This window comes from Odocoileus virginianus, chromosome 10 (assembly GCF_023699985.2).
Source record: "Odocoileus virginianus isolate 20LAN1187 ecotype Illinois chromosome 10, Ovbor_1.2, whole genome shotgun sequence".
Classification (NCBI taxonomy): Eukaryota; Metazoa; Chordata; class Mammalia; order Artiodactyla; family Cervidae; genus Odocoileus; species Odocoileus virginianus.
In genome coordinates this window covers 13,449,883-14,026,598 of record NC_069683.1, presented here as the reverse complement: position 1 = coordinate 14,026,598, position 576,716 = coordinate 13,449,883, and the positions used below count along the sequence as shown (strand labels likewise).

The 576,716-nt window shown below is 46.3% G+C and overlaps 8 protein-coding genes, 5 long non-coding RNA genes and 1 other non-coding gene across 53 annotated transcripts; 7 read left to right on the top strand and 7 right to left on the bottom strand.

Moving 5' to 3' along the window:
- Positions 1-21,750: 21,750 nt before the first annotated feature.
- On the bottom strand, positions 21,751-44,131 carry LOC110122646 (uncharacterized). The gene is made up of 3 exons (XR_002309290.2): positions 43,941-44,131; positions 28,486-28,615; positions 21,751-22,313 (listed from the first exon to the last, which is right to left on the bottom strand). It is a non-coding gene; the product is annotated as an uncharacterized lncRNA (long non-coding RNA).
- Positions 44,132-86,130: 41,999 nt separating this feature from the next.
- On the bottom strand, positions 86,131-104,455 carry CHST1 (carbohydrate sulfotransferase 1). 5 transcript variants are annotated; one of them, XM_070473118.1, is made up of 4 exons: positions 104,366-104,454; positions 90,481-90,609; positions 89,709-89,805; positions 86,131-88,281 (listed from the first exon to the last, which is right to left on the bottom strand). In XM_070473118.1, exon 4 carries the CDS (start codon positions 88,237-88,239, stop codon positions 87,004-87,006), a length of 1,236 nt encoding a protein of 411 aa, XP_070329219.1. In that variant the 5' UTR covers positions 88,240-88,281; positions 89,709-89,805; positions 90,481-90,609; positions 104,366-104,454; the 3' UTR covers positions 86,131-87,003. The 5 variants fall into 5 exon arrangements, with proteins under 5 accessions (XP_070329219.1, XP_070329221.1, XP_070329218.1 ...); XM_070473120.1 differs by having other exon boundaries at positions 90,420-90,603; XM_070473117.1 differs by having other exon boundaries at positions 90,481-90,603.
- A 57,719-nt stretch (positions 104,456-162,174) lies between these two features.
- LOC110122638 (uncharacterized) lies at positions 162,175-164,316 on the top strand. Its single transcript, XR_002309284.2, has 3 exons — positions 162,175-162,341; positions 163,060-163,153; positions 163,956-164,316. It is a non-coding gene; the product is annotated as an uncharacterized lncRNA (long non-coding RNA).
- Positions 164,317-168,496: 4,180 nt separating this feature from the next.
- On the top strand, positions 168,497-176,573 carry LOC139037085 (uncharacterized). The gene is made up of 2 exons (XR_011489882.1): positions 168,497-172,565; positions 175,228-176,573. It is a non-coding gene; the product is annotated as an uncharacterized lncRNA (long non-coding RNA).
- Positions 175,454-177,237, bottom strand: LOC110122639 (uncharacterized). The gene is made up of 3 exons (XR_002309285.2): positions 177,147-177,237; positions 176,802-176,907; positions 175,454-175,643 (listed from the first exon to the last, which is right to left on the bottom strand). It is a non-coding gene; the product is annotated as an uncharacterized lncRNA (long non-coding RNA).
- Positions 177,238-185,549: 8,312 nt separating this feature from the next.
- On the bottom strand, positions 185,550-186,307 carry LOC110122647 (uncharacterized). Its single transcript, XR_002309291.2, has 2 exons — positions 186,065-186,307; positions 185,550-185,915 (listed from the first exon to the last, which is right to left on the bottom strand). It is a non-coding gene; the product is annotated as an uncharacterized lncRNA (long non-coding RNA).
- Positions 186,308-228,172: 41,865 nt separating this feature from the next.
- Positions 228,173-236,183, top strand: SLC35C1 (solute carrier family 35 member C1). Of its 2 annotated transcripts, none has more exons than XM_070473116.1 (3): positions 228,173-228,248; positions 229,868-230,394; positions 234,259-236,183. In XM_070473116.1, the coding sequence occupies exons 1-3, from the start codon at positions 228,217-228,219 to the stop codon at positions 234,816-234,818; spliced, it is 1,119 nt and encodes a 372-aa protein (XP_070329217.1). In that variant the 5' UTR covers positions 228,173-228,216; the 3' UTR covers positions 234,819-236,183. The 2 variants fall into 2 exon arrangements, with proteins under 2 accessions (XP_070329217.1, XP_020725845.2); XM_020870186.2 differs by lacking the exon at positions 228,173-228,248 and adding an exon at positions 228,492-228,527.
- Positions 236,184-262,888: 26,705 nt separating this feature from the next.
- Positions 262,889-295,868, top strand: CRY2 (cryptochrome circadian regulator 2). Its single transcript, XM_020870169.2, has 12 exons — positions 262,889-263,158; positions 273,311-273,419; positions 275,771-275,913; positions 277,437-277,621; positions 278,578-278,666; positions 282,314-282,454; positions 283,681-283,992; positions 284,197-284,348; positions 284,465-284,667; positions 284,975-285,067; positions 286,161-286,302; positions 293,747-295,868. The coding sequence occupies exons 1-11, from the start codon at positions 262,938-262,940 to the stop codon at positions 286,298-286,300; spliced, it is 1,788 nt and encodes a 595-aa protein (XP_020725828.1). The 5' UTR covers positions 262,889-262,937; the 3' UTR covers positions 286,301-286,302; positions 293,747-295,868.
- Positions 295,869-298,130: 2,262 nt separating this feature from the next.
- MAPK8IP1 (mitogen-activated protein kinase 8 interacting protein 1) lies at positions 298,131-317,164 on the top strand. Of its 2 annotated transcripts, none has more exons than XM_020870171.2 (12): positions 298,131-298,461; positions 309,113-309,218; positions 311,128-311,439; positions 312,883-312,964; positions 313,118-313,930; positions 314,058-314,133; positions 314,866-315,038; positions 315,294-315,403; positions 315,503-315,619; positions 315,717-315,787; positions 315,920-316,018; positions 316,356-317,164. In XM_020870171.2, exons 1-12 carry the CDS (start codon positions 298,361-298,363, stop codon positions 316,426-316,428), a joined length of 2,133 nt encoding a protein of 710 aa, XP_020725830.1. In that variant the 5' UTR covers positions 298,131-298,360; the 3' UTR covers positions 316,429-317,164. The 2 variants fall into 2 exon arrangements, with proteins under 2 accessions (XP_020725830.1, XP_020725831.1); XM_020870172.2 differs by lacking the exon at positions 298,131-298,461 and adding an exon at positions 307,492-307,973.
- Positions 317,165-317,239: 75 nt separating this feature from the next.
- On the bottom strand, positions 317,240-318,331 carry FREY1 (Frey regulator of sperm-oocyte fusion 1). The gene is made up of 3 exons (XM_020870173.2): positions 317,807-318,331; positions 317,570-317,643; positions 317,240-317,397 (listed from the first exon to the last, which is right to left on the bottom strand). The coding sequence occupies exons 1-3, from the start codon at positions 317,908-317,910 to the stop codon at positions 317,276-317,278; spliced, it is 300 nt and encodes a 99-aa protein (XP_020725832.1). The 5' UTR covers positions 317,911-318,331; the 3' UTR covers positions 317,240-317,275.
- Positions 318,332-320,393: 2,062 nt separating this feature from the next.
- PEX16 (peroxisomal biogenesis factor 16) lies at positions 320,394-329,868 on the bottom strand. 5 transcript variants are annotated; one of them, XM_020870163.2, is made up of 13 exons: positions 329,786-329,868; positions 327,190-327,261; positions 326,322-326,455; positions 326,072-326,107; positions 325,167-325,243; positions 324,687-324,820; positions 324,448-324,548; positions 323,424-323,504; positions 323,170-323,298; positions 323,008-323,087; positions 322,762-322,881; positions 321,119-321,183; positions 320,394-320,670 (listed from the first exon to the last, which is right to left on the bottom strand). In XM_020870163.2, exons 1-13 carry the CDS (start codon positions 329,794-329,796, stop codon positions 320,409-320,411), a joined length of 1,302 nt encoding a protein of 433 aa, XP_020725822.1. In that variant the 5' UTR covers positions 329,797-329,868; the 3' UTR covers positions 320,394-320,408. The 5 variants fall into 5 exon arrangements, with proteins under 5 accessions (XP_020725822.1, XP_020725825.1, XP_070329216.1 ...); XM_020870167.2 differs by having other exon boundaries at positions 320,511-320,670; positions 323,008-323,080; XM_020870166.2 differs by lacking the exon at positions 329,786-329,868 and having other exon boundaries at positions 327,157-327,425.
- Positions 329,869-330,143: 275 nt separating this feature from the next.
- On the top strand, positions 330,144-336,384 carry LARGE2 (LARGE xylosyl- and glucuronyltransferase 2). 2 transcript variants are annotated; one of them, XM_020870130.2, is made up of 13 exons: positions 330,144-331,263; positions 331,600-331,682; positions 331,863-331,986; positions 332,193-332,364; positions 332,491-332,595; positions 333,079-333,191; positions 333,262-333,387; positions 333,492-333,647; positions 333,788-333,948; positions 334,360-334,638; positions 334,821-334,970; positions 335,073-335,268; positions 335,689-336,384. In XM_020870130.2, exons 1-13 carry the CDS (start codon positions 330,955-330,957, stop codon positions 335,896-335,898), a joined length of 2,184 nt encoding a protein of 727 aa, XP_020725789.1. In that variant the 5' UTR covers positions 330,144-330,954; the 3' UTR covers positions 335,899-336,384. The 2 variants fall into 2 exon arrangements, with proteins under 2 accessions (XP_020725789.1, XP_070329214.1); XM_070473113.1 differs by lacking the exons at positions 330,144-331,263; positions 331,600-331,682; positions 331,863-331,986 and having other exon boundaries at positions 332,156-332,364; positions 333,758-333,948.
- Positions 336,327-526,030, bottom strand: PHF21A (PHD finger protein 21A). 29 transcript variants are annotated; one of them, XM_020870134.2, is made up of 21 exons: positions 525,435-526,030; positions 523,158-523,871; positions 522,368-522,557; positions 497,713-497,753; positions 496,241-496,352; positions 490,693-490,833; positions 486,766-486,798; positions 484,552-484,617; positions 383,168-383,368; positions 376,780-377,031; positions 374,619-374,708; positions 370,389-370,682; positions 358,486-358,584; positions 355,596-355,647; positions 354,764-354,843; positions 354,270-354,330; positions 351,551-351,714; positions 344,567-344,722; positions 343,230-343,305; positions 342,815-342,918; positions 336,327-341,243 (listed from the first exon to the last, which is right to left on the bottom strand). In XM_020870134.2, the coding sequence occupies exons 6-21, from the start codon at positions 490,744-490,746 to the stop codon at positions 340,977-340,979; spliced, it is 2,049 nt and encodes a 682-aa protein (XP_020725793.1). In that variant the 5' UTR covers positions 490,747-490,833; positions 496,241-496,352; positions 497,713-497,753; positions 522,368-522,557; positions 523,158-523,871; positions 525,435-526,030; the 3' UTR covers positions 336,327-340,976. The 29 variants fall into 29 exon arrangements, with proteins under 29 accessions (XP_020725793.1, XP_020725797.1, XP_020725791.1 ...); XM_020870138.2 differs by having other exon boundaries at positions 523,158-523,216; XM_020870132.2 differs by lacking the exon at positions 525,435-526,030 and adding an exon at positions 512,397-512,491 and having other exon boundaries at positions 523,158-524,800.
- On the top strand, positions 374,345-374,417 carry TRNAG-UCC (transfer RNA glycine (anticodon UCC)). Its single transcript has one exon. It is a non-coding gene; the product is annotated as a tRNA-Gly (tRNA).
- Positions 526,031-576,716: the final 50,686 nt, after the last annotated feature.

Here is a 576,716-nt window from a genome sequence, read left to right as displayed (position 1 = left end):
CCTACTACATGCAAGAGTTGTTCCAGGCTGTAGGCCATACAAACAAACCTAATAATCGCTCTTTTAACCAAAAGAATCATTGCTCCCGTCTCTAGAGTGGGCATGTACTACCCCCCTTGCAAAGGGAAGAATTTTCCATGCATTAAGCTCGTTTAACTTACAAACTAAGCTGTGAAGTAAACAACATTATCCCCATTATACAGATGAGAAAACTGAAGCACAGGAAAGTTAAATGACATACTTAAGTTCACACAGCTCAAAGTTACTATCCAGGGACTGAAACCAAGGGCTCTGACTCCAGATTCAGGATCTCTTCCTACCCTCCTTGACCTCAATCACAAAGATCCACAAATCTGGATCTGAGCTGTAGGCTCTGTACCCCCAGCGGTGCTGTTCAATGTGCTGATGGGGCATCAGGAGGTCACTGGGTCCAGGCCCCTGCTTCTGTATGAAATGCTACCACTTAAGGTACTGGGTCAGACCGGGTGGAGTTAGAAACCATTACCTCATGGGAAGTTCTGGTGAGGGGTTGAGGAGAAGCTTGATTTCTGTTTGGGGAGGGGAGGAGGGTCTGCTGAGAGACCCTACTGCATCCCAGCACTGTATATAGTAAGTGCCCTGAGACCTGTGTTCTCATCTCAGATTCGCTGGTGCCTCTTGGTGTAAAAGACTTTCCCTCCTCTTAGCCTCAGCGTCCCCTGTGTAACAGATCTTGGAACTGGCTTGGTCATTCATGGGTAGCCCCTTCACAACTGGAGTCAGCCCTCCATCCTGACCTCAGGGTTCCACCACTCTGGGCTTCTCCAGACCAGAGAGAGAGCCTGGTGCGGTTAATAAAGACAGGAGCAAGGCCCAGGGCTGGCTGAAGCAAGCTCTCTCTTCCAGGGTCATCTCTAAGACTCAATGACATCTCAGACCTCTTCCTACCCTGAGGATGGAGCCCACATCAATAATCCGCACCCTGAATGGATTAGCTAGGTGATGCCTAGTCCTCAGAGGAGCTCCTATTGTCTTCAGGGAGTCTCCCAGTGCCTTGATTCAAGAGGAGTTGAGGTGTCTGCAGGTGTTGTCAGAGGTCCTGCAGACCTTTGGGGTCCAGGTGCATGACCTGCGGAGGTGAGCACCTGTGAGCACCTGTGGGGGTGTCCTATGTACCCTAGGTTGTGTGCATCTGTGCACACCCGGATGCATGTGTCCATGGTCTGCACACTGGCAGAGAAGTGTATGCCACGGATGAGTTTTAAAATAGCACATTCCCTGCTCCTCAGCCTCCACTCAGGTCAGCCTATGTCCCTGGAGTCCTCCGGAGATACGCCTGAGAACCTGCTTCTCCATTTTGATGGTTCTAGGATTTCGTGAACCCATGTGCACACACATACAAACACATCTACCCACACATACACACAGTTTCCTCCACTCCCTGGTACTGTTTGTTTGAATACAGCCTCGCATCCTCCATCTTGAGGACAGAACCTGAGCGACTCCGCCTCCAGAATCCCCATCCCAAGTCCCAGCAGCACTTAGCACGGCGATCTGAACCAGGGCATGCTGTTTTGTCCAGTGCTCTTGGATTTGACAAACGTGTGTGGGAACGTCCGCACACATATGCACCAGGGGCGTGGCTATGCATACGTGAGTCTCCCTGTGCTCTCTGGCCCGTGCCCATGTACTCACGGGTTCAAACACATGTGCACACATGTGTGCTCCTGTCTTTGTGTACCTGTTTGTGTGCTGGTGTCTGTGGCAGGTGTGTGTAGGAGGCTAATGCATGCTTGGGGACAGACATTGGTGCACTCCCACACAGGTGCACATGTGTATATCCACTGGTGTAAATCCATCCACTTGCTCACCCACTTAGTCATCGGCAGGCGGATGTTCAGCTGGCATTCTCTGTGCACCACTCACTGTTGCAGGAATGGGAACACAGCGGTGAGCAAAGCACAGCCCTCGCCTCTCTCCATGTAGAGCGTGGTCTGGTGGTTGCATGTACACATGGGTGCGTGTGCACATGTGTTGTCCTAACACACACGCACAGGGCAGTGTGTGTATACGTCTTACCCAGAGGAGGTGGGCATCCTCCCCTGACCTGGTGAGAAAGAAGGAGAACCTTCTGTCCTAGCCGCACTCCATGCCTGGACCAGCTCACCAGCAGGGAGAGGAGACACCCAGTACCAGCTGACCTCACAGTCCCCCCTCCCAGCCTGGACTTTGTCCCATCTTGGAGCCACCAGCCCAGGTCACCCAAGGTGACTCTTCCCTGCTTCTTGGGCTGAGGGGAAGGCCAAGAGATAAACAGGCCCCACGGTGCCCTCCTGAGCGCTTGAAGAAAATGAGGGCAAGGGCAGAGTCACTGCCCTCTCCTGTGTACTCTGACGTCACCATGGTACCGAGGAGGCATCAGGAGCAGCTGTTGGCAAAAATGCCGTTTCTCCAGCAAGCTTGGTCATGCAGGGGAAGGGAAAAGAAGGCGCCGGGGACTGGCCAGCTGAACCTAGCCTGTCTCCAGACCCGGGCTTAGGACAGACCTAGCTGGCAGCAGAAAGAGAATACAGAATACAAGAAGCCTGGCTTCTAACCTTGGCCATGGCTATGGCCTTGCTTGCTGTGCGCCTCAGTAGGGCCCCGGCCCACCATTAGCTGAGCAAGGCAGGAGGGCTGGGTGACTTGGAAGGCTGACTTTCATGGCGTCCCCCTGGGTGACTCACACTACCCCAGGATTTGGGCCACAAGGGGTGGGGTGAGGCTGAGTCCAGGCCCTGATGGACACAAACACCCGGAAGGAACAAGAAACTAGGTCAGAAGTTTCCGAAATCCGGCATCTGTCCCAGGGCCTGGCCCAAAGACAACGTGTCGCCGAGCCTCCGCTCCTGCCAGGCCCCTGCCTGTGTCCCCTCTCCACCCCCAGCTGCATTTAATAATCAATTAAAAGCATTCACACTTAACAGTGGAGAATGCAGCATAGCAAATCTTTCAATTGGTAAGGTCCTGATTTTGTGTGTCTCCAGCCAGCTCTACCTCTCCCCTCGCAGCACCACACCCATCAAGGCCGTCCCAAGTCAGTTTAGCTGCTCTAAGTGTCAGATCAAAGAGGGCAGGGGCTGGCTTGTTCTCACACACCGTTCCCAGGGCCCTGAACAAGGATCTGGCTGACGGGAGGCTCAACAAACACTGTTGAACAAATAGATGCATTGAACAGCCAAGCCTGGATATTCAGGGTAGGGAAATTTCAGATCGTTTTAATCTACTTCCTTATACTCTTAAGTCATTTTCATGTTTTCCAAAATGGGCAAGCATGGATTTCATAACCAGAAGCTTCCTCCTTCAACCTACCCCCACCCCCAGAAAAGCTCCTAGAAACAGAACAGCACAGAATGTTATCATCTCAAGGGCCTGCTCCCCAGACTCCTCAGTGAGAGGCTGTCCTCCCTTGGGCTTCCTCAGCACCTGGGCAGGTAAGCAGCCCAGGTCACTTGACGAGTTAGGGACCCAGTGCGTGTTCTCCTGACCCCAGCCCAGGAGGCCTTTCACGGCTCCATCATCACATCTGTTCTCAACTGTTTGCATTTTATTTTGCTTTAAATGTTTCAGTCCCCACTCTGCCATTCACTAGATCTGAGCTCTTGGGTGAATAACTCAAAAATCTCAGTGCCTCAGTTTTCTCATCTTTAAAATGGGAATAATCCCAGAAAGTGGATGTGAGAAATAAGCACATAAGACTAGCACTTAGCAAATTGTTTGTTTTAAATTTTTTTATTAAGCGCTTCTCACAAGCCAGGCTAAGCACTCTACATGTAAGCACTTAGTCCTCACAGCAATGTTCTCTGTGCAGACTTAAGATTGTACCCATTTTACAGATGAGGAACTGGAGGCTAAGACAGCCAAGTCACTTTACCCAAAGTCCTATAGCAAGGAAGCCACAGAAGTGAAATTTGACCCTCAGTCTGTCTGGCTCCTGACCTATTGCCCCTGAAGTTTGAAATTCTGATGGACTTTCTAGGAGAAAAGGTTTGAGCATGTTTGGGACAAGATGCTGTGCCCAGGAGGGAACTGGCAAGAGCAAAAGTCAAGCCTGAATTCCTTCCCCATCCACAGATTTGCCAGTAACAGCAGCTGTGGGATTCTCTGGACTTGAGTTCCTCTTTCCCTCATGAAGACCAGAGTTCAGATCCCTGCATGGATCTTTCCATCCGTCTCTCCATGCATCCCTTCATTCACTTTAATCCAACCATTATGTTGAGCAACTACTGTGTGCCTGAAAACATTCCAGGGCCTGGAGATGCAGCAACAAACAGAACAGACAACAAGCCCAGCTCTCCTGGGGTTTGCGTTCCAATCAGGGGACACAGACAATAACCATGTTAATGAGTCACGAGACTGAAGGGCTGGTTTTCCCAGTGTCATGTATGGATGAGAGAGTTGGACAGTGAAGAAAGCCGAGCACCGAAAAATTGATGCTTTTGAACTGTGGTGTTGGAGAAGACTCTTGAGAGTCCCTTGGACTGCAGGGAGATCCAACCAGTCCATCCTAAAGGAGATCAGTCCTGGGTGTTCATTGGAAGGACTGATGCTGAAGCTGAAACTCCAATACTTTGGCCACCTCATGCAAAGAGTTGACTCATTGGAAAAGACCGTGATGCTGGGTGGGATTGGGGGCAGGAGGAGAAGGGGACGACAGAGGATGAGATGGCTGGATGGCATCACCGACTCGATGGGCATGAGTTTGAGTAAACTCCAGGAGCTGGTGATGGACAGGGAGGCCTGGCGTGCTGTGGTTCATGGGGTCGCAAAGAGTTGGACACGACTGAGCGACTGAACTGAACTGAACTGAACTGAGACAGGTCAGATGATGAAGAGAGTGCTTTATTCATGGACTAAGTAAGGGGGACAGGAAGCCCCAGGGTGAGTGTTCTATTTCCTATCAGCGGTCAGGAAAGATCTGCTGGGTAGGCGACTGGGCAGAGATCTGTAGGAAACAGGTAGCGAGTCGTGTGCCTGTCTGGGGAAGAGGGTTCCAGGCCCAGGGGGAAGCCCCCAGTGGCCCCTGTTTGCCCACCCTCCACCCCCTTTCCAGCCTCCCCTTCCCTTGAGAACTCCCCTGAGCCCCAGCTCTGGGAAACATTCAAAACGGGGACCTGAGCTCTGGGGCCAGACAGCCCCCAGCTTCCCCACCTGTTACAGGACCCAGGGCTTAACCCCCTGCAACCACATTCTATAAAACAAAGGAGTTTGGGGTGAAGGAAAGAAAAGATTAGGAACACACAAAAAGGGAGGCAAAGAAGTTTCTGATGTGAGCAGGCACCTCTTAGGTTTTGAGAGCACCTCCAGCCCCAGGTTCCGTGTTCCCACATGGGAGGTATGTGGAGCAGGAATCCTTACCCCTACAAATGGAGAAACTGAGGCTCAGCCCAAGCATACATTGGAGATGTCCTTCTAGAGCAAAAGGAAATATTGCTTCCATGTCACGGGCTGAGATTCTGGCTTTCCCAGGCAAGGGCCAGGAGAGCTCAAGGACCCATCCCAGACTTGGGGTTACAAGGAGAAGAGGTTTGGAGCTTTTCCCGGCCTGGCCCTTGTGGGAAGGTCCATGGTACCCAGAGATGGGCCGGATCACAGTCCTTGGTCCACAGGGCCACAAAGAGCCTTGGATCCTGCCTGCATCCCTCTCCACTCATCACAGCAAGGCCACCACATGAATGGTGTCTCAGCCTGAGTGTCACCTCCGCAGGGAAGCCTCCTGTGATCTTCCTCTCTGCTATGAGTTCCTCTCGCTCACCGTGCAACTTCGTGCACTTTCCACAGTTTGTAATAATATATTTATCTGGATGGCAACTGGGTTAACAACTGGCTTTCCCACTAGACAGCAAATTCCAAGGCCAGACACCGAAGGCTTAATCTACCAGACCTCCAGCACCAGGTATAGAGGTTTGTTGAATGAGTCGTGGATGGATGCATGAACTGATGGCATCACTGGGATCATCGGCAAACACATGCAGGGGGCAGCAAGGAAAGAGAAGCGAGTGGCTGTCTGCTACGACAGAAAGTCACTCTGAAGGGATCCACGCACAAAAGAAGGGACCGGTCAACAGGAGATATTGATAACACTGTGCATTTGAGGAGAGCCTTAACAGCTTACAATGTAAGTTCATTGGCATTGTCTCATTTCCTCCTCAACACAGCCTTATAATGTCAATGTTATTATCGCCAATTTACAGATGAAGACACTAAAAGATGAGAGAGGTAAAGTGACTTGTCTAAGGTCGCACAGCCCATAAATCTTGTAACTTAATTCTAGTTATATCTGGCTTCATTTAATAATAGCTGTTATCTACCCAACATAGACTAGCTGAATATCTACTGCTACCTACATATATTATCTCTAATTCTCGCAACATTCCCTCACTGTAAGAATAATTTCCCTTTCAAACCTGAGAAACAGAGGTTCAGAGAGGCCATGTGGCTTTCCTGAGGCCACCAGGAGATGAGCAGCCCAGCCCCGCACCAGAGCTTCTTGCCTGTTCCACTGCCTCATCGGCCTCTAAGGAAGGCCCCATCCAGACCAGGAGGTCTGTGATCCCGGGGCCTGCACTGCGAGGACAGTTAGAACTCAGAGCCAGTAGGGCAGCTGTTACGAGGGGAGATTCTGGAGTCAGATTGCCTGGATTTACATCCCAGCTCTGCCCAGTTCTAGCTGTGTGGTCCACCTTTCTGTCTCCATCCCCTGCTCTGATAAATGAGGGGGACAATGGCACTAGTGGCTGTAAGAATAGCCCCATGTAAAGATTTTAGGGCAGAGCTGGTAAATGACAGAAGTGTTAGCAGGAGTGAGTTCAGGTTGGGGCCAGCAGAGTGCTGAGATCAGCCGCCCAGGGACTTGGGGGCTGGACAGCGACACGTTTTTCTGCGTCAGCCCAGGACTCTGGCCCACACTGAGCCCTCTGTCTCAGGAGAACTCTGATACTCGCCTGTCCTTGGCTGACCAGAGGGGAGGGGCCTGGCCAGGGAGTTAGGACAGGATTCCTGACGGCTAAAGCCCAGGGTGGGAAGGGGAAGGGCCGCATGGACATTTGTAGCTTTGTAGCTCAGTGTTGTTTAGAGGCCAGGAAAGACTGGGTCCCTCCCAGCTCTGGGCAGTGAATCACAATTGATCTAAGCCCGTCCTGGTAACCCCAGTCAGCCTGCTTTGTGACATGTGGTGCAATTCTAGACAGCAAGACAATTCACCGGGAAGTTCGGGGAAAAGTCTCCTTGCTCTTAAGAAGAAATGAACAACAGGCCTTCTGCCTCTGGCTGCAGCTGTGTGAAGCTGTGATGCGTGGAGCATTCGCAGCTACTGTATGACCATGAGAGATGACCCGCTCTGAGGATGGCAGAACAAGGAAAGCAAAAAAAGAATCGTGCCCACAGGAGGGTGATATTGTTGAGTCACAGAATTAAGCAATCTGCCTCTGGACATGATAGCACATCTTTTATTTGTTTGTGCTTACAGTTGTTGGGCATAGCCTATCTCATGAGATAACACATTTTTTATTTGTTCATACCTGCCGTAGTTGGTCCTTCCACTGCCAACTAAGTAAAGCATCTTAACTGACAGCATCTTGGCCTGACCTCCTCTCCAGCCCAGGTCAGTGTGGGTCAGGAATGGAGCCAGATCAGACCAGTGCCCCACTCCTCCACATCTGAGGGCTTCAGGCAGATGGGAAACCACCCCTCCCTCACTCTCCAAGGTCCTAGACCCAGGAATGAGAGTCGAGGAAAGACGCTCCCATGCTGGAGAGAGACTATAGATGTGTCTTTTGTCCAGTGGCCTAGAAGATTCTGATTCTCACCCTTGACTCTCTGGGGACTTGAGACTCAGAAACCAACCTACTCCAACCTCCCTGGTCAAGCTAGGCTTGAAATGACCGTATCCTGGTGCATGGGGACCAAACAGATGGGAGGGGAGTAGGGGTCCCAGTCGGCTCAGCATCGTCTGCTGTGGAGAAAGACAAAGCAGAGAGTTGGCCTTGGCCTTGGTCAGAGGGGTGGGCCTGAGGGCCTCAGGCTGCTTCTACTATGCTATGAGAGTAGATGGCACACAACGGGGTCCTTTGTAAACTATAAAGCACTCACATGTTAAGTATTCATGGTGACATGACCCTGGTACCTGACATGCAGTGAGCACTTAACAGATGGTTTTTGGTTCGTGAGTGAATGAATGAGTGGATGGATGGATAGATGGATGAATGAGTGAACGAATGGATGGATGGATAGATGGATGGATAAGGACTAAGGTCCTGAATGGATGAATCAATCCACGAGCCCTGCTGTTATTACTGTTATGGGATGTATTAGTAATTCCCCTAAAACTTAGCAGCTTAACCCTCATTAGACAGCTCACAGGTTTTACGGTCCTGGAGCCCAGGCACCGCTTACTTGGGTCTCCAGCTCAGGGCCTCTGTCTCTCGCCAGCTACAACAGAGGCGCGTCCTCTGGGCTGCAGGCTTCTCAAGGGAGACCCTGGCCCTGCCCACTCAGAGGCAGGCCTGGGGTGGACAAAAGGACAGGGTCTCTACAAGGAAGGGTGGGCACAATGAGCTTGTACTCACCCCTGCACCATCACTACCTTCCTCGGCCTTCTCAGCTCTGCACCCCCAAACTACCCACTGTTCCTGCATCCACCAGCCCCACACAGAATCCACCACTGACGGTCTGGCCTCCACGTGAAGCCAGCCCAGACCGCAGGCGTCAAGTGGTGGCAGGGAGCTCCTGCCACTCCTCACCTCTTCTAACTAAAGCCAGCTTCATGTGCAGCTGACCCATGAAATCACCGGGGCCCAGGCTTGGTTTAAGGCTTTGCTGTCACTGTCTTGAAGTTCTTTAATAATTTTTTTTTTGGCCACACCATGCAGCTTGTGGGATCTTAGTTCCCTGACCAGGAATTGAACCCTGGCCCACGGCAATGAGAGCACTGGGTCCTTACCACTGGACCACTGGGGAAGTCCCAGTAATCTCTTACTAAGGGGCTTGCGTTTTCATTTTGCACTGGGTCCTGAAAATTGTATCACCAGTCCCACTTCCAGCCAGCACTCCCGGGGTGCTCATAGCCATTCTTTGAGATCGTAAGAGCAGAGCCTATAAGACCCTTTTGCAAATGAGGAAACTGAGGCCCAAGATTTTATGGCAGAAGAAAACCAGGATCACACCCCAGTCTCCCCTTCGACCCTTGACTATACTGCGGGCCACTACCTCAGACCCCAGCTCTGAGCCATGGAGGTGCTTGTCTTAGGAGTCCCTCCAGAGAGACACCCCTGGGTGTCTTGACCCCCAGAGCTCCCCTCAGGGCTGGCTCTGTCATCTCTTCTGTTCTGAGGCTAACTGGAGACTGATGGGAGGAGACCTCCAATTCTGAGGGCCCCCAGGGCCCTGGGGGATAATGGCTCTCAGAGACTTCCTCCCCTTACCACCCACCATCCCCACTACACACCCTCACCCTGCCCCATTGAGTCTCTGCTCTGATGTCTTTTCCAGCAGAAAAACATCCCAAACTTGCTCCCTTCTAACCTCTGGGTCCAGGGATGGGCTGGAGTCTGGTGGTAACGAGCGGGGGCTGGGAAGAGCCCCTTGGCTGGTGTTGCTGTCTTCCCTGGGACTAGATGTCAGAAAAAAAGTTAGGATCCAAAGTCAGGCAATACTGGATGGGGTTGAATGCTGGCTCTGCCATTAGCCAACTGTGTGACTTTAAGCATGTTTTATAGCCCCTTGGGGCCTCAATTGCCACATCTGTAAAACGGGGACAATAAAAGCCTGTTCTCGGTTCTCAGGGTTGCGATGACAAGAGCAGGGGACACCGGAGAGAAAAGTTCTTTGTAAGCTGCCTTACAAGTTGGAGGAATGATTTAAAACTTCTGCCCACACCAGCTGGGCTGCGCCCTCCTCTCCTCACTGTGCCCAGGTCACCCAGGGCACCCAGGCCACGGCTCTATGCCTGTCCTCAGCAGGTTGGCTGGTTCTGCGTCTGCGTCTCCCATCAGCCTGAGAACACCCGAAGGGCGGGGAGGGTGGCTCCTCCCGCCTGGAGCCCCAGTGCCTGGTCTGAGATTCGGCTCTGGATTGGCAGTGTGGCACAAGGCTAAGAGGCCGCCTTCGAAGCGGATGACCCTAGTGAGCCTCCAACTGGGCTGCTGGTTACCTGCAGGTTGATCTTCATGGGGGGTTAACCTCTCTGAGCATGCTTTCTCTGTGAATCAGGATGCGCCCCCGACTTGCTCCACTGGAGAGTCAAGGAGATGAGATGAGGCGGATGAGGCGTGGAAAGTCCTGAGACGCTTTCAGGCTCCAGCACGCAGTAGGTGCGCATCAAGGTGCCAAATGGGAGCTGGTCAGACAGTTAAGGAACAAGCTTAGGGAAGATGCCTGGTGAAGCACCAGCTGCCAAGTTTACAAAAGCACACGTGCGCGTGCACGGGCATGCACACACACACACATAGACACACACGCGCACACACACATGCGCGCGCACACTGGTCCGTACAAAGAAGCAACCCCTTCTTGGGCCTTCACTCCCCACGTACATTCCCCACTCCCACCCCAGACCAAACCCAACTCTCACCAGCAGCTGCTCCCACACTCCAAGGCCTCTCCTCACCCTCGCGGGAATATGTGAGCTATTCTGCCCATGTGTGCCACCGGTGGAGGCGGGGTTCTGAGCAGCCCCCCACGGATTCCTGGCTGGCAGGGGGGAGAGTGCTCAGAACTCCCTGGCTTCCTCAGAAGTCAGCCTGTGTCAGCTGAAGCCCGCGCTCCCTCACGGACGGTGCTCCAGGGGGCTGCACACTCCCCTCCGTGCTCTGCCTCTCCTCCCCGCTTTGCCCCCCTGTCCACCCTCATTCCCAAGCCCTTACCCTCCTCTCTCATGCCATCTGAGCCCGCAGAATCCACTCAGCCAGCTCTCACTTTGTAGGCAGGGAAACTGAGGCACGGGGGAAGGATTCATCACAGCACCTGCCTCAACAGGTGCATGTGAGGGTCCGTGGGATGATGGACAGAAAGAGCCCGGGTCTGGCACCTGGCCTGGGGCAGCGGGGGCTCAGCTCCTATTCTCCTTCCTGCTATCTCTCCTTCCTTCTTTCCTCCACCATTCCCTTCCCCGGGTCTCTCTGCAGTCTGTCCGCCCCACCCCCCCACCAGCTTCCCCATCTTGCCACCCTGAGGAGCTCCTGGAAGCCTGTTAGGATCCTCACCCCCTTCCTGCCTCACTGTAGCAGAGACCCCCCCCCAGTGCCCACGCAGGGGACCTGACGCTCCCCAGCAGCATGACTCAGGCCCGGCGGTGGGTAAGGATGTCATGGGTGATGGGTGGGAGCGTGGACAGCGAGCAGAGAAGCCACCCCAGGGAGGGGGAACTGGCAGCCAGCCCCTCCCAGCCTCCAACCTCTGCACTCCGGGGCCCAGGACACAGCCACAGCGCCTCCCATGTGAGTAACAGCCCTTTAATTAGGATATTATAGGAAGTGGGGCCCATGGCAGCTTCTGGCTAGAAGTGCCAGCAGCAATTCCGGAGCCGCGTGAAGACGGACAGATCGTGTATTACACCCTGCACTGCTGTCTCCCTGCACGGAGCGCTCCTCCAAATGAGATTTCGTTCTCCCTGAAGAAAATAATTTGATCTCCCTCTCTTTTCTTTTCTGTCTCCTGATTGTCAGGGACTGAAAACACTTAACTGGGGCTGGTTCATTGTTTTCAGATTCAATTGGGCCCAAGGAGAAGCGGGGTGGAGGGGGGCGGGGGGCAGGCCTCTAGCAGCCAGGCTGACCCTTGCTGGCAGGACTCTGCATGCGGATCCGCCTCTATCATGACCGCGGCGTTGACAATAGCCAACATTTCTCAAACACTTATATGTATTCATTCACTTGTTTGATTCTCACACAACTCTGTGAGTAGTTGTATTAATACCCCATTATGACAATTGCTCTTTGGCCGGAAAGCTATGAAAAACTTACACAGTGTGTTAAAAAGCAAAGACATCACTTTGCCAACAAAGGTCCATATAGTCAAGGCTATGGTCTTTCCAGTAGTCATGTACGAATGTGAGAGCTGGACAATAAAGAAGGCAGAGCGCCAAAGAACTGATGCTTTCGAACTGTGGTGTTGGAGAAGACTCTTGGGAGTCCCTTGGAAAGCAAGGAGATCCAACCAGTCAATCTGAAAGGAAATCATTCCTGAATATTCATTGGAAGGACTGATGCTGAAGCTGTAGCTTTAATATTTTGGCCGCCTGGTGGCAACAGTTGACTCATTGGAAAAGACACTGATGCTATAAAAGATTGAAGGCAGAAGAAGAGGGTAACAGAGGATGAGATGGTTGGATGGCATCACCAATTCAATGGACATGAACTTAGGCAAATTCTGGGAGATGGAGAGGGACAGGGAAGCCTGGCGTGCTGCAGTCCAAGGGGCCACAAAAAGTCGGACAGGACTAACAAGGACAGAACAACAACAGCATCATGCAGATAAGGAAACTGAGGCCCAGAAAGGTTGGTAACATGCCATAGGTCACACAGCTGGTGATCGGGAAAGCCAGGATGAAACCCAGGGAGTCTGGGCTTATTCATCTATTACTCAACACTGTTTGGGTTCTCAGAAAATAGTCAGTGCATTCTGAGCAGAGATGAGGCCTGGGACCTCAGTTTCCTCATCTTTAAAAAATGAAAATTATAACATCTGGCTAACACAAGAGTTCCCAGGAGAGAAAGAAGAGGAAAATCATCCCCCAGGGAATGTGAACTGGATGTCAGGAATGTGGTCAGCCACAGAGGAGAGAGAAATACAGCCTGGCAGTAGAAGGGAGAAGCCAGAGGTGACCCCATGTCTCGTGCCCCCCAAACGCTAGGCATATACCTTGTGTGAGCAACATACCCCTTGGGCAAGAGGGGGACGGAGAGCTGGGCAGAGCTGGGGCTGTGGTCCCACCCACCCCACCCTCCAAGCCCACAGGGACTGTTTCCTGCCAGGCGGCAGCAGCTCCTGTCTTCCTCAGCCCCCTCTAACCCACACTGACTGTGCACACCAGGCCCCCGCCCTGCGGTCTCCCTCACCCCCACTTCCTGTGCCCCGCGCTCCACCTGGCCACGTCTCTGCCTGCTCCCGGCCCACACGTGCCCTTCACATCTCTGCTGCTAATTCAAGCTGTCCCTTCGCCTGGTGTTCCCTCCCCACCAGCTTCTTCAAAGGCCCCAGACTCAAGGCCACCTCCTTCCTAACACAAGAGGGAGAGATGATTTGGAGAGAGTTAAGGGGAGGTGGTCCCGACCAGGAGCTGGAAATCCTGGCTTCTCACCGCTGACTTGCCAGGACGCCTGGAGCCAGCACTGCTCCTCTCTGAGCCTCAGTTTCCTCATCTGTATAATGGAGTCTGTGAGGCTTGTGCCATCTAAGCCCCCTCCTGGGATTCGGAGTCTCACTGCAGCCTCTATCCCTGGCCTGGGCTCAGGTCCTGTAAACAGACCCTCTGAGGGCTGGAAATGAAGATCTTGTTGCCCTCTGTGGAGTAAGGTTATTGAGGAAGTAGACAGATCAGTGGTCATGGTGGGAGGAGCCTGGATTCCAGTCTTGGTTCTGCCTTTGACTTGCTGTGTGACCTCAGGCAAATCTCTCACCCTCTCTGGGCCTCAGGGCTCCAGTGGCATCATGAGGCATCTCTATGGTCTTTTCCTGCTCTAGAATTCTAAGATCCTGGACTTTTATCTCTAACCTCTGCCTAGTTAAGAGTGGGGAGCTGGGACTGGGGAGAGATGCAGAAATCTGAGAGGAGGGGGGGGTCTAGAATCCCCTCCCCAAACCCCTCCATAGCCTGACCCATCTAATCCAGAGGGCAGCGTTGGCTAGTCCCAAACCAGGACTGCTAGCTTGGGGGAGCAGCAGCCTCATCACAGACTCAACACAGAGGCTGATCTCTGGGAGCCAAACAGCACCCAGACTCATCGTCCTTGTGTCTATGCGGGCGTGGTGACACGGTCTTTGAAACAGAAAGAAACCCAGTAGAGACGCCCCTCCCCTGCACAAGCCTCACCTTGGCACCAGGATTTATCGCTTTCATTTTAATAGGTTAATTACTTAGGCAGGTGTTTGAGGCTTCCTTCTCAGCACAGAGTGACCACAGGGTGACCAGAATCCCCCAGGCAACCTTCCGGTGAGCACAGGAGGTTTTGGGTTGTGGGGGGCAGGGGTTGATGCAGGGCCAAGCCAGCTTTAATTATATAGCAACGTGTGCACTAATATCCCAGCAATGCTTCTCTCAGAGCAGAGAGCTAAAAACAGATCATCTCTGCAGCCGGGCAGGATTTACAGCGGACAAGCTACACTCACCTCTCCAGCTCCATTTGCATTTTCTGCCTTGTTATTTACCAGTGGGGCTCATCTTCTCCTGGGAGGCAAGGCTGTGCTGATGCCAGAGGCTACTCCCATTCATTCATTCAACCAGTGTTTACTGAGCACCTACTAGATGACAGGCACTGTGCTCAGCACTGAGGTTTGCAGCAACCAAAGCATATCCAAATCGCTGCCCGTGAAGAGCTTCCATTCCCGCAGGGGAGACAGATAATAAAGGAAATATGTAGCTTGTATTAGTTTTCTGCTCCTGTTGCTTAGTCACTTCAGCCATGTCCGACGCTGTGTGACCCACGGACTGTAGCCCGCCAGACTCTTCTGTCCATGGGATTCTCCAGGCAAGCATACCGGAGTGGGTTGCCGTGCCTTCCTCCACGGGACCTACCCAACCCAGGGATCGAACCTGGGTCTCTTGCATTGCAGGCAGATTCTTTACCACTGAGCCACCAGGGAAACCCATATTTGGTTTGGCTACTGATGTGAAACGAATGACCACACACTTGATGGCTTCAAACAGTATGCGTAAATGACCTCACAATGTCCGTGGTCAGGGAGTCCAAGCAGAGAGTCTCATGTGGCGGAAATCAAAACGGTAACCAGGCTGCCTTCTCTGCTAAGAGCTTGGGGTCCTCTTTCAAGTTCATGTTGCTCTTGAAGAAATTGTGCTCCTCGCTGGCAGCTGGTGGGGCTTTTACTCTTAGCTCTTAGAGGTGGCTCTCAGGTTCTAACTATGTGGCCCCTCCATCTGCAAAGCCAGCAATGGAGAGCTTCTCACACGTGTAAAATGCACCCCCTCAAGCTTTGGATCTCTATCGCCAGGGGAACCTGGTCTCTTTGAAGGGTTGACCTAATCAGGTTAGACCCCTGGAGGATAATCTCCCTTTGTTAAAGTCAGCTAATGATTTGAGACCTTAATTCCACCTGCAAAATCCTTTCACAGCATCATCTAGGTCCACGTTTTATTGAATGGGAGAAGGTGTGTGTACACCAGGGGCTAGAGTCTGCGGGCATCTGGAATTCTGCCCACCATAGTGTGTTAGAAGGTGTAAGGTGGTACAAAGAGAAACTGAGCAGGGAAGGGGGGCACAGAGTGATGGGAGTGTAATTCTCAGTAGGTGGTAGAGAAAGTACCCCTGAGAAGTGGCATTGGAGGGAAGGCTGAAAAGGGCAGGAGTTAGCCACGTGGCCCTCTGGGGAGTGGGCACCAGGCTGAGGAACAGTAAGTGCAAAGGCCCTGAGGCAGCTTGCTGGAGTCATGGGAGTCAGGGGGATGGGGTCCGGCAGTGCCCTGGTGAGGACCTAAGCTCTTCACAGAGTGAAATGGAGGGTCATCCCAGGATTTTGAGCAGAGGAATGATGTAATCTGACTTACACATTTTTTAAAAATCTCTTGGGCTATGGAGTTGAGAATAGATTGCAGGCATCAAGGGCAGAGCAAGGAGATCAATTAGGAGGCCTTTGCAATTACCCAAGGGGAGAGCAGCCACAGTGCCTAAGCCCTGGGTCCGTTCTGAAGGTAGAGAAGAGTCACAGTCCCACCCCAAGGCTCCAAGCCCAACATCAGTCCCCAGACACCCTCAAGAGGCTTCTCTGAACAGGGCTATATGAAAAACAATAGGTACCTGCTAAATTGTCTTTTCAAATGAGAAGACGGAAGGCCTCCATGGGAAGGAATTGATCCAACCTTTCAACAATACCCCAGTGTCCTAATTAAATTCTCCCAGTTGCGCGCATCAGAGTCAGTGCCTCACTCACATCCCTGTCAGGGGCAGCCTTAGTGGGGCGGGAGGTCCAGATTTCAGGCTTCTAACCCCTGCTCAGCATCTCCAACCCATTCACACTGCTGCAGGAAGGCCTGTCCCAAAACATAAGTTACAATTTGTCCCTCACTTCTTCAAAAGAGGCTTCTGCAAGTCACAGCCGTGTAGCTTCCAGTCTAAGACATTGTGGATTGTAAGAAGCCCTATTAATAAACCATATTAAATAACCCACTCTCTGGGACATTAAAGAAACCTGAAACCCTGTGTTACATGTACGTGTAAATTGTGAGACAATCCCCTATCTCAGAAATATGGAAGTATTCATCTTTACAACTGTAATTGTTGTGAGAAAAAAAGGATTTTGTCAACACTTTGTTAACTCAACTGCCACTTCAGGACTTGTCAGAGCCTTGAAATGATCACATGTACTGTGCCTCTCCCAGAGGGTCTTAGAGAATCCATCTTTGTCCAAGCTTCTTTAACTGCTGATCTACTTGGTCTTTTCCTTTACAGAGTATCTTGCAGGACTTTGGAAATAACTGGCTCACAGACTGAAGAGCAAACATCTCATGGTCTGGCCCTAGCCCACTTTTCCAGATCTGGCTGCTGCTCTAGACTTATTAACCCTTCCTCCACTACACACGGCCTGCTCAGGTCCTGAACTTCTGCTTCTGGTATAGTTTCAGGCAGAATCACCCAGCCTCAACCCACTCCTCAACCTATTCTTCACTTAATTAGTCAAATACTATTTGTTGAACTTCTAGAATGTACCAGGGACTCTTCTAGGTGTAAGAGATAGCATGATGAGCAAGACAGGTGTGGCTTAGGCTAATGGAGTGTGCATTCACCTACACACACACACACATGCACGCACATGCAGATGCACACACCTAACTGCAAATCGGGTTAGCAATATGAAGAATAAAAGCAAATGCTATGACAAAGTGTAATAGAGACTAATCTCATTTAGAGCAGGCCTCTTTGAGCTGCGAACTGAAAGGTGAGTCGAATCCCATAGTAGAGAGCTGAGACAGGTTTTCAGGCAGAGGTTACAGTGTGTGAAAGGCTCTGAACTGGAAAAAATTAAAAAAAAAAAAAAGAGCTGGCATATTTGAACAACTGAAGACTTTAGCTTGGCTGGATAGTAATGAGTGAGGCTGAGAAACAGTCTGGGCCCAAATCTTTCTGGGCTTCAAGGGCCATGTGAAGGATTTGGGGGTTTTATTCTCAGGGCAATGGACAGTGACTAAAGGGCTTTACAGTCTGCAGCGTGAAAAACATCGGGGAGATGAGAAAGCAGGAGAGAGTGTCGGGAAATTCTGAAATACTACATCATTCTTTTGATTGCACATGTGAGAAAACCCAACCCAAAGTGGCTCATGTGAAAACAGAATTCATTAATAAGTGTAGCTGAAAGTCCAGATATAAGGAAGGGATTCAGGTAAGGCTTGATCAAGGTTGAACAATATTGCCATGACCCAGTTTCTTTCTCTCCAACTCTTGTCTCATCTTCCCCTAGGTGGCTCTATTTCCCCCCAGAACCACGCTGGGTGGGGACAATATGGCTGGCATAGCTTCAGTCCAACATCTCCTCTCATCCAGGCACAGCCAGGAAAGCGTTGAGTCCACTTCACTCATAAGACAATCAAGTTCGGGAGTTGAGTCTCACTGGCTCTCTTGGTGTGACTTCGGTCTTGTGCCCATCCCTGAACCAGTCGCTGGCCAGAGGCATGGAAGGAGCCTCGGCCTGGCCCTGGTCATGTGCTCTAACCTTAGCTTCCTTGAATTACATTCCTAGAAGGTGGAGAGGCACATCTCCCAGATGAAAACCAGGATCTGCTACAGAAAATACAGCGAGAGGAGGCTGGGTGGCCCTACACAGCCGATATCTACTAGAGAAGATACTGCAGTATCCAGGCAAGAGGGCAGTGGCAGTGGAAGTGGAGAGTAGCAGACAGATTTGACATATATTTGGATGCCAGGATCAATAGGACTTGGGGATGTCTCTCAGGTTTCTGGCCTACACACCCCAGGTGGCAGAGTCACTGAGTTAAGATGAGGAAGATGGAAGCTGATGCAGGTTTGCAGCCCCAGGGGGGACATCAGTTAAAGCCTTTTCATGCTTTAAGGCCTTGCTCATACGTCATGTCTTCTGCAGCATCTCCCAGACACTCCCCGGCAGAATCCATTTCTCTTTTGTCTACACCACCAGCACCCCTGTGACTTTCTTTGCCCTCTGCCTTATCCAACATTATCATTCATTGTTCCACAGCTCGCCTCCCCCTCCAGATGGTGGGCCAAGCGGAACAGGGATGGTTTTCCTCTTCATCTCAATGTCTCCTGCAGGCCTGGCACACAGGAAATGTCCCACTGTCCAGCTTAACAGATTTGCATTAGCCAACAGACAACTGCTGAACTTAATCAAAATAGACCCTCCAGAGGAAGGGGACCCTCTCAGACACCCCCTGAGGTCTCAGATCCAGGAGAATTTCTCGGAAAAACCCTCCCAATTACCTGTGTGGTCCAACAGGTTATGCAACCATCTGCTTTCTCCCCCATCAGAAAGGGGAGCGCCTTCCCTGAGAGCCTGTGCCGAGATATAAAGACCTGGCTGGTGCCTCTGCAATTCTGCCTTTACTAGCTTCTCTGCTTTATCAGGCTGTGCAGTTGTTTAAGGGAAGACATCGAGGCCCGCAATAAAATCTATATTGTATTTCCAAACTATAAACAGGGATAGAATTTGTTGAGCCTCCTAATGTCTCCAGCAGTGGAAATCGCTCTCACCTTCCAATAAAACGCCAACACCCTAATTAAACTCTCCGAGGCTGAGGTCTCCCGACCCAGCTTCCCTCCTCAGAGCAGCCTGTTTCCCCAGTAGGGGCTGGGAGAGACGAGGTGCCTCCACCTTAAGTCACGCGCGCTGAGGACCCTGGAGAGGAGACGATTCCGAGAGGACCCGTGCACCCTGGGTCTAGTTTGGTCTCTGTGTGGACCCTGCAGGATAGCCTTCCCACGTCCAGATGCCATTCTTCCAGAGGCGGGGTCCTGCCTAAGCCTAATTCTGGTTTTTCATTTATTTGTTTTTCACAATTGCCGCTGTCCTAGAGTTTATAAAGCAGAGGCTGGTATCGGGGAGAATGGGGAATTTCATAACATATCCAGCCCAGGGTGGGAGGGACTTGGCCCTTCCCCTGCGAAGGATAGCAAACAACAGAATGAGCGTCAAGTGCGAGTTTTCGTAAATGGAAAATGTCAGAGTGAAAATAGCAGCGCTGCCAGTCTCACCTCCTGCCTCTGCTTCATGGTGACTGTGCTCGGGCCCAGACGGATGGCGGTGGTGGGAAGAAGAGGAGGCTGGGCCCTGGAAGCCGTGGGACGCCCTTCAGGGTGGCCCAGTGAGAAAGAAGGCATGGGCGAGAGGGAGAGGGATGCGGTGTTGAGAGCTCCTGGCCGGATGACTGTCAGCTCGACTCCAGAGCGGTCCCAAGCGTTGAACCCCAGGCCTATGCTGCCCATCCTGTCTGGGGTAGCAGATCTGACAACAGCAACAACGGGGTATGATTGAGGGAGGGAGAGCTGGAGTGAGCAAAAATGTGGCTCAGGAATGAGGGACATCCTAGGGTTTTTAATCTACGCTAAGTATGAACAGAGTCAACGGGATTGGGCAGCTACCAAAAGCCCATGTGTCCTCAAGTGGCATCAACAGAAGTATGAGGTTTGAAAGAGGCAAGGGGATTGTCTCCTCCTGTTCCCATCAGAATAAACCTAGCAGAGGGTGTCCAGGTCTGACCCCTGCTGCTTTCCCTATCAGAAAAGGTAGGCCAATCTATCAGTAACCTGTTAACCACAGATACAAGGAGGTGTGCACACACACTGGTGTCGATGCTGATGAAGATGCAAACTGTCTGTTCTCTAACTGAACTCCTGATCACCACCACCCCTTCCCGGCCTCTTCTTGGGGGCTCTCCTATAGTTTGTGAGTTGCTCAACCACATACCAGGGGCAGGAAGATGGGGAATGGAGGAGAAACTCTTAAGTCCTGAGTGACAGCTGGAGAGAAGAAAGGGAGGGGTAGAAGATTTCATCCATGTGGCCTGGCTCCATCAAAAGTCAGGGGAATCTTTCCTGCTGTCATCTTGCTGAAAGAGCATTTCCATCCTTTTCTGCTGTGAGCTCAGTGTTGTTCTAGCTCCAGGATGTGCCAGCCAAGGGAGCAGAAAGAGGTCAGGAGGAAGACTTGATCCAGCCAGGCCTGGAGCTCTTGGTGGGCAAAGGATGCAAACCCTGTTAAGTGGAGACAGCAGGACCTAAGGCTGCTCTGGCTAGAGGCTGACAGAGGACAGGGGAGTGAGGAGTGTGATTACTGTCTGCAGGCAGCTGTCAGTTTATTGGGATAATCTGTATGGACTCGGGAGATGATGCTGACTCCATGGTGGGAGAGACAAAAGGATGATTGTGGGTCAATAGAAGGAAGAGTTTTGTAAAAGGCCAAGCTGTCCCAAAAAGAGGCTACCCAGGAAGTCCTCCTGTTCACGAGAGACATACAAGACACAGAATAGATGACCTTAGAGGGTTCAAAAGTGGGGAGCGAGGGCTAGACTTGACTTTATCTTCTTCCAAACAGAGTCTGGGACCTGTTCATTAAGCCACTAGCTCACGGTGACCTTGGGCAAGTGCCGCACCCATCTAAGCCTGTTTCCCGAGTAGCACAATGGAGCGGTCACTTCCACCTGGAGAGTGTGTGTCATCCTGGCCCCGAGGCTGCCCAGAGGGGCTCTCTGGAGGATTCTGCAGGCATCTGCTCTGCAGGCTCAGCACCGAGCCTGGTGACGGAGCAGGCAGTGTGTGTACTCTGGGATGAGAGTGCAGACACAGGCTGCCTGCGCCTGGCCCAGCTGCATGGCCTGGGGCAGGCCACTTCACCTCTGGGCCTCAGCTCTTACCACCTGCAAAACAGCTACCCAGGACGGTGACCTCAGAGCCTAAATGAGGTGCTGTGGGAAGTCCAAGCACTCAGCACGTGCTCCGTAAGTGTGAGATGTTATGATTACACGAGCATCCAAGCTGCCCCTTCACGGGTAGAACTCTGGATCTGATGCCGCCTGGGGCCCGAGAGAAGCCTGGGAGGTGGGCTGGGGGTCCTACTTCACCAGGAGGAAACTGAGGCTCAGGAAGGTAGAGAGACTCAGCTGCAAGGGGGAACCCTCATATGGTCACCCTGCCACCTCTAGAGTCACAAGCCAGGACAGGGAGGCCCCAGGGACCTGAGAGAGTTAGGTGCCCTCCGTCCTGAGCTGGGCACCGCAGGTGAGTGGGCCACCTCCAGGGAGTCTGCCCAGGTCTGTGGGGTTACTGAGAGGAGGGCGGGGCATGGCCAGGGTTCACTGTAAATCTCTGGGACTTTCACTGCCGACCCACCCAGAGGCGCTGGTGACTTGGCCAAGGCCTTGGGGACCTGCACCTGGGTGCCCACCACCCCTACCTCCAGGTGGCCCACCCACCTGCGAGGCCCAGCTCAGGACGGGGGAACCTAAGTTGCTTCAGGTCCCTGGGGGCACTCTGTGCTGGTTTGCGAATCTAGAGGTGGCAGGGTGACTCTCTGAGGGGACCGCCTTGCAGCCGAGTCCCTCCGTCGTCCCAAGCACGCTCCTTCTGGTCTCCATGAACTGCCCGCTGCCTTTTCTACATGTTCCAGTGTCCTTTCCCAGGACTTCACTGAAACTGTTCCCTCGCTGGAATGACTTCCCAATCCCTGCACTTCCAGATCTTAATACCTCCCGGCTGGCAGGGCCTTACTGAGCCCAGCATCCCCTCTGGGTCTCTAACTCCTCATCTGGGCAAAGGCAGACTTTGACTTGCTGATCTCTATCATCTCTTCTGAGGCCTAATCTCACCCAACGGATGGAGGCAGTCACCCTGTCCTCCGAAACCCCACAGTGCTCCGCGTGAAACTTCTTACAGCCCAGACCCCTGACTCCCGCGACTCAGGGTCACATGGATTGACACCTGTTCTTCCCTCCTAGCTGCCGGGTTTCCTGAGGGCAGGTGGGTTCCTCGACGTATTCATTTCTGTTTCCCTTCAGTGGGTGGTGGACGGACAGGTCGATGGACTGATGGTCAAGTGGAAATCAGCAGCCTCCCAGGAGCATCTGTGTCTTCAAATCGATTCTCGGAGCCCAGAAGACTCACCTGCAAGGAATGGAACACTGATGGTTGGGCGGCAGCATCCTTGGGCTGAGGGTGAGACACCGGAGCAGAGGAGAAAGAGAGGGTCCAAAGTCAAACCACCTGGGTAGGGCCCTCCTCGCCCTGTGTGCATTTCCCAGGGACCTGGGACCCTCCTCCACCAGGCTCTTCCTCCCATGTCCCCCCCACCCCACCCCAGCTCAGCACCTTCTCAGGCCCCACCGCCTCTTCACCTCCCAGCAAGACCCCTCTGCTTTGACCCCACCTACAAGACCCCTGCGGTCACACAGTTTGACACCACTGGTGAGCCCAGCAGACTTGGGCCTGCACATGTTCCTCTCAGCTCTCCCCGCAGCCCATCAGCATCTGTCCGGGTCCTCTGGGCCATCCAGTTTCCTGTATCACCAACAATTTGTTGATTCAGAGGCGAGAATGTCCAGCCAGATGTGGTGAGCTAAACCTTCCCCTCACTCCTGACCTCCACCAAAACCCCGTCCCCCACCCCTCCCCAGAGTCAGCCGGCTCTGAGTTTCGATCAGGAGCCCCTAGGGAGAGATCCGCGGTGACTTGGCCATTTCAATTCTCCTTCCCTGCGCCTGGCCCCCGGCACACCTTTTCCCAAGCAAAGCCACTAAATCACTTTTAAAAGATTTGAGGTTGTTTCTACTCAGCGAGTTTCCTGCCAGTACAGAATGTCTTCCAGGATCTGGGGAAGACAGGTTGGCTTGAATGGCTGTTCATTAGAGGAAGATTAATAGGGCCACTGATCCCATTAATGTGTTATTGACCCTTCCCTTAATATAACTGGCCAAACAGCTCAACCTCCAGCTCAAGGCAGAGTTTACTCGGGACTCGGGTCCCGTTCGTGGGGCAATCCATTGGCTCAGCCCCTCCTGCACTGCTTGGGCGGTACCAGATGAGCCCGTGTCCCATCTGTGAGGGTGTCCCCCTCACCTTTGATCTCATAGGCCAACAACATAACAACGAACAGTGAATGAGTGCTACCTATATGCTAGTTGCTCAATCAAGCACTTTACAGGCATAATTTTGTTTAATCCCATTAGTTCCATTTTACAGACAGGAAAACTAAGGTTTAGAGGGTTAAATAACCTTCACACAATCCTACGGGAATACTCGAACCCAACAACTCATAATGATAGCAGACACGAACCTCATACTTACTAAATGCCTAGCATTCCTCTATGTCAGCACTGGCCAAGAGAAATGTAATGGAAGTCACTGATATAACCTTCAATTTGCTAGTAACCACTTTCACTGTAAAGAAAGTGTAAAGAAGCGGTGCAATTAATTTTAATAATGTTTTATATTACCCAATATATCCAAAATACTATCATTTCAACATGTAATCAATGTAAAAAAATTATTAGAAAGATATTCTACTATTTCTTTGTGCTAAGCTTTCTAAATCTAGTGGTAATTTTCCTTCCCAGCACATCTCAGTTTGGATTAGCCACGTTTCAAGTGCTCAGTATCCACAGGTACCAAGTGGCTGCCCTGTTATTCCAGGTCTAGATACTTTATTCATTCATCTGTGTTCACATCCTATGGGGTGGCTTGAATTATTATCATCATCTCCATTTTAAACATAAATTATCGGAGATCGGAATGGTGAGGTGATATTGACCTAAGGTCACACAGCAGGTCAGTGGCAAGAATGGGATTCAAACCCAGCAGGCTGGCTGCAAAGCCTGCGTTCTTCCCCACTATGGAGTGCTGTCACGGCCCGTCGAGCAGGCAGGGCAGCCCTCCTCACACTGGAACGTGTAAAGTCTCCCTGCTCCAGGGTAGCAGGCCCTGAGGGGCCTTGAAGACCCAGGACTGTGGCTGCAGTCCCAGCAGAGCCGCGAAACAGCCTCCATGAAAGAGCTGTGCCTTCCTCAGCAGAAGGACGCGGACCGCGCCTAACGCTGCTTACAAGGGGCTCACGGTGGCTAGGGCCAGTGCCAGACATTTCACACGGGTTGTTTCGCTGATGCCCTGGGGCAACTCTGTGCAGGTGTGTGTGAGGGGGGTGTTATCCCATTGCACCCCCGAAAGACACTGAGGTTCAGAGAGGTTAGGTAACTTATCAAAGTCACACCGTCGGTGGCAGAGCTGGGAGTGGAACCCATGGCTGAGAAACTCTAAACCCCAGGCTCTGCCCTTTCAGTAGCTAAGGTGAAGGTCAAAGTGTTAGTTGGGCAGTCGTGTTTGACTCTTGCAGACCCCATGGACTGTAGTCTGCCAGGCTCCTCTGTCCATGAAATTCTCCAGGCAAGAATACAGGAGTGGGTAGCTATTCCCTTCTCCAGGGGATCTTCTGGACCCAGAGTGCGAACCCAGGTCTCCTGCATTGCAGGCAGATTCTCTACTGCCAGAGCCACCAAGAAGCAACCCCCAACTTAGCGGAGAGCTCCCAGAACCCAACCCCGCTCTCCAGGGCTTTGATCCCAGTTTCTAGCCTGGGTGGTGGTGCCTGGTGCACCTTCCAGCACCTTCTGCAGAGATCATGTTCATCCCATTATCTACTGTCAGTGTCCTGCCTGCATGGCCGCGCCTCCTCTCCCTCCTCACCCTCTGCTCCCCTATGCCTGAAATTCTTCACTTCATCCATGCCTGAAGTGCCGCTATTAGCCCTTTCTTAAATAAAACAAAACAAACGCCCCCTAAAGAAGCGATCAGTCAAACACTTGATGAGAATTCCACTGTCCAATCTCTGTCCCTCCCAGAGGCCTACTTGCAGGAACGAGAAGTTTAATAGGGAAGGAAATAAAGAATTCTCTTCAGTCAGAGTTAGATGAGCCCGCAGAGATCAGCCCGTCCAGCCCCTTCATTTCCCGCTCGGAGAAATTGAGACCCGGAGCATCCGGCGACCACGATCAGATATGGGTTGGAGGACACGCACTTGGGTCTGTGACTCCGACTGCAGCTGCACTCCCACCCTGCACTTCACTCCCTCTTAGAACAGGGCATGTGGATTACCTGGAAAGAGGGATCCACACTACCCTACACTCAGACCCTCCCTCTCAAGAGGCCCCAGGGCTCAAAGGTCTCAGCAAAGAATGTGCTCCATCAGCTTGGACCCTCCCAAGGGCAAAAGAGATAAACCCAGAAAGGTGCTGACTCTACCCACCTTCCCCCCAGGTCTGAAGGGCTTTCCTAATCAGCCTTATCCCCTCTCCTGAGTTGCGACAGAGGATCTAGGTATGATGCCCAGAAAAGCAGAAGTCTTCACTTCCCAGCAATGCCACGAGGCAGGGGTGATGACCGTCCCCATTTGACAGATGAGGCAACCGAGGCACAGAGAGATAAACAACCAACCACCTGGGCTGTCCCAAAACCTGGACTCCTGCCACTGCCCCAGAAGAAGGACTAAGGATTCCAGCACAGCGCTCCCAGTGCAGGGTTCTGCAAGACTAAGAACCCCACGCAGCTCTGATAAAGCTGACTTCCTACCACCCTGACGCCAGCTGCCACCTCAGCCCCTGCTGAGCCCACTGTGTGTAATTTGGTGCCAATTAGGAATGCGTGGGAACCATTAGTGCATTTAATTCCCAACCTAGAAACAGGTTCTGGGAAGCCAAGCTGCAATTAGCTGAGTTGCCTCCCCCCAGGCTGCCCGAGCCACCCTTTTTCTCACAGCTGAGCCCCCACCTTTGATGGGAACCATCCACCAACCACTTCCAGAGCCCCTCCTAGGGATCCAGGAGACCCGGATGGGAATTTGACTGGGCTCCTGCCCTTGAGCAGCGGCTAGGGAACAGCCTGGAAATGGAGCAGAGAGGCAGCTGCCAAAACCCTTGTTGCCAAAGACTCAGTGTCCCCATCTGTAGCATGGGGATAAAACCACTCAGCACCTCATCAGGTTGTCATGAAGAGTCATTTCTTAATTTATCCCACAAACTCTTTTGATCTCCTACTCAGCACCAGCTGTGGCTCCACCTACAGAGGACACAGGAAAATCAAGCCCTGACCTCATGGAGCCTTCACTCTGATGGGAAAGACAGACAACAGACAGTAAAACCATAATAAAATACATATATACGTGAAAATGAAGCAGTGTAATGAGATATAGAGGGACTGGAAGGGTTGACCAAAAAATGATGATCCCTATTGTTTTCATGACTATTACATTATGTGTTCAGTTGGGTCTTGAAAGCCCAATGGGATAGATCAGTGCAGGGAGAATACCAGTTGGAGGAAAGAGCATGCAAAGGCAGGAAGGGGTTTAATGAGGTCCTGCCACTGGTGGCTCAAGGATCTGAAATGGTCATGTGATCCACAGGGGACCCCAGCAAGACTGGAGAGGTGGGAATTCTGGCCTCAAAGGGCTGTGAATGCAATGCTCAGAAACATAACCTTATCCCGTGGGCAACAGGAGGCCATCAAAAAGACCTCAGAAGAGAGTCGAATGCCAAGACTTATGCTTCCAAAGGCCAGATGCGGCTGCAGCAGCCTGGTTGGAGGGGCGTGGGGAGGGAGGCTGCCCACGGAGGCTGTCAGTACTCAGAGACCATGCACAATCCCAGGGAGAGGCTGGGGCCGGGCCTGAGGGAGGCTGTGGGCAGGGAGAGAGGAGAGGTGTTCGGGAGGCAGATGAGAAAAGGGCTCGCTGACTGATGGGGTGTGGGAGGCGAGCGATGACTTGAGCGCTATGAATAACAGCGTCTTCTCGGGAACCGTGGGGGAGCAGCCCACCACGCCGGCAGCCCCGGCCCCGGATGAAAAGTGGCTGCAAGAGCTGTTGGGCAGACACTGGCTCCTCCGTGGTACACAGCCTGTCCCTGGTGTCCAACGACCCTCGGCTTCTTGGATGCCAGGCCTTCGTGTGCACTCCCTCTGCCTTTGGGACATGTCCGTTTTAGACAGGGCCCCATTCAGTGACGACTCCTTTGGGAAGCCTTCCCTGACTGCCCTGCAGTTAGTCACTCCCCTCTCCGGGTTTCATCAGGGCCCCACTCGCCAAGGTGTTGGCCCTTCCCCAGGGGAGGTCTTTGTCGCTTTCTTGGTTGTCTCCTCAAGTAACCTGCGAACTGCTCCAGGACAGGAGTGTCTGTCCCTTGTTGTAGTCTGGTGCCCAGTATACTAAGAGTGCGCTCTAGACATGTCTGCTGAATGAATGGGTGAAACAGAGTGGGACCACCCACTAAGATGTGGAATCCAGGGGATGGTGGTGAGCCGATCTAGGCTGGGAATGAAGGAGATGTGTCCACATGGATGCATGAGGCAGCTAGATATAAGCATCCAAAGCTCAGGGAGGTGAGCTGCCAGGTCATCTGACCCCCACCCCCAGCCCTGCCAGGCCTCCCCGACTCCCACCCCGAGAGCCACTTCTGCCGCAGTGATCCATGAGCCCCCTGAACAGAGGGACCGGGAGAGTGCGGGAATGTGGCACTGTCCCCCGAGCTCCTCAGGGAGCCTTTAGGGGATTTGGTTTCCATAAATACATGAGGTTTGGGGTTAACTGCACCTCCCTTCGTATATGGAGGGATGTGAAGTGAATCCGCTCTCCCTCCCTGCTCATCCTCACCAGGGAAGTGAGAGCAGACCCAGTACCAGCAGACCCAGGACCACTGCTCTTGGGGGAAGAAGAAATGACATTTTCCCTTTACATTGGAAATACTTAAAAGTCCCGAGAATAGATTTATAGGAATATTTTAACCTTTTCTTTGATCCTTGAAATGTCATTGTTCTGTGGGCTGAATCGCCAAATGTGACCTTTTCCTGTAGCCACAGGGCGGGGGAACCCCACTGGCTCTTTGAAAGGAGCTTCAGATGTTCCCCTGGCAGCTTCCCCAGCAGCCCACCCCGCCCCCCACCCCGAGCTCTGAGCTAGCAGAAGGATGGGTGAGTGGGAGAGGCAAGCAGGGGCCAGCCAGGGAGCGCCAGGCAGCACTCTGCTTGCCTCCTCAAGGGAAGACAAGCTAAGTGTGAGTCCATCGCTAGTTCACTCATTCTGTGGCCTTGGGTTAAGCTTTTTTTTTTTTTTTCCTCTTTCTCTTTAGGCCTCTGTTTCCTATAAAATGGGAAAAATTGTGGTACCTACTTTAAAGAGTTTTTGCAAAGACTAAATAAGACTATTCATGCTATATCAGTTGGTGCAGAACAAAAGCTGAAAATAAACAACCCCCACATTCCGTGGCTGACAACAGCGAACGTTCATTCTTGCACTCACGGGTCTGCAGGGTAACTAAGGCTGGGTGGACTAGGCTGGGTTTGGCTGGGTCAAGTCTTCTCTGTGCGTACTCTGCTCATGCTGGGCCGGATCTTAAGTGGACTGCTCTTCTCCGGGTGGCTCCGCTGCACTGCGAGGGGACCAGTGGAAATACACAATGCCTCTTAAGAATTGACTTGGAACTAGATCACTATCATTTCCACCCATCATCCAACGGCCAAATCAAGTCACATGACCAAACCCTCCATCATGGGATGAGGCAGAGGCACTGCCCCAAGGGAGAGGGGAGTGAATATTTGCCGAGCAATAATCCAATCTATTAAAGACTGTAACACCACTGGCACTGTGGCTGGCAGTGATAGAAACTCAGACTATTAATTCCCTTTCATCCCACATTGCATCATTATTATATTTTACAGCTCAGATTAATTCATTATAATTCACTGTAATAACATGAGTCTTTTTGGCTAAAAGTGCATATTTTATTGTTCAACATAAGTGGGCAGTGAAGTATTACATACATGTGAATTCTCCAAACAACAAAAGCCTACAAGCATCTTGATCTTAATTATTTTGATGGAAATGTTTCTAGAAGACGTTTCAGGCCTTCCCGCCTTCTTAAATGGAGACTCTCAAACACCATTTAATCCATGAGGTTGGTGCATTGAGACCATTGTGATGGGCACCAGCACAGCTCGGTGCTGATCTCCAGGGTCACTGAGACATTTGGTCTCTTTGCCCCACGGGGAGCACTCTTCCCATCCTGCCCCCTTCAGCAGTGGCCCCCAGACATCTGTCCTCCATGGGTCAGCTTCTTATCATCAGAAACGAAGGATCACAGATTCAGGCTAAATCTCCCAAGTGTCCTAAGGCTTTCAGGGCCCCCAATGAAAACTCTGCTACTGGCAGCACCAGGGAAAAACATCATTGTAATAGACTGTTGTGTTAGTTGCTCAGTCATGCCTGACTCTTTGTGGCCCATGGACTATATCCCACCAGGCTCCTCTGTTCATGGAATTCTCCAGGCAAGAACACTGGAGTGAGTTGCCATTTCCTTCTCCAGGGGATCTTCCCAGGGGTTCTAATCAAAGCAGAGTTTCTGAAGCTTTAAGCATAATGAAAAGTTGAAGAACTTTTAAAAGTGGTTATCTACTCATTTCATTTAAGGGGAAATCCTAGCAAGTAGCCCAGGGTCGGTGTGAAAGTCAGGAAACGGCACGGATGAGAAATGTAATGATCCACTAGAACCTATAAAACCTCCCTCCATCCCTTTGTTCCAAACTCTCATCTTACTTTCTTCCTCTCCCTCATCTCTCTCCTTTTCTGTAGATCTTTTATTTCCCCCTTTGATTTTCATCCTGCCTCCTTCCATCTTCCCCTTCTCATTTCCCTACTGGCAATAATGTGGAGGAGAGTGGAGGGTGAATGATTGCTACTCAAGCATAGTCCCAAAAGTCATTCCACCTCTTCAGATGTTACGCTTCTCCTTAACCTTAAAACTTTTCAGTTTCTGAAATCCCAAACAGCCACAAAATTCTGCAAAATCAAGTCATAATGCTCCTGTGAACACTTGGATTCTTTTTTCAGAAAATCAGTGACCCTCCATTTAAAAACCATCACCCATCCCCTGGAGACCAGGCTTCTGGTTATAAAGTTCTAGAGATTCCAAACTCCCCTGGATGAGCAGCTGCCCTCCGTGGAACTGTCCCTAGTGCTGAAATGGTATCCGTTCAGCCTGTCTCTGGTTCCCTGCTCCTTCATTTGAGAGCTCTGCCTTAGTACCACAACATTTTTTGTTTTTTTCCTGCCAGAGTGTTCTGAGCTGTTTCTAAGTGGGATGCATGACTGATGAGCGAGTCCCATGGCTTCCTTGTTATAGCCAATGACAGATGCCTGTCTGCTCAGCTGGCTGGGATTTTTTGGAAAAGGGTTTAGGCCAAGAACATATCATAACAGTTGTCTGTGAAAATAACCTCCAGGCTATGGCAATGAATGTTTTTGTACTGAGTCCCAGATCGGCCACACCAGCAGGCTAATTGTTAGCTGTGAACCCACTCCCTCTAGGACCTGGCTTCAAGTCAATATACCTGGGTTCTAGCCAATGCTCACCACTTGTCAGCTATGGGGAACTGGCAGTTACATCCCTGTTTCTGGGCCTCAGTCTCCCCATCTGTGTAACACAATCCCTAAGTTTCCAACTAACACTGACATTCTGGGACTTGATGATTACGTAGCCCAGAGTTTGTAAAGTGGAATGGAGGAGAAAGAGCTCTCAGCAAGGAGTGAAGAGCCCTTGGTCCCAGCTCTGCCACCATAAGCAGAGGCACCCTAGGCCATACCCTTGACCTCTCTGAGCCTTGGCTATAAAACTAGAACACCACTGTCCATCCATTTCCTGGTATCCTGAGGAGGTTCAGGTGAGGGAAAACCACGTGGTGCTGGGGATAGTTCAATCAAACAGGTACATTCTTTAGAGGGAGCTTGAGTTTCAGCACTCCTGAGGGCAAAGGATGTATGTGCTGTGCTCAGTCATGCCTGACTCTCTGCGATCCCCTGGACTGCATCCCACCAGGCTCCTCAGCCCATGGGGGTTTTCCAGGCAAGAATACTGGAGTGGGTTGCCATTCCCTTCTCCAGGGGATCTTCCCAACCCAGGGATCAAACCCAGGTCTCCTGACTTGCAGGCAGATTCTTTACTGACTGAACCACCAGGGAGGCCCAGGAGGTGAAGGAACCCAGTCTCTTTTGTTTTCCCATCTGGTTTCCCAGCCTGAAAGAGTCGGTAAGCCAGGGAGACATCAGTCTCCACTGTTGACCAAACATTCCAGATGCCAGATATATTCATTCCTTCATTCAGTAGATAATTCCTGAAACCCATCTACCGGCTGAGCAGGGAATCAGAGGTATACATGGTCCTGCCCTCATGGACCGCAGGATATGGTTAGCACGTGAGGCACTTATCCCCATGCTGGGTACCTGGTAATCATTTGTAAATACGGTGTTACAGGTGATGCTGGAGGATGCCCTGGCTACTGAGGGGCTAAACAGGAGGAGGACATGAGCAGCAGAGAGTAATATCAGAGATGGTTAGGAGTGAGCCAGAGGAAGCCTGGAGGAAGAGTGTTCCAGGCAATGAGAGCATCATGAGCCACTGGCCAAGGCAGGTGACAAGGATGACGGAGGACACCTCACCCCATGTAATTCTGCCATCCCAACACCTGCAAACCAGAATCTGGGGCCCAGGCTTCTGTCTCAGCTGGTATCTTAGCTGAGGGGCAGAGGTGGGTCGGATAGATTCCTGATACACTCTCCTGTTGTCCAGAGTTTCTGGGCATCAGGTGGCCAAGGGGAGGCTAAACCACATCTCACAAAAGGAGGGGCTTAACCCCATATTGCTAAAATCTGTCTTTGACTTCACCATCGTCACTAGCACCACGATTATTATTTATTGAACACTTACATAGGGCTTCCCTCATAGCTCAGCTGGTAAAGAATCTGCCTGCAATGCAGGAGACCTGGGTTCAATTCCTGGGTCGGGAAGAGCCCCTGGAGAAGGGAATAGCTACCCACTCTAGTACTCTTACCTGGAGAATTCCATGGACTATATAGTCCACACACAGTTGGACATGACTGAGCAACTTTCACTTTACATAGGCCAGAAGCTTTGTATTCTACCCCTACACTCTTTAAATCTATGAGGTAGGTGTGTTTGGACTCATTTTACAGATGAGTAAACTGAGGCTCAGAGGGCTTAGGTTTGCTGAAGGACACACGGCCTGGGGGAGGCCTAGAGTTAGATTGTTATTATACTGTCATGATAGCTGACCTTCCCTGAGCACCTACCTAGACACCCAGCAAAGCACTTCGGATACATTTGCCCGTTAAATCATCCCCAGCCCTATGAGGTAGGCACTATTATTAACCCCACTTTATGGGTGAAGAAGCTAAGTCCAAAGAAGGCAAGCAACCTGGCTGCGGTCACACAGCTAGGTCATCCCCGTGTCAGGGTTCTCATCCAGGTCTCAACCAGTGCCTCCCCATCCTGGTAACGGTTACACCATCAGCCGCGGTTCCTTTAACAAAACCTAGGAGGTGAAGGTGGGCGCTTCCTCTCCCTGCCTCTCAGGGCTGGCCTCTGCTCGTTCCTGCTCCGCAGTGGCGGGCAGCCCCCGGGCACCAGGATGGCACAGAGGCACGCCCGGGGCAGGGTGAGGAGCCACAGCCAAGATGACCTTGAGATCCCAGTGCTCCACCAGTTGGTAAACATCCCCAAGCTAAGTGTTTAAGCTCTTCCCGGAAAAGCTGCATGGAGGGGCTTCCATGTCTCAGGCTGGAAAGCGCCACTGGGCAGATTTATTCCTCGGGGAGGTCAGACAGCCACTGTATTTCACCATCAGGCCAACAAGGGCCCTCATTCTCTGGAATTATGTTTCTATCAAATATTCATTTGTCTGGTTTATGGGCTGCTAGAGACCTGGGCCCACCCGATCCTGCCAGCCACATGCTTGCCTGGACCGTGCCAATGCCAAACTTCCACTCTCTGCCCACAGCCCACTGTGTGGCTGGATGCCACCCCGATTAAGGGAAAATGCCTTCCTTGGGTCTATTCTTTCACCAGGTCAAACTGACCTCACCAGTTAGACCCTGGGAAGATTCTGCCCCTCCAATCTGCCAGAGGCAGAGAGGTAGACGGCCTCCTGCCTCCCTGCCCATTTTACAGACAGGGAATCAGAGGTGGAGGGACTTGTGCAAGGTCGTGGAGCTAGACTAGGGGAAAGCCAGGAATGAAGTCCAGGTCTGTCTGACTCCAAATCCCAGGTTTTTACCTGGAAGGGGGATCTGAGCATTCTGAAGCTACAGCAGTGGAAGGAAATTGCTGCTATTTCCCCCAAAGCAGAGGGGCTTCCCTGGTAGCTCAGTTGGTAAAGAATCCACCTGCAATGCAAGAGACCCTGGTTCACTTTCATTTTCCCCAAAGCAGTGGATCCGAGGTGTGGGCAGTCACATCTGCACCCTTCACTGAAGGACTGTCCTGGACTCACAGGAGCCGCCTTCTCAGAGATGACTGGGAACTCATGGACCCCCACCCCCAGGGTAGCCCACAGCCAGTGGAGGACTGATGTGGGGGTTATAACAAAGGAGACCTCTTGTCACTGGGTGGGACAAACTCTGAGAAAATTTCTACTCCAGGGCTCAGGGCTCAGGTGGGATCCGGCTAGTTGACGTCTCCTGAAACCAAACCACATCTTTTCTACTTTCTTCTGCCCTATTTTGCTTCTCTCCTTTCCTTACAAGTTTCTCCCAAGAGGCCTCCCTCTATAAAACTGATGCATAAGAATCCCCATTTCAGGTTCTAGTTCTCCAGAACCCATCCAAGACAGGTTCTTAAGCCCAGCAGCTCTTTACATTACCACCTGGAACTAATCTCTTGAAAAGTTTCTTGCTGCAGGAAGAATGGGAGGACTTCACCAGTTAGACCCTGGGAAGACTCTGCCCCTCCAATCTGCCAGTGGCAGAGAGGTAGACAGTCTCCTGCCTCTCTGCCCATTTTGCAGACCAGGAATCAAAGTCGAAGGGACTTGTGCAAGGTTGTAGAGCTAGACTCTGGGAAAGCCAGGAATGAAGTCCAGGTCTGTCTGACTCCAAATCCCAGGTCTTTCCCTGGAACGGGGGCTCTAAGTATTCTGAAGGAATGCCCTGAGCCCATGTTTGCCCATCTCATCTTTCAAGGTGCTATTAAAATGCCTCCTCATCCAAGCAGGCTTCCCTGCTTTCCTGCCAGAATTGACCAGGCTTTCTTCTGGGCATGTCATACGTGCTTTAGTCTAGCCTTTATTTCATTCCATTCTCAGTGAAATTTAGGGGTTTCTCTACTTTCTCCCCAACTAGCATGGGAATCCCTTGAGCCCAAAGCCACAAACATTTTCCTTAATAAAGACAAACCCAGGGCTTCCAAGAAGAGGCTAGAGGAATTTTCCCCTGGGGAGGTGAGCCTGCCTCAGGTTTTTCTCTGCTCATGGTGCACCATGCCTCCGAGGCCTCTGTCAGGCTGCTGTTGCCATTGGCATCCTGACCTCAAGGGACATGCAGGTATCGTAACATTTTGGCCCAGTCATGGCCAAATGCCCCCCTCAATGCCCCTGCCATCTAAGAGCTGGGCGGGACTTTCAGACCTGAGGTCAGGAAGGGTACCTGGGAACTAAACACAAAGAGAACGTTAAGCCAAATCATTTTTCCTGTCTTCCGTCTTTGGGCGCCCCCCACCCTCAGAAGTGTGCTGTGTCTGCACACACCATGTGACAATTTACTTCATATATTTATTTATATTGACTCTCTGTCTTTAATGCTGACCCTAAGAGGAAACTTTTCCCTCTCCTGCATGGGAAAACCAGTATCACTGTCCACCAATGCAACGTAACTGTAAAAATAGATACAGTATCTGTGAGGCAATGGCATGATAACCACTGTTAGTGTTTAGCTGCATGCCGCAACTAAAAATCTCACATGTCACAATGAAGATCCTGAGTGCCACAACTAAGACCCAGTGAGACCAAACAAACAAATTAAGCATTTTTTTAAAATGGGAACAGTGACAAGGGCTAGAGTGGTATTAATGACTCACACGTCCCCATCAGAGACTTTCTCCAGCCAAGATCAGCACTGAAAATGATTGCAAGAGAGTAACCTTCTCACTCACATCTCAGTGAGACTTGATGCCAGGCCTGTGGCTTTCCTGGTGGCTCAACCAGTAAGGAAGGAATCTGCCTGTAATGCGGGAGACCTGGGTTTGATCCCTGGGTAGGGAAGATCCCCTGGAGAAGGGAATGGCAACCCATTCCAGTATTCTGGCCTGGAGAATCCCCATGGACAGAGGAGCCTCGTGGACTATAGTCTATGGGGTCTCAAAGGGTGGGACTCAGCTGAGCAACTAACACCACCATGAGTGCCTGAAATCATCTGGGGAACACACACTTTGAGAAACGTGGCCCCAAGGATCTGGGTTGCAGGATCTGGGTCTTGCTTACTCATCTTCAGCCTACAGTCCACTGAGGAGGTCAACTCTCCCTCCCGGGGGATAGCCATGTGCCTCACTCATCCCTGATCTTGTGCCTGGCATACAGTAGGTGCTCAGGAATGGGTGTATGCAGTAGGTGCTCAGAAACGCTTGTAGTGAGGCTGAGAGGGATGTGGAGGAAGGGAGGGGAGGCAGTTATTGAACAGTCTGGCAACTGACTCAAATCTGTGAATTTCTAGTACGACAAAGACTGATTTTTATTTCTTTCTTTCTTTTACACAGTAAAGTGAGCTTTCTTTGTGTTTGAATAGAAAACACATACGCTCAGCACCCTATTGTGGAAAAAATCAGGCTTTATTGTAAAAACAATTGTGCCAAATTTAAAGTGGGGATTAAAATTGAAGCATGTTAAGTGTGGTCGTTAATACAACAGGCTTTTTCTCCCCATTGGGAAGGATGCTATTCTGGTGTGCCTTCTGCTTGCCTTTCCTGGGCTGACGGAAGCAAAGGGGGAGGGGGAGGGGTGCTCAGCGAGGCAGGAGGGGAGTCTCTGACTCCAGAGCACCTTAGGTAAGACATGAAAAACACGTGAACCCAACTTGCAAACAAAAACAGAAGACATATGAGCTGATGGAGGATCTTTTTTATTCTTATCTGTAAATATGTCTACAGCCAAAGGATCACACATTTATATGTTTTAAATCACTTAGAGTTATGGATTAAACAAACCCCCTCTGCTTAAAATGAACGCATAAAATTGGGGCTTTCTTGGAAACAGGACTGACCAGCATAGATCCCCCTTTTCCTCGACTTTGCCTGGTTTGTCATCTCCAACCAATTATGCAGGCTGCGGTGGTCACAGCTGTATTTTTCAAGCTTCTGTTATCTCTTGTGATCCTTACACTGACCCTCGGAGGTTGAGATCATCATCTGCATTTTACAGGGGTACAGAGAGGGTAGATCAGCCACCAAGGTCACAAAGCGAAGACAAGTGGAGAAAGGATTTGAACGGAGATGTGATCCCAAAGCCCTCGTTCCTAGGGAGACTTGCCCCCTGCCTCCCAAGAAGTTGCTCTAATAGGAGACTAGACCCTCAGCGACCCAGGAATGCAGGAGGGAAGTGGACTGAGGGGAAGAGGGAACCCAGGACATCCTTATTTCTGAGTACAGGCAGACCTCATTCTGTTGTGCTTTGCTTTATTGCACTTCACAGATACCGAGTTTTCTACAAATTAAAGATTTGCACCAACCCTGCATTGAGCAAGTCTATCAGTGCCACTTTTCCGTTAGCACTTTGCTCACTTCATGTCTCTGTGTCACATTTTGGTAATTCACACAATATTTCAAGCTTTTTCATTACTATTATCTTGGTTATCGTGATCTGTGAGCAGTGATCTTTGAGGTTACTATCACTCTTTCGGATGACAGAGTTTTTTAGCAATAAAGTATTTTTTAATTAAATTATGCACATTTTTGGACAAAATACTATTGTGCACTTAGTAAATCACAGTATATTGCAAACATAACTTTTATAAGAACTGGGAAACCAAAAAATCCATGACTCATTTTGCAATATTCTTCGAATTGCAGTGGTCTGGACCTGAACCTATAGTATCTCCAAAGTGTGCCCGTTTGTCTTATGTCCTTGGCCAGAACTAAGTGCTGGCAATTTTAAAGTAAAATGTAATCCTTGTCCACCAGAAACCCTCAGGCTATATTCAGAACGGCTGGGACCGATTTCTAAGACTCTGTGAGGCCACACAGTGTATTCAGAATAGGGGACCCAACCCTCAGAAGGAAAGGAAGAAAACAAAGAGAAAGGAAGGACAGGACATTTCAGAAAGGCATGGGAGTTCGCCTGAAAGAGCTCCCCATGACCCACGCTGGAACAAGTTGAGCAAAAAAGACAAATCACAATAGTACTGAAATCTAACCCAAAGAACAAAATACAAATCCATGAGTCCATACAGATATAAATAACCAGGGATAAAGATACAACTTTTCCTCACAGAAGAATTTCAAGTAATAAATCTAGAAGGAATGCATAAACACCACAGCAATATCAATAATTACCACAGACAAGACCCATCCATAGATGCTAAAATCTGTGGCTGAAAGTTTAAGCAGAAACAGGACATACTGTTTCAAAGTGGTTTAGTCACTAAGTCGTGTCCGACTCTTGAGAGCCTAAGGACTGTAGCCCGCCAGGCTCCTCTGTCCATGGGATTTCCCAGGCAAGAATACTGGAGTGGGTTGCCATTCCCTTCTCTAGGGGATCTTCCTGACCCAGGAATCACACCCAGGTCTCCTGTATTGCAGGCAGATTCTTTACTAACCGAGCCACCAGGGAAGCCCTTGTTTCCAAGTATATCCTCCCAAGAGATAAATAATTACAAAGAGAAAATTATTCATTTATTAGGGGAAAATCCTAGCAGACATCACCTGCACCAGGGCTAAGGTTCACATGGCCAGTTATATGTCCCTAAAACATGTCAACATCACGTGTCCCCATGTGATGCCCTGATGAAGCACCTCCTGCTGTGGAGTCCATCCTGGTAACACATAACCTCAATATAATCACAAGAAAATACCAGACAAACCCCAACTGGAGAACATCCCACATCAAAAAAAAAAAAAAAACCGACCAGCACCCTTCGAAAGTGCCAAGGTCATAAGAGGCCATGGGAGACTGAGGCAATGCCACAGATCGGTCTAGAGTAAGCAGTCATGGAGAAAGGACCGGCAACCCACTCTAGCATTCTTGCCCTGGAGAACTCCATGGATAGAGGAGCCTGGCGGGCTACAGTCCATGGGGTTGCAAAGAGTCGGACACAACTGAGCGACTGACACTGAGGAGTCATAATCGCTAAATGCAATGTGATGTCCTGGGCTGGATCCAACCAAGAAAAAGGACATTAGTGAAAAAACTGTTCAAATCCAAATATGTTCTAAACCTTAGCTGATAATATTGTAACAGGATGAATCTCTTAATTTTGATTGTTTATGATAAGCAATCATAAGGGAGAATCTGGTGAAGATGTGTGGAAACTCTTTACACTAGTTTTACAAGTCTTCCATGAGACTAAAATTATCTCAAAACATTTTTTTTTAATGCTGTGGCAAGCTGAATCATATTTTCCCCAAAGATATCTGTGTCCTGATCCCTAGAACTGGTAAATATTACCTTCAGTTCAGTTCAGTCACTCAGTAGAGCCTGACTCTTTGCAACCCCATGGACTGCAGCACACCATGCCTCTCTGTCCATCATCAACTCCCAGAGCTTGTTCAAATTCATATCCATTGACTTAGTGATGCCATCCAACCATCTCATCCTCTGTCATTCCTTCTTCTCCCACCTTCAATCTTTCCCAGCATCAGGGTCTTTTCCAATGAGTCAGTTCTTCGCATTAGGTGGCCAAAGTATTGGAGTTTCAGCTTCAGCACCAGTCCTTCCAATGAATATTCAGGACTGATTTCCTTTAGGATGGACTGGTTGGATCTCCTTGCAGTCCAAGGGACTCTCAAGAGTCTTCTCCAGAACAACAGTTCAAATATAGTCCAAATGTCACATCCATACATGACTATTGGAAAAACATTAGCTTTACCTTACATGCCGAACAAAAGAGACTTTATAGATAGGATTAATTATCTTGCCCTGGGGACCTTATCCTAGATAATTCCAGGTGAGCCTTCATTGCAATCACAGGTATCTTTACATAAAGTGGAAACAGAGGGAGACTTGACAGAGGCAGGAGAGAAGAAGCCCACGTGGTCAGAGAGATCAGAATTATGCAGCCCGGAGCCAAGGAAAGTGACAGGTCCCAGAAGCCAGAAGAGGCCAGGACCAGACTCCCGCCCTGGGGTCTCCAGAGGATGCACCATACTGATAACACCTTGATTTACACCAACGATACTGCTTGTGGACCTCTGGCCTTCAAAACCTTGAGAAAATAAATCTGTATTGGTATAAAACATCAAGTTTGTAGTACTTTGTTATAGCAGCAATAAAAAAGTAATAAAAATGTTATTGAAATTTTTGATAAGGTTGGCCTGGACAACCCCCAAAGCTCCTGCCAGCTGTGACATTCTTGATGCTTCAGCTCTGCCTGGTAGGACTGCATGACCATTGACCCCTGAGAGAGTCGCTCTGTACGTGCCCCAGAGCCTGCTGGGAGCTGCCAATCTAATGCCCTTCTCTTTCGCAGCTGCCAGGCTCACTAATGTCTCAAAGTCTCCTCCCTAACACCCCTGGGATCTGTCCAGCCTGAGGTCAAGGGGCAGAGCCGACATGTTCCAACTACTCTACCAAAGATGGAACAGCTCAGCTGTCCACCAGCTGAGGAACCCAGGAGGCTAGCCCCAAAATAACAGTAACCGTAATTACAGCTCTTCTTCCTTTATTGAGGGCCTATTATATGGCAGGCACGTTGCTGAGTGTTTTATATGCGCCAGCCCACTTAGTCCCCATAACCACCTCGTGGGCGGCTCAGAGAGGCTACAGGGCTTGCTCACAGTCACACAGCTATCCAGCAGCTGACTCAGGGTTCCAGCCCAGGTGTCTGTGACTCCAAAAGACCATGTCCCCAACGATCAAGCCACACTGCCCGTCCACCATCTGTTAGCCCTGCCTTCTCAGCTGTGTGCTCTCCTCACCACAGTGGGAAATCCAAAGCGACCCTCCTAGGGCCCCTGACTGCAAAGCATCCAGGCTTCAGCTGCCTTCAAGAACCCAGAGAGATGTGCAAGTGAGAAAACTCCTCACCCTTGAAACCAACTGAGGGAGTTGAGAGAACTTTTCACTTCACACAGGTATATTATTAGCCTCATTCGTTATCCCCAGGCATCTGAAGATGGCTCACAACCTCCAGTGTCACTGCTGAAGCCTTGGAGAAGTAGGGGTGGAGGTGAGGGGTGGGGGAGGGCGAGTCCAGGGAAGATGTGGGGCTCTGGAGTGAGCAGAGAATTTGGACTGCAGAGGCTGGCACATGACCTCGACCACCCATCAGCCAGCAATCCCATTTTGTCCAGCCATTTTGCCAAAGTGGGTCTGGGAACTGAGTCATAGCTCCCTTATTTAGGGGTGGGGGGTGGGGGGCAGGGTGAATGAGCAGACACTCCACCACTCTTGGACCAACCCGGGAGCCTTAGACCCTGGGATAAAACAGCTTCCCAGGGTCCAGACCCTCTGGGCAGTTTCTAGAGTGGTTAGAGCAATGGTCCACCTGAGCTTGAATCCCCAGCAAAGAAGTTCATGTCCTACTCGGCTAGGATCACAAACCCTTCAAGGGTTCAAGGGTTCTAGGGTACCTGTGAGGGTTCTAGAGTACCTGCGAGGGTACTAGGGTACTTGCGAGGGTGCTAGGGTAGCTGTGAGGGTACTAGGGTAGCTGTGAGGGTACTAGGGTAGCTGTGAGGGTACTAGGGTACTTGCGAGGGTACTAGGGTACCTGTGAGGGTACTAGGATACCTGCAAGGGTTCTAGGGTACCTGTCAGGGTACTAGGGTACTTGCAAGTATATCAGGCAGGAAACTTAAAAGTGCGACCTAGGCCTGGTGGGGTATGATGAGGAATGATGAAGGCTATGGCAAGAAAAAAAAACAATGCTCCCTTTGAAGCTTCGCATGTATTTTAGTTAAACACCAAGCTAACAAAACCAAGGGCGGGCTGGTTAGTGGCCTCCTGAGGGCAGTCCCCTCCTCCCACTCGCTCATTCTCCAGCCTCTTCCCAGGCCTCCTATGCCCACCATTTAGATCACACTTCCATTTCCGCCTCCACATGCTACCCCTTAGTTCCACCCCCTCCAGGGAGACCTCCCTGATGGCCCCAACCCTCAGGGACCTCCTCTCCCCCCTCGTCTCCGTTGCCTATGGGACGCACACTTGCCCAACATTGCAGGGTGTGTCAGGGTGCATTTGTGGCAGACTTGTCTTCGCAGCTGGACCTGAAGGGCAGGGCCCGGGCCTCAGGTCATGAGATTTCAGACCTAGAAAGACACTCTTCATGTTCTCTACCCTACCTCCAATATTCCACAGATTTTGATCACTTTTTGTCCAGGTCCTGGACTTATCTCATCCACACCATGGTTGCCCGGGTGGCTGATGAGTTTAGGATTGGAATACAGGACCCCTCTCCGAGTGCCCTGACTTTGCAACAAGCAGCCGCAGAGCTGACAAGGACCGGTGTGCTCCCGAACAGCCAGGCACCTTCAGACTCCTGGGCTCATTCTCCCCAACACAGAAACCGAAGTTCATCTGAAGAGAGTTAAAACTCTGAGCAACCCCAAATAAATAATAGGAACAGTTTACCCATTGCTTCGAGTGTGTCCGGCCCTGTTTAACGCTCACATCAACTCTAGAAGGAAGGGATTACCATTACTCCTGGTTTACAGAGGGGCTGCCTCACAGAGAAGTCAAGGGACTGGGCCAAGGTTATGCTGCTAGTAAATGCTGAAAAGTAATTCCTTCAGGTTCAAGGCAGAGCTAGGAACGAACTCCAGCCTCTATGTCTTCCACCCCCATGTTTCCTAGATTCGGCTCACCTGTTCCCGGATATTGTTCAGTGCCCTCTTCCTAGGGGCTTCCTTCTCCTGAACAACTACCACAGGCAATTATCTGGAAACACAGCTCCCCCACCCCAGCCTAGACAGCCTGGCAGGGAGGAAGCAGGTCATGCTCATGTCCACATCCCAGCACCCAGTCCAATGCCAAGCACGTGGGAAGCACTGGGTGATCATTCTGTTGAATAAACAAAACTCCAAGTGGTTGAAAGACAAAACTGACAGTGTGCCCGCTTTGCGGGAGGAGAGGCAGCCAGCCACCCTGGCCTCTCTGCTCTGGCTGCCCCAGCGATTCCATTTTCGCCCATAACAGGAGGCCCGACTCAGCCTGATCTGCTCCCAGCACAAGCTGCTCCTCGGGACTGTCCCTGTAGTAGGGGATTGCAAAGTCATATTGGATTAAGACCTGCTCCGGCTGTCACCCGTGGTGGAAAGCTCACCTATCAGGCAGCCCAGAAGGGCCTCGGTATCTAATGGAGATTTGCTAATAAGATCTGAGTTGGTGAGCTTTGCATCCTATTAACACGGGGGGAGTGCAGGCCTGCCTGTCTCCTGGAAAATTGCAAACACAATAGAAAAGTCGCTTATGAATATTAATGGCACTGGAAACAATGCTGAGAGAAATTGTTGATGTGATTGGGAAGCTGGGAGGGGACTGTGGAGTGAGGTGGGGGGGTTGGGCAACCTCTCTTCTCTCCCACCCATGCCTGTCCCTTCAGAGTTGCCTGGAAGTGACAGGTCTGCCTGGCTGTCACAGCTAGATCGAGAGCAACCAGCCTGATGACCCCAGAAGGGAGCCTTGAGCCTGATTTCAGGGTCCAGACTTCCCTCCCCAGATCCATGCAGGCCAGACCAGAGTCAAGTTTGTGGAGGCTCACGGTGAAGTGTTTGGGAAGGAACTCGGGATCCCCCATTTCTCCTCCCAGATTTTTCAGGTCAGACGAGCATCCCTCTGAAGCTCTTACCTGAAACTAAGACTTGTCCAGAGGAGTTTCCAACACGGAACACCCAGGCAGACCCGTGTGCACGGGTCTTCGCACAGCTGACACCCAGAGAAACTCTTGGCACAGCCCAAAGAATCATCAAGTCCAAAGGATGCTTGGCAAGCTCTCCTACCCACCACCCACAGTTCCAAAACCATGTTCTGAGGAGCCTTGGGGTCAGGAGAGGTGCTTCATTGGAGAGCGGGCAGGCTAAAAAGGTTGGGTTGCAGGTTCAAGCCTGGAATTCAGATCTCCAATCCCCCTTGGTTCCCCTGATTTGAAGCTGAGATAGAACCTGAGGACCCAGGGGTGAGTGAGACATAATCCCTCCCCTGCTAGGAACTCAGAGTCAGACAGGGAAGGCAGATGTCAGTCACACGCTCATCCCATCACAGACCCCCTACTGAGGGCTCTGACCCAGTATTTTGTGTCCTACTCATCACTGAAGAAATAGCACAGACCCCCGTAGGAAATGAATAATGGCCGCGAGCAGACAGTCTACAGGATCAGAGTGAGCACAGAGGGGTGACGCCCAGTGCACACAGGTCCTTCTGTTCAATGCCAAGTACAAAGCAAGGCCTTTTCTCCACCAGCTGGGCAATTTCGCAAAAGCAACAAACTCCCCGGAGCTCCAGCTTCCCCATTTGTAACCTGGCAGTAGAATACACAAGTGTGTGTGCTCATTCAGTCATGTCTGACTCTTTGTGACCCCTTGGACTGTAGCCCACCAGGCTCCTCTGTCCCTGGATTTCTCCAGGCAAGAATACTGGAGTGGGTTGTCATGCCCTCTTCCAGGGGATCTTCCCAGCCCAGGGATAGAACCCAAGTCTCCTGTGTCTCCTGCTTTGCAGGCGGATTCTTTACCCCCCTGAGCCATCTGGGGAGCCCAGAATACATACATGGTAGGCTTAAGATAGTGTAAGTACAGTGGGCAGACCACTCTGGCATACAGGAGGCACTCAATACATCTCCAGTTCCTTCTTTTCTTCTCTCCTTGTGTAGGGTGAAGTCCTTCAAACATCCATCCAATCTTCTTCTCTGAATGGGTCCTCCCCAGTTTTTAGTCCTTCTGATCTCTGCGGGACTGACCCTGCCCTCTAGGGCGGGCCTGTGAGTCAGGCTTGGCCAATCAGAGTGCACTGTTGCCTGTCCATACTGATTGGTTCAGAGATGGGTTTGTTCCCTGACTGGGCCAATCAGAGACAAAGGGGCTCAACTTCAGGACTTTGGCTGGTACTTGCTGGTTCTGCAAAGGCTCCTGAGAGGGACTGGTATATGCCTGTTGCTGCTGGCAGCCATTTTGTGCCCAGGAGGCGGGTGTCATCTGGGAAAGAAATCCTCATCGAGGAAAGCTGAGCTAGGAGATGGGCAAAAATAAGATTCTTGGATATGTTTGTTATACGAGCCAACATATTCTTTTTTCTTTAAGCCAGTTGGGTTTCTGTCCCTTGCTATTTGCTGAATGAGTTTTAACTAGCCCATTCAGCCACATGAGGCTTCTGTTCAACTTGAACTTGAAGCTAGCAGATAGCCCATTCGCTCCTTCCTCACTCATACCTCCTACCCAACTCAAGGATCTAATTACCTTGAAAGACTCAGGATTTGGGAAGCCTTGGTCTCCATTTCTGAGATTATTCATCATCTATCCACTATTCCAACCTGGTGTCAGCTCCTCCATCTGCTTCTCAGTCACAGCTGGAGTGCAGAAGTGTAGACCTTCTCAGGCTCTGGGGAGGGAGGTCCCGGCCCATCCCTCTGTATATACACAGCCTGGGAGAGTGTGGAAAAGTGTGGAACCCACACAGTCCTACCCAGCCAGGCTACCAAAACTTGGCATTGTGGGGGGAGGAGGGTCATGGGAGAGGGGTGACTTCTTGAGTTAGACCAGATTCTCAAACTCGTGGCCCACAGCCAAACTCAACCTGCAGCTATGTTTGTATTTCACAGCTAGTCTGTGTTTCAGTTTTTTTAATTTAAACATTTTTAGGAGAGAAGTGTATCTTCCAGCTTACCAAAGACCCACAGTTCTGTGTTTTCCACACCTGTGAAGCTCCATAGATTTGTATGACATGTCTAGCCTCCAAGGTCACTTGAGGCTACAACCCCTGGTGAGACCTCCAGCTGCCTTTCCTGAGGGTCCACGCAGAGAGACTGGGTGATGTGGTCGGTGTTTCTGGTTTGCAAGGTTACTTGGCACAAGGTGGGGAAAGGCCAGTAATTATCATGAATTATCAGTGAGCCCCCAGGGGGGTATACATGACCTCTCTTGCCTCTTCTTGCTCCAACACACCACAGACCCAAGCTTTAGGCCTGCCCAGACTCTCTGTCGGTCTGCCTGATGCTGGTTTTTGTCTGTCTTCCAGGGCTCCTCCCTGCTTATACTCACCTGTTCACCCACAAGTGCTGGGCCATCCCACCCTGCCCAGGGCCCCAGGAGGAACTGCTCCAGGCAGCAGGAGGGGCCCAGTCTTCCAGTTTACATTGTATTTCTGGGATAATTACTAATGGCACACATCATTTTTATTAGCTGAGCTGTCTGCATTAAAATGATAGATTTTTTTTATTAAAAACCTCCAAGGGAACTGCCATCTCAGTAGAAGGATAATTTTCCATTTAGTTTAAGAGCAGATGGTTACCGAAATGTTCAATGTAAATAAAATGAGACTCAGCCTAAGCATTGGGTAAACATATCGGAAATTTCCCTGTCTGCTTCAAGCCTCCTGCCTTCTCTGGCTCTCCCAGCCCCTCCTCAGGCCTGAACCGAACTCCTCCCCACAGTGAAGGGAATTCTTCCCCCAAACCACTTGGGAAAATCCAGGCCTCCAGGAGTGCTGAAAGTTGGACCATAAAGAAGGCTGAGCACTGAAGAACTGATGCTTTTGAACTGTGGTCCTGGAGAAGACTTGAGAGTCCCTTGGACAGCAAGGAGATCAAACCAGTCAACCCTAAAGGAAATCAACCCTGAATATTCATTAGAAGAATCAATGCTGAAGCTGAAACTCCAATACTTTGGCCACCTGATGCAAAGAACGGACTCATTAGAAAAGACCCTGATGCTGGGCAAGATTAACAGCAAGAGAAGCAGGGGGCAACAGAGGATGAGATGGTTGGAATGGCATCATTGACTCAATGGACATGAGTTTGAGCAAACTCCATGGGATAAGGAAAGACAGGGAAGCCTGGTGTGCTGCGGTTCATGGGGCTGCAGAGGGGAACTCAGCTTAGCAACTGAACAACAGGAGCGGTGAGCCAACCGATGAACAATGATCTACTAGGGGTCCACCCAGCAACTTGGGGTGCTGCTGATGTTGCTATAGAGACTGCAGCTTGAGAAATCAAGAAGCAGGGTGGAGAGAGGCAAGGACTATAACCCCATCACAGAGCAATGGTCTGGGTGGGCATCAACAGACCTGGGTGCCCCGTACTGGGAAAATGCCCTCTGCTCTCAGGACCTTCACCTTCCACTGAACAATGGGGGCCTTGGATCAGCCATAGCTCCCAAAGGAGTTAAGTGGGAGAGAATGTTTCCCTGAAAAAAAGAAAGAAAGATTTAACAACCAAAGTGATTGGGAAACATTGAGTTATGCTGATTTCTTTATTGCAAGAACATCTACTGTGTTAATATGGATTGTATTTCTCTATGTGTGTGTGTGCTAGCTTGCTTCAGTCATGTCTGACACTCTGAAACACTGACACTGGTTTTTATTAAACTGAAAAGGAAATCAAGAGTGTCTTTTCCACCTGTAAACCGGGTCTCTCTCTTAAGCAAATTGAAAGGGGAAGAGGACCAATGACAGGATCAGGGTCCAAACTAAAAGATAGGCTTCACACAAGGAACGCTGCTCAGTACTATGTGGCAGCCTGCATGAGAGGGACTCTGAAGGAGAATGGATACATGTGCATGTGTGGCTGAAGCCCTTTGCTGACCACCTGGAACAGTCATGTTGTTAATCATCTAAGCTGCTGCTGCTGAGATGCTTCAGTCATGTCTGACTTTTTGCAACCCCATGGACTGTAGCCCACCAGGCTCCTCTGTCCCTGGGATTCTCCAGGCAAGAATCTTAGAGTGGGCTGCCACTCCCTCCTCCAGGGGATCTTCCCAACCCAGGGATCAAACCCACGTCTCTTATGTCTCTTGCATAGGCAGGCAGGTTCTTTACCACTAGCACCACCTGGGAAGCCCCATTAATCAACTACACTCCAATATAAAACAAAAAGGTTTTAAAAAATTAAATAATTGATCATATTTTTTAAAAGAAAAAAAAAAGGGAGAGAGAGATGAGCTTGCAGACAGAAACGCTGAGAGCCAGAGAGGAGAGAGAGAAAGGAAGGACTCGCAATGACGTGGCCAACAATGCTGGACTCTGGGATTATCACTGAATTTACTTATTTCTTTGTGATTTTTCTTAGTGTTTTCCAAGTTGTCTTCACTGAGCATGTTTCAGTGTTCTTTCTAAAATATGCACTATTTCAGACAGACCAATCAATGTTTGTTGATTTTTTCTTTTTACTTTTTTTGAAAATAGAGGCCATGTTGCCCTTGGATTCTCAGCTTTGGTGCAGATCCATGGGTTTTGGAGTGTCAGGGGTGGGACAGGTGGGAGGAGCCTGTGAGGTCACCTTTCCCCGGGGCTACTGCGCTTTTTCAGATACAAAACCTTTTCTTCAAACCAAACCTTCTTCCGAGGCCTGGAGAAGGGGAGAGTACATCTGGGTAAAGCCAAGGGTGGGGTAAATAGGGGTTCCCCAGGTCCTGAAACACCACCTTGGAGTCCACAGGCCTCGGTATGAAAGCTATCATCTAACTCCCCGCCCCACCCCATTCCCCAAAGACACACTTTTTTCAAATTGAGCACAAAAAGCTCATATTGAAGATACCACACAGCAAGTTGGTAACCAAACCAGGTCAGACCCAGAACTTGCCCAGGATGGCCTCCTTGGCCCTGACCGATCTGTCTATCACAAACAAGTCGCTGAGGCCATGGGGAGGGGAGACACTGGCAGTCTGAAGCCCGTCCGGACCCACCCTGAAAGCTGGGGCTCAGTGAGATTTCTCAAATCACACGTGTCAGAATATCAGGGTACTGTTGGTTATAAAGGGGGAAGAAGGCAGTGGAAGGAGCAGCAACAGAGCCAGGACAGAAATTTCTTGTTAGTTCTATCAGACCAATGTCGCTGCATCTCCACCGCTGTATCTGTCATACGGAGACGGTGTATTTCTCTTCCTGGAAGCAGACTGCGTCTTGTGGCCTCTCCCACCCTGGGGTCAGCAGGGGGCAGTGGAAAGTCAGGAGACCGAGCTCTGCCACTGACTATCTGTGTGCCTTTAGCAAGTCACTTCGCCTCCCTGGGCTTTAGTTTGCATCATCTGAGGGAGTAAGATTAGATCAGGGATGGCTAAGAGGTTCACTCATGGGTTGTAATTTGTTGTTGTTTAGTCGCTAAGTCATGTCTGACTCTTTTGTGGCCCCATGGACTGTAGCCGCCAGGCTCCTCTGTCCATGAGATTTCCCAGGCAAGAATACTGGGGTAGGTTGTCATCTCCCTCTCCTGGGGATCTCCCAAACCCAGGGACCGAACGCATATCTCCTGCACTGGCAGGCGGATTCTTTACCACTGAGCAACCAGGGAAGCCCACTCATGGGTTAACCCTGGTCAGCCAGTGGAGAGTGCCTGGAGAGATCGCTGAATAGGATACTGAAGCAGCTCCTGAGCTCATGGGAAGGTGATGGGGGTGTGCTCTCCCCACATCAAGGAGTCCAAACTGGTAGCACGTCTCTAGGCAACACTTCCTATACTATAGGAATCAGGAAAGCCTGACCTGGGCATTCTTGTGAACCCTCTGGAATCCTAGGACCTCCCTCTTCCCTAGGCTTTGTCTCCCTACTCTGTCTGACCCAAAACTTAGGGGTCATCCAATCAGAATCTGAAGCTAATGGGCCCTTGAACAGAGGGGCCTCAGATAGTCACCCCTGGACAATCCCCCCAAGCTGCCCAGCACCCTGCACTGAGATCCGGAGAGAATCTGGAAGGGAGGGTGTGACTCACAGGTTGACCTTACTCTGTACAGTAAGTGTGTGTTCCTGAGAAAATTGCACTCAAATTGAATTTTTATAAATGGAATCCTATTTGGGCAATGATTTACAACACAATTTCTGAGATACTTTATCTTCATTTTGAAGTAATGTTCCTAACGTTTTAGTTTTAGAACTCCCCTTCCTTTTTTAAGCACCAAGAATGTTCCAGGCTGATGATGTGACAGAAACCACCAAGTCCTACCCCTTCAGTTTCTAGGAATTTGAAGCCCAGAGATGGAAGAAGATGAGCGTTTGTCAAGCAACTGCAAAGTCTCAAGTACCGTTTTAGCTTTTCATATGCATCATGTTGCTCAATTTTCCAACAATCCCACGAGATGGGATGGGTGTCATCTCCCCTTTATCGATGAATAAAGTGAGGTTCAGGCAGGTTAGTCACTCAGTCACGTCTGACTCTTTGCAACCCCGTGGACTGTAGCCAGCCAGGCCCCTCTGTCCATAGGATTCTCCAGGCAGGAATATTGGAGTGGGTTGCCATTTCCTCTCCAGGGGATCTTCCCAACCCAGGGATCAAACCAGTGTCTCCTCTGCCTCCTGCATTAACTGGCAGATTCTTTTACCACTGAGCCACCTGGAAAGCTCAGATGGTAAAGAATCTGCCTGCAATGCGGGAGACCTGTGTTCAATCCCTGGGTTGGAAAGATCCCCTGGAGGAGGAAATGGCAACTCACTCCAGTAGTGTTGCCTGGAGAATCCCATGGACAGAGGAGCCTGGTGGGCCCCATTCCATAAGGTTGCGAGCATACACACACAGGGCGATTATATAACTGGCACATAGACACCCAGCTCATAAGTGGCTGCTTCAAATCCCTGAGGACGTCCATTGCTCACTCCATTCTGACCTGTGACCTGTGATGGTCTGCATGACCAGGCCCCTCTCTTATGTCCCTCTAACCTCACTGGCCTCCTTTCCAGTCCTCAAACCAGACACCCCAGGGCCTTTGCACTTGTTCCTTCTGCCTGAATGCTCTTCTCACTCACCTTATTTGCCTGGTATTCAGGTATCACACTCATAACTCACATCTCCACGGAGTCTTACCTTCCCAACCTCCCACACACTTTCTATTATACTAACTTACTTTGTTCTCTTCATAACAGTTATCACTATATGAAATTACTTTTTTGTTGTTCGTTTATTTATTTACTGTCACCCTACTAGACTACAAGTTCCATGAAGACAAGGACCTATCTCTCATTTCCCTCTGTATCTCCAATCCCTACAGAACCTGGGATGCTCAGTAAATCTTGCAGGACAAAAGAGTGTAGCAGAACTGGGTTTTAAATCCAGATCTACACAAACTCTGAAGCCCAAAGAGCTTCACATCATACCCCAATGTTCTCATGCTCTAAGAATTATTTTTACAAACTATTCCTCAATGGAAAAGTTCTCTGAACTTGCCTTTGAAATATAACATTTTGGAGTTTGTTACATGGGACTAGCACAGATGAGAATCTCTTGTTCGAATAAAATGAAATAAAAAATCCAGATCCAGAGGTAACCATGGCTCTGGAAGATCAAGAAGACTCCATATCCCTTGGAAGAATCTCAAGGGGAGCAAATGACTTGTCCCCAAAAGTTTTCCTGTGACCAGCTTCTCACTAGACCAGCCCACACTGCCAGGAATTGACTGGATCTTAACTGACAAGCCTGGGTTCCCAACACCTGTGGAAGAGCAACTTTATAGCATCAGTAGTAAAGTCAGCGGCCCCTTCTTTATGTGCCCGGAGGGTAATTGCTGGCATAAATGATCATCAAGCAGAGCAGGGTGAGAGGCCAGGTAAGGAGAGAGGCCCTGTGCCCTGGGAAGAAACGATGCCACATCTGGGGCTCACTTATCACAGTAAGAACCATAGCAACCACATAATTCCAGGTACCATGCTGGGTGCTTTGCACTTGATGTTAAGACCCACTTTACAGAAGAGGAAACTGAGGCTCAGAGAGGTTAAGAGACTGATTCTACATCCTCCAGTAACAGAGTTGAAAATCAAAAGTTTATCATTATAAAAGGCCCTCCTTTTATCCCTCGTAATATTTTTTTTATTCTGACTTTGAACAAATATCTACTTTGTATTAATATAGCCATTGCAACATTATTATAATTAGCATGTGCATAGTGTATATTTTTCCATCCATTTACTTTTAACCTGTGTCTTTATAGTTAAAATGAGGTTTCTGTAGATCATATGTAGTTTGGTCTTGCTTTTTTATGAAGTCTGATAACCTCTACCTTTGAACTGAAATGTTTAGACAATTTATATTTAATTATAATCATCGACATGTTTGGTTTAAATTTATCATCTTGCTATTTGTTTTCCATTTGTCTCATCTGTCCTTTGTTCCTATTTCTTTTTTAACTACCTTCTTTTGGACCAGCTGAGTGTTCGTGTAGTATCCCATTTTATCTCTGTTAGCTAATTAGCTGTACCTCTTTTTTTATTTTTAGCAGTTATTCTAAGGTTTAAAATACACAACTTAATTTGTTTAAGAAATCTTAAAATACTTAACTTCCATTTCTCCCTTCTTTTCTTTATAGGACTGTTGTAAACACTTTACTTCTATTCATATGATAAACATCGTAATACAAATTATCCTTTAAAGAATTTTTTTAAATGGGGAAAAAACCCTTATGTTTTTGCCTCTTCTGACACTCCTTGTTTCCATTTCTTCTTCCTTTATGAAAAACAAACAAGCAAAAACCATCATTTGTGGTGTGTTAACACATGCTAGGCACAGAAACCTCGTTACCACATTTAAGTCTTACAAGAACCCTGACACAAGTTACTAACCACATGTTCTAGATGAGGAAACTCAGGAATGAGAGGGAAACACAGCCCTTGAAAGAAAACGAAAGCCAGGATGGGCCCTTTCGGGACGGGGGCAGGGGCCCCTGGGGAAGACGGAGCGGTTAGTTGGAGCATAGATGGGCCTGGGGAAGGAAGGAGAGAGGCCGGGGAGGATGCGGCCTGCACCGAGAGGAGCCCAGGCCACTGGACACCCCCTCCTCGGGGCCCACCCCAGCTCAGCGGGCCCCAGGCTTGCTGGCATTGCCTTCTCCTAAGGCAGTCCGAGGGGAGAGGCGGAAGAGATGGGAGACCGAGACATTCCCGCTGTCAGGGACTCTCAGGGGTGAAGCCCTTGCCTCTGAGCTGGGAGGCCTTCTCTCCTCTCCCTCTGTGCCCCTCGTGGCAGATCCCCACTTCTGTCAGCCTCTGACCTGGGTGGAACGTTCACTGTCTGTTTCCTCCCCAGGTCTCACTTGCCTGAGCACACACAGTCACATACATGTGACCTAGAGCACCCAGAGCTTTGCATTCTGCTTTTTCACATGTAACACATCACCTCAAAGACTTTGCCATGTGTCTGCACAGTCTTTGCTAAGCTCGTCTGGGTTTCCTTTTTTCTTTTACAAAAGTCCTTTTTATCACTGCATGATTCTTCACAGAGAAGGCAGACCCAATGGCCGACCCAGTTCCCAAAGGCCTGCTGTTTAAAAGGCTTCCAGTTCTTCCCTGAGGCAAGGGACCCAGCTACCTAGGGCTGTGTTTGGGATTTTTCTCTGAAGCTTGGGGCACTACACCTTAGAGCCCGGACCTCCTAGTCTCTCCTCCACCCCCCAAAGGTGCCAGGCTCTGCCACGACACCGCCTCCCCCAGGAGAGCTGGCCCAGGACAGGCAGGCCCTCCTTTATTCATTCACTCATTCATTCCACAACTGTTACCAAGCACCTCCTGTGCACACAGACCCAAACCACTCACTGGGAATGGGGCACCCCGGAGATGAAGGCAGCAAGTGAATGGGCAGTTCTGACCTAGGAGAGTTTGCGCTTGATGAAAGGCTGGTGGTCTGGGAGCAGAAGGGCTGCTAATCCTGCAGAGAGCTTCCCAGGGGACACGCCCTCGAGCCTGAGATGAAGAGAATATGTGGGAGGCAGCCAGGTAAGCAGATGGGGGTGCAGGAAGAAGGGAAAGAGCACCGACTGGCCAAGGCCCAGGGGTGAGAGAGTGCACCCTTCCAGAAGCACTAAAGACTTCCCGTGTGATCACAGCCCAGGGGATGAGGTGGGAAACAGCGAGAAAGGAGACCAGGAGATAGAAGGGAGCAGGTACCAAGAGCCTGTAAGCTGTGATAAAGTGCTGGCCGTTATCCTGAGGGCACTCGGGGGCCATTGAAGGTTTTTAAGTAGAGGAGAGACCCGACAAAAATTGAATTGTAGTAAACTCATCCTGCCTTCTCATGTTCTCTCCCTGGCAGCAGATTGGGCACCAGGGCAGTTCGGAAGAGCCCTGGGTGCATCCTGAGTCAGAGTTGCTACAGGGGACAGAGCGAAATCATTGTGAAGTCTTAGAGGAGAGCAAGGATCGGAGTGGAGGACAGATGACAGCTGGGCTCCTGGTGAGAGGCCCTGAGCAAAAGCCGGGCAGCTGGAAGACCCTGAGCCGGCACATCCCCAGCAGCTGCGAGGGCCGAGGGCCCAGGTTTCGGGAAGGTGGGCTCACCGGAACATCCTGTCCCCCACCCCCACTGGGGATCCTAAATGCCTTGGAAACTCTGGCTTCCCATCCCCACTTCAGGCCCGCCCTGCTCCTCCCAGCCATGGTTGCCATAGTAACCATTAGAGGCACCGAAATCTCGCTGAGGCTGCGGAATGGCATTAAGCCTGGCTGAGCGGAGGGTGGGAGGATGGGAGCATATCCTGGTACTCCCGTGGATGGAGAGTCCCTGGCCTCTCTCACTTTTCAGGTCAGAAGGACAAGAAGCCAGCTTTGTTAGAAGTGTGATGGGTTGTGGAGTTCACAGCCCTGCCTCTTCTCTCTAGGCCACAGGCTGACCCTTAACCATGCCGTTTGCTACGAGGGGCAGGACTTGCTGGCTGTTTTAGTCACGAAGTCATGTCCGACTCTTTGCGACCCCATGGACTGTAGCCCGCCAGGCCCTTCTGTCTATGGGATTTCCCAGGGAAGAATATAGAAATGAGTTGCCATTTATTTCTCCAGGGGATCTTTCCAACTCAGGGATTGAACCCACAGATCCCCTGGAGAATAAAATGGCAACTCACTTCAGTATTCTTCCCTGGGAAATCCCATGGACAGAGGAGCCTGGCAGGCTACAGTCCATGGGGTCACAAAAGAGTCTGACTCAAGTTAGGGCTCACTGGAACCCTTCTCAAATGCCTGAAACACAAGAATCTCAACAGCTCTTCTTCTGTGAATGCTCTTAGAGCAATAATACAAATACTTCACGTGCAGAGTCTTATCGAGGGCCTGCTACAAGACCAGGAAGTACACGCTCCCTTATATTCATTGTACTGAAGTGGAAACAGAGGCTCTGAGAAGGCAGGTCATTGCCCCAGGTCATGCATCCAGCAAATGGAGCACCCAAGGGAGGCCCCAGTCAGTCTGAACATCTTCTGTAAGAGTCACGATGATTATCTAACAGCTGCCTATGAGACACTTCTTCAGACAGGGAACTCGCTCTCCAAGAGAATAACACTTTGCACTGCAGGGAAGTCGAAAGACAGAAGGTCTTTCTTGACTGTGAGTGGAAGCCAACATCCCTGAGCTTGCCTCTCTTGGACCCAGGTGTGCCACCTGGAACTTGCAGAGTCTGGCTGCCGTGCCTGCCAAGCATCAGACACCAAGGCGGTGCCCTGACCCCCCACCATCCTGGAACAGCTCTCAGCAGCTCCAGAAGTTCTTCCGTAGTGAGCTGTCAGATGGTTGATTAATTGATTGATTGGTGTTTGGAGCTCATTCTTCAGCCAGACACAGGCTGTTTGTGATCAGGGTTAAGGCTTAGTCGATGGCAGGGATGAGAGGCTGTGTACCTGGCCAAGGTCAAGTTCACCGTCTGTGCCTGGGTCAGAGAGCTGTGAGCAGACTTTCTGCCTGTGTAGCTCCAAAGCCCTTCCAGGGTCATGCTGCAGCCTTGGCTTCATTAGCACACGATGCTCACCAACCAGCTGGGCCCATCTGGTTTCTTATTAATCCAAAAGTGAGATGGAGGAAGAAGCCTTCTAGGGAACCAGCAGTCTTGGATAAAACAGCCTGCAAGCGTGCCAATACCTCCTTCTCCCTGCAGCCAGGAAAGAATCTTGCCCTCCTCTTGGCTGTGTCCTCCAAATCCTCCCCTCATGGCCAGACTGCAGAGCTTTGGCTGGTGACCAAGCTGTGCCTCCTGCAGGGGACAGAGGAGAGGCAGGTGGGACAAAGAGCTGGGAGCAAAGGAAGGGCTTTGAGGGAAGGGGCATGGCAGGGGGCAGAGGAAGCGGATGTCATGAGGTCATCCAACGTCCAGCTGCATCCAGCTGCCACACCTGCCTCTTCCCTTTGGGTAGCCAATTCTCATTTTGCACCCTACTTTCCTTTGCACAGGATATTCTTTTTTTTTTTTAACTTTTTATTTTGTATTAAGTGAAAGTGAAAGTCGCTCAGCTGTGTCTGACGACTGTATAGTCCATGGAATTCTCTAGGCCAGAATACTGGAGTGGGTAGCCTTTGCCTTCTCCAGGGGATCTTCCCAACCCAGGGATTGAACCCAGGTCTCCTGCATTGCAGGCAGATTCTTTACCAGCTGAGCCACAAGGGAAGACCATTTTGTATTAAGGTATAGCCAATTAACAATGTTATGACAGTTTCAGGTGAACCGCAAAGGGACTCAGTCATTCATATACGTGTATCCATCCTCCCCCAAACTCCCCTTTCATAGGCTCTTCTTATTATGTAAAAAGGCACTTTTGTCCCAAATCCACATAACCTAATTCAGTTTCCCATTCCCCATCCTTCGTGGCCCATCTCAGGTGCTACCTCCCCTAGGAAGTTGGCCCTGACCCCCTCAGTCTGAATAGACCACTCCTCATTCTGACTCCCTTGGTGGAACCATTGGTGGACAGGTCTAATCATTCCTTTGATACTGTGAACTTCTTGAGGGCAAGGCCCATGTTTGATTCATGTACATTCATCCTTGATAATGCCCAACTCTTGTACAGATAGCAAGTTTAAGGTAAGTATGTATTGAATGGAAGGATACATGAATGGAGGGATACATTTTTAATGAAATGATGGGGTCAAAGTCATAGATTAAATTCCCTGGGAAGCAGGGAGGCAGAGTCTGGTGTGCAGGATGTTTATAGAGAGTGTCCTTGGGATCAACACCTGCGGAAGGAAGGGGAAGGAAGCAGAATTGGCAGAGGAGAAGTCAAGCTGCAATGCAGTCTAACAACAGCAGTCTTGGTCAACACTGCATAGAGCTCTGGAGCAAAAACAGACCTTCAAAGCTGTCCTCATAGATTGAAATAGTCAGACCTTTATACATACACATTCATCAATCACTGGATGTGGGTTGCCCTGGGAAGAGGCATGATCTTCAGCAAGGCAGCTTTCTGTAGCTGTGATAAGCCTTGAAGGAACTGATCTCTAAAGGCTCTTTGACACCAGTCCTCCTAGCAGCTGGGACCAGAAATTCTTCATTGCAAGGGGGTCTGGACAGCACATCACAGTATCTAGAAGAGGTGGACATGACAAATAATGGACTAAAACATAGTTGGACAGATGGACAGTTAGGATGAAGGGTGGATTCATAGATGATACGTGAATGGATGATTAGATGAGTTGATATCTGGATAAAGATGGATGGATGGATAAATGGATAGATGTATGAATGGATGGATTTATGGATGGATGGATAGACAAATGGATAAATGGATGGATGAGTGGATGTTTGAGCAAATGAGTATCTGGATGATGGATAGATGAATAAATAAATGTGTGGATGCAGAGATTCATGGATGATGGGTGGATGGATTCATAGATGAATCTGTGGTTGATGAATGGTTGGGAGGATGATTGGCAATAGACGCATGAGCAGATGATGTGTTCTCAACATTTCACGTCATTTAAGTAACCGGACCCTCCCAGTTATTCCCCTGCTTTTTCTTTTTGCCTCAGGCAGATTCAATGAGGGCCTTCAAATAGTAGTTTTAGCAAGTGAAATGATCTAGAGAGTGGAAGGGAACCCTTCGGCATCACCACAGAGCATGTAAGGGCTCTTGAGGACTGCTACTGGGTGTGTGGCCAATACCTACAACTTAATACAGATGTGACCGCTGCCCCACGACAAACACACACGGGGAGCAGTCAGCAGCAACCTAGACACCATGCATGGTGCCGTGGGTGGTGAGAGTCCCTCCCCTGCCAAGAGAAAGGACAAGTCTGACTCAGGGAGGATGGGGGGTGGGAGGTGGTCTCTCTCCTCCCACTAAAGACCAAGCCTAGGTACCCCCTCAGGCCACGTCACTCTTTCGCCTAGAGGGACAAGACTAACTTCTGTCAATGACAGCACAAAGCCCTTCTTTTCATTTAAAAAAAGTCTTATTTTTCTTTTAATTTATGTATTTTAAATTGAAGGATAATTGCTTTACAATACTGTGTCGGTTTCTGCCATGTATCAGTAAGAACCAGCCATAGGTATACACATGTTCCCTCCCTCTTGAACCTCCTAAAGGCCTTCTTTATACTTTGGGTTTTGGCAACTAATCCCCAGCCACTGCCCATTTCTTGATGTCCAACCAGTGGGGGACACTCACAGAGTCGGCTCGGGCCACAGAACAGCCTTTGGAGGCCACAAAGATCAGGGCCATCTATCAGGGGTTGGAGACACTGACCGAGGAAGCTTGCTCCTCCACGTCTGTGGGTGCTGTGGCGGGAGGGCAACTTTCACTCCCAGCAGGACAGAGCCCACAGCATAATTTGGACCAGGGGAGAGGCCCACATCTGGGTGAGGGGATCCCCTAAGATGACTGTCCCTCCCTCTCTCCCTGGGCCATGCTCCTCCTAGCTTGAGATTCTTTTCCCTCCCTGTGAGATACTTTTCCAAAGCTAGAGGTCCTCCCTTGTAAGGCAGTGAAGCTGGGTCTTCTCTGGTCTCCAGAAGAGACTTAAGATGATGGAATATGAGAGCAGGGGGGAAGAATAGTCCTAACCCCCTATTCATTACGTGAACCCACTGCACAACCTCCCAGCCTCAGCTGACACACTCTCCCGGTGACTGTGCACCCATGACTTACCTAGGCAAGCTTCTCCATTCTAGAGCTGCTGTAATTGTTTAACAATTCTTCCTTTTATCCCACCTTCTATCTCCGATCTCTGGGGCTTATGGTTAGAGAAAAACAAGCTGGATCTTTCTTAAACCAGAAGCAGTTCTAGGGCCGACAATCACCTTTTCTCCAAACCATATCCACACCTCATACAAACAACCTCCCTCATTCCTTAAGACAATGTTCCTGGCTACCTGAGGCCTGCTTCTTTGACTATGTTCCGCTTTATCTCTTTTCTGGCACCCAGTGGAGCTCAGTACTGTCGGAATGGCAGACCAGATGGGAGACTAACAGAGCTCTCTCCTTTGTATTAATCCAGGCGCAGAACGTGGCAGCGGTTTTGGCAGCCACATCATTCTACTGGTGCATTACGACCCCGTGACAGCTAAAATCCTGGGTCATTTTTACATTTGCTACTGATAATCTCGGTGCCCTCCTGTTCAGTACTGCTGTAGAGGTTTCTTTGAGGGTGCAGTGGCGGGACCCCTCATTATTCCTGCTACATCTCATCTTAGGTTTAGTCCATCACTCAGTCCCATGAAGATCTTTTTAGATCCTGGCTCTGTCATGAAGGGAATTTACTATCCCTCCCAGCCCTCTGCCTTCTGCCAGTTTGATTGGCCAGATACTTTTAGGGCTCTAGACGGTGGGAGGTATCTCCTCATTGCCCTACTAATCACTTGTTGTAGACAATCTCCAAAATAGCCCCCAATGATACCTGCCTCTTAGTATCCACACCCTTGTATAGTCCCCTCCCACATTGTTCCAGGATTGGTCTGTGTGACCAACAGAATACAGAAGAAGTGACAATATTTCACTTCCCAGATCCATTCAGAGGCGCGCTCTCTCTCTCTCTCTCTCTCACTTCCTCACTTAATCTCACTTTCTCATCACTCTGAGGAAAGAAGTCAAGTCACGAGCAGCTGCCTGGAATGGCCCACATGGCCAGGAACCAAAGCCTTTTGCCACCAGTCAAGTGGGTGAGCATGGAAATGGATTCTCCAACCGGGGTCAAGCCTCTGTTGCCAGCAGCATCAGCTGGCGACTTCACTGTAGCCTGGTGAGATAACCAGAACTAGCCAGCCAAGTCTTTTATAGATTCCTGACCCTCAGAAACCTTGAGAAACTGAATGTTTGTTGTTTTAAGCTGCTAAAATTGATGACTAATACACCCGCTCACTTACATCCAGAGAGGAAGAGTTGATAATTAGGTTGTAGGTCCCAAGACAACAGAGAGCCACAGGTACTGTGGGCAGGGGCAGAGGGCATTTAAAAATGTGATTTACATGGGATTAACTCTTTCCTCTTCCTTTTCAGTTCATATCATCTGATCAGCTAACCAGCTGGAGTCTTCCCTTGCTGCCTGCCCCACCCTAACCCCACCGTGGGAGTAGATCAGACTCTCTAGCCCTGTCTTTGGGGACTCTCCTCTTACTTGTGCTCCAGAAACAAGAAGTTATAACCTTCTCTTGCATGGGAGGGGGCTTGGTCTCTAGAAATGTCTTAGAACCCAAGCACATTTTAACTCTAGCTTCACGCAACTGCCTAGTTTGGGGCTTAGAAGGAGGGAGAGCTCCCTCCCCTTCCCACTTAAGCCTCGAACTTTACTCCATGTGGTTCAGCCCAGGTTACCAGAGAGCTCTTCACTGGGTATTCAGACATCAATACAGCAAATAACAAAGTGGCAATTTGACTGCCCCTTTGCTCTCCTCCCTTGGGACCTTCGTGGGGCAGGCTGGCCATGATGCCAGGCGCAATTCTGGCCATACCCATCTCCTTAGGCCAGAGCATCCAAGCTAGTGAGCTGTGAATAAGTTTTGGATGTGCCCCAGATATTGATCCCCTCGGGCCTTGAGGTATTGATCCCCTCGCAGTCTTTGGAGCAACCAAGTAGAGCCCGAGAGAGCCAGATTCCAGGCCAGTCACCTTCAGCTATGCGCAGACTCAGGATTTTCCCAGTAGACTGGACAAATATTAACCTTTCCATGAAAGTCGTGGTGTAGAAAAGAAAGTCAGCAACACTTTCCTCAATAGATATCTTTATTCTTCATCTCTCCATCTTGTCCGAGTGGATATCAAGACGTATCTTGTCAAATGTTTGCTGATTTTATAATCTCAAATGAATTAATAGATTAAAGTAATCATCATTAATGACTGATAACAATATATAAAAAGATAATCATCCAAAAAAGATAATCATCCAAGCCATTATACTTCCCGATGAACATGTAACACTGCCTGTGCAGAGGGGCACCGGTTTTTCAGCTACTGTCTGTCAGCTCGAAGCCCCTCCCCTTCCTTCTCTGAGATGCTGGGATTGGCTCTCTGAGAAGCACCCTCCTCCTCCGCAGGTTGACGTCAGGTTTAGCTCCGCCCATAAAGACCCTAAGCAGAGACTCAGCTCAGTTCAGTCACTCAATGCAACCCCATGGACTGCAGCACGCCAGGCTTCCTTGCTGCTGCTGCTGCGACCCCATAGACAGCAGCCCACCAGGCTCCTCCGTCCCTGGGATTCTCCAGACAAGAACACTGAAGTGGGTTGCCATTTCCTTCTCCAGCCAGGCTTCCCTGTCCATCATCAATTCCCGGAGCTTGCTCAAACCATGTCCATCGCGTCGGTGATGCCATCCAACCATCTCATCCTCTGTCGTCCCCTTCTCCTCCCGCCTTCAATCTTTCCCAGCATCAGGATTTTTCCCAGTGAGTCTAGGGTAGGAGAAAAGCAAGGACTCACTTCTTCCTGCTGGCTTGCTGGATTCCGATACCATTGCTCCAGGAGGACACCTTTCATCCTGCCCTCTCAGAGCAGCCGGTGACAGCAACTGGGTGTTGGCCACTGAAGTCTGAGCCCCAACTCTGCAAATCTAGATTCCGTTGTCCCAAACTCTTATGTTCCCCTTCCCCAGGAATGGTGACTGCGCCCTGTCGTTACTATAGCCCATCAAACCCGTCTGTTCATGGGATTTCCCAGGCAAGAATACTGAAGTGGGTTGCCATTTTCTTCTCCAGGGGATATTCCCCACCAGGAATCCAACCCACGACTCCTGTGTCTCCTGCATCGCAGGCGGGATTCTTTACCACTGAGCCTCGGGGGAAACTCCATATACTACTACCCCTGCTGAAAGGGCCAGTGTGGTTTTTTGTCTTCCCTACTGGACTCCTCAACAGTACAGGATTTTGCCAAAATTAAAAAAAGAAGAAGAAGAAATCGAACCTGAATCTGATCAAGTCTTTAGATCTAATTATCAATTTAAGTCATTAAGCTTTGTGGTGATTTGTTATGCAGCAACAAACAACTAATACAGGTGAGAGAATGGCATTGAGGTTACGGATTCTGGGACACAGTGAAGTGTTGATGAAGTGTCCAGGATTTCCTTCAGAATGATGGGGGAGGGGGGATAGAGGAGAAGCTGTGGTTCAGAGTGAAACAAAATGGGCCACGAGTCGAAAACTGTTGAAGCTGGGGGATGGATAGCTTGGTTTCACTAAGCTATTCTTTCTGATTTATATGTTTTTTTAAATTAAAGTTAAAAAAAAAAAACTTTGCTCAAACCCCACAGAACAGTCAAAAGCAGAAATTACGTATTTGATAAGATTTGTTCTTCAGTTCAGTTCAGCTCAGTCACTCGGTCATGTCCTACTCTTTGCAACCCCATGGACTGCAGCACACCAGAACTCCCTGTCCATCACCAACTCCCAGAGTTTACTCAAACTCATGTCCATTGAGTCGGTGATGCCATCCAACCATCTCATCCTCTGTCATCCCCTTCTCCTCCCACCTTCAGCCTTTCCCAGCATCAGAGTCTTTTCTTCAAATGAGTCAGTTCTTTACATCAAGTGGCCAAAGTATTAGAGTTTCAGCTTCAGCATCAGTCCTTCCAATGAATATTCAGGACTGATCTCCTTTAGGATGGACTGGTTGGATCTCCTTGCAGTCCAAAAGACTCTCAAGAGTCTTCTCCAACACCACAGTTCAAAAGCATCAATTCTTCAGTGCTCAGTTTTATAGTCCAACATGACTATAACATCCGTACATCCATACATGACTACTGAAAAAACCATAGCTTTGACTAGATGGACCTTTGTTGGCAAAGTAATGTCTCTGCTTTTTAATATGCTGTCTAGGTTGGTCATAACTTTTCTTCCAAGGAGTAAGCGTCTTTTAATTTCATGGCTGCAGTCACATCTGCAGTGCTTTTGGAGCCCCCAAAAATAAAATATTTGTTTTTAGTGAGCCCATATTGGGTCCCGGTGATGCTCACTTCCATAGAAATGACATCAGGAATAATTCATCCTCATGCATTGAGATAAGTATATTGATCTGTAGTTTCAGAATCCACATTCTTCCCCCTTTTGAGAACTGGAAGAGTGTACACCCCTCACCTATCTTCAGTAACACTTCCTATTCTCTGATTTCTTGAGGACAGAGACAGTGGTTCAGCGGTCTCATCCGCAAGTATTCTAGGACCATGAGTTCTCTGTTCAGTCTGAAGCCCGGAACTCATTTAGGGCCGCTGGGTCAGTGCTGGCAATTTTCCATTCATCCCAGCTTCCATTCCATGTTTGTATTGCCAAAGAGAAGGGATAAGAGCAAAATAGGAGATGAAGAATTCTGTCCCATCCATCCCCCCAAAATGCCATCTTCCCCAAGCTCTGTTGGACCTACAGAATAAATATATCAGGAAAATAGGAACTAGAAGAAAGAGAAAGGTGCTATGGAAAACAGTGTAAAATTCAAGGCAAATTGCATTAAATAGGGCAAAGAGAGCCACTTGATACTGATAAAAGTTATGATCAATAATGAAGTCATAGTTTGCTCCATGAACTTTAATGGACCAAAGAACATAGCATTGAAATATATTAAGCATAAACTCTTTGAAATGTGAGTATAAATTGACAGAAACTCAATTATAGTGGAAGATTTTAGCATATTCATCTCAATCCATGTAAGATCAAGAAGCAAACTTAATAAAGCAATAAGAGATCCAAACAGTATCATTAGTAGCTGAATTAATAGATACTGAACTTATATCCTACCAACAGAAACTATATCTTTTTGTCAAGTGTGTGTACAACATTTATAAAATTGATCATATGCCAGGTCACAAATCAAACACCAGTAAATTCCAAGTAGCAGGAAGTATACAAGTTACCTTCTCTGACCAAGTGTTACAAAACTAGAGACAAATAATAAAAATTTTAAAAATAAATTTTAAAAGTCACCATTTAGAAATTTTTTTTAAAAATATCCTTTTAACCCAAGTAGTGGACATTGTGTTCATGATTTTCTTTTTGCTGTAAATTTCACAAAAAGCCCCTTCTGTCATCCTTGATGTGTCAGTAAGACTTAGCTTATTGGCCCTCTGTTTCTTGCAACTGTCTGCTTGCATCTACCAGAGTGGACTTTGACTTTTGGACCACCTAGGATGCATTTTCTCTTCTTCTGGTACTTGATTTCCTTCTGGAAAGCCTCTCTTCCTCATTCCCAGGGAGCTGGTGTTGACTTCACCCTGTCCCCACCCCCACTGACGGGCATATGGTACCAACCTGGTCAATGAAAGCATTGTGTTCCCTGACTACAGTGTTTAGTCCAGAAATAGCCGATGAGACATTTCCTAGGACTGCTGGCTTCCGTCTCCTGCTGCACTTGAACCTGGGAGCATGTAAGTCTGGAATTGCTACTGCCACCTGCTTATCTTAGGAGTTCCTTTGTGAGAAGAGAGCCAGTGCAAACTCCCATGCTGTGTCCCATGACATCATTTGAACCCCTGAATCAAACCACACCTGAAACCCAATCTACTCCTACGCTTTTCAGTAAGTGCCTTTTAGTTTAATCCTTCTTAGAGGGAGTTTTCAGTTACTTGTGTCTTTTCTTCCCACTTTGAAGCTGCCTTTGGATCCAATTCTTTTAATCCTCATTGAATTACTTAGAATTGAATGGTCTAAACTGCATTTTTTTTTTTAGAACTTCCCAAAGCTTTCTGAGCAGTCTTCCCCTCAAGCCATGACTCATTGGTATCAGTCATCAAATTTGTCTACCATTCTCATCTTTTTCAGAACTTTTAAAGTCTTTCAAGTCAGTGCTTTATATCTGTGAATTGACTCTGGTGGACTCTGAGGTCACTCCAAGATCACTCCAAAGGTAGAAGGTCAACAGCAAGTCTGCCTGACTCCAAAGGCTTTTTCTGCTACACCAAACTGCCCTGCTCTGGGCTATTTTTTCCTCAGGAAGGGGACTCTGGGGCATCTCTCCGAGTCAGTTTCTAAGGAGCAGCCCCTGTGGGCAGGCGGGAGCTGGAGGAAAGCCTGGGAGAGACTGACCCAGTTTCCTCAGGGAGAAGCGAGCAGTGGGATCTAGAAGCCCCAGGTTTACGCCTCTGAAAATGCGCCCAAGTTGTCCTGCCCTGACACCGTGGAGTGTTCCAGACAGCTGTCAGCGTCAGACAAGCTCAGAGGGCACCAAGCCTGGAGGCCGGTCCCTTACAGGGCACAGGGGGACCAGAGAGGAGGGGTCGGGTGTGGCTTCTGCTGCCCTAACCCTGCTCCCCGCCTGTCCCCACACCCTGGCCCTGAGCGTGGGGGACGCTGCCCACCCCAGGTGGGTGTCACTCCCTCACGTTCTGTTCCCAGCTGTGAGCCTGAGCCTAACAGGGTCTCCCAGGTGCAAATGGAGCTCACCTTCCAGCTGGTGGCCCAGAATCCAGAGTCCTCCCCTTCACTGTTCTCTGTTTGAATAGGGACGCTGGGGAAAACACTAGGGCACCCCAAGAGTGCAGGAGGTTGTTTTCTTGTTGGGGGGAATAGGATTGTCTTGATATTTTTTATTGAATGACGATCAACACTGAAGCTTGACTAAACCAAGGGTGACTTAACAAAGGTTAACACTTCCCTGAATTCCCAAGGTAGACAGGTCCTGGACTCTCCTGTCTTTCCCAACCTCTCTGCTACCTCTTGAAGGCATTTTGCATGCATGCACACTAAGTCGCTTCAGCCGTGTCCAACTCTTTATGACCCCATGGACTGTAGCCTGCCAGGCTCTTCTGTCCATGGATTTTTCAGGCAAGAATACTGGAGTGGGTTGCCATTTCCTCTACCAGGGGATCTTCCCAACCCAGAGATCAAACCCATGTCTCTTACGTCTCCTGCATTGGCAGGCAGGTTCTTTACCACTAGCACCACCTGGGAAGCTAGGACCCCACAAAAAGAACCCTGTCTCATCCTGTTCACACTAATAAATATAACCTTCTATTGGACATCTATTACATCAGGCAGTTTACATACAGTATCTTTAATGTGAACACTAGTCCTTATATCATAGGTAGGACCATGCCCATTTTGCACACGAAGAAACTGAGGCTCAGAGAAATTAAGAAATCCAAAATCCCAGGTCAGTGGGAGGGACTTGACCTGGGACTTGACCCCAGGTTGGCTGACCATCCCCTTTGCACCATTCAGCACCACCGATGGAAAGAAGGCCACACGTTCACTCTCACACCAGCGAAGGGACCGGAGTCAGGTATAAATGTGCAGCGGATAGGTGGATGGTCTGTCTCCATTTGTCTGCAGTTATTTATGTGGAGGCTTGTCTACCCCGACAGACAATGAGCGCCTCTAGGAGCTGGCTCCAGCCCTGCCCCTTGCTCCCACATTCCTCATGCGCTGCTTTGGGTAGCAGTGTAGGAACAGTTGCCATCGTCCATCCTTTGAAAAGCTTTCTCTTTGGGGGAAATTTCCTGTGAGCTCTGCCTTCCCAAGTATATAATATGCTCCATCACTCAGTCATGTTCTCCAGGCAAGAATACTGGAATGGGTTGCCATTTCCTTCTCAAGGGGATCTTCCCGACCCAGGGATGGAACCCACGTCTCTTGCATCTCCTGCATTGGCAGGCGGGTTCTTTACCACTGGCCCCATTTGGGTTCAAATCTTTGTGACCCCATGGACAGCAGCACACCAGGCTTCCCTGTCCTTCACGCTCCCTCTGAGTTTGCTCAAGCTCGTGTCTATTGAGTCAGTGGTGCCATCCAATCATCTCATCCTCTGTCTCCTCCTTCTCCTCTTGCCCTCAATCTTTCCCAGAATCAGGATCTTTTCCCATGAGTCAACTCTTTGAATGAGGTGGCCAAAGTACTGGAGCTTCGGCTTCAGCATCAGTCCTTCCAATGAATATTCAGGATTGATTTCCTTTAGGAGTGACTGTTTGACCTCCTTGCTATCCAAGGGACTCTCAAAACTCTTCTGCAAAACCACAGTTCAAAAACATCAAATTTAAAAAAAAAAAAAAAAAACATCAAATCTTCAGTGCAGAGCCTTTTTTATGGTCCAACTCTCACATTCATGTATGAAAAACACACCTTTGACTATACAGAACTTTCTCAGCCAAGTGATGTCTCTGCCTTTTAATATGCTGTCTAGGTTTGTCATAGCTTTTCTTCCAAGTAGAAGTGTCTTTTAATTTCATGGCTGCAGTCACCATCCACAATAATTTTGGAGCCCAGGAAAATAAAATCTGTCACTGTTTCCACTTTTTCCCCATCTATTTGCCATGAAGTGATGGGATGAGATGCCATGTTCTTAGTTTTTTGAATGTTGAGTTTTAAGCCAGCTTTTTCACTCTCCTTTTTCACCCTCATCAAAAGGCTCTTTAGTTCTTCCTCACTTTCTGTCATTAGAGTGGTATCATCTGCATATCTGAGGTTGTTGATATTTCTCCTGGAAATCTTGATTCCAGCTTGTAAGTCATACAGCCCGGCATTTCTCATGATGTACTCTGCATAGAAGTAAATAAGCAGGATGACAATATACAGCCTGGCCATACTCCTTTCCCAATTTGGAACCAGTCTGTTGTTCCACGTCCAGTTCTAACTGTTGCTTCTTGTCTGACATACAGATTTCTCAGGAGACAAGTAAGGTGGTCTGGTATTCCCAACTCTTTAAGAATTTTACACAGTTTGTCGTGATCTGCACAGTCAAAGGCTTTAGCGTAGTCAGTGAAGCAGAAGTAGATGTTTTTCTGGAATTCTCTTGATTTTTCAACGATCCAATGGATGTCAGCACATTGACCTTTGGTTTCTCTGCCTTTTCTAAATCCAGCTTGTACATCCGGAAGTTCTTGATTCAAGAACTGCTGAAGCCTAGCTTGAAGGATTTTGAGAATTACCTTGTTGGCATGTGAATGGAGCACAATTGTAGGGGTGTTTGAATATTCTTTGGCATTGCCTTTCTTTGGGATTGGAATGAAAACTGATATTTTCCAGTCCTGTGGCCACCAATGAGTTTTCCAGATTTGTTCACATATGGAGAGCAGCACTTTAACAGCATCATCTTTTAGGATTTGAAAAAGCTCAGCTGGAATTAAGTCACCTCCACCAACTTTGTCCGTAATAATGCTTCCTAAGGCTCACTTGACTTCACATTCCAGGATGTCTGGCTGTAGGTGTGTGATCACACCTTCGTGGTTATCTGGGTCACTAAGATCTTTTTTGTATATTTCTTCTGTGTATTCTTGCCACTTCTTCTTAATAGCTTCTGCTTCTGTTAGGTCCTTGCTGCTTCTGCCCTTTATTGTGCCCATCTTTGCATGAAATTTTCCCTTGGTATCTCCAGTTTTCTTGAAGTGATCTCTAGTCTTTCCCATTCTATTGTTTTCCTCTATTTCTTTTCACTGTTCGCTTACGAAAGCTTTCTTATCTCTCCTTGCTCTTCTCCTCCATTCAGTTGGGTATATCTTTCCCTTCTATCCTTTGCCTTTCACTTCTCTTCTTTTCACAGCTATTTGTAAGGCTGTATGTATCAGAACTCAATTCTCAGACTCCCTCGCAGTGAGGATGGAGGCACGTGACCTGGGCTCTCTCCTAGAAGTCCCTGCTTCAGAACTGAGCCCCAGGCAGAAACGGGCACAGACTTCTGTCTTATGGTCCAGTTATCAGCGTGGCCTCAGTTACAAGGTCCACTTCCTGTGGCAGAAGAGACCACGGCTGCGGTGAAGTCAGTTCCTGGCCTCCGGCTCAGTGGCTGCTGCTGCGGCAGCAATAATTCCACCCATCGGGCCAGCACTGCAGCAGGGTCCTGGGTTCCTCCTGCGAGCTTCACCTGGAGTCTGTTCCTCCTGCCCTCCTGCCGACTGCCTGCATTTGCTCATATTGTTTAAGAAACCCCTGTTCTGCTGAAACTAGCCACAGTGGGTTCTAATATTTGCAACTCCGTAAACATTTGGCAAATAAACATTTTAAAATTTCCTCTCACACTGGAGGCTGGAGAGGAAGCCCCATCACATGGCATGTCTGTGCCCGCTTCCTCTTCGCTCTGCCTCCTCCCGGATGCCGGGTCCCTCAGCAGTCTCCAGCAAGCAGGATGCAGCCCAAGGCACTGCGGTACATGGCACAGTGCCCGGCACACGGTGGGCCCAGGGAAATATTTATTGATTGTTATAATTCTCCTAACTTGCCTGCATCCCAGGATCCCCTGAACCGCTTCTTAAAATTCCCATCCCTTGAATTCTTTTCATGTGTCAGAGCTTTACAGCTATTAACTCATCTAATCCTCGGAGCACCTTGTGAGACAGTAGTCACTGCATCAGCCTCTGGCAGAGCAGGAAACTGAGGCTTGGAGGCATGAAGCAACTTGTCCAAGGTCACAGCCTGGTAGCAGCAGGGTCAGCCTTGTACCCAGGGGTGTTGGACTCCTGAACCCCAAACACCTCAGCCCCTTCTCTCTGCTACACAAAGTGTAGCCTGGGAGGTGGGCGTCTGGCCTTAGGAAGTTCAGATGCCAGCAGGGGATGCGGCCAACTCCTGCGATCTGGGAATTAATGACTAAATGGGCTGGAGCCACAGACGCTCCGACTTAAAGCAAGACTTAAAGCTATTGTACTTTTTCTTTCCTCTTTCAAAAGCAAATGTTAGCATTTCTGAACACCTGTGGCTATTGTCTAAAACCACACAATGTCTGGACATTCCTTACTGCCTAAGGCTTTCTCAAACTCCTGAGAATCGGAGCAACAGCCTTTGTTTTCTCCGGAGGAGCCGGAGCTAGTACCTTGGGTTCCTGTTGCAGACTGAATGTGTCCCCCCAAAAGTACATACATGGAAAACCAACCCACAATGTGATGGTGCTTGGGGGAGGGACTTTGGGGTTAGTGCTTTCATAAGAGGCCAGAGGGCTCCCTCACCCTCTCTTTCCTCCGTGTGAGGACACAACTCAAGTGGACTGTCAGCAGCCCAGGAGAGGGCTCATCCGTGTTGGCATTCTGATCTCGGACTTCCAGCTCCCTGAACTGAGGGGAACAGATGTCTAAGCACCCAGTTTATGACACTTTGTTATAGCAACCCAAGCTAAGAAAGTCCCCTGTCTCCACGCCTTCTCCTACCCCTCCTCAGCTTCTGGGAGCCGGCTGCCAGCAGGAACACCTCCTGCCAGAAAGAACTCATCTCCTGTGACAGGTGATGGTCCTGAAAGACCAGGGTGGAGAGAGAGGTAAGGTCAGTGAGGCTGCTAGAGTTCCTCCTCAGGACACACAGAACTCGCTCCTGACCTGTGTCGGGGGCTCCATCACAGGGTCTACTTGAGGAGGGGCTGAAGCTGCACCCAAGGCTTGTTAGTGTGGACACAGTCCCTGCCCGGAAGAGACACATGGGATGTCAGGAATGCATGACCCCTGCATGCAAAGGTCAAGGGGAAGGCTAGTTCGGGTCTGGGCCTCCAACTTGCAAACTGGAGACCAGTAGGCTGAATCCATTTCCTGTGCTTTATTTGGCTGGCAAAGTGCTTCCATAAAATATTTTTTTAATTACTTTCTAGAATCTTCTATTTGGGGAAGTTCATAGTCTAGTGGGCCCCTGGGCTTGATATGTGCATGGCCCCTTAAGAGTGGAAAGTGAAAGTCTATTTAGTCAAGTTAAGTGCTCACAGACACCTTTCTTAGACAAAGGTGACTGTGGACAGAGGAGCCTGGAGGGCTACGGTCCATGGGGATCACAAAGAGTCAAACACGGCGGAGCGAGCAACACTTTCACTTTCATACACCTTTACCAGAAATGCCCTCCAGGATTGAGATCCAAAAGAAATTGTCCAACATTTCTGGGAGGAGAGGAAAAGGCTCTCCACCGCCAGGTTGTCTGAGGCAGCGAGAAGGGGAGGAGGAAGTTTAGAAGCGAGCTAGGCCTCCATCGCTGAGGGGTGGGTAAAGGTGGTGGATAGAGCAGTTTAGAGGCACAGCCTAGAGGTCCATACAGTAACCTGGATAGGTCTTTAAAAGCAAAATGCTGGGAGAGGAAAATAAAAAAAAAACAGAATTGGGTTTTTAGCACAATACTGTTTGCATAAATTAAATACATGCACATTAAATATTATAGGCTTCATACAATCATAAAAATAAAAGCAAGTATGTCAAGCTCATCAGATACAGAGGAAAGAGCCCAGACATGGGACATGGAATCAATAGAGAAATTCATCCGGATACCCTCACATGGAGCAGTGATGCACGAACTGAGAAGTGGGCTTAGAGAAACTCTGAGTCTCCTGAGCTGAACCTGAAAAGACCTGGAGGTCTGTCCCTTAGGTGTTGGGGACATTTCTTTCTGGGTGGGTACCAGGCAGACTTCCCTGGCCAAGGTTATGGTTGAGGACCTAAATTAGTCCATTCATGCCTTCCTAAGGATAGTCTCCACCTCGCAGCCATCTCATTCATCATCCGTCCCCTCAGAAAGCTCACAGCTGGCTGGGGAGTCAGGAACGTGACCAGACCCCAGAGGTCTGGGTGTGGGGTGTTCAGACAGGAGCATCTCATGCAGCTTGGGGTCAGCAGGGCTTTCTGGGGGAGGCAGCATCCGAGCTGAGACCTGAAAAGGGGGCAGCGGCCAACTGAGCAATTCTGATTACATCTTGCTGGGGGACTTTTGGCAACTCCCTTCCCAATCAGAGCTCCAGTTCGCTTACCAAGGAAAGACCAAAGTTAAGCTCTAATCTGGGGGGGTGCTAAACTATCAGATGCCATATGTGCTTGAGGAACCACTGAAACATCCATAGTGACCAAGCTCCAGGCCCCCAGCTTCAGTTTATCTTTTATGATGAACACAGAGATGAGAAGCCCATATCCCCCTTTAAGGGGGTAGCCCTGTTCCCAGGAGTGCCCCTTCCACATCCACCAGCTGCAAAGAGTCACCATCGGAGCTCATGCCCTTCCCAGAGGTCATGCCCTTCTCATAGTCAGTGAGTGACCGAGGAGGCTGGTCAATGGCCTATCCAGACAAAGGTGAGGGACCCCTCTTGGGGTTGATCTGGACCATCCTCTGGCCTGACTTCTCCACCTGCCAGTCCTGCTTCCTCCCCCTCACTTCCTGGATGCTCATCCCTCTGACCCGTCCCAGTAAACACCATGTGCACTAAACTTGTCTCAGAGCCTCCTTCCAGAGAGAGCCCACCTGAAACACTGCTTGCTACATTAAAACTTGCTTAAAAAGCAGCAAAAACAATAATACCAATGCTATTTGTTATCAGTCAATTATTAATTTTTAGTCTGCTGCAAAAAATGAGAAACTTCAAAGTAGACAGACTAAATTCCCCTCCAGCCTTAACATAAAATGAGAGTGGCCAGAGAACTGGTCATCAAACATCACTGGTCAACGGATCACAGCTTCAAAACTCCAAGGTGAATACAACTTTTGGTCAGAAATTCTGAACATTGATAACAGTTTTACTGTTTTTTTCTATAATAAGTTCTCTTGGGTCCTCCCTAGTGGTTTCATTTATTAATTACCCTCACTTTATGCAGAATTGTTGATTTACATGCACAAAGTTTGGGGCATATTTCTGCCTGGGGAAGCTGTTTTCTTTGAGAGACAGGCTTACACAAACAGCTAAAGAGGTCACAGTCATCTGAACCCCAGGTACCTGGCAGGATTTGTTGGGAATAAAAAAGGAAGAAAACAAAGGAGCAATTCAAGGTGAGAGGAAAGTAATAATAATAATAACATGAATCCTCTTTGATTGAGCACCTACTGCATGCCAGGATCTGGGCTGAGAGCCTGACAAAGTATGAGCTCACATATGGCAACCTTATGAGATGGACCTTTAATAATTCCACCCTATGTATGCACGTGGTTGCTGTTCAGTCACTAAATCATATCTGACTCTGCAACCCCACGGACCTCAGCATGCCAGGCTCTCCTGTCCTTCACTATCTCCTGGAGTTTGCTCAAACTCGTGTCCATTGAGTCAGTGATGCCATCCAACCATCTCATCTTGTGTTGCCCCCTTCTCAAGACTGTGGCTATATGACTTGCCCAAGATCCCAGAGCCAGTAAGCGACTGAGCCAAGACTTGATTCCACATCTTTCTGACTCCAAAGCCCGGTCACATGGTTCACACTACTTGTACCAGTTGAGTCTACCTCAGAGCCCTGGAAGTGAAAGTCAGGTTCAAGCTGGTAGTGTACAGATGAGGCAAAATATACCTCTGGGACCCTAAGAGAAAGGTTGAAACCAACTGTGTTCAGAGTGTGGCATTATAAAGAATTAACCTTTAGAGAGACCCAGAGACCTGTGAAGTGTGGAAGGCAAGTGTCCAGGGGACCCCAGGCAAGGCTGTGTCTCCTGCATCTCTGTCTGAGTGAAGAGGTCCTCTGCCCCCAAGAGTGACCTGATCCCTCCCACTCGCCATCATAATTCAGGGGCAGCTGAGCCATGGAAACCCTTCCGCAAGTCAGGCCAGACCAGCTCCTCCAGCCTGAGGGTTACCATAGCAACGATTTGAGGCTGGGCCTTTTCACTAAAGAAGGGAAAGGAGCAGCTCCAGGGAGCAGGGAGGAGAATTGGGAGGGAGACTTTCGGAGGGTGTGGGGCCTCACTGTGATCTTTCCCTAAGTGTGTGGGGGGCCCCCATCAGTTCAGAAAAGTGGGGGGCACAGAGGGTTACAGCCAGATTTCCCCAGGAACATCACACCTTGGCACACAGATAAAATGATCAAATTTGCACATTGTGTTGGGGGTACACTCAAGGTAACTAGTAACTGGGTGATAGACTGTATTACATTCTGTACATTATATAATTCTGGTAGGAAAAAAATAAGTACAAAGTAATGAAAGTAAAGTGAAAGTCGCTCAGTCGTGTCCAACCCTTTGAGACCCTATGGACTATCGGTCCATGGAATTCTCCAGGCCAGAATACTGGAGTGGGTAGCCTTTCCCTTCTCCAGGGGATCTTCCCAGCCCAGGAATCGAATCCAGGTCCCCCTCATTGCAAGAGGATTCTTTACCAGCTGAGCCACAAGGGAAGCCCAAGAATACTGGAGTGGGTAGCCTATCCCTTCTCCAGTAGATCTTCCTGACTCATAAATTGAACCGGGGTCTCCTGCATTGCAGGTGGGTTCTTTACCAACTGAGCTACCAGGGGAGCCCTACAGAGTAATAGGGAAACTATTAAATATTGACTGTAAAGTTGCTCAGTCATGTCTGACTCTTTGTGACCCTATGGACTGTAGCCCACCAGGCTCCTCCGTCCATGGGATTTTCCAGGCAAGAATACTGGAGTGGGTTGCCATTTCCTTCTCCAGGGTATCTTCCTGACCCAGGAATTGAAGTCAGGTCTCCCATATTGCAGGCAGACGCTTTACTGTCTGAGCCACCAGGGAATCCCCATTGACTATGTTAAAAAAAAAAAAAAACTTCCCAATGAAATCTTTTCAAGCAATTTAATGAGAAACTTGAGATTTCTTCCATGAACATGCTTTTTTTAACATCAGGCTTTACATGTGAAATGGCCATACGCAATTTTTGGTGGGGGCTTTTTAATGAGGAGCTCTTGAAATTTTTGAAAGTCACTGTTGGCAGGAAACTTTTGTTCACTGAGTACATGATAAAAAATGTAAGACCATTTTATATCCATTCAAAAATGTATAACACTTGAAATTATATTAAAAGAACCTAACAGCGCTTTCTCTTCTTTCTTTGACAAATGTAATGTTGAAATTTCTTGTAATAATGTGAATGGATGGTGGATATAATCAAACATTTCATATCAAGGATTTCAAAATAATGATGAAGTTCTAATTTGCGGAGTGTGTGTGTGTATTGTTAGAGCTTCCTCCCTGCAGCTAACGTGGATATCACTAAAAAGACACATCACCTGAAAAGACTAAGGCTTCAGTTTCTACTCGATGTAAAGACAGGGATTTGGAGCCTTCTCCCAGAGCTGATCCACCCTGGATAACACACCCAGCTTCCTTATCACCTTCATGACTTGACCCATGTTGGACTGGGCACCATGCTTCTAGGACACCAAGAATGGGAATTCCTCTTGCAAGTCCAGGGGCCCCTTGTTCGTGTTGGGAGCACAGGACTTGGCAGCTAGTTGCTGACACAGGTGAGAAGTCACCTCCTGGAGGTGGGCGCAGCCCACGTGGTACCAGATGTAGTTCCTCCTCATGAAATCTACTGGAACCACAGGGATGCGTAGGGCCCTGTCAGGTAAGGGGACCAACCATCCCAGTTTGCCTGTGACTAAGAGGTTTCCAGGCTAACCAGGTGGCCCTCGTAGAGAACCCACCTGCCAGTGCAGGTTCAATCCCTGGATCAGGAAGTCCCCCTGGAGGAGGGCATGGCAACCCACTCTAGTATTCTGGCCTAAGAAATCCCATGGACAGAGGAGCCTCGTGGGGTAAAATCCATTGGGTCTTGAAGAGTCAGACACGACTGAAGCAACTTGGCACATATACAAGAGGTTTTCAGGGATGTGATTCTTCCAGTGCTAAAACTGGGAAAGTCCCAGCTGAGCAGAAAGCAGTTAGCTGGTCATCCTACATGGCCACCTGAAGACTGTAAGAATCAGTTCTTCACTGCACCCCTATGATTCATTCACTGCACGTGCGCGCGCGCACACACACACACACACACACACACACACAGGTCCTGGGGACTTCTCTGGATTACAGCAGTGTTTCGCAAACCTTTGTGTGCGTATGAATAGATTGGGGATCTTATTAAAAGTGAAGATTCTGAATCAGTAGTAGAAGGGGAGCAGGGGCAAGATTCTGTATTTCTAACAAGCACCCAGGTGATGGAGGTGCTGCTGGCACATGGACCACCCTGTGAGCTGCATGGGCTTGGACCACAGCACTGAAACCAGACATGAGACTCCAACACTGTGAGATGAGATCTGCAGCCAAATGCCCAGGGGAGCCAGGAGAAGGGCAGAGAAGGGTCACTGGAGTCCATCCCCACCATATGAAAACCAATCGTCCCTGAAGGCCCACAGATTTGGAAAGTTGCTTTCTGCACACGGCAAGCATCTCTATCGAGGACAGATTTCCCATGGCCTTTAGGCCACTCTGAGTCAAAATCAGTTACCATCAGCTGAACCCTAGCATGGATCGCTATAGCCAGTTTAGGGGCAGTGGTGAACTCATCAGATCAGATCCCTGACCTCATAGTGTTTCAAGGTTGACTGACAGTTCACTCAGCCAAACCATGCACATGTCTTTCTTCATCCCCTTTATCATTCATTTATTTGCCAAATACTAGTGTAGAACCTATGAAGTTGTAGACACTGCAGAGAAATACTGCTCTTAACCCTGATAATACAAAATACCAAATACCTGGGATGGCTCTCCTATTGAAAACAACTCAAGTTTAGTCACTCAGTCTTTGGGACCCCATGGACTTTAGCCCACCAGGCTCCTCTGTCCATGGGATTCTCCAGGCAAGAATATTGAAGTGAGTTGCCATGCCCTTCTCCAGGGGATCTTCCCAACCCAGGGATTGAATCTGGGTCTTCTGTATCACTAGTTGATTCTTCATGGCAAGAAATATTCACGAATAAACTATCTGGGAAAAGAAGAAAAAGTCTTCTTAAATGTAAGGTAAACTGTCAAGAAAGTAAATAATGTACAAGGCCAAAAATGCGTGGAATGGAGGCAAGAACCATAAAGGTAAGGAGAGCAGCAGCTATGTTTCCCAGGGGTATTTACTGAACCCTGGGAAACACAGCTCTGGTTTTCCTGGAGTCCTCGGGGTAAGGGAAGAGCTGACAAAGTCCAGAGTGTGCCCACGGTGAGGAATCTGATAGGAGTGACTCCCCGTCAACAGCTGAGAGTTCAAGGGGAAGCAGTCTCCGGTTAAGGACAAAGGAGTAACATCAACAACCCCCTCGGTCACGGGGAGTGCAAGAAAAATGGAATGTCTTAAAACACAGCCCTAAGTGGAAAATGGAAAAAGTAACTACTGAGAATTTGGAGCCATCAGTCATCCCTGACACAAGTTTGTAACCAACCAAGTTGAATTCACACCACCTGGGTGGTCCCCAAACTCCACAAACCAACAACTTAATTACAGCGGTTGCTGCCAAGAAGTGCCCTCCAGGGGCCTGGCAGAGGCCAAAAATAAAAAAAATTTAAAAAAATACTCTTTGGAAGAACCCTCTGCAATCCCAGGCCTCACGAATTTCCATAAATAGAAATTCAAGGAAAATGAGTCAACCACAGTTCACAACTAAACAAATACAACAAGGAAACTCTGCATCATATCTGGGAACCAACAGAAAGCAGGAGACCACTTCTCGCAGACCTTTGCTGACCCATCAGTGCCCTGGCTTATCGGCCACTCGACAGGCAGACCCTTTAGACTCTCCTGATCCACCCCCGCCCCACCCCTGCACTCTCCAGTGGGTTTTTCAGTCACGTGGTGGACTGACATGATGGAATGCTCTAGCCCACACCCTCTGGAACGTGTCTTTTCCTCTGGCAGGCCGTGTTCCTGCAGCAGCAACGTCTTCGAGAGCTGGATCTAGGCAGGAGGTGTGTGGGATGCCTCTTCCAGGTTCTTAATTCCTTCCTGGCTTACTCTCCCTCTGCCCCAGAGGAAGTGGGACTTCCTGCATTTGTTATTCTCATACTCCGTAAGAGTTCTCCTTTACAACCCCTTTAGTAATTAATCATATTTTACTCGCTAATCATTAATTATATCAAATGAAATTATCAATGTCGGTTCTGTCTTGGCCTGGCCCTTGACCGATATGTTCAGCATCCAATTAAAATCATGAGGCGATGCAAAAAAAAGCAGATAAACATGACTCATGACCATGAGGAAAATCAATCAATCAATAAAAACAGGCCCAACAATAATAGAATTAGCCATCAAGAACTCTGAAACCTACTCCAGTATCCTTGCCTGGAGAATCCCAAGGACAGAGGAGCCTGGCAGGCTAGATAGTCTGTAGTGTCACACAAAACTGAAGCGACTTAGCACACACGCATGACTTTGAAACAGAAGTCTTAAAAAATTTTCAGAGATATAAAGGAGAATGTGAATACTCTGAAGGTAAAAATGGAATGTATAAAATAAAAGACACAGGGGCCATATAGAAAGGAAAAATAAAAAATAAAAAACGTGCTGAATTGGATTATAGCAGATTAGACATTGCAAAAGAAACAATTAGACAACTTGAGAACATCGGATTAAGAATTATTCAAACTAGGCACAGAGAGGATAAAAGGCTAGGAAAAAAATAAACAAGCGTCAGTCATCCTTGGGATGATGTCAAGATGCCTTACATACGGGTAGCCAGAATCTCAGGAAAGTTGAGGGGGACAGACAAAAATATTTGAAGGAAAAAAAATGGTTGAAAGTTTTCCAGATCTGATGAAAACTATAGATCCACACATATAAGAAGCATAATGAAACCCAAGCAGAATAATGATAACGAAAAACCTACCAAAGCACATTATAATCAAAGTTGCTGAAAACAATAAAAAGAAAATCTTAAAAGCAGCTAGAGAAAAGAGATATTACACATAAACAAAAAAATTAAGCATTACAGCAAATTCTTCATCAGAAACAATACAAGGCAGAAGACAGGGAATCAAAATCTTTACACTGCTGAAAGATAAACCATCAAATTAGAATTCTAAAGCCAACAAAGGTATCTTTCAAAACGAAGGCAAAAATAGACTTTTAGAGAAAATCTGAAAGAATTCATTGTCCATCGACCTGCACGCCAAAAAATGTTATATTCAATCAAGTTATTCAGGTGGAAGGAAAGGGACTTCAGGCGGGAGACTGTATCCACACAAAGGAATGACGAGCACTCAAAATAAGATGAAATAGACCTCCAACACATTCAACACGAATGAAGATCAGTCGTCAACCCAGTGAAGGAATCCAGACCCAAAAGGCTACATTTGACTTCGACTCCATTTATACAAAATCCTGGAAAAGTTAAGACTATAGTGACAGAAAGCAGCTCAACGGTTGCCAAGTTCTGGGGGTTAGGGACGGAGACTGACAGCAAGAGGCAGGGCACAAGGCAATCTGGGGGTTGAGCTTTCCTATATCTTGATTGTCATGATGCATCGCTATGCACTTGTCAAAACTGATCAAACTGCTTATCGTATAAATGGCACCCTAATAAAGTTGATCATTTAGAAAAAGTCAATGGAAGACCACATACAAGGCTTTAAAAATGCATCACAACAATCACAGAGAACTTTAAAAGAAAGGCACATGGAATTAAAGTGTATTAAGGTATTAAGTGTCTTTTTCAAGAGACAGGTAAAGATATTGACTAATTTTAGACTTGGATAAACTGAAGAAGGAATTTGTCATTTCTAATATTACCAGTAAAGGAATAAAAACGGATAAGTAAATCTCCAATCAGTGGAGGAAAAAAGATGTCATAGACAAAAAAATATCAAAAGTAAGGTTAAAAAGAATGGGTGAGACAAATAGGAAGTACAAAATAAGATGGTAGCTATAAATTCAAATGGGCTTCACAGGTGGTGCTAGTGGTATAAAAACCCACTTGCCAATGTAGGAGATGTGAGAGACTCAGGTTCAACCCCTGGGTCAAATATATCAGGAATTACAAAGCATGGATATGAACTAAAAGATGGAATAATAAATTACACAAATTCTACCCATAGAAGGCTAGTGATGCTATATTGGCATTAGATAAAATGGACGTAAGGCAGAAGCATTACCATGGTAAACAGGAACACTTCACGATGAGAAAAGGTGAAAATCACCAGAAATTATGATAATTTTCTATTTGTATGCACCTAAAAACACAATCTCAAAATCACAATGCAAAAAAAAAAAAAAAAAATGACAGAACTACATGGGGAAATAGAGAAATCAATCTACCCACAATCCCAGTGTGGAAACTTTAACTCACTTTTCTCAGTAATCATCAAAATAAACAGACTTTTTTTTTTAAGTCAGGAGCAGTATTTGGCCAATAAGTTTAACTTGACTAGATGGGCATAGGTGGTCCACTACATCCAGTTGTTGCACAAGACACATTTTTTTCCAATGCAGTCCCCAGGCTACAGCTGAGAGACCGACACTCAGTACAGACTTCTGGCTTGCCCAGCAAAATGCAATGGAACCAGTTCTCAAAGTGAGTCTCCCGTCACCTGAACTGCTAATTTTCTGCTCTTCCTGGATGGTTTTAAATGCCTCCTGTTCCCCTCTGTGCAAAGGTTCTTGTTTCAAAGCCACATCCGGGTTCCCAAAGCCAGCTAAAGGCCAGAGTGACATTGCTAAAGGCTGAGGTGTTACCGAGGAAGGAAGAACGCAGGAAGCAATGCCGGCAAAGGCATTGTTGTTGGAGGCTGTAATGCTGGAATGTGCCAGAGGAGGAAACCGCCCGACAGCTGGGTGTGTTCAGCTGGTTGTTCTCAGATCCACTCCAGGAAGCTCTGAGATTCAGGTCTCAGAAAACTCAACATCCTTCATTGCTGGAGACAGTGGGCTTCCCTGGGGCTTCAGGAGGAAGACTAGGTCTAGGTCCCCATGCGAAAAATGGTCCTTTGTGCATGAAAAAGAGCACACAGGCAGGTGGCTTAAAGGGGGCAGAAAGGCCAAGTCTATCTGACCCAGACGTAGCAGCTGAGCAGCTGACTTGGGCCATCCCAGGAAGCCATTTTCCCAGGAATTTAAATAATTTTGGACATGTGGCCAAAAGACAGCCAGTCATCTCAGCCAACTTCTAGTCCTGAGGGTTACTCCTCTGAGGGTGCAGGACAGCTACAGGTACCATCCTGTGGGTAGGCCAGCTTGTCTTCATGCCTCACAGCCATTCTGTGGGCATTTCTGTCTGTCCCCTACTTGTGTCCCCTAGTTAGCCCTCGGTTCTAGGCCTTAGCTGAATGAGGGGACTACACCTAAATCAAATCCCTTATGACTATACAGTGGAAGTGAGAAATAGATTTAAGGGACTCGATCTGATAGACAGAGTGCCTGATGAACTATGGACGGAGGTTCGTGACATTGTACAGGAGACAGGAATCAAGACCATTCCCAAGAAAAAGAAATGCAAAAAAGCAAAATGGCTGTCTGAGGAGGCCTTACAAATAGCTGTGAAAAGAAGGGAAGCGAAAAGCAAAGGAGAAGAGGAAAGATATACCCATTTGAATGCAGAGTTCCAAAGAATAGCAAGGAGAGATAAGAAAGCCTTCCTCAGTGATCAGTGCAAAGAAATAGAGGAAAACAACAGAATGGGAAAGACTAGAGATCTCTTCAAGAAAATTAGAGATAACAAGGGAACATTTCATGCAAAGATGGGCTCAATAAAGGACAGAAATGGTATGGACCTAACAGAAGCAGAAGATATTAAGAAGAGGTGGCAAGAATACACAGAAGAACTGTATAAAAAAGATCTTCACAACCCAGATAATCATGATGGTGTGATCACTCACCTAGAGCCAGACATCCTGGAATGTGAAGTCAAGTGGCCTTAGGCAGCATCACTACGAACAAAGCTAGTGAAGGTGATGGAATTCCAGTTGAGCTATTTCAAATCCTGAAAGATGATGCTGTGAAAGTGCTGCACTCAATATGCCAGCAAATTTGGAAAACTCGGCAGTGGCCTCAGGACTGGAAAAGGTCAGTGTTCACTCCAATCCCAAAGAAAGGCAATGCCAAAGAATGCTCAAACTACCGCACAATTGCACTCATCTCACACGCTAGTAAACCAATGCTTTAAAATTCTCCAAGCCAGGCTTCAGCAATCCGTGAACCATGAACTTCCAGATGTTCAAGCTGGTTTTAGAAAAGGCAGAGGAACCAGAGATCAAATTGCCAACATCCACTGGATCATTGACAAAGCAAGAGAGTTCCAGAAAAACATCTATTTCTGCTTTATTGACTATGCCAAATCCTTTGACTGTGTGGATCACAATAAACTGTAGAAAATTCTGAAAGAGATGGGCATACCAGACCACCTGACCTGCCTCTTGAGAAACCTGTATGCAGGTCAGGAAGCAACAGTTAGAACTGGACATGGAACAACAGACTGGTTCCAAATAGGAAAAGGAGTACATCGAGGCTGTATATTGTCACCCTGCTTATTTAACTTATATGCAGAGTACATCATGAGAAACACTGGGCCGGAAGAAGCACAGCTGGAATCAAGATTGCAGGGAGAAATATCAATAACCTCAGATATGCAGATGACACCACCCTTATGGCAGAAAGTGAAGAGGAACTAAAGAGCCTCTTAATGAAAGTGAAAGAGGAGAGTGAAAAAATTGGCTTAAAGCTCAACATTCAGAAAACTAAGATCATGGCATCCAGTCCCATCACTTCATGACAAATAGATGAGGAAACAGTGGAAACAGTGGCTAACTTTATTTTTCTGGGCTCCAAAATCACTGCAGATGGTGATTGCAGCCATGAAATTAAAAGACGCTTACTCCTTGGAAGGAAAGTTATGACCAACCTAGATAGCATTTTAAAAAGCAGAGATATTACTTTGCCAACAAAGGTTCATCTAGTCAAGGCTATGGTTTTTCTAGTAGTCATGTATAGATGTGAGAGTTGGACTATAAATAAAGAAAGCTGAGTGCCAAAGAATTGATGCTTTTTAATTGTGGTGTTGGAGAAGACTCTTGAGAGTCCCTTGGACTGCAAGGAGATCCAACCAGTCCATCCTAAAGGAGATCAGTCCTGGGTGTTCATTGGAAGGACTGATGTTGAAGCTGAAACTCCTATACTTTGGCCACCTGATGTGAAGAGCTGACTCATTGGAAAAGACCCTGATGCTGGGAAAGATTGAGGGCAGGAGGAGAAGGGGACAACAGAGGATGAGGTGGTTGGATGGCATCACCGACTCAATGGACAGGGGTTTGGGTGGACTCCAGGAGTTGGTGATGTACAGGGAGGCCTGGCGTGCTGTGGTTCATGGGGTCACAACGAGTCAGACATGACTGAGCAACTGAACTGAAATGAACTGGCTGCTATGCCATTTTGTTCAGGAGTAACTTTGTGCGTTGTTAGCATTCATGTTAGAAGAGCTCACCAAAAAAATGTACTATTCAACGAATATGCATTGAGCATTTTCCAGGTACCCTGCTAATAACCGTGGATAAAATGATATGGTGATGATGATGATAATGGCGAGAATTTAATAGGCATTCCCTATACACCAAGCACAGTGCCCTGCACTTAAATACATTACCTTATGCAATCTTCAGAGTAGCCCTCTGAGGCAGGTATTATAAGCATTACCTTTGTACAGATAAGAACATGGAGGCTCAGATAAATTGTGATGTGCCCTAGGTCACACATCGACTAATGACAAAGATGGAACTGGAACCTAGAATCATGCATTTTACCATAATGGTTCCCAAGATGAATAAGACATTGTAATTATAAGTCATCAGCAGATGACAACTCCCAGAAGCAAAAAGTGCAATTAGACAGAGGCAGGGTAGGGAGATGGGCGGTTTGGGTGAAGCTTTAAGGGCTCTTTGAAGCCTGGGTAATTGTCCCATGTATGCCCTGGGCAGGCAGGCTGCAGGCCCCCAGGCCAGTCAGATCCTCAGTTTGGGGCATTAGTCTCCCAGCTGCACACACACACGCACACACACGCACACACGCGCGCACACACACGCACACACAGAGCCCGCCTACTGACCACTCAGCCCCTGGCTGCAGGCATACCCCCCGGTGCATTCAAACCTTGACTACTTGCCTCTAAGGACTTGATTCCAACCTGTTTTTCAGCACTCAGGAAACAGGAGCCTATGTGTTTTCTCCATGGGTCTGTGAAGGGGCTTCACGTACATCTTTTCCTTCCCAGTGAGGAAAGGCATTCCAGCATGGAGAAATTCTTCCCCCAGGAAGAGGATGAATCGGGAATGACAGGTTCCTTCTGGACAATACCCTGCGGAATGATGGGACGTGGCGCTCAGTGAGCTCCCCAGAGTCCCAGGGAAGTGGGGCTGGGAGGCTGGAGTGTCTGCTGATACAAAGAAACAAGGGCAAGCAGGTGAAAGCCACAAACAGGAAGCCTATGAGGAAAAGAATCGGCAGGACACAGCCCTCAAAGCTGCGGCATGCAAGGGTCCCTTAGTACGGGGACAAGACCTGGAAGTTACTCCTCAGGATCTAAGCCATCAAGGCGCTACACACAGCCGAGGTGGGGCCCGGGTCAGCCCTGCCTACGTGGCGCTCTGACCACCATTTCCTGGCTGGAAAAAGGTGCCTCTGTGTCAGCAGGAAACAGCCGCTGGAGAGGTGCAACTAACAGGAGGGGGAAGGGTGCTTGGTAAACTGCAAAAATTCCCTACATGTGTTTGTTCACTGCTCTTCTCCCTACAAGCTTTAACCTCGGAAATTGTAACAAGTGGCAAAGACAAAAAATTAGGAAGGCCAGTGTCCGTGTGTGGAGTGCAAAAAAAAAAGAATTGTCGACTACAGGGGGTGATGTGGATTCTTAGAACAAAACTCAGCTGAACACCCCCTCCCCCCATCCCCTGTGAGAAACAGGCTGGGAGCGCATCAGCTGCCTGGGTCTCCTTCAGATTCCTAAGACCCCACCCCCTAGTAAAGGAGCAGTACAAGCAAATTCTTTTATCTGGTGGAAAGCACCTGTTTTATCCCTTCTTTTATTCATGCAACCAATGTTTACTGGATACTATCATGTGCCAAGTCCTGTAATAAAAAGTATTACACTTGTGATTAACACTATAAAAGAGATGTACATGATGCCATAAGGGCCTATACTCAGGATATCTAATATCATCACTTACATAGGGGACTATGATTAGGACAACTGAACCAATCTGATAAAACCAGCGAAGTGTTGATAATGACACTGAGATCCGGAGGATAAGCAGATATTAACTAGGTTAAGAGGGCAATAGGAGTAACCCAACCATGAGGAAAGAGCTTAAGCAAATATGCTGCAATGAGCCAGAGTGCCGTATGTATTGGTCAGCTTTGGCTGCATAACAAGTCACTCCAAAACTTAGTGGCTTAAAACAACCACTTTTCCCTATATGCAAAACAGAAAAAGAGACTCAGATGTATAGAACAGACTTGTGGACTCTGGGAGAAGGCGAGGGTGGGATGTTTCAAGAGAACAGCATTGAAACATGTATATTATCTGGGGTGAAACAGATCACCAGCCCAGGTTGGGTGCATGAGACAAGTGCTCGGGCCTGGTGCACTGGCAAGACCCAGAGGGATCGGGTGGAGAGGGAGGTGGGAGGGGGGACCGGGATGGGGAATACATGTAAATCCATGGCTAATTCATTTCAATGTATGACAAAAACCACTACAATATTGTAAAGTAATTAGCCTCCAACTAATAAAAATAAATGGAAAAAAAAAAAAAAAACTTTTTAAACCCAGTTTTGTAGGTCAGAAATTTGCCTGGATTCAGCAAGGCCCTTCCCACAGTCTAGGTCAGACTGCGTCACTGACTTGGGCTGGGGCTCACTCGTGCACCTGTGTCAGCGGCCAAGTCAGTGAGGAACTGGCTGGCCATTGGCTGGGGCTCTTTGGTTCTGCACTTCGTGGTCTGTCATTCTCTAGCAAGCTGCCCTGGGTTTCCTTCACAAGGCAGTTAAAGGTGTCTAAAAGACAGCAAAATGGACAAGTTCCAAAGCTCAGGTACTTCTCATGCCACTGCACCCATTGACAAAGGCAAGGCATGTGGCTAAGCCCAAACGGGGGAAGGGGCACTACCCAAGGGTGTGGTTATAGGGAGAGGTGAACAGATCGGGAGCAGTAACCTCAGTGTGTTCCCGGAATTGAAAGAAAGCCAAAGACCAGAGCGAATGTGAAGGGGAACACAGCCCAGGTGAAGCTAGAGGTGGGCAGGAACCAGGATGTGCAGGGCCTCCAAGAGCACTGTAAGAGTTAGGTCTTTAGACTCTAGAAGCAGGCCAGCACTCTGGTTTCTGATTCTCTGCCATGCAGGCTTGTTTGCCACAAATAAATCCTCTGAAGGCTGTACTGCCCTGGGTGACGGCTCTGCCAAGCTTGAGAAGCCCAGGACCTCTGGGGCTGCCTAATCCCAGGAGTTCTCTCTGTCCCAGGCCGACAAAGCTGTGAACTCCACCCCACAGAGCAGCTGTTTTCTTGGAATAAGAGCTGGGGAAGCCGCTCGGAGAAGATGCTAGATTGCCAAGAATCGGAAGGAAAGCAAACAGGACTGGTACTCCGCCAGTGTGGACAACAGGACAGCCGCACTAGCTGTTAAAATACTGAAACGCACCCAGACCGTGGACAGAGGCCCCTGCCCTGAGTCAACCCACTCGGGAATATCTTTCCCTCCCCGGCTATCCTGGCCCCAGACCCAGCAATAAAGGGAGTAACATCTGGCGCAGAAAGAGTCACCAGGACATCAGCCGCTCCAGACACCAATACAGCAAGCCAAACCACTTGTTAAATATTTTGAACATCACCTCCTGGCTATCAGGTGACTGGTCTCAACTAACCGAAGGGGAATGAAACTGTGAACTCACTGTTGACGGTGTTGAGGGTGATACGAATTCTGAAAACCAGAAACTGGTCATTGAATTCCCTCCTCCATCTCCACGGCTCTCCTCCCCAAAGCCAGAAACACCTGGACCCCAACAAGTTCTGCCTTCCCCCTTTCAGTATGTCCCATAATCACACTCAGACATTATTGCACTCTTTTATTTACAGAAAACACAGATAAAGCATTTCAATGTTCATTTAGCAAACTGAACCACTTTTTTTTTTTCTTTTTGGCACAAAGAAATATCACAGATGGACCCCAAGATCAATCAGAAAACCATAATATTTATCAGCCATCACTAGTCCAGGGGCAGCCACAAGACTCAGACAGACAGACAGACAGCGTTGCCACAGACTGGAAGAAATAAACAAGGTCCACATTCACCTCACAGTAAAAACCTGCTCACCGCCAGGCAAGGGTGGGCAGGAAGGGGCAGTTTTCTCTGCTCCATGTAGTGGGGGGCAGTGGTATTGGGGGGCAGAAGCAGGATGGGGAGGGATGAACACCATTCATAAATTAGAGAGAGGTGGCCTTTTTGTTTTTAACCTCTTACCTTGTTGAAGTAAGACAGTGCAAAAACTACCATACCCTGACCACTCATCCATTCAAAAAACCTCAAAAGTTGTGTGGTTGGGGTGTCTCTCCTCTCAGGCGCCCGTGTGTGTGTGTGTGTGTGTGTGTGTGTGTGTGCACGTGCGTATGTGAATGTGTAAGTGTGGTGCTTGTAAACATTGTCACCATCCACCAGAGACACACACCCGAGTGTCTGAACGGGGTGGGGTGGGGGCTGGACCCCACTTCACCGCCCCCTCTGCCCCAGGGATTCCTGTCCAAGACATAGTGCAAATTTCAGAGACAAAGAGAGGCAGGTGGAAGTTGGGGGGCGGACAGGGGGCAGGTAGGACACAAAAGACGGGGTGGGAGAGGGAAGGGGGAAATAAGGCAACAGTTAAAAACGGTCCATGTTATCAAAACCGACACCGTGTGCCCCCTGCCCCCACCCACGGAGCCCCGGTCATGAGAACGGGCGGAAGTCCCGCTCCTCCACCAGGCTGACGGAGGGGTTCTTGAGCTCCTCCTCCGAGCTGGCCATCTTGTAGCCCAGCTGCGCCAGCACGCGCTGGCAGGCGTTCTGGGCGAAGGCCACGATGTCGTAGGAGAGGCGGAAGCGCCACTTCTCGGCCGTGGCCGCCGAGTTGCGCACCGTGCCGTACTTGTGCCTGCCCAGGGCGGGGTCTCCCCGCGTGTTGTTCTGGATCCAGCGCGCCACGTGGCTGTCCAGGGGGATGCCCAGGAACCCGTAGATCTCCTCGGTCTTCTTCATGGGGTTCCTGGCCAGGTCCTCGTAGCGCACCAGCATGTACTTGCCCTTGAGCCACGGGGGCCGCATGAGGCCGGTGGACACGGAGTTGGAGAAGTCCTCGCACACCGTGGTCAGCTGCGTCACGTCCAGGTTGTAGGGCTTCCGCCCGGTGCCGTACCAGAGCCGCCAGAGGCGGTAAGTGTCGCGGAAGGTCTCGCTGCGGGAGGCCAGGATGCCCCGGGGGTCCCGGACCAGCTGGATGACCTTGAGGTTTAGGCGAGGGTCTTCCACCAGGGCCCGCAGGTCGTTGACCTCGGGCACGCGCACCGTCTTGATGGCCACGTGGCTGCGCTCGCGGCAGGCTTCGGCGGCCACCGTCAGGTTCAACAGGCCGCACCTGCGCACGCAGTCCCCCTCCTCCAGCACCAGGTCCCCCGAGCCCGGGGCGTCGCACACCGGCCGGGAGCACAGCACGCGGCTAGCCCCGCGGCGGAAGATCCTGTCCGTGGTGTGGTTGACGGGCGGCGGCTTGATGTAGTTCTCCAGGAAGTAGAGGTCGCAGTCGTAGAGGCTCCTCAGGAGGTCCCGGCTGGCGCCCAGCATGACCCGCCGGTCGGCGGGGCTCTTGCCCTGCGTGAAGCGGGGGATGAGCGTGTTCTGCACGTGGTAGAGAGGCTCGAACAGGTAGAAGACGTCCAGGTGCTGGTTGAAGAGCTGGCCCACGAAGGAGGAGCCGCTGCGTGTGGTGGCCAGGATAAGGATGTGGGTCTTGCGCGAGAGGTTATAGGCGAACGTGGGGCCCTCCTCGCACAGCCGCTCGGCCAGCCCGGCCTCCGCCAGGCCCGGGCAGGTGTGGAAGGACTTGGCCGTGAAGGTGCGGATGGCCGTGTACTGAATGGCGATGGAGGCCAGGGCAAGGAGGAGGACGGCCTTCCAGGAACATTGCATGGCTGGGCACCTTCATGGGGCTGCTTCTCCAGCATGTGAGGTCTGGGGGCCAAGGCGGGCAGCCGTCAGGGGGCAGCCAGGCTTGGATGCCTCTGACGGCTGCGGTCGGGGGCACCAGCTTGCTCCCTGAGGGGAGCTGGGTCTCCAGCCCTCAGGGGAAGGACCCCAGCTCCCTGGCTCAGTGCTCCCACATACACCTGAGCACTAAAGGGGCTCCTACTCTAGACTTTTACCATTCTCTGGGGACTCCCGGGGGCTATTAGGGACTGAATGAACCGATTCCCATACCCCAGGGTCTAACTTACAGAATACTGTGGGGCGTCCCATCGGGAACTGAGTACCTTAGTGGGGCCTGACTGGGCAAGACGCTAACTCCCTCAACTCCCATACCTGGGGGATGAACAGCTCCCACCTACCTTAAGCCATTCCCCTGTCTCTGCCTATCCACCCCAGCCGGCACCTCCTGGGCCACCTGCATCTTCTTCCACTCCCACGAGCTGGCACCCACTTCCCCATGTGGTCCTCTTTCCTCCATCTTCTGCCCATCCCCAGAGGAAGAAATGTCCATGTCAGATGCCACCCCCTGACCCACGTCCCTGTGCAAAAAGAATCTGCACACACCTTGAGTGAGTGGGCTGCTAGCAACCTCTGGCCACCGGGCTGGGGAAGGTGGACAACGGCATCAAGCCCTGCCTGCGCTCCCCACCCAATTTACGGATGCAGGTGACCAGCTTATTCCAGTGGAGGACTCTTGGGGCTCATGGACTCCCTCAGAGGCAGCTGGCCCAGAGCAGACAGGGTCCAGGGGCTGCTGAGAAACACCCCTTCCGAGGCCCCAGTGGCCTCCAGGATTTTCTCCTGGCCGCTGAGGAAGGGGTGCTCCCCAGGTGGTGCTAGTGGTAAAGAATCCGCCTGCCAATGCAGGAGATGCAAGGTTCAATCCCTGGGTCGAGAAGATCCCCTGGAGAAGGAAATGGCAACCCACTCCAGTATTCTTGCCAAGAGAATCCCATGGACAGAGGAGCCTGGCAGGCTACACAGTCTATGGGGTCACAGAGTCGGACACAACTCAGTATGCACAAGTCTACTGAGGAAGGGGTCCAGGTCATGGGGCACATGAGGGAACTGATTTAGCTGGATCGACTGCTTCCTCCAGCACCCCTCCCCCAGCCAGTCCTCAAGGGCCTCCACCCCTTCAGCCCACAGGGTGAGCTCGGGGACCCCCCTGTGATTCTGCAGTGGCCCCAGAGAACCCAGGCCAGGCAGAGAGAAGAAGGGTGGAAGAGAAGGGGCACCTCAAGGAACAGAGAAAGTGCGGGGAATGGGAGGGCAGGGAAAGTGGGGGTGTGCTGGGGTCCCGGGGGAGAGGCCAACCTGAGCATGTGAAAGTTGCCCCCCACGCCGAGAGAGGCCAGCTCAGCGACCCGCCTTGGGGAAGGCAAAGGCGGGGGGAGGCCCCACCAACTCACCAAAGAGGGGCTGTTCTGCACCGGGCAGTCCGCAGCCGCCGGCTCTCCAGTCCTCGCCAGCGGTCACAGCCTGTGCAACAGTCCCGTGGCCAGCAGACTGCAAGGAGACAGGGAGAGGTGGTACTGAAGCGGGGCTCCCAGGGCCTCCCACCCACCTCTTCGCCCTTGGTCGCCTGCCCCACGGACAGCTCCCCGGGGCTGGGCAGCGCAAGCCCTGTCTGCTCTCCCAGATCTGCCCACTGAGACTCGGGGCTCCAGGTAACCCAGTGCCGTCTCTGAGTCCCTGGGTCCATCCCACCACCTTCACCCGCCTCTCCCACCCGCTACCCATACCCTACGAGAGAGTGATGCTCCAGTGGGCAGGGGGCTGGCAAGCCTGCATGCCCAGCTGAGAGTAAGTGCCCCATTTAGGGAACCACCCGTGAGGCACCCCTCCCAGCTACCACCCGAGACAGGTGCAGAGAAATCCACTGGACACAAACAGCTCCAGGCCGGCCAGCTCAGCTCAGCGCCCAACAACGGTATCATCAGGGTCAAAGTTATCCCAGAAAACAGGGCCGACTGGAGCAGTCTAGCTGGGTTCACTCAGCTCAGTGCCCAACAACGGTACCGTCAGGGTCAAAGTTATCCCAGAAAACAGGGCCGACTGGAGCACAGTCCAGATGGGTTCTGCATTTAAAATCCGCAGCATCCTGACCCTTTGCGATTCACCTTGTTCAGTGATCTTCCCCAGTGGGGGTTAGCGGAAGTCGGGAAGAGCAAGGAGCCTCACCCCAGATCTCCAGGTGGAAGCGGCGGCTCAGTGGAGGCAGCCCACCCGCTGAAGCCCAGGAGGAAGGGACAGAAAGGAAGCGAGGGTCCTCTTCCACCCACACAGAGAGAGGAGAACGGCTACCTGAAACTCAAAGCAAAAGTGGACCAGGGAGCATCCCTGACCCTCACGCTCTTTGCAAACCCTAAGTCAAAGCACCAAGGTCGCAGCGTTGTTTTGGTGAGTATCCAATGAGTATTTCCTAAGCGCTAAGCGGTTCACCTACCTTGGCTCATCAGTGCTCCACAAGAACTTTACGTGGAAGCCAGCATTGGTTCCATTTCACAGGCAAGAAAGCTGAGGCACAGAGAGGTGGAGAAACCTGCCCGACTCACATGCCTGGCTTAACCCTCATCCAGCAGGTTCCCCAGAGCCCACGCTCCTTCCCTCCAAGGAGATCTGACTTACTGTTCCTCCAGGTTACCCATTTATGGCCTTCAGACATGCACGCAATTAACGTCCCCTGCTCATTTGTGAATCAGTGTGTGAGGCACCGGACGTTAGAAGGCGACGTTCAGATGACTTCTGAGATTTAGAGCATGCTTCTTCCCTTTGCTGTCTTTCTGGTCTGGTTGAACTATGGGGCTCGTGGAGGTTGGGTGAAGGCCTGCGCCTTGTGAGTATTCTTCCCACGTTCACTGTTGGGCACAATTCCCCTTGGGGGCGGGACGAGTGGGTCCTCATTTCCCAAATGAATGCTGTTGGGTTCAGCTCACTCACCCAGCTCTCCACACCAGGGAGAGAGTCTGTTTTCCTGAGAGCCCCTGCTGGAAGGTCAGGGTCCTCACTCCCATTGTTCAGATGATGAAACTAAGGCTCAGAGGCTACACCAATGGTCATGGTAAGCAAGTAAGAAGTAGGAGAGACTCGAGGCGCTCTGGGTCAGACTCTTGGGCCAGGGCTGTGGCTCTTTTACCATCAGTTTAGTGGGGAAGAAACAAGCTGAAGCTTAGGGATGGGCACAGAGGCTGGGGTGACGGCAGTGAGCTGGCGGCGGTCCTGGGAGTCCTGTTTCAAGTGTGAAACCCTACTTGGTACTTAGAGGAAGCAGTACTGTGTCACCAGGTGGCAGTAAATAGGGGAAAGGCACAGTCAGAGGTTCTGGGGAACCTCCCGTGTGAGCCGACAAATGCACCCATCCCACAGTGCCTCACTCCATGACAGCAGAAGACGCTTTCTCCATCAGCTGGGTTGCTTGGAGGACCCACAGAGAACAGCTTCTCAGCTTTATATGTGACCCTCCTCCAGCTCATGCAGAGTGCAGGCCTGCCCTGCCCAAGGGCCCCAAGACAAATGTGAACATCTTTAGAAAACAGGTATGGAAAATCACCGATATTCGTGCAGAGTAATATTTTTAAGTTACTCTGGAGTTCATTCTTTAGCGGCAGTGCTGTTTCATTCGGCCATATTTCCTTTGTATTTATTCACAAGCATGTTATTATCTAGCATGAGCCAGGTGCTGTTCTGAGCACTATGGGCGAAATAACAGGAAGGAAAGCAAGTACTTCTGGGCACTCGTGATGTTTCTCCCAGTCATATGCTCCCTTTCCAGGCATCAGCTCATGTAGCACTCACAGTAACCCTGTGGGGTCATAGTCCCATTTTACAGATAAGGAAACTGAGGTTCTGCACGGTTAGATAACTTCTCCAAGCTTAGAGCCAGGATTCCAGCCAGGCGGTATGCTCAGATCCTCCTCCCTGACCTACTCCCTCTTCAACTACATGCAACACCCTTTGGTCCTCACCAAGACAGGAGATGGAAGCTTGAAAGGGAAGCTTTCCCTTAACTCTTAAGATTCCCGCTCCAAAAACAATTCACCCAAGGTTTTCTTTAGAGATGAGCATCTTTCAAGGAGGAAACCATTTTAAGTTTCTTCCCCTCACTTCCCTGAACCACCAGCACCCCCAAAAACTGTAAGGCCAGGATTGGAAGCTGCTGCCTTTGCCAATAAATCAGAAGGAACTGAAGCGTCATTGCGATGCTATAAATCCCTAAAAAGCAGGAATCCGATTTACAAGGTGCAACCTGGACACCCGGGAGGGGAATGTATTGAAGGCAGGCCACTCCCTGTCACCCCCACCCCACCCCCAAAGAGGGCAAAGCCAGGGCATGGGAACGGGAAGATGGAGGAAGTCAGGCCCTCCTAGAAATGCCCCTGCTCTCCTGCCAGCCTGGCAGAACCAGGCCCAGGGCCCGCCAAGCGTCCTTGGTATGCTGGAAGCAACTGCCCTGGAAACCAGAGGCCCTGAGGCCCGGCCCCATTGTTCCCAGGGGAGCTCTGGCCACTGCAAGGGATATCCTCAATACCCTCATCCTCTGAGCCTGACTGTGGGCCCCAGAGCCCCTCGCTGGGGCTTCTTGAAGCCTCTGGCCTGGCCTCCCTCCACCTCTGGTGAGTCAAGATCCAGGCAAGCCTTAGACGTGGGCATCCAGAATCTAACTTCTCTTGGGAGTCACCCACTCTCCAAGGAAAGTTCAGACTTTGGAACCAGCCACCTTCAAATTAGGGTCCAGGATGGGAGGGGGAAACACCTCCCCGTGGGAGAACTAGAATTCAGAGCTAAGAGCTCAAGCCATGAAACCACACCTACCTGGACCTGTCACTCAGCAGATGCACAGGCCTGTGTGACTCACTCGTTGTCTCTGAGCCTCAGTTTCCCCACTGGTAAAGTAAGTATAACGGTAGCGGTGGTCATGTGGACAGGCGTGTAATATGGTACAGACTTACTCTCGGGACGCTGGCTCTGGCACCAGCCCTGTTAATGACCAGATTCCCCCAGTCTCCCCGGACTTCTGGTTTTCTCACCTAAGAAGTGGTGGTAATTTTAACAAGGCTATTTTTTTTAAGACTGATTACTTCCTACAGTGACTAGCGAGGAGGAAGTGCTCAATAAGTGTTGTTACTTTTATCGTCATTAATGTCTCGTGTGCTTTCTGTCTCAAGGAGGTCCGTCAGCACACAGCATTCCAGACTGTGGCGGTGAGGCAGACACGGTCCCTGACCGCTCTGCCCAGACCTCCGCCAGGCCAGCCTCTGCGCCGAGCCCCTGCCCTCCCGCACGCTCCGGGCCGGCGAGCTCTCTCCGGCCGAACCGCCGCAGTGGCTTCCCTGCTGCCCTCTAGTGGCCACATCCTGCAGTGCCGCCCCTTAGCGCTGCGTCTCGGCTGGCTTCAGCATTCCTGGCTGGTTGGCTGCAGTCTAAAGTGAGAACGCAGGCAGGCAGGCAGGCGGCGGCGGCGGCGGCGGGGAGGCGATGTTGCAGGGGCAGCGAGGTGGGGAGATGACACGCCCACCCGGGCTGCGGGCTCGGCTCTGTGCTCCCCTCTTGTCTCACCCAGACACCAAGAGGCAGGCGGCAACCGGCAGCCTCATAGCGCCTGGAGGGCCTCGGCTCCCTGGTCCCCTCCGGCTCCGGCAGGGACAGGGGAAGGGACACCGAACGTCACAGGCTGGAGCAGCCCACAGGCTCTGCATTCCCCTGGCCCTGACCTCTTTGTGCCTCGGTTTTTCTCTAAAGCCAGTCACCCTCAAAGGCTTCCCAGGTCTGGCCATTGGAATTGTCAGATCCCGGGAAGCCCTGTTCTTCATCCTCAGGGTCAGGATCGCCCTCCCTGAAAGATGGGGGAACCTTCCTTCGGAAGTAAGGCTCCAGTCACCTTCCAAGAGGCTACCAGGGCTGGCAGCTCTGCCCCTGTCTCAACCCGATCCATGGCTGCCCCGGTGAGCCCCGGAACCAGGGGACGCTGTCCTCTGACGAGTTAACCTCTGCCTCCTGCTCTGTTTAATCCACGCAACCCAGTGCTGTGGTTCTTTGTCTTTTCTGGGTCACAGACCCCCTTGGAGAGACACAATCCCTCTTCCCAGAAGATCCATTTGTGCCCACAGTTTTATACACACAATTAGAAGGCTCTTAAACCTCCTAACACCCACCCATGAGCATCCCTTCTCTTCCCTAGAGACTTAACCCTTTCATTATTAACATTCTCCCCCACCCTAGTGTTTTCTTTTTAACCAGTTCTATCAGAGAAGGCTCCACAGATGTGTAAGTACCAAGGTGGAACCATCACCCAAGATGCATTTTTAAGTAAAAAAAAAAAATTTTTAATATAGGGCCAGAAAAGACATGGGCAATAGTGTGCCACCATCTCTCAGCTTTTAAAAGGGACTGTATGTGAATATATATATATATACACACACACACATTTATTTGAATCTATGCATAAACAACCACAAGAACTTGCACTGAACCAGTTAACTGTAGCTGCCAGGTGGGAGGAGCTAAGAGAGGGGTGGGAGGAAGGCACAGTTTGTACTGAGTATGTTGATTCAGTTTGAGTTTATTAACTTTGGGAAACGGAGAGCAGCCACCTCATGCAAGAACTGGAGGGACAGCGGATGGCAGGGTGGGGCACTGAAACCCAGCACCGGCATCTCACTGTGCCCCCAGGGCACCGCTGTCCCCCGGGCACTGCTGGCCGGCTCTCTCCACCAGCATTTCCAAGGCATCGGGGCTGCATTCACCATCTTTCAGCCAGAAAAACTGGGCTCAGTCTGCTCAGGCGGGGGACATAAGTCACCTGGGGCTGCTGAGACAAGACAGGAGCTGAAAAAGGGGGAGGCCTCCAAAGGGGGACCTGAGGCTTTGGGAAGAGCAGCTAAGGCCCAGTTGGGGAAATGACTCCCCTCCTGGTTTTTCTCCTTGTTCCCTTTTCCCCTGCTTTTGTGAAGCCTGGGAAGACAGAAGAAGCAGAGGGAAAAAAACCTGATCGTTGTATCAGATGATGCAGCTTACCAGAGTCAGGAGTCAGTATGGAGGAGCCCCAAGGCTCTCTGGGGTCCCAGAAACTGGAGCAAGAAGCAGAGGGAACTGGATGGGGAAAGAGATGGAGCAGGGCACAGTGTTGGCAAACAGGCCTCTGGGATGGAGACTGCAGAAAGGAAATGCTTAATCCCTGTGTCTGCAGTGGCCAGTGATGATCCACCATAGATGTTTGTTTAGTTTAGTCTAGAACACATAAAACAGCAAAGTTTTTTCTTCCTAAGGAAAATAATGTGATGAAAATGAGGCAAGGGGAAAATAGGGGTATGAAAGTCTGAAAGAACGGGGAGCCAGGTCAGTGCACAACAGCCCATGAGGTTACACAGACAGGTCAGAGTTACCTGGCAGCCAAGGAGAAAAGGGAAATACTTCATTTATGTGTTTCATAGGATCCAAGAGGTGAAGATTAAAGCACCTGCTCAAGAGATACCCAACTATTCCTGTTACTGAATCCAACACAAGATTTCTCCAGAAGGCTCTCCTCGAGAGCCCTGAACAGGTATCACTGTCCTTAAGACCTCACATCTAGTAAGTCCAAGGACAAGTTTAGCAGTCCTGTGTCCTGGAACAACCTTCAAAGTGAGCAGGATGCCCATATGTAGTTCAGCCAGTGCAGCCTTGGGGGGAGGTGGTCTGATGGTGTCCAGACTCAGCCTCTGAGGTCTGGGTCAGCCCAGGGGTGACAGGAAGCCCCAGTGCTTCTTTCTTTTTGGGGTCATGCCCCCTCAATCTGAAACCCTGTGAGGTCTATGGTCCTTCTCTCCAGATCCACACCAATCCAAGCATGTGTTTTGCACACAATCTCTTGAGTCCCTGGGCCTCATGGCTTATCCACAGACCCCATGGAACCAGTACACACATCTTTTGGGCACTTCCAATGGGGAGCAAGTTCTCACAATCATGGTTCCAAAGACAAGCATCCAGAGATGACCATGCACCAACTTTTCACCATAAGCAGAGAGGCTTGGCTATCTCTCATGAGCCCTGATGTCTCCAGAGCAGGTCACTCCAATATCCACACGTTTTGACCCTGGGATATGCATGGTGTCCCAAGCCTCGTTGAGAAGTTTACCCATAGGCGTGCGAGGGGGCGGGCTGAACGGAGGTTGGACATCTTGGCTGTGGGACCAGCCGGGGCTGGGCTGACTCCTACTGCTGATGCTTTACCCTGAGCAGAGCACTTAACCTCCAGAGGCCTCAGCTGTCCTTATCTATGAAATGAGAAAGACGATCACAGTCTTTCCAATATTTGGATTCTGAGACAGAAAGCTGATGAAGCTTAGCACAGGGCTGGGCACAGAGCAGGATTCACTAAGAACCCTGGGCATGATTTTGAGGGACTACTCTGCTTTCAAACTGTGGTGTTGCAGAAGACTCTTGAGAGTCCCTTGAACTGCCAGGAGATCCAACCAGTCCATCCTAAAGGAGATCAGTTCTGAATGGTCATTGGAAGCACTGATGCTGAAGCTGACGCTTCTAATACTTTGGCCACCTGCTGCAAAGAGCCAACACATTGGAAAAGACCCAGATGCTGGGAAAGAGTGAAGGCGGGAGGAGAAGGGGATGACAGAGGATGAGATGGTTGGATGGCATCACCGACTCAATGGACATGAGTTTGAGCAAGCTCTGGGAGACAGTGGACAGGGAAGCCTGGCGTGCTGCAGTCTGTGGGGTTGCAGAGAGTCAGACACGACTGAGCGGCTGAATAACAACAACTCAAACCTGCAAACAGGCAATAGTGAAGTCGCTCAGTCGTGTCTGACTCTTTGCGACTCCATGGACTGTAGCCTACCAGGATCCTCAGTCCATGCAATAGTGGCCTGGAAATGTTCAAAGAAATTACAACAGTGCCACAGCCTCCTCCATGAAGCTCTCACCACCTATGTAGGTTGGAGACCCTTGCTGTTCAGACTGCAGAGGCTACCTACAGTCCTGCCGGTCAGCGGGTCCCGCCCGACCTGAGGAAAGTTCTCCCCAGCAGCGGGGAGAGTGATCGACCTCCTGCCTAACGGGCCCATTGTGCCTGACTCCTCGCTGGGGAGGGATGAGTCAGAAGGGCCCAGTTCTCTGTCTCGGGCTGATCCTACCACTGTGGTAGGCGGAACCCCCTGCACCCACACGGGCGGAAAGGCCCCGGTTTCCGGTCGCCCAGCCCCTCCCCAGCAGCCTGAGTCGTCATCTGAATAGTACCCAGGCCCCGCCCCCTGGATACCCCGGGGCTTTGGCCCCTCCTCCCGGGTTCAAGGATGAGAAACAGCCAATGGGAGCTAAAGCGCAGACCGCTGCAGCCGGGGCTGGGGGTGGGGGCGCATCTGTCCCTGGATCCTGGAGTCTCCAGTCTCGGGCCACCTGCGTAAGGCCCAGCTGGCCCCAGGGGATGTGAGAGGGAGGGCTGGGTGCGGGGGACGCTCACCTGAGCTTTGGGGCTGTTACATGGGATGGAGCGGGTACTGAAAGGTTGTTGCTGAGCCGTGAAAGGCACCAGGATTCTTGGCCTCAAGAGGAGAGGAATTCAACCCTGGGCCAGTGGCGAGGCTTGATGGCTCAGAGCTTTTGTGAAATAAAGTTTTATTAAAGTATATTCTGACATAGACATCAGAAGGGGGGCAGAAAGAGTGCCCTCCCCGCCCCCTCCACTAGTCTTTAGCCGGATGTTATATAGCTACTAGCAGGCTGCTAATTAAAGACAGGAAATGTCTCAGAACTCAGAGACTGGCAACAGCCCCTCACCCACGACATGCATTTTGAGATCATGTTGGCACAAGGTGAGTTGTCCCGGGCCATAAAATGATTGACATGAATGTTGAAGAAAGGCAGGTTTCCAAGCAAAGACATAGTCTTATTAACATAGCTTAAGAGAACATTTGCCTGAGTAAAACATACTGGTTTGTCAAGTAAAACATACTGGTTCTGAGTATTAGGCAGAACCAAGTTGAAGACAGAGTCTAGGGTAAATACATAGCTCATTAACATAGCTTAAGAAAAGCATTTCCATAAGAAAAATGCATTGGTTAGCTCAAGGTTTGAGAAAAGTTAAGTTCAGGTGGAACCAGGTGTCGTCATGGCAACACAGAATTTTAAAAGAAACCTCTTTGTAAATTTGTATAGAGAAGGGAAAAAAAAAAGTCTGACACTTGTAGTTTCCTCCTGCCACTCAAGAGCGAGATTTAAAAATGTCTGACACTTGCATCCTATTTCCTCTGTTTGGAGACCCCTGACCTTCCTGCCTGTCACCCTCTCAATACCCAGAGATGATCAGAGGCCTTGCTCCCTTCAAGCGGGGGCTTTCCACAGGTACTGCTGCCATCTTTCACAGACAAGGAGCATGAGGCTCAGACAAGTGAGGGAACTTTTGTCCTTGGTAGGGGTCAAGGTTCAAGCTCAGCTCCGAGGACCCCTATGCCCTGGCCCTGACCACAAAGCTTAAATCCCCAGACCACACCCAAGAGCATGGAATGGCACCGGCAGCTGGGGACTAGAGGGGACAGGCAGGGCCAAGGTGGTCACCAGGATGCCCACACACACCAGTGCCAGCCTTGACCTCAGCGTTCACCCAGACCCAGAAGCGGGTTCACCCAACAGACACCTAGTGACCATCTCCAAGGATCAGAGCCCTGCTGTGTCAGCCGGAGGGACGCGGGCTGCCTGCAGCCCTTCCTGCCTGCTTCCTGGCACATCACAAAGGCGTGGATACCATCTCACCACTTCCCAAGGGGTTCTCCCCTCCTCAGCTGAGTGACAAAGAGAAGCCCGTCGCGTAGATTAGAAAAAAATATCGGTGCGAGCATGCGGAGGGTGCAGGGCGATGTCCCACCAGACAGGCAGTAACCAAAACACACTCTGCCCCCGACTCCGGGGCCCTAGCTCTGGCTAGACAAGTAGAGGTGGGGGAGTGGGTGGTTTCACGGCCAGCAGTGCCAGAAATGCCCAAATGCTATGCAGCCAAGAGGACACCCAAAAATGTCTTGATTACCACCTGGCCTGGAACAGTCTGGAATGGGGCAGAGGGTTTGGGCTCAAGGGCCAGAAGGTCCCCCTGGCCCCTAAGCCCAGAACTTACCACCAGCCCCCAGCTGGCCCCAAGGATGCCAGACAGTTCAGTCTGTCAGTTGTCTGTCTCCTGGATGAGAAGTGTTGGGGAGAGCCGCTCACAGGTACCGTGACAATCAGATGGGCACCTCTGTGTCTGCCCCTACGTCAACAGGGACCTCCCGAAAAAGACGTGACCGCAACAGCTCCGCGGAGGAGCCATCTCACAGGGGAGGGGCCGAGGCTCCCTGAGGTGGAGCGGCGTGCTGAGACGAGGCCGGGGAGGGGCCGGATGCAGGTTACAGGGTCCTGTGTGTGAGGTGCGTACGCAGCCAAGTCCTCACCTGTCTGAGTTTCTCCCTAAAGACGTACCTTCCTTCCCTGACTCCTCCTAAAACCCGTGGTCTGAACCACCCCAGCTATTTTCCTGACCCTGTTAAGGCACGCTTAAGAGGTCAGGAGCAACACGGCAGAGGCTGAGACCCACAGGGCTGAGATCCAGGGCAGGCTTACCCTCACAGGACTTTCCCAGGCACCCAGGGAGAGGAGAGATCACCCACCTCCCTTAAAAAGATCACAAACGAGACACTCTTAATGTTAGGGTAACGCTCTTAGTGCACTGTGCAAGGTACTCACTCCACGGCACCTTTGAAATGTCAGCACCAGACTTGTCTGTCATCTTCATCTGCCTACAGAATCCCCGAGGGAGGGCCCCAGGCCCTCTGCCCACCCACCCATCTTGGGGTGGGGGATGCCCAACTTGGGGCCCTCAGCACCCCGCAAGGACTCAGTGGGTGCTAAACAACTCATTTTCCCCAGCAGAGACCCGGAGAAGGGGAGGACGGTGCTCTGTTCTCTGTCCCAGAGGAAGAGATGAGCGTTTCTGACAATTCCCAGCCCATGGCCTTCCAGCTCTAATCAAGGAGCAAACACAAAGAGAGAATCTCTAAACGTTTAGAAAACGCGGGAACTCTGTGCCCCATGCAGTACCGTGGGGATTTATAAAGAACAAATCATGCCTGACAAACTTGATCGCTTTCTTGATAGAATTACAAGACTGGTAGATGAAGGAAATGCAGGCAGGGTAATATATCTTGATTTTTAGCAAAGCATTTGATACAGCACCTCGAGTAATCTTACAAAATTAATTCAAACAGACTTGGCCCTAAGCACTTGTCATGGGGCTGAAAGCAAGAAGGGGCAGGTCCCAAGGGCCCCAGGTGGAGGAGACAAGCCCAGGGGGAAAGAGCTGAGGGACAGAGTCCGGGAGAGAAAGCAGGGCTGCCGAGACCCAGCTCTGCTGGGTCAGATCTTATCTAACATCTTCATTAACGATCCTGAGAGAGGGAGTAAACAGTCCGTTAATGAAATTTGCAGAGGGTGTTAAATCGGAAGGTGTTGTGAACACCAATGAGGATGGCAAAGCGGTCCAGACAGACCTGGGGGAAGAACCTAGGCAGGAAACTGTCAGCATGGAGGGGGATGGGGGCCAGGGGATTCTGGGGCCACCCGGAGTTGTCAGGGAAGAGGGGAGGACATCCCCAGGGCTGGGGTGGGGGTGGGGGCAGCCAAGGCCAGCTCGAGTGATGGCTTTGACTGGCAAAGCCCAGGGATCTCAGTTTTCCCATCTGTAAAACAGAAGGAAGAGCAAGCAGGTGTGGAGGATGAGCCGTAGCTCCTAGAGCTGGTACTGATGCAGGGACTGCCTTTAGGGAGCTTGGAGCAGACGCCCTCCTTATGGGAGGGAAGGAGAGGGACAGTGACCAGTGACGTGGAGAAGAGGAAGGGTTGTCTGCAGGCCAGGGAGGGGAGGGCAGCAACCGCAAGACGGGCCGGTGAGGGAGACTGGCTGGGCCATCACTGGAGCCCAGAGTGGCCTCGAGCCACTGCCCAGACACTGCCCAGAGGCGCGGGTTGCTGGGGTAAGCAGATGTGGGAAGGTGCCCGTCTCCCAGCCTGCTGGGCTGGAGCCCAGAGCCAATCCAGACTTGTAGGGCACTCTGGGCACACTTCAGCAGCAGAGGTTCTAACCTGCAGGGATGAGGAGGCCAGCATCTGTTATCTTTCTGGAGAGTTCCTGATTCGTCTTCAGTGGATCACCAGGAGATGCTTCTCCAGCCAGGTGAACCCACCTCTCCGGGATCCGGGAAGGTCACCCCGGCTCCAGTCCCCTCTCTCCATCTTCAGAGCTCCAGGGGGCCAAAGCAGGATGCTGCCCGGCCATCTGGACTTGGGAGGATGTGTTCCCACAAGTCTCCCAGGCAGGTGGGGTCTGAACGGGAGCCAGAACTCCCGAACGGTGCTCAGACCCTCAGCCACCTAAACATGTGCTCTGTGGGAGGAAGAAAGGGATGGCTGGTTCCCAGCTGGGGGGTGTACCGGTGGTTGCTGGGGAGGCTCTTATATGAATCAGGAGGCCAGCCCCGCCAGAGGGCGTGGATCCAGGTGAATGCACCTCCGGGGGGCGTGCCCTTCCAACACCCTGAATTAGGCGCTCACTGAACACTCACTATGGCCGTGTTCTCGGTGTGTTCCCCGGGTTAACGCATTTGCCCTTCACCACAGCCCTATGAGGTGGGTGAAGAGCTCTTACCTTCCCATTTCACAGAGGAGGAGACTGAGGCAAACGCTGGTGGCCATGAGCCCTAGCACCTAGTCAGAAAGCCCGTGGCAGTCAGAACCTGCCAAGAGCCACAGAGGAAGCTGATCAGCTCCCGGGGTGAGGGGGTAACCCCAGTGGGTGGGGAGAGGCAGCCCCTCCCACAAGGACCCCAGAGGCTTGCCCGGCCGCTCCCTGCTCCCCATGAAGGGAGTTGGTCCAACTCCTACCACACTTGTGGAGCCTGGATTTTTACTATATGTTTCCCTTCTCCCCCACCACCGCCGCGATACACCGAGTCCTCTGAACAAGTCTGTTTCCATGGAAACCATACCGTGACTCAGGGCTTCGGGACCTTCTCTGAACCAGATTATGAATATCAAATGCTCTCTCCCCGCACCAGTGCAGAGTGAGTTGGAAAAGTAAAGAGAGACCCACAGTGGGCAACGGAGGGAGACAGGGGTGTGGGCAAGGGGAACTGCGGGGGGCCATGGGGGGGGTTGGCGCAAGGAGGTTCAAGCCTCTCCCGGCCCAGTGAGAGCATGGCATCTGGGCCCCCTGCACACTCAGTGGAGCACAGATGCACACCTCCTGCGTGTACATGTGGCCAGTATGCTCACACCCCTGTATCAGCACCCTCAGGACACTCCTCCTAGGGAACTAGGGTCCTAGAAGAACACATCCCTTCTAACTAACGGGGACCTGCCCATGGCAAAGGTGGCCCCGCAGCAGGGAAGCTTGTCAGCAAGAGGAGCTTGACTTCAGATGCTGAAGAGGAACCCTCCAGCCAAAAACATGGCAATACTCAGCAAAGAGGGAAATTTGGAATTTTAAGGGGAAAATGTGCTTCCGCTCTGCGATGAGGTTGGTTGTTAACGGTGTGTGCCAGGAAGGAGGTGGGGCTGGGATTTCAAAGCTTCAGCAGGATTGGGGGCACCATTAGCACAGACAGCCTCTCACTCCCCCACCCCACCCCACCCCCCAGCCCCAGTCCATGGCCCTGGCCTAGCCCCTCACCTGCCAACATCAGGACAGCAGCAGGGAAATGGAAGTTGGCAGTGCCAGGCTCCGGGCCTCTCTCAGGGGGCTGAGGCCCCAGGGCAAACCCACCCCCTCCCGACCCCAGTAGCTCCCAGGAGGTCCAGGAGGGAGGGGAGGAGAAGAGATTGGAAGCTTGATACCACCCTGGTGAATCCAGTGTGTGTCATGACGGGGAAGGAAACAGGGTCACCGTACTGCCTGTAAGTGTCCCCGGCTGCTGTGGACGGGAGCCGGGGGGCTGCCCTTCTGAAGTCAGGTCTCTGCCTGGGGCAGCCAGCCCCACCCCAAGGGGTTGAGGAACCCTTGAAGCAGGTACCTGGTACCTCGGGCCCCCACCTGCTTGCCTCTTACACCTACGGCTCCTCTGGCTGCCCAGAGCAGCACCCCCACCTCCCGCCCCCAACCCCAGGTCCCCTCTGCCTCTAGTCCTTATCTACCCTCTGGACATCCAACTCCCTACCCGCTGCCTTCACCTCTGTCAAAAGTCTAACCTCTTTCTCTGGCGCCTGGACTCCCTAGACGCCTCCAGCTTCGGAGCAGTGTTTAAGACCATCAGGAGAAAAGCCGCACCAGAGGTGAGGAGCGGTAACCCTGGGAGGGGGCGGGCGCAGGATGGAGGTGGGAGGTGGGAGGTGGGAGGTGGGGGGAGGATACCCTGTAGCCTCGCAAATCAAGCCCAGGTGCCACCTGAGGGCTACCATTAGGTCTTACCTTTTAACCCCTAGCTTCCCGGCCAGGGCCACTCTGGGTTCCCAGAGCCTGGGAGGGGCTGCTCTCCAGGAGGGGAAGAGCAGGCGGGTGGTTCTGGCTTCCGTGGGAGGTCTGCACCTTCCAGCAGCCCCTGTTCCCCCCTCCCCCTCCAAGACCAGTTCATCGCAGAGTGGTGGGTGCGTGTGCGGGTGCGCGGCAGAGGCTGGGGGCAGGAAGCAGACGACTGCCCCCGTCCCCGCGTGCAGCGTGGTTTTGGAAAGTTGGTAGACGTGGGGACCCCAGGGTCTCCAGGGGTCTCAGCAGCCCCAAGCCCGGCAGGCTATGGGACGCCGAGCCTCGGGCAGCCCCCGAGTGCGCTCCGCAGCGGAGGGGAGCGGGCGCCTCGGGGCCGCCGAGCGACTCAAGTTTGCTGCCCTCCCCGAATGGGGGCGGGGAGGGCTAGGGCGATCGCGGCGCTCACCCGCCGCCGGCCCTGGAAAGCCCCTTCCTGCGCCCGACAAGCTGCTGTCCTCCCCCCGCCCCGCACCGCCCGTAGCGACTGTCCCCGAGCAGAGGGGCGTCTCCCACCGCGCCCGCGCCCCTCCCGGCTGCTGCGGCGAGTGTCCGCTCCCTCCCGCCCCGGGGCCCGCCGGGCCCGGCCGGTACCTGGTCGGGGGCGCACCGGGAGCCGCTGCAGCGCCCAGCGCCGGCTCCATCCTGGGATCTGGAGTCAGGCTCGCCGGGGGCCGGCGGGCGGCGGCGGTGGTGGCGGCGGCGGCGGCGGCATCCTCCGCCTCCCGCGCCCTCGTCCTCGGCCTCCCTCCTCCCTCCTCTTCCACCGCCTCCGCGCGCCCCTCACGGACCCCTCTCCATGGCCCAGGGGCGCGAGCCCAGGACCTCTCGGACAGCTGAGAACGTTCTCCGGGTCGAGGTACGGGATCGGGGACCGGAGCGCGAGAACCCCGGGGGCGCCGGGCCAGGGGCCGGGAGCCGGGACCGAGAGCGCGGCAACCCGGGGCGCCGGAGCCTCGCCGAGCGCCTGCCCGCCCTGCGTCCCGAGCCCTGGGCAGCAGCTGCGGCGGCAACGGCGCCGAGCTAGCGGCGGGCGCTGCGGTCCGGGCTCCACCCCCCAAAAGCCGCCCGCCCCTCTGCTGCCGCCCGCCCCTTGCTCTTCCCCACCCCGCCGGCGCGCGCCCTCCCGCTCCCCGCGCCGCCCTGCCGGCTCCGGTTCCCCGCGCTGCTCCAGCCACCAGCCCTCGGGACACCCCCGTCCGCAGGCCGGTTCCTGTGCCAACCCATCCAAACCCGGGGGGAGCCACACCCACAACCCGGATTTTGGGAGCCCGGCGAGCCAAGGCGCAGGCTACCCATTGGCCCCACTTTCTGTACTCACCCCCACCCCGACCTCGGTGCGGGGGGCGGGGGGGTGGCGCTCACCGAGGGCCTTCGGCCTGAATGCTCCTCCACCTCCAGAAGTTCGCCTGCAGCCCCCAGCCTGGCCCCGGGACCCCAGAACCCAGAACAGGAACCTTTTTGTATCTTTTGGTACCAACACCCCAGCACACACCCCTAGGTCACGCCCCTCCACCCCCTTTATTTCTCAGATGTGGAAATGAATCGTTTGCCCCTGCTCTGTTGGCTCTTGGGCGGGGTCCACAGGGTGTTTGGGGTGGAGGGCAGGCATTAAAGTGCATTTGCTGGCGGACCCTCTTCCAGGCCAGCCCTCCACCCCGCCCCCGCCCCCGCCCCCACCCTTCCTGCCAGCCAGATGCTGGGGCTCCTAGGTGGAAATCTGGAGCCGCTGCCTGCCTTCTGTAGGGAGACCCGCGGGAAGAGCCCAGAGCCGGCAGGCAGGCTGAGCACCTTGGCCTCTCCTTCTTTGCACAAATATTGACTGAGCATCTCCCGAAGGCCACATCTTCCATGGACACCAGGAACTCGTTAGTGACAAGACAAATGGACCCCTGGCCTCTCAGAGTGAAGTGTAGGAGGAGCAGGGCAAACAGGCAGAGAGTACCTGGGAGCAGTGGCCCCTGGGCTGGAGGGGACAGAGGGAAGCGCAGCTCTGCCACCGTCTCTGACTGTGCAGGGGCTGGCCACCACGGGACCCTGTGTCAATCCTCAGCTTCTGAGGCCAGAGAAGGCAGTCAGCTTCCATCTCCACCCATCTCTGAAACTGATTTCCAGTTATAGCCAGACAGGAGCCAGAGAGTCATGGGTGACTTGAAAACTTCAGGCGACCCAGGGAAGCCTCCTCACCCAACCACAGACAGTATGGTTGAGTGGTTGGCGTGGGAGCCCTTGGGCCACAGTCTGCCGAGTATGTGCATGAAGGATGCAACCTCTTTGCGCCTCAGTTTCCTCCCCCAGAAGTTAGAGATACCAGTCCACACCTCTCGGGGCTGCTGTAGAACACTAGGTGGTAAAATGTGTGCCAAGCACTCAGCCCTTGCCAAGCACTTAATAACTGCACGGTGCTGTTACTGCTACTGGCAGGCTGGGGTTCAGAGTAGCCAGAAATGAACATGAAACTCAGTCACCCAGGGAAGGATGTGGCCTCTACGCTCCTCTAAGGGCCTCAGTATTCGGACCACTGAGACCTTCTCTCCGCCAGAGCCAGATGGTGTGAAAGCCTCTGCCCCCCAGGGGCCCACCGAAACCAAACAGTCATTTATCTCGGTCACAACTGCAAATTCCTAATTAGATAAACTCCCCCACCACCACTGACGGCCAGTCTGACAGTGGATCCCTGTCAAGCCGTCGCGATCCGATGTTATCCACTGTCATCTTCCAGTGGGTTCTTCAGCTGCTGCGGCCTCATTGTGGCCCGCCCTCCTCCCGCCACAGCCAGGATGGTAGCCCCAAGCCTCCCTCTCCACCTCAAGCTGATCAGACCTGTCTCCCCACGTACTCCCCCCCAAGGAGTGGCAGTGCCCTGGGATGCCCAGTGGGAGTGCTGACCTCCCAGGAGCAAGGGCTTCTGTGTTTCAAAACCCCGTTCATCCCTCTAGAAAACCAGTCTCCAAGAGCCCAGAGCTGAGCCATCAGGACCTTCCCTTTCACCCAGAGCTAATCCCTCCCCACCGTCTGCAGCCTGACAGGAGTAGTTGGGGGGGTTAGAGAGCACCTCCTCTATCTCGCCCTCTCAGATCCAGCGCCTCGTTTTTCAAATTCTAGTGTACTTCGAGTGGAGAGGAAGGAAATGTACCTCTGGCCGACATGAAAAGATTGGTGGGGTTGTAATGGAAAGACGGAGTGGAATTCGGATTTTTTTTTTTAAGACTATTTAAACTCTAAAAATAGACAAAAGACCTGGTCCGGGGAACACGGGGATTCTGTTTCATTTCCTGGAATCTCCCAGTTGATAGGCATGAGTGTTTTGTGAGCACCTACTGTGTGCACAGCACTGTGGCAGTCGCTACAGGGGAATAGAGGGGGGAGAAAACAGGCCTTTGCTCAGGGAATTTGGATCCCAAGGGAGGAGTCAAAAGCAGTTGATACAAACGTGACTTGAGTGCAAAACATGTAGCGCTGCAAGTCGGAGGAAGATGGAGCCTCGGATGACCATTCAGGGAGGGCTTCCTGGAGGAAGAGGCCATTGAACTGAGGCTTGAGGGGTGGATAGGGTGTAAAAAAGGCAAAAGAGCAGGAGAGGCTGTAAGGAGCAGCTACGGCTCGCTGGATGGAGCTTCTTTGTGGAATAATATAGGAAGGTTAACTTTAATGACTAACATTCAAGGTCTTACCCTGTGCCGGGCACAGTATTATTTACTTGGTGTGGATTATTCCGTTTCATCCTCAGAACAACGCTGTGAAGGGGGTGTGAGCATTCCCATTTCAGAGATGAGGAAACTGAGAGCCAAACAGGTTAAACGGCTTGCCCAGGCTTGCAGAGCTGGTGGGCAGCAGAGCCAGCGTTTGAGCAAGCAGGGTGGTTGGTTCTACCTGCTAACCATTTAGATGCCCCACCACTGCCAGTCTGACTCTAGGGAGGGCGCCTCCAGGGGGGAGTGGCAGGTCAAATGGGCTGGAAAGGACGGTGGCAGGGGTTGGGGCCTTCAAAAGCCCCCAGCCACAGGGGCTTCCTGAAGCAGAGCCCCCAGACCTTCGTGGGGAGCCCTAAAATGAGTTCTCCCTTCAGTGCACAGGTCCCCGGGGTTTGGGGAAATTGGTTAAGGGATCTGGGGACTCGAGGTTTCAGCTTTTTAATATCCCTCACTGTCCAGGCGGTGGCAGTCTGTGCCGCCCACCCGGTTATTTCAGTCTGTTCTGAGAGATTGATGGCCCAGGTTCTGATTTAAGACCTGCGGCAGGGATCCTCAATTTGCCCTGTCTCACAGGGACGCTGACAAGGCAGCCAGGGCGTGGAAGATGACTCCTGGCTGGCCCCGAACTTCAGGCCCGAGAGCCTGAAGCACCTGTAGAGAAAGTTCCAACCTGAAAAGCCCGGGCAGAGGCGGCAAGGCCCCGTGGACCCGTCCTCTGGAGCCTCAGTTTCCCCACGGATGATGTGAAAGAGAGGCCCACTGGATGATAAGAGTTGGAGGGGGCCTCAGAGGCGAGCTAAACCAACTCCCTCGTTTCATAGATCAGCAAACTGAGGCCCAGAGAGGTTAAGCAACTTAGCCGAGGCCACACAGGAAGTGAGTTGAAGTGAGTGGGTCTCCAACTCTTGGGAGGAAAGGTCTCTTACTTATCTCTTTTTTCCCAGTTCTGTCCTGTCCTAGTTGAAGTCTTATTCTGGATGAATTCTTCTTCTAGATGAATCAAAGGACCTCAACTTCTCTGTGGTTGAAATAAGGCAAATATTTGAGGACCTTACCTGGAACCTCAGCTTCCTTAGGAATACGTGATCCCATTTCTTTCTCATAAGAACCCTGTGGGTCACCAGGCCCACAGGTCACCAGGCCTCATGAGCTCCTAGATTCAGAATGTATCATTTTGGCCAAAACTCCCAAATTCCTGTTCTTTCCAGTTCCTGCCCTGTCAGACGATCCTCAAGCTGAAGCCCCTTGAAAGGTCACCCTACTGTCCCAGCTAAAGGGTCTCTGAACCTCTCAAAGGGAATGTGTGCTGTTCCCAGACCAACTTGACCAGTGCCATCACCACTGACCACCTGTCTTGTCTGCTCCTGCTCTAGAACCTTCCAAAGGCCATGAGGCTACTTGAAGTGCTCCCACCATGTACCGTGTCTCCCTGATTTTGACCTTTGTGGGGAAGCTAATGTCCAGGCCAAGAGGTGACTCCTGATGCCCCCAGAGCCCCAGTCCTTGGGCTGCTAGAGCCAGAAGAGCAGCCTCTTCCCCAGCACAGGGGTCCTAGGTAATAACAATTTGCACTCTAAGTTTCCCAAAACCTCTGTGTGAAGAGCTTGTCCTGCTGCTGTCTGCAACCTCTAAGCCCGAGCCTCAAATGCCAGCCAAGGGACGAGGGAGGAGGCCCTGTTCCCTCCTGACTGCTCCTCTTCTTGAACCTGTTCCCAACAGACAGTCCCTCTCCTCCAGTTACAGAAGTAAATCAGAGGATGCCAACAGATCTTAGCGGATGGCAGGAAACAGGGGGACTAAGCGATTTATTTCTGGGAGGTAGCCAAGCCACAACACACCTGCTACCCGGACCACCCCGGGCACCTCAGGGCTCCAGCCCTCCTGGGCCTGCTGCCTGGAAGGCAGGAGGGGTCTGTCTCCATCCTCCGCTAACTGACTCAGGCCGTATCCCAGCCTGCAGGCTCCATCTTCCTTCCTCTGGCCTCACTCAGTCCAGCCCAGATCTTGCCAAGGCAAGTTCCCCCCAGTTTCTGGGAGGAAGGAGAGGTCACAGAAGGTCAGATGGCCACTTCCTTCTGGAGGAGCCGCCTCTGAGGAAGAGGTCAGCACAGAAGTTGACCTGCCCTGAGCCGCTCTGCCGCCGTGGCCACACGCATCCCGGAGGCCCAGACTGAGGACAGATGGTGTGCTCTCGGGATCCAGTGTCTCCCTAGGTGCTTCCGAGGGCTTCCTTGCTGGGGGGGCGGTGGGGGTGGAGAGGTGGCCCCATCGTGGTCTGGGGTCACCTGGAGAGGACCTCCACCTCCGGCTCCCCATCCAGGGCAGACCCCAGGACCCCCAGTCACACAACCATGGGGGGAGACGGACAGACTGAGCAAAGGCAAACAAGGCCTGAGGTGGGCCGCGTCCCCGGGTCCGATCTGAAAACAGGAGTACAGTGAACAGGCCCGGGGGCGGGGAGGTGATGGGGGCCGGGGGTGGACGGTGCAGGGTGGTGTGCTGCAACGAAATCCTGCATCCTGGGTCATGCCCAGGCCTCCACGTTACGGTGGCCAGGGAGGCTGGCCCAGAGGAGACAGGCCCCTGGCAGGGCTGGCCTCACACCTCTGGTCCTGTCTTCAGAAGCCTCGGCCCCTGGGTGGGGCAGTTCAGACCAGGGTGTAAGGTCCAGCTTGGAGCCAGGCCAGCGACAGGTGGAGAGGCCCCAGCTCTGAGAGGCAGGTGCCCAAGCTGGCAGGATTAGGGAGGGAGGGGCAGTGTCTGGGCCCAGGGGGTAAGTAAGGGCACATCCTGGTACTATGGGAGGCCAGTGGGGCCCTGGCTCCCACTCTGGGGCCACAGGTTACCTCGAACAGCCAGGAAAGGCCAGTCTGATCTCCTGAAGCAGAAAGAAGCCAAGCCCCAAGGAAGCCTGGGATTCCCATCGGGAAGCCCTTGCCCCTACTCCCCAGGCCCCATCCCCTCACCTGCCTCCTGGCCAGCTCCTCCCTCTCCTGCCCCCTGCCTCTCACTCCTCACACGCCCCCACTTCCTCTAGCTCATGGGGACTCACCTCATGTTGGACCCCGTGGCAGTCCCTTCCCCAGCCCTGGCTGGCGCTGAGAAGGTCACATTCTCTGCAGGCAGATGGTGATAAGCAGGGCAAAGGTGGGCCCCACACTGAGTCTCAGAGGTGGGGCGCGGAGGGTGTAGGCAGGTAGATGCCAGGAGATCCATGCTGGGGCTGTCCTGAGGCCTCACCTCCCAGGAATTTTGGAGAAGCTCAGCAGGCGCGCAGATTCACCTTTTGTGCCAGGACGCAGAAGTCTCCGTCTGGGAGGGGCCGACCCTGAGGCAACCATGAGGCCTGCCTCCTGGGCCGGTTCCCGGGTGGGCTGCTGCTTCTAACCGGTTCCCTGTGGGCCGCTTCCTCCAGACTCCCAGGCTGTCCGCATCCATTGACCCCAGGAGGGGAGAAGGGGTCAGAAAGTGTTCAGCATCCACATCCCCTTTCCTTACTGGGTCCCCACTCCTCATCTGCCCCCAACTTGAGATGCCAGCTCAGGAGTCCACCACCTGCAGGCACCCCTGCCCTGGTCTTTCAGGAGCCGGGAGGCTGAGCAGAGACCCAGAGGTGTCCTCGGGGCACCCCCTGCCCAGCCCTCAGGCCAAACTGGGAAAACTGTGGCTCCTTCCCACCTCCCTCTGGGGCGGGAGGGGACGAGGGGTGCCCCGCCGGGTGTGGTCAGCCCTTGGCCAGCGGCCCATGGGCACCTCGCACTGCACAGCCGGCCCTGGTAAGCGCTGCACCGGCTGGCTCTGGGAGCTCAGCCCAGGAACAATGGAGCCATTCAAGCAGCCTGGGCTTTGCAAAACAATGGCCCTCTTGGTCTCTGTCGGTGGCTAGACGGTGTGTGAGTGAGAATGTGGGGAGGGTGGCGGCGGTGGGATCTGGAGGTAACTGGAGAGCCAGGCAGAGGCAGGAGAAGCAGTACTGACCAGGGACTCATTTATAACAATCCTGATGGCCATCCTCTGTTAGACAACTCCTCTGTGCCCAACACTGCCCTAGATACCTGCGTTATCCTCACAACTCACGAGCGAGCCAGCTCCAGCAGGACCCCACTTTTTAAGACAAGGGACTCAAGGTGCAGTTATGTAAGCCAGAATAATGGTAACTCCTTGAGAGGGGTATTAACCAGGAAGGGGCATAAAGGAACTTTCCAGGAAAGTGCAAAACTCTCTGTTCGGGTGGTGGTCACATGGTTGCACACACACACTTCCATTGTGCTGTCCGCTGGAGATATGTCCGTTTTGCTGTAGCTGTATATAGGTCGCTCTATGTAACTTTATATTTTTTAAAAAATGACAGTACCTCCATAGAATGGAATATTACCCATAATTAAAGACGAGGGAAGCTCTTTATAAACCTCTTTATATATTTTACCTTTATATAGCTCTTTATATACAGATCACCATGATACACAGAGTTAAGTGAAAAAGTGAGGCACTGAACATGAGTTCCCAGATAGTACACAAACACATGTTTAAAAATACTGTCTGTACAAATCCGTCTGCATAGATTAGATCATCTCTGGATGGATACACAGTCCCCACGTGCCGGAGCCTGCCGGCAAACGAACTGGTCGAGAACGCAATTACCAGAGTACCTAAGAAAAATAAGACTTAGAAAGACTTAGAAAGATGGGGTTGAGAGGGACGGAGTCAGCTTGCGTCTGACTCCGCCAACTTTATTGAAGAATACCACCCCTATATATATGCTAACAGGAGTTACTAATAGATTAAAGGTTTGCATATGTGCAGAGCTACAGGCACAGATGTTTTAAATTCCTCCACTTAAGATCAGTAAAGTATTACCCTAGCACCCAACATGACTGAGATCAATAGAACATTAACTGGATAGAAAACAGGCTTCAATCATGACGAGTTTATCAGCACCAGGAAAACAGGTGAAAGATCGCTACAGCAATTTCCTTGAGGGAGGTGAGAAAGGCCAACCTATACTTTAATAAATCAGGGGTGGCGGGACAGAGAGGGACCTCTTGATCTCTCTCAGAGCCAAGAAGGAGCCTGAGCAGTCAGGCTGGCTCCCCGCACCCACGGTTAGCTCTGGGAAGAGAAACCCCACTGCTGGACATAGGCTGGAGGAAGACTTTCCCCCGTATACCCTTTTCTTAACCCATAGGAGTGTATCACTTGTTCAAAAACTAGGTGAAATTAAACAATAGAAGAGTGCCCAAGTTGCCAGTTCCCAAGCCACTATGTCCATTGTTTCAGCACACTTAGTTTCAGAGTCAGTCAGTCTCTCTCCACTCTCCCCACTCGCCTCCAGCATGTCGTCCCTCCTTAAACCCAGCCAGACTGCAGCTGGCTGCCCAGCTGGGCAAAGTTCATGGCCGGGCTCTACCATGGACCGTCCAGAGCCCACTGTGGCCTGAGAGTCCAAGGGCTGGAGCTGTGGAGAAGCCACTACTTCACAGAGCCCAGTCCCCCACCCACCCACCTCGTGGGTGCCCCCAGAATGCTGAGCGCCTCACAACAGGCCCCCTCCAGCTGCAGGCATGCCTGCCCAGGTCCCCACCTTGCCCGCTTTTCCCACCCTGCTATTGCTTTCTCGTAGGTTCCTCTCCCTGATCCCTTGAAAGCAAACCAGGGAAGTTCCAGGCCCAGGGAGGCCAACCAGGTGTCAGAATCTGGCGTGAGGTGTGCAGAGCGGAGCAGCCCTCCTCTGGGGGGACCTCGAGGCTTTCGCTCAACTGCTGCTCATCACATCCTGCTCAAAAGGGGCCAGCTTGGGTCCAAGTCCTGGGTCTCAAGATCCCAGTTCGGCCACTTACGGGCCAGAGGACTGCAGGCACGTTAACTTCATCTCTTTGTGCCTCAGTTTCTTCATCTACAAAATGAAAACAAAGACGCATCCCTGCGTGGATTATTGGGACAGGAGAGGAGATGCAGAGGGGTACGGATGCTCCAGCGTAGAACCTGGAGCCAAGCAGGCACGTCTTGGAAGGATCCACTCCTCACTCCCCGGGCAGCAGTGTCTACACAGCATTTTGCAGAGAGAGTGAGGCGAGGAGAAGGCCTGCCCCTGCCAGGGCTCCAGGTCCCTCTGGGTCCCTCCCTGCCCTGGGGTCATCACAACAGTGCATGAGAGCCAGGGAGGCACCCAGGATGTGGGGTGCATGGATACCTGGTTTTCTTTCAGGTCTTAGAGCCCAGAGGCAGGAAGACTCGTGGGGCCCCGGGGCCATTTCCGGGTCTCCAAGAGTTACCACAAAGCAGGGAAATCAAGACAAAGGTGGTGGGCGTTCAAGTGGGACACCTACCTGGCTTTCCTTCTGCTACCAGATGCCCACAGCTTCACACTCCCAGCAGACAGGGTGTGCACACACGCCCCCTTGCCTAGGCAATTAAACCCCTGTGGCTGGGCCTGGAAGCTGATGTGCTTTGGGCAACTCACTGAACCTCTGAGCCCCATTTTTCCTGTCTGCAAGGATCAAATGGATGTCCCCGCCTGGGCTCTTTACAGCCTCTTAACACCCTGATGGTCGGCAGTGCCCTGCTTCCAGGGTCCCTCCAGGATCAAATCCCCCTGGAGGAGGCAGAGTCTGTTGCTTCTGCAGCCTTCACCTGGAGACATGGAGGATGCCCTCCCGTCCAGGCCTTATGCCGGGCATAGGAGAAGTGACAGCAAACATGCAGCTGCCTGAGCCTGAATGAGCCCGTGTTACCTGGGGGAGCGGGGGAGTCCAGAGACAAGCTGGAAAGTAAGCGGCCAGGTCACACAGTGATCATGGTGGATGAGGGGGAATCAAACATCATGGAACAGAGAGGAAGGGGTTCATTTGGCCAGGAAAGCAGCATCCCTACAGACCCCCAAGTTTCCTGGTGCAAGTCTGCTCTGAGCATCACATCCATAACTCATATCACCCTCTAAGCAACTTCAGGTGAGGCAGGAAGGCACCACTTTACTGATGAGTGCCAAGCCTCCACGGGGGGCAGTCAGCACACCACTGGGGTAGGTACCCAGGGCTCCAGCTCCCAGCCTGCGGCTCCCCAGCACTTTCATGACCATTCAGCACATCCCCACCCAGGACTGGCTGCACCTGGCCAGGCCCTGAAGGTAGGAAACTTCCTTGGGCCGTCCAGGGTCATTCCTTGATAGGTGAGAGCTGTAGGCAGTCCTTTCTCTGGAGTGAGAGGGTCTCCCCAGACCCTGAAACAGCCCCACCTCTCCTCAGCCTTTCGCCCTGCTCAAATCCGTACCAGAAATGCTGTCTCAAAACATTCCCTGTAACGGGACTTCCCTGGTGGTCCAGTGGCTAAAACTCCGAGCTCCCAATTCAGGGGGCCCTGGCTTTAGCCCTGGTCAAGAAACTAGACCCCACATGCTGCAGTTAAGAGCCCGTATTCTGCAACAAAGGATCCTGCAAGCTGCAACGATGTCTCACATCAGGCAATGAAGACCTGCGTGCCACAGCTAAGATCCAGTGCAAGCCGTAAACAGAGGTCACCCATAATGATAATCCATGCATCAAGCATCCCTTGACTGTCTAACCTCTGGGAGACGCTTGCTAAGCCTGGACCAGCCCCTCAGGGCCTGGGAGGCAAGTGGCAAAACACCCAGAGTTATGGCAACTGGTCCATCAGGTTTTCCAGGAGTTCTAGAGAAAACCTCCCCTGCAGGTGAGTTATCTCTGCCCCTCTCCAGGGTGGTTCCACCAGAGTTGCTCAACTCTTTTCTAAGCAGCCCCAGAATACAGATTGTCCCAGAAGATTTCTTTACATTAATGATTAGTTCCTCACCCTCTAAAAAGAAAGACATCTTTTTTAAAGGGCAAAATCTTCCAGCCACAGCCTGATGGGCCCTGAGCCAAGCTGTGGAAACAGCAAAGATGCACGTAGCAGAGTGCCGGGGGCCCCATTCTGCCTCTGAGGGTGATACGGAGCGTCACAGGGCAGGGGGCTGCCGGCCGGGATGCGAAGGAGGAGAGAAGGATGTGGAGCCCCACATCCTAGCTGTCCTGTGTCTAGCTTCAGGACAGAGGGTGAATGTTAGGATCTTGGGACCCAAAGGAAGAACATCGAATTAAGACACCTGCTTCAACCTGCTGGAAGGTGGGGACCTGGTAAAGAGAAAATGCTGACCCCACTCCAGCTGACACTCCCTGTAATACAGGGGTGTGCTGGGGGCAAGGAGGGTTCAGCTATAAGAACGACCTTCTGACTACCTTGAACAAGACACCAAGAATCAACTTCCACCCAAGATCCCTCAGCCTGGTCCAGAGCCCTCCTCACCAGATGTGGTTCTCTGAGTCAGTCCTGGCCAGAGGCAGAGGGATGCCCTAGTTGGCCTTTAGAAAGTCGTTCTCCTGGGGAAGAAAGACCTCCCACCAAGGAAGCAGTGAAGTGGCTGGCTTTTCTCACCCTTTCTCTGGAGCCCCATTCTAAATGAGAACCTAATGTGTGCCTACTTCCTTGGGTCGTTGAAAGGAATAAGGGAAATAAGTGTACTAAATAAAGCATTTAAAGCAATAGGCACATAGTAGACACTCAATAAATGTCAGCTATTATTATTATGACTTTAAGACTGCCTGCAAAGGGCACCCTTGTGCCACCGCATCCCTCTTCCCCTCAATTATTCACACAGACATACATACAGACACCAATGACATATCTGCTCAACCCTGCAAAAACAAAACAAAACAAAATCTGGGCTTCTGGAATGGGACTTAGGGCCTTGCTTGGAGATGTGCAAAGCCTTCAAAGCCAGAAGTGGAGAGTGGAGGAAAGGGGCGGGGAGGGGGCCTGGGTCCCCAGGGACAGCTGCAGGCAGCAGATAAGGGCAGAGGCAGTCACGGCTGGAGCTGAGCAGGACACGAGAGCTCAGACAGGTGAACGCACGGGAGGCTGGAAGGAAGTCAGAAGACCAAGCAAAGCGGGCAGGACACACACTCTCTCTCTCTCTCTCTCTTTCTCTAGAATAACTCTTCTTCCATGTGTGGAAGAAGCCCTTGTATCAACTCTGATTTACAGGAAGGAAAAAAGAAAATACGTGACCTTTGCCAAGTGAGGAAAATGCTAAGGCCACACAGAGACCATTGTCAGCACCTTCTGTGTGGGGCCTGAGAACTAGGGAGCCTGGTGGTAGGCCAGGGTCCAACCTGGAAAGACCTTCTGCAGGCCTCTCAGCCCGTGCCAACGCCCCCTCACTTCCTCAGCAGCCTTTTGGCCCCTCCACGCCAGCCCCACTCCTCCTGCAGGAGGCAGGGGTCGGGCCTTCAGGCACACCCCTTAAGGGCAGGGCAGGCTGCCTCCTGTGGCGCTTGCCCCTGTTTCTATGCTCACTCAGGACAGCACGGTGACCTCAGGGAGCCCAGGAGGCCAAATCCAGACCAAGTTCCATTTAACAAGCTAAGCAGCCCAGAGAGCTGAATAAACCTTGGCAAGCCATCTCCCTCCAACTTGCCTTTTTAAAACACTGCCTTGAAGCAATATGGCTCTCAGCAGTGACCTCTGCATGTGTTCTGACCTGGGGCTGATCCTGACGTGGCTCACAGGACTGCCCCTCAGCCCGGCCTAGTCTGTGCCAGCCCCCCGCTCTTCCTCACCACCTCCTGCCCTCCTCCGCCCTGCCCGGGCACCCCTGCCTCATGCCACTCCCAGCACCCCAGTCTGGATGGACCAGATTTCCCCCGACCAGGCCCCACCGCTCCTACGTCCCCCCCCATCTGTCTGGAGAGCAGCTCCTCAGGCCTGATGTCTCACTTTGGTCCTCTCTCCTGCCAAGGCTTTTGCCCCAGCTCCCTCCCATGAAAGTGGGATACATCGTACTTTTCACACCCTCATCCATTATAATTTTGCCGCATTAAACGTCTATGCATGTGCCTTTCCTACTAGACTGGGAACAGCTTGAGGTCAGGGCCGTAGGGCTTGCTGGTCTCTGTAAACCTAGGACCTAGTTCACGACCAGGCTCATAGTAGTAGCCACAAAGTAGCTGCCAAATGGACCCCAGACGTGACCTCAAAATGTGAGGTTCTCATGACCCAGTGAGTTCTTCCGACTGACACCGGAGCAGGGCACTGGTCTGGACCAATAGACCCTCTCATCTGTCCATCCTTGGGTGCTTAGGGAGTCCCAGCCTAAGACTCAGACGGGCAGAGGCTGTCTTGTCCCAGGGACAGCGCCCTGCCCACAGGACTGCCGATGCTGACTTACCAACCAACACGACCCCCTGGTACCTGCCCCCCGCTTCATCTCAAGGATACAGAAAAGACACAGATCCAAGCACCAACATTCGGGTTACTGTCCCCCCAAGGCCCCAACCCAACTCACAATAGTTCAAACGAGAGGCCACGAGGACAATGCCTTGTTTCACTTGTAGAGAACAGAAGGCTTCCGGTCCACCACCAACTCCCAGAGCCTACTCAAACTCATGTCCATCGTGTCGGTGATGTCATCCAACCATCTCATCCTCTGTCGTCCCCTTCTCCTCCCGCCTTCACTCTTTCCCAGCATCAGGGTCTTTTCCAATGAGTCTAATGGCTCCAGAGAGACAGTGGACGCTGGTGGAACATGCTGAGGGGTGGGGCAGTAGCAGGAAGGCCACAGTCAGGCACAAGGGGTGGAGTCATGCATGAGGCCCAGGGCCCTAGACAGACACGCAGGGCCTCCCTCCCTTCACACCCACAGGTTCTACTTCCTCATCCATGCTCCAGACTGGCTGGGCCTCACCTCCACCAGCCTCCCACCCCACGTAGCTTTTCTGGTCCACTTCTCTAGCCGTGCTCCCGAGCTTTTCTGGGCCACTCTGCCCAGCCCCACACCGCGAGCCCTCCCTGCCCCTGTTCCCTCTACTGAAGGAGCCAGAGGAAACAGCTCCAGCCTCTGGTGCCTCGATGAGGACAGGGAAGTCAGGACGCCCAGCAAGCGGAGTAGGGCAGGGGGCCTCACATAAATATGAGAGATGACAAACGCAAATCAACACAGAAGATAAACCACACCAACGTTTCTCATCATGTGTTCCACAAAGCAGGTGCTCCCAGAAATAAAGGATCCTATGGTCAAAGAAGATTTGGGAAGGCAGTCAAGCAGGTATTTTTAGCAGGACTCCCCAGAGTCTTTAATACTCTAGTTCATGGCACATCTCCGAGAGGGATAAAATGCAGCATTTCTCAAACACGTTTTTTTTTTTTTAATCAAGAAACCCTTATTCACAGCAGACTTCTCAAGACCAATGTTCTATGGAACGCTCTGGAAAACACACGACTAGATCTAAGTATTCTCGTTCCCATGTCAAGTCTTTACTCTAACGAGAAATTCAGGGACAGACAGAGGCTTCCCAGAAAAAGGCAGACAGGAGACAGAATGTCTAGCTCTGCCACTCCCTCTCAGGGGCCATTTCACTGTCCACCGTGCCGGCGCCTGAGACTCTTGTGGGGTCAAAGGAAAATACGCAGAGCCCCTTTAGTTTTAACCAATTAATTTTTAAAAATATTTATTTGGCTGCGCCAGGTCTTAGTTGCACGCAGAACCTTTTTTTTCAACTTGTGTCGTAGGGCTCCTTAGGTGTGGTGTGTGGGAGGGGAAAGACCACACTTTACAATATGATTCGATGTGTAAAAACTCTTTGCAGAGTTTAAAAGAACTTATCTTCTATATAAAGCAAGATACGTCTATGAAAGGCAAAGATGAAATGATGGAAGAAAAGCAAAGAAGAGAAAGAGCTGCAGTGTGGGCCGTGGAAGAGGGCCGGGCAGAAGGGTAGAGGGAGGCAGGAGATCTGGGTCTGGATCCCTCTTGCCCCGATCCCCCCATGAGGCCATGGTCAACTTCCGCCTCTTCCTCTGCACACAGGGGGCTGGGGGGAGATGATCTCTGAGGTCCTCCTGACCCTCAAGTCAGAACTGAAGCTCCCGACCCTACTTGATGGGGTCCATCTCCCCAGAGGATCTGTCCAGGTGAGGACATGCAAGGCATCGAGGGGAAGGACAAAACTGTGCCCAAGGAGAAGCCCTCCAGGCTTAGCCAAAGAAGCTAAATCTGCTCCCAGTATGAATCTGGTGGTGAAACTCGAGGGGGAGCCGCACTTTGGGAACCAGGTAAATGCAGAGAAAGACAGAACCATTGCCCTGCGCGTGTCCAAGAGGCCCCGCCCCACCTGTTCAGGCCCCAGCATCTCCTCTGGGGTGGAGAGTTGACCAAAGGGAAATGGGCAGGCCAAGGCCAGGTTTCATTCAGCCTGGTTTGCTGCAGGAGCCTTTGAGGGAAGCAAGGGCTGGGAAGACAGACAGGATGTCACAGCCAGTTCTGAAGGGTGAGAATGGCTCCTGGAGCCCACAGGGTGGAGGGGTGTCATCCGCCCACTCCCACGGCAGGCTCCCCTCCCCACCCCCACTCCCTGGAGGCTCTTCCTCTTCCTCACAAGGAGGTCCATGCCCCACTTCCTGCAGAGTCCACGGTTAGCTGCGCGGGAGAATGAGGGACGGTCGTCCAGAGTGCTCCAGCCTTTCTGCCCAGCAGAGCAGCTGTCTAGTCTGGAGCCCCGTGCCGAGGGATGTGTGCACGTGTTCCTGTGTGTCTGTGCGTGCACGGGCACACTAGTGTTGGGCACAGGGGTGTTCCCCAGCCTGAGGCTCACGCAGGAGGAGGTCAGGAGCCTGCGGCTGTCTGGCACTGGGTGACTGCGTCTGGGGATGCGGGGGTGTGGACACGGTCTGCAGCCCTGTGAGTGCGCAGACTCGGGGACAGCATAGCACCCCACAGGGTCTCCAGGGGTGCGGAGGCGACTCTTGGCGCCCAGAGAGGGGGGCCCAGGACGGGAGGACCCGCCTGTGCTGCGGGGGCCCCTGCCCTTTGTGCAGACCTTTGCCCAATGAGAGGTGTGCAAGAGCCTTCTGCCAATTCATGAGCCCCTGAAAAGAAGGGAAAGGGGAGGCTTGTGTTTGCGCATAAGCACATCCGATAGTGTTGGTGACAATACCCAAGGGTTCTAATCCCAGGCCCACCTCTGTACCAACTCACCCTAGGACTTGGGCTGAATCTGCTTCCCCTCCAATGGGAGGAGCGGACACAATTGGCTGTGTTCTGCAGTCTGACCCCTGAAGTTGGGGCTCATGCAACCCCATCAGGGAGGGGGGCCTTATCCCCCCGTCCTCCCCCAGCAGCCAGAACCTGGAGGGCAGAGCTCTGTGGGATTTCATCAGCTGCTCATGAAATGCTCGGGCACACGCCACCCTGGCCTGCTCAGCCCCCTGAAGGGGAATGATGTGGGGGGTGCCGAAGGGCCAGGGATGGGGAGTTGGAATTTCCGAGCGACAATCCTGGCCGAGGCTGGTATCGGCTTCCCCAGCCCCACAGCCAAATCCTACCAGTGTCCAATGGGCTCCAAGGGCTGGTTTCCCAGCCACAGGGCCTTAACCCACTCCAGCCACGGAAGCCAGTCTGGCTCACCAGGGTCAATATCCTGCACCTCTCCGCAAGCCCAGATTGCCTGCCTCCGGGACCGGGGGAGGCTCCAAACTGTTCAGGGAGGAGAGGCTGAGGTTGAGGTTGAGGTCACCATGAAGGGGCAGTATCCTCCAATGGACCCCTTTCTTCAACCACCTTCCCTTCCTTCGTCTCACTTTTTTTTTTTTTTTTTTGCCAGAAAGAGTTTAATTGAGTCTCCTTAGGGAGACTCAGCCCCATCTAATTCAGCTCTTAATTAACCCAGCACACCCCAAAGAGGCTGCAGAACTACTCGTAAATTAAATATGAAAAGCATTATTTATCCAGGAACAGCCTTCTAACGGCTCTGACTCTGACGTTTATAGTTGCTAATGGAGATGGATTTGGAAGGAGAGAAGTCGGAGAGGAGAGAGTCTATTGCCTGGGAGAGAATGAAGCCCTCAGGCCTCCTGAGGTCTCTTCCAGGGCTCGGAGAAGGTAGTCATTGCATTCAAGGGCCGTGTGCCGCCACCCCCCGACCCAGTCCCTGCTTCTCCAGATCTCAGAAATGAGGTTCAGAGCAGGCTCAGGGGGTTGTCCGGGTTGTTGGACAAGACTCTCTCACAGCAGCCGCCAGACCTCTCTCACCATCCCATTTTTCACTCCCAGCCCTTGTTCTGACTGTCCTTGGCTGTCCTTGACTCACCACTTAACTGCTATGCTCCTTGCTCCACCCTGTCTCCATTCTATCCCTGCAGACAAGACCCCTTGGTGCGCTGGGTGGTTGCTGGTTAAGACCACGCCTCTAATATCTGAGCCCCTCCCCTCCCTCCAAATGGCCACAGGTAGCATCAGGAGACTCTCATCTTGGCTTTCAAGGAGCAAAAGATGCCTCTTTCTCTAGGCACTTGCACAGAACCAAAGAAGAAGCCAAAAGTCATCTGGAGCCTGGAGGGTCTGGAACAGGAAAATGGCTGCGATTTCATTGGTTACCACTCCTCTGCCATCACCCCACCAGACCCCATCAGTCACACGAGGGTGAACCTTGGGAATCATGCCTTACTCATCTTTTATAAGCCAAGTCCAGGGCCCGGCAGATAAGCACCACAAATGTATATAGGATTGTGGAATTTGAAAAAGCAGAAGGGGAAAAGGAGGACGAGGGAGGCAGGCAGGAGCAACTGAAACCAAGATGAACAGGTGGGAAAAAATCATGACTATCCCTGCAGATATAACGGCTTCAGTTCTTCAGGAAAGACAGCTCTGTGAGTGCCCTTCCTTCTCAGGGCCTTCCTTTCCCCATTGAGAGCCCCACCCCCACACAACATCCATAGTGCCAATTCAGCCCAGGAGTAGAAGGTCAATTTCCCTTTCTGCTAGAACAGGAGGAAGGAGAGCTTGAGTTTGGGATTTGCTCTCTGTGCTACTGCCTTCACTGTCTCGCCAGAGGTGTCTTGGCCTTCTTTTCCACCCTTGCTGGCCTCTGGAGAAAGAGGAGGGACTAATTTTATTCTCGGCTCTGTCACAGACCTCTCTTTAAAAGGTTAAGCTTCCTGCAGGCCTTACCCAGATGACCACATAAATGCCACCTGCTGAACCACCCCCTCTGGGCCCGGTGGGGTGCTAGACACAGATATACCACACGGGGGGCTCTGTCCTTCCAAAGCTTCCAGTTAAGACAAGGAAGATATGTGAGAACGAAACGAAGCATCTCATAAAGTCCCACAGTTCTTTGTGATGTGTGTTCACTTTGACTGCCACGAGTCAACAAACCCAACTTTGTTCAACTACAGGTGTGTTGAGAAAAAGGTCTTCACAGACGTGGCGGTTCCAGGAAGATATGACTAAAGCTCTCACTGCCTTGGCCCAGGGCCACGGTCTCCATAATAGGACACACATCTGAGACTCCGGAGCCTCCACCCAGGCGAGGTTCCACTCAAGCAAGCCTCTCTGCGTGCCCTACAAGCCTGGAGGTTCGGCCTTCTGGCACCCTGAAATAGCTAGACGAAAACAGCTTCTGCACCTTGAAAGACCTTATCAAGTACCGTTAACAACCAACACAGCCGTAATACGCCAAGGTGCTCAGCATCAGTTTCAGGATTCCCCCCGAAAAGAGAGACATCCCCAGACTACTGAATGTCCATCCATTCCACTGGAAGACTTCAAACTGAGGGCTCTTATAAAACCTCTAGGAAAAGCTGATTCCAGAAAAGGAGATCTCCTGCCTGAGACCACAGACAAGCTGCTGCCAGCAGAAGTGGATCACTTCCGCCCAAGACCACAAAGCAAGGTCACTTTGGATTCTGCAGTGCCATTTTTCTTTGCCTTCCCCACTAATCTTGTCACTAACTATACTTTGACACTCCCCAATAACCAACTAGGGCTTCCCTAGTAGCTCAGATGGTAAAGCACTCGCCTGCAATGCAGGAGACCTGGGTTCGATCTCTAGGTCAGGAAGATCCCCTGGAGAAGGAAATGGCAACCCACCCCACAGTATCCTTACCTGGAAAATTCCATGGACAGAGGAGCCTGGCAGGCTACAGCCCATGGGGGTCACAAAAAGTTGGACACGACTAAGTGACTGAATTCCCTCTATTAATCAACTAAAAGATTTCTCCACATGACCTCCCCTATCTAAATCCTGCTGCCTTTCACCACCTGCCACCCCCAACCCAGGTCTTCCTCCCCTAAGAAAAAAATAAGACCTTCGAGTTTATTTTTCTCAGCCCATATTTACTGCCCACCATTGATGACAAACATCTAATAACTGTTTCTCTGACTACTTCAGAAGGTAGATTTCCTTCTAAGGTCCTTCTGATACTTGTTTCCCTCAACATAATTAATCTCAAATTTAATTTTTAAAAAACTGAATCTTGACCCCCCATGTCAAAAATATGCTTCTGTTTAGGTCATTATAACCCTATCAAGCAAAACTTAGTCCATCAGAAACAGAAACTAATATTCAGACTGTTGTTGCTACAGTAGTTTAATCTCTGCAGAGACACTTCATCCTGTTTTGCAGAAAACTGTTTAACTCCACTCGGGAAAGCTTCTGACCCTGAAGGCAAAAAAAAAACCCGGCTCACTCCCGCTGCGATAAATGACATCGCCAATATGGTCTGCGCACCACTGCGATTCTGCTTTGTGTGTGGACGTCAGCCTTGTACCACCTGCCACACATTAACTTTTCCTCTCTTTTTCAGGACAGATGTTAGAGACTCTCAGATGTTTAAAATTCCCACCCCTCCAGCGAATCATGTTTCCCGGAACAGAATGTTCAGAAACTTCCAGAAAGAGGCACACACAGACTACCTGAGAGGGCTGCCAGAGGGACAGCAGAGCCACTCATTGGACCTACCAGGCAAGCGGCAATCCTCCCGGTAGGAGCAGTTCAGCTGCCAGAGGTGACCCGAAACTTTCCCCTGATCCTAGTAGATATCGTCACTTACACAGCTTTTGCTCTGGAAACCAAACCAACCATTTTAATGTAAATCTATCAGCCAGAATTGTCGTGCATGATCACATAGCTCTTAATTTCGTCTTGAATAGCATAAGGGAATCAATACCGTAGCAAGTCTTCTCACGGCACCCATAGAAACACTACAGGCTCAGGTAAAACAATTTAGAAGTAGATCAAATGAAACAGTCACCCGGATCTCTAGAAAAGAATTTGGGACACAGTTTCATTGCCTGAACTTGGTCATTCTGGCCCCCGTCTTCAGGATCAATTACAAGGACCAATAACAAGTTTTGTTTCTGATCACTCCCCGCCTGAGTGACAGCTGCCTGGTGTATTCTGCAACCCTTGTCGCATCAGAAAATTAAGAAATTTACCCTGCGCCACAAAGAGGCAGGGAGACGAGCTCTTGTCCAACTACACTCTGTAAACAGCCTCCTAATCAGCAAACTGTGAAGACCTGAAATTCATAGGTGAATGCCTTGCAGTCTTGACTTTGCCCTTGGCCAAAAGGGTGCGCTAGGAAGAGAGAAAAAGCCCCAGACAGTCCTGACTTGGCACTCTTTCATAGCGCTTGTGTGCCCAGGCATTCAGTCGTGTTTTCCGACTCTTTGCACCCCCATAGACTGCAGCCCACCTGGTTCTTATGTCCATGGAATTTTCCATCCCAACCCTGAGAGGGAACCTGCGTTTCTTGCATCTCCAGCATTGGCAGGTAGATTCTTTATCTAAGTAGCCCTTGGTATCGTCTGAGCCACGACAATGATCATACATCCTCCCGTTCTGGCTAATACGAGTGACTGCTGCTTCTTTACCAATCATGGCCTGAATCTCACTTCATTCCTCCTGCCTTCTAGGAAAGACTTAAGATAACAATCAGAGTTAATGCCTCTTCCGGACAGTATCCCATCCAGAGCAAAGCCCAGCTTCCTTGAACCCTCCTCCCCGAATCACTTAAACAAGCCCCAGTCCTATAACAAGTCCTCCCTAACACCCTCTTCCTGAGACCACCCATGTTCCCCGTGAGGTGCGTTTCCCCTTTGTTGCAATGAGCCAATAAACCAAGTTTATTCGACGAGAGATGTGTTTCTGGTGACCTTCGGCTGGAGGTCTCTGATACATGTATAAGCAACTGGCCAGGAGAGAGAAGATGGTACATGCTATGAGACTCAGCTTCAACTCAAGGGGGAGGCTGTATTAGGAATACAGCCTAAGAGGAATCGTTACGTTCTGTGCGTGAAAATGGCGTCTTGTAAGCATTTCTGGGTATGCCGGGGCAGGAGGAGGTTATTTTGTCTCCTGCCCACCCCCCCACCCCAGAAGTAGACTATACTAAACTAAATGAGATCAGTCCAGACAACCAGGAAAATGTGTCTTCATTAGCAAGATAATAGAGCCCCAGCTAGGAGGAAGAGGAAGACATTGTCAGTGCTGACATGCTTCTACTGGCCAAAGAGAAAAAGGGAGCCTAGGATAGTTCCTAGAAGGAGTTTGTGCAGAGAGCAAGGCCTGGGATCTCCTAAAGGAGGGCCTGGGTCATAGAGGAGAAAGACTGTGTTGAGTCTGGGGGCTCCGGGAGCTCCCTAGAAAGCCGGGCTGCCTGACAAGTCTCCTGGTACCTGGCGGCTGGTGCATCTTTGCAAAGGACTTGCACCCTACCCTCCTGCCATCTCAGTTGCTTTTCTGCCTTTGCTGCTGCCAAAGGCAAGGGGGGGCTACCCCTTGCCCTACCCCACCCCCACCCCACCTCCAGCTCATACAGGGAGGATCTGGGAAGGAGGCTGGAGGGCTCCGTGTGTGCAAAGCAGTAACCGTTTTACCACCACAGTCATACAGGGCCAAAGAGAAGAGCACATTTGAAAAGAAAGAAGAAAAAATGCTGAACACATTTTGGGAGGATATGATGCCCTCCAATGTCAAGAGAACAAATCAAAATTCACCAGCCAAAAAGCTCTCCTCTCCACAAAGAGACACATACAACTCACTGAATGCACAAGAACACGTAAGCACTTCACCTAATTAGACTCTTCTGCTGGACTGTCCCACCTAATTTCCCTCCTCTTCACCCAGCCAAACACCAGATACCAACACCAGGCCAAAGGGCTTTTGTATTTCATTATAAAGTGACTCTGGGGCAGAAGGAGCTCTTCTTTTACAAATGAGAGACTTATTTTACAGATGAGAAAACTGAGGCCTCTTGATAGAATGTAGGGAATGACAACTGAGAATCCAATCCAGGACTTAACCCTGGATCCATTGTTTGTTTTTTTGTTTGTTGGTTTTTTCCAACAGCATCAGCTCAACTCCAGTTTCTAAAATCTACGTGGCCTAGACTGGGACAAGCTTCCCTCCTCCTTGGTGTGTTATACCAAAGTTGGGACACCGTGCGTAAAATGCAGGTTAAAGCCTCGGTAAGCAGCCTACAGAGGTCCAAGGCCTTTGCTATTAAGAAACATGTCAGAGGCTGCATGCAGCTGACACAGACCTAGAGTATTATAGCCCAGGACCGGGTTGCCTTTTTCCCTTTCCTATAACATACATTATGGATACATAATTACGGTAATCAAGAAACTAAACCATTGGGTGGGCCAGAGCCCTTCTCCAGGGATTCTGGGAGTTCTGTTCATTCATGCCTTCCAGGCATTTAAAATTCTCATGAGTTCACACTAGACTGTTTTTTTTTTTTTTTTTCCCATGCCACACCACCAGTTCAGGTCCCTTAAGAGCCATTGACCACTTCAGTTTCAGAATTTATTTTTCAAGCTCAGTCTGATTCTGGCAGGATGCTGAGGTATCCCTTGGAATTTTCTAGTTCTTCTAAGTCGTAGATAGCTGGGGAGACATCCGGTTTTAATTCCCAGATTATCTGTTGGGAAATCTCTAACAGAACTCAGTTTGCAATTCTAGACAATAGTTTCAAAAACTCAAACTCATTTTCGTTGCTGTTCTTCATACTAGACTGAGCCAAAGGGCTAGAGGGACTTTCTAGTAAAGCCAGCTTTTAAAATTGAGTTTGAGCCTCTTTCTTTCAGTAGTGGCATCAAGATGGCACCTCTACCACATTTCAAGGTGAGTGGCTTCAGCATTACGAACTCCCACTTCCTTGTGTCCAGGCTGAACTAGGACTCACATCCACCCTCTATCTAGGATGGGGGTGCCTCACTCCTTTTTGGGAACTAGAAAGGAGGTAGCCCTTAGATCCAAAGTCACCTGCATGTAGATTTAACCTTAATTATGGGCCCCTTGTAGTTCTAGCAGCCATTTCTCTTCTTACCCTTGGTCAAGGCAAGTCCTTTGACTTGAGTCTCTGTTTTCCCCATCTGTGTAATGGAAGAGGAGTTGGACCATACAATTTTTAGGTTCTCTTCTGGCTCTATGACCTTCTGACATGGATTAAGAGAGGCAAGATGAGGATCTCAAGAGAGGAAGATTGGCTGGAGATCCTTTCTATCAGAAGGATGTCCGCCATTCAGCTCCATCCAGACCCCCCTTCCTAAAGCTGCAGACAAATCAAACCCCCGTCACATCCCACCTAGACTCTGGCAATGGCCCCTAAGCAGCCCAGACTTTGTGGATCTCTGCCACCCTAAGCATCATCCCACCACCCAGTCAAGAGTATCTTCAGGAGCTCCCACTTTTCTCAGAACCTGTGCTCTCAGGAAGGAAGGCATGCTCTAAGGATAGAGACTCTGCCCAACTCTTTGGAATCACAGATTTCTACGCTCCCTTAAATGCTATGCTGCAGGATTCACTGTTCTCTTCCCTCCTCTTTCTCCCTTCTCTCTCTTCCAGGCCTGTGAATATTCCATTCAAACCGTAAGAACTCCCAAGGCCGGCGGCTCCACCTGATTAACTTCCCTGCGTTCTTCAAGGTGGGCTCCGCTCTCCCCTTCCCTCCCTGTGAAACTTCCCTCAGCACCAGCTCCTCCTACACCTCTCCTACCCCAAGCACCCCTAGCAGAATATTTGGGGCTCAGTCTGCTTTGTAATTCTTGGCCTCTTTGTCCATCATGGTCTCTAGACAAGACATACTCCTTTATCAAGAAGAGGTATTTTTCTCCAAGCACTCTTACTTGGCACTCAATACAGACTCCGTGCATGTTTGTTTAGGCAATGAATAAGAAATGAATCGATAGGTCTCCAACTTAATTGGAAAACCTGAAGAGACAATTAGAGATTCCAGAGTAGAGAGGTGCCAAACCAACGAGATAGACAGTGTTTTAGAAGTTCAGGGTCAAGCATTGTGAACCAAAACAGGTTGTTTTTGCTTTGTCAGGAATTGGAAGTGTTTTGGTTTATGTGGCGAGGGTGTGGGAACTTCATCATAAAAGCAGTGTTTCGAGATTAATCTAGAAGTGGCATCCACCACCAGATTTAAAGAAGAAATCTAGACAGTGGCCGGTCCAATCTATCTCAGGTAAGAAAAAAAATCATTTTCTACACTTACGAGAGAGTCTCAAGCACTCCACTCATCAGCCTCACCCCACCCTGACCTTCCATCGTCCCATCATCTCCTCGGCTTGCCTCCCTGTCAAGGCTCCAAGCAAGAGCCAGTCTGGGAGGGGGAGCCAGTCCTCACTCAAGGTTATCCTGTCAGAAATAAAACCAGCAAGGTGTTTTTCTTTCTTTTTCCTTTTCTTTTTTCTCTGTAGGCCCCTGATTAGGAGATGAGGTTTCTGGAAGAAACTCCATCCCACCTTCCCCTGCTCTACAAGACATTAGCCAAGAGCCCTTCACCACCAAAGCACATCTCCAGGATTGCATGTGGGGTCCATCCTCTTTGGGAAGAATAAAATGAGCCCAAGCTCCCCTTTTGGGACTACATGTTGTTCAAATGTCCTCTCTTGAAGACACTAAGCCCTAGAGAAGTCCAATGACTTGCTTGAGATCATGCTGCTAGTTAACAGCCAAAATCAGATTTCAAAAACCCCCATCTTAAAAAAATTTTTAAAAATTAAAAAAAAAAACCCATCTTCTCTAAGGCCTCTTTCTCAGCACTCAATCCAGGACTGGAGAAGAGCTGATTTGGTGGGCTGCTGCAGGGGGTGCCCCGTGCCCAGGCTCCTACCCACATGGCCACAGTGGTTGCTGCTAAGGTTACTGGTCTCCAAAGATGATAGCAACAGGTGCTTGCTTGCTTTTATCCTTTGCTGTCCGCGTAAGGGGTTTGGGTTTCCCAGGTGGTGCTAATGGTAAAGAACTCTTCTGCCAATGCAGGAGACATAAGAACCACAGGTTTGATCCTGGGTCAGGAAGATCCCTGGAGGAGGGCACGGCAACCCACTCCAGTATTCTTGCCTGGAGAATCCCATGGACAGAGGAGCCTGGAAGGCTACAGTCCAGGGGGTCACAAAGAATCGGACACGACTGAAGCAACTGAGCACGCACGCGTGTCCTCATAAGGTCCCGCCTGACTGAGCGAGGGTAGCCTCAGGTGAGCAAGAGGCTCTGGACAAGGAGGAAAACACCATGGCGCCCTCCCCAGGTGCCCACACAGCTGGCTAGGGCTGGCAAGGGAAGAAGCGATGGCCCCAGGCGGTAGCTCATGGGGCCCCCCTCTCCCGCCCACATGCATATGCCACTCACAGACTTAGACTGCCCCCTGGGGTAAATAGCAAAGCATGAATTTTGTGGAGTTTCTAGTGTGCCCCTGAGGCTAAATTCAGGTGAGGGGCAGAAGGGTGGATGTCCAAGGCAGAGCCGAAAGCTGCTCTCTGCCTCGGACACACAAGCCACCACCTGGGGCCTCAGCTGTCCCAGGATACCTGTTCTCTTCACCAGTAAAGGAGAAGCCAAGATCTCTTTCTACTCAGCAAAGGTCTGGCGACCCTCTCCTGGTACCAGGCGCGGTGGGAGGGTCAAACAAGTCCAGCAGCTCTGGAATCCCCTGTCCTCTGTTCCTATCGCATCCCCTACACACCAGTATATCGGCATTTAAGGGCATTTCTGAAAGTGGGCCTCAGCCGCTCCAGCACAGCCCATCATCCACGATAATAAAACAAATGAACAGAACCTCCTCACACTTGATCCACCTTATGTAGAAGACGAAAGTCCCCATAGCATCATTTCCCTACTGAAATTCCTTGAGTGGTTTCTCTTGAGTGGGTCTGAAGTCTGGTCTTGCTGCTAAACTAGCTGTGTGACCTTGGGCAAGTCGCTTGACCTCTCTGGGCCTTCCTTTGTAGGAAAAAGTCTAAAACCCTCAGCATAGTAGCCCAGGCCTTCCCCAAGCCTGTGCTACCCACCACCATCTGCTCTCCTGCCACTCTACGTCCCTGAGCCTAGAGTTGCTGTCTTATAGGACCTGTCTCATTATGAGACTCTTGAGTTATATGGTACCGGGTCTGTCTACCAGCTTACTGCCAAAGTCCCTTGGGGCAAGAGCATCTCTGTAGCTCCCAGAGGGCCCAACATGGGGTATGAAACACAGTACGTGTCAACAGATGTTAAAGTATCAGTGAGAGGCTGAACAAATACACATCCTTCCTTCCAGGAAGCTGCGTGATGCCCTCCCCCAAAAGGTCTGACTACAGATTCCAGAGTCAGCCTTCTCAAATGTGGTCTGTGGGCCACGGGGCAGCAGAAATACCCAGCAGACTTACTGTTAACTATGCAGATTCCCAGGCTCCACCCCAGGTCTATGGATTCAGAACCTCTGGAGCGTGCTAACCCAGGATGGGGGGAGGAGGGGGCTCCCCTCCACAGACTCTTGGAGCAGGGCCCTTTGGCAAAAAACATATTGCAGGTGCTCCCCCTAAGCAGCCTGGGGTGGAGATGGGGTGAAAGGTGTGGGGACTGTGATTCTGTGCCTGCTAATGATCACCACCAGCTCCCATAACGCATCTTCTTCTTCCACTAACCAAGTCAGGAAGACAAAAGCGCTGCCTTCCCTGCCCCATCCTGCCTCCCCAAGCACCAACCCCCAGCCGCACCCACCCCCCCCACACACACACCACCTGGCATTTCTCCTCTTGCTGCCTCCCTCCCTCCTTCCCATGAGCACAGCAGGGCTGGAGACTGCTCTTGCCCTCAGCCAGCCTCTCCCTTCCTCCCCAAGGCCTCCTATCTCTTCTTCCATTGGATTTAAGTTTCTTCTTCTGTTGGATTTAAATTTCCTCTCCACCTTCCCACCCCCAGACAAAGGAGTAACTCTTGCTCCTCCTTGCCCTGTCCACTAGCATGCTAATGGATTTTATAAAACCAGCGCGAGTAGCATTTCCAGCCACACACTTTGTATCATACCTAATAATTCAACATTTGCTGGTTATCCAAGCAGCCTTCCCCTTCTATTGCAAGGCCTGCAGAGCCTCACAAACACCTCTGATGCCAAGTGTCCATGGTCGTGCAGGCATCCTCACAGAACCGGGAACGCACGGGTCTAGGCTAGTACAAGCACTGGAACTGATGGGTGTTTTGGGGAAGGTAGGTCCCCCATCTCAGTCTCTGAAGAACAAAGAACTGGGGACCACAGTCTGCGGGAACCCTTTGGATTGAAGACTCTAGAATTAGAGAGCTTTAACACTCTAAGAGCTATTAGTTCCTGGGCTGAGGGCTGCAGGGTGAGGGGCAAGTTCCCCAAAGGCCAGAGAAGTCACCATGAAGGGTGGCTATCAGTTCAGCTTCACATTTTATAGCAGTGGCTACCCTGGGGAGAAGCCACAGGGCTAGAATAAGCTGCGAGTATTTGCCACAAGAAGCAAGTACTCAGCCAGAGGGGGGAAATCATAGCAAACACTTACACAGCATTTACTCCCAGGTGGGCAGCGTTCTGAGCACTTTACACACATTGACTCATTTAATCTCCACAACACATCCAATATGTAGGCACTATTATTATCCCCATTTTACAGATGAGGAAACGGGTTCAGGGAGGGGAAATAATCCACACAAGGTCACAGAGCCAGTGGAGGCAGAGCTAGGATCTGAGAGCTAGTGGGCAGAGCCGGTCTGTGAATCCACACTCTCAACCCCAATTGTTCAAACCTATCACCTTCTCATACCCGCAGAGAAGATTCACCCCCGTCCTGTTACCCCATCACAGGGGAGTAAGTGGAGACGTCACCGCCGTGGGAGGCATCATCTCCAGCGTCATATCTTTCATCAGGTCTTCTAGAGCCAGATAACCTTCCTTTGAAGAGACCAAAGTATTTCGTATCCCACAGATGGATACCAGAGCAAAAACCCTTTGGCGTTCTCACCTTTCTTCACTCCCTCTTTCTTCCCAGCCCCTTGTTCTCACCTCCTCACTACCTCTCCCACGCCCAACCCCCCTGCACAGGGGACTTCAGAGGCAAGAGACCTGAGCGTGAGCCACCTTCAGACACCAATGGTGATGTCAGTCCTCCTAGCCTCTAGGGTCAAGAGGCAGTAACAGTTAAATGACTAGCTTGCGGGCTGGAGAAAGCCACCAGGATCACCTGTGGGGCCTGTGTCGTCAAGCCCGGCTTCCACAGGTATGAAGCGGGGCTTTGCTGGGTTGGCAGGAGGCTGAGGCCCGGAACCTAGCTTTGGGATCCGCAAGTGAGTTGAGTGCTGGGCGGTTCATGCGGTGCTCTCACAAGCATAGCCTCACCTCACACCACGGATGAAGCAACTGACTCTCCCCCCTTCCAAGGTGGGACCTGGTACCCAAAGTTAAACAGGGCTCAGCCTGAGAAAGAGCTTTGTGAGCAGGCCACAGGTGGCCAGGGGTTAGCAACCAGTAGCCAGGGATTCCTCACAAAGGTTTGAATTATTCTCCATATTTTTCTGTCACCTTTTTTGCTCCCCTTTTGTGATGCCAGCTCAACAGCACAACCTGTATTACGGAGAAAGTGCCTCCTCCGAGAAGCTGCCCACGACAGCCTGGGACACACTCTCCCCAGAAACCACAGCATCCTCCCCTCCCCCAGCACCCTGCTGGCCCCACCTCCTACCTTTGCCCACACCGCCTGGAATGCCTGTTCTCGTACCTCTTCAACTCAAACCCCTGTTCCTCCTTGGAGGTCCTGTTGGAATCCCGCTGCTGTCTCATGGGAAGAATCAGGCAGGAGAGAACCACCTGCTCTACTCTGGTTTTATCCTAGGAAACTGGGGACCTGCCTGGGACCCATCAGATTTTCTGCTTCCTTAAGAGAAACCATGCCATGTGCTTCCCCTAAACCTGCTCATTACCCAAGCCCAGGACCTGGACACAGAGTAGTCGCTCAGTAGTAGTCACAGCAGTCATCCTTGATGAGTGAACTGGGAGGAGCCAGAGAGCAAAGACACTTCCAGGCTCTGGTCAGACAACACAGAAATAGCAAACGGCAGTGGTTGCCTTCCCTGGGGAACCTGACCTGAGGGTTTCTCTGCACCAAGGACTCCAGGACCCTTTCACAGTCACCGAACAGCACCATACCACCCTGCTCTTTAAATCTGAACCCCAAGCCTCTTGCTGAAAGTGTGGATCTCTCTCCCCAATAGACAGCAGACCCTTCCCTGTTGATTTGTAACTAGAATCTGCTGGAGGCAAGAGTGGGGCTTTATGCATCGGGAGTTTTGGGAAAGAGCCTCTCATCACAGCATGGGATAGGGTGAATGAAGAATGTGCCCTTTGCCTCTCTGTGGTCCACATTTTCAGCCAGAGATGAGAATTTAGTACCTGGCGGGTTCCTGGGGCAGATGGGTGATAGAGCATGTTAATCAATCCACGTTTAACACAATATGGCCAAAAGTAACCAGCTCACCCAAAAGTCAGACAGGTGGCCTCCTCGCTACTGTGGCTTCTGTGTTTGTTGTGTTAGGATTCATTTGGGTTTTTTGGAGGGAAGTAGTTGGTGTCATAAACACTCCCTCTCAAAAGTATCTCCCTGGCTCCTTGCTAAAGGAATGACAATTCGCAGGAAAGCAGTAGATACCTCAGATAAAAGAGGGCAGGTGATGCCTTCTTGTCCTTTGGGCCAGAGTTAGCCTTGCAGGAGGGGCTCTGGATTAATGCCGACCTTCAGTTAGGTAGAAAACACTTTCCAGGCAGAAACACCTGGAGGGAATAATTACACACAAAGGGTTATGCACCCATAGGCTCACATTACAGTGTTACTTACATTGATGAAAAACTATAAAAATGTAATAACTGTCTGATAAAAGTTGAATGGCCAAATAATAGTGGAAACTCCTTAGGACAGATTACTATTGATAATCTATTTGAAGGGTCTTTAATGGCATGGGGAAGTACTGGTACTATAAAGAGAGAAGGCTTGACATACCACTATATACGTACAGAGTATATACAGGTTTAACTGGGTAAAGCACCAGATCAGGAAAAAGAAACCAGACCAAAGTGCTATATCATCTCCATGCAGTGAGGTTCTGATTTTATTCTCTGAGTATTTTCTGTGTGCACTCTCCCAAGTTTCCTGTAATGAGCATACATTCGTTTTGGAAATATGGGAATCATATAAAAAAGAAACCAAAGGAGAGGCTTGGAGAAAAAGAAGAGAATAGGGAGAAAAGAGGGAAGCTGAGCCGAGGAGGAGGAAGTCATGAGGAAGAATGAGGGCATCTTCATGCACCTCCCCCAAGCTGGGGGACTACACGACCACTTCCGGGGCAGAGGACACCGTGGGCAGAAGAGGGCAGCTCAGGACCTAGTCCCAAGTCTAGAGTGGAGGTGAAGGAAGGGGCAACAGCAGGAGATGTGGGCCTGCATGTTGTGGGTCACAGCCTTTGTGCCCCAGCATCTCTTCTTTGTCACTGGTGAGCATGCCATCTGTCTGTCACCAGGAGCCAGTTCCCCACTGAGCAAAGCAGGTCCCTAAGGAGAAGCCCTGATTCTTCACACACACACACACACACACACACACACACACACGCACGCGTGCGCCGCTCCCCATTTCACAGACCTGCATCTCCTCCAACTGCCCCCCTCCCCACAACCAACTTCACCACCCCATCACCCCCCACTCCCATTCCTTGGCCTGCTCAGGCCGGGCAGCTCAGGTCATCATCCCTTGCTGCCTGGAATAACTGGAATATTCCCCCTCCCCCACCCCTGCAGTTTCTTTTCTCTTCCTCCTCCCCTTTTCTCCACGGTCTGGTTTCTTTCTTCTTCTTTTTTTTTCTCCCCAACCTGGGGCCCTGTTCCTCCTGGACAGGCTCCCTGCCGCCCCTCCCTTTCCAACTCCTTCTAGCTCCCAGCAGGCCAGCCTGGGTCTAGTGGATTGGCTATCTCTCAGCACCACCTGCTGCCCACTCTGCCCTCCACCATTGTCCCCTTGCAATTTCTAGAGTCCTCAGGACCTAGCTCCTTATCACACCATATCCATCCAGTGCCTGTCTTTGGAAAGTAGCAACTGAAGAGTCAGAGCGTCCAGGCTTCTTCGCCTTTCTCTCCAGCCTCTTTCTATAAAACCAGGACATGTTAGAGCTGGATGAGACCTCCAGGCAGCCCCATGTGCCTGACTGTGCTGCCCCCCAAGACCCTGGGGCAAAGACAGCAGCCACAGGCCTGTTCCAGCTCCCACAGAATATAAGTCTCCTCTCTGCACAGGATCTGAGGTCCAGGGTGCACAGGGAGGGCAGACAAAAACACCCACTCTGCACAAGTGTCACAAGGTTACGACTCAGGGGCTTAAAGATGCCCAGAGCCCATTCGAGGCTCAGGTTGCCACTTGGGCCCCGCAGACAGTCACCTAGGACTCAATCCCTGAGCTACCAAGGCCAGCCACGTGAGGCTCTTATCCTCTCCCATCACTCCCCTTTGAAGGCCATCACCCCTCCCAAGGGAAGAAGAGAGCTTGATGCAGAGCCGATAACAATACTTGGCAGGCTCTGGAGGATACCTGGGCTACAAATGTTCGAGGGTCCTAGAAAAATCCGCAAACTCAAACAACCGCAAATGGTACAACTGCAGCTACTTTCAGGGCAAAGGGTCTACGGCCTACTCCCGCCATCCTTCTGCTCAGGAGACCGCGTGGAGCCCTAGTCCGGAAGCAGTCCCAAGGTTGAAGAGACATCCTTGAAAGAGATGGGCTCCCTGTCTTCCTCCCACTGCCTCTTCCATTCTTCCACTCCCAAGGACAGCCCTCCTGTGTCCTCGTCCTCGGTTGGCCCCAGGCGAGCAAGGCCACTGATGGCACCGTAGTTCACCTGGAACAATAAACTTATTAGCGAGGCAACACTTTTCTGTTTCTTGCTGTCATCAGACCGCAAGTGGCTGCACTGGCCACTTGACAAGTGCCACTTGACAAGCTAAGACAAGCTGTCGCCACAGTGAAGCCCAGGCCCCGCCATCGCTCCCTGGCAACCCAGGAGTTAAAACTGATGACTGAGAAAGGGCAAGCCCACGGGACTCCAGGAGACTGGCTGGAATTTGCCTATCCCAGAAAAACAGGAGTTTGAAGGCACTGCGAGCATGGGAGACATGGAAAACTAGAGAGAAAGGAGGATAAAGAGAAGGAAGACGAGCAAGATGGGAAACAGGGCCGGGCAGTTTCCCGAGCATCGCCGATCCCAGACGCTTCTTCTGATAGAGTCCATCCTGGGGCTCAGAGGGCCGCCTCCCCTCTGCCCACCCTCAGGGAAGCAGTAGCATGGAAAAATGGAAAGAGCTTTAGAGCCAGACCTTGGCTCCCATACTGACTCCATTGCTTCCTAGCTGTGTGATCTTGAGCAAATTACTTAAATCCTCTGAGCCTCACTCTTGCCATCTGTAAAGGGGAGGTAATGATGCCTCAAAGTGTTTTGTGAGAACAGAATGAGATGAAATGTAATCCAAGATCTTCTCAGGCTGCAGAGCTATTTGTCCACTTGCTTCCCTTTCATTCAAACAGTAGTTTTCTGGGAGGCAAAGAGTTATGAGCACAGTTCATTCATTCACTCATTCATTTGTTTGCTCAAGACGTCTTCATTGAGGGGCCCCATACGTGTCATGCCATGGGACTATAATCATAAACAAAATGAAGGGGCTATGCTCATTCTAACTGCAGAGGAGAGACAATGAACAAGTGAATATACAAAATGCCAAACAGGGACAAGTGCTATTAAAAAAAATGTATAAAGTCTGGTGTGGAAAGAGAAGGGCTGTTTTACATGGGATGGTCAGGGAAGGCATCTCTGCAAAGGTGGACATTTCACAGACATCTGAGAAAGTGACCAGGTCAGTTGTGTGGTTATTTGGTGGTAGGGGAAGTATCCCAGAGAGGGGACAGTGATGCAAAGGCCCTGGGACAGTAGTATGCTCAGGTTTTGTTCATAAGAAGGAGCACCCCTATCCATCGGGGAAAACAATGAAAGGCTCAGAGACCAAGGCATTGAGACTGACCTTCAAGAATGGGTAGTATATTTTTAACTTAATTAAATAATTTATTTATGTGGCTGCACTAGGTCCTCGTTGTGGCACACAGGATCTTTGGTTGCGGCATGTAGGATCTTTAGTTGCAGCATGCAAACTCTTAGCTGCTCCATGCGGATCTAGTTCCCTGGCCAGGGATGGAACTTGGGTTCCCTGCCTTGGGCGATGCCCAGAGTCTTAGTCACCGGGCCACCAGGGAGGTCCTTTAGTAGTATTTAATAGGCACAGCTGGAAAGGAAAAGAACTCCAGACAGAGGCCTTCAGCCTTCATGTTTTGGAATCTAGCTCAATCCCCTACCCTGTGTTAAGAGGGAAAGAAGCCCCAAGAAAGGCTTGCTACAAGTCACACCACCAGTTGGTAGTCAAGTCAGAACAAGACCCTGTCCTCTTGACTCCCAGTCAAAGGCTTTATGTAACCTGGCTTGTCCTTATAATTCAGATACATGCATATCTGCTCCCCAGAGAGGCTGTAAGCTCTCTGCTAGCAGAAGCCCACTTCTCACCAACCATGGTGCTCTCCCGGGGCCTAAAAGGCCAAGGGCTACCCAGAAATTCTGACCTACCCTTGTTCCATCTTCATGGGGGTTTTCTGAGCATACCAGTTGCCATACCGCCAGGCAACATGCTGCAACTCTGCAGAAGTGCCACATGTGGTGATTAATACCCCATATCCTAGCAAGCAATTATAATTAGTGCAGAATAGGAAATCAGGCATTATTAGGAAGAATTAGCTACTTATTTTCACATTACACTATGCTCTCCCCCCATACCTCCTCCCCCATCTCCCACCCTCTCTGGTTTCCCAGTCCCAGGTCAGAGGTGGCGGAGAGGAAGAGTTCAGCCAAAACTTCCTTCCTTCCACCAGTGTGTGGGTAACACCTACGTGCCAGGCGGTAGAAAGACAGGATTGCCACAGTCCCTGTCCTCAGGGAGCTTTTACACGCTCATGGGAAGTGCTCTTCCCAGGCAGTCGCAATGACGGGAGTAAACAGAAGCTACAGAGGCAGCCCGGGAGAGGGGCTGCCTTCCAGAGTCAAGGAAGGCTTCCAGAGGAGGCAGCATTTGAGCTGGACCTGGAAGGATGGGCAAGCACGTTCAAGGTAAGCACGCAGGGAAAAGGTATTCCAGAAGCAGCTCCAAGAGAAATGGCCAAAGAGCAGACAGTGTAAAAGCGGGGAACGAGCTGGGAGAAGGCTGAGCAGACAGTTGGGGTCCAGAGCAGGCAAGGCTGTTGGCTGTGATCCCCCAGGGACCCAAGGGAGCTGAGAAAAAAGGTTAAGTAAGGCCCTGAGATTTCTGGCCAGCCCCAGGAGGTGAGTCCCAGAAGCAAAAGTCTTGGGATCAGGAAAGATGAAGACAAGTCCAAGAGCATTGTCCTGGGGGGAGCCAAGAGAATCAGGTCTGAACTGGCAGCAAGCAGAGCACTGATTTCTTCTCTTACACTCCTGGTTCCTGGAGGCTTGAGGGCACCCACCAGGATTCTGTCCAAGGGACTGATGGTTGGGGATGTTTTGCTTGAAGGCAAGAAGAAAAGTAGAGTCAGAAGTGATGGAGGGTCGTTAATTAGACTGTGAATTCCAGGAGTGCAGGAGCAGCAGATTCAGGATGTCTTGATAAATATTCGATGATCAGGTGGTGACTGCTTGAATAAACAAATTCTGGCAGCCGTGTGGAGAATGGTTTGCAGCAGATGGAAACTAGAGGAAGGAAGACCACCAAGGAAGCTATTGCAATACACCTGGAGGCAGATGAGACAAAAGTGACAAGCCCCAAGGAGAGATGCCTGGCCCCCAGTAAGGGAGGATGTCTGGATCATCCTTGGGGAAGAAAGGATTTGGGAAAGAATCTGAAGAAAGGACCAGCAGAGAAGTCCTGCAAAACGGATCCGCCAGCCCCCAAATCAGCCTCCAGATTCCTCATGCCCTGCTGCTTTGTCTCAGGAAAGTACAAACAGGAGAATTGCTCCCCCAGGGCCTCCACAAATGCCTTCTAGGGGAAAACACAGCCTTGACATTTGTAATCCTAATCACAGGGGATTAAAAATGGTGCATAATACAGCAGACTAGCTTCAGGCAGCCAGACTCAATGAAGAAGCAGCATCCTGAGAACACAGAGGCATGTTGTGAGCAGCCCAGGAGACAGCAGCAGGGCCTGAGGACTCAGGGTTGGTGGGGCAGTTGCCCCACAAGCCTGTCGGCATAACATCTAGATGTAGTAGCTGCTGCAGGAGTTTCTGCTGTCTTGGCAGCCAGAAGAGGTCACACCTGTCCTACCTGACCCACCTCTCTGGATTCAAACAGCTTTCCCAGCTTGGAAGATCATCATATCCCCCAGGGACTTTGCCGATGACACCCCTTCAGATTGGATGCAACTGACTTAAAGGATTCCTGATGCTGAGACCCCATGGAATTCCCATCCCAGGATATCAACACAGGCCTTGAAGTCAGATATGGTCTTCAACAACAAGTTTTCCTCCAGTCTTAACAGCAACTTAGCCCATTTGAGTGCAGCTTGGCTCAGATGTTCATTACTGAGCATCTGAGACCTTGTATCACAGATGTCTAGCTCTAACCCTTCAAGCTAAGTATTATCCCCATTTTTCAAATGAAGATTCAGGTTTAGAAGAATGAAGTGACTCTGTCCAATATCACACGGCGGCACTCAGAGCTCAAACCCAGATCTGATTAACTCCAACATCAGACACCAGGGGCCTCTGTCTGGCCCTGTCTATGTTAGCTGGAACTCGAGGAGCGGTGGTAACACGGACTCTCCTCTGGATGAAAATTATACCATCAGTCTTGAATTAGGCCGCCAGAAAGACAGTTAGCTTTTTTTGAGTAGCTACCACATGCCAGAATGTTCAGGCAGCCATTCACTAGGCTTTGTTTTCATTGTATTTCTTTCACTGTGAATGCCTCTGGTCCAGCAATTGAGTTCAGCCCAATATGGACCCAGGTCCCTCTGTCCCCTTTCTTCTGCTCCAGACTCATGAAAGTCTGTTTTCTCAGATCCCCTCTGTTCCTCCCACCAGACCAGCCTGGAGCTGTCCCCAAGAACCACTTCCCCACCCTGACTTCACCTCCAGCTACAAAGAAAATAGTAAGTCCATTAGCTCCCTCAGCAGCTTCTGCTCCAGGCCCAAGCTGAACTACACAACAAACTCCAGCTGGACACTGATCTCCTCTTACAGTGTTATTCCTGCAAGATATCCTAGGTTGTTCTCCTCTCTGTAATTCTCTCTTACAAATTAACTCACCCTGGTGATGGAGAGAAAGACTATCACCCAATGGCATGAGTCAGACTGAAATCAGAAGTGCACAAACTCAAACAAAAAATACAGATTTACAGAGAAAGTGATCAAAAGAAAGAAGGCAAGAGAGTTAACTGGTCTAGAATTTCCCTCAAATCCCCATCCTCTAGACCCCCATTCCCCAGGACGTGCTGAGCCAACTGACTTCAAAATAACCTTTCCTCAAGAAAGGTGGCTCTCAACTAAAGTCCCCAAACAAGTCAGCTTCCTTGGAGAATGAATGACCTCTCTTGGCAACCAGAAAGAGGCACCACCCCCAAATTGCTGTGTAAATTGGAACAGCCCTTGTAGGTCAAGTGAGCCTTAAATTCCTCATCCATACACTCAAATAAGCTTAGCCTTGCCTACCTTACAGGGTTATTTTGAGGATCCAGTAAGATCTTGGATACAAAAATGCTTTGGGTATTGGGAGAGGAAGATGGGAAGGAGGAAAGCAATAAGATATAGAAATCAATAAGGGATGTTTGAGCTCAAGCAAGGCCATATGGTGCCCCCCCTCTCCAATCTGGCAGGTAGTATTCATTCTGAAAAATTCTAGGGTTCTGGCTGTGCTTTAGGGCAGAAGTGCCAGTGTGGGGAAGTGGAGTCCTAAACTGCATGCTTCAATACTGGTCAGGTTACATGCAAACAAGGCTAACCCACTCCTCAATACCACCAGAAGAAAAAGCAGTAGGACTTGAAGGAGCATGAGCTCTGAAGACAGAAAGACTTAGAGCACAGCTATGTTACCTACTTAGCTTTTTTACTTCTCTGAGCCTTTATTTCCTTGTGTGCACAATGGGGACAGGATACCTAAGTTATAGGATTGTTGCAAATTTGTAAGGATCATGTTAAATAACTTGTATAAAGTGCCTGACATTAATGATAGTTGTTCTTATTATTATTAATAATAATAATCCCCCTTTGCCACGGCCTCATCCCTAAACATGAGGAGGCAGCACTGAAAGGCAAGTGAGAAATCCACAATCTACCTTGCAACCGGCAGTCAGTGGGCCCTCAACAAGCTCACTAAGCATGAAATTGAGCAAGAATATTTTTGTGTCTACTTGAAAGCTAATGAGTAATGAGGCTCTAACTAGGAAAGAATGGGGTTCCCATGTTGGTGATGGGGGTGGGGGTTCGGAAAAGCAAGTGCAGAGATGAAGGACAGCTGGGAGGCAAATGCTCAGATCCCAAAAGCCAAAGACTTTGGCCTGATAGTGTTCAGACAGGCAAGCTCCATGAGCCCACTGAACACTCCTTTCCAGCCCAGGATTAAATGCTTGACAAACTGCAGCTTGGTCATTTCCAAAACTGGAAACTGGAAATCCTGGATTCCCAGGTTTGGCAGGGTGAGAAGAGGTGGCTTCAGGAATCCCAAGAGATGGTCACCACTCTCTCTGGTGGCCACCCCAGTGGGATAAGCTAGGAAACAGCTTCTATAACCACAGTAGATAACTGGCTTTAGAGCTCCCTGGAAGAGGGTCTCAGGACAGAACTCGACTATGAAAGCAAGGGAAAGGAAAGGAAGGGGGAAAAGGCTGGTATGGACTGACTCACAGTTTTAGTGGATAGGAAAGCCTGAAGAAAGAGGGATAGTAAAGGGGGAACTGCAGAAGGGCAGATACGTTCCTAGAGTATTCATGAAGGCAGACAGGAAAGGAAGGGCAGTAACACCTCTTGAGCATCACACCTTTATGATGGGGCACTCTACTAGGATGGTCATAGATATTAGCTCATCTAAGCTTCACACCATCCTTGTCAGGGCAGTAACTTTTATCACCATCTTCCACAGGTAAGAATCCTGAGATTTGAGCCATCACCCTAGTTTACTAACTTTTGGGTTTGATTCTCTAGCTTTTCAGCAAAGCAACAAGTTTTGATATTTAGATATTCTGACATGTGCTAAAGAAAAATTCCACCGCTTTATGAATGGACACCGTAGTTTTCCCCTACTATTCCACCTACTCAATGGTTCGCTTTCCTTCAGCCCTTCTCTTTTACCTATGAATTTCCCACCCCTTATTGGTTAAAAAGACATATATATTCTTATCTAAATGCTTAAATGCAAAAGCAGACATCACAGAACCCGTTTTTCCAAAACTATACCAGCACATGTTTTTAAAGGAAAAACCCCTAGGTTACAAAATTCAGTACCTTTCTTAATTAAGACTTCTAGACCTTTCTTCAGTTCACTCTGAATTTTCATTTGGAGACAACCCAGTGCCTCTGTTTTAACCTTGACCTTCTCAAAGTCACAGGCTCCCTCCTCCAAGCTCATTCCCCCTCAGTAGCAGCTATTCTTTCTCCCTCACCCCCTCTTTCTCTTTGCCACCAACTGTTTAGTTCCCCCTACTGAGGCTGTTCAAGTCAATCAGAGGGAAAGCCTTAATTTGCCTTTCAACCTTCCTAATTTGAAAGTGCTTGCCTTCTTTCCCCTCACACAGAAGACAGCAACAAGGGGATAGAACAGTCCATATAGGACCCTCCAAAACCACAAAAGTTCATCTTCCAAGTTGGCGCTATTTGGCCTTTTAGAGAGACTTCCCTTCCTGACTCACTAAGTGCCTTTGCCATGGAGCTATACCAGGCAGACCTCCCCACTCCAAATTAACCTTCACGAGCTCAAATTTTATCTCAGGAAGATAGAGTGGAATACCTCCTTGTCCAAAACATTTTCCCAGATCTTCCCACTGAGAACCCTCTCTTCCCCTCAATCACCATTCTTTAGCAGAAGCCCTTAGTACTTTTCGCTTGCAATGCAGTCAGCACCTGTCTTTCCTTTTTCTCAGACTATAAGCTCCTTGAGGGCAGGACCCAAATCTATTCCGGAGGAACTTCAGTGGCCCTCCTCTTAATCTAGGTAAGTCTGAAAAGGACCTGACCTGGCAGAGTTGCCTAACCTGCCCGCTTGCATCTCTTACAAGCATTTTATATTAATAAATCTACTTCTTGCCTATCACCTTGCGCCTCCAGCTGAATTCCTTCTGCGCTGAGACACAAAGAACCTGAATCTCAGTAAGTCCGGGCATCAGGTTTCTGATAGCCATTGAGAAGCAAAAGAAGCACATGCTGCAGGATGAAACTGCCGTCCTAAGACTAGAAACAGATCCAGTGAAAAATCAAAACCAGCAAAAGGAAAAGAAACACTGGAAGATATTGAAACTGTAAAAGAAAGTATGATGATCTTCATTTTGGACTGACTCAAGACTGGACTGACCTGGACAGACTCAAGACTGATCTGTGGATGAGAAAACTAGTGATGTGTAAAAGAATTTTAACTTTAAAAAGGTGTCTGCAAGAGTAGGACACAGCACTGCCGTGCTTGAGCTAGTGAAGGAGGCGTTAATGATGTACGCCCTAACGTCTGCATCCACGTCTACCTGAAGAAGGCAGTCTTTTCCCGTCCCCTGTTTTTCATTATAAGTTGTAGCCCGCTCAAACTTCAGGGCAGAGCGGCCTCAACTGCCCACTTGCATCTCTTGCAAGTGTCCTAAATCTACTTCTTGCCTAAAACAAAAACCAAAACAAGCACCTGACTTTACATCTTTTTCAGATTTCCCATATTAAAGGCTGAGCATCCCCCAAGAGGGGCCCTTTCTTAGAAGTGGACCCCATGAGGATAAATACTTTGGGTCTTAATCACAGATGTCCCCAGCAGCTAGAAGAGTGCCTCCTTCAGAGCAGGTTCTCAGGAATGATGTGTTTAACAAGTAACATCTCTAAGGTTGGATTTTCCTAGGATAATTCACTACCCTCAGCTTCCTCTGCATCACCGAGATATCCTGAAGGAGATCTAGGCCCCTTTGACGAGGATCAGATTTCTGATCATAAGGCTTTTTTCACCGACTAGAATACCCAGCTCCTTTCCTTATCTGCTATTCAACTTTTTTATTTAGAACTATTTAGAGGTGATGTTATTTGCATGAAATACCTATCTACTTCTCTGATAGCCTATTACTACCAGCAATGCCATCAGGCATAGGGGATAAAAAGATTTCATAGAAAGATTTTTTTCAAGGTTTCTTATCCCTTATTCAAGATAGCATATGAAAATATTGCATAACACATAGAGGGCGCTCACTAAATGCTTGCTCGCCTTCACCCCGCCTATCAAACATGCAAAATAAAATCTAAACCAAGTTCTCCGTGGAGAGTTAAGTTGCCCCTCTGCGCTCTTTCAGGCGTGCCTGCATGTAGAAGGCAGCCTGCAGAGTGAGGGTACACAGGCGAACACACAGGGTAAAGTGACATGTGTGGGTGAAGTCTGTCACTGAGGTGACCTTATAGATCCTCAAAGAAGTTTGGATCTGAAGTGAGACAGAGAGATTATTCCAGGAGAGATTAATCTTCAGTAGAGGTTATTCCTCTAATGTGTGAAGTCAGGAGCCACCCCGAGAAGCCATGAGTGTAATAAGTTGCACAGTAAACACACGGCACCAGTAACATTTATTTGTGCTACTAAGACATTTGAAGCCTTAAGATCACTACAGCAACACTAATTCTAACTTTTTCCCCTATACTCTTCACCTCCTAATCAAACCAGACCCCAAAACAGACCCTAAAGGATGTTTAATTTCTGACTTTTCTAAATCCTTAGACTGTTACGATATAGTTAACATGAAAATATCATTAAAAGCATCAGAGGAAGAATTTAAGACTCCGAGGGGCTATTAACTTTTCATGTTCAGCAGATGAGTTTGAGTCAATTCTTAGCTATCCTTTTCAGTTAATGAGTGAGAGTTAATGCCACCTGAGAAGTAGCGATGGTAGTCACCTTAAGACTCTGTTACTGAGAAAATAGGGATATTGTGTAACCATGAGTTATGAAGGGAGAGAAAACAGGACCTCTACAAAGGCATTATTTGCATATGCATCACCAATGCAGTCAATGTTCACTCACTCAACACACTCAGATATTCAATACATTCATCCAGCTATTACTGAGCACCTACTATATGCCAGATGCTGGAGATACAATGGGATATAGGGAAGACCATGTTCCTGGCTTTCACAGAGCCTACATATCAACCAGAAAAATGGACAGGGATCAAGAAAATAAATAAGATAATTTCAGATAGTGATGTATGCTATGAAGAGCACATGGCGGGCCATGGTAGAGAGCACTGCAGCAGAAGCAGTCCTGGGTAGAGGACGTGGGGACAGCCTCCCTGAAGAGGCAACACGTGAACTAAAACCTTAATGCTGAGAAAGGGCCAGGCCAAAGATCGGAGGAAAGAATGTTCCAGATGGAAGAAACAACTAGGGAAAGATCCTGAGGGAACAATATGTTTGGAGTATTTGAGGGCTAGAGTTGGATGGACCAGAGCGTGCGGGCAAATGGTAAAAACAAAGAGATGCACTGGAATGGTGAGCACCACGTCTTTCAGGCCATGGCAAGGAGTCTGGATTTTATTCCAAGTGCAAAGGACAGCCAGAGAAAAGTTTTAAGCAAAGCAGAATTGGATTTACATTTTTAAAAGATCACTCAGTTGTTGTGTAAAGAGTAGACCCAGGGAAGTTAAGAGCAAAAGCAGTCAAGAAGCTCTCCTGATCCATGAGTCATGCAGGCACATGGTGATAGTGGCCTTGCCTGACAGTGGTAACCACCAATTAACAAAAAGGTAGATGAGCCAAGAATGTATTTCAGAGATAGCATTAACAGGACTGGATGATGAATTCGATGTGGAGATGTAAAAAAGAGCAGACAAATCAAATGTGAACCCAATTTGGGGGTTCTGAACATATTAGATCCCCACTATTAATACAGGGGGAGACTAGAGTGGGAACAATTTGAGGGTGGAATTGGGAACGTCTAGAGTTCTGTTTTAAAACATGGTGTGTATGTATAAAACACCTGCTAGACACCCACGGAGTTAAAAGTTCATTCTGGGTCTCATGGGAGCATCTGCAGTTGAAGATCTAAGCTGGGGAGTCATTGACATATAATCTTAAATCATAAGTCTGCCTGAGGTTACGGAAGTAAAGATTTTTTAGTACCCAAGACCTAGCTTAGGCTTTTAAGAGATCCCTGAGAAGGGCTCATGAGACCGAAAGAAAATCAGAAGATGGTAGTGTCAACCCAGCCATGGAAGAGGGAGACATTAACCCATGTTTAATGACCATTCAACTCTCGGCACAATCAAAGCTGATCCTGGGCCAGGCACTGGGATCACAGTAGTGAACAAGACACTGCCAGAGCCTCAAGGAACTTACAGTCTAATGGAATTATGAGTGGCACCCAGAGAATAGGGAACTTAAATTTTGTTTCTTGGCAGTATAGCTTCTGATTCAATTACAATAACACTAGAAAAAAGTAGAACATATTCCAACTGAAAAAGAAAGTTAAAGCTACAAGGTAATCATTGTTGGAGTCCTCCCATTTTATGTACAGATCAGTAGATGTTTCAACATTGGCTGTGGCACAACCTACCAGTTATTGAACTTCTGGTCAACTTTTAGATACTTTGAAAGTCTTGCAAGTAAGACTTGCAAGAAGGGGACTATCAGCTGTCCAGTCTGAAAGCTGAGAGGATCGAGAGATGGGGATCCACCGCCCCGAATGCTCTGCTGTTATTCCTCAGTACAAGTGCACAAGGCTAAAATGATGACATGAGCAGCTCCGAAGACAAATGGTAGGCCCCAAGGGACAGCCCATGAAGTTCACCGGGACTGGATCAAGGCAGCCACTATGATTTTCTGGATCATAGTAATGGACTGGGGTGGAATTTACAAAATGGGATTTAGATCTATTTCTGATAGAGTGTAGAGACTGTCACCCTTCAACCATCCCCTTTGTCCTGCTTCTCCCAATTCTCTGCCCCTGGGCTCCTGCAGAAGCAGGATGACACTGGTCATCACAATACAGGAAACCCTAAAGACCTGAGGAAACAACCCAAATTTGCACATCAACACTGCCTCTGGCAAAGCAGCTTACATAAAAAGCCTGTACAATATTACATACACAAGTTACATACACAGAGTATCCTGAGGTTCTCTGAACCTAAAAGTAGCATCTCAACTGAAGGAAAAGACACAACAATAAAAGAACTGGTGAAAATCCCCTCCTTCATAAATGAACTTAAACAAGTCAATGGACAACAAAACTTAAGCATCTCACCATGGTAGAAGTGAGTAATTATTTAACCATCAATAAGCAAGGGAGGTGGAATGCTGATTCATGGCATTTTTCCTATTGTAGCCGTTTTGGATTTGTTAGCCAGAAACACAAAAAGCACTAAATCAAGAACTGGGAGAGTAGACGACCTGAGGAAGTGCACATCAAGAGCAGAGAAGTCAAGAAGGACGACTGTTGGATATGAACAGCTGAGGATAACTATTGCATTATGAACATTCTTGCACCAGAATTTCCTTTAGATATTAATTTTGTTTTGTGGCTTTCTGTATTTCTCCCTCTCCCTCCAATTTCAACCTAGTAACCTTAGTGTTTTAAATTCTCACTTCAGGGATATTGTCATGATGAAAAGCTGAAGCAAAATGAACCAATGGTTGCTGGGGAAAGTAAAAAGCCATCCAGTCACATGCTGGAGGTAGAGGAGGAAGGTGCCTGTGAGAAACAGGGAGGGGAGGGAAAAGGTTTCCCAAGTCTAGGAAGGGGGCAAAGTCCAATGTCCCCTTGAGCAAAAGGGGACCAGACTCTGTTGCCTAGCAAGGTACTAGGAAGGTGGCAAAAAGCCAAGAAAGGAACTAGAGATCTTATTCCCGTTCCTTCCTGAGCATGAAATGGAGGAAAAGCCAGCGGTCCTGATTTGCACAGACGTGTACAGTTGTGACTGATGAGTCACCATGCCGTGGACCGCTGTGACCTTGGAGCCATTCAGTAGCAGGGAACAGCAAGAATGACTATAGTTGAAGTTCAAAAGAAAACTCACAGATGTAACCTATTACCAGCTGACATAAGCAACTAGTTAGAAGCATCATAAATAGAAAACACTCTTACTGGACTTTACAAGCCTGCCATCATCTTAATTAAAAACCTCAGTACTTTCATATACCATCTACTTAGAATCAGCTAATAAATTAACCATGCCAGGATTTGGGGGTGGAGGAGCTTCTCTTTATATCCCTTCCTAAGAGTCTAGGAAAGAAACAGAATGAATAATAAAGCACACCAGTGGACAGCAGACTTCTCTTTTCTCACCCCTCCAGGTAGCTCCTCTTGATCCCTACCATACAACCTACAAGTGATTTCTCTCTCATCTAAATTTTGGTTGGTTGCTTTAGGCTGAACTTCCCTGGGCAGTCACCCTTTGGTGGGATCATTTCATCTCAGGATTTGAAAAATATTGCAAACTTGATTTCATCATCTCCTCAGTCAGGCTCCAATGAACAGATTCACACACACACACACACCAAGTTCCTAAGAAACAGATTTCAAAGCTCAGTTGCTGCTTAATTCCTTTGCAATAAGCAGCGTGCCAGCCCAAGTTCTTCTTGGAAAGGCAGTACAATGAAGAGATCAGAATACAATATTGCTTGGTAAACACAGAATCAGAAAAGAGAAAGTATTGTCTTGCTCAAAGGATATTAGAATCAAATATATATATACAGCTTGGGGTAATCCTCCCTTAGTCTACCATAACTAAACAAGAAAAACAATCCCATCAGAGATTCACTGATAACAAGTCATGCTATATTAACCAAACTTCTGATTTTGGTAGGGGGACGAAGATTAAGAACAGGCAGAAACAACAGCCACATTTTATACTTTGACCAGGAAAGGGTTTGACAAAGTGTCTCATAATATCCACACCAACCAGGCAGAAATATGTGTACAGGATGACAGGACAACCAGGTGAACCCGTCACTGTGTGATTAACCACAGTCATATTCTGCTTGGCTTCATCATGTTCAACACTTTTTTATATTATAGTAACAAAGACAAACATAGCATCCCTCAATATATGCTAATTTCACAAAAAAGAGAGGTAAAGCTGATATAAGCTGACTGAATTAAGACTCAGAACTATCTCAACCGACAGGACATTAATCTAAAATAATGAAATTTACTAAGACTAGTTGGTAAATCCTGCACTTAAATCAACTGCATTGAGTGTAAAATGGAAAACCTAGCTTAACAGGCTTTCAAATTTCCAGAAAAATGGGACAAATAACAGGGATATTTAATGACCTAGACCAAGTCCAGAGAAGGGTAAGCAGAACTGTAAAAGGACTTAAAAATATATTCTGTGAAGAATGGTTGGGATAAAGGAGAAAACGTAATATAAAGAGCCAATAAGGTTTACTATAATTATTGGGGACATTTGTTTTCTTTCTTGGAATACGCAAGTGGATTAGAGACTGGGGGGCTTTTATAGGGTACTGAAGGGTGAACAAGAACCCATGGGTCCCAGAAGGCAGATTTCAGTTCAATAAAAATAGCTTTTAAAAATAATCACAACTATTCTGAAGCAAAATAAACTGCCCTGTGAAACTGGGAACTCTCCATCACAAGACTTTTCAGAACAACTTGAATGGCTATCTGCTACAACCTGCTCCCTACCAGGAAGCACACCAGTTCCCCCCTCTGCAACTCAAGAGACCAAGGGGTCAGCTTTATAACAAAATATTAAGAGCAATCCAAAGAAGTTGGACCAGGTCAAATTGCTGGTGGTCCTGCTCTGACCCAGGAAACTGTTCCTAGCATCTGGGCCTCTAGCACATATAATTATGACAGGTCATTTCCTCAAACACTGGTTTCAGTAGATGAAGCAGTTGTTTTACTACTTGGACCTCAAAAACAAGCTGGTATTTTGCTTTTCATTCTGTCCACTATTTCTTAAACTGGAGTCTTATCTATGAACCCCAGGCTTTATAGGTAGGTCTCCAAAACCACCCCCAAGGAAGCCAGTCAAAACCCCAAAGCATAAAACAGCTGTCAGTCTACATCAACACCTACTGCCCACTGCCAAGAGACCTGATGCCAGCCAGTCATAAGTTTTAGAGTTACAAAACTCTGACAAAGTTTTGCCGACAAATGTCTGTCTAGTCAAAGCTATGATTTTTCCAGTAGTCATGTATGGATGTGAGAGTTGGACTATAAAATAAAGAAAGCTGAGAGCCAAAGAATTAATGCTTTTGAACTGTGGTGTTGGAGAAGACTCCTGAAGAGTTCCTTGGACCACAAGGAGATCAAACCAGTCAATCCTAAAGGAGATTAGTTCAATATTCATTGGAAGGACTGATGCTGAAGCTGAAACTCCAATATTTTGGCCACCTGATGTGAAGAACTGACTCACTGGAAAAGACCCTGATGCTGGGAAGGACTGAAGGTAGGAGGAGAAGGAAATGACAGAGGATGAGATAGTTGGATGGCATCACCGACTCGATGGACATGAGTTTGAGAAAGCTAAAGGAGTTGGTGATAGACAGGGAAGCCTGGAGTGCTGCAGTCCATGGAGTCACAAAGAGTTGGACACGACTGAGTGACTGAACTGAACTGAACAAAGTTCCTGATGAGTTGGACTTGAAGTTCCCTCCTATATATCAGGCACTGAGGATACAAAAATAAACAGTTCTTGTCTCCGCAAACTCCCTATTCTGGTGGGAAAGTCGTCACCTTAGCACACTGTTTATGCCACTAATAGAACATATGAATGAAAAATTAGGACAAAAATTATTCTCTGAAATACAGAGAAGTAAAGAATAGTAGTTCCCCCAACCTTATCCACAGTTTCACTTTCTGAGGTTTCAGTTACTTATGGTCAACCACAGTTCAAAAATATTACATGAAAAATTCCAGAAATAAACAATTCGTAAGTTTTTAATTGCACGTTGTTCTGAGTAGTATGATGAAATCTCACGTTGTCCACTCCCTCCCACCCTGGACGTGAATCATCTCTTTGTTGGAGGCATGCACACTGTATAGTTAGTATGTGGAGAAACACCCAGTATATATATAGGGTTTGGTACTATCCAGTTTCAGGCGTCCACTGAGGGTCTTGGAACACCCTGGAGACAAGGGAGGACTACTGTAGTCAAAACTTCCTGATGTGACAGTGGGAAGGTTCTCAGGAAACGACTTTAGAGGACATGGCACCTGAGCTTGGTTTTGAAGAATGAGTAGGATTTTCCCCCTGGAAAATGTGAAAGAGAGGAAGGCATTGCATTCTCTGCTGATGAAAGAACACAAAAAACAACCCGGAGGCACAAAATTCACCAGTGAACTCAGGAAATCGGACTAGCTGGTCCACTCTGATTAGAGCAACAATCAGCTGCTGCTGGCACCTCTATAGGCTGCCCAGACTCTAGGAGTCTAGTCTGTTTGGTCCCCAGGTGTAAGTCATTCAAGTTATCCCATCCTGCTGTCAAAGCAAAGGCAATGCAACAGAGAAGTAGACTAAATCAAGATTTCTCAATACCAAATGTTGGCCTGTCTGCTGCCCAAAACAAATCATGAAAACAGTGTTTGCTCTGAGATTATATTCTTCCTCTTTTTATGGAGTAAAAGACCCTTTTCTTTTGTAAAATGATGGTGACTGTAGATCAGGTTTAGATTTTTAATATTCTGACCTAAAAAAATGTTAAGTCTTCCAAATTTTAGAGGGGATAGTTTGCTTCTTGTGAATCCATGTCTGGGAACCACCAGGAGAGGAGAGAGGTACCTCCCTATACATACATTTCCAAAACCTGGGAACTTCATTCCAGACTCCTAGCCCCTCCATAGGTCCTCTTCTCCATGGGTCAGATTAGGGTCTGTTGATCAATTCCCCTTTTTCTGCAGTCATGATTATGCTGCCTCCCAGCAACAATGCTGCACTCCCAGATGCCAAATGGCTGTGGAGTTAACACTGAGACTGTTGAGTTTCTGATTAGCTTGAGTGGCCTCTTCATGACATTTACAACATGTAACAGATCAGCTCTGAGCAAAGAGATCAATATGAACAGATTTTACAGATGGCGAATCTCATCTATTGCCTTTAAGTACCAGCTATCTTTCATTGAAGCAGTAATAACTCTCCTCTCTTGCAACTCTGTTTTAGGGTCCACCAATACATTACCCCTGGCTTTAAGAGCTTTGACCCCCCCAAACCTCGTACCACCTGGGAGTCATTCTCTCCCTATACCTCCATAGTATGATTATGCTGTGTTCTCTAGTGAGAGGCCAGGGGTCCTACTTGACAGAACTACAACCGAAAAGTAAGACTCAAGACTTAAGGTCTTGGAGGAAGAAGTATGCACAAAGACGACATAGCCCTTGAGCTAGACTGCCTCCATCTCTGCGCCCTTAGCTTTTCTTCGCTCTTCCAGTTCATTTTACCCTCTCGCTTTCTCATGTCTGTTCTTATCCCCACTCCCACTCGTGATTATCTGGGATATATTCTGCTTCTCTCCTTTGGATTTCCAATTTTAGATCATCTTCCCTCTATCCTCCACTTTTGTGGTCCCTTATTCCACTAGAGCTAATTTTGTGTATTTACCTACATGGAAATTTAACAAACTATTAGTTCAATTCAATAAATACCAATTTACTGAACTCTATGATATGCTAGACATTCAGGATACAGAGATAAAAAGAGCCTCTTCTCTGCCCTCAGGGAGTTCCAGAAAACAAGGGAAGAAGCTGTCTTCTACCTGGCTCTGACTCTAAAATTCTCTCCATTTTCTATCCCTCTTCTCACACACAAACCCAAGTCCCATGGGTAATTAACAAGATGAGTAATGGATTTTCACTTGCCTCTGGCAAGTTTGGAAAGAAGGTTTTTTTAGCAAAAGTGGCTTTAAATAGTTCCAGTTGTTTTTCCCTTTGCACCTTTACAAGGCTCTGAAAACCTGGTAAATATAACTATGAATCATCAGAATCTTTTTGAGGGGTGGACTGCACAGGTGGGGAAACTTGAAGGACTTGACAGGTAGATGTAGTCTTTTCTGGATCACCACATTCCAGGCAATATCTGAGTTTTCTCTTTCTGGGTCTATCTTTCATGTTATATGATACTTTTCCCCTCTCAAGATGGAAACACACTAGGGAAAGCTATGAAAGGGGAGAGAGGGCGCCTGCCACCTCTCAGCCACAAGAGCAGGGTTGAATCAGCAAGAAGAGCCACCCCACCAAGTAATGCTTCATCTGGAAATGCTGCTTCTGAATCTGCATCTTTTAGAAGAGGCTTTCCCCATTCATCAGAAACTCTCCATGTACCTCCTCTGAAGGAATAACCCCAGCCCATTCATGTCACTCAACTTGCCGTAATGTCCTCACCCATGACCTCACTTAACTAACACAAGGGTCAACCATCTCCTAGACGCTCACCTTAGATTCTGGCCTGCCAAAGGAAAGCATTAACCATTCTATCTCCCAATTGCTCTCTGGCATACTTATTATTTTTCACCAATATAGTTATTAGATACAAACTATTGGATTCACAGCCCAAAGTTCTCCTGGACCAAAAAAAGTCCACCCCTGCCTTTTCTACCTTCTTTCTGCATTTGTTTTGCTAAATCCCACAATTCTACCACCACTAAAGAGTGGACTAGAGAAAAAAAACCAGGGCTGGGGTGGCAAAGAGTTTTTAGGAAGGATCAAGGAACTTCCCTGGTAGTCCAGTGACTAAGACTTCACGCCCCCAAGGTAGGGGCCCTACGTTCCATCCCTGGTCCTGGAACTAGATCCCACGCGCTGCAACTAAGAGTTCACATGCCACAACTAAAGATCTGACATGCCACAACTAAGACTCCGTGCTGCCAAATTAATTTTTTTAAGAGATTAGGAAGAATCTAGAAAAGGAGTGATGACTGTGCCTACCTTCTGTCAGAGCTGAGATAAAGGGAGCACACTATACCTGGGCACTGTTCAGAGGCAACCCCCTTGTATTGTAACTAGGTCAACCATTCCCCCAGACAATGCATCCAGACATTTCCCTCAGGATCAAGGCACAATAGAGAAAGCCCACAGGAAGAATGAGTTTCAAATGGAGCTGGGAAACCCTAACTCTCTTCCTCCTCCTCTCGCCTCCCATTCCTTCTCTTCCCCTCTCCAGTCCCAGATTTCTCTGCCTACACTGCTGGAGTTTGTTGAGGGGCTCTCAGAGGGGATCTGACTTCCTTTCTTCATTTGATTCCTAAGCCCAGCACTCCTCACACTCAAGCCCTTTCACAACTCTGTCTTCTGGGCTGCCCACCAAAAGTCTAAAAGTGCAGGCTTTATCTCTGTTATGTTAGACCCCCAAGAAGAGAGACAGAGAAGGCAGCTGGCAGGAGTTAGAGCTCCTTACACTCCATGGCCCCTTCCACATTCCCCGAGCAGACTGAGAATTGGACACAGTGAATCCTGACTAGGTTCAAGCCTACTTCTATAAAAGCAAACACCTTCTCCAAGCAGAGAGGATTGATCTGAAATGCAGAGTGTAAATAAACAGTTCCTCCTGCGGCTTACAACTCTCTAAAAACACAATGCACTCTGCGTATTAGCTGAACTGTTTCTGATGGATCACAAGAACTTGGTCACCACCTTTTCCTAGACTGTCTAATCCACTTTTCCTAGCTTAACTTCTTTCCATGATTCTCTCTCCTCTTGTCTGTTTTCTGCCCCTACCCACCCTCCTCCCATCTGAAGCTTTTCTCCCCCTCAGGAGAGCTGGGAGAGCCCAGGAAGTGAAGCTAGCAGATGATTCAGAAGAATTTTCCCAATCCCTGAACCTCAGAATCTCAGGTGCCCACGCACCACGTGGCCCCACAGGAGGTACAGTGAAGAGATGGTCCCTAGTACTTCCTACCATTGCATGGTTCTACCTAACTGGATGCGTCCCTGCTTACGCACAAGAAGACCAGTCATATCATACAGAGCCCTCATCAGAAGACCATCACTGGTAGGTTCTTCCAGTACTTTCCTAAACAACTCTGGAGGTCAACCAGGTCTGTTACAGCAGCCATATATAGGCACCTTAGACTCCAGCCTGCTGAGGACCACCATGACCCTGCCTTCCCCTTAGCCTTCTCCCCACCACCGCCCCCCATAAAACCAGAAATTTATCAAGTGTTATCTAGTCCATCAGATGTTGCTATGTTATCAGTGTTTCCATTTACAGTTCTGAACTTGAAAATTTTTTCAACTGTCCCTCAGTGAAGTCTTTTTCCTCGCAATCTCTCCCTTCTAGCCACTTAACCTCATCTAACCCAATAATTGGGGAGGAACCAGAGGATGGAAGAAAAAGAGTTGGAACTCTGGAAAACCAGAGAAAATGAGAGGATGAAAAGCAGAAAGTGTCTACTTTCTAGAGCATTCCAAGGGAACAGTCAGAGATGTGAGTCCTCTTGTTTGCTCATCCTCCCTTAAAAGGCAACTTGTATCTAGGAACATGATATAGTTCTTCAACAAATTACCCCAAACCACCATCACAGCTCTCATTCTATCAAGACTCAGTGACTTGATGAGAAACCGTTTTGGCCTAGAAGTTTCTGCCCCACAATTCTGTAATAATGGAACCAAGTGGCCTTCAAGTAGGGCCTAGCATTTCCCTTGGGACTCTGGCCACCAGCCAGGACACACTCAGGCTACTTCAAGATGTATGCCATTTTCCAGCTTTCCTCTCTCCCCACCCAGGAAGCTTCTACTGAAGCACATTTGACCCAACTGAGGTCCAGTCCCCAACCTCTCACTGAAGCCTCCTCTCAGGCTGACTGACGAGCACTCACCAGTCACCTCAGACACACAGTAACTCACGCTACGTTCAGCTGATCAACAGAACTTGCTTGGGCTCTGCTATTGACATCCCTCATCTGTTTCCCAGCCACATACCCACAAGCCTGCCAATGTCCAAGGAGACTCCTGAACAGACCACTAGACTCCAGAGCCTGCCCAAGGCAGCCTCCCCACTTACCCACACCCTTCCCCTTCAGGTCCATCTGCTCACTATTTTAGCAGTAGCACAAATTCACTCTTTTAGATATTGAGTAGGTTCATATTTTCTTTGAGGTTTAGTTTCTATTATTAGGCTCCAAACCTGTCTTCTCTGTGAAGAAATGACACTTCTTTTCTTTTAAGAAAAATTACTTTGAGAGAATTTGTATTTTCAGTATTAATTTTGTAAAAGTATAAAGACTGGATTCCTTAACCATCAGGAGGATGGGCATGTGGGGACAGGAAATGCAGTTCTTAGGAGTTTCCAAAAAGGGAACAAAGAGGAAAATGTGAGTTTGGGGCAGCATGTTCCCTCTCTGGCCAATGACCTAACAACTCTGCTCTGTCTATCACAGTTAGAGCCTGACTCCCTCCCCACTCCACGAAAAACCCTACACAGGTTAGAAGGAGAAAATAACAGGGATTTGCACCCCAACTAGCCAAGGTTCCTCTGTCCATGGGAATTCTCCAGACGAGAATACTGGAGCGGGTTGCCATGCCCTCCTCCAGCGGATCTTTCCAACCCTGAAATTGAACCCAGGTCTCCTGCATGGCAAGCAGATTCTTTACCATCTGAGCCACCAGGGAAGCCCCCAACAAAGAGAAATCTAGGTTAAATCACAGGATTCCAAAAAAACAGAGGGGCTGCCCAGGGTCTGGAGGAGACAGAAACTAAAAACCTATAAAGATGCACTTTATGGGCAGACTAGGATAGGTCCCACCCCACTGGAGAAGGGCAAAGGAGACATTGGAGTGGAGGAGACAAGCCCAGGGTCTAGGAAGAATCCATTTTCCACAAGATCAAACTGAGAACAAGTTCGTAATCCAATCCAAAGAGCTCATAGCAAGTTAAGGATCAGAGCAGGTCCCAAACTAGCCAAAAGATCTCTTGGCCCCCATATTTCACATTTTCTTATTTTTTCTTCTTAAACTTTCAATTTCCCTGTAAAATTCCTTTTGAAAAATTTCAGTCTCGTCATAGGCTGCTATGGTGAAAAGGCTCTGCTTACTTCCATGGCAGTAATAGCGCTCTTGTCTCCTCTGTCCTACGCTTCTCATCAGAGGAGCTTTGAAGCAGGAAGGAGAACTGACCAGAGAAGGACAATAGTAAGAAAATGCCTTCCAAGGATGAGAAACTTTTATTTCCTTTCAATCTTACATTATTATTTCCTTCCATTCTCACATAGAAGAAACAATTCACCCAAAACATTATTCCTGAATCTTGGAAGCATCAAGTTCCAATTATGCCACAGGGAGAAGAAAGAATTGAAGGAGACCCATCTCAATTTCTTGTGACCACAAAGAAGACTTAATGATGCCATAAAATGACTCCTTGAGGAGCAACCCTGGAGTATCTATCACCTTCAACCTCATCTCTTAGTGTTCCCACTGAGGCTCACTACCACTTCTGCCCAGTGCTATGCTCCTCTCTCAACACATCTTCTTTCCAAACCACATTTTTTCAGTAGATTGAGAGGGTAAAAATTCACAACTCCCTCCAGCCTCCTAACTCCACATTGTATCCCCAATTCTATCTTTTCCTGAATTTGCCCGTGTGGAAAGGGAAAGGCGGCCCAGTGTGACTTGTCTCTCAGAAATGCTCTTTCTTCATGGTTTGGCAGCTGGCACAAACCACCATCTCACTTCACTCCCTCACAAGCTGAGGAATCATTCTGGAGCAAATAGAGGCACCCAACTCAAACTGAGCTCAGAAAGTATTGTGGTTGGAGTAGAGGGCTCTAAATTCTGGATTTAAGAGGGAAGATATCCCTTGAGGATGGGCGTAATCGCTAAGTTGAAGAGAAGAAAGAAAACGTAGAGATCTGTTACTGCCTCGGCATACCTGTCTTTCCACCTCTGAGGCGGGTATCATCTAGGCTCAGTCTCTCCACAGCCCTGTCTCTCCTGTTTTTCAATCTCTTCCCTCATCCCTGCTCTTCATTTTACTGTAAGTACATGAGGGCCAACAGGCTGAGGAGGCTAAGAATACTGAGAAGTCAAGTCTCACAGATAAGACAGATGCAGGATATGGCCCAGGACAGCCAGAGGAAAGCCAAGGGATTCATTCATTTGGGTGCCCACTGCCCTCTTCTCATAGACTGTTTCTCCCTTCAGAATAAGTTCTCGCTGCCTACCTGACTTCCCCTCCTGCACTTTTCAGTCTCTTTACTGACCACCAGATCCCATTATAAGAGGGAAGCCCTTGGGCATGGCATGTAAGATCAGGGGATAAGTAGCTCCTGGCTGGTCAACCATCTCCCTTCTTCTTGGACATTTTCCATATCTTGAGCCCCTAAGACAAGGCCACAGCAAAGAAAGGCATTCGTCTTCCTACATAAAAATCCAGTTTCCACTGTACACATACTTCTCACACATTGAGAGGATTTAGCTGAGGGTGAGTAGTGGAAGCCACTTTCTAAATCCCCAGAAAACCCTCAACCCTTTCTAAACATCGTTGGCATTTTATTAGGACAATCTCAGGAGGAAGAACAAAAAGAGACCTCCTTAGATGACCTGAAGAAGAATCAGTTTAATGGGAGCCTCTCCGACTTCTCTAACACACTTGCCTCTTTCACCTCTGTTTATTTCCTCTTCTCTATCACCAACTCAATCGTGATCTTCTCTGGCCTACATGGTTTCTCTCTGCGGAAGGGGCGAGTACCTTCCTCTACTATCAACAGTTGGCTTCAGGACCCTGTTCAGTAGCTGTATCATCCTTGCCCAGGCCCTACTTCCTTCCCAGCCTCTTATCTGAGTCCTGCTCAGTTTCTCAGAAGTATTTCTAGTCACTGTGGGCAAACCATCCAAGATCATCAAAAACTAGCCTTCATTGATAGCCAGTCAGATGCCCACTGCTCCCGCCACCCCCACCCCCACTCCCCCGCCCACCACAGTACTCCATTACATTCTCCATCCCAGGGCCAACAGCTCCTCTTGTGATACTATTATCACTTGCCTTAGTGCCCCAACTGCAAGGCCACTGTCTTGCCACATCCCATGGCTGCTCCAAAGCAGCTCATTTCACTCTCCTATTCAACTGCTTATAATTAAGCCCTTGATTCATGGATGTGAAAAATCAGAGCATCTTCCAGAAGCTGATTGCCTAGATTTATTTCTCCAACTACCCATTGCCTATCTCATTTGTCCCACCCATATCTGAAACCCATGATAAGATCATCAGGAACTGCCTGTGAGCATCAGCAAGATCCTGAAGGGTTTATGTAAAACGGATCTACTTTAGAAAATGTGAGGCTTTCTGGGATCTTGAGATACTGAAAACGCTATAAATTTTCTTTGTAAGTTAATAGAAACTTATTCCGTGGAAACAGAAGTAGAAAAGACTTTGGAGACTTGGCAACTAAGTTATTTAACCAGCTTATTTAAGGGCTAGCTCTTGGCTCTCTCAGTCTGACGTTGGCACCTCATTGTCACTGGCCTCCATCTTGCCTCAGTCCTTCTCATCCTTGTCCTTGTCTTTTTCTCTATCTTCTCTTGTTTCCCTCTGGCCGACCTTATCTCCATCCTACTACCTTTTTTCTCCCAGGCACAATAGGCCAGAGCCCCTTAGCTTGGGGAGGCCAGTCCACACAGCTTTGCACTTCCACAGTGGGCCTATGGGTTCCCCATCCTTCAGTAGAACCATATTAAGGGTAATCTGGGAACTTAGGACTCTCCATTCTTCAACATCACCTTCTCTTAGCTACCTCAGCACTGCCAACTCTGTACCCCCCAGCAAATACCTCCAACTGAACAACTTGATAAAGGGGAACACAGAAACTAGTGAGGATAGGAAAGACCAAGGGAAATGGAGTACAATGTGGGAGTTCTTTTCTCTGTTCAGAACCTTCATGAACCATATTATGTACTCCCCAGAATATTCAGGAGCCTCCAGTGATATACACCCTCCCTGTCAAAGAGAAAATGATTTGTTTCAGGGTCTGTTGGGGCAGTCTTTCTCTCTCAGCCCTTAAAGGCCAGTGGTCCCTGAGAAAGTTCACACTTGTGACAATGACTGATGGGGATTTCCAATGGAGTCTTGAATCTAACCATTCCCTCTTCCCAAGAGAGACAACAAGGTGGGCCCCTCCCGAAGACCCCAACCCAACAACCATGATAACCTAGCCAGTGCTTGCCCACACCAAGTCCCAATCCCCTTCTCACCTGTACCTCCCTCGTTCGCTTCATTTCTAACAGGTACCATTTAAGATACATTTGGGAAGGACCATAAACAATCTCTCTTCATGCCCACTTCCCATCCTTTGGGCTCCCAGCTCTACCACATCCAACACCCTTACTCTTTATAATTCAATCCTCCTGTCTCATCCTCCAAGAGGGGAGGCTCCTGCAATTCCCATAATTACAGTGTGTACAAGAGGGCATGACCTATTTTCCCGGATCTATCTTTTACTTCTCCACTCAGTTCCTATTCCATTTTGACTATTAGACTCTAACAGCTCCTCTCCCATCCCCCAACAGGTGTAATAATAATAGCTAGCACTTACTGAGTGACAACTATGTACCAGGCATGTATCTGCTTAGCTTTTCTGGGACTCCAGCTGTGAGTCCCTACAGTCGTCTCCCTTGTGTCCTACTTTGCATCTCAGTTCTCTATCCCAACTCTCTTCATCTCTGACACCCTCTTCTAAAAAATGTGTATGGTGATCCACTGCCGCTCTTTCAGAGGCCACATCTTCCCTGGCTGTACACTTACAAGATGGATCACTCTATCTCTGGGCTCCAACTATTCCGATATACTCTATAAGAATCTAAGTCCAGGCCTCCCCTTTAGCTATCCATGACAGCGCTTACCTAGAGGCCTTTGCAAAGAGACCGTTTCCACAGGCAAGACCACCACAACCACTGCCCACCTGCCTGCCAGCCTCGTCCCTAGCTCCCGGACATTTAGAGTCCCCAGAAGTGGTCGCATCATTTCACCCAGGTCCCAGAACCTATTCAGGTCCCAGGAAAAGCCTCAGCATTTCATACAAGCTATAAAAGCTTCTGTAAACACCTTAAACTCTGGCCTTCTGAGGACTACCTAAAGGTACACTGGCCAACTTTCCACCCTCCAGCCCACTTGCTTTCCCACCAGCTTCTTAAGAAATCAGGCCCCTGCCCCATTTATAAGTTTGATCCCCCAATGCATGACTCCTTTGAAGGAGGACATTTCCTTTCGCCCTTTACTAGGAAGTCGCGGGATTTCAAGTATGAACAATGGCCGATCCGATACGGCCAAAACCGTTACCCCAGGGCCTCGCGATGAGAGCACTGGCTGTTAACTGCCGCAGCACTTTCAAGATTCATCATTCATTGGGCTGCCGACCTGTCAGTCACTTCTGCTGGGCCAATGAGTAGCATTGCCTCACAAGCAACAGCGGTTGGCGCGGGCAGGCCAGTGGTTGCCTGACTTTCTGACCCCGGAGGGTGGCTCTGCTGTTCTCATCTGCAGCTTGCAACTGTTCATGCCTGTGCATCATAGGCAGGTGGGCATCAGGAAGGAGGATCATTGAGTCAGCCTAGACCCACGCACAGGTTACGGAATTTGGAGGGGGAAGGGACAAAGGGGAAAGGTTTAGCGCCAACTAAACGCTGAGGTTTCTTAATAGTAATAGCGTTGGGAAGGCTGCGTTGGTTCAATTCTGCCCCAACCCTGCTGGTTCCCTTACTATGTGAACCTCTCTTGGTCTCTTCTTTGACCTGGGCCTCAGTTGCTTTTTCATAAGGAGGGGATTGATCCCCCAAGATCTCGCATGCTTCTTATTTTTTGATATTTCAAAAGACAAGGAGGTGAGAACCCAGCTTAACCACTGTCCGGTTAATTGTGAAGGGGAAGCCAGTAGGTCAGAGGTGAAGAAGCACTTCCAGGATCTAGAACCAAGAGGATGTTCAAAAGGAATGAAGAAGTGATGCTCTCTAGCCTGAGGGAGAGTTTGAGGAGGGGGATAGCTTGTCAGAGGATCTCTCTGAGTGTGGATTCAAAAGATAGAAAAAGCATTTTGGCCAGTGTCTATAACAGGGTTGGGGTGGGGAAGGGAGCACACTGGTGGAGCTTAAAGAATCTCCTCTCACCCACTTATGGGTCATTTTTTTGTTTGTTTTTCTGGAGTTTCCTACAAAAAGGTTCTTTTTTGGCAGGTGGGGGGAAGTTATTTTGAAGAGTTTGGCGAAGTTGAGCAAGGATGTGTTCCCACGGTATAATGAACTCCCTTCATTTACTGTCTTCTGTTTTCTCAACCAACACCACCTGCAGAATCTGACAATGACCCTTGGGCTTTGCCAGTGGTTACCACAACACCATTTCCTGCCGCCTGGAGGGAAGACAGAGTAATTGTTGGCAGCAAGAGGTGAGTGTGGGTAAGGAAAAGGGAACTCTTTCCCCTCTTCCCAGCCCTCCTCCTCTCTTTTTCTTTCCCTCATATCCTCCTGCCCAGCCCTTTCCTCCACCCACCTGCTGACTCCAGCCAGGGTCACACCAATTTTCATTTTTCACTGCCTCCCCAGAAATCCAGGGGGCCTTAAGGCGTGCTCAGGGAAGGCTGTTCCCTGGCACAGCCTCTCCATTGTCTGCTCCGCTGAGAAGTAATCAGTTTCCAGAAAGTTTGAGAAATTGATTTCCAGCAAGAGGGCACCAAATCAAAGCCATTTCTCTAGCCCATGGGGTATCTGCATATTTGACATTGGCCTTCCTGACACTGGCCTCCCCCTGGTGGTTCAGATGGTAAAGAATCTGCTGCAATGCAAGAGACCTGGGTTCAATCCCTGGGTCAGGAAGATCCCCTGGAGAAGGGAATGGCTACCCACTCCAGTATTCTTGCCTGGAGAATTCCATAGACAGAGGAGCCTGGCAGGCTGCAGTCCATGGAGTCACAAAGAATTGAACAGGACTGATCGATTAACACCTAACACTACGTGAGTTAGAGGTTGTCAGCCGAGGAAGTATAATAACTTCATCCAAACCCAAATAATGTCTTGCTATTTAGCTTTTTACCAAGATTTCTACATCTCAAACCATCCACCTTCCCCACAACTGGTTTCCCCCCCCTTTATGTCTCATTATTTCTTGCTGTCACTCTGTTCTCCTCACTGTCTTTTCCTGTGTCTTTCCCTCTGGTTTGATTTGTTTTTCCTTTTGTTTTCTGAGGCCAGAGTGGAACCTGGAGATGATGTGGACATGTTGGTGTTCAAAGGAAAAGACCTGAGCCTCTGCCTTAAGAGGCAGACTCACCCTCTCCAGCTTAGCGGGGGTGAATGTTGCCCCCCAGCTCCTCAGACACCCCCTTGGTACTAGGCTTGTTCTCCAGGCTTACTAGAGGAGTACCCCTCACTCTAACCCAACATCCTCAATGATTATCACCCCTGCCTCCTACCTCCCATGTCCACCCCCATGGCAGGGCCCCCACAGAGGCAAAACATAGTCACCTTAGACTCTGGCATACTGAAGCCAGGCCCTGAGCCTGTCAGCCTCACCTTCCTGCCAACTTGTATTTAATAAAAATATTAAGTGGTATTCCTGTGTCTAAAGTACTGTTTGAGTATTTGTCGTTTGAAAATGTAACATTGAATTATATTCTCCTTCTTTTCCCCATTGTATTCTTTCTGGGACCCAAATGTTAAAAACTGAGAATGAGTAAAGGTGGAGAAAGTGTGACAATATACATTTCTCAATAGAGAGCGATCACAAAGCTCGCTACTCACAGGCAAGGTGTTTGAGAACACAAATGGCCCTAACCACTTCAGCCAAGAAAGTGGTTTCCCTGAGTACCAGACACAGCTTTCAGTTGGTTGAGGGGCATTTCCACTACTCTATTAGGACATTATATAACAGCAATGTACAGGTCAGAAAGACCTTCTTGTTGTTTATAATAATAAATGCCCTAAAATAGTGACATTCAGTTTGGTCCTTCTAGTCAACTGTTATGTAGCTGTTAAAAAAATACGTTTTGAAAACTTTTATGACAGACATGAAAAAGCATATTCTAAAACTGTATCTGCAAAATCTTCTAAACACCAAAAATTCCAGAAGAGGTTGGAATTCTGGCTGATTTTTGTTACACATTTTTTTATTTTCTGTTATAAAATGAACATATAAACAGAAAAAAAAAATCCAAATTGTAAAAGTAGTTGGTTCTTCCCTGTTGTAAATGAAGAAGAAACTGGAATGAACTGATTGAGGGAACTCTTTTTAAGGGGTCCCTGACAGGACAACCTGGCAGGTGGAGATGAAAGGTTTAATGGAAGTCAGGATCCCATAGACTTGCAAACTGTCAGGAAGATATAGGCAGATTCAAATCTGGTGGAGGACAGGACAATGTATATTCCACTTCATCTTCACTCACTCTTGCTTTCTTATGCCTTCTTTGTGCTATAATGACAAGCATTCCATACTGAAGGGCAAAAAACCTGAGTTTACATCCTGACCCTGGCCCCTCCTAGGTGGGTATCAAGCATTCAATCCCGCAGAACCTTAACTAGATGATCATGCGATGAACCTTAGCCAGATTATCCAAGGCCCTCACCCCAGGGCCTTTGCACTTGCTTTTCCAAAACTCTTTCTGGAATGCCCAGATCTTCCTGTGGTTTGTTCCCTCCTATATTTAGGTCTTGATGCAAATGGCAACTCCTCAAAGAGTTCCTCACTCCAATAACGTCTGGTAACATTTTTTTCAGTTTTATTTTCTCTGAGCATTGATCTCTAACTAAAATAATCTTCTGCTTTGCTTAATTGCTTATTGTCTTTAGAAATTAAATTCTTGGGGAGCAGGAATCTAGTCTTGAGCTCTGTATCCCCAGTGCCTAAAACACAGCCTGGCCCGCCGCTCATTAAATAAGTCAGGCGCCAGGGTGATACAATTTCACCATGTTTTCTCATTTAATCTTCGTAAGACTAGTGTAGTTTTCCTAAGAGGGAAAGGTTAAGCACAGAGAAGTGAAGTACATTGAGTAAGTGGCAGAGCCAGAATTAGAACTAATTCCAGAATACTTTCCACTTCGCTACCCTTCCCTCCCATGCAGCCGGCGTGGGGCCTGTTTGGGAGAGAGAGGGCTGGGACAGTTCAAGGGCGGCGAACATCAAGAGCCAAGTCTCTGAGCCCAGAAAGTTCAAAATAGTAAAAAGACTGAATTGCATATGGACATGGGAAGCCGTGGGAGTGGAGGACGGAAAGCGCCGGAGGGGCTTGGTTGCAATTGTGGAACTTGAGAGCGTTTTATGAGTATCTGAGCAGCACAGTCCCTTTTATTCACTCCATGAAGAGAAATCGAACACCTCCTGTGGGCTTTAAGCGATTCAGCACGTCGCTGGAATGGGCAGTCCCTGTCTTTGATTGAACACCTACTGTGCGCTCTGCACGGCTCAGGGCCCTTCTAGGCTGGGAGAGTCTTGTCCTTGTCCTCCCGTATCTGGGGTACTGCAACTGGGATGTCTGGGTAGCAGGGGTTACCCGCCCTGAGCAGAGACAGATGGGAGTTTTCAGTCATCATTAAGGTTTATTGACCAGCGCGGCTGGAATTTCCCAGAGAGAGGAATTAATCTCGCTACCGACTGAGAGCAGATACCCTGCTGGGAGTAGTTACATAAATTCTGTTGCTCAAATTAATTAGGATTGTGATTCATTTGTTTAATGAGGAAGAATCTGATGGTGGCAAGAGGCAAGCCGGCGGGCCTTTCAGAACCCAGCCAATTCCAGGTGACGCTCCAGCTGGTGGAAGGGCTGGCATGGTCGGCAGAACCGGGCCCTGACGTTGACGGAAGGACCCGACCAATCAGCAAGAGGAATAAACTGAGGCAGGCGGAGACAGCCAATCAGAATACACTGCTTATTGAGAGGCGGGTGTGAGGCTCACCGGCTCCCAGACCTTCCGCCTGTTAGGCTTGCGAGCGTGGAAGGACATCTCAGCTTCGTCCCCAGTATTCCATCCTCCTCTTTTTTCAAAGCGGTGGAGAAAAATGCCAACAGCTGAAATCGCATCCATTTCCTCGCGTCCCCCAAAAAGCCAAGTTATTCACAGAAGGAAGGATTCTTTCAATAAAGATCTATTGCTTAAAGCATACAGACACACTTGTCTCTTACTCCCACCTCTACTTACAAAGAGAGCCCTCCTCTTTACCCAGAATGTCCCTCTTTACCAAACCCTGTCAGTGTCCTTCACTGCATCTGTGAGTCCCGCCTATAATGGAAACCGACCAGGACGGCGCAACCTAGGTAAACCGGGAGTCCGGCAGCACCAGACTTTTCATGAAGCAGGAACATTGTCAGAAGCATGTGTCTGGCTGCCCCAGGGGCTTCATTCTCTTCCCAAACGAGGCGGAGAAGCTTTGACTGGAGCTTGGTCAGTTACTCTGCACTTAGAGAATCGGCAGCCATGAAGGGGCACCGATCTGGGAACCGGAAGTCCAAAAACAGGTGACCTAGGACAAGTCTTGTCAATCTCTGAGCCTCACTTTCCTTCTCCTTGAAAGGCGGCTGCTTTCTGCTCTGAGGAGAATGGAGCTTTGGCTCCGGCACCCTACAGACTGTCCCCCCTCCAGCAGTTAGAGGTCCTTTTCACATCGAAGTCAGATCTTGGCACTTCTCATGTTTTAAAACCCTCCAAAGGCTTTCCCACACATTGGGAAATTTTTTTAATATGAAAAATGTAAACTGACATTTATTCCACGACTAAGGAGGCCCACAAGATCCAGCCTCTGCCTTCCTCTCTGACCTCAACCTTTGCAGCACCCCCTCCCTCACCACGTCAGCCTTTCTTTTAAAATACAAAAAGCCCACTCTCTCCATCAGGCCTCTGCACTGGCTGAGCCTTTTCCCTGGAAGGTTCTTCCCCAGCTCTGTGTATGGGCAGAAATTTACCATTTCTTTCCCTGCGTGAATGTCACCTTCTTGGAGACACTTTCCCTCAGTATGCAATCTAAGGTAACTCAGGCTCAGGAATTCCCCGGCCGTTCAGTGGTTAGAACTCTGCACTTCCACTGGAGGGGCCATGGATTTGATCCCTGGTCAGGGAACTAAGATCCCGCAAACCAAAAACAAAACAAACAAAAAAAAAAGGTAACTCGGGCTGTGTCCATTACCTTGTCTTATTTTTCATCAGAACACATTTTTTTTATTTTTTTTTTAATTGGAGTGTAATTGCTTTACAATGCTGTGTTAGTTTCTGCCGTACAGCGACGTGAATCAACTTAGGGACACGTATATCCCCTCCCTCTTGAGCTTCCCTCCCACCCCCACATCCTACCCCCTGGAGGTCTTCACAGAGCAGCAGACTGAGCTCCCCTTGCTGTTAGCACCTTCCCGTCAGCCGTCTACTCTACACAAGGCCGCGTTTGCGTCAGTGCCACTCTGAGCTCATCCCACCCTCTCCTTCCATCCCTGTGGCCACAGGTCCCTTCTCTATGTCTGCATCTCTATTCCTGCCCTGCAGATAGGTTCATCAGTACCATTTTTCTCAATGCCATATATATGTGTTAATATACAATATTGTTTTTCTCTTTCTGACTTACTTCATTCTGTATGACAGACTCTAGGTTCAACCACATCACTACAAATGACCCAATTTCATTTTCATTCCTTTTTATGACTGAGTACTATATATATATTATATTATATATTATTTTATTTTATTATTATTATTATATTTATATATATATATATATATATACACACCACATCTTTTTTATCCATTTAAAAATGTTCTTCTTTATCAATGGACATTTAGGTTGCTTCCATGTCCTGGCTATTTTAAATAGTGCTGCAATGAACATTAGGGTATGTGTGTCTTCTTGAATTATTGTTTTCTCAGAGCGTATGCCCAGTAGTGGGATTGCTGGATCATATGGTAGTTTTATTTTTAGCTTTTTAAGGAAACTCCATACTGTCCTCCATAGTGGTTGCATCAGTTTACATTCCCACCGATATTGCAAGAGGGTTCCCTTTTCATCAGCACACTTTTTGCTGCTGGCCTTTTTATGTTTTGCTGTCTATCTTGCTCAAGTCGAATTTAAGGTCCACAGGGCCAGGAACCTTCCCCATTTCATCTGTCAGGGTCAAGCTAAGAAAATAGAAACTGCATTAGATATTTCAACAGTGATAATTTAATAAAAAGGAGTTCTTTTAAAATATATTTAAAAAAAATATTTTAGGAGAGAAAAAATGTTAAGGAAGCCCTAAAAAAAAAAAAAATAGAGGTGGTAACCACAGGAAGCAATGGGGTTGTGACAATCTAGTAACTTGCAGGAGGAGCCCACAGCACTGGGACCCAGCCCTGCCGGAGGTCATCTGTTGCTCACCTCTGAGAAGTCAGGGGAGGTTGTTCTGGGAGTGTCAGAGGAAGCTGGAGTCCAGAACCAGCTGTAGCCAATAGGAAGAAGGCCGTTGATGGGGCAACCCCTACAGGACCCAGCAAACAAAAAGGCAGGGGCAGGTCCTGGCTCCTTCCTTCTGACTTTCAGACTCACTCTAGTGTCTCTGCTGGCAGAAGCAGGAGGTCCCAGAACGAAGAAGAATGGTAGTTTGCAGGGTTCCCATAGGTTATAGAGGCCTTCTCTGATGATTCAGATGGCCCCTGGGTCGGGAAGGTCCCCGGAAGAAGGGCATGGCTCCACTCCCGTGTTCTTGCCCGGAGAATTCCAGGGACAGAGGGGTCCGGCGGGCTACAGTCCGTGTGGGTGCAAGGAGTAGAACACAACTGAGCAAGTAACACTCTCCCTTTCACAGTTTGTGGCGTCCATGCCCTAGTGTCAAGTGAAGTGAAGTCACTCTGTCGTGTCCGACTCTTTGCGACCCCATGGACTGTAGCCTACCAGGCTCCTCTGTCCGTGGGATTTTCCAGGCAAGAATACTGGAGTGGGTTGCCTTCTCCAAGGGATCTTCCTGACCCAGGGATCGAATTCGGGCCTCTTGCTTTGCAGGCAGATGCTTTACCCTACCAGCATCAAGACGCTACCAGTATCAAAAAGCATAGTAATAAAAAGATGGATTTGGAGCTGGGAGACAGCTGGCTTTTCCAGTGGTCATGTATGGATGTGAGAGTTGGACGGTGAAGAAAGCTGAGCACCGAAGAATTGATGCTTTTGAACTGAAGTGTTGGAGAAGGTTCTTGAGAGTCCCTTGGACTGCAAGGAGATCCAACCAGTCCATCCTAAAGGAGATCAGTGCTGGGTGTTCATTAGAAGGACTGATGTTGAAGCTGAAACTCCAATACTTTGGACACCTCATGCAAAGAGTTGACTCATTGGAAAAGACCCTAATGCTGGGAAGGACTGGGGGCAGGAGGAGAACAGGACGACAGAGGATGAGATGGCTGGATGGCATCACCGGCTCGATGGACATGGGTTTGCGTAGACTCTGGGAGTTGGTGATGGACAAGGAGGCCTGGCGTGCTGTGATTCATGGGGTCACAAAGAGTTGGACACGACTGAGTGACTGACGTGACCTGACCTGACAGCAGCTAAATAACCAGCATCCTTGTCTTGTTGTATAGCCCTTAGTCCCCATGTTGGAAGAGAGTGTGGCATACAGTAGGTACTCACTACTTGTTGAATGGATGAATGAATGATGTACCACATAGAGTGTTAGTAGCTAAGGGTGCAGAGATGAGACAGACTCTAACTTCAAACTGCTCACACTCTAACAAGAGAGTCAAATATCATTTATGGTTCAGAAAAAGTGTAGTAACTTCATGGTTCAGAATAAGTGTAAATGCAAAAATAGCCACAACGTGCTGCAGAAGCACATCGGAGGGACTCTGCTCAGTTGGGGCATCATAAGGAAGACCCTCACAGAGGGGATCGTGCTCCAGCTTGATGCTCTGGTGTGTGTGTGCGTGCGCTCAGTCACTCAGTCTTGTCCAACTCTTGGTGACACCACGGACTGTAGCCCACCAGGCTCCTCTGTCCATGGGATTCTCCAGGCAAGAACGCTGGAGTGGCTTCCCATTTCCTACTCCAGGGGATCTTCCCAACCCAAGGATCGAACCCATGTCTCTTGCTTCTCCTGCTTTGGCAGATGGATTCTTTACCACTGAGTCACCGGGAAGCCCTTGATGCTCTAGGATGAAGAGGAGTTTGGAAGGCATGGAGGGATGCTGAGGGTCAGTGACGTGAGGATGCTAGATATTTCAGGTCTGGGAACAGATCGTGCAGAGGCAGAGAGCTTGGAGAGAGTGTGGCTCAAGTTCCTTATGGCTGGAGCATCCAGGGAAGTGGTAGCAGCCTGGAGGATTCAAGTTCAGCTCATGAAAGCCTCCTGTGTCGCTCTAAGGAATTTGGGCTTTGACCTCAAAGCACAGGCATGCCGGTTAAGGTTTTAGAGCAGGAGAATGACATGACCCAATCTGAGGAATGTGAAGTTGCAAGGAATGAGAATGAAGGCTGGAGCCCAACTAGAAAGTTGTTAGATCTGGGCAAAAAGGACAGGCACTTATCTAGTTGTGCTTTTAACGGATACTGTCGGTTGTGCAGAGGTTATACCTCAATACAGTTGCATTAAAAGAAAAAACCACATGGGCTTCCCTGGTGGTCCAGCAGTTAAGAATGCACCTTGCAATGCAGGGGGAACCAGTTCGATCCCTGATCTGGCAAGATCCCACAGGCCTCAGAGCAACTAAGCCTGTTTGTCGCAGCTACTGAAGCCCGCGCACCTAGGGTGTGTGCTTCACGACAAGAGAAGCCACCACGATGAGAAGCCAGCGAAATGCAAGTGGAGGGGAGCCGCTGCTCGCCGCAACTAGAGAAAGCCCTTTCACAGCAGCGAAGACTCAGCACAGCCAAAAAATTAAGTAATCCTTAAAAAAAAAATCAATAAATTAAAAAAAGAAAAAAGAAAAAACACATGCTTGGGATCTGAGCTACAACTGAGGGAGTTGAAGACTAGGGGAAGAGAAGGGGAAGCTGCTAGAAGCTGGGGTCCCTTGGTCTGGACTCTCTCTGTCGTGGGATAATCAGAGCTTCACGAGTCCTGGAAGTCGGCCAGCTCTTTGCATCTTCGCCCTCACAAACCCTTCAAATCACGGAGCTGGAAGGGGCCCTTCAGAGGATGCATCAGCGTCCCAGCAGGAAACAGAACTTCACTCAAATAGTTCAACTGAAGAGATTTGAACAAAGAGGAGAGACTTATTTCCAGAGAGATGGGCAGGATTAGAGAAACTAGAAGGGATGCTGAAAACCCTGAGATTACAAACAGCTGGAGGCCACCCCCCCACCCCGGGGGGCCTCACGGGTCAAGGAAGGGGAGGAGGCAGGAGCACTCCTGGAGCCCAGGGAGCGCTGAGGCAAAGAGGGGAAGAGCTGTTGGCCGAACAGAGAAGCACTTTCACAGCCCCCGCCACCATGAAGAGAGGCCGTGGGCAAGAAATCCTCCACCCTCCAGCTGGCAAAGGCGTCCACTGATTGACTGCACAGAGGGCAGCCTCCCAAGACACAAGTCAGGGCAAAGAAGGGGAGACCTGAGACCCTAAATTGGAATGGACAAGCAGAGAATAACAGCCTAGTGAATCTCAATTCACTTTTTTTTTTTCCCCAGAAGCCTCAGAAAGCCGAGGCGAACTTGCCCAAGGTCAGGCAGCAAGTTAGTACAAGGCCATTGGCCCCTCTCCCTCAGGGTCAAGGTTCGTTAGGTACTGGCCCTGCAGTGAAGCCAGCCAAGTAAAGATGGCCCGTTGTCCCAGAGCTGGAGCTGCAAATCCAAATTAGCCAGAAGAAGACGGCAGAGTGTGGGAGGAGGGGCCCCCAGGGGCCGGCCCTGCGTCCTCTGTGTCTGCACGGTAAGAGGCACCTGCTCCCTTGTCTCTTTGTGACCTGCTGCCTGTCCCCAGCCCCCTGTCTTCCTCTCTCCGGTCCTCTCCAGGCCTGGGTCACAGGAGCTCAGCCCTGGGATTGGCAGGGATGAGGGGAGGAGGCTCCCCTTCCCTGGTAGCCAGCCCTGCTCATCGATTCCCCAGAGCTGCTCACTGATCCAGCACAAGATGGTTTAATTGAAGTCATTACAATAAATGGTGCAGAAAAGCAACACCCTTAGTCTGCCAGGAGCCTCAGAGATGAGAGGAAGGGCCTCTGGGAAACCCAGAGCTCACAGCTGGCTATGATGGCAAGGCCACAGGGCTGAGAAGTCACATCAGCCTGGGTTCAAATCCTGACCCTGTGACTTACAAGCCCTGTGACCTTAATCAAGTCCCTTTATCTTCCTGAGCTCCTGTGTCCTTGTCCAGGAAAATGAGGCTTTTGCTACTTGTTCTCCATGCATGACCACCAGGCCATGCATGACCCCAGGCGCTGCCTGCCTCTCCTGCTCTTCTCCTGTGACCTCCCCTCACCTCCACACTGTAGATGGTTACTGTTCCCTGCCTCACATTCTGCCTGCTTCTGGTTGCTCTTCCTGAAATACCCTCCCCCACTGCTGCCCTGGGTCATTCCCACCCACCTTTCAAGGTCAGCTTCAGCTCCAAGGTCCCCTTCCTCCAGGAAGACTGCCCTCCCCCGTCTCTCCTTCCTTTGAATGCCTCTCCCACTTTCTGTGACCCCCATCTGGCATTCAGCATGCACTGTCATGCACAGCAACCTTTTTCTCTTCTCGTTGCTGGTCTTCTCATCTAGATTAAAAGCAGAAACTCTGTCTTCCCTTTCTCACCCTCACATGCCTAACACATGCTCAACTTCATCATTGTACTGGCGGGGGGTGGGGGGAAGTGGCAGGCTGGAGTGAGGGGCAGAGATTCAGAGCCCAGGGGTGGGCACAGAAAGAAATCAGCAGGCGCTGGTCAATGACAAACTACCCTGAGCTCCCTTCCCAGATAATTAGGATGATACATTCATTCTATGCTTGTGACTCTAGCATGAGACACAGCCACCTGTGTGGCCAGGCTCAGCTGGCTCTCGGCTTGGCTTCATCAACTGGCATCTGATTCATTAGCAGAAAACAGAGGATTCAGGTCAAGAAATCATAAAATTTCAGCATCAAAAGAAACCTAATTATGTAGCAAAAAGTGATGTCTTTGTACCTCTGAGTATAAGTTATAAGAAGCCTTGCAGCTTCCACCTGGGTGCCTTCTTGAGCATTCCCTCCGAGAACCCAGACACCATACCGTGAGAAGCCCAAGCCACGTGGAGAAGCCATGTCCAGGTACTCCTCAGTTTGGCAGTCAGTCCCAAATGAATCTCCAGATGGCAGGCAGCATCAAATAAACGCCAGCCATGAGAGTGGACCATCTCAGACATCAAGTCCTGTTGACCTTCAGATGACTCCAGTCCCAGCCACTCTCTGATGCTGCCACGTGAGAGAACCCAAGAAAGAATCTCCTTGCTGAGCCAAACCAATTCACAAATCGGGGGGGGGAGCAAATCATTGTTTAAAAAATGATAAATCATTGCTTTAAAAAACAATAAATTTATTTTCTTGTAAAGAAATTTTATCAAAATGTCATTTTGCTGGTGAGACGCTGAAGCTCAGAAATGCCACGTGATTCATCCCAGGTCACACCATGCTTTAGAAGTAGAGTCATGTAACTGTTGTCACCCGTTAAAAACAGGTGCATGTAACTTGTCACCCCATTGCCACCGTCAGAAAAGCTAAAGAGGAGTGAGCTATCTGGGGCAGAAAGCTGCTGGATTTTGTAGGAAAGCTCTCAATTCCTCGGGAAGAAACCTCTTCCTTAAATGTATATGAATTTCATGTTTAATTTTCAAAAAGCATCTCATACCTTTCATAACTTCTTAGTTTATTGAGTTAATTGCTCTGTATTTTAGCTGGGTTGGTTTTCTTTTTCCTTCCCCCTTGGGGTAATCAGCCATAAGCTTACCTGAATATGTTTCTCATGTCAAACAATGGCTTCAAAGGAAGGGAAAGGACCCAAAAAACAAGGCCAAGTGACAAAGCAAAACCCCCTAGAGAAATATTCACATTTCCTGAATGATCTGTCATTAAAAATGCACACACACGCAGGAGGGCAAACAACAGAGTCAGAGCAGACATTACCTGGCCAGGCACTGTCCCCGTTGGTGCCTTGAGTTCCTTGATCTGAACCAAACCCACACCCAGGGCAAAAGCAACAGCCCTCCCCCAGTTCACTGCCATCTGTTTGGCTAAACCACGGGCTCAGAGGAAAATCTTGGACTTTGCTTTTCTTCTTCAGCCCCTTCAATTTAAGCAACCATCTTTTTAAGGCCCATCTTGCTCAATACATGACAATGGCAGATTCAAGGAAGCTGCATCTCAGTGTAAGGATAGAATCAGTCCCTTCCGGTCTTCATTATTGTCTTTGAGTTGATGTGATGGGTATCAACCTCACATTGGACAGACCTTGATCTGGGTCCCATAGTTGTTCGTTCTGAAGGTTTGCTGGGAGAAGCCACGATCTTTTGGACATCATCTACAATTTATACTGGGTCCCAAAGGTTTTCTTTCTTTTGCCTTGTGTTTAATCTTTCTAGCCACCCTACGAGGGAAGAATTACTACCTCATCTTAAAGAGAAAGAAATTTAATCTCGAAAAGGAACACACTCCAAACATCACAGCTGGAACTCAAACTGAGGCCTAACCAGTTCCCAAGACCTGCTCTTTTCCCATATACTCACGCTATCAGGTATCTCTTGCCACAACAACGCTGTGAAACAAATAACAAGAAAACCTCAACGGTATTCAGTAATCAGCATTTATTGCTCACGCATCTGGGATAGTTGGCTAGGTGGTTCTGCTGATCCTGGCTGGACTCACTGACATACCTAGAGTTTGGCTGCCATTGAGTGATTTAGGCTGGGCTCCAGGGACCACTGCAGGGACTTGCTCTCCACACGTCTCTCATCCTCCAGTCGGCTAAACCAGGCGCGTTCTCATGGCCACGGCAGAGCTACAAGAGACAAGGCAAGTCCAACTGACTGCCCAGGGGCGTCTCAGGCTTTTGCTTACATCACGTTTGCCATCATCCCTTCAGCCGGAGCAAGTTTCGTTGCTAAGCCCAGAGCCAAAGAAGAAGGACACAGAGGACGCAGATGATGGGAGAAAGGGTATGAATGCAGGAAAGGATGAAGAGCTGGGATCACTTTTGCAACCTACCTCACTGACCTTGGGCAAGTTACCGTTCCCTATTGACGCTTCTGTCCCTGCATTTCTTTTTTTTTTAAAACTGGATTGTATCTATCTTGTAGGGTAGCTGAGAGCATTCAATAACATAAGCTCTGTGAAACACCAGCAAAGTCAAAAGTATTCCTTCTGCTGATGTATTTCAAGTATACAAGCTTGGGGGTTGTGGGGGGCAGGGTGAGAGTACTCATTATTAGAGGTACATGGAAAGTTCCATTCCTATTTCTAGAGTCCAGAAGGTTTACACAAGTCTCAGAGGTGAGAAGGCCAAATCACTGAGACAATAAACAAGAATCGTAAGGAGAAAATAAATCAAGGGAAAAAAGAACAATAAGTAAAATGATGTAATTAAAGTTACTGTTGAAGAAACGATCAAGGAGAGAATGAGTCAGCCACAAGTTTAAGCGATGAATCAGGCCCAATGTCATGTTTCTAGAATTCTTGTCTATTTCAAGAGAGCCTGATGTCCCAGTTAAAAGAGCACCTTGAGCCTGTAGCAACAACATCTGGAAGGAAACACGCCTTTAATTTTAATTCCTCCTCGACACCACTGCTAACCACGGGAGCAGAGGGCTGGGTGCAGAGTAGCCCATCTGAACAATCCCCATGGGGAGGGCCCAATCACTGCAGCATTATTTCACGTGTATTCAAAGGGATTTTAAAATCTTTTAAAATATAAAGCCTGTGCAATATGCCATTTGATTGTCAAAACAAGGCTATGAATATTAATTGCTCTACTCAACAGATGTGGAAACTGAGGCTTAAATGGTCCCCTAGTTAGAGGCAAGTCTAAGAGTGGAAGGCAGGTCCCTGAGTTACTCTCTCCCAGACTGACAGAGAGCCATCTTCCTGCTGTTGGTAACTCATTTGGATTTTTATTTCCAGTCTGTAAGAAATAATATCAAACATTTGCTGAGCCACTCACCTCAGAAGCATGACAGCTCACTGAATCCTCACCGCAGACGGAGGTCAGCACATGGCCGGTTTCTTTCACAGATCAGAAGTGGAGCTCAGAGACTGAAACCACTTGCCTGAAGTCACACAGCCCACAAATAGCGAGCTATTAAACACACTCAGGTCTGCATGGCCCCCTACCCCGGCAACAGCACATTCCACTCTGCCAGCATGTTTTTTTTTTTTCAAATTCCACTATCACCTACATTAAAGCCTGAACAATTAAAAGCAATTGTATGGCGAAATCTGCCCGCCCCCTCCACACGCACACACATATGCTTTTCCCCCAGTTAATTCAAAGAACAAGTTTTCTGACCTGTATTTTCCACTTCGCTTTTTCTACCACGCCACCGCCTCTAACAGACACAGCTCAAAGCAGAGGGACCAGTGATATTGGTTCAGGAAACCTGAGCTGCTGACAGAATGTCTGATATTTATAGCAACTTAGAGTCAAGGACCGAGGAAAGTGTGTTCTGGATTGTTGCAGATGTCCTCAGGGGAAAAGAAAGCATCTCTATGAAAAATTGTGTGGGATGCTTAACTGATGGAACATCAAACATGAAAGGACAATTCAATGGGTTTGCATCCCGGTTTAAAAAAAAGAATAATAAAAGGATGGCCCAGCCAGTCTCTGTGGATAACATTCTTCAAACACTTAGGATATAGCCACAGGAAAGGCCACATTGCTTGTTGAATTAATAAATTGCCCCTTACACTTTAACTATTTCATTTACGTGTTTGCCTGTTGATTTAGATTTGTCCCATTCCACAAAGGAGTTGAGGCTGAGTGTTTAACTGTGAAAACTATGGCCAAAATTGCACAGGACCACTGACGGCTCAGCAGTAAAGAACCCACCTGCCAAGGCAGGAGACTCAGGTTCGATCTCTGGGTGGGGAAGATCCCTTGGAGAAGGAAATGGCAACCCACTCCAACATTCTTGTCTGGGAAGTCTCACGTCCAGAGGAGCCTGGTGGGCTACAGTCCATGGGGTTGCAAAGAGTAGAACACAAGTGGGCGACTAAACAACAAAATGACCAAAACTTCTCATGCCCCCTGTAACCCTGCCCTTGTCCTGCACGCTGACTCTGGGCCTGGCCTCATGACTTGCTTTGGCCAATGGAATGGCAGTAAACTTCATGCAAGCATGACTTGAAAAAGCATGCAGAAGAGTGCCCCAGCCATCCAGTCAAGGCTATTCTAGACCGACCAGCCTCTGTCAATGTGCCAGTGACCACAGAGCCCAGGTGAGAAATAGCCAGTCCTGGCCAGATCAGCAGAATAACACGCAGACCAGTGAGAAAGACACTGTTGTTTAAAGCCACTAGGTTTGGGGATGCTTTGCTCCATGGCACTAATTGATACAGAAATTTTATTCTTGAAAAACATTATTAATTAATCAAAGGTTATGGATTGAGTGCCCGTGATCAATCCTGTGGTAGGTTCTGGAGAATACAGAAAACCATGTTGTGAGACATGATCCTGCTTGGAGTTTCATATTTACTTGTGGCAAGACAAAGGAAAAATACCAGCCAGATCTACTTAAACCATGTGGAAATTGTTTATATCCTACTCTCTCCTCAAGGCCAAGCTCAAATGCTACCTTCCTCTTGTAACATTTCCTTCCTCTAACTCCTTGCCAAATTGAATTGTTAACTTCTACCTCCTCTGGGACACTGCAGACCATTGTTTAAATTCTTTCAGGGTGACTTTCATGTTACATTTAGAGTGATAGTTGGATGAGAATGTGTCCATCCCACCCACTGATTATACTGGGTCTTGCATCTCACTATGTGGAACCCAACATCTGCTTCAGTGGTTGCCTGAACATGAGCCGTGTCAGTGTTTGCTGACTGAATGAAGGTTTTAAGAGTTCAGCGTGAGGGAAAAGTCAGAGAGGAGTTTGTGGTAGTCAAGGAGTGCTCCGTGAGGGAAGCAGGAATTGAGGTTCTCAACTGATCCACAGTAAGAATTCCTAGAATTCATGGACTGAATTCAGGGGGACCTATGAACTTGGATGAGGAAAAATTGCCTCTCTGTGTTCACTAATCTCTAACTGAAACTTAGCATTTCATGCCATTATAAATGTAGGTTACAAACCACAGAAGCAGGTGTAACAGATGTTTTCCTAATCACCATATACTACTGCAGAGAACTCAAAATATCATTAATGTTCATCACTGCTTTGAAATAATAGTGTTTATTTAATATAGTAATAAAGGAGAATAGCATTATTATATCATAATTTGGTGTTCTTTAATATTTTAACAACCACATCACAACCAGTTTCCTTTATAGTACTATGTGTTTTTTTAATGTATCTAAAATAATATTTTTGAGATGAGGTCTGTAGGTTTCATCAGCCTGCCAAACGGGTCTGTGGCAAAGGAACGGTTAAGACTCCTCTCTACCTTGGGGAATATGCAGACTGTAACTCCCCAGATTGGCGAGAAGTAAATATTTTGGATAGATGACCAACATAAACAAAGATCCAAGTGGGACGGGACATGAGTTTCACACAGGATGGAAAGTTCACCCTCTCCCCACCCTTGAGGAGAGAGCCTCCTGGACAAGATGAAGTAAAAAGACAGAATCTGCTAGCATAATAACACATCCAAGAAAGGAGGGAATAACTGATTTCTCTTAGCCTCTAAGAATTTGGAGAATTTAAATGCTTGAGGATCTAACAGTCCCCCTGCAGGGTGGAGCTGGGACTCAGGAGAGAGCTGAGCTCTGAACCTTGCAGAAACCACGTCCCCTGCCACACACAACTCTAGTCAAATGGACGCCAAGAAAAGGCCACGCCCCAGTCCCCCGGGACAGGGCTTCTGCACGGTGATTAGGCCACACGCTGCCTGTGGCTGGGTTTGAGGAGACTGGCAGCTGACTCACTGGGACCAAGGATGCTTTGCACCATTCTTGGACTCAGAATGGATATGCAATTGGCTAACACTGAGACTCTCTTTTAGAAAAACACAGTGATGACAGTTTGTCCTCGCAGAAAGACGTTACAGGCATAACAGAGGAGTGACCACATGGGTTTGGGGACAGCGCAGAGGCCACCCTGATGAGATCAGAAGGCTGGCTCAAGAAGTAAAGCTGAAGGGGGAAGAAGACAGAGAGGAATGAAGGAGAGAGAAGCAAAGACTAACTCTAGGCTTTCAAGAGCCTCTGACTGAGGCAGGGAAGTTAGCCGGGGCTTGGGACAGATGGCAAGGTCTATCTAAGGGATATGAGGGGGAGCCTGGTGGGCTGCCATCTATGGGGTCATACAGAGTCGGACATGACTGAAGCGACTTAGCAGCAGCAGAAGACATCTCAGGGACAAGGTCCCGGAGTCCACCAGAGACTCAAGAATAGAATTCCAGGGGCAGACTGAAACGGAAAGGGGAGATAGTTAAGGGAATCATCCATGTAAAGGGCATTGTTGAAGTCTCCAAGAATAAAGGCAATAAAGTGAAAGAAAAGCAAGGACTGGGCCTAAGGGGATGGTCACAGAATCAAGACAAAGACAAGCTAATAATGATGATAATAATACATGAGTAAGGAGACTCCTGTGTCCAAAGCCAAGGTAAGAGAACATTCTGAGGAAAGGGTTAAACGTAGCCAGAAAAAGAAACTTGTCAAGATCTCAGGCTGTGGCCGGAGGGAGGTGCTTGGTGAGTTCCCACGGAGCCGTCGTGGATGGACAGAGGCCCACCGTGGGGGAGTGGGTGGGTGGAGCCAGTGAAAGGGGAAGAGGGAAGCCAGGACAGAGGGAGGGCCAAGCCTGGAATTAAGTTTCTTTTCTCCAAGAAGATCCAGACTTTCATTAGAGAAAGAAGGAAACTGCAAATCTGGGGTATTTAAAGGTCATGTGAAAATCATGGAAACCTCAAGCTGAAACTGTTCCCACCTAAATAATTTTTGTTTAGAAAGCAGGCAAAGCCGCTGAAACCATCTCAGCACAGCTCCCAAAATGGAATGACTCAGATGTCTCTGAAAATGTGTAGATGCTCTGAACTGCTCTGCTAATACATGGTCTGCCCACACTGAGTCCAGGGTCTGTTCTGGGGATGTCTGACACGGAGGCCAGAGCTCCCCGGAGGAGCTGCAAGAACTGGAATTCAGAAAGTGGGGTCAAGGGAAGAGAACTGCTATCAGTGAACACACCCTGCAGCTTAATAAAACCATCCACCATTTAACCAGCCTCTACTGTTTGCCCAGCACGTCACCGACGTTCTCCTGATCCTTAACCACAGCCCGACAAAGCAGTTTAGCTCCATTATTCTCCCCACTGTCCAGATGAGGAAAACTGAGGCTCGGGGCGGTAAGTAACCTGCCTTGAACTCACAGTATACTGAAAGGCAGAGATAGTGCTGGGACCCAAGCATGTCTACCTTCCAACCTGCTTCTGTCTACCCTGTGACCTCAACCAGCTCCATCCCACCCCCAAAATGGGGCGGGGGGGGGGGGGGGTGTGTGGAGAAATGTGACATTACCACCTGTGATAGCCAATGAAAGACAAATCTCCCGTAATGTTAGTTTGGCTTTCCAAGTTCAACCTCTGCAAAAGTCTTTTTTTTAATTCGTCTGAACTTAACCAGCTTTAAGGAATCCATTCACTTCTTTTCCAAGAGCCCTTCTTGAACTCTTGCTGAGGACAAGCGCTCAACTGGCTCCCAGAGGGAAGGGCTCTCAAGGGATGCCCTGGTGGTCAGGGAAGTCTTCACAGAGGAAGAACATGAACCAAATCAGTTTCTTAATTTTGTTGTTGTTGTTGTTGTTGTTGTTTAAACAAAGTAGGACTTCTAAATCTTTTGAAAAGTCAAATAGTGCTCAAAGGCTTACAATTGAAAAGAGCATTCTCTTCTCCCCAACCCCATCTCCCACGCCTCGTTCTCCTGAAGCTCTTTCCCCTGCTGTTTACCTCCCTCTCCCTAAATAACTCTCTCTAAATTACGCTCTGGGGCACCAGGGGGCTTCCATGGCGATTCAGAGGGTAAACAGCCTGCCTGCGATACAGGAGGCCTGGGTTTGATCCCTGAGTAGGAAAGGTTCCCTGGAGAAGAAAATGGCAACCCACTCCAGTATTCTTGCCTGGAGAATTCCACGGACAGAGTTGCCTGGAGGGCTACAGTCCATGGGTTAGGACTGAGTGGCTAACTTTCACTTTCATGCTAAATAACACTTATTCTTCAATCTGTTGAATCATCATCTTAAACATTGGTTGACATCTTAGTGGACTAGAAGTTTTTCTTCTATTCTCTCTCCTCCTCCCCTATCCTCCTCAACTACTTGCATCTCAATTTTTAAATGTTTATTATTTTATTATTATTATTTTGGCTGCACTGGGCCTTCGTTGCTGCGCATGGGCTTTGTCTATTTGTGGGGAGTGGGAGCTACTCTCTAGCTCTGGTGTGTGGGCTTCCCATTGCATTGGCTTCTCTTATTGCGGAGCACAAGCTCTGGAGTGCAGGTTCAGCAGTTTCGGTGCCTGGGCTTAACTGCTCCACAGCACGTGGGATCTTCTGGAACCAGGGATCAAACCCATGTCCCCTATGTTGGCATGTGGTTTCTTAACCACTGGACCACCCTCATAAGGGATGTTGCTCATAATTGCTTTAAATCCTTAGTCTACGCCTTCACTACTATGTATTCCCAGCCTGAATAGTAGACTATGATTCTACTTCCTTTCTTTTTTGTTTTTCCTATTAATAATTACCTCATTTTTCATCAACTTAGGCTTGTTTTGTAAAAAGCAATTGACTAAACTTTTCCATGCCCTCTATGTAATTTTCCACATGACCAAACCTGTCTGATAATTTGTCAGTCTCATTTATTTTCCTGGGGACAAACTCCCTTACCCCTTAGAACGTTCAGATACCCTGCTGATCAGGTCTAGTTGTTCCCTGGGCCAAGGCACAGCTGGTCTCCTGACATTCTCTTAGCCAGTACCCAAGGAATTCCTTCCCTCATCTCCCCTGGGTTTGGGGTCCCTGTTCCTGGACCCCACATCTTCTTTCTCAGCTCCCTGGTTTTAGCTGAGCACATCCTTCAGTAGTTTCATGAGAAAAGGTACGTGGGTGGACAAGTTATTCTGAGATATCACATGTCTAGAAAAGTCTTCATTTCACCATCACATTCAATTGATAGCCTGGGTTGGTGTGGAAGGAAGATGGTAGTCGCTCAGTTGTGTTTGACTCTTTGTGACCCCGTGGACTGTAGCCCGCCAGGCTCCTCTGTCCATGGGATTCTCCAGGTAAGAATACTGGAGTGGGTTGCCATTCTCTTCTCCAGGGGATCTTCCCAACCCAGGGATCAAACACAGTCCCCTGCATTGCAGGCAGCTTCTTTACCATCTGAGCCAGCAGGAAAGCCCCAGGTTGGGATGCAAGTAAGTCACAACAAGAAAGACAAGGGCTTGCCTGGTGACTCAGTGGTAGAGAGTCCATCTGCCAACGCAGGAGACGCCGGTTCTATCCCTGATCTGGGAAGATCCCACGTGCCGAGGAGCCGCTAACCCTGAGCCCCGCAGCTGAACCTGTGTTCCAGAGCCTTCACCACTACTGAAGCCGGGGCACCCTAGAGCCCATGCTCCGCAGCCAGAGAAGCCACTGCAGCGAGAAGCCTGCGTGCTGAAACTAGAGAGTGGAACCTGCTCACCGCAACTAGAGAAAAGCCGTCACGGCAAGCAAGCCCCGGCACAGCCAAAGTAAGTAAGCAAAATTATTTTTTAAAAAAGAAAGACAATACCACACGCTATCACTCAGATGTGGAATCTAAAAAATACGACACAATCGACACAGCCACAAAACAAAAGCAGACTCACAGACATAGAGGACAGACGTGTGTTTTCCAGGGATGGGGAAGGGGGCAGTGGGTGAAGAAGAGAAGGACTGGGAGTTTGGGATTAGCAGAAGCAAGCTACTATATATACAAGAAGATCCTACCATATAACACAGGGCACTATATTCCATATCCTGTAATAAACCATAATGGAAAAGAATATGAAAAAGAATATATATATAACTGAATCACTTTGATGTACAGCAGAAATTAACACAACTTTGTAAATCAACTCTACTTCAATAAAATCTAAAAACAGGAGGCACCAAAAGATCAGTCAGAGGCTTTGAGTACCTGGGCCTGACTTGTCCATTTGATGAGCTACATTCTAGGACAGTCGTTCCTCCTGACAACTTGTCTGCTACAGACCCCTAGATATATGCATCGATTGGTCATTTCTTTGGAATTATTCAGTTCCTCCAGAGAAACATTCTTCTATGTCCTTGTGGGGTTGAAGCCAGAATACCAATACAGACCTGATTCTGCTGCTCTGGAGCTGGATGAGAGAAAGGTGCTGGAGTTCTCTCAATTTATCTGCAGACTCAATCCCCCTGCTTTTGAGTAGGACTCCTTACCCCTTTCCTAGGTACACCTGGCTTCCCTGAGATCAGCGCCCCCGATCTCTCATGAGAGTAGGAGGGACAGCCACCCGACTGCTGAGGACTTAGAGATGTACCTACTCCTTACCTAGACTGTGAGACTCCCTCCCCATGGTGAGCCCCAACCTCCATCCCACTTCCTGCGGCACTCCATGCCTCCAATCCCTAACCCTCTAAACTGGGTGAGTGTGGGAGAAATCAACTCGCTTCCCAGTACCTTTCCCAGCTGTGAGTATGGAGATGTGGTATTCCTCCTCTCTGCTAGGAGAAGGGAATGGCAACCCACTCGAGTGTTCTTGCCTGGGAAATCGCATGGACAGAGGAGCACAGTGGGCTACTGTCCATGGGGTCACGAAGAGTGACCCCATGGAGCTGAGTGGGTGAGAACACAGGCCTCTCTGCTGAGTCATGGGCTCCTCCTCTAGCAGCTTTACCCGCTGAGATCCAGGAGCACAGACATTTGAGTCCATCAAAGACAAAATCCAGGTTTCTGTTCCAGTTCTCCTGGTGGTTTCTGTACAGTTTTCAGGGAGTGAATAGAGTGGTGACACCTCTCTTCTACCACCTTGGAAAGCCTCGAGCTCAGTCTCAGAGGTGGATAGAAGCTGACCTGGCAGCTGAGGCAGGAAAAGTTATTCTTGGCAGAGGGCACGGTGTGTTCACAGGCAAGAGGAATGAAAGCAAACGGCCTACAGCTTCTGGTGACTGGAAGCAAGCTCAAGGGAGAAGAGGCTGGACGGGGGCCAAGGAAGTGGGTCTTGAAGGGCCGCAAGGGTGCCAAGAAGTTTGTCACTGATCCTGGCGTAAAGGGGAAGCCTGAAGGAGAGTAACCACGTGGCCAGATTGGCCACTTGGGCAGCGATATGGCGGGCGTGCTTGAGGGAGTCGGGGGCACACACGCCTGGGAGGACAGAGACCTGCTGGGGGTTATGGCAGTGGTTTCCCCATGGGAAACAGCAGCAAGAAAGTGAACTAGAGCAGTGGCAGTCAGCGCATGGGGAGAAATAAACATGCAACCCACTCAAACGTAGAATCCACAGGACCCGCGACCAACAGGGGCGGGGCAGGAGGGCAGTGGGAGGAGTCTAGTTTGAATCCCAAGTTTCCGATTTGGCAACAGAACAGGTGGCATGGCAACCCACTCCAGTATTTCTGCCTGGAGAATCTGCATGGACAGCGGTGTCTGGCGGGCTGCAGTCCCTGGGGTCGCCAGGAGTCGGACATGACTGAGCTACTAAGCACAGGTGGCAAGGGTGCCCACAGAGATGGGGAAATGCTGGAGGAGAAGCAGGTATAGGGAAGCTATGTTAACATTTTTATTATGTGCCTCCAAATCCAGGCTCTGGGGAGTCCAAACTGGCATTGTATAGTTGCCATCAATATCCACACAGCTATCTGAGTCTTGCTTTTTTCTCTTAGAAATAATTTCCGAGGGTCAACAGAATCCTCCACTGTCCTTCTTTAATTTGGCCACAGAATATCCCATCACGTTAATGTCCCGTGTCCCACCTCCTCAGGACTCTTTTCCGGGCATTCTACAGAGGACTGTAGGAACTCCACGGTGCTCTTGGCAGGCTCTCTGAGTGGCCTCCTGCTTCCCCCGAGGCTCAGGACCCCTGGAGAGCTGAGTCAGTGGCATCCGCTCCATCCGCTTTGCCACCTGAAATAAGAGTGAGGAGGAAGCATGCTTGGCCACACAGCCTGAAGCTCATCCACGCCCCAAACCACCTCTCAATATGATCCTCTGGTCGCCAAACAACAGGGACCCTACCGGACCTGGAGGGAGCAAGGCCCTGTCCGTCCCCTCACCTGGGCCCTCTCTGCTTCCCAAACAGCCGTGCTGCTTTCTGCTGCCAGCTGTTCTCAGGAGTGGCCCCATTCAGATCTCCTCCCAAGAGGGTGTCAAGGTGCATGGGGTCAAAGTGTCATCAGGGTCATGCCTAAGAATGGTGGGACCCACACAGGGAAGTAGGTGGCCCTATGACAGGGTTAGGGGAAGAGGAGTGGACCAACGGTTGTCATGGCAACCAAGGCTCCCAAGATGGAGGGAAGGGGAAAGGCGGCCCTGCTTAAGAGTTGCCATGGCAACCCAGATCCTTGAGACCAGTTCTGAAGACAAAAACCACACACTCCCCACTTACAAAGAAGTTACCAGGGAGTCCTCAGGATTCTTTGCATTTCAGAGAGCTGAATGGAATGAATCAAGGTCTCCTGGTCCCACAGTTGACTTCAGAGACTTTTTAGAGACAGGAGGGCTTCCACTTTTCTTTGGGAAGACAGCCAGGGCTTGGCAATCCCTCAATTCACTCAAGAAGCATCTATTGAGACTACTGTGTACCAGGGACACTGTGATAAACAAGACTCAGGCCTTGTTCTTAAATGAGGAAACTAGACATTTAAAACATCGGTGTAAGACTGTTGCTGGTGGGCGTAAATGGTTCAGCCTTTTCTGGAGACAGTTTGGCAGTATCCATTAAAATTATAGGGCTTCCCTGGTAGCTCAGATGGGTAAAGAATCTGCCTGCAATCTGCCCAAGTTCAATTCCTGGGTCAGGAAGATACCCTGGAGAAGGGAATGACAACCCACTCCAGTATTCTTGCCTAGAGAATCCCATGGACAGAGGAGCCTGGCGGGCTACAGTCCATGGGGTCTCAAAGAATCAGACAGGACTTAGAGACTGAACAACAACAAAGGATGGTTGGTACTCTAACATTTGTGGAGGTGAAAAATGTGTGTATTGCTGGTTGTGGGACAATGCAAAGAGCCACACTAGGCGGAAAGTTAGAAGAAAAGACAGGTGGGTGGTAAGAGTGAGGTCAAATTTCATCAGAAGGAGAAAGAGGAAGGCATTTTAAAGGGATGGCAAGAGCAAAGACTGGGAAGCCTGGAAGTCCAGGTGTGTCTGAGAACTCCAGGCAGACTCCATGCAGAGGTGGCAGAGATGTGTTGGGGCCACAGACCTCCCCAGGGACAGGGGAGAGCCATTTCAAGTGTGGAAGCCAGAGAGGGACGTGAGAAGAGCAGAACCTAGACAGATAGCCCAGAGGGCTCCTGTGTGGTGGGCGGACAGAAGGGGAGACATCCCTGGGGCAGAAAGACACCTTGAGAGGCTGCTAGAATCCCTCCCATGGGGAGAAATGATGGGGACTCCCCTGAAGGCAGATGGAGGGCAGGGAATTCCTAGAAGCATTTCACAAGTAAGCAGAGCAGGAGTTGATGTGTTTATGAATCCATAGACTGACATTCTATCAGGGCCAGATGAGCCTCCCCCACTTCAGTTCAGTTCAGTCACTCAGTCGTGTCTGACTCTTTGTGACCCCATGGACTGCAGCACACTAGGCTTCCCTGTCCATCACCAACTCCCGGAGTTTACTCAAACTCATGTCCATTGAGTTGGTGATGCCATCCAACCATCTCATCCTCTGTCATCCCCTTTTCCTCCTGCCTTCAGGGTCCCTCCCACCTTCCCAGCATCAGGGTCTTTTCTAATAAGTCAGTTCTTCCCATTAGGTGGCCAAAGTATTGGAGTTTCAGCTTCAGCATCAGTCCTTCCAATGAACACCCAGGACTGATTTCCTTTAGGATGGATTGGTTGGATCCCTTGCAGTCCAAGGGACTCTCAAGAGTCTTCTCCAACCTCACAGTTCAAAAGCATCATTCTTCGGTGCTCAGCTTTCTTCACAGTCCAACTCTCACATCCATACATGACCACTGGAAAAACCAGAGGTTTGACTAGATGAACCTTTGTGGGCAAATAATGTCTCTGCTTTTTAATATGCTATCTAGGTTGGTCATAACTTTTCTTCCAAGTAGTAAGAGTCTTTTAATTTCATGGCTGCAGTCACCATCTGCAGTGACTTTGGAGCCCAAAAAAAATAAAGTCTGACACTGTTTCCATTGTTTCCCCATCTATTTGCCATGAAGTGATGGGACCAGATGCCATGATCTTAGTTTTTCTGAATGTGGGGAAATGGAGGCTCAGAGAGGAGAAATGACGTAGTCCCTGCTTTTATGACTGAGTGTCTTCTGGGCCGCTTGGAGGAGGTGGCTCAGTCCTTTGAGGACCTGGCCCCTTTTAACATCTGATTCAGACAGTCCTCAACTGAGACAGGATGGACCAAGGGAGACCTGCTGCCCAAGCAGCCTCTGTGGGAAGAAGACAGGGAGAAAGACGACGACTTTGATGTCTAGATGGCAAGGGTCCCACTTGAGATCCAGGCCTCCTAGAGGGGAAGTGTTCCCGGCATCAGACGCAGACATGGCTGGCCTGCAGGGAGCCTGGTCGGGGGGTGGGGGGGTGGCTGGGACCCTGCGAAGGGTGGCTGGTCATGAGCACACTGCCCCCAAGAGCTGGCAGGAAATGTCTCTGTCACCTGCCTCTCTGGTGCCCCGCCCCATGCCAGGAGACAGGCACTGTGGTGGCCCAGGCAAAGCATGGGACTCTGGAGTCAACCCCTGACATCTAGCGCCTTCCTGTCTGCCCACTGGGTAAGCTGGCCTTGAACTTGCCATGTAACCATCCCTTGTGGAAAAACTGACAGAGGCCCAAGACTCACTCTGAGAAATGCTGTAGTGAACGCAGCCCTCCTCCTGGACAGAAGGGAAAAGCCCCCAAGGGATCCCTGTTGCCAAGCTGCCAGTGTGGCCCCATTTAGCAGATCAGCTAGAAGGAACAGTGGTGATCATTACCCTCCCTGAACTGTGTGCAAGCACACAGTGGGCGGTGCGCCTCTGCACACAATGTCCTCTCATTTAGAAAAGAACTGAACGCCCAGGGCAGGTGCGGCTATTCCGTTTCACTGACGCAGGAGACGAGTTCTGATTCAGGCTCCCCCAGCCTCACGCCAACCTTTGGACAGCAGTCGCAGCAGCTGCTAGACTAGATTCGGATCTGTTAACTCTGGCCCAAGAAGTTCTCAATGAGGAAAAGTTCTCCCCTTAAACAAGTTTGGGAAATGCTACAAATTCCTGCCTTCTTTAAGAGAATCACAGTGCCTCTTCAGTTATCAAAGGCTCTTAGAGTCCCGTAGAAATGCTGTTTAACATAACATTTCCCTAACATATGGCTTCCCTCATTACTCAGACAGTAAAGAATCTGCCTGCAGTGCAGGTGACCTGGGTTGGATCCCTAGGTCAGGAAGATCCCCTGGAGGAGAAAATGGAAACCCACTCTGGTACTCTTGCCTGGAGAATCCCATGGACAGAGGAGCCTGGTGGGCTACAGTACCTGGGTGACAAAAAGTCAGACATGGAAGAACAATTAACACTTTCACTAACACACTTTCCTGGCCTCTTTTACAGTCTGCAGAATGTGAGCTTCCTGAAACACATTCTGACAAATGTGGATCTGACCAATAGCAGCAGAACTCTAAAGGTGGGATTTCAGACCTTGAAACAAAAGGTAAATCCTTGGGCAGAGTCTTCCCTCAGTTCCTCAAGTCACAGCAGAAGCCTCTGCTTCCTCCCAGGCCTCGGAACAGAGAGAGTGGATGAGGCTGAGGTCTGCGGGTCTCCAACCTGCACCCTCGGCGGGCAAGGGGAGGACCACGACGCTAGCTATGGCAGGACTTGTCTGCGGCGTCCTCGGGTGGGCGGCCCAGGTCAGGCATCTGGAAGAGCCAAGGCACAGATGTTCCAGCCACTCTTGGATTCCAGCCTGGGCTCCTGCCTTCCCTAATTCCAATATTTGGCTGCTGCTCTCACCTAATTCATATTCCAATGTCAACACTGAGTAATCTCCCCCAAACACTGACAGCCTTGGAGCTGGGCAAGGGGAAGGGGCAGCTGACAAGCAGGGACAGAGGGACCAAAGGAGAGGCGAGGAGGAGGTGAGGGGGAGGCAAGAACTCACACAGCGCCCGCCCCCCGCCCCCAGCCGGGCCGGTAGCACCTGCGAGCTTTCCTGGAGAGACGAGACCGTGGCCCTAAAGGCTCCCAGCACTCACCTGTGCTGATCAAGGCCGTGAGGTGTAAGGGCCAAGGTCCTCCCAGGCACAGAGAAGGGAGAACCAGAGCCTACTCAGATGTTGGGCCGGGCTGCCCGGGAGGGTGGGTCTTGTGTGATGGCCAGACAGAGTGTGACCGCAGTCAGGAGGATAGGGTCGAGCTCCAGCTCTGTCTCTTAACTGGCTGTGTGACCTTGGGCAAGCCACTCAACCTCTCTGGGCTTCATTTCACTTCTAGAATGAAGAGGTTGCCTGTCTCTGGGGGAAAGGCAGGAGAGCATCAGGAGAAGCAGCGTGGGCCCGACTGCTGAGCTGGCTCTGTCCTGGCTCTTGCCCTCACTGGCCTCTGGCATCCTCATAGGTAAAATGGGGATAATAATGCTGTATCTGTTCAAGGGCTCCCTGGGATGAAATGAGAGAGGGCATGCAAAGAGCGTGGATCTCTGCACGGACTGCGGGGGCAGAGCGGGGTATGGAGCAGCCCGAACATGGTATGCCTGCAGTCATCTTCTCCCCCACTGCAGGCCCTCACTGAACCGAGCTTCATGTGAGCTCTATGAGGGAGAGACTTTTGCAGAGGCGGAAACCGGGGCCCGTAACTGGCCCACAAATCACACAGCTGGAGGGCACTGGGGTCTGTCTGACACCGAAGCTCCGGGGCCTGTTCTGATGTCCTGCGCTGTCTTTCTAAGCTTGTAGGGGCAGTGAAGGCATGGACCCGGGGCCCTGGAGAAGCGCCATCATCTGGCTGATGAGGAGTGAGGGGTAGGGGCATGGGGGTGCAGGTCTGGGGTGCCGGCGCGGAGCTGCAAAGCGGCCCTGAGCTTGGTCTCCCTCCTGCCCTCGGAGCCCTTCTCCACCCTCACGGACCTCTCGACCCCCAGCCCCACCCTGTTCACCCCAGTCATTGCTGCCCACCTCCCCCGGCCGCCCTCTGCACCCCATTCCCAGGCAAAGGCTTCCCTAGTTCTGACCACAAACTCCCTGGAATTCAGGGACCTCCACCCAGATTTTCCCCCGGGCCGCATTCACTCAGACTTCCTGAGGAGGGCTGCTCATCAGCATGTGTTGGATTTGCATGCAATTTGCATACACGCATAGGGACCTGCAAGGCAGCTTTCCGGTGAAGTATTTTCAAGGCTGCTTTCCCCTCCTTATCTCTGTGTTTCTTCCTGCTGCTTTGAACCCACCCTCGGGCACTGCTCCCCGCTTTCCTACTTCTAGATGAGTAACTAAACAGGAGGAGGAATATTTTTTTAAAAAATAACAATTGCCATTTATTGAGCACCTGCTATGTGACGGGCACTGCCCTTCACAATTACTCCCCAAAGAACTGCTATTTGAGGGGGTCTGAGGGAACCCAGTAAAGAGGAGTCCCCTTTCCAGCCCCTCTTCAGAGCCACGAGAGTGACTCAGGCAGAATTTCGAAGGGCCTCTTCAATGTTGGTAAAGCTAATTCAGGGGGCTTCCCCAGGCGGCTCCGTGGTAAAGAATCTGCCTGCCAGTGCAGGAGATGCAAGAGCCATGGGTTCGGTCCCTGGGTCGGGAAGATCCCATGGCGTAGGAAATGGCAACCCACTCCAGGATCTTTGCCTGGAAATTTCCACAGGGCAGAGGAGCCTGGTGGGCTTCAGTCCATGGGGCCCGCAAAGAGTGGGACATGACTGAGCACAGCGCACGCGCGCGCACACACACACACACACACACACACACAGCTGATTCGGGGCAAACATGCCTCAGGTCTTGTGGTTTCCTAATTCTGAACAGAGCAGCATGGAGGGGATGTATGCTCTCTGCAGGTGGGCAGATCCCCCAAAGAGCAGGGGGGGAAGGACACAGCAGCAGCAAGTGAGCAGTGTTCCCTTTATTTTATAGATGTGGAAACTGGGAAGTAATATAACTTCCCCGAGGTCCGTGAGTAAGCGAACGAGGGGCATGGCTTTGAAGCCCAACATTGCCTAACTCCAAGAGCTTGTGGGCTTTCCAAATGGCCAGAGTCATCTCTGAGCAAAGCGCGCCGACCAGGGAAAGGGAACGCGGAGAAGACAGCAGAAAGCTGGCAGGCGTCCGCATGTGGGTCAGCCCACTGCTGGGGAAGTCAACCCCCTGAGAGCCAGGGCCGGGAGGGCCTCGGGGCCATGGAGTTGGTGGCGGAGGGCACCAACTCTCATCCATGCCCGCAGGGGCAAGGCAACCTACACAGGAGTCGGTGGGCAGGCAGACGATAGGGAGTGGCGGGGACTGCGGCCCGCCCCACTGCGGCAGGCCCGACTCGAGCCCAGCCCACCTCAATTGTGCAGCAAAAAGCCCAGGCCACCAGATCTTCTGACTTTTCAAGAAGCGTTAAAATCGAATTATTACACAAAATCTCCCAATCTGTTTAGGTTGGCTCAGCGTTTAAGAGAATGAACAGATACTGTTGAGGCAAGCAAAACATCACTTCTTCTTGGCTACAGCCCACCCACCCGTCTACAGCGGCAAAAACGTCCTGTCACCTCAGAAGTGTGCTCGGTGAGGCGAGAGTTCTGAGCTCCAGGCCTGGCCGCGTCCCAGGGCCACCTCTCCCAGCCTGCCATCTCCCAGGCCAGAGCAGGAGGCGCTCAGTCAGTCATGGGGAACATCCGTGGAGCCCATCCCAGAGCTAGCAAGCAGAGAGCCGGGCCTCCTGATTCCTAGTTCAGAGCCCCTTCCACAAACTCACAGCTACTCACTGCCGTGTTTTCTCTTTAACTTTTTATTTTGTACCGGAGTATAGTCGATTAACAGCGTTGGTAGTTTCAGGTGAACAGCGAGGGACTCAGCCATACATATACATGTATCCATTCTCCCCGGAACTCCCCTCCATCCAGGCTGCCAGCAATATTGGGCAGAGTTCCCTGGACTATACAGTAGGTCCTTGCTGGTTATCCATTTTAAAGACGCTACCTGCTGTCTTCTGATCCAGGAGATGCGTCTTAAATTACAGTCAGAATCTCTGCGGTTGCAGGTTAGAAATCAGCATCTTTAACAAGCCACCCCAGGGAACTTTGAGCACAGGAAGGTGTGGAAACCATAGCAGGGGCACTGGGTGCAAAGATGGAAATGCACAGGCGTAGATCAGTCCTGTGCGGACCTGCTATGTGACAGGAGGTCACAACTTCTCTAAGCCTCAGTCTCTCATCTTTAAAAGAGACACAATGCTGACCGCTTCACATGGCTGCATTGGGGAGACCACAGTGAGGTGAGGCACACAAAAACGTTTTTGTCAGCACATTAGTAGTGGTTTTCCAACCTGCAGGTCCCCATCAATAAATGGGTCACGGGATCAATTTAATGGGTTTTGGAAGTTCCCTGGTGGTCCAGTGGCTAAGACTCTGCACTCCCAGGGTAGGGGGCCCAGATCTGATCCTTGGTCAGGGAACTAGATCCTGCATGCTGCAATGAAGTTTGAAGATCCTACATGCCACAACTATAGACCCAGCACAACCAAATATTTTTTTAAAAAAATTTTTTTTAGTGGGTCTTGACCCATTCTATTTTTAGTGAAATAGAATAAATAGGAAGACTATTGTCTTATAGAACTTCACGGAACATAAAGACATATATGGGAACATATGCACGTATGGGAATGTTGGGTCGCAACTCATAATGTTTTTGTCCCATGAGTGGTGAAAAAAATTTTTTTATTTAAAAAATACACTGCTCTATGGGAATTCCCCAGTAGTACAATGGTTAAGACTTGGCGACCTCACTGCCAGCGACCTGGGGTTCGATCCCTGGTTGGAGAAGTAGAATCCCACAAGCCACACGATACAGCCACCAAAAAAAAAAACACATACACTGCTCCACGCATAGTTGTAAATCCTCGTGACCTTGTATGAAGCAATGGTTTTTTTGGACATGACAAAAAACACAAGCAACAAAAGAAAAAAATAAACTGGACTTCATCAAACTTAAAACTTTTGTGCTTCAAAGGGCATTATTAAGAAAGTGAAAAGACAACCCTCAGAATGGGTAGAAAATAATTACAAATCACATATCTAACAAAGGCCTGTTGTGCAGAATATATAAAAGAACTTTCAACTCAACAATAAATATGATAATCCAATTTTAAAAAGGGGGGAAATCTCCACAGACATTTTTCCAAAGAAGATATTCAAATAACCAGCAAGTCTGTGAAAAGATATTCACCATCATCAGGCTTCCCAGGTGTCACTAGTGGTAAAGAACCTGCCTACCAGTGGAGGGAGACATAAGAGACGCAGGGTTTGATCCCTGGATTGGGAAGATTCCCCTGGAGGGGGGCGTGACAAGCCCCCCCCCGCCAGTATTCTTGCCTGGGGAGTCCCTGGGACAGAGGAGCCTGGTGGGCTACAGCCCACGGGTCACAAAGAGTCAGACACAACTGAAACAACTTAGCACACACATATACACATTATTAGTCATCAGGGAAAGGCAAATCAAAACCACAGTGAGATACCACTTCACACCCACTAAGATGGCTATCATCAGAGAGAGTGACAAGTGTTGACCAGGACATGGAGAAACTGGAAGCCTCATACATTGCTGGTGGGAATGCAAAATGGTGCAGCCACTTTGGAAAACAGTTGGGCATTTCCTCAAAAAGTTAAATATAAAGTCACCATATGATCCAGAATTTTTACTCTTAGGTATATACTCAAGAGAACAAGGCGTGAAATACTGATTCACACTACAGTATGGATGAACCCTGAAAACATTATGCCAAATGAAAGAACCCATGTATTGCATGATTCCATTTACGTGAAATATCTAGAATGGGCAAAATCACAGAGGCAGAAAACAGATTAATGTTTGCCATGGTCTAGAGACAGGAGGTCACAGGGAGTGAAGGTTAGTGGTGTTGGGGTTTCTTTGTGGGATGCTGAAAATGTTCTAGAACAAAATAAGGGTAATGGTTATACAACCTTATACGAGTGCTAAAAACACACAAAACTGTACACTTTATTTTTTTTCCATTTATTTTTATTAGCTGGAGGCTAATTACTTTACAATATTGTAGTGGTTTTTGTCATACATTGACATGAATCAGCCATGGATTTACATGTATTCCCCATCCCGATCCCCCCTCCCACCTCCCTCTCTACCCAATCCCTTTGGGTCTTCCCAACGCACCAGGCCCGAGCACTTGTCTCATGCATCCAACCTGGGCTGGTGATCTGTTTCACCCTAGATAATATACATGTTTCGATGCTGTTCTCTCGAAACATCCTACCCTCGCCTTCTCCCACAGAGTCCCAAATGTCTGTTCTGTACATCTGTGTTTCTTTTTCTGTTTTGCATATAGGGTTATCGTTACCATCTTTCTAAATTCCATATATATGTGTTAGTACTGTAATGGTCTTTATCTTTCCGGCTTACTTCACTCTGTATAATGGGCTCCAGTTTCATCCATCTCATTAGAACTGATTCAGATGAATTCTTTTTAATGGCTGAGTAATATTCCATGGTGTATATGTACCACAGCTTCCTTATCCATTCGTCTGCTGATGGGCATCTAGGTTGCTTCCATGTCCTGGCTATTGTAAACAGTGCTGCGATGAACATTGGGGTGCACGTGTCTCTTTCAGATCTGGATTCCTCGGTGTGCATGCCCAGAAGTGGATTGCTGGGTCATATGGCAAAAACTGTACACTTTAAAAGAGTGAATTTTATATAAATTAGTTCTCAGAAAAAGCAACACTGTTCTAAAACATTATGGAATTTACTGATGCTAAAGAAGATGAGATGGGAAAGAAAATAAAGAGACCAGGAAGAGAGTGCCAAGATTGTGAAGGCCCTGCAGGGCTGCAGAGGGATGTCATGTCTCCACGCACCCTCTGCTCAGCCTGACCCACGGCAAGCCCCTGGGACGCATGACCTAGTGAATGATGCTCATACACTACGGGCGGTATTGTTACCTGTAACAGTCTCATTGAGAGACAGTTTGGCAATGTCTGTTAAAAACAAAAAATGCTCACACTTCTGACCTCAGACTTTGTATTTTAGGATGATAGCCTTCAAAAACACTCCCAGAAGGGGGTCACCATCAATAGAAGTACATTCTGTGCAGTGTTGTTTGGAATTGAGTATCTTATGTTGAGTACATAATGACTAGCCCTGGAGAGACGATTAAGTAATAATCACGGTATACCACACATGGAATACTGAGCAAAGGTAGATATTTGACAATTATTATTAAGTAGGGGAAGAGGGTATAAAAACAGCAGGGATCAGGGAGAAAGAATCATTTTTTCATAGCAGAATTCCAACTAATAAACGGGGTAGTCTCAAAGTATCTCTCCTACCCCCAAGATATGTACTAATTACAAAGGAAAAGACAGTTTATAGGAAAGAAACCCAGCAGTTGCCACCTATACCAAGCGATCAATGTTAACATCATCTATAACATGACACGTGGATAATGTGTACCCCATGGGAAAAATACATTACTGGGACTTCCCTGGCAGTCCAGTAGCTAAGACTTGGCCTTCCAATGCTGGGGGTTCAGGTTCAATCCTTGGTTGGGGAGCTAAGCTCCCACATGCTGCACGGTCAAAAAACCAAAACAGAAAACAGAAAAACAATATTGTAACAAGTATAATAAAAGAATTTTTTTAAATGGTCTACATCAAAAATCTTTTTTAAAAAAAATTTGGGGTATTCGTGCCTACAATGCCTAAACTCCAGGAGTTGGTGATGGACAGGGAGGCCTGTGTGCTGCAGTCCATGGGGTTACAAAGAGTTGGACACGACTGAGTTACTGAACTGATGCCTACAACGCACAATCTCAATCTAATCATGACCAAAAAACAGCAGACAAAACCAAACAGAGGAATATTCTACTAAATAAGTCACCTGTACTCTTCAAAAGTGTTGAGGGAGACAAAGAAGGACTGAAGCTCCATCCCTGACCAGAGAGAGCTAAGTGGACCTGAGACTTAAATGCAGTGTCGATCGTAAATTGGATCCCAGAACAGAAAAAGGTTGTTCATGGAAAAGCCAGTGAAATCTGACTAAGGAGTGTAAGTTAGTTAACAGTATTGAACCAATGTTCATTTCTTAGTTTTGATAACTGCATTATGGTTATGCAAGATGTTAACATTAGGGAAGTTAAGTAAAGGATATTAAGGGTACTCTGTACTATTTCTGCAACTTTTCTGTAAGTCTAAAATTATTTCAAACTGAAAAAAGTTTCAACAGAAAGGATATTATAGTCCTATTTTTGTATAAAAGAATTATAATCTGCTGAGCATTTGCTGGTTGTCCTCTGTACTGGGTGGAACAGCGTTTCCCCCCAGATTCACAGCCATCTGGAACTTCAGAATGTGACTTTGTTTGGAAATAGGCTATTTGAAGATGTAATTCGTTGACAGGAGGTCACACTGGATTAGGGTGGGTTCTAAATCCAAATAACCAGTGGCGTCTCTATAAGAAGGCCCTGTGAAGACACACACACACGCGGAGGACACAGGGTGAGGACAGAGGAGACAGTGCAGTGATGCAACTACCGCACAAGGAACACCGGTGTTTCTGGCCACCGCCAGAAGTTAGAGAGACGCGTAAAGTAGATTCTCTCTCGGAAGCCCCTAAAGAAACCAACCTTGCCAATACCTTGATTTTAGACGTCCAGGCCCCCAAAACCAAAAAAAAAAAAATTATGTTGTTTTAAGCCCACAAGTTCATGGTAATTTGTTACAGCAGCTCCAGGAAATGAATACATCTTTCTAGGCAGCTTTCCCCACCTCTCACCCTGGTCCCGAAGTCCCTACTGTCTCTTGAGGATCCGTGTGGTTCAATGAAGCCGACTTACTCCCCTCCTAACTGTCTTAGGTTACTCAGCGTATTCCATCTCTCCAGCCTCTAAGATGTGTGACCCCTGAGGCATTGAGACTTGAGGACAATATTTGCTGCCAACTCCTGGGAAAGAAGCGTCTACACCTCCAGAAGAAACTCTCTCTCTTGTTAGACCTGAAAGAGAAAACCATTGTGCTATATAACAACGGGAACCAGTCTCCACATGAAAAGAACAAAACAGGAAGCAGAATGGAGAAACAAAGATTCTGATCCATCAGTAGGCTGCTGGATCAAGCCACACCTGAAACCGAATCTCTCTGGACTTTTAGCTATAGGAGCCACTAATTCCCTCTTGGTTAAAACCAGTGGAGTAAAGAGTCCTGACCAATTCAAGTAAGGCCATGCATGGAAACAAAGCCAGCATCATGCTCAGGATCCTCCTGCTAGATTAGCTCTGTTTCCCTCTCTGCCAGTTTCACTGTTCGATGAGTTCTGCTCTCCTAGTCCAAATTCAGCTCAGCAACCTCTATGGAAAGAAAGCATCTCTATTTTTAATCATCAGGTGTCTGCTGCAATGAAGCTGTGTAACAAGCAACCCACAAAATCTCAGTTGCTTACAGAAACAATCCTTTTTCATACTCATGGCTTCTCTGGGTGGCTCAGATGGTAAAGAATCTGCCTGCAATGCAGGAGACCCAGGTTTGATCCCTGGAGAAGGGAATGGCAACCCTCTCCAGTATTCTTGCTCAGAGAATTCCATGGACAGAGGAGCCTGGCGGGCTTATAGCCTGTGGACTCACAAAGAGTTGGACACGACTAAGCAACTAATGCTTTCACTTTCATGGGATTAGCTAATTTCAGCTGAGTTAGGCCGGACTCAAGTCTTCAGGTTAGTTTTGGTTTGCTCCATATTCTCCACCCTGGACTCCAGATGAGGGCCATGTGGGGAACACCCTTCTCATGGCGGAAGTCAGGAGCTGAAGAGGGGCAAGCAGGAACATAAGACTGCTCTTTTTAGGACAAGCTAGGAACGGGCCCAGTGACCCAGTGACTTCTACCTGCATTTCGTTCAGAACAAGTCAGGTGGTCAAGGCCACCACTCTAGTATCAGGACGAATACTCACCCACAGCAAGCCATGGCAAGGACAGGAACAGAGGAAGATTATCACTAAATAATCTGATCACGCACATCTTTCTCAGTAGTGCTTCAAACAGGTTTGGAGATAACTCACCCACCGGGCTTGGGGTCAACTGTTCTCCCCTGAAGCAACCACCGTGCCTGACAGGGTGAAAGTAGTGGGGGTGGTAAGGGTCCCTCCCAAACTTTACAGGCTGGGGGAATGCAGGGATGGGTTGTTTCCCAATGGAACATCAAAATGCTGTTTCCACAGTAAGGATGAAAACCATCTTGACCAGGGCCCAGTGCCTCAAAGTACAGCATTGCAAGTGAATCACCTGAGTCAGTAGGCACAGGGTGGGACCCGAGAGTCCGCCTCGCTAGAAGGTCCCAGGTGATGCGGGTAAAGATCTGTAGCAATGATCAAGAATGAAATCAGGAGAGGCTGTCAACCTCCCGATGCCACCTTCTCGATTACAAAATGACAATCCCGTCTGCCAGACAGATTTTTTTTTTTTTTTTTTTTGCAAAGAAGATGGCGCCCCCGGGGAGTCAGGGAGTGAAATATTTGTGCTATTTCTCACCCCCTGACTGCCCTTCCACCCCTCGGCCAGTCCCCAGGAAAGGGCTCAAAGTCAGGCCAAATGGGAGAGATGAAGCAAGTATCACAATGCGAGTGCGGCTTTCCATTAACTGCCTGAAACTGCTCCCTGCAATAATGTTGGTGTAATCCATAAGATTCAATTATGGTTATCAGGCAATTAGGCACACTGCAGCGAGGTTCTCGCGTAATTAATGCTCAGCCCCCATCCAGCAGCTTCTGAAAGTGGCACAGGTAACATGACTCACCCACCCTCAGCCCTGGGAGAGAAACAGGGGACCCAGAAATGAAGCCTGCCCTCCTCCTCGGTTTCCAGAACGTTCCTAGGAAATAAGCCCTGGATGTGTCGTGAGGGGACAGGGTGCAGCTCAAAAACTGGGCCAGCAACCACCAGGGAGCCCTCATACCTGCCACGATGCTTGAGCGGTGGAGCCTGAACCCCGGGGCAGAGTTCAGATCCCGCCTCTGCTGTTGATCAGCCATGCAGTATCCCCTCATGTTTTTATAGTCTCGAGTTCCTTGTCTGTTAATGGTGATAGAGACTAACTATCTCTTAGAGGGGTTATGAAAACTGGATCAGAGAGTTTGCATGTTGCTTCAGTAGTTCCTGCAGGACTGTTTTTGAGATTTCCCTGGTCTGGGTCAAGGTCCTCAACTGTAAAACGGGGATAGTAAGTCCCACCTTGCATACGCTTGGGCTTCCCTGGTGGCTCAGATGGTAAAGAATCCTCCTGCAATGTGGGAGGCTTGACTTCAGTCCCTGGATTGAGAAGATCCCCTGCAGGAGGGCATGGCAACCCACTCCGGTATTCCTGCCTGGAGAATCCCCATGGACAGAGGAGCCTGGCAGGCTACAGTCCATGGGGTCGCACAGAGTCAGCCAGGGCTAAGCGACTTTCACTTTCTTTTTCCTATGCTTGAAGGGTCATCATGTAAACCAAGTGAAATGACACATGTGCCGGAGGAACGTGAAGCATTTCCCAGGACCTCCCGTTGTGCCCAAGCTACCACTGCCTGGTTCTGCTCCACCCGCCGGAGCCCGCTGTGTGCGTGTTTTCTGCTCCCTGCTACCCCACAAGAGAGCATGGTGGGTCAGCCGCACCCAAGGGGTGTAAAACTAATGATTAGGGTGGCTAGAGTAAAGGAAGCCACAATTTGTGACATTCAAGTGAGGCTCAAGGGACACAAAAGAGAAAAAAGTAGCCAAAGAAGGTTGTTGAAATAGTGCAGGTGAAAAATGAGGGAGAAGCGTGAGATCCCAGAGTCAGGAAACTTCAGGGAAGTGGGGGGATCAGACAGAACAAGGGGAGAGGAAGTTGGCTGCAAAGAGAGTGATTGGACCTTTGTGAGAAAGACGGGGGCTTCTCTATCGGCCTGTAAGTCCCAGGTGCCAAAACACACACTCACATGAACATGTGCACGCACATACAGACGGACACACGGAAAGGCACGGAGACGCAAGCGCAGACAGACACGGGCACGAGCAGGGGCACCCACAAGCCAGCACACACAGACATGCACACAAACACACACACTCGCGTGTGCACAGGAATGCATGTGTGCACACACGTGCAAATCAAACACACACTCCGTGATACCTTCTCAAGGTGAAGCTAACCATTCTGCCCTGAGCCTTTCCCGCTGAGCATGTAATTCTACAACTGCCCACAAGAGGGTGCTCAGGAACTAGAAATCAGGTGTCCCAGCAGGTTAGCTGAACAAGCTGCTCGGAGGTCAGGACTCACCCTGCGTGTCATACCCGAGAAAGCTGAGCCCAGAGACGGAGGGGACTCGTCTGAGCGCACAGGTAGTGAGCCCTGTCCTCTCTCCCTACAGGAATTACGCTCAGGAATGGGGCTGGGGGGTGTGGGATGGACGGCTTGTCATTGCCACAGTCCAGGATGGAGAGGAAGGTTTGAGGGAGTCAGGGTACTTGAAGGTAAGTTCTCCTGAGGTTTTTGTCAGCCCCGTCCCTAACTTTTCTTATGACCAACCTAGACAGCATATTAAAAAGCAGAGACGTTACTGTGCCAACAAAGGTCCATCTAGTCAAGGCTATGGTTTTTCAGTAGTCATGTATGGATGTGAGAGTTGGACTATAAAGAAAGCTGAGCACCAAAGAATTGATGCTTTTGAACTGTGGTGTTGGAGAAGACTCTTGAGAGTCCCTTGGACTGCAAGGAGATCAAACCAGTCCATCCTAAAGGAAATCAGTCCTGAATATTCATTGGAAGGACTGATGTTGAAGCTGATACTCCAGTACTTTGGCCACCTGATGAGCTGACTCATATGAAAAGACTCTGATGCTGGGAAAGATTGAAGGCGAGAGGAGAAGGGGACGACAGAGGATGGCATCACTGGCTTAAAGGACATGAGTTTGAGTAAACTCCAGGAGTTGGTGATGGACAGGGAGGCCTGACATGCTGCAGTCCATGGGGTCGCAAAGAATCAGACACAACTCAGCGCACATGCACGCACATTGCTGGTTACTGCACTTGAAAGAGCCTTGTTTATGATGCGCTTCCGTTGTTTATCTTGTCTCCTCCAAGAGGATGTAACCCTCATAAAAGCAGGGTCCTGGGGTGTCCCGATCTCCCTCATTGGTATCACTTGCACTCAGAACTGGGCCTGGCCCGCCCCACCCAACCCCCCCCCCCCCCCCCCCCCACCCCCAGGCCTGCAGTGACTGGAGGGAAGCCTCCCCTCCCGGCCAGGCCCTGGCAGAGGCCGCCTCAGCCGTGTGCTGGTGCTGCCCTCTAGTGGTGCCAGGTCCCCATCACACCCGACTTTCTCCCGCCCTTTTCATCACACCTTTTCTTTCTTTTTTTTTTTTTTTTTCATCACACTTTTTCAATCGGCCACCACTTGTCACCACCAGGGCACATCTTGATGGGACAACAGGGGTGGAGACAAAGGGATCTTGTCTCCAGGGATCACCCCACCTGGACGAACCCCACCTGGATAAGTGAGGGATCCTCTACGGCACCTAGTATTTGAAAAGTCAGTCTCACAACGAATCAAGATGGGTTTAGTGCATGCTGTGGACTGTCTCCGAAAAGACGTCTTCGGGGCAGAAAAGGATGGTGCCTATTTCTACAAAGTCTAATAGAGCGAGATAAGCCAGCCTGTCCCATTTTACAAGTGAAGTCACCAAGGCCCAAGCCAAGACAGAAAGAGAAAGTTGCCTCCTCTAAGAAAACCTTAGAATAACTGACCCATTCCCCCACCCAGTGAGAAGCACAGAACAGTCGCATTTTATGCAAAGCGTGTGTTCCTGAAGACCGTGTATGATTCAAAACGTGCATAATTCTAGACTAATTTCGCCATAGAAATGAATGCAAAGTGGATGGGGTGTCCTGCATAAATCTACCCCCATTGTGGCATATTTTTGCTTCAATGCCACTTTTTATTTTCCCGGCATTACCTCCAATATTTCACAGCACGCTCTCAGCTAAATTAACACTGCAGTATTTCCTGCTGGTGGTTTGGTCTTCTTCATAACGTTTTATCACATCTCACTTCCTTTCCAATGTTATTGATTTTCAGGTGCATTTTCCAGCACCACCGTTTAAAGAACCCTTGGATGACGTTGTTACAGGATGCAGATAAAAGATTTAAAGTTATAATCACTGTGAATGTAGAGAAAGCATCACAATCGTCTTTAGAATCCCCAGCAGAAATCAGAAATTCGGATGCATGAAAACAGCAGTGCACGCATATAGAAGGCAGGTATTTCTATTTAACAGCCTGAGCAACAGTACCATGTGGCAGGTTTACAACTCCCAGTTAACGGCCCACTTAACTCCTCCAACTCCAGGAAACAGGGAAACTCTGATGATTTTTATTTTAACTGAGGGGCTTTGTATTGCCAATGTCGTGCATAAACATTTTTACATTACATCTTTCCAAAGCCACGTAGTTGAAGCTCTCATAAACCGTGACCTCATCGCCTTCCCTATGTCCTTAACCCCAGAAGGATGGAAACGAACAGCCACACCCAACCGTAGCAGATACAGACTTCAGAAATTCCAGGCACCCCACTCATACCCATGCCCGGGCCTTTTAGGATGAAGCATCAACAGGGGCGCCCACCCCTCCTCCAAGTGAACTTCTACTGGGCAGAGAAGGAAGTCCCCTGGGAGGAGTCCTCCTGTTCCCTCTTGCCCTGTCTCCCCACCAGCATTTGGTTCAAGTTGTCCATCTTCTTATTCCAGCAACCCCCTGCCCCAAAAGTAGCCCGAAGAGGCTTTAGGTCCATGTTGGGGTGGAGGGGGGAGGATGAAGGAAAACTAGCTCTTCGTTGCAAGTATAAGACCATCAGCCTTTTTTCCCATCACCAAAAAGGATCTTTCAGTCCAACTCCTATGAGTTGTTTCTTTGGCCTTCCTCTGCCTGGAATCGCTTCTAAAAGGCTCCCTCCGCTTGGCCAGAGCCAGGCCCCAGGAGCAGGAAGGGGCCTGACTCTGGGAAGGAGGGGTAGAAGGACAGCCAGGGGAGACTCTGAGCCCGTCTGCTAGGATTTGTGTCCAGAGTCCATCTCCACCTGACCTCGAGCAAGCCGCTGTCCAGGACACTTCCCCTCTCTGGGCCTGTTTCCTCCTCTGGAGAATGGGGACAATAATGCCGCCTACTTCCCAGGACCACCGCGGGAGTAAAATCAATCCCCCAGGTGTCAGCCCCTAGCACAAGAGTAACGGGTGGTTACTGTAACAGGTTACGTACAGAGTAACAGGCAAGCAAACCCTTACTGAGAGTTTGGGATGTCTGAGGGTCAGCACCAGAATCTGGGAAATCCCACCCCTCAGAGGACTTATGGTCCAGGGGTAGCTAATGGCCCAGCCCGGAAGATTCTTGCCGCTAATTCACAGATCCACCAGTGTGGATGTGGAAGGAACTGCTCAGCGGAGAAGGGCAGGGGTTCCCAGTCCTGGCTTTGACTAAGTGTGCGTCAACTCGCCTTCTGCCTCTGGGACTTAGGGGCAGGGACAGGCATCTGGAGCCCTCCAGTGGGTCCATTCCGGTCAGCCCCTTCCCCTGGGCCCACCCTTCCTTGCACTGCCAGTGAATCTGCAGCTTTGCCGGGTGAGTATCTCTTCTGTTACCTCAGTCCTGCGACGCACCAGGTTCCAATCTGTGTGCCTGGGGAGAGAAGGGGGGGGGCGGGGAGGAGAAATTCGTGCTGTCTGGGTAGCAGTTAAGAATCGCCAGGTGTGGCTTCATCTATCACCAGAGAGATCCTGGTGTCAGCCCTGAAATTTCTTCTCCTCCAGGAAGCCCGTGAGAGATGGGAGGGCAAGTCCCATGATACAAGGAAGGGTGTTCGATGTCTCCCAGATCCATCTCTTGTTCCTGCCTCTACGTCTGGCCACCTGGACAGCCCTTTTTCCTCCAGGTGAGTCCCAGGACTCCCCCATCTTGTCCCTGTCACACTTCAATGCCACTGCTTCCTAGGTGAAAGTGACTGCTCCCCTAGTAGGGTCACCCCAGTATTTTCTACCCTGGGCTGCTAAGATCACAGGTGCCAGGAAGAGTTGCTCAGACTGGGGGCCAGGGGCAGGTCCCAGCCTGGCTTTGCCCAAGAGTTTTTCAAGTCGGTTTCAGCCTCTGAACCCCCTCTTTGACCTGAGGGGTGGACGTGAGCTTCGAGGCCGTTTAGGCTCTATGTCCAGCCTGGTGTCGTTTACCCACCAGCCTGTGAGCAAGATCCTTGATCTATATCCTTGGGACACTGAGGAATCCGTCGATTGTTAAGTGGCTAACGGATGGACTCAGAACTTGCAGACATAAGCCATAAAGCTCTCTTAATGTTAAGCCTCTGAGGATCCCCAGTCTTGCAACTACCCTTCCTTTTCCTTACACCAGCCCCTCCACAAAATCATCTTGTAAGCCCCCAGCCAGCGAGCCACACCCTCAGTATGACCCCAGGAAATGTGATCAAAAGGACTGATACCCTGTCCACTCAGTGCTTTTTTCCTCCATAAAGGTAATAATAATAATAACTTTTTTTTTGAAAGTCGCTCAGACATGTCCGACTCTTTGTGACCCCATGGACTATACAGTCCATGGAATTCTCCAGCCAGAATACTGGAGTGGGTAGCCTTTCCCTTCTCCAGGGGATCTGCCCAACCCAGAGATTGAATCCAGGGCTCCCACATTGCAGGCAGATTCTTTGCCAGCTGAGCCACAAGGGAAGTCCAAGAATACTGGAGTGGGCGGCCTATCCCTTCTCCAGCGGATCTTCCTGACTATTTATTAAATGTCTAGTATATGCCTGACACTGGGCTCTATACTTTCCCATGAATTTTCTCATTTAATCTTCCTGATAATACATGAGGTAGGTTCTATTATTAAACCCCACTTTTCAGGCCAGTAAATAAGGCTGGAGGAGGTTAAACTTGCCCAAGGTCAGAGCAAACAAGTGACAGAATTGGGGAACTTTGTAAATAAAACATTTTTATGCATTTGTGTTGCAATACATTTGCATTTTTATAGTTCTCTCTCAGACTTTAGATTTTTGTTTTTTAATTTAATGTCCTGATCTATTTTCAGTCCATTATGACTGCTCTGCTTGTTTGGCAATGTTTCTATGAGCTGTCAATTTTGTCTCCCTCTCTAAGAGAGGAGAAATATTCTGTGAAATTTGTGAAAAACATAGCTAAATAGGTAAGTGGACATGGATGACTGAAAATGAATTTTTAAAATGAAACAACCTAGAAAGCAGACAAAATTGCTTTCAAAATGCATATGAAAATTGCAAAATCACCCCAGGGTCCAATGACCTTATCAAGACATGAACTAATGGCTGTAAACATTCGTTTCCAACTAAATTCCTTTCAGTTGATTCATTTGAAACCTGGGAAAAAACTTGAAAATGTGTTCTAACTTTGTCAGGCAAATGCATAATTGCTGGAAAATTATTTAGAAATTAAAAGCCCAAAATACTAGAGATGGGGATGGAGAGTAAAGAGATAACAATAAAAGCTAAAATATACTTTTTAGCATTTTAAGGGCACCCCATGGTACATAAAAAGTAATAATACTTGAAAAAACAGGGGCCAGAAATACCATTTCAGCAAACTTTTTCATATCAGCACTGCTGTTTTCAGTACCTCTGTTGTGTCCGACTCTTTGTGACCCATGGACTGCGGCACGCCAGGCTTCCCTGTCCATCACCAACTCCCAGAGCTTGCTCAAACTCATGTCCATTGAGTCGGTGATGCCATCCATCCTCTGTCACCCCCTTCTCCTCCTGCCTTCTATCTTTCCCAGCATCAGGGTCTTTGAAGTAAAATTGCATACAGTAAAATGCAGATTTTTACGTGTAGAGTTTAAATTCTGAAAAATATGTATACCCATATAACAACCATACAATCAGGATATAGATTGATATTGACATTGATAAAAGATTGAACATTTCCACCACCCCAGAAAGTTCTTTTGTGCCTCTTTGTAATCAAGCCATCCATCCCCAGTCAATCAATGATCTGCTCTCTATAATTAGTTTATTTGTTCTAGAATTTCATATAAATGGACTTACATATTACATACCATTTTGTGTCTGTCTTCTTGGTAAAATGTTTTTGAGAGTCATCCTTCTTTTTTGGTGTGTTTTTTTTTTTTTGCTGAAACCAAGCAGCTATTTCATTTTTAGTAGTATTCTATTGTATGGAAATACCACACTGTGCTTATCCATTCATCTCTTGCTGAATGTTTGGATTGTCTCCAGTTTTTTGCTATTATAAATAAGGCTTCTATGAAGACTTTTGCATAGGTCTTTGTCTGAATACAATTTTTCATTTCTTTTGGTAAATACCTAACAATGAGATTTCTGGGTCATGTGGGATGCATATATTTCACCATTATAAGAAGCTGCCAAACTACTTTCTCAAGAGACTCTACCATTTTACTTGCCCCCAGCAGGGTGTGAAAATTCCAGTTGCTCCCCATTCTGGCAAGCACTGTGTAGTGTGAGTTTGAATTTTTTGTTTGTTTGTGTGGCCGGTAAGCAGTTATATATCATTGTTCAACCAAATTGCTTTTTATCCAACAGTCTGCTTGCTTCTTGTCTGCTTTCTAGGTTGTTTCAGATATAGATTTGTATATTTATTCAGATGTATACTTGCCTGCATGCTCACACACCTGTGCACGTGGACACACACCACTCCTGCCACCTCCTGTGTGGCAGATGAAGAACGTTCTGGATGAGGAAACAGAGGTGGCGTTTGCACTGGCTGACCCTGGGCAGGTCATTTCAAACCTGTTTTTCCAACAATCAAATGTTGACAGAAACCCCTGCTCACCAAAGCAAAAACACCAAAAGGACAACTGATGAAAGAAAAATTGACAATTTGAACTTCACTGAAATTAAAAACTTCTGTATACTGCAATAGAAGTTAAGAGAATAAAAAGATAGGCCACACACTGGGAAGAAATACTGGCAAAACACATATCCGATAAATGACTTGTATCCAAAATATGCAAAGAACTCTTAAAAGTCAACAAGAAAACAAATAATCCAACTTAAAAATGGGCAAAATATCTGAATAGAAACTCCACCAAGAAAAGATATACAAATGGCAAAAAATCATATGACTCAGCACCACATATCATTGAAAAGAAGTGGAAGTGTGGGTTGCGCAGTCGTGTCTGACTCTTTGTGACCCCACGGACTGTAGCCCACCAGGTTCCTCTGTCCATGGAGTTCTCCAGACCAGAACACTGGAGTGGGTAGTCATTCCCTTCTCCAGGGGATCTTCCCCACCCAGGAATCGAACCCAGATCTTCTGCATTGCAGGCGGACTGTTTACCATCTAAACCACATTTCATTAGGGAATTGCAAATTAAAATAATAGTGAAATATCACAACCACAAGAAGGAGTAACAACAAACTCCAGGGAGAGGGAGAATGTGAGCTCCAGTAATGCCATGTTATACTATGCAAAACGTCCAGTGTTCAAACAAAAATATTATGAGACATGCAAAGAAACCAGAAACTAAGTCTCATTCACTGGAAAATAAGAAATTAATAGAAACTGTTACTAAGAAAATTTAACCATTGGACCTACTAGAAAAAGCCTCTAAATCAATTGTCTTAAACACGCTCAGGCAGATAGAGGTAACCAGAGACAAAGAACAAAAAGAAACCAGAAGGATGTATCACAAAATAGACAATACCAATAAAAAGACCAAAATTACAAGTGAAAGTGAAAGAAAGTGAAAGTGAAGTAGCTCAGTCGTGTCCGACTCTTTGCGACCCTGTGGACTGTAGCCTACCAGGCTCCTCCCTCCATGGGATTTTCCAGGCAAGAATACTGGAATGGGTTGCCATTTCCTTCTCCAGGAAAATTACAAGAAGGAACCAAAAAGAAATTTGGGAGCTGATACATACAATAACTGAAATGAAAAAAAAAACTTGCAAAGAGATTCAACAGTAAAACTAAGAAGGCAGAAGAAGTAACCAATGGGCTACACAGGTAAATATAAAAGCCAGTACTTTCACATATTTCATTTGCAGTCTTTCTTTTCCTATGAGATTCAAAAGTCAAATGTATAAAACAATAAGTATAAATCTAACCAGCACTCAATGTCTAATGACGTAATTAGTGACAATAACAATATAAAGGGAAGAGGTTGGATCTGTAGAAGGGCAGAGTTCCTGTGTATGGTTGAAACTAAACTGGTATTTAGTTTAGGTACTTAGATTTAGTGTAGATTTAATAAGATTTTAACTGTAATCCTCAGGGAAAACACCAAGGAAAAAATGAAAATAGGACTTTTTTTTAAAAAGGAAAGAACCAAAATAAAACAATAGGAAAAAAAATCAACTGATAACAAAAGGCAATTGAGGAAAAATTGAGGAATAAAAAAGATGTATGATGCATAGTAAACAGCAAAAATCTTTTCTGCCAGTTATTACAAGTAAATAGATTCAGGTCTCCAATTATAAAGCAGAGATTGGAAAACATGGATTAAAAGAAAAAGAATTCACACACTGCTGACTACAGAAGACTCACTTTAGATCTAAAGAAACAAGTAGATTGAAAGTAGAAAGATAGAAAAAGATATTCCATACAAATCATAACTAAAATGTAACTGGGGCAGTTCTATTAATCTCATACAAAAGAAACTTTAAGACAAAAAGTTTCAAGAGATAAAAAAAGAATCTATATTGATAAAAGATTCAATCCATTAAGACAGTTATGACAATTACAAACATATATGTGTCTGGTAACAAAACTGCAAAAAAATACATGTGGCAAAACTAATAACTAAAGGAATAAGTAGTTGTATTCATCTGCTCTGGCTGCTATTATAAAATACCCCAGACTGGATGGCTTAAACCACAGAAATTCATTTCTCACAGTTCTGAAAGCTGGAAAGTGCAGTATCAAGGTGCCAACAAAACAGGTTTCATTCCGAGGCCTCTTCTCTTGGCCTTTTGGCAGCTGCTGTCTTGACGTGTGTTCACATCACCTTTTCTTTGTGTTCACAAAAAGAAAAAGAGAGCTCTCCGTTACTTATAAGGACGCTAATCCTATCATATCAGGCTTATTACCTCATTTAACCTTAATTACTTCCTTAGAGGCACTGTTCCCAAATACAGCCACACTGGGGGAGTTAGAGTTTCAAAGTATGAATTTGAGGAGGCGGGTGAGCGCAAACACAAACATCAGTCCGTTACATCAATTCTACAGTAATTGTTGGACTTCTGCATCCCACTGTCAAAAATAAATACAACAATAATGGACAGATGGTTAATAAGGAAATGTAGGACTTAACACTATATACCAACTAGACATAACCAACTTCTATAGAACACTCCACTCATCAAGTGTAGAAATCAAAACATATGTCCACACAGAAATTTGAACCCAAACGTTCATAGCAGCATTATTTAAAATACCCCAAAAGTGGAAATAACACAATGTCCACTCGCTGATGGATGGATAAATAAAACAGGGTATATTCATACTCTGGAATATTATTTAGCCTGTGATGGTTCATTTTATGTCAACCTGACTGGCCATAAGCCACCCACATTAAACACTGTTGTCTGTGAAGGTATTTCCAGATGGGATCATCATTTGAATTGTCAGGCTCCGTAAAGCAGAGTTCACTCCCTGGCGTGAGTGAACTGAGAGCCTGACTGGAACAAGAGGTGAAGAAAGAAGGAATATTCTCCCTCCGTTTTACTTTCCGCCTCACTGCTTGAGCTGAGACATCGCATCTTCTCCTGCCCTCGGACTGGGATTCACACCCTCAGCCCCTCTGATATTCAGGCTTCTAACTGAGACTGAATCACACCACCAGGTTTCCTGGGTCTCCAGCTTGCGGATGTCAAATCATGGGACTTCTCATTCTCCATAATCGCATGAGTTAGTTCCTCATAATGAATCTCCTTTTATAGATATATTTTTTCTTTTCTCCTATGACTAATACACAGCCATAAAAAGGAATCACATACGGATACATGCTGAAATGTGAATGAACTTTGAAAACATTTGAAACATTACATTTAGTAAAAGAAGGCAATCACAAAAGACCACATATTGTAAGAATTTACTTACATGAAATGTCCAGCAGCAACTAGAACAGCGCACAATGTGAGCCTGTGAGTGCAGTTTCATGTGGGACAAAATGAGGACTGTGGCCAGGAAGGCAGCGCCCAGACAGTCCTCAGAAGTCAATATATATGGGGGGAAGTCAATATATATGATTTTGGTGCAGGGGCAGTTCGATGCAATCAAGTACTCATCTTACAAAAGGTTTTCTGCTAGTCACAAGGAGCTGATGTCATCATGAAGGGATTTAGTGCTTTTCTAGATATGAGGAGATGCAAGGACTGGGATCTTGAAATCAGTCCCTGAAAATATCTAACACTCTAAAGACCTGATCCACCCTGGAGCGCAGAGTGCCTCACTCTCCTCTCTGAATTCCCTTCGCGGGGAGTTGAAGGTCAGCAGCTGCCTCAGCACAGGCCTCAGTCTCCACGCAGGCAGGTGGCAAATGCCTTTGGAAAGCGTCCATTCGCAGTTGACACCAGCCTAGGCAAATCCATACCAGAGGCGGAGCGTCGATTACTATTTGCCTAAGACCAAGGGGCTTGGGGAAGATAAGAAGTGACTGTTCAGGGATATGAAGGTTCTTGCTGGTGTGATGAAAATGTTCTAAAATGATGGTGGTGATGGCTGCACAATTCTGTGACTATATTAAAAGCCATTGAATTGTATACATTAAGTGGGTAAATGGTATGATGTGTGATTTATATCTCAATAAAGCTGTTTTTAAAAGCTATTAAAGCTTATAAGTGAATCAAGCAAGGTTGCAGAATACAAGATCAATATACAAAAATCAATTGTATTCTATATACAGAAATAAACAAGTGGAAATTGAGATTTTTTTTTAAAGTGTCATTTATAGTAGCAACAGAAAACATGAAGTAATCAGGAATAAATTTAATGAAAGATGTGTAAGCTTTGTTTGCTACAAACTACAAAACATTGATGAGACAATGACCCAAATAAATACATGTGTGATGTTCCTGAATCAAAACACAAAATTAAAACGTCACTTTTCCCCAAGTTGATCTATATATTGAATACAATCTCAAAAGAGCCAGAGCAGGTTGGTTTTTTTGTTTTGTTTTGTTCTGTAGAAATTGGTAAGCCAGTTCTAAAATGTATATGGAAAAGCAAAGAACCTAGACAGTCAAAGTGCTGTCTATAAAGAAGACAAAGCTGGTGGGCTCACAGTACTTGAGTTCAGAACTTAGTATAAAGCTAAAAAAAAAGCTTATATTACTATTTATCATAATTATTTATATGTATGAAAAAGATGGATATATATATATATAAATGGAATAGAAGACAGTTCCAAAATAAGCTCTTTCATATACATGTACATGTTAAGTCACTTCAGTCATGTCCGATTCTTTGCGACCCTGTGGATTGTAGCCTGTCAGGTTCCTCTGTCCAAGGGATTCTCCAAGGCAAGAATACTGGAGTGGGCTGCCATGCCCTTCTCCAAGAGAGCTTCCCAAACCAGGGATCAAACCCACATCTCTTATATCTCTTGCATTGGTAGGCAGGCTCTTTAACACAGTTGATTTTCAACAAAGGTGCTAAGGTAATTCAAAGCAGAAAGAACTATTTCCAACAAATGATTCTGGCACATTTCAACACACCTGCCAGCACATTTGGAAAACTCAGCAGTGGCCACAGGACTGGAAAAGGTCAGTTTTCATTCCAGTCCCTAAGAAAGGCAATCCCAAAGAATGTTCAAACTATCGCACAATTGCACTCATCTCACACACTAGTAAAGTAATGCTCAAAATTCTCCAAGCCAGACTTCAGCAATATGTGAACCGTGAACTTCCAGATGCTCAAGCTGGTTTTAGAAAAGGCAGAGGAACCAGAGATCAAATTGCCAACATCCGCTGGATCATCAAAAAAGCAAGAGAGTTTCAGAAAAACATCTATTTCTGCTTTATTGACTATGCCAAAGCCTTCAACTGTGTGGATCACAATAAACTGGAAAATTCTGAAAGAGATGGGAATACCAGACCACTTGACCTGCCTCTTGAGAAACCTGTATGCAGGTCAGGAAGCAACAGTTAGAACTGGACATGGAACAACAGACTGGTTCCAAATAGGAAAAGGAGTTGGTCAAGGCTGTATATTGTCACCCTGCTTACTTAACTTATATGCAGAGTACATCATGAGAAACGCTGGGCTAGAGGAAGCACAGGCTGGATTCAAGATTGCTGGGAGAAATATCAATAACCTCAGATATGCAGATGACACCACCCTTATGGCAGAAAGTGAAGAAGAACTGAAAAGCCTCTTGATGAAAGTGAAAGAGGAGAGTGAAAAAGTTGGCTTAAAGCTCAACATTCAGAAAACTAAGTTCATGGCATCTGGTCCTATCACTTCATGGAAAATAGATGGGGAGATAGTGGAAACAGTGTCAGACTTTATTTTGTGGGACTCCAAAATCACTGCAGATGGTGATTGCAGCCATGAAATTAAAAGACGCTTGCTCCTTGGAAGGAAAGTTATGACCAACCTAGATAGCATATTAAAAAGCAGAGACATTACTTTGCCAACAAAGGTCTGTCTGGTCAAGGTTATGGTTTTTCCAGTGGTCATGTATGGATGTGAGAGTTGGACTGTGAGGAAAGCTGAGAGCCGAAAAATTGATGCTTTTGAATTATGGTGTTGGAGAAGACTCTAGAGAGACCCTTGGACTGCAAGGAGATCCAACCAGTCCATCCTAAAGGATATCAGTCCTGGATGTTCATTGGAAGGACTGATGCTGAAGCTGAAACTCCAGTACTTTGGCCACCTCATGCGAAGAGTTGACTCATTGAAAAAGACCCTGATGCTGGGAGGGATTGGGGGCAGGAGGAGAAGGGGACGACAGAGGATGAGATGGTCGGATGGCATCACCAACTCGATGGACATGAGTTTGAGTAAACTCCGGGAGTTGGTGATGGACAGGGAGGCCTGGCATGCTGCGATTCATGAGGTTGCAAAGAGTCGGACACAACTGAGTGACTGAACTGAACTGAACTGATGTTAAAAAAAAAAATCTTGACTCACACCTCTTGCCATATACAAAATTAACTCAAAATGGACCATAGATTTCAATGGAAATCCTTTTTTTTTTAATCCCCAATGGAAATTCTTAAACCATAAAACTCCTAGAAAACATAGGAGAAAATATGTGTGATCTTGAGTTAGACAAAGATTTTTAAAATCATATACAAAAGCACAAATCATAAAAGAAAAAAATTAACAAATTGAACTATCAAATTTTAAAACATCTGCACTTCCATAGATACTGTTAAAAGAATGTAAAGTCAAATCAAAGACTGGGAAAAAATATTTTATGCATATAGATAGAGAATTTTATCTCACAACTCAATAATGAAGAGCAAAGAAACCAATTCAGAAATGGACAAAGCATGAGAACAGATACTTCACTAAAAAAGGAATACGAATAGCACTTAGGTACATAAAAAGAAAACATCATTAGCCAGTAGAGGAAAGAAAAATTAAAACCACAATAAGTGATCACTACACATTTATTAGAAGGGATGAACATTATTTTAAGCTGACAATACCAAGTAATGGCAAGAATGCAAAGCAACTGGAACTCTCCTACATTTCTGATGGGTACAGCCATCCTGGAAAAAAATTGTCAGTCTCTTAAAAAGTCACTATACTTGCCATAATACCTAACTATGTCACTTCTAGGTTATCTTCCCAAGAGAAATGAAGACAGACCTCCAACAAAGACCCGTACAAAAAAAAAATGTTTATAGCAGCTTTATTCATAGTGCCCCCATCCCAAAAATCTTGATTCCAACTTGTGCTGCATCCAGCCCAGCACTTCGCAGGATGTACTCTACATGTAAGTTCAATAAGTTCAACATACAGCCTTGATGGACTTCTTTCCCAATTTGGAACAGTCCATTGTTCCATGTCCAGTTCTAACTGTTGCTTCTTGACCTGTACATAAAGAAGGACCGTAAAGAAGGCTGAGCACTGAAGAATTGACACTTCCGAACTGTGATGCTGGAGAAGACTCTTGAGAGTCCCTTGGACAGCAAGGAGATCAAACCAGTCAGTCCTAAAGGAAACCAACCCTGAATATTCACTGGAAGGACTGGTGCTGAAGCTCCAATACTTTGGCCACCTGATGCAAAAAGACGACTCACTGGAAAAGACCCTGATGTTGGGAAAGATTGAAGGAGGAAGAGAAGGGGGTGACTGAGGATGCCATGGTTGGGTGTCATCATTGACTCAATGGACATGAGTTTAGCAAACTCCGGGAAAGAGTGAAGGACAGGGAGGCCTGGAGTGCTGCAGTCCAAGGGGTCACAAAGAGTCGGACACGACTGAGCGACTGAACAGCCACAATGAACTGGTGATTTTAAGAACAAATTAAGGTGCATGCAACAGGGATGGATTTCAAAAGCGTATGCTAAGGGAAAGATGTCGGACACAAACACTACATACTGTCTGATTCCACTCATAATGACATTCTGGAAAAACCAAAACTATAGGAACAGAAGTCAGTTCACTAACGACCAGAAGGAACTTTCGGGGGTGATAGAACTATTCTCTATCCTGATTATTGTGGTGGATACCCAGGTGTACATATTTATCAAAATTCACAGAACTGTATACCTAAAATAAAAAATTTTTTTAACATAATGTATATATGAATAAACCTAACCAAAAAAAACCCCTAAACATTGTGCAGGAATTCTACTTTCTCTATAATCAGCTCTTCCAATTATATGCTGCATATTTGCCACACTAAGTATCCTCTTATTTTCAAATGAGGCTAGTGGAAGAATAAGATATTTGCATTTATAAAAGTGCAAGATACCTCTTTACTTTTCTCTTTTCCTCCACACTTTTCATATTATTCATCATGTCTGAGTAGAAGTTAATTTATCATGGATTTTGCTGTCCTTATATCAGAATTTTTCTTCCTTATAAAATTTTGAGGTGGCAAAACAGACATTTTGATTTAATTGATCCCACAAGATAAGAATAATTCTCAAATAGACATTTTGTTCAAAGATCAATAGTCTAAATGTATTTAAATAACAACGAATTAAATACAGTTCTTAAAAGTAATTTTGTTTAACGGTAAAAATGCAATTCTGCCAAACAATTCTATAAAGATTGAAATTACAAAAGATAATTGAATCTCTATTATCCTTCTTGGTACTCTTATTTAAATTTGTATAAACATTTATTGCTTCCAAAAGAATAAAATGATCTTCCTAAAGTTATCTAGCTAATTCCCTTTCTCTTAATATTCATATTAACCATCAGTCTATTTTCCTATTTATTTAAATTTTTGAAACTTTTTGTTTCAAACAGTTATTGCAAACAATTATTTTTCACAAAAAAGTAACAGTTTTCAATTATCACTAATTATTGTACCATTTTACCCTGCAAAAATAAATATATGTGTATTCGGCAACTGATTGAAATAATCTCAATATATAAGCACAGAAGAATTTTCATCTTGGACTACTTCTAAAACACTTACTTATGTTTGAAAATGTTCAAATGTTAATAATAATCCAAATTCCTTATGTAGTTACATTGGTTAAATATGATGTCCTTCTCCTGATCACAGGCTCATCGATCTTGTACAATTTCAGGGATGTCAAGAATGACACAAAAATAAACGTTTCACTATTTGACCTTTCAAGGGCTGAAGCCCAGATTAAATAGAGTTTGGCTGAGTTTGGAAGACTGAAACCAAACTTCAGTGCATAATGACTTAACAATGGTTCTCAACTACATGTTCTGTTCAGTTCAGTCGCTCATTCATGTCCGACTCTTTATGAGCCCATGGACTGCAGCACACCAGGCCTCCCTGTCCATCACCAACTCCTGGAGTTTACTCAAACTCATGTTCATCAAGTCAGTGATGCCATCCAACCATCTCATCCTCTGTTGTCCCCTTCTCCTCCTGCCTTCAATCTTTCCCAGCATCAGGGTCTCAACTACATGAGAGTGTCTCTTATAGAAACTCAGCAGGGCAACTGGCTCCAGGCAAGAAATCCTGGAGTGGGTTACATGCCCTTCTCCAGGGGATTTTCCTGACCCAAACATCCTTCTCTTAAGTCTCTTGTATTGGCAGGTGGGTTCTTTACCACTAGCACCACCTGGGAAGCCCAAGGTGTTTCATAAATTATGTGAATTGAACAGTGAACCCAACAGAGGGGAGAGGGCCAGGGGTGGGGGTGTCGAGCAGAAAGATCAATCAGAAGATATTTGTTAAACCAATTTTAAATTCCCAGGTATCCACACCGGCCCACCTCACCATCACTACGTGCCACCAGCCTGTTTTATAGCCCAGAACCAAAGACAGAAGCCAATCTTGACCTTTATCTGCCTACTGGCAGCCATTCTGCAAACAAACCATTATGAACACATCCTGATCTACACTTCCTGCTGCCCTTCCCTTTCCCCTTCTCCCATCCTGTTCTTGGAACCACAGCACTCGGGGGAAGTGAGGCTGTGATAGCTAGATTCAGAGAAGGAATAAATCATCAGTGGGCTCATTGGTATGACCTGGGTCATACTCACCCCTTTTAAAATTCAGCAGGACCCAATGGTCCTTGCCTCACTCCCACCCCCTGTCCTTCGCCTGTCTTTTGTCTGTGGAAAACATTAAAACAAGACCAAATAATAGTAGTTTAATCATTAAGCAGAGTCAAGGACCTTAATTTCTCTCCAAGAGCTATAGACAATGTTTTGAGCCCTGTCCTTTGAGCTGTCTTATAGGGCTTCCCCAGTGGCTCAGCAGTAAAGAAACTGCCTGCAATGCAGGAGACGCAGGTTTGATCCCTGAGTCGGGAAGATCCCCTGGAGGAGGGCATGGCAAGCGACTCAAATATTCTTGCCTGGGAAATCCCACTGACAGAGGAGCATGGCAGCCTGCTATCTGTGGGGTCGCGAAAGAGTCAGATGTGAGTGAAGTGACAGAGCGCTCACAAACAGAGAGAGACTGAGATCCCCACCGAGTGGAGTAAATTAACTGTTAATACATGATGACCTGACTGTAGCCGTGACCTAGGCTGCCACAGTTCCGAGAACCCACCTTAGATTAAAGGGAACAAACTTTATAGATGCTGGAACTATAGACTAACTGTATTTAAAACAATCAAGATGACACTGATCAGACCACTCCATGGCCAATTTCAAGATGACCCTCAGAGCTGACTGTGCTGTTTCTGCATGTAGCCCCCTCTCGCCACCTATAACCCACTGATGGTTAGTAGTAGGCAGTCAGTCTTTGGGGAAGAGTCCGCTCTCCCCTCCAGGTTGCTGGCCTCCGAAATAAAGCAAACTTTTTATTCCACCAACCTTGTCTCTTTATTGGCTTTAGATCGATGAGCAGCCAGACCCCCACTTTCAGTAACGCTTAGGCTGGAAGAAAGCAAGCAGTGGATTGATGGCACCAATGACAGCAAGAGCCAACGAGGGCGCTGTCCCAAAAGGAGATCAAGACTTTCTTGCCCAAAAAAGGAATATTAATAGATGGCTCCTGTGTGTACTTTCTTCATAACTCATTGACAAAGGGAAGCTGCAGGAGTGCACATCGGGGAGATCTTGTCTAATTGGAGGGTTTCCCTAGGGAAGTGATGTCTGCACTGAGTCCCGAGACAAGAATCTAGACAGATTTAGGGGCGAATGTGGGAGAACACTGAACAAGGTGTAACCACAGGAGCAAAGGAAGAGGGACGAGGTCCATGCAACCCTCCAGATACCCTTCCTTCATCCAGTACAGGCCTTCACAGCACACACGGGTAGTTTGCCAGTTCAGCATCACCCCCGTTTCTTCCCCCCTTCTAAATTTTATTTCTGGAGCCAAAGCTTCCCTCCTCTCAGATCATCTGATCTGGGTCCAGTGGTGGAGCTTGCTATGCAGGGCTTAAGCCAGACACTGGATTTATCTACCTGGTCACAATGATTGATCTAGGGTGGTCATGTGACCAGAGCTGGACCAATCAGAGAGAACCTCAAGGCTTTTGAGAACCTGATTTTTTTTTCCCCACCAGACTTAAACTTGAGTGATACTTTTTAGGGCAGAGACATGATTGTATATGATACTATAATGGTAGATATGTCTTTATACATATGCACATATGTCAAAACCCACAGAATATAAAGCAACAAGAATGAACCCTAATGTAAACTGCAGACTCTGAGTGATAATGATGTATCAATGTAGATTCATGGATTCTAACAAAGGTACCACTCTGGTGGGGGGTATTGATAATGGGGAGCTGTACATGTGTAGGGGAGGGAGTTTATGAAAAATCTCTGTACCTTTGCTCAAATTTGGTGGGAACCTAAAACTGCTCTAAAAAATAAAGTCTATTTTTTTAAAATAAACCTGAATGGTGTGAGGTCTGGAATGCTTAAAGCCATTTGCCATCACATGGAGTCTGAGAACAAAGGCAACACTTGGAGAAGAGCCTAGACCAGGATCTGTTTGATGACATTGTTTGGCTGCTGGGGGCTTCCCAGGTGGCACTAGTGGTAAAGAATCCTCCTGCTAATGCAGGAGACACAGGAGATATGGGTTTGATCCCTGGATGGGAAGATCCCCTGGAGAAGGGAATGGCAACTCACTTCAGTATTCTTCCCTGGAGAATCCCATGGACAGAGGAACCCGGTGGGCTACAGTCCATTGGGTCGCAAAGAGTCGTACATGACTGAAGCAACTCAGCACAGCATGCACAAGCTTCTGGGTCAAGCTCACCTAAAGCCAGCCACTCCCCCTAGACTTTTCAGTAACATTAGCCAATATATTCCATTTTGCTTCAACAAGCTCTCCCACATCCCTCCACATACCATCTAGGACAAGGGTCAGAGTTTCTTCTTTTAGAGACCAGCAAGCCTGGCTCCTCTCCATTTTACTGATAGGAAAACAAAGGTCCAGAGAGGTGGAGAGAATTATCCAAAGTCAAAAGATTGTAGATACCAGGCCCCAAACTAGAAGTCTAAGGAGATTTCTACTATGCCTTGAGGTCTGCTGGGGGGTTATGCATTCAATTAGCAGCTGGTACCCTTTCTCCTGTCACCCCCAGCCAAGACTGAGAAAAGACTTGATAGTTGTTGCTATCAAGATATTCATCAGTCAGGCAAGAGTTTTTAATTTTGTTTTTCACAAACCTACTGTATTAATTTCCTCCCCGGTGGTACTCATTATTTGTCTTCTTTTTGATGATAGTCATTTGTGAGGCGACATCTCATGGTTGTTTTGATTTGCATTTCCCTGATAATATCGACAGAAATGGTATGGACCTAACAGAAGCACAAGATATTAAGAAAAGGTGGCAAGAATACACAGAAGAACGATACAAAAAAGATCTTAATGACCCAGATAACCACAGTGGTGAGATCACTCACCTAGAACCAGACATCCTGGAGTCCGAAGTCAAGTGGGCCTTAGAAGGCATCACTACAAACAAAGCTAGTGGAGGTGAAGAAATTCCAGCTGAGCTATTTCAAATCCCAAAAGATGATGCTGTTAAAGTATTGAACTCAACATGCCAGCAAATTTGGAAAACTCAGCAGTGGCCACAGGACTGGAAAATGTCGGTTTTTATTCCAATCCTAAAGAAAGGCAATGCCAAAGAATGTTCAAACTACCACATAATTGCATTCATCTCACATGCTAGCAAAGTAATGCTCAAAATTCTCCAAACTAGGCTTCAGCAGTTTGTGAACTGAGAACTTCCATATGTTCAAACTGATTTAGGAAAGGCAGAGGAATCAGAGATCAAATTGCCAACATTGTTGGATCGTAGAAAGAGCAAGAAAATTCCAGAAAAAAACATCTACCTCTGCTTCATTGACTCTGCCAAAGCCTTTGACTGTGTAGATCACGACAAACTGTGGAATATTCTTAAAGAGATGGGAATACCAGACCACCTTACCTGCCTCCTGAGAAATCTGTATGCAGGTCAAGAAGCAACCATTAGAACTGGACATGGAACAACAGACTGGTTCAAAATTGAGAAAGGAGTATGACAAAACTGTATACTGTCACCTGCTTATTTAACTTCTATGCAGAGCACACCATCCAAAACGCTGGGCTGGAAGAAGCACAAGCTGGAATCAATATCAGTAACCTCAGATACGCAGATGACACCCTTATGGACACAACCCTTATGGAAGAAAGCAAAGAAGAACTAAAGTGTCTCTTAACAAAAGTGAAAGAGGAGAGTCAAAAAGATGGCTTAAAACTCAACATTCAAAAAACAAAGATCATGGCATCCAGTCCCATCACTTCATTGCAAATTGATGGGGAAACAATGGAAATAGTGACAGATTTTTATTTTCTTGGACTCCAAAATCACTGCAGATGGTGATTGAGGCCATGAAATTAAATGACGATTGCTCCTTGGAAGAAAAGCTGTGACCCACCCAGACAGCATAATAAAAAGCAGAGACATTACTTTACTGAGAAAGATCAAGTCAAAGCTATGGCTTTTCCAGTAGTCATGTATGGATGTGAGAGTTGGACCATAAAGAAAGCTGAGCACTGAAGAACCAATGCTTTAGAACTGTGGTGTTGGAGAAGACGCTTGAGGGTCCCTTGGACTGCAAGGAAATCAAAATCAATCAATACTAAAAGAAATCAGTCCTGAATATTCATTGGAAGCACTGATGTTGAAGCTCCAATACTTTGGCCTCCTGATGCAAAGAACTGACTCATTGGAAAAGACCCTGATGCTGGGAAAGATTGAGGGCAGAAGGAGAAGGGGACAACAGAAGATGAGATGGCTGGATGGCGTCACCGACTCGATGGACAAGACTGAGCAAGCTCTGGAAGTTGGTGGTGGAGAGGGAGGCCTGGCATGTTGCAGTCCATGGGGTCTCAAAGTGTCAGACATGACTGAGCGACTGAACTGATAATTATCAATGTTAATCATCTTAGACTCATATTCATTTAACATACACTCCCTGAGCCCCTACTATGTCTGCGTTAGGTGCTGAAGAATTAAAGGTGCCCAATGGCACAGCCCCTGTGCTCACGGAGCTTCAGACCAGCGAAGGAGCTTGGCATCTGCAGGGTTGTCAGCAGCCAGGAGAGTAGTGGCTGTCTCACCTTTTCATAAACTGCCCCTCTCTGGACCCGTTTCCTTCTCTGTAATGTAAGGGGTTTAGAATAGACGATCTCTAACACACTTTGGGGCTCTAATGTTCTAAACACTTTTTTTTTAATGTGTTTGAAAATGCTTTTTAAACCGCAAAGTGCTATACACTCAAAGACAGGCAGTAAAACATTAATAGTTAAGTAAGTCAGTCGGCCTGGATTCAAATCCCAGCTCTGCTGTCTACAAGCTCCTATGACCTTAGGTGATTTACTCTGTCTCCCTGGATCTCGGTTTCCTCTTCCATAAAGTAGGATAATATAGCATCTCAAAAAGTTATGAGGCTAGAGAAATTAGTCCATGCAGTATTGAGGCCAGGGCATGGCCCAGAGCAGGGCCTGAAAATGATATACACCTATTAGCTACATGCTTTCTGCCACTGGGACTTTACAATTCATGTGGGAGATGAAACTAATAGGTGAAAAAGTTAGAGAAAAAGATCAAAAAAAAAAAGATCCAATAATGGATAAAGCAGAGGGCTCTCTAGAGACAGCACGGCACGTTCCCTGAGGGTTGGGGCAGTGAGGCCTGAGGCACACATCTGCCCTTCAACAAACTGTAGGACAGAGGGCAGTAATGCCAGGATCACCCCATAAGTCACCCCATAGGACCAGTGACCCAGGAGACCAACTGCGAGACCAACCAGGAAACCAGGCTTCAGGGGCTGAGCTCATGCAACAGAATAAACTTCAGCTCAGCGATCAGACTAGTCTGGGTTTAAATCCAACTCTTCCCTCTCACTGGGTGGCCTTGGGCGAGTGACACCTCACGTCTGGGGCCTCACTTTCCTCATCTGTGAAACAGAGATTAAAACAAGAGAGCATCCCCAGCAGCCTTGTTGCAAGGACTGCCAGGTTGCACATGGAAAATCCCGGCATGGAGCTGCCTCCAATAAGGGTTAAGTGTTAATAAAACACCCTCCACTGGGCAGGACTGGTTCTGTCACTCACTCCCCACAGGTTCACACCTAACCTGTGGAATCATCCCTCTGGCTTGGAGATTACTCAGGTGCATGTAACAGGAGCTTTGCAAAGTAATGCTCTTGGCTATCCTAGATCTCAAAAAAAACAAAAAGGCCTGCACGATCTCAAGTTAGGTGCTTCCCAGAAGCCAGATCTTAGCATAATCGAGCCGTCTCTAGTAGATGCTATCGTTACAGAGAACCAGCTCTTGCTAATCCTCAACTCTCCTACTCTCGTCTACAGAACGCCCTCTCCCACACTGGAGCTTCCTTGCTAACAGTCCTTCCTCCCCTGGCCATGCATCTCATGCTTTGGGATTTGCCCGGCTCTGCCACTCCTAATCCCTGTCTAGCAAACAAGCCCTGCCTTTCAAATTCTCCAGCCGGCCTCCAACTCTGCAGCTTGTATTCATTCCCTGATAATTGCGTCCCCTCTCTTGCAGCTTCAGACCTAGTACCACCCAACCCCAGGCCTTACTGGAATCTTAGATGTGAGTTCCAGCAATAAAAGAGTTACCTGATATAGCTGGACCTTGCTGTAAGGGAACACTGACAGGGGCTTATTCATCTCTTACAATAAAGAGTAGGCGGTGCAGAGCTGGATGGCGGCTCCTCCAAGCTCTAAGGGACTCAGGCAGGCGCTCTCCACACGTCTGTCTGCCATCCTTTGCTTTCCTCCTATCTCTTGTCTCATGGTTACAAGGTGGCTGCTGCCCCTCCAGACCACATGTCTGCATTATAGACAGAACACGTAAGAAAGAGAAGCAATAAAGACTACCTACATAAGAAAGCAAAGGCTTCTCCAGAAATTCTCAGCTTATAACTCTTTGGTCAAAAGTATGTCACATGGCCACATCCAGCTGCTAGGAGGTCTAGTGAGTGAGTATTTTTAGGTAGACACATTGACATACAAATAAAATATGGGTAATGTTAGTAAGAAAGAAGGTTAAGTTAATAGAGGGTGAACCAGGGGTCAGCAAACTACACCAGTGAGCCAATTCAGTCCATGGCCTATTTTTACATAAAGCTTAATGGAAACATAGCAACACCCGTTTGTTACAACACTACGATAGCAGTGTAGGATAGTTTTGACAAAGACCATACGGCCCACTGAGTCTAAAATATTTATTCTCCGGTCCTTTACAGAAAAAAGTTCCCAACTCCTGGGGTGGGCAATGAGTACCAGCAAAGGAAAGCCTTTTTTTTTTTTTCCTGGAACACTCCAAAAAACATTCCAATCATGAAAAAAATCAGAACTTTTTTCTTCTCTGTTTACATTATTTTACAGTTTAGGACAGATTTTTGTTTTGAATCACACACAGGGTGAATGAGAAGCCTTTTAAGCTTTTCAGGGCATAGAACCATAGATTTTAAATCAGGTATCTCTAGTGGTAGTGTGACTTCCATTCATTCCACAAAGAGGTGCTGAGAAGCTACTGTGGTGGGAATTGTGTCATGTCCTAGACAGGGACAGGATGGATGGATGAATAGATAGATGATCAATGGAGAGAGAGAGAGAAAGCAAAAGAGAGAGGGGTCAGACTCACAGTGTCATGCCTTCTTAATTTTGCCTAAAAAGAAAAGTGAGAGGGTTAGTTTCTCAGTTGTGTTCAACTCTGCAACCCCATGAACTATATAGCCCATTAGGCTCTTCTGTCCACGGGATTCTCCAGGCAAGAATACTGGAGTGGGTAGCCATTCCCTTCTCCGGGGGATCTTCCCAACCCAGGGATCAAACCCAGGTTTCCTGCATTGCAAGCAGATTCTTTACTGTCTGAGCCCCCAGCAAAGCCCCAGTTTTGTCTAGAGAATACACATGTATCTGAGGAGAAAGGCATATAGACTATGGTCTGCTGCTGCGGCTGCTAAGTCGCTTCAGCAATGTCCGACTCTGTGCGACCCCATAGACGGCAGCCCACCAGGCTCCCCCATCCCTGGGATTCCCCAGGCAAGAACACTGGAGTGGGTTGCCATTTCCTTCTCCAATGCATTGAAAGTGAAAAGTGAAAGTGAAGTCGCTCAGTTGTGTCCAACTCTTAGTGACCCCATGGACTGCAGCCTACCAGGCTCCTCCGTCCATGGGATTTTCCAGGCAAGAGTACTGGAGTGGGGTGCCACTGCCTTCTCCAGGCTATGGTCAGTATTGGGTAAAGGCCTAATTGCTGTAACAAAGAGATCCCTTCATAACGACATCAGGGATTTATGGATGTAAGTTGATCCCCCTCTCCTAGAACAGTCTCAAAGCAGTCAGGGCAGGTTGGCAGGTGGCTCCACTCCACACAATCAGAAACCCTGGCTCTTTCCATCATCCTTCGCCAACAGCCTCTAAAAGCATGCATGCCATGGTAACAGCTGGGTGACAGGCACATTTAGGTCTCGGGTTATAGGAAGAGGAGGAGAGAACATGGAGGAGTGCCCACCTAACATTTTAAGGCTTAGACTTGGAACATGCAACACATCACCTCCATTCCCAATCCAGACAGTCACGTGGTGGTTCAACCACCCACAAGGGAGCCTGGGAAATGTGCCCTCTGGCTGGGCAGCCATACAATTATCTTAGACAAATGGGAAATGAATCTTGGTGGAAAATTAGTAATGCCCACCACATACAACAGGCTCAGGAGTCCTTGATGAACTCAGGCTTGAGACAGTCAATACCTGTGTGTTGCCAGGAGCGCTCAGGCCCTCCTGGTACCAACCCACTGGCCCCTCCCCCCTCATACCTGGGAGGTTAGTTCTGTTCACCCTTACTGGTAGGTATTGTCTCCTTCTGACATCATTAGTGGCTCCCAATCAAGGTTAAGAAAATAGGACCAACACACCCATAAATGGTCCCACTGCCACATTAATGACCTTTTGACCTGCCTCATAGCAAGTTCACACCCTGGATAATTATTCTTGACAAAACCTAAAACTTGACCCTTTATAAATGGATTAAACAATGAACATACCTTAAAAACAACTCAAAAGCAGTTTGTGCAAAGTGCACAGCTCCTAAGGCCTTAGATCTCTAAGAAACATCCCCACTGCTCCTTTCCTTATGAAAAGCTAAAAGGATTGGGGTCTGTGAGACTTACGGTACTGGCCTATCACAACCTTAATCAAGGGAGTGCTGATAATGGTGGAATTTCAGATACAGCACATGGGGAGGGATTGGACACAGGGATACACCTTGGTCTCCTGGCCCCTGGAGAGTTTAGACTGTGCCCCAAACATCCAGTGTAGACTGTCCCTGGGTCTCTCTTGGTGAAGTGCATCAGGCCTATAAAGAGCATATACTTTTGCCTTAGGGGATCTAGGTGATGGCACATTCATCAGATAAATTAATTCCTGTTAACCTGCCATGTATGGATGTGAGTTGGACTATACAGAAAGCTGAGCGCCGAAGAATTGATGCTTTTGAACTGTGGTGTTGGAGAAGACTCTTGAGAGTCTGTTGGACTGCAAGGAGATCCAATCAGTCCATCCTAAAGGAAATCAGTCCTGAATATTCATTGGAAGCTGAAGCTGAAACTCCAATACTTTGGCCACCTGATGCGAAGAACTGACTCATTGGGAAAGACCCCGATGCTGGGAAAGATTGAAGGTGGGAGAAGCAGGGGATGACAGAGGTTGAGATGGTTGGATGGCATCACCGACTCAATGGACATGAGTTTGAGTAGGCTCCAGGAGTTGGTGATGGACAGGGAAGCCTGGCATGCTGCAGTCCATGGGGTTGCAAAGAGTCGGACACGACTGAGCAACTGAACTGAACCTGCCAAGCTGAAGGGCCCTTCCAGGAAACCACAACCTCTCAGAAACAAGCTTGCCCTGTTTGTCACTAAAGTATTTGTCACAGTCAAAATATCAGGCCTAAGAGAGAAGAGCAGGTTTAAGGAATGCTTTTCACAAACTAAACCCCACACCCTTTAATGTTAGGCCCTGAAATGAGACTCTCCAAGTCAGAGGACCAGCTCAGTCCCTTTAAGCCTTTCCTTCCCCCAAAGGGTAATTTGATCCCCAAGGTGACAAAGTGATCAAACAGGTATCCTCCACCTAGAGACTGGCCCATAACTAGGAAGCAGGAAGTCCCATTTCAGGAGGAAGAGGACAGGCCAGGGGCAGAGCTCACCCTGGGAGGTCTGCACTGGCTGGGGCTATTGGTCCGTGTTTATTCCATTGCAACCTCTCCAGTTCCCATAGCCCACCACAGGCTGTTTGAAACCCTGGTGAAGGTTTATACAGTGAGCAAGTAAGACTCTAAATGCACTCCATAGGTTTTACCTTTTTATTACGGAAATTTTCAAATGTACATAGAAGTAAGGAGACTCTTGTACCCTCCATAGACCTAAGCCTAACTTCAACAACTGCCTATCTCCTTTTATCTATCAACCTTTGGGGTTTTCTTGCCGGGGAGCTGGATGGTCTTGAGAATACTAAGTATTTTCAAGTAGATCTCAGACTGCTCATTCACAAATCAAAAAGGACTAACCAAATGGTGTTTGAAATACTACAAACAAATAGCAGTCCTTTCTTTCAACCATATCAGCTAGGAGGTTGAGACCCACTGGCAAAGTCCAGCCTCCTGGTTTTAAGGACGGTAACTCTGGAGAAGTGAGCTACCCAACGTTAGTGGCTAGAGCGGGAACCAGAAAAAAGTCCTCCCGGCTTCTGGAACCAGTCCTCCCGGCTGTCTGGTGAGTGATGGCCCACGCTGGCGACCATTTCCCAGGCCCCGTCCCTGGGAGGGGGAGGGGGACCCTCCACTAACCGCCGGACTGCCGGCGGGAAGAATCTCGGCTGTTCCCGCGAACACATTTCTGGAAGCACAGGCCGGGCGCCTGGCAGCGGGTCACGGATGCAGCGGGGTACTGGGACCTGCAAGCCGCGGTAACTGGAGTGGTGGGGGATACCGGGGTCTGGGGTGGCCTTGAAAAGAGAAAGGGGCCTGCTCGCACGACCGGAGGGATAACTCGCAGCCAAGATTAGGCTGCGGCCTGGGTCGCCCTGCGGCCGACCCGGTTCCACGTGGGGAGTTGGCTGGCGAGGCTGGCGCGGCGCCCACACCCGGGGCTGGGAGCAGGAAGTAATCTCCCGCGGGCGAGGCCCTGGGCGCGGCGCGGCAGGTGCAGCGCCAGGCGGCGCGGGCTGGCGGCCAGTGCAGAGGAGGTGAGCGCCGGGGTCGCCTCGCGGCTAGGGACCGCCAGCCCCGGGGCGGGAGTTTGCAGCTGGGCCCGGCCTGGGGTAGGGTGGGGAGGGTAGCTTTCTGGGAGGGGGAGTGGGGCGCTGCCTTGAGGGTCGGATCGGGCCACCCGGGGGGCCTCGAATATGGGGTAGGGGCGTTGCTGGGGAGGGCTAGGTTTCAGGCTCGGGAGAGGGCTGGGGGCTTTGAAAGTAGGGAGAAGGAGGCCACTGCAAGAAGGTTTCGGAAGTGTGAGCGTGGATAGGTGGAGGGATGCGGCGAGGCCACTGTTCTCTGGACCCCGGGGGACTCGGGGTGGTGCCAGGGCTCTGGGGACGCGGTCCTGCCGGGGCATGAGGGGCAAGATGGCCCTGCAGATGAGCGGAGTCGGAGGGAGTTAAGCCTCTCGAGGAGATGGAGCAGGGAAGGAGGGCTTGCTGGAAGGGGGCCGAGGCTCTAGCACCCACAGGACCCTTCCGCGGCTACCGAGATCCAACACCCAGCACCACCAGCTGCGGGCGCCAGGGGCCCGCCGCGAGCCAGACTCGGCAAGCCTCTTCTCTGAGGCTGTGGCTTTATGGGAGATGCCGGGCGCGCGGGCTCTTTAAGGAGGGTGTTGGGGGCGTGTCAGGAAATGAGTCCTGGGCCCGCCTTCCCCGGGGGAGGGGCCTCGGATGTCGGCAGGCTTCGGGGCCGAGTGGAAGGCTGGAGCCTGGGAAGACCGCGCGCCGTGGGCTTGTACCGACCCAATCCACTGCGGGTCCGGAGGACCCAGGCCCTGAGCGCCCCCTACCTCGCCTGCACCCTCTTTCCAAACCCCCCCCTCCCCCGCACACCCTCCTTTCAGCTCCTTGCATGCCCCGCCCTTCTCGCCCTGCAAACCTTTTCTTTCCCATAGCAGCCCGCGCCTGTTTCTCTCTGCACCTCTTCCTCACGCCGTCCCCCGCCCTTTTGAAGCCCCTTCGCCCAGCGTTTCTCCTGCTCCCCCTTCCCCTTCCCTTCCTCCCCTCCCTCACTTCCCGCTGGTTTCCTCCCTACTCGGTTCCAGCCCCTTCTCCCCTAACTTGTCATCTCTGTCCAAACTTAGCCCATCAGGCACCTTTCCCCTGCCTTGTCTCATGAGCCCCCTGAGGGTGGGAGCAGGTGGTGGAGCTCATCCCAAAGCAGAACCTCTCAATCCGAGAGAAAAGTGGGAGGCCTCCAGGCCACCCGCCATGTGACAGTTGAGGGCTTCAGTTTGCAGAAAGCAGATGTGAGCTCTCTGCCTTGTACTCCAGGAAATCAGTCTGGCTGTAAGCTGACCCAACTCCCCTGCTACCATGAACAGGGCCTCTCTGAAGCGGTCAAAAATCCTGCACATGGCACTGATGGGGACTTCCGACCCCACCGGAGAGGCAGAGACCAGCCAGGAGAAGCCCTTTGTGCTGCGGGCACTGCAGATCGCCCTGGTCGTCTCTCTCTACTGGATCACGTCCATCTCCATGGTGTTCCTTAACAAGTACCTGCTGGATAGCCCCTCCCTGCGGCTGGACACCCCCATCTTCGTCACCTTCTACCAGTGCCTGGTGACCGTGCTGCTGTGCAAAGGCCTCAGCGCGCTGGCCACCTGCTGCCCTGGTACCGTGGACTTCCCTGCCCTGCACCTGGACCTCAAGGTGGCCCGCAGCGTCCTGCCCCTGTCGGCGGTCTTCATTGGCATGATCACCTTCAATAACCTTTGCCTCAAGTATGTGGGTGTGGCCTTCTACAACGTGGGTCGTTCACTCACCACCGTCTTCAACGTGCTGCTCTCCTACCTGCTGCTCAAGCAAACCACCTCCTTCTATGCCTTGCTCACCTGCAGCGTCATCATTGGTGAGTGGCCAGCCAGGGACACAGGGAGTGGGCGTGGGGGGTTGAGGGGGGAAGGATTGGGGGAGGATGGGAGCTGAAACCCTAAAGAACAACCCTGTCAAACGTCTTTGGGCTTTATCTGCCCCGGCTCCCTTGTTTTGACAGTCATATGAGGAAGAGTCTGGGGTCCAGAGAGGGCAAGTAACTTTCTGGAGGTCACCCAGCAAGCTAGGGGCCCAATCAGGGCCCTTCAGACAAGATGGGATTATAGTCTATACTTCACACAGAGAAGACCAAGGCACAGAGAGGTTGAGTGATTTGTCAAAGATCACACAGCTAGTAAGTGGTAGAGGTGGGATCTGATCTCAAGCAATCTGGCTCCTGACACTTGACCACTGTACTCTATTGCTTCTCAAGAGTTCCAGTGTCCTGACTTCTCATCCAGTGCTCTTTCTAGAGGACATTGCATCTCTTAATAAATATGTGTATACCATCATCCTCTGACCTTGCAGGCTTACAATAATGCCTGAGACAGTGGCAAGAGAGATGCTTTGAGATAACTTAGCTGTCTTCCCAGACTTGACCCTCAGAAAATAAAAATTACTAGTGGGGACATTGTGTTAATTATTTGCATACAACATCTCCTATGTTCCCCAGAGATTCCCTGAATGGTATTATCATCACCATGACCGACTACATACACACAAGGAAACTGACACCAGAGAGGTTAAGTCACTTACAGGGCCCCACAGCTAAGAAGTATCCAGCCTGGGTTGGACACTCAAACTGGCTGGCCCCCCAGGCCTGTATTTCTAATCACTCCGCTCTGTTCTTGTCCCCTAGAATAGCGGCCCCCCAGCCTTTTCGGCGCCAGGGACCAGTTTCGTAGAAGACAGTTTTTCCACAGACTTGGGGGTGGGGGGATGGTTTCAGGATAATTCATGCCCATTACATTTATTGCACATTTTATTTCTAATCTAATGCTACCGTTGATCTGACAGGACGTACTGGTCCATGGCCTGGAGGCTGGGGACCCTGCCCTAGAGGTTAGAGCAGTGCCATCTAGTTCAGTAGCCACTGACCACATGTGTCTATTTCCATTCAAATTCAATGAAATTTTTAAAATTCAGTTACTCAGTCATGACCTGATTCTGTAGCCACATTTCAAGTGTTCAGTCACCACGTGTGGCCAGTGGCTGTTGTACTGGACAACACAGATGGTAGATCATTTCCATCATCACAGAGTGTTTTATTGCAGCCTGTTAGGTAGGAGCACCCCCAGCTTCCCACCCCCTCACAGTCCTCCTGGGGCTCAGTCTTCCAGGAATGGAATCTTTCTTTCTTTGAACCTCTTCAGGTTCTTCCTGGTTTAGCAGACTTCATCTTAGTTGACCTACATCATCTTGGTTAGTATCTGAGTCCCCGGGCTGAGTTGCAGCAGTTGTGGGGAGGGGCCCATCCCATGCCACCTGTCCTAGAAAATGTTTTCCTCATTGAGCCACTGGGGGACCTAGGCCTGCCCAGTCTAGGTTCAAGGTGGGAGAGAGAAGAAGGGCAGAGGTTGGAGTGAGGGCAGCTGCCCAGACCCCTGGCAGATCCATCTCAGCAGCTCCCATTTCCTCCCCCAGGGAGCTGGTATGGACTCCCAGGCCACACTTAGACAAATGCCCCAGGGATCTCCACTTCAGCCCCACTGACTTTATGGAGTGGGGGTGAGGGGGGAGAGGGAGGGACTTCCTGATTGGCGAATTTGCATGCAGGCTGGTGAGGTCATTAGGGAAACTAGGCCCAAGTCTGAAAAGTAATCAAAGCAGCGGATGGTGAGACAGCTTCTGGGAAAGTGCATTCACTGCTTGGCTGTTGGGACAGGCGCCCAGGAGATAGTGCTGTCTGCTGGCCCAGCGCCTGGGCCTCCTCTCCGCAGTGTTGCCCCATCCCCCCACCCCACCCCTGTTCCTCCTTATGGGGGAAAGTGGATCTCAGGTGACTCTCCAGGCCCCCTCCTCCTCCCTTCCTCAGATAGTATCATTCTGTGCTCCCTCTTGGCTGAGATTCCCTCTGGGGTCTGGAATCTTAAAAGGGGCAGTCTCTCTTCTGGGCTCAAAAGGTAACCAGCAGGAGGGCTGGGGGCCCTCTGGCTGTGCCCCCAGAACCAGGCTGTGGGTACCCATTTGCAAAGGTTCTGCCGAGAACAGAACACTGCCAGCAAGTGCTTACGGCCCAGTCTTGTCTCCTCTGATCCTCACGCCCACCTCCAGAGCAACCTACATGCACTCACTCAGCAGATACTACTCACTGGCCAAGCATGTGCCAAGAGCTCTGGGGATGCAAATTCTGAAAAGGTAGATGCAGCTCCCACACTCCTGGAGGGCATGTGGTTGATGCCTAGCAGTCAGGGAGTTATGCCGTGACTCAAACATAAAAGGTGCTGCGGAAACCCTGGCAGGGGTGGAGAGGGGGAGAGAGAAGAGCTGAGGGAGGGTTTTAAGCTGGCATTCCAGAGGAAGTACTAGATGGATGTAAGGAAGAGGTGAGGAGAGAACGTTCTAGGCAGAAGAAAAAACCCGCATATCTGCGTGGCTGGGCCAGAGCAGGCTGTGCCCGTGAGGCTGCCCAAGTTAAGTGAGCCTAGACTGTCTCCTGAGGGCTGTGGAGATGCCCAGAGAGGCTTTAAGCCAGGACTGGACCCGAGCAGATCTGTCCTGCAGGGAGATCATGCTGGCTGCAGGGTGGAGAGTGGATTGACTGGAGTTGGGGGGTGGGGGTGCGTCAAGAACATGAACCCAGATGTCCACAGCGGAAGGACAGGGGAGCTCAGAGAATTTAAGTAGACTTTCCGTGGGCCACCCAGCCTTTAAATGACAGAGCCCGATCGGAGTCCAGACCTGTCTGACACCAAAACCATGTGGCTGGCTGCTGTGGCGGGAGATACAACACATGTAAGATTTTGGCCCCTGCCTTCTGGGAAAGTGGGGTCTAAGCTAGAGAGACTGTACTGTCCCCCTGGGCAGGTGCCTAGCAGCCCAGGGCAGGCAAGGGTCTTGAAGGAAAGCACAGGCAAGAAGGAGCCAGGAAGAGGTCTGGGTGATGAGGGTACCAGGAGAGACTTCAGCCCTGAAGAGGCTGGCTTTGACCTCGAAGAATGCGTGGAATCTCCCAAGAAGGAAGAGAGTGTTTCTGGATCAGAAGATGATCAAGGGTGCTGAACCCTGGTGTGAGAAGCAGGGAGATGAGAGTGGCGACTCGGGGTGATCGTGGCACAGAGGTGGAGTTCAAGCGTCTGGGGAGCCCAGCATGCCAAGCTGAGGGTGGGCAGTGGGGCACCAAGGAGGCTCCATGGGTAGGAGGTGTCACAAAATGAGTCTCAGAAAGAGTAAGCAGCTCCAAAGACCTCAGGCCGTAAGTGCTTCTCACCACAGTAGACTCCCATGTCACAGACCGGGAGGCTGAGTGAGGCTCCAAGACCTCAAGTCACTCGCCCAGGGTCACCTCCATCACTAAGTGCTGTAGCCACGCTCAACCTTCAGAACCCATTTCACACGTTGCTTTTGAGGAGTCGTCCAGTTACAGGGCTCTCACGTCACCCTGTCCTGTCTTATGGAACTCATTACAATTGTAATTAAAGAAGTAATTGGGAAAGGAATCATTTTAATGGCTCTCTCCTTTGCCGGAACGCAAGCCCCGTGAGGAAGGGTTCCTATCCTGGACTAACTCCCCCATCCCTTGTGCGATGCTCTGCACATAGTGGAGACTTTGCATACCCTTCTTGCAGGAAGGGCCGGGAGGATGGAATGGTGAGATCAGCGTGACACAGTCTGTGAACTTGGGTGGCAAAAATTCTCTGTCCTTCCTCCTCCCCATGCTGTTCCCCTCTGCCCGCTGCAGGTGGCTTCTGGCTCGGAGTGGACCAGGAGGGCGCGGAGGGCACCCTGTCTTGGACGGGGACCCTCTTCGGCGTGCTCGCCAGCCTCTGCGTCTCGCTCAACGCCATCTACACCAAGAAGGTGCTCCCGGCGGTGGACGGCAGCATCTGGCGCTTGACCTTCTACAACAACGTCAACGCCTGTGTCCTCTTCCTGCCCCTGCTCCTGGTGCTGGGGGAGCTCCGGGCCCTCTTCAGTTTCCCCCAGCTGGGCAGCGCCCACTTCTGGGGTATGATGACGCTGGGCGGCCTGTTTGGCTTCGCCATCGGCTATGTGACGGGACTACAGATCAAGTTCACCAGTCCCCTGACCCACAACGTGTCTGGCACAGCCAAAGCTTGTGCCCAGACGGTGCTGGCCGTCCTGTACTATGAGGAGGCCAAGAGCTTTCTTTGGTGGACGAGCAACATGATGGTGCTGGGGGGCTCCTCTGCTTACACCTGGGTCAGGGGCCGGGAGATGAAGAAGATGCAGGAGGAGCCCCACCCCAGGGAGAGCGAGAAGAGCAACATGGAGGTGTGAACTTCTCCAGACCCAGGCACGGCCCAGCCCCTGGGGAGCACGCCCCTGAATGCAGTGACAGTGTCTCTCCGGACCCGGAGACTGTGGCCTTACAGACGTGATGGGAATCTGGTGGTTGACATGGAGCCAGTGTTTCCCAGTGACGTCAGAAACTTGCCAAACCCGTCTCAGCCCCTTTTCCTGGTTCCAGGGTTTTGTCCTCTCATAGGGACAAAAAGGGACGCCCCCGTGAGAAGAGCCAGTTAAGTTCTCTGGAGGAGTACCAGCTTGCAGGGAGTAGGGCAGGGGCATGTGCCAGAGACTGTGCCCCCTTCCAGGGCCTTCTACCTCCACACGACCTTTGAGGTTGGGAACAGGCCACAACCTTGAAGGGACAGCATTGGCAAAGCCAGCCAGTCTTCACTTACACTCAGGGGAGATGGGGCTGTGACCCCACTAGAGGTTTAGGGTTTGAGAAACCTCACCTCTCTGTGTCCCGGGAAAGTAGCATAGCTTTGACCCACCCACCCACCCCAACCCCAGACCAGCCTTCTTTTGGAGGAGAGCATGGGCTGGGCTGTGGGAGGAAATGGACAAACATTCCCTCTTCTCTGTGATGAGACCATCAGGTCCCATGAAAGGGAGTGAAAGGTTGGTGGTACCCAAGTCTGGTCCTGGCACCCGCAAGGGCTGCTGGGAAATGGCCTGGGGATGGGCGGCATCATGGGAGAGCTCCCTGTCCTGTCCCTGCCATCTGCACCCCACATTTCTGCTGTTTGAACGTGATACGTCCTTCACAGGCTCGGCAGGGTCAGTGACCCTCTCCCCCAATCCCCAACACCAACTTTCCCTGCTCACTCCCCTGCCCCTAAGAGGCAGCTGCCACGTGGCACAACTGCCTGGCTCGGGCCTCCCCGAAGTGGAGCCAGCGGGCCACTTTGGCTTCTGCAAGCTGTGCCTCCCCAGGAGGTGCTGAGGGAGCAGGGGTCAGCTCAGAGCCTCTACCTCAGCTGGGCCAGGCCCCCTCAAGATACAGTTCCCGCAGGGCTGGGCTGGTAGCCTGATCTAGATGAAGGCGTTCTGCTAACAGTTGCAGACATCCCTGAGTTTAAGGCTGAAAGAATCTTCCCGTCCGCTCACCCCCACCTTCCAGGTCTCAGGGTGGCTTTCATGACTCCGTCCCTTCTGTCGGGTGTTTCCTTCCACCCAACTTTTGGGGGGTAACTCCTGGTGTTTTCAGTCCCTGGAGCGAAAGGCTGGGGAGAGTGGGCCTTCTCACCGCCCCTCTCTTCCAGCCCCTCCACCCTCCCAGGTGATTTCTAATGAAGTTGGTGGGACTTGATGCCCTGAATTGTGTGCGATTTAATTAAAAATTGGACTAAAACATCTTGTGTGTGTGTGGAGTGAGAAGGGACAGGCAGGGTCTGGATGGGACCTGTGAACAAAGGCTCAAGCCTGCCATCAGCAAGCCAGGGTTCTAGCACAACAGCCCTTCTCAGAACCTGTTCTCCCTCCAGGAAAGGGGTTGATCCAAAGACCAAAGCTGCTTCCAGACGTCAAGTTTCCTGTTGGTAATTGTTGCCACTTTCTGGGTACTTGCCAGAGACAAGACACTGCTGAGTGCTCTGTTCCCTCATTCATTTCCGCACCCCTCTGCAACACGCCTTGAGGTGGGCGCCATCACTCATTCCCCCATTTTACAGATGAGGACACTGAGGCTCGGAAAGCAGCATAGGAAGGAAGAGGCAGCAGTAGGAGTCAGACGGAAGTCTCTGCTTTCAGAACACAGTTACTTCACCACAGTTGTCTTAAGTATCCCCAGCATTTTTTGAGCATCTACTGCTTGCCAGGCACTGGTGGAAGGACGTACCAGTATGAGGACCCAAATCTGCTTCAAGGGACACACATCAAGGCTCCCATAACAGATGCAGTATTGTCCTGAGGTCTCAGAAGATGGAGAGACCACGTCTTCACAAGGGCCAGGGTGTTTGAATATTACTGGGCAAGCAGGGGCTCCAGGAGCAAGGGTACACTGACCCAGGAAGCAAGATTAAACTGAGAAAAGAGTACGCGGGGAGTGATGAGAGGTTTTCTTTGGCGAGGGGGGTAGTGTATAGAAAAGGAGAGTGGACCATGCCGTGAACAGCCTTGAATGCAGTGGTCCATCTGGTCTTGATTCTAATCAATTTTAAAGCCATCGCCAGGTCCCTTAAACAGAGAAGGGACATAATCGTTTCTGCACCCTCTGTATAGTCAGCAGATTGAGACAACATTCTTCATGTTATTAGCACTTTCTTGAACAAGATTCAAGAGAAGTCTAAATAGTTTGAAAAATATTCAGGCAGTCTCAATTCACAGGACAGAACTGAACAGCCTACTGTCCAAGACCTCCACACAGAAGAACACAAAGATGTATGGTGTCTGAGGATGGATTCGCATCCACATGCAGCAGAACACCCAGTTCTGAGGCACATGAAGCCCAGAGAACAACCAGAGCCAGCCTTCCAGCATCCCAGGTTCCCACAGTCAGCACCACCGCCCCCAGCTCATCTCTATGGTGTTTAAAGGAGCCAGGGCTGCCCCCAGGAATGTTTCGCCTGCAAGAAGCAAAGAATTGTGCCTTCCCTGGCAAGTCCACAATTCCCCTTCTCTTTGGTCCCCCGCCCCCTTTTTTTTTTTAACAAAGTGTCTTGGTTTTTTTTTTCCCCAAAGTGTCTTGTTTGTAACATAAAAATAAGATCACTTTTCCCCTTTGATTCCAGTGGTAAGAGGTTGCTAAGGGGAAAATGTACATATCAAGAAGGAGTTTATCTCCAAAATGTCCTCTAAGAAAAGGCCAGGAAGGCTTAAAGAGAACCATATACATGTCATATACACATCTGACATCAACAAAGACACCCTGAAATAGTGGGAATACAACTTGGAAAAAAAAAAAAAACCTCAAAAAATATTTTAATATGCCCCCCAAAAACAAGCATAAAATAGTCTAGTACAAAAAGGCAGAGAAGTGGAAGTCAAGCTGCCCAGAAAAAAAAAAAAGAAAAATTGTGGATGAAATGGAAAATTTAGGAACAGGGAGCTGATTCAACACTGACACACACTTTTCCAGAATGCATCACTCTTTACTTCTGTTTTTGCAGAGCACTTGATCAGAAGTCTGGAGACCTAGGTTCCACTTCTTAGAAGCTAGGGGGCCTCGGACAAGTCTCCTAACCTTTTCCAGGCCTCATTTTTCTTGAGATATGGGGGTAATCCTTGTCCCTCCTGCCACATGAAATGGTTGTGAATTGATGCTCAGCATCATTCTGAAAATACGGTGAATTGTTCTTATCCGGAGAAGGCAATGGCACCCCACTCCAGTACTCATGCCTGGAAAATCCCACGGATGGAGGAGCCTGGTGGGCTGCAGTCCATGGGGTTGCTAGGAGTCGGACACGACTGAGCGACTTCACTTTCACTTTTCACTTTCATGCATTGAGAAGTGTTAGGTAGTTCGAATAGGGAAAAGGAGTCCAGAATGGCGGTGGCTAAAAGATCTGGAAGGGAAAAGCCCTCGAAAATAGAACAAAGGAAGGTCCGGGGACCGGAGTGAGAACCTCAGGTAAAACAAACAACACTCCTGGCTGGCCCAATTTACATAATACAGGCCCAGGGACAGAGAAACACAAAAAAAGAGGAGCCAAATCTCGCTCTCTCTCTCTCTCCCGCTCAGTGGGGCGCTCTTCTCTTCGAGTCTTTGGGTCGACGTGCCTCACGCCTCGAAGATGGATTTTCCTGCTATTATCTAAATAAAATAGAGCTGTAACACTGATTTCTTTAAGAGCTATAATGGTCCATTCAAGACCTGAGAGCTATAACACGCCGAGGGGGCTTTAATGTCCGTCACTCCAAATTTTTGTTGTGACGAGACAAAGAACCGAGGAGCATACACTCTCCTGACAGAAGGAAATGGCAACCCACTCCAGTATTCTTGCCTGGAGAATCCCAGGGATAGCGGAGCCTGGTGGGCTGCCGTCTATGGGGCTGCACAGAGTCGGACACGACTGATGCGACTTAGCAGCAGCAGCAGCATTGTTCTTATCAACATCAACAAACAGCAACCGCTTTGAGTGATGACTATGCACCAGGTGCCAGGGAGACAAATAGTGGACAAAACCCTAGAAACAAAGAAACAATCAAGTAAGGACTTCCTGGTGGTCCAGTGGTTAAGAATCTGCCTTTCAATGCAGGGGATGTAGGTTCGATCCCTGGTCAAGGAACTAAGATTCTCACATGCTGCAGAGCCCAGGTGACATCTAAAGAGTCCGTGCATCACAACCAAAGATCCCTCACGATGCAGCTGAGATCTCGAGTGCTGCAAGTAAGACCCGATGCAGCCAGGTAAATGAGTATTTTTAAAGAAACAGATAAATACAGCATGTTTAGGAAAATGAAGAAAACAAAAAAGCCAAGTGGAGAATATTAGAGGGGAAACTTCTCTAGATAAAAAAGTCAGAGAAGGCCTCTCTCTGATCGCATTTAACCTCACCCAAATGATGGGAAGCAGCAGCTGTAGGGAGAGCTAGAGAAAAAGGTGGACCAGGCAGAGGTCACAGCTCAGGAGAAAGCCCTTTGGAGGGAAGAGCTGAGTGTGGTCCAGAGCCAGAGAGAAGTAAGCTGGGGAGGGGGCAGTGGGGGGCGGGGAGTGAAGGAGCAGAGTTGAAGAACCAGTTATTTCCAGGGAACAAAAATCCGGGGAAACAGGAAAGGCAGAAGAGACAGATTCGGCAACTTTCTGACATTACTAGGGACACTGGCTCCTTTTGGTCCCACTCACCGTGGGGTGGAAAGAGAGGAGGTCAGAGGCCAAGTTCCAGCCAGGGAGCACCTACTGACCACAGCAAGGAGGTCAGATTTGTTCTCAGTTCCCTGGGGAAGCCGCAGGGAGCTCCATGACTGGTTCATGTATTAAGAAGATTCTCCCTAGCTGCTTACATCTTTAAAAGAGCTCCTCTAGTGAGAAGAAAGAATTAGATAAATCACTTACCCTCTCAGATCCTTTTCCCAAATGAAAGAAAAGAAAGTTGTTCTAATGAAGAGATTGGAAAAGACCCTGGTGCTGGGAAAAATTGAAGGCGGGAGGAGAAGGGGATGACAGAGGATGAGATGGTCGGATGGCACCACTGACATGATGAACATGAGTTTGAGCAAGCTCCAGGAGTTGGTGATGGACAGGGAAGCCTGGCGTGCTGCAGTCCATGGGGTTGCAAAGAGTCAGACAGAACTGAGTGACTGAAAGGAGATAACATGACGATTTAAGGAGTTATGAAGTACATGAAAGGAGCTATGACGTACATGAAATCTGGTTACTAGATGAGAAAACCGTGGCCCTATAGGGTCACATGATAAGTCTGAGACACCAAGGACAAACTAGAGTGTGGTACTCCACCCTCCTGTCCCCTCCTCTGATGATCCCATAGCTGCCTCACTGGACACAGGCCCTGCCCACACCGAGAAACTCGGCTCCTGTGAGAGGGCTAAATTTAGGACCTGGAACCGGCTAAAACGGGGACACGGGAGCCTGCTGCACTGAAGCAGCTGGCCCAGGTGTGCCGGGAGCTAAACTGAAGGAAGGCTGGGGGAGGGGAGGGGAGGAGGGGCTAGCGACTAGTGTGAGGGTGACTGCAGGGTATTGCTGAGCCCTGGTGGGGAATGTATAGCCGTAGAGCTGGGAGTGAGTTTGAATCAGCCCCAGATCTCACAGACAAGCCTGAGGCTCAGAATGTGTGACTGACTTGCCCAAAGCTGCAGTGCGATGGGGCAGGACCCAGACCCCTTCCCTCAGACCAGTGCCCTTGCTGCTAAGCATCATCAATCACTATTTTTTAAAAATAATGATAATCACTGTGACTATTATTATCGCTAATATTTGTTAGACGCTCACCACATGCCAGGTGCTATTCTAAGCATATTACCCGTTAACATCTGACACCCGTTGACCCATATTAACATCTGCAATAGGTACTGTTTTGGTTTTCTTTTTTTAAGATGTGGAACTTTTATTTATTTATTTTGATGTGGGCAATTTTTAAAACCTTTATTGAATTTGCTACAATATTGCTTCTGTTTTATGTTTTGTTTTTTTGGTCAGGAGGCATATAGTTTCTTAGCTCCCCAACCAGGGATCAGATCCACACCCTCTGTATTGGAAGGCAAAGTCTTAACCACTGGACACCAGGGAAGCCCTTGTAACAGGTCCTATGAACAGCCCCCGGTCACAGATGAGGGAACCCCAGAGAAGTTAGCATCCTGCCCCAAATCACAGAGCTGGGCTACCTCTCTGTACAGTGAGACGGAAAACAGAAAGGGACATGGGCCGAACCATGTGTGACGATAGAACTCTGACCCGCAGCTTTGGCAGCACTCAGCCCTGGAAGCTAAACCGGTTCCTCCAGTGGCATGAGCCCAGAACACTCAGGATTTGGGTAATGACAGCCTATTTTCCTATTTTTGGTCTCCACTCCCTACTTCCAACTTAGGACCAAGCAATCACACAAGACTCCCTCTCCCTTCTAATGAGCCCACCTCCACCTTTCCGATCAGTTTAATAGCCTCCGGAAGCATTCCCTTTTCTCTAGAAAGCCTTCCCACTCCTCTGCCCACCTTTGAATCTTTACCACACTAGGAGTGATGGTGGCTGACTCCCCCGCTATAGCAAGTTCAGAATAGATAGCCTGCTTGTTCTCTTGTGGGTGGTCTTTGTCTACTTCTGGAACTCCCACTCACCATCAGCTTTCTGTCCAGGTGCAGACTGGCTTGGGAAGGAGGAAATAGTCTCAGAGGAGCCCCAGGCAGGCGGAAGAATTTGGAAGAAGCCTGTGGAGTAGGGTGGGGGCTGGGTAGGGGCAGCTTCATTTCTACCAGGCCTGCTCTGGCTTGCAGTTTGCTCTGTAGCCCCAGAAGGGTTAAATGATTTTCCATCCAGCTAGAGACCCTCTCTCTGCTTCCTCCCCGGGTCACTATGCACAGGGTCCCTGCCTTACCTCACTTTTCATTCCCCTAGTCCTTATTGAGTACACTATATGCAAGGCCTGAACTAGTCTCTTTACATCTTCATTCCAGGTACCCCGTGAGGCAAGATCATCTCTCCACTGCTTTTGAGATACACTGGTCTCTAGTTCTGTGTCCAAAGTCATCTAATTCCCAACCCTCCATAACTTAGTTTCCTTGCCTATAACACAGGGGGAAGGAGGCTAGATTAGATCAGTTCCTCTAGGAATTTGGGGAGCCCCCTTAAAGCAGAAGGGAGAACTGAGTGGACCCCCAGCCTCCACTCCAGGGCAGCCTCAGTTTCACCCATTTACATACCAAGGATGCAATTTAGATTTAGTTATGCTCAAACAGTAAAGAATCTGCCCACAATGTGGGAGACCTGGGTTCGATCCCTGGGTCATGAAGATCCCCTGGAGAAGGGCATGGCAACCCACTCTAATATTTTTGCCTGGAGAATTCCATGGACAGAGGAGCCCGGCAGGCTACAGTCCATGGGGTCGCAGAGTCGGACATGACTGAGTAACTAACACTATGGTCCACCGTGCTAACAAGGGGGTAGGGGGCCTTCCGCATAATACGCTACTAATGGGGCCCCTAAGACTTCAGGAGAGAACATGAGGAAACTGTGTGGTGCATACAGTATTTTTTGGACCCAGTATCAATCCCTGCTTCCTTGCCTTTGCTGCCATTGCCATAATTTTGATCCTTTTTCTTCTGAGACTTGCAGAGGGTAAAGTGAAAGTGAAGTCGCTCAGTCGTGTCTGACTCTTTGCGACCCCGTGGACTGTAGCCTACCAGGCTCCATGAGATTCTCCAGGCAAGAATACTGGAGTGGGTTGCCATTTCCTTCTCCAGGGGATCTTCCCGACCCAGGGATCGAACCCAGGTCTCCCACATTGCAGGCAGACGCTTTAACCTCTGAGCTACCAGAGGGTAAAGAAGGCACTAAATCTTGATGCGTAAAGATGAATCATGGTAATCCCAGTCTCCTTGTCTGTTATTAGTTAAAATGGAATTGACTAAGAAGACATGAAAAGTCTACTAGTGGCCAGTCTACTACTAGGAAACTTTCCTAACTCTTCAAAAGAGACACAAAACAGGAATGTTCCTGCTCTGGCCTCTTGAGGAATCCTCAGCAAGATGGCTGGAGCTCTGGAAGCCATTTGGAATCATGAGAAGGGTCAATTTTAGGAATTCTAGCCTACACACCATCAGAGTGGAACAAGAGAGAGAACCTGGGTCCTTGGTGACATCACTGAGTGTTGGAATTAAGAAACTCAGGCAAAATTTAAGCCTCTTTCAGTAGGCTTTCCCTTTGTAGCCAGAAGCATTTTAGCTGGCTTAGCTCTCCTTTTCTGTATTGTGGTTCACATGGTCCTGTTCTAAGCCTTAAGCACCCATGACTAGAACAATGGAATGATGTAGCCTATCTAGGGCTTGAGTTGAATTTATCATCCAACAGCATCTGTCAGAGCATGCTCCTGGGCACCTGCCTGGTTCCAAACCTCCAAGCAACCTTCCTCTCTTCCTTCCACTCTGCACTGTGATCCCTGGCCTGCTCCTGGCCTCTCCTCTCTCCATGGCTTGGCTCCTTCACCTTGTACCAAATTGGACTCTGCTTTTGAACCTCCACCCTCCCTTGTCTCCTGGACTTTCTGGTTGCTCTGTGTAACCACCAGCCCCATCTAGCCTGATCCCAAACTCTTGCCCTAATACCTGCTCCCTTAGACCCAGGTTGTCCTGCCCCCTCCCCAAGAAAGGAAAATGAGACCCTGAGAACCCTCACCTGAAATAACCTTTAACAAACCCTGATTTAAAGCAGGATCACTTTACATGGAATCTCAAATAGAAAGAAATGACTTAAAATGGTAAAGTCAACTCAACCACCACCCCCAGTGAGCCAGTGGATCCTGGAGCCAGCCCAATCTATCCAACAAAGCTTGAGCTTTGGAATAGCATTGTGGTCATGGAGCTGAACCCGAACTCAAATCGTATCTCCTTAATCTCAGCTCTCAGCTCTCATGAAGCTTGGTGGGATGGGGTCCACAGAGACAAGCACAGACTTCCAGCTCTGTCCTAGAACCAAGAGCTTATATTCACCTGAGTTGGACTCTGTGAGAAAGTGAGGGGACATAAAAGGAACATGAAGGTTGTCAACATGAAGGTTGTTCTCCAGAGGCCAGGCAAGCAACAGGCAATGGGGGAGAAGCCAGCATGTGAGTCAACAGGGATTAGTCAAGCCTACAGCAGACTGGGAGCCAGTGAACCCAGCAAAGGGCCCCAAATTCCTAATTTCCAAAACTAGTTTGCCCCTCTAACCATCAGTTTTCAACTTCTAGGTCATTGGACCTAAGTCGAAATTCCAGCTCTGCCATCTGTGGGCTGGGCATCTTTACACGGGCAGGATAACATCTCTGCAGACTCAGTTTCCTGTCCACTTTCCAGCTGTGTGGCCATAGGCAATATGACTTGATGACCCTGAGCTTCTAATATACAGAATAAGGATGAAAATAATTCCTACTCCAGAGGGCAATGCGGCGACTGGATAGGATAATGCAGGTTGCGTACTTAGCATGTTGTCTGCTACATGAACAGCAGCTGTGATTATTAGGTGGAAGCTCACAGCAGAGAGAATTATAGGACTTTGTCCCTTCTGCCACAAAGGCCTATGGATTCAGCTCTGAGACCTGCCCAGAGCCGCCTGCTGGGTGGGAAAGAGCTGCCCTGGCCGGAGCTGGAGCTGCCAGGAGTCTCCATCCCTACCACCTTCATCTGCTAAGTGGGTCTCCGCTCCTCCCCTCCCACTGCAACCACAGGGAAGGTGAACCCTCATTTATCACAGGAGTAAGCTCCTGATGAAAACAGCACTGTGGCCCACCAGTCGCATAAGGGAGGGAGGCAAGCTGGACAGGAATTGTGGTGGATGGAGGGCTTCCCTGGTGGCATGAGTGGGAAAGAACCTGCCTGCCAATGCAGGAGACCTGAGAGATGTGGGCTTGATCCCTGGGTTGGGAAGATCCCCTGGAGGAGGGCACAGAAACCCAGTCCAGTATTGCCTGGGGAACCCCACGGACAGAGGAACCTGGTGGGCTACAGACCATGGGGTTGCAAAGAGTCGGACAGGACTTAGCATGCATGCACAGACAGTTTCACACAGGGGAGCCATGACAGAGTTCTTTTCCAGAACCCTGGGTCTATATGTTTGCTGTTTGGGAATGTGGGTCTATATTGCTAGAACTTATACTTTGGCAAGAGGAGCTGGAAATCTGAATCTCTACGTGCCACCTCCTGAATTTTTTTTTTTTTTACATTTCATCTCATTTTATTTTTTCTCTAAACACCTCATTATCAGCCAAGAAATGACTAAGGATCAAGGGAAAAATAGGCAGAGGCTTGGATGATTCACTCCTTACGTGAATTTTACAGCACGGGGAAAAAAGAAAATAAAAACCCGTATACATATTCAATCAATAAGTCAAGACAGTCTTTATAAATATGTAAGATTATATATACGATTAAAAATTTGGGGCATTTGAATTTCTTTCATATATATTTTTTAACTTCGCAGAGTCCTCATAACAAGCAATCTTCCATAAGACCCAAGAGGTAACAGCAAACATAAATGCAACAGGTGAAAAAACTGTTAGCATCCTTTTCTCAGAAGAAGGAAAAGTCATATACTCCAGTCAGTAGATGTTCTTACAGGAATGCTGAAAAGCACAGTCATTTGGGAAGAATTCCTAAACAGTATACGTTTCCTTCTATTTGTATACATATTTAAATGACCCTATTAATGTAGGTAGACTCTTAAAAATGTAACAGATCGATCACCTTTTCTCAGATGTAATTAAGAAGGCATTTCACAGGTTCAAGATTCAGCACCAAGATGACACCCTCCTTTCGAAGACAATGGGCTTTTTTTCTGGGTGTCTGATGTTCTCTGCTAGCCATCAGTAGTTGTTTTGTGGAGTTGGCTCAGTGTTCAAATGATCTTTCGATGAATTTAGGGGGAGAAAGTGGTCTCCCGTGCTATTCCCCCTCCGTCTTAGTTCCCTCCCTTCCTGATTTGTTTAAACAGTGACTTGGGTTTAAAAATACTGTGTAGGCTGTGTGGCATGGACACCGACCAGATTCAGCCTCGGGCCACCATTTCATGCCTTCTTTTGTGGAATATAACTTCTTCTTCTTCCTTTTTAAAAAAATATACACTTATTTATTTGGCTTCGCTGGCTCCCAGTCCCAGCATGCAAGACTTTTAGTTGTGACATGGGAACTCTTAGTTTCGGCCTGTGAGACCTTAGTTTCCCCACCAGGGATGGGACCCAGGCCCCCTGCATTGAGAGCATGAAGTCTTACCCACTGGACCACCAGGGACGACCCAGAATCTAACTTCTTTGGTGGCCTTGTCATATCTGTGGGAACTTAAGTAGGACGCAGAATTGAAGGGAAATTCGCTCAGTCATGTCCGACTCTTTGTAACCCCATGGACTATACATTCCATGGAATTCTCCAGGCCAGAGTGGGTAGCCTTTCCCTTCTCCAGGGGATCTTCCCGACCCAAGGATCAAACCCAAGTCTCCTGCTTGGCAGGTAGATTCTTTACCAGCTGAGCCACAAGGAAAGCTGTGGGACACAGAACCAGGGGGCAAAGGTGGCAGGATCTCTATGAACCAGAGCTGATGGGGATTGTCACTCTGGAAGGTGCCAGCTAAAAGCACCCTTCTTTTGCTACCTCCCCAGAAGAGTCTAGCTGTTTCCAGCATTTTCCAGCAGCCATAAGGAGAAACAACACTTACGGTCTTTTAAACATTTTATTGCCTCTCTTCACTCTGTCCTTGAAATGCGCAGGAATGCAGGAGCGGGCCTGTGGGGCTTCTGTGATCACTGTTGCTACTGCAGATAGTAAGAATAGTTCATGGAACAGTAATCATCACAAAGCCGTCTATTTCTGTAAGGAATGTTTGTATATGGTTGCACAGTTTATTTTGAGAGAGTGAATTCTATCCTGTCAACCTCCTCCAGAAATTCCTCAAGGCTTATAATCATGTTAATAGGAGGTGCAAATGGCAGCCGCTGCTGGGTGCTCACCCATAGCCCTCTCTTCTAGACCAAAGAGCCCCCATTTTGTTCAAGTGTCAGGTGGCCTGTTGATTTCCCGAGGCCAGCCCCTTCCACACCCCAGCGGTGAATCGTGATTGATCTAAATTATATCAGATTGGCCAGGGCAAGGCCATGCATCCTGGCCTACAAGACCTGAGGGAGGTCTTCTGGAGGTGCTTCCCTGAAGACTTTCCTCTATCTTACAAAGGAGTGGGAGGAAGCCTTCTGTAGGGTGGGTGGAGACGCTGTAGCTATTTTGCCACTTTGAGGGAATTGGCTAACACCTGAGGACAGGTAAGCAGAAAGATAGAGGGAACCTGGGTCCTTGACCTGGGGCTTCTTTATAGCATCTAATCTTTAATTCTTCAAGTGGTCAATGCTCCCACCCACCTCAGGACCTTTGTATATGCTGTTTCCTCTACCCACAACACTGTTTTTCCCTTCTCCATACATCTCAGATCTCAACGCAAACATTGTCCAATAAAAACAAATCAGGACTTAGCTAGGGAGAGACATTCATTAGAAAGAAAGAGTCTACTAGACACTAGAAAGAACACATCTGTCTCAGAAATCTGTGAGCATCTCAAAATCAAGCCAAGAAAGGTTTTTCTCTTCTAGGATAAAGGAGGAGGCAAGCAGGATCTTTGGAGGGAAGCCAAACAAGCCATGGAAAATGACAAGTGGGATCTGGTAAGAAAATTGTCTGGCTGTGGTCAGCTGATTCCCAGGAGAAGCTGGCAGGGGAGGCACATTCTACTGTTTCGGTGCTTGCTCAGCCGGGCCCTGTGGGGCTCCCGGGCACAAAGCCTCTCTGTGTTCCGCATTTCTCTGATTACAGGAAACACCCTTCTTTCAGTCTCCAAGACCTTCCCTGGGTTCCAGCGGGCAGATTCAGTTAGGGAAGGGAGGGGATGCAAGACCAGGGAGAAACAAACTGTCAAGAGTTTGTCAAACAAACTGGCAAGGTCCTGTTTCCCCAGCAACAGATACACCCAACAAGTACATGTTAGTGGCTCAGTCCTGTCCGACTCTTTGCGACCCCGTGGACTGTAGCCCATCAGGTTCCTCTGTCCGTGGAATTTTCCAAGCAAGAATACTAGAGTGGGTTCCATTTTCTACTCTAGGGGATCTTCCCCAACCCAGGGATCGAACCCAAGTCTCCTGCATGGCAGCCAGATTGTCCACCATCTGACCACCAGAGAAGCCCCCCAACACACAACAGTATCTTTGAACTCTTTTCCCTGAAACTCCCTCTAGGTGGGAGACATTAACGATTAAGACGGTTTGATGCCCACAAGCATGTAGACCCCAGACCGGTTGGACTTGAAGGCAGTACATGATGCTGACTCCTACTTACCTCACCACTGATCCCTCAGAAGAATGTCCACAAGCTGATCATGCCCTCTTTGAACAATTACTATAAAACTTCTCACTATCTTCCCCCTTCTCCTGCCTTCAATCTTTCCCAGCATCAGGGTCTTTTCCACTGAGTCAGCTTTTCGCATCAGGTGGCCAAAGTACTGGAGTTTCAGCTTCAGCATCAGCCCTTCCAATGAATATTCAGGACTGATTTCCTTTAGGATGGACTGGTTGGATCTCCTTGCAGTCTGAGGGACTCTCAAGAGTCTTCTCCAACACCACAGTTTAAAAGCATCAAGAAAAGGGGATGACAGAGGATGAGATGGTTGGATGGCATCACTGACTCAATGGACGTGAGTCTGAGCAAGCTCCGGGAGTTGGTGATGGACAGGGAGGCCTGGCGTGCTGCAGTCCAAGGGGTCACAGAGAATTGAACACGACTGAGCAACTGAACTAAACTATCTTCCCCAAGGGGGAGCACACAGTTTTGAGGGCATTAACCCTCTGTGACCCCCTTTGCCTGGCAAAGCAATAAAGCTATCCTTTTTTACTTGACCCAGAACTCTCTCTGTGAGATTCGATTCGGTACAGTATACAGAGAAGCTGAATTTTCAGTATCAAAAACAGATCGGATGGTAAGAAGCGGGAATCTGGGGACACCTGGTCCACACTGATTCCTCAGAAAAGCCACCCTTTATTCACCCACCATGGACCCTGGAGTCAGACTGCCTGGACTTAAACCCCAGCTCTGCCACCGACTAGCTGTGTAACCTTGCATGGGCCCCTTAACCTTTCAGTGCCTTGGTTTCCTCACCTGCAAAATGGTGATTAAAAAAAAAAAAAGTGATGTCTCTCACCTGTGGTCATGGGGATCAAATGAGTTGAGCAGGTCCCTGGCACAGGTAAGTGCTCAGAATCACTAGCTCTTGGCGATTAAGATCGCACCCCTGGCATTTCTGCCTTAGCGCTCTCTCCCCCACCTGACTGTCAAGTCCTTGACAGCAGGTATGGGGGTCTCCCTTGCTCACAACTGAATCCTCAATACTGGTTAAGAGGCTATTGCAGAGAAGGCTCTTAATACATATTTTTAAAGTGCATTCCAGCATGCATGCGGGAGGCAGGGAAAGAAGGTGAGAGGGCTTTCAACCTGCAGACAGGTGATGACAGGTAGAACCCCTGCCCGGACAGTGCTTTCATTGTTCTTCCACCAGGAAGGCAGCACAGTTTCCGTACGTGCCTCGCCCCTTAGTTTTCAGTACACTGCTCGGGGCTCCAAGAGGCCAGTGTTCAGGTCATTTCTCCTGCTAAGCAGATCGGCCTCCTGCTCCCAGGCAATGAGGATTTTCCCTGCACTGCGTTTCTTTGCTCTTTTTGACCCGGGGTTCTCAGCATCAATTTCTCCTCATTTTGTTTTTTCTTTTTGGGTGCCTTTATCAATTTAGATGCTAGAAAACCCAACTCAAAGAGCCTAAATCCAGAGTTGACAAACTTTTTCTGTAAAAGGCTGGATAGCAACTGTTTGGGGCTTTTCAGGCCATAGTTTCTTTAGCAATTCTGCCTTTGTATCTCAAAGCAGCCATCAACCATATACTTTTTTAAAAAATGAATGGGACTGTGTTCTAATAAAATTTTATTTACAAAAGAGGTAGTGATAGAGGAAGCTCAAAAATATAAAGCTAGATGAAAGAAGCCAGGTATGAGAGACCACATCATGCTGATACCACTGATATGAAATATCCAGAACGGGCACTTCTCTAGAGACAAAAAATAGATTACTGCCTAGGACTGAGGGTGGGAGTGAGAAAATGGAGGGGTAATTGCTAATGAGTATGGGGGGCTGGTCTTCTGGAGTTAGGAAAATGTTCAAAAATTAGACTGTGGTGATAGTTGTACAATTCTGTACGTATGCTTCAGCATAAAACATTGAATTGGACGCTTAAATGGGTACTTTTTTTGGTAGGTAAATTATATCTCAATAAAGCTGCTTAAGAGGAAGAGTACTTTGATGTTCATGGCATCATTATTCACAATATCCAAAAGGTAGAAACACCTCAAGAGTTCACGGACGGATGAATGGATAAACAAAAGTGGAATATACACACAGTGGAACAGTGTGGTTAGATAGCATCACAGACTCGGTGGACAAGAATCTGAGCAAACTCCAGGAGATAGTGGAGGACAGAGGAGCCTGGCATGCTGCAGTCTATGAGGTTACAAAGAATCAGACACGACTTAGCCAGTGAACAACAAGAGAAAGGAATGAGGTACTGATACACGCTACAACATGGATAAACCTTGAAAACATTGTGCAAAGTGAAATTAAACAGACTCAAATATTGTGTGATTCCACATATGTGCTTCTGTTCCTGAACGAGGTTAAGCTTGCTGCCCAATGCGGCGCACCAAGCCAAATGCTGAGACAAGGAGATTTGCAGCAAAGGTTTATTCCCTAGGCAGCCCTGATGGTAGAGAATCTGCCTATAATGCAGGAGACGTGGGTTCGATCCCTGGGTCGGGAAGCTCCCCCCTGGAGAAGGGAATGGCAACCCACTTTAGTATTCTTGCCTGGAGAATTCCCTGGACAAACCATGGGGTCGCAAAGAGTCGGACACGACTGAGCGACTAACACTTTCACTTTCACTTTAGCCAACCAAGGAGACAGGAGGACAAATCTCACACCTGCCTCCCCGAAGGCAAGGGGCTTGGGATAGTCATGGGATTAAGAAGCAGGGTGGCCTTAGTTGTGGAGAAAGGTGATTGAAGGAAGGGAAAAGATGACATAATCCATGCTCTGCTCAGGCATATCTGAGTTACACGTTGCCTCATAGGATTTCGAAAACGGAGGCGCTCAGCGTGATCTGAGGGTGGCATTTTGGGCCCTCCCCAGTGGCAGAGGGTGTTTATCTGACATCTGCAGAGGCCCAGTCTTAGGGTTGCTGGTCCCAAACAGCTGAGCTCAAACAAGACGCAGTTGACTCCAAGTTCCTGGAAAACAGCGTGGGCAAATCTATAATCATTTAGGCTCAGTGAAGCTTGGAGAGTACGTAATTTGCAACAAAATAATTAAGGTGGGCTTGCTCAAAATAATTAAAGCAGGCTACTGGTGGTGGGGGATTTAGTAAGCTGTATGACTAGCTCAAGAATTTCTGTTAGTTACCAGTTTCTGTTAACCCTACAGGGCATAATTTCAACATGGGTTTTTTTTAACCCTATGGGTCATCGTATCTGGGCCCCCATTTGGGCCAGGTTTTTGGATCAACCTTTATGACTGCTCCCTTTGCCCTTCAGGCCTTCACCCTCTGGTTTGGCAGTTCTCCACTAGGGGTGATTTTGCCCCTCCAGGGACATCTGGCAACATCCAACTGTTTCCTGACACTCGTGCGTGGCAGGCTACATTGACCCATCTAGCTATCCCTGGTCTGAGGACCAGCCTTAGGAAATTGTTCATTTCCCTGGGTTAGGTTCAAACCCTGGCTCTGCCACTGGGTGACCTTGGGCAAATAACTTAACCTCCGTGAGCCCCCACCTCCACTTCTGTAGAGAAGAGGTAAAACCAAAATTTTTTTTTTTTAACGAATGTGCATGTGCACATATATATATGTGTATGTGTACATACTATAAAGAAAGCTGAGCACCAAAGAACTGATGTTTTTGAACTGTGGTGTTGGAGAAGACTCTTGAGAGTCCCTTGGACTGCAGGGAGATCCAATCAGTCCATCCTAAAGGAAATCAGTCCTGAATATTCATTGGAAGGACTGATGCTGAAGCTGAAACTCCAATACTTTAGCCACCTGATGCGAAGAACTGACTCACTGGAAAAGACCCTGATGCTGGGAAATATTAAAGGCAGGAAGAGAAGGGATGACAGAGGATGAGATGGTTAGATGGCCTCACTGACTCAATGGACATGAGTTTGAGCAAGCTCCGTGAGCTGGTGATGGACAGGGAAGCCTGGAGCGCTACAATCCACGGGGTCGCAAAGAGCCGGACATGAATGAGTGACTGAACTGAACTGAACTGTAGCTTAGTAGAGAAACTGGCACAGGACAAGCTCAATGCGTTAGAAGAGCTCTAATTAGTGCTCATTTCCCCAACCTATGCCCTAAGCCAGAATGCGAGGCTGCTCAGTGTTGGGTTCCTCTGCCTTCCCCTCCCCCAGCCAGTGTTACCAAGCCCCATGATGCCTTCTCCTGAGCTGGGGTTGTGGTGGGACTGGAAGAGGCGCTGGGAAACGTGATGCTGGCAGGCCTAGCTCGGGCTCCGTGTGATTTGTTTGTTTTTGCCTGGCTTGACAAAGGGACCTCAGACCCTCAGGGACCCAGCATGCCCCAGCCATGGCTTAAAGCAGTGTCTTCCGGTCTGTGGTTCAGGCAGGATCACCAGCATCTTAACTGCCTACGAACCATTCAAAATACAGATTTTGAGACCTCACCCCAGACTCCCCTGAGTCACACTCTGCAGGGAATCTGCGTTTTGAATACCTAGGAACACTCCTTTTTGAGAACCTCCACTAGAGAGACTGGAATCACATCACATTTCTAGCCCCACTGAACTGTTGGCAGGTGTGGGAAGGGTTGTTAATACACTCTCTTTTATAAAAGGAAGCTGGGTGGGGTTGCAGGGCTTCTAAGAGTAACACAGAAGGGAAACAGAAGACGCCTTAGTCCCCAACTCTGGAAGCTAAGTCCATCACCACGTGGTATCAGGATGGGAGTATGTTCCTTTTGAATGAGAACTAAGCAAAGTCATTTTCCTTGTCATTTTTTAAGTTAGTTAACATAGTATCTTTTGAAAAAATTTATTAATTAACTGTAAGTTGAACAATACATATTTTAAAAGTTCAAATGGCACAGAAACATAGAGTCAGTTTTTCCTCCATCCACGCCTTTGCAATCCCAGTAACCCATCCCTGAGAACACAGTTACATCACCTTCCTCAGTATTAACTCCCATTACCTTCTGATGTCTGTTTCTGAATCATTTCTTTATTTTTACAAATTCTCAGACACATGTAAACTTTTTCAAAAAAAAAAAAAACAACAATGAGATGCGGTCATCCTATACCTATTATTTCATAGCTGGCTTTTTAAAAAAACAATTTAAATTTAAAATAATCTTATCCTCTTTATTTTTTTTATGGAGATAAAATTGACATAATATAAGTTGGTATTTTCTAAAAACTTTGTTGATGCAGTGAAAAACTCTTAGGCTTCGAATTCAGATAGACTTGTGTTTAAACCCCTGATTCACAATTCCCACTCAGGTCACTTAACAAGGCACAGAGGTTCTCCATGGGTGCCCCTAAAGGCTCAGCGGGTAAAGAATCCACCTGCAATGCAGGAGACACAGGAGATGAGGGTTTGATCCCGGGATCAGGACGATCCCCTGGAGGAGGAAAACGGCAACCCACTCTAGTATTCTTGCCTGAAGAATCCCATGGACAGAGGAGCCTGGAGGGCCACAGTCCATGGGGTCACAAAGAGTTGGACACAATTGCGCACACACACAAGCCCCCAGTCCACTATTGACTGGACCAATGTCCTAAGCCAATCACCATTCCTAAGCCAGGATTCAAAAGACACTGGTCAAGAGACACTGGTCAGGATTCAAGAGACAGTCTCTTAGACGTAGCCAGAAGTTAGAGCAGGCAGAGAAAACTGGTCTGGAGAGAAAGAAAATGCAGAAAAATCCAAAAAGAGGCACACAGGAGATCACAAGATCTTAGAGTGAGAGGGAAGCAGGGTGAGGATGTCTGTCTTTATATCAGTGGCTTTTAAAAAATAATAATGTTATTTATTTTTAACCATGCTGGGTCTTTGCCAGTGTGTGGGCGTCTCTCTAGTTGCAGTGAGTGAGGGTGGGGGCTCCCCACTAGTTGCAGTGCGCAGGCTTCTCATTGCGGTGCCTTCTCTTGTTGCAGAGCACAGGCTCTAAGACAAGCGGGCTTCAGTCTCTAAAGCATAGACTCAGTAGCTGTGGCTCACGGGTTGGGCTGCTCCTCAGCATGTGGGATCTTCCCAGATGAGGGATCGAACCCGCCTCTCCTGCATTGGCAGGTGAGTTATTTACCACTGAGCCACCAGGGAAGCCCTTCGGTGGCTTTCTGATGCTTGATTTCATTTCTGGTGGGGCAGGATCTGGGTTATACCCATGGGTCCCACAATAGCAGCCAAAAGCCTACTCTTCGTGTGGGGAGCAGTGAAGGGGACTCCACTCTTCCAACAGAGGCTTGTAACTGAGGGCAGCTCAAGGCAAGGGGCCTCAGCAATCCATCTCCTCGAAGTCATCCTCTCTCCCAAGGCCCTGGAGCGGGATTAGCAGAGACAGGCTTATCATGAGGTCCTTTTTCTGGCGGCCCAAAGGACTGTGTTTTGTGGCTACTCTTGCTAGCCGGGTTCCTGCCATGCACAGACCTACAAACACACACCACGCTGCCCTCCTTTGAGCTTAAAGAGCAGTTGCTGTTTTCTTGAGCAAGAACCTATGGAATTTCAGTTTTCATAGAACTAAATTTCAAGAACCTATGAAATTAAACAAGGTTATACCCCTACTCCCAGTTGCAGTCCTTCCCCTGGTTTTGCTTCCTTACGTTTACTCCTTTTGCTCCCTGGCGGCTCAGATGGGAAAGAATCTGCCTGCAAAGCAGACCGGGGTTCAATCCCCGGGTCGGGAATATCCCCTGAAGAAGGCACTGGCAACCTGCTCCAGTAGTTCTGCCTGGAGAATCCCACGGACTGAGGAGCCTGGCGGGCTACAGTCCATAGGGTCACAGAGTTGGACACGACTGAGAGACTAATCCTCGGCTGGGGCCTCCTCACCTCTGAGGGCAGCTTTCCTTTGATAAAAGTGACAGAGGGCTAAGTCCTGGGGGATCTGAGCACAGCCACCAGCCCATCCCCCACCAGCCACTGGGCCCAGAGTCTGATGGCCACACCTCATCTGATCACAGCTCAAACATCCCATTGGTTCCTGGTCATCTATGACAAAGATTAGAAAAGCGCTCACTCATTTCTTTGGCCCTTTGCTCAATGTTATCAAAGTCTCAAGTGGTGAGTCAGCAGGAGGTGAGGCCCAACCCACCCGATGTCGTCTACTCCGAGTTTTACAATTGGTTCAAGCCCCCTAGCGTGCGTGCTGCATGCTTCAGTGTCCAACTCTCTGCAACACCGTGGATTGTAGCCCGCCAGGCTCCTCTGTCCATGGGATTCTCCAGGCAAGAATACTGGAGTGGGTTGCCATTTTCCTCCTCCAGGGGATCTTTCCGACTCAGGAATCAAACCCTTGTCTCCTGAGGCTCCTGCATTGCAGGCAGATTTTGACCGCTGAGTCATCAGGGAAGCCCTCAAGCCCCCATAGGATTTAACAAGAAGGTGATACTGGTTACTTCCTGCCTCAGGTGATACCTCCTGTGTGTCTGTAGGACAGTCTTCCTCAAGATGATCGCCCTCAACTTCTTTGACCAGCAGAACAGTCTAGGAAGGCTCCTAGGGCAATCTTTAGAGAACCACTGTTTTTTTGTTTTGTTTTTTAATAAGTAAAGAATTTTTTTAAAGCCAACTCTCTGTGTATTTTTTGGTTGCACCGCCTAGCAGGCAGGGGCTTTCCTGGTGGCTTAGATGGTAAAGAATCCACCTGCCAACACAGGAGACCCATGTTCGATCCCTGCTTTGCAAAGATCCCCTGGAAGAGGAAATGGCAACCCACTCCAGGTATCTTGTCTGGAAAATCCCATGGACAAAGGAGCCTGGTGGGCCCTGGTCCTCAGGGTTGCAAAGAGTCAAACATGATTGAACAGGTAACATAGATAGCAGGCAGGACCTTAGTTCCCTGACCAGGGATGGAACCTGCACTCCCTACAGTAGAAGCAAGTCTTAACCACTGGACCGCCAGGGAACTCCCAAAACTACCATTCTTTATAGGATCTGGGGGGGCCACCAGCTGTTTCAACTCCACCAAACCCTGGCCATTGCTGGGGACATCCTTAGGAGCAAACACTCTGGGACAAACACAGCCAGAGAGGACAGGGACAAATGTATGGAATTCTGGACTCATCACACCAGACCCAATCAGAGCCAGCATCCTATCTTCCTAAGCTTCTAAAGGCATTTGGTTTTTCAAATTTAGTGTATAACACAGCTTTCTAAAGGAGTTGTATCAGTTTACACTTCCAACAACAGAGGATGCTTGTTTTGATGGCTCACATTTTCCCCAACACACAGTTTTGTCAACTCTTGTAACTTTACCTGTTCTAGTGGGTCTACGGTGGCATCTCACTGTGATTGTTTGTATTTCTCCACTGAACTTAGAAAGGTGAACACCTTTCCCTGTGTTCATTGGCCACCTGTATAACCTTTGTCGGGGAGGAGGTGGAAGGTGCCTGTTCCAACGGCTGGCCGACTTTCACCTTGGGTTGCCTATCTTTTTTCTCCTTTTTATTTGTAAGAATTTGTTAAATATTCTGGATCTGAGCTTTCTAAGAATAAGTATTACAACTATCTTCTCTCATTCTGTAATTTGCCTTTTCACTCTCTAAATAATGCTTTTTTTGATACACAAAACCTAATTTTAATATAGTTCAATTTATCAATCTTTCCTTTATGATTAGCACTTTCCATGATGTATTAAAGAATTCTGTGTTCCCCCAGGGTCATAAGGATATTCTCCTATGTAATCTTCTCAAAGCTTTACTGTTTTACCTTTCACATTAAGCATGTAGTCTACTTGAAACTGATTTGCGCGTAGGCCCTGACATACAGGTCAATTTTCTTTTCTTCTCTTTTTAACACTAGGACACCCAGCTGACCTGGGGCTTCTCTGGCGGCTCAGACAGTAAAGAATCTGCCTGCAATGCAAGAGACACGAATTCAGTCCCTGGGTCTGAAGGATCCCCTGGAGGAGGAAATGGCAACTGACTCCAATATTCTTGCATGCATGCTAAGTCACTTCAGTCATGTCCAACTCTTTGCAACCCCATGGACTGTAGCCTGCTCAGGGTCACAAAGAGTCAGACACAACTGAGCGACTAAAAGTGGTTTTTCCTATAATGGAAATGGGCCAACCAGATGAAAGTGTTAGTCGCTTGGTTGGCCCATTTCCATTGTAGGAAAAACCATTTTTACTTCACTTCTTTACACAGACATCTTTGTCATAAATAAATACCCATATATGTGAGGGTCTTTTCCTGGATTCTCGATTCTGAGATGTTTATCCTTTTTATCTTGTTCCAATTCTATGCTGCACCTGTTTTATTATTTTTATTATTTACCATCATCATCATCATCATCATCATCATTATCCCCATTTTACAAATGAGGAAACTGAGGCCCAGGAGATTAAGTAACTTGCCCAAGTAGTTTATTAATATTAGTTAACCACAGAGTTGGACATGGAACAAGTCGTCTGGCTTTTCAGTCCATCCTCTCAATAAGTTTTACAGCTCCTTAAGCCAAATAGCTCAAATAGCATACATCAAAGTAGGCTTTGAATGAAGTGTTGAAGCTAAGAATGCTGCGTTTAACTTAAAAGAGGAGGGTGGGCCCCTCCGGCTCCCAGCTCGGCCTGAAACTGAGCCGCTGCTTCTTGCTCAGTCTGACCACTAGAGGGCCAGGGTCACTTAAACTCACTCCCTCCCTTCCTCTCTCCTGCTCCTGGTTACCTTTCAACCAATTGTCAAATATTTATCCAAAGTGTAGTTCTTAGGGAATGTAAAAAACTGCCTAATCCAGTCTCCATGCAGGACTACTACAGGAAGAGAAAACAGGACTCTGACCTCTGTTTTCTTAAATATTTTTAGCGAAGAAAGAAACTTCCCAATACTTGGCTAATTTGTCTCATTTCTAAACCACTTAGTATAAAAAGGGAAAGGGAAAGTTGCTCAGTTGTGTCCGACTCTTTGTGAACCCACAGACTATACAGTCCATGAAATTCTCCAGACCAGAATACTGGAGTGGGAAGCCATTCCCTTCTCCAGGGGATCTTCCCAACCCAGGGATCGAAGCCAGGTCTCCCATGTTGCAGGTGAATTCTTTACTGACTGAGTCACCAGGGAAGCCCACTTGGTATGAAGTCCCTCCTTAAATCTCTTACTCTTTCTAACCTAAACTAGATTCTTTCGTTCTGCCCTTAGTGGAAACATGGGCTTCCCTGGTGGCACAGACAATAAAGAATCCGCCTGCAATGTAGGAGACCTGGGTTCCATCCCTGGGTTGGGAAGATCCCCGGGAGAAGGGAATGGCTACCCACTCCAGTATTCTGGCCTGGAGAATTCCATGGACAGAGGAGCCTAGTGGGCTACAGTCCATGAGGTTGCAAAGAATCGGACCCAACTGAGTGACTTTCACTTTCTTTAATGGAAACAAGAAGTAACCGTTTGGCATCCACATGGCAACTAGTAAATAGCAAGGTGTTAATAAATAAAAAAGATGTATAACTCAGTTCTCTTTTATCTCAAAGATGTAATAACTCATAGTACATTTCACCTACTTAGCAATTTACAGATTTCTTTGGTCTCTCTCCAATTCCTTTTTTTTTTTTTTAAGTTAAATAGATATTTTTACTGTTCTCATTGATTCAGTTCAGTTGCTCAGTCGTGTCCAACTCCTTGTGACCCCATGGACTGCAACACTCCAGGCCCCCCTCTCCAATTTCTCTATGTCCCTTTTGAACTGCAAAGTCCACTTTTGGACTTTGCACTCCAGTATTCCATCCAGTGCCAGATTTACGTCCTGATTCTTGGATATTATCCTGTTATTATACCCAAACAATACGCAATCATTCGGTAAGATAATCCATCTTTATCAACTTGAAAATAAAAATAACAAACACAAAGACAATGACACAGCAATATGTTGTTGTTCAGTCGCTAAGTCACGTCTGACTCTTTGCGACCCCATGGACTGCAGATGCCAGGCTTCTCTGTCCTTCACCATCTCCCGGAGTCGGCTCAAACTCATGTTCATTGAGTTGGTGATGCCATCCAGTCATCTCATCCATCTCATCTCATCTGCCACCTCCTTCTCCTTCTGCCCTCAATCTTTCCCAGCATCAGGATCTTTTCCAGTGAGTCGTCTCTTCACATCAGATGGCCAAAGTATTGGAGCTTCAGCTTCAGTCCTGCCAATGAATACTCAGGGTTGATTTCCTTTAGGATTGGCTGGTTTGATCTCTGTGCTGAGAATCTTCTCCAGCACCACAGTTTGAAAACATCAGTTCTTCAGTGCTCAGCCTTATGAAACATGTTTAATATTTTGTTCAAAGATGCATGCAACACTGCACCTCTGCTTTGATTAAAGTTGCAGAACTTAGATGTTTATGGACAAAGTCTGGAAGGCTACATGAAGATAAAAACTAATTGATCTGTTTGGGGATTGATGGTGATGACTTCCCTTTCCATTACTGGTATAATTTTGAGGATTTTAAAAAACTGACTAAAATCTTTTATTTACTCAACAACTTATGGAGCACTCATTATGTGACCTGGGGCATGGGTGTTGCAAGGAAAATAAAAGCAGACAGAGATCCTGCTGGTTAGAATAATAGTAGCTAGCTATTATCAAATACTTACTGTATCCTAATTATTATATAGGTTAAGAAAGTGGGAAACAGAGAGGTCAACTAGTTTACCTAAGATCACACGGAGCAAAAGCAGAATCAGAATTTGAACACAGTCATTCCAAATGTGTAAGACCTTGGGCTTAACCACACTACCTTTCATAATAACCTATAGGATAGAAAGAGCCATGGCATTGGAAAATAGTGCTCAATCTTAAAATCACAAAAGTCGATATCTTATGCCTGCTTCCTGGAGAAAGTTCATTTATAAGCTATCTTTGTCTGAAAAAAAAAAATCCTGAATTCCAAATGACAGGAAGTACAGGATTAGAGAATGGTATGTTAAATGATTCTAAGAGATGCAGTCAATGAGAACAACCCAGAATGTGGACTCTCTGCAGGGAAAATGACCCTATTTCCGCAACAAATAAACTGCCAAAAGGAAAGAGAGAGAGCAAAGAGGAACCTATAGATTAAAATAAACTTGCAAGACATGTCAACCAAAAACGAAAGAAAAAGAAAGAGAGAAATGACGATCACCCAGCCACTCAGCAGACATTTATGAGCACCCACTGCATGTCAGGTACCAAACTAAGTGCTGGGAATACACTGATGAGCAAGATAAATGCAGTCCCTGCCCTCATAGAACTCATGCTCTATAGAGAAAGCATCATGGGAGTTCAGAGGAGAAAAAGCAAATACCCATCTTTGAGGCTGTAGGAAAGAACAATCTCCTTCCACTCTCTGTTCCATTCCTAGTAGAACACTCTCTGTTCCATTCCTTGTGGAGAGAAAAGGGGCTAGAAGAGGGAACCCAAAGTCTCAAAAGAAAAGTAATGCTCAACCATGTCTCAATCTAAATATTATATAAATAAATATTTTTTTAAAAGTAACAAGAGGTGGCATCTCATACATTCAGCAAGACTTTGGAGAGAGGATTAAAAAACAACAAAAGAGTCAGGACTGGGATAGACCATTAATGTTCCTGGCAACCTGAGATTCTAGTCCCTGTCCAACTTTTACTCAAATAATCCTTGAGCATTTAGTGCCAAGCACTGAGCTAGATCTTGGAAATATAGCTGTAAGTGAGCCACAGTCCTTGCCCTCCAGGAGATTATAATCTAATGAGGCAGACAGAAAAGAAATTCCAATACCATGTATAAGGCCAGTGATAAAAAGCACGAAGTAAGACGTGCTGTCTACACTGACAGCAAACGACCTCTACACTGGGCATTGTTGTTTTGTCATTGTTCAGTCACTAAGGTGTGTCTGACTCTGCAACCCCATGACTGTAGCCTGCCAGGCTCCTCTGTCCAGGGATTTCCCCAGAGTACTGGAGTGGGTTGCCATTTCCTCCTCCAGGGGATCTTCCCCGACCAGATACTGAGCCCATGTCTTCTGCATTGCCAAGTGGATTCTTTATCATCAAGTCACCTGGGAAGCCCTAGGGAAGTCACTCTGGGCAGTGACACAGGGCAGACTGCAGTTAGAAACAGGGCGGGGTGTGGTATGTGATCCAGGTTTGAGGGAACAGTTTGTACAAAGCCCTGACAATGACATCGCCTAGGATTGCAACAACACAGTGGTTCACAGAGTTGTTCCAATTCATGCTGCTAAACTGCTGACTATATTGCTAAACTCCTTCATTTCTCATTCCCAAGTTCAGGAAGGGTTCTGAGCACAGGCACAACTAGGGCCAAATTGAGACAGATTCTTCATTTGATAACCCCCAGAAGAGGGCTCCATTTGGCTCTGTTATAGCCATGCTTTCCGGGAAACAAACTCACTCAGGACAATGCAGATAGTGGAGTACAGTTTATTACACCGGCGGGTCCAAGGCAGAGTCTCCTCTTAACCAAGGACCCCGACCAGCATTTGTGAAAATCTTTTATACCCCATGTGTATGTGTCCAAACCCACCATCCCAATTCCCTTGAGACTTACATAAACAATGGTAGGGTAAATACAACTACAATAACCCCATCATTCACGTGTTATGTGTTCAAACAGTCAATAATCAATAAACCCGCAGTTACATTCCAAACAGTTAATAATCAATAAGCTTGTGCTCATGTTCCAACCAGTTAATAATCGGTAAGCCTGTGATTACATCCTGATAGATACGGAAAATGTTTACGACCTGTCCGGAGACAGGGGTGATTATGGTATGTTTCCTCTTAGGCAATGAGTAACCTGGATGTGATCTTCAAGATTCCCCTGTCTGGAGGGGGTCTTATCCTTCCATTGTCGTTCCCACAGGCACTAAGCAGAGAGTTCAGAGTCCACTGGAGAGGCAGCCGAGCATGATCAGCACAGATTGCCCTGAGATGGAGTCCTGGCCCTATGAATTCCTTCTTCAGCTCCCCTGGGGAGGACTGGGGAGTGTCAATCTCACACAGACTTCAGTTCAGTGCTTTGCACACAGAGGTAGCACTGAGTCTGCTAAACACAGAACAACAAGAAAATATTCATCTGATGGCATAATTACTATCTCAAAGCACATCCTCCCCATTTCTAGTCCCGACCCCCAACCCGTCTACTGCCACACAGCAGGGCACCTCTCCACACGTCAGTGTAAGGGTATTATCATGCTGCTTGGCTTAAAAGATGCACCCAATAAATAGTGGCTGTAGTTAAAGGTTGTAATGATGTATAGAGTGAGGTAGGTGACGATGCTATCGATGATGATGATGACGCAGGGCAACCATTTGTTCGTCCTGTTAGTCATTTTTTGGAGTCACAGCAACCCCGCCAGCCTGCACAGCTTCAAGCAACACGTCTGGGACCCACTGTCCCTCCAGACACCGTCCACGCCCAGACCTCCTAGGGAAGCACCACTCTGCGTCACCCTACCCCGCCCTCCGGCTCCTCGCCAGAGCCCACACATGGCGGGAACGTGAGGGGGCGGGGACAGAGCGGGGCGCCTCCGAGCCAATCGCCGGGCGAGAGACGTTCAGCCAATAGCAGAGGCGATCCAGGGTCGTGGGGCGGGGCCCCAGGGAGGAGCCGCGGCGTCATAGGTCACTGGGCGGGCCGGGGGCAAGGCCCGCGGCGGCTCCGGGGGCGGGGCGGCGGCGGCGGCCTCAGCAGTCAGGGGAGTGATGGCGGCGGCGGCGGCGACTACCTCAGCGGCGGCGGCGGCCCAGGCGCCTGCGGCCCGTGGGGACGGCGCCTCCTCAGTGCACTGGTTCCGCAAGGGGCTGCGGCTCCATGACAACCCGGCGCTGCTGGCGGCCGTGCGCGGGGCGCACTGCGTGCGTTGCGTTTACATCCTCGACCCTTGGTTCGCGGCCTCCTCCTCAGTGGGGATCAACCGTTGGAGGTGAGGTGGGCTCCCGGGGCGGGGTTGGGGTTCGTGGGTCCGGGGCACGCAGCCTGGCCTCTGAGGCACCCACCCTCGGAAGCGGAGGCTCTGGCCCCAGTCGCCTCTGCCGAAAGACCCCGACCTTAAGGACGTGCAGCAGGGCGACGGGCCGAGTCCCTGGAGGGGAGAAGCCGGGGCCGGGGAAGCAGTGAGTCCCGGTAGTATCGGCCTGGGGTGGAGGGTTAGCCTCAGAAAGGCTAGCCTCTGACACCGCGGGTCCGCACTGTGTGCCTCCCTCTTTGGTTGGTCCTCACGACGTTCCTGTGGGACAGATCGTGATCCCCGTTGTACGGGTGAGACTCTTGAGTCCTAGAGACACAAAGCTGACCTTGACCTGCCCGAGGCCTTGCAACCAGCGAGTGGCTAAACGGGGGTGAACCTGGGGCCGGGGTGGGGATGGCGGAGGGGACAGGAGCTATTGTGTGAGGGCGGGGACGGGTTCCTGAATTGACAGCACAGCAGATGCCTGCATTCATCCAGTAAAGAGCGCGTTGCCCGGCTCCTGAAGATCATCTTTAGGCTTCTGGGGTTTTCTTAATCCGTTTTTTTTTCATCCATCCTGCCTTCCCTCCACCGAGATCATCCTGTCTCTGGGAGATATCTAGAGACTCTGGCTTAGCATTAGATAAGGCAAAGTGCCAGGCTCCCTTCTATTATAGATGAAGACCTCAAGGGCATGTTCAGTTAGAGACACTTTGTCCTGAGTTTGAGAGCAGAGAACAGTGCTTAACTCACTTTGGAGAATTCCCTCACCAGGTATGGACTTGCCAGGAAAAAAAAAAGGAACTAAAGATGTCCCTTCCTCTTCTTCTCTCGAGATTGGTTTTAAACCACGGTTGAGCGATTGTGGATTAGACTTTTATCAACTGATGTGCTGAGGTTAGGGAGCAGGAAAGCTGTGATATTGAGGGCCCCTCTTTGATGACTCCCAGGAGATGGAATGGACAGGATCATGGGAAAAGATGGACAAATAGGCAGTGGATGTGTTTTCTCTTTAAGCAGTGTTTGAAACCAAGGGGTTCTGAGACACTGTGTTCCCATCTGTCTGCAACACGCCCTGCCATAGTCCTCTGGTTTGTTTGCATTGTTCTGGAGGATATTTGCTAGTGGCCTTGTTGCACAAGAGGCAGAGTTATTCCCAGGATGCTCCAGCTCGCCACCATTCTTTCCTTTCCAAGGTGTGTGCCCTGCTAGGAGAGTAAGTGCCCCCCGCAGTGGATCTATTCAGTGCCCCTCCTGCCCCACTTATATTGAGAGAACCACTAAAGACAGTCCTGTGGAGAGCCTGCCCACACAGTTTTCAGCTGCTCTATTGCTCTGCCTCTGCTCCAGTTTCTATAGATAGGAGGTTGGATTTGACAAACACCCTCAAATGACCTGCCATCCCTAGCATGGACTAAGCCTCAGACTCTGCCCTCTCCCAGTGGCAGCATGCCAGTCAGAGCAGAGTAAATAGAATCCAGACTGCTTGCTGGTTGTATTGTCATGAAGGAGTTTCTTCTTTTATTAGGTTTTGGAGGACATTGCATAGGACTGCCTGCTCTTTTGTGGTAGTGGAGGTCACAGATCAAGTGACAAAAACTCTGTTGCTGGTTAAACGCAGATACGATAGAAACTAGGCATTTAATGGTTTTTTGTGGGTCACCCTTTTGTGATTGTGCTTTTGAGCTTGTGAGAGAGAAAAGGAATGTGGTAGCTCAGATGCCTGGGTCAAATCCTGAAGTCAGAGGCCATGCAAGAATGCAGATGTTAATTGAGCAATTATTTAATGAGTGTCTAATATCTGCCAGGCATGGCTGCTAGGGACATAGCAGTGAACATGCAGATGTGGTATCCAGAGTTCCTGGAGCCTACGTTTTCGTGGCACAAGACAAGTAACCAGCCTTTGTTTAGTAGAATTGATGCCATGAAATAAATAAAACCGGGGGACATACTAGAGTGGTGGTTCTTAACCTTGCGGCACACAGGAATCATTTAAGGATCTTGAAAGATGCCTGGGTCCCCTTCTCTCCCTATTCTATTTCATTGTTCTGGGTTATGGCCTGGGCACTAGGGTCTTTAAAGGTGACATGTGCAGCAAAGACAGAGAAGCACTGGACTCAGCCTGACAACTTGGGATACGTGTTGCAGCTCATTGGCAAGAAGTGCGATTTGTTTTGGCATCAGAGAGGTGAAATCACCCAAAATAGATGGAATATGATCATTGCTCTTGGGTTTGGATGCAGACGCATTCATACCACCCCCACCATAATCTTTGCTCCCAGGTTCAGAATGAAGGCAGAACTGCAGGTGGTTTTGTGCATTTTGTTGGCGGTTGGGGGAGTGATAGAACCAGATGTAACTCTGCATAACTACAATATGTGTAGTCTTCCGGTGGCTGTTTCTGGATCTGGAAGTGACTTGGGAGAACTGTGCCGCAGCAGAACATTCTAGCTCTGCAAATACTTCAGTTGCTGCTTCTGAGAAGCCTTTCTCAAAAGAGTGGGCTCCGGGCCTTCTGCCAGAGGTCAGGGGGACACAATCTGTATCTCTGTTATCCTCCTGCACTTCCTACACTGACTCCTACACTGTGTTCTTCAGCAGATAAATCAGATTAAAATATCCATGAAGGATACTTTCTAAGAGTAAAAATGGACAGAGAAAGGCAGCTGAGAATATGTAGATTTATTAGCATAGGAGAAGGGCTAGTGCATTCCTTGCTTTGGTGGCAGTGGGAAGTTTATGGCTCATTGTAGCATTTGAACCTCAGGACTTTCTTTTTGTTGAGTACTAGTTAGCTAAGCCCTGTTCCACTTTCCCCAGCCCTACCTGCCCCAAATTTACTGCATCCGGAAGGACGTACTTCAGTGAGAATCCACCCCCAAAAAAAGAGGGGGTGTGAGCTGCTTCTAGATTTTAAAATGGGTACTCCAAATAGGCCCCTGCGTTTTTTGCTTTTTTTTAAAATTACCTTTCTGTCCCTACTGCCACCGAGATAGGTGTTGGGCAACAGTTCATTCACCTCACCCTTTATTTCTGTCATTTTCTCCTTGGCTCTGTGCTGCACCTGTCGTCAGGAACTTTGGGGACAGAAGGAGTTGGTAGAAATAAAATATGAACTGAAATTGTTCAATTAATAAATGAAGTGACCCAGGATGCCTGGTAAGAACAAATGTGTCTCTCTTCCCACTGCTGGGAGCTAAACACGCGTGCACTGTCCATGTTGGGTGGCTCTTCCCTGGAGCTTGGTCAGCAAGAAGGAGATTGAGAACTGTGGTCTGCTGGCAGGGAAATTTGAGTTTCTCTGAGCTATTCACACTGGTTACCCAACAGAGCATTTTTATTGTTCTACTGCTGAGAAAATGTTTCCATCTGCCCCAAAGGGGTGAAAACTTTGATCTTCATCTTTCTCTTTGAAGTTAGGAAAGAATAAATATATTATTATCCAAGTGATACATAGAGATCCATCCCTGCTGTGGATTGTGGGTTTGAGTTATCCTTTTCCATTTGACCTAAGCACTCTTAATTTCTTTTTTTTTTTAAATTGGAGTATAATTGCTTTACACTGTTGTGTTAGCTTCTGCTGTACAAACAGCGTGAATCAGCTATATGTATACATATATCCCTTCCCTCTTGAGCTTCTCTCGCACCCCACTCCCATCCCACCCTTCTAGGTCATCACAGAGCACCAGGCTGACCTCCCTGTGTTATGTACAGCAGCTTCTCACTAGCTATTTTACACATGGTAGTGTCTATATGTCAATGCTGCTGTCTCAGTTCATCCCACTCTCCAGGAGAAATTGTGTGTGTGTGTGTGTGTGCACATGCTCACTCAGTCATATCCAACTCTTTGCAGCCCCATGAACTATAAACTGCCAGGCTCCTCTGTCCATGGAATTTTCCAGGCAAGAATACTAGAGTGGGTTGCCATTTCCTAGTCCAGGGGACCTTCCAGACCCAGGGACCAAACCCTTGTCTCTTGCATCTCCTGCATTGGCAGGCGGCTTCTTTACCACTGCATCACCTGGGAAGCCGATAGGAGAAATTAATTTCTATTAATGCCGTATGCAGCCAGTCTGGGCCAGCCAACAATATCATCATTACAGTTCAGTAACCTTGGCTTGAAGCAGAGAAACTTGGTCAAGGGCAATCTAGACCCAAAAAAAGGGTTCACAATCATTTTCCTTCCTCCTATTAATAACAAATAAACAAAAATATTTCTCAACACAGAATCTGCCGTCTCTGGAGAAGTCCTTGCCTAAAGATTTGTCTGTCTTGTTTTAAAAGGCTAGCTCCACGGAGTCTCTGAATTACTGTCCTTTTAGTATTTTTGGAAATCCCAAGTTGGTTTCCTCCACTTCTGCTTCTGACTGCAGAGCGCTTACATAATGCAACTGAGCGGCACATGTCTGATCCAAAGGGGGAACTTGAGCCACTCACACAGGACTGTGCGCTCTGAATTTCGGCCTGTGAGCTCAGCTGGAGCTGCCAAGGGTGAGCTGCTGCCCGAACACTGCCACCTCCAGTGCCCAGGCCAGTTTTCTCTGGAGCCGTCCCTCACTGGAGTAAAGAAAGACTGGCCCCATGGGGCCCATGGGGAGGAGGGCTCTAGGGGAGCACAGAGGCCCAAGGTTCTCTCTGGTGAAAGAACGTGCCCGCTGGCACCGGGACGCTTTGGCCCAGCAGCAGCACTGCTCCACATTCCCTCTTGGCAGGCCTCTCGGGTGGTGCGTAGCAGCGGCTGCAGTTTCTCTGTCTGCTTGGAGGCTGGGGCTCCTGGAGGTCATCGTGAGACCTCCCTTTCTGGAGAAGCCCTGCAGGGCTTGACTGGGGGTTAGGGGAGTTGGAAGTAACAGCATTTCTAGAGGGCCAAAACCAGGATCTCAAAGAGAGGAACTTTAGTGAAAATAAACTAGAAGCCAAGGCAGGCAACTTGTCAAGAGAAGCTAGAAGTCAAGTTCTGTCTTCTGGGACGGTGCTTCTGAAACTTTAACGTGCAAAGGAATCACCAGGGGAGCTTGCTACAAACGCAGATTGTGTTTCTGGAGGTCTGGGAGGGAACCTGAGGTCCTGCATTTTGGCAAGCTTCTGGGTGACTCACAGCTGTTTTGATCCCCCTGGAGGAACCAGGATTTGGTAGCAAAGTGTTGGCCTATGAGTTGAGCTCTGGTGCTCTCTGATGGCTGTGTCCCTGGCAGCACAGCCTCAGTGCTCAGGGGTGAGTCCTGGTTCAGAGTCAGTGGAGCCTGGTGGTTACGAATGCAGACACCAAGCCACACTGTCTGGGCCTGAATTCTGGCTATTCGTCAGGTGAATTATGTTACACACATTGCTTAGTCTCTCTGCGCCTCAGTTTCCCTCAGCTGTAAAATGAGAATTAAATGAGGCGAAGTATGTAAAGCAAGTAGAATAGTACCTGTGCATGCATGCTCAGCCCTGTCTGATTCTTTGCAACCCCAGGGACTGTACCCCACCAGGCTCCTCTGTCCATGGAATTCTCCAGGCAAGAATCCTGGAGTGGTTGCCGTTTCCTCCTCCAGGGAGAAGAGTACCTGGTTCACTGCCACTGTTACTGTCATTTGGTTGCTGAGTTCGGAGTCCTGTCTTCTGCCGCCTGCCTTGGCTGTAGACTTCTCTTGTCAAAAATGAAAAGGGTTCTCATTGGGTCATCTGTACTTCAGAGGTGCTGCAAGGAATCTCTCCTTTTGATCAATGAGATCTGGGGTCCTCCCTCGTGGTTCAGTGGTTAAGAATCCGCTTTGCAGTGCAAGGAACACACTGTGGATCAATCCCTGGTTGGGCAACTAAGATCCCACATGCCATGGAGCAACTAAGTCCGGGGGCTACAACACTGAGCTTGCTCTCTCTAGAGCCCACACACCACAACTAGAGGGTCCATGTGCTGAAACAAAAGACGGTGCAGTGAAGATCGTGCGGCACCTAAGACCCCTTGCAGCCAAATAAATACATGAGGTCTAGAAATAAAGTCTAGAGAAGGCAGCTGGAACCTCGTTTTCATGTGCATGCCAGTCCTGTTTGTAGCTCCAATGTCCTGTGCAGCCTAGTGGATTGTGAAAGATGTGGGCCCCCAGGTGCAAGGCAGGTACATTTCTGGGAGCTGCAGAGGAGGACCCTCTGTCTTGAGGTTGTGGGGGTCTAAGTTGCCAGTTATCCCTAGGCATCCTGCCTGGCAGGGTGCAGGTGGCATGGAAACAATCTCTCATATTTTCCTCCTGAGAGGAGGCCAGCGCAAGTGCGAGTACGTCACTCTGTCTCAGCTTTCCTTTTCTAAGCGTGCCAGTGCTCAAAAATAGAAATTCGCAGAGGCGGAGCTCTGGCTTTGTGGAGACCAGCATTCAGCCTGTCAGTCTCCCATCGCAACCCCTCGGAGAGTCCCTGCCTGCTCATCAGCCAGCACGATGCTTCAGGCTGAGCCCAGGAGTCAGCTCGTGCCGGAATGTGGATCTGTGGTATTATCCACCTGGGAGTGTCATATCATAGACATCAGAGGCGGCAGGGGGGCCTGGTTCTAGTTGGCAGCCTGAGAACAGTCGATGCTTCTGTAAGACTCCCACAGTCAAGGGAACGTGCTTCGGAGGAGCCCTGCGTTTCATTGTGCTCAGAATAAACTCTAGTGACTCCCATTGTTGACAGGCCTGGGTGGGAGACCCATGGTAGAAAGCAGGAGGTGGCTGTGAACCAAGCTCACCTGCCAGGGCCTCTTTCCTGCGGAAGAGCAGGTCAGTGGATCACCTGGAGTCGGGTGTATGTTCATCAAAACACACAGGAGCTTGCAAGAATCTCAGCCCCCGGGGCAGTGTCTGATATGCCGCTAGAAAACTTAAGGAAGAAAACATGGTTTGAGTCTGACCAAGAGTGTGGGTTAGGAACCTGTCTCCAATAATTGTGATCTTCAGCAAATTTATTATCCTCTCTGTACCTCATTTTCCTCATCTATAAAACAAGGGTAGTATTTTCCTTCAAAATGTGTTGAGACAATTCAAAAGAAAACACACTTAAAAAGCATCCCAGGTCTATAATAGCATTGATAACATTAGTTGTCTCTAGGGAGGAGGATGAAATTCCCAGGGGGTTGCAGGAGAAGGAGACCTTTTTACTGTGTACCCTTTTATAACTTGAATTCTGAATCACATGAATAGTTAATCTATTTAAAATGTTAATTTGAAGATAAAATAGATGTCATAAAATGTATTGATGGGGACTTACCTGGTAGCCCAACAGTTAAGACTCCACACTTCCAATGCAGGAGGCACAGGTTCAATCCCTGGTCAGAGAACTAAGATCACATATGCCCTGTGGTGTGCGGCCCTCCCACCCACTGCCACCAAAAAAAAAGTATTGATGAGTTTCTCAGAAAGGTGATCACGCCTAGCTGTTCAGTTCAGTTCAGTCACTCAGTCATGTCCAACTCTTAGCGACCTCATTGACTGCAGCACACCAGGCCTCCCTGTCCATCACCAACTCCCAGAGTTTACTCAAACTCATGTCCCTTGAGTCAGTGATGCCATCCAACAATCTCATCCTCTGTCATCCCCTTCTCCTCCTGCCTTCAGTCTTTCCAGCATCACAGTGTTTTCCAGTGAGTCAGCTCTTCGCATCAAGTGGCCAAACTATTGGAGTTACAGCTTCAACATCAGTCCTTTCAATGAATATTTAGGACTGATTTCCTTTAGGATGGACTGGTTGGATCTCCTTGCAGTTCAAGGGACTCTCAAGAGCCTTCTCCAATACCACATTTCAAAAGCATCAATTCTTCGGCACTCAGCTTTCTTTATAGTCTAACTCTCACATCCATGCATGACCACTAGAAAAACCATAGCCTTGACTAGACAGACCTTTGTGGGCAAAATAATGTCTCTGCTTTTTAACATGCTGTCTAGGTTGGTCATAACTTTTCTTCTGAGGAGTAAGGGTCTTTTAGTTTCGTGGCTGCAGTGATTTTGGAGCCCAAAAAAATAAAATCTGTCACCGTTTCTACTGTTTCCCCCATCTGTTTGCCATGAAGTGATGGGACCAGATACCATGATCTTAGTTTCCTGAATGTTGAGCTTTAAGCCAACTTTTTCACTCTCCTCTTTCACTTTCATCAAGAGGCTGTTTAGTTCTTCTTGACTTTCTGCCATGAATGGTGTTATTTGCATATCTGAGGTTATTGACATTTCTCTTGAATCCAGCTTGTGCTTCATCTAGCCCAGCATTTCTCTTGATGTACTCTGCATATAAGTTAAATAAGCATGGTGACAATGTACAGCCTTGACGTACTCCTTTCCCCATTTGGAACCAGTCTGTTGTTCCATGTCCAGTTCTAACTGTTGCTTCCTAACCTGCATATAGATTTCTCAAGAGGCAGATCAGGTGGTCTGGTATTCCCATCTTTTTCAGAATTTTCCACAGTTTATTGTGATCCACACAGTTGAAGGCTTTGGCATAGTCAATAAAGCAGAAATAGATGTTTTTCTGGAACCCTCTTGCTTTTTTGGTAATCCAACGGATGTTGGCAGTTTGATCCCTGGTTCCTCCGCCTTTTCTAAAACCAGCTTGAACATCTGGAAGTTCATGGTTCACATACTGTTGAAGCCTGGCTTGGAGAATTTTGAGCATTACTTTGCTATCATGTGAGATGAGCACAATTGTTCGGTAGTTTGAGCATTCTTTGGGATTGGAATGAAAATTGACCTTTTCCAGTCCTGTGGCCACTGCTGAGTTTTCCAAATTTGCTGATATATTGAGTGCAATACTTTCATAGCAGCATCTTTTAGGATTTGAAATAGCTCCACTGGAATTCCATCACCTCCACTAGCTTTATTTGTAGTGATGCTTCCCAAGGCCCACTTGACTTCGCATTCCAGGATGTCTGGCTCTAGGTGAGTGATCACACCATCGTGATTATCTGAGTCGTGAAGATCTTTTTTTGTACAGTTCTTCTGTGTATTCTTGCCACCTCTTCTTAATATCTTCTGCTTCTGTTAGGTCCATACCATTTCTGTCCTTTATTGAGCCCATCTTTGCATGAAATGTTCCTGTGGTATCTCTCATTTTCTTGAAGAGATTTCTAGTCTTTCCCATTCTGTTGTTTTCGTCTATCTTTGCACTGATCACTGAGGAAGGCTTTCTTATCTCTGCTTGCTATTCTTTTGAAACTCTGCATTCAGATGAGTGTATCTTTCCTTTTCTCCTTTGCCTAGCTGTACAAGTAATAAATTTTTGCGTAAAGTAAACAGACGCTGGAAGCTCTCAGGCCATGTTCATTTCCTGTCCCTGTCCCACGTTGATCCAGCCCTCAGGCCAGGTGTTTCTGGAGTCCCCCACACCCATGGATGCATGGGAGGGAATCCTACAGACACACACCTCTCCCTCTTGGAACAAGAACTTGATGGCCAGGGCCCTGGAGAGGCCTGGAGAAGGGGCTGCCTGCCAAATGAAATGGTGGTGACTAGCCCAGGCTGTGGGGCCATGGGGCTGTGGCTGGAGACACCCACGCAGACCACAGCGTGAGTGAAGAAAGACAGGGAGTCTGTCAGCCCAGGGTGGGTGACACCATCCGGGGCAACTGCAGTCTTGCTCCTCTGCTGATGCGGCCTCTGGCTGCATGCCACAGGACTGCGCTTGCTTCTCAGATGGCTCCCCCATCTCTTCTTCCTTGTGATTCTCACAGCCTCCTAGTGATGGGTGGACAGTTACACCCAGGGCCTGAGGCCAAGAGGGAGTAAGTGACTTGCCTCTGATCGCCGAGGAACAGCATAAGTAGGAGCAGCTCACACTTACCCCAGGTTTTTTCTGTTCCAGGGCCTGTACTTGGAACTGTCCTCCTGCATTATTTGGCTTTCTTTCCTTAACAATTCTATGAGATAGGTACTAACACCAACTCTGTATCACAGATTAGGGGGGAAGAAGCTAAAGAGATTAAGTAATTACCTAAAGTCATGCAGCTAGTAATGGCAAAAGCAGGATTCAACGGAGGCAGCCCTGACCCCCTACCACATCACGCCTGGACAAGAACCCAGGGGAACCATGCTACTTGTTTGGCATAAACAAGGTTCTCCCCGCTTTGTTAGGAAAGAGTGACTCTTTGTTATGTTACCACCAACAAGGACTCCGTGGCTTCTGCAGGTTCCTCCTTCAGTCGCTGGAAGATTTGGACAGAAGCTTAAGGAAGCTGAACTCCCGCCTCTTTGTGGTCCGAGGACAGCCGGCTGACGTGTTCCCAAGGCTGTTCAAGGTACGTGCGCGGAGTCCAGGACACAGTGGGAGTCTGCTCCTAGGTTTCCCCACAGACTGAATGAGACGATGTTCTGACTGAGGAAATGGAAATAGGGATGGGCTGACCACGCGCTGCTAGGGAAGTTGGGAGCGAATGAAGCTGGTCAGCTGCCCACAGAATGGAAACTGTGTTAAGGGAAAAATCAAGGAATCTGGTGTCTTGTTGGAAAGTTCCCAGCTTAGTTCAGACATGGGATGTGGCAAGTTATTTCACCCCAGATATCCCTGGCTTCCTTAAATATTTTGTTGGTTCAAGCCAGCAAGATTTGTTAGGATTCTTCTTTCTCCAGGAGTTTGAGGGTGAGGCTTCCTGTTTATCTAGGGGCGTTTCCCCTCTTGCTTTGCTCTTCTTATTGGGAAAAAAAAAAATCAGCCTCTTTAAGGGAGTGTCCCTACTTCCTCCATAAATGATTGACAAAATCTTCATTTCAGTACCACATAGGCCTCTGGTTGCTGTATCAGGTAGCCAGCCCAGTTTCCCCCACAAACCCTTTATAATACACATTTTTTAAGACCCAAATGGAGGCGTAAGTGCTCATGAACAGAGGGCTCTAGTGCATCAGCACACAATTGTTTCTGTGCTTATCTGCACCCTATTTCCTTTCCTATTCTTCCTGGGGGGAAAAGACAAGAGGAAAGACTAAATGTCAAGGCAGGCAGCTGAGTAAATACTTCAGCGTTCACTTCACCTCCCCACACTGACACACACGCACAAATCACACAGTGCTGGTAGGAACCAGCCTTCACTGGGGCTGCCTGTGAGTCAAGCCTTGTTCTCGGTACATGCTCTGTGTACGTTAATGCCTGTACTCCTGGCCGCTGTCCTCAGAGGTAGGTGCTGCTGTCCCTGTTCTGCAGATGGGGAAGCAATAGTTCACCCATGCCTGCAAAACTCAGAGCAGCAGTCTGGGAGCTGAGCCCCGGCTCTGAGCCCAGAGCTGTGTTTGTGACCACCATACCATTAAACACACGGGCTTCTCTTCCCCCGCTGCATTGCCCCCACCTCCCAGCACCTCAGAGGCCAGCCCACTAATAGCCCCGAGATACAGACACAGTGTCCAGTCTCTGTATATTATTAAGCTTCTGCTATGCGCGCGGCCCCACACCAGGTCCTAGGGTGATGAGTGAGATGACACTATCTCTGCTCCGAGTACTCACACTAATGGAGGAAGCTGGCACGTAATGGGCAGCTTCACTGCCATATGGTAACTGCTGTGATGGGAAACGGGCAGGTGCAGGAGAAGCTTTCTGAAGAGGGTCAGGGAGGCTTCTTGGAGAAGGTGTCATCTAATAATAACACTTTTATTATTATTCATAGGGTTGTGAGGCTTTAACCTTGTAACCTATTATGAACTGCTAAGCATAGTTCTTGGCTCATAGTAAGTGCCCAGCGAATGTTTAGTGCTAACCTTAGCCTTGGAGGAGAGAGAAGCAGCTCTGCCCGGGACCCACACCCCGCAGGACTGAGTCAAGACCAGACCAGCATGTGTGTAGCCAGGACGTTTGCCCCGAGGGTTCAGAGTTTAAGATACTGTGGCTGAGACTTCGGTTGGAGTGTGGTTTCCTCCTGCTATTTGCCTGCTCTAGGGCTTTCTGTGGGTTCCAAAAAGGGTACAGCCTTTCAGTGGGCCGCTCTCTCCCAGGTCTGCTAGGAAATACAGAAATTTCTCCCAGACATGACTAAAGACTTGGAAAAGAATTCCCTTCTTTTAAAACATGTGGCCCCTCTGCTCTGGTTTCTCTGACCTCTGGGCCAAGGGCTGCTTCTCCTTTCCCAGCTGTCTGAGAGCTGGAGCCTACTAGTTCTGTTTGCTACTGGCCTCAGGAGTGTTGCCGTGGAAACCATGAGGACACTTCACATCACCCAAGTCTGCTGAGAAAACTAGGCCAGAAGTTTGCAGGGCCCCTAGGAGCTCTGGGAAAGGCCTGCTGAGCGGGCGGGAGGTGGCGATCCTGTGCCTCTTTCTGGGACAGGGGGCTCCCTTGGGAGCATGTATTTATAGCCTCCTGCTGCATTCTTCTACCACAGGGATGCCGGCGGCGCCCAGAGCTGCTCACCTCTCTCCTGATCCCACAGGGACCGCTAGCCTCGGGCTCCACTGTTGTAGGCTTTTGGCCTCTCCTCAGGGGCCTGCCCTCCTCAAACCTCATGGCCCTCAGACGGTTGGCTTTCTGGTTCAGGTTGTTTTCCCCAGTTTGTTCTGACAGGTCTCCCGATGTGCTCGGTTTCCTCTCGGCAGGGAGCTGAGTGCCCGCCCAGCTTCCTTCTCCCCAGCAGTGGTGAGCATTACAGATTCTCTCCCCCCACAGGAATGGGGGGTGACCCGCCTGACCTTTGAGTATGACTCTGAACCCTTTGGGAAGGAGCGGGACGCAGCCATCATGAAGATGGCCAAGGAGGCTGGTGTGGAGGTGGTCACCGAGAACTCGCATACTCTCTACGACCTGGACAAGTAAGAGATGGGTCCCAGGGCTCAGCTTGCCTATTTCGGGAGTTGGTGGTTTGGGCCCCTGCTGAGCGGAACTCAGGGAGGTTTGGCAGTAGGGCCCCCTGGCACATGGGGCATGGAGAGCCGGGGGAGAATAGGTCAGAGTGGAGGCCCGTAGAACAGCTCAAAGAGCTTACCCGATTTGGGTGCAGAGAAGCTCATTCGGCCCAAGAGACGCAAGCAGGATCTTCATAGATCTGCTCCTAACACGATCCAGGCCCGCCCACCCACCCCACATACTCCTGCTTCCATCCTGCTGCTCAGAAACCGCCCTCTGACCTCAGTGGGGCCTGTCCGTGGACCCTCCCAGTAGATCTCTGTTCTCACAGGCACAGCCTCTGTTCCCCAGCTGCGTTCCCTGGGCCCCCCTGGCTCTTAGGTTTTTAGGCCTCGAATTTAGGTCTTGCCCCAGAGGCTTGAGAGATCTCTGCGGGGCCCTGTGCTTTCAGAGAGGCCAGGAGGAAACCCCCTCCTCCCCTTCCTTCCCTGCCAGAGCTGTCCCGCTGCTGCCGCCATGGCGGCTCACCGCCCGCCTCCCCTAGACCGGTGGTGGCTGCTGGGAGGCCAGGTCACACAGCTCTGCATGTGAGCTGGGCTCTGCTCACGGGAGGCGCTGGGTGTGGAGCGCCGCCTCCTGCCACGTGCCAGAGGAGGAGGCGGGAGGTACTGCAGGGGCAGCAGCCAACCTTCTGCCTCCGCTCATGGAGAGGAGGAGAGAGGAACTGAGAAATGAACTCACCCGGCAAGTCCCGGCTTTCTGTCAGCTGCTGCTTGGCCAACAGCCCCGGGAGTCTGGCTCCAGCCCATCCCAATTCATCCTTACATAAACAGCCTCAATTCACCTCTAAACTCTCCTGTAGCTTTTCTTCTTACCTGAGTGCAGCTGTGTTTCCTGGGCTCATGAAAAAATACTTTGTGAACTGCAAAAAACTCTTTAAGGTTGAGTTGTGACTGTAAATCCCGAGCCTCTGATTGAGGGAGGGACAGGCTGTTCCCCACTTCTTTGTTCTAGTAACTAGGGCCCAAGGAGTTTCCAACCAAGGAACACATTTGCAGCCCTCATCAAAGGACTTCCTGGAGGCTTACGCTGGGGTAGAGACAGTCCACAGGGCACCCTGTGGCTTGGACAGGCAGGCCAAGCACCGTGAAGGCCAGTGGGGACTTTCCTGTGATAAGAGAGATATGGTCAGTCTCTGTCTTTAGGCGCTCCACACCGGCAGCAGGGAACCTGGAATTGAGCCCCAGCTTTGGCCCTGAGTTGCTCCGTTTCCCGAGGCATCTGCTCCAGCAATCTGGGCTTCATTTCCCTCTCGGTAACATGGAGACGTAGCCTCCCTTGCCCCCTCCTTTCCCCCCAGGGGTGGGACCCAGAGCAGATGAGGAAGGCCACCCTCCAAGCCTGTGCAGCCTGGGCTCTTTTTCTGGGCGGAAAGGGACCTGAGACGAAGGGCCTCATGAGTGACAGCAGGCGTCTTTGGGATTCCCAGGATCATTGAACTGAACGGGCAGAAGCCGCCCCTTACCTACAAGCGCTTTCAGGCCATCATCAGCCGCATGGAGCTGCCCAGGAAGCCCGTGGGCTCCGTGACCAGCCCGCAGATGGAGGGCTGCCGGGCCGAGATCCAGGAGAACCATGACGAAACCTATGGCGTGCCCTCCCTGGAGGAGCTGGGTGCGTACTCCTGCCTGAGACACTTGTACTGTCACCTCCTTTTTCATTTAAAAAAAAAAAGCTTACTATTTTTTTTCTTTTTCATCAAAGTAATGCATGTTATTGTGGACTCTTTAGAAAATACAGAGAGATGAAAATGGAAATAACTGTCACAGTTACCTACCACAGATAATTTTGCAGCAATCCTTCTGGTCTTTTTTCCTGTTCATATTCACATGTTCAGCTTCTGTTTCTAGTTCATGACTATTTTTGTACTTTTACCTCTCAGACGATATAGACATAGCCTGGTGTTGGCATCAGTGGGCTTCTTAATACCAACATAACTGGTATTGCTTCTGATGAAAGGGGCTATGTCAGCCTGTCTCCCTTTCCTCCCCTATCACACAGTTTTTTTTGATGTGAATGAAGTTAGCCTTTCTCACCTGAAAACCACAGCTGTAGCCAGCTGACCTGCCAGGGCCAGCCCTATAGGATTGTTCTCACCTGCCTATAATGAAACGTGGCTGAGATGAGGGAGGCAAGGGAAAGGAGAGAAGATCTCACAGTGGGAAGAAAACCTGCATGACTTAGAAAATGTCACTGAGGAAACAGTAAGGAGTCTCTCAGCAGCTTCCCTGGTGGCTCAGACGGTACAGCGTCTGCCTACAATGCGGGAGACCCAGGTTCGATCCGTGGGTGGGGAAGATCTCCTGGAGAAGGAAATGGCAACCCTCTCCAGTACTCTTGCCTGGAAAATCCCATGGACGGAGGAGCGTGGTAGGCTACAGTCCATGATGTCGCAAAGAGTCGGACACGACTGAGCCACTTCACTTCACTTTGCATTAGTCCTGTTAGCACCAAGAACGCCATAGTTCAGTTCGTACAGAGCTCAGAGGACAGACAGCAGGTGAGGACTTGCTGAGCTGTCAGCAGACTGACCTGACCTCCAGTCCTGTGACCTGCTGCTCCTCGTGTAGGGTTCCCCACTGAAGGACTCGGCCCAGCGGTTTGGCAGGGAGGAGAGACGGAAGCTCTGGCCCGCCTGGATAAGCACCTGGAACGGAAGGTATGGCCCCAGTTCTGAGACACAGGGCTTCAGGTGCTGACACCCCCATGCAGCCAGGGAGATGGAGCCAGGTTCATGTCCCTTTAGTGCCTCTTAACTCAAGCTGGCTGAAGAAGTCTTTAGGTCAATAACAGCAACAAGAGCAGCTACCACTTAGTGAGTGCTCACACCATGGGCTGGTCATGGACTGAGCATTTCTAGGTCTAGCACCTGCTTTGCTATTTCCTTTCATCTTTCCATCTGCCCTGCAAGGTAGGTATTAAGCTCTCCATTTTACCGATGAGGAAATCAAGACTTCCAGTGGTTAAGTAACTTGCCTGAGGTCACACAGTTACTAAGTAGCAGAGTGAGATCTTGTTCTACATGGTTCTAAAACTTGGGCTAGATTGCTTTTTTTCCATCTGTGTGTCCTCTTACTAAGAGGTCAGTGGGTAAGAGGACAGATACTCTCTTACTGAGAGGATATCTGGTAGTGAGCCCACTCCCAGAGTCCGAGGTGGGCTTAGCTCTACTTTACCCACTTGAACTGAGATTGGGGAAGGGTTGGGTCACCACAAGAACATTAAGTGCTGTTATCAGAAAGAGGGGGCCAAACAATATGATCTTTACCAGTGGGTTACCCAGCAGTAGCTGAGGGCAAGCATCTCTCCACAAAAGTGTCCCAGTTATTCAATGAAAAAGGAACAATGGAATCTTGCAGCCCCTAGTGATTCACTAATGACTGCTAACCCCAAGGATAGCGGCCGTCAGGCATGCTCCCCCTGTAGTCTTGGCAAAGACAGGAAACCTGAGTCCAAGCCAGTCTGGTACCAGCCACCAGTCTGCAAGCAGCACATAGGCCAGAGGAATGCGTTGAACTGCACCCGTAAGAACACAGGGAAATCCTGTGTTGTGAGAGTTAGTACAAGTCAAAGGTCTTGAGTTCTTTTACAAGAAATCTAAAAGGAAAAGAAGGAAATGGCAGGAAATGCATAGAATAAAATAAATAACACATCAAACTCTTTTACATGACCAAGACTAAACAAAATGTGCCTAGGCATGTATATTTGGATGAAAAAAAGAATAGAAAACTCTTAAAAATGCAAGGTCTAACTGAAAAGATAAAGCCCTCCCTTCCTAATGTGCTTTGCAAAAACAGAAAAATATAAACATTTTTAAATGCCAGGACCTGATTATTAACAAAGTTGGGCAGGTGGTCACTGATGGAGCAGGGAAGGGACCTGACTGGCCAGGATGTAGGTGGGCTTCTGGGGTGGCCGGCAAGGTACTGATTCTTGAACTTTGGTGGTGGTTGCAGAGGCATTTGCCTTGGAATAATTCATTAAGCCACACATCAGTGTGCTTTTGTATCTATGTTTCACTTAAAAATTTTCAAAGAGTGGTGGGCAAGGATGTGAGCAGGCAAATACACCTTGTGTCAGAGGTGTTTAACCAATACCTGAGGATCACCTGCTGGGAAGGTGGCCTTGAGGCTGAGGCTTGAAGGAAGAGTCAAAATTAACCAAGGAAAGGGAGCTGCGTGTACAAAGGCTAGCAAGAGCATAATGCTTCAAGAAAAGTGGTGAGGGAGGAAGCTAGAAACATGGGCCTCCTGCAGACTGCAGGGTGCTTGTGAGCCTTATTTAGGATTTGGAACTCTAGGCTGAGAACACCAGGAGGCCTGGTGCAGGCGTTGCCCTCAGGGACAGGCATTTTAAAGAACCACTCTGCTCCCAGTGTGGACAGTGGATTAGAGGGGACAAGAACTGATGCAGAGAGGCAGGTGGGAGGCTGTCACAGTTGTCCAGTATAGATAGTCTTAGCCTAAACCAGGTCGATGGCAATAGGGAATGGAAAGAAAAGGACAGAGTGGAGAAATACTTGGACAGTAGGATTGACATGTCCTGGTGAGGGAGGGCAGGTAAAGGTAATGGCCAGGCTTTTGGCTTGGGCAGCGAGGTGGATGACAATGCACTTTCTGAGGCAAGGCATGCCAATGGAAGGGCAGTTTAAAGAAAAGAGCCTGCTACCCTTGAGGCCTGAAAGTCAATCAAGTGGATATCTCTGACAGGGAGTTGGATAGGGTGATTTGGGAGTCTAGGTCGCAGTTGGGGTGCAGGCCAAGAGTCGTGGTGATTGTCTGCAAGGAAACACCTTAGAGGGTCCGCGGGGCAGGGTGAACTCAGCTGGAGCACAGTGCAGTGGAGGCCCTGGGACGGAGCCTGGGCCGCCAACACCGAAGGGGTTGGGAGGCGCGGCGGAGCTGGTGAAGCGTGAATGGCCAAGCCGGTGAGAGGTGGCCGGGGCCACCGGAATGGTGGGTGTGGAGACGGGGGCGCGGGCAGCAGGGTGAGTGGCTGGGAGGTCCAGAAACGAAAGGGCAGAAAATGCCCACAGGATTCAGTGCCGTGGACATCATGGAGGCTCTGGTGGGAGTGGTGGAGGGGGACGTGGAGGTGGGTTCGAGGAAATAGAGTGAGGCTGGCCGTGAAGGGAGGGAAGAGGATGCAGGGGGAGTCTGCAGGGTGACCGGAAGGTATTTGTTTTTGTTTTGTTTGCAAAGAACCGAGACCATTTCCCCAGTGTTCTTAGAGTGGACACGGAAGAGAAGGAGAGGTGGGATGTGTGCAAGAAGGAATGGAGGAGGGCTCCAGAGCCAGGTGGGGGCCTTAGCCTTGGGCAGGGTCGCAGCGGGGGTGGGTGCAGGTGAGTCTGTAGATTTGGTGGCTAAAAGTTGAGGTGTTTCCTACCTGATGGCTTCCATTTCCTTATCATGAGGAAAGAAGGTCATCTGCTGAAGAGGCGTGGGTAAGTATGGAATTGGAGGTCTCAACAGGGTATAAGTTTGTGAAATAGTCCTCACAAAGAACAAGAGGGCATTAGGAAATGAGAAAAAAAATAGTTGTTAGAGGGAGTGTTAAAGACTGGAGTCAGCCCCTCCGCCCTGTCTCTTACCATCTTTGTAACCCCAGCTGTCACGTAACGCTTCTTAGCCTTATTTCCTCATTTTCAAAAGGAGGTGACAAATGCTGCCTCACAGGATTGTTAATAGCAAATGAGAGAACAGGTGTCCCTGAGTTGTGGAGGTTAAGCACCCTGCCAGCAGCTGCTGATGAGAGAAACGAGACAAGTGACCCCCGAAGTTCATGACTGTGGGTCCGCAACAGTGGGTTTCTCAGTGCTGTGAGTGGCGGGCGGAAGGGCCTGGGCGAGTCTGTTCAGCAGCCTCAGGGCGCCTGTGACAGGGGGGCTGAACGAGCGCTTCCTCTTCTGTGATGTGGGAGCCCCATTCCTTCCTTCTGTAGGGTCGTGGCCCATTCCGTGCTTTCAGAAACTTTCAGATCTGTCAGTTTATTTAATCTCCAGCAGGTGGGAAACTTTCTTCTCATGTAATAGAAAAGTCTCTGAGGGACTAAATAACTTACTACAGTCGTAGCACAAATTAAACAGAGTCAGGGTAAGAACTTGGGCCCCTTTGTTTGGTCGGTGGTGGTTCCATCAGAAATTGTGCCAGCCTGAGGGGGTGGGACGTGCACAGGACTCTTGTCCTGGCTCCGTGGCTTTCTGGTCTACGACCTTAAGCAGGTTCCTTAACCACCGGGTGCATCAGGCTTTTTCCTCGGCAGCATCCCAGTCTGTCCTTCCTCCGCCCTCTCTTCCTGCTGCAGGCCTGGGTTGCCAACTACGAGAGGCCCCGAATGAACGCCAACTCCCTGCTGGCCAGCCCCACGGGCCTCAGCCCCTACCTGCGCTTTGGCTGCCTCTCCTGCCGTCTCTTCTACTACCGCCTGTGGGACCTCTACAAGAAGGTGAGTGCCGCCAAGAGGACCGGGGTCTTCTGGGCCTGCAGGGAGGCCTTCCCTCAGGCTGAAGTGTGGGTACTGTCCAGAGACAGTGGGGAGGAGGCCACGTCTGAGAGGTGACAGAGCCAAGCACAGCCCCAGCCTCTTACGGAAACCAAATCCAGCTTCTCAAGGGGAGCCGGACTGGCCGACCTCAGGGTGCGAGCCTGGGGTGGCAGCGCTGCCAGCAGCAGGGGGCTGAGGACTGAGCCTGCAGGGTGGGAGGCAGGGTGGGCAAGGCTGGAGCCAGTCCTGAGGTGAGGAGCACCGTGGCCGGCTACGGGGCGGTGTCCAGACCGTCTCGCGGCGCTTGCCCATCAATGATGAGGAAGTAGCCAGAGGGCCGAATGCAGGGCTGGATGGGGCAACAGGCAGGGCGCCTTGTGTGTTCCCGCCCCCACAAAGAGAGAGGGCCACACCTCCAGCTCTTCAGATTCATCGGATCATCCTTGAATCTGCATTGTTTCATGTGTCTTTACTATTGCCAGTATCCAGATTTTGTGGCTGGGGTAGCCTTGCCAGCTCAGTGGGTAATCTTGTGATTTTAGGAAAATTATCATTCCCTTGGGGCTTCCCAGGTGGCACAGTGGTGAATCTGCCTGCCGATGCAGGAGACACAAGAGATACAGGTTCGATGCCTGGATTGGGAAGATCCCCTTTAGGAGGGCGTGGCCACCCACTCCAGCATTCTTGCCTGGAGAATCCCAGGGACAGAGGAGCCTGGGGCTACAGTCCATAGTGTTGAAAAGAGTTGGATGTGACTAGCATACACGCATCATTCGCTTGGAGGTCTGATGTCTTAGGTCCCTCATGGCCCCAGATCCAGGCCGTTGGGCATCACGTATTTAACCAAAATCTAGACTGAGCGTTTTTGTGTCTGTGCTGTTGAGAAACTCCCTTTGACGCTTTAGAAAGTGGAGCTACACAGGGGCCCCTGAGGACAAGGATCATGACCAGCCTGGGGAGCTCGGTTCCCAGCTCCGGGTTCCGCAGCACTGCCCCTTCCGCTTCCTGCCGACCCTCCGCTGTTGGTGCTCAGAGCAGCAGTGGGCACAGCCAGGGCGCTGGGTTCAGTCTGCGGGCACCCTCTGCTATGTCTCCCAGGGCATGGCCCCTCCAGATTTCTTCGTGGGGAGGCCTGAGTGGTGCTGGGGCAGGGCCCACATTTGTACCTGTGCCATCCCCGCCCCCAGGTGAAGCGGAACAGCACGCCCCCGCTCTCCCTATTCGGGCAACTCCTGTGGCGAGAGTTCTTTTACACAGCAGCCACCAGCAACCCCAGGTTTGACCGCATGGAGGGGAACCCCATCTGCATCCAGATCCCCTGGGATCGCAACCCCGAGGCCCTGGCCAAGTGGGCCGAGGGCAAGACAGGCTTCCCCTGGATTGACGCCATCATGACCCAGCTGAGGCAGGAGGGCTGGATCCATCACCTGGCCCGGCACGCCGTTGCCTGCTTCCTCACGCGTGGAGACCTCTGGGTCAGCTGGGAGAGCGGTGTCCGGGTGAGTGCTCTCTCAGCGGGCAGCCCCCTTGGGGGCTGGGGGGTGGGCTGGGACCCCTGGATCCAGGAAATTCCCTCCGGATCCTTCTTGACTTGCCCTCAGCAGAAGGCTTTGACGCCCTTCTCCAGGGGGCATGTGGTAATGGGGGGAGACCCATGGTCATAGGCCCCCCAGAGGCTCATGGTTTCTCCTGCCTGCATCTAGGTGTTCGATGAGCTGCTCCTGGACGCAGATTTCAGCGTGAATGCTGGCAGCTGGATGTGGCTGTCCTGCAGCGCCTTCTTCCAGCAGTTCTTCCACTGCTACTGCCCGGTGGGCTTTGGCCGCCGCACAGACCCCAGTGGAGACTACATCAGGTGAGGATGCAGACCAGGCTCTCTGACCACTGCAGCCTCCTCCTCGGGTGACAGACACTTGGCCTTTGAAGGAGGCTTCCAGCGCACTGACAGGTCATCTGGTGGGTGCGTTTCAGGCGATACCTGCCCAAACTGAAAGGGTTCCCCTCCCGGTACATCTACGAGCCCTGGAACGCCCCAGAGTCCATTCAGAAGGCAGCCAAGTGTGTCATTGGTGTGGACTACCCCCGGCCCATCGTCAACCACGCCGAGGCCAGCCGGCTCAACATCGAGCGGATGAAGCAGGTTTACCAGCAGCTCTCCCGCTACCGGGGACTCTGTAAGGAGCCACCCCCCAACCATCCCCTCATCCCCGAACAGAGGGGACAGCACCTCCAGGCTCCCGGGGTGGGGATGGGGATGGGGATGGGGATTCCCAGATATTTGCAGAGGGACACTGCCGAGCACTGCCTTTCAGGCTGTTGACTTGACTTCCTGGGCACAGGCCGCTCAGGCTGGCCTGAATTAGTTGCAGCCAGTGGAGAGAGACAGAACCTAGGACCCCCCCTGTCTTGTCCTCACCGGCCCTGGGGCCCTGTGCAGTCCTGTGAGTTTGCATTCCAGTTACTCCCCTACCTCCTTCCCAGGTCTGCTGGCGTCTGTCCCTTCCTGTGTGGAAGATCTCAGCAACCCAGTTGCGGAGCCCAGCTCAAACCAGGCGGGGAGCTCGAGCAGTGCGGGTGAGTACAGCTGGCCTCCGGGGGCCTGTGCCCGTCCCAGGGGCACTGCAGAGCCACCCTCACTTCAGTCACGGGGGGCTGAGGACGGAGACCAGAACACTCATGCCCCGGTGGAGCTTGTATTCCCCCTGGGGACACGGATGGTAAAGGAACCATGCAGGATCATGTCAGATACCAAGTGCTTTGCGGGGAAGTAAAGTCGAATGACCTGATAAAGAGCGCTGGGGAGGGGGGTGACTTTAGGTGGAGGGCCCCATGTGGTAAGCAGAGCCAGCCTTTCGAGAACAGGGGAAGAGCATCCCAGGGAAAGGGAATAGCAAGAAAAGACAGAGACAGAATCGAGCTGCCTGTCCCAGGAATGAGAGGAGGGAGGCCAGTGGGGCCAGCATGTCCTGAGTGATGAGCTGGAGCAAGACGAGGATGGATAGCCAGAGCAGCGCCGTGTAGACTCCACGTCCACGGGGAGGGTTAGCATTCCTTCATGTGCAGGGAGAAGGCGCTGATGGGATCAGCAGGGCAGAGGCGTGACCGCTTTGTGACTTAAAGAGCTCACTCTGCCTGCTCTGTGTGTGTGGAGAGCACAGTGTGGGCAGGAACCCCCGAGGACGGGGAGGCTGGACAGGGGGCGACGAGTCGTCCAGGCAGGAGGTGGCAGGAGAGACGGGTAGGCAGACTTGCCCCCTTCTTAACCTCTGCCTTTCAGCTCTGGGGCGAAGACTGGCAAGTTCAGACTGTAGAGAACTACAGAGCTTTTTTTACTTTGCCCGGCCAGCTGGGCTCTGCAGGGGAGAGTGCGCTCATCCCAGCTTCGGGAGGCCGGTTGCAGAGGGAAGGCCTCAGTCCCCGAGCAAGGATAGCTGCCAGGCCCATCGTCTCTGGCCTGTAGCCCTTGGGACTTGGGGCCCAGAGCTGGCACTGCTGCCTTCAGGCCTGGTCATGCTCTCCTCAGATATTTCCAGGCGGTCACTGCTGAAAGGAGGGGATCGGGTCTGAGGAGCAGTCTCCCTGCCCCCTAAAGAGCAGCCTCTGCACAGTTGAGGGTCATGTTGGCTGAACACATGCGTCCGTGTGACACTGACCTGCTTTCCTCCAGGCCCAAGACCACTGCCCGGGGGCCCAGCGTCTCCCAAGCGCAAACTGGAGGCAGCGGAGGAGCCGCCTGGTGGAGAGCTGAGCAAACGGGCCAGGGTGGCAGAGTCGCTCCCCTCAGAACTGCCGAGCAGGGGCGTCTGAGAGTGAGTGAAGCCGTGGAGTGGAAGGGAGGCGGGAGTGAGGAGGGGGAGAGATGGGGTGAGGCACGTAAAACCCAGCAAACGGGATTAAAGCCTGGGGAGGACTGCATGACTTTTTTAGGATTTCAGCTCAAATTCTACCATTCTGACTTTTACACCTTCTAATACTAAAAAGAGAATTTAAAGATAAAGCCTTGTTCCTTCTTTGCTAGCTATGGGAAAGAAAAATAAAGACTCTTTCTACCTATCAAAGTGAGCCAGATCCAAAACTAAGAAAGCGGAGACCTGGATGTGAAGCTGAGGGGGAAGGGCAGGGCTGGGCGTGCTCCAGGCCCCTCTGCCAGTTGCCCCGACAGGCTGTGCGCTTGAGGCTGGCCAGCAGAGGGCAGCACATAGCTCCAGACTGTAGGCTTGGGGTGCTTGGAGGCTCGCTCTGCCCAGCCCCCCGCCGACGGGAAGACCCAGGCTTGGGTCAGTCCTCTGTGCCTCTTACAGCCACGCCTCCACCCACGCCTGTCTTGTGGCTTCAGCTCTGCATTTCCCTGTCGGCACTCATCTTCCCTGGAAGCCCCCGAGTGTCTTCAGAAACCAAAACCTGGCTCTTCCTTCCCCAGAGCAAGAAGGGCCTTTTATGCCGTTCTGGGGAAGACTTAAATTACCATCCACTTTGGGTCATCATCTTGGGCTGTTCCTTATGTGCTGTGTCTGCGAGATTAGATGGGAATGGAATTTTCTCCATGAAGCCAATTCTTTTTTTCTAAGCTCTTGCACCTCAAGGCCAGGCGGGGCCATCTGTTCTGTTCATCTAGACTCACATGTCAGTGACGTGGCAAATGTTTGATGCCCTTTACCCAACCAGACTCTTGGTCACAGACGTCACAGGTGGACAGAGTTGTGTTATCTCGTCCTCGGAGTACTAGCAACCTTAGACATTACCTCTTAGTTCTCTCTTAATTCTGTGGTACTAAGCAAAGTCCATTCTGTCTTACAAATCTGGAACTTGCCAGGCTGATGCTCTGACTTTCAGGTGAGAGGATCAGAGAACAGAGAGGTTAAACGTCGGGGTCATGGTTGCTCAGGAAGGTACTGGCACCCACTTGCGCCTGAAACTGTTGCCAGCAAACGTGTGAGGAAAGGCCGCTTAGGACATAAACAAGGTACGGTGCCTGTCCGTAAGGGTGTAATAGTCTGCCTAGGAAAGCAAGACTCATGATCTGTAATTCCTGGACAGATGATTCGGGCTCCACCAGCTTAGCCTCAGACAGATGTTGGTGAGCTAGAGCGACCCGGGAGCACAGCACAGAAGCCTCAGCCTCGAGGACCTGGAAGACGAACTAGGCAGCACGGGGGCGTTTCCGACAGGAACGGCAGCTTAATGAGTACATGATCTTGTGCAAATTACTTAACCTCTCTGAGACTTGGTTTCCTCACCAAAAATTAGGTTCTTGTTACAGAGATTGAATGATTAAATATATGAGTTAGTAATGTATGGGGCTGCTAGGATAAAAAACATGACTACTGTGGTGAAAACAAAAGAGGGATTTAGTTTTCTTAAGAAACAAAAGGCTCAGAGCACAGTGTTGCTGGTTTGGGTTTGATGGCTCAACAATGTCAGAGCCAGTTTTTCTGAGATCCTCTTGTTTCTTGGCCTAAGGTGGCTGCCACAGCTGCAGCCATCAATTCCTTGCTCAAAGCAAAAAAGAGAAGGAATCACGGAGATAGCTGCACTCATTCGTTTGATGAACATGTATCAAGTGATCACACTTTGCCAAACACCATTGTAGGCACTGGATATGGTTGTGAACATGACTGACAGAGTCCTGCCCGCCCTTGGATTCACCTTTGTGGGAGGAGACAGACAGTAAACAGATAGATACATCTTGTGTCAAGAAGCCCTAAGTGGTATGAAGGAAAAATAAAGTTGAGGAAAAGACAAAGTGAAGTTTGGGCTTGGGGCACAGTGCAGTGTTTTGCAGTTTTATACTGTGCCAGGTCGTCAGGGGGTGCCTCTCTTCCTTTTCATCAGGAAAATAAAACCTTTACCAGGACACCTCTTCTTCCCCAGCTCTTCACATTGGCATCATGAGCCAGAACTGAGTCATAAAGTCACCCCCAAGCTGGGAAATGGGATCGGGATTGTTCAGACCATTGATCTCCAACCTGAGTGAGCAACAGAAGCCCCTGGAGGATTTGTTAAGCCGCAGATGGCTGGGCCCCACCCCCAACAAGCCTGGGCTGAGGCCTGAGAATTTGCATTTCTAACGCGTTCCCAGCAGTTGATGATGCTGCTGTTCTGGGACTGAACTCTGAGAATCACTGACTTAGACCATTCCTGATCTATTGTCTGAGCCACGTCCACGAGCTGCCAGACAAAATCCAGGTCCTATTAGCTACAGAGTGTGGGTGCTGGTCAGTAACTAACAGTGTCTGTGTAATACACAGAATACTTAGCCTTGCGTGCTAGGTTGCTTCAGTCGTGTCTGACTCTTTGCAACCTTATGGACTGTAGCCCACCAGACTCCTGTGTCCTTGCAATTCTCCAGACAAGAATACTGCAGTGGGTTGCCATTTCCTCCTCCAGGAGATCTTCCCCATTCAGGGATCGAACTTTCGTGTCTTACATCCCCTGCACTGGCAGGCAAGTTCTTTACCATCAGTGCCACCTGGAAAGCCCCACTTAGCCTTAGAAGTTCCTAAATAAAATGATAGCTATTATTATTATGGGTATTGTTATTACTATTTTTTTTTACAATAACATAATGTTACAGTTGGGTCCAGTTATGGAGGGTCTTAAATGTCAGGCAAACAGAGTCCTTGGTGTGTACTATCTGGAAACAGAGGCGCATTTTGAAACAGAGTAAATGATCAAACTGGCATTTTTAGAAGATTAACCAGGCATTGGGCTGAGCTGCGAGAGGAAACAGTGTGGGGAGAGAGCCAGTTGAGAGGCCGTGGCAGTGATCCAAGTGGACACTAAAGGGTGCAGAGGCCAGCACCTCTCCTCGCCTTGTAGTCCAGGAGTTGTCCATCAGCCTGTCGGGGTCAGGAGGCCTGATTCTCAAGGGTCAGCCCTTAATCATGGTCAGTCGACTGGAAGTGGGGCCAAGAGGTCAGAGGACAGGACAGATACTCATGTTCTTTGGAAACCCTGAAGGAAAAGAATTTCTCGATGACGCTTTTGCTTCAGTGAGTGCTGGTGGTCACACCGGGGCCTGAAGATGGCTGGGCGTCATCATCAGTGAGTCAGTGATAACAGCGTCACGTCACCGGCCCAGCCCATCAAGCACGCACACTGGGGAAAGAGGAGAAAGCGTGTGTGAAAAGCCCCTGAGTAAGATGCACCACACAGACGAAATCTCATCGCCACCTCGCATGTGCTTCTCAGGGTGTCTTTGACTCTGTCATTGTTACCTCGGTCAGAGCCGGCACCCTGGGCTGGATGGGCTGCAGAGCAGTGGCCCATCCAGTTGAGTCGATAGTCTCAACTACCTTCTCCCCTCTCTCTGTCAGTTTAGCTGAGTGACTCAAGGCAGGACTCATAACTTTTCCAAGATGCTTTAGCTGTCAGGTGTGAATAAGCACATTTTACCAGCCGGAAGGCTCCATCACCAACCCTTCAGGCCGCGTTTGGCTCCAGCCTCTCTAGTTTGTTATTCTGTTGTTTCTGATGCCTTGGGCCTGGGCCAGACAATGATTTAAACTGATCTTCTGGGAAAACATATCCTGATATCAGTTGCTTCCACACTTACCTCAAACCCACATCAGTATCTGTTCTGCATTTGGTTACTGTACGATGTTCACAAAATTGAAAAATAAGCCAGCCTCAAATAGCTTTCATTTCAGCTGCTTCTCTGTAATCCCCAAAGCTGCTGACCGCTCAGGATTCCATCAGCTTCCAGTTGTGTGCAGGTTTTTTGTGTTGGCCCAATTATTTTAGCGGTGCACATGATCCGTTTGCCCTCTGCTGCTACATACTGATCTGTTGAGAGAAGCCCACTGAACACGGAAGGTTCGTGGCCAAGGACCACCTCTCCCCCTCCTCTGCCTGAAGTTCACACAGGCTCAGTTAGCCGTGGGGCTCCCCTGAGGAGGGCACGGCTCCCCACTCCAGTTTTCCTGCCTGGAGAATCCCCGGAGTAGAGGAGCCTGGCAGGCTACAGTCCACGGGAACAGAGAGTCAGACAGGACAGAGCGACTAACAATTTCGCTTTTACTTTTCAGTGAGGAGAACCTGACTTCTGGGACCTCTTCGATGTCTTTGTGACATTTGTCCCATGTGTTTCCCTCCTTACGTGAAACCATGTGTGAGGGGCACTGGGCAGTCTGTGAAACGCTGCCTGGTGGAAGCGGAGACTGTGTGGTGGTCAGAAAGCCTTCCTGGGAGCCTTCACACAGGTTTTTCTCGCCTCTCTGACTCAGTTCCTGAAACAAGAATTTGTTGGGACTTGACATCCCCTTGTGCTTTCCCTGGCACTTGCTCAGTAGCTGTTGACTGACAGATACCCCTCCCCTCTGCCGTGTGAGTTCTGTGGTGCAGCAGGAAGGGCAGGCGTGTAGCTAAAGTGAAGAATGAGGCTGAGCCAAGAGACCAGAGGCTGAGCTGAGAGACGAGCTGTAAACCTCCTCCAGGCCCAGCCGCACCTCTGCCCTTCCCCGCTTCTGATGTGGGAGCTGGTGGCAGCCTTCTGCCCACCTCAAGCTCTTGGGCACTGCACCTCACCCCATGTGGTGGGGAGGGATGGCCACTGAGGCCTGGGCCAGGCTTCAAGCCATGTTTCTTCCAGACCCTGAGCTGCAGTGGTCTGCTCTGCTGACAAGGCACATGTGCAGTGTCCACACACAGCCCTCCCGGGCTGGGAACCAAGGTGGGGCAGGCTTGCAGGTTAGCGTCCGGCGGGGAGAAGGGGTGTGAGGGCCCAGGGAAACGCGGCCATCCTAACTGACATTGGCACATTGAGGCAAGAGGTCATTACTTAGTCTGTGTTCCAGCCACTTCTGATGGGCTGAGGAGTTGGACAGTTGTGAGATTGGCTTTGTTTTTAGCGCATGTTTTATGAGTTGATTTTTCCCCTGTTGCCTCTCCCCCAGCTGCGCTTCCCTGTCTTCTAGTGATGCTGTCATTTTCCTGTGTGGCCTCATTTGATTTCCCCAAACGCCTTTTTCTGCAGATTTATGCCCTAGCTTGAGAATAAGAGCACAGGGCCACCTCATTATTTGCTGACTGAGCAGCTTGAGTAAGTAGTTTACCAGGCCTTTGACTAGCTTTGTAGACAAGGATAAGCTGGTTCTTCCAAGCCTTGATTTTCTGTGTGGGTTTTTGAAGCCATCACAGAGGGTCGTGGGTCGCTGGGGCTCATCTGAGACCAGGTCATTGCCACCTCTCTTCACGAGTCTGCCCCATGGCTAAACCATGTCCAGGTGAGCGTAGGTCTGAATGAATTTTTAGTGTTATACCTGCCTGCCTGCACCTCATCTCCTTAGCGTCTAAGCTGAGGCATCGGTTCTTAACCACTCTTTGGGTTACCCATGCTTTGAAGAGTCTGATGAAGGATGGAGCCTCTCCCCAGAAAATGACACCTATTCCCACACACAGCAAAATGTGCCCAGAACTTCACGGTCCCTGTGGACTGCCCCAGGGGCCTGTCCTTGGGGCCTTAAGGACCGGGAACCCCAGAGCAAGAGCCCTTGTTCTAAGGAGCCCTCACGCACCCTCGGTCTCCCCTCGTCCCTGATGGCGGAGCGAACACTCGAGATGGAGGTGGTGGGTAAGAGTGCCTGCTTACGCTCCAGTCCTGAAGCTTTCAGTTTCAGAAGAAGAGTCAATTAGCATGTTTCAATAAACATGTACACTTTAGGAACGAATATATTCATTTGTAGTGAAAAAATATGACTAGGTCATTATAGTACAAACTTAAAGAGAAAATTGTTGAAAATATTTTAAAGAGGTACTCAATATTGGCCCATACAGGTATCTGGGTATCCTTGTATGTTTGTTCTCGGTTTTTCCCAACTTTCAGAGAAATGATCATCATCCAGTTAAAATCTTACTCGGATTTAACATTGTCTGGAAAGGGCTGCATGTGTCAGAAGACTGACTCTGAACTCCTGACTCCAATGTCTTTGACTCTCGAGAGCATTTTTTCCTTTTCTGTTAACATCTGAACTTCCCTTGATGTTGTTCGAATATTGGTCTTCATGCCACCATGTTGAATTTCTCATTACATCCTCTGAAAGTCTTAAATGGGAGATAATGTAGCGGTTACTTAGTGCGGTTAATGTAGCGGTTACAATCTATTCCGCAAAAATAGATTGCGGAAGCAGACAGACCTTGATTTCCTGTCTTGGCTCTGTCACTCCTGAATGCTGTCATCCTGGGCAGCTTTCGTATTCTCTCCATCTGTAAAAATGGAGGCTGTATCTTCAGAGTTGATGGGGTCGCAAGCTGCCTTAGTTCGCTTGGATTCACACAAGGTGCCACAGACTGGGTGACTCTAACAGCAGAAATTCATTCTCTCACAGTTCTGGGGGCTGGAAGTCTGAGGTCAAGTTGTCCGCAGGGTTGGTCTCTCCTGAGGCCTCTCCCCTTGGCCTGTAGATCACTGCTGTCTCCCTTGTTTTCACAGGCTCTGACCTCTGTGTGTGTCTGTGCCCTAATCTTTTCATATAAGAACACCACTCATTTGGGATCAGGGCCCACAATAAGCACCTAATTTTAACTTAATCACCTCTATAAAGACCCTCTTTCCAAAAACAGCCCCATTCTGAGGAGCTCAGGGCTTCAGTATATGAATCTGGGGGCACATGAAACAGGCAACCTAGCATTGTGATGGGCTTGCCCTGTCGTGTTATCAGGCACGAGGACTTTTCTTCCCTCTGCCCTACATCCAGGATGTTATAAATCTTTAAATGACTCATCCTTGTGTCTCCTCTCCCCCACCCCCCAGTATTCTAGCACAGGGCCAGCTTTCTTCTATCTCTATGTGGAAGTTCGCTCACCCGCTGATTCCAAACTCAGTCATTGCCTTCATCTTCAAAATTACTGGTCCTGGCTGGCTTCTATTCCAGCCTTTTTTTTTTTTTTTTCTGATTCTCCATCTCTGGCAGCAGCCCTTGTGCCTTGATTCAGAAACTGCCCTTGTCTTATCTGAGTAAGTGTCACCCAAGGCCTCAGGTAGTGACCCCTCCCCTGCCACCCTCAGGCCCGGGGCAGAGGAGGCCCAGAGCCCTCCAGGGAGAGCTGGTCCGTTTCAGCACCTCAGAGGGAGGGGGCCGTGTCCAGGCACCCACTGCCATCTCGGCAACCACCTTGTCCCTAGGTGTCGCGGCCCGTGCGCTTCGCTCTCCGCTCTCCCCTCTCCCCTCTCCCCAGAGAAGCAGCCCAAGGAGCCGCGTCCCGGGCAACGGAGAGTCTCCTGAACGCTTCTTTCCGCTCTTGTCTCTCTTGCAGCTGCAGTGCCGTGGCTCCGTGAGCAAAGCCTGGGTGCCTGAGCCGCCACCGTGGTAGCGGAGTGCAAACTGCAGAGCCACCGATCACCTGCAGAGACGGAGCGAACATGTGTGCGTGTGTGTGCGCGTGCGGAGGAAGGAGGGCCACCTGTTTGCGTGTGCATGTGTCTGTGTACACTCGTGTGTCTCTGAACGCTGTCTGGGCTGGAGGAGGACAGGTAGCACCTTCACCTCAGCCTCCAGACCCCGGACTAGAGGTCACGGTGGTAGCGGAGCCCCCAGACCTGTCCCTGGGGGCCTGCTGCCTCATCTGCCTAGAAGGGTGGTCAGACCTTAGGTGGGATTCTGACACCTGCTCCCCTTCCTCCTCCCCCCCAAGTCAGACTGAGGAGCAGGGGGAAACATCTCTGGCTCTTGTGCAGAGTGTGGGATTCTCGAGGCAGCCAGGGACCTTCTGAGTTCCTGCTTTATGACCCCAGGGGCTGGGCAGGCTGGGGGGGACAGGTGCTGCCCAGACAGTCACCTGGCCTGGCTGCTGCTTTTAAAATTCCCTGCCACTGGATCCCCCAAACTCTTCCTGGGGAGCTGGGGCTGAGCTGTGAGCAGATCTGCAGCCTTTCTGCCTCATAGAGAAGTGCACCAGGGACCTGACCGCGGTGCTGGGTGTGCAGTGTGACGGGTAACAGCAGAGGAGCATCTCACCCTTCGGGGCTGAAAACCTAAGGCTAGGAGTTAATCCCTGCTCTCGCTGCTCCTTCTCCGTCAGAGCAGACTGGAGACCCAGAGCCTCTGGCAGGAGGAGGCCAGGTTCCTGGTGGTGGAGGGCCCCCTGACTCCCCTGGCCACACTCCACGGCACCTCAGTCCTGCCCCCGAGGTCGGCTGACACCAGCCAGGGAAGCCGTTATCTGCACCCTGTCGGCCTCCACAGCCTGCCCGGGGCTGGTCAGCCCGCCCGGTAGCTGGACATCAAGGGCCCAGGCAGGTGCACAGCCAGGGACAGTTGGTAAGGGTCCTAGCCGAGGTCCCGCCTGGCACGCCAACCCTTCTGGAAGCAGCAGGTGGGGTGTTTGACCCAGAGAAGCCAAGGGCTTGCAATCCAGGGGCAGCCGGTGCTCCCGCCTAACCCTCCCACTGGTGGAGGTCTGCTGAGGAGGACCCCACAGAAAGGAGGACTGTGCCGCTGGCTGGAGCACATCTTCCTCCCACCCGTGGCCCGCACTCGAGCCACAGCATGTGCGTGCGCAGGAGTGTGTGCAGGTGTGTGTGGCTGAGAGACCAACCCCTCTTGGGACTTTTGTCCTCACACGTCACATTAAGCTGGCCCTGGGCCTTCTCCTCTCCACCTCCCCCACGACCTTGCCCCAGCCCTGCCCTCCTCTCCTCTGTCCTGGGACCCGAAGGCTGGGTCAGGCCCCTGCCTCCTGCATCTGTCCAGCACCTTGACAGGCTTCCCCCTGAGATGTCCTCAGACTTCCTCAGCCGGAGAGCTGCCTTTAGAGTCCAGCTGTTGCATCTGTGTCACCTCCCAAGAAATGTCCTGTAATTATATGGGGGAAAGAGGGCTTTTCTGCATTGTTGGGCTGGGGGCTTCACTGCTGGCTTAGCCCTGGCCAGGAGGAGAGAGGATTGGGGACTGTCGTCGGAAGGAGGGGAGAGCAAGCCTGGAAAGGCTGACCGGGGAAACGGACGGCCAGAGGGCTCAGGGCCAGAGTGGGTGTTTGTCTGACGGCACCTCGGACGGCAGGATGATTCCCTTTGCCTGCCTTTTTGATGATGGGTCTCTTCCCTAAGGTGCACATTGGCAGGACCACCTCCCCCTACTTACCCACCATGCCTGGCGTGCTGGCCCTTTCCCAGTGGACTGGAAATGAGGAGGTGGGTATCCAGTGGCCTGGAGCTCTGTGATGGCTCCGTGTCTGCCCTCTGCCAGCCCAGGTGTCCCTGGGGGCTCCTGCAGAGCAATACACCAATCCCGATCCGAGGGCCAGCAGGCGGAGGAGACGGTCTCAGGCCAAATGCACTTTGTACAGAGATTGTGTATTGCTGGGAAGGTGTGTTTCTCCCACAGTTTGTGTATGAATATTCATGTGTTTCATAAATGTCTGATCCTGTCTGAGCAAAGTTGTAATGTCAGTTTTGTGGGAGGTCTGGGGACTGGGCGGCAGTAGGATTGGACTGAGTGAACCAGGAGCTTCTCGCCCACCTTGGAGGTGGCAGGGAGAGTGGGCAGGAGATGGAGGACCAGCGAGGTTCCTAGTTGAGCAGCTGGAGCAGTTAGTGGTCTCTACTCCAGAGCTTGGTCAGAGTTGGAGGTCAGCCAGCCAGAATGGTGGCGAGCGTGCCAGGCCTGGGGTGAGGTTCCTGCAGTGACCCAGCCCCTCAGCCCACTTCAACGCCCCGGCCTGGGGATCAGCGGATGGCAGGGCCCTCTGCAGGCTCTCCGTCCGTTCTCACCTTCACTCAGGCATGAGAGCTGCAGCTCCCTGGTGCAGAGGAGAGCCAAGCCCAGAGCCTGGATGCGGACTTCGTCTGGGCCTTTCTCTACTGTGCGAGTGTTTCCAGTTTTGGACCGCTGGACATGAGAGCTTTATTAGCCCACATCCCAAGTTCCTGTGAGAAGGGGTTCAGGCCAGGCCAACAATATCACAAGCTGCCTTGCACAGAGAAAGGGGAAAAAGGAAGAACCTGACCCTGGGACTCGTCTGGTTCTCGGCTCTGCTTTGAAGCTCCTGATGGCTGAGACTAGGGCCTGGCCTTCCCTCTCCTGCCTTCTCCTGCCTTCTCTCTAATATGGCTTTGCTTTGGCCTTGGGAGCTAATATACCTTTGCTCTCGAGCAGAAGATTCTGGAAGGTGGAGTTGTCCTACACGCACACACATTCCTGACCTGAGATGCTCCCTAGTGGAGAAGCACACACACTAAGGAACAATTATTAGCCACTGTGGCAGAACTGCCTTCCTGGGAGGGGAAGTCAGCACCGTAGCAGCAAGGGGTTACCTCTTGAGCCTAGTGGAAGGAGCCTGAGCCAAGACAGGAAAGATGACGTGTCCCCTCTGGGCCCAGGAACAGGGAGGAGAGGCAGCCAAGGCCCCCGGCTCTCGGCATTGAGATATCCTCAGAACTGGAGCTGGGGGTGGTTTACTGCAGGGCAGGTGCCCACTGCCCCTTTCTGGGCACTATGCTGTAGGCACAACCAATGCGCAGTCTAGGATTGCACATAGGGTTCCGCACCTGTGAAACAGTTTGCCTCTTCAGAAGGACAGGACCTCTGTGGTTCTCTCAACTGGCCAGACAGGCCAGTGAGATTTGGCAGAGGCTCTATGACCCACCAGAGCTGGGGACCTAGCTGTGCCCAGCAGCATGAGTGCCCAGAAGTCCATGTGCTGTGAGACAACGCATGGGCTTAATCCTCTTAGGGGAGAGAAGTCCAGGAGGAACCATGACCCAGAGATGCAGAGCAGAGACACTGGAGGGAGCCAAAAGACCATCAAAAGAACCCCAAGAAGTCAACCGTAGGGGCAGGAGGAAAGGCCCCAAGTCTTAGAATGTGAGAAGCTGGCTATGGGGCGTCTGCGTGCAAAAGGGGGTGCTCTGCAGGAAATACATTTGAGGTGCTAAGTGAGGAGAAGATGTTAAAGTCCTGACATGAGGGAGGAGAAGATGAGAGAAGCCAAAAGGAAGGGCTCAATTCACCATTAGAAGTGTTCGGGGCTGGAAGGGGCTTAAATCACTCTTTAGAGAGGAGACCCTCGGGAGAGTCCTTGGGCTGGGGGCGGGGTGTCCCCTCAAGGGGTGAGCCCCGGTTCTCAGCTGGAGTTGGGTGTTCCCAGTCTCCAGTGCCAACATTTGTATTACATTTCATCCTCACGACCGTGAAATGGACCATTATCGTCCCCATTTCACAGATGAAAAAGAAAAAATCAAACCTTAGGACTGTCACTAATGCAAAGTTACACCACCTATTCTCTCGGAGAGGCGGGCTGTGACTTCACACCACCTCGCTCCAAGAATCTGTCAGCCCTAGGAGCCAGCTGCCAACACCCGCCGGTGTTTCTCTGCCTTCCGCCACGGCTCTCCTTTCCTGACTGCCTTCTTTGTCTGCAGCGAGGGGGTCAAGTCGCGTCCTAGGAACCAAGATCCCGCCATTAGTTACCCCATACCCGGGCGCTAGGCCCACCCCAGGAACAGAGCCCGCAGGGGCACGGAGGGCTTTGCGGAAGGGGAAACTTAATACTGCATGGGATTGAGCTCGGGGCGGGGCCAAACTCGGGGACCGCGGGGCTGAGACTTCAGCACCTTGGAAAGCGCCGCGGGGCGGGGCTCCCGGGTAAGGGGCGGGGCGGGGCGGGGCGTACCCGAGCTCGGCCGAGGGCCCGGGAGCGCGCTCGGAGGCGCTCGCGCCAGTCCCCAGAGCGGCGCGCGGTCTGGAGCCGCGCCCTGCCCTGCGCAGGTGCGCCCGCCGCGCAGTTCCCAGCCGATCCCCGCGGCGGCGGCCTCTCGCCGCGCCCGCGCCTCCTTCCCCGCCGCCGCCGCCGCCGCCGCCGCCGCCGCCGCCGCCGCCGCCTCCGCCTCCGCGCCGCGCTCCGCCCGGATGGCCAGGGCTGTGCGGGAGAATGGCGGAGCGAGAGAGCGGCGGCCTGGGCGGGGGGGCCGCGTCCCCGCCTGCCGCCTCCCCGTTCCTGGGGCTGCACATCGCGTCGCCGCCCAATTTCAGGTGAGGCTCTCCGGCCGCCGCGCCCCACCCTTCAGCCTAAATCGATCAGCCCGGGCTCCCCCCGCACCCGCCCCGCAACACACACTCGGGAAACCGCAGAACGAGAGGGCGGCGTGGGGATGGGGTCTCTTCCCGAATCCCCGTCAGCCTCAAGTCTACACTCGTGGCCGATGCATATCCGCGGTGCGGCTCTCTCCGCCATTCCGTGTCCGAGGCGAGGAGATCCTGAGCTGGAACTGGAGGAGGGGGCGCGGAGGCCGCCTTCTCCCCGACTTTGGAGCTGCGGCGGGGCCTGGGGTCCGCGTTGAGATCCCGCAGGAGGCAGGAAGCCTAGGGCTTTGCCTGCGCCCAGTCGGAAGGCTCCTGAATAGAGGATGGCACCAGGTCGGGGTGCCCGCGGGTCCGTTTCTTGGGGCGACCGACAGCCTTGGTGCTGGAGAGAGAGTCGCAGGCCCCTCCCCCAGCCCTGCCTGGCCAAAGGGGCCCAACTCCCAGGCCTGGCGTGGCCAGGACCTTCCGTGGATTGGGACAAACACTGACCTGGTCCGGTGCGTGTAGGTACGGAACATAGGCTCAGCCTCAACCCGCGAGATCGAGGCCTGGCTGTGGGAGAGGGAGTCTGGGTTGGAGCCCTCAGAAGTAGCCGGGGATATTGGTGGGGTGCGTCCTGCCGGGGTGAGCACCCGGTACCCTGATCTAGCTCCTCCTTCAGCTCTCTCCCTGCCCCCAGTCTGGTCTTAGGCAACCGGGAGGTGGATTTCAGAGAGGTGGCAGTGGGTGTTGTGGGGTTTGGGATGGACGTCCCTCCGTCCTCATCCTGGCTGATTGGAGAGGAAGGAGAGGAGGGGTTACGGCTCCAGAGCCCCCAGAAAGAGGCCTCCATTCTCCATTGTTCCTCCTTGTAATGAGCTGGAGCCTGCCCCTCTCCTGGGGCCCCCACCCCGCCGGGCCCCAGCTGGGCTCTGGCGCCAGCCCCTCTTCTTGACCAGGGGCTTGCTGGCTCCCCAGCCCTCAGGTGGGCAGGGACCTCCAGGGATCGCTAATGGCATCATCATCAGGACTAGAAATCTCCCAGAAGGCCCCAAGCTGAGCTGCCAAAGACCAGATGGAGGAGGCCGGGCTCCAGGGCTGGGGGCTTTGTGGTTCGGGCCTCAGAGTGAGGAGGCCGAGGTCAGACTCACTGTACCCGACGTGGACTGCTCTGCCTTCACACCGATGCCTCCCTCCTTCCAGGAGGCCCCTCTGGTGGGAGAGCACAGCCCTCGGACAGACGTGGATGCGAATCCTGGCTCCACTAACTTTCTAGCTGCCTGGCCTGGGCAGCGCTCTGGTCTTTCCTGAGTCTCATCTGTTGATGAGCTAATTCACATTGATTCCTTAATGTGCATCACGTTGGCGCTCAACAAGTGTCATCCTCCACACCGGCGGGCATTGAGATGGCTCATTCCTGCTCCGGGCCTGTTCCCCGGGCTGGCCGAGGTCTCCCTCCCCACCACTCAGGGCGTCAGGATGGACCTGCCCATTTTGTAGATGAGGAGACTGAGGTTCAGGAAGGCGGGTGGCTTCCCCGAGGGCAGTCAGGGCCTGAGCTGCGTGTTCGATCCACTCTACCTTCAGGCCCTGCCTCTGGCCCGGAGGACAGCTTGGCCTCCCCGGGGGAGAGCGCTTTCCATCCCTCCCTGTCCCCGGCGGGCAGGTTATCCTGGACGCCTGAGTGACAGTGACTGGTAAGGAGGGCCCACCAGTGAGTGTGGCCAGCCCTGGGCCCGCTGGGTGAGTGTGGCACCACGCCAAGGCGGAGAGTGGGTTGGCCCTCCAGGACCCCAGGGCCTGGATGTGGAGATGTGAACAGTGAGGCCAGTGTCTCCGGCCCGAGGCCTGCCCTGCCGGCTCCGGCAGCCCCCGCTGCCCTTTCCCCATCCGCCTCTCACAGTTCTTAGCTCAGCTGGTGGAGCCCGGGTGCGGCTGCCCCTGTGGCTCTGGCCTGGCTTTGAATCCTGGCTCCATCCTCTTAGCCGCGTGCTGAGAGTGGGTGCTGAATGCCTTGGGCCAGTCTTTTCTCCACGATGCCTACTTTGGTCCCTGCTCAGGGCGGCCCTAAGACTTGGATAAGACAATACATGTTGAGTGTTTCAAGGGCTGTGAAGAGCTATATTCACGTAGAGCTGTTCTTGTGGGTATTATTTTGCGTGTGTGTGCACACGTGTATGTGCATGCATGCATGTGTGTGCACATATGCATGCGTGTGACCAAGCACCACTGTCTACTTCCAGAAGGCACAAGAAGTCAATACCTAAACTTAGGTTTGCCCGAAGCCCGGCACAGAGTAGGTGTGCAGTAAGGCGTTAGGGGTTTATTATTTAATTGGGGATGCAATTGGAGAGTTCCAAGGAGAAGAACGCTGGAAACCCTGCCACTTGGGAGGCCTTTGCTTTGCCCAGTCACCATTCTAAGCACTTTTTGTGCAGGGGCGCCTAGTCCTGCCCAGAACCACATAAACAGAATCTTGTCATTATCCCCACTTTGCAGATGAAGGAACTGAGATGGGAAGAGGTTAGATAAGTGGCCGAGGTCGCGTTCGGAGCCACCCTGGAAATAGAGGAGAGTTTGTGGAGAGGGACATGCGGTGTGGATCTGAGGAGGGCGAGCATTTGTTTGTTGAGAGTTGGTGTAAATAAACTTTGTTTTTTCTGATTCTAGAAACGCTCCAACCAGTTACTAGTAATTACCTTTGACTCTGGTGTGGGAGAGGGATTTTCATTTATTTCACAAACTTCTGTATTCTTTGAGTTCTTATTTTTACCATAAGCATAAGTTACTTCTGTCACCTAGAAAAGAATAAAAGAAAATTGGACGGTAAAGCGATACATGTTCATTTTAAGGAAATTCTGTGAGAGAATTTAGAAGCTTAGCTGCAGACTCCTTGAGCTCGGTGGTAGGAGGAAGAGAGGGGAGACAGTGGCACAGTCCGCGTGAGAGGCTCGTGGGGAGTCCAGTGAGCGGCCGCCCGGGGTGTGCGGGAGGCGGCGTGGAGGAGGGGACCTTGGAGACCAGCTCGTCCGGCACCCCCCTTCCTTAGGGGGAGACAAGAGAGGCTGAGCGGGTTCTGGAGCACACACAGCAAGCTGCAGTGGAGCTGGGGCGGCACCGGGTCTCAGGACTCCTTGGACACGATGCTCATGTTCTGGCCCCCTGCTGCCTGGGGGGACGGGAGCCCAGGGCCCCAGGGTTCTGTGCACTCAGCGAGAACTTGCGGGAATTCCCAGTGGTTAGGATTCCACACTGGCACCGCCGAGGGCCTGGGTTCGATCCCTGCTCAGGGAACTAAAATCCTGTAAGCTCTGCCGCCCGGCTCTCCACCTCACCCCCAAAAAACCCAAGTGCTTGCACTCAGCCGGGCTCACTGCGACACTCCAGAGGCACAGACGAGGGCCTGGCCTGTCGTGCGGGCGGCGACATGGTCTATGTGGTCGGACAGACAGGCGGAAGGTGAGCTGGTGACTCGGGTCAGGGGCCTGGAGGGGCCCTGGGTCAGGGCCGGGTCAGCTCAGCGCAGGCCTGGGGGGCGAGTGGGGGTCAGCCAGGAGGAGGGGTGAAGAGGGAGGGGGCTGACAGGGCATGTGACTCCCAGGCTGGCCCGAGCGCGGGGACCGGGAGGCCGGGTGGCCGCTGGGAGACCGACCGTCATGCGGGTGTGGACGGGGCTCAGGGGAGGGACATTTGGAGGGTCGATTAGCCCACCTGGGAGGGATCCAGGGGAGGTGGGAGGGGAGAGAGGCGTCTGGGATGAGGCCGGTCCCGAGGAAGGGGGTGCCCCGTGGGAGACGAGAGGCTTGGCGGGAGGGGTGATGACGTCACTTGAGGCTGAGGCTGAGGTTGCTGATCGTGGGGGGACCCAGTTAGAGGGTTCAAGCAGGCAGCTGGTCTGGGGTCTGGAGCTCAAAGGGGAGGATGGGGCTGGGGCCACAGACCCTGGGAGTCTCCGCTCAGAGAGCGGGCGATGGCCTGAAGCCTCAGGAGGAACATCGTACCCGGAGGGGACAGAGTGAAGGGAGAGGCCGGGAACCAGCCACATTTGGGGGGCAGGGAAAAGCTGCTGCTCTTGGGGCCAGCCCAGCCCAGGCCCTGGGCAGCGCCCCGAGACGGCTGCGATGAGCCTCCAGTACAGGAGACGGAACGTGGACTCTCCTCACGCAGACGGCTGTGGCCAAGGCAGGATTTCACCCCCAGTAACTGGATGTCAGAAGTTGAGCCCCTGGCCCCGACCCCCCTCTAGGCGCTCTTGTGTCCAGGGCGCCGTCTCTGCACCTGGCCCTGCTCTTGGATTCAGTCAAGAAATCTCTAGGCGCATCCACCGTGGGCCTTACCCGGCCCCAGGGACACAGGCAGGGCCCAGGGCCTGGGTCCACTAGCGCTGCTTCTAACAAGCATTTATTTAGTACCTGCAGTATACGGGGCCCTGGGCTTCACGTGCGGAGCAGAGCGAAGGTGGGAGTCAGTTACCTCAGAAGCCCGGCTCTATGAGGGGCAGCTGCTGGGGGCTGTGAGCCAGAGTGGACTTGAGAAGACCCCCCAGATCCCACCGCGTCCCACAGCTGTGTCTGTGTCAGGTTCTCTTCTGTGTGTGAGTCATCACGTGGAGCCATAAGGTGACACGTTCTGTCTTCTGCTTATTGTATTAGTTCCCATTTTCAACATTAATGCACAGACTTTATAACGTTCATCCCAAAGAGCGAGCAATGCTCCCTCCTCTGGAGGACCCCGCATGCCAGACTCGGCGGTGGTTTCCATGATGAGGACACACACCCTTGTGTAGAAAGGCTTTTCCAAGGTTGGGATGGTTTCCAAAGGATAGTTTCCCAATAGTTGAGTCACCAGATCCCGGAGTTCTTGCTCTGTATCAGCACCAAAGTATTTGAACAGCTTAGATGCTTGCTAACCCCAAGTAGCGGCTTCCCGGGTGGCGCTAGTGGTGAAGAACCAGCCTGCCAGCGCAACCAGGCTTCCCTGGGGGCTCAGATGGTAAATAATCCGCCTGCAGTGCAGGAGACCTGGGTTCCATCCCTGGGTCGGGAAGATCCCCTGGAGGAGGAAATGGCAACCCACTCCAGTATTCCTGCCTGGAGAATCCCGTAGGCAGAAGAGCCTGGCAGGCTACAGGCCATGGGGCTGCAAAGGGTCAGACATGACTGAGCTCAACCCCAAGGAGGGGCGTCCGTGTGGGGCTTGTTTTCTTGGGTTGGATTCAGTTTTCAGTGAAGATGACCCCAGTGTGGACACGGTTGGGAAAGGAATTCCAGACCAGAGGAGAAAACCCAGCCTGACCCCAGGGTCCACCAGAGCTGGGGGTGGGATGGAGAGGGGACCGTGCGGGTGAGGCTGGGCCTGGTGCCCCCCTCTCTGCCGTCTCAGCCAGCACCATCTTCCCAGAGGCCCCCACATCCTGTCCCAGCCTGGCGCAGGCAGGGTGCGGGGCACCTACAAGTCGGGCTGAAGAGAGAACCGGCTTCGAGCTTTCCGAAGGGGAAGTCTAGAAAGACCTGGGGACAGCAGCGTTTCCCTCATCCAACAGCAGTCACTGAGCACCTGTCATGTCAGGCCCCCGCGCGGTGCCGCCCTCATGGGCCTCTCAGGGGAGCCCGCCTCTGGTCACAGAGCCCACAGGGAAATTCCCAGTGACCCCCCACCCCAGGATGCCTGCGAGGGGGGCCTGGCCCACAGCGGGGCTCTTCGGCCCAATCAGGGAGCCAGTGGGGCAGGTGCCTAAGAGTTGGGAGGGTGGGAGGTGGGGGCAGGATCCACAGGTGAGAATTTGGGCCCCTTCACCTAAGGATGGGGGAAGCTGTTAGGATTCTGAGCTGGGGACGGGTGACAAAACCAGACTTGTATTTCGTGTGTTGGTTTTGGTGGCCCCTCAGAGAATGGCCTGTGGGGAGCCCAAGGGAGGTGGGGAAGCTGCTCGGAGCAGGGCAGCCCCAGGCTCGGGTTCGAGAACCCCTGGGCAGCCATGCTCAGCCCTCAGAGGGCGGCCGGCGGGACCCCTGGAGCGCAGCTGACCCCATCATAGCGGGGTCTCATACATCGTGGCCGGGACCCAAGGTGGGTCAGCTGGCACCCTGACCTCCCTCCCCAGGAGCCAGGAACAGGAAGAGCCTCTGGGCAGCCAGATGCCTGGCTGGGATTTGGCATTGCTCAGCTTGAAGCCTCAGCACTTTACCATTTAACGCTTGCTTGGCAGGCACTGCTAACTCCGCCTCCTCCTGGGTGGAAACAGCAGCTTAGAAAGAGCTGCTGTTGGTGGAATGCAGATGTGACTGACGTTCACGTGGCAAGGGAAAGGCCATGACGTAAACATTGAAACACAGGAGGCTGGTCTGTCTGTTTAGGGGAGCTTGGCTCAGGCAGGGGGAGCCTGAGGGTGGCACGTTCGGAGGACAGTGAGCAGCAGGCAGAGGGGAGGACGGGGGTGCCAGAGTGGGAGGCGATGAGGTTAACTCAGAGGAGGGGCCTGGGTGACAAAGATTGATGCCGAGGTTGGGGGTGGGCTCGAGAGACCAAACACTTGCCGTAGACTCACCAGATGCTAGTGTGGATGAGCCCTCGTGACCCGTCTCACCCGAACGGGCGAGCAGGTCTGAGTGATGACGCAGCTGCCTCCGAAGGGCTGGGGTTCCTAGATCTAGAGGCAAAACCGGGGACCCGACCTGCGGCGGGTCGTGTGGTTCAGCCTGAGCCGTCTTCTGGCGCTCCGGGGCCGGTTTCCATGGGGAAGGTGGGGCAGTGGGCTCAGGAGGGGACCTCCCTCCTTCTTTCCGGCCCCTGCTGCCCCCCTGCCCTCCATCTTTTCCTTCCTCCTGCAGGAGCTGCCCTCCTTGAACTTGGAGGGACCAAGGGTCTGTATGGCTTTCCCTCCACAAAGGGCCTCCTGGGGCTTCAGCTGAGAGACCCAGAACTCCTGGTGCCTGGATAAGCAGGAGGAAAGGGCAGGGAATGGGGCGGTGGAGAGGTGGGCAGAGGTGGACGTTGAGGGGAGTGGGTGTGACTTGCAAAGAAGACTCCAGGGTCAGTCCAGCCCCTGATCGTTAGTCGGGACCTCCTCACATAATTTACACACACTCCATTCGGTTAAGTTTACCAGCACCCAGATGGGGTCCTCATCTTACATATGGGGAAGCTGCAGGCCTATGGCATCTTCTGTCTCAGCCTTAGTGTTCCTCATCTGTAAAATGGGCAGAATAAAACCATCTTCTAAGGCTGGAGTGAGGATGAAGGGGGACGCAGAGCATCAAGAAGGTTGGTGGCCAGGGCATGGCAGCTGCTCCTCATAAGGGAAGGAGTCGAGATTTGATCTCAGGCCTCCTGCGTCTGAGCCTGGTATGGTGGCCATTCCACCATCTTGCCTGGCCTAGGAGTAAAGTGAGATTGAGGAGCTCCGTGAACCCACCCCACCGGAGCCAGGGGTCAAGTACAGGCTGTTGAGGCCCAGCCCAGGGCTCTGTCCACCACTGCCCTCGGTGACCCTCACTGCTCATGTGTAGAGGCTGAAACAGCTGTCCCTGCCTGCCCCCCCAGACCTGCCTCCTGGGAAGCAAGAATATCGGGTGATGCTAAGATTGCGTGTGTAGAAATGATCTGAGAAGCCCCGGCCCGAGGTCCAAGCCAGACCCTGCAGGTCTGCTGCGAACACTCTGGTCTGAGAGGAGCTGTGGAGACTGAGGCTGTCCCGGACAGACATCAGCAGACACAGACTGAGTGCCTATTGTATGCAAGATGACCTCACCAGCTCTGCCCTCCAGACTTTGCTGGGGGCAGGGGGTGGGGGGAACCTTTATTCTTCACCTGCTGGGTGCAGGGCGCGGGTGGGTTGTGAGCTCTGTCTACTTTGGAGCCTCCTGAGAGGACGGGAAGGGTGCTTGACGCAGGTCTCTTTCCCTCCACTCCTTCACACTGCCTTCCCTCCACGCACAGTGAGCACTGCCTGGAGGGCTGTTAGGCGCTGACACCGGGAACCAGGAGGGCTTCCTGGAGGAGGGGGCTTAACCGAACCTTCTCCCAGCAGGCACAGGTTGACAGCCTGCCACATACTTCATCCAAGCACTGGGTTAGACGCTTGGGAGGCAGATGCAAGAGATAGGCCATCACACACAGAGTTGGCAAGAGGAGTCGCGAGCAGAGGGTGGTGTTTCTTCGGACAGCTCTGCCTCGTCATGGTGGGTGTGGGCGGAGTGATGTGCAGGCATGGGGAAACTGAGGCAGACAGGCCAGGGTGGAGGCCTGGGACTGCAGAGGCAGGAGCTAGGCCAGGCTGGGCAGTGAGGACAAGAACATGCAGATGTGTGCAGGGGTCCCAGGCCCCCAAGGGGGCATCCGAAGGCACGTCTGGGTTAGATACCCAGTGGTCCTGCCGCCGCCTGGTGCCAGCTGAGTCCAGGGGTGCCTTCTCCGTGATGGGCCAGGCTGCCAGTGTGTGTTCCCCACCAGATCAGTACCACTGCAAACGGGTTCTCGGCCCAGGATCAGAGATGCCACCCTGCGCCAGACCACGCAGGGCTGCCCTGGCTTCCTCCCCAGCCTGCCCCTACCTCCACGCCCTCCCCCAGCCCGGGGAACCTCAGCCCATCAGAATCCCTCCACACCGCTCCTCCAGGGGTCTTCCAGCTTCTGCTGCTGCCGCCCCGCGGTGCCTGGAGGCTCTTGGGCCCTCCGGCTGCCCTTCCTGCCCTGCCCTTAGCCCCCGCCTTGGCGCCTCTTTTGCCTCCAGGCACTTCCTGGACGGAAGGACAGAGCCCTGGGGAAGGGGGCCGGGTTCTGTCTGCACCCAGGTGGGCAACAGAAGACGCCTAGACCCACCCCAGGCAGCGCTGTCTAGGAAACATGCCTGATGAGCTGCGGGGGCTGAGCATCCCTTTGTGGAGATTGGAATCACAGCCCCCCCCACCCCCACCTCACCACCAGGAGCCCTACTTGTGCTGCTGGCCCTTTAAAAGCAGATCCGGGGCTGGCTTTTGGGGGGAAACAGCCCAGATTTCTGCCATCTGCGTCCAAGCCTGGGCCAGGGAGGGGGGGCCACCCCAGCCCCGGACAGGATCGGGGCATTGGAAGGGCAGGTGGAGCCCGGCATTGATTGCAGTAACCTGATCCCGCGGGGGAGGCGGCCGCGACAGCAGCGGCTGCGAAGGGCCGGGGGAGGAAGCTGCCTGCAGCTGAGGGCTGGCGGGGCAGAGCTGGGGTCGGCAGCCAGCCGCTGCCTCCTCTCCCGGCCCATCTATTTTTAATGAGCTCCCCAGGCTTCTGCAGCGGGCTGGACGCAGAAAGGCAGGCCCAGGCGGCGGAGGCCGGAGGCCCCAGCCCTGCCCCGAGCCCTGGCCCCCGCCCCCACCCTTCTGGGCATGAGAGGACGGCCCTGGGGCCCCTCAGCCCCCCGGCCGGGCAGGGCTCTCCATGCAGCTGGTGCTGAAGATGGATTCGAGCCCAGACAATGACAGCTGGTTGGAGGATCAGTGGGAGCGCTGGTAGGGGTTTGGGGACCGGCATTGGGGAGGGGGAAGCTCTGGGGCGGCTCCATTGGGCTCCGGGTCTCTGATCAGGTGGAGGCCAGAGGCAGGGGATGTGGCCTCCTCGGGCCCCCCGGGGCTGAGCCCACCACCTCTCCTGGATGACCTTGGCCTAGTGGGTCTCCGTTCTCTATGCCTCAGTCTCCTGGTCTTCTTGAGGAAAAGACTCCCAAGAATTCTCCCCAAGAAGAATTCTCCCCAATTTCCTTAACAGAGTTCTCCCACTGTCCCACCCACACCAAACCAGGCAGATACCCAGGACTGGGGCTGAGTAGGGGCTGGCACAGCCCTCCACTCTGGGGTGGGGGGCGCAGGGCCGGCCTGGGGGTGAGAGGGTCCTAGTACAGCCAGTTAGAGTTCCCATGCTTTGGGTGGGGTCTCCTGAGTCCAGCACACCTCCAGCTTAAGCCAGTCCGGCCATGGGCAACCTCCTGTTCAGGGCCCACATGCCAGGCAGGAGGATTTTGCGTTCGAATTGATGAGACCAAGAGCACAGAATAGGGGCGCCGTCGTTCCTAGAACTGGATGGGACAAGATTGACACCGGGTTCCCCTTCACCTGCTCCCAGGGCTTCCGAGGAGCGGGACCTCCTGGGCCGGGGACACGGAGCGCCCCTCCGAGCTGGGGCGGGGCCTCTGCCAGCACCCTGGGTTCTGTCCCCTAGGTGCACAGGGAGCCCCCACTTCTGGCCTCCCTTGGAGTCGCTCCTCGACGCTCTTGCCTCCTCCATGAGTGAACTGGAGTCAAGTCAATGCCTTGACTCTGGGAGCCATTTCTTTGGCAGAGCCCAGGCTCTGACCAGCTGGGCCTTCCAGGCACAGCCTCTGGGTTGACAGCAGGGTGGACAGCTCCCAGCTGGGTAGAGCTAGAGGGACCCAGAGCCCTCCCTTCCGCTGCCACGCTGGAGACCTGCCTTTTGATCTGAGCCTCAAACTTACCCTAACCCTTTGCACTGAAGCAGGCAGACCTCAGGTCCCATCCCCTGGTGACATGTCTTCGAGGGGCCACCCCTCTGAAGAGGTATGGGGGAGGCCTCAGGGTCCTCAGCCCACCGCCAGCAGTCCCGAGTGGTAACTTTGGCTTCTTGTCCCCACCAGGCTCACCCATGACATCAGCCTGGAGGAGTTTGAGGATGAAGACCTCTCCGAGATCACCGATGAATGTGGCATCAGCCTGCAATGCAAAGACACCTTGTCCTTACGGGTAAGGGTGGGGTGGGCAGGATGGGTAGGGTTAGGAGGGAGGGTATCCCTGTATCTAGAGGGGCTCTCGGGGTCCGTGTGGTACTCCTATCTAAGGAAATAACATGCAGGACAATGCTTGGCACATCTTGAGTGCTCAGATTTTTTAATTTATTATGTATTTATTTATTTTGCCAGGGGCAAAGGCAGGAGACAGCTCCTTCAACTGCCCATAAGAAGGGAGAGAGCAGGAAGTCTTGAGGCCTAGGACAGTAGCAATTAGGACCCAGAATAAAGGGAAGGCTCAGGACTACCCTAAATCCTTTCCAAAGCTTCCTTGGCAGAGGGCCTGAGGCAGTGCAGGGTGGAGTCCAGTGGAATCTGCAGTGCTTTGGGGCAGGAGAAGAGAGCCAGGGCACTCCCTCGGCTACCGTTGCACAGAACACACCACACAGCGTCGCCGACCCCCTCTGGCCCACTGTCCTAAAGGTCCCTCTGGAAGGTTAATCCAGCTCTGCTGCTCTGGGCCCCCATGGCTTTGCCATAGGACAAATGGCTCTCTCAGCTGTCAAAGGTCTGAATTCTCCCTGGAGGGAGGTCCCCAGCATCTGGGGAGACCCAGTCAGACAGAGATCCCTCATGTCTCTTCAGAACAGGGAAAAGGGGCCATGGACCAGGAGATGGGAAGCAGGCATGCAGCTAGGTTGCAGAGCCCAGAGTTTCTCTCAGCCCCCAGGAGGGTGGGTGGCCAGAGTAGACATGCTTTGGGAGAATGGTAGCAAAGGAGAGCTGTAGTGTGAGTTGGGGTGGGGTGCCTCTGTGTTGACCTCCTTTTACCCCCAGAGAGTCTGTAAGCCCTTCCAGGCAAGAGGAAACGGGGGGTAGGGGAAACCCTACAGTATGCTGGACCCCAAGCCCCCACCCTCTGGCCAGGCCTAGAGGGGATGGAGGCAGAGGCCACTTATTCTGGACTAACACAGCTTCTTTAAGGTCACTCATCAGCTTGGGACTCCCACACCATCCTCTTGGCTGACTTGTAGGAGCAGAGCCTTGGAGAGGGTGGTCTTTGCAACCAGCGGACCTGAGGCAGTACTAGCTCGAGGTGTACCCTGTGGAGCCTTAGCCAAGCTCCAGGGGGCTATCATGTTTTCTTGCCAGTAAATCCTCGCCTCTCTGGGAAGCTGGGAGGCAGTTAACTGTTGAGGGAATTGGGAGAGTCAGGGGATCTGTCCAAGGTGCCAGGGAATTAATGGCAGGCCTGGAACTAGAACGGAGCTCTGGACTGTCAAAGTTAGGCTGGTCTGAGAGAAGACCTCAGGTTGGAGGGTCCTCAACCTGACGGAGGAGGGTGTGGATGCCACTGCCTCGGGCGGGTGCTCGCCACTTGCTCCTCCCCGCCCGGCATCCGTCTTCCGGACACGCTCGGGTCCTCCTGTCCGCACTGCGGCCCTCCGGGCTGAGACTGTTTCCTGAGTTTTCCTTACTGCCCGCTTCAAAAACTAACCCCGGTCTCCATCCCTTGTGGGGCCCTGAACTCCTCGGCGACCCCTCCGTCCCCATGGCAACAGCGGTGACCTCACTCTGGGCTCGGTTTACTACTCGGGTGAGGTTACCGGCTGTTGCCAAGGGAACGAGGGGGGTTGCAAAGAGTCGGAAAGCGGGGGACCGTGGGGGCGGGGAGCGGTGTGGACTGCCAAAGGTGAGGACTGACATGCGGAGGAGGCGGCGGCCTCGCGCGTCCTCGAGGGGGCAGGAGGGCATGGCTCCCTCTCGCGGGCCTCCTTTGCTCGCTCCCCGTCTCCCCCTCTTTGCGGCCTCGGAATGGGCTCGCCCGCGCCGGGTGTGGGGAGGAGGGAGGTGGGGGGCGGTGCTCGGCCTCCTGGCCCCACCCCCGCCCGGCCCCCTGACGCCCCTCCGTTCGCGCCGCGCAGCCCCCACGAGCCGCGCTGCTCTCCGCGGGCGGCGGCGGCGGTGGGGGGAGCCGGCTGCAGGCCGAGATGCTGCAGATGGACCTGATCGATGCGGCGGGGGACACTCCCGGCGCCGAGGACGACGACGAGGAGGAGGAGCGCGCTGCGCGGCGGCCTGGAGCGGGGCCGCCCGAGGCCGAGCCCCGCCAGGAGACGGCGCCCCGCGGCCAGAGCCAGGGGCAGGGCCAGGGCCAGGGCCCGGGAGGCGGAGACACATACCGGCCCAAGCGACCCACCACGCTGAACCTTTTCCCGCAGGTGCCGCGGTCTCAGGTGAGGCGGGGGCGGGGCCCAGGGGGCGGGGCTGAGGGGCGGGGCTCCGGCAGGTGTCCTCAGGGTCCCGGCGCGGGCCGCGGAGTGGGCAGGGCTTCGAGAGTTGGAGAAGTCTCCAGCCTGGTGATGCTTGGCGTAGCTTTCCGAGGGGAAGGTCCCTAGAGAGGTGATCGCTGAAGGCAAGCAGAATCCACCCTAAGTGAGACGAGCCGAATGGTCTAGCTGGTTTGGATCCTCGTGATGAGACGTGGAAGGAATGTAGGGGCTGAGAGGGGCAGGGGGATGATGCTGCTGGAGAGGCAAGTAGGAGATTAAGAGAACAGGGGTTGCCAGGGTGTCGGGGTTCCTGGTGAACGTGGAGCAAAAGCAGGGCCTGGAGAAAAGGGCACGTGAGGTGGCCGCGTGGGAAAAGTCAGGGGAAGTTGTGAGGAGTTGCGGCCGGGGAGCAGCCGCTGCTTTGAAATTCGGGCAGCTGGGAATTCCCGGGAGGCTGGGAAGAAAATGGGAGGCGGAGCTGCTGGGCTGGGCTGGGGGCCTAGGGCCCCTGGGCTGGGTGGCTGGATGCCAAGGAGGGTTGAATGGGATGGGGGAGAGCCGGCCGTGGACCATTGTCTCCCAGGCCCAGTCTGGGGAGGTTCAGAGGAGCAGCTCGGGGAGCTGGGGCTGTGGGTGGAGGGTGCAGGGGCTGCAGATAGAGGCTCGGTCCCTTTCCCAGGATCCTCTCTGGTGGGTTTTGGCAGCCAAACTCATGAATGTGCAAGCCTGCGAGAGTGTTCTCAGGGGAGGGGACCTAAGGTGTCTGTAGGAAGCCTTGTATATAGGCATTGTGGAGAGGGGTCCCAGGGGCAGGAGATCCAGGAAGGAGGGCCTCTGACAGTTACATCTGTCATTCTTCTGTCATGTGCTCCTGGCGAGGAGAGTGGGGGAACCGAGTCCTGGAGCCATCGTTTGTATGAATCATCCCAGTCCCCCAGGCCAGCTGCCAGGGAGACCCTTCTTCCTGCCCCTTTCAGGCTCTATGAGCACGTCCCTGCCCCTTCCCTAGGCCATGGCTTCCCAGGCTCCAGGGGAGCTGGGCTGGGAGTGAGCCTCTTCCCTGTAAACCCTCCAGGTCTGAGACCTTGGGGTCTGGCTCTGTCCCTGGATGGCTCTGGCTCCCCTCCCCACTCACCACCACTCATGTTGGCCACGGCCACTTTCGTTGAGGCCGTTGAGAGCATCTCCCTGAGGCCCAGCCAGCTTCCCTGGGCCGGGGGGTGGGCTGTGACTTGCCACCCTTCCTGCCTGCGCCAGGGGGCTGAGGCCCTTGGCAAAGTGGTAGGGAGGCAGGGGCAGCAGCAAATGGGCTAGGGCTGGCCCGGGTGGGGGCGGGGCGGGGCCGGGGCCTCCCTGTGCCGGGCACTGGAGCGCCTCTGTCACAAGGGCCTTTTGTTCCCTGCACAGGACACATTGAATAATAACTCTCTGGGCAAGAAGCACAGTTGGCAGGACCGGGTGTCGAGATCATCCTCGCCGCTGAAGACAGGTAAGTGGGGACCCTTACCCTTGCCAGAACCCCAGCCGTGGTCGGCAACGGCGGGGCCCCGCGGGGAGGCCCCCCTTGCCTTGGTGCCTGTGTCCTGGTGGCCCAAGGGCCGGTGAGGGCGCCGCCTTCAGCCCCTCCCCGCCTGCTCTCCAGGGGAGCAGACGCCTCCGCATGAGCACATCTGCTTGAGCGATGAGCTGCCGCCCCCCAGCAGCCCCGCGCCCACCAAGGATCGAGGCACCTCCACGGACAGCCCCTGCCGCCGCAGCGCCGCCACGCAGATGGCGCCTCCCGGTGGGCCCCCTGCTGCCCCCACGGGTGGCCGGAGCCACTCGCACCGAGACCGCATCCACTACCAGGCAGACGTGCGGCTGGAGGCCACCGAGGAGATCTACCTGACGCCGGTGCAGAGGCCCCCGGACCCTGCGGAGCCCGCCTCCGCCTTCCTGCCGCCCGCCGAGAGCCGCATGTCGGTCAGCTCCGACCCCGACCCCGCCGCCTACCCCGCCAGCGCCGGGCGGCCACACCCGTCTATCAGCGAGGAAGACGAGGGCTTCGACTGCTTGTCGTCCCCAGAGCGGGCCGAGCCGCCCGCGGGAGGATGGCGCGGGAGCCTGGGGGAGCCGCCGCCGCCTCCGCGGGCCTCGCTGAGCTCGGACACCAGCGCCCTGTCCTACGACTCGGTCAAGTATACGCTGGTGGTGGACGAGCACGCGCAGCTGGAGCTGGTGAGCCTGCGGCCGTGCTTCGGCGACTACAGCGACGAGAGCGACTCGGCCACCGTCTACGACAACTGCGCCTCTGCCTCCTCCCCCTACGAGTCGGCCATCGGGGAGGAGTACGAGGAGGCCCCCCGGCCGCGGCCCCCCGCCTGCCTCTCGGAGGACTCCACCCCCGACGAACCCGACGTCCACTTCTCCAAGAAGTTCCTGAACGTCTTCATGAGCGGCCGCTCTCGCTCCTCCAGTGAGTGGGCAGCAGGGAGCTGCGGCGGGACCTGGGCGAGGTGTCCCCGGGAGGCGGCCCCAGGTCCGTCTAGTCAAGGCATTCGGGCCCAGACCAGCCTCTCCCAGCTTGTCCCCCTCGCCTACAGGTGCGGAGTCCTTTGGGCTCTTCTCCTGCATCATCAACGGGGAAGAGCAGGAGCAGACCCACCGGGCCATATTCAGGTAAAGAGCTGAGGCTCGGGGTTGGGCAGGCAGGAGCTGGCCACACCCTCCTGGCCTCCACCATCACCACGTGGCCTAAACCAGCCCCTGCACTCAGCCCCAGGAGGCCAGTGTCCACTCTCTAGGAACCTGGAGTTCAGACACAGAGTGAAATGTATTTGCTGCCAGAGCCCAAGAGGGTGCCCAGCAGACACCCCTAACCACACTTTAAAACCCACCAGCCCCTCTCCCTCCCCCATGTGGAAATAGTCGCTACCCATGACCCCTCACTTAGAACTTCACTGTAGCTCAGACAGTAATGAATCTGCCTGCAATGCCAAAGGGTTCGATCCCTGGGTCAGGAAGATCCTCTGCAGAAGGGCATGGCAACCCATTCCAGTATTCTTGCCTAGAGAATCCCATGGACACAGGAGCCTGGCGGGCCACACTCTATGAAGTCGCAAAGATTTAGACACAGCTGAGTGACTCACACTATTACCACCATGACCTCTCACAGTTGACCTGTGGCCTTGCTCCCTTGGCTGTGATTTCCTCGGTGGCAGATGTGTGTCTGATTGATCTCGGTCCTCTCCTCCCGGCTCCAGGAGTCATGGGCACATGGGATGCTGTGCAAAAGTTTATTGAACCAGTGATGTCAATGTAGCTCCCCGACCCCAGAGCAGGGTGGGGTAACAGATGTCTGGTTGAAGGGGCCCAGGTGGTGTATTCCTCACGGGCCCTCGATGGGGACAGGTTTGTGCCTCGACATGAAGACGAACTCGAGCTGGAAGTGGACGACCCTCTGCTGGTGGAGCTGCAGGCCGAGGACTACTGGTACGAGGCCTACAACATGCGCACGGGAGCCAGGGGCATCTTCCCTGCCTACTACGCCATTGAGGTCACCAAGGAGCCTGAACACTTGGCAGGTAGTGTTCCTTCCCTGCCCTGGCGCCCTGGGGCCCCCATGTCAGCCCCGCCCCCATCACTCCTGGGCAGATCGGTGCTCCAGATCTCAGCCTCCCGGGGAGGGGGCCCAGCAGCGGCGGCTTCAGATCCATCTCACAATTGAGAAAAGTGAGCCGCAGCCCAGCAGGGTCAACCCTGGGGGGTGCTGGGGAGCCGGGAGACAGGGGTGACCCTCTGTGGGTCTGCTTGCTACTCATTCCACACTTGCTTTCCAGCCCTGACCAAAAACAGCGACTGGGTGGACCAGTTCCGGGTGAAGTTCCTGGGCTCAGTCCAGGTCCCCTATCACAAGGGCAATGACGTCCTCTGTGCCGCTATGCAAAAGGTAGCCGCTCCGCTGGGGAGGGCGCCCACCCCCGGCCCTGTCTCCCAGCCTCTCCTGGGGAGAGGGGCGCCGGCCTGACGTCCAGTCCTGCACCCACAGATTGCCACCACCCGCCGGCTCACCGTGCACTTTAACCCGCCCTCCAGCTGCGTCCTAGAGATCAGCGTGCGGGGCGTGAAGATCGGCGTCAAGGCTGACGACTCCCAGGAGGCCAAGGTGATAGCCCGGTGCCCCCCTCCCCGCTCTCCTGCCAGACTCCCAACCTGTGTCCTCTCGGGCTGACGACCACCCTCTTCTCTTCTCCCTCCTGTAGGGGAATAAATGTAGCCACTTTTTCCAGTTAAAAAACATCTCTTTCTGCGGATACCATCCAAAGAACAACAAGTAAGATCTGAGGGGAACGGGGCGGAGGCAGGCGTGCTGGCTCAGGGTGCCTGTGGTCCAGCCTGGGGCCTGGCGCGCACCCCAGTGCCCCGAGCCCCCACCCCACCCAGATGGACTGCTGTCCCTCCGCAGGTACTTTGGGTTCATTACCAAGCACCCTGCTGACCACCGGTTTGCCTGCCACGTCTTTGTGTCTGAGGAATCCACCAAAGCGCTGGCAGAATCTGTGGGGTGAGTGTGTGCGTCCTGCTGAGCTCCCAACCCTGGCCTGAGGGCCCCAGCACATTCCTCAGGCTCGGCAACAACCCCCCAGTCCTCCCAGCGCCTCTGCACAGCATCCTTAGCTCACGGAGGGAGGGCTGGGTGGTCCTACGGTCCTGGCTTTCCCTTTCTTCAGTTGCAGTCTTACTCAGGAAGCACCACGTGTCGAGAACAGAGCTGAGCAGCTCTGACCGGGGCGGGGGTGGAAGACAGAGCCCGGAATAGGGACCCCAACGCTCCGGGTGAAAACCGCGGGTGGAGATCCTGCCCCTGCCAGGTGACTCCTGGGTGTCTGCCTGCCTCCTAGGAGAGCGTTCCAGCAGTTCTACAAGCAGTTTGTGGAGTATACCTGCCCCACAGAAGACATCTACCTGGAGTAGGGTGGCATCCCCAGGCCAGGGCCAGGACAGCGGGCTGCTGACAGGACGTGGCACGGCTGGAGGGGGCACCTGCCCCCGCCAGAGGGGGGGGCGGGGGGCTGCTGGCCAGGGTGGGGGAGGGCCGGGGTTACGGGCAGAGGCAAATGCAGTCTATTGTAATATATGGGGTTAGATTCACCTATGGAGGACGGTGTGGGCTGCCCGGGGGTTGGGAGGGCGTGGGGCTGGGGAGAGGATGAAGCCTCTGGCCAGGACAGGGTGCCCGTCCTAGCAGCAGAGGGCTGTCTCATCTTGGGCCTCCCTCACTTCCCCTGCCAGGGCCTCTGGCCATCGGCTCCTGCCTTGACAAAGCCCATGCCACCTGCAAGTGCCCACCCCAGCCCTGCCCCCACCCCCAACCCCCAGCCCCGGGGCCCCGAGCTCAGCCCCTCCCGAGGACTCTGGTCAGGAAACGACCGCAGGTGGGGGCACCGTCCCCGTTCCCAGCTCTGTCACCGGCGTGGCCTCTGGACCGACAGCTCCCACCGCCAACCCCACTGGCGCACTGGCCCCCTGGCAGGCGTGGGGTCCCACAGGGAGGGGAGAGCATGGCAGCGGGGGCCCTGCCTCGGCAGGAAAAGGAGGCTCCGCCGTGGCCCGGGCCACCCAGGGCCTCTGGGCTGCTTCAGCTGTAGCCCCATCCAGGTCCTGTGACCCCGGCCTCAACTATTAAAGTGCCATTTCCTGTCGGGACAGAGCTGAGTGTCATCTACTTGGACCGCCACCCCCCCAACTTCACCCGGCTCGTTCCCACCCCAGGAAAGCCCGAGAATTTTGCTGCACAGAATAGTTTTATGAGGGGTTCCCATCACAGGCGTGAGTCATAGTAGTACTCGGCCATGTCGGGCCCATCTCGCTTGCGCTGCTGGGCCCGGGAGAGCAGGGGTCGGGGCCCCCGAGGCCACGGGTGTTTCGGTTGGACGCCGTAGTCTAGAGAGAGAGAAGAGGGGGTGAGTGGCAGGGAGTGTCTATGTTCCCCCGAAGTCTTCCCCAGACACAGGCTGTATAGGGTGAGAAGGCCCCGAGGCTGGCGGGGTGCCCGCTCCCAGGGCACGGCGCCCCCATCAGGGAGTGGGGTTGGGAGAGGAAGGGGAGAGCCTACCGTCCACCAGGCCGGAAAGCGGCTCCGAGAGTTCCAGGGGGGCCGAAAACTCCTCAGGAACGGATCGCTGAGGCCTGTGGGAGAAGTTGGGGTGTGCTCAGCGCTGGCCAGGGGACAGCCACCACCTCCCAGAACAGGGAGCAACATCTGAGGGTGGGGGACCCCGACACCGCAGAGGGGCTGGCCCGCAGAGCACCCCCACTTCCAGGCCGCTGGCCCCAGGCCCCCAGGAGTTACCTCAGCGGCTGGGGGCGGAGAAGCGCGGCTGCCAGGACGAGGTACAGGACAAAGAGGCTCAGCCCGGCCCTGGGGTGCAGAGCCCCCAGCATGGTGAGAACCATCTTCCGCAGGGTCCCTGATCCCAGCTTCTGCCTGCCCCTCCCCCTGGTATGCAGGACAACGGAACCTGCTGCCCACACCCGGGGCCGCCTCACAAAGGCCTCCCTCTCCACGGCGCCGCGTCAGCAGTGGCTCCGGGGCCCGGCTGGGCAGCTCCGTGCTGAGGCCTGTGGTCTGCTTATACTGAAGCTGTGGGCCGCCAGGTGCCAAGCCCATCTTGTTTTATTAGACGCACCGGTGAGGGCACAGATAGTGCAGGTCCCCACCTCGCCTCTTGCCAGGCAGAAACATCACCTCCCCTCTGCGGGCCTGGGCTTCCTCACCACTGAGGTAAGGTCCCTACACAACCTGCTCAGGGACAGGCACCCAGGAGGCCCTGTGCAAAGGTCACAGCCACAGTCCCGGAGCCCCAGCATTTCCCCTGCTCGCCCAGCCTCCCTCTCCCACCCCGCTTCCTCCCACACTGACTTGCCCCAGGAAGGTCCTGCAGCTGGAGAGCCCTGCTCCACCCAGGCCCCGCTGGACAGAGCCCGTGCTGAGGGCCCCCACAACACTGCCCTCCGCAGCTTAGCACGGCCCCAGGGACTTGGCGGGCCCTGTGTCCACCTCCGAGGCTGACAGGGACTTCAGCTTAGTTGGCAAAGCCTGGGACCTGGGCCTCTTGAGTGTAAGCTTCCCAAGGGAAGGGACTACAGGATATCCAGTATTGGATGCCTGCTGGGTGCTCAGTAAATCCTTGATGAACAAATAAATGGAGCGTGACACTCGGCCAGAGACTGAGTCTTCACAGGCTTGCGGCAAGTCTGTGTGGCCCTCTGCTTCCTGCCTGCCCCATGTTAGCTCAGTGTGGACCCGGCTCCCTCCCTAGACACAACTGGCTCCCAGGAACCCCGCCTTAGCATCCTCTGCCCAACCTTCCCCCCTCCCCCCCTCCCCGCCCTCCACCAGGAACCACAAGTTCAGACGCTCTGGCTCCTCCTGACTCCAAACCCCTCATTTCCTTGCCTCCGAGACGCCACCCTCTTCCTTTGTATCCACAACCAGTCCCCAAGGCCTGGTTGGCTTACCCCCCCCACCCCTCCTGCCACCGCCTTAACTTGGCCCTATCCACGGCCTCCACCCGGCCTCCACCGGCAGCGTCCTGCTGCACCTTCCTCCTCCCCTGCCCACAGGCCCCCTGCCCCGGCACTGAGATGCGGTTTCAAACAGGTCCCTCCCCACCACCTCCGAGACATTCCTTGCCAGACCACCCCTGGTCTTGCCTGGGAGGCGATGGCCTGGTGGCTTCAGCCCTGCCGCCCCCTCGCGCCGACGCCTCTGCTCCAGTGCAGCGGGGGCGTCACACCGCTGCAGCAACTACTTGTGCTGTGTTTTTGCGCACACAGCCTCCACCTCCCGTCTGCCTGCTGAAAACAAATGAAGTCTCAGCAGTTTAGAAGCCGGCTTGAGCGGAGGGCTCCCTGAGCAGGGTGCCCTCCGGCTGGTGCGGACAGGCAGGCAGTCTGACCACAGCCCGCACACACTTCCACCTACCGCAGCGGCCCGGGGCACGGAGGCATCCACACACCTGTCTCCTCCACTGTTGAGAGGGAGGGCGGCGAGCCAGGCCTGACTCACTTCCACGAGCAGCACAGGGCCCAGAGCACCCTCCCTAACAGATGCCCAGCCATGCTGGTTCAGACAACCCAAGGCAGGGGGTCTCAAGTGGTGACCGCTCAGGGCCTCCGCCCCCTGGCCCGGAACCAGGACGGGGCTCCTCAGAGGCACACGGGGAAGGCGGTCGGGGACAGCCGGCCCATCCCAGGGTGTCTGGGAGCAGCAGAGGTGCAGCTGAGAGCTGATGGAGCGCTCTCAGAACCCGAGGGGCCGCCCGACCAGCTAGAAGCTCCAGCCGGAGCATGTGGGCTGCTCATAGCACAGAGGCAGCAGAGACGGAGGGAAGGGGGAGGCCGGGCAGGAAGACTGCAGCCGCCGTGCCCCAATCCCTGCACGGTGCCTCCAGAAAGACCACGGGGGAGACGGCGGCTCGTGCCCCGTGAACCCGCACCCGGCCGCTCCCAGCCCTGCCAACCTTACCACTGCCCAGGATCGGCCGCAGCGCTGGCTGGGGCCCGACGTTCCCACCCCACAGGAGAAAGGCCTTTCTGCCCTCGAGCAGAGGTCAGGGCTTGAGGGGCCCCTCTGCACTGAGGCAGGCCCACCAGCACCAGGCTCCACCACGGAGTGGCTGCCAAGCATCAGGCTCCGGCAGGGCGTGGGCCAGAAGACACAGGGGCAGCTGGCATCTACTGCCTGGGTTCAGCCTTGTTGGTCGTCAACAGGGACCGACGAGAGAGAAGCAGCATTTACTCTCGCAGCTGCTGTGGCAAACAGCTTCCTGGGCTCATGAGGTGGGACTCCAGCTTTCCAGGAAGCCCACGTCCCAGTCCTAGCAGGGGCTTGGGCTTCCCGGCCAGTGACGAGGTGCGGCATGTGCTCAGGATGCAGAGTTGAGAGGGAATTAGGGGAGCTCTAGTGGAGACCAGGGCTGTGTGCGGAGCCCAGCCAGGGTGTGAGAGCCGGATGCGTTCCGGGCGGTGGGCATGGAGCAGTCACAGGCGTAGACGCTGCCAGAGTCAGGTTTATTAGGGCAGAGGGGCCCAGGGGACATGATGGGCTGAGGCACCCCCTGCCCCTCCCCACCCCCCACTTTCGGAATGTCCATCAGCCCCAACTGTAGAAATAAATTTTCTGCCAGTTGGGCAAGTAATCCATGAGCGGCCCTGCAATGACAGAGGGGAGCAAGTTCAGGGCTGAGGGCCAGACTCTAACCTAGCTCTTCCCAGGGCCCTCCTGAGGCTCCCATCCGCCCGGCCGGACCCCGCACTCCCACCTCCCCCACCAGCGTCAGCAGCCATCTTTGGCCGTGTTTACAGACAAAGAGTTTCAAGCTCAGAGATGTCACACAGCTGGCCCGCTTTCCACGCGGACAGCCCCGGCCCAGGGCCTCTCTGCTGAGGGGCCTCTCCAAATGGCCAGCAGGCTTCATTCCCCCATATGGTCCCCACCCAGCAAAGCTGGTGTCGCGTCACTCAAGGAGCTTCACCCACCCAAGCTGACCTCATGGCTCCCTCTCCCAACTGTGCCAAGAGTCAAATTACAAGGGGATACAGGAAGCCTGGCCACACATAAGCTCCCTGACTAATTATCACACCCTCACCCCACACTTACTTGTGACCAGACCAATGCCTGGGACGTGGTCTGCCAGGAGCTGGAGCAGAAAGAGGATCTTGGCCCTGCAACAAAGGAGTAGCCTGAGTAGGGGGTCTGGGTTCCTGCAAATCCAGGAGCAGCAAACCTCTGCTGACCACCTGACTAAAGGCAGTGCATCCCAGAAGCCAGAAAGTCACCACGTGGATCAGAGACATCCTCGAGGACAGAAGGACAAGGGCTCTGGTCCAGCCGTCCCCAACCACACGGCCCGGGAGGGTCACACCTCAGCCCACAATTGGGAGGCAGCCCAGTGCCAGAGACTATATTGTCTAACAATAAAAAGGGGAAAGGAAAATTCTCTCTTCCCAGACTATATTCCAGAGGTCCTCGGCATCCTGCTCCCTGTCCTCTGGGGTTGGGCTCTGGGCCCTCCTCAGTCTGGGCCACTGCTCTAAGGCCACTGCTCAGTCTGGGCTGGTCAGGTCGGCAGGAAAACAAGCCAGACTGGAGGCCTACAGCCTGGGAAGCTGCCTCTGCAATCAGTTAATCCTCAATTCAGAGCAATGCTGGGGCTACAAGTTTTCCTCCGTAGAGTGCAAGCTGTCTGTAGGCAAAGGTCACGATCCACAAAAGTCTCCAGAGCATTCTCTCTGGAGTGTGGAAAAGTATTTGGCTTTAGAACCTTATGAGATTTCAAACTCATCTGAAAATAGAAACTGCCAGGCAGTTACTTTCACTGAGGTGGTTATTAAATCTGACCTAAGCTTACTTTCTACCAACTCAGAAAATTAACAGAAGTTGTGTGTACAGAATGTCAAGTATAATTCCTATGGTCACTCCAGCCTTTAAGCAGTGTACTTGTTGCGACCTGGACAGAGCGGGTCCCGGGAGCCTCCAGCCTGTCTCACAGCCCCAGTCGCAGTATAGGGACCCCTCCTCAAATCTCAACCTGACCTCAGGTGACCTCAGTCACCCCTGACACCCTCAGCAGGCCTCTCTGTGGCTAGGAGCTCTGGACCCTCTCAGGGGATGGATGGAGGGCTGGGCTAGCAGGGACAGGCCAGGAGAGACCATGGATGTGGGAACTGGCTCTGCCACTGGCTGGCTTCATTTCAGCTGCCCAGCCTCTTTGAACTTACGTGTCTCCTGTGAGAAGTGGGAAATATCCCAACTCTTTAGGAAAGTGGGCAAGCAAGCTGAGGACAGAGAAAGTTCACGCCCAGTCCCCAGGGCCCTGCCCTCACCTGCCAACAACAGCTTAAGCAGCACACTGGGTAGACAGCCCCAAGAAATCAGGAGTGACCACACCCAGGGTGAAGTGAAGTCGCTCAGTCGTGTCCGACTCTTTGCGACCCCATGGGCTGCAGCCTGCCAGGCTCCTCTGTCCACGGGATTTTCCAGGCAAGAATACTGGAGTGGGTTGCCATTTCCTTCTCCAGAGGATCTTCCCAACCCGGGGATCGAACCTGGGTCTCCCGCAGTGTAGGCAGATGCTTTGCCATCTGAGCCACCAGGGAAGTCACACCCAGGATAGCACACGGCAAGTGTTCAGTGAACCCAGATCGGGGAGGGAGGGAGTGAACAAGCGTGGGGAGCCGGGCCCGCTTCCCCCACTCTGCCCCGCGGAGGTTGGGCCCTGCCAAGCTGGGGCCAGTCCTTACTCGGAGAAGCGGTCGTAGAAGGGGGAGCGCAGCAGGTAGTAGAGCAGCAGGATGGTCCGGCGCCGCAGCTCCAGCCGCTCCCTCCGGGTCAGGCCCTTCCTGTCGCTCAGGAGGCTCAGGCTGGGGGGAGGGGACAACGTTTGGGCCAGCGACAGGAGCGCAGGGACCCTGCCTGCCCGGGTGAGGTCAGGCCTGTGGCACAAAGCCGGACAGAGGGAATGGGGCCCCCAGGCAGGCCCGGCTCACCTGGTCACATCCACAACACCAGACAGGAGCCAGGGTGTCCACGACCGCTGACCCCAGAGGCCCAGGCTGAGCACTGCCGGCCACGGCGTTAAGGATGTCTCTGGCACACGGCCCGCCCTGCCTGCCCCCATCTATCGCGACCCAGGCCTGGGCTAAGGATACAGTGCAGCAGGGGCCGGGCAATATACAAGGACTCGGCGATGGTCTCCTGCAGCCCCAGCGGGGTGGGGGTGACACCCAGCTCCTCGCGCTGCTGCGGGGCCCCCCAGTGCCTTGAGTGCAGGGACGGAGCTAGAACACAAGCGCGGCAGGTGAGCGGCTGGGCCCAAGGGCCAGGGTAGTGACGGAAGCCAGGCCCTCAGGCCCATGCTGACTTCAGCACTGAGGTGTGTTGTCCAGCTGCCTCCCATACTTACTGTTCTGGAGGGTTCGCACCACCCGGTTTGACCGCTTCCCCACATATGACTGCTCCTGGCTGCCAGTGCTGTTGTCACCATCTGGCAGGAATAGATAGAAGGTCGTATTGTCAGAGGGACACACTTCTACCAGAGCCTACAAGCGAACGCATGTGCAGTGAACGCTCATGGGCCAAGGGGAGGATGGATAAACCGGTACTAAGGCAGCAGCAGAGTCAAGGACACCACTGCAGAGGCTGTGCCTGGGACCTGTCTATAGCGGGGAGCATTCTGCAGCCCTTCCCGACCTGGGGAAAGGCCAGCATCACCTGTGCAGATGTACCAGCTGAGAACTAAGGCCTTCCAGGCACTGGAACAAGAAGGAGGACCTGTGGCCCATGGGGACCACAGCACAGAAGGGGCTGTATCTGGACTTGCCCAGTGGTCCAGTGGTTAAGACTCCATGCTTCCACTGCAGGGGGTGCGGGTCCCACCCCTAGTCAGCAAACTAAGATCCCTTAGGCCATGTGGTGCAGCCAATAAACAAAAATTTTTAAGAAGGAGGGGGATGGCGTATCTCCTGTGTGCTTTGCTTTCAACATGATCATGAAAACAGAAGCAAAGACCTGCCCACAACTCAAAGCCAAGGGGGTAAGACCCAGAGGCCAACAGCTGATGGGCCTGAAGCCCTAAAGCGGTACACCTGCTGGGTACCCTGCCTTATGAGGCTGTGCTCTCGATACAGAGCCAGGCCCAGAGACAAGGCTGGCAAGACCCTGCTACCTCCTGATGCTCTGCCCTTCTTCCTGCAGCCCACAAAAATGACTGAGGACTCTGACGCCAGGAGTCCTGAGTTTAAGCTCTGATCGGCCTCTGACCTCATCATTCTTTCTCTTCTCTAACATGCCAATAAGGGCTGATGAGGACAAAACGTGTTGATGGGGAGAGATGTGCTCCAGGGTGACAATGCCATATTCATGCAGGTCAGCTCTCACCTACCAATCAGCCCATGCCCCGTTCCACTCCAGAGTGGGCAAGCACTTACCCTGGGACTGTGCCTGGGTCTCCCTGTCCAGCGGAACGATGGGGGGTGAGGTCTGGAGGCCAGCCTTGAACCAGATCAGCAGGAACATCCGAAGTACAGCCCTGGGTTGGGGGTACGGCAGGGCTGGGGAAGCGGGAGGTGGCTAGCCGGCAGGGGCCTGGGGTGCTCTGCTGAATACCGCCGGTACAGCTGGTCTCATGACCCCCACCCCAGGCCGGCCCTCCACGGTCCCGACATACTTGGCCAGCTGGATGAGGGCGATGACGAGCCAGCGTCCTACTTCGCCCCACACCTTGGTGGCCCCCATCTCCATGAAGACCTCCACACACTCCAGCACGCTCAGCCATGTCAGCAGCTTCTGGTGGGACAGGGACTGCAAGAACCCCAGGCCAAGAGGTCAGGAGGGCCCCCCTGGTTTCAGCCCCTCCCCCAGAGGACACTTCTGACAGGGGGCTAGATGTTCCTCTTCCCAAGATTAAGTGCGTAAGCCTGAGGTCTCCTGCCGGGACAGGTGACTCTACCCTGTGAAAGCCAGTCTCTTCATCTGTTAAGAGGACATTAACACCTGGACTGTCACCTAACGGCTAGAGGCACAGATGGATGCAGCCATGCCTCGTACTCTACGAGACCGTAACAGGTGCTCCAAACCCGGGTTAGTGGTTGCTGTTTTGTGTCTGAGCCCCCTGCTTCTGGCCCTCAGTTCCTGGCACAATTCTTACCACGGGTAATTTTTTCCGAAGTTCCTTGCGTAAGATTCCGTCATTGAGCAGCACCAGCAGATTAGAGGCAGAGTACACTGAGGGGCAGAGAGTGGCCCTGAGAGGCTGGCCCTGCAGCCTCCACCCCCCCACTTCTCCCCAGAGCAGCAGGGATCACCTATTACCTGCTGCGCTCAGCCACCCACACATACTATGTGGAAACAACAGGTCTCACCACCCACTTCCTTAGAGCTCTCCACCGCCCCCAGCGACCTCTTGTGTGAGCAGCTAGAACAAGAAAGGCTGGTTTGATCTCTGTGACATACCAGCTACTGCCCTGCTGAATAGCACAGGATATCCAGCAGCCCAGAACTGCCCAGCATGCTCCAAAGAGACATGGGAGGTGCAGTCACCTCCTGGCCTTTGCTCTCTCTGCAGCCTGTCCCTGAAATTCTATTCCATCCCTATCTTTTAAAACCCAGCTCATCCTTTCGGGACTGCGCCTCCTGTACTGACTGGGTAAACACCACTGAGGCAGTTAGTCTGGGCATTCTGGACTTTGGGAGACTGGGATTTGAATCCTGGTTGAGGCCTTCGGTGGCTGTTCCTTAACCTCATTTAAACTTCTGTTCCCTCAACTGGACAAGGAGGACAATAACAGTACCTGCTTCACGTGACTGGAGGGAAGACTAATGGAGCAAAGGCAGAAGTGGCGCTTGGCTCAGCCTCCTGACCAGGCAAGGTCCCCAGACATCTCTCTTAACTATGGCGGGGAGGGGGGCATACGCGACGGCCTAGGACCGTGGACGCTGGACCCCTGTCTAATTCAATCACAGAACTGGATGATCTAACGGGAAATCTAGGAAGCCCTCTGGGAAGCCCTCCTCCACCCTCTCGCCCCCAACCCACCCCAGAGCCCAGCTCACCCAGCTCTGACAGCTCGTGCGAATCGGCGAAACGACCTGGGGAGAAGGCACAGGAGGAGGCGCCGGTGAGAGTCTGCCTCTCCCAGCTGCTTCGGGTCCCCGGACGTCCCCTCCCTGTGCCCTAACGGGAACCTGGAAGGAACGCCTCAGGCACAGCGATCGCTACTCAGGCTCCGCAGGGAAGGGGGGGGAGGCAGGTGGGGTCAGAGGTCAGAGACCCGAAGGGATGGGTCAAAGGTCAGGGTGGCACCTGCCAGCAGGTAACTGAGGCCGCGCACTGCCGTCTCCAGCTGGGCCGTGGCGGCCGGGTGACGAGTCACGTACTCCTGGTAGCGGAGGCCCAGGAGCCGCAGCTTCTCCATCCTGCCCTCAGAACCGACAGACCTACGGACCGACAGCGCGACTGGCTACAGGGCCCTGCTTCCTGCGCCCTCCTTCCTGCTTCCGGCGCTGGGCCCGCCTCTGTGCTGCTTAACTTCCGCGGGCCAGAAGGACGGTGACGCGAAGAGCCGTTGAAGCACCCTTCACCCCATTTCTTAAATCATCTCCCACCAGGGTAGCGTTAAATAACTGCGGGCCTAATCCCGCCCTCCCTAACTCCTTCAGGTCATTGGTTCACACGCTCTCCGCCCCCGACGCGGCGGCCCCAACCGGCTCTTCCGCCTTCCGGGTTTGCTGCCTTGCACCTGCGCAGTTACAGCTCCGGGAAAAAGCTCCCGCGGCAGCCTGAGCAGTTAACTCTGGAGTAGGGATCAAGAGCCAGTCCAATAGAACGCCGAGAGACTCCAACGGGAGGACTGGCTTTTAAAGGGCTGGGAGGCAGTGCCCAGAGAGAAGCCTCCTCCATCAGATTGGGGGGGGGGGGAGCGCGGGGACAGCCTAAGGGCAATCGGACTGTGTGCAGGCGCGCGTCTGGCCCGTTGCCTTGTCTCCTGATTTCTCCCAGAGGTAGTGCTGGGGAAACTGAGGCAGCGAGGAGTCCAGCCTCCCACGCAGTCAAGATCCCCCTGGCCAGCATCGTTAGTGCCCCGGCTCCCACACGGAGCATGTCCTCCCTTCCCCTGCCCTCCCGCCAAATCGCGCACCTGAACTCCCATCTTCACGGAGAAAACCCTGACCTGGGCTTCTGCTTTCCGCTCGGGGTGACCTTAATGAGGATTTTCCCTTCTCTGGGCCTCGGGTTTCCCCATCTGTAAAATGGTTAGAGGGCAGACGGGCTCCTTGAACTCGGGGTCAATTTCACAGCGCTTTTTGGCCCTCCGGTGCATCTTCCAGCTCTCAGCTGCTTCCCAAGAAATGAGAGCTTCTCCAGGGAATCTCTTCCCAAACGGGGCAGCCTCCCTGGAAGGAAAGGGCTGTGGGAGAGGAGCGGCCAGAAGTGGAGGGAACGGAAGCGGGGAAGAGGCGGCCGCCGATTGGCTGTGGGCAAATGGGCGGGGCAAGGCTGGGGCCCACGGGGCTGCGTCGTTGGGACCAGAGCTGCAGGTTTATGGTACTCTGAGAATAGTACAGTATTTTACTTAATCCCCTCCACCAGATATTATCTCCACAAGAGGAAAGGATCCGCTTAAGAACGCCCCGTCAAGATTGGAATCCTGGTCTAGTCTGACCACAGAATCCAGGCATTTTAACACACCTCACCAAGAAACCACAACCCATCTCTGAGCTGCCTCCCTAAATCTCCTCCCCAGCTTAGTTTTCTTTTTTTTTTCAGATGGGGGATCTAACTGCCCGCCCTGCCCCTGCCAGGGAATGAAGACGCAGGGAGATGTGTCCAGGGCCTCAAGAGTGGCAAACCTCCTGGGGAACAGAAGAGGTGGCCATGGGCATCATCTACATTTTTTCACCACCTCCTGGGTGCCAGGCTCACTCATGCTTAACTCCTCCTAGCAACTTGGCCAGATTGGTATGAACTCCGTTTCACAGATGGGGAATAAGAGGCCCAAGGAGGGGAAGGGACTTGTCTTAGGTCACACAGCATGGCACTGGCCAAAGAGACCACAGCAAGGGTCTCCTGTGATAGGATCCTCTCTCCTACTGCCCACAGCGAGGGTCTCCTATGGTAGGGTCCTCTCTCCTACTGCCCACAGCGAGGGTCTCCTGTGATAGGGTCCTCTCTCCTACTGCCCACAGCTCAGCCAGAGCAGCGACTGTTGAGGCTGCTTGGTCTATGAATCAAGTAGCAACTGGGATTAAGACCAGGGCTCAGGGCATGTGGTGTGGGGCTCTTCCTCCCTTCCTCCCTACATCCCCACGGTCTTAATGAACTTGTTCACCAAACCTTATCAGCAGCACTCTTGCCCCTGTATCTGAGGCTAGAGACGCAGAGTGAGGAAGGGGAAGTGTGGAAGGCAGAGTGAGAGAGTGAGGAAGGGGACTGTAGCATTCCCAGGGCTAGTGGTTCCTGTGCTTCTGGGGAGGGAGAGGGGCATGGGAGACAGAGGAGCGTGCCCCCCCCCCCCACCCTTACCCTTGGACAGACTATAAGGGACACTGGGGCTGGAGGCTGTTTCTCTCCCCTCCCTCAGGCCAAGGAAGGGATCAGGAGCTCAGCCAGGCCGGCGGCAGCACAGTGGCCTGAATTTCCTCTCCAGATCTCGTGCCTCATTAGGTCCCAGAGACAAAGAGGGCCGTGTGTACGGGAGGCACCCAGGGCAGCCCCGCCCTCCTGGGCCCCTGCCTGAATTTGGTCACCTGGGCTGGACTTTGAAGGGCCTTTGGGCAAGTTGGACCTGATCCTGTCTCCTTCACTCTGGCCCGAACGAAAGGGAAGACAGCTAGACCAGTCCAACAGGTATACCGAAGTGGACACCGAAGCCCAGAGAAGGGGCCTGGGTGGTCTAAGGTCACATAGAAAAGTCCTGGGTAGAGCTGGGTCAAATGAGGTCTCTGGCCTAGAAGACCAGCACTCTTTCCATATGCCCATGCCTATCTCCCTTTCTCCCTCCACACCCCAGAAGAATTTCTTGGAGGCCCAGCAGGGATCTGAGCACCTCAATATCCCCCAAGTGATACTTTGAGTGAGGGGTAGGGCCAGTACCGTGAATGCCTACCATCATTCTGCAGACCCAGCTCCCTGCACAGACTTCCTGATCAGGCCCTCACAGGGTACCCTATCTACTCCCCCGCAGTCTCTGCTGAGGGGCCTGGGGAGGGATTCACTCACACTCATCCCAGCTCCAGGCTAGAAATGAGGCTCGGGGGACTGAAGGTTCGAAGCTCCAGACACATCAGCGGACTCTACCTCCGTTCATCTCTCAATTCCCAGATGTATGAGGAGCCGCATAAGTCTCCATAGTAACCGCTGCCCCTGGCCTCCAAAGGCCCAAAGCCAGCCCTTCCTTGCAGAACCCCCATTTCCCAGAGAAAGGCATCCTGGCCTCACAGAGCAGGGAGACTTGAGGCGAGGCGGGGGGTGTGTGGTCTCAGGCTGGGCTGCTCTGCCACAACTTCTTCCTGGGCGGGGGCCTCTCAGACCCTCACTTGTTACAGCTGGAAGTTGGGCTGAAGGACACTGCCTGGACCCCTTCCTTTCCAGGTCACACGGCGGCCCATCCGTGTTCAGCACATACTCACAGGCCCTGGTTGGATGCTAGAGGCCTAGTCTGATGAGCAGCTACCTTGCAGGGGAGACAAGCTATAAACAAGTCAGTGAGGTCTCCTTGCGAGAATGAGGAAAACAACAAGCCAAGGAATGTGGAAGGAGAGGCCTACCTTGTGAGCATCTGATAGGATCCGGGAGCTGGAACCTCAAGGGCAGGTGCTGGGCCAGGGTTAGGGAGGAGTGGCTCGCTGCCGGGTAGACCCCCGGAGGGTGCTCTAACAGGTCACTTCAGCTCTGCAGGGAGAACCCAGCCCGCGGCACAGGACTGACCGAGGGTTGCCTGCTGCGAGGCTGGGGAACCTCAGCACAGGGCCTAGAGCAGAGGACAGGCACTCCGGCTCCATCAACGGTGATGGGTTGTTGGCGGCCTGGAGTGGACCCCCCCCCCCCCCCGCCCCCATCCCTCCAGGGCGGGAGAAGACAGATCCAGGCTCGGGGCCTGGCACAACCACGACGGTCTAGGCAAGGGCTGGGGATTCCCGGCGCTGCCCAGCAGGCCCCTGGCCAGCTCCTGGGCGGAAGGCGACCTTCACAAGGCGGGTTTTCTGCCGCCAGGCCACCTGCACCGAGTGGGGGGTGGAGCAGACCCGGAGGAAAGCTGGGACTCCAGGTGCTCCGCGGCTCCGGGGCGGGTCTTGGCCGCAAGCCCCGCCTCCGCCCCAGAGCAGGTGTCCCGACCCCACTCCCCAGCCCCCACCCCGCCAGGCCCTTCCTTCCAGCCCAGTCCCCTCTCCCTAATTCTGGCTATTCCTTTGATCCTAGGCCTGGGGACCCTGCCCCTCCCGCAGGGGAAGGTTCGCGGGGCAGGGAAGAGGGGGATGGGCTCAAAGAAGGTAGTTTCGGACAGGTCCTTCACGGGTGGCTGCCTCCGAGCCCTCCGGCCACCCTGAGGGTTCCCGCATTTCTTCCTTCCCCTTGTAGGGGCTCCTGGTAGCGGGGCGGGTCAGCCCTCCCCTCCTCCTGCCCCCAGGGGGGGTCTCCCCGCCCCTTCGGACTCAGCCAAGCGGAGGTGAAACCTGAACCCAGGTTGGGGGCGGGGCTGGCTCCGGCTCGGTCGGGGCTGGCCGGCGCCTCCACCTCCCCTTTCCTGCACCCCAGCCAGCTTCTGAGAGAGTAAGGTTGGGGACCCCACGCCCCTGGAGCAGGTGAGGTGGCGACTCAACGGCGGGAGACAAGACCGGGTGGCCGTCGCCGGGTGGCCGTCGGGCCCCGCCGCCCAGGCCTGATGGAGCCCATAGCCCGGGGTCGCGCCCCGCCGTGAGGACCCCTGCCCGCAGCCATGCTGCTCCGAGGGCGCCCCCGGGCGCTGGGGGCAGCAGCGTTGCTGCTGCTGCTCCTGCTACTGATCGGCTTCTTCCTGTTTGGCGGGGACCCGGACTGTGAGCTAGGCGGCGAGCGGGAGGCGAGGCGGGGGGAGGGTGGCGGGGGTGACCCGGGATCCGTACCCGGCTCGCCAACGCCACGTGTACCTTCAGACGGGCGGCTGCGGCCGCGGGGGGCCGCTGCCTTCGATGGAGTCCCACCGGCAGACCCCGGGGGCCACAACCGCTCGGACTGCATCCCGCCGCCGCCGCTGCCCAAGTGCGAGGTAGGTAGGTGCGCACGGCCCCTGGCGGCGGGAATGCCAGGGTCCCCCCGCGCCCCCAAGCCGAGGGACCTGGACACCTGTGGGAATCCCAACACCTGGTGTGGGCTCTGACACTGACCAGCCAGCCGGGGGCGCCTCGGGTTCACACCTGCCCTTCTCCTGGCCCCGGCCTCCCCATTTGGGAAATGAGGGGGGTGTACCCCAGCTGCGTGGAGCCCCCCCTCCACACTCCGGCCTAGCTCCGATGCCAGGTGGGGCTACACTGCCCTAGGCCGGGTCAACCCAACCCCAGGTCCTTCCCGTCTGGAGTCCACTGACCTGCTGTCCCCTCCCCAGCTCTTGCAGGTGGCCATCGTCTGTGCAGGACATGACTCCAGCAGAGATGTCGTCACCCTGGTGAAGTCCCTGCTGTTCTATAGGTACAGCCAGGAGTGTCCCTTTCCTCCCTGGAAGGAGGCTCTGAGAATACCCTGAACTGGGCAGGGAGAAGCTCGTGATAGCAATTGGTGCTTCCACTTCCGAGCCCCTCAGGGCAGGGCTCGCGTCCCTTGTAGTTCCTTCTGGGGCCCATCAGCTTTCCTCCCTTGTTCTTCCTGAAGGAAAAATCCACTGCACCTTCACCTGGTGACCGATGCTGTGGCCAGGAACATCCTGGAGATGCTCTTTCACACATGGATGGTGCCTGCTGTCCAGATCAGCTTCTACAATGCTGACGAGCTCAAGGCAGGAGCCCCAGCCCTTCTGCCCGCCTCGTTCCTCCCAGGGTTGGGGGGATCAGTGGGAGGGCAGGTTAGAGCTGTCTGGGACCCAGTCCCATCACATCTACTGAAGCACCAATCCTTCACCCTCCTGGGTACGTCACCTCGAGTATGTTCCGACACTGGTAAGCCCTTCTCTTGCGGGCTCACGCCCTGTGCTTCCACCCACAGCCCCAGGTCTCCTGGATCCCCAACAAGCACTACTCTGGCCTCTATGGGCTAATGAAGCTAGTGCTGCCCAGTGCCCTACCCCCCGACCTGGCCCGTGTCATTGTCCTGGACACAGATGTCACCTTTGCCTCCGACATTGCAGAACTCTGGGCACTCTTTGCTCACTTTTCTGGTGAGAGGTCTGGGACCCCAACCCAGTCAGCCCCCTTCCCTGGCCCATCCAGGCCTCCCTGTGGCCTAACCCTGAGCTGAGGTCCAGTGGCAGCCTTAGACAGCTCCCTCGTGCCCTCCCTCCCAGACAAGCAAGCGATTGGTCTCGTGGAGAACCAAAGCGACTGGTACCTCGGCAACCTCTGGAGGAATCACAGGCCCTGGCCTGCCTTGGGCCGGGGATTTAACACAGGTGGGGACAGTGTGGGGGTTGCGGGGAGAGGCAGGAGGGCAGCCACTAATCCTTGGGTCCCTGGGGCTGGTTAGGGCATAGAATGTTTGGGAGGCCCCCAAGAACTGTTCTGTATAAAGAACACTGGGAGAAGAGCCAGAAATTACAGTTCCCACCTGGGCTAATGATGCTAGATGCCTTTGGCCAAGTCACTTGATTCTGCTGAGCCTCAGTTTTCTCATCCTTTAAATGGGGATGATTTCCCCAGCCCTGGGATCACTGAATCTAAGAAGATGGTTGTGGGGGTGCTTTGTAAACTGTGCTTTGCCTCCCCTTCACCCCGAAGAGGGTTAGTTGTGGACACAGCTAGTCCACACTCATGTCTGAGCAGTCAGAAAATATGAACACTGCACAAAAACAAGCATTTGGAAGACCCCTTCAGGAGCCTTGGCCCCAGGAGCTGGTCATCCCAGGTGGGCATGACAGCCTCTCCCCCCTGAGCAGGCGTGATACTCCTACAGCTGGACCGGCTTCGGCAGGCTGGCTGGGAGCAGATGTGGAAGCTGACGGCCACGCGAGAGCTCCTCACCCTGTCTGCCACCTCGCTGGCCGACCAGGTCTGGGGGCACCAGAGGGCGGTGGGGGCGGGCTCTGGGCCGAGGTGTGACAGCGACTGTCCCTGCCCAGGACATCTTCAACGCCGTCATCAAGGCGCACCCGTGGCTGGTGCAGCCCCTGCCCTGCATATGGAACGTGCAGCTGTCAGACCACACGCTGGCTGAGCGCTGCTACTCGGAGGCGTCTGACCTCAAGGTGAGCTGGGTGGGGGTGCTGAGCGGTGGCGGTGGGCTCCCATGCGGATTCCTGCTCCCAGCTCCCGTCCCCCCCATCCCCTCCCATGCCCTCCCTGATCCCAGGTGATCCACTGGAACTCACCAAAGAAGCTTCGCGTGAAGAACAAGCACGTGGAATCCTTCCGCAACCTCTACCTGACTTTCCTGGAGTATGATGGCAACCTGCTGCGGAGAGAGCTCTTTGGGTGCCCCTGCCCGCCCCCTCCTGGGGCTGAGCAGGTGAGAGGGAGTCACCTTCCCTTCCCTTTCCTCAGGGAGGCTCTGCACCCCCTCCCTCCTGCTCCGGTGGAACCTGGCCTTGTCTGGGGCTTGTCCGCTTGCCCACCCAGCCCGTCCTCCTCTCTGCAACGACCCCCCAGCTGCAGCAGGCCCTGGCACAACTGGAGGAGCAGGACACCTGCTTTGAGTTCCAGCAGCAGCGGCTCACCGTGCACCGTGTGCACATCACCTTCCTGCCGCACAAGCCGCCACCCACCCAGCCCCACGACGTCACCCTGGTGGCCCAGCTCTCCATGGAGCGGTGAGGGAGCCAAGGGCAGCCCCAGGGGGCACCGTGCACGGTCTGGGAGTTTCAAGAGGAGGGTTCCACTTGGTGGAAGGGAGAGCTCTTACTGCCTGATGCTTGAGGAGTTCCAGGAGCTGGAGACGCTGGAGAGACGGTAGAAGGAGCTCGGGCTGTGGGGATCACCCACGTGTCGGGAAACTGCCCTCCGTAGCTGTGGAACCGTGGGCAAAGCTTAGTATCTCTGACCCTCAGTTTTCTCATCTGTCAAATGAGAAAGTACCCACCTTGTGGGCTGGCTGTGAAGATGAAATAAGAACAGTTCGCAAAGTGCTTGAAAGGGGCTCAGCAAGCCACTGGAGGGGGGCTGTCCGCACGTGCGGGAGGCAGCTCAGCCCTCCCCTGGACTGACCACCCCCCTCACCCCAGGCTGCAGATGCTGGAAGCCCTGTGCAGGCACTGGCCGGGCCCCATGAGCCTGGCCTTGTACCTGACAGACGCAGAGGCCCAGCAGTTCCTGCGTTTCGTGGAGACCTCGGCGGTGCTCTCTGCCCGGCAGGACGTGGCCTACCACGTGGTGTACCGGGAGGGCTCCCTCTACCCCATCAACCAGCTCCGCAACGTGGCCCTGGCCCAGGCGCTCACGCCCTACGTCTTCCTCAGCGACATCGACTTCCTGCCCGCCCACTCCCTCTATGACTACCTCAGGTGGGCCGGGCGGGTGTGGACGGGGTCGGGGGCACCCGTGGGCCCTGGCGGGGCACCCCCACTCCTTCCTGACCTGCAGCGTCCGCGCCGCAGGGTGTGCTGGCCCCCGAGAACCCCCGGGCCCAGGGCTGGAGGCAGAGCCCCCCCAGTTCTCTGCGGTTCACGGCGTGCTCCCTCCTCAGGGCCTCCATTGAGCAGCTGGAGCTGGGCGGCAGGCGGAAGGCGGCCCTGGTGGTGCCCGCATTCGAGACCCTGCACTACCGCTTCCGCTTCCCCAGTTCCAAAGCCGAACTGCTGACCTTGCTGGACGCCGGGTCTCTCTACACTTTCAGGTGGGAGAGGCCACTGGCCTAGCCCCGCCCAGCGCTGCAGTTCCCCACACCGACCCCCATCAGCCTCAGACTGGTCCCCCGCCCTACCCTGCCCTGGCACAGGTACCATGAGTGGCCCCAGGGCCACGCGCCCACAGACTACGCCCGCTGGCGGGAGGCTCAGGCCCCATACCGAGTGCAGTGGGCAGCTGACTACGAGCCCTACGTGGTGGTGCCACATGACTGTCCCCGCTACGATCCCCGCTTCGTGGGCTTTGGCTGGAACAAGGTGGCCCACATCATAGAGCTGGACGCACAGGTGAGGGCCGCCCTGCTGTCTCCAGCCTTGATCTGAGAATACCTCGAGGGCCAGCGAGGGTTGCCCCGGGTGGCTCAGAGGAAAGAAACCCACCTGCCGGTACAGGAGACACAGGTCCGATCCCCGAGTTGGGAACATTCCCCTGGAGCAGGAAGGGGCAACCCACTCCAGTGTTCTTGCCTGGGAAGTCCCATGGACAGAGGAGCCCGGCGGGCTCCAGTCTGTGGGTTCACAAAAAGAGTCAGACGTGACTTAGCGACTAAACAGCAGGCCCAAGGACCTCACTATCCAGTGGCACACCATACCATGAAGGGCCCTCTGTAGAACTCAGGTCTCTGACTTTGGATGAATCTGCTCCCCATGCCCCAGAGCTGCCACGCTCCCCCAGCCTACACAGTGACTGTCCCCTGCCCTCCCCAGGAATACGAGCTCCTGGTGCTGCCCGAGGCCTTCACCATCCACCTGCCGCACGCCCCAAGCCTTGACATCACTCGCTTCCGCTCCAACCCCACCTATCGTGACTGCCTCCGGGCCCTCAAGGACGAGTTCCACCAGGACTTGTCCCGCCACTACGGGGCTGCTGCCCTCAAATACCTCACTGCCCTGCAGCAGCCCCGAGGCCCCGCCTGACCTCGCGGCTACCCGCCGTCTTCGCCGTGGTTCTCACACACACTCCCTGCCGCCCGCAGGAGCAGCCCTGCCGCCTCCCCGCCCTCCCTGCTTACTTAAGGTCTCCAGGGAGGGGCTGTGGGGGGCACCTGTGTGGTGAGGCCTGGGGCCCCCGTGTGCTGCTGCTGGTCGGGTGGGTCTAGTGTTCCTCAACCCCAGCTGGTTTGGGGCTGGTTCCTACATCCTCTCAACCGTAACATCCCTTTTTCCGTTAAGTTTTAACAGCTCTTTTCCAGGGTCCTCTTGGTTTGGGGCATGAGCCAGTCAGTAAGCCTGGGGAGGTGCTGGATCTGGCAGGAGTCCAGGGACGGGGCCCTCCCCTGGAGGCCGGGACTGGAGTGTGTGCCTCCTGTCCACCCTCCCCTGCCGCAAACCCAACACCATGAGTCTGAGAGGCTTTATTTGGCTTTATTTAGTAAAATGTTAAAATAAATAAATACAAATTGATCAGCTGCTCTGTATCCCCCCCACCCCCTCAAAACAAAACTCAAACAAACAAAAACAAAAACTTTGAAGCACAAAACTCCAAATACAAGTTCTACCCAAGACTGAAATCACAAAGGGCTTGGACAAGAGACAGATTGGGAGCTGGCTGGCACTTTTCTGCTCAGAGCTCACTGACCTCCGGCGGTCCTGCCTGACTGCAGCGTACCCTGGGCTGAGGACCCAGCAACAGCGGAGAGAGGGACAGGGGCCAGAGGCTGCCGTGGGGCTGGTGGAGTCCTCGGAACAAGAGCCTCTGTGGGCGGAGAGTGAAGAGACGTGAGCCCTGCTTTTCCTTGACAAGGGCTATTTTCAGGAGCTCCACCAGGGCTCTCTAAATAGGAAAACCCTCCAGTTCTTCCCCTTTACCCTGGTGGGAGGGTCACCCTTCACCTCCTGGAAAGGAGCTGACACTGAGGACGGCTCTAAGCCCAAGAGAACAGGTCTCCCGTTTCCTGCCAAGGGTGCCCAGCTGAGGGGTGGGGGTGAGGTCCACGGTCTTCTTTTTCACACAGAGCAAGGTCACCTCCATCCAACAAAAGCCACGCAATCTGGAGAACCCAGGGACTGGAAGATGTACCTGGGCCCCCATTCTCCCTCCTACCAAAAAGCCTTCTTCCCCTGGGGTAAAAGTCTCCTAAATTAAGCCCTTTGGATAAATGAGAAAGACTAAACCCTAAAAGGGAATGTAGGGAGGAAACTGCTATGAGTGTGCTGTGTGGGTCGTCGTGGTTCGGGATGAGAGCCCAACAAGGCTCTGCTGGCCCCAGGAGTAGGAGGCAGAGATGGCTGGAGAGGCGACCGCACACAGAGACTGCAGTGAGCTGGAAACACGGTCGCCCTCACGGGAGAGGCGTGGGGCGAGGAAGCGCGCCCCACTCACACGCCCGGTTGAGCCTGAGTCAAGAAGCCACAGGGACACAGCAGGCCAGCAGGGACACTGGGCACTGGGTGCCAGCCGGAGGCCGCCGTGGCCACGGTACAGGCCCCACACAAGTTAAGGCCCGTGAGGGGCTGTCTCGAGCGGGGCCTCCCTGGCCCAGTAAGGAAGGAAGCAAGCAGAACTCTGGATTAGCTCAGTGGAGGTGAGACAAGAGCCGGTGAGACAAGACCCAGCAGGCTCTGCAAGAAAAAGGGAGCTGCAGGCCACACTGGCAAGAACGTGAGCAGGGAAGATGACAGCAACATGACCTCACTGCCTCCAGGGCGCGTCACCGTGGCTGCGGGCCTGACAAGAGGCCTCTTGATCCAGCCCAAGTGGGCAGCTGGATCAGTCCCAGTCCCTGACCAGCCGCTCCCCTGGCCTCTGAAGTGGCCACAAGCCGGCTGCCCTTGGACGTGCCTGTCCGTGGCTACATCCGGACATGGGGAAAAGCAGCGGAGAGGAAGAGCGAGGTGGGGTGGTCATGAAGGTGTGTCTCGGGTGGTCACACGGACCCTCGGGTCTGGAGGGACGGGGAGGCTCTTCTCTTGGCAGGACAGTGGAGGAGGAGGACATGGGTGACTAGGCCTTCCCTCTGCAGTGAGGGGAGTTTGGGGATTTGAATCCAGAATGTGGGTTTGGGGGCAGGGCTGCAGTTTTTCACTCAGTCATCCTAGCTGACTAGCACAACGGCTTCCATCTGAACTTGAGAAGAATCGCACCCCAACCCTAAGCAAGGTCAGAATGCCTGCTCACAGCAGCCTGCAAAACCCTGGTGTCAGTTCCTAGCCCGGCCACCCACCCCTGAGAATCCCCGGGGGCTCCTTCCTGAGCAAAGGCCTCTTCTTTCAAGAAGACAGGTATTAAGCGGCCACCTCCTGTTTCCGGGCCCAGACAAGTCCGATGGGAGGACTCCAAGACAGGGCACACAGCCCGCCTCTGGGCTCTGAAGCCCTGCCAACCATTCCTCCAACGAGTCCAGGCATCTCCCAACGCTCCCTGACTAGACATAGCACCTTGGTTTTTGCATGAGCAGAGGGAGTGCCTTTCTTTCCCCCTTGGGCAACCCTACAGCCACGCCCTGACTCTCAAGAGGCCGGTGCAGCCCCCTCCTCATCCCCTCTTCTAACAAACATCCCAGGAAGAGGAACGAAAATGGTTGGTAGAGAAGAGACACATTTTACGTGCAAAGGACTGCTCTGTGACAGTCGCCTTCAGGGTCCGTCTCTGTCTCTCCGGGCCGCACTAGGTGAGGGAGAGATGACTGGTCCCTTTCTGCCCCCTCCTACACTCTGGCCCTTATTGGACACGGGGCAGACTTGGGGGAGATGCTCTGGGAGTGCCCGGGCACAGAGTCTCTGCCTCTCTCCTGGGGCCAGATGTGTGCCGTGGGCAAAGGTCTCCAGCAGGAGTGCACATGTGACAAAAATTTATTTCCCACAAGGCAAAAATGACAGAAATGGTCTGAGCCTCTCAGAATCCTGGTTTTTCTCAAGAAGGCGACAGGCCAAGCCAAGGCAAGCACAGCGTTCTAGCCAAAGGTCACCCAGGAAGCTTGTGGGTGGGCAAAGTGGGGTAAGACTCCCATCGCCAGTGCCTGGAGCCAGCAGGCAGAGAAAGCAGCTGGAGATGCAGACCTCTCTTCAAAGGCGTGCAGACACAAAGTCCGCCCAGGGACTCCCTCGTCTCAGAGACACCCTGTCCCCTCAAGACATCTCACTCCCTCGTTCTCTCTAAGCACCAAGGGCTGATGCAGCCAGCCTGCTCCCTGCACCCTTCAAAGCTGGGCTGTGTGGGCAACAGTGAGCTTCACTGGCCACTCCCTTCAAAGCTGTCCCCCAGGCACTCGAAATGCTGGTGGCTGAAAGACCAAGAGCAGCACCAAAGGAAGGATCTTATTTAGGCACCAGCCTTTTGCTCCAGCAAAACCCGAGGAGACAAGAAGCAGGGCCCTGACACCATCCGCGCTCCATGTGGGCTCCAGAAACGGGAGCCCAGCTCCTTGCACCAAGCAGGGAGGACAGTCTTTTCCGAGGAAGGGAGGATGGTGGGAGAGCTCTGCCCCTGCCTTTCAGGGCTGCAGCTGTCCGGAGGACAGAAATCACGGGGACTAGCCCACCAGTCTTGAGACACAAACACAGCAAAATGTCATCATGATCAGCAGGTTCTGTGCTAAAAAATTATAACTACACAGCATTTTCTCCAGTTCTGACACCTTTTTAATAGAAATCACTGTTTTTAGGAAACAAATAGCACTTTTGTAATTTTTTTTTACAATGTTTCTTACCTTGATCTTAATTTAAGTAACACTAGGAAGACCTCAATATCTTTTATTTTCCTTTTTAATTAAAAAAAAAAAAAGTTGTTGTTGTTTTGTTTTTTTTTCCCCAGATACAAAGATTTTTGCCCTTGCATAAAAAAACAGTGCCCCGAACGATGACACAAGGACTCACACAGACTCACTGGACCTCACTGACACTATGATTCCTATTCTACCATGCAAGGTCTCGACTACCCTTAATTGGACTGTCAGCCTGAAAAACAGCTTTTCTATTCCTTATTTTAGTTTTTGTTACCAAAAAAGTAAAATAAACAACAAAATAAAACTTTTTTTTAAAAGAAAAAAGAACAAAAACAAAAATTTTAAAAAAAAAAGAGAGAAAAGAAACATCTCCATTCGATTCACACACACCTGGGTCGCGTGCTGCTTCGCTCAGGATCTTCTCTTCTTATAAATATAGAAAAGGGATGGAGCTTGTTTTCAAGTAAAATCACTGGTCCACCGTTTTTCCTTCCTCAACACACACACACACACACACACCCTTCTTCCCTGCCCCGGGCAAGGGCCACCTGAGGCCTGGTTCTGCTTGTTCTTGGAGAGGGAAGGTAACCAGCTCACCCGTGGGGATGGCACCAATTTGCCAAAGCAGGGAAGGAACCTGGGGAGCGTGGGGGCGCCCACAGTTGGGAACGGGGTGCTCCAGAGAAGAACCGGGAGGCTGGTTCTTGGTGTCCATCTTTCCGGGCACGGTGCCCACTATGAAATACTGCTTATTCGGTATGCTTTTCCCACCCCGGCTCCCTCCCATCCCCTCCCCCACCCCTCCTCTGGGCACTGGGGTTGGTGAAATCTCCATTTCCTCTTTTTGGTTTTATAGTAGTGAGAGTTTAGAAACAGGAAAGCCCACACACTCTTTGGACTGTCTTCTCTACCTAAACGAACGGCTCGGCAAATAAGGATCTGAAACCTGCTCTCCTCCCTCCGCCCGGCCCTGCTCCCCACCCGACAAAACAAAAACAAACCCTCGTGGCTGTGGAGGCTGCTGCAGGCACACACTGGTGTATAATAGAGAGAGTAAATATATTATTTCACTTGGCATGGTGCTGGCAAAGAACCTCCAGCTGGCACTATTTCATGTAACATGGTCCAATCTTTGCATGTACACACAGAATAAGAAGGATCAATTGGCAAACTCTGGTGCCACCTGGCACAAGCATCTTCTCTCTCTCTGGAACCAAAGAACCAAAAGAATTCTGTACTTCCCAGAAGAAACCCGGCTTGGCTTTGCTAGAGTCTTCAGGGTTCTGCTCTCCTTGCCGCCGGGATCTCGTGGCTTCTCCTAGCGGGGCTCTGTTATTTAGTCTCTTCCCCCGGGTTACAGTTCGCTGTGCAGCTCTGGGAGGAGGAGGAGGGTGGGGAGGGGGCCGGCGTGGAGGTGCTGGCGTTGGCAGGGGGGGTGCAGTCCGGGCCGTTGGAGAGGGCCCCCACAGTGGCCTCAGAGTCTACAGGTTTGGAGAGGTCGATGCCGTGGATGAGGCGGATCAGCTGTTTTACCTTCTCCAGGGAGCTGTGCATCTCCTTCTGCCGGGCCAGGATGGTGTTCTTCATTTCCATGCATTTCTGCAGCCAATGAGAAGGGCAGTGGCACTGAGCCTCTGGCTGTCCTGACAGGCCCGGCAGCCCTCTCCAGACACAAGAATCCCTGTTGGCTAGGGTGCAGCCCTATACCTTGTTCTGCTCCACCTCGAGCGGGTGCTGCTACCCAAGGGAAGGAGGAGGCCCAAGAGGCGAGAGAGAGGGAGCAAGTGACTGGTTTCAAAGCCCACTTCTTGACACTAGGATTTACAGCCAAACATGAATTACCACTATCATACTGCAAAATAAAAAGCATTTAAAAAAAAAAAGGCTCTCACAGCAGAGCTGAAGCTGGTTTGAGCAGGTCTGGGTATGCTTCTACCTTGCTAATATGCTGATAGGCTCCAGGACTGGGCTGAGTTTTCCAGGATAGACACAAGCCAGTGGTATCTGGATTCAGTTTGAGGGCCTACTGAAGGCCACTGGGACAGTAGGATTTTAGAGGCAGGGCCCTAAGGCGGGATAGTCAGTGATATTTAGGAGACCCAAAGACTGCAGCCAAGAGAAGGCCTTCTACTCTGTCAAGAACAGGTAGCCTTTGGCCATGGTATATGAGGGCAGGAGGAGAAGGGGACGACAGAGGATGAGATGGTTAGATGGCATCACCAACTCAATGGACATGAGTTTGGGTAAACTCCGGGAGTCGGTGATGGACAAGGAGGCCCGGTGTGCTGCAGTTCATGGGGCACAAAGAGTTGGACGCGACTGAGCGACTGAACTGAACTGAACTGATGAGGCCTCCCACACCTGCTGGCTTCTGTTCTATGCAGGGAAAGTGATGTGAAACCTGCCAGCCACAATGGGCAGTAAAATGAGGAAGGACAGCAAGACTGCCACAAAGTCCAGGGTACCACCTGGCGTCCACGAGGGTTAGGGCCACCTCACTGCAACAAGGGGAACTACTCAGTGGAAAAGGGACCTACTCAGTGGGAAAGAAAGCCTGCTCCAGTCAGGAGGAGCCTCTGAATCCCTGCAGCAAACACAGCCCTCCTTCCCACCTGGTCAGCCAGGCTGGGCGGTGTTTAATTCCAGTACTCATCTCCAGAAAGCACTCCTTCTCGAGCTGCGCCGGGGACCCTAGAGAGGCGATCAGCAGGGCGTGGGAGAGGGGACAGGAGGGAAGGCCCTCCCCATGGGCCCACTAGCTAGCTAGAGCGACTGGGTAGAGTCACACATGGGGACCTGGTCTGTTCAGGCGGCTCCACACTCTTCCCAACACGCTCAGGAGCTCACGGGGGTGCTGGCTATGCTCCTGTAGCTGCTACTTGACCTCTTCAAGTAGCAGAGAAAATCTGGAGACTGATAATCTCTCAGATCAAAGCCAAGAGGATGCTCCAGAGCTTGGCTCAGGAATCATGTACCAACTGGCCCCATGTACCAACTGGCCCCCTGTACCTGAGGACCAGACTCTGACTGGAGGCAAACTGCACCCGCCTAAGGCAGCAGTGTCAATACGCTGAAGGAATGCATCAGCCCATGACAGCCACACATCCTCTGATGTACACATGAAGTTCTGCATCTCTGTACCCGATACTGAAGGCATGAGGCTGACTTACACTTATAGAATTGCTGAGCTGTTTCACCTTCTGCTCTAGTTGTTCTCGTTCTTGTTTTAAATCTGAACTCCATTTAAGTAATTTCTGTTTCTCTTCTTCTTTTGCTGGGAAAAAAAAAAAAAAGAACTTAGTCCCATGTGCCATCAGAGCACAGAACCTGCTCACCTGGACTTTCTCTTCTACATGTAAAAGGACACTAAGAAGACTGTCAGTGGCTTGGGCCTGGCATTACATAAACAGATCTCACTTCTCAGTTTTCCTCCCCAACAAAGTACTACAACCAACTTTTTTTATTTCATTCAATAAAAGCTTTTCATGTGTAACTTTAAAGTTCCTTTTGAAAACAAAACAAACACTGTCAGTACTTTTAAACAAAGGCAGGCTCATTCAAAAGGCAGTATGGATAATTCTTTACCTGCTTTGTAGGCAATATAGGAATGAACAATTGCTAAAGTTCCAGGCCATGGAATTGCTTCTTCCTTCTTCAGCATCTGAAAAGATTTTCAGAAGTTTATCCTTGAGAAAGAAGAATAAGCACACCCCACTGTGTAACAAGAAGCAACAGCGTCTGTCGCTATCGGCAGACGAGATCCAGGAAGGGTTTGTGGCGGCAGTCTGGCAGAACCATGGCTGTAGTTTCTGGACTATGGAGCTCCAGTTTACCAGCATGAGAGAGGAACGGTCAGCAGCAGGAAGAGCCGAGCCGCCTGAGCCTGAGGAACGGGCGGGGGCGGGGCTGGGCGCCCCCAGCTTCTCAGACCTGCTGCGCGACCCTCAGCCACGCCCCATGGCCAGAACCGTCAGCACACAAGCTGCACATCTGCATGAAGGCAGAACCATGGGCAGGTTCATCCTCGACCTGACACGCGCTGCCTATCTCAATTTCAGCTTATATGTCCCTCAAAGACAGCCTGATCAAGGAAATTAAATATCAACCCCAAACACTGAAGTATAATCTAGACCCCATGGAGAAAGTTATCAGAGGGTCACAAAGCAGCATCAGTACAAGGACTGTCTCTACTACATCACAGAGACAGTAAGGACGAAGACTAAAGATTTAAAGGGGGAGACCAGAAGTCTCCCAAATCAGGATTCCAAAGAATTGAGCAGGGCTCCTAAAGCTTGCTGAGTACTCGGCTTATTTACTATTTATACACTTGCCTATATTCAAAAAGGTCTCAGGACAGCTTATCATAAAAACATTAAGATATATACGAATCACTGAGGGAAAAAAAAATCAGAAACTAAACAGAAAGGAGAGGGATGGAGCACAGTTTCTCTTCTTTCAAGTGCATTAAATATTAAGACAGTACTTTATATAGTCAGTGCTCTGATCCTGATGAGAACTCAGGTTAAAAGTAAAACTGTTCTTATTTGAATTAAAACGATCAATTGCACATTCTCCTTTAAGGATTTTCTTTCCAGACATTCAACCATATGCTGAGTTTGGACCATTTTTAGAGAATGAGGCAGACAGTACTGTGGACTTTAAAGGGTAATGGTAATGAAAAGATACGTCATTTCAAATAGAGAGAAGCAGTTATTGTCTCTCCACCTTACATGAGTTACTGCCTCATGAACTGAGGACCTCTGAGAGGATGGAGGCTCTGCAGGTGAGGGCTGTCCTGTGAGTATGGCAGACGTGGTCTGGAGAACTACTGGAGTGGGGAGAGACCAAGCCATTCCCCCAGATGGCAGTGGGGGTCTTTCTCCTCCTCCATCCCTCGTTCTCTCTGACCCACCCCACAGTACCTGGTCCTGACATCTGGGACAGATCCACATGCCCTTGGGAATCGTTTTCAGAGGAGGGTCTAAGCAGTCCAGATGATATACACGGGAGCAAGTGTCGCACATCAGCAACTGGCCACTTTTTCTGCAAACACTGCAAAAATCCTCATGGATATCACCCTATGACATTGTGAGGAAAGGTAAAGAAAGGACAAAAACGTAAAAGCTGAATGTTAACATGCACGTTCTGAATACACATAAATGCTTTAGGACACTCAGCTGTGCCCCTCCAACTCATTACAAGGGTGCTCAGGAAAAGTAGGAATTACCAATGGTGCAAGCCCCCCACCTGGTCCATACAGTTGGGGTTCCCCAGGTGGGGCCGGTATTCTTAAGAGTTTACAGCAGACTGTAACTCTAGTCTCCCAGGCCAAAATGAGCTTTAGAGGCGACAGCTCAGCATTTATGTTTTAGTACAGTCCAACTCACAAATCATAAAGTTAAAAGACCTTGAAATCCATTCATCAAAGTGTTCCACAATACGATACCAAAAATTCCCATTACCTATCATTTTTCAGGGGAGTTTAGAAAAATTGGAAAAGACAGACAGACAAAAAAATGTAGGCTTTCGTTAAACTCTTTGCTTGTTCTGGGAGAAAAACTATAGTCAGAATTCACATGGGAAAGGCTTAAGTCCAGAGCGTATTAAACTCCTACGAGCGTTCTGACATGAAGAATTAAAAAGCCACACACCTGACAGTGCTCTCTTAAAACCAGCTCCTGGCACTGGCTGTGCAATGGCCCATTCTATGCCGGGAGGCTGCATTCCTCCCTGTGAGATGCTTCACCAGATGGAAGAAGAGCAGCCTCAGTGCCCTCTGCAAGTCTCCCCCTCCCCCACCCATGACAGTTCTGGTACTCAGGCGAGCCTGCAGGAGCCCTCACGACAAAAGGCACTATCAGGAAAAAGCAGATCTATTTAAAATTTGGAGAGAACACATTTTTTAAAAACGAGGTATTAAAGAGGTGGTTTCCAGCGAGTCAATCCCTGGCCGTTCTCTGAACAGGACTACTGCTGTTGCTAATGACACCAGGGAAGGGAAGACTGAGGGGTCCTGCCAGAGGTTAACTGAGAAGGCAGTGCCACAACTTGAGGCAGACTCCTTTTCACTGCCAGTGTGCTGTTTTAGAATTCCATGCTATTCTGCCAGAAGGTCTAATACAGAAAGTTTGCCCAGGAAGCAAAGATAGACAGAGCAATGCCCAGTTCTTCCTTTCTATGATATAACCTTTCAGCCACCACTGCAGAAAGTGAAAGTGAAAGTCGCTCAGTCCTGTCTGACTCTTTGTGATCCCATGGACTATAGACTCTGTGGAATTCTCCAGGCCAGAATATTGGACTGAGTTGTCTTTCCCTTCTCCAGGGGATCTTCAGGAATGTTATCTTCTCAGACCTACAATTTCTCTCCAAAGGAAAGGAAAGGAGACTATCTGGCAGTATCTACATATCTAGGGTATCTGGTGGAGTAGAAAACTGGCTGCAAAAAGTTGTAAGATACATCAAAGTATGGATGGATGCTAATCTTTTTTAGTAAAACAATGTTATCTTTGGACAATTAAAAAAAAAGATACTTGTACACGTGCAAAAATACTGCAGGAGAATGCAGCATAACAGCTTAACTTCAAAGGCACTGAAAGACATAAAGTTTCTTTCCTAGATGAGCTGTGACTTTCTTCTTTTGTTCTTAAGACCAGGCTGAGGGGAGTGCTCCTCTAGACAGCTCATCTTTCTTAAACCACAGCCACATGCTTTAAGTCTGCGACTTTAAGGAGTTTATAGAAATTTTATGGTTTCCGAAACTCTTTTACATGACCCACAGGTAAAATTATCAGTGATGAAGTAAATGAGACAAACTGGACATCTTATCCCAAATACCTATCTTATTTGTTGGGTAGAGTTCTTGTTCATTTCCCTTTGCTACTGAGTAAGAGACCATCAGGAAATGGAAGGTGGAGAGTACATAAAATAAAGGTTAAATAATTTCTTTCAAGTTCTTAAAGGAAAGAAAACTCTTATCTTATTTACATATCCTGTAGTAGCAGTTCATAATCTTTTCAGTGTGAGGACTCCTTAGTAATTTTAAGAATTACTAAGCGCTTTTGTCTACCTCAAAGTGCTCTTGTTTACTTCAAAGTGCTTTTCTTTATGTGAGTTCTACCTATTGCTATTTATTGTACTAAAACTTTTAAAGCTTTTTTATTTTGAAATAGTAACAATCACCAGGAAGTTACAAAAATCATGTACTGAAAAATGTTAAAACCCAAGCACACACAGGCACACCTTTGGTTAGCCCTCACAGTGATGACATCATCACTGATCATGTCGTATGTGGAAAACGTCACTGTCCTACGCTTGAGAGAATGAGATTGAGATGGCAAAGAACATTTTAGTGCTATCATGAAAATATTTCTCATTTTATATTTTGATTGATACTATATTTGAAAATACATATTCTGACTTCCCTGAAAGAGTCTCAGGGACACGCAGATCACACATTGAGAACTACTGGCCATTGAAATGGAATATAAAATTCCAGGATATGTATTTCATCCACACAGAATTGATTCTTTGTTTAAAGAGGCACAGAAGTCCCACAGAGGTGCTGCCCCAGGTCCAAAAGCTTATTAGGCTTTGGTGAACGACCATACTACCGTAAACCAAACAGCAAGCTGAATGATGGCTGACCCAGGAGTCTCTGCTAGGAGCTGAGGGGTGTATGTTTTTTGGCTATGTCAATCACAACTTCATCATTTGCTAAAAGAATGTTCAACCGTGTCAACATATCTTTTCTTCTCATGAAAATGATGACAGTGGCAACAGGTATATCCTGAAGATTAGTGACCGGCTGGGTCTTATATCACTAGCTCCTTCTGGATGATTACTGATCCCCAGGAAAGGCTTGCCTTTTGACTGTGATTGTTTAATTAATGTTGCTGGGGTTTACACTACCTGGAGGCAAACACAGATAGAGCCCTGTGCGCGGATTTTAATCACTGCCACTGTTGGGACACTGGAAAAGTAGAAGTCAATTATCTTTAAGAAAATCCACTCCACTAGGGTTTTTATTTATTTATTTGGTTTTCTGGGGTCTTAGCTGGGGCATGTAGGATCTAATTTCCTGACCAGGGATCGAACCCGGGCCCCCTGCAATGTGGAGCATGGAGCCTTAGCCACTGCACCACCAGGGAAGTCCCATCCATTCCACTGTGTAACCTAGAAGGTTCTCAACATATTTAGTGGTTTTAGGAAAGCTTTATTTCATCTTTAGATTCCTGAAAAGAACAAAGTTTGCATTTTAAGATGAAACTTGGCAAAAGCTTTTCAGTTTGTGATTTGATCTGAATGGATCCTTTGGGTTCAATCAAATAAAATCATAAACCCTGTAAGTCAAAAGTCATAAAAATAGCATCTTTAGCAATGATAACTCAATTGCATATCCACAATCACCTGTTCACCACCGTTTGTGCATCACCTTGTAAGGGATCCCTACCAAGAAACTGTGAGCTGGCAATACCTTGGCAATGCTTCGACAGAGGAAAATGGAGACAATCTTTGGGGCCAACAAACAAGGTTTCTGACAGTGACCTGGTACTCGTTAACAGGACAGGCAGTGTCAACCACTAATGCCAAAAGCCAATGCTGAGTCTTGAGAGCAATTCTAGGCCTGCAGCCTTGGCTATGTCCCAGGAAGGAGACCTGCCTGAGAAGACGGCTCTTCCATGACGCTGGTCCTCCAAGACAACACTGACTTTGCTGCTTCTGCAACTGTTAACTTGCGCTCTGCACATGGTATTCTTTTGCTCTTTGGAGAGGAGCAAACCACTAACAGAGGAGGACATGGCAACCCACTCCAGTGTTCTTGCCTGGAGAATCCCATGGACAGAGGAGTCTGGTAGGCTACAGTCCATAGGGTCGTAAAGAGTCAGACACGACTGAAATGACTTGGCATGCATGCATGCAGATCATTAATAAGTACAAAAAGAACCTTCAAGCTGAAAGGACATTTTACCTGAAGATGTAGCTTCAGGTAAAGACAAGCTCTGTAATCCACAAAAGAAATGGGACATGTACAAGATTAACTCCTTGGTCTCTCTTCTCAAACCTGCTCTTGTCATTCCAATAAATGGCAGCTTCATCCTTTCAGTTGTTTAGGCTAAAATCTTTGGCTATTCTCTTTTTTGTCACATCCCCTTATCTAATTCTGCTCATTCTTCACAAGAGACGCAGACCCGATCAGTTTTCTCCACCTCTGCTTCTGCCACTCTACTGCGCCAAGCCATCGTCAGCTCCTGCCAGGATGCCTGCAGCAGCCTCCTACCTGGTCTCTCTGTGCTTCCACCCTGTCCTCCTCAGTCTCCTGTAAAACCCAAGTCAATTCTGCAAATGCCTTAAAAATAATAAATGCAAGCAAGCACCATCAAAGGATGCTAACACCACTGATTAAGACTGCTGGTCAAGGCTATGGTTTTCCAGTGGTCATGTATGGATGTGAGAGTTGGACTATAAAGAAAGCTGAGCACTGAAGAACTGATGCTTTTGAACTGCGGTGCTGGAGAAGACTCTTGAGAGTCCCTTGGACTGCAAGGAGATCCAACCAGTCCATCCTAAAGGAGATCAGTCCTGGGTGTTCACTGGAAGGACTGATGTTGAAGCTGAAACTCCAATACTTTGGCCACCTCACTCAAAGAGCTGACTCATTTGAAAAGACCCTGATGCTGGGAAAGACTGATGGCAGGAGGAGAAGGGGACAACAGGGGATGAGATGGTTAGATGGCATCACTGACTCAAAGGACATGAGTTTGGGTAAACTCCGGGAGTTGGTGATGGACAGGGAGGCCTGGCGTGCTGCGGTTCATGGGGTCGCAAAGAGTCAGACACGACTGAGCGACTGAACTGAATTGAAGACTGGTATTTTTACAGACTCAAAGCTATCTGCACCTAAGGAAATAGGCACCTTTACAAGTAGAGACATTTGGTGGAGTCTACCTTAGAGATTAAAGCTAACATCAACAATGAGACGGATGGACAACACATGCCTCTTGAGATGCGCTGAGAAGGGCTCATCATCATGTATTTATGCTCCCACAGAAAAGCACACCCTGAATCTATTCTAGAGGAAACAATCAGATCATCCTAATGGAGGGACACTCTATACAGCACGTGGCTTATGTTTCAAAAAACGTAACGTCATGAAAGACAAAGACAGGCTGAAAAACAGTTCCAGAGTAAGGAGACTAAAGACAAAGCACCATAAAAATTAATGTCAAAAGTGATCTTGGATTGGATCCTAGAACAGAAAAAACAAAGTGCCGCGAAGGCATTTACTGAGACAACTAAAGAAACCTGAAGATGGGCTGTATGTCATCATAATAACGTTTTATCATATTAAAGTTCCTCAATTTGATAAGCTTATTGTGGCTATGTCAGAGAATATCTTTGTTTTTAGGAGATATACATTGAAGTATTTTGGGTAAAGCTTCATGATGTTTGCAACTTCTTAACTGGAACAACAAAACAAGTGTGTGTGGAGGGGTGGGGAATAGCAAACGTGGCAAAATTGTACCAGTTGGTGAATCTAGGTGAAGGGTATACACTTGTTCTCTGTGTTGTTATTGAAGCTTTTTGGTAGGTTTGAAATTTTTTCAAAATAAAAAGTGAAAAGTAATGCTACTCTTCTACTTAAAACCCTCCAGCATCTCCCATTTCATTCAGAGTTAAAGCTACAAGGCCCTGCAAGACGGGCCCGGGCCTCGAAGCCTCTTCTGCCACAGGTTCTCTCGTGTGCTCACCAGGTGCCTCTCTGTGCCACACGCACTTCCTCCTGTGAGCGGGGCTTCTGCGCTGCCGTCCCCTCTGCACGGAACGCCTCCCCACGCCTGTTCCCACCGACTCCACTCCCATCTCTCTCACCACTGTCCACATAAAGGACCTCCTGCCGTAACTCTGACTTTGTGCCCCTTTTCTTCACTGCACGCTTCTTCACCTGACATTTAAGTGTTCATTTGCTTAGCCCCTGCCTCTGGCCGCGCAATGTGAGTTCCCTGAGGGCAGGGATTGCTTGTGTTCCCCGTGCTGTCCCCAGCCTCAGGAGCAACGCCTGCTCAGCAGAGCAGTGCGCTCTGTCTGTTAGACGAAGTCACCTCTCTGCAAGCGCTCGCTTAAAGACAGGTGTGTGTGTGTGTGTGTGTGTGTGTGTGTGTGTGTGCGCGCGCGCACTGTCTGTTAGACGAAGTCACCTCTCTGCAAGCGCTCGCTTAAAGACAGGGGTGTGTGTGTGTGTGTGTGTGCGCGCGCGCACTGTCTGTTAGACGAAGTCACCACTCTGCAAGCGCTCGCTTAAAGACAGGTGTGTGTGTGTGTGTGTGTGTGTGTGTGTGTGTGTGTGTGTCTGTGTGTGTGTGTGTGTGTAGGGGCGGAGGGGGGCGCAATCTAAATGCCTGCAGCCTCAGGGGCAGGCCTCTTAAGTACTGATGCTTTCTCAGAAACCTGTTTCTGATCAATTCTGCCGAATAAAGTTGCTCGAAGGAAAAGTTTTCCATGTCTTGAATTCTACTTGAAGCAAGAAACAAGGACTGCTGGGGGAAATGTGCACCTTTGTCCATTATCCCCACTCCCCAAAACTGATGACAAGACGCCTGCACACCTCTCAGTTATATGAGCTGACTTCCCCACCCCATCCCCCTGCCTGAGAACTCCTTCACTGCAGATAAAATCCAGACTGAAAACCCTGACCGAGCTTCCTGAGGTGGAATTTAACATGATTCTCAGGTTCATGGCAGGACCAGGGGCCCCAGCAGAAAGCTGCCTAAGTGGCACACAGTGTCCTGGGGGGATTACTGCCATTCCAGGGTCAGTCAAGGAGACGCAGCTGGTAAGGAGACAACACATGACAACAGCTTCCCCGATCTAAGGCCTGAGAAGGAGCCTGAGCGCTCCCCGTTACTTACGTCTGTGGAGGTGGGGCTGGGCAGGGACACAGGCTGGGCAGACGCAGGGAAAGCGAATGTGGCCTCTGTCTTTTCATTCTCAGGGGAGTCGGGATGACTGGATGGGGGGGATGTTGGGGTAAGGGCTCCAAACCCCAGCACTGCATTGTATTTTGGAGGACGACCTATATACCGAGAGAAGGGAACAAAAGGGGAAAGAAGGGGGAGGGAAAGAAAGGGGGAAAAATGATCTTACATACCTTCGGCCAGTGTTCCTCATTGGCTAGCATGGAAAAGGAAGTGAGGTAGCAGACAGAAAGTTAATACAACAGTCCCAAAGAGAGGAAGAGAAGCAAAGATTTAAATGTCATTAGAAACAAATGCATGAGTCTCGAAGGGAGGATAAGAGAGCCTCAGAGAATGGCAGGAGATTCTGGGTCATATGTTAAAAGTCTTCGTCTTGGGCAGATTATAGAGAGATTCCTCAACTATTACAATCTGAGATTTCTAACGGGAAAACAAGATATCAAAGCTCAATGGGAGCCAAGGCCAGGATAAGTATTTATTTTTCTGTATCTTTTGTACGTTGTTCCCTAAGATTTTTCTGCAATCACTATTCATATAATAATATTAATGATTCTCAGTTCCCAGAGATATTCTTGAGGACTTCTGATTGTCCTTTTCTCTCCTATACACATTTTGGTCGCTTCACTGTGTGAGGGTGGAGAAAGGCAAAGGGAAGAGGCAAAATTCAAGTTAACTACTCTGCCCCTTGCTGGCAGAGCTAGTAAGAGAGATGTTCTGGAAGCAGTTGAAACCTAAGAGCTAAAAAGATGTTGTGGGCCTAATGACGACTTTAAGTATGCCTGGACTCAGATACCCTCCCCAGTTATTAAGGAGTGCTCCCTGCTTCCATCACAGACATGCCGGTGAACTACCTGTCTTATTGTCTCAGGTAAGGTCCTGTCATCAGTAACACTGATAACTGAGACAGCTAGTCTGATAACCGAGGAGCATATTGTATCAAACTTCACGGCTACAGAGAATCTACAAACGAGTCCTAATGGGTGTCCGAGGTCCAGGCCAACCCCTCTTGCCTTATGATATATCAAGTCAGGGTCTTTATCTTCCAGGGTCCAAGGTCATAGCTTCTAAGATGTCAAGTGATCAAAAGTGTACACCCAGCATACCACAGGCGGAAAAAAAAACCCCAAAAAACAGAGAGGTACACAACTGCCTACGAGCACTGGTGAACGGTATATGGGATCATGACTTTGCCAACAGTTATTTACATTAGAATTATGCACAAGAGTCATGAGTCTGTCAGATATTACACAATCATTACCTATCTGTGCTAAACCAGCACTGTCTGCAGCACAAAGACAGATCATGCCGGTTTGTCTTTTCTAAGGTATTTAGTGCTGCTGGAAGGGAAAGTGGAAGATGAATACTCTGTTTATACAGACAGAAGGCACGTCCTAGGCATTGTGAATGCAGGCTTTCATCCTCTGACCTTGGCAAGAGATGCCAAGGTCTTTCTGGCTCATTTAACCCCTATCCTCTTAGCAGATACTGCCCACTGGCAGGCCAATTAACTGTAGCTTCTGGCTGGGGGCTCCTTTCTGAGAATTATGTCAGAGGTCACTAAAAATTGCCCCAAACAAAATAAAACTACAGAAAACAACCCATGACACTGTGGCCTAGGGATCAATATGAAGCAAGCCCAGTGACTCCAGGACTCCCATCTAAGTGTGTTTTGGCTTCCAGAAGGAGGGACTGATGAAACACTGGAGTGGGTCACTAAGGCGGGTAATGCTCTCCCTCTGAGCGGAAGAGGTGGGAACGGTATAGTTGGAGCCCTGCCTAAGGCAGACAAAGGGTCGGGGTGACCGCCTAAGCTTCCAGCAGCCCTGAGACGGCGAGTGCACGCACACAGATCAGTATGCTACTCCACTCACTCTGCAACCTTTCCGGCCTAGAACTGTAATTCAGGGCCACATTATCACATGGAGAAAGGGACCCTGGACTGTATCACTGACATCAAAGAACAATTTCAGAGCCCTGCTTATGAGCTCAAGCTCTGAGCCATTAAGGCCCACTCAGGCCTCCTTGGTGAAGAGTGCAGGCTGCCCTGAGGGTGAGGCGGCACGCCTGCCCTGGGGGACTACAACTGGGGGATGCAGCTCTTCAGCAAGTTCTGCTCTGGGGAGCCTGTTTTGACAGTGATCTTTTCTTCCTTAGTTGGAGACGCCCTCTTCTCTCATACATTCTAAATTCTCAGCATGGCTACCCTTCTCCTTCCTAGAAAGCCTGCAGCTCACAGACGCTTCAGAGTGATGCTCTGTCCTCACTGCGTCAGGACCATTCACACACTACTAACAACACCTTGGCAACAGCAGCGTTCTGTTTGGCTCAATGCTGCTAAAATGCTTCCTCTTACAGGGTGTTCTGTTCACTGTGCTATTCATCAACAGCCTGGTGGGCCTGGGGCAGAAATGCTGCATTAAGCCATTCCCCTGAGCCAGCTCTGCCAGAACCCCAGGAAGGCAGCTTTCATCCAGTATACAGACCTCTAATAAGAAATCTCACTCTTTCCCCCCCATTCTCAGAGAACAGCAACAAGACTGTTTTCAAGGGATACAGGAATTAAGACAGGCTCCAGGACAATGGGAGGAGGAGGGGAGGGAAACACAACACGGAAGCAAAAGCACAGCAAGGAGAGGCACAGAAAGGCACTCACCTCTCTTCCGGGTCCCGGGGTGCATCGTGCTGTTCAGGTACGTGACCGCACTCTTCTTTCGCTTGGGGGATGAAGGGGGAGAGGTGACTGGCTGAAGAGCAGGCCATCACTAACACTGGGTAACAAGCTGAAGGCCAAGCACAGCAGGCCCTCCAGCTCGCCAACTAGTTAGGGCTGGTCACCCCAAGGTCTGGGCTTAGCATGTGCACTTGGCTCTAAGAGAATACTCCAGAGAGGCCTGTCTCTGCTTTAGGAGACAGTCGCACTCGGATGACAGGATGAGTTAAATTTTTAAGGTAGGTTTGTAGCTACTTGAACTTCGGGAAGAAACTAAGGGGGAAAACAGTGAGAAAAATGAAATACTGGGATCGGCCAGAGGAAAACCCGCCGTTTTACAAAGCTGGCCGAGTACAATCTGGGTGCTGCTCTCCGGCAGCTTTTCAGAGGGGAGGCACTGAACACGCGAAGGAAGGGCTGAGTGCTGACTAGAGTACCTCCGGCTCGAAGACCGCACCACTGTACACCGGATTCGCTGTTGTTCTTCTTTTCCGTTCTTGCCTCTTGCTTTGGATTTCTTGGGAAAGCAAAAGGCTTGGATTAGAAGAGAGGCACGGAGAACCGCACCAAGCCTAACTTCCCTGTTTACCTACTGGTTTTCCCGTGACAAGTTAAGAGATGAGAGCAAGTCTCTCGCTTTCACTGCAGCCTCAGCCCAGGCAAGCACACGGCTGGGAGCAAACACACAGGACTGTGCCCTCTTGCCTGTTGGAGAGCAAGGCCGTGCCGTCCTACAGGATGGCTCTCTGTTGACTGAGAGCTTAACAGCAGACCACACTTGTAAACAAGCTGTCCTCATCTATTTTTAGGTCACTATAATACAGGTGTGAGTGAACTTTATCCACAGACCTAGACTGAGGAATCATAGTTTACTATTCTTGAATTAAATAACTAAGAGAGGTACAGCTCTGCAACTATTCCTAAGATTCTGATAATCAAAAGTGACTGAAAAATACCAAGACTTGTCAGAGGGCCATTTGCTACTTTGTGCTGCCAGAAAAAAAAAAAAAAGTTTCTCTAAGTGAACAGCAGTCCCCTTAATCCAGGCAAATAGGGAATTTCCCCAGGACAATAGTGTGGATAAATAAAGACAGGAGAGAAGCTGAACATTAGATAGAAGGAAGGTAAGTTTACTCCAAAAAAAAAAGTCCACATGGGCTGAATCACACTCTGTGTTCCAATTTTCAAGTCTAACAATAAATTGAACACCATTTTCAAGAACAAAGCTCTAGGCCAGAAGCAAGGCAGCCCATGAGCGTTTTCTCTTACCTTCTAGATGGTCATGTGTCACCAACCCTAGAGACACCATGAAGGCAAGTTTCTGTTGCAGAAAAACAAAAGAAGAATACACTTCAGTCTGGGTTCTCACAACGCCAACTGCATGTTCCCAGTTAAGACTCCGAGGGAGAGTCACCCAACGGCTGGTGGCAGGAAGAAAGCCAGGTTCAGGTGAGCAAGGAGCAGGCACCCTCTACTCTGAGAAGCTATGAAGTTCCCCTCTAAGCTTTCTGATCTTACAGGAATCAAAAGAGAGTCATTGGGGCCTGTATCTTCTACTTTCTCAATGGCAGAAATCAGAATCCTGAAAGACCTAAGTTTTCCCAAAAAAAAATTCTCTAAGAGAAAAGAGGACTCCACACTGAAAAAAAAGAGAGAAAAAAAAACACAGAGAGTGTTCCAAAGAGCCTCCCATACAACAAGCTCCAAATTCTAAGAACTTTATTTGTGACACCAGGTCAAGAGTTCTTGTATTTCTACTACCACTGATTGGACAATGAAAGTTCAGTTCAGTTTTCAGGACAATGAAAACTCAAAGCTAAGAGTTTTAGGAATGATAGCAGGTGGTTTTGCTTAATACTGTGACTTTCCAATCAACCACGGACCTATAAATTATATAGTGATTTCTCTTTGACCACCACTCTCAGCGCTCCATCGGAAGCTAGACTGATGAGAACAATGGACTGCAAGGCTGGAACGTTCGTTGCTTAAACATGGAGTGAGCAACAGACTGATTACTATTTTGCTCTTTGGTTAGATGTGGGTCTGGAAAGTATGTCTTCATTTTCTGCTATACCACTGCATGCGGCTGCTAAATATGCCAAATGATATATCATCAATTTCTCTAACTGATGAATAAGGAAACATCATTAGTTGACACGCCTGTAGAATTACGTATACCACAATTTGGTCTCTGAAAATCCAGACATTTTACTCTCAACATTAAACATTACAATATTTTGGCCTGAACTGACAGGTTCAGGCTACTCAAGTTACTGAGTGTTTTACAAGGATAACCTTGAACAAGCAACTTGAGAACACAAAAATGTCCTTTACTGGTATTCTCAGCATCCTGAAGAAACGTTATTATTTTATTTCTTATTTCAAAAGCAGGTGGGCACTTGTCCTGCCAACAGCCCGAGTGCTTCAGTAGGGAAAAGCCTTGGACTTGATGCCCATTCTCTACACTGCATGCACTGTGCAGCTGCCAATTAACCGCGTCCCTAATTTTCACTTATTCCTTCAAAACTTAAGATCAGAAGACTGTCTCCTAGCTGTTCTCTGCTAATAAAGCAGTGTGTGAACTGACATTCTGATGCACCTTCTTTTAATCAAGTAACGGCACCCTTCTTGGCCACTCACATCCAACTCATCTTTGCCAGTCTAGATCAAGCTCATCAAAGAATTACCACACGGGGAAAAAATCTCTTTCATGGAACTGATTTTTAGTGATAAATAGAATAAAAAGTTGTCAACAACTCTGGCCTCATCTGTGTATCACAGGTATACCAATAACTAATTTATCTTCTTTATGGCAGTGATTCTGTCCAATTAGAAATACCTGTTATACACAAGGGTACTTGCGTGCCTACATGGTGCTACTGACATAAGATATCCTTCCGTTTCTTTTGATAAGGGAATTTTGCTAATAATCTGCTCTCTTTTTCACCCTCCAAGCCTAATACTTGACACTAATTTTGCAGATGATTTTTTTTTTTAAGTCATCTGTATTTGTTACAATTTTTTAAAGCAGAATGTGACTTGAGCACTACATTTCCATTCACAAAACTTGCTCCAAGTTACTTTTCCAGCGGCTTTACAACATGCCTGAGCAGGCTTATAAGTTTCTCAGCAACATGCATGACTAGTACTGCTTTTTGGTTCAAGTTTTGGTCTCTTCTTTAAAAAACAAATTAAAAATTAATTCATTTCATATCATAAAGAATTATAATTTGTACTTGTTGTAGAAAAACCTGAACTGACTTAATAAGTCATTGCTCTAAAAAAATGACATGAAGCTTTGACGGCTTCATGCCACTATCTGACATGGTTTCATTACAAAGAATGCACTGAGGACAGAAGAAAACGGATTGCTGGTCTAATAAAATCCAACTATCAGATATTCATCATCATATTACCTGTCCACATTTTTCTTTTAGAGCTGCCTGTACAAAAGTATCAACTATAATATTCTGTTGTCTAATTCTGTTGTCTAATTCATTAATATTCTAATAATATTCTGTTGTCTAATTCTGTTGTCTAATTAATTAATATTCTAATAATATTCTGTTGTCTAATTCTGTTGTCAATATTCTGTTGACACACAAATTCACAATCTGTATTTGTACCAGAGTTTTGTTTGCTATTTAAGTTTATAATTCTATATTAAGTTGTAGTACAGATGCTACTATTTTCATCTCTACTTTTGTGCTTCAATGATCTACTTTTGAGCTACTGATTCATCTGGGATATGGGGCTCTAATGCAGTACAATAGTAATAACAAAAATGCACATGTAACAAGTGTAATCAGTAACATAGACAGACGTTAACTGAGTGAACCAGACAGCTTATAAATGCTGGCTGAAACAAACAAGACAGAATGATCATTAGGAATGCGGGGCGGGGGGCAGGGGGTACCTGGGGAAATGGTCATGAATCACACAATTCAAATCTGTGACACAGCTATGGAATCTCTGTTTGCCAGCTCATGAGCACTACAGGCCACACTCCCCAGGCCAACCTGACTTGGCAATAACATCACTGAAGAGTGAGAAAGCACAAGAAAAGGAAATCAACTGATCCAGAAAGCAAGGGTCCCCCCGATGCACGAGAGTGAGTCACATCTCAGAGGCTGAGCCACGCCTGGAGGGCTGGGCCTACCTGAGGGTTCTCCTCCCGTTTGGGTTTGGGGGCAGCAGGCGGGGTGACGGTGCGGCTCTCCGTTTGTTTTTCATCTGTTTCTGTGTGGGATTTAACCGTCTAGAAGAGGAAAATTAAATGAAACTTCAGAATTCATTTATTTTTTATTAAGAGAATAAAAGCAAACATACTTTGTTGCCAACAAGAAAGAAAAGAACATACTCAAACCAGAAACATTAACAAAGGAGGTAATATGGACTTCAGGTGAGAACGGGGAGGGATTTCCCTGGTGGTCCAGAGGTTAAGACTCTGTGCTCCCAATGGAAGGGGCCTGGGTTCGATCCCTGCTCAGGGAACTAGTTCCCACATGCTTCAACTAAAGATCTCACGTGCTGCAACTAAGACCTGGAGCAGCCAAATAAAAAAACTACATTGGTCTATTTCTACCTACTTTAGGATGCAGGATACAGTTTTCCAGAAATAAGTCCCTTCTTGTTATATATAGGTCAAGCTCTGGTTCACAGTGAGCTTAAGATCTGAATGATGTTTAAAAAAAACAGTCTTACATACACACATTTCTATTTCAGAAGAATTCCAATCACAGCCTTAAGAGAGGTTGCAGAACTCCCGTTACTCGGGACACTTAAAATCTGCCTGTATCACCCATTAGAGGAAAGATGCAATTGTCAAGGAAAGACTATCCTGTAAAAGGCTGACATCCTGATTGTGGCCAACCTCACCTTCCAGGTGCGCGCATGCAAACAAAACACTACCACTAGCATTACCATCTTCAGACACAAAAGGAAGCTAGCAAATTGGTAGACTGGGGGCTAGGTTTGCCTTTCTATTCTTATCATGACCCAGTGGCTAATTCATTTTATGAAACCCTCTGTAAATACTGAAATGATATTAGAACAGTGGATACAAAACTATAAACACAAACCTAATTTACTTTTTCAAAATTAAAAACAATGCAGATGCAAATGATCTTTTTGTATGGCAACAAGTAATTAAGTAAAAGTGAAACTGTCTGATTACTGATGAGAAGGAGCCAGATGAAAGTCAAATGTAAAAAGAAGGTTCTACAAGCAGGATATCAAAAGGTCTCAGAAATCATTATGTTGTGAAATATTTTACTAGATCTGAAAAACAAACATATTAACAAAGACTTTTCACTTTATTTCCTGGCCATGTCCATTATTTTCCTTCTGCTTCTCACATTATTACTTAGGAAAGTTTAAGTATCTGCCTTATCAGTACTGTGGCAACCACTAGGGGCATAAATGCTACTTTGTATTTTTTATTTTTTTTTCATCAGGTAATATTTCCACCTCTGGACTACACAGAAGCCACTTGAGCATTGTTCTCCACACTTCAGCATCCCTCGGCACCCAGTACAGGGCCTCACCATACAGCAGGGATTCTGTGAACAGGTGCTGATCTTCTGAGTGGGGAGTAGGACCTACCAGAAGAATCACCTGCTCTCCTCTCTCACACACTTTTTTTTTTTAAACCAAAAAGGACACATTTCCCCCATAAAACAAACCACCAAACACAGCTACAAAGGAACACAATGGGAAAGCAGTTTACAGTGGTATTTTTAAGGTCCTGGGTGCCCAGGAAGCCCATCTCATAGCTCTGTGGACTGGAACAACAGGAGTCTGATAGGGGAGGGAGAAAAGGTCAGTTATAAGGGTTTGCTGCTCTACTCCAAGGCTGTGTGAAGTCTCTTAGGGTCTCTCATTTCCATCTCTAGGGCTGAATAAAGCAGGTAGTGGTAATGCCTCCAGGGAAGATCAAACCAATTCCTCTTCACTAAGGAATTATCCAAGGTTCACATTTTCTCTCCTGTAAGAAGAGCACAGCTATCTCAGCCTCACATAAAGAATACCAAAAGCATCCAAGAACATAAAGATAAAGCAAACAAAACACGAAGGGGGCTTTCCTGGTGGCTCGGTGGTAGAGAACCCGCCTGCCAATGTAGGACACACGGGTTCGATCCTTGGTCCAGGAAGAGTCCACATGCCACAGGGCAACTTGAGCCTTGACATGACTGCATTTCTGGCCAACCAGTCTGAATGCAAATTTGTCAGGGACCTTGAGCCAGGACTACTAAACTGAGAGGCAACCTGATTTCTGACCTCAAGAACCATGTGGGATAATAAATTTTTGCTGTTTAAAACTGCTTAAAAGAAACAAAAAACATGAGGGTAGGGGAGTGACATCACAGAAATGGCCAGACATTGAGTTTCAGAATCATTGCTTTCACTGAAACAAACATTAAGCTGGCAGAAACAGACAGAACCAACTTTTTAAAATTCTGGAATCTAATAAAAAACTGAGCACAACCAAGGACGCACCTACTGAACAAAGAAGCTGCTAAATTTTGTTAAGAAACTATTTTCCCTACCTACCTACAAAGCCATCCGCTAGCTCAGCAGAGGCTTTGGAGATGGTAACCTGTGCTCCTAGTGTGTTTTGCTGAACCTTGTTTTCAACGTGTGGCTGTGTATTCTGACCTGTCTGGTAATCCCCCAAGGACTGGTACAGAGGTTGACCCTTGTTTGCCCGCCTAAGGCTGGAGTGGCTTTCCAAGTGCCATCTAATGAAAGCATCTAAAGACATAAGCTACCTGTAGTTATGTGTGCAAAGGACGCTGGATGGAGTATGCAGCAGACAGAGCCAAAGGCCTAGGAAGAAGGAGGATGAGGAGGAAGATGCTTAGAGGAGTAAAGGCTTTAAACGGCTATCCCATACACTGGGGAATCCAGAGCGCATAGAGCATTCCAGGGACTAGATGCATCCTTAGGAAAGAGCTGTGAGAACCCTTAGCTTGCACCTCTGCTGATCTTTGAGCTCTGTCCAAGAAACAGGTTAAGTCTAAGACAGTTACAGGTGGCCTGTTTAGCACTGAAGGAATGCCCCTGCTCAAAGCCAATCTGGAAAGACCAAGAAGGGTTTTCTGTTTTTGTTTTAATTTACTTATTATTACCTCTTTCTTCTTTTTGGCTCCAGTTGTTTAAGTAAATCTAATAGGACACAGATTTCAATAACCACAGATGACAAGAAATATTATTTGCAAAAAATAGTCTGGAAAAGGCACTAAACAGAAAAACAACATAGGCTCTCAACAATCAATAACAATAAACCCTGGGGTAGGAGGAGAATCTAATTTCCAGAGTTATCACGTTGTAATTTAAAAGTGAACGTTTTTCACAATTAGGAGGCACACAAATAAACAGGAAAGTATAGCTGTTTCATTGGGGAAAAACAATAAGACACTGGCCTTAAGGAAGCCCAGACATCAGACTCCCTAGAGAAAGACTTTAAGTCAACTGTCTTAAATATGCTCAAAGAGCTAAAGCAAACCATGGCAAAGAATGAAAAAATAACCCAGGAGAACAATGCCATACCAAAAACAAAATATTAATACAGGGACAGAAATTATTTAAAAGCAGCAAATAGAAACCTGCGACCGAAAAATAGCTGAAATGAAAATTCACTAAAGGAGTTTAGGTAAAAGAAATAATCAGTGAACTTGAAGACAGGACAGCTGAAATTAAAGTCTAAAGAGCAGACACAAAAACAAATGCAGAAAAAATGTACCAAGCCTAAGAAACCTGTGACACTACTAAGCATACCAACATATGTGTCATAATTCCCAGGGGAAAAGGAGAGACAAAGAAACAGAAATAATCTTTAAAGAAATAACATCTGCAAACTTCCCAAACTTGATGAAATATAGGATTTACACGTATACCTTGCTTTATTTACTGCACTTCACGTTAGGGGATTTTGCAGATATTGCATTCTTTACAAACTGAAGGTCTGTGGCAACCCTGTCTCTATGTCACATCTTGGTAATTCTCACAATTTTTCAAACATTTTTGTTATATTTGTTAAGGTGTTCTGTGATCAGTGATCTCTGATGCTACTGCTGCAGAAGACTATAACTTGCTAAAGGCTCAGATGATGGTCATTTTTTACCAATAAAGCATTTTTAAATTAAGGTATATAAATTTTGGGGGGACATAATGCTACTGCACACTCAGTAGACCACAATACAAAAATAACTTCAATATGCACTGAAAAACCAAAAAATTCATGTGACTACCTTTATCTGCTTTATTGTGGTGGTATGGAACTGAACCCATAGTATCTCCAAGGTTTGCCTATATACATCGAAGAAGCTCAATGACCTCCAAGGAGGATACACTCAAAGAGACTCATACTGAAACACAACACAATCATACTGTCAAAAGCTAAAGAGAATCTTGAAAGCAGCAAAAGCAGAAGATGCATCACCCCTTAGTAAGGGGTCCTCACTGAGATTAACAGTCAGTTTATCATCAGAAACCAGAGACCAGAAGGCAACGGGATGACATGTTTAAAGTGCTGAAAGGACTTCCTTGGTGGTCCAGTGGTTAAGACTCCACACTTCCACTGCAGGGGGCATGGGTTCAGTCTCTGGTCAGGGAATTAAGATCCCATATGCCGTGTGGTGTGGCCAATAAATAAATGAAGTGCTGAAAGAAAAAAAGACTATCAACCAAGAATTCCATTTCCTGCAAAAAGCCAAGGGAGTTCATTGCTAGAAGGCCTGTCCTAAAAGAATTCCCTTTAGATTCTTAAGGATGAAATAAAAAAACCTTAGTAAATTAAACCCCCTTCCCCCAAACAAAAACTTCAGTAAAGGTAACTATATAAGTTAATGTAAAATCAAGTATTACTGTATCTTTGATTTGTAACTTTCCTTTTTGCTTCCTATATGATTTAAAAGAGAAATGCATAAACAGTAATTATAAGTATGTATTCACGGCTACACAATACATAAAGATGTAATGTGAGACAATAATAACATAACGGGAAGTGGGGCAGAGCTTTCGTACACTACTGAAGCTAAGCTGGGATCAAATCAAATTACACTGGTCCAAAAAGATGTAAGAAATGCAAATAACAAAATAGCAAAATGGCATAAATCTGTGCCTATCAATGACCACTTTAAATGTAACTAGATTAAACTCACAAATTAAACAATAGAGTGGCAGAATGGATTAAAAAAAAAAAAAACAAGATCCAACAACATGCTCTCTATAAGAGATACATTTTAGAGCCAAAGATATAAAAAGGTATCCACCAAAGAATGGAAAAAGATACTGCATGGAAACAGTAGTCAAAAGAGTATAGGGATGGCTATATTAATATCAGACACTTAAACTCACTTTAAGTCAAAGATTGTTACAGGAGACAAAAAGGTCATTATTTATTGACGAAAGAGTCAATTCATCAAGAAGATATGACAATTTTAAATACATAGGCACCAAACAACAGAGTCTCAAAATATATGATACACATATTGACAGAACTGAAGGGGAGAAATAAACAGTTCTATAATAATAATTGAAGACTTTAATACCTCACTTTAAATAAAGGAAAGAACATGTACAAAGAAGATCAATAAGGAAATTGAGGACTTAACACTAAACCAGCTAGACCTAGGAGACATATAAAGAACAGCCTACTCAACAACAACAGAACACACATTCTTCTTAAGTACACATGAAACATTCTTCAGGATAGACCATATTTCAGGACACAAAACAAATCCTAATACATTTCAGAAGACTGAAATCATATGAAGTATTTTTTCTGATGATAATAGAAGCCAGAAGTTGATACAAAGCAATACTGAAAAATTTTAAGTAAGTAGAAATTAAACAACATACTCTTAAACAACCAGTGGAACAAATAAGAAAACACAGGGGAAATTTTCCATCTCCCTGAAGAATGAAAATGATAATTGTACATACCCAAACTGATGAAACACAGTGAAAGCACTGCTCGGAGGGAAATTCATGGCTGTAATGGTCTACATTAAAAAATAAAAAAGATTTCAAATCAATAACCTAAATTTATAGCTTAAGGAACTAAAGAAGAACTAAACCCAAAACCAGTGGAAGGAAGGAAATAAAAAAAAATTATCTCCACACTAGAGTGGAGATAAATGAATTGGAGAATAGAAGAATAACAGAATTAATGAAACCAAAAGTTGATTCTTTAAATACATCAACAAAACTGACAAGTCTTTAGTTAAACAGACTTGTCCAAAAAAGACTCAAATAATGAAAATCAGAAATAAAAATGGCGACATTATGAATCTTATAGAAATAAAAAGGATTATAAGAGAATACATTGAACAACTGTACACCATAGGCTGCCAAAGGGGAGGGGCTTGCAGAAGAGATGGTGAGAGGCTGGGGTAGCAGATATATGTCCCTCCTATACACAGGATGGATAAACAACGAGATCCCACAGTACAGCACAGAGAACTACATTCAGTATCCTACGTTAAACCATGATGGAAAAGAATATAAAATGAATGGTAACTGAATCACTATGCTGTGTAGCAGTAATCAACACAACACTGTAAATCAACTATACTTGAACTTAAAATTTTTTAATTGTCCCCAAAAACAGATAATATAGATGAAATGGACAAATTCTTATAAACATACAAATTACCAAGATGGACTCAAAAAGAAACAGAAAATCTCAACAGAATATACAACTAAAGAGATTGAAACAGTAATCAAAATACTCTCAAGAAAGAAGGTCCAGGACAGACAGTTTCTCTGGTGAATTCTACCAAACAATTGAAGAATTAACACCAATCTTTCTCAAACTTTCCCAAAAAAGTTATCTGTTATGAATATAGATGCAGAAATCCTCAATAAAACACTAGCATACCAAGTCCAACAGCCTATTAAAAGGATGATACACAATGATAAAGCAGAACTTAGGAATGGAAGGTATTTTAAAAAATCAATGTAATATACCATGTTAATAAACAAAGGCAAAGAAAAACAATATGATCATCTCAATTAATGCAGAAAAAGCATCTGTGAAAACTCAATACCCATTCATGATACAAACACTCAGAAAACTAGGAAGAGAAGGGAACTTTCTCAGCCTCATAAAGGACACCTATGTGAAACCACAGCTAGCACCATACTATACTCACTGGTGAAATATTGAAAGCTTTCCCTCTGAAATGAGGAACAAGAGAAGTATGCCCACTTTCACCACTGCTATTGAACAATGTAGTAGAAACTCTAGCCAGAACAATAAGGCAAGGCAAAGAAATGCAAGGCATCCAAACTGGAGAGGAAGATGTAAAACTCTATTTGCAGAGGACCTGATCTTACATACATAAAATCCTGAAGATCCACAAAGCAACTACTATAGCTAGTAAATGAATTCAACAAAATTGCAAGATCCAAAATCATCACAAACATCAGTTGTATTTCTAACACACTGTAACTCATAATAGCAGTGAATAATCCTAAAAGGAAATTAAGAAAACAACTCAATTTACAGTATCATCCAAAAGAATAAAACACCTAGGAATAAATTTAACCTAGGAGGTAAAAGACTTGTACATGAAAACTATACAACACTGCTGAAGAAATAAAGAAAACCTAAATAAATGGAAAGACATCCATGTTCAAGTATAGGAAGATTGAATATTGTTATTAAGATGGCAATACTATACAATCTACAGATTTAACACAATTCTTATCAAAATTCCAACAGCCCCTCCCTCTTTTTTTTTTTTTGCAGAAAGATTGGAAAAGACAATTCTCAAATTCATGTAGAGCTACAAGGGCTCCTGAAGAGCCAGAACAATATTGAAAACGAAAAATGTTGGACTCATCCTTCCCAATTTCAAAACTACAGCAATTAAGACGGTGTGGTTGGTAAGGGACAGACATAAAAGCCAACAGAATAGGACTGATAGTCCAGAAATAAACACATACATCCACGGCCAACAGATTTCCAATAGTGATGTGATGATCGTTCAAATGCGGAAAGAATAGTTTCTTCAAAAAAATAGTGCTGGGAGAACTGGATATCCACATGGAACCTTGTTTCACATTATATACAGAAAATTAAGTCAAAATGGATTACCGACCTACATATAAGAGCTAAAACCATGCCACTCTTAGAACAAAAATTAGGGTTAAATCTTTGTGACCTTAGATGTGACAATGGTTTCTTACCTACAACACCAAAAAGCAGAAGGAACAAAAGTATATCTCAAAATCTCTCAAACTATCTGGACTTCTGGTTTTTATTTATTTTTGGCCGCGTTAAGTCTTCGTTGCTGCGCAGGCTCTCCGCTAGCTGTGGCGAGCAGAGGCTACTCTCTAACTGGAGCAGGCAGGCTCCTTACTGCAGTGGCCTCCCCTGTGCAGAGCAGAGGCTCTGGGGCGCACAAACTTCTCTTCTGTAGCTCCAGGCTCCTACAGCGCAGGCTCCATAGTTGTGGCTCGTGGGCCTAGGAGCTCTGCAGCGTGTGGGTTCTTCCCAGATCAGGGGGCAAACCCGAGTCATCCTGCACTGGCAGGCAAATTCTTTACCACTGAGCCACCAGAGGAGCCCTCTGGCTTTTCTTAGAGAAGTTTCTCATATGATAAAAACTGGCTACTGTCAAAAAGTAGCTGCCTCCTTGAGATGGAGTATATTACTTTGCAGTTTACCTCAGTCTCTTCTACTTTCTGTTCTTGACACCAAGGCCAAAATGTTAATTTTGTCACACTGGTCTTACTATTTCAAAAAGAAATTAAGAATACGACTAGGATATCTCTTGTATTCATGTTCCCATTGAAAGTGGAAAAAAGAATCCATTTGTTTACTCCCAATCTGTGTTACTTATTTTTATTTACTACTCTGCACCTGTACAAATTTGCAAATCTTGTTCTTTTTTGGTTTTAAAAGATAGAAACCAAAAACTCTGGAAAATAATAGAACTGAATTAGCCACATAAACCCCTGAATTACAAATTCACCTTTTGAGGCCATGATGCACAAATAATCAAAGTCAGACACCTGCCAAGTTTTTAAATGTCCAAATGGTTACACCAATCAAGGTTAAAATTTGGGTTGAGGGCAAAGCAAAATCCATCTTTTGGTCACTTGGCTTTGTTTTCCCCACTGGAGGGCAAAAAGTCACTACCTCAAATTTCCTTAAAGGGAAGACTGGGATTTGAAGATAATATACAGGATAATATTCTCAACTTGGAAGTACTTTTTTTTTTAAGAACATACTGTGTAGGTTTCTATATGAAGTAATAAATGCAAGTAGGGGAATGGGTAGCAATCTGACCAATTTTCCCATAGTACCTGGGATTTTTTCAGCAGTCTAGCCTCAGGACATACACAGAAAGCTTTGTTGCAGGGGATGGGATAGGATGGCATGCATAAAAAATGAACATTAATTCCTGGGAACTAACTGTGCCAGGCACAGTTTAACAGACTTGAAGTGCTTTATGACTTTCTAGCACCCACAGGCATTTAGCCCCATTTCACAGAATGCTGGAGAGGACAAAGACATAAAGGGAAGCAGAGGGGGGGTTCCGATGTAGGTTCGTCTGGGTTTACCTACTTTTCTGCCTTAAATATGTTTCTAGCCTCAAAGCTCTTTAAACTTTACCACTCGGTTTCTCACAGCCACAATGTAAACGGCTTCTAATAAGGGATAAGACAGGGGCTCTTTCATCTGGGGTGGATAAGAAGTTGCGGATGCCTAATGGGGGCAGGGAGAGAAATGAGACAACTGCTGTTACAGCTGATGCTACCTCTTTCCTCTCCTACAGCGAAGCCTTTGCAACTACCCAACCTGCTGTGCTTCCTCCTATGAAGGCAGAGCCACAGGACCTGCCCCAGATGCTCTAGAGACTGAGTTCTGTGATGGTACAGGCTTTCACTTACCAGCCCTCATGTCAGTACATGCAGCATAACAGCTAGCACGGAATCAATGCATTTTTACTAATGATTGCTATCATCCTAAACAAAAGAGCAAAAAGCAGAAAGGAACCCATCTAGCCTGGTCACATACACAATGGTGGGATACAAGTTTGGGTATCTCTACAAGTAGGCTGCAAGCGGTACTTCTGTGGCTACATGTCGCCTATCTGTGAGATCTCTGAAACAGCTCTAAATGAGATGCTGGAAATGAAATATGAAGAAAAAGGGGGAGACTAGAAAGATCTGAAGATAATCTTGAGAATGGAGTCTAAAGAGAATCCTTCCGACTGAGCCTGATAACCTGTAAGACTACTATGCTAAGTGGTCTGCTAAACTAGAACAGCAACAATTGCATTTGTTTATTAGATCAACAAGAAGGGAGCCCATGGAGTTCACTGCTAGAAAAGTTGTTTTAATTTATGGATATATTTTTATGATATTATAATTAACATGAAGAGCTCTATCAATATATAAGGCTGAGAAAGGAAAAGATATTCAAGATCTAATATGGAAAAAACAAGCTACAAAGTAATATATAATCTGATTTTGCCTTTTGCTTTAAAAAGAAAACATGGAGGAATATGATGCTAAACTGCTAGTAGCAACTGCGAAGGAAAAAATTATGGGAGACGTTTACTCTCTTCACAGATCATGAGGGAAGGCACTTTCTACCATATGTATCTCTGTAATGTCTGGATTTTCTTTCAATATGTATCATCGTTATAATCAGAAAAAAATAAGAAATGTAAAAATGAAGTGAAATGGAAAAGATTCTTGTATCCTAAAAATATCTTGATCAAATAAGAGATCAAAGAGAAATAACATTCTAAAATAATGTTTTGAAACCACATTCTTCGTAACTCTAAGGCTCCTCAGAGGTCCTCTGAGAGCCAGCACAGGATATGACGGCAGATGGTCTACAAACATGACTCCACCCAAACTCCTAAGCTTGGGTATCTTACTTTCCTTGTTTCATATTGAAGTTCCACTGATAATAAATTTGAAAACTTCTGATCTAAAATGCATGTTAAGTCATTTATCTCTAAATGTTCCTCAAAGCATTTCCTAGGGTTTGAGTAGGCTCCCCAGGAATAGATATGTGTTTTCGCTTGTGTTTCCTGATATAAGATTGTGGTACCCAGATTCTTAGTGCCAAATTAGCAGCATTTATGAGCTGCCTGGTTAGAAAGCCGGTGTTCTGTGCATAAGGCTCCTCTGTTCAAGGCGGCCAAGGCAGCAGGAAGCCTTCTCATTTTCCACCATCTGGCCAGCCTCTCTGAATCATGGTCAGCCACCCAGAAGCAGAAGATTCAGGATCACCAGAGACTATTTTCAGATGAATGAGAACTCAAGCCTGAGCAATTAGATATAGGTCAATGACTTTTTAAAGCAACCTTCTTAAAAGAGCTTTTCTTTGCAAAATTCTTTCTTGTCATTGGTTTTTCTTTAAATAGAGTACAGTGACTGCCTATAAAGTCCTTCTTCTTGGTTTTAGAAGTCTTTCTGTCATAGAACCCTTATGTATTCTTGGGAGGTTTAGTTCTACAGACTTGCGTTTCTGCCAGAAAATCTGATTTTAGAAATACAAATGAAAGGCTTCAATATTTGAGCTAAAATGTCTGTAACCTCTAGAGTTAAAAGAACGCATTTTAGAAATCTTAATTTTTCATTGGCTCCTCATTGTCTGTAATAGCCAGGGAAAATCTTTGTAATGAAATTCTTTTCCTTGTTCTGTTTATTCTTCCTGACTTTTATAGTGATATCCTCATACGGATTCTCACTGGGCCGAAAGGAACAGGACATTTTCTGTTTATTTCCTTATCTGTGCTTCCTGACTGAGGGCAGCAGAACTGGTATCTGTGAATTTCTGCTTCTGAACCAGCAGGGGGAGCTCACTCACACAAGAATCAGAATTCACCTACAAGGAGATGGTGGGTAAAGCAACCCCAACTTTCTTCAGTAGGAACGGCCCTTTTGTGCTGTGGATAAATTATCTCCTGATAAGCAACTAACAGTGGTGCTGAGATAAAGAGCCTTTGAGAAGATAAAGACCCCTTACAGACTGCCCAGCCTCAGTGGCAAAGCTATGCCCAAAGCAGGTGCATACTGTGCCTGTACCTGTTTCTCAAGGCTTGGCTTGCTAAGCTGTACAGTCTGAGGTCCAGCGAGTCTGGTCCCTGGAGTAGCTATCACAATGCTGGTGAGCTGGGCCATGGGGAACGTTTTGGCTATGGTTGCAGTCTGCCCATTGACGACACGGACGGGGTGGATAGAATTCTGGGAGGTAGGGAGGGTCGTGGGGGTGAACTTGGTCAACATGACGGGCCTCTGGATAAGCTGAGGAGCTGCAAGCATGGGAGGAGGTGCTGGGGCAATAGGAATGTTATTCTGGGCCACAGGCTTGGGTCGAACCTATGGAGAAAGAAAGAACAATTATCGTATTACTAAAACTTCTCAAGTCCTATAAGCTTTAGACACTGCCAGATCTTCTACACTATATATGTGAAATGGTATTCAGTACAAATATTTATTGATAGCCACTTCAGAATTATCAATTCTATAGATCTCAGGATATATAATATTACAGAGATGCATCAGCTCTTAAGAGGATCCAGATGCTACCCTAGAATGTAGATTTTCTGATTCCAAACCATAGCTCCCTCTCCTATACCATGCCACCTCTTCAGGCTGAGGTCAGATGCCTAATCCAGAGACTGGTCCCACCCAGAACTTGTGCCCAGCAATGGTAATAACGCTGCCAATGCCCTGAACTCACATTCTAAATTTCTTCACACCCACAGCTTCCGTTCACTCTCATCTCTGGTCCTCTAACTCCCTGTTCCCAGCCAGTCCTTCTCTATGTCTCCCTTCTGGCTTCCTGTACCTCCGCTCAATCCAAAATATAACTATTTCTCAGGGTTTTGTCCTGGAACCCCTTTACTTCCCGATGTCCTCACTCCTTCTGGGAATTCTCACGTATCCTACCGCTTCAACTGAAGACTTCCACACTTGGATTTTAGGACCAGACATTTCCTGAATTTCAGAATCATTTGTTCATCTCTCTGTTATCCATCTCTACTTGGAAATTTCACAAGAAGTTCAAAATCAACATGTCTAAAACTCATCAACTTCTTCCAATCCTTTCTTCTTATAATCATTACCTCAGTAAATGCCCCTTTCTTACTAGGAAAAAAAAAAAAAACCACTTCAGAATCATTCCTAATGTTTCCACTCTACCTCCGCGTCCTAAATCCTTCTCAAATATGTCTACTTTTCTATCCTCACTGCCACTACTCTAGCTGTGACGTTTTACTGAAACAGTGGCAGAAAACTGTGATTAAAAACATGGGATTATCCTTGCCTGTGTTCAAATCCTGGTTCTACCACTTACTAGTTGGCTGTGTAACCTGAGGTAACATACCTGACCTCTCTAGGCCAGTATTTTTTAAACTTTCTAAGTGACCTGGAGGCAAAATCCCTTCTCCTTATACATAAGAATTTGACCTTCAGTTAACTCTAGCTGTACACCCCTGGAAGCCTGATAACAGAAGAATGACAACTATGTTAGTAGGAACACTGCTGATGGTAAAAATGACCTCTTGTTGCTAAATCAAATCTACTATTTCCATTACTTGCAAAAAGCATAGACAGAAATTTGCTATAAACACTTTTGAAAAAGAAGATGAGACACACCATGCTTTGGGTTTCCTAAAATGGGGTGACTCTTGTAACCAGGCATGTCCACTGCGGGGACCTTGAAAGTCACACCTATGAATTGTTGCAAGATACACTGGGCTCCTGAGAGGCATAAGGTTTCTGTTCCAGGGAGGCTCTCCCACTGTCCTGATGAAGACCATTTGCCTATACCTGAGCAGTCCCTGGACAGCCGCAGAGACTGTTGTTATGGACACCTGTAGGGACTCCTACTGAAGAAAAATGTCTGATGCTACCTTGCTGGCAAGCGCTGGTTTCTGTCCTGTATCATTCCAAGTGGACTGGTGCAGAGAGTGGCCTTTGACAGTCTTGTGAGTCTGAATACTTAGCTGCATCTAAGACAACCTTATACTATGTGCTAAAGATACATAATAGGAAATATGTTTTACACTGTAAACATATTTATCTATAAACAGACATTTATCTATACATCTATTTTTTTAAAAAAAAACCTCATGAAATAATACTTCATACTCTTAACATTTCCTATTCTGTTTTCTTCATTTTACTTAAAAACTCTGGTTACAGTCCACCAAATTGATTTCACAGTCTACTAATGGGTCATGACCCACCCTTTGAAAAACAAACTAAACCTTAGATTCTTATCTAAAAAAAAAAAAAAAACACCTACTTTCACAGAGTTGTTGTGAGGATTAAAACAGATAACCCGTGTAAAATGCCTACTACAATAAGTGGCACATAGCAAGATTCTCTAAACATTAGCTATCGTTAATTGTTGACACTGTCCCAACAGTTTCTACTGCCACAGTCTAGACAATCACCAATCTATTCTCTACGCAGTGTTAAGGGGGAATTTTCTAAAACAAAAATATAATCATGCCAAGCACTTGTTTGAGAATAATTTAATGGATCCTCACTGTTCCTAGGCAAGGCCCAATTCCTATATAGCCTCCAAGGTTCCAAAGGCACTGGCCCATGGGCTTCTCCATCCTCATCTTACTCTAGCCTGAGTCAGCCACGTGGCCCACATACTCAGTCACATCAAATTTCCTTTGGTTCCTCAAGCCTACGTGTCTCTCACCATCATGGACTTGCATACATGTTCCTCTTTCTGCCCAAGACATTTTTATTTCTCCTCCATAACTATGTCAAACTGACATCATTAGGACTTTAGGTCTGAGATTGAATGTCAACTCTCCAAGAAAGCTTTCTGTAATACTCCAAGGATGAGCTGGGCATCCTTCTCACGTGTTCTCAGACTGCATGGTACTTCCAACGACTGTTCAGTCGCTCAGTCGTGTCCAGCTCTTTGCAACCCCGTGTACTGCAGCACGCCAGGCTTCCCTGTCCTTCGACCTCCTGGAACTCACTCAAATTCATGTCCACTAAGCCAGTGATGCCATCCAAACATCTCATCCTCCGTCACCCCCTTCTCCTCCTGCCCTCAATCTTTCCCAGCATCAGGGTCTTTTCCAGTGAGCTGGCTCTTCGCATCAGGTGGCCAGAGTATGGGAGCTTCAGCTGTAGCATCCGTCCTTCCAGTGAATATTCAGGGTTGATTTCCTTTAGGACTGGCTAATTTGATCTCCTTGCTGTTCAAGGGTCTCTCAGGAGTCTTCTCCAGCACCACAGTTTGAAAGCATCGTGGACACAAGTGATTGCCATACATGTGTCGGAAGCTGCATGAGGCTGAGAACTATCTTGAAACCCTCATATCCACAGTTCTTAGGGCCCTTTTGATACCTATAGCATTAAGGATTTACCTGATAAATTATTGATTTATCTCATGTTAGCACTGCCCATCCCCCTCCCCAAGGCAATACAGAAACAACTAATTTCTTTCCCTTCTCTCTCTGTCTGAAAGCTGAGGCCTCAGACAGGAATACCCAGTCTTTCTACCAGGCAAGTCAACTCCCCATCAAAGTCCATACTGGGACAATCCTGGTAGTCTGTCATGAGAATGGTGAGTTTGGTCCAATTGCTGGAAGAATGCTCTCATAAGAATATGGGCAGTGTTGCTGGGGTCTGGGTAGAAAGCTCCCTGTATAGCTTCCTAGTCTAAATCTTTATTAGCAAGACTCTGTGCTCCAGTATAATGCTCAGTGCCATCACTTTCCAGAGAACAGAATGCTTTCTACTGGTTGAGTTGCTACTGTCTCCTCCCTACTCTCCTCAGCATATGGGGGTCAGGGGCGGGGCAGAGAAGTGAGAACTGCATTCCTTCCCCATTGGCAGGCAGTTCTGGCTAAATTCTAAGTTAATGTCATAAGGCTGAAAATGGTGCTATTTTAATTATTTTAAACTTAGGACAAATTCCCTTTCCATACATCCCTCTGCTACAGCATTTTGTCATTGCTAAAAAAAACCCTGATGATAACATAAGCTTCTTCTGTGGGACTTCCCTGGTGGTCCAGTGGTTAAGACTCTGTACTTCCACTGCAATGGACATGGGTTCGAACCCTGGTCAGGGAACTAAGACCCCATATGCCGTGTGGTGTGGCAAAAAAAAAAAAAAAGCTTCTTCATGGTATACAGACCTGCAGCTAGAATCTTTAGCTAAGTGGGATCTGAATATAGCTGAACTGACAAGTACATTATAAGCTGCTTCGAAAGGGTCCACAAGGATTCTTGTCTCACCTAACCCATCACTGGGCTCGTCACTGATTTACTCACCTGTGGAAGAAAGTTTGGACGTGGAGTGAGTCTAGGAGGGGGGATAAACTGTGGTACTTTGATGGGCTGAGGAGGTGTTGCCTGAACCTGCTAAAAAAAATGAGAAAGACAAATCAGAGGGGAAAATAATTATTCAATAAAAAATAAAAGCTAGCATCCTTTTTTTTTCAGAGTATAATTGCTTTACAGCGTGTGTTGGTTTCTGCTACACAACAAATTGAATCAGCTATACGTGTGTGTATATCCCCTCCCTCTTGAGCATCCTCCCACCCCTCATGGTCATCACAGAGCACGGAGCTGAGCTCCCTTGCTACAGGCAGCTTCCCACTGCTGTTTTACGCATGGTGGTGTATACACGTCAGTGCTACTCTTCCGATTCGTCCCACCCTCCCCTTCCCGCGTCCACACGTCCATTCTCTACATCTGTCTCTATTCCTACCCTGCAAATAGGGTCATTGGTACTATTTTTCTAGATTCCATATATACGTGTTAATATGTGATACGTTTCTCTTTCTGACTTACTTCACTTTTTATGACAGACGCTAGGTCCATCCACATCACTACAAATGACTCAATTTTGTTTCTTTTTATGGCTGAGTAATATTCTATTGTATACATGTACCACATCTTCTTTATCCATTCAGATGTCGATGGACATTCGGGTTGCTTCCGTTGTTCTGGCTATTGTAAATAGTGCTAAAGCTCGGGACTCTTAAAGGGTTTGCAGGATCACTATTTTCTTGATCAGACAGTATTTTCTACAAGCTTTCACTGGAGAATTAACCATCTGAATTAACATCACCTTAAGAAACTTTCTTATTCTCCTGCTTGAATGCTTTGCCCCATAAAGTGAACCAATCGCATTTGTTTCCTTATACCTCTAATGTAGAACATAACAGACTCAGCAGTCTTAAGACAATTTCCTCTGACATTCAAAAACTCCTGCACTTGTGTATTTTAAAAGTCGACACTGATTCCAAAGTAAAATCAAACTTGCAGCCTGGACAGATGGGCTTTTTCCTAATATGAGAGTTTTACCTAACAGTGAATGGCTTTCTTCCTACAGAGAATTCTCTAACTCTCAGCATCTGTCTGAGTTATTTGGCTGCTTCCCTAAAGATTCCTGGGTAAGAAGCAGAGCTTGCCTTTAAGGCCCTCTGGCTTCACTCACCACTGGTCATTATTTGAAAGCCATCAAGACCCTTAGCGTTCACTTTAAGAACGGACCTTTAAACTGCAATTTGGATATATTCTGAAAACACTGGTTTTTAGATGGTTTTACCCTAGAAATCTCAAGAACAATTTTTGTTCAGGAACCTCTTCCTTCAAGAGGTCTTTTTTTTCTGATGGACCTTGGAACAGACAGGGCACTGTAATTTGTGGGTTTCTTAAACATTTTTAAAGCGCCCCAACTAACTCCATTACTTCCTGGGTGTGATTTCAAGGAAGAGTGAACTAAAAACTTGAGCAGGGCATCTCCCCTGACTTAGCAATACAGCACCAGAGCTCTCACGTTTCACAGGGAGGACTGTGGATAGGAGGCAGGGAGAGATACATGAGACCGCGCAAATGCCCCTGTGAAGGACATTTTCCCCCTTTAAGTCAAGTCATATTTTGGCCATCCTTGGTGTCAGGACACCTCTACAGTTATTTAAATAGACAGTGTGTGTGTCAGTCGCTCAGTCATGTCCAACTCTTCACAACCCCATTAACTGCAGCCTGCCAGGCTCCTCGGTCCACGGGATTTTCCAGGCAAGAATACCAGAGTGTGTTTCCATTTCCTTCTCCATGGGATCTGCCCAACCCAGGGATCAAACCTGGGCCTCCTGCACTGCAGGCTCTTTACTGTCTGGGCCACCAGGGAAGCCTCAACTACTAGAGTGGGTTGCCATGCCCTCCTCAGGGCATCTTCCCCAGCCCAGGGACTGAACCCAGGCCTTCTGCACTGCAAGTATATTCTTTACTGTCTGGGCCACCAGGGAAGCCCCTATAGATAGCAGGAATGCCATATTCCCTCGTCAGCCCCAAAGGCGAATTTGGTATGGTAGAAGACTGATGGAGACTGAAAAATCCAGCAGGAGCGTAACCTGGATAGAACTCTACAAGTGCATATCCTGAACCCTCTCATGTGGGCACACACGAGTAGCAGCTGCTGGCTTACCAGAGTGACTGTGTTTTTTGCCACAATTTGGACAGCCTCTGCCCCAGGCCCAGTGACCTTACTAGACGTCTGGAGGTTGACTGGTGTGTTCTGCACATCAGTGCTGAGCACAGCCTTCTGACTGTTGATGGCGGTCACCATAGCAATGGTAGGTCTCTGGCCCACAACAGAGGCAGGCATGGTCGCAGTTGCTGCTTTCAAGACGAGAGGTAGTGTCTTTGTGGTAATCATAGAAGCTGTAGTTACAGTCTTCTAGGAGACATGGAGAACAGATATTAGGACACTGAAGTGTCATCCCACTAAACAAAATGCTAACCTCCAGAAGAAAACAAAGCAATGGTTCTCATAATCAGTCAAGCTTTTTCGTGTAACATTTCTTTTATGTACATAGAGCACAGTTCTTACTAGAGGGCAAGACAATGTCAAGTTTGCCAGAGTTCTCAGATTTAGCTTCAAGTCTGTTTATAGTAATAACTGCAAGATAATATGGCCGTAGGATTTTCAACAAGGAAAGGAGTGGGTTTACAGATAGAGAATGTGAGTGTAACTATTTCTTCTGGTTTTTAAATTTTTTGCTTGCTCTCAATTTAAACTTTGTAAAAGTTGCAAATCAATGAGGTACACACCATCTCTTTAACTGTTACAACCTCATCAATATGAAGAAACTTATCATATAATTCTGGTTATCTGCCTTCTGTGACACAGAGGCTTGGATAAAAGGACAGTCAGTGTCTTTAACTCTTTTGAGTGGAGAGGAGGAGAGGAAACTCACATGAGAATTAGTACAACTGCTGCCTCAAAGGCAGTAAATTCCCAATTCTAGATAATGAAACTTATTAACCAACTAGTATAGTAAATACCAGCTCTTGATACCAAAGGGATATGTCACTATCAACAATCCTTTCTCTGAAGGACTGCTGCAGAAGTGACTAAAGAACCAGAAAAAGGCGATGGGGTGGAAACAAACACCTGAGTTTCAGAAAGTCTGATAGAACAGAGTCTGAACTAAGGTGACAGGACTTCACTGATGCTCCACAAGCACTACTGCAGCTTTGGAGCTGTATTTTTCTAGATTCTTCTATCAGCATAATTAAAGGAGCCAGCTACAAAAGAAGAAAATATAAACAATCTCATTTCATGGTGCATACATCTATCAAATGCTATTAGTCACTCTATATAGAGATGTTTCAGAAACCTGAAAATACACCTGGTCTAACTTGTTGGTTCTCATTTTAATATTACTATATTTCATCTTTTTCTCTTACTCTATACTTGTCCTGTTCAGTTTCGTAACTAATAGCCACATGTGGGTATTCAAATTTAATTAAAACAAAATAAAGATTAAAGTATCGGTTCCTCAGTCACACTAGCCACATTGATAGTATTTACAGCCACGTGTGACTGGCGGCTACCAAACTGGCCAGTGGAGTTTTCAACACTACAGAGAGTTCTATTGGACAAGCGCTGCCCTCAACCAGGGTGAAGGACCCCACTCTCCCTGAAAGAGATCTGAACAAATTCCTTTGTGAATTTCTATTTCAGTGTTTATGCAAGTCCTTAAGTCATTTGGTTCTAAGTAATTTTTCTGCCTTAAACATTTGCATGACAATACATTTGCATGTATTATCTAACTTTTTAACACCCTTTTTTTAACCAAAAACAGGTAATAAGCTGACCTCAACTATCCCATATTGAGAATAATTAGTGATCCTTATTGATGCCTACAATTAATATCACCCAAATACGTTTCCTCTTCCCTTAGTCAATGATACAAGATGACTTATCTTCCTTGCCACTGTCCTCTCCAGTGCAAAATGGGAGTGAAAGGGGAAACACTGATAATTATTATTTATCTTGGGAGGTAGCAGGCCATCCACTGCCTATCAGTGATGAAAACCAAATAAAAGCGAAATGCTGCTTACCATCAGAAATGTCACAGCAGTACAGCAGCGAGGACTGGCTTTATCCTACCAGCTATCTTAATATCTGTTTTGGATCCAGTGTGGTATTAGTTCTATCTTTCAATTTAAAACGTTTAAATACACAGAACTTTTGAAGTGGTGAGCAAGTCACACCAGATGGCATTCAATCCTGGTACCACCACGAGTTGTGGAAGAAAAGCTATAATCAGCAGAACTCACTGACATGGATTTTAGAAACATTTGTGCATGTTGTACTACTTTAAAAAGAGGGTCAGTATACTTCTGTTTGAAATATGCTTGGTTCAGGTTAAGTCATTATCAATTTTCTGAATAATTATCCTTTAAAAGTGAGTAAAACCTCAAACTAACCCGAATTATATACTTACCATTAACTGCAACACTAAAAAGCACTGAATTCTAACAAGTGTGTTCACACGTCAGCATTTTTATTCTACTTTAGAAATATTTAGTTGTAGCGAATTTCACTCCATGTCTTCTAGCAGCTACATAACTCTCTTTGTCTATAAAGGCCCAAGACCTAGTACTGTATGTTCTGATGAAAAGCTTTTGATGAATATATTTGCTAACCATTTACTGACATCAGGTATTGCCACAAGTACTGCTTAGCTCTTTACTCCTGGTCTGGTGCTTATTCTATTCTAAGTACTGCTGTTGCTGTTAAGTCACTTCAGTCGTATCCAACTCTGTGCAACCCCACAGACGGCAGCCCACCAGGCTCCCCCATCCCTGGGATTCTCCAGGCAAGAACACTGGAGTGGGTTGCCATTTCCTCCAATGCATGAAAGTGAAAAGTGAAAGTGAAGTCACTCAGTCGTGTCCGACTCTTAGCGACTCCATGGACTGCAGCCTACCAGGCTCCTCCGTCCATGGGATTTTCCAGGCAACAGTACTAGAGTGGGGTGCTACTGCCTTCTCCAATTCTAAGTACTAGGGAACACAAACCAATCCTGGAGTTTTGAGTTTAGATGACAAAGAGAATCTAAAATTTTGATATCCAAACCCAATGAAAACCTCTGAATTGTTCTGGCAGGAGGAAGAGAAGACACAGAGAGGAAAGGTGTCCCAAAACAAAGAAAGTTGTTTTTATGGAAGCTGATTAGTCCTTGACTGGTTGATGTGGTCCAAGTATGATCTCTTTCAAGAGATCATTAACTAGAAGTTAATGCAGAAAATATATGGCAAAAAGTATTAACAGCAAAATCTTTTTATTTTTTTGCTAAGTTACTGGTTTTTTATGGTCACATGTGGCTAGTGGCTGCAAAGCATAAGGTACTGAATTTAAAAAGACGGGCTCCAATGTACAAATCAGAACTTAGAGGGATTATTACTATGAGCTCTAATTAACTTCCACATCTATTTCAGATTGTTGGTTTAGTTTTGAACGGAAGGTAACTGTTGTACACTTGGACAGCTATCAGTAGAATTCCAGTCCCATTTGTCTATAAGCATTTATTTTCTATTTGGTTTTATTAATTGCATGCTTCTTTATACCTGTACTCATTTAAAATGACAGAGCTGTGAATATAAGTTGAAGAGTACACCTGTGTTCAACTGTTCTTTCACTGTTTTCTGTAGATTAGAAAATTTTCTAAACATACGTACAAACATGAGTTGGAGTTAGCTAAGTAAAGGGAACAGGTTTCCTTCCCCCCTCCCTCCTTCTCCCCAGCCTTAGTACACGCTAATCACCCAACTTAGAATAAAACGCTTGCTCTTCTAGCATCTCCTCCTTGCTTACACAGACCGCTAAACTAATAGTTAATCCTTTCTGGACTGAAACATTTAGTATATGCCATATATTAAACTCCCCATTTGTCCCTGACTTCATGAACCTTTAACGACTCCCTGTGACCGCCAAAAACTCCTGAAGTTCTGCCACACGTTAGAGAGCGTCCACAGCTAGCCTCTTCCTACCTCCTGGCTCTGTCTCCCTCTCCACCACTTCCTGGAATCCAAGCTCCAGCCACATCAGCCTCCTTGCTGTTCCCAAGGCCCACATTTCCTTTCTGTCCATACTTTTGTTCACACTGCTCTCTGCACTGTGACGCTCTTTCCCGTCTGCTCCATCACGGAACTCTCTTATCTGTCAAGGCCCTGATCAAAAACTGCCTCCTTTATGCAGCACTCTCTGGTCCCTCTGGTCAATATTACTGTCCTCTGGTATTTTCACAGCTCCTCACTTGTGTTTTCATGTTTTTCTTGTTAGCTGTTTACATCTGCCTCTCTTCTAAATTTTTTAAGTTCTTGAAGACAGAAACCCTGTCTTATTTGTGAATCTGTCCTCTCCAGTGCCCAGCACAGGGCTTGCATATAGTAGAGACTCAATAAATATTTGCATACTTAATGAAAATACTTATCATAGTTTACCAGATTCTAGGCAGGGACATTGTTGTTGTTCAGTTGCTAAGACATTACTACCTCTCTGTATACTAAAAGCTAGCACATAAGGAGCACCCGATAAATAATAATGGACAGTTTACTATAAAAACAAAACCCCCAAACTTGAAGATCTTTTGGCTTTTATCATTTAAAAAAAAAAAGCAATATAAAACAAGCTTAGCTAAATTAGTTAAATTATCAGATAGGCTACCAAATGGAGATGCCACTGTTTTGGGACTAGCCCTGGGCCCCTTACTATTGCCATCCCAAACCAGCTCGGAACTCAGATTACCAGGGAAGGGAATAGCTATTATTTAAGTATTAGGTAAGTATTTCCTCTCATTTGTGCAATATGGAATGGTACTTGAAGAAAAAGTTTCCATGGATGAATAGAGAAAACTCCAAGTACCAGGAAACAGTGAATTCTACCAAACTCCGTCCATGTAAACACTTTCTGATCAAACTATACTTTGGAAAGAGAACAACCAATCCAACTCTGTTAAAAACTCCAAAAGAAGTAAACTGATAGGCAACCTTTTAGAAGAAACACAAGTCCTGGTCAGGGGGGTTTAAAAGTCAGTTTGAATGCCTCATTTCCAAATAGCCTTGGAGATCAGGGTAAAAATGATGCAGGCCACTCTAGCTACCTGATTTACAATGGGGACTCTTCATTTTTCCTTCTCTGGCATTTTATATAATGTCAGTATTTCTCTTTTGGACATTGTATAGCAGTTTAGAGTAGCAAATGGGCAGATTTTTCAGTCAGAATATCTGGGTTCAAACCCTTGCTCCATCACATGACACTGAAATGACTTTAGGCGATTACTAATTTCTCTGTGACTTCCTTAGTTTTCTTCTCTAGAAATCAGAGATAATAATAATAATACTGTCCTCGTAGGGTCTAGGTGAGGACTGTGCACATTGCACATGTAAAGTGCTTAGGAGAGTGCCAGTATAACTTTATAATATAACCTCTATCAAATGTTAACTGCCTTCAGTAACCTTCAGTGTTTTTATAAGTATTTTTTTGCATTTGCAAAATATTGTATATGAACCAGTCCAATGTACTTCAACAGTGACTAGCCAAGTAAACTATCATCTTTTGCTGTACATGTAAAGATATGGTGGAGATGGTGTTGGTGGATGAGCGGTGTCCATGCTTAGGTTTCACAAGACCCCCAAATCCTTGACACCATGTGCAAAAATGACTGTATTAGGTGTGAATGTGTTTTTTTCCAGGGAGGGAATCCATGGCTTTACAGAGTCTTAGAGGAGTCTGTGACCTCCAAAGACCAAGAGCTACTGTTGAAGAGTCCCATTTTAAAAGGTATGCCCACACTACAAATAAGAGTGTGGAGATCAAGCTTGATTACTTCTCTTAATTGAATCATTCCTAAATACATCCTTTCCATGTGTCCTGAATGCCTTAATATCCTTACATTATGTGGTAGTATAAACGCCCTTTTCAGTAAAATCACTTACTTGCACAGCTACACCAATTAGAATGTTCTTAAGCTTTCCACTCCTTAGCACTATTTTTGACCTGCAGCTTCCATTTCAGATTTCCTTCACTGTATGAGAACAAATACATATTCTCATATGAGATGAATATGAACTTGGAAGTGAATATTTCACTTCTATGAAATGTGGTATCACCTTCTAAATGCCTCTTTCTACTGGTCCCCTGGGCATTAATCCTGGAATATTTCCACACCAACTGCTAAGCATTCCAGAAAAACAATTCCTGAAGACGTCAAGTCACAGAGACATTTAGAACAAGTGTAAATAAACACTTTCAGAATTCAAAATAAGACTCTAATTCTGCTCCAATACAGAGACGTGATTTTTCTTTCCCTTTTCCCCTTCTTTGGACACAGGGGAAACCATTTTAACTTTTACTCCTTGGTAATGTTATTTCTCTCTGCCAGTGACTTCCAAGTGCTTGTTACCCCAGACACAGTAGAAAAGTAACCAAAAAACTAGTTCCGCGCTAGTTCCGCTTGTCAGCGCAGGCTGAAACAGGACGGAGCTCTGCGCGAGCAGCGACAGGTCAGCGCACAGCGTACCTGCGAGGCGGTCAGGCTGGGGGCGGGCGCGGCCGACTGGGCGTGGTGGTGGTGGTACTGCTGCTGCTGGGGCTGCGGCAGCGGCTGCTGCTGTGCTGCTTGCAGTTTGCCTTCAGACTGTGGCAAGGGCTGTATCTGGAACTTGTCTGGCTGTTCCTGCTTTACTATCAGGTTCTTCCGTAGCTGTTCAACTACTCTTTTCTACCAAGTGAGGACAAAAAAGAATAAAATCTGTTAGAATATTGTTCTATCAGCTGTAGAGAAATAGGCAGCAACTACATGCCCCTGACAGCGTCTCTGGAACCAGCTAAATCTAAAACCTGCTACATTTAAAATTCAGACAACAGAGCAGGAACCCACGGCCTAAGAAAACACTTCACATGTAAACGGGAGCTGAGTCACAGATGAGAAGAAAAGCTACCGGAGGGCACACTGCAGGGCCGAGACTCCTTGACTATCATGACTTCGTGTGCCGGGCTGGAAGGACAGTTTAAAGAGGCAGTAAATACATGATTCTGGAGATACACTGCCGCAATTCAAATTTCAGTTCTGCTACTTACCAGTTACATGACATTGGTTAAGTCACATAACCTATCTGTGCTTCAACTTCCTGTTCTATAAAATGAGGTAATTAACAGTAACTTTAAGACTCTTCCAAGTACCAAGATGCCTCATGTAAAGTACTCAGAATTATTAGTGGTGTACACTGTTGGTCATTTTTTCTCTTTTGCATCTGATAACATAGATACCAGTCTTACTGATTTTTATTAATCAAACAAACATCATGTATCTACCCCAGTTTAAAACATTAAACAGACTTTAAGAAACCTTGATCCCAGAACAGAGACTTCACTGAAACAGGTAACTCATGTAACAGGATTACTAAAACTTTGTTTAGGCAGAGTAGCATTTTCAGTACATGGGATGAAATTTTTAAATAAATTTTTTCCCCTGTCTTTATTAAAATCAAAGAAAATGGTGTGTTCAGAAACCTTCATGACTATAATACTACATTTCAACAAAGTTACGCTCCACGCAGGCACAGACTTAACTTTGTTCACAACTAAACTCTGCATCTAGAAGTACGTGGCTAAGTGAATGTCTCTTCACATGACGTTGGAGCGGTGGAACTGAAGACTGGCAAATGGCTCAGAGAAAGTACACTAACCATTTGGGGCCTGACTTGGGCTCTGACTCTCTGGCCCTAATGGCTGGAAGAAAGTCTAAGCAGCACTCCTCATTTACACTTTTGAGGTGAGTTCACCAGCTGAGGTTTGTTACTTCTGACAAAAGCAGACTGCTATTTTCTAATATAGATTTTAAATAGAGAAAAAGAAGTAAATAAAGATCGCTAAATGAGGGGTTAAGTGAAACCATAAGGGCCAGGCTGATTTTCACATTCCTGCTTATGACTCTAACCAACTTCACTACACAATACTCTCTAAAGAAGCCAAACCTGCAGGTTATGTGCTTAACCTATTTGAACATTAATATATTTACAAAATGGATTTTTTTTCAATGTTAAGCCAATACAAAATACATTCTTGATTAAAAAAAAAAATTTATTAGTTCTTTTTAGGTAATGAAAATATCGTATAAAGGTTGGTGAAGGGAGAGTAGGCTACACTTTACACTCTGCTAGCACTGCCTCTCTGAGAAGTTAAACATTAAAAAGAAAAAAGAAAGATGCAGAGTTCAAAGTATTTCCAGAAACTATCTGCAGAACATGAAAAATGCAAATCAATAAAAATATAAAATCCTTATAAAAATAACTTTCAAGTCTTCAAAATCCTATTTCTCAAATATAGAAGGCAGAGTAATGAAATGGATATAGTTTAAGAGAAGAGGAGTAATAGCAGTGGTGCTATGGATAATTCTACGCATCACATGTAGATTTTATTACTTGATGACTGCCAAAACATTTAGACATTTAACAATTAAAGAATTATTTAGAGCTGCTTTCAGTCCCCCTCCCCAACATATTAATCAGCATTAATTAAACATATTAACAAACTACGTAAAGCACAGCACCGCAGCCAAAGAAAGGGACTAGAGGATCTTTACCAAAACAAAAACAAACCTCCCAGCTCAGATCAGGGTGGGGAGGAGAAACAACACAAACATAAATTGGATACCTGCCAAAACATATACTTTGAACAAAAACAGCACCGGAAACTAAATCACTGCTATACCAGGCACAGAAGGAAAGGGTGTTTTTCTCCTCTCCAGCCATCCTTGGGAAATACACTGTGCTCTTCCACTTACTGCCTAACCGGGTTAAATGAGAAGCAAGAGACAAAGCTCGGGACCCACTCCTCTTGTTCTGTGCAACAGGAGGGAACAGTACGGGAAGGAACAAGAAAGGGACGCAGGCTAGAGCACTCTGCGGCCACATGGCTAGAGCAAGGCGACGACCAATCAGAACCAGAACCAGGACCGTGGGAGTCAGTGCGTCACCAGGGTTCCCAAATGTTCCTCCCCCGGGGCCTGAAACAAAGAGGGGAGGGGAGATGGGGTCAAAATATCTGCAAACTTACTAGTCCTTGAGAAGAGGGAAAGAAGAAAAGAGAGAGAGCTGTGCAGACTGGACACAGGTCAGATCATATGAGCTGTGTAATGCTTCCTTTGAAAGAAGGCGCTAGCATATTTCAGAGAGCCGCTCAGAAATGTACTGCCCCGGCAGTCCTTGCTGTGTTCACCAGAAGATGAGAAGAATATCCAGCATACAGTTGTGCATGTCTATGGATTTTTTTAAAATCAAGGTTCATGTTGATTCTTTACGTCACTTAAACTCCCATTCACTGCATTTTGAAGACCAATGCTCTGAAGTTAGGTGAGTTCTGGAGTGGAGGTGCTCCTTCCTTATGAGCACAGAGACTGCACACTCTTTGAAGGCCCAGCTAATAAAGGAGGGCTGCCCTGTGCGGTACTTGGCTGTTCCAGGTTCCACTTCCAGGCTTGTTCTAGTTCAGTCTTGTAGCTGTTGCAAATAACGATAATCACATTAACTTCAGTAAGACCCTGATCTAGGCCTGCACAAGTTCTGGGTGGCAGTGAGGGAATACAGCTACAGTATTTCATAACTCTTAGCTTGTGGGGTCAAACAAAGTTCTTAAATAAGAACTTCACAGGTAGTGAGCCTACATACTCTTGCTATTGTGTGTTTTAAACAAAGAAATCATGACTTCTGCTAGTCATGGATGAAGGTTATACTAGCATAAGCAACTAGGGATTTTCAATGTTATTCACATATATTCAACTTAAACAATGCTAATTATCTTGGAACATTATCCTGAAGCTTCAAGAAAAGGCAAAGTCTCACAAACTGGCTATTCGTTACTCATTAAATACTGGGAAAGACCGAAGGCCAAAGAAAGGAACAGCAGAGGATGAGATGGTTAGATAGCACCACCGACTCAGTGGACATGAATCTGAGCAAACTCCAGGAGATAGTGAAGGACAGGGACGTCTGTCGTGCTGCAGTCCATGGGGTTGCAAAGAGTTGGACACGACTTAGCAACTGAACAACAACAACAACAAAGTCAGGAGGGAGAGGAGGGACAAAAGAATTGAAAAAGGCAAAGCTGGAAAGAATGAAGGCAGAAAGGAGAGAGAAAAACCTAACAATTTGTTATCTTCTCTCCTTAATATACTTTCTATAAACAATAGGCCAGTGTGCCAGACATCCAGAATGGCTAGTAATGCCCCCTTCAATTCATCTGTCAAGAAGTGCTCCAGAAACCCAGCATGTGATTCCAAGTCTGCGATTCCCTTGACATTCGCATCACTAGGTTTCATCAGGGTTTGTTAAGGCAGAAGGGTTCAGAGTCCCTGACATGTGAAGTCACAGTTTCTGAGACAGGTAGTCTCTGTGATAAATACTGTGACATTCAGCAATACTATCAATGTGTTCACACGACAGCAAGACAGACCCCAAAGAGAAACACAGAAGTTTATAGGCTCAATTCAACAGAAAATCAGGTTTATTTTTCTGAAATGTAAGTCAATCATTCCAAGTGCCACGACCTTTGTCAATACAGAAGGGAGATGGAATAGTGGAAGAACAGCCTACTCTTCCACTCAAGCCACCAATTTATTCCCATCAAATACTCACACAAATTCAGAAAGCTTCACTCAAGCCCTGCCCTCCACAACTGCACACTGTGCTTCAAGGCTCTGCTTTCCCACACAGGCACTCAGCTCGCTGGCGTTCCACTCAGCGTTACCTGTCCGTCCAACAGTTACGAGAGGGCCACACCCACTCAAACATCTTCCTAACTTCGTCTTTTTTCCTCTGTGATCAACCACACAGTCAGGAAATATAACCCTGCCCCTTCATACCAGAAACTGATAGAGGCATGTGACTTTTCACAAATCCAGAAAGTCAAGAAAAAACGTTACCCATTTTCATACCTAAAATGCAATGGAAAAGCTTTCCAGGTCTTAAGACTTACCAACTGCAAAATGAAGACAGGATACTAAATTTTTTGTGTGCAGAAAAACTAACATGGAGAAATTTACATTTGTTAATAAAATCAGAATTTAGAAAGAGAAAAGAGGATTAAAAAAACCCTTTCTACTGTTCAACTGAGAATTAATCGACTATTTATGAGCAACACCAATATTTAACAACAATGAAAAGGTAAGAAAGATCAGATGAGTCTTCAGAATGCTGCCATGTAATTATTCTCTGAAGAACAGGGTATGTTACTGGCATAACATCAATGACAAAATTACAATCTGGAGTAAAGATACATGTTATTTAAAGGAGATAGAAAATTCAGTGACAATTCCACCATTTTATGAACAACAACAAAAAAAAAACAGAAAAGAAGCAATAAACTCAAAATAAGTTCCTTCTTGATGTTAAAGCTGAAATTTAATGGGAAGATATATACTGAAGTTATTAGAGGGAATGTTCAGGGGAGACACACAGAATTCTGACCGGGGAGCAGAAGGAGGAATATTGGTGGCAGCATTTATAAAAATATACTTAGGGGAATTCCTTGGTGGTCCAGTGGTTAGGACTCAGGCTTTCACTACTGGGACCCAGGTTCATCCCTGGTTGTGGAACCAAGATCCAGTAAGCTGCACAGAGCAGCCAAAAAAAAAAAAAAATATATATATATATATAGATGGATAGATAAAATACACACATACACTTAAATATTCAATATATACTCAGATAAAAATAATTACATTTCATTCATTTTGTAAGGCACTAGGAGGTTTTCCCCCAAACACTCCGACATTCCGTTTCAGAGTTAGAATCAGACAAATAGCATCTAACCTTAAAAGTCTTTTTTAAAAGGAATATATTCTTGAAAAACACTACCTGTTTGGACACATAGTATCTACACCTCATCTAATACGTGAACTGTGTATATTGTCTACTAAAGAGGATTTGTTTGGTCTTAGAGAGTTGGGAACATAAGATATTTTACAGCTCTGCAAGGTGTCACAGAATTTGTACAGTACAATTTAGATGAATTAAGGAACAGCAGCAGTTGGAATTATCAGGGTTTTTTCCTGTAAAGTTAAAAATTCTCTACATAGATGCTTAACAGATGGTAGAGAATGCATATGTCATGATAATGATTAGACTTTGGCTTTTTTAATTAAAAAAATATTCTTTGGGGTTTACTCTTCCTTCAACACACACACACACACTGATATTTACATCAATAGGTTTTACATTCATCCCCACAGGAGATTAGACCTTTTATTCATATCAATGGGATTTATATCCCATTTCCATTGGGGATTAGATCTTTTATTTGACAGCCTGATTGAAATGCAGTTTACTTTTTTCTTATAATAGTTCATTCACGCTCTAATAGGTAAACTCAACCCCACCTTCCCCCAACTCCTTATGCAGGACTATAAAAGACTGCCAAGACAGCTATAGACAAACTTTGTCTAAATCTATGAACCCTTGTAATAAGAACCTGAGAACTTATCTTTAATTTGCATCAAACAAGAAAGAGTGTAGCTGTTTACTCAAAAGTGAACAATCCCTGGAGAACTACAGTGTTTCAATATGTAACACACCCAGATGCTGGGACAAAACAGTATCAACAAAGATAGAGGCTAAAAAAGAGCACGGCATGCTGGGAATGGTAGTTATAATATATTTATCCATAATAAAAAAGGAAGGAAGCCAAAATCAGAACCCAGTTAGCTCGCATTTAAGTTCTCTATGTTTCTTTGAAGTACTAAGCTATACTGTCCTGCCTGCTCCAGAAAAATGCTGAGGATCAAATGAATAAATGGTGGGGAGTGCTTAGGAAATTGTCAAGGGCAATGTAAAAAGCAGAGATGATAACCAATGAATAATACAATTTCTCTAGTATGAGTTTTAAGCTCAGAGCAACAGCTAATTAAATGTGATTTTTCTTTTCAATGTCAATTATCTTTCAATCAGTTTATTTTTAACATCTAGTCCAACACTTTATGCTTGTTCAAACTGTTATTTTCTTAAAAAATAAGAATCACCAAACAAAGTACAGGATTCAGAAAGAGAATGCTACCTGTTGCCTTTTTATCTCAGAAATCAAACATAGTACAGAATATTTTCCTGTGCAGAAATCTAGTACAGCCCAGATTCTTCTACCTCTATTAGTGGTTCAGGGCCACATTCTGAATACATAAAATAGATGTTCAATTTAAATGTAACCTGACCCAGCAAAGACCCTAGATACAGTAATGCGAACAATAGGAAAAAATCATAAGAACTATTTATAATCTGTACAATTTAGCTGCCTGATAATATTAAAAAAGTGCCTGAATCACTGTGTTTGTACCACAGTGAGATATGACACACAGGCTATAATTTGTAAATTAAGCTCCAGTTCAGTTCAAGGCATGGCCCTCTGTAACGATCTGTTACAAACCTGCAGGCTCCACCAGCCTGTCCATCATTCCATGGCTCTACCCCACAACTTTAAAGGCAGCACTGCCTTGTTAATGTCAGAGTTGCCCCATGCACTACAGAAATCCTCTCACGGCTCTGCCCTGAAGCTGTTACGGTTCTCCTCACAAAAGAAGTATGATTGGATATGGCTGCACAGTAGCTGTCCCTGACAAGTTGGATATGAAAATACAATTTAAGCACAATAATGATCCTAAAATGGGGGGAGGGAGAAGGAAGAACAAAACCAAAAACCTCTACTGTTTCACAGAACACTGCAGATTCTTTACAGAATACCTACAGATAAAACAGACTGTTTTGGTGACTCAAGCCCTGGGTACAATTTGAGATTATGTAGGAAGCCTTTTTTTCACAGAAACATAAGACAGAATCAGATTCTAGGAGAGGTAAATATAACAGGCTACGTAACCAAATTCTGAGCAGAATATGTGTACGGATCTATCATGGATCTATCAATCCCAGAGACGAGGATATCTTTTAACAATCCTCAGTTTTGCAGCTTTTTTCTTAAATGAGATAAAAAGAGAAGAATATTAGAATAATATACTGTGTCAGGCAGGATATATCAGGTATAAAATATTTTTGATGAAATGTAATGCTTTGCTCACACTGAAACAAAAGTAGGGCTTATAAATCACTAAACACTGATATTTTGTATTGGTAAGTATTTAATGAAAGTACAACCTGAATAACATTTTTTATCATCTACCGTAATAGCATAAACACACAGATTAAAAGACTCCAAAGCTACTAAATGAATATCTCTTAATTTCAAAGTGTTCAGCTTCGGTATTTTATCACTAAGTATTTATTATAATCACTTAAAGAGAAAAATGAACAGTTTATAAATATACTTTCTGACAAGACTCTGCATAAAACAACAGAGGAAGCAATTCTATCACCTACATAGGCTGCCAAGATGAGGGACAGTTAACTTCAAGGGATTGGATCTCACAAGACACGTGACATAAGGATGATTTGCATTACTCTGTATTTAGTCTGAGTTTTCTGCAACAGAAACAGAAGAAACCTGAACTCATCTTTCAGAATTTCGGAGCAGGTTTGGATTTTCTTTGTTTTATACGGTCAATACTAGAAATTTTAATGAGAAAGAGAGAGATTTAGCAATACAGGAGAAAAGCATGAACAAAGCATTTCATTAAGAAATTTTAATTTGTATTAAATCTTCAGTGTGAAGAATAACATTTTTCATAGACTATGAAAATGACTAAATCCAATCCACAAATCTCTACACAAGTATTTAAAGCCTACACACACACACACACATATGCAAGCACATAACTCTAATTTTTAGAAAAGATGGTATGGCCACAATAAAAATGATTTGTTGTTTTATCTTCTTTTAGCATACTTTTTAGTCCTGAAGGTGTAGCTCAGTCTTTACCATACTGTTCTCCAGTTTACACATCCAACAAAATAGTGAGGGTCAAAAGAGAAGAGGTCACGTCATTAAACACAAGACATGGCTCTTGGTTTGTTTTTGCTGTTGTTGTTTGATTTTATTTTTTAATCTTTTTTGGTTGCACCATGCAGCTTGTGGGGTCTTAGTTCCCTGGTGAGGGATGGAACCCTCACACCCAGCAGTGGAAGGGCCTGACAAGTTGGATATAAGAATACAATTTTTTCGCTCTGTATAATGGGCTCCAGTTTCATCCATCTCATTAGAACTGATTCAAATGAATTCTTTTTAATGGCTGAGTAATATTCCATGGTGTATATGTACCACAGCTTCCTCATCCATTCGTCTGCTGATGGGCATCTGGGTTGCTTCCATGTCCTGGCTATTATAAACAGTGCTGCGATGAACATTGGGGTGCACGTGTCTCTTTCAGATCTGGTTTCCTTGGTGTGTATGCCCAGAAGTGGGATTGCTGGGTCATATGGCAGTTCTATTTCCAGCTTTTTAAGAAATCTCCACACTGTTTTCCATAGTGGCTGTACTAATTTGCATTCCCACCAACAGTGTAAGAGGGTTCCCTTTTCTCCACACCCTCTCCAGCATTTATTGCTTGTAGACTTTTGGATAGCAGCCATCCTGACTGGCGTATAATGGTACCTCATTGTGGTTTTGATTTGCATTTCTCTGATAATGAGTGAGCGAAGTAAGCCAGAAAGATAAAGACCATTACAGTATACTAACACATATATATGGACTTTAGAAAGATGGTAACGATGGCCCTATATGCAGAACAGAAAAAGAGACTCAGATGTATAGAACAGACTTGTGGACTCTGGGAGAAGGCGAGGGTGGGATGTTTCAAGAGAACAGCATTGAAACATGTATATTATCTAGGGTGAAACAGATAACCAGCCCAGGTTGGGTACATGAGACAAGTGCTCGGGCCTGGTGCACTGGGAAGACCCAGAGGGATCGGGTGGAGAGGGAGGTGGGAGGGGGGATTGGGATGGGGAATACATGTAAATCCATGGCTAATTCATTTCAATGTATAACAAAAACTACTGTAATGATGTAAAGTAATTAGCCTCCAACTAATAAAAATTAAAAAAAAAAAAAAAGAATACAATTTTTTAACCCTTTCTTTTTCTTAACCACTGAACTGCCAAGAAGTCTCCCTCTTTTTTTCTTTAAATAGACTTCATTTTGTATTGTCGTCTCGTTTATATTTTTTAATTTATTGAATTTTCTACTAAGGTATGCTGGATATACAATATTATAAAAGTTACAGGTGCACAGTATGGGGGCTCACAGTTTTTAGAGAGCATATTCCATCAAAGTTATTATCAAACATGTGCTCTCTTCCCTGTGCTGTGCAATACGTCTTTGCAGCTTGTATCACACCTGACAGCCTGCACCTCTTAATCCCACCCCGTACCACCCCTATACTGCCCTTTCCTCTCCCCTCCTCCCACTGGTAGCCACTAGTTTGCTCTCTGTATCTGTGATAGACCTAATTTTTTAAAGCAATTTTAACTTCACAGTAAAACTGAGTGGAAAATACAGGGAATTCCCATATATTACCTGCTCCCCCACCCACAGCCTCCTGTATCAACAGTCCCATCAGAAAGGTACATGTGTTAAAACTGATGAACCTACACTGATACATCATTATCACCCCAAATCCACAGCTTACAGCAGAGTTCACTCTTTTTATTAAAACTGAAGTACAGCTGGTTTACAGTGCCGTGTTAGTTTCTGGTGTACAGAAAGTAGTTCAGGCATACACAGATTCTTTTCCATCACAGGTTACTGTAAGATGCTGACCACAGTTACCTGCGCTCCACAAGAGGCCCTTGCTGTTTATCTACTCTATATATAGTAGTCTCTATCTGCTAATCTCAACCTCTAATTTACCCCTGCCTCTTCCCCTTTGGTAATCACAAATTTGTTTTCTATGTCTGTGAGTCTGTTTCTGTTTTGTAAATAAGTTCATTTGTATCATATTTTAGATTCCACATATAAGTGATATCATATATTTGTCCTTGTCTGACTGACTTCACTTGGTATGATAATTTCTAGGTGCATCCATGTTGCTGCAAATCATATATTCATTCTTTTTTATGGCTGAGTATTATTCTACTGTGTATATATATGTATATGTGTGTATATATATACACACCACATCTTCTTTATCTATTCATCTGTCAATGGACATTTACATTGCTTCCACGTCTTTTTGGATATTGTAAATGATGCTGCTATGAACATGGGGTGCATGTATCTTTTCAAATCAAAGTTTTCTCCAGATATTTGTCCAGGAGTGGGATGCTGAATCATATGGTAGCTCTCGTTCCAACCATAGGTAGTTTTCATTCCAATCCCAAAGAAGGGCTATGCCAAAGAACGTTCAAACTACCATACAACTGCACTCATTTCACATGCTAGCAAAGAAATGCTCAAAATTCTCCAAGCTAGGCTTCAACAGTACATGAACCGTGAACTTCCAGATAATCAAGCTGGAATTAGAAAAGGCAGATGAAGCAGAGATCAAACTGCCAACATCTGCTGGATCACAGGAAAAGCAAGAGAATTCCAGAAAAATATCTACTTCTGCTTCACTGACTAAGCTAAAGCCTTTGACTGTGTGGATCACAACAAACTGATGAAAATTCTTAGAGATGGGAATACCAGACAACCTTACCTGCCTCCTGAGAAACCTGTATGCAGGTCAAGAATCAACAGTTAGAATCGGACATGTTCAGAATCGGAAAAAAAGTACATCAAGGCTGTATATTCTCACCCTGCTTTTTTAACTTACATGTAGAGTACATCATGCGAAATGCTGGGCTGCATGAAGCTCAAGATTGCCGGGAGAAATATAAAAAACCTCACATATGCAGATGACACCACCCTTATAGCAGAAAGTGAAGAGGAACTATAGAGCCTCTTGATGAAGGTGAAAGAGGAGAGTGAAAAAGCTGGCTTAAAACTCAATTAAAAAAACGAAGATGACGGCATTCCAGTCCCATCACTTCATGGCAAATAGTTAGGGACATAATGGAAACAGTGACAGACTTTATTTTCTTGGGATCCAAAATCACTGCAGATGGTGACTATAGCCATGACATTAAAAAACACTTGCTCCCTGGAAGAAAAGCTATGACAAACCTAGACAGCATATTAAAAAGCAGAGACATTACTTTGCCAACAAAGGTCCTCTTAGTCAAAGCTCTGGTTTTTCCAGTAGTCATGTATGGATGTGAGAGTTAGACCATAAAGAAGGCTGAGTGCCAAAGAACTGATGCTTCTGAACTGTGGTGTTAGAGGAGACTCTTGAAAGACCTTTGGGCTGCAAGGAGATCAAACCAGTCAATCCTAAAGGAAATCAATCCCAAATATTCACTGGAAGGACTGATGCTACAGCTGAAGCTCCGATACTTTGGCCACCTGATGCAAAGAGCCGACTCATTAGAAAAGACCCTGATGAAAAAAAAAAAAAAAAAGAAAAGAAAAGACCCTGATGCTGGGAAAGATAGAAGGCAGGAGGAGGAGACGACAGAGGATGAGATGGTTGGATGGCATCACCAACTCGACATACACGAGTTTGAGCAAGCTCCAGAAGATGGTGAAGGACAGAGAAGCCTGGCGTGCCACAGTCCACAGGGTCACAAGAGTCGGACACCACTGAGCTACTGAACAATGGTAGCTCTATTTTTAGTTTTTTGATAAACCACCATTCTGTTCACCATAGTGGCTGTACCAATTTACATTCTTACCAACAGTGTAGGAGGGTTTAGCGTTCACTCTTAATGTTGTACATTATATAAGTTTTGACAAATATACAATAACATGTATCCACTATTGTAATATCATATGGAATAGTTTCATTGCCCTAAAAATCCTCTGTGCTCTAACTCTCCACCCCTCAAACCTTGGCATCCACTGATCATTTTACTGTCTCCATAATTTAGGCTTTTCTACAATGTCATCTGTTGCAATCATACAGTAGGTAGCCTTTACAAACTGGCTTCTTTCACTTAGTAATACATATTGGTTTTCCATGTCTTTTGATCCCCATATATAAAATTCCACTGTCTGAATATACCACAGTCGTCTCTTGATTTTTAGATACAATGTAATGTGAGTGATTACAATAAAAACAACAACAATAATATCAAATAGCTATTACCTGCCAGGAAAGACAGTAAGGCTCTGAGCATCTAAGCGACTGGACCTAGGTCTCAAGTTACGGACAGAGTCAGACTTAAAAGTTTTAGTTCCTGATACCTAATTTCTATCTTTCCTCTCACCACATTATTTTCCTTGCTGGTAAGGACCTGAAGTTCTCACATCTATTAATATACAATTTGTGACCTTGGGTAAGTTATTTACTGGATCTTGGTCTCAGTTTCTCCACTCAGTATTCAATATTTTCTTCTGTTTATAAATCTGTGAATCTCTAAATAGCAGGAATATAATCTCACGATCTTTACTTTTCACCTCTATAAGCACAGAACACAGAAAACTAGTAACGCTCACAATGATGATCTTGACACACTACAAGGAGGCTAAATCATTAAAGATTAGTTTCATTCAAGGATTAAACATTCACATGAACAAGGGTCAAGCAGGTAATGTATGTGAATGAAGCAGGCCAGCTATGAGATAACAGAGAGTATTGGGGACTACAGTCAACTGGAGAGGGAATGACCTCTCTAAAAGCACTAATACAAGAATTGCTTTTAACACTGTTAAAATATCTTTGTTACTTAGATTAAGCCCATGGGTTACCAGTTTTCAACTTTTAGACAGTAATTACATTCACTGAACTATAGTTACTAGGAAAGGGATCAGTCATGACTTAGGAAATTTTTCAAAGTAAAAGGTGAGTCAAAAAGAATTTCAGATAACCCCAAAATTCAAATGTATTTCCTGTTAATCAAAATCTTATTTATCACTGTTAAACAGCTGGGCTGAGACTTCAGTGGGAAGAAGCAAAGACATAAAAGCAAGTGATAAATGGGTACTGAGAAAAATATCTTAAGAGAAACAGACAACAATACACGAAATAGAAAAGAACAAAAAATTTAGTAATAATATGTTCCATAATTGTGCCAATTTTATCCAAACAGCTTCAAATACTTTGTAGACAATTTACCCTCCTCCCCATCATGTAACACCAACGTAAGAATAAGCTGGAATCAGTTTCTCTACCACTGAACCATAGCTGTCTCTAGAACTGAAGAAAGCAGCTGTTTAAACAGCCACACTGTAGAGGTCAGAAAACTGAAAACTACCTTGTTGAAGCTGTCCAGGGATTTACAGTAAGCAAAACATAATCATCAGACTTGGAATCCGACCGCAACACTAGAAACATCTCCTATACTTAACTGGCTCTCATTTCTGAGTACTCCAGATTTTTCAAAATCATTTAGTTTACATGATTAAGAAAAAGGAATCCATGTTATAAACATATGTATTAATTAATAATTTTTCAAGAATCTTACTTTCTGAGTGAATCCTAAATGAAAAGTGATTCCATTTTCACAAATATTTTCCTAATGGTGTGCTTCTTTTAGCTTAAGCAATCATATGTATGTTCATACAGCACTTTGTATTTGTAAATTCTCAGACCCTCTTACCAAATAAGATTCTCACTACTGTGTGGGTTGAATTAAGACAATTGTCTTTGATTAGACAGGGACACTGAGGTGATTGATGACTAGCCAAAAGTTATGCAGTTACTTCATAGGAAAAAGGGCACTAGAATATGGACTTCCTCTCCCCTAGAAAACTAGTCTGAATGAAGCTCTGTTCACTGAACAAAGAGCTGAAGCTCGTTTGTTTGAGCCAGTCCTTCTGGGGTTGACAGGAGGCTGGGTGACATCCAAGTGGACTGTCTAAAAGTGGAGTATCTTTTAGATACTGGACTGTCTAAACCTGGTGTGGGGAGATCAGCCAGGGGGAGAAACGTCCTTTGCTGGGCATCAGTCTCTAGATATAGTAACTGCCAGGAAACAAAGACAGGCCACTGAAAGCCAAGGAAGAGCAGCCCGCACAACAACCTGAAGGGGCCAAGCGGGAGAGGTGTCTGAGGATACAGTCGAGCTGGGAAACGGGACCGTCAGAGATGGGGCAAGGATGGCTCACAGATGGGTCTGGAGCAATTTGCACAGAGTGACCCTCCTAAGACAAATTTCCTATAGGCTCTGAGCACCAGAAGAGCTGGGAATGTTCTTAAAAGGATTGGGATGTCCTAGATAACTTGCTCCAAAAGGCCAGAAGACTGTAATCCTGTCATCAAAGATACTCCCTCTGGCAGCTGAGGTGGGATGCATGGCGAGCAACCCAAGAATGACGCGCTTCCACCCCTGTGGAGTGCGACGGACACTTGTAAGATTCTGTTGCCAACCTTATACCTCAAGCCAGAAACTTCAGCTCTGGAGCAATGGCTTCAGTTTAGTAAACGTAACGGGCTTCCCTTGTGGCTCAGCTGGTAAAGAATCCGCCTGCAATGCAGAGACCAGGGTTCAAGTTCTGAGCTGGGAAGGTCCCCTAGAGAAGGGAAAGGCTCCCCACTCCAGAATTCTGGCCTGGAGAATTCCATGGACTGTATAGTCCATGAGACAGCAAAGAGTTAGACACGACTGAGTGACTTGCACTAATGGATGCTGGCAACATGTATGTGCGTGCATGCTAAGATGCTTCAGTCATGTCCAACTCTTTGCAACCCTATGAACCACAGCTCTCCAGGCTCCTTTGTCCGTGGGTTTCTCCAGGCAAAAATACTGGAGTAGACTGCTGTGCCTTCCGCCAGGGGATCTTCCAAACCCAGGGACTGAACCTCCATCTCTTACATTTCCTGCATTGGTAGATGGGTTCTTTAACCACTACTGCCACCTGTGAAGCTCAGCAACACACATATTGGGTAAAACACTGGGTTCCAGAATTTAAGGGAGTAAACCACAGCAAACTTTACACACCAGCCACTAATATCAAACTAGATTTAAAATTCTTATTCACTAACAGATGTATCCTACTGCCATTTAAACCATACAACTATTTTGCTTTTAAAATAAACCACAGATGATCAAAATCCATATGCAAAGGGGCTGGAGAAATAACATTATAAACCAAACAGACAGGTTTCCAAATCAGCCTCCCTGCTTTCAGAGCGGCTACTGGGAAGCCTGGCAGCCCCTCCCCCACCCGCCATGCAAGACCAGGGCTCAGTCACTAAGACCGCTGTGCAAGTGACACAGCCATCACTTCTGCTTAGTCTCCACAGGCCTAATGTACGTGATGCTGAATGTACTCATCTCAGTAGGCAGCTCAGCCTCGCCAGGAGTGGTTATGTTTCAGACTCGGTAAGAACAAGATGTCAGGGGTTTTGTTGTTGTGGCATCATTCTGCAACACCTTATTTCAACTCTGTGCTGAGCTGGCAAAAGCACTCAATCAACCCGGCTCTACAATCCAGCTCTGCTTACCCTTCAGATGTTCCAGTAGCGGGACGGATTCACTGTATTCACTGGCAACGTGACATACGAGTAACACAGATCTGTCCATTAATCACACCCTCTGAATGTCTCCTTGGTCCTTTTCTGTCCTCGTACCTCCCAGCTGTCATTTTCCTTTCTAAATATTTCCTGTGATATTTTCATCCAAAGGACCTACAGGTCTAACTCCATCACAAGCCCACAGAAATGTGTGTAACAGTCACTGCTATACGGACATCGCAGGAGAAAGACCCATCAGACGGCATGCGGGCTTCCTACAGCCTCCTCTGCTCAGATGCCCAGAATGAGAGGAGACAGTTGCTTCCATCCCCTTTAGAAGGACGCAGTCGATTTAAGGACAGTGGTGAGGGCAAGCATGACAGACCTGCCCGGAGGAAGCAAGGACAGCTGTTGTCTGATGGATACAGTGGAATGGACCTACTCGAGTGCAGGCTGTTGGCCTTGCCACTAATCAGAAGGGGGAAAGCATCTTCAGGAAAAGAAAATAGAACAAACTGAGTGGAAAAGAAGAAGTGACACGAAAGTACACTGTTTAACAAGCAGCTTTTCTTGGTGGTTGAAGGTGCTCCTTTCCTGAGACTTCCTGTAACAGGAAGGAATCATTCCTACACAGGGGTGCATGCCTATACGTCACGGGGTGTTTGTGTGTGTGACAGTTATACTGTCATAATTTTAGATGGTTAAACCTCTGCTCCAGGGTTTATAAAAGATCAGAGCACTTGTCACTCTTGGTGCAGGTAGAGTGAGATAGAGTAGCTGAGCAGTTCATTTTTCTTTATAATTACACTCCATTAACCTTCCACATGAGAGCTCCCCTGTGCTTTCATACCAGCAGCACCAACTGGCGGCATTTGATAAGGCTCTACAGAGTCTGCAAGACGAGCACACGCAACAAAAGGAACACTTCAATACTGCAGACTTAAGCAGAAGCTCTACGCAGGTCTACAGCTCCTCTGCTTATTGGCAGATATATTCAGCTCAATTATACATGTGTAGCAAAAACAAACCAAAATCATAAAGTCTTGGAACCAGCAAACAGATGATGGGAACTCATTCAAACCAAAAGTGATTCAAAATCTTCTGATAATCTTTACAATATTAACCCCAAATTTATTACTATTTTTCTAATCTTGGATAATGTGGCACCCTGTAAGAAATGGGCTCAATAAACTAAAGCTTGCAGGGTGACACAATTACTGGGTGATCGCTCTTACAATTAGATCACATTGGTGACTACAAGCTGCCTGTTGTGACCGTAATTTACTCACTTAAGTATTTCTCCTTAGGTATCTCTCAGTAAATCATTAAAAAAATTCATTAAGAACTAGCACTAAGTCAATCTTTATCCTTCTTGACAATGCACACATAAATGATTTCCCTTTTCCCTTTTTTGAAGACAGAGACCGAGACCTACCCCATTAATAATGCGTTCTCCTGCAGTTTTTAATGCAGCACCCTGAATGCTTCTTTCAATACATACAAAGGTAGACTCGTGCTCTCCCTACCCTAACAAAGGCCAGGTGTGACTGGCTTGAGCCAGTCTGGGAAACAGGGGCTGGCACAATCAATCGTGAATCGTCATTTAGTCACTCAGTCATGTCCAACTCTTTGTGACCCCATGGATGGTAAGTAGGCTCTGTCCATGGAATTCTCCAGGCAAGAATACTGGAATGGGTTGCCATTTCCTTCTCCAGGGTTTTCCTGATGCAGGAATCGAACCCAGGTCTCCTGCATTGCAAGCAGATTCTTCTTACCGACTGAGCTATGAGGGAAGCTCCCAATTATTGGGGAAACAAAAGAAGCCAAAATGTATACCTTTGCCCTAACCAATGGCACCCACAATCCTCACATTTCAGAATAACGTTTCCATCATTGTAGCTTGTGTTTCCAGGTATATTCCCTAACCTCAGAGATCTAAAGAAGGGCACAGGTACCCTGACAATGCTGTTCACTACTAACTCTCTTTCTTTGGCAAACTTATGCCCTAAGGGTATTGGTCTATGATAAGTGTAATCTGACAATCAGAAGATTAAAGTGTAAGAATTCAGAGGTACAGCATTTTCTTCATCAAACGTTACATTTAAAACACTTTGTCTAGAGGTATAAACTACAGCAAGACCTTGTTTTTGAAAATTAATGAGATTCTTAGTACTTCTGAAAGTATCTGGCAGAGAAATGATTGTTTGCATTTATAGTCTGAAGATGGATGATTGGATCTGGGCATTCCACTACACTCTTTTTTTTTTCTATGCTTTACATTTGAAACTGAAGGATTTTTCCATTAATATTTTTCTTTGGCTTAATACCATTACAAACACATTACTTTTATATTTGCAGGACACTTACCACCATGGTATACTTTAAAAAAAAAATGCTTTTCTCAGCCCAAATATCAGACTTATGCTTGCAACTAAACAGTTCATAATTCTTTGAAACCCGGTATCAAAATGCAACTTTAAGATATTCTTGCTGCACATTACATGCTGAAGTATTAAGCATACTGATGCTGAATGACCAAATGCCAAAAGATAAAGCCAGCCCATGCCTATAGGAAGCAGCTCCTGAAAACGCTGGGTTTCAATGTCCAGATCCAGCGACAGTCAGGTTTCTCTTCTGCCTAATATGCATATTTTTCATTGCCTAATGAGTAGAATTTCTTTCCCTAAGTACTTATTTTTCAGTTTTAAAAGTGATAGACATTAGCCACTCTCTATAACCACGTCAAGAATTCGGCAAAAGCCAATCTACCTGCTCAGGCTCTGGTGCTCTGACTAATTGCTGGGCCATCTGTTTATGTGTGCTGCTTGTCTCACGGTGCAAATCAACCTGCTGCTGGGCAGATCTGCCTCATGCTGCAAACTCATTCTGCGATTTCAACCTCCCTCACCAGCAATTGGTCCTCTTATCGGAATCTAAAACTACCACTTCAATCAACTAGAGTCAGACCTTATTCTACTGCTCTTGTACCAAAAAATGATCCACCACAGGCCCATGTGCAAACAGGTCATCTCTGAACACTGGGCTCATGAGGAAGGTGGCAGAACAGGTTTGCTCCTATCAAAACATTTTAGTACCATCAGCAGCAATCAGCCTGCTACCCAGAAATATACACGCATGACTGTGGAGAGGCTAAAAAGATTACTGAATCCCAGAGGACAAGAGCATGAAATACAAATACAAACCATTCTGGGTCTTCTTTGTTTTAAAGATTGGCAACTTATCCAGAGATGGGTTTTCATCTGTGTGATTAACACAAATTTAAAGCAGCATTAGAAAAGGTTCTCAGAACATTCTCTGAAATCCACAACTACCAATTTGCTTGCTATTTTGCATGCACTTTGCTAATCATTCTTTCATCTTAGATTTAAAAGGATGTTAGGGCCATAACAGGTAGTCAAGGTTTGATGACATTATTTATTGAATGAATATACTTACAAAATACGTAGTACAGTATTAGATTTTGTGGCATAATATTAAAAAGTTAAATTCTTTAAGAAATTTATATAGCTATTTCAGAAAATAGAAGATGTGTGTGTAAAACAGCTATAACATTTCTTATAGATTAACAAGTAAACTTACTGGAAGATTTTTTAAAATATGTGAACAAAGCAGAGAGAAAATGGAGTCAATACAAGTAAGAAAGTCAAACCTGGGAGTGTACATTTTGAGCAGTGACAATCCAAGAGGCTTTCTTGAGACAAAAACAATTAAACATGGGCTATCAATAACAATTAAAAATTTTACTTTGGAGAAATACAGTATTGTGAGTTTAGATGCTAGTATTTGATTTATGTAAAGAATTTGAGATGACTGTTCTTTGATAATAAAATGTAGAATTAATCTATCTTGTTTCTAACAAATGCACTTGGAAATGCAGGTCTATTTTTAGAAAGGAAATTTTTTAAATGTATATGTAGAGGACCAAAACATGTATAATTTTGAAGGAGCTGAAAAGTTACTAGATTGGTGGTTAGAGAACATGAAACTATGTCAATGATGTGTAGAAACAGACCTGAAAACACAGACTTGAGAGAACCAAATATTATGTTGCTTATTAGCAATAGATATCTGGGGATGACAAATCACAGGAATGAGAGACACTGATACCTTCCTGAGAATTTCTGTGTCCTTAATGAGTGAGAAATTCATCACATTTCATTCTGTTCAAGGTACTACTGTCTCCAACGTACACAAACATCTTAACTTTTCTCCTAAGGATGAGTTACAGCAGTGATGGAGAGAAATATCTGTCCCACTCCTCTGTGCAAAGGCAAAGTCACAGCTTCCTACGAGACTGGCAGCAATATGACTTCTACTAAACAACTACCAATAGTCTTAGTCTTTTTTTTTCTTATGACACTGATAAATAGAAATAATCTAGAGAGGATTCTAATTTTTACATTGACTGGAGTGTTGAGGCCAGTATGTCAACCCTTTCAACTGCATGATACTTGCAAAACAAAACAAAATAGTACCAATCAAAATTATAGGTGAAGATAGCAAACTAAAGAAGAAAGTAACATGTCTAGCATGAAGAACTGCTACACCATTCCCTGTGCTATGCTATGAAAACAAACTATTCGCTTCTATAACATACACCAAGGAATACAGTATTATTTAGAAACTATATCCTCCTACCTTTAGATTTAACAGTAGATAAACCCTACCTCTTACTTATACTCCACTTGGAGTTGCAGGGTCTTCCTTCACCAAGATATGAAAATACTCATAATCCTTCTGAACTCACTGCTGAAAATGCCTATAGTTGAAATGTGGGACAAAAGAAAATATTCAATCACCTCAACTAGCTAACAGTCAAATTGTAGATGTTAAAGACATAAATGTTTTCCTATAGAAGAACAGTAGATTTAAAACTGACCAAAAACTCAGCAACTGTAACAGTTTAATGATTTTAACCCAACCCTTCTAGAACACTTCTATTAGAATATAAACTTACAAGTCAGTTTTTCATTATTTCTTTCATAGTCAGAGGTCACTATTTATGTCATTTTCTAAATAAAAATTTATGTTAAAACAAGAATTTAACACTCTAAACTTTGAGTAATGCCACATCAATAGTTCAACAAATCTTAAGCATCAAACCCAGACATTCTGCTAAAACAAATGAAATAACACACTGGAACTGATTCATAACTTAGCTACTTTAAAAGCAGAAACTTCATACAAGTCATGTATTGCCCTGGGAGGGAACCTGAAGGGGACATGGAAGTTGAAAAATCATCAAAGTCAAGGATTCTGTAACTACCAGGGTGGTGGAAATGGGGCAGTGTTTTAGAATTAAGATTTTAGAATCAGGTCTCTAAAATGTTTTAGAATGCCTAATGATATGTCCATTCAAACTTCCATATCAATGAACTTCTAGTCCAATGAATTACTGCCATGTACTTAACCAATGGGGCTTGTAGGTTCTAATGAGATAAAACCACATTCACCTGACCTGAGAAATAAATAACAAGACCAAATAATGAAAGCCACAGTTGTGGTGACTAATCAGTGCTTCCGCCACGTGTCCCACAGCTTCAACAGAGCAGCTAATAACACGGGGAAGAAAATAATAACACTGCTAGCTAACACTGCATTTCTGTATAAGAAAAGAGCAGGAAGGGGATTAGCTGTATTCTTTCTTTCCCCCTGATGCTTACATTTTAAAAATTCCATTAGTATCTTGCCAGATTTTCAAGAGAAAAACTGCATGCATCAGAGTTAACTGGTAAGATAGGCCATGGGAGAATAAAACCAATAAGAAACCTTTCTGTTCTGCACTTCACAGGGCTGTCACTCGTACTAGAAAAACGTCACTTTGAAGCCCTGTTTGCATTCCATTTTTAACTAGAGGGAAGAGGATGGAGGTCTTTGGTTTCTATGACAACCCAGATGGGCCATAATACAAGATACTTACAAATGTTCAATCGCAGGGATGCCAAATCAAATTAAGGCAGAGTTAGCACTACTTCATAAAAACTAGATGGGGGAGAAAACAAAATACTTATGGCAAAATGATGCCATTTCTAGACATGGTTCTGAAAGATTTCAAGGAGAAATATAAGAGAAAGAGTGGTTATTTTTAGTAAAAACAAATAAAGTGGCAAAACTAATATACAAAAATAAAGCTCCAATTTACATGAGTAAATGTTTTCATTAAATTTGACTACTGGAAAATTACTACCTCACTTATTGTTTAAAAAAATTCCTCTCAAACAACATGAATTTCATTAGTGATTTAAATCATTACAGTCTGGCACACTGGCTGGGCTTTAATGGTAAGTTGAGCTCCTTGGAGCAACTTTTTACTTTCCTTCATCCTCAAGATTTGTTTCTATATTTGGCTTTCATAACTAGGTTACTTAGACCTCAAAATAATTGTGGAACGGTTGATGTTTTTCAGAAAGGAACTAATTTGCAACTTGTACTTACTATAATCTGTGAAATTTAACTTTCCAGTAGAATGCAAGAGTAATCTATTGGATTTCTTTCTGTTTATAAATTATGATTCCTCAGCAAACACTTCTAGCTTTTAAAAATACTGTTCTTAAAAAAAAGGTATTCACATGTGGCCCTCTTCATTTCAGGAGAAAAATGAAATGTTTATATTCAATCCTAGTAAGTGATCTGATTTAGTATCTCACCAGTAGGTTAACATTTATAATACCTTTAGTATAATAATGAAGAATTATGGACCTCACCTCCAAAAATTTCCTAAGTACAAGAATATATACACACATATTTTGCACATATTTCAGGGTGTTGAGGCCCGCCTAACTCCAAACAGCTTCCAAGGGCTAGTTAACATCCTTATTCAGGTACCATCTTTCCCAAAGCCAAAATCACACACTTGTAATAACAGAAGTTTCCCCTCAAAAAAACTTATTCTCAACAATAAGTAGACTGATGGTACATTTCAACCTAAAACACAGGACAAATAAAGTGGATTTAAACAAAATACATTAGTAAATACGAATCTGCTGTGAACACTGTATGAAAGTTTGAAAACTACTGTTTCAACTCTTTTGGACTTGCAATATCAGGTATGTTAGTCTCTGGGCTTTTTTCTTCTCCCCCAAATGGCATAGACCCATTTAAAATTATTGTTAAAAATTCTGTGGTAAAAGAAGGTTGTAAAACCAGAACCAGAACCAGTCCCTCAGTAGAATCTTTTAAAAACTAAGATGCTTATTGTTTTGAAAAGAAAAATCTGTATACAAAAAGTTCCATTTAAACAAAAATAGCCCTGAGAACGTTGTACCTGATGTACTGTTAAAGGGAAGAGCTTGGGTTGAAGGCTAAAACACTTTACCAGCCAGGATGCTGGCTTCCCTTTCATCCCATCTGTATGACTCTGGTCAGTACTCCACTTTAATATTCTGTTCAGTTCAGTCACTCAGTCATATCCGATTCTTTGTGACCCCATGGACTGCAGCACGCCAGGCCTCCCTGTCCATCATCAACTCTCAGAGTTTACTCAAAGTCATGTCCATTGAGTTGGTGATGCCATCCAACCATCTCATCCTCTGTCATCCCCTTCTCCTCCTCCTTCAATTTTTCCCAGCATCAGGATTTTTTCCAATGAGTCCATTTTTAGCGGCATGTGGCCAAAGTAATGGAGTTTCAGCTTCAGCATCAGTCCTTCCAATGAATATTCAGGACTGATTTCCTTTAGGATGGACAGGTTGGATCTCCTTGCAGTCCAAGGGACTCTTAAGAGTCTTCTCCAACACCACAGTTCAAAAGCGTCAATTCTTTGGTGCTCAGTTTTCTTTACAGTCCAACTCTCACATTCATACATGACTACTGGAAAAACCATAGCTTTGACTAGATGGATATTTGTCGGCAAAGCAATGTCTCTGTTTTTTAATATGCTGTCTAGGTTGGTCATAGCTTCTCTTCCAAGGAGCAAGCGTCTTTTAATTTCATGGCTGCAGTCACCATTTGCCGTGATTTTTAGAGCCCCCAGAAAATAAATTCTGTCACTGTTTCCATTGTTTCCCCATTTGTTTGCCATGAAGTGATGGGACTGGGGCAGAAGTACGGCGGCTGCAACGGGATGGACCATGCAGAAGCGTGGCCAAGAAGAGCTACCCCTCGCCGAAGGTCAGGGGTGGCAAAAAGGGAAAATGGTTGTCTGAGGAGGCCTTACAAATAGCTATGAAAACAAGAGAAGCGAAAAGGAAAGATATTCCCATTTGAATGCAGAGTTCCAAAGAATAGCAAGGAGAAATAAGAAAGCCTTTCTCAGCGATCAATGCAAAGAAACAGAGGAAAACAACAGAATGGGAAAGACTAGAGATCTCTTCAAGAAAATTAGATACACCAAGGGGACATTTCATGCAAAGATGGGTTCGATAAAGGACAGAAATGGTACGGACCTAACAGAAACAGAAGATATCAAGAAGAGGTGGCAAGAATACACAGAAGAACTATACAAAAAAGATCTTCATGACCCAGATAATCACAGTGGTGTGATCACTCACCTAGGGCCAGACATCCTGGAATGTGAAGTCAAGTGGGTCTTAGGAAGCTTCACTACGAACAAAGCTAGTGGAGGTGATGGAATTCCAGTTGTGCTACTTCAAATCCTGAAAGATGCTGCTGTGAAAGTGCTGCACTCAATATGCCAGTAAATTTGGAAAACTCAGCAGTGGCCAGGACTGGAAAAGGTCAGTTTTCATTCCAATCCCAAAGAATGCTCAAACTACCACAAAATTGCACTCATCTCACATGCTATCAAAGTAATGCTCAAAATTCTCCAAGCCAGGCTTCAGCAATATGTGAACCGTTAACTTCCAGATGTTCAAGCTGGTTTTAGCAAAGGCAGAGGAACCAGAGATCAAATTGCCAACATCCGCCGGATCATCGAAAAAGCAAGAGTTCCAGAAAAACATCTATTTCTGCATTACTGACTATGCCAAAGCCTTTGACTGCGTGGATCATAATAATCTGTGGAAAATTCTGAAAGAGATGGGAATACCAGACCACCTAACCTGCCTCTTGAGAAACCTATATGCAGGTCAGGAAGCAACAGTTAGAACTGGACATGGAACAACAGACTGGTTCCAAATAGGAAAAGGAGTACATCAAGGCTGTATATTGTCACCCTGCTTATTTAACTTATATGCAGAGTACATCATGAGAAATGCTGGGTTGGAAGAAGCACAAGCTGGAATCAAGATTGCTGGGAGAAATATCAATAACCTCAGATATGCAGATGACACTACCCTTATGGCAGAAAGTGAAGATGAACTAAAAAGCCTCTTGATGAAAGTCAAAGAGCAGAGTGAAAAAGTTGACTTAAAGCTCAACATTCAGAAAACTAAGATCATGGTATCTGGTCCCATCACTTCATGGCAAATAGATGGGGAAACAGTAGAAACAGTGTCAGACTTTATTTTCTTGGGCTCCAAAATCCCTGCAGATCATGACTGCAGCAATGAAATTAAAATACACTCCTTGGAAGGAAAGTTATGACCAACCTAGATAGCATATTGAAAAGCAGAGACATTACCTTGCCAACAAAGGTCTGTCTAGTCAAGGCTATGGTTTTTCCAGTGGTCATGTATGGATATGAGAGTTGGACAGTAAAGAAAGCTGAGCGCCAAAAAATTGATGCTTTTGAACTGTGGTGTTGGAGAAGACTCTTGAGAGTCCCTTGGACTGCAAGGAGCTCCAACGAATCCATCCTAAAGGAGATGAGTCCTGGGTGTTCATTGGAAGGACTGATGCTGAAGCTGAAACTTTGGCCACCTCATGCGAAGAGCTGACTCATCGGAAAAGACCCTGATGCTGGGAGGGATTGGGGACGACAGAGGATGAGATGGCTGGATGGCATCACCGGCTCAATGGACATGAGTTTGAGTAAACTCCGGGAGTTGGTGATGGACAGGGATGCCTGGTGTGCTGCGATTCATGGGGTCGCAAAGAGTCAGACATGACTCAGCGACTGAACTGAACTGAACTGATGGGACCAGATGCCATGATCTTAGTTTTCTGAATGTTGAGTTTTAAGCCAACTTTTTCACTCTTTCACTTTCATCAAGAGGCTTAGTTTTTCTTCACTTTCTGTCATAAGGATGGTGTCATCTGCATATCTGAGGCTATTGATATTTCTCCCAGCAATCTTGATTCCAGCTTGTACTTCATCCAGCCCAGCATTTCTCATGATGTACTCTGCATGTAAATTAAATAAGCAGAGTGCCAATATACAGCCTTAAACATACTCCTTTCCCAATTTGGAACCAGTCTGTTGTTCCATGTCTAGTTCTAACTGTTGTAAAACTTTAATATTAGTTTCCTCTATAAAATTAGGATAAAATTAGGATGATAACTATCTAAAATTAAGATAACACCTATCTGTCCCCTACCTCACTCAAAGAAAAATGACAAAAAATTGTTTTTATAAAATTAGAGTTATTAAATACTCAGAATTCCTAGTACTAATAATGACATTAAATAATAAACTGAATGTCTAAAAATGCTGGTAAACTTGATTTTAAAACACCATAAAGCTACCCTACTGCCCATTATTATGATATTTTCACAAAGGGCAATGAGAAAAGGCTGCAATTCTCACTAGGATGATGACTAATACTTACAGAAGATTAAAAATAAGAATGATATATTGTGTACAACAGTAGCAAAGATGGAAATATAAGCATGGCTCAGTGTATTATGGAGAATAAAGTATTTAATTTGAAACCTATTGATACAACGTTGTAAATGAACTATACCCCAATAACAATTAAAGAAAAAGAAAGAAAGGTACTGGCAAGGCCTTGCACAGAGGTCCATACAAGTGTCTTTAAAAGTTTCATTAGACTCTGTGGATATGTGCCCTTCATCAATTGCTTCCTAGGTTAGGATTTCCTTTTTGAGTGTTGCAACCTAATAGTCTTCACCCAGGCAATCACAAGCCTGTTTGGAAAGGTTCCCTATTTCAGCAGCCTCAGTGCTATTTCCATTTGGAAACACATCTTTATGAAAATATGTATCATCCCCAGAACTAAAATGCTTAGATATATTAAGTTTCAGCTGTGATATTTTTAGAAAAGTGGTTATTTCAGAATCTCTACTTTAAAATTACAGAGTTGGTTCTTTTTTTTTTTAATGGAGTCACAAAGTGGAAAATTAAAAAGATATATCAATGATTAAAGGCCTCGCCTCTTTTTCTAGTACCATTTTACTTAAAATTTAAAAATTTTTATTTCCCTTAAATTTTAAAAAAGCACCAAATTATGCATACTAGTAAAAAATTTAATCAGATATTCATCTTCATAAGAACAAATAACTCAATGAGAAAGAGCTCTTAACAACGTTCTCAGAAATGATCTGAAATTATGGACGGTGTTGCTGCACAACAAAGTGAGTCAACCTGAGATGCCTTGCTTGGCATAAGGCAAAAAAACTGTACCTTTAATCAAAAGAAAAGAATTTCACTGTTAATAAATAAGAAATTAAAAAACTAGTACCAGTTCAGTTCAGTTATCGGTCATGTCTGACTCTTTGCGATCCCATGGACTCCAGCACACCAGTCCTCCCTGTCCATCACCAACTCCCGAAGTTTACTCCAACTCATGTCCATTGAGTCAGTGATGCCATCCAACCATCTCATCCTCTGTCATCCCCTTCTCCTCCCACCTTCAATCTTTCCCAGCATCAGGGTCTTTTCCAATGAGTCAGTTGTTCACATCAGGTGGCCAAAGTACTGGAGTTTCAGCTTCAACATCAGTCCTTCCAATGAATATTCAGGACTGATTTCCTTCAGGACAGACTCGTTGGATCTCCTTGCAGTCCAAAGGACTCTCAAGAGTCTTCCCCAATACCACAGTTCAAAAGCATCAATTCTTCGGTGCTCAGTTTTCTTTATAGTCCAACTCTCACATCCATACATGACTACATGAAAAACCACAGCCTTGACTAGACGGACTGTTGTTGGCAAAGTAATGTCTCTGCTTTTTAATATGCTATCTAGGTTGGTCATAACTTTCCTTCCAAGGAGTAAGTCTTTTAATTTCATGGCTGCAGTCACCATCTGCAGTGATTTTGGAGCCCAAAAAAATAAAGTCTATCACTGTTTCCATTGCTTCCCCATCTATTTGCCATGAAGTGATGGGACCAGATGCCATGATCTTAGTTTTCTGAATGTTGAGCTTTAGGCTAACTTTCTCACTCTCCTCTTTAATTTTCATCAAGAGGTTCTTTAGTTCTTCACTTTCTGCCATAAGGGCGGTGTCATCTGCATGTCTGAGGTTATGGATATTTCTCTTGATTCCAGCTTGTGCTTCATCCAGCCCGGCATTACTCATGATGTACTCTGCATATAAGTTAAATAAGCAGGGTGACAATACACAGCCTTGACGGACTCCTTTCCCAATTTGGAACCAGTCTGTTGTTCCATGTACAGTTCTAACTGTTGCTTCCTGACCTGCATACAGACTTCTCAAGAGGCAGGTCAGGTGGTCTGGTATTCCTATCTCTTTCAGTATTTTCTGCAGTTTGTGGTAATCCACACAGTCAAGAGGATCCAACCAGTCCATCCTAAAGGAGATCAGTCCTGGTGTTCATTAGAGGGACTGATGTTGAAGGTGAAATTCCAATATTTTGGCCACCTAATGAGAAGAGCTGACTCATCTAAAAAGACCCTGATGCTGGGAAAGATTGAGGGCAGGAGAAGGGTACGACAGAGGATGAGATGATTGGATGGCATCACCGACTCGATGGGACATGGGTTTGGGTGGACTCGGGAGCTGGTGATAGACAGGGAAGCCTGGCGTGCTGTGGTTCATGGGGTCGCAAAGAGTCGGACAGGACTGAGAAACTGAACTGAACTGAACACAGTCAAAGGCTTTGGAGTAGTCAATAAAGCAGAAGCAGATATTCTTCTGGAATTCTCTTGCTTTTTCTATGATCCAGCGGATGTTGGCAATTTGATATTTGGTTCCTCTGTCTTTTCTAAATCCAGCTTGAACATCTGGAAGTTCGGTTCACGTACTGCTGAAGCCTGGCTTGGAGAACTTTGAGCATTACTTTTGTAGCCTTTGCAATAAGTGCAATTGTGGGGTAGTTCAAGCATTCTATGGCATTGCCTTTCTTTGGGATTGGAATGAAAACTGACCTTTTCCAGTCTGTGGCCACTGCTGAGTTTTCCAAATTTGCTGGCATATTGAGTGCAGCACTTTCACAGCATCATCTTTCAGGATTTGAAATAGCTCAACTGCAATTCCATCACCTCTACTAGCTTTGTTCATAGTGATGCTTCCCAAGGCCCACCTGACTTCACATTCCAGGATGTCTGGCCCTAGGTGAGTGATCACACCACTGTGATTATCTGGGTCATGAAGATCTTTTTTGTATAGTTCTTCTGTGTATTCTTGCCACCTCTTCTTAATATCTTCTACTTCTGTTAGATCCATACTATTTCTGTCCTTTATTGAGCCTATCTTTGCATGAAATGTTCCCTTGGTATCTCTAATTTTCTTGAAGAGATGTCTAGTCATCCCCATTCTATTGTTTTCCTGTGTTTCTTGCACTGATCGCTGAGAAAGGCTTTCTTATCTCTCCTGGCTATTCTTTGGAACTCTGCATTCAAATGGGAATATCTTCCCTTTTCTCCTTTGCTTTTTGCTTCTCTTCTTTTCACAGCTATGTAAGGCCTCCCCAGACAGCCATTTGGCCTTTTTGCATTTCTTTTTCTTGGGGATGGTCTTGATAACTGTCTCCTGTACAATGTCATGAACCTCTGTCCATAGTTCATCAGGCATTCTGTCGATTAGATCTAATCCCTTGAATCTATTTTTCACTTCCACTGTATAATCATACAGGATTTGATTTGGGTCATACCTGATTTCCCTACTTTCTTCAATTCAAGTCTGAATTTGGCAATAAGGAGTTCATGATCTGAGCCACAGTCAACTCCCGGTCTTTTTTTTTTTTTTTTTTTGCTGACTGAATAGAGCTTCTCCATCTTTGACTGCAGAGAATATAACCAGTCTGATTGTGGTACTGACCATCTGGTGATGTCCATGTGTACAGTCTTCTCTTGTGTTGTTGGAATATGGTGTTTGCTATGACCAGTGCATTCTCTTGGCAAAACTCTTTTATTAGCCTTTGCCCTGCTTCATTCTGTACTCCAAGGCCAAATTTGCCTGTTACTCCCAAGTGTTCCTTGACATTCTACTTTTACATTCCAGTACTCTATAATGAAATGGACATCTTTTTTGGGTGTTAGTTCTAGAAGGTTTTGTAGGTCTTCATAGTACCACTCAACTTCAGTTTCTTCAGCATTACTGGTCGGGGCACAGACTCGGATTACCGTGATACTGACAGTTCGCCTTGGAAACGAACAGAGGTCAATCTGTCATTTTTGAGACTGCATCCAAGTAGTGTATTTTGGACTCTTTTTGTTGACTATGATGGCTACTCCATTTCTTCTAAGGGGATTCCTGCCCACAGTAGTAGATATAATAGTCATCAAAGTTAAATTCACCCATTCCAGTCCACCTTAGTTCACTGATTCCTAGAATGCTGACATTCACTCTTGTCAGCTTCTGTTTGACCACTTCCAATTTGCCTTGAGTCATGGACCTAACATTCCAGGTTCCTATGCAATATTGCTCTTTACAGCATTGGACCTTGCTTTTATCGCCAGTCACATCCACAACTGGGTGTTGTTTTTGCTTTGCCTCCATCTCTTCACTCTTTCTGGAGTTATTTCTCCACTGATCTCAGTAGTACAATGTGCACCTACCAACCTGGGGAGTTCATCTTTCAGTGTCCTATCTTTTTGCCTTTTCAGACCGTTCATGGGTTCTCAAAGCAACAACACTGAAGTAGTTTGCCATTCCCTTCTCCAGTGGACCACATTGTCAGAACTCTCCAGCATGACCCATCTGTCTTGGGTGGCCCTACATGGCATGGCTCATAGTTTGAGTTAGACAAGGCTGTGGTCCATGTGATCAGATTGGTTAGTTTGCTGTGACTGTATATTATATGCCAATTACACTTCGATAAAAAACTATACCAGTGCCAAATCATTATGTCATACACCTGAAATACTGTTATATATAAATTATATTTCAATAAGAATAAAGAAGAGAAAGAAAGAAGAGACATCAAGATGGGGGGACAGAGAAGAGAGGGAAAATTCTTAAGAAGAAAACATAGGCAGAACACTGACATAAATCTATGCAATATCTTCTTGGATCCACCTTCTAGAGTTAACGGGAAAAAAAAAAACAAAAAGAAACAAACAAGACCTAATCAAACTTGAAAGCTTTTGCACAGCAAAAGAAGCCATAAACAGAACAAAAAGAACTCGCAGAATGAGAGAGAATATTTGTACACGATGCACCTGACAACGGGCTGATCTCCAAAATATACAAACAGCTCACACAGCTCAACATGAAAACCAAACAACCCAATCAAAACAATGGGCAAAGATCTCAACAGGCATTTCTCCAAAGAAGACAGGAAAAGATGCAGAACCTCACTGATTATTACAGGAAAGTGAAAATGAAGTTGCTCAGTCGTGTCCGACTCTTTGCGACCCCATGGACGGTAGCCCACCAGGCTCCTCAGTCCATGGAATTTTCCATGCAACGGTACTGGAGTGGGTTGCCATTTCCTTCTCCAGGGGATCTTCCCGACCCAGGGATTGAACCCAGGTCTACCGTGTTATAGGCATACACTTTACCATCTGAGCCACCACGGAAGCTGAATTATTACAGAAATGCAGATTAAAACTTATAGGTATCATCTCACACCAATCAGAATGGCCATTATCAAAAAGTCTACAAACAATAAATCTGGGGAGGCAGTGAGGGTATGGAAAAAAGGGAACCCTCCTATGCTCTTGGTGGGAATGTAAACTGGTGCAATCATAATGGAGAAAAGTATGGAAGTTCCTTAAAAAAACTAAAAATAGAGCTACCATATGATCTAGCAACTCCACTCCTGGGCACATATCCAGAGAAAACCATACTTTGAAAAGATACCTGTACTCACGTTCATTGCAGCAGTATTTACAATAGCCAATTCATGGAAGGAACCTAAACGTCCACCAAAAGATGAATGAATAAAGAAAATGTGATACATATATACAATGGAATATTACTCAAAAGAATGAAATAATGCCATGTGCAGCAACATGAACGGACCTAGAGATTTACTAAGTGAAGTAAGTCAGAGAAAAGCAAATATCATATGATATCACTTATATGTAGAATTTTTAAAATGAACTTGTTTACAAAACAGAAACAGACTCACAGACTTAGAATGCAACTTACAGTTACCAAAGGGGAAAGGTGGTGGTGGGGGAATAAAACAGGAGGTTGAATTTAACATATATACACTACCACATATAAAACAGATAATCAACAAGGACCTACCATATAGTACAGAAAACTCTACTCAATACTCTATAATAACCTATAGGTGAAAAGAACCTAATTAACAAAGCTGTGGTTTTTCCAGTAGTCATGTATGGATGTGAGAGTTGGACCACAAAGAAGGCTGAGCACCAAAGAATCAATGCTTTTAAACTGTAGTGCTGGAGAAGACTCTTCAGAGTCCTGTGGACTGCAAGGAGATCAAACCACTCAATCCTAAAGGAAATCAACCCAGAATATTCATTGGAAGGCCTGATACTGAAGCTGAAGCTCCAATACTTTGGCCACCTGATCCAACAGCCGACTCACTGGAAAGGACACTGATGCTGAGAAAGACTGAAGGGAAAAGGACAGGAGGGCAGCTAGAGGATGAGATGATTGTACAGCATAACCAATTCAACAGACATGAACTTGCACAAAGTCCAGGAAGCCTGGTATGCTGCAGTCCATGGTGTTGCAAGAGTCAGACATGACGTAGCGACTCAACAACAAAAACATAACTAGATCAATTTGCTATACACCTGAAACTAACACAATACTGTATACTCCAATATAAAATAAAAAAAATTTTAAAGATGTAGTATATATAAACAATGGACTACTACTCAGCCATAAAAAAGAAAGAAGTAATGCCACTTGTGGCAACATAAATGGGCCTAGAGATTATCATACTAGGCAAATTAAGTCAGAAAGAGAAAGACAAATATCATATGATATCACTTATATGTGGGATCTAAAATATGACACAAATGAACATTCTATAACAGAAGCAAATTCAGGTACAGAGAACAGGGAAGGAGGGGTGAGAAGGGAAGAACTGGGAGCCTGGGACTAGCAGATGCAAACTATTACATACAGGATGGATAAACAATAAGAACTTACTGTATAGCATAAGGGACTATGCTCACTATCCTGTGATAAACCATAGTGGAAAAGAATACAAAACAATATATATCTGTATAACTGAACCACTTTGCTATACAGAAGAAATTAAAATAACACTGTAAATCAACTATATTCCAATAAAAATTTAAAAACCACATTATTTTGACTCTACTGGCAAAAGTCTTTGATTTTTTCCCCAGGTTTAAAAATTATAACTAGTAAATAAAACTATCGGCAATCTTCTTACTGAGAAATTTGAACTACCTTACACTGGAACAGTTAAACAAACATTAAGGGACCCATCAGCACCAACCACTTACTCCCCATGAGCAATGAATAAAAGAATAATATCTGTAGCACAATTAAGCCTCTATGGCTCAAGATGGATCATCCCATCAATTTTGAAACAATTTTATTCTAGCTGCATGAATATGATCATAAAGAAAAAAAATCACTTCTAATGAAATCTGAAAGGACTTTTTTCCCCACTGAAACAAATTCATCATCATTTCTTTAAAAAATTTAATGTCAGAACTCTAAAGAACAGAAAATAAAATGTATATGGAAAATAGCTTAATTAATTATTTAGAGCCTACAAACAACTGTGAAAAAGCACAATTTTTAAACCTTGAAATGGACTAATCTGTAATATAAAATGGCCACTGTAGATAATAAGTACTTCACATTCATACAAGAGAGAATTAAAGAATTGTGATGTTTCTTTTATTTTACATTTATGACTAAAGAACCATAATAACCCACAACAGACCACTGTTGATCTCATCCTTACAAATAAGAACCAAATGATTTAAAATTAAATCTGTTATAAGCTATATGTTTTAAGTAGTATCTGTTTCCCATTTTCCAGCATTTCCAGAAGCCCAAACAAGAATTATGATAAGGGCGAAAAATATGAGTAAACAGTAAGTTCTGAATCTTTTAGCTGGATATACAATTAGGGCAAAGGCTAAGTCAAAAAACGAGAATCTAACAAAATACTGTACTTTATTATAGTTTTTTAGTTTGAATAAATCTGCCCTTAGCCTTCTGATCTTCCTAGTATTTCCAAATAACTTCCACAAATCCTATATAAATAGCAAGGAGTCCAAGAACATACTGCTACACTCAGCTTCTAAAGATACTCAAATCAGTTCAGCTACACAGGAGGCTGTCTCAGTTACAGGATGAAGTTATCACTTAATGAATTGACGCCATCTAGTGGGATCAGTGAGATTTCAGCTGAATCTGGTTTGCTCCAGGTTACTTCAATCTATTCAGCTGGTCAAATGTCTTGTTTTAAAATACACATTTGAGAACTTCCCTGGTGGTCCAGTGGCTAAAACTCCAAGCTCCCAATGCAGGGGGACAGGGTTTGATACTTGATCAGGAAACTAAATCCCACCTGCTGCAACTAAGATCCAAGGCAGTAAAAAAAAAAAAAAAATATATATATATATATACACACACACACACACACACAAACACACACAGTTGTACTAATAAGTGAACTATTCTGACTGTCTATCATAAGAATGTGGCAAAGTTGCCTACAATAAAAATAGCACAAAAATATTTTAAAACCAACAACCCTCACTTAAAAAAGGGAATAATTTTCTATTCTTTCCTTCAAAGGCACAAAATACAAATCAACATGTACTAACAATATGTATTTTCAAAGATCAGAAAAAAGTGAAGTCAAAATCAAAACATTTGGTCATAAAAATGTTTAAATAACAACAACTATTATTATTAAGTGCCTAACATACACTTAGCATGCCACAAAGTTTTAATATTAAAAGCTATCTTGCAATGGAGTTCTATAGCCAATTCCCTGTTACAAAAACACTTACACCCTGAGACTAATCAAAAAAAGTGATCCTTCTTCCCTCTGACCATGATGTGAATGTCCCATCTATTGACATTACCTCACTGCATACCTACTATATGTCCAAAAACATGCCAAGACATGAGGAGGTTCTAAAAGAGGAAAAAGAGTTCTGGTCATTGAAGGAGCCCAGGCTTGGCTCTGATTTCAAAAATCAGTGGCACATTACAGAAGATGCTTACAATTACTTTTTATCATAGTTTTACTGTTAAATTTCTTCACATTGAAATAAACTATTAGTGTGAATAGGCTTCCCCAGGGGCTCAAGCAATAAAGAATCTGCCTGCAAGGCAGGAGACACAGAATCCATCCCTGGGTCGGGAAGATCCCCCGGAGGAGGAGATGGCAACCCACTCCAGTATTCTTGCCTGGAAAAGCCCATGGACTGAGAAGTCTGGCGGGCTACAGTCCACAGGGTTTCAGAGAGTCAGACATGACTGAAGCAACTGCGCATGCATGCACACACACACTAGCGTGAATATTAAATCCATCACGATTTTGATTCAGTGACATAATTCAAACCAAAAATCATTGAGAAAAAGATGTGCATCCTTCATATTACCTAACAACAAAAATATCTCTACTTTCACTTCCAGAAATATGATTTATCATTTGAAAGTCTTAGGATAATGCAGGACTTCCCCCTAAGGTACAGGATCTATCACAACAATCAGCATTATTCAAGCTATTTACATTCCTAACAGCATATCTGCTTCTACTTCTCTTTGCATTTCTTGGGATTACCATATTCCAGGTAAGAAGAGAAAAGAACGTCAAGTAAAATGTGTTCATTGTTTTTCTGCTCACTGGTAGGTAGGAAATTACACAGAGTGAAGTTCATGTAAGTCATCTGCCAACTATTCCATTTTCGAAGTGGGAATGTTAATCTTAACATTTCACCATCTTCCCCTAAACTGTGTATCTGTTTACACACACTCATTCCTACATTCTGCCATGTCAAACATTAGATTAATATATAATAATGTCCAGACGATAATTCAATTTAATTTAGCAAGTTTTGTAGAATCTTTAAGGGTATCAAAATTTTCCCATGTGTGTGTTCTTATTAAAGAAAGTATACAGCAGGGTTCCATACTATAAAGCATATCCGGGGCACCATGAACCATACACGGCCTCAATTCTGAAAAGAACAGCTAAATTTAATCAACCTCCTCTCTTTTCCTGAAAGAGTCAGGAATTGGGTGGCATATATCTCATCTCGACCCAATTTGCTTCACTAGAGAAGTGCCAATGGCCTAAAGACCACTCCATGGGTCAAAGGTAGAAGTTGGGAAAAGGGCCTACCTGACTGGCTGAGTTGACTATTAAATCTACCTGTACATCTAGCAAAGGTAGGAAACACCTAGCAAAGACAAACAGCAAGGTAGGGAGGAAGAGGGCTGGGTTTGGAATACGAAAACCTGATGCTGCTGGACGAGCTAAATGTAATGTAAACTGCAAAGTGCTATTTTCAGCCTAATAATCTTATCTACCCTATCTACTCTCATCCCACCACTTATCTGAGCAATATTCACCCTCTATCTCATCCAGATCCTTTGATAAGACCGGTCTCTTCTATGCTAAGTGAACTTAACAAATTGGCCCAATTTTAAAGCTTTTGTTGATGACATTCCCTGGACCCAATTTACCTTTCTTTCTCTCCTCTGCCTTTGTCCATCTACCCTTGAAGGTTCTGGTAAGTACCATCTCCTCTATAAAACATTCTCTATAAAACGACTCTACCTGCCTAGAATGATCTGTGAAACCCTATTACACCAAGTGTCTGAACCATACATAATATAACATCTAAACATATAATAACAGCAGCTGAAAACACGTAAGTCCTTACTATATGGCAGGCATTTCTAAGCACATTAACCATGTATCATGTTGTTTAATCTTCAAAGCAATCCTATGAGATAGTCTCTATTAGTATACCATTTTACAGATGGGGAAAAATGTTTCCAAAAGTAGTAAGTGGCAAAACCGGAGAAAGATTCTAACTCAGGCAGTCTGGTTCCAGAGCCCATGCTGCTCTCCACCATACAGCATGGATTCGGCTTGCTCAATGTTTTACATGATTCTGTCTTTTGACTCAGAACGTATGATCCCTAAGAATAAGGGCATTTCATTTAGTGTAACCTTTCCATAACCTTGTATTTTTCTGGGCTGTACAATTACATGCTCAGTGTTACCTTGAAACTAGAGATGGGCTATCAGTCACTTTATATACTGGGGAAGGGAGTTCAACCTTACAATGAATCATTCCAAACTTCAGTGTTTTCACTAAATAAATATACTAATTTGTTAAGCTTCTGATAAAAGATTATTCTTGCTGATAGCCCAGAACCAAAAAATTTAGGGATGTCTGAGGAAAATTAATTTAGTCACTTAACAATAAATGACTTTAAAATGGTGAAAATATGCCTAGTTTGAGAGTCAGGAATAAGGATAATCTTCTAAAGATAAAAACTAAAGCTCTCTCCTGATTTATACTCACACAGCAGTCTCTTGGGCATTTGTAAGGAAAATTAATAATGGAGATTTAATAATTCAATGATTAAATCACCTGAGACCAGGTACAGTACAAGTCTAAGATACACAACTATTTTAAAAATGTCAGCATTCTATAACTGATATTACGGTTTACAAAGGCTTTTCTTTTAAATATATCAGTATTTATACCTGACAACAATCCTGTGAAGATACTTATTTTAAAGAATAATAAAGCAAAGCTCAAGGAGATTTAGTGATCCGTCTATAAAATTACACAATTACAGGACAGAACCAGGATCCAAATCTTTGCTTTCTGATTCTAATGCCTAAATTCCTTTCTGCTTTACAACGTTGTTGGGGAAAGCAGTGTGGATTAACTTTAAATTAAATTTGGAGTATGTTTTTGGGGGGTCTCATCTTTTGGTAATTCATAATGCTGCAAGTCAACAACAATCATAAAGCAAAAATAAAAACAGTCTTGATTCTGGAAGAAATAGCAGGTTTCCTAAGCCACTGTGCAAAGCCCTGGCCCAGAGAAGTTAGAGAACAAAAGGTCAAAATATACATGTGTCTCAGAGGACAGACAGAATGAAAACCACAATCACAGAAAACTAATCAAACTGACCACGTGGACCACAGCCTTGTCTAACTCAAAGAAACTATGAGCCATGCCGTGTAGGGCCACCCAAGACAGACGGGTCATGGTGGAGAGTTCTGACAAAATGTGGTCCACTGGAGAAGGGAACAGCAAACCACTTCCGTATTCTTACCTTTAGAACCCCATGAACAATATCAAAAGGCAAAAAGATATGACCCTGAAAGATGAACTCCTCAGGTCAGTAGATGCCCAATATGCTACTGGAGATCAGTGGAGAAATAGCTCCTGAAAGAATGAAGAGATGGAGCCAAAGCAAAAACAACACCCAGCTGTGGATGTGACTAGTGATGGAAGTCAAGTCCAGTGCTGTAAACAACAATACTGCATAGGAACCTGGAATGTTAGATTCATGAATCAAGGTCAATTGGAAGTAATCAAACAGGAGACGGCAAGCATGAACACTGATGTTTTAGGAATCGGTGAATCAAAATAGACTGGAATGGGCGAATTTAACTCAGATGACCATTTTATCTACTACTGCGGGCAAGAATCCCTTAGAAGAAACGGAGCAGCCATCACAGTCAACCAAAGAGTTCAAAATGTAGTATTTGGGTGCAATCTCAAGAATGACAGAATGATCTCTGTTCATTTCCAAGGCAAACCATTCAATATCACAGTAATTCAAGTCTATGCCCCAACCAGTAATGGTGAAGAAGCTGAAGTTGAACGGTTCTATAAAGACCTACAAGACCTTTAGAACTAACACCCAAAAAAGATGTCCTTTACATCATAAGGGACTGGAATGCAAAAGTACAAAGTCAAGAATCCCCTGGCGTAACAGGCAAATTTGGCTTTGGAGCACAGAATGAAGCAGGGCAAAAACTAACAGAGTTTTGCCAAGAGAACGCACTGGCCAGAGCAAACACCCTCTTCCAACAGCACAAGAGAAGATTCTACACATGGACATCACCAGATGGTCAGTACCACAATCAGATTGGTTATATTCTCTTCAGTCAAAGATCTCTATACAGTCAGCAAAAACAAGACCAGGAGTGACTGTGGTTCATATTATGAACTCCTTATTACAAAATTGAAAAGTAGGGAAAACCAATAGACCATTCAGGTATGACCTAAATCAAACCTCTTACGATTATATAGTGGAAGTGAAAAACAGATTCAAGAGATTAGATCTGATAAAGTGCCTTAAGAACTATGGATGGAGGTTTGTGACACTGTACAGGAGGCAGTGATAAAGACCATCCCCAAGAAAAAGAAATGCAAAAAGGCCAAAATGATTGTCTGAGTAGCCCTTACAAATAGCTGAAAAAAGAAGAGAAGCTAAAGGCAAAGGAGAAAAAGAAAAATATACCCATCTGAACACAGAGTTCCAAAGAACAGCAAGGAGAGATAAGAAAGCCTTCCTCAGTGATCAATGCAAAGAAATAGAGAAAAACAATAGAATGGGAAAGACTAGTGATCTCTTCAGGAAAATCAGAGATACCAGGGGAACATTTCATACAAAGATGAGCACAATAAAGGACAGAAATGGTATGGATCTAACAGAAGCAGAAGATATTAAGAAAAGGTGGCAAGAATACACAGAAGAACTATACAAAAAAGATCTTCATAACCCAGATAACCATGATGGTGTGATCATTCACCTAGGGCCAGACATCCTGGAATCCAAGGTCAAGTGGGCCTTGGGAAGCATCACTACGAACAAAGCTAGTGGAGGTGATGGAATTCCAGTCGAGCTATTTCAAATCCTAAAAGATGATGCTGGAAAAGTGCTGCACTCAATATGCCAGCAAATTTGGAAAACTTAGCAGTGGCCACAGGACTGGAAAAGGTCAGTTTTCATTCCAATCCCAAAGAAACGCAATGCCAAAGAATGTTCAAAGTACCTCACAATTGCACTCATCTCACACGCTAGCAAAGTAATGCTCAAAATTCTCCAAGCCAGGCTTCAACAGTACATGAACCATGAATTTCCAGATGTTCAAGCTGGATTTAGAAAAGGCAGAGGAACCAAATATCAAATTGCCAACATCCGCTGGATCACAGAAAAAGCAAGAGAGTTCCAGAAGAACATCTACTTCTGCTTTATTGACTATGCCAAAGCCTTTGACTGTGTGAATCACAACAAACTGTGGAAAATTCTGAAAGAGATGGGAATACCAGACCACTTGACCTGCCTCTTGAGAAATCTGTATGCAGGTCAAGACGCAACAGTTAAAACTAGACATGGAACAACAGACTGGTTCCAAACCAGGAAAGGAGTGTGTCAAGGCTGTATATTGTCCCTGCTTATTTAACTTATATGCAGAGTACATCATGAGTAATGCCACGCTGGATGAAGCACAAGCTAGAATGAAGATTGTTTGGAGAAATATCAATAACCTCAGATATACAGATAACGCCACCCATGGCAGAAAGTGAAGAAGAACTAAAGAGCCTCTTGATGAAAGTGAAAGAGGAGAGTGAAAAAGTTGGCTTAGAACTTAACAGTCAAAAAACTAAGATCATGGCATCTGGTCCCATCATTTCATGGCAAATGATGGGGAAACAATGGAAATAGTGACAGACTTTATTCTGGGGGGCTCCAAAATCACTGGAGATGGTGACTGCAGCCATGAATTAAAAAGATGCTTGCTCTTTGGAAGAAAAGCTATGACCAACCTAGACAGCATATTAAAAAACAGAGACATTACTTTGCCAACAAATATCCACCTAGTCAAAGCTATGGTTTTTCCAGTAGTCATGTATGGATGTGAGAGTTGGACTATAAAGAAAGCTGAGCGCCGAAGAATTGATGCTTTTGAACTGTGGTGTTGGAGAAGACTCAAGAGTCCCTTGGACAGCAAGGAGATCTAACCAGTCCATCCTAAAGAAAATCAGTCCTGAATATTCACTGGAAGGACTGATTCTGAAGCTGAAACTCCAATACTTAGACCACCTGATGCAAAGAACAGAGTCACTGCAAAAGACCCTGTTGCTGGGAAAGATTGAAGGAGGAGGAAAAGGGGATGACAGAGGATGAGATGGTTGAATGGCACCAGCAGCTTGATGGATATGAGTCTGAGTAAGTGCCAGGAGTTGGTGATGGACAGGGAAGCCTGGTGTGCTGCAGTCCATGGGGTTGCAAAGAGTTGGACACGACTGAGTGACTGAACTGAACTGACCTCTGTTTCACCTTTATTTTGGAAGTTTATGGTTCCCCTCCCCTAACAACCCCCACTCCCAACCCAGAGGATGAGGCAATACAGTTGACTGGTTGATTCTTAAGACTGAGTTGGTAGGTGCACTAGAGCAATAGATGTAATCAGACAGTGAACAGTATCTCCCTCTTCACTGGCTTCTTTCCCTCCAACTATCAACAGGCACACTCTGGTCTCGTCTATTAAAAACACGAACACACTCCCTCTCCCCAAGGCTGCTATTCTCTCTCTTCTCCTTTCCTGAGAGGTGACAATGAAATGTGTGACAAGTAGAGAGCCCAAAAGAAAATGGGCATCCACTAAAGCATATTCCTCATTCCCCTTTATCACTAAACTCTTTGTTGCTGTTGTTATTTTGAAATACTCGTTTTATTAGAAAAGCAATTGATAGCTGTATTGGATTATATTGATATAATCAGTCACTTAGTTTTGAAACTATGTGGCCTGAGGATATCAATTAAAATATGGATTTTTTCATTCATTCAACAAATATTTGAGCATTTTTACTAAATTTCTTCATGGAGTTACTGGGGTCTTTAACCCTCCCACTAGACTGTGAACTCCTTGAAGGCAAGAATAAACTGTTTCAACTGGTAACTTTACTTCCTAGCTGACCGGTAATAGGGTGTTTAAGTTAAATCAATCAATCACCTACTGAAATAAGACTGCAATTCTTAAGACAATTTCTGGCTCTTGAAGGCTAGGATTTCAAGACATCTCCCACTTGGTACTAAGCATTGCTTTTCATTTCTAAAGTCAGGAAAGTTTTGGCTGAGATCCTTTTTCTTTTCTGACTTCTACAGAATAGAGATGTTATTTCAGGCAATGTCTTCAGCTAACAAAGTTTTCCCAAAGCAAAAAATGTGGATGCCCGTGAGCCTGGCATAGCAGAGCCTTAGAGCAGTTTTTATTCACTGATTGACTTTCAAAATAAAGGAATTACTATGAATTTTTGACTTCTTTTAATTTAAAAACCATATATGCAACATACCAAAACAAAAAAAAGATTGAAAGCTTCTTTAGTATAACATTAATTTTAAAACTTTGTGCATAAAAATTAGAAGCAAGCTAAACACTGCAGGTCCTTCACTCTGTCTACACTTGCAGACAACCCATCAGTCATGGCTTCAGTAGTTCCCCTGCATCCTGGGATCCACACTAAACTACTTCCACTACATCTCCCTTGCACTGCCTCTTTTTTTTTTTTTTTTTTAACTTGATAATCCTTATACCTGACCTGCTTGCTACCACTGGAAAGAATCCTTAAACCAGGTCACAGGCTCTGCCTGAAGTTCATGCTATCTTTACCCTCACCTTCTGGTTACCCTTAGTACTCATCTATCAATTTCCCTCAAAAGCTATTCAAATCCTTCTTTTCCTTGACTTCTTTGGACAAGTGCACTGTTGACCATGCTCTTCCTGGGATCCTCTGCTCACCCATTACTACTACTTGTCATTATTTAGTTGTTTATCTTTCCCACAGCCCTGAAAGTTTCTTTAGGCCTAGATCCTTTTATAGTCATATGCTTTTTAAAGTTCCTATCCTAGGCACTCTTTCTCTCCCTCTCTATACTCATTTCCTCTGTTATCTTCATTCAAAATCAATGCTGCAATTATCTCCTTTGTCAGACAATGGAAGACCACAGAACCTGGATAGAATTTTGGTCCTTAGGATAGCATACTGCATGGCCTCAGGCAAGTTAATTAACTTCAATCTGTTTACTCACATTTAAACGGGGATAGCAGTATCTATTATACCTTACAAGGCTACTGTGAATATTAAGTGAGGTAACAGTATAAGGTACCTACCTAATAGTCCCGGCCTCTCCTGAATCCCCACACCCACATGTCTAATTATATGATAGACATGTCTACCTTACCACTTCTCCAACACTGAAAAGTTGGCTAGCTCAAGACCAAATACAGCCCTGTCGTCCTCCCTTGCAGTTTCCTATCTTAATAACGCCCTAACAGCTCAAGCTGGGAGCCCTGAGCACTCCTTCACTCTTAGGCCTAATTAGTCCTTGCACTGTCCTGTACTTATACACCACTGCCGTGAGTCAGGCCTCTTACGAGGACGATTTATAACATCTTCCTAACTGGTATCTCTCCCGTCTAGAGCAGATAGGTCCCTTGGCTGACAGAATACTTTCTCAAAAAGGGATCTCACCATGTCATTCCTCTGCTTAAAATTTCCCGTGTCTTCTACCTAGTAACTATGGAATAAAGCCTGGACTCTGAGGTGAGGCATTAAAGGCTGTTAACAATTGTACTTCATCTCCCACTATATTCGTTCCTTCAGTCACTCTGAATTATCTGCTTGATAACTGAAATGCTTGAAATGCTTCTTCCTGCCTCTGTACCTTTGCTTAAATCAGTTCTTCCTTTCCATCCAACACCTCTCCTACCTGTCTATACACCTCTCATTCCTGAAAACCTAAAACAAACAGTTGTTTTATACAAATCTTTTCCTAATTCCCTACTCGGGATTGATATCTCCTTCTCTATGTCTGCAGAACACCCTGTTTATAACTCTCTAAAGGCATGTACCATAATCTACTTTATATTTCAATTTATATGTTATACATCTCTCTCTTCTTCTATGCTACCAGTGACCTGAGAATAGGAGACTAGGTCCTAAGCATTCAGTAGTCCATTGCTTGGAAGCTGGTAGTCCTCACAGATGTTTGTTAAACAATAGAGTAATTATATGATTTTATCATCTAGAATGCAGAACCATAGCACCTAAAAAAATAACAAAACAGAAACTACATCAACCAATCATCAAACTCAACATCACTGATAATGGGGCAAATGGTCATGCTGTGCCCTCCTGTGAGGAAGGCACAAGTACTGTAAGAAGTATTCTTAAACCAAGAATGCTTAGTGTGGATTTAATCATGAGGAGCCAAACCAGATAAATCAAAACGGCAGGACATTCAGCACTGCAACCAGGGCACAGGCTCTGCCTGAAGATCATGCTATCTTTACCCTCACCTTCTGGTCACCTTTAGTGATCATCTATCATTTTCCCCCAAATTGATTTTTCTTCAAAAATTTCAACTAATGTACCTCTCCCCTTTCCCCTCCACGCCACAAAAAAGGTCATTAAACTGTTGTAGATTAAGGATCAAAGAAAACTGGCAACCAAATGCAATGTGTGATTCTTGACTGGATCTTGGATTAAAAATACAAAGCCCTCTAAAGAATATAGTGGCCACCTACTAGGGAAATGTGATTTTGAGATTAGTCCTACCCAAAAGTATAGTCCATGGGCCCACGCTGATATGTAAACTATTGATGATAAGTAGTGAGATAAGTATAAAACTTAAGAATGTACATTTAGAAATGTTTAGAGGAATGTGACAGTAATTTTATGTCTGTCTAATAACAAAGCAATTGGGCCTGTGCTTTGTCCATATGATGTTTTTTGAAATTTCATTTTTTCTAGTAATCCATTTTGTTGTATATCATAAAAACTTTATGGATGAATTGGAAGTTTAAAAACAGATGCTTCTCCACAGATAGCCTGAGAAGTACACTATTAGAGAAAATTATCAATCTTAAATTACTTGAGTGTGATCCTTATGGCTATCTTGGAGATAAATGTCTACAAAAAGCAGCAAAAATCAATTTAAGTAAACATGTATACAAAGAAAGTATACAGCTATATAGAAAAAAGTTAACTAGACTTTTCACCCAAAACATGTATATCTGTTAATCTTTAAATGATACATTTGCTATCCTATAGCTCTAGTACAGTGACAAATGACAGTTTAGCGCTACGAATGAGGAAAGAGGCAGAAGATGTCAGAGTATATTGAAAGCTACCAAGACTGCACCCCACTGCTTGCACACAGTACTTGGACATATTCCCTTCTTGCCCTGTGGGTGTGGACCGCAGATACTCTATCTACTATATCTGCAGTGGTGGTGTCCTAAGAAGCTGTTTCGTAAGATGAAATTCTTGACAATGAAAAGCTCCATGTTTTTAAGTAACATGTCAAGATTTGCTCTACTGAAAAACCCCAAAACTAAACTGGGAAAGAAATCATTATCCTTACTATACTCTTTTATTTCTAATTTCAATGCAATTAACAAAGATTATACAGATCAAAATGCAAGTGGGTTTGTCCCTGAAAACTGTTAATTATAAACATGTACTGGTAGGAAAAACTAATCTTCTCCTTAAAAGTAACCAGGGTTCAACAGAAAAGACTATCACATAAAGAAGTATAAGGCAATCAGCTGCCTGAATCATATGCTGCTGTACTTTTTCTCTGTAACTTTCTAATCTCAATTAGTGCAACATAATTTTTTTTTGTTATTTTGGCTAATTAAATTAATTACTCTAGCTAGCTGTAGGGGTTTTAGAAGTATGTCCTATGCTTATTCTGTGCTGCACTGTCATATACAACTCTTTGTGCCACTCCAAGGACTGTAGCCCACCAGGCTCCTCTGTCCATGAAATGATTTTTTTCAGACAAGAATACTGAAGTGAACTGCCGTTTCCTATTCCAGGGGACCTTCTGGACCCAGGGATCCAACCTGTGTCCTATGGTTAAAGCTTCCTTACAAAGACATCAAAATATAACGCCTAAGAATGCCCTCGAGACCTGTTAGTTGGGTATCCTCAAAGTCTGGGCTCAAGCTCATTGTCATCTTCAGAAGAATGCACACTATCACCATTTAACCTTTTCTAATTGGGCATTCCTATAGGGGAAAAATAAATGCACCTTCCTAAAACTGAAAGAAAACTGTCAGAAGACTTCATCTCTTGTCACTTCAGAGAAAAAACAACTATGCTGAAATGGTCATCAGTGTATAATTAATTTATGTGCCTTTAAAAATCTCACTAACTTATTTGACTCAATTTCTCATGGAAGGGATTTCACAGAATTACAAGTATATATCACATGACTCAGAAAAAGACAATTTGACAAATTTGAACAAAATCCTAAAACAGACACGAAATGAAAAAAAAAAAAAACAGAAACTGAGAGAGCAATTGATGCTTGTAGAAAAAATGATGCTGCTGTACTAAGAATGACTGCAGGTAGGAGCAGATGGCAATAACTGGCTTAATGGCACTGCTTACTGCATACCATGACACACTCTCACAGACGCACACCGCCAATCTCTAAAATAACATCTCAGAGCAATGCAATCCAGTGCAAGACTTTTTATGACAAAATCAATGTATCATCACTGTAAGCAGCCGAACACACAAATCATGTAAGAAGCTAAAATTGTGTTTAAAGACAAACTCATTTGGTCAAAAATAAGGCAAGAAAAAGAAAGGGAGAATAAAATAAGACTTTCCCATTCTGGAAGCTTAGTCTACTTTGGGTTTTTTGCTTTAAAAAAAAAAAAATTTGGAGCCTTTGAAACTCACATACTCCCATTTTCGAACTTTCGGGGATGCTAATTTCTCAGTTATTGGTTTCTGCTTTATTTTCTCTTAAGAGGCAAAGAAAGAACTGCTTTTTAATGTGTTCCAGGAGATGGGAGAAAAGACTGCTTTTAAACTTGGCAGGAAAGGTACTTTTTGATGACTATAGGATCTAAGTTTCAAACAAAGTCATGTCAAAATTAAGCATTACATCAAATCAATCTCAACTGTTTTCACTTGAGATTTAGACTAACCTAGAAGCTAACTTTTATTGATAAATGTACATGCATGTATACAGCCTTTAAGAAACTAAGTAGGAATGAACTAGGCCCACAGAGTACTTGGATATGACTGACTAGACAACTTCTGCTGAAAGTAGACATCAGAGGGGTTTAAAAGACAGTCTGCCATACTCCTGTGTAAGTTCTGGAGTTGGTATTACAGAGTATCATGCTCTTATTGATGCTATAAACTGCACTGTGTCCACCGAAACTAACTTTTTCAAGACCTAACGATTTTACTTTTGTATTAACTTAGGCAGTCAGACTACATTCCAATCTTGGCAATGAAATTGAGTCTCATCATCTGTTTGGATTTGACTGGCTCCTTTGTTTTTATTTTTCGTATCTCAGCTTGAGAGTTAAATAGCACTCTGCTCTATAAATGCTAGCATGACACTAAAATAAGGGATACATTTCCTAGGTAGTAAAGGATCATATAACCAGAAAAAGCAGGAAAAGCCAAGTGCTCGACTTTCAGGGTTCCTAACAAACTTAACCATCATGTCATAGCATCTCAAGTCCTTTTCCTTTAAGGACATATCACTAACCCCTACATTTTAACTCCCTTTTGGGGACTATCATTTTGGAAGAGACTGCTTGACTTGAATGAGGGGAACTCAGGCAAACTCTGATAAGCAAAGCCACTCTAGTGAGACCAAGTCTTCTCCAACTCCATTTTATTCACTCTGGTTAGTTACTACTACTAGCAAACAGGCAATTCTGCCATTCATAAATACTGACTGGAGATAGGACTGCCTTTTCTGGGGTCTGGTCCCTATTTTGTGGCATCAGTGGTGTCATATCCCAATGTCTTCGTTTGCTGCCTGTTGACATTCTCAGACATGGCATTTCATTCACACATATTGCATCTGTAGAGTAAGATCCTGTGACATGTTCAGGGACGACAGTAGAACTCCCTGAAGTGGCTGCAGCTATCCTGCAGCAAACCAATTTTTCATCAGAACTGCCACAAGGAGCAAGAGAGCCGGCTCTGACACTGCTTGACTGGTCTTCACGCGGCAGGGCGGGGAGCACCCATCTCTGTGCAGGAGGTACGAGTCCTCCCTAGGCACGGGTGCTGTGGCTGTGCCTTTGAAAGCAGGCCCTTGGCGTAGCTGGCTCCCGCTTTCCCTTTTCTCCTGCTCTTCTGGTGCCTCAGACCATCTGGTCATCTAGACTGTAAAACACTATCGTCAGGACTTCCCTGGTGGTCCAGCGGCTCCCAATGCAGGTGACCTGGGTTCAATCCCTGGTCAGGGAACTAGATCCCACGTGTCACAATTAAGACCCAGCACTGCCAAATAAATAAATACCTAAAAACAAAAGCAAACAACAAAAAACCACTATCCTCTTTGGTCCTACTTACCTCCAGAAGTTATGAAATTTCTCATATATGAACATGACTCCTAGCTCCCTATGTCTTTATGTTATCTCCAAGCAACTGCACCAACTGAAACTGCTTCCACATTCAAAAGTGTCTTGTTTTGAATGTTGATATACTGATAAGTGCATGACAGTTATAACTGGAAAAGATTATCCCAACTCTAAGCATACATGGAAGGGACCATTAGATTGGTAATAGTTAGATTACCAAAGGTCCAATGATAGACTGGACCCAGGCATAAATCTACCTTCCATCAAAATTATTACTTTCTCTGATTTTCCCAATTCTCCCACTGACATGTCTAGGCCATCAAAACTTTCCTTTCTTTCCTCCCTTTTTTATCTTCTTCACTTTCTTCTAACTTCCTTCTTTTTCTTGTTAGTAGTCCTCTTCCAAAAAAGTGCATTCCTTTGCTTTCCATTGGTAATAAGCAGTATCATTTGTCTTTCATTAAAAAAAAAAAGTCACTGCTCGTCACGTAATACTAAGTTTCACTTTGATCTAGACCATCTAGTTCTGATACTCATCTATTTTTCATCTATGATTTACTTACATAAGTCAAGGATTTCTCTAAGATTTAACCTGCTGTTCTGATGATTCTCTAACCTCCATTGTCTCTGCCATGACTCCCTATCTCTAGACTGGTCTATGAAGCCATCATCCCTTATTACTGAACATCCTTTCCTCATAGGAAGCTGTTCAAGATGAGCATTATGCTATGCTGTTCCATTTTTGATTCTTAATCTTATCATTATTAAATATTATTCATCAGCAATATCGTGGTGTTCTAGACACTTTATGAAAATAAGCACACACTACCTACCCACAAGAGTTTTCTCTGAAAGAGAAGGCACTGAGTTGGATTTTCTCTCTGACACATGTATAAAGTTTTATTTTTAAAATCTTTTCTCCATCTCCCAATTATGCCATAGACTTATTTATTATGCCATATAAAAAGGAAGGCATTTCTTTATGTCTTAACATCACTAAGTTTCCTCTTCATCCAAATCTGTGTCCCTTTCACTTGGACATGACCATTAGATAGGCAAACATTTCAACTGTTTTTTAAAATAAAGGTCAAATTCTTACTGATAAAGTAGATATCCCCCTCCTTCCTATTTTAGTTTTAAGATCAGACTTTCCATGATAATAGATTAAGTTAGTAGAGATGTCACTCTCCTAGTAAGAAAATAATAAAACCCTAATCACTTGTAGTTCTCAGCTATAGAAAATCATTTTATCTAAGGAGTCCTGATATCCTGTTCTCTGATACCCTGAGAACATTCTGATTTTTAATCTAAGAAAATTACATTTTTCTTACAATCTCAATTTATTTTTTCTTTTAAACTTTTCATTCTGACATAATTTCTGACTTACAAATAAGTTTTAAGATGGCAGAGAGTTCTCAAATAACTTTCACTCAGACTCCCCAAATGTTAACTCTGACACGTTTTATTCTTTTTTCTTTCTTTCTCTCTCAGATACACACATATACGTTATCCCCCGAACCATCTGAGAGTAAGCTGCAGGCATTATGTGCCTCTCCTATTTTGCTAATAAATAAACAAGATAGAAAAGGTGAGTAAATAAGATGGATACATGAGCAGAGGTGATGACACAACTATGTACAGGTAATAGGCATGGTTAGACGTTCACTATAAAATCCTTCAACTTTTACTGTCTGCTTGAATTTTTTCATAATAAAATGTTATGAAAAAATCAGAAAATACAATACTATTTTCTGCAGATCTTATTCAAGTAAATTTTGCCAATGTCCCAGTAATGTTTTAAGCAAAAGAAAATCTCAGATTATGCCATGTAAGTTATTTAAATGTCTCCTATTTCTCTGTTTCTCTGATGGGCAACAGAGGAAGTCAGCTTTCTAATTATTCATAATTATGTAAGAGACCTGGGCTAAAGATTAAACCAAAATGCTAGAATATCCAAAACTCTGGTACATTTGGTTCTTAAATTGTCAGGCTTTTAAATGGTCTTGTGGGGGTTAGATAAATCTATATAATTAGGTTTTGAGCTTTAAAATTAAAATTCCATTAGAATGTTCTGAAACACCCAAGCTCAGTGGCACAGGAAATGTTTTTGTAGTAAAGTATGCCTCGAGGAAATCTGCCTTCAGTGGAAAATGTAGTTGCAGACAGCCTATGACGTAGACAGCACGACCAAGGTGTGTGAAAGCTGACGAGACACGGACTCAAAGATGCCATTCCAATGCTTTACAATCCTTTGCAAGAACAGGTGTCGATGTTATTTTTATTAATGTATCTCTTTTTTGGATCCTTAAAATAAACCTAAGGGAGGGTACTGAGGAGGATTTTCCCCCCTTTTCAGAATAAAAATGTGGGAAAGCTTTAGCTACCTCTTCTATACCCGGCATGCTGCTCAAACAAGTTTATGTGGTAAACTGTCTCCATTCTGAATGGCTGACTGCTTTTTATAATCTGAATTTAAAAATGAAAAAAAAAAAATCCTTTAAAGTCAAACAGTGGAATTAACATACGAGCAGAGCTCCTGTGGGCATTTAAATCCGTAATTAAAAAACCTGAGACGCGTTGGCTTGGCAATCGCTATTGTCTAACGTGCACAGATAGCCAAAAGGTACTGAGATGCGACATTCTGTCCCACAGGACTCACTCACTCAGCAGAGGCGGCCCCATGAAGAATACTGAGAGGGCCTCACATCTTTAAATGCCTGGCCCACCAAAGGTCTTTCCCCCAGCACTGAAAAATGCCCAGAGGTCCTAGGGAGAGACTGCTGAGCGTTTAGAACTCAGAAAATCTGTGCTTCTGCTAGTATGTTCCATTTCGATGCAGGAAAAGGAACCCTTTCCGGAAAAATGGAAAGTCTGAGAGTAGGAACACAGGCGCATACGCACGCAAATCATCATTCCTTTCTGATGTGTGAGAGCACAGCGCACAGCACAGCAATCTAGCTGCGAGCCTCCTGGATTATAAATAGGCTGCCAATCCAAGCAGCAGCTGTCTCACATCGCTCTGCTTTTTCTCCCCTATTTTATTATACGTCAAAGATGAAGCACAGATTTCTACAAGTTTTCTCTGTGTTAACAGGTACAACATGCACAGGCCAAGGAAATTTGTTTTTAAGATTATTCACGTCAAACAACATTCCATGCTAATCTGCCATTGTTTACCTTATTTATACATGTAGAAGGGGTTTAACAGGTTTGCACTCCTGCGTTTTCTATTATAAATTAGGCCCTGAGTATTATAATTCTGCACTCAATCGCAGTCAACCAAGAAATTGCCTTTATAAAGGCAACTGAGCACCCTGCCCTTTCTGGATTTCGAAAACAGTACTACCTACACCTGAATGCAGGCGCCTGCACAGAAAACACACAAAACACAAGGCAATTTGATGAAGTCTTTAATGCATACAACTCTTTCAAGAATGAAGCAAACCAATCAACGGAACGCACTGCTTAAGATCTTTATACCCAACTGCTGAAGACATTTCCAGTTCACCTTTCACCATGAGGACTAACAGCCAAAGCTGTTGAGAGAGACCTTTTGTTCCTATAGGGAAAAGCTACCTTCTCAGGAATCAGGATTCAGAGGACCCCTTTTAAAAAACGACTCCTATCTTCTCCTTGTTTTCAGCATATAATTCACTTTGGGAAGACACTTAACAGGCAAAATGGCCATTATTTTACTTTCTTGTTTATGGTCAGTACAGTGAGAATTTCTACTTGCCTGTCACAGAAATGTCACTCCCCACCCATGAGGGATCCTACATTACGCCAAGGGAAAGCAGCCAAAACTATCATTTTCTTTCTTTGTCAACAAGGAATTCACTTCAGCCTAATAACACAAACAGGGTAACATTTCACTATGGCTGGAATTAACAGGCTGGTAGTTAACTCTCTAAATGCTTGAGTTGGGCATCTCTGAGGACAATGTTTTTTGAAGGGTGGGCTTTGGAGGAATATAACAAAAAAGGATTTGGAAAAAGGATTTATCCAAAAACACTTTTATTGTTCATTATCTTGAACACTTCAACTTTCCAGCATTTGATGTCAGAAAACAAAATTATTTCAGTTTTCAAGTACATGCACATATAGCTGTCATTCCTGAAATTTTAACTGGAAAATCTTGATTCCTTCAGAACAATCTCACATTCATTTTTTAAAAAATGAAAATACTAGGATTTCCCTGACAGTCTAGTGGTTAAGAATCTGTGCTTCCATTGCAGGGGGCATGGGTTTGATCCCCAGTTGGGGAACTAGGAGTACACATGCCATGTGGCAAAAAAATGAAATAAAAAAAAATTCTAAGTAGAGTACATCAAAGTATTAGCAGTTGAGTGCAAACCTTACAAGTAATTTTTGCTTTGCTAAATTAACTGCTCTGCTAACTGAATTAATATATTAATTGAATATATTATTTTCATAGTTAGAATAATAATTATACTATCTACTATGTTTTGGGAAAGAAATGTTTTACCCTCCTCACACTTTAAGGCGTCCTAATTCAGTCATAAGGCTCACGTTAAAGTCTATATGTTAAAAAATACTTCCTTACACTTTAAAAGCTTGCCTTTTAAAGGTGTTTTTTTCACTTGCTTTAAAGTGTGTTTTAGGTCCTCCATCCCTGAAGGACATGTGAACACAGGATGAATCCTATTGGATCCTCAAATTGAACAGAAGTTCAATGTTGATGCAATCATGGTTTATTAATCTGAACTTCACCTTTTCAAAATAAAACAAAGCTCCTAAAAGAGTGGTATTTTCCATGATGAACTAAACTTTGGGGATATCAAAGAATTATTTCAGGAAGTCAATGATAACTTCTTGTCCCATGATCATTTCCAAATTTTTTGCACTTAATGTTCTGAGATACTTTTTACCAATTAATTCTACTTGATACTGAGTTTCTCAAAGTCTAACAATGACCTGGGTTGAATTTTTCCTCATTTAAGAGATTTCCAAAACAATATATTTTTATTGTTTAGTACTGCCCAACTAAGTAACTGCTCTGAAAACTAACTTTTTCTTTCCACTTAAGGTTCTCTTTTTCTAGTTCAAAAAATTCTTCACTATCTTTATTGTTAAGCTATATTTCCTTAAATATAACTTAAAAACCCAGCAACAAATTCCGCATCATTTCTAATAGTACACTTGAAATAAAAACAATAAATCATCACTGGAGTTCTTTTTGTTAAAAAGTATTTCAACTTTACTCAACCTTACCTGTGCTGCAGTTACACAGCAAAAATAACAAAAGAATAGAAGGAAATAAAAATGTGAACTTGTAAATTGTAAGGGGAGATGGATAAAATATTCTATTTATGAAAATGCTTTAAAAGACTTATCCTTTGAATGGTGTTTTATAACTTGATTTGATAATTATCCTTTTCACTGAAATTTATTCTCGTAACTGGAATGTAATACTGCCTACTACAAGAAGAAAGCCCTGACATACACAACTGATACAGTGAGTTGTTATTCATATTAATAACAGCCTTTGGACATAGAATCAACAAGAAACAATAGAGCAAACTGTTGGCTCTACCTGGAGAACATCTTCTAATGGATTAAAAGCTACTATAGGTTTAGAATCCCAGCCTCCGTAAAGAACTATCCAGAGAATATAGCCAAACAACATTTTTAATTTCTATTCTCTGATTTCCTTAAGTGTCAAACAACCAAAAATTATTTATTCTTTCCATAAGCTCTCCTACTCCAATCAAGAAAGCTTCTTTCACTAGAAGAGAACATTGAACAATTTTTTACTCTAATCATTTTATTTGCCTAGATTTTTTACATTTGTCTAACATCATGTTCATGAGATTCTTCTTTGAAATCAGTGGGGGATTAAAATCTGACTTCAAGAAGAGCATTAAAACATAATCTGAAAACAGACAATAAAAAAGTATTCTTTTGTCAGCTGCAAATTATAAATAAGTTACTTTACATTAGTCTACTACTCTTTGAATGCTACTAAAATTTAACTTTGTAACAACCTTAAACACAAAACTCAAAAAGATCTTTAAACCCCACAACACTGTAAATCAACTATATAAAAATTAATTTTACAAAATCTTTTAATGCTAAAGCACAAATTCTTAGACTCAGAGAAACAACCTGCATCATAAACATAAAATTTTATTCAAATAATATTTTATGTTTTCATTCAACTATTTTTGCTTCCATTTTTAAATGTGCAATTTTCAGAACTTGAACATCATTTCTTCTAAACCACACTTTGTGAGTGAGTGTGTGTGTTTGTGTTTATGCAACCAATTTTTACTACTTTGGGGTGGGTTGGGACAGACTAGAAAAAGTGCTGATTTCAAAACAGTATCATCTATCCATATTTGCTCACAAGTAAATAAATGTTTTAAATAGCAAGTAAAGCAGAACCATAAGGAGCTAGAGACTATATTAGAGAGTGGAGTTCTACAAGAAATTTTTGTAAGGACACACTTAGTAAAGAAGTGCCCCTATGTGATACATTTTTAGCCTCCTCAGCTCAAAGTCTCAGAATCATCTCTCATTCTTTCCTTCTCTGCCTTGTGGCCCAGTTTCAACCAGTTCCTAATCCTGTTCATTCTTGTTCTGCATCTGCAGTCCTATTCATTCCAAACCTCTCTTCCTCATGCTTCTTGCCCCTTACCTTTGTCAGAAATAATTTCCTTATCCCTAAACTGCAATAATGTGATTCTAACTGTATGTCTGTACCCCATTTCTCCCTTTCTGTACAGTGCTGCCAGATTAATTTCAAGAAAGCATAACTCAGATTGATTATGTCACTTCCTTGGCTAAAAAAAAATCCAACAGCAAAGAATCACAGACTATTACAGTTGGAAGGGGCCCTGGTGGTCCCTGAAACCATCTGCTGAGAGAGCGGGGGAAGGGAAGGTATGGAATTGAAGCCTGGAAACAGGAACCCGAAGACAAACAGTCCACAGGACACAATGAGGTAGAGACCTGGCAGGTTTCAACCTAATTGTTCATGCAGATTGCACAAATTCATTATCTTTCTATAAAGTTTGTAATAAACATGTGTAACAAGGCAGTATATAAAGTGTTTAGTTAGGTGATTCTTTTTAGATTAATATGCACTCTGAGGAAGGTCATATCAAAGGGGTTTGGATGGGACTCTTCCTCTGGTTTTGTCTGTAATGCCTAACAGTGCCTGGCAAAGGATGAAACAATCTTGTTTCTTTCTGATACTTTATTAACACTATACTCAAAAGCTGGAATTATCTGCAGTTTTCAGGAGTGACACTTACCCACAGACTGTGAAAATGGAGTGAGATATAAATACCTGATTGAAGTTAGCAGCACCATTGTGAGTCCAAGGTTCTGAACTACTGTGTCACACAATTACCCAACTCCCCCCAATGCGTGTCTTTTTCCTCCTTTTTCCCAAACCAAAATGAAAACCATAGCTCTATAAGCTGATTGCTTAAATCACAGTCAAAGCCAAAATCTGAAGTGCTGCTTTAAAAAGAAAATTGTCCTAATCTATAAATTTCTCCACGGAAAGATACTAGAGTTTTACTTAGACTAACTCTATCACAACGTCCAGTGTCCCAAGGATCCTGCTAGACAAAATAACATCAATCTCACAAGAAAAAAAGGGGGGGGATACCCTCATATTTTCCTCTTTATAAACATAATACAATTTCATTTCAAATTTTTCAAAATAATGAAATATCAAATAATCATCTGTCTGCCTCAGAGATAAGGACTGTTACTTGATTTATCCTTTCTGATGTTTTCCTAATTTTACAAAACAGTATTGGAACTGTATATCACACTGTTCTGCCCTTGCTTTATTTAACAACGTGTCATGGACGTGTTCCACATCAATACATCTATTACCTATTTCTTTTTAACAGCCGCACTTACAAAAACACCATACTTCATTTAACCAATCTGCTACAATGAAGGTTGTTTTCAATTCCCCAGTTACCAAAAAAAAAATGCTTTAATGAACATCTCATTTACCTGAGTTTTTCCTGAGAATAAATTCTTAGAAGTTAGGTTGCTAGGTTAAAGAGTAAGCCAATTTAAAACCTGGATTCCTATTCCAAAACTGCTCTCCCTAGAGGCTGAATATTCTCATCAGTAGTATGTAAACTGCCTGTTGTCTATTCCTTACAAATACATGGACTTGACATCTTCAAAACACTTTTACCAGTTTGATAAGCAAAAATATTTCATTATTGTTCTAACTTATAATTCTTCGATCAGTGAAAATGAGTATCACTTCATATTTACTGGCCATTAATGACTTTAATACAGCAAATGATTTATACAAGAATGATTTATATATATGTGTGTGCATATGTATGTATGAATGTATATGTATGTGTATATTCTCTAATAAACAGGTTATTATCAGTAAATTTGCATCCCTGAGCCCCTCTCCAACTGCATCCCTCTCCTTCTGCTGAAGAGTTAGTTATTATTATGGTTTTAATTATTCTTTTTCCTTTATAAGTTTACCACTTATAGAACTATCCACCAACAATCTTTCATCAACTTTAATATATTTTTCTGCAACTCGTATTTCTTTTTTTCCCTAATATTGTGAAATTCTCCAGGCTGATACATATGCATTTCATTCCTTTTTTAAAAATGTATCCCACAGTGGAAATTGTGTTGAGGCCGAAGCTCCAATACTTTGGCCACCTGATGTGAAGCGCTGACTCATTTGAAAAGACCCTGATGCTGGGAAAGATTGAAGGCGGGAGGAGAAGGGGACGACAGAGGATGAAATGGTTGGGTGGCATCACCGGCTCAATGGACATGAGTTTGAGTAAACTCCGGGAGTTGGTGATGAACAGGGAGGCCTGGCATGCTGTAGTCCATGGGGTTGCAAAGGGTCGGACACAACTGAGCGATTGAACTGACTGACCTATCCTGTCAAAGGACATCTAGACAGGTTCAATTCTATGTTATTATTTTAAAAGTTTCTATGAATATTCAAGCATAAGAGTATCTCTAGAGCTGCACTGTCCAATACAACATCCACTAGCCACATAGGGTTACTGAGCACTTGAAATGTGGCTACTCTGAGTTATGTTGTAAACAACAAAATATAAACAACCAGATTTCAAAGGAAACATCTCACTGGCAATTCTTAATATTGATTATATGTTGAAATGATAATATTTTAAGTATATTTGTATCTAAATAAAATTTAATAAAATGTATAGTTAAAATCTAATTCAATAAAACACACAATCATTATATATAATCATAATTAATCATGTTTATTTTTTTGCAATGTGGTTACTAGAAAATTTTAAATTATATATGTGGCTTCTGTTCTATTTCTAATAGACAGTGCCGCTCTAGATTTATCTAGGAGTACAACTGGTGGGTCACAACATCAACGTATCTTCAAAGTAGGCAGAAAACACAAATCTGCTTTCCTAAGTGGTTGAACCATCTTACTTTTCATCCAGCAATGTACATGGTTTCTTGCTGCTCTATCTTTGGCAATAATTGTTGCTGTTGGATATATTTTAATTTTTGCCAATCTGGCAGAAGCAAAGTGGTATCTCACTGTGATTTTAAATCTCACTTCCCTAACTACTAGTAAGTACATTTGTCCATTGATGCTTCCTTCTCTGTACATTTATTAACATGTTTACTTCTTTTGTGATTTGCCTATGAATGTCCTTTGCCTAATTTCTCTTGAGATGTGCATCCTTCTTTTAGAGATTCATAAAAACTCTTTAAACGTAAGACTAATATCCCCATTGTAAGACATGTGTTGAAAATATTTTTCTTAAAGTTTTTATTGCTATTCTCACAAATTTTGTTTTTACTGTCTTTGCATTAAAAAGCAGGTTTTTCTTCTTTTTCCCACTTACGTTACTAAGTCTTTCCTGTACGGTTTCTGTTCTTATCATGAAAGAAAGTCTTCCACAGTCCCAAGATTTTTTTTAAAAAATGAAGAAACTGTTTTCTTCTAGTATTTTTATACTTTCATATTTTATCTCTAATCCAGTTTAAATCTATTTTTAAGTATAATGTGAAATAGAGTAAGAGCAAACAAAAATTAGAGTGACCCTCAATTCATCACAAGTCCCTCAGTGGCTGTGGGTTTGCTATCCACTTCCTTTTTTCTGAGGAGGTTTTCTTCTTACCATCACCCTCCTTCCAATAAACACATATACCCCCACAGAGACCAACACCTACTCAGTGAAGGAGCTCACATTACCTAGACATAGCAACTGCTCAAAGCCTTAGATGGGGATGATGGGCAAGCAATGTGATCCAAGCCATATAAATCAAAGTACTTCCTCGGGGATATTAAACATGGAAATAAGACTAGAGAGCACTCTCCTCTGAAAGGTGACAAAGTTTTGAGCCTGGAAACTGCTGAAGGCTACATTCCCTGCCACATAGAGTTAGTTTACCTTGGAAACTAAAGCTGAGAACATAAGACATAGGAGAAAGAACATCATAGCTTTCAAGTCAGTGAGGGCTGAAGAGGTTTGCTGCTTCTTGAATTCCTAAAGCTTAGTTGTTCAGCTGTTCCTTCCTTTCAGAGATATCTTTAAATACTTCCAAAAAATCCTTTTTGGCTTAAGCTAATTTGAGTTGAGCTTGTAATCTGCAACCAGAACTGTCTGAAATAATGTAGGAGTTTCACTTGATACTCATCCTTAAGTGGATACCCAATTGTTCTGGTATCATTTATCTTTCCCTACTTCTGTAATATTTTAAATTCCAATTTATATTAAAGTTTTGTTTTTGAGTTTGCTTTGTTCTACTGATCTGTTTGTTTCTGCCAGAATAATACTATTTCACCTATTGTAACTTTCTAGTCTGTTTTTGCTGCTGGTAGTTATTTATTTCACTGCACACATTTATTGAACACATTACACTGTGCAAGGCACAGAAAATATCCCCTTGTATAAAAAGATGTCCTAACTCTCATGGAGTTGAAAAATCTAGAAGCAAGAAAAGATAGTTACAATAAAATAAAATGAATACTAGAGTAAAGAGAATAATAGGCTGCACTAGGTTAACATCCAACAGTTGGGCCTAACCTGATCTACAGGTGAGAGAAGGCTTCCAGGAGGAAGTGGTTTTTACACGGACACCTGAGGATGCATATGAGTTTGCAAGTGGGAAGAATACCTCAGAAGGAAGAACAGTTAAATTCAAAGGCACAGAAGGATCAGGGCCCATAGTTAGCGGGAGAAGCCCCAAATGGCTGGCACTCGGAATGAAGGAAAGAGTAAAATGAAGAAAGACTGGAAAAAGCAAGCAAGGATCAATACAGGTTTTTAAGTCATTTTGGGATTTTGGACTTGGTCTAAGAGCAAAGAGGAGACATTGAGGGGTTTTATGCCATGATTCAGATCTGTGTTTTTGAAGACTCAGTCTAGTTACAGCAACTGGAAGGGAGGAAGACTGGAAGTAAGGGGATCCACAGAGGCCATTTTTTTTGTTTGTTTGTTTGTTTGTTTTCCATTTATTTTTATTAGTTGGAGGCTAATTACATCATTACAGTAGTTTTTGTTATACATTGAAATGAATCAGCCATGGATTTACATGTATTCCCCATCCCAATCCCCCCTCCCACCTCCCTCTCCACCCGATCCCTCTGGGTCTTCCCAGTGCACCAGGCCCTAGCACTTGTCTCATGTACCCAACCTGGGCTGGTGATCTGTTTCACCCTAGATAATATAGATGTTGCAATGCTGTTCTCTTGAAACATCCCACCCTCGCCTTCTCCCAGAGTCCACAAGTCTGTTCTATACACGAGTCTCTTTTTCTGTTTTGCATATAGGGTTATCGTTACCATATTTCTAAAGTCCATATATATGTGTTAGTATACTGTAATGGTCTTTATCTTTCTGGCTTACTTCACTCTGTATAATGGGCTCCAGTTTCATCCATCTCATTAGAACTGATTCAAATGAATTCTTTTTAATGGCTGAGTAATATTCCATGGTGTATATGTACCACAGCTTCCTCATCCATTCGTCTGCTGATGGGCATCGAGGTTGCTTCCATGTCCTGGCTATATAAACAGTGCTTCGATGAACATTGTGGTGCATGTGTCTCTTTCAGATCTGGTTTCCTTGATGTGTATGCCCAGAAGTGGGATTGCTGGGTCATATGGCAGTTCTATTTCCAGCTTTTTAGGAAATCTCCACACTGTTTTCCATAGTGGCTGTACTAATTTGCATTCCCACCAACAGTGTAAGAGGGTTCCCTTTTCTCCACACCCTCTCCAGCATTTATTGCTTGTAGACTTTTGGATAGCAGCCATCCTGACTGGCGTATAATGATACCTCATTGTGGTTTTGATTTGCATTTCTCTGATAATGAGTGATGTTGAGCATCTTTTCATGTGTTTGTTAGCCATCTGTATGTCTTCCTTGGAGAAATGTCTGTTGAGTTCTTTGGCCCATTTTTTGATTGGGTCATTTATTTTTCTGGAGTTGAGCTGGAGGAGTTGCTTGTATATTTTTGAGATTAATCCTTTGTCTGTTGCTTCGTTTGCTATTATTTTCTCCCAATCTGAGGGCTGTCTTTTCACCTTGCTTATAGTGTCCTTTGTTGTGCAAAAGCTTTTAAGTTTCATTAGGTCCCATTTGTTTATTTTTGCTTTTATTTCTAAAATTCTGGGATGTGGGTCATAGAGGATCCTGCTGTGATTTATGTCGGAGAGTGTTTTGCCTATGTTCTCCTCTAGGAGTTTGATAGTTTCTGGTCTTACATTTAGATCTTTAATCCATTTTGAGTTTATTTTTGTGTATGGTGTTAGAAAGTGTTCTAGTTTCATTCTTTTACAGGTGGTTGACCAGTTTTCCCAGCACCACTTGTTAAAGAGGTTATCTTTTTTCCATTGTATATCCTTGCCTCCTTTGTCGAAGATAAGTTGGCCATAGGTTCGTGGATTTATCTCTGGGCTTTCTATTCTGTTCCATTGATCTATATTTCTGTCTTTGTGCCAGTACCATACTGTCTTGATGACTGTGGCTTTGTAGTAGAGTCTGAAGTCAGGCAGATTGATTCCTCCAGTTCCATTCTTCTTTCTCAGCATTACTTTGGCTATTTGAGGTTTTTTGTGTTTCCATACAAATTGTGAAATTATTTGTTCTAGTTCTGTGAAAAATACCGTTGGTAGTTTGATAGGGATTGCATTGAATCTACAGATTGCTTTGGGTAGTATAGCCATTTTGACAATATTGATTCTTCCAATCCATGAACACGGTATATTTCTCCATCTGTTTGTGTCCTCTTTGATTTCTTTCATCAGTGTTTTATAGTTTTCTATGTATAGGTCTTTTGTTTCTTTAGGTAGATATACTCCTAAGTATTTTAATCTTTTTGTTGCGATGGTGAATGGTATTGTTTCCTTAATTTCTCTTTCTGTTTTCTCATTGTTAGTGTATAGGAATGCAAGAGATTTCTGTGTGTTAATTTTATATCCTGCAACTTTACTGTATTCATTGATTAGCTCTAGTAATTTTCTGGTAGAGTCTTTAGGGTTTTCTATGTAGAGGATCATGTCATCTGCAAACAGAGAGAGTTTCACTTCTTCTTTTCCTATCTGGATTCCTTTTACTTCTTTTTCTGCCCTGATTGCTGTGGCCAAAACTTCCAAAACTATGTTGAATAGTAGTGGTGAGAGTGGGCATCCTTGTCTTGTTCCTGATTTCAGGGGAAATGCTTTCAATTTTTCACCATTGAGGGTGATGCTTGCTGTGGGTTTGTCATATATAGCTTTTATTATGTTGAGGTATGTTCCTTCTATTCCTGCTTTCTGGAGAGTTTTAATCATAAATGGATGTTGAATTTTGTCAAAGGCTTTTTCTGCATCTATTGAGATAATCATATGGTTTTTATCTTTCAATTTGTTAATGTGGTGTATTACACTGATTGATTTGCGGATATTAAAGAATCCTTGCATTCCTGGGATAAAGCCCACTTGGTCATGATGAATGATTTTTTTAATATGTTGTTGGATTCTGTTTGCTAGAATTTTGTTAAGGATTTTTGCATCTATGTTCATCAGTGATATTGGCACAGAGGCCCTTTTAATAAGCCAGGCAAGAGATGATGATGGCATGGACTAAAGTAGTTGCTATGGAAAGAAGACAGACTTCCGAGAAGATGTGCAAGACCTAATGACTGAATTTTGGAGATGAGTAAAAGGTAACAATCAAGGATTCCTTTCAGGTTTCTGGTTTGATTATTACAGTAGATAGCAGTAATATTTGCAGCAATAAGGAACATCAGGGAAAACAAACTAGAGAGAAGATAATGAGTTCAGCTTGGGACATCCTGAGTTGGAGGAATTTGTGGGACAGTTAAGTGAAGTTGTTCACTAGCACCGGGCATACAGGTGTGGGCCAGAATTGTAGCATTCCTCATTATTCTTTTCCAAAGTTTCCTTCGTTATATATGGGTGAACTTCAGAATCAATCTGTCAAAATTCCTCAAAATATCCACTGGAATTTTGAATGAAATACTAGTAAATTTCTAGATTTCAGAAGAATTAACTTCTTTAAGATGTTGACTCCATCCAGAAAGAAGATATAGATCTTTCTTTATTCAAATCCTTTTATATTCCTAAGTAAAGCTAAAGGTACACATATTATACATTTCCTATTACGTTTACTTCTGTCTTTTAAAAGGTTTCTTGCTTGGGAACTAGATAATTCCTTTCCATTATTATTTCCTCACAAAATACTGCTGATATAAAGGAAACTTCTTAGTTTTGACTTTATCCTATATTTGGCCACCTTACGGGAAAGACTGACGGCAGCAGGAGAAGGGGGTGACAGAGAATGAGATAGTAGAATGGCACCACCAAATCACGGGACATGAGTTTGACTAAACTCCAGGAGATAGTGAAGGACATGGAAGCCTGGAGTGCTGAAGTCCAAAGGGTCACAGAGAGTTGGACACAAAGGAACAACAACAACAGTTTTAAGTAGTAGAAATGTTCATTGATTTTCCTGGTTTCTTTAGGTAGACAATCACATCATCTGCAAAAATGAAATATACACCTACTGTTTCAACAGTATTTTTCATTTCCTTTTCCTATGTTAAGGAAATACTACCTAGAACTTCTAGAATAATCAACTTTTTTTCCCCTTTGTCAGTATAGCTAACGATTTGTTAATTTTTGTTGGTAACTTCCAAGAATTTAACTTCTAGTTTTTGTTTTCTGATTCTTTAATTCTGACTAATCTGATTGAAGCACATCCAATCGGTTTTTGAGACAAAACTTTTTTTCAAAAGAGTATGTGAAAAGTATACTTTTTGAGTCCAAAACTTTAACCCACACACTTAAATTCCTTTCCTAAATACAAAGTTCTAGTGTCACAATCTTGTATCTTCATGTTGATAAAAAATTTAATGTTTATCTGATTCTTATCCCCTTATAAATAACTTTTTTGGCTGCCATTATTACCTATTGAGAAGTCAGTGGGATTTTTCTCCTTAAGTATTTAATATTTTTAGCAATAGGATGAGTCTGTTTTTACCCAAAACAATCTTGCCTGATGCTAAGAGCTTTACCTCAAGACCTGAAGTTTTTTTTCAGCTTAGGAATTTTTTTCTTCTAAAAGCTTTTTGATCAGTTTTTCTTTTGAAACTCCTGTTATATAGACAATATATAGTAGATCTAGTATCCATGTTTATTTTATACCTCTGACTCTTCCTATGTTACAGGAAAATTTAATTGGTGGCTTAGTGGTAAAGAATCCTCCTGCCAATGCAGGAGATGCAGATTCAATCCTGGGTTGGGAAGATTCCCTGGAGAAGAACATGGCAATCCACTCCAGTATTCTTGTCTGGAAAATTTTATGGACAGAGGAGCCAGGTGGGGTATAGTTCATGAAGCTGCAAAGAGTTGGACACAACTTATCATCTAAACAACAACTTCTTGCAGAGTCCACTCTGTTATCCACCCCCTCTGTTATGTTTACTTTTGAATACTCCTATTTATTTCAATTGATCAAAAACCACTTACTGAATGCCTACCACGGTCCAGATCACACTCCAGTCTCTTGAGGGAGCTAAAGGAGTTAGCTGTGTGTCTGTTTCAGAGGTTCCCAGGCAGAGAGCATGGCCACTGTAAAGCCTGAGGGTGTGAACAGCCCAACACGGACAAAACAGCAAGGAGCCCCAAGTGGCTGGAGGGGAGTAGGAAATAAGGACAGGTCATGACTTTATGGGCCATGTAACTGAGGGTAATAAGGACAACCTGTTTTGTTTTACTGATGAAATAATATCTTCTCAAATCTCAGTGAGAATACTAATGAAAAACTTAAGAAGTTACCTCCTATTTTCTTGAATTAGTTGTATTAGTAGAGGTGGGACGAGGGGTTTGGTTTGATTGCTTGGCTTCACTCTCCACTTTCAAGCTGTTTATTCTTTTCATATAATTAGCAATCTTTTCTCATATGCTTATACTTAAAAATAAAGGCTGAGTTAACAATACATGTGTGGCCATGCAAGTCCAGAAGAAGGCTTTGTCCCAGGCACAGTGAGCATCTGGGGAGTCTCAGAACACACATGTAAATACAGAGCCCATCTTGAAAGGAGACAGTTCACCGCAATTTTACTGTCATATGAATTCTCAGGAAGCATGTAATGGCCCACACCAGGAGCTCTAACTTAAACTCAGAGACTGTACTCTAACCGTCATATGCTTCATGGGAAAGTGAAAATGAAAGGCACTCAGTTGTGTCCGACTCTTTGTGACCCCAAGGACTATACAGTCCATGGAATTCTCCAGGCCAGAATACTGGAATGGGTAGCCTTTCCCTTCTCCAGGGGATCTTCCCAACCCAGGAGTCGAACCCAGGTCTCCCACATTGCAGGGGGATTCTTTACCAACTGAGCTATCAGGGAAGCCCTGCATATGCTTCATATTAGTCAATAAAATCTTAAAAACCAAGATAGGTATAGGCTCACTTGTAGATTATAAAGGCTGAATTCAATTCTGTATCTTCTTAGTAGTAAAGACAAAAGGTCAACATTACAAAGAGCAAACTAAAATTACAGAACACTGTCAGGATCTCAGTCAAAACTGCACAGCCTGCACCTTTCTAGAGTCCTTGACTAAAGTCAGAGAAAATAACTTAAAATTTTTCCTATGATTAAAAATATCTGCATGAATGAAAAATACTGAATGCTTATCAATCTGCTTCCTTCTCTGCATCTTCCCGACAACTTTCAAGCAACACATCTACGAAAAGTCCTCAAATAAGTTTATCATTATTTGATATGAACAGTATTTTCTGGGAAAAAAGAGATTAGACCTTTTATAAGCCTAAAGCACATGTAACTGAAAATGTTCCAGTAGGAAAATTTAACCTTTCAAGTCTTTCTGTGCTGGCTCTGAGTATGAATTATGCCAGGTACAACAGGGTTACTAGATGTGGTTTCTTCTGAACAACCTCTGGCAGTAATCCCAAGTGACTTTTCACTCTAGTCTTGTATTTTAGTGGGTAGAACATAATACAAGTCACAGAGGAAACAGAATTCTATTAAACTGAGTGGTCCGACCTCAGTGGTGAATGGAGTTGGGATGGAGGCACAGTTGGCTGGTAGTGGAAGAAAATACCCACACTACACTCACATGCAAAGAAGAACACTATGTTACACAATCTATAATAAAGGGTTGGTTTTTTTTTTAGGATTATTTTATTCCAAAATAATTTAGCAATATAATTATAAGAAGATATAATTTGTGGATAGTGATTTTAAAAAGGTAAGAAGGGGGAAGGCTCGGGGCACCATAGCCCTTGTACCATCTAAGATGATTTTGAGAGTAAAACAGTTAGATTACTCACTGCAGTATATCAGGGCTTAGCAATCAATATGACTTCAGTTCAGTTCAGTGGCTCAGTCATGTCCAACTCTTTGCGACCCAATGGACCGCAGCACGCCAGGCTTCCCTGTCCGTCACCAACTCCTGGAGCTTATTCAAACTCATGTCCGTTGAGTCGGTGAGGCCATCCAACCATCTCATCCTCTGGCGTCCCCTTCTCCTCCTGCCCTCAATCTTTCCCAGCATCAGGGTCTTTTCCAATGAGTCAGTTCTTCCCATCAGGTGCCCAAAGTATTGGAGTTTCAGCTTCAACATCAGTCCTTCCAACGAATACCCAGGACTGATCTCCTTTAGGATGGACTGGTTGGATCTCCTTGCTGTCCAAGGGACTCTCAAGAGTCTTCTCCAACACCACAGTTCAAAAGCATCAATTCTTCAGTGCTCAGCTTTCTTTATAGTCCAACTGTCACATCCATACATGACTACTCGGAAAACCAAAGCTTGGAAAATTAAGAGTATGTGCTAAAGGATTACATTAGGAGGCCCTGCTGGTAAACACTTGCTCACAATTCAATACTAAAGTATCTTATACAAAACTGCATATTATGGCAGGGAGTGGAGGAGCCTACATATGTTCAAGTTTAAACAATATTGCAATTTTTTTCTTATAGTTCTCATTCTCTTTCATGAGTTGATTATTTAAACAGTTAAAAACCCAGGAAAAGCTCCCCTTTTCCTCTATGGCTAAATGTAAATCTATTCACCCTTAGGACTACATTGATTAGGGATCAAAGCAGGATACTACACACCCATACCTACCCAACCACCATGCAAGGGTAAGGTTCTTGATCCAGCAAGAGTAAGGATTTCCCAGGGTGGTCCCATCCTTTGTCACTGTACCAGATTTAAACATGCCTATATACAATAAATAGGTCATCCTTGCTAATTTTTCATGGTAAAGATAATATATGAACACTAGATACATGCATTCATTTTTCTCTCTTTTCTTTAAAACACATATGAAAATCCAAACTATTCTCCTTCCTTTCTCCATCATCTCTTCCCCCCTGACCCCAACACAATGTGAAACATAAAAGTGTACACACACAAATGCTTTTCAGAAAACACAGCAAACATCACTAAAAAAGAAAAAAAGAGTCAGAAAGATGGAAAAGACAAGTTGTTAACAAATGAGATCTTAGAAACATTTGGGTTGTAGAAAGAAAAGTACTATGTTGACTATTAATTTCAGTGTTGTGGTTATTTCTTTTGAGCAACGACTTTTTCTTCTGCACACTACTAACCACTCTGAAAATTGATTATTTTTCAGTCATCTGGGTCAAATTTATCTTGGGAACATTAACCAAGGGGTTAATCTGAAATTCACAGGTTTCTTTTCCTTGGTTTCAATTACAGGCAGGCCAAGATGACCTGATTCTTTCATGGCAGGGGGGGTGGGGGGGTGTATGGTCTATTTGGCAAAGTATGCATGTCAATATTCTGAAGATACGCGTGCTGCCCAATTTGTTGCTTTGTAAGTATACCTAACATATGAAGACCCAGATTTAAAATAAATTAGGAAGCATTTCCTGTTCTTATTTTTATGACTTTTTATTTTGTAAAATTTCAGATATACAGGAAAGCTCAAGAATAATACAATGATCTATTTTACAAACCAATTATCTATCTATTCTTCCACCCTTCTCCAATCATGTATTTTTTTTCCCATGATCTATCTGGAAGTATACAACACGACACCTACTCCTTAACCACTTCAGTGACAGGCACGTCTATTAAAGAAAGATGGTGTGCATTATAGTAAAGATACACTCCAGAAGATCCCCGAGAACAGGAGTCATCTAACATATTTTTTAAAATCCTGTACATCAGTTTAACTATTAAAATGGCAATTTCCCCTATTATGTTTAATATGGCTTTAGATTTACAGAACCATCTTTTAGAACACATAGTCTGAAGAAAGGTGAACAACTAACTCCTCAGAATTACCAATCCAATAATATTGTGGTTATTTTCCAAGGTGTCAGGCAAATAGATACAGTACTTTTCATTTTTAAAAAGGCAAACACATGTTGGGTCTGTGGCAGAGCTACATGACTGACCATATTCCTCAACAGAGCATATTTCAAAACGTTAGGAATTTCTGAACCAAACTTTCAGATCACTGGACAAGTCTGAGGGCATTTTAAACTGGGGGGCTAGAATTTGACAATGATCAAGAAGATCATAGGAGAGGCCATATGAGCTTGTGAGTTACTGAGTGAGGAAGCGAAGTCGCTCAGTCATGTCTGACTCTTTGCGACCCCATGGACTGTAGCCTACCACGCTCCTCTGTCCATGGGATTTTCCAGGCAAGAGTACTGGAGTGGGTTGCCATTTCCTTCTCCAGGGGATCTTCCCAAGCAATTCTGGGAAAATCTACCACTACGCGAGTTGGGCTAAGATAAGGTGCTAACACAAGCCATGGACACATTGTAAGACTGGACTGAAACCACCTGCTCATTTTTACAAATACTGGGGATCTGAAAGAAGAGACTGGTGAAACGGAGTAACAGTTCTCCTGGGCAAGTAATCTGAATTTTCCCCGTCTCCCTCATGTCCTATGACTAAAACACAGATCTCAGTCTCAAGATCTCCACAAGTTCTCTCCCCGTCTCTAGTACTTCCTATTAGTCTAACACTCCCTTTCTCATCTTACTGTCCTATCCCTCCTTTCCATAAAAAAATATTTAATTTTTTTATTTTGTGAGGACAATAAAGACATTCATGTTTAAAATGCATTCTGGGTCCCTTTGATGTAAAAAACTCAATCAATATAAAGTACACTCTATATAATCATTAAGCTTAAATAAATGATGTAGGAATAGGATTCACAACCTAACAATGATCCCATTTTCTCCAACAACTTTGTTTCAAAAGTTATCATAGTCAAATAAAACAAATTTATGCAATTATGGAATTTATTCCAAAATACCATGCATCTGAAGGTACAGGCTACTGCTGTTTATTTACATTGTCACCTTTAACATTCATCTACATCTAAAAGTTTTTTCTCAAATTAATCCCTTCTGGCTAACATGCTACATCTAGAAAAGCATATACAAAGGCAAATAAGCCCATATTATAGTCTTCTGGCTATTAATATCTGCAATGCTCTCTCTTTACACTGGCCTAGCGAAGTCTTGGCCCCCGAAGTGATAAAGATGAGCTCTGCCAAACTATTCCCCGGCTCTAAGGCAGTATTAACACATTGCAAAGTGCCAAAAGGGCCATTAAAAAAAAAACTGACCCACTTTTAGAAGTCAGCAGCTTTTTCCTTCTGGTGAAGTATGAATATTTAAATCAGGCAGACAAGTCAAGGAGCAAACATTCCATCCTGAATGCAATGTGTGCATCTCCAGCTCAGAGCTGAAAGGATCCCCGTCATATACCAACATGGAAATGAATGCTCGCTTAGGACTCCAGAAGGGCAGTTTTCTAATCATTCCGCTGCCTTTCAGACTCAAGGTTCCGTATTTGGATGTGAAGGCAGGAAACAGTAAAAGATGGATCACAGCAACTGCTTTGAATTATATACTTAATGATTTAGATCAGGCATAATATAATCTAATTTGTAATAAATCAAGCAAACTGAGAAAAGGTTAGGTTTGTGGTTAACAACTGTAAATTTATTTTTACCTTCATGATATAGTAACAATGCATTAGAGGAGAACTTGATTTGAGAAGATGGTAAACTCGTCATAATAAAATTGATTACAATCAAGTTTCAACCTAAGCACTACTGTTTAAATGAGAAAAATAATAGCAACCATCAACACAAGATACAGGAAAATAAACTGTAAAATACACTTCTATTCAAAAGCCTACGTATATTTACAGGCTCCTTTATGTATATAGGCTCCTTTTGGCTTTACCGAGAATATATTAAATGAAAATGTACTTTAAACAAGTGAAAAAATAAATACTGAAAATTTACATTAAGATAAAAGATACTACTGGAAATTTTAGGGTCATCTGTTCCTATTCAAATCTAAAATACAATTTACAACAGAAATTCCCAACCTTCACACTGCCAGAGCACCCTGAACTACCTTCCCCTCTCCCCTTACTACCCCAACTTGGATCTTGTATTTTATCTTTCAAACAAATCAGATTTCTATGTAACTTGTGCAATTTATCATAAGAAAGATTTCTCTTATTCCTTCAGGCAATCCCAGATCAGGAAGCAATGGTATAAGTCAGCTTGCTTCTGCAACAGCTATCCAAACTCTTTTAAACCCATTCTTTCACTCACAAACAATCTCATTTATAAGCAAACAGGCTAAGATTTCAAAACTAGGAAACAAAATTCCTTCCAAGGGGAAAAACCCTGCTCTCTTAGCTTTCTTCTACAAGATGGAGAACTGATTTAGTTCTGTGAGCATGTTGTTTTGGCAAAACGAAGAAAGAAAACAAGCCAATGAAACCCTGTGTGTGTACTGAGTCGCTCGGTCATATCCGACTCTGTGAGACCCTTAGATCTCTAGCCTGCCAAGCTCCTCTGTCCATGAAACCTTCACTTCCGCCAAACTCATTCCACCCTTCAGGTGCTAAAGCATTCCATTCAAAAGACAGATACTGACCAAAGTTCTCTGTGCAAGTCTAGTTCCAGGCTGAGGACAGGATAGTTAATTAAAGCCTTCAGATACCAGGCCCTATCATAGCCACTCAGTCTTCATTTTCATTGTTTCCCAACATATTTTATGAAAAAAAATCTCAGCAAACAGTAGAGGTCTCAGTTGTTCTTGTGTATCACATTCCTTGCTACATCCCTGCAGCTGCTCACATGCTTCCTCTTAGAATGCCTCCCCTCTTTCTGCCTTTCTGGATCTAGGTCCCATCTTGGTTCCCTGCCTTCTCACTACTCATTACCTATACCACACTGTTGTTTTAATCACTCAGCCGTGTCCAACTCTTTTGTGACCCAATGGACTGCAGTCCGTCAGGCCCCTCTGTCCGTGGGATTCTCCAGGCAAGAATACTGGAGTGGGTTGCCATTTCTTCTTCCTAGAGATCTTCCCGACCCAGGGACGGAACCCACGTCTCCTGGCACATACTAACTCTTTTTATGCAGTGTCCTGTTCTGCTATTAATATGTATATGTTTACTCCCTTCTTCCTACTAAAGATCATAAGCATTAGCACACATACTAGAAGCGAACAGAGGAGGGCGAAAAAAACACTTCCTGGTTGATGGATTTCATACAGAAATACACAGTTAAAATCTGCTGAGTGGAGCTGGGATGGGTAGGAAAAGAACAGAGAGGCTGCCTGATTCAGCAACTAATATGTTTCCAAGACTCCACTGATACCCCAACCTGATTAACTTGCCTATATTTTACCAAAGGAAGATGAGGATTAGGAAAATTCATTTTTTTCTTATATAACCTTTTTAGGTGCTAATAAACAGAATCACAAGGAAGATTCAAAACACAACAAAGTATTTTAAAGAAGAATAGTTGGAAATCAAGATTCGCCCTCTGTACATTTAGTTAATGAAAAAGAGTAGGGGCCTAGCTTCAAAGGAAATCACTATCTGTTCAAAACGTGTAGGTTACTAGACTTTTCGAAAGTCCTACTCTCACATTCTGTGAATTCTTTTTATGCTTCAATGAGCATACAGCACCCATACGTCTTAGGGAGAAGGCTCTGGACAAGGTTTACCTTCTTGGGAAGTGGTCACCAGAGAAAGGCAGAGAAACTCCACTTTGGGTTAGACCCAGTGGCCCACAAGCACCACTGGCTTTGCTTTCTTGCTCAGAGAGATAAAGTACCATATTAAAATTCAATACATTTTGGGAAGAACAGATAAAAACACAAAAAGGGCTTGGCTTATCTTCAGAAATGCAATTCTCAGCTTTGTGAGCTCTGGCATTCAGCTACCCAGATTACCAAGCTTATTTAATAGCTGAAGGCTTTCCCCCAACTTCCTGTTTTGCTATTTCCAGGGTCTGTTTCCACGAGTGCGCCTCAGATTGTGTACATGCACTGCACTCGATTCACACACATCAGTGAACAGCGGCAGCAGAAACTCAGTCCACAGCAGGAGGTTTAATTAACTGTACAGAGGACAGTGCCAACAGCGCCGGGGCCACCTCCCCTGGGGCAGCACACCAACAAAGGCTAATATGAAGGAAAATCTACTTCCGAGGGGAAAAGGTACACCCCCATCAAGCAAGATGAAAGATCAATATGACAAAAAAGAAACTCCTCCAAAAAAAACACACAACGCCCCCACCCCCGCAAAAAAAAAAAAAAACTTGCCAGAACAACCTCAGAGACAAACTAGAGCTTTTCTCTTAAATCAAGGAAAGAAAAAAAGCCAGAATTCAGTAGTTGCCAATAGATGGGGTCAGGCTTCACTCTGCTATCTGGTGGGTTATTAGAAATGACCCTAAGTCAATCTCTCATAGGTCTTTCCAATCATCTTACACATTCCTCCCATATACATTCTCTGTCAAAGGGTTGGTAATGGGATGAAGCCATAAAACCAAAACACTATTAAACAATGATGGCAATGGTGAAGGTCTAGGTTGTAATCCAGATGGTAAATGGGCTTGCTACATGTAAAGAGACTGCAGAACTCAACAACTTGGAAGGAAGTCTGTCTTCACTGTGTTAAGGGTGTCTAGACAAATGAGAGTAGTTTCCAAAAACTGATCAGGTTTTCCCCTGTCTACACAGCAAGACACACAGTTGGCACCATACCCCACAGTGAATAATAAAAAAGGAGACTTTCAGGAGTCTCGCACAGTCTTCGAGTCTAGATCAAGAGTGACACAGTCAGGTCAAAGTACAGTTTTATATCCTCAAAGTTAAAGCTGAAGGAAAAGAAGAAGTTAAAGCTGATCTAAAATGATTCCGGAGGGATATTCAAGCATTGTTTTCATATTTAACAAGTGACAAGCTCACAAAGAATGTATGTAATCAACCAAATAAATATCACTAGGGGCAAATAAATGAGCAATTGGTATAGTATAGACCCAGACTGAAATAAAGGCTTCACACAAGTTACTTCATCTCTCTATACTCTAGGCTCCTCTGATACCAGCCCCCTATGTAACTCACAGAGAAATAAGAAGGATTAATTTGATAATGTCTGTAAAATGCTTTCAGCTCCTTAGAGAAAAGTGATATAAGTGGTTATTATAACATCTCACTGAGGCTGTCAGGTTGTACAATATAAAGGAAAGGAAAAAACAAGACTCTTTGATAGTTTATTATAAAGAATTTTTTATAGCTTGGCAAGATATTTCTTAATTGGCTTTTTGTTAGTTTTTATTATATGCCCATGAGACAGGAAACATTCCCAGCTCCCTTCTCTAGATAAAGGAAGTTAAGCGACTTTTGAGATGGAAGACATTCTTATCTCTATCTTCCAGATAAGGAAAGCAAGACAGAGAAATGGAGTGACTTTTCTAGTCATGTTCAAGAGGTGAAAGGGTTAAGCATAATTAAGAACCTGGAAAACATCAAGGCTCACACCATTACTTTCTTTACAGTCCTGACACTGTGCTGACCAGAGTGCCCTGGCTAGGACAAGAACGCCTGAGATGAAACACTCATTCTGTCATTTACCGGCTGTACAATCTTAGATAAGAAACTTTTTCTTCATGTGTGTCGCTTTCATCTGCGCACTAGAGTTCAGTGGAGATCGAATTAGATGACATATGTGAAAACTAAGGGCAAACAAGGACATTCTGTGCAAATAAGTTGTTACTTTTATTAGGTTGGTGTTCTTATTGGGAATATGGGTTCTTCTAGCCTCTCCAACTTAAGACAAACCAGTGCCCTCACACCAAATGAAATATATAGTAATAAATTTTAAAATAGCTTTATCGAGACATAATGCACATACCATACAATTCACCCATTTAAAAACTATACAAATCAATGACTTTAAGTATATTCACAGAGTTATACAACCACCATCAAAATCAATTTTAGAACATTTCATCAACCCCAAGAGAAAATTCTGAACACTTTAGCAGTCATTCCCCCATTCCCCCACCACACACACACACACACACACACACACACAGCCCCCCCACTGCCTTGGGCAGTCATTAGTCTACTTTCTGTCTATATAAATTTGCATGTTCTAGACATTTAATATAAGTGGAATCATATATTATGCGGCCTCTTGTGATTTGATTCTTTCACTTAGCATGTTTTCAGGATTCGTTCATGTGGAAGCATGCATCAGTACTTCATTCCTTTTATTGCCAAATAACAATCTATTGTATGGGTATACCACATTTTATTTAACCATCTGTCAATTGATAGGTTGTTTCCACTTTTTGGCTATCATGAATAATGCTGCCATGAACATTTTAGTGTATAAGTTTTGTTTGGACATATGTTTTCATTTCTCTTCAGTATATACCTAGGAGTAAAATTACTGAGTCACATGGTAATTCTATGTTTAACACTTTGAGGAACTGCCAGATTGTTTTCTAAAGTAGCTGCACCATTTTATATTCCCACCAGCAATGCCTAAGGAGAAGGTAATTGAAGGGAGACCATTAACTGGGTGCCTGTTCAGGGAATAGCTAAACTATTCACTGGAATGATAATTTGTGTTGCTGACGACAAGGATAAAGATGCTTCACATCAAGTTTTAGAAAAAAGGGACACTGGCTGGCGGTGTACCTTCCTCCTTTCCCCCGCTCTCGCCGAGGCCCAGGTCAAGGCCAAGGGACAGAAGCAGCTCTTCACACACAGACACGTGGTGCTCCACCTCGAACAGAAGGAGATGCAGAACTGCAGAGCCAGGCTTTGAACGGTGTTCTACTACTTCTCAGGTTCAGGTAGTAAGGTGTGTCGTCTTTTTTCGTTCAGTAAGTAGAATTGGCGCATAAAATCTATGAAATTTTATATACTGGGCCCTCACCATTCCCTTCAGTTCGTCAGGCCGAGCCCAGCCCAAATACATACGTTTAGTACAGGTCAAGCATACGCTAGCTCCAACACAGTGTATTTCTGTATAGTGGCATCTGCAAGCCAAACAGAACTGGTAGAGGGAAACAGATGGCTTCTAAAAGGGGAAGAGAAGAGAAACAGAAGGTCAGGTAAAAGAGGGTGGGGGAAAAGAAGGGAATAGAAAGAGGATAAGAGAAAGGAGAAGCATATTTTCTGGTTTTGCTCTTCCCACCTGTCACAGCACTCCCCTTGCTGGTTGCCAGCATGCTCCCTTGCAAACACAGCTGCAAGTGACAAAGAGCAGCCACTGTCCTACTCAGGGGGTCCCTTCCATGTTCCATGCTGTAAACTGTACTGAAATGCCAGCTGCTTACAAGAAAGGGAATTATACACCCATTAGAGCCACGAGTAGCAAACTGCCAACCATATCCAACTAATTAGCATTGAGGCCCGTAGGTTTCCTACAAAATAACGTTTAAGACTATGTGGAAAAGAGTAAAAAGCAACAGAATCAAGAGATAAAATACTTTTTTAAAATGTGGCTTTTTTTAATTTTGTAGATTTGTCAGACCTGTTATTAATGCAATCAATGTAAGACCATATTGTCATATATTTCCTGTAGTCACCACATGTTCAGTTTGCTGTGGGGCTCTGCTCTTTCACAATTAAAAGAAAATTACCAAGTCTTTCCCCAGCAGAGTTAGGGGTTGCCACTAGGGATTGCCGATAGAGGGAAATGCTCCACACCAAGTTTTACAACGGAGAGATGCTGGTTGTCTGGGCATTTTCCTTCTTCCTCCCCCCTTGCCGAGGCCTAAGCCAAAACCAAAGCCAAGGCAAAGGGAATGTAAGCAGCTTTTTACACACAGACTAATGTTGCCAGCAGCGTTCCAGTGGCCTTGCTCACGGCAGGAGAAGGCGTAGTGACTAATACCGCTGGGTCTTGTTGAAGAAAAGTGGCTGGCTTCCTTTGATCAACTGAGTGGTGTGCTGATCAGTGTGATTTCCCTGTTCTGCTGACTGAGAGCATGTTGGGGAGAGCAGGAGAGCTGGCTTCTGAGAGGCCCATGCAGGGAAGCAAATTCCATAGCTGCCGAATCACAGAAAGCAACAAGAAATAAAAGAGGGCTGAGCTGGAAGCAGACACCTTAATTCTGCCAGCATGTTCCTTACTGATATAAGGATCTCTGGGAAGGTAATGAAGTAGGTGCCTCTGTAACTTTAATTCATCAATTGCAGTACTACACGTAACTATTAAACACAAGGTTCAAAATCAGAGTCCAAGCTCCTGAGACTATCATTTAACAGAAGTTTTAATCTGTTCATTTTGATAGGTGAGGAAAAAATTGGGAATTACCATTTTTAAAAAATTAAAATGGATTAAAAACAAAAAAAACAGGAACTCATCGGCATATGTAACTCTTGGCACAGTTTTTGAGACAAAGGAAGTATATCCAGCACCTGAGCGTGTGTGCAGGACTACAGCTGCATACCCACTCTTCTATTTGCCAGAGAAGCAGCTGCTGGATTAACACGAGTTAATCTGCTTGCCCGCTATACAGAATTTTCCCTCGTAAACTGCAAAATTTACCTAAAGATAAATATAGCATTCTTCTAGTTCTCTCCTCCATTCAGCTGCTGCTGAGAAACACTTCTGTGATCTCAAGTTTCATCAGCAGATTGTACTCCTTCCTGGGGAACAGCAGCAGAAAGTAGCTTTCTAAAAGCATAGTCAGTCTCTGAGGTAAAATACACCATATTTAAATGACTTCTTCCAAAAAGGGTAACTTCCCACGTTTAAAGTTTTAATTCTTGATTTCTTAAACTAGACCTAATCATTACTGCTTTAAAGAGTAAATAGTCAATTGCAAATTGAACAAATTGCTTTGGCTATCCTAGTACCAGAAATGAAATGGATTAGGTCAGCAGGTGGCATGTCATTTCAGTGCTGCCTGGGGACCCAAAATACAGTTAGGTCATTTTTATTCTAGTGACAGCAGGAATGAAAGCCAGAGCATTTAACAGTACCTCCTGGCTCCATTCTCATAGCTATCTTGGACAGAAAGAGTTTACAGAAGCCCCTGCATCTCCAGTACTTGGCTGCTTCTAAGGCCTCCGAGCTACCTGAGCTGAAGATTCCCCAAGAAGCCTGGGACAAGATCCTCTGATTTTGGTCCTCAGAGTCACAAAGCTTCTCGTCCACACAAGGAAAATGAGTTATCCTTAACAATTCTTTATCAGCATATATTCTCATTCTGTGGTACTTTACTTAGAGGAGGAGACTAGTTAATATGCCTCTACTCAGGGGGGAAAGGAAATTGTCTAGCTTCTACTCCCACGGCGGGAATGACTAGAGAAAGGAGTCAACTTAAGCCAACAGAAAGGTGATGGGGGTGGGAAGACAGGCAGGCAAAGACAGGGTGAACTGGGAAAAAAGTTCTTCTGTCCAGAAGTCAGAAGCGTCTCGCAATGTTGAAAAATTTAAACAATCCAACAAACTCTATTAGTAAAATTCCAAAACTTGTAGCCTTCAAAGCTTGCTCCTCTGATAACAGTCAAAATGAGATCAGATTATTTAGTACTGTTTAGTTACTACACTGTTATGACAATATTCAACTTGCAAGGACGAAGGAAAATGTTTTGATATTAAACAATCTACAAATCTCAGACTTTGTGATTTTATGTCCTTTAGACAATTTTATTTATTTTGTGATTGTACTTCTTTTGCCATTTTTAGTAGCAGAAAACTGAAAATAACATCAGTTTTAGAATCAGAACTCCAGAACTCAGTAACTTATTGGGGACCTTATTTTTTTTTTGCCTTCCCATTATCTTTTTAGAGAACCACTCTTCCCCTATCCTCAGTATATGCGGTTATTCCTGAGATGATGTCAATCTTGTTTCTAGGGTGGCATGTGACCCAGGGCTGGTCAGTGAGAAGGCTCCAGTTCCTTAGCCATGGTGAAGGATGACTGGTTTAAGAATGGACCTGAAAATCAAGTCCATGTTTTGTGCTGATATTTCTAGAAGGGAAAAAAAAAAATTTCTCTTTTCACTGGGGTTAATAAAATGGCAGGTTATAAACTAAGACCTGCCAGAGGCAACTGCTGAGTACAGGACAGCCTTTGTACAAATAAGGCCGAAAAGGAGAAAGCAACCTACACACAGTTTAAGCCCCTAAACATAGCCATGTCTGAAACCAGCCATATCTTTCAACTTACTAGTCCTTTAAGCCAACAAATTCTCTCTTTTTTGCTTTAGCAACTTGAGTTGTTTCTATCACTTGAAACCAAGAATGTTCATTAATGCACCAGCCAAATAACCTTGGACAAGTCAATCTCATTGCATATCAATTTTCTGAAATATAAGGAGTGAAAAAACATGTTTGTTTACCTGACAGAATCAAAAACTGCTAAGCACTACATAGGAGGCATTGATATTTTAACTAAAACAGAAGGTAAGGATAGAAGGAATAAGATATTCATTGGGCTAAATTGCTCTTAGCTGCTACTGCTGATAAGATAACATTTTATTAGTTTTCTCATCATTTGCCCTGGTGGAGCCTATGAAATCTTTATCAAACCAGTTAATCACCTAGTTAAGTCTATAAGTATTCTCCCTTTACTACTATGTCTTTAAGTATTTTCCCATTTACTTTCAGTTGACAATATTTTCCCACCTTCTTAGACATCTTTGATCAACTATCTAAGTAGTTTACCACGATGGATAAGCAAAGGGATCACAGAAAGGGAAAACTAACAGTTTCATCTTCAACGAGGTGGGTGGGTGTGGGTGTGTGTGTGTGTGCCAACTGTCCATGCAAGGGTGTGTGTGTGTGTGCGCCAACTGTCCATGCATACATGTGCTGGGAGATGAGGTAAAGCAGTAATTCTCATACGAAGACAAATCAAGGGTGAAAAGAAGCTACCCCTATACAAGATGAAAATCTGAGTGCTTCAACTAGTGTGCCAGACCATCTCTTCCCCCAAAACATTAGTATTCTAAGAGTAGAAGTTAACTATTAAGATTAAATTTTTAATTCAGTATTCATAATCAAATGTGTATTTTGAAATTTGTTGTAATGTCCTGATAAATGCTTGGTTTCAAACAACACCAGATAACATCTCTTATGAATACCAGAAAGAATAAGAAACTTTCTGGATAAGAATATATTCAATCTATAAAATATCAGTATCAAAGGATTTTAGTGAAACAAATACCTGAAAGTACTAATCTTTGGTCCTCTTTTGAGTGATACAAGTGGGAAAATAAGCAAGAAAAGCACAACTATATTTTACAAGAGCAAGGATGAAAAATAATGAATATACTACACTTTAATTTTCAAAGTTTCTGGGCCTAAAGATTAACTAAGAATGAAATCATTCTTAAGAGGAGGTTTTAAGATGTTTTCGATACCTTTGACACTAATTAGTTTTTGTTCTTCATATGTAAAACTATAACTACATGCTATGACTGGTTAAAAGAACCCCATGGCTAGTATGTACAAACCTTAATCAGTGTTTCATATAAATGTTCATATAAGCTGAATATTAATATTCTAAAGCAAATAAAAGATATGATGATTTTCTCAAGATTTCTCACCAAAATGTTTCTGAAAGCTAAAATACACTGGTAAAAGTTGCATACTTCAACCTACAGAGAAAAGTCAAAGAAGAATTCCAACCAATTCATTGTCTTTCTTAAAAAATTTTCCCTTTTAAGGAAAAGTTGAAAAGTCAGATCATTAATGTGACAGTCTGTCCACAGTGAGGTATCACACCTCACACTGGCAAAACGGCCATCATCAAAAATCCACAAACAATAAAGGCTGGGAAGGTGCTGCAAACTGATACAGCCACTATGGAGAACAGTACGGAGGTTCCTTTAAAAACTAGGAATAGAACTACTATATGACCCTACAACCCCGCTACTGGGCATAAACCCTGAGGAAACCATAGCTTAAAAAGACACATGTACCCCAATGTTCACTGCAGCACTATTTACAACAGCTAGGACATGGAAGCAACCTAGATGTCCACCAACATGAATGGATGAATAAATAAAGAAGTGGTGGTACATATACATGGTGGAATATTACTCAGCCATAAAAAGGAACATATCTGCCTCAGTTCTAATAACATGGATGAACCCAGAGCCTATTAAACAGAGTGAAGTAAATCAGAAAGAGAAAAACAGACATCGTATGTTAATGCATATACATGGAATCTAGAAATAAAATACTGATGCACTTATCTGCAGGGCAGCAGTGGAGAGGCAAACAGAGAACAGACTGGTGGCCAAGGAGAGGGTGGAAGGAGAGGGTGGGACAAACTGGGAGAGTAGCACTGGAACATGCACATTACCATATGTGAAATTCGATAGCCAGTAGGATTTGCTGTATGACGCAGGGAGCTCAAATCCAGCGCTCTGTGACCATCTCTAGGGGTGGGATGCGTGGGAGGCGGAAGGGAGGTTCAAGAGGAAGGGGACATATGAGTACCTATGGCTGGTGCTGCTATATAGCAGAAATCAACACAATCTTGTAAAGCAATTAACTTCCAATTAAAGATAAATAAATTTTTTTAAAAAAATGTCAGTTTCTTCTCTAGGAAGATTCAAACAAATCATTAATTCTGACAAACCATATCATATAGATTTGTCCCCAGATGATTCAAGAATAAACATGCTCTACCAAACTGGCTTAGGGTTATCATATCTAGTCTGGGCAATACTGAACTACTTTTAACTAAACTCAACTTGCCTTTCGTACACATCTTTGTATGAATGGGCCCCACTCCCAGAGACTCTAACCTAACTGGTTTCTAAGATGGGGCCCTAGAGGCAGCATTTTCAAAAGCTCCCCAGGTCACTCTAGGGCACAACTGGCTCTACAGCACAATATTTTAAGTCCACTACAATTTTAAAAATGCTCAGCACAGTATTTTTCTTAATGTCTTTATAGTAAAAACCTCAAAAGGATACAGACAAGCAGAGTCAGTCTGTTTCGCTAATTCACAATCAGCTCCCATTTGGTAGGTGTCTCAAATGAGGACACTCTGGTAACAAAGAACTGCTGCCACCAGGAGGCTCTGCAATGTACCTTTTACTGAAAGTCTTGAAATTTAAAGTATTCTTGTTTCTTTATAGCTAATGTGATACCTTTTCAAATATACAAGTTTTCCACGGAAACTTTTAAAAAAATGAAGTTATAGCATGCCCATGTACTACTCCCAGGAAACAGGACCTCAGATTTTGAATTTTATCATGTAAAAAAAAAGAGAACCATTTAAAAAGTTTTTAAACTTGGCAGCAATTTTGCTTTTATTTATACTTTTCCCAACAAAGCTGATAACTCCAATTTTATTCCATGGGAAACCTGGCAGAAGACTTTGAGAGCAAAACAGACTTTAGCAATTTCATTGGCTTGGGCTCTGTGGGCCAGTATCTATGACAAATTAACACAAATTATTTATGTTAAATGTAAAGGTAAAGAGAAAGACAAAAGGTAAATTTTCACGGGAAGGATCTATAAACCTGGACTGCTTTTAAATTAGCCTCAGCTAGTATCACAGCCTGGAGAAGGCAATGGCACCCCACCCCAGTACTCTTGCCTGGAGAATCCCATGGACGGAGGAGACTGGTAGGCTGCAGACCATGGGGTCGCTAAGAGTCGGGCACGACTGAGTGACTTCACTTTCACGTATTGGAAAAGGAAATGGCAACCCGCTCCAGTATTCTTGCCTGAAGAATCCCAGGGACAGACGAGCCTGGTGGGCTGCCGTCTATGGGGTTGCACACAGTCGGACACGACTGAAGAGACTTAGCAGCAGCAGCAGCAGTATCACAGTAAAGATTTTAAAACAAGGACCTGGACTTTTTTAAACAACAGGTCCTTATTAACATTGTTTTTGAAAAGGGGAGTGAATAAATTTGCTAATCTGTCAATTTCTAAGACTCTGAACTTGTTCAAGATGAATGTTATCATTTCATTTGTCTACAAAGCTTTTCTTAACCTGTGTGTTTACTTCACCAATAATGGCTCTCTCAATCAATGAATCAGGATTTAGTTACAAAAATACATTATAAATTTCATGGATGCTCCTGTTTAAGACCTTTAGACAGGGAAATGTTAAGGGTAGTTACAGAATCCTTGTGCTTTGTGTTAGTAAACAAGCCATGTGCTTGTCCTCCTCCCCAGGGTTGTTCCATAAAACAGTTACATTATTTACAAGCAGAATAGTTTTTTGCCTTATGCTGGGCTGACAGGCTTTTCACTTACCTATTTTAAAAACTAATCAAGTAGCACATCTTATCAAGATAACTGATTTTATTTACTTTAAACAGTAAAAAAAAAAAAAATCAAGACAAAGTTCTGAAAAGAGACGGAAATGTTAGCACAAAAAATAAAAATGTTATTGTTATTAATCTGTTTTGATTTACATGAGAACTGTAACTGGGTTTTAACCCCTGCTCCCCAAAGTTCACACTGGACTTGATTAAAGGAAACAGCAGAGTACTTATTTTCACTAGATCATGATCAGCAGGCTATTGGTGCTTGAGACTTTTTGTTTCCCATCTTCAAACGACATATGCAGTTACCATATCACTGCATACTCACACAGCTGTGATCTTTGGGTGTCTATGAGTCTTATGGGAGACGGCTTCTTATCATTATAGAACAGCCTTTTTCAACCAGGATTTCTCATTTGAATCACAGGACACAAACTTATTTTTATGACTATTTCCTCAGTACCACAAGATAGTACAAAAACTAGTACCATTCTAGACTCATAGGAAAGTTAATTCAATACATATAATGAATACCAAGAGCACTAGGGCTTAATTCTCTCACTTAACCCAGGTTGGTTTAGAAACTGTAAAATTGAATAAAATTTCTTGAATTACATATACCACCACACATATAGTTTATTATAATATAAGTACATAAGAAAGCTTACACTTATTGTTCTCCATATTATACTTCTAAATAGAGAAAAGAGAAAACTTGCTGTCTCTTTAAAAATGTCATCCACAACTACTGTAATCATTTTGCAATATACACAAATCAAACCATTATACTGCACACCTGAAACTAAATAATGTTATATGCCAATTATATGCCTCAATAAAAAGAAATATTATTTTTTGGAAAAAAGTGCCATCCATAATATGGCTCACGTTGAAATCAACTAAAACTCTAAATCCAGCAGCAGCTAGGAGTCTCACAAGTGCAAACAGGCAGTAGCAGAGCTGTTCCAGAGTCTGCCCCATCCAAACTGAGATCAGGTCTCCTGAGAAGGCACTACCCACTAACCCTGGCTTAAACGCAACAGATTTTCCAGGTATAAAAAAATGATTCTTAGGAGGAATTTTCCTCTAAAACACCAAGCTTGTACATCACATTTTCAGGTTTGTCACTGGATGACTTACCTCTTAACTTGACTGATAGGTACAAAACACAATCTGGAAAAAGTCTAATCGGTTTTTGATGTAAACTCAAAACCTAACTCCTTCTCAATTTTGCAGAGGGTTTCTGTCACGTAATTTTCCAACTTGGAGAACTCTAGTCCTCTAACATCTCACCTGTGAGAGATTCTTGTTAAATGTGAAAGATCTCATTTAAACTTGTAGAAAACAGAAACTAGAGACCCACACAGCCTGAATACCACCACTGCCCTACCACAGAGCTGGGGGGAGGAGGAAGGATAAACTGTCAATATAAGATGTCAAGCAGCACAACCTCACAGCTTCCTATCACTCACTTAGAAAAAACTGAGTAGATATCCCCAACAGGGGAAACATGAGGGGTGTTTCCCTTCTGGGCTCAAGTGTGCTTTAACATCAGTAAAATGAAATCTGATTCAGACTCTGAATGGCAGTTGAGAATGCTTCAAACTTCTAATACATGACTAAAAGAAAAGCTGCAGCTCATAGGACTGATGGGGCTCCCCTGGTGGCTCAGGGGTAAAGAATCTCCCTGCAGTGCAGAAGCTGCAGGAGATTTGCGTTCGATCCCTGGGTCGGGAAGATCCCCTGGAGAAGGGAATGGCAACCCACTCCAGTACTCTTGCCTGGAGAATCCCATGGACAGAGAAGCCTGGTGGGCTACAGTCCATACAATCACAAGGAGTCGGACATAACAGAAGCCACTTAGCATGCATATGCACAGGACTGGTACACAATTGACCCTTAAACTACGTTGGAGTTGGTGCATTGACCCACCGAGGAGTTGCCTCTGTGTTTGTAGTTCCTCTGTTTCCGTGGCTCTGCATCCAGATTCAACCAACTGCAGATCATGCAGCACTGAAGTACTTACTACTGAAAAAAATCCACATGTAAGTGGACCCATGCAGTTCAAACTCATATTGATCAAGGGTCAACTGTACTGTCAGCATCCAGAAGGGTGCCTGGCATATAGGAGGTCCTCAATAAATATTTGCCAAATGAATTGATTGTTAAAGCTTTTCATTACATTCAAGATAGAATTTCATCAAGGGAGGGGGGACCGGGATGGGGAATACATGTAAATCCATGGCTAATTCATTTCAATGTATGACAAAAACTACTGTAATGATGTAAAGTAATTAGCCTCCAACTAATAAAAATAAATGGAAAAAAAATAAAAATAAAAAAAATAAAAAGTTAAAAGTAGAAAAAAAAAAAAAAAGAATTTCATCAAGCATGTTAAGTACAATAGCCAGTATATCCCTGGCTATAAAACAAGTAAAAATCCCTGGCTCTCATGGAATTTACAGTTCGGGGGCTTTGAGTATATCACCTTAAGGGCAAAAGAGACATTATATCCTAAGGGGCTAAACTCATCAGTAGCAATATGCTTTTATTATGTTTCATTATTATACTATTATTATTTCATTATTAGAGCCTAAAAGTATTAACCCATCCAGAAGAGAAGAGCAACCAACTAAAGGGCCAGTTTCTCTCTCCTATAGATTCCTAAGAATACCTTAACCAGATTTTGGAGTCACCTTGTGGCCTGTACTAATAAAAATGAAAAGAAAGAATTTATGAGCCCAAGCACAGTCCCTAACTGTCTGGGATGGGATGGGTGGGAGGCCAAAGACTTAAGTCAAGAGATGACCTGCCTCAGGAGTCCAGGGTAATTCCACAAAAACTAACAAACATCCCATCTAGTTAAGTCCAGACTTTCATTCTCCTGTTTAGCTTTTTAACCGAAGCAATATATATAGTATACACAGCTTTAAAAAAATACTACTGCAAGACTTACAATAAAAACAGCAGTCCCTTGCACCAACCCTCTCCAGCCCTCTAGCCCTACTCCTTTTAGGAAACCACTTTCAACTATCTTAGAGATTTCTTTAAATGTTTATCTTTATATTATATATATTACGATTATTTATTGTGTTATATATTGTGATTTCTTGATTTTTCACTTTAATCATTACCTACTGAATTCCTACTACAGATAATTAAAATTTAGTTTACTACTTTCTCCTTTCCCACTTCCTATTCCCATTGCAGTCATCTCACAATTTTTAGTTAAATCCCTATTTAAGGTTTATAATATTAGAATATACTATTAGAACCATGCAAGTAACATTAACTGGTGAAACAATGACTACTAGAGTTATACTTATATTTCTGCACATTTTGTTATTCCTGAAACTAAAAATGCTCTGTCATTTGCTTAGTTTTCTACATTCCCATCATTAATTCTACCCCATACTCTCTAAAGAAGTTAGAAAACATCTCTAAATAATGGCTCCAAACACATCATATAATCTATCAGTCCATTTCTTTCTTGGCTACATCTTTCCTGAAGACCCCAATCATTCTGTTCAACCTAAACTGGTTGCTCTCTAAACCTGTTGTACAGTAGTCATCTGTGTTTTTCCTTCATCAGATAGGAGATTTTCTTCATCTCTCTTTTGTAGTGGGTTCCCTGCTTCTGGATCCATGTTTTCATCTTTACTGGTGTATTTTCTTATTTTGATGGAGAACATCCTTCAGTAGCTTCCTCAAAAGGGTGCATGGGAGGTAGGTTTGTAATCTTGCATGTCTACTGTGTCTATTCTACCCCTCAGACTTAATCATCAAGAGTTGGGATGGGAAATAACTGTTTTTCACAAGCACCATTATACTGAATTCTAGCTTCCTGAATTGCTGCTGAGAAGGCTGATGCTATTTGATTCCCAATCCTTGTTCACGATTGTGTTTTTTTCCCCTCCCTTTGAGGAAGCATTCAGGAACTTTTATTCAAAGTATCTTTCAGAAGTTTCACAGTAATGTGCCCTGGTGCAGGGGTCGGGGGTGAAGTCTTTTTTCACTCATAGTTTCAGGCACTCAGTAAACTCTAAAATAGGACATGGCAACCCACTCCAGTTTTCATGCCTGGAAAATACCATGGACAGGAAGAGCCTGGAGGGCTACAGTCCACAGTGTCGCCAGGAAAGAAAGAAAAGAAAGTTAAGTCGCTCAGTTGTGTCCAACTCTTTGGGACCCCATGAAATGTAGCCTACCAGGCTTCTCTGTCTATGGGATTTTCCAGGCAAGAATACTGGAGTGGGTTGCCATTTCCTTCTCCAGGAGATCTTCCCAACCCAGGGATGAAACCCGGGGCTCCAGCATTGTAGGCAGACGATTCACCATCTGAGCCAGCAGGGAAGGGTCACCAGGACTCGGGCACAACTGAGTGACTGAGCACACAACATAAATTCTTACTAATCTGGAACATACGCTCTCCAGTTCTGAGAAATTTCCTTATATTCATTATTGGATGACTTCCTCTTCTCCATTTTCTGTCCTCTTGCATTATAATTGCTATTAGTCAGGCATTAGACCTCTTGGATTGATCCTTGAAAATTCTTCTCCTCCATCATTCATCCCCTTGTCTCTTCATCTATTTATTGAAAGATTACTCCTATTTCATCTTCTAAACATTTCACTTTTTATTATCAAGAATTATTTTTGGTATACCTGAAACTAACACAATACTGTAAATCATCTATACTTCAAGTTTTTAAAAAAAGAACTCATTTTGTTTTCTAATGGTTTTTTCCTAGCATCCTATTCCTGTTTTAGGGATGCAATATCTTTCTCTTTCTGATCAGAGGATCTAAAGTTATAGTTATTTTTAATTGTCCCTTCCAATTCTCTGAATCTGTTAGTAGCTTCCCTTAACTAGCTGAGATTCTTGGCTGTTATGTTTAAAGTGTTTAAGAATAAAAGGCTAAGGATGCCGAGCAACTCGAATTCTCATACACGGCTGATGGGAATGTAAAATGGTACAACCACTTAAGAAACATTTTGGCAGTTTCTTTAAAAAAGTTAAACATACACATACTTTACCACTGGAGCCACACCGAAGTATTTACCTTGGAGACATGAAAGCTATCTCTATACAAAGACTTGCATGTGAATGCTCATAGTAGCTTTATTCCTAATAGCTAAAAACTAGGAGGGCTCCCCTGATGGCTCAGTGGAAAAGAATCTGCCTGTGAATGCAAGAAATGTGGGTTCAACCCCTGGGTCAGGAATATCACTTGGAGGAGGAAATGGCAATCCACTCCAATATTCTTGCCTGGGAAATCTCATGGACAGAGGAGTCTGGTGGGCTATAGTCCATGGGGTCGCAAAAGAGTCAGACCCAACTTAGTGACTAAACAACAAAAAAAACTGGGAAAGAAAATCCCCAATTGTACATACTGTATAAATATATTCATTAAAATTCTAAAATGTATAAAACAATCTAAAGTGACAAAAAACAGACTAACGCTTGCCTGGGGACAGGACGGGGAAAGTAGGGAAGGAAAAGAAGGGTTACCAGGAACATATGGAAACCTTTAGAGGTAATGGGTATGTTCATTATCTTGATGATGGTGATGGTTTTACTCCATTAAAACTTATACTCTTTAAAAAAAAAACCTGCATAGTTTATTTTATATTAATTATTCCTCAATAAATCTATAAGAGAAAAGGAGAGGGAGTAGAAGGGAAAGAGAAAAAAATCCAAACAAAGCAGCTTTTTAAAAAATGAACTGAAAACTATGGGGCTGGAATGCATGCATATAAGAGGGCCTTTTCATTGTTTAGTATATATACTGTTTCCAGTGTGGCACTCACTCTTGATCTTCACTGTTACACTGTGCCTACTACCTCTCAGTCAAGCGCCTCTCTGGTTAAATTCTCTCAAGTTGGCAAACTTTTTCTATAAACGGGCAAATCTTTGTTGCAGCTACTCAATTTTGTCACTGTAACCCCAAAGCAGCCAGAGACAATATGTAAATAAAAACTATGTGGCTGTATTCCAACAACATTCCCCAAATGTTGGCCAGATGTGCCCAGATACAGGCCGTAGTTTGCTGATCCCAGCTACAGAGATTCATACCACTCTTTCCATCTTTGGAGAACTAATCAATTTCTCTTCAGAAGTCATGGCTATAAAATTCTTTGTAACCAAAGAAGACAATTAAGCAAGTTAAAAGAGGAAAGGAAGACGAAGAGGGAATACTGGAAATTTTAAAAGTTGTAGATACAATCTTATCAGCTATTAGCAGAGGGTGAGGCCCAGGGGCAGGACTCTGATAACTTGCCAACAGTCTCATCTGATGAACTCACATCTGGGATAAACAGAAATCAGAGTAAACAGTTAAGTGTCTTCAGAAGTTTATACGACAGATGTTTATAAATGACCTCTGTTACTTCTGTCTACCTTGACTTTAGCTGGGGGTTTGGGGTGTGAGTAATAGTCTCTAAGACTTCACTGCAGATGAAAAAAATCAAACATTCTATGGAAAAGGTGAACTTCTGAATAATTTATATTTTTAAAAAAAAGTAAGACTGCCACCTCATTCTTAATTAAATAGAAGTGATGGATTAACTCAAAATCTTCATAAATCTGTCTCAAATTCACAACCAACTTCTACAATCTGTAATAAATGAGGCACACTCAGAAAAACAAATTTCAATTCCTGTCGATTAATACACTCCCCAACTTCACTTCAGGAAACGCAACTTTTCAGAGTAAGTTTATCTGTGCCTCTTGACTCCATAGGAAAGGCAATGTTAATTTCTTCTCCAATCACTATATTAGATGACAGAAGCACTAGATAAAACAGGATTAGCAATAATCATTCACTGCTCATAGGAGAAGTAAGTTCAGAATTGATCTCTACCTTTAGTGTTCTTCTTGGTCAAAATGATATAATTTGTTTTGGCAAAAGAAGAGGTTTTTTTTAAAAGTCGAAGTGGGAGTAGGACAAAAGGTGACAAATTAAACACATTAGTTGAAGATTGCTAAGGCCTAATTTTTCAGAGCAAAGGAATATTTGGTGCTTAACTGACAGAAACTAATAATCACTCTGTCATTTTCAGACGAAGCTAGTATGAGAGAGGTTAGCCAATCCCTGCTGATTCACACAAACATTTGCTTCCTGAACTTACAGAAAAATCAACTTTGGGGAACGTGTCTTCTGTAAACACAGTATTGGAGGGTAGCCTCTCATCTAACCAGCGACCACATGAAGACAACAGCTCAAGAGTCAACTTATTTTTCCTGTCTGGTTCTCCCACCCTGTGCTTAGTTGCTTCAGTCGTGTCCGACTCTTTGCAACCCCACGGCCTGTAGCCCACTAGGCTTCTCTGCCCAGGAGACTCACCAGGAAAGAATACTGGAGTGGGTTGCCATGCCCTCCTCCAGAGGATCTTCTCAGCCCAGGTATCAAACCCATGTCTCCTGCATTGCAGGTGGATTCTTTACTGCTGACCCACCAGGGAAGCCCCTCTCCTACCCTAATCAGTAAAAAATAAAAAACGAAATGAAGTAATCTGTTGATTTTGCCTGTCATTTATAGTGTTCAACCTTTTAAAAAACTGAAATCCATGAATACCATTGGGTTTGATAAAACTCTGGCTTTTCTGAATAATGCAGGTGGGTAAAAGGTATTGTTAACTAACGGACATCAGGCTGCCATGCTTCAAAGGCATAGACTATTAATATTCGTAATTGTGATGACAATGATAGCTTATAGAAAATAATTTTTAAATATTGAAAAACTTCAAAATAATTTACAGTTCATATTTGAAATAAATTACATTGTTTTCTGTAATAGATTTACCCTTAAAATAATATACTATTGATACTCTGGGGAACAGCAAAATTATTTTTACATTCCTGACCTAAAGCAGGTTGTTAGGTAGGCTGGCAAAGGAAGACCTTTCTAAAACAATCTATGAAACCAGTAACAAGCGCTAAGGCCTCACATATCTTTCAAATATATATTTAACTTACAATAGTAGGGACAACTGTTATATAGATAGAGACAGATACTGTTGATTGCCTTTTCAAATCTGTTACTCTCCATCTCTTCTGTTTACTTGCTAACAAGAAACTAATTTTGTGTATCTAGTGTTCAAATGTTTGAGAGGCAAATCCTCAGCTCCAGGATATAAATTAGTCTTGGACCCACTCTTTCTGCCAGTCACTACTTTACACATTAGTATGTGGCAAAAGTATGGTCAATAGGATGCAAAATCTGCTGAGTAACTTCTAATTCTTCTTTGCTCTTAAGAAGAGACATACCAGAAGAACTGGAAGGATGTAAAGCTTGGAGCAGCAGCAGCAATCCTGTGACAACAAGCAATGTTTGCTGACTCACTAAGGGTGGCAGAGCAGAAAGATGACCAGAACATGTGTTCTGGTGGTGTTGCTGAGATGCTGAACTGGTCAACTCTAGCAACTTACTAGGTGAATCAATAAGTCCACTTACTGTTTTAGCCACTTTCAATTGGGTGCTCAGTTACATGCAGCTAAAAGTATAGGAGCTGATGCAATCATAATGACCATATTAGATATGAGGAAATCAGTTCAGAGAAATTCAATAGGCAAGGCCAGTAAATATATGGCACAATGTAGAACACACAGACTAGAATGTATTGCTTTTCTTTGACAAATGCTATTTAAGTACCACTGTGTGTGAAGCACTAAGTATATACTGGATTTTAAGAATGGGGATAAAAAAAACCCACACTACTTAGGGACTCACAATCTAGAAGGGAGATAAACATACAAACAATTAATGAAATGTGATAAAAACAACAAAGCAAGGAATTATCAATTCACAAGAGAACACATTTAACAATGCCAAGAGATTTTAGGGTGTGTATATCCAGGAGAGGACAAACTTTTATTCTTCAGTGATATAAAATTTCAAAAGACAACTTACTGTGACTCTATTTCAGTTTTTAAGAAAAACTTCCAATAGATACAAGCTCATAAACATTATGTTGAACAAAGTAAGCCAGAGAGAAAACAGAACACCTTATTTGATTTCATATAGGCAAAATTAATCTAAGCTGTTAGAAGTCACAAGAGTGGAGGTGGGTAGTGAATTGAAGAAAGCATATAACATTTTCTGTGGCGATGTTAATGTTCTGATACTGATATGGGTGCTAGTTACCTGGGTATTTCAGTTTGTAAAAATACATTGGAGCCATATGCACATATATATATATATATATATATATATATGGGGATGTGTGTGCAGTTTTTGTATTTATATTATACTTCAATATTTTAAAAAATTAGAAAAGAATATACAAAAAATAAATGATCATAAATGCATGCATACAAACAAGATTTTTAACTATTTTTTATTTTAAATAATGAATCATATTGTACATCTGTTTTAGAATTTCTTTTTTTCACCTCCCATTCATCTTTCTATCCAGTTAAGCACCTCATAATATGCATATATAGCCCCTGTGTATTACTTGCTAATTGCACCCTGATTTATTTGTAGTTACTTTAAGTTTTTCTTGCATGGCTATTTCTGAACTACAATAACCTGAATATTAGCTTACTGGGTCAAAGGGCAGATGGTGACTCCAGGTTCACAGTAAGCAAAGATGAGAAAGAACATTTCAGGTCAAATAAACAACAGAGCATATCCAAGAAAATTTAAGTATGCGGCGAGTCTGGAGGAAAAGGTATGCATGAGTTCAGCAGAGAGGCAGCCATTGGTGAGATAATGAGGGGTTTCTAAGCCATCATCAGGCATTTGGACTTTTTCCTAGAGTACAAGAGGTGAGCTACTGACTGAAGGATCTCAAGCAGGAAAGCAACATTCAAGGGTGTGATTTTAGATCAGCCTGAAAATAGTGAAAAGGTTCAATCAAAAAACAGTAACTGGATGCAAGGTAATACCATGGAAAGGGCACTAGGCAGGCACTGAAAGGGGGTGGGATATTGAGGAGCCTGAACAAACAGGACTTCATAATCATGGATGAGACACAGAAAGAACTTCACGATTACGTCCAAGTTTCTGCTTGGCTACTGGAGGGATGGGCTACCATTAACCACACAGGGAGAGGAGGAGAAGTAGGATGAGACAGTTGGATGGCCTTACCAACACAATGCACATAAGTGTGAGCAAACTCTGGGAGCTAGTAAAGGACAGGGAAGCCTGGTGTGCTGCAGTCCATGGGGTTGTAAAGAGTCGGACATGACTTAGTGACTGAACAACAAGAAGAAGTTGAAGAGGGGTGGATACCAAGATCTGTTTGTAGAATACAGAGCTTTGGGACATCCAGTAGGAAGAAGCTGAAAATACGTATCTGTCTGGAGCTCAGGAAAGAGGGGAGAAGACAAACATTTGGAGGTCAGTGGCATTCAGTAGTGGTTTAAGACAGGACATCACCCACCAGGGGAAAAAACAGGAAAAGATGAAAAGGATAAAACACCATGGAATATTAGTTTTTAAAGGGCAGACTGAGCAAGAACTGTTTGAGAAAGAAACTGAGCAGGCTCAGTCAAAGATGTAAAAGGAGGCCAGGAAACGAAGGCTCTTGGTTCTCTGAAGGAGACTGAAGAAGAATGCCATCATTAATATGAAATACTACTTACTTCAAGTAAGATGAAGTGTGAAAAATTTCCTTCAGATTTGGCAATTATGTTACCAGAAGTTTCAGTGAGCTCAGTAAAGTAGGATGAGAATGGAAACTGACTGCAGTGAGGCTGACAAGGACCACAAGGTTATACAAAAGTAATATAAAAAGAGCCTGAGTTGAATAATATTTCATGGTTTAATAAGTTTAATAACAAAGGAATGGGAAGGAGAGAGAGACAAGACAATAGCAGAAAGAAATTAAGCAACAAAGGAAGCAATTTTGTTGTTGTTTAAAAGAATACAAGACATGTAAGCATGTTTTATAAAGTCAGGGGAAAAAACCTAAAGAGGACTTGGAGAAAGTACCAGACAAAGAGGTATGTCAGATAGCAACACTGCAGAAGAGACTGTTCCTAGATACACTGCGTTCCTAGATGGCTGGACCCAGGCTCAGGCACCAGTTCATGCTACCTCACCTCATTCAAGGTTTCCTTTTCTGGACTAAGACAAAGCTGCGCTGAACTGGAACATAGGTTAATAATGCCAGTGTTCTTTTTTAACATATATTGAGTGCTTTTAAAGAATTAAGTAGGAAACAATATTGAGAATATTTTTCCCCAAAAAAGAAGAACTGAACTATATGAATGCAAATCTCCTTTTAATGGTAAAACACCTTAGTATGGACATCCGATATACTGGGCCACCTTACTAGACTACTAGCTTCTTGAAAGCATAATGAATTACTACATTAAAAAATGCTACAAATCTACCATGCCAGCCTTAAGGGGTATAAACATGACAAGACACACTCCCTGTCCTGGAGAAACTTACAAATATATAATTACAATACCACATAGTAAGTAGAAATAAGAGAAGCAGGCACAAACACCAGGGGTACACAGAAGATGGATATCTAACTCTGCCTGGAGAGTGGACAAAAGTCAAGGGAACCTTTTGAGGATCTTTGTTAAAACTGGGTCTTCAAAGGATAAGCAGGAATTTACCAGGCAAAGAGGAAAGAGAATTCCAGCTGTAGAAAACAGCATGTGCAAATGCTGCTGGGAGACCAAAAGTCTTGAGAGAACCCAGTGAATAAAGGTGAAAACAGAAAACTTACAGGGTATGTATGTATGGCAGGAAAGGGTTAAAGAGAGGAGATCAAGAATGAGTTACCAAAGGTGTCAGGAAAAATGACCAGTCACAGGTAAGGAACACTGTAAAATTTTCATCCTCAGCATTTCCCATGGGCCTAGGACCATGCCTTTCACCACAGAAAACTTTCAATAAATGGGTATGGAATAAACAGATGAGTCAGAAACTTAGAATGACAAAGAAATTTGAAAAAAAAAAAAAAAAACCCACAGATCCTAGGGAGAAGGGAATAAATTAGATGGAGCTGACTATTTTACTTTACTGACATTCAACACCTGATGACAGGATTAAAATTTTCATCTGATTTTTTTTTTAGTCACTGCATTTACAAGTACCAAAAATAAATGATTAGGATGACCTGAGAAGAAGATAACTCAGAAGCAGATGGCTGCACTCAGTACCAGTCACCAAACTTACCTGATTTTCCTCCACCGTATTCAGGTAAAATGTCCTACAATAACATGGCACAGAATTATTAAAATATGAGTTCCTTCAACAAGCTTTTCTATCTTAAGGAAATAATCAAATCATTGACCAGTAGGTTGCAACTTCTGGCCAAAGACACAACTGAACTCTGAGAATAAAGATTAAAAAGAACCAGGTGACAATGCAGCACTGGGAACCACGGCCACATCACAAGCATATGACCTCCTGGTCTTTAGAAACTTAATGTTCTTGTCCTGTATTTCTGAGCCCTTCATTCATCTCACCTTCACTGAATACAAGCCAAAAGGATTTCACCAGGAAAAAATTGAAATAATACACTTCCTGTATTTGAAGCAAGGGAGAAAGAACTGATGTACACAAGAGGAAGTAAAACCAACAAATATTTGGACTAATGGTTTCACATAAATATTTAACAGGAGGAATGAACTAGTTAAATCATATGAACGCCTAAATTTTGGATGAAGATGAGTTCAGATTCCCATCATAATTCAAGGATCTCTAAGAAAACAATCTTCAATTCTAATATGACATGTCAATCACATTAGTTTGGATATGAATGAGACAGGGTAACTTTCTATGGTTACTGGTATCAGAGGCTAGAGACAGTCATGTGTCAGGTTACCAATATGAGACTACAAGAAGCAATTTACTTACATGACTCCAAGGCAATGAAGCTTAAAGGCAATGTAATTATTGTGCCTAATGTCCTATTTCAAAAAATATTTGATAGATAAAGGTTCACAGAGTAATTTAAGAATATAATTTACTAAATAAAACTGAACAAATAGTACAGTGATCTGGATTCTAGTCTTGAATCTGATACAATTAATTATATAAGTCACAAATAGTCCGTGTCCCAGTTTATGTAGTACGATGATGTACTCACGACTGAGTTAAATGTGAAATGTTCTAAGCTCCTTTAAAAAGTAGTACTTTACTTATAAGATGAGGGTATTATATATGAGATGAAGTTGACCACCATGACTGAAGCTAACAGTTTCCATTTAAACAGAACTTACCTTCAAAACTACTCAGTGCTCTCAATAGATATATGTTCATTAACTCTTAAAAGGCATTATTCAAACATTCCATAAATAATGAATTAAGACATAATAAATTATTGGACAGCTCAAAAATCTATCAACAAGTCTGTCACAGAGTAAGGAACAGAATCAAACTCTCAGTGTCCCCTCCCCCACTCCCCACCCAGTCCACTGTTCAAGTTGCCTATTTAGCTTAAATTATGTTGTTCTATGCATCAGAAACATAATTAGTTATGTCAGGAACAGAAATTTCTCTCCCAAAGGCTTCAGAATCCATTTTACTACAATACATTCAAATTTTAAATGAGAATGGTTTCATGAACAGCAACTATTCATTAAACCCTCAGAAAAGTATTTCATCTTGTATTAGGTTAAGTAATCTGTGAGGAAAAGAGACTATGATTTTTACACACAGAGTCAGAGGCAAATACCAAAGACTATGAAGGAGTCTACGTCTCTTAAAAGGATTAAGAGAAACAGTGGAAAGAGTGAAAGAAAAACCAAAAGGTAATTTTATGGAATACTATCTAATATGTGTACCATGGACAAATGGCATGAAAAACATATCTTCATATAAGCATCAGATACATATTACTCCATCTTAAAAACTAGCACAGTGCTTTCCCCCCACCCTACCTCCTCTCAAGGTATCTCTTAGGGAGAACTTGGTACTCTCACAAGTGCTGTTAATCTGATATAGCCTTTTCTGGAGGCTAATATTTAGAAATAAGTTGCTGTTGTTGGTACTTAGTATTTTAAAAACTTTTTATACACTTTGACCAAGAGTGGTAGATGGATTACCGCTCTCAACTCTTCATACTCTGTCATAAAATGATGCATTCACACCCTTTGTCATATAATTTTGCAAGGCATGACACACGATTTGTTTTGGTGATGCCAGCAGAGACTTAAAAGGTGTTTTGGTGGCCTGGCTTGTGCCTTGCCCTCCAGTGATAAACCATGACAGGGCTATGCCCCAGACAGCTGCTGCCCTCTCATGACCGGCCTCAGGACAGACAGACTTAGAGGAGTCTGACCCAACTGAGAGCCTGAGGCAAGCCAGCTAACCCACAGGCTGAAGCAGACGCGCCTGGCCAAGCCAGCGTAGACCAGGACTGACAGACGCAGCGTGAAACTTCAGTGTTGTGATTTAACACAACATGCTTTGCTATGCAGAACTGTTACGGCAACAGCTGACCAATAAACCGAATAATCTCACACCTAAGAATGTATCCTGAGGCAATTAGAACAGATTCACCTGTAAGGGTATTTATCATAACAACATTTATGAATAACAAAAAACTGGAAACAGTCTATCGTCAAATAACAGAGTGAATAGTTATGATCAAACCAGACTATTAAATATTTGAAGCTATTAAAAGTTTCATTCTTAAAGAACACTCAAAAACGTATGAAAATGTTCATAGTATTTTAAGCTTAGAAAATATAAAAAGCAACATGCACCATATAAAAAAATATCTACAAGTACAGAAAAAGATCAGGTAGATAAAATAATTCACTTAAGAAATATAAATGCCTTTCTGTGCTAAATATTATTTTATGCTAAATATTATGCTAAATACTATATTTGGAATAAAGAGGTAAGTATGCTCCCTGACTTCTTGAAACAGTCTAGTGAGGACAACAGGTATTAAAAAATAATAACCATATATATGTAATTACAAATTTTGATAAACTATTGTGGCAAAAACTGCTAATTATCCCCAGTATTTATTTCCCTCTTCCTGCTCAGTACCAGAGTCCCTGAATTTTATCTGCCCATGGCCATCTGGAATAGACTATACTTCCCAGCTTTCCCTGCTCCTAGTTGGAGCCATGTGACCAAGTTCTGACCAATGGGCTCTAACTGGAAGTGAGACATGAAACTTCCAGTAAACATCCTTAAAAATAAAGGGCTTGTTTTCCCCCTTTTTGCCAGATGGAGCGGCTATTTTGGACTATGATGTGGAAGCTTCAAGCTGAGAATGGCAGAGCAACAGAACAGGAGGAGCCTGGGTTCCCTGGCACGGTGGAACCACTATCACCAGCCTTACTACACCCACAGAGCTTTTACACGAGACAGACAAAATTCTACCTTGCTTACACCATTTTCATTTTGGGTTTTCAATCATTCACAGCTGAACCCTAATCCTAAGTGGCATAGCTATGAAGGAAAAATGAAGGGTTTGATGAGAGATTATAACAGAAACTGTTGGTTTTGACAAGAAGAAAGGGTTTCAGAGATCGGTCCTCTGAGGAAGTAACTTTTAAGCCTCAACCTATCTGATGCCTGGCCAGGAGAGCACCAGGTGAAAGGAGGTGAGGTGGCAAACCCCTCAAGCCAAGTAGTTTCAAAGATGAAAACCTCAACTGCAATAGGAATACGCAACAAACTCTGGGATGCAAGACTGCTTCTACTGTAACAATGAATGAATTAGAATGAAGGCAGAGCACTAAAGCAGCTAAGTGCATTGGCTCCAATATTAGAATCTCCACTATGACAAGTAAAAGACCACATATGTACGTCAAAAATGAAAGGGGAGGGGTGTAGAATGAAAACGAATCCCGTTAAATTAATAGCTGCTTCCACACTTCAGTATTTCTAGTGTTTAAAACAGTTGGATGCTCTGATTAGAGTGGTTCATAGACCATAAGGAGAATGTCATTAGATTTTTAAAGGCTAACTATCCTTGGAAAATAGGACTTCAGTGTTAAAAAAAATTTTAATAATATTTCTTGTGTATTTCTGATTTTAAAAAAGAAACATTTATTATGGAGAATGCAGCAAATATATTTAAGAATATAAAGAAAAAATAAACTACCTGTAAATCATCACTTCCCAACCACATTTTATACTGACACTGTTTTTTATACACACTTACATGCCTATATACATGTAGACACACAATACACACAAATGGGATTGTTAATGCCTATGAAGTTGCACGTGTTTTTTCACTATTTATCATAAGTGCATCCCTGTAGCATTAAAATATTTCTGAAACCATGATTTTAACTATATTACATAAAATTTATTTAGCCAATCAAGTCTGGGCTAAAACTGACTTTAAACTGTCAACCACAAATTAAAGTCCTGTGGGTCAAGAAGATGACTCCAAAACTGCCATGGGGAGTTTCTATTCAGAAATCTCAAATCACAATTTGAAAGCACTGGTACCATCTAACCAAGAATTCACTTAAATTCATTGAATTTTAGCCATGAAGAGTGCTTAATAAAGACTATATTTTCCCAAATGGAGTGCGTTATTTTGTAATTGGTCTTGAGAAAGAAATAAAAGAAGTACGAAAGATTGAGGTAGCAATAACAAATAAGAACTAATAAGTGCCTACTGTATGAATTAGTGACTATCTGCAATGTTTTATTTTTTTAATAAAGCAAAATAAGAGAACATATGCATTTATTACTTCTATAATTAAATTTTCAAGTGGGTTTAAAAAATGAATATGGAAAAATGCATATAGAAAAAGAATGGAAACAAATATGACAAAGGGTTAATAACTGTTAATTTTGGAATATGACATTCTTTGAACTTTTGTTTTTAAATTTCACAACCAATAAATTAATATTAAATTAAAATATTAAGTCATGTGAGTGAGGTAATTCAGATTTCAGTTATTAAAGTGGAAGGAATATCAGTAAGTTTTGCCAGAGGCTAAGTGTATCTTCTGAGAAGGAAAAACAAAAAGCTGAGTACATAGCATTAAGAGTTTGCTCTAAAATAAAACTATTTTAAATGAAATATCGTAAGTCTGAGGAAAGAACAGGTTTTGAACTTCAGAGCTGTGCTTCCTTCAAGTACTATCCTACCTAAAAAATGATAGAGTTTCTGTACTATCAAAAATGTTGTTCCAATAGTTAAGCAAGTATTTTAGAAACTGCAAGATTGCATTTTAATGTCTTACATCGGTTTTCTTTACTTTGTAAATCCAAGGTTTTCCTGATGCTACATCCATTTTTAAAATTCTAGTTTCTAATACCAAAACTTAGTTCAGAAGACAGAGGTTGCCACTTGATGAAACATCTTACTAAACATAAATGGTTGCAATGTTCTATTAAGGGAGATCTCTAGCAGAAAAAAAATTATAAGAAGTCACAGAAATAAGCCAAATCCTTACCTCAGTTCTCGAAATGATTTCAAATAAATGTAAATTTTTTACAATCATCCCATTTTCCCCAAATGTAGCCTTAGGTTGTCTTAACTTTGTGACAGCATTCCCCATCCCCTACTCCACTAATCAGTTCTCACCTTCTTTCCCTGATAGAACACTTGAGTTTTTCAGCAAAAATGACTCATTCATTGGCATCTTGTCAAAAAAAAAAAAAAAAAAAAACCTGAAACTTTAAGAAGGCTCAGCGCTAAAAGAATTCTAAAACTACAACATTTCACTAACACACATCATTTTGACTTCAGAGAACTGAATCACTTTCAGAGTCAAATGTATCTAATGAACTCTGTTTATATTTTTCCTTACAAATTGTTCTCCACCATGCTACATACTCAAAATTTTAGTTTGGCAACTCCCTAATCTAAAATACCTCTTGTCTCTGAAGAAGACAAGACAGAAGAATGTAGAAGCATTAGAATAAGAGGTGGGGGAAGCAACTGTTCACTCAGCTTGGAAAAAAAGATTCTATTCTGAAACATTAATGACTCACATTTATTCCACACAGTTCTCAAAATGTATTTCTCCCATTAGTTAAATGAAAACACAATACAATACATAATACAAATGCAATCAGAAATCTCCAGGAATAAATTACTCTCACTGCTATTATTTCACTAAATAAAAGTTTAAAAAACATAACACAAAAATCAATTATTGAGAACTATGTAACTAAAAATCTTCAATAAGCATGAACTATCAACTGCAAGTCACCTTATCGTTTTGGTTCACACATTCACCTACTCCAAAACCGTGCCTTTTAACCAGAGGGAGAATGGTGTGGAAGGAAGAAGAAAACAAATGCTTTGTCAGATTACCACAGACATTTACTTATGGCTCTATCAATTGTCACACTCCACCTGCTGGCAGGAGCTGCGTGAATTGGTGAAGTGGAGGTCATTATCCAAGAAATTCCAAAGAACACTTTCTAGATGTACTTGGGGAAGAAAGCAAGATGTTCTTTTTTTTTGTCCTACACAGAAATATCTAACAAGGCTCCACAAAAGTTTTTTTTCACATAATAGTAGGTCAGTATCTAATAAAGATTAACATAAAGGAATGACAATAATCAGAATGGGAGACCTACATTTATAGCAATCTACTTAAACCATTCTCTCCACGGTAAGTTAAATGTCATCTCAAGCCTTTAATACAGGTAACAAGGCACATCCAGCAACTTTAAGATTCTCTGTCACACACTGTAACATTCTTTGCCTCCATCTTCTATGGGTAAACTATGGAGTTTAATTAACACAGTCAACAGCAGCCTGCCACACGGCTGTTAGATATTTGTCACTAACATATACTCATGGGATACTCTAGAGATTGATTTCAACTGAAAATAAAAATAGATAAACAGAGCTCAAAAAAAATTAAAACTGAGTCTGGCTGCCCACACTTATTTTCACACATGAGGAAAAATAGCAGTTCTCCTAGAAGCCTCGAGCAGACATATCTTTAGAACACAATGTTAAAAATATGCCCCCCCTCCTTTTTCCCCTACCTGTTTCTCACTCAAAGCTGTGATTTTGGCTTGGAGTTCATGAAGCTGTTTCTTTAAATCAGCATTCTGATTGGAAAGAAAAAATATCTGTGAGGAAGATATTTCATTTGTTAACAGGATAGTAGCAAGAAGACTTTATGCACACTGCATTACAAATGATGAAGAAGCCTTAAAGCATTTAGCCCATCGCACTGTCATGCATTAAACTGTAGTCATGTTACCACCACCTAGTGCACAGATCCCAGTGTAGGCTGTTAACACAAGGACACGGGTAAACTCCTTTGTGATTATTTCAAATTAAAAGATATTTTACATTTTAGCATTTTGTAGTGTAATAGTACTCTTTTCTACTAAAATAGCTATTCTTCATAAATAACAGCTGACAGAAACCCTAAAGTTCCACTCATCAGACAAAAGCAAAAAAATGGAATTTATAAGGATGAACAAACTGGATGCTTAATAGCATTATCAATAAAAGAAGTTTTACTCTGCTTGCCCTCTCCCTTATTTAGTAGAGTACATTGTTACTTTAGCCTAGATTTGAAAAGCTGTCAGTGCTGCAACTGCCTGAACACTACATCGTTCAAATTAACATACTGACTACCAGGGCAACTTCTCAGTTCTAAAATGTTAGGAATCAAAAAAGAATACTATTTTAAATGAGATACACTGAGCATGCTTGCCTTTTACTCACGTGGGAGAAAAATCCAAAATTAAAGTTTTCAAAAGCTTAATGTAACAAGATAGCCTACTTACTAGCAGACTGAATACCACCCCAATGAGAGACTACTTTTCCTTTTTTGTTTCTCATGCAATTCTCTCAATTCACTCTGCCTGATCTTCTGACAGGGTCACTGCATACACTCTTCCTTCATGTTTACTCCATGAGGCCTTTTTTGTGACGGTGTGTGATATAAGGTCTCTCTAATGAGATCACTCACAAGACTGTCCAGCAACTTACTGCCAGCTCAGATTCCCTACATTAAGATTGCTCTGTTATATAACTGCCAGCTATGTCAGAAATGCTACAGTTTTCTAATAATATTTCAGTTGCTGGTAACATAGGTTACCATATTAAATATAAAAAAATCTATTCATTGATCTACTACTACTTGGTTCCCTAAACCTAATTTAAACTATAGTGTATTTTAAAAAATTAAAATGGAGAAACTTCTCAAAGAAGTTGGACTGTCAAATAGGAGTTAAGTGGCCATCAATGCCAGCTCAGAATCAATGGATTGTGTTAAAAATAAAATAGTTAAGCTACTAAGGGCTAAATTTGTAAAAAATGAATACTATGTCCCACTTGCAAAAATCAATCTGCCTCAGCACCATTCTTTAATCCAAGAATCTATTTGACTTAACTTTACAATGAGGCATGTATGATGTGTTTAACAAGATTAAAAAAAAAAAAAAAAAACCAGTGTGTGGGTCTAGGTGTTCTGTGAACAGATTACGAGTAAACAAATGCAAGGGAGAAATCTTGAGAATGTCTGATACTTTGACCCCATACTTATGGCCCACTATCTAATTGGTGCAAAAGAGACATTGCCTGAACAATAAATATATTAACAGTAATTAAAGACAAGGTAAGTTTTTGGGAAGATTTCTCTTCAGGAATACAGAATAAAATACCTGAGCCAAAAACTCCTATGAGACATTAAAGAAAAGGTAATACTTGATGGATTACTATATTAACATAAGGTTCTTTAAAACCTTCCTTAAGGGCTCTTTTCAAAAAGAATTTTTTAATGCTTTTTAAAAATTATTCTAAAATTCTACTCTAAACAGTGAGATTAAGCGTTTAAATGTTCTAAACTATAAACTATAAGAAACTAAAAAATGGTTCTGGGCTATGTTCAATAATTTTGAGAAAGCCTCACAAACTCTGATTTCAAGTAAGCAGGCTTGTGGAAACGAAATTTAAGCTAAGTATTTAATATACATATTAACTCTCAATTTTTCCCCAAAATATTCAAAGCAATTAACTTAAAAGCAAAATAACAGTAATAAAGATGAAATAATAGGTGTATTATAAAAGAATGACTGGATTTTTCTTAATTCTTAAAACATGACAGCAAACGTGCCCAAAAAAAAAACTGCTATAGAGATGAAATAGTTTTTAAAACCTAAGTAACATCTATATTTTAGTATTTTACAGTAACTTTATCTTAAATTATTTTAAAAATTAAATGAAAAAAAGGAGTATTTTACCTGTGGATCCTGCTTCATTTGAGCAACCAGTTTCTGATAATAAAAAGAGAAAAAGAGCCATCAGTCTTACATATTAACTCACTATTACTAAGTAGGCTTGGCCCCCAAAATCTAAAGTTTTAAGTCCACACACACATACATATACACACAAAACAAGCAATACCATCATCAGAACAGACCAAAAGCTTCTGTGATCCATGTAAAAGATTAATGAAACACTCTCTTAATTAAAAAAAAAAAAAAACCTGAAGTATTGCTTTATATTTGAAATAAAGAGCTTCCTGCTTTTAAACATATCTGGAGATGGGATGGGGAAAGGAGCTTTTAAAAGACAATTTAAACTAACTGAATGCTTCAAAAGTAAAATATCCCTTGAAAATGTTGGCATTTTGTCTAGAGTCCCAAATAAGGCCTGGGAAGAAGCTGCTCTCATATAAAAACAGACCTGTTTGTATACAGCAAACAGACTTGGCAAGTCAGCTAGTTGGTTTGGTTCACAGAAGGGGCCTAGTGTCAGATGTGACTCTGCCACTGTCCTCTCTGTGGGGGAGGGGATGTCCCCAGTGGAGCAATGATGCTAGTATTTGAGAATAAGGAAGTGAAGAACAGTAATGCAAAATTCGACCTACCTGGGGTTCCTGGGTGAAGAGAGTTCTACCAGAATACTGAATGGAAAGACCTTATTAACTAAGGAAAACATAAGTCCAAAAACTGAAAAAGGAAAATGGATGTCAACTGACCTACCCATCTTCTAAAAGCATCACTGCCCAAAGGTAACAATAACCAGGGAGAGAAATTGAAGAATAAAGAAAGAGAAGAATAAAGAATAAAGAAACTGAAGCATAAAGGAGTATCAGAAGACTGATTCCTGAAAGTATCTGGAAATAAGCTGTTCTCTAAGTGATTTTTTCCTATAACTGAAAAATCTATGCCTCTCTTTGGGTGACAAGACACTTTTAAAGTTTTTAAGTCATAAAATAAAAACTTTCTAAAATATATACTTATCCACCTTATTAAGTAAAATCAAAGTCAGCTTTTAATGATATTTAATGATAGAGGCATGATTACATCAATATACTATTCTGCAAACAATACAATAAGGTCCTTAAATAAAGACCCCAAATTGTTATGTTCTAAAGAGTTCTTTCCGTTTTTTCATCTACTCCTTAGGGTCAAGCAGGCAGCTACCAAACACTGCTACTATCACTATGCCTCCCTCTAAGAGCCCCTGAGCCATAATTCAAATTTGCTACTTCTGATCTGCTTTGTGATATGCTCAATGAACTAATTCTAAGATGAGCAAATATCCTAAGAAATCCCCCTTGAGTAAAAGGTATAATCTTTGGTGAGTGACTTTTGACATTTCTTCTAGCTTGTCAAAAGCCTTACATGAGGTGCTAAGACACAGTCTGGATAGCTGAGATTGCCAACCATGTGACCTCCAAATACACAAGGTATATTTTACTATACTCTACTTCATATACGACAGTAGTAACTCTTCTATATCCTGGTCTTAATCTACAAAATAGTAACAACATACATTCCAAGAGTTCAAGGATATAAAAACACAAAGTTTTCTACATATGCATTTTTACTAATGCAGCTTAAAGGCGAGTCACATTCTTCAGTGAAAAAAGCCCTTGGTCTTCCTTTCTGATTTGGTACCAGAGACTGGAGTACTGTAATAAAGTTGCCTTTTTAAAGTTGCGAAAAGTTTTCCTCCATGACACTGGGATTTAAAAACTGACTACCAAACTCAGTCTCCACCTCTGGAGGAAATAAATAAGTCAACTTTTCTACCTACAATCACCCAAGCTGCAGTTTAGACCATTACAGGCAGGACAGAAAAGCTGGGCAATTCAACCATTGAAATCCCCAATGACTTTAAGGTGACACTGTGTGTTATCAAAATTGTTACTTTCTATTTCAAGAATGCAGCAGTTTTTCATGAGGATATAGTTTATGCCAAAGGTTGGCAAACTACAACCCATAGGCAAATCTGGTTTACCACCTGCTCCTATAAAGTTTTACTGGGACACAGCCACACCCCTTCACTTACATACTGTCTATGACTGCTTTGTCCATACAGCAGCAGAGGAAAGCACTTGTGACAGACCATAAACTATTCCCAAAGCGTAAAATACTTTACCATCTGGCCCTTTGCAGTAAGTTTGCTAATCTCTGCTTTATACTATTCTCTGTTACATGTAGAGTAAATACTCCAAAAGTTTAAATATGACTTGCATCAAATCCACATAGGAATATTCAAAACGGCAATTTCTCAAAGAAAGATGAGATGTCCATCACAGGCCATTACTCTTTAAACATTCATTCAACATCAACCATCTGCATGTCGCTACTTTTTCAATCATTTCCCTGTTCAACAAGAACAAAAGTATACTTCTACCACAGCAATACTAGGTAGTTTCATTAACACACTTCCTATCCAGTAAGCTCATTTTCAGCCCCAGTTTCATTCCCTAAATGGAAATGATGAAGGGGTGGCTTCTGCCCCAATATTTAGTCAAATGTACAATCTGGCTTTGGCCTCAGCCTAATAGCCAGTGCCTACTTTGATGTCATTTCTGGCATCCCTGAATTTCTCATGATCATGTAGGTTACCATGGACCCAATCAGATAACAACATCAGATTTACATCACGGCATGTCATTTGTATTTCCTGTTAATACTTATTTTTTAGGGGACGCTGTACATCGCAGCATGTGGAATCTTAGTTTCCAGACCAGGGATCCAACCCATGTCCCCTGCATTGGAATGCAGAATCTTAACCACTGAACTGCCAGGAAAGTCCCTACTGTCAGTACTTAAATTTTTTTCTAATAGGAAAGGATTCCAAAATTAACTGGAATGACTATCTTACATTCTATACAGGTTAAAATACAATCAACCAAAGTTGATAAACATAAATAAGTGTTTATTACCATATAAAGTGCTGTATAACAGTTAAAGATGAATATAAAAGCTATTAATTTTATGCTAAAAACAGTTAAATACACAGGAAAATAATTAATGTGAATATTAAGTGATAACTTCAGGAGAGTATTTTATTCCTTTTGAGTCATGTAATTTTAAAATTTAAATTATATTTTAAAACAATAAACATCCAATTTTTTCATAATTATAATTTTTATAAAATTGGTTATGCTTGAATTAAAAATATGAAACTAAATAATATTTAAGAACTCTATTTAAACTTTGTGATTCAGTTCAATTATATCATGAACTTTTCAAATAAAGTCATATTTGGACTTGTTCATGTCTTGTGAGGATGAACCAAAAGCTGGATGTTAACTATGCCATCCCAAAATTTCTTGAGAGGAGGAATATGTCCAAAAATCACATGTGAATAACTTTGGTATACATGATAGTCAACCGAAACATGTCTTATTTTTTAAAATATGCAAGCAAACACAGGGAATTATATTCAGTATTCTGTGATAAACCATAGTGGAAGAGAACATGAAAAAGAATGTATACATGTATAGCTGAATTGTTTTGCTATACAGCAGAAATTAACATAATACTGTAAACCAACTATACTTCAATAAAATAAATTTTGAAAAATAAAAAATAAATAAAATACGCAAGTTAAAGTCACATGAACAAAGTCCCTCAGATTAACCAAAAAACAGGAGAAAGGGTTTTTTTTTTTTTTTAACACACTCAGTATATGGAAAAAATATTTTTAGTTCTTTTGCCTGGAAGAGAAGTCAGGGTTCTTAAAATTCTCAAAAATATTACCAATGAGTTTGTTGAGTAGTGTTAAAAGGCAAATAACATGGTTCTTGAACAACTGACTGAAAAAATGATTAAAAACTGTGCTGAAAATCAGAGACAGCCAGGTAGTTTATTAATTTAGCCATTACCTAATAACATGATGTGGGAGAAGCCGTGAATGAAACATACCTGGTGAACCTGAATTTCCACTTTCAGAGCCTCCTGTAGAGTCTGCAACTCCATCCTCTACCTTCTCCACTTTTTCTCTGTCTGCTATCTACAGTTTCTTCCGCCTTTGTTTAAAATTACAAACTCCTCTTCTCACTGCAGCTGTAGAGATCATAAAATGTTTGGGATCATTATGTTGGTTATAAAGGAAACATACATGTTAGATAAAATAAATTACATTAGGCAAAAAATTAGCCAACTAAACACAGGGCAAAAACTTTCCCCAGACAGATTTCTTTCCAAAATGAGATTTGTACTGAATTGGTACCAAAACTTTCTGAGTATTCTCTGAGCACTCCTCTACAAAACACTTCAAATAAGTAAGAAATGAAAAAAAAAAAAAGTGTTTAATCTGGTCAAGAAAACATCCAAGCACTTACTACGTGCTCAGCACCATGTAAAATACTACTTTCTGAGGACACAGAGCTGAACAAGACCACTTCTGTCCTAGATGGGTCGGGAGACAAGAGGAGGAGGACAGCCACCCAGGACACACTGTTCTTGGAAAGAGACACACAACAGCATGGTCATACATTTTTAATATCACACAGAGTGAACTAGAGAGCTCAGGATCTCTCGGAAGTTAAAGAAGGCCAGAGTACTCTCACTTGGATGGACTTCCACAGTATTTAAAAAAATAAAGAAACTCAAAATAGGGGAAATTCTGGTATAAAGGTTTACATATAACAAATTAATGCTTAACCACATTACAATGGAGCTCGGCTTTCCACAAAGTTATGACAGAGATGTTAAAAAATAAAACTATCGTGCACAACAGATGAGGTGGGTCTACAACAACAGAACAGACTCTTCACCTTTACAACACCATCTTCTTTTCAAGCCTGCTGGTGCACCGCTGGGGCTACATGTGTAACTACGCATGGGGACAGTGTCAGAAGTCTAGATTTGTGAATGTGAACCTTGTGCTCTGCTCATCACTACTGCAACTCAAATTAACTCCATAGCTGACTTTTCTTTCTTTTCTTTTTTCTTGAAAGTGGCCTTAGACATGATTTCAGGTGCTCTCCTCAAAGTAAAAGCTTAATTGAATAAAGGTATATATAAAACTTGTAGTTAGAGCAGCTTTTCAGCATTTTTACAAACTGAGGAAGAGGAAATCAAGAAGTTAGAGTAACTGCTACTCCTTATGCTAATTCAATGAGACTCATAATCTTTAAACCTTCTAAAAACTGTTTATCTAGGATAAAATTCATAGTTAACTTGAAAGAGTTAGTCGCTCAGTCGTGTCAACTCTCAAACTCTACGGACTATAGCCCGCCAGGCTCCTCTGTCCATGGGGTTCTCCAGGCAAGAAAACTGGAGTGGACAGCCATGCCCTTCTTCAGGGGATCGTCGCAACCCAGGGTTCAAACCTGGGTCTCCTGCATTGTAGGCAGATTCTTTACCACCTGAGCCACCAGGGAAGCCCCACAGTCAGCCTAAGTTTTTTTAAAACTTCTTTAAAACCTGATTTAACAGAGTTATAGTGAAGTCATTAATTTCAGGCTGTATTCGTGTGAATATTAATCTTCATTATATTTGTTTAATCTTACTAGGCTTAAAACATCACTGGCAATCTCTCCCCTCGGGCTTACATACTATGTTATGTAATATCAAAATACTCTAAGCTTTTTTTAAGAAAATACACTTGCAAAGTGTAAAATTCCTTCAAACTTACATTTGTGGAGGCTAGGAAATGATATTATTATACAATGATATTGCCCACCAAAAATTTTCATAAAGGGAGTATGTTTAGGGGAGATAATTTGGAAAAGGTGATATTGATGAACAAACCCAGGTTTTCCAGATATTTATTAAATCTTTAAAAATCGTTGAAACTACATAAATATCAGAATCATTAAGTTATTGGTTTTAGAACAAGGTTTTTATTGTCATGTAGGTTTACATACTAAAACAAATGTTAAAACTATACACTCACTGTAGTTTTAAATGTTAAAATAATCTCCCTACTCAAATTCCTGATTTATGTATTAGAGGTCTTCCTGAAAAGAGTACTTAGTTTTAAGGCTATCAGAAAACATGTCTAAAAATGATTCCCTACCATTTTCGTTAAATTAAAATCACCTTGAAGGGTATTTTCAAAGACAGAAAAGCCACACTTTATTTTATTAGTAGTTACATATAACATCATAGTTCAACTCAACTCATAAGCTCTAGAAATAAACAGGAACTTAAAGACATGAAGAATTCACAATATACACTAACAAAGGGTTAACCTAATTTGTACGGTTACAGAGTGCTTACAAATTAATTACAAATTAATTTTTCAAAAACTATGAAAAAGCAATTCACAGAAGAAGAAATAAGAATGATCAACATGAAAAAAAAATCTATCTTCAAGAGACTCATGGAAATGTAAATTTAAGAAGACACATTTTTGTCAATCAAACTGACAAAGACCTGTAAAAATTAATAATACTCTAATCTGTCTAGAGTTTGCATCAGGTGGCACTTTTATAATTTGCTATTAGTTATATCTGAGTGGTAGCACTGAGGGTTATTTACTTTCTTTTCAGAGTATCAGTATTTCCAAAATTTTCCATGGAAAATATGTACTTATTTTTATATAACAAAAAATTAACAGAATTGCTAGATAAAACATCAGAAAAATTTATACTGATGAAACAAAACGTTCAGGAACAGAGTAAGTAAAGCCAGGGTTTAACCTGGAGGCTCTAAATGTCAAAAAGTGCCTCACAGGATGAGAAGCCTGCAACTCAAGTTAATGAGGAGCTGACAGCTTTTACTTCCTTCATCAGATTGTTGTCTGCTTATTAGAGACACACAAAGGCACGAAATTTTATTTGGCTAGGACTCTAAAGGCCAATTACTCATTTTATTTCAAGATAAAACTGAAGGGTTAAAAAAGGTAGTGACATTATAGAAAAATATGTGAAGGATTAGAAGATTCATATAATATCTTTTTCACAGAAGCCTCTTTCTGAATAGCATTTTTAAGAGACTGATCTCTGCCTAAAGGAACAGGTTATATACATATATATTCATATCCTACAAAAAACAATGCAAGCACATGTTGAGTCCTTTTATGGGGCTTACACAATGCATGCAGCCATCATGTGATGACCATTTGGGGGCAGTTTATAGTATTATAAAGTAATATAGGAGGTAATATAAAGTATTATAAAGAAGGCAAAATTTATAAAAAGATGGTTTATCATATTTTGACCAATTCTAATAAATTATAAATAACAAATCTGCTGCTACAAGGTAAATAGGAAGAGACTTACAAAACAATTTACTGAGGTACAAAGCCTTTTGCCACCCATCGCTTCTAAGTACTACCACCAGAGAAGGCAAGTGCTTAGCACAAAATACCAACATTCACTATATTCAAGACAGTATGTGTCAAACCACTGGGACACCTAATGGCCTCCCACCTTCAAATAACAAAAAACATAAATAAAAACTCCACAAACCAAACGAACAAGCAAATAAAATAACCAAATCTCACACACAAAAAAGGGCAAACGTAGTGTCTGAAAGGAACATTCACTGTCTCAAAAAAAAAAAAAAAAAAACCTGATTCCACTTGTGTAACTACTCTCAGCTTTAGGTTTGTTTGCTTATAAATCAGAAAAAGGGGAACAGAATCATCTGTTTCACAAAACTATTATGAGGTTTAAATTAGGTGAAGTTACATGAAAAGCCATTTGTAAACTGTAAAATTATATGCTTTTCTTAACATACTTAACTCTTACTCATACACACAAACTTTTATATAAACTTCTCAACACAGTATATTTCTGAAAAGAGTGTGAGCTTTCTTATTTCCAACTTGTCTAAGAAAGGGATTCTAACCATTTTCCTGGTTACAGTTCTGCTTGGAGATGTATAACTGCTATATGTTTCATAATGATTCTAATAATGCAGTAATACTACAACTCTGAATTTATTACCAAAATTACTGCTCTGTTCTTGAATTGATATAAATCTTTTCCCAATCAAAACTCTTTGCATCAACCAAGTTTACTTAACTACAATAAGTCTGTAATACATTGTGCCCCCAGACTGAATTCCTTAAAAATGAACAGCTCAGGGTTCTCTATACCATGTACCTACTTGATGTTAGACTCCACTTTTGATCTACACTCTCAAAATAGTGTTTCAAGTAGGTTTAATTAATTTTTTAAAATATGAAAAAGTATAGTCTTGTAGATCTATGTATCCTTACTTGTCACATGCCTATTACTAAAATACTAAAATTAAATTACTACAATACTGAAATAGCACCTCTGTCCACGGAATTCCCCAGGCAAGAATACTGGAGTGGGCAGCCATTCCCTTCTCCAGGGGATCTTCGCAACTCAGGGATAGAAACTGGATCTCCCACATTGCAGGCAGATTCTTTACCACCTGAGCCACCAGGAAAGCATTTTGTTTCAATTTGTACTGAATACTTATTGATTACTATGTATCTAATATGCTAGGAGATAAAACATATCTTTAACTTTTAACTAACAGTGCTAAAAATGATCACAAATGTGAAAAATTTAATAAGTTATGAAAACTAACATTTACTAACATGAATCAATAAGATGACATTAAAATATATATATAATGTTTGTTTTCTTGTTTTCATGGTGGTATTTCTCTGATGACACTCCACAGGTCAACAGGAAATGCTACTGCACAAACAACTTGATGTTGGAGGCTACACTTTGAATCTGGCAAGGTTACTATGCTCAAGTATTGGTATTACAGGTGTTGACAAACCTGAGCTAGTAAGACTGATGCTTCTTAACCACTAAGTTTATACACACACACACACACACACACACAAACACACAATTCAATTAATGGTATCTGAAAGTATGAATGCCTTTGAGTATAAAATATGTATCTTTCCTTTGGCTTTTTGGGTGGAAGGGGGCCAGATCCTTGTTAAAAAGGAAAAAAAAAAACAAAAACCAAGGAATACCTGCACAAGTCACACCATTCCAGCACAAGGAGGTGGTATTTTTGGTCAAGTCAGGGTTTCCCCACAGCCCCGTCTTCTGCACAGGTCTGCTGCAGTGAGTGTCCTGTCCCACTCCCTACCACCAGTGTTCATTCTAAGATATAGTGTCTACCTCAGCTTCCTGGCTCCAGGCCTGGCAGACACACATACACTCTTCTATTTGCTACTTTTCTTTACAGAAATGAAGCATGTCTACTAAACTCTTCCCAACTATACCCAACAACAAGAACCTTGAAGCAAATTCAAAATGCACAGAAATTCAAAATGAAGGAGACTGAAGAGTCATATATGAGCATAGTGACAATGAGGTCAAGATTTTAGAAATGGTTGCCATATTTACCAGAATGCTTTTTAATGATAAATATTTTACTACACAAAGGAGAACATAAGTGAGGACGGTGGTCTTGGTATAACAAGTACTTAACAGAAGTGGAAGTTATGGGAGAGAGATTTCAGATCGATTTAAGGAAGAGCTAAGGATTAGAGCTGTACAAAAAAGGAATGGGTTACCTTATGAGGTAGTGGGCTCCCTGTCAATAGAAGTATTCAAGAATGCTGCATATCATATCCCCCTCTTGGAGATTCACAATGCACATTAGCATATTAAAGGTTCTGAGAAGTCCTGCAGTAAAGAAACCTGTTTAACTTTGTTTAAAGCAGCATTTTCCAAATTATTTGACCACAGAACATTTTCCCCACCCCCACCCCACTTCAATAATATTTATTAATTTCTGTGGAAATTACAGTTCCTCAGAACACATTACAGAAAATATGAGCTACATTTTTTAAAATGTAGAATTCAGTACATCAGGGATATATCTGAATAACAGTATGTCAGGGATATAAGAGAAGAAATTGCCACACCTGGTAAAAGGTTCAAAGAGAAGGCCCTTAACATTCCTTCTTCTTTAAGAAATTTATGATTCCACTGCATCTCAAACTAAAGGGCTATGGGGTCTTGATTATTTATTTTTAATGGGTCTATGACAGAAAGGCAAGTAGGATAAAAAGGTAGTATAATGTAAGATTAACTGGTTCAAATGTCTCCGTTTCATGTTCAAAGTTCATCACCTAAGAGATACCTCAATGACCATTAAGGTATGAAAGAAGCCTCAACTAAATATCTACTCCACCCACTAAACGAATTACCATTTGAGAGAGAGAATTTTTTTTTAAAAAGTACCTTGCAATAAGGGACTACCCTACTCCAGTTATCTTGTTTGAATTTAATTTTTTATCATAATGCATACTCTTGAAATAAGGTTAATATTTGTTTGGTCTTCAGACACTGGAATGCCCTGTGTAACCTGAATTATACACTCAAATAAATGATTAAGTGTGATGATTTATAAGCTGTTAAAGCAGACATTAAAACTGATACTAGGGAAAAAACATGTTTGCCTATATGACCCACACTGCTACATTTCTCTCATTTTAAAAACATTTTCCTCTTCAAGAATTATACAAAACATACACTGAAAATGCAGTATCAGACATGAGGCCAATCCAACATTAAATTTAATAACATAAATGCTAAGAGGCCCCAAATTTCAAAGTTAAGGTTCCCATAGTTACATTAATTTAGCCTTTTTTGCACATATACTAAGACCATCAAATTAAACAGCATATTAAGTAATACAAGACACAATGGGAACCTTAACTTTTGAATTTCCTGGCTTTTGAATTTTCAGCCCTAACCACTGCATTAAGGACATTTTTCGCAAAGGGGACCTTTACATTTTAAGAGGTTATCGAATGTAGGAACATGCAAGCCTAGCAGTATTATTAGAAACACAAATGCATTTGAGATATGGTTATGTGAAATTAGACAAAAATTCACTTTCATTCAGTACAAACAGCGAAGCCTTTCTCATTTCTGGGAGACAGCGTTTTTGCAGAAAAAAGAAAAAAAATCACTGAATATTTGAATTATCATCCAACCAGCATCAGGCACAGTGTGCCTGCTTGAAAAAAGTACTTACCAATTCTGGGGAAACTGGCTCTCCTTCAGTTTTCTTGCTCCCTATGAGAGAAGAAGGGAAAATGGAATTAGACTGCAAACACAGACTTATGACAAGTTATCAAACGTTGATAACTTAAAGATTTCTATCTCATTTTAATGAGGAAAAAACCAAAACACACAAGAATCTCCAAAGCAAGGAGAGAGACAGGTAGTTTCGTTTTTACGAGAAGAATTCAAGGGCAATCAGATATCTAATTTTTCAGTTTTTTTTTTTTCTCACTTTTCCACAGCCTTTTCAAGACAAGAAAAAGTAGTTCCCTTTCCTAAGAGACACAGAAATGCAGAAATACACCCACATCCCCAACAAATGACCTTCACTGTTTGCTTTTTTTTTTTTACAAATTAGGCTAACATCATTGGCCCTTAGGTTGATCTACTTTTTTTCAATTAATCTTGAAATGGACCTATCTTATATAAGGCTTTAAAATTCAAGCATCTTATATGTAGTCATAATTTCAATTAAACTTTTCATTCACATTCTTAAAGTCCTACCAGTTTAAACTGCGAACCACATAACACTAAAGTGACTTTCCCTATGCCATATCAGTGACAGAGCCAGGGGAAAAAAAAAAAAAAATCAAGGTTTTGGGATCCCAATCTATGCTCAGTGATGTTTTTATCAATTGTGGTTTTTTAAGATTATCTAAACTCCATTAAGTTGATTTCAAAGTCAGAAAACTCACGTCAAGCTATATTGTTTATTTTTAACTTGTCCTTGCCCCAAACTGTTCTAGTTAAAAAAATTAGTGAACAAAAAATAAAACTTTTTCCTTAATATTTTAGTATTAAATTATTTAACTTCAACATACCATGCTCTAAATCTATATCACTCTATGCCTTAAACATAGTACATTTGTCCACTGATGTCACTCCAATAATGTGATGTAAATTCTCATTTGTTTAAGGGATATTTTAAAAAATCTTCATCCAAATCACAAATTTTTATTTAATCATGCACAGTCATACCAAATATATAATAAAATAATTTTAAAGGGCCTCAATTCATGCAGTTAACATTCATTTCCGAAAGAAATTCAATTTGCTGGTTTATCCTGCCTTTCTTTTAGCAACAGCACTTTTTTAGAGTTCTAAAGTCCATATAAATGGCAATTTTAATCACCACAATTAGAATGATTACCAACCAAAAGAAAAATCTATAAAATGGCCTGTAGAATGATGTGGTTATTAAAAAGCAGATTCTTGGGAATTCCCCGGTGGTTCAGTGGTCAGGACTCTGTGCTTCCACTGCAAGGATCACGGGTTCAATCTCTGCTTCGAGAACGGAGATCTCACATGCCACAAGGCCCGGCCTCCCCCACCAAAAAAGCGGATTCTCACTAGGGAAAAAAATACCCAACGATATGTGATGATGGTGATCACCACTTACTGTGGTAATCATTTCACAATACACACCCATATCAAGCCATTATGTTGTGCACCTAGAACTAATATGATGCTCTATATCAATTTTAAAAAGTGGATTCTTAACAGTACAGATACCTATAGGATTCTGTACCACTCAAAGACAGTACCAGGCAAATAGTAAAGGCTCCTTAGAGAGAACTCCCTAGAGGTCCACTGGTCATGACTGGGCACTTTCACTGCTGTGCCCAGGTTCAATTCCTGGTTGGAGAGCTAAGATTCCACAAGCCAAGTTGTGTGACCAAAAACAAAGTAAATGGTCAGTAGATATTTGTTAAATGAATGAATTGACTGAGTGGACCCTTAACTCTCAGTTGCAGGCTTATTTACCCTACTAGGCATCTCTTGTTAGCTCTTTCATGCTGGGGATAATCTCTTATGCATCAATCTCCCACAGAATTATTTGTTAAATGAGTGACTCTGGATAAAAACAGCTGATTAGGAAATAAAAAATTGCCATTTTAAAATATAATGAAAAGGAAAAGATAGATAAATTGGATCAAATTAAAATTAGGAACCTCTGTTCATCAAAAAAAAAAAACACCCCACCATTAAGAGAATGAAAAAGCAATCCACAGAACTGGAGAATTATAACTGCAATACATAACAATAGCTTATACTCAGAATGTATAAAATACGTTGAGACTCAAAGTGGTCAGGATGGGATTGGGATTTCAACTTTTACACAAATGGCATTTGAGAAGGTATAGTCAAATAAACTCTTTTGAAAATCATATTCAGTAAAAAAGGCAATGGATGCACCTTATCTCTGGGGCATTTTCTCCAAAAAATAAATAGCAGAGTCAATCTCTAATTGATAAGGAATTGTACCATGATATCACAAAACTACTCATAACACTGCTTGCACGGACTGCAGAAAACACAGTGGAAATCAAAGTCTGAGAGGTTAAGTGACTTCCCTGAAGGTCACACAGCTAGTTGGTATCAAGCGAGAGAGAAGTCTACAGACCCTGAGATTCCTTTGACTAAGCTGGCCTTTCTACTAGATCATACTTTCTCTTACCCAGCTTCAGCAGTTACTCTCTTAAGAAACTAGGATAAATACTGACCAAATATTTTGGGGAAAATCTTCATCTAAAATTTTAAAGAAAAGTCACTTAAGTAAGCTCTCTAGGGTTGGTTTTAACACTTGATATCCTTTATATCTAAGGAATCCCCATAAATAGGCTTCAGAGGGGTTTGCCAACTCCACAATGCTATATGCTAAATTCTGAACGTAAGAGTATTCTGGGAAGAAGATCCACAACTTAAATAAGATTCGCAGAGGTTCAGATACCCAAAAAGAGTAAACTATTTTTAGACGAGTGATTCTTAAACACTGCATTAGAACTACCCAAAGTGTTCCTTCTGAAGACTGATTATTAATTGACTACCATTGGGATTTTGATTTTAAAAAAGAAAAGCAAGTAATTCATCTCTGTAATTTAATAAATATTAGTTAGCTGCAAAAATATTTACATATAACTTGTACTTTTTACACTATCCATATGCAAAATGTGTATAAGTCTGAAAAGCAAGTTTGACTTCCTCAGGTTAGGTTGATTGTAAAGTCCACTTAATTTCTCACATACATTTGACACTTGCAACTAAAGTAGTTCAAAATTTTAGACTTATTTGCTTAAATTTTTAAAATAGATTTTTTTCCTGAAAAATATATTCAACACACATGAATTGGAGTAATTATTTTTACTTTTACAGATGAATACTATCTTGTTAACATAACTTCACATGATTTTTTGCAAACTAAAGATTGTTCCACCTCCTCTCTGGAACTTCACAGGTATTGAAGCTGCTTTAATTACATCCAATAAAGAAATGAATCATTCAGATTTCTGATATGGTTGTAAAATTTTTAAATATCATCAATAAATCTAAGGTGATTAATAACTACTTTGTAAATATCTTTTGTAAAACATCTAAAACCTTCGTGTATGAAGAATATACATAAACCAAAAACAAACTTTGCAGAGGAAAATTTCAGCACTAGATTATGTCTTAAATTAGGCTAAAATCCACCCCATTACAAATTTTGAACGGTTAAGTTTATAGTCTGTGCTCAATCATAAATTTTGATAAGGGACTAGAATAGCACACATAATTGTCATTCAAAGACACTTTAAAATGTCACCTTACACAGAAGATTCAATCTCTTCTCTTCTACTACACCAAGCTGATACACTAAATTCATATACAGTAAGTTTTACTGCTTTTTATCTGTCTTTTCTAACTTCTAACCGAGAGTATAAGTTTGAAATAAATTAAATGCAAATAAATGCTCAGATGAAAAAGCAGAATCCTGCTAAAGGAGATTTAGTCCTTTAGGTGCGGCCCAATATCATAATTATCCTTCTTGCCCCGAGCCCTCTTAATCTCACCCTCTCAAGGGCATCCCTCTCCCCTCTCTTTCCTGAAGCATCAAACTTTCCTTCACTACTGGATCATTTTGCTTCTTTTATCTAAAAAAAAATAGCCTTCCATAACTCCATATTCTTCTGTAGTTACTGTCTTCTGTAGTTATTATCTGCACTGCCACTTGTAGCAAAACTCCCTCAAAGAGTTGCCCAAAGTCACTGTCCCCAGTTCCTCTCCTTTCATTCCCTATGGAACCCACTCCATTAGGACTTTTGCCTCCTTCAGTCTTGTTTAGAACAGTGACCTCTCTGTTGCTAAATCCAACAGTTAAGTCTCAGCCCTCATTTCCCTGTTCATACAGTATTGTCTGACCCAGCTGATCATCCCTTCCTTCATGAAATCCTTTCTTCCCTTGACTTCCAGGACACCAGTCACATTTGATTTTCTTCCTAATCTCTCTAGGCACTCTTCTGGGTTTCTTCTGCTAGTTCTTTCTCATCTCTCAAGACCTCAAATATTGAACTCCCCCAAAGCTCAGTTCTTGGAACTCTTCCCATTAGGTAAACTCATCCAGGCTCATAGCTATAAAAGGATCTGTACACTGGTGACTCCAAAATTTATCTCTCTGCCCAGACCTGTCCCTTGATTTCCAAATCTACCTATCAAATTGCCCGTCCGACACCTGTCAAATTGGCTTCTCAAGCTCAACAAATCTAAAACTAAACTCTTGACTACCTAACCCCCAACTTCCTCCCCAGAGTTATCCTCATTTCAATAAACAGAAACTCCATCCTTTCAGGACAAAATCTTAAAGTCATCACTGACTCCTCTTTCCCACATCCTACATCCAGTCCAATAACTGACCTTCTTGCCTCTGCCTTCAAAATACATGGGACTGTGACCACTTGTCTCAACTCTACTACTACCTCGTTGGTCCAAGTCACCATCATCTTTCACCTACATTATTGCAGTAGCCTCCTAATTGGCTGGCCTCCCCACTTCCATCTTTGTCCTCCAAAGTTTATTCTCTCAGTAGCCTTTTTAAAAGACAGATCTAGTTACTCCTCTGCTCAAAATCCTCCAGTGGCTTCTCATCACGCTCAGAGAAAACGCTGAAGTCCTCTACAATGGCCAAAGACTCTAGTGATTCAGGCCTCTGTTATTCTTAGACCTTGTCTTCTTCCCTCTCCCCATTCCTCAATCTACTCCAGCTACCCTGGCCTCGTTCCTGTATTTCAAAAACTCCTAACAAGTTCTCTTCTCAGGGCTCTTCTGGAACACTCTCTCCCATCAAATACCTTCAACAGCTCACGTCCTCAAATGTCAGGAAACCTATAGCAGCTGCAAGAGAAGAATACTAAAACAAAGATTAAAACATCCATCAGAATTGTCCCCCTCCCCAAATGTTCACTTTAGGGATGTTCTTTCTTACACCAAGAATACCCTTTTTTTTACCTTCTCTCTGCCTATCCAAGTCTTACTCAACCATTAGGACCCAGATGAAGACTCACTGATTAATAGCCTTCCCAACTCCCAGTTCTCCATTCTTTTAATTCTCAAAATGTTTATCATCTTTCTCATTCATCTTAGAATTTAACCATGTACTATCTTACACTATAACTTACATGTCTCATTTCCCTAACTATGCGCACACACACACACCCACACACATATGTGTACAACAGAAATAATATCCTGCACAAGCAGTTCTCAAACTTATATCAGGGTAACTCTAAAACTTCAAAAAAGGTATAGATTCACATGCCCTACCCTTAAAGATTCTGAATTCATTATGTCTGATTTGGAGCCCAGATATCTGTATTTTTTTTTAAGTTCCTCCAAAAGATTCTGATGCATAGACAGGATTAGGAACCATTGCCTTATGCATCTCTATTACCTTCAAGACCTAGGAAAGTAGGCCTTCAAATAGCCTAAAGCTAGAATGGACACCCTAGAGCACCAGATCCATACCTTCATTTCAAGGGGAACAGTGGTCCAAAAAAATCTAGATGTCTAGCCACAAGCTATAAAGATTATAAGAGGCAAAGCCCAATCTAAAACCCAGATTTACTGCTCTCCATCTAGGAATCCTTCCATTACACTGTGCATAAATAAAGTAATAAAAATCCACAATTCAGATAGGCAGAGTAAACAGTGATTATCTAATACTTGACCAGTAATTGCAATGTCCACGCTCTAAGACAGTGCACATTATTAGCTTCTATACGCTTGAAAAATGTGAGCAACATTAGCTGACAAGAGATGTAAAACGCTAGAGAGTAATTATGTTAAGGCTTACAAATTTTTTTAAAAGTTACTTAAATTCTTAGAATATGTACAAAAACTTGCAAAACTCATATATTTTGTAGTAAAATATGACGAAAAATCAATGGAAAGGAGAATTCTTGCTTCATCATGCTATAAAGTACAAAAATCCTTATTCACAAGCTTCCACAGTACACAAAGGTGTAAATGTTTTCTGAGTCTAATCATCATAACATAACCTTCTTAATTACAGATCAGACTTAGTAAATCACCCCATATCCCAAGACAACTCAAACTCTTATTTTAATAATCAGTTAACCTCAGGACCAAAACTCTAGCCATAATCAACAAAAAACAACTGAGGTACCTATAAAGCATTACAGAGGAGTTTGGATTCATCTTGGTGTATTGGGATTTAAGCAACTGCCTCCTGTTAACGCTAATGGGAGTTCTGAGTGTCAAGCAAGGAGGAGGATCAGCGCCCAGCACCGAATCTGTGAAAACCCTTTCTGTGGCACTAACTGCAACTACTGGGACTTGTTCTCTTAGGGATGGGATAATAGACCCAAATTCCTATGTCTCTAAAGAACAGAGATCATTCAAATAAAAGCCACTAAAGAAGGTCACTGGTAAACACTTGAATTTAAAAATATACAAGAAAAAGCTAAACTAAAAGAACAATTACTGCATAAGGGAAATTTTATAAAACAGAACCAATATGCACAGGTGGGGGGAAAAAAAAAACTAGTGAATTGCTGGAGATAAAATATCTCACACAAAAATTCAACAGGATTAAAACAACTAGAATTTCTTACATTAGAGCACAGAAGCCCAACTGTAGGAGAAGCCTGTCCAAAGAAACACACACACACACAAAAGAAAAACCCCTCCCCTGATGGAGCCCTGAGTGCACTGCAATCCTTGCCTTTAAAGCACAGAAGAAAACTCCTGCCGCACCGACAGCCTGGGATAATCACAGAGCACTTCCAGACAGACAGATAACAATCACAAGCTGCCAGAGACAGCCAAAACCGACTGAATAAAAATTACAGCACCTTACTGGGTCTCATACAGCCTCACTTCTCACTTCACTGCTATACTCACCAGGCTGAAAAATGAGGAGGTGTGTTTCAGGCTACAGAAAAATTAGTGAGACACACACACACGCACTCACACACACATCCCAAGCACAAACACACACACAAAGGGAGTGATATTCTTTCACACGAAAGGGCTTAAAAAAACCCACAAGGCTTTGCTGAAGGCCTACAAAAACTAAGAGTAGGCCTTACCGGAGCAGTGAGGAAAAAGCCAAGGTTTATTCCTAATCCACAGTTACTAACAGAATTAACATTTATTTCAATTACAAAGGCTTTGACAACAATCCATTTTATAAAGAAAGAGAAATTAAGATTTTCCCCATTTCTATCCTCCAAAGAAAATTAAGATCTTTTTCTGACTTCATAGGTTTAGCTCCACAACACAAATGAAAAAGAACCCTGACTTAAGGCCTGAAAACTAAATGGTTCCATAACATTCACAGTTTAAAAAAAAAAAAAACTATGTCGTCCAACATATTGATTCTTTATCATTACTGCTATCATTAATGAACATTTAGCTTTTTATTTGTACTTTGAAATGTCAATGAGAAATTGAAACAGCTACAATATGCTGGGGATTTTAACTTCTGAAACAAAAACCACAAGGAAACATGACTCTGAAGCATAAAGTCTCAATCATACTGATAAGTAAGTGGTCCTAAAACCTGAAAGTGAAAGCAATACATATCAAAAAAGAAGTTTGCCTGATATTAAAGCTAGCCTTTAAAACCAAAAATATTTTCTATTACAGAAGACTGAAATCAGGGCTTCCATTAACCTTGTTTAAAAAAAAAAAAAAAAATCCCATGAGCATGGATTTTTTTTCCTAAGTCTCTTCATCAGAGCAGCATGGGGTCCCATTAGGCACCCTATTTTACTTCCACCTTATAAATAACGTTAGCTATTCGCTATTTCCATGGAAACCAAGTACAGAGAAACCCACTTAAATGAATACCGGTTAAAGGAATAAGTTTTATTTTAGAAAGGTTTTGCGGCTCTAAATGAACTCTACTGGGGAATACTACAAAGTCTTCTTAAGTATAATTTTTTAAAAGATATCTTTGGTGTAGTGGGAGCTGATTAAGAGTCCTGTTAAATAAGTGCACTCTTTGCACTAAACTAAATATGCCAAACAGCATCATAATGTTGAAAGTTATCTTTCCAATGCACTGTACATGGGTTTAGATGCACAACCACCAATGACTGCTTCCTCATGCATTGGGGTGGAATAATTACCCCTATGGGTCTAATTTAAACTAATAAAAGCAAGGAAATCTAGAAATAAGCCTACCATCACCTTGCAGTAACTGGTAACAAACAGGACCCATAACTGCAGACACGCACAACTTGCTACTCCTCCAAAGAGAAATGAACAGTAACCTAAGTTCTAAGTTCTTAAAAACTGTTACTGGGTCGAGATAGCAGGGAGTCAAAATTCCCTCCTCAATAAACTATTTCACAGTTATAGTGTATATTCCCTAGTCAATCAACACATACATTTGAGTGAAGTACAAATAGAATATGCAAGAGAAAGTACAGAACAAAACTTGGCGATTTTCCACTATAAGCTGACAAATATTGACCAACACACACTAGAAATAACCATTTCTGGTGGTCCACACAAAAGCTGCAGACAGAAAGTGCTCATAAAATTAAATGCAACTCTTAAGAACAATAAATTCAAAACCAATCATCTTAAGTTTCAAAAGACAGAGAAGAAAACTAAAATCTTTCCAGTAGATATGGTTCTCTATTAAGTTGATGGTGGTTCAGAAATTTTCAGTAAGTTAAAAAACAACATTATCCTAAAAGATGATTACCAGTATTAAATTTACAATGTATGTAAAGAGTTAATATCCCAGCACACATACTTTTCATTTGAGTATACCAACATATCTATTTGTAATACATGTTCTAAAAATGTAAAATTATTTTTCTTATATGTAAAGTTCGGCAAATGTTGATAATTGTTAAAGTTGGGTTAACAGGTATGTAAGGTTTGCTAATATTCACTCTACTTATGTGTATGTTTTAAATTTCCATAAAAAGAAGTTTTTAGAAATCCTATAAATTTAAGGCTCTTGTCTCAATTATGTTTTTCTCTATGTGTAACTGAAAAATGGATGAAATGCCTGGTACAGACCTTAGAAGCTACTGAATTTAAATCCAACATAGCCATTACATGTAACCACAACTAAAATCTCCAAGTTTTACTTTTCTTATGAAAACAATTCAGTTAACAGTTCAAAAATCACAGGAGAAATCTAGAAAGGAAAGGCTCTGTTATTGTGTAATTAGCAACAATGAAATGAAAACAATGCTTAATAACAAGGTATCATTAGCCATATTTTGTATTTTACAAACTAAAGAAATTCTACTAGCCCTCTCTCTACTAATAAATCAAAATACTTTCAGAATAAGCAACACCAACTTCTCCATTTTCTTCTCCAATTAGGTTCACAGGACTAGAGGGCAATCTAACAAATTAATGCTTCCTATTTCTTTTATCTTGGTTAAGTATCAAGGCTACCCCTTCACTCTCTACGATCCCAGTTCACTTCCTATTGGAAAATAATATAGCAACTTTTGAGGTAAAAAGGTCTTCTATTCTCTCCCTTAGTCCAGATACGAAATGTTTCACAAATCTTCTGTTACTTTGGAAGTGATTTTAAGTTATTGTCCAACTCCTGGCTGAGGGGTCAAAATGCAGAGGTTCACAAACTGTCAAGCTTTGAGGTCTATGATAACAAGTCTCTCTGTTTAAAAACTAATCATTGAAATAATGTTCTGTTTTTAAGAGAAACAGAATAAGATGGTGGTTGCTTTGGAAGGAGTGATAAACAGCAGACAGGGAATGGCACAGGCACAGATGAAACTTCAAAGATAATAAAGAGGGGAGAGCAAAAGAAATGGAGGGGTCGATGGCAGCATCTCTCTGCAAAGTAGCTAACTTATCACGAACCAGACAGGCTCCTGCACAAGTGTAACAGCAGTCAAAAGTAGCCCACCTTTTACAAATGAGGCAGGGACATGATTTTCAAAATTGTGTAATTCTTTAAATCAACCCCAAAGAGGCCATTTAGGGTCCACTTCTAACTCCCCTGTTTGTTAAAATAAAATTCACTTCTAAACTTTTTGCAATTCCATTCACCCAAGATAAGCAACTTTTATAGACCCTGAATACTGACTGAAATAAAGAAAACATAGGACACACAATATACTGCTATGCTAATTCTAAAACTACAAAACTTTACTTCCTGACCACTCTGGCTACTGTAAAGTAAGACAATTTATTAATTGAAAAAAAAAAAAACTACACAACATGCTATAAAATTGCTTAATGTTAAAAAATATTTGTCAAGCTAAAGTATGACATTTTATCAAAACAACCTTGTTGGAGTTTCTGCTCAGAAAGCAGAAACAATGTTTTAGGAACACAGACAAAATAAAATTGAATAAAGACTTCTATCCACCTACTAGGACTTTATCAGTGGTGCAGTTGGGTAAATGAGGAAAAAAATTAATGGAAGCTATTATTCTATTTTTTAACTCAAATGCTCACTACTGGCAACATATACTGTATTCAGGATGTTTTGGTTAAGCTATTACAAACACACTTGTTGATCCCAGGGGAAAAAACTACACAGACCAAAGACAAAAAAGGTTTCAGATCTAAACTGGCAGTAAATGAATAAAACTAATCCTACTTCATACTCAATGATCATCCCCCTCAATGACTGGCTTCACTTACTAGATACATACATACCTATAGATACACTTCTATGTACCTACATACTAATGAATATATTTAAAACTCAAAAGTACATTTAAAAACTCAAAAGACATTTAAAACTCAAATTCTTTTCCAAAAACTTAATTTTGAGATCACTGTAAGACAGAGACAAAATATAGCTTTTCTCACAATCAACTTGTTCTCAGGCCCAGTTTCTAGGCTCAATATAGGTAACATGATGATTAAATATAGAAAGAAAATAACAATTACTGAAAGAAAAAAACAGGCACCAAATGAGAGGAAATTTCACAAAGGAAAAATGCTCAAAAGGCAAATAAACTGTGTCCATCATTACTAGAAAGCATTCCTATGCCACTTTTACATCTTTGACGTTCTACATTTGTCTCCATGAGTTATTAAACCAAGCATGTGTTCTCAAGTTGTCCTGGGCTGTAGACCCAATGGACTGACCAGCTGATGAGAATTCTGAACTTGTGAGCTGTAATACAATGCCTAATCTGCTACTGCCTTGATGCTAAGTGACCTACTGTAAATATCAGTATCTTGATGCCAAAAAAAATCTTTTACCACTAAGTTTTAAAAAATATAAAGTGCCCTGAAATACTTTTCAAAGTCTCTGTAATAACTGACATACTCCCATGTATTTTATACTTCTCTTAGCAGTTTCCACAAACAAGAACTCATTAGGTCACTTTTCCCATCCATATCTTTTCTCATGACATTTCAGGAAAAAACTCTTTTTTAACTAAGTTGTTCCATATTTACCCTTTTCCCATAAACTTTTAGTGGGATTGTAACAATAACAGTGGGTTTCTCTGGTGTCTCAGTGGTAAAGAATCCGCCTGCCAATATAGGAGACCTGGATTCAATCCCTAGGTTGGGAAGATCCCCTTGAGATGGAAATGGCAACCCACTCCAGTACTCCTGCCTGGAGAATCCCACAGACAGAGGAGCTGTCAGGCTATATATAGTCCACTGGGTCACAAAGAGTTGGACATGACTTAGTAACTAAACAAGAGTAACAATGATAATCAAGCTTATTAAGTATCTTAAGATATCCCCATTTAGTTTTCATGTCAATCCAAAGATGTCACTACTATTGTCCCTATGTCATCAGTAAAGAAACTGAAAAGTCCAAGTGAATAGCAGAATGCTTGATATATAGCACTGGTACCGAAGTGCACATAGTACCCTTCTATCACCCTTTCTTCTTCTTCCTAAACACCATAAAAAACATAGCAAAAGGAATGAATGAATGTACAGGAGACATATTTGTCAAAAAGAGCTTAAATAATCAGTCCAAGGTCACACACTCAACTTGAAGTGGTTGTACTGAGAGTCCAGGGGCTTCTCTGGTGGTTCAGATGCTAAGAATACACCTACAATACAGGAGAGCTGGGCTTGATCCTAGGTTGGGAAGATCCCCTGAGGGAATGGCGGCCACCCACTCCAGTATTCTTGCCTGCAGAATTCCATGGACAGGAATTCCTGGTGAGAGAGGAGCCTGGTGGGCTACAAGTCCATGGGGTAACACAGAGTCAGCTACAACTGAGCAACTAACACACACGAACACTGAGATTCCAACCCATAGTTCAGACCTCCAAGCTTAGGCTCTTTGCCCATTATGCAACATCTGTCTCAAACCCTGAGAAGAGAACAAGTCTAGAATTAAGGTTAATAATAACTAAAAACAGCTACCATTTGTTTAGTGCTCACTATGTGTCAGGCACTCACTTTTTCCTTCTAACAACCTCAGAAAGAGAGTACTCTTATTTACTCAAACCTGACAGATGAAGAAACTGAGGCAGAGGCACAGCAGATGCAGTGACCTGTCACAGAGCTGATACAAACCCAGACTGCGCACAGCCTGAGCACAGCCAGGGCCTGAGCCCATGCAGACTGACCCAGCTCCAGCACCCACACTCTCAACCACTGTGCTCTATTGCCATGCTAGAAGCTTCCCTCCATTCAGACTGCCCGAAAACAACTTTTACCCTTTTCACAAAACTAGTAAATTGTGAGGCTTCACGCTTCAACCAGCTGAGAGAAAGCGAGTAGTGCTCGTCTGAGCAAGCTCAGCAGACTCCGTGACAGGCACAGGAGGCGTGCCCCCAGTGACTAGGTCACTGCAGTGCTCTGGAAGCAGCACACTGTGAGTCAGGCTAAAAGCCCCAGCCCATCTCCCTGCACACAGACCCACACTAACCACGCACTGCAAGATGCAGGCAATTCAGGGACGTCCCAGTGAGATCTTCCATAAAATGAATGTCACCCTGCAAGTACCCAAGCGCATATAGTACCCTTCCATCACCCTTTCTTCTTTCCAAACACCATAAAAAACACAGCAAAAGGAATGAATGAATCTAAGCTACTTAAAAATCATAGCAAATGTCCAATGATAACTGCAGATTTAAATGAGAAAAAAATGCAAAATTCTCATAGTTTTGTAACTTGTCCAAATTCTACATTCAAAAAGCAGTAGGCCTCTTTGAAAGCCTCAATTCTTAGACTACCTTATTATCATATACGTGCCGTGAAGGGTGTCTAGAAAAGTCCATTTTTGCCTCAGATTCTACAAATCTTGACATGCATATTTAAAACAAGATTCATTACTGTTGGATTACAAGTTACTGGGCTTTTACCCTAATATCTATTAATATGACAATGTATTCAATAATATAAACAAAATATTAAGCATGGATTTAATATTTGCAATATTAACATGGATTATACACAGAAAATAAATAGAAAAACAGGACTGGACCTGGAGGTACTCAGAACTTGACACAATAAGAACAGGAACTATTGCAGCTCCCTCCATTGACATCGTAAAGTTGCCACATTTTCTGGGCTCTCTTTTGAATTAATGTGGCATCTGTTCCAAGTACAGCATGCTAACATTTTACTAAAAGATATTTTCATTCTACATTTGTATCTGGTTTGCTTTTTATTTGAACTCCTGTTTTATTTCAGTGGTCATTATTTCCTTATACCAAGTTGTCGATTTGGCATTCCTGATCTATCCCCCTTGAGGACAAAAAGGGTGGGGAGGAACCATCGGCTTAAAACACTCTGACAGCAATAATTACAATATGCTTTGCATATACATTAAATAAAGAGAATAAGCAGCAGAAAGATTTTTGTGGGCTTTTTAGTATCAGGTCCTGATAAGCTAACGGCATCTGTTCCTTTCAGAAAAAGAATTCTGCTCTGAGTTATGTGGGGGGTGGCAGGGGGAGTAGAAAACAAATACTAAATAGAATAATTCAAGTTACAAAGTTTGGTCTTTGTGAAATGATGATTTCAATAATTTGTACATATCCAACCCTATCGAGTGATAATTGCTTTTTAAGACAGCCTCAAAACTGCTGCAGCAACAAGCCAAATACAACCACTTGTACTTAACATGCATGCTGCATACTCCACAATGTTACGTCATATCAGGCACAGAGAAGACGCTTACCAAGCTATCCTGCGTTCTATAAACTGCCTAACAACAACAGAAAAAGGCCCTGCCATCTCCATAGTGGGAGTAGGAGCCATCAGGGTAGGCCAGCCTTCTCCCTTTGGTCAACTCTGAAGAAAACAAATAAGGCCTATATTTCTGTCTTTTAAGCTAACCTCTCTCAAGGCCTTTACTCTCGATCATTCAGCCTTCACAGCAAGAAAGGCTGTTGCTTTTAAAATTAAAAAGCTGTAAAAGATCACGCCAACTTAAGAGCCCCACACCTTGTACCAAGGGTCCTCCAGGTGTCCCCACGGCTGCCTCTTCTGCAGAAGAATGGCCTGTCTAGGCCGCTAGTCTCCAAGTGGGTGCACCCACCCTGGGGAAAGAAGAGGGCCATGGGAAGAAATTACTACAACTTATATTTTTAAATCTCATCCTTTTTAAAATTTCTAATTTCCTGTATGTTTTATAACATACATAAAATTCTAGGTTCAGGAAATTATATATAAATATATATTTATGGGGGCCATAATATTTAAGTTTGGGTACTAGAGGTTAAGAACACCAAAGCTAGAATAAGAAAGCCAGGAAAATTAGGCTCTGCTATTAATATCAACTTACTCAAATTCTTGTCTCTGCCTCAGTTTTACCATCCATGACATATACTGAGTCCTTTGTGCACTTATCAAATTATTATGAGAAGTAATAAAATACCCTCCAGAGCATAGTCTGAGCCACACAAAATGAAAAGCACCTAAGAACACTACCAATGAGACATAACCTTAACTTGGCTTGTTAAAACTAGTTAACTGCTACACCCTATCAGACCCAATTTGTAGAATTTTAAGGCCACGCCCTAGGACTTCAGTAAATACGATCTAAAGATGGACAAAGCACTTTAGATATGAGCACATTCTAGAATTAGAGAGACACTTTTTAAACTTTTATCATGAAAGACTTATTACCCATGAAATAAAAATTTTCAACTTAAAAATTACAAAGGTGAATTATTAATATAACCTTACCAACAAGTCAAAACTCTCAAAGCTAGAATCAAAAGATATTTACTGCAGATTATAAAGTCTTCAGTATGCTTTTTAAAATATAAATAACACCAGAAAAAAATGAAGTATTAGTACTCATTAAATTATTGGCACTTCCAATTATTTACCTTTTTTTTTTTTACTGCTTTAAAAAATGCTGGGTTACCAGTATAGCATTCAAAGGTGATTGAGTAAGTAAGGTTAGGGATGGTGAGGTCAACCAACACTAATTCCTAGGCAGGATATCTGTATGCAATATCTGTATGCCCATTAAGCAGTATTGGTTTGAGTTTCTATTTATTAAAATAGCACAAGTATTTTCTTGGTTTTAAAACTCTACTTTACCGTGTAAATGTTGAATGAACCCCTCCTAACAATCAGAAAGAGAAACTACAATTTTTTTTTTAAAACTTATCTGAAACCTCAACTGATCTCCTTATAAATAACTACTAGAATAAACTAACGGAACTTAATTCTGAAGCGATATTTCCTAATTTACTTGTGGACAGAAAACATGTTGTCATTTTACATAAGATGACATTTTAAATTTTTAAAAAATAACGACGACGATTTCTAACAGTGGCACAGTTGTCAAGAATCAGCCTGACAACGCAGGAGATGCAAAGAAACAAGGACTCAATCCCTCTGTTCAGGAAGATCCCCTGGAGAAGGAAATGCCAACCGAGTCCAATATTCTTGCCTGGGAAATCCCACGGACAGTGGAGCCTGGCGGGCTACAGTTCATGGGTTCACAGAGTCGGACACAACTGAGCACGCGTGCAACTCAACTCAAACAAAAAGAACTTAAAATGCTTTTTGCCCCATAAGTAATAATCAGTCTAGGGCATTAGAGGTTTACAATCTTAATATACAAATCTTACCTACCTCTCTCCTTCCAACCTCACTACCATTTCCCACCTCAGCCTTATTTTCAAAAACAAGCCAAAGTTTTTAAGATAGCCACCTGAAAAAAATGAACTTTAAGAGAGTACAATGGTATAATTCTACTTATTTTTAAAATGGATATACATTACACATGGGGCTTCTTTAGTGGCTCAATAGTAAAGAATCCACTGGCCAGTGCAGGAGACATGGGTTCAGTTCCTGAGTCAGGAAGATCCCCTGAAGAAGGAAATGGCAACCTGCTCCAGTATTCTTGCCTGGGAAATCCCATGGACAGAGGAGCCGGTGGGTTACAGTCCATGATGGGGTTGCAAGAGAGTAAGACACTACTTAGCGACTAAACAACATTATACATAGTTAAATACACAGGAAAAATTTAAAGTAGATGAGAATGGGCTAACTTTTGCTTTCTACTTTACACATATCTGTATTGCAAGTATTATATTTATAACTCCAATTCCCTGCCTTTTGATATTTTTAAAATATTCAATTATTAAAAGAAAGGACACTTACCATCCTACCCTCTAAAATGCTGACAGTTACCTAAGGACTGATTGAAATAGCTAATGTAAATCATCTGCACCTACTAAGAAAATGGATAACCTGCCATGCTACAGTGCCCAGACTGCAACCTTTAAGAAACAGATACTAGACCCTACTCCACAGCAAGCACTGTGCTCTGCAACGGGCATACAGTGATGGACAGGACACAGGTAGCGTGCGCTCAGTCATGCCTGATTCTCTGCAACCCCATGGACTGTAGCTCACCAGTCTCTTCTGTCTACGGAATTTTCCAGGCCTAGAATATAGGAGTGTGTTGCCATTTCCTACTCCAGGGGATTTTCCTGATCCAGGGATCGAACCCACATCTTCTGTGTCTCCTGCCTTGGCAGGTGGATTCTTTACCACTACGCCACCTAGGTCAGGAAATACACTATCCCAAATGCCTTCATTTCCATTCCATTCCACTGCTTACTATTTCCAAAACATTCAACCTAACCCAACAAAATCAGATGAAACATTCTTAAAAGGATATGTCAAAGCTGTGGCCATTTCAGTGGATTGAAAACTCCTTTAGTAATGCACTTGCTAAGCTTCTACAGGAATTACAGAGTTTAGTACCGCATTACAGGCACTTAAAAGGAGGGGCTCTGGAATCAAACTTGGGCTTGCATTAATATTGTATCATGGCTATGTATGTGATCCCAGGGAAGCCTTCACTTCCTCATCTGTAAAATGGGGGTAGGATAATAACAGTAAATCCTCAGAACATTGCTGTGAGGACTAAAATTAACTGAGGTATTATATGTAAAAAGGCTAGTACTAAACATCTTCATAAGCATACTAAACATATAATAACAGATAACCCTAAATACAAAAACTGTTCACAACTTGCCAAATATTAAAAATCTTATATATATATGACCTTTCTCTAAGAACAAATATATGTATTTAAGTTTGAGTATTAACACATAAGAATATTTTTCAACATAAAAGGCCATAATTGAAACTTTCCAATAATGTAACACACAGTACACTTACAATATTTTTATATATATATACACACAAACACAGCAGTGCATATTGTCAAGAACTACACTGTAAACACGTTAAGAACTTGTCTGTTGGCCATGGTGCAGGGAGGGTGATCTAGATCACCAATTATGATTCTAACTCATATACTTAAATTTTGTAAATATTAACATTGTTAACATAATATAGACAAATATCTTAAAATCCAGCCATCTATTAGTGATTAAAAACTCAAATTTGTATGCACTTCTTTAGTCTATAAAGTACATTCATGAGTATTATTTCATCCTTTTAGGAATACAGTGAAGCAGGCTTTCACCATTATCCCAATTTTACTACAGTACTGGGAAAATTAAAGCTCAGCTAGGATGAATTTCCCAAGAGTGTACAGCCAGTGACAAGACTGGTCTTAAACCCAGGTCTTCTGACACTATCACAACTGTTTCATTTACAAGTGGTTTGGGATACTTCATTTAAAAAAAGATAGAAAACTGTGCTCAATAATTTAGGTGTGTCAGAGGACTCTATACATAATTACACATGGCTGCCCAGTTTCACACCTCTTACATTCTCTCCTTATTTCCAACTTTAGTGTGTAACTATAAAATGTAGATAAGAATTCATCCAAACTTCCTGTACTGGCCAATTAACACCAGAGACCATTTTCTCCCTTACCCTTAGCCATTAGAATTTAACATCTTTGTAATCACTGAATTAATTTCATTTTAATATTAGGTCTTGAAAAGATGAGTTAATATAAAATAAATAAAACCATTCATAATGTAGAAGCATATCAGACCAGATTCCATAAATTTAAGACATATCTAAAAAATCTATCTAATGTCTCAACTACAAATATTAACAAGTTTCAGCTCACCTTTATGAGGAAAAAAGATTAGTAGTATTACAATGGAATGGGTTGCTGTATAAATAAGTACTTAAATAATTACTACTAAAGGCAGAGCTTCCTTAAATAAACACAGCAGCCCTCAGCAATAGCATTTGATGAACTCTAATAGACAATGGTCAAGGAGGTAACAAAGACACTTCCCTGATTCTACATACACTCAGACTAAGGCACATACACCACAACTTATGCCTACATTTTTCAACATTCCCAGGTGTCCCTTTTCCTTCTCAAAAAGCTAAAAGCCATGTAGATAAAAAATTATCCTCAAACAATTTCAAGAGCTGAAAAGAAGTTCATGTCCTAAAAGAGAAAAATAATGTAAAGACTTATAACTTCTTTTGAACCTAACATTTTAAATACATCCCACAGACCTGAAACTACACTTTCTTTTTGGGGCTGCTCACTGGCCTCCAATACATCAATCCTGTAACACTGTGAACTGTGGTGATAGACTGTTTCATGCTTCTAAACACGACAGAATTTTTCCAAGGTTACATACACTGTGACACGAGGAAATTTATACAGCATCTTATTTTCATGAATCAACAAGTTTAGATGTTCTAACAGTGCAAACATTATTAACAAAGAAGTTTTCACTTATCTTTTGAACTTTCTAAAATCAACCAAAGGCCATGGCACAGTGGCAAAGAGTTCTGAATAGGCAAAGCTGGATCCTGATGAAAATTCTGCTACTAGCTGGTTGTCTGATTTGGAGCATATATCACTTAGGGAGAAACTGAGGTGTGAAGACATTTTATGTATGGCAAAAAGATTCTAAGGAACTGCCACATCATTACTATACACCAAAAATCTCAAGGCCTTTTTAGAACACCCTGAGTTTCTGATCAAACAAATAATAATGTAAAAAGAGAGGAAAAAATGTAAATAATGATATTTTAAAAAATAACAATAAACACTACTACTAAACCTACTGCTAACAATAAACATTTATTGAGACTTTATTATGTGCCAGGCACTGTGCTAAGCACTTTCACAGATTTTAACATTTAATCCCTACAACAACACTGACACTAGTTAAGAAAGGGGAAAGTATTAGAACCCTCAAAAGGACAGAATTTTTTAATTTACAAATGAAAATATAAGCAAATTACATTTTGTTTTTATAACCTTACTTTTTTCTCTACCTTTCAGCCTTTAGCTTTGAGTATTAAACTTACACTAAAATAACAATTACTTTCAGGACTTTGTCTTCCATTTAAAGAATACTGAGACTCAAGACGTTGACAATCATTACAGAAGAATAAAAAATTCTACTTAAATTCTGGCACAAAAATAACCCTTCCATCCAACTTAGCTGTCCCCATTCAAAGAAAGAACCACATATATATCAGGCCCTACAATAACAATCTTCTAATTCTAACGCCCACACTAGCAATCAATTAATGCTGTAATTATAAAGAAATCTGTACCATCACAAACAACAAAAAGGCTACAACTGCTAAGTCAAGTTTTGAATATACATACATATGTATGCTATTCTACATGTAAATCTTTTAGTAACTGATTTTAAAAAACAGCTAACGCATCTAAGGTAAAATCACACTAGGGTGTTTCTGAAGACTCACTTTAGAATACTAGCAGCATAATAATCATGACATTAGCAATCAAACTTTACTTAGCAGAAAGTTCTCAGAGGCTTTGGGAAGCTGTGTATAAAATGGAGTAGACAGGAGGGAAGGGTTCCCTGTGCTGTTAAAATCAACTACAGGTCCCAGCATGCAATGCTCTAGTCTGGAGCGAGGCAAAAAAAACTGCAATGCATCTTGGGACTTGTAGTAAGTAAACCATTTCACCCTATCACAGTAAGTTTTAAGAAACTCTGAACTATCTAGCACAATCTGACTAGATCTTATTATCAGGGCCTAGTCAAATCTACATATAATTTGTTTGTTCTCTGCCGTAGCACAGGTTCTTTACTATATACAGAAAAAAAGTATCAATTAACATTTAGATCAACATTCTCACTTTAGAAAAACAGAGTAACTGTATAAAAGAAATCCTTAAAAAGCAAAAAGATGTGACACAAATTTTAAATGATACTTAAAGATACAACTTTTAAAACAATTTCTTAACTTTGATCAGTTTCAAAGCTTTCTATCCCCTATACCCCAAAAGAGTTTTAATTGTTTTATCAGGTTTTCTCTTAACAGTCTTTCAAATTACATTTTATAAATAATTTTTCTTGAAGAAAATTCTCACAGGAAAACATTTTCCATACTTTCATACTGCCCACTAGGCCCACTAGGAAATATATTCTTATAGTATACACATATAACCACCACACACAACAACAATAATACTTAAGTTCCTCTTTTGTGGAGTTCTTACTATTCACCCCCTCCACTTCTCACCCTTCAATTCACATACACATCTGTTTGTGAAAAGAACACTCAGGAAAATACCAATTACAGATCCATTTCTCTCATCCACTGACCTTTTCCAGAAACACAGGTTTTTTTTTTTATAAGCTATCAGTGACATGTCCAAATCCAAGTGGATAACTTTGAGCTGTAATATATGTATATAATTTCTACACACTCTCTTATTTTCTGCAACACTGAAGAAGGAGGCAGGGAAAGAACTAAGTGCAATCTGCATTAGGAGGCCTAACACAGGTGGTGGGTTATTTTCAGGCAACAGCACCTTCACAAACATGTTGTGGAATACAGTCCAAGAAATTCCTAACAAGGGAAGATAAGCTGGCACACAAATTTAACACAATCCAGCTAAAAATCACCTGCAACACATGCTACTACATTTCACCATAAAAGTGACAGGCTACTACAGGATCTTACTGTCCATAAGGCCAGAGATAGCAGTTGCCATGGTTACTATCACCCACTTTTATCAGGAAATTATTGTCATTACTCTGAAGTTTTTGGTACTTGTTTAAAATTTTAAAAAACAGTCTAGGGCTCTGACTGCTAATTGAGTCAGAGAATCAACTACTGTTTGATTTGTAAGTATGCTGCTTTAGAGATCCACATGGTTAACAATACTTGGATCTGCAGCAGAAAAAAATCAATTCCTTTCTGCTGCTCCTTCTCCTCAAGTACTGACAGTTTGTATTCTCAATGCAGCCAAAACGATAAAACAAAACCCATCTTTTTGGCTTCTGTGTTTAAGTTATTTTTCTCCCCTAGGCCCACAAACAAAGTCAAAATATAACCTAGATCATCAACCTGTTAGGCCCCATCCCTTTCCTATCTCCAAATTATCTGTTCACTTCCATAGATGATTCCAAAATATAGGAAAGAATAGTTTCCTCCAGCTGAGACCTGCTCACTATTTTTTATTTAAAAAGGGGGCAGAGGTGTGCAGTATGCAGTGTGTTGGGAGGGAGAGAAGTGGAGGGGCATTCAAACTGCCTAACAAGAGTCTAGTGTAAGAAAGTTGCTTTAGAAAAGCTCAAAGGATGACTGAAACACAGCTTCTCTCTTAAAGGGAAAAGTTCACTACCATCCCAGTTTAAGAGTCAATTGACAGACAAGCAATATAAAAGTTACTCCTAACAAACAGTCTATTTCAACATTCCCACCAAAGGTAACTGTTCAGAAACTCAATACACAAATAAGATGATATGAAAGCCCACAAAACAGTATGGCCACATGCACACACATGATACAAAGAAGGAAACATATGCTATTTAAGAAATAATTAGCAACAATAATTTCCATGCAGTATTAACATATTACTTTAAAAAACACCTCCAAGCAGCAAAAATACACACCAGGTAAAGTTAGAAAGTGACCAAAATACATTGCTATGCTCCTAAAGAATATTTAGGGCCTATGAAAAAAGCCCATGTACAAAAGTTCTAAGAAGTCAACATAAATCATTAATACTTCCCAGCACAAATTAATATGAAGATTTAAACATGTTTCAAGAAATCAGCTCTGAATATAGATATAAATGATTGCTGTCAAAGATTAGAGACCTAAAACTATAACCCCTTCCTTTTCTCCCTTTTCAACAGTAATTAAATACAAAAGACTTCGGAAATAAAATATTAAGGATCCAAAATTTAAAACACGTTACTAAAACCTTAATGTCAGTATTTCCTCAGAAAAAAAAAAAAACTTTAGTGTTCACTGTCTAGGATGAAATCATTAATATTACCCTGAGAAGCTTCATTTTTATCTAAACAGTTAAATGTTTTTCTCACCCTTCACTGAAGCAAGTTTCTATATTTAATTTCTAGTTGAGGTTATTTCATAAAGAGTAGTTAATTCTAAAATTTAAGCTACTACACCTTTTGATATGCTCACAAAATAGGAACTCCTCATTATCTATATGTTACTTTATTTCAGTCCAAATTTATGAGTAGCGTCTATTAAGAAAGCCAGAACTCAAAGTTCTGAGTTTTAAACTTCTAAGTTATTTTGACACCAAAAATATTTCAGTGCACTCCTCTAGATTTGAGTAGTCATTTCCTCACACATCCTTCTCAATTAGAAAAACAAAAATGATACACACAGGTACCTAATACTAACGCATACAGATACATGTCTTTTTCACTCTAAAACAAGTCTGAATGGTTTAGTTCGAAAGAATTTTTCAGAAAGTTAGCAGGATCAATCAAAACAATCAAAATATTAACTGTGACAGCTGTTACTCTGTGTGTTACTAAAAGTCTACAGAAGAATACAGGAACTTTAAAATAATCACTAAAATTAACTACTATCACATCAATGGAGAATGAAGAAAAACTTTAACAGGAGATATACATTTCACAGGGTCTACAGAAGGAAAAAATGATCTTTTTTTTTTTTAATTAGGGGAAACTGCCTAGACAGCATTTTTAAACAAAGCTTCAATATTCTAACAAAGAGCTTTTTGGTAACCACAGCAGTATTAAAAAAAAGTTCATAAAGTGTCTGGGTGCACTTTTAATGTACTCGTTTCCCAAATGATATGGAGAAAGTTAATATTTTAAAGCCAGGAGCTTCTGCCCATGTATTAATTAGTCACCTATCTCAACAACTTAACATCTGCATGGCTTCTGACAATTTACAAAGAACTTTCACATGTATTATATCATTTGATCTCACTGAGAAAAAAGGACAGCATTATTTCCAAAAAACAAACATAAGTCAAAGCAAGTTCATCAAATTTTCTACACATTCTTAAGTTTTTAAAACTTTGATATAAAACTTTAAAAGCCACCACAGTACCATAATATTTCCAGTGATAAATCAATTCACCTAACACTAACAAGAGTTTCAAAGGACCATGTGCTATAAATGTTATGAAAATAGTTCCATCTTTATGCAATTGTTGTTAAGTGGTACTAACAGCCATATCAGCAATGACCTATACCCACAGACAGAACTTTACTTCTAGTTCAAGAATCTCAGTCTTTGGAGGCCAACTCAAACACATTAACTGCATGTATTTATAAAGCTGAGGGCCTAAAAATTTATCTATTAGGATTACTGTCCATAGATGGGAAGAAAAAAAACAGAAAGTCTAAGAATTTTTCCATACAATATCTCCCTTTCCAATAATAGTTCAAGTACTCTATATCTCACTCGTATTAATATTATAAAGATGACCACAAAGTCGAAAGTCCCAAGTCATATTAACTACTTTTGTTTATAGCCATCCACAGCACGTAACTTTTAAAAACGTGTTCAACACTCCACTCACCAATATGAGAGTAACTCCAATATGAGACTAATTATTTTCCAAGCAAAATATTTCTAACAGTACTCTGTACCTAAGGGCAGCATCCTTAAGCTGTCCACCATAAGCAATCTACTTTGTGTAATATTGTAAGCAGGTAAAAAGCAGTCACAAATTTCAGCTTCTAATAGCAAATGGAATTTTTCAAAGGACTTACTCAACATCTTTCTGGAACTTGGTGTTAATCCTGTTGCTTAGCTGAAGCTAAGTAGAGCTGTAATAAATAGCAAGACCCTTACAATTCAGAGGTTTCCTTTATCTTGCTGCAGCACCTCCTGCTGGATAGCATTTAGAGTTCTTCATGTAAGCAGAAGAAGAGTATTTCTGAGGCAGCTCTTTCCAGATGACTGAATGGGAAAAAGGATGGATCCTTCAAAGCTAAACGAAACAGGGGCCGCCCAACACTTACACCTCTTAAAAATAAAATCTGGCAAAAGCAGGGGGCTTTTTACTTTTCTAGTTCCATAAAGACTCGCCTGGGAGTTCTAAGTGCAATAAGCTTAAATAAAGCTTGCAAAATTATCTAAAAACTATGTTAAAAAGCCTTCTGAAGCATTCAAGCAAAAAGACTATTAAGACCATCCAAGCAACATCAGTCATATTGCAAATACTATTACCTTAAAAAAAAATAAAAGTATGACATAAAGAAAAGCACCTGGAATATTTTTAATGTGTTAGTCAGAAACTTGTTTGAAGAATTTTCTGCACTATTACTGTGCTCTTCATTCAAGGATAGTTGTATATCTACGAAAGTTTTAAGTACAGAATTTTTCCATAAACATGAGCATAACTGCAAACAAAAACTTCCTCTTTGCCATCAAAAGATGTGAGACTGTAAAATGCGTTCTTCAGACATTTTAAATGGACCTTAATAAGCCAGCTTTAAGCCCACAACTTAGATTCCATATACAAACAGAAAGAGAAAAAAAGAACAGAAAAGGACTTACCAAAATCAAAATGAATAATAGTATTTCCAGTAAAAATGTAGTAACAGTTTCCTACAATGCTGTGAAACCAAGTAAATTGTGAAACTTAGGAAAAAAGGGGGTTGGGGGAGGGGGCTAGTTTTCAGAAGGCAAAAGAAAAGCTGACCTATTTACTTCTACTGCCCAAACGTGAGTGAACATCAGATGTAAACAAACAACATAAAGACTGAAAAGTACACTTCGATATCTTAGCCCCAGTTTCAGTCCCTTTATCAGGCCCTCAATGAAGCTACAGATGTTGGTGAGTATCCTCTCTAAAGGGAGATATTCAAGCTCTGCGCCCTAAAGAACCCCTATAAAGTGTGCCTATGAAAAAGCTTCTTTCCTAGAGTGCATAACTGCTTTAAAAAAAAAAAAACTTTCATCAGTCCAAATTAATCTGATCCTAATATTCAGCTATCAATTATTAATATATAAATGTTCTTCCTTCTCCAACGTCCCCAGCTCAAGCATCTACATTCCTGACACTAAAATGCACAGCTCGCACCCCAGCTATGGAGCAAATCTTTGAAAACCAAAACAGAGCCACAAAGTTCACTGTCAAGGCCAGTGCTGAGGCCCGCACACGCCCGGACCTTAACTCACATTTTAAATTCTAGAAAGCCATACTTGCAGAGACATCATTTAAAAACACCACAATGTGGACGTGCGGAGTAAGATCCTCTACTTCAAGACCTAAACAAAGAATATTTCAACATATGACCGGAATATGATGACACCAGATTCACCAATGAAAACAAAACCTGCCTACCATTAGCAGTCTTACCCTCATCTCGACAACTCAACTACTTAGAAATCACTCTCGGCACATCTGCACCCCACAACCGGCGTGTGGCCTTCTCCGGGGGTGCAAGCCACAGACAAAGTTGAAAGGAGACATTCTTCCCCCCGGTGCCCAATCTCGACATCGACCCCTCCCCTGCCAGGACCACCTTGCTGCTACCCACCATCGCGAACGTGGTCAGGGGAGGAAAAAAAAGAAAGAAATCCTAGCAGCACCGCTCAGCAGAATAAAGAGACCAAAGAGAGGATGACGAGAAGTGTTGGGAACTGCGTGCACGACGGGGCTGGACCAAACGGAAAGAGTCCCACTCCGCGCGCCCCTCCCCCCGGCGGGGGCGCGGGCGGGGGAGGGGCGGCCGCGGCCCCTCTCTTGCCGGCCCCGGCCCGCTCGGGGTCCCGGGGGCGCCCCGCGGCCGCGGGCGGCGGGGGCGAGTGCGGGAGGGCCGGCCCCGGGGTGAGGGGTGCAGGCAGACTCTCCGGAATAACAAGTTGCAGAAGAAGAAGAATAAGCGGAATTTCCCCAACGCTGCTCCGGCCACCCAAGACAAATGCACCAACACACACACATACACACACACACACACACACACACACACACACACACAAACACACACACGGGCCCGGCAGCGTCAGCAGCCGCAGCTTTTTTTTTTTTTTTAAACCAGATCCCTCAGTCACCAAACAAGATGGTTTTCCCAAAAAAAAAAAAATTAAATAAATAACCATAATAAAAACTTCCCCCCGACAGCATCCCGAGGGGTGGGGGGTGGGGTAGTGAAAAAGCCCCGGCGACCATCCCCGGGCCGAGGGGAGAGAGCCCGAGGGGGCGGACGAGGCTCCGCGCCCCCCGCCCCCGCCGGCAGCCCCCCCCCACTCCCCGGCCCCCCGCCGGGACAATGTGACACCCCCCTCCCCGCCACCCCCGGCGCGCCGCCTCTGTCACCCGCTCCGGCCCAGCACTCAGCGCCCAGGCTCCCGAGGCTGCTCATAAACTTACTTCCAATTTATCCTGGGGAGGGGTGGAGGGCAGAGGGGAGGAAGGGGGAGACCAGGTTTTTCCATTGTCTTTTTTTTTTTTTTGGGTGGTGGGGGGGTGGAATAGGAAAGGCACGCAGGGGGAGGGGGGGCGCCCCGAAGGGGAAGTTATTGCTCAAATCTCAAGTTGACTGAGGGGTCCTGGCGAGAACACCCCCCGTTTCCCTCCTCCCTCCCACATACCCCTCCCCTCCCCCTCCCTCCTCCCCCCCCCCCAACAACAAACTCCAAGCAAGCAGCCCCCTGTTCCTCCCAGAGACAAACACCAGAGACGAGACAGAGAGAGAGGAGAGAGAGGAAAGAGAGAGAAGAGAGAGGGGGAAGGGGGGAGGGAGGGGAAACAGAGCTACTCCAGAAAAAAAAGAGAGAGAGGAGAGGAGAGTGAGGAGAAGAGAGAATGGAAAAGCTGGGATACTGCACCCTCCTGCTGCTGGCTGGCTGTCCCCCCTGGCAGCTGGAGGCAGGAACTCTGAGCAGGAGAAGCAAGGAGGAGGAGGAGGAGGGAACTCTTCTTCATGGGGAGGGAGGGAAGGCGCTGGAGCGGCTGCTGCTGCTTCTCTGCTGCTCTGGGCCTCTCGCACTTTTTAGATATTAGTGTGTTAAGATGGTAGGTTGTTCCCCTCTCCCTCCTCCTCCTCTCTCTCTCCCTCTCTCCCTCACTCACTCTCCCTCTCTCTCTCTCTCTCTCTCTCTCTCTCTCTCTGGGCTGTTTCTTTCCTCCTCTTCCCCAGGCAAGGGGGGGTGGGGAGGAGGGGGTGGGGGGGAGGAACTGGATCCTCCTCCTCGTCCAGGAGAGACACACACAGACACACACACAGGCCCCGGGCCGGAACGGGAGGGCAGAAATCAGAGCAGCAGGAGAGAAACTGTGGGAGACAAACAAGCCCAACTCTTCATCCTCCTCCTCCTCCTCCTCAGCAGCGGCGGCGGCGGCGGCGAGCACCACCAGCCCATTCACCACCCGGCCCCGGGCCGCAGCACCTCCGCCGCCTCAGCCCGGGGATCCCTCCGCCCAGGCCCAGACACACTCTCGCCCGCGCGGGAGCCCGCCGCGCGGCCCCGCCGGCCCGCCGCCGTGCGCGCCCCCGCCGCTCCCGAGAGCCGGGCGAGAGGGACTGGGGCTGAGGAAAGCGGGGACGAGGGCGGAGTGGGGGGGGGGGGGGGGGGGGGGGGAAAGAGAGGAGGCGCCGGGGTAGAGGGGCACGGGCGGGGGGGCGGGGGCCGCCGGGCGGAGTTGTACGGCGGCCGGCCCGGGCCCCCCCCCTCCGCACCCCGCACCTCCTTCCCCGCGGCTCCCGGGGAAGCACGGGCCCCTCGCCTCCCCCGGGCGAGTGGGGGGGCGGCGGGAGGGGCGGCGGGGGGCCCGCGGCGGCGCTCGGGCGGGCGGACTACTTGACGTGTCGGTGCGGCGAATTTATTTCACTTTGCCTAAGGAACGGGGTGTGCTGCGGCCCCCATTGCCTAGGGAAAAAACCCGGATGTAAAGTGAGTGAAACTAAACTAGAGTGAAGTAGGGCAGCGGCAGCCAAACTCCAGTGCAGCGGCGGCGGCGGCGGTGGTGATGGGGCTGAGCACCGAGCGGCCAAACTCCGGGGCCGCCGCAATGATGGGCCCGTGCAGCGCTGCAGCTCGGCACCCACGGAGCTGCAGCTGAGGCGAGGCCGGAGCCCGCTGCGGCCGACACCCCCCCCCAACCCCCAACACCACCACCACCACCAACTCGGCGGCCCGAGCCCAACTCCCCCCTCCCGTCGGCAGGAGCTGCAAAAGGGGCTCCGGAGCGGCCCCAACTCCCTCCAGTGCAACAGCAGTTTGGAAGGGGGGTGGGGGGGAGAAAGCCGTGTAGGGCAGGGATGGAGAGAAGCGAGGAGGGAAGCACTGCAATGGGGGAGCGTGGTCCAGGCAACAGGAGAAAGATGCCACCTCAAGTCGAATGCAACATGCAATCCCCGGCCGCCGCTCGCTAGCTCGCTCGCTCGCCCGCTCCCTCCCCTCGCTACCCCGCCCCCTTTCCAAATAACTACCCTTGAACCACTTTATTAGCCACACTCCGTCCCACACTCGCTTCGGGGAGGGGCGGGGGCCGGGGTCCTCGCTCACCTTCATTTATTGCCGCTTTCTCCCCCCTCCGTGTTTTTTATTCCTAAGTTCTTTTGTTCTAAGGGGGATGATGGCATTTACTTTTCTGCTTTGTGTAGCTGGGCGATCACTGGGAATCGGCCACGTATAATCCGGCGGTTTGTCATATTTTATTAGTGAAAGTATTTTATGCCTATTCTACCTCCAAGGACTGTAACATGGAGAACTGCAGGGAGGAAAAAAAAACATCAGAAGAATTCTTGTTTTGAGAGATTTCTTGGCGGGGCGGGGGAAGGCTTTTTTTTTTTTTTTTTTTTTTCTTTTCCAGGGGGTTTATTTAGATTTTCAAATCGATAGTTTTCAACTTAGAGCTGAATGTTTTTGTATGGATATATTACTAGATGCTAAAATAACCCCTAACCGCGAAAAGGAAAAAATAAAAAGTCCAAAAATCTTAGATTTTTTTTTTTTTTAATTTCTACTGGGCGGTGATTATTATCTGTTCTGTTCAGCACGCTGGACTTAACGTAGTGTTGGCCTTCGAATGTTAAATAACAATAAGCCCCAACCTCAACTGAATACAAATCGGGGGTGGGGGTGGTTTTGTTTTTAAGGCTCAGCACTTTTGTAGCATCTGCCACTACGCATTTTTCAGGCATTGATTAGCCATGCAACTCCCATAGGCATGAAGTCCAGTTTTTGCAGATAAAGAGCAACAGTGGCGAGACGATTTGCTCAAAGTCAAAGTGAGTCATTGACAGAACCAGAAATAGCCTTGGACTCTATTTGTTACTAGTCACATCTTTTATATTAAATACTACTTCCCTCAAGAAGTAAACAGTATTTAAAAATAAATAGACGTTCTTTACCCTGTTTTGTATTTCCACCAGAGGTGCTTTGAGATCCCTGGACATGCAAGCATTTTTTATTTCTGCAAAATTAAGTTTCATTTCTCAAGAAAAAGCAATTTTTAAAATTCTGATTTCTTAAAGCTAAAGGATAAATAAAATTATGGGCTGTATTTTACATGTGTAACCCATTTAGTGCTCTGGGCTTTACATTAAAAAAAAAAAATTTCATAGCAGAGTGGAAGAATTTGAGATCGAAAATGAAAGTCCCTATAAATGATTCAAGAAGCTTGGATGAACTCATAATGTTGTGAAACTAAACCCATAATGCAGTCAGTATAAATAAAGGAAGGCCTGGTTGGATAGTAAGATGCAGCTTTACTGTCTAGAGATAACTCTAATGTATCTAAAAGATGAGTGAAGGCAGGGGTCTTTCAAGAAGGACCCACTAGGCACTGGACTGTAATCTAATGGTGTCATTTCAAATCAGCCCAGGCTATCAAAATTTTTTCAGAGAAAGGCTGCTTTAGCATTCTTTCTGGCAGGAAAAAAAAAAAATTAGAATGTTTCAGAATTTCATAGAAAAAATTCAGAAACTCACATTGTGCCTGAATGTGTGAATGCTCTAGAACAGGGGTCAGCCAATTTTTTTTCTGTAGAAGCTCTGATAGGAACTTAGACTCTGTAGGCCACATAGTCTCTGTCACAACTTCTCCGCTCCATGCAGTTGTAACACGAGAGTAGCCATAGAAAGTAGGTAAATAAATGAACCTGGCTGTGTTGTAATAAAGCCTTTATTTATGGGCCGTGACATTTTAATTTTATGTACTTTTATGTGTCAGAATATATTCCTATTTTTTTCACCCTTTAAAAAAAAATGTTAAAACATTCTTAGCTCATGGGCCTCGAGAAACCAGTGGGTGGGCAGATTGGGCCCATGGGTTGTCATTTATCAACCCAGTTTTTGAAGACTAGAGCCCCTGAGCTTCTAGTATGAGTGCTTGGTTACTAACATGTTTGAATAGCAATCACACTGTTCTCCACCATGCTCTTCTGTCCATGGAATTCTCCAGGCAAGACTATTAGAGTGGGTTTCCTCTCCCTTTTCCAGGGGATCTTCCCAACCCCTGGGACTGAACCTGGGTCTCCTGCATTGCAGGCTGATTGTTTACTGTCTGAGCCACCAGGACACTTCCCAAATATTTCTCACTAAAACAATCAAAAATGAATGTCATAAAATAGCTGCTGTATAACCCAGGGAGCTCAGCTTGGTGCTCTCTGATGACCTAGAGGCCTGGCTGGGGGAGGTGGGGCGTGGAGGGATGCTCGAGAGGGAGGGGGTCTATGTATACATAAGGCTGATTCACATTCTGCTGCTGTTGTGCAGCAGAAACAGACACAACATTGAAAGCAATTACACTCCAAAAAAAAAAAAATCAATGTAATGTAAACTCATGTTTGATATTTACATTTTATTAAAATATTTTAGCCAAACAATTGTCTGATAACATATATCAAAACTCTATGAAAAAGAATTCTTTAGCTTGTGATTCATTATGTGGCCACGTTTCCATTTATATACTCTTCCTCACTCTAAGATGGTGGAAAGGAGTGAAACCAATGGCCTTGGATTCTCACACCTAAGACATATCACTGCTTCTCAACTAAGGCACCTTAGACAAATAATCTTTCAGAGCCTTAGTTTTCCTATCTTGTAAAATGCAGCTCTTAATACCTACTTTTTAGGACTACTGAAAAAATTGAATGAAATAATTCAGGGAGAGTGCTCAGCACGGTGCCTGGCACACAAGGCCACATAAGACATCTTTTCCTGTGCCTTCAGATTCGTTTTCTGAGTTAATGTAACCGGTGAACACATAAACATGTGTTCATAAACATATAAACTGGTGAACATGTAAAAGGTGAACACGTGGAGTTCCAATACCTCATCAGTGCTAATGTGGCATATGGCATCCCATGAGTCCTGGGGTGACTCGAGGCTGTGCTATATTTCCATGGGTCTTTCTCAAGCTCTAGGTGTCCCTGACACGAGGCACTCAGTAGACCCACTCTAGCTGTGTGGCCTGAGAGAAACACTTAGGCCTTCTGAACCCTGGTATTTCTCATGCATAAAATAAATATAATACTTTGTAGGATTTTTGAAAGGGCTAACCAGCATATTCATGCTAAAGGAAAAAAATATAGCAAGTAGTGTAAGTTAGTGAAGATCCCAGAAATAAGCTGCATATGGAAAGCTTACCACTAGAAGTTCCTTTGAGGTAAATAGTTCAACTTTCAGATGGGAATGACCTAATAATAATAATAGCAGGGGCACAGTGACTTAAGAGTTTGCTCTCCTACCACCTGTTTACCCTCCATTCTCATTTATTAGTCATCAAAACCCTGCCGAGAAGAGGTAAAGCTCAAGGTTTGGATGTTGTTAAATATTGGAGTATAGGTTTCTATTTGTATTTATTTATTTGGCTGTGCGGGGTCTTCGCTGTGGCGTGGGCTTTTCTCTAGTCGCGGCGAGTGGGGAGCTGCTCTGTCGTTGGGGTGCACAGGCCTCTGGTTGTGTATGCTCCTTGTGGAGTATACGCTCTAGGGCACGGGCTCAGTAGTTTCGGTATACGGGCTTAGCTGCTCTGAGGCATGTGGGATCTTCCTGGACCAGGCATCAAACCCGTGTCTCCTGCACTGGTAGGCAGGTTCTTTACCAGTGAGCCACCAGGGAAGCCCTTTAATTTTTACATAAACAGTTAAATCTGTCAGTGTTTTCCTATGTATATTCCTGCCTTCCATCCCATTGTTTCAAGAGGTCATTCAAAGTCCATGATTAGAAAAATACCTACAGTTTTCTTCTTGTATTTTTATGGTTTCTATTTTTCACATTTACCATATATGTATGTGTAGGTTAGGAGGCAGGAATCTAAATAACTTTCACTGGATAGAAAATATTTGATTAATATTGGGATTCTCTTAGAGAATGTAAAATGTCATTCAAAATGATAAAACAGCTAGCTCCCTATAAAGGCGATCAGTCTAATGCAGAGATACTGTAAATATAGGGAAAATATAAAGAGGCATTATATATTATGGTGTCATAGAGACACATTATATATTAGAGAATAAAGAAGTGTCTTTGGCATTTTCTTATTTTACAGTTTTATGGTAACATAATACATGCCATTCCCCAGATGTTAAGGTTTTTGTACCCATAATTGTATATGATTGTCTCGGATATTCTGGAATTTGACAGTATTTCAAATAACATAATGAACCCTGCCCCACAAAGGGCTACTTGAATAGTTTTCTCATCCAATCTCCCTAACTCCTACCTGTCCTTCACTCCAACTCTGTCCGTTTTTCTACTCCAGGTTGAAAAGGAACCCCATTGTCTTTTAAAAGGTCACTCTAAAGAAGATTTTAACACTGTCTGGAAATCTGAAGGTCCTATCTCTTCACTGAGGCAGGGAAGTAACTGCTGGAATTGCTTTCTAATTTTTATTGGGCTGCAATAAGTGAAAGCCTGGCTTGTACCAACAAAATACTTAAATAAGTAGAGAGGATATATCAATGTGATTTTTAAAGAATTATGACAGAAAATCCCCAGTGACTAGCAGAAGCTGAATGTATGTTCTTTCTCCCCTCTGTCTCAACGGTTTCTGATCTTTTAAAAATCTCCTTAACTGTCTTGTGTGTGCTTTTATGGTAAGCTGAAATTATCATTGGAAATGGGTCAGATATAACTGGTACATAAATAAATATTGGTGATTAAGCAGTCAACCTTCTCAAGAGTACTTTCAATTTCACTGCCTTGCCATAATCACCAAATAAGCAGTTTAATCCTAAGCAACCTCAGGTATATGTGTTTAGTAGAATTGACTAGACTAGGGCTCTTCAACTTCACACTATTGACATTTGGAGCCAGATAAGTTTGTGCTGGGGGGTGGGGAGGGCAGATATTTAATAGTGTCCCTGGTCTCTATCCACTAGATACTAGCAGCACTTCCCCCACGGTTGTGACAACCACAAATGTCTCCAGACGTTGCCCAAAGTCCTCTTCGTGTGTATGGGGCCAGAGGAAGGAGGGTAAAATTGCACCAGGTTTGGTGGGGAGGTCGAGGATGAGGGATTTCAGGTGGTCAGGGTTGAAAACCGCTAAACACCACGGATAGATGTAGGTGTGTATTTGCATATGTGTGACTCTGCCCTGCACAGAAGCAGATCCCAATTCTTTTCCCAAAAAAACTGAGGTGGATCAGGGGCTTAGGCTGGATCTGTGGTTAACGAAAATGGTTGCAATTAAGAGCGGTAATGGGTGCCTTAGAGCTGCTGAGTTGCTAAAAGTATCACAGGGAGATCCTCCAAGACTGGGGATGTGAAAAGAATTTTTTCATCTTGTTGTGTGCACCTTTAGTTTATCTATTATCAACATAAATAAATTGTATTGTGGGCCTTGAACAGGGACATTATCTGGTGGAAGGCATTCCCAGATTCAGTGTGTGAGAACCTGAGCTTGGGTCTGGGCTCTGCAAATGTCTAGCTAATCACTTTATCTCTCTGGACCTATTTCCTTGCCCAAAATGGGAGAAACAATAACACTTAATCCACTGGGTTGTTGTGAAGGTCCAAGCTGTTAATGAGAAGTAGCAGGGCTTGTTCTTGAGGAATTAGGAACACTGAAATTGCACAGTCTTGGCTTGACCTTGGGTAAATGATGCACTGTTGTAAGTCACAGTTTCCTTGAGTGAAAAATACAGAAATAATCACATGACCTCATTGTTAATGGAGGTTAAATGATATAAGTTACACCATATGTATTGGATAAATATTATTATATTATTGGTCTTTGGTAAACTGCATCACATTGCACAAATACGTATCATTTTATTGTTATTTCTTTTCTGTGAACATTGAAACCTGGAAATCTGAAGAACCAATTAATACATCTATACAACTGAAACCTTGCTATAAATATGTGGCATCCCAAATTCCAAACAAGGAAAGCAGCATCAAACTGTAGTATGTAACCTTTCATCTTTCAAGTTAAATCAGGGCACAAGTTTGTTGCAATAACATAAGGTTCTCCTCCCCTTATTGAAATAATGTTCTAATAAGTTTTTTACAACCTCTGTACCACATAAAACACATAAGGTCAAACCTAGTATGCCCAGCTAGCACAATGTACGTCCAATATTTAAATCTGACTTGGTGCTGTTGCAAAACTCACCTTCCCCCATAGCACTGGCAAATTGCATTGCAGTCCTAAATAGGGTGCAGGGAGGTATCTGGTATAAACTGTTTAATTAAATTATAACATTCATACAGAGAAGCACACAGATCACAAATCGTGCACAACAGTAAATTTTCACAAAATAAACACACCTATGTAATCACTGGGTGTTTTTAAAGGTTTGAGAATTCTGTCATAAAGATGTGTTTTATCATTAGGATATTTTTTAAAAAAGGTTACCATGAATTTGAAAAAAAAAAAAAGTGGAGATTTCCTAGAGGACACAGTAATGCCTTTGCTGTCCAAATTTGATTTTAAATGATCACATGGCAGTTTTGCAAAAGGATCAACTGAAATCAGATAGTAAAAGTCCTGTTTGCCATTTACCACTTGTTATATGATTCTGGACAGTTAGCGTCTAGTCCCTCAGTCTTTTCATCAGTTAAATGGGGATAATGATAGAATTGTTGTTAGGATTAAATGGAATAACAGGTATTTGGATGAGTCTGGTACCTAAATTCTCAGTAAATGTAAATTATTGCCTATTTAGAATGATGCCATGGGACACACAGGAAAGAAGTTACAGACATCTCCATAATTCTTTTAGAAAAAAGGAAAAATTTGCACAGAAGAGAAGCTGGATCAAAATAGCTAAGGGGTGCTATCACTGAGTCTCAGGGCCAGCAGGGAGGGTTGGTCTGCAGGAAAGTCTGCAGAAGGAAACCTGAGACCAAGCAGAGTACCTGGAGGTGGCGGGCAGGGTGCTGAACCAAGGAGCTGTAAAGACGGTGCCATTCTGAACAGAGAGCCACGGGTGTGCCTGGCATCCAAACAGGACATGACCTGATTTTTCAGAAACCAGAGTAAGGTCTAGGAGTGATAGTTTGTTTGATGTGGGCCTAGAGAGAGGAACGAGAAGAAGGAGCAACCACAGGAATCATAATCCCAGGGGTCAGACCCTTGAAAGGCCTGGGCACTGAAGGAAGGGGACTCACTGAGGGCTTTCTCCACAATGAGGAGACTGGAGCAACTCAGAGCTTGGAATAACGTCAGATGTAGCTCTTCAGGCCTGGCGTTCCTTCACACTGAAATGCGATGGAGGGATGCTCTTGTATCAACTTGGATGCTGCCTAGAGAAAGATACACTGCTAAGGAAGAAAAGAAAGGAGGCAGGCTGAGTTTCAGAACCCAGACACGGCAGAGAAATCTGCCCTCCTGGGTAACAGGGACAAGGAGTTACCCCCAATCCAGCCAGCAGCCCAGTCTGTCACAGCCGGACCGAAGAGTGTCCTTATTTCTTCTTCATTATCTCCATCTTGCAAATGGCTTATCATCTCTCTAAGGGTCTTTGAAAGGAAGCAATTTGGTTTCTTTTTTTCCTTGATCGGCTGTAGGAGATGCATCAGAGTACAGGATTCAGCAGGACAATTTTGGTGAGCAAATGTGACCTGGTGGGCTCACTTTGAGGAAACCTCTGTCACTGATGGATAAAGAGGATGAAATACCCAAGTCAGGAATGGCAAATCTGTGGCCTGTGGGTTTCCAGAGCCTGAACTCGGCCTCAGAATCCTTCTCAACTCAGAGCATCAGCCATCACCAAATATTTGGAGCTTGCTCAAGATGGAAATCCATGTTGTCACAGCTGGACTTACCCCCATCCCGTGTTATAATCAATGCACCTATCCTAATCCACTTCTCCCTAAGCCCAACACTGAGAGAATCAGAAACGCAATATACTTGGCTTCAACCCTGCTTATTTAAATTAAACCCTGGATAGGTAACAATTGCCTCCCTATTTAGGGACCTGTTCTCATATTTCTGAGTTTATAACTGATTTATGACCTATAAATAGTCACATCAACCTCGTTGCTGAATAATTTACGTCCTGAGGTCATGATCTCTGGATGAACCTGACACCCATTCTTGTTAAACTCATCATCTGTGTGCATCCAAGCTAGAACACAGAACCACACCCCACAGTGGAGGCAGTGCAGAAGCAGAAGCAGAAGCCCTAGACTCTGTTCTCCTTTCAAGTCCAGTCAGTCTACTTTCCTTTTAGCTTCATCTCTGAAACGGGAAAATATTTCACACAGGTGGTAATGCTAAGAAAACTATTCGAATAATAAATGTTTTTAAGGCTCTCTGAACTCAAAGCATTATGTCTATAGATGTCTATTGATGAAAGCTGTAGCACTCCTTCCCCAGGGCTAAACAGAGGTTGATCATTTGTGTTTTACACTTCACTGGCATGAATAAGTCAAATCTCTTCCACACTATAACGTTGATGAATGGGAGAGAAGTTGTTCTCAGCTTTGATGTACAGTCCACTGGTATTCCCATCTGTAAAATGGACACACCATATACTGCTCATGTCTCTCTCTTTGCCTGCAGAAAACTGATGAGATAGAAGTGGCAAAAGACTGCATTTATTGAAAACTGGTGCTGTACGTGAAAGAAAGAGGAATTCAATAAATTTTCATTTTAATTTAAAATAATACTACTTCTATCATCCCAGCATCTGAGTGGGTGAATGAAACTAGTGGGAGTTTCCCACTATAAAACTAGTCCCACTACTAGTGTCAGTAGTGGGTTACGAACCTTGGGCTGAGAACTGCACTGGTGGACAGGGAGATAACACAGAGAAGTAGGGACCAGAATTAGCAGTACGTTCTCCTAACTTACTGAGAGACAATTAAAAAACAAGAAGCACTTTCCAACAGCCACTTGGGGACTTTTGACTCCCAGAAGGTACAGGGGTTATGAGTCTCAGAGCCACAAACATTTTATTTTAATATTACTTCCTCAATTAGCATAAGCACAAACTTCTTTCTTCCAAGTACATTGTGTTGTTGATGTTCACCTAATAGAAAAGAAAAACTCATTCCAATTCCAATCTGGGTGAAGACTACATTTCCTATGATAAACGTCAGTGGGTTGATGGGAACAGACTCATTCAAAGGTGAAATGCTCGAACCTAAGCTTTGTGACTAGCTGCGCCTAAAGACAGCTCATTTCATCCTGGAGCATCCTTGTCTCAGCAGTCTAGGCAAAACCAAAAAGATCACAGAGCAAAACCAGCTAAGAATACAACAATATTAGCATGGAGATTTTATGTCCTCCATGCTATGGGAACCTAAGTCGATTTCCAAAAGAATGTTGTTTTAAGGGGAAATGATCTGGCTTGAGTAATTGTGAAAAAGAAAAAGTAAACAAAATATGGTAGTGGGTGATACAAGTGGGCCCTGCTTCTAGCCACATTTTAGATCTAACTTTTAAAATGAAAGTTTCTCATTTTACCAAACTTAAATTTCAGGGAAATTTTTATGATCACTGCTGACTGGGTTTCAAAGGGAAATAGCTCCCAAATTTTAAATCTGAATTTCTCTGCCTTCTCAGGTGCATTTAGCTATTTGACACCTCCGAGTGTCTTAACTTTCTGTGAACTTAGAATCGAAGTCCCTCTGCTATTTGATAGCTGTGTGCTGAAAGAGCCGCTGGCTTAACAGGTTTCTATTTCTTCATCTTCAACTCAAAAACACCATGTCTTATCATACCACGATAGTTGGGGGGATTTAAAACAGGGATCCCTAAAATTTTCTTGATAAGTTTTTTTTTCTCCATGAAAATTTACTGTTAATCATTAACAGTGAAAAGTAACAGCTGTCATTTACCAAGCATTCTGGACCAGATGTTTTGTACATACTTAAAATTTTATAGATAAGAAAATTGAGGTACAGAGGGGTTAAGTAAATTGCCTAAAGTCACATAAATAGTAAATGGCAAAACTGGGATTCCTGCCCGTGGCTACTTACATTCAGGTTCTGCTTTCTAATGGGAATTCCCATGAGCCAGGAGGAAGGCAATACGGCGTAGGGCTATGCTAAGAGATTAATCAGGCAAGGCTTTAGAAAAAATGAATTAATTCTGAGACAAGGGTCTCCGAAGAAAAGCAGCTCACCAACTCCTGGGCAAAAAGAGATGGAAGTCTCTATCCCAGAAAGACAGATGGTATAATAGAAAATGTGGAGTTTAGAGTCAGAACTGCCTATGTGAAGAATCCTGGTTAAGCTGAAGGGCCTTGGGCAGGTTATTTATCCATTCTTAGCCTCACTCTTCTTATCTGTGAAATAGGGATAATACTCCTTGTAGAGTTGTTTTGGCGATTAGAAATAATCATGTAAAGTATCTTGCACATGGTAGGAATACAATATATGGCAGGCAAAATATCATATCCTATTATATGTACCTTGGCAGCATTTCCCAAAGTGTGTTAGTAGGCATTAGGTAATATAAAGGGAAAAGACCAAAGAAATTTTAAGTGAGAGGACAACTTAGCAGTCAAGTAAACCCAGGAAATGCTGTTAAGCAAAGTTATACTGTTTTCTTAGTGCAGGGCTTCTTAGAAAATTTAAACTGCAAAGACCCAATCAGAATCTCCAAGAGGAAGCATTTTCCCAATTTATTTGATTATATAGCCCAGGTTTTTATTTATTTATTTTTTTAATCCAGCATCTTACAGGACTGATGTTGCTGTGAACTCATGTTAGGAAACACTGGTCTGGCGAGTTTGGGAAGAAAAAGCTGGGCTGTTCAGGTCCAGCCGTTATGATGCATTCACTATTTTGTAGCCATCTCCCTTCTCCATTTGTTCCTCCCTAAAATAGGACTTCTCCTTTTTTACAAATGTCACAGAATGAAGCTCTAAGGAGTGATTTCCAGCATCCATTCAAGCGAAAAGTTCAGCTCCCGACAGGACCAGGCGACCTCCACAGAGCAAACCAAGGCAGGCCCATGGGGCCAAGGCATCATTGGGCCTCCAGGATGACAGGATATGGCCACTTCTTCCTGCCTGCCAGGGAAGCTTTCAAAGTGCAGGTTACTCCACAGACCGCCAGAAGGCACTGGCGTGGGACAAAGCAGAACCCATGGCACCTACTCGGCACAAGGCCAGCCCATCCAGAGTGGTCCTGCTTAGGCACCTGTCAATGCCGCAGTCAAAGGCCAACCCAGCCTAGGGAGGGGGAGAGAATTAAACAGAGGATCTGCTTTTTATTTTCATGTAAAAAGCACTTGCCCTCGGGTTATAAATGTTATTGCATTTGTGTAGCACTTTACTGCTGCCCTCAGCTTGCAAGCATCACAGGACCCCAGTGGCAGTACTTTTATAACCCTTGATCAATAGCTTATTTCTATCGCCTTCAGTCCCAGCTGCCAATCCGTTATGTATAATGTGGGAGGCAGACTTTGCCGCTCTCCAGCTGTACACGTTGTGAATGTAAACTGTGAGGGTAACATATGTATGGGCATTGAGTGAGGGACATGGGATCTTTGAACAAGGACTGACGAAAATGGACCCCTTGTTACGGGAGACTACCGCAAAACTGAGAGTTTTCTCTCTGGCAAGATCTCTCTCTTTCTCTCTCTCTCTCTCTCTCTCTCACACACACACACACACACACTTGGTATTCTTTGGTGGGTTGAGAGAAATGAAACATGATTCTTTTTGTGAGTGTTTGCATTTCATGTGCATTTGAGGGTGGTGGTGAAAAGTCGTATGGAAAGATGTAAAAGGATCCGAGGGCCACGACTGTCTTGATCATCACCCCTGTATTCCCAGCCCCTCCCTAGACAGAGCCTAGCACAAGGCAGGTACTTGGGAAATTTGTGCTGACTCAATGAATGCATTCCAGTTTGCAATGGGAAGGGAGGTGGTGAGTCCTAGAACGTTCTCCAGGGGCTGTTTGAGCAAAAAAGCAAAGGGCAAAGCCCTTTCAAAAATATTTTCAGTTATTTATTTATTTGGCCGGGCTGGGTCTTAGTTGCCGCACGCAGGATCTTTAGTTGTGGCATGTGGGATCTAGTTCCCTGACCAGGAATGGAACCAGGGGCTCCCTGTATTGGAAGCTTGGAGTCTTAGCCACTGGACCATCAGGGAAGTGCCTAGGACAAAGGCTTTTTGTTGTCAGCAGCCCTGGGGACCACAGACAGCTACTGGCACAGTTGCTTGATTTAAGGGCTCACTGCTGGGCACTCTGGGAACCGCAGGGAAACAAGATCTCTAAGAGTAAGCAGCTTCTACCATTCTATTTTCCCACAGGGCAGAGTCAGCCAGGTGACCCCCCCAAAGGACAGATACCTCGCCTCACCACTTTCACCCTACTTCAGAAACCAGTTTTGGGACCAATCCATTCTGCAAGAGCCGTTGAAGCAGGGCCCCGAGGCTCCCCAGCGTTGTTTCACCACAGGAAAATGACTCCGGCTCACAGTAAGAGGCAGCCAAGCCTGCCCTTGTCTGAACCTGCGTCCTTGAGACTCAGCCAAACCTCTCCCGGCTTGGCGGAGGGATGTTGAGGTGACATTCTTCTCTCTGCCACTCAGCATCTTTTAGACAATCCTCCTCCACCTTGGGAGAATATGCATGAACTCAGTGCAGATGAGGGCCTCGAAAGCTGAAAATTCCCTTTGTCCCTGGGAGGGGGGGATTCATCGCAAGGAGAAAAATAAGAACCTGGTTGTCTGCAAGTTGTCCTGAAGTTCTTCTGGTGGCCCGTGGTAGAAAGATAGCTGCTTCAGGCGGAGTCAGTGAACAAGAGACCTCGTTGGAAGGATGAGTGTCTCAGGGGGCCCCGCTCGGTGGGCTTCAGAAGGACCTGGACTTGAGCCCTGGCAAGGCTGGAGAAGCGGGCGCAGCGACTCCCCACGTCTGCCTGCTGCCAGCTGCCCTCGGGTTTCCTCCTGTGCGCGGAGTTCACAGCCTAGGGGCACGTGGCGGGAGGGGAGCGGGAGGTTGGCACGAGCGCTCTTGGCTGTAGACCACACCGCCTGTAGTGCACCATGAATTAATATTTTGAATAAATCCTGTAATTATCTTGTGAACAGATCATTTTTGTGGCACTCTATTTTTTTTTTGGTGTTAAAAGCATTAATTTGTTCAATATAAACATTAAAAATATACCATCATTTCTGTAGCCTCATTTCTTTATTTCTTAAGGCACCAGGAGCCTCATGACATAGAAGTGAGCTCTAAGGCCCCACCTAAGAGGTGTTCTCGGCCCCGTGCAGCCACCTCAAGAGGCCAGCCGGACCCTGGCCAGCTCTCAGGCCCTTTCTGAATGTCTAGGAGAAACCACTCTGCTCCAGCTGGGCCAGAGGTTCACCCTGGCACAGTCCACTGTGATACTGCCAGGGCCCCCTAAGGAGGCAGAAGAAAGGGGGTCCTTATGGGCAGGACAGACACTCCACAGTGTATCAGTGTCTGCTCTCCTCTTCATGGGTTCACCCTGTGCAGGTCCCAGGATGTTGGAAGTCTCCAACTGCGAGACAAAAAAAAAAAAAAAATCCCTAAATTTAAATAAATCTCAGGAGTTGTATTGAAAGCCATCAAATCAGCCCACCTTGTAGGTTTCTCAGGATCCTAACTGTCCTCCAAGAGGGCAATGGACCAAGTTAATTTGGTTTGTCCATCCCTCCTCCCCCTCCCACCTTCCTTCTTTCTTTCTTTTGTTTTTTTAAGAGTAACATTTTTTGTGTTTTGAAAGTTAACAAATGTCTTTCAAAAATATTTTGAAACAGGGAAGTATCACCAATAAAATAAAAATCATTCAAATTCACATCATACTTCCTCCCCACCATACCCCTCTCAAGAGATAACTACTGTTAACATTTTGGTGTACAACTTTCCAGGTAATTTTCAATAAAATTAGCTCCACTCTTAAAATAACCCTATGATAACATTGACTTGTATTCTGTTTTTAAACTTAGCAATACATCATATTCTTCTTTTCATATCATGGTATATTATTCTGGAAACACTTTATTTCCTAAACTGGAATCAATTTTGCTTTTTCTGATGTATAAAAATTCAATCAATACAGAAAAATAAATGTTCCCTCATAATCCCACTTCCTAAAGATAATCACTATTATTAAAAAAGAAATCCTTAGAGCTTTTATTTCTATGTATGTATATACATATATATAAACATACATTTACATAAATGGAATCATAACAGAGTGTTTTGTAACCTGTTTTTTTCCTTCTTATTGCTAGATCATGAATATCTTTTCTTGTTAATCTATATAGTAATGCATCATCCTTCTTAATGGCTACATAGAATTCCATTCCATTGAATGAATGTTTATAACTTATTTAACTCATCACCTATTGTTGGAAACATCTGAGTTATTCCCCCCCACCTTTTTTTTTTTTTGCTATTCTAAGGAATACTGCACTAAACATCATTGTATACACATTTTTGTCATAAATCTGATTATTCCCTTAGAGATAACTCCTAAAAGGAAAATTGCTGAGAAAAATAGGATACATGTGTTAAAATTTGATTCATATTAATAAATAGCTCTGTAGAAAACCAATTTACATTTCACCAACACGTAAGAGATAGGATTATTCTCCACACCATCTCCAGCATCAGCCATTATTACTCTTTTTCATCTTTGCCAGTATGATAGCTGCAAATGATATTTTATTGCAGTTTCAATCTGTAAGTCTTTGATCATTGGTGAGGTTGAGCATATTTTCATGTCTTTATTTGTCAATTGAATTTAATTTATGAATTATATGTTTATGGCTTTTGCACATTTTATGGTATTAAAGCATCTCCTTTTTTCTTTTTGGTAAGTAGAAAGGTTTATTTTAATTAAATAATAGCCTCTATTAAGGTTATTAACCTTGACATCAATGTTGAAATTGTATTTTTTCACTTAGTTCATTGTGTCTTATGCCATGGAATGTTTTTATTTTTATATATCTGTATCAGTCCTAGGAAACAGAAAGTCAAGTAGCCAGGGTTTAAACCAGTTAAAATACTATATAATTTACTGGAAATCTAGAGGGAAGCAGACTCAGAATTGGTTTGATGGCTCAGAGATGTCATTATTCCCTCTACATGTCTCAAATTTGCCATCTACAATGTGTTGACAGTGTCTCCCCTTGTGAAATGAGATGGGTACTACACCGTCAAATATTACATCCTCTTGTGCCAATTAGGAAGGAAGAGGATAAGGACAGATTTTTTTTTTTCATCTCACAGATCTGTTATCTCCTCAGGAAGAAAAATCTTTCCCAGTAGTCCCCAGCAGATTTTTATTTACATCTCATTGGTAACCAGTAGTGTCTGCCAAAATAGTCAAAGCTGTCAATCATTTCCTCCATGACTTGTGGCTTGGTGCCATACTACCAAAGGCCCTTCTCACCCCCAAAATTCTCTTAAAATGTGCTCCAGTATTATCTTCTTGAACTTTTGATTTTTTGGTTAATTTTCTTAATTTCCACACCTATATCTAGAGTTTATTTTGGGGTGTGGTTTGGCATAACTTTATTTTTTCCTAAATCCTAAAGATTTTTGGTGATACCAATAACTTTGATTAAATAATCAGTCCTTTCCCTCACCACACTGAAATACCATCTTTGTTACATGTGAAATTCCCCTATATTATGGGCCTATTTCCACAAAGTTTTAATCACTACAGTTTTATAGGTCATTTTTCTATCAGGTAGAACAAATTGTCCTTTTTCATTATTTTCTTGGCTATTCTCCATTTGTTTTTTCTTCTAAATAATCTTTAGAATTAGTTTAACTAGTTCCCTTCCCCCTCCAACAAATGTTCTCTCTTGGCACTTTGATTGAAATTACATGAAAATTACAGATTAATTTTAGAAGACTTCACACCTTTACTGATATTTAGTCTTTCCTTCCAGGACCATGGAGTGTTCCTCTCCATTTTTCCAGGCTTCTTTCATGGCTTTTAGCAAGGTTTTATAGTTTTTTAATAAATATCCATTTTGTTAAGTTTATTTGCATTTATTTTTATGCCAATTGTTGAGTGGGGTCTTTTATGCCAACAGGGAAGCTGAGTAATTAATGACCATTCTTGCATTCCTTAAATAAATCCTATTCAGTTATAATTATTATAAATATTGCTTGATTCAATTTGCTAATATTTTATTTAGCATTTACTTCCAAGAGTTCAGTTCAGTTCAGTCTTTCAGTCTTGTCTGACTCCAAGAGAGCCTGGGCTATAATATCTTTATGCCTTGAAGGATTTTTATAACAAAGTTTACAACATTTAAAAATGAATTAGGGGGAATTCCGTGGTGGTACAATGGCTAAGACTCCAAGATCCCAATGCAGGGGGCCCAAATTCGATCCCTGGTCAAGGAACTAGATCCCATATACCACAACTAAGGGTTTGCATGCTGCAACTAAACATTCTGCATGCTACAACTAGGACCTGCCACAGCAAAATAAATAAATGAATAATAAATATTTTTTTAATAAATAAATAATGAATTTGGGAACCTGCAAGCCTTACCTTATTCTGTTGTTGTTAACTCACTCAGTTGTGTCCAACTCTTTGTGACCCCAAGGATGGCAGCACCCCAGGCTTCCCTGTCCTTCACCATCTCCCAGAGTTTACTCAAACTCATGTCCATTTTAGAACCACTTTATTCAATACAGTAGCCACTAACATCTGGGCAACTGAGCACTTGAAAGGTGATTACTTCAACTGAGGACCTAAATTTCTAATTTAATTTAAAGTAATGTATGTTTAAAGTTAAAACCTGATCCTCAATCCAGTTACTGGAAATTGCTTAAGTATGTTTGGAACAACATGGGTATTTGACTCTACTTTTCAACTGTAAATTTCATGAAACCTAAATCTTTAGGGATCAATATTTCTGATGAAAATTTAGCACCTGAATTGAGATGTGCAATAAGTGTAAAACACACACTAGAGTTCAAAAAATTAGTGTGAAAAAAATTTTAAATACCCAATTAATAATTTTACATGTTGAAATGATAATTATGTTTGATATATTGGATTAAGTAAAATATATTATTAATTTTACCTGTTTCATTTTACTATTTTTGTGGTTACTAGAAAGTTTTTAATTATATATGAGGCTCATGTTATATTTCTATCAGTCACCACCATTCTAAATTTTTAAATAATAGCAATTATCTGATCCTTAATATTTGATAGAACTACACTTTCTTCTTTTTATTTAATTGAACTATAGTTGATTTACTAGGACTACAGTTTCTTTTAATATCTATATATCCTATCAGATGGATGAAATAAATGTTTAACCAAGCTGTCCTTGTGGCATATTTATTTCTTCCTTCCTCTCTTTCTTTTTTCTTCCTTTCTTTCTATAATTATAAAAAAAAAATTATGTTTAACAAGTTGGTGACTGGACCTTCCTGTAGGGGAATGACACGATCAGATTTGCTTTTTGAGAATCTCTGATTATATTGTTGAGAACAGGATGGCCAATGCCAAGCATGAATCCAGCCAGTCAGGAAGCCACTGCGCAGTCCTGGGCAGGTGGAGCATGTGGAGATGGGAAGAAATGGACACCTTCCAGAGATGTTTAGGATGAAGAGTCAATAGGACTTGAAATGAATTGAATACTGGGATCATGGCAGGGAGACCATCAAAGATGCATCCTTCAGGTTTTTGTTGGGCAACCAGAAGTTGGTGAGACAGTCACCAAGTTGGGAATCCTAAATGACTCCTTTGGGGGATTAAGCTCTTGAGTTCATGTTAGGAATGGTGAGCATATATAACATGGCCTTGAGGCATCCAAGTGGTGATGTGAAATAGACAGGTCTAGAGAAAGAGGGGAGAAGAGGATGGAGACAAGAATTTGGGAGGATTGGTGTATAGGTTTAATCTGAAAGCAACAATGGCCTGAACGAGATTGTCTGTGGAGAGAATGTCAGTTAAGAGATCTGCATGTTTAGGGTAGCAGGAGAGAATGACTAAGACCAAAGCTTAAGGAACATCGGTATTTTTTAAATGTTATTTTTAAAACTTATTTAATTTTGGCTGTGCTGGGTCTTTGTTGCCACGTGGGTTTTTCTCTAGTTGCAGTGAGTCGGGGCCACCCTCTCCTGTGGTTCGAGGGTCTCTCATCGCAGAGGCCTCCCTCGTCGCGGAGCACGGGCTCTGGGGTGTGCAGGGTCCGGTCAGGGCTGTGACGGGCTCCGCAGATGCTGCTCCCGGGTTCGGCAGCTGTGGCGCATGGGCTTAGTAGCTCAGATGCATGGGAAATCTTTATGGACCAGATATCAAACTCACGTCTCCTGCATTGACGGGCCAGTTCTTTATCACTGAGCCATCAGGGAAGCCTCAGGAACATCAGTATTTAAACCCAAGTGCAGAAGGGGAAGTCGGGAATGGAGAATCAGAGTGTGACCGGCGGTGCGGAGGCAAAGCCAGGGCAGTGTGCCGGGGCGGACTGCCACAGAAGCCGGGGAGAGGGAGCGTGGTAGGGAAGTCTGCGGGAGATAAAGTTACGATTTTAAAGTGCTTGTTGCTCACTCTCACTAATAATCAGAAAATACAAAGTAAAACAAGATATCACTGTTCAACCAGCAGATGGTTCAGATTTTTAAGATTAATAATCTTCAGTGTGGGCAAAGGTAGGGGGAAGGATTCCGCTCACATCTTCTTGGTAGAAATGTCATGATACCAACTTTAGGAGTTGTCTTGATAGCATCTATAAAAATATGAACTATATACACTATTTAACCCGACAATTTCTCCTCTATGTATCTATACTCAGGAAACGCTCCCTCATATACAAGAGGTGGTGATTACAATACTGTTCACTGCAGCATTGTTTGTAAAACCGAAAAACTGCTGAAAACATAAATGTCTTTTGGGAGAAAGAAAACAATAGGATATATTATTGAATACTGGGCAGCAGGGTAAAAGAATAATGTACATTTATAGACACTTAAATAGAAAGCTCCCTAAGACAGAATGAAGTGCAAAAGTAAGTTGTAGAAGAATATATATAGTAAAATCTTATTGGTATACATTTATAAACCTGTATACTTGCATATTTAGATTTATATGATCATAAATGCATAGAAATATGTCTGGAAGTATATCAAGCAAACTGTTAACAATGATTAACCTAAAAAGTGGTTTAGAGTTAATATAGTAGAGGAAGACTCGCTTTTACTCCGTATATTTTGAAACGGTTTGCATTTTTCAAACAAAAATGCATCGGTGAATTGTTTAAGTTTTTGTGTTTTAATGCACATGGAATGAAGGAACCTGGAGATTACTGGTGGTGAATTAGGCAGTGTCTCAGGGATAAGTGATGGGCGTGAAGCCATATTGGAAAGCTTTTCCTCTTTACTTCTGTGCTATTTATTCTATTACACCCATTAGATCTGTGATAGCTGAGCCAGGCTCTGGCGGGGTTGTGGAAAGCATACGAGCTCAGCGTTAGAAGACTCAGACGGAGATTCTGGTCCCGACCTGTACTAGCTGAGGCTTTTCTTTTCTGTTTGTTTTTAATTTATGTATTTTTCATTGGAGGATAATCGCTTTACAATGTTGTGTTGGTTTCTGCTGTATATCAACATGAATCAGCCATGGGTAGCTGAACCTTTTCTTATCTGTTTAATGGGAGCATTCATTGAGTTTTGCGAGGATTATATGAGATATTATATCACAGACACCATTCAGGTGTTTGTGAATTATATTACTATTGCACCAACCCTGGGGCCACACAGCTCATTTATTGTCCTGCACCTTGACCTCTTCAAGTGCTTCTCCCAGGCAGTCAAGTTTGCCCAGGACCTGGTTTTACATCAGCGAGTCCATATGTTACCAGCCTGCCCCAGCAGACTGGTAGCAGCACCTTGGGAAGCTATGTTGAGAAGGATGTTCAAGGCCAGCAGGCAAGTGCATCACAGTCTTTCAGCAATGTCCAAGGCGGCTGCAGGACGGAGGAGTGGACACACAGACCCAGACAGGCAAACAGACGGACACACACACACACCTCCTGTTTACACAAGGCAGTGAAAGAGTTTTGGCCCCTTTTTCTTTCCACTTTTCAACCATTCTCTTACTATCAACTGGTTCTATCTAATCTTTTCTGAGGTCTAGCCTCTCTTTTGTCTCCCAGGGATATCTGTGTTCATGAAGGGCTTCTTGAAAACAGAAAACCCTTCAAAATCTCCCAAAATGAATCTTTAACAGTGAACCACTAGCACAGTGAAAGGTAGTCATTGAAATCATTTTGAGCCCAGAGTTTTATCTCGAACTTTTAAATCACACCTCAAAGGAAGCCTCCTCTTCTGCTCTTTTTAAAGTCAAAAGGACACTCGAGCAGTGTGATGACTCCTATGACGGCATCCTCCCAGCCAGCGGGGTCTGGTCCCACAGCCTGCCTGGGTCCCAGGCCAAGTGTGACCTGAATGCCACCTGGAAAGCCCCATGGATATGTCTCCGCCTTCTGGGACTGCCGGCTTCTCACTTCGTTTCTCTCAAACTCTCATCTCTTCCCTACAGGCTCTTAACAAACAATACAGCGTATGGGACATAAAAGGGTTTGTGTGTGTATTTAATGATGATGACAGTGATGGCAGCTTTTATGGGGGCCGCCTGGGACCAGGGTATAGCACTTGTGCAGGACGTGAGCCTTTTCTTTCTATCCTTAACGTAAAATAGTCCCTTTTCCCACACCCTCCTTTCAAAGATTTCTTAATCGTAAAACTGACTTTCCCAGAAGGAGATCCTTTCATTTTGCCTCTAGTGTTAGATTTTTAAAATAATGATTATATATTATTTTTAAAAAGAGGCTATTGAGGACTTCCCTGGTGGTCCAGTGGTTAAGACTCTGAGCTTCCAAGGAAGGGGGTGTGAGTTCGATACCTGGTCAGGAAACTAAGATTCCCACATGCCCCACAGTACAGCCAAAAAATAGAAAAAAAAATAATAATTTAAATTAAAAAAAATAAAAAGAATTTTTTCCTTGCGGGGAGGGAGTAGGAGGAACAGATTTTCTAATAGTTGTCTCTACCTTCATCCTTTACAGCTAACTCATTTCCCACTTACTTGAGTTTACTGGATGACAGCTACATGTAGTTTGAATATTTGTCCTCTTATCCACAGTATTTGGTATGATTAGTTCATTAGCATAATATACAAACAACTTTACCTTCATTGTTTGAAAGGCTTTAGAGTGAGGAGGTAGGAACACTGAGTGGCAAAAGCCCAGCTAAGAAACCCTAAAGCTGGATGAGAATGGCATTTTGCATTTGTTTGGAAATGAAGCTATTACATTCTGTTTGTTCTAAGCTGCCTTTTCCTTTGTTTATTGCTGTGTTGTTGTTGTTGTTGTTTTTACCATCTCTATTAGTTCTATTAGTTGCTGCATGATAAATGATCAAAAATTTAGTGACTTAAACAACATCGATGTGTGATATCGAAGTCTCCCTGGCCGAGCATGGCTTAGCTGAGTCCTCTGCTCAGGGTCTCCTGGTTTGCAGGGCAGGTGGTGGTCAGGGCGAGGGTCTCATCTGAGGCTCAGGATCCTCTTTGAAGCTTGTGTGTTTGTTGGTAGAATTCACTTCCTTACAGCTTGCTTCTTCAAGACCAGCAGGATCTTCTGTGATCTCAGTCAGCTCAGTTCAGTCGTTCAGTCACATCTGACCCTGTGAACCCATGGACTACAACACTCCAGGATTCCCTGTCCATCACCAACTCCCAAAGCTTGCTCAAACATAGGTCCATCAAGTCGGTGATGCCATCCAACCATCTCATCCTCTGTCATCCCCTTCTCCTCCTGCTTTCAATCTTTCCCATCATCAGGGTCTTTTCCAATGAGTCGGTTCTTTGCATCAGGTGGCCTAAGTATTCAGTTCCAATGAATATTCAGGACTTATTTCCTTCAGGATTGACTGGTTTGATCCTGTTGCAGGCCAAGGGACTCTCAAGAGTCTCTGATCTCAGGGAAAGCCTAAGTCTTCTTTTAAAGGGTTCACCTGCTTAGGTCAGTCCCACATAGGATCATCTCCCTTTTGATTAACTCAGAGTCAGCTGATTAGGAACTTGAATTATATCTGCAAAAATCCCCTCACCTCTGCCATATGTGTTACCTATTAAAGGAGTGGCAGCTGTCATATTCACACAGCCCACCCACACTCCAGAGGAAGGGATTATACAAGGGTCACTGGAAATCACTTTAGGATTCTGCCTATCACATCATATTTTTATACTGAGGCATCACAGATAAATGAGAAAATACAAGTAAGCAAAAAGAAAAATACATTAAACAACTGGAAACGCTACCACCTAGAGATAACCTCTCTTGGCTTATTGACTTAGCCCTCTACATGTTTTCCATATGAATATGTATTTGTAAAATGAGACTGTGGCATACATACCATTCTGTTACTTTTTCTCGCTCTAACAATGTTTTCAAACTATCTTTCTATAGCCACATATAAATGTCTATTGCATCTACTTCAAAGGATGTAGTACATTCCATTTTACGATGCAACTCTGATTTATTTAAGCAGTCCACAATTTGAGGGGGAAGTTAAATAAACTTTTCATATTTGAACAGTTATAGATTTACAGATAAATTATGAACCTAATACAGACAGTTCCCATAGCCTCACACCCAAGCAAATAATAATTTCCCTCATTATTAGCATCTTATATTAGTGTGGTATATTTGTTAAGATTAATGAATGTACATTGATACATTTGTTTTTGTTCAGTCGCTCAGTCGTGTCTGACTCTGTGATCCCACGGACTTCTGCACGACAGGCTCCCGAGTCCTTCACTATGTCCCGGATGTCCATCGAGTCGGCGATGTTTATTGATACATTCAGTTCAGTTCAGTTGCTCAGTCATGTCTGACTCTTTGCGACCCCATGAACTTCAGCATGCCAGGCCTCCCTGTCCATCACCAACTCCCAGAGTCCACTCAAACCTATGTCCATTGAGTCGGTGATCCCATCCAACCATCTCATCCTCTGTCATCCCCTTCTTCTCCTGCCCTCAATCTTTCCCAGCATCAGGGTCTTTTCCAATGAGTCAGCTCTTCGCATTAGGTGGCCAAAGTATTGGAGTTTCAGCTTCAGCATCAGTCCTTCCAATGAATATTCAGGACTGATCTCCTTTAGGATGGACTATATTATTATTAACTAAATACCATATTTTATTCAAATTTCCTTTTTTTTTTTTAACCTAATGTCCTTTTTCTGTTCCAGGATCCCATACAGGATCCCACATTACATGTAGTTGTCATGGCTACTTAGGCTCCCCTTGACTGTGACCGTTTCTCAGATTTTTCCAAGCTTTTGATGACCTTGACAGCCTTGAGGAATACTAGTCAGGTCTTTTGTAGAATGCTTCTCAATTGGGATAGTTTCCCTCATGATTAGATGGGGGTAATGTGCTAGTGTTTCTCTCCTGATTAGATGGGGTAAGGTGTTGGGGAAGAAGGCCACAGAAGTAAACTGCAATCTTCAGCACATCGTATCAAGGGTACAAACTATCAACACGACTGCTCACCACTAAAATTGACCTTGATCATCTGGCTAAGCAGTGTTTGTCAAGTTTCGTCACTGCAGAGTTACTCCCTTTCCTCCTTTTCCATGTTGCAGTTTTTGGAAGAATGTCACTATGTGAAGCTCACACCTCTGAGGTGAGAAGTGAATCTCCTCCTTGAGGGCTGACTAGCCACATCAATTGTTTGAAATACCTCTGCATGGAAGATGTGTCTCTTCTCCTCCACTTATTTATTTATTCAGTTATCAATATCAGCTTGGACTCAGGGGTATTTATTTTATCCTTTGGGTTATAATCCAACACTTTTTTTTTCCCTCAAATTGTCCCATTTATAGCCACTGGGAGGTCTTTCATTTGATTCCTGCATTTCTTTGACATTTCATCATGATGGGTTTAATCTTTGTTTCTTGAGCACTTCCTTACTTTCTGGTGCTACATGATGCTACAGGTTTATCTTGTATTTTTCTTGTCTCAGTTCTAGAATCAGCATCTACTATTTTTTGACACTTGGATCATTTCCAGGATTTTTAAAATTTCTAAACAATAACACAATGAATATCCTTGAGAACATATAAATAGGTGTATTTATCTGTTGTTTCATTTGAGTTACAAAAGGGCAAAAGTTGGAACTTAGACAAGACCAGTGAAAGGATTTAGACCAAACTGTCCTCTGTACATCCACTTTGAAAAATAGCTTGGCAGTTTCTATAAAAGTAAATATACACTTTCCATATCACTGGCAATTCCAGTTCTAGATATTTACCTAAGAGAAATGAAAACATGTCCATCAAAACACTAGCACTAAACAGTCACAGCAACTTTATTTGTAAAAGCCAAAAAGTGAGTCTAAATGTCCATCAACAGGTCAATGTATAAACAAACTGAGGTTTCTCCAGACAATGGAATACAACTCAGCAATGAAAATAAACTACTGCTCTGTGTAACAACATAGAAATATCTTAAACATAGACTGAGTGAAAGGAGTCACAAAAGAGTATCTTCATTATGATTCCACCTATAGGCAATTCTGGAACAGATGAAGCTAATCTATAAGGATTAAAAAACAAACCAGTGCTTGGGGTGGTAGGGAATGGGTGGGGGAGACTGACTGCAAAGGACTCAAGGGAACTTTTGGGGGTGATATGAATGTTGTATGTAGTAGTGGTTACATGAGTTTATACAAGTTGCTAAGTGCACTAAAATGGGTACTTTCTTGGTGTGTAAATTATACTTTGACAAAGTTGATTAAAAGAAAACAATAAACTGACCAGGTTGTAAAAAGAACCCAGAGAAGAGGGGGTTAGGCAGGGAGGCCTTCTCAGGAAAGGGGACAGGCCCTTTCCTGACCATATTTCGTTATCTGTGCGTGCTTAGTCGCTCAGTCATGTCCGACTCTTTGTGACCCCATGGACTGTATAACCCACCAGGCCCCTCTGTCCATGGGGATTCTCCAGGCAGGAATACTGGAGTGGGCTGCCATGCCCTCCTCCAGGGGATCTTCCCAACCCAGGGATTGAACCCAGGTCTCCCACACTGCAGGCGGATTCTTTCCCAGCTGAGCTACCAGGGAAGCCCAAGAATGCTGGAGTGGGCAGCCTACCCCTTCTCCAGGGGACCTTCCCAACCCAGGAACTGAACCAGGGTCTCCTGCATTGCGGGCGGGTTCCTTACCAGCTGAGCTACCAGGGAAGCCCCATTATCTAAAGATGCTCATTCTGCTTCTGAAATGCGCCCCTCCCATATCTCAGGGATCCCTCGCCTGAATCAGCCCGGTGGCGGGGTCTGGGCTTGGAGAGAACGCACAGACGCAGAGTGGACCCTCCTCACCCAGCAGCCCTAAGGCTGGAGGTGCTTTGTGTCTTGTCTGCTTGCTGGGGTGCAGGGGAAAGGCTAGAATACGTTGAGGTTCAGGCAACTTTCCTGCAGGACACTCCCAGACAGAACTAGATGAAAGTCAGGGTGCCTCACTGCCTGTGCAAATGGGCGGAGGTCTGCTGGCCTGAAGTTACCTCAGCAGCAGGGTGACAACCCCCAAGCGGAGGCAGCATTTGGGGCCAGGGGGGACAGAAGGTGCAGGCGAGACGGCGGGAACAGCTCCTTGGAGGCTGTCAGGGAGACCAGGGTTTGTGGACTCTGGTCTCAAGAGACATGCCTGGGTGTCCTCCTCCACTCACTGAGAGGGGTGGTGAGTGAGGACCAGGAATTATGGAGACTTCAAGGGGTACTTCAGCTGCGTGGGAGAGCAGGACATTGGTGCAAGACTAGATCCACTGCCAGTCAAGCAGAGTTTGAGACCGGAGGTATTTTTGTAACATAAGTTCATTCATTCCCTCAGGAATCTTTGTTTCGGGCCTTCAATGAGTCAGATACTGATTAGTCACTGGGGGTTGCAAATCAGAAAAATCCCTGCTGTCGTGGGAGTCACCTTCCCTGACAGTCCCATCCTGTCATTTCAGCTGAGGGAGTGCTTTACAGAACACAAGGGAGGGTGAGAGGAAGGGGGAAGCACTAGAGAACAGCCCTATGGACCCAGGGGCTGGAGAACCCTGGGATACACTGGTTCTCAGACACATTCCTCGGAGAAGGCACTGGCACCCACTCCAGTACTCTCGCCTGGAAAATCCCATGGATGGAGGAGCCTGGTAGGCTACAGTCCGCGGAGTCGCGAAGAGTCGGCCATGACTGCGTCACTTCACTTTCACCTTTCCCTTTCATGCATTGGAGAAGGAAATGGCAACCCACTCCGGTGTTCTTGCCTGGAGAATCCCGGGGACGGCGGAGCCTGGTGGGCTGCCATCTATGGGCTCGCACAGAGTCGGACACGACTGAAGTGACTTAGCAGCAGCAGATATATTCCTAGCAGGGCAATCTCTGGGTCAAAGAACATAAACATTCTAAGGCTTTTGATAAACTGTTGCTGTGTAGTCGCTAAGTCGTGTCTGACTCTATGACACTGTGGACTGTAGCCTGCCAGGCTCCTCTGTCCATGAGACTTCCCAAGCAAGAATACTGGAGTGGGTTGCCATTTCCTTCTCCAGGGGATCTTCCTGACCCAGGAATGGAACCCATATCTCCCGCATTGGCAGGCAGATTCTTTACCACTGAGCAACCTGGGAAGCTGGCTTTTGATAAAAAGGTACTACTAAATTATTCTCCAGAAAGTTTCCAAGGTTGTCTTTTTAAAGAGAGAGGGAAACGCTATGTGTTTTAGGAGTGCTCAGAGAGTTTTAAAAACGTGTGCGTGTGTGTGTGTGTGTATACAATGTCACCTTTTCCAGATGCCACCCCAGAAGGTATGGCTCAAGTCAGTTCAAGTCTGTTTTCTACTCTTGTCAGACCTAAGGGTTTTTTTTTTTTTTTTTTTTTTTTAATATTTACTTATTTGGCTGCCCAGGGTCTTGACTGCAGCACACGGGATCTTTCGTGGCAGCACGCAAACTCTTAGTTGCAGTGTGGGATCTAGCTCTCTGAGCAGGGATCAAACCTCTGCCCCCTGCAGTGGGAGCACATAGTGTCAGCCACAGAACAACCAGGGAAGACCTGGACCTGAGATTTTAGAAGTTAAATATATGAGCAGTTGAAATGCAGTCAGAAAGACCTGCATGTGTATCCCAGTCTTAGCACTCACCAGCTCTGGTATGACTTTGGACAACTATTGCTGAAAGTCATGTAAGCCTTGGTTTTCTCATCTGTAAAATGGTCCTTCCGATAACACTTAGCTCTAAGGGTTATGCCAGTGTCAGTCAAGATAATGAAAGTGAGAGTACCCAGCACACAGTAGGTGGTCATGATTCTTTTCTCTGCAAGATCAGCATAGTCTCCTGGCCCAGGGTTAGGCATTCCCACAGGACAGGGACACAGCACACGCCTGCTCTGTGCTTGCTTGCAGACACCAAATCAATGGTTGTCCTGTAAGATTTCCTATCTGGACAAAGTTCCCCACCCAGGTATGCGTTAACCTGACTTTAAAAGACCCAAGATGATGTGTGTGTATTGTGTGATTTTTTTTTTTTCTAAAAGAAAAAGAGAAGGATTTTTCCACACTCTCCTAAGCGAAACCAGATGAGCAGAGTTAGCTCAAACTTCTCAAAAACAATTCACCTCTGCACTTAGACCAGATATGGAATGCTTCAACCCCAAAGTATACGTGTGTGTGTGTGTGTGTGTGTGTGTGTGTGTGTCTGAGAAACCACAAGTGGCTCGGAACAGGGTCAGAGTGAAATCATGGTGAGCCCAAATACCCTTCAGCTACAGACGTACAGATGTGGTGAGTTTTAATGTTTGCTTGTGTTTTAAAACGAAACACAACAAAAGTCAACTAAAGATCCAGCCATTATTTTACCTGGAACTCAGACAGGGCAGTTCTGCCTCTGCTGTCTCACGTACTTTATATTGTACATCAGCTTCTCATATTCACTCTCTAACCAGCGCCCCCCACCCCCCCACCCCCCACACATACCCCTGGCCTCAGCAATCACAGCTCACCAGCTCTTGAAACTTTTTTTTTTTTTCATTTATTTATATTAGTTGGAGGCTAACACAGAAAAATGCGCAGCTCCTCACCCTCCACCTACCCGTCCCCACCTCCGGGCAAGGTGTCCACAGCAGAAAAGGAGCAGCTGGGAAGCCCTTCTGAGTTGTCAACTGAGAGCAACAGCTTCCAAATGCTGACCTGTGCACCAAGCTTCCACTTATCCCTGGTGAGATAAGATAAATAAGAACAATGCAGAGAGGTTTTCATAAGATGAATATATTTTTAATTCTTAAACCATGTCCTCTTTATTTATTTATTTTCGCTTTCAAATACTCGCCCATGAAATTTAGTGACAAGAGATGGAGGTTAGTTGTGTTGTTTTATAGTGTTCTTTCTTGGCAAAAGAAAAAGTTGGCCCACTTCACGCTCATCACAATGTATTTTGAGATTTCCCTAGCCTACAAACCCCCAAAGTCTGGGGATCTCCTGGAGAAGGAGCCAAGTGCACAAACAGATAAAAAAAAAAAAAAGCATGTGAACTGAGTACCTGCCCTGTGCTGTGCTGAGATGACTCACTTCAGGCTATCCTTGCAGCAACACTGGGCAGCGGGCGATAGTATTTCCATTTGATGGATCAGGAAGGCAAGGTTTCTAGAGATTAAGGGGCTCGCTGATGGTCACTCCAGTAGGAATGGGGAGAAAGGAGGCTGGGATTTGAACCCAGGCTGCATGAAACTAGATCCAGAGTGCCCTCCTGCACCTCACAATGTCTATTCCAGAATGCACACCTGCAACCAGAGATTCAGAACACATCTAAAATTGAAGTAGGTGTAGAGTTTTATTCAGAAGCCACCGTGAGTAAATACATTCATAGATCAGGAACAACCCTGAGGGCTGTTGTGAGGGGTGGGGTGGGGGGTGGGGGGTGAACTATGGTATCCCATGGTCGATGCACTTTCAATAAACACAATGGCTGGAATTATGAAAGTGTTAAGGGCTGACCAATCCATCAGCGACAAGCTGATTCATAATGGGAAAGGGCAGGGGCGGGTCCTGAGCACATTAACTGCCCTCTTCAGACCGCTGAGTCCCCAGAACAGGAACCGGACCCGGCAGCCGCTGCCTCATTACCAGACAAATGTAGAGAAAGTGACAGTTTAGGGAAAAACAAGAGTGATTAAGGGATGGAAGAATCCATGGGTAAAGATGAAGAAATAATTGCGGCACAGCTCGGCGAACTCATAAATCAAGGACGATCACTCCATCTACAAACACCTGGCAAGGTGAAAAGCATCAAGGGGAGATGGGCTATTTAATGTGCATTAAAAAGTGAAACAAGGGTTGGAATTAACAGAGTACTAGAAGCTGAGAGTCAGGGACAAGTGGACTCGCTGTGAAAAATCACCTCCCCCGGGGGGTGGGGGGAGGCCGCCAGAACCCCAGGGGGGTTGAGACACCGACGAGATTGGACTCCGGGTCAGAAAAGGCTCTGGAGGGATCGGCCCCGCTCTGGGCCTTGGACTTGACCTGAATTTTTCCCCAGCCCGGCCTTCCTCTTACACGGCTTCCACACCCACCCCCTTCACCTCAGGAAGACGAGATGGCAATTTGAGGAGGGAAATGGTGTCAAGAAATATCGCTAAGCGTCATAACATCAGCCCACGGCCCGCTTTTGAAGTAGGGCGGTGGCCGGGCCGCCCCAAGAAGCGGGTCCCGCTGCCCCGCGATCCCGCGCCAGGAGAGCCCCCACCTCGCGGCCTCTGCCCTGGAGCCTGCAGACCTCGGGGCACCAGGCTTCTTTATCCAGAACCAGCTGTGTCAGGATTTACCGCCGGCTCGCGAGGGGTTTCCCCATCACCGCAGGCACGGGAAGGCGACGTTTGGGCAGGGGTCGGGCCTCCTCAGCCTCGGGAATCATCTTCTTCCGCCTGCAAGGGCCTGAGGGCCCTCCCTGGAGGCCGGGAGAAGATGGAAGACCAAGGATTCTGCCTCCTTTCCACGGGGCTCAAAAGCCATTTTAGCCCAAACTGTGAAGACTGGGTTCTTGTCCTCAAATGCCTCCCTGAGTCGAGGGGGCGCGAGGTCCAGGAGTTCAGGTGTGGGTTTGGGAAGACGCTCCCGTTTAGCGGTGTGGAGGGAGCCGGGGAAGGGTGGCGCCTTCTTGGAAACACACCGAACGCCAAGAAAAAATCCGGATGCACCGGGAAAAACGGAAGACAGAGAAACCCAGAGTCTGAATTATAAGCCCTCTGGGACCTAATTCCCCTGTGTCTTAAGTTGTCGGGCATATTATTGGTGTTCCACAAAGGTTTATCATGGACACTGTAATTAAATAAACATAAGCGACAAGATGAGAATGTCGATTCTGGCCATTCCTAACTCCATCGTGGCCTTGAAAACCAGGATCCCACAGCCAAGATGAAAAAGAAAAACAGAAACAGTGTAAGGAATGGCATGACTGCTCAATAAGGCTCCAGGCATAAATTACAAGCTTATTGAGGGCAGGGGGCTGTGTCTACAAATTCTGCAGTGTTTCCTCCCAACGGAGCTCCAAGCATTGAAGGGATAAATGGCTCCAGTTACAAAGTCAAGCATTTTAAAATAGTGACAACCCCCGTGAGGTGAATTTCAGTCCTTTTTCAATTTCTCTCCTCAGTCTCTTAGAGATTTCTTTTCCCCCTCATAAAACAAGCAGTCTAAGTTTTTAGTCTGACATGCTTCTGAGAACAGCCTGTTGGCTTTAAATAAGCTAAAGGGAAGTCATATAAAGCCCTAGTTTGGAACATCAGGTCCAGCCATCGGCGATGTGGCCAAGTGGCGTGGCTGGAGAGTCCTGGGCCCTGGCTCTCCATCTCAGGGCCCGCCTTTTCATGTTTACACTCATTCACCGAGCCCGGAGCCAGCAGGTATAAACGATGGGCAAGGCATGGCCCTGGCCTCTGGGGGAGAAACCAAAATACACGGGACACAAGGAACGGAGGCCGGGGAGGGATGGAGAGGAGGACTAGTCTATTTTTTCCCTTTCCCCTCAGTATCTACCCCTGGAAGAAGGACACTGCAAGCCACCGCGAGTGATTTACTACTCAGTACAGATGAAGGCTCAGAATGAGGTTCGTGTAAGGGTTTTAGAGAGAGTGAAAGATAGAGCCAGGAAGAGGGCATGGTTCATAGAATGAAGGAGCATAAGTCAGAGTAAGGAAGGAGGGCCCGACTGGGAAGACCAGAGGAGCCAAAGACTAGTCATATAACTGCATTAATTCATTAAACACACACACAAGACAAAACTTCCCTATGTGTCACCTAATGGAATCAAAGATAAAGTTACAAGCCCAGACCCTTGGGGGTGATAGTGTGCATACAATTACCCAGGAGGCAGAAAACTATGACCAAATATCTATAACACAATGTGACAGTTGTTACCCCAATAAAGTTAAAGGGGTGTGTGTGTGTGTGTGTGTGTGTGTGTTCAGTCATCTTCCACTCTTTTGGACCTCACAGACCATAGCCTATCAGGTTCCTCCATCCATGGGATTTTTTCAGGCAAGAATACTGGAGTGCGTTTGCCATTTCCTTCTCTGGGGACTCTTCCCGACCTCGGGAACGAACCTGCATCTCCTGCACTGGCAGATGGATTCTTTACCACTGAGCCACCTGGGAAGCTCTTAAAGAAAAGGATAATGGATGAACTTTTTTGGGGGGATCACCCCACACCACATGTGGAATCTTAGTTCCCAGGGATCGAACCCATGCCCCCTGCATTGGAGTGCGGAGTCTTAGCAAGTGGACCACCAGGGAGGTCCCTGGATGAAAATTTAAAATGAAATGTGGATTAGAAAATGTATTTTTATCCATGATAAATACCCTGATTTGATGACTGTATTGTAAGCTCTGTAAGAGAATATCCTGGTCTTGGGACACAATACATTGAAGTAGTTCAGGGTTTTTAAAAAAGAAAGACGTTTGTCTTTTTTCAATAGGCACATGTATACAACATCTGAAGAGTACAGAGGATGAAAGGATGACTCCAAGTGGGGAAGGAAAGGAAGGAGGTGAGTAGGGAGGAGCTTCACCCAGCATTTGACCTTTGAGTACAAAGGCGAAGACAGAGGAGTTCATTTGGAGAAGAAGAGTTTGGAGAGTGGGTAGGCTAGGAAAAGGTCATGGGAAAGGTGTGGCATGAAAGCACGGAGGACTTCCCTACTCGGAACCTAGAGTTCCCAATGTGTGAGGGAGAAGGTGGATGAAAATGCAGCTGGACAAGACCCTGGGATGGTGAAGGGCAGGTTGTGCAATTGGAAAGTCAAAAGAAATTCCTCATCTACTAAATAATCGCTAGTTGCCTTGTGAGACAGAGCCTATGCCTGTAACACGTACAAAAAAACTCAAGTCCATTTTGGAAAAAGCAATTTTAAAAATCAGGGTCACCTGAGCCAAGAAGCACTCAGAATTAGGTTGCATCAGATGATAAAGAATATGCCCCCAATGCAGGAGATCCAGGTTCAATCCCTGGGTCAGGAAGATGCCCTGGAGGAGGGAATGGCAACCCACTCCAGTATTCTTGCCTGGAGAAACCCATGGACAGAGGAGCCTGGTGGGCTACAGTCCATGGGGTCACAAAGAGTCGGACATGACTGAGTGACTAACACACACACTAAACTCAGTTTCATAAACATTTATGAGCAACTTCAGTGTGTAGGTGTTATACTGGATCATGGGGATATAGAGACAAAAAGATGTGGTCCTGCCCTCAACATAGATCACAGGCTAGTAATCAAGAGAGCTTCTCGGACAAAGTGAGTTTTAGGGGAGAGATGGGATGTGAATTGACACCAACCAAGGGTTCGGTTTCTTCAGGACTGCCACTGACCTTCAGGGAGGTGTTTGGCTCTACTGTGGTTGGTACCCAGGCCTCGGGCATTGATGTGAGGAGGGAAAACCAGAATGGGAAGGCCATTTGGTAGCCAGCAGAGGTTTAAAAAAAGGCCTTCTATTAATAAATTGGAGCTAATTGACTTGTGCTTAGCCACAATGACAAATTTGTTGGAGGAATGTAAAGAAATTAAACAGGTCAAGAAAATTAGAGGCCAATCTCATTTCTTCACCTAGATGCAAAAATCCAAGAAATTGATTTCAGTAGTGTATAAGAAAGATAATGTATTGTGATCAGTTTGGGTTGTTGATCCTAGGAAGACAAGAGTGATTTAACATTAGAAAAGCTATTAATATAATTCATATTAATGGACAAGGGAGAAGAATCATATAGTTATCCAAACAAGTGTAGACAAAATATTTGCTGAAATTTAAAATGAAATTTTCTACCTAATAAAGACTTTTTATCAAACAATCACAGCAAATACCGTTCTTCAAGGTGAAAGTTTTGAGGGGTCCTTTTAAAATCAGGAACAAGACAAAAATGTCCACATCAGCTCTTCTTTCCAGCATTGTATTGAAGTCCTATTCAGTGCAATTAAAAAAAAAAAGGGAAATAAAATGTATAAGTTTTGGAAAGGAAGAAATAAGACTGATATCTTTATAGATAATATAATTGTTTATTTAGAAAACACAGAAGACTATAAGTTGTTGGAATTAAATTTTAAAAGCTTAACAATGTGGGTGGGTAATATAAATTGATTGCATTTATATACTACTCCCAATAAACAATTAGACAGCATAATTTTTAAAAATGTCATGCAGCACTATTTACTGTAATTGCTTGATAATAGCCAGGGCATGGAAGTAACCTAAATGCCCATTGACAAAGGAATGGATAAGGAAGATGTGGTACATATGTACAATGGAATATTACTCAGCCATAAAAAGGAACAAAATAGCACCATTTGCAGAGGTGTGGATGGACCTAGAGACTGTCATACGGAGTGAAGTGAGACAGAAAGAGAAAAACAAATACTGTATAATATCATTACATGGAAAACCTAGAAAAATGGTGCAGATGAACTTATTTGCAGAGCAGAAATAGAGTTACAGATGTAGAGAACAAACTTCGCGTTACCAAGTGGGGAAGGGGAGGGGGTGGAGGGATGAACCGAAAGATCGGAATTGACATATACAGTACTGCGTATGAAATAGATAACTGATGAGGACCTGCTGCTAGCCTGTATTCTCAGTGCTCTGTGGTGACCTCAACGGGAAGGAAACTTAAAAAGAGGGGCTCTGTGACTGCATATGACTGATTCACTTTGCTACCCAGCAGAAACTAGCACAACATTGTAAAACAACTATACCCCAACAAACTAATTTAAAAAATAAAAAAGTAAAATCAATACACACACACACACACAAATTCAAAAATACAAGATGTCAGTTATTACAACAACCAAAATTAGGGTACTTAAGAATAAATGTGATGCAAGATAAGGAAGATCTTTAAAAAGAAAAATATTAACTTTATTGAAAGACAATACACAAGACAAGTAGACAGAGAGATGAACTAGGTTTGTGGATAAGAAGTCATAATATGAAAATAATGTCAGCTCTCTTCACATAGATCTATAGACTCAACCCAACTCAAATCCTTATCTAATTCCAAAATTGGTAAGGCAGAGGAGAGTCCTAAGGATAGCCAGTGAGTGAAGTCGCTCAGTCGTGTCTGACCCTTTGTGACCCCAGGGATTATACAGTCCATGGAATTCTCCAGGCCAGAGTACTGGAGTGGGTAGCCTTTCCCTTCTCCAGGGAATCTTCCCAACGCAGGGATTGAACCCAGGTCTCCTGAATTGCAGGCGGATTCTTTACCAGCTGAGCCACAAAGGAAGCCCAAGAATACTGGAGTGGGTAGCCTTTCCCTTCTCCAGGGAATCTTCCCAACCCAGGGATTGAACCAGGGTCTCCTGCATTGCAGGTACATTCTTTACCAACTGAGCTATCAGGGAAGCCCTAAGGGTAGCCAAGACATTCCTAAAAAAAAAAGAATAAGGTGTTAAGACCTTCTCTACTACATATAAAATCATACTACAAAGCCACGGTAAGTAATACAGTGTGATATAGGTATATGTGCATGCTAAGTCACTTCACTCATGTCCAATTCTTTGTGACCCCATGCACTGTAGCCTACCAGGCTCCTCTCTTCATGGGATTCTGCAGGCAAGAATACTGGAGTGGGTTGCCATTTTCTTCTCCAGGGGATCTTCCCAACCCAGAGATTGAACCTGCATCTCTTGTGTCTCCTGCATTGGCAGGCAGATTCTTTACCATTGTGCCTCCTGGGAAGCCGTGATATAGGTACAGGAACAGAAAAATTGACCAGTGGAACTGAACAGAATGCCCCAAAGTAGAACTACACATATATGGAAACCTGACATCACAGAGATGGCACAGCCAACCACCAGAGAAAGGAGAGATTATCCAGTTACATCAGGGCAGGGGGTGGGGGAAGATGGACCCCTATCTCATACTTTATCCAAAAGTAAATTCTGTGTGAACTAAAAGCAAAAGGTACAAGTCAACACTAATATATTTAGAAGAAAAATTCCTTTACCACAGCAGGAGAGAAGGATTTTTTATACAAGGTACAAATTGCATTGACCACAAAATACAAGATTGATATAATAGATTATATTGAAAATAAAATGTCTCTCATCAAACTACATCTTAAGGAAAGTGAGATGGCAAGCCACAAAGTGGGAGAAGATACCTGGAATGCATCTAACTGATAAGTGAATACATAAGAAAATTTTCCTACAGCTGTCTGCATGCTCATTTCCTGGTCTCCTTCAGACTTTGCTCACATGTCATGTTTTTCATAAAACCTTCCCTAATCACTGTTTTAAAAACTGCAAGCTCACTACCACTCCCTGCCCTGCCTATTGCCCTTCCCTGCCTTACTTTTAGCCATAACATTTATCATTACCCTACCTGCTATGCAGGTTAAGGAAATGATGACTGCCTGCCACTCCATCTCCTCAGAAGACTATAAACTCCTAAATGAGATAAAGAATTTTGATCTGCCTTGTTCACTTCTGTATTTCCAGTGTATAGAAGAATGCCTGGCACATAGCAGGTACTCTATAAATATTTGTTGGCTAAAAACTCCTACCAATCAATTATAAAAACATCAACAACTCAATGGAAAGAAAAGAGCAAAAAGCTTAAACAAGCATTTCAATAAGAAAACGAAAAATACTACTTGTCAATAAACATATAAAAAGATGCTCAAATGTACTGATCATTAGGGAAGTGCAAATTAAGACTGAAATGAGATACTATTTTATATTTACCAGACCGGCAAACATTAAGAAGTCTGACTATACTAAGTATTGGCAAGAATGAGGAACACAGGAAACTCTTAATACACCTGCTGGTGGGAATGGAAATTATTTCTCTCTTTAGAAGACAAATTGGGATTATCTTGTAAAGGGGCGCACGTGTGTAGCCTGTATATCAGTTTGTCTGTTCTTAGATTTACACCCAGGAACAGTGCCTCTAAAAATGCAGGCCACAGACTGGTGTCAGTATGTAAAGGAGTGGTCTGTTATAAGTTACCATGAGACAAGAACAAAAATTGACAGTGAAGATTAAGAAAAGTTGATAGCAACTTGACATTGCCATCCTATATTTTTAATTTTTTAGACTTTTTTTTATGCTGGTAAAATATATATAACTGAAATTTGACCATTTTAAATATACAATTTAATGGCATTAAAAATTACATTCACACTGTTGTTCAGTCATCACCATCATCCATCCCTAGAATTTTTTTTCATCCTTCCAAACTGAAATTCCATATCGGGACTTCCCTAGTGGCCCAGCGGCTAAGGCTTTGCACTCCCAATGCAGGGGACCCAGTTTCAATTCCTGGTCAGGAAACTAGATCCCACATGCCACAACTAAGAGTCTGCATGCCACGACTAAGAGGTCCCTCATGCCACAACAAAGACTGAAGATCCCACATGCCACAACTTGCTAAGTCGCTTTCAGTCATGCCCAACTCTCTGCAACCCCATGAACTATAGCCCACCAGGCTCCCCTGTCCATGGGATTCTCCAAACAAGAATACTGGAGTGGGTTGCCACTTCCTTCTCCAATGCCATAACTTAAGAATCCCAATAAAAAATTTTTTTAATAAAATTTTAAAATGAAATTCCATACCCATTAAACAATAGCTCCCTCTCTCCCTTGCATCCCTACTCCTGGCAACCATTTTTTCTGTCTACGAATTTGACTAAGTATCTCATATGAGTGGAATACCATACAGTATTTGTCCTTTTGTGACTGGCCTATTTCACTTTAGCATGACGTCCTCAAATTCCACCCACACTGTAGCATGTGTCCAAATTTCTTTTCTTTTTAAGACTGAATAATACTCCACTGAATGGATACAACTAACACCCTTCTGTTTATCCAGTAATCCAGTGATGGACACTTCTACCTTATGTCTATTGTGAATGACTGCCCTACTATACTTATTAAAATATAATTTGTCTGTTGACTATAATAATTAAAATTGGGCTTTATGTTAGGATGTCTTTGACTTTTTAATAATCTCATTTTCCGAGTAATTCATTTTTATGGTATTTTACAAAAATCATCTGTGACAGTTGTAAAATTTTCTAAATCCACCCACAGATAGTTCAAAAAGCACCACCCTGAAGCAGAGGCTTCCAAATTTTTATAAGACCCAAGAGTAAGAAAAACTCTTCCCATCACAACCTAAGACACATGAACACAATGGAAACAAAAGTTTCACAAAGCCATATTTAATCATTTCTACAGAAAATGCACTAAGGTAGTTACTGCTTTAATTTTTTTTTAATCCTGGTTGAATCTATTAAATTGATTTCACAGCCCACCAAAAATCATGAATCCCAGTACGAAAGCCAGTGCTCTTGAGAAATTCCTGCATATGTATGTCAGCAGCCATGTAACGGAATGTTCCCAATAGCATTATTCATAAAAGAAAAAAAAAAAACAACCCAAATATCCATCAATAGGAAACTAAATGAATAAATTGTGATATATTCACCTAATACAATATTACTGGGGCTCAATCAATGTTTATTGAATGAATTAATAAACGGCTGTGAAAATGAAGTGCAGCTACCTGGAGCAGTTTGGATAAATCTTAGAAATACAGTGTGCAGTGGACAAAACAAGTCGCAGTTGATTTTATACTGAACAAAACCATTTTTAAAAAAGCAAACAAAAGAAAACACAATATTGTTTGAGGACCCATGCATGTGGTAGAACTACCCTAAAAGTCAAGAGAACAATGAACACAAAATTCAGGACAGAAGTTACCTCGGGGGAGCAGGCAGAGGGTGGGATTGGGGAGATCCCAGGCAGCTAACAGAACTGGAAATGTTATTAAGTTGGGTGGTTTACAAATGTTCATTTTATTATTATGCTCTGTACTTAGATACACATTGTATATATTCTTCTATCTATCATGTTTCAGTCAGTCAGTTCCATCACTCAGTCGTGTCCGACTCATTGTGACCCCGTGGACCGCAGCACGCCAGGCCTCCCTGTCCATCACCAACCCCAGAAGTTTACCCAAACTCATGTCCATTGAGTTGGTGATGCCATCCAACCATCTCATCCTCTGTTGTCCCCTTCTCCTTCCACCTTTAATATTTCGCAGGATCAGGGTTACATTTAAAATCTTTTAAAAGGTATAAATGAAGTTAATGGAATTGGAAGACAAAAGAATTCTAGCCATACTGAGCAATCCATTGACATATCAAAATATTGGTAAAATAGGGCCTTTTGACCTTCCAAGACTGAAAAAATAGCTGATAAACATTTTATCAGGCTGAAGAGAAGGGTATCTAGACACGGTGTTGAATTGGCTATCGTTTCCCCTTATAGAATAACCTCCAGTTTCCTTATACTTATCCAGCAAACTCTCACCCCCTAAATACTTCCATGAGCATGGAATGTTCTACTGCATCCCTGGCTGTTGGTTGATGTTAGAATTCTGAGTTAAGGGTCTTGGGTAGGCCACAGAAGAAGAGGGTGGAGGCCAAGCCTTATTCATTTTTATGTCGCTAACCTTCGACCCAGGGCCTGTGCAGAGTAACTATTGGATAGCTGTTTCCTGTAGAAATGAATGAAGCACTTACTGAAAGAATAAATGACTATTGCAGTTAGGCTAAGGATGCTATACCATTTCTGTCATTGCCGATATATGAGGTTATTTCAGGCTGTTCTGACTCATGATCTAAGCTGAGACATAGTAATGGGCGTGGCTTCCCCAAAGGTATTTACGAATTAAAGATCTGAGGGAGAAGGTAAAATGAGGTCGTGGGATAAAAGTGGGGAAGCAGTCAGTTTTAAAATAAAGATGAGAAATCTTGGGAATTTTCAAAGTCCAGTTGGGCATAACAGTAAGTTGGTGACTATCTTTTTTATCCCCATTTTAATTTTTATCATGGTTAATTACAAAGCGTCATGGAGCAGAGTGCAGTGGTTAAGATGGTGGAATGTGAAGGCATTGTTTGGGTTTGAATCCTCCACTTACTACGTAAGTGAAGGGAAATTACTTAACCTCCTTGTACCTCAGTTTATCATCCATAAATAGGGATAATAATAGCCTTGGGATTTCCCCTGTGGCCCAGTGGTTAAGACTCTGCGCTTCCAATGTAGGGGGTGCAGGTTCGGTCCCTGGTCGTGGAACTAATATGTCACACAGAGCAACCAGAAGGAAAGAAGACAGCAAGCTCATAGAATTGTAATGACGGGAAGTGACTCAGTGAGGAAATGTTCATAAAGGGAACAGCACCGGCATGCAGCAAGCACCCTATCAATGTTGTTAAATAAAATCTTTACCTAGACCAACAGTATACTCGTGTGCTTCCTGTACTCTTCGGGTTAGCTGCCGTGTGGGTACTCAGCCTTTTATCACAGCAAAACAACTTCTGTGGCCTCTTCCATGGAAAGCCCTTGAGAGGTTTCATCTTTATGGAGCTTTGCTATAGGCTCCTCTGCTTAAGCACCCTTGCAATCCTATTGTTGATATCACCTAAGATCATTGTCTTTAATATACCTACATAGATTCCCGACAGCCTGCCTTCAGAATGCCTGTCGCATCTTTCTTTCTTTTCCATTCTCTGTCTCTGCTTCCTCTGCCCTCTTGGACTCTTGCAACAGCCTTCTAACAGATTTTGCTACCTCGAGTCTTTGTTTTAGCCAGTTCATCCTTGGCCCTGGGGACACGCTGAATCTTCCCCAAACAACCCTTTGCAGGCATTATTCTCACCCACTGGCTCTGATCAGAGCCCTCCACTCCCTTGCCTCTGTGTTCAAATTCCTTAGCTTGACCATCAAGACCTCTGTAGTCAACTTCAGCCTCACTCTCCCACTTGATCTCTATCTGCCTTTACAAACTTTTTCTTGCAGCCAAATTAGCCTATTAATTGCTCAATGTTGGTCATGCCTACGCCCACCCTGGCAACATCATTTCCTCCACTCCCAAGCCTAAAATGCTCTTCTCGTGACTTCATATCCTGAGAAGATACTCTAAGAGGTGAGAGAAGGTCATCGAAATGGAGATTAGGGAATATCAAAAGCAGATTTTGTGTTTCTAACTTGTTCCTTGACTTGGCCATGATCCCAGGAATGGGAGAAGGATTCTCTCCTTCTAAAAAGGCATAAAGCAAGAGGGTTAAGGGTATGAGCTCTGGCTCTATTACTTCCTGGCTCCATAACGTGCCTCTGTGCCTCAGTTTTGCGAATCTGTAAAAGGGGTACCTTTTGGAGTGGATATGGTGATGCACCACACAAGTCCCTCTTTAAGGCTGAGATATATATTCTCCCAGCTGTAAGAGTGTTGGCACTAACCCTCATACTGAATCCCCTCCAGGAATTGCCCTCAACCAAAGGGCTTCCTAGGTAGCTCAGATGGCAAAGAATCTGCCTGCAGTGCAGGAGACCTGGATTCGAATCCTGGGTCGGGAAGATCCCCTGGAGAAGGAAATGGCAACCCACTGCCTGCAGAATTCCATGGACAGATGAGCCTGGCAGACTGCTGTCCAAAGGGTCACAAAGAGTCGGACACGACTGACCTACAATCATAAAGGAAACCCCTAAAATGCTGGCCTCTCCCAAGGGCAGCCTGCATCCAATACCGAGTCAACAAGAAGTACAAAAGCCTGGTCTCTTTGCCTTGATTAGACAGTCCTAAAGGGCCACTCCAGCTTCTGATCCCCCCACAAAGTTCACCGAGGTCTCTGTTGTGACTGCATCAGAGCCCAGCTTCTCTCTGCCCAATCCAGCTTCCTTTCCTTCCCCTCACAGCTGCTGTTCTCCAAACAACTCCTCCATAGACTACACACATGCAAAATCTCTGCTTCAGAGTCTGTTTCCCAGGAAACCTGACCTACAATAGTTGGCCTAAGAAAGCAGTCCCCAAAATGAGATTTTGGAGCAGCACCACTTGCTGGCTGACCAGCACTGAGGACCTCATCACTAATGGGAGGGGGACCCTGAGAACATCGGGCATGGGGTTCTGGTGCAACTGCTGAAATTTTCACTGGTGCTGACCTGGCATGGGACACAGTTGAACATGAGTGCACTGGGGGTGGCGGGTTATCAAGTGTCTGAGAGGTTCTGGGATGAACTCTTCGTAAACACTGTAGAATGAGATGGCTGGTGCTGGGGGCAAGGCAAGGGGCAAGGGATTGATTCACTGAAGAAAGACAAGGAGAGCCCAGAGTGATTAATCACCAATATAAGGCAAAGTGTAAAAGCTTGAGGGTGGCCTATATAAGGCAGAGTATAAAGAGACTCTTAGCTCCTGTACCGGAGGGCAGGGGATCAGGCCCAGAACTTAATTATAAGAAGATTGAATTCCCAACGCTGGCAGATCTGCTGTGCCGAGGTCAGGGATCTGATTGGAAAGAATGGGACCCCGAGACTCTCAGGAGGCTGAAATCAAGATATTGGTCAGGGGCTGCAGTCATCTTGAGGTTCAGCTAAGACTGGAGCATCCGTTTCCATGGCCGCTCTCGTGGCTTTTTAGGCCTTAGAAGATTCTTTTCTAAGCTTATTCCTGCAATTGCAGGGAAGCCTTAGGACCTGGCTGTGTATCCTGAGTGTCCGCACCACATAGCAGCTGGGGATCAGAGACCGAGAACCAGAGGGTCTCCCAAGATAGAACCCACAGCCTTTTTGTATGCCAATCTGGGAAGTATCATCCCATCGTATCTGACATTTCCTATGCATTAGAAGCCAGCCACAGGCTTCCCTGGTGGTCCAGCGGATAAGAATCCACCTTGCAATACAGGGGACATGGAAGTTGGATCCCTGGTCCGGGAAGATTCCACATGCTGTGGAGCATGTGTGCACAGCTACTGAACCCATGCGCCCTGGGGTCCCATGCTTCACAACAAGAGAAGCCACTACAATGAGACCTGTGCACAACGACAAAGAATAACCACTGCTCGCTACACTAGAGAAAGCCTGCACGCGGCAATGAATGAAGACCCAGTGCTACCAAAAGAAAAAAAATTTTAATAATTAAAAAAAAAAAAGAAGGAAGCCACTAGGTCCAATCCATCCATGAGGAGAGGAGAATACACACAGTGTGTGTGGCAGGACTCGGGGGTCACTGGGGACCCTCTTTGAAGCTGCTTCCCACAACCTGGCAGACCTTTGCAGGTTCTGGAGACAACGTGTTCTACACTTGAGGATATTGTTCTGACCCAATTACTTGGTGACAAGGAAGACTATCAGCTCTCAGTGGGGCCCAGAGCAACAATGGGCTCTGTAGCAGGTACAGGCTGTGATGCAATTAGCTCCGTGTATGTGAGGCATCTATGGTGCGAAAGACAATACATGCAGTTTGTGACAAACTCCAAGAGGAATCACACCCTAGACCCCTGGAGTTCTGGACACAGGCCATGTCATCTATAATAGAGATCTGTACATCCCATTCAAAAAACAGCAACCAGTGTTGCTGAGCTCTGGGAAACACAGAGCATCTGATTATGAGACATTAAGTGATCTTCCAGCCAAAGCTGCCCATCACAAGATGAGTTCTGTCAGACCCACCCAGTCATAGAGTCCCATGGCCTGAGACCTCTCCAACATCAGATAGAAGTGGTGTATCCAGATGCATTGTCCATAGCAGCAAAGTTGTGGTGGGTATCAGAATCAGTGCAGAAGTAGCAAGTGGGGAGGGGGCACCCAGGAGAAAAGTCTCTATTCTTTGTATGTTGAGGGTGGCAGCCATGAATCTCCCTTTAATCTACCAGCACCACTCCCCAATCCATCATAATTGTCTAATAACCTTGCCATTCATCTAAAATAAGAGAGGGCTTCCCTGGTGGCTCAGGCATAAAGCATCTCCCTGCAAAGCGGGAGACCAGGGTTCGATCCCTGGGTCAGGAAGATCCCCTGGAAAAGGGAATGGCAATGCACTCCAGTATTCTTGCCTGGAGAATTCCATGCACAGAGGAGCCTGGTGGGCTACAGTCCATGGGGTCACAAAGAATCAAACATGACTGAGTGACAAACGCTTAAAATATGAGAAGTGGGGCCTGAGAGTGACATTGAAGCCCAGCTTTCACAAAGCTTGTTTGGCAAAGCAAAAATTGTTTTCCAAGTTGGGTCCCAATCTTCCTGCCTGGATAACTCCAGCAACAGTGTTAAGACACCCTGAGTCTTCTTGTTTTCTCCTTCCCAAGTCCTTGAGGAGTATCTCAAAGTCCCCTTCCACCCACATCCTCCTCAACCTGACCCTTCCTTTTCTGAAGAGCTTCCCCGGGTCCCACAGCCATGCAGGCTGTGAGGTCCAGGGGAGGAGGCAGCAGGCGGGCACACACTGACCCAGCGACCGAGAAGAGCACCACAGTGCACTCACTCACCCCAGCTCACCTTAACGGAAAAGGGCTCCAGTCTCGCTGCAGGAGGCCGATCATCCCATAATTCTGCCCTACTCCAGGCAACAGTCTTTGGTTGCAAGCAACAGAAACAAACTCTGGCAGACTTAAAGCAAGGGAATGTATTGAGAGGATGGGGCCATTCACAGAACCAAGAGACAGCTGAGAAGGAGGCTGGAAGAGTTGGGAACAAAGACAGTCATGACCTCCTGGAACAGGAGCTAATTAACCATTTTGTGAGAGGACTGCTTCATGCACAATGTTATCTGTCGTTTGGCCATTTTGGTTAAGAACCCACGTGCTTGAATCTGACTGGCTTGGTTTGAGTAAAACGCCCTCTCCTTTGCCACCTTGATTGACAACCCAACCGAGACTGCAACCACTGGGGTAGAAGCAATTGTCCAAAACAGAAATTGGGGCTCTTGCCAAAACAAAGGAGCAGAATGTTGGGCAGCCAAAAACTACATGTGTTCAAAACACCCCCAATCTCTCCCCAGTTATACAGTCTACTTGTCTACCAAGATTCCGGGTGCTGTGTATGAAAAGCTGGCAGAAATCTAAACTAAATCGAGTAATAGGCAGGATTGAAATCTGTGGGAGGAAGCTCAGTTTGAGGAGAATTTGGGCTTTTTGGGTCAGAAGATCCATTTTCCAGTCCTAGCACTGCTGCTAACTGAGACCTCTGCTTATTCATGTAAGCCAGTGATCTATCCAGTCAGTCATTAAAAGCATCAAAATAGACAATGTGCTCGAAGGCACTCGGAAGGCTGTTAAACATGCAAACCTGAGGGGCTGTTATTGGTCATTTGGGTTTTTCTAATTTACTTTGCAGATCACAGCATATCAACTCCTTAACCCGAGATTGCGTTTGGCCAGAAGCAGGCAGTTCTGACCTTAGCCGGCAGACAGGCTGCAGTGAAGCGAGATGAAGGAGAGGGAGCTCTGCAGGTAATGCAGTGGGCAGTCTTATTTCAGCCTATTTTGCAATGCAATGATCTTGAGGAAATATTAGGATGCAGTTCATAGAGAGTCCTCACTAACTGAGAAAAATCAACTCCAGCGAGAGCCAAGAAATAGAAAACTGCCAGAGTGTAGGAAATAGCCATTTGGAAGAACGCATCAGATATTCAATATTCAACACAGCGGCAATGTAGCATAGTCGTTCAGAACACGAGCTTTGAGTCATGAAGACCTGAGTTTGAACCCACCCTTTGCCTCATCTATGTGAGTACAGTAATAACCCATTAAACAAATGTTTATTGAGGACTTATTATACGCAGGTATTCTTTGAGGCACTGATAAGACAGTGAGCAATACACATGACAAACCCCCGCTGTCCCCACAGACTTTACATTCTAGTGGGAGAAGGAAGCAAATGAACAACCAAAAAATGTCAAATATATGGTACATTGGGTAGTGATAATGGGCTTCCCTTTATCACTTAGATGGTAAAGAATCTGCCTGTAATGCAGGAGACCTGGGTTCGATTCCTGGGTCAGCAAGATCCCCTGGAGAAGGGAACAGTATTCTTGCCTGGAGAATTCCATGGACAGAGGAGCCTGGTAGGGTCATGGGGTTGCAAAGTCAGACACGACTGAGCGACTAACACTTTCACTTTCAGATAGTGATAAATGCTGTGGAAAAAATAAATCAGAGAAGGAAGTCAATGGGGTGATGGAGGAAGAGTTACTATAATCTATAGGGTGATTAGGTGATAACCTAACAGTGACACTTGATGTGATAGTGACATTCAAACCAAGCGTTGAGAGAAGCAGACTGTGCTAGGCAGGGGTCTGGGGGAAGACTATTCCAAGCAGAGGGAACAGCAGGTGCAATGGTCTGACGGTGAGCGCACACTTGGAAAGTTCAGGAACAATGAACGAGGCAGCCAGGATGGCTGGAGGAGACCTTGTGGCCGGAGAAAAGATGGAGTTGAGGTCAGAGTGCTGGAGACAGGGCAGACGCCTAAGGGTCTGGTCCGTCCAGGACTTTGGCTTTTACTCTGAAGGTGATGGGGAGCCACTGGAAGGTTTTGAACAGGAAAGTAACACAATCTAATCTATATTTTAACATGTCATTTGAGCTGCTATGTTTAAGTGAGGACAGAAGAGGAAAACCAGTTAGGAGGCTGCAGCAAAAATCCAGGTGAGGGGCTTCACTGGTGGCTCAGTGGTAAAGAATCAGCCTGTCAACGCAGGAGACACGGGCTTGACCCCGATTCAGGAAGATCCCACATGTCGCGGAGCAACGAAGCCCATGTGCTACAACTCTTGAGCCTGTGCTCTGGAGCCCGGAAGCCGCAACTGCTGACCCCACGTGCCATAATGATAGTGACGCCCTGTGCCCTAGAGCCCAAGCTCTGCAGTGAGAAGCCCCGCACAGTGCAACTAGAGAAAAGCCCACACAACAATGAAATAATAAAAATAGCCCTTCTTAGATTCATCAGAAAAGGAAGGTCTCAAGGCAAACTGCTGCCCCCACAAGTCTGGACAGACAGCCAGACCAATGCTTCGAGTCACCACTTAGAGCAGAGATCACAAGCAGAAACCTCCAAGAGAAGCAGCGCTGGGGCAGGAAAACCTGAACTGTAATTGACAAACTGCTGGAGACTCAGCGTGCACCAGCCAAGAGTTAAAACCTCTGGCGGGGGGACCCAGTCAAGGAGAGGTGCCTACAGTTTTGTGAGTTTTATCTCCAGGGATTCAACCACATTCTTTTGGTGAATATTGTAGAAAAACCCATTCCAGCTTCTGGTGTGGTTTAAGGAAAAGGAACTGTTTTGAAATATACTGAGCATTCTGTTCCTCTTAATGAGGCTTGCCCTCGAGAGAAGCTATTTTACCAGAGTTTAAACTATTGGGGAGCATAACACTAGAGATTATACTAGAGCATAATCAACATGGAAAAAGGGAAACACCCAGCTCCAGTCCTCTAATTATCCTTTCCCATTTTAGGGGGAATGATGGGGGAAGAGGCTGAGAAGAACTTGTGAAATTCACAGTCCAGGGGTACAGAGCCACTAAAGACTCGGACCTCATCATGAGACTATAGAATGCTTTCTTTCCCCAACACCTTACCCTATATCACTAAAGGCCTATTTACTGCAGCTCCTTTTACCCAACACATCATGTCCTGCTAACAAGAAAAAATTTCAAGACATAGCAAAAAAACCACACTTGCCTTGAAGAGACAACACACATCAAAACCAGACTCAGAGATGGCAGAAATGATGGAATTATCAGGCTGGGAATTTAAGACAACTATGATTAATATGCTAAGAGTTCTAATGGATGAAGTAGATAGTGTGCAAGAACAGATGAGTAATGTAAACAGATGGTAGTTATAAGAATGAGTCAGAAAAAAAACACCAGAGATCAAAAACACTGTAACAGAAATGACGAATGCCATTAGTGCATTGACTACTTGAAAGACTTTGACCGTGTGGATCACAACAAACTGTGGAAAATTCTTAGAGATGGGAATGCCAAACCACCTTACCTGTCTCCTGAGAAACCTGTATGCAACTCAAGAAGCAACAGTTAGAACCCTACATGGAAAAACTGACTGGTTCAAAATTGGGAGAGGAGTATGACAAACCTGTCTATTGTCATCCTGTTTATTTAAATTATATGTAGAGTACATCAGGCAAAATGCTGGGCTGAATGACTCACAAGCTGGAATCAAGATTGCCAGGAGAAATATCAACAACCTCAAATATGCAGGTGACACCACCCTTATGGCAGAGAGTGAAGAGGAAATAAAGATCCTCTTGATGAAGCTAAAAGAGGAGAGTGAAAAAGCTGGCTTAAAACTTAACATTCAAAAAACAAAGACCATGGTATCAGATCCCATCACTTCATGGCAAATAGATGGGGAAACAATGGAAACAGTGAGACTTTATTCTCTGGGGCTCCAAAATCACTGTAGATGGTGACTGCAGCCACGAAATTAAAAGACTCCTGCTCCTTGAAAGAAAAGCTATGATAAACCTAGACAGCATGTTAAAAAGCAGAAACATTACTTTGCTGACAAAGGTCTGTGTAGTCAAAGCTATGGTTTTTTTCAGTAGTCATGTATGGATGTGAGAGCTGGACCATAAAGAAGGCTGAATGCCAAAGAATTGATGCTTTTGAGCTGTGGTGTGGGAGAAGACTATTGAGGGTCCCTTGGACTGCAGGGAGATCAAACCAGTCAATCCTAAAGGAAATCAGTCCTGAATATTCATTGGAAGCACTGATGCTGAAGCTGAAGTTTTAATACTTTGGCCATGAAGAGCCATGGATGCCAAGAGCCAACTCATTAGAAAAGACCCTGATGCTGGGAAAGATTGAGGGCAGGAGAAGAAGGGGGTGACAGAGGATGGTTGGATGGCATCACTGACTCAGTGGACAAGAGTTTGAGCAAGCTCTGGGAGATGGTGAGGAACAGGGAAGCCTGGCATGCTGCTGTCCATGGGATCGCAGAGTCGGACCCAACTGAGCGACTGAACAACAACAATCAATAGGAGGGGGTTTCCTAGGTGGTTCAATGGTCAAGAATCCACCTGCCATTGCAGAAGACACAGGTTGGATCCCTGGCTAGGGAATATCCATCCCTTGGAGGAGGAAATGGCAACCCGCTCCAGTATTCTTGCCTGGAAAATCTCACGGACAGAGGAACCTGGTGGGCTATGGTCCATGGGGTCACAAAGAGGCGGACACAACTGAGCATACACACAATCAATAGGAAAAAATCAACAAAACCAAAAGTTGGTTCTTCGAAAAGATATATAAAATTGATACACCTTGACCAGGTCACATAAAAAAGAAAGAGGACACAAATTACTAATATCAGAAATGAAAGAGACAACATTATGACAGATCCCGTGGACATTAAGAGAATAATCAAGGAATAGTATGAACAACCCTATGCCCACATATTTGATAACCTAGATGAAATGACCCAATTATTTGAGAGGCACAATCTGCCAAAAGTCTTACAAAAATAAGTAGACAATCTGAATAGACCTATGTATATTAAAGAAATTGAATCAATGATTATAAGCCCTCCAAAACAGAAAGTACTAAGCCCAGAGGAGTTCACTGGTAAATTCTACTGAAACTCTAAGGACGAAATTATGGCAAATCTATATAATCTCTTTCAGAGTATAGAAGCAGAGGGAATACTTCCCAATTTATTCTATGAGGCTAGAATTAGCATTACCCTGATAGCAAGACTAGATAAAGACATTATAAGAAAACTACAGACCAATATCTCTCATGAACATAGATGCAAAAATCCTCAAGAAAATATTAGCAAATCTAATCCAACAATATATAAAAAGAATTATACACCATGACCAAGAGGGATTCACCCAAAGTATGTGAGGCTGGTTCAACATTTGAAAATCAGTTAATGTAATCCATTACATGAACAAGCCAAAGAAGAAAAATCACATAAGCATTTCAATAGATGAGGAGAAAGTATTTGACACAGTGAAATATTCATTCATGATTAAAAAAAAAAAAAACACCCTCTCAGCAAACTAGAAATAGAGGGGAACTTCCTCAACTTGGTAAAGAACATGTGTAAAAAATTATACTTAATATTATACATAAATGGTAAGAAACTGGAAGCTTTCCCATTAAATCAGGAACAAGGGAAGGACGTTCCTTCTCACCACTCCTTTTCAACATCATCTTGGAAGCCCTAACCTGCAGTAAGACAAGAAAAGGAAATAAAAGGTACACGGATTGGGAAGGAAGAAATAAAACTCTCTTTGCTCATACACGACATGATTGTCTATAAAGAGAATCTGAAAGATTCAACAGCAACAACAAAAGACTCCTGGAACTAATAAGGGATTATAGCAAGTTTGCAAGATACAAGGTTAATATATAAA

Excerpts from the sequence above, each read along its gene's own strand:
- FREY1 (XM_020870173.2), bottom strand. The coding sequence starts at position 317,910 with ATGGTTCTCACCATGCTGGGGGCTCTGCACCCCAGGGCCGGGCTGAGC. Across the intron at positions 317,644-317,806 it reads CTCCGCCCCCAGCCGCTGAG|GCCTCAGCGATCCGTTCCTG; the intron begins GTAACTCCTGGG and ends CTTCTCCCACAG. Across the intron at positions 317,398-317,569 it reads GCTTTCCGGCCTGGTGGACG|ACTACGGCGTCCAACCGAAA; the intron begins GTAGGCTCTCCC and ends CTCTCTCTCTAG.
- PHF21A (XM_020870134.2), bottom strand. The coding sequence starts at position 490,746 with ATGGAGTTGCAGACTCTACAGGAGGCTCTGAAAGTGGAAATTCAGGTT. Across the intron at positions 486,799-490,692 it reads TGGAAATTCAGGTTCACCAG|AAACTGGTTGCTCAAATGAA; the intron begins GTATGTTTCATT and ends TTTTATTATCAG. Across the intron at positions 484,618-486,765 it reads AAATGAAGCAGGATCCACAG|AATGCTGATTTAAAGAAACA; the intron begins GTAAAATACTCC and ends CTTTCCAATCAG.
- SLC35C1 (XM_070473116.1), top strand. The coding sequence starts at position 228,217 with ATGCAGCGGGGTACTGGGACCTGCAAGCCGCG. Across the intron at positions 228,249-229,867 it reads ACTGGGACCTGCAAGCCGCG|GGCCTCTCTGAAGCGGTCAA; the intron begins GTAACTGGAGTG and ends TACCATGAACAG. Across the intron at positions 230,395-234,258 it reads CACCTGCAGCGTCATCATTG|GTGGCTTCTGGCTCGGAGTG; the intron begins GTGAGTGGCCAG and ends TGCCCGCTGCAG.
- PEX16 (XM_020870163.2), bottom strand. Across the intron at positions 326,108-326,321 it reads CCTCAGTTACCTGCTGGCAG|GTCGTTTCGCCGATTCGCAC; the intron begins GTGCCACCCTGA and ends CCTTCTCCCCAG. Across the intron at positions 324,549-324,686 it reads GCCCTCATCCAGCTGGCCAA|GGCTGTACTTCGGATGTTCC; the intron begins GTATGTCGGGAC and ends CCCCCAACCCAG.
- LARGE2 (XM_020870130.2), top strand. The coding sequence starts at position 330,955 with ATGCTGCTCCGAGGGCGCCCCCGGGCGCTGGGGGCAGCAGCGTTGCTG. Across the intron at positions 331,264-331,599 it reads CGCCGCTGCCCAAGTGCGAG|CTCTTGCAGGTGGCCATCGT; the intron begins GTAGGTAGGTGC and ends TCCCCTCCCCAG. Across the intron at positions 331,987-332,192 it reads ACAATGCTGACGAGCTCAAG|CCCCAGGTCTCCTGGATCCC; the intron begins GCAGGAGCCCCA and ends TTCCACCCACAG.
- CHST1 (XM_070473119.1), bottom strand. The coding sequence starts at position 88,239 with ATGCAATGTTCCTGGAAGGCCGTCCTCCTCCTTGCCCTGGCCTCCATC.
- MAPK8IP1 (XM_020870171.2), top strand. The coding sequence starts at position 298,361 with ATGGCGGAGCGAGAGAGCGGCGGCCTGGGCGGGGGGGCCGCGTCCCCG. Across the intron at positions 315,039-315,293 it reads GGAGCCTGAACACTTGGCAG|CCCTGACCAAAAACAGCGAC; the intron begins GTAGTGTTCCTT and ends CTTGCTTTCCAG. Across the intron at positions 316,019-316,355 it reads GCGCTGGCAGAATCTGTGGG|GAGAGCGTTCCAGCAGTTCT; the intron begins GTGAGTGTGTGC and ends CCTGCCTCCTAG.
- CRY2 (XM_020870169.2), top strand. The coding sequence starts at position 262,938 with ATGGCGGCGGCGGCGGCGACTACCTCAGCGGCGGCGGCGGCCCAGGCG. Across the intron at positions 263,159-273,310 it reads GTGGGGATCAACCGTTGGAG|GTTCCTCCTTCAGTCGCTGG; the intron begins GTGAGGTGGGCT and ends TGGCTTCTGCAG. Across the intron at positions 282,455-283,680 it reads TGTGGGACCTCTACAAGAAG|GTGAAGCGGAACAGCACGCC; the intron begins GTGAGTGCCGCC and ends CCCCGCCCCCAG.